General features: G+C 40.5%; 2 protein-coding genes and 3 long non-coding RNA genes across 9 annotated transcripts; 1 reads left to right on the top strand and 4 right to left on the bottom strand.

Annotated features, from left to right (window-relative positions):
* The first annotated feature begins 89,325 nt into the window (after positions 1 to 89,325).
* On the top strand, positions 89,326 to 525,771 carry PCSK5 (proprotein convertase subtilisin/kexin type 5). Of its 5 annotated transcripts, none has more exons than XM_014735411.3 (38): positions 89,326 to 90,064; positions 128,399 to 128,503; positions 172,094 to 172,207; positions 207,878 to 208,021; positions 212,074 to 212,150; positions 243,360 to 243,448; positions 247,009 to 247,181; positions 268,035 to 268,247; positions 279,154 to 279,254; positions 306,128 to 306,231; positions 328,272 to 328,389; positions 330,285 to 330,473; positions 340,712 to 340,848; positions 352,926 to 353,069; positions 357,499 to 357,601; positions 358,976 to 359,169; positions 362,513 to 362,597; positions 366,294 to 366,391; positions 366,835 to 366,964; positions 367,397 to 367,512; positions 411,678 to 411,780; positions 418,061 to 418,197; positions 422,855 to 423,061; positions 424,161 to 424,229; positions 458,937 to 458,979; positions 461,455 to 461,591; positions 462,444 to 462,644; positions 466,901 to 466,981; positions 470,990 to 471,073; positions 477,261 to 477,456; positions 494,265 to 494,482; positions 495,579 to 495,815; positions 498,762 to 498,992; positions 502,369 to 502,546; positions 507,156 to 507,373; positions 517,809 to 517,909; positions 519,360 to 519,546; positions 522,741 to 525,771. In XM_014735411.3, the coding sequence occupies exons 1-38, from the start codon at positions 89,873 to 89,875 to the stop codon at positions 523,145 to 523,147; spliced, it is 5,661 nt and encodes a 1,886-aa protein (XP_014590897.2). In that variant the 5' UTR covers positions 89,326 to 89,872; the 3' UTR covers positions 523,148 to 525,771. The 5 variants fall into 5 exon arrangements, 4 of the variants coding, with proteins under 4 accessions (XP_014590897.2, XP_005605005.1, XP_001916959.2 ...); XM_070248444.1 differs by having other exon boundaries at positions 89,989 to 90,064; positions 128,399 to 128,451; XM_005604948.4 differs by lacking the exon at positions 466,901 to 466,981.
* Positions 512,829 to 528,646, bottom strand: LOC138920351 (uncharacterized). The gene is made up of 3 exons (XR_011431391.1): positions 528,520 to 528,646; positions 522,152 to 522,202; positions 512,829 to 513,264 (listed from the first exon to the last, which is right to left on the bottom strand). It is a non-coding gene; the product is annotated as an uncharacterized lncRNA (long non-coding RNA).
* Positions 528,647 to 536,051: 7,405 nt separating this feature from the next.
* On the bottom strand, positions 536,052 to 538,933 carry LOC138920452 (uncharacterized). Its single transcript, XR_011431623.1, has 2 exons — positions 538,738 to 538,933; positions 536,052 to 536,482 (listed from the first exon to the last, which is right to left on the bottom strand). It is a non-coding gene; the product is annotated as an uncharacterized lncRNA (long non-coding RNA).
* An 8,595-nt stretch (positions 538,934 to 547,528) lies between these two features.
* On the bottom strand, positions 547,529 to 550,659 carry LOC138920465 (uncharacterized). Its single transcript, XR_011431644.1, has 3 exons — positions 550,378 to 550,659; positions 550,055 to 550,275; positions 547,529 to 549,431 (listed from the first exon to the last, which is right to left on the bottom strand). It is a non-coding gene; the product is annotated as an uncharacterized lncRNA (long non-coding RNA).
* A 7,491-nt stretch (positions 550,660 to 558,150) lies between these two features.
* Positions 558,151 to 565,725, bottom strand: RFK (riboflavin kinase). Its single transcript, XM_005604947.4, has 4 exons — positions 565,265 to 565,725; positions 564,249 to 564,400; positions 560,244 to 560,346; positions 558,151 to 559,463 (listed from the first exon to the last, which is right to left on the bottom strand). Exons 1-4 carry the CDS (start codon positions 565,677 to 565,679, stop codon positions 559,333 to 559,335), a joined length of 801 nt encoding a protein of 266 aa, XP_005605004.2. The 5' UTR covers positions 565,680 to 565,725; the 3' UTR covers positions 558,151 to 559,332.
* Between the last annotated feature and the right edge of the window lie 8,466 nt (positions 565,726 to 574,191).

Raw genomic sequence — 574,191 nt, 5'->3', positions numbered from 1 at the left:
AAACCCATGAGCGAGCTAGGCTATAGACCCTTCCCAGTTAGTCCTTAAGATGACTGAGCCTCGGGAAAGACCCAGAGCCTGAACACTAAGTAACACCTGAATGCACAGAAACTATGAGATAAAAACGTCGGGATAAACATTTTGGGATGATTTGTTACATAGCAATAAATAGCACATGGGTCAAAAAGAAAGAAAAGACTACTTGAAATGAGTAACAATGAGACTATCACACATCAAAACTTATGGAATATAACTATAACTGCCCAGGGAAATATTTGTAATCTTAATTTTTTTTCTAAAACATGAAAGAATGAATGAAAATAAATTAACAAAGCATTAGACTCAGAAAGCCACTAAAAGACTAAAAAGTAAACCTAAGTAGGCAAAGCTTTTACAAGACTACTTAAGAGAAAGTAAGATGTACATATACAACATTAAGAATGAGAAAGGCAATTTACAGTCATCAGGTGGTTTTAGCTGACACTGAAAGTCCCTCTACCCATCCCTCTCCAACACACAAAAATGGAGAAAAAGTATAGAAACCAGACACACATGTCAAATTAAGAAAGACAAATCCACTGATGTTATAAGTGGTGAGGAAACTTAAAGCCAAGCCTGTGAGTGGTAGCTAAAGCCACATGGATAACAGGGATCACAGAACCAAATACGTAGACCAAATCCCTGAGGTTTCAGTGCTTGCCTGAATGCAAAGAGTCTAGTCTTTGGGTTGCATGCATGCCAGGGAGAAAGTACCGTGCTTCCTGCATAAGATTAGGGATGCAAAAGATCATCCTTTCTATGAAAGTAAAGTATTCACCCCACTGGCTAGTGGGTGTGGCATGGAAACCTGTCATCCACCCAAACCAGAAAAAGAATCACATGCAAGGGATTGGAACCCTCAAGAATTCTCAAAAAATAGGTGTGGGAACAAGTTTGCACTGTACAAAAGTAGTGGGAATTCTAACCCAAGAAATTTATGTAAAACTCGTCCAGAGAGGGAAACTTACTAGACTCCACAAAAGGCAAACTCAAATGCCGCATCGTTACACCTGCATGAATTGGGATTCACTGGTCCTGCTAAGAAACAACCCTATTCCCTAGCCTGAAGAGGACCTCATAGTCATCGCTTTCTGAAGCACGTGAGTAAACAGTCTACTAGAGCAGAAAGTTTGTAGATGTTATAAATTGGGAAATCCAGACCTCGGAAACCACAGATAAAAGAACACTCTAAAAATAGTTTATATATATTTATATATTATATGCAGTTGCACCCTGATGTTTCTATTTCTTCCTTTATCTCTCAAATTTAAAGGTATATATACATTTATCATTAAGAATATTCCAAAGGAATATATAAAATTTCAAAGTTGCATTTGCCTTCATATGTAAAATAATCAGAGAGATAAAGGAAGGAATAGAAACTTCAGGGTAATTTTTTTTTTTACAAATAGAACTTCCATAAATGAAAGCTATAGACCTTGAAAATAAAAAACACTCAACACATGGGTTGAACAGAAGTTCAGACAGCTGAAGAGAACATTAATGAAAAGATTAATAATTAGAAGTCACCAAAAGGTCAAAAGAGATAAAGAGATGAAAATTATGAAAGAAAATAGAGCAAATAATAAGAAGCATTAAAACATATCTAAAAGAAATTCCAGGAAGAAAAAGAAATGGAGCTACACTAGGAAAAAGGTAATATATAACTAAAAGAAAACTAACTCAGTCTGGCCCAGTGGCATAGTGGTTAAGTTCAGCACACTCTGCTTCTGCAGCGGCCCAGAGTTCACTAGTCTGGATTCTGGGCGTGGACCTACACACGGCTCATGAAGCCATGCTGTGGCGGCATCCCACATGTGAAGTAGAGGAAGATTGGCACAGATGTTAGCTCAGGGACAGTATTCCTCAAGCAAAAAGAGGAAGATTGGCAACAGATGTTAGCTCAGGGCCAATCTTTCTAACCTCCCCCCAAAAAAAGCCAAAGGAAAGAAAAAGAAAATTAACTCAAAGGAGAAAATAATTTTTGAGATAGAAGTCCACAGCAGATTCATAAAGGAACATTCAAATCCAAATCTTAGCAAAACTATAGACTATCAAAGATAAAGAGAAGAATGATAATAGCTATCAAGTAAAAGACCCATTATCTGAACAAGTGAAATAATCAGATGGGAGCAGTCTTTCCATCAGTAAAAATAAAAGCAAGAAGGAAAAGTAACAACATCTTCAAAGGATTGAGTGGAAAATAACTCAATTATTTTACATTCCCACCAGCCATGTAGGGACAGTTCTAATTTCTCCATATCCTCACCAACATCTATTTTGCTTTTTTAAAATGTTGTTAATATAGCTATTCTAGTGGGTATGAAGTAGTATCTCATAGTAGTTTTGATTCACATTTCCCTGATCACGTAATGTTGAATATCTTTTCATGTGCTTATTTGACATTTGTGTATTTTCTTTGGAATTCAAATTCTTGCCCATTTTTAAATTGAATTATTTGTTCTTTTATTATTGACTTGTAAGAGTTCTTTATATATTGTATACGAGTCCCTTATCAGATATATGGTGTACATCTATTTTCTGCCACTCTGTGGGGTTTTTTTTAACTTTCTTCACGGTATCATTTGAAGCACAAGATATTTTAACGTGGACGAAATACAATATATCTGTTTTTTCTTTTGCAGGTTGGGCTTTTAGTACTGTATTTACAAAACTGTGCCTAACTCAAAGTCAGAAAGATTTACTCCTATATTTTGTCCTAAGAGTTTATAGTTTTAGCTTTTACATTTAGGTCTTGGTTATCCATTTGGAGTTAATTTTTGTATGTGGCCATAGAGGTCCAACTTCAATCTTTTGCATGTGGATGTCCACTTGTGCCATCACCATTTGTTGAAAAGACTATTCTTCCCCTATTGAATTGTCTCAGCACCCATGTCAAAAAATAGTTGACCATAAGAGTGAGGATTTATTTCTGAACTCTCAATCCTATTCCATTGATCTATATATCTATCCTTACGCCAGTACCACACTGTCTTGATTAAATGTTGCTTTGTAGTAAGTTTTTTATTTTTTTGCTGAGAAAGATTTGCCCTGAGCTAACATCCATTGCCAATCCTCCTCTTTTTTTGGATGTAGGATGCCTCCACAGCATGGTTGATGGGTGGAGTATGTCCACACCCAGGATCTGAAACTGTGAACCCAGCTACCAAAGCAGAGCCCTCGGAACTTAAACCACTCTGCCGTGGGGCCAGCCCCTATAGTAAGGTTTGAAATTGGGAAGTGTGAATTTTGTAACTTTGCTCTTTTTAAGATTGTTTTGGCTCTTCTCACTCCCTTACATTTCCAGACGAATTTTAGGATCAGTTTTTCAATTTCTGCAAAAAAAAAAAAAAAAAAAAGATGCCAGCTGGGAGTTTGAAAGGGATTGAGTTGAATCTGTAGTTCAATCTGGGGAATGTTGCTGTCTCAAGAATATTAAATCTTCTAACTCATGAGCATGGGATATCTTTCTACTTATGAAAACTTTCTTTAAGATTTCAGTGCACAAGTCTTGCACTATTTTCTTAAGTTTATTTCTAAGTATTTTATTATTTTAGATGGTTTTGTAAATAGAATTGTTTTCTTAATTTCATTTGCAGAATGTTCATTGCTTGTGTATAGAAATACAATCAATTTTTATATTAATTCTGTATCCTACAATCTTGCCTAACTTGTTTATTATTTCTAATAGTTTTTAGTGGATTGCTTAGGATTTCCTAAATGCAAAAAAAAAAAAGTCATGTCATCTGCAAACATAGATAATTTTACTTCTTCCTCTCCAATTGGGAAGCTTTTATTTCTTTTACTTGCTTCATTGTTCTGGCTAGAACTTCCAATACAATGTTGGATAAAAGCGGCAGGAGTGGACACCCTTGTCTTGTTCCTGATCTTCGGGGAAAGCATTCAATTTTTCACCATTAAATATGTTAGTTCTGAGTTTTTCATGTACGATCTTCCTGATCTCCATGAGGTTAAGAAAGTTCCTTTCTATTCCTAGTTTAGATTTTCTCAAATTTTTCTTCTTCTATTTTTTTTCCTTTATTATAGTAATACAATATATTACATTAATTGAGTTGTGTACATTGAGCCAACTTTACATTCCTGGGATAAATCTCGTTTGGTGAAGGTGTATGAACCTTTTTAAATGTTGATGGATTCTTACGGAGATTTAGTCGATTTTCTTGAATGAATATTTCCTCATTTGATGTATGTACTAAGACAATTTCGAGGGACTTTAAATTTTTGTGTTTTATAATTTTCACTAAATTGTTGTTTTACTTGGGAGAGGGTCCAGAAAGCTCCTTATTCTGTCATTCTGAAAGATTCCATTTCATTCTTTCTTATTGTTATACAGTATTCAACTATATGATGTACTAAAACATTATGTGTTCTATTTTATGGATATTTGATTTGTTTCCAGTTATTTCCATTATTATGAATTTTCTGTTCATGTCTACTGAAACAAATGTGCAAGAGTTTTTTAGAGTATAAATGCTCACTCTAGTTATAGGATGTGTGCAACTCTGATTTTATTGGGTAACGTTATATTGCCTAATTGTAAGTGATTGTAATGAGAGTTCTTGACATTACTCATCTTCCCAACACTGAGGATTGTCAGACTTCTTAAATTTTACCAATGTAGTGGCTGTGAGGTGGTATTGTGTTATAATTTTGTTTTACATATTTGAATACAAATGTGGTTAAGCATTTCTTCATACATTTATTCTAATTAATGCTTCTGTTTTTATATATATACACATACACAATTATTTTATTTTTCTATTGGATTATTTGGATTTACTGATTTGTAAATTTGTAAAATTTCCATTTTGCAGGTCTTATTTAAGAAATCCTTCCCTACACCAAAGTCATAAGTATATGCTTACAGACATATGCTTCTATAAGCTTTAAAATTTGACTTTCACATTAAAATCTATAAGCCATCTAGAATTAATTTTTGGACATGGCGTGAGTTATCAATTCAATTTCTTTTTTTGTTTGCTTGTTTGTTTTATGTTTCTCCTTATGGATAATGAATTTTTGGGGTACAATTTATTGAATAATCTTTTTTCTTTCTCCCTCTGATCTGCAATACCAGTTTTGTCATATAGCCAGGTTACATGTATACCCACATGCATTTCTAGACCCTTTGTCATACCAGTTGGTCTATTTATCTATCCTTGAGTCAATATGACACTATATAAATTATTATAACTTTGTAAGAAAGTCTGATAATCTTGCAGGACAAGTTCCTCTGTCTGGTTCTTCATCAAAATTTGTTTATTCAAATGAAATTTTTATAAATTATAAAATCACGTTGTCGATTCCAAGAAAAATCTTTTTAAATTATGATTGGAATTACATTGACTCTATATCAAGTTTGGGATAATTGAGTCTTCTTGTGCATTAACATAATATTTCTCTCAATGTACATATTTTATAAACATAATTTAGTAAACTTTTAAATTTTATTTTTCAGCTTTTGGAAATATTTTGATTAAGTTTCTTCCTAAGCATTTTGCATTTTTTTTTTGTTCTTTTTGTACATTGTACCTTTTCTGGTTCATTTTGTAACTCTTTGTTAAAAGTTAGGAATGTTATTGATTTTTACACTTTGATCTTTTATCTATTAACTTTGCTAAACTTCCTGTTGATTCTACTAATCAGTCTGTTTTGGTTTTCTAGATGAACAATTGCATCACCTGAAGTTAATTATAGATTCACTTTTTTTCTTTTCCAACCTTTTTGCATTTTATTTCTTTTTTTTTCTCTGTCTCTATTGTACTCATATTGACTAAAAGTGGTGATAGTGGGCATCTCTCCTTTGTTCCTGATTTTAAGCAGAATTCTTTCAACTTTTCATCATCAGGCATGATCTTTGCTGTGAAATATTTGTAGTTAACCTTTTTTTTTTAAAGCAGGATTGATTTTTTTTTTTAAGGTTTTATTTTTCCCTTTTCTCCCTAAAGCCCCCTGGTACATAGTTGTATATTTCTAGTTGTGGGTCCCTCTAGTTGTGGCATGTGGAATGCCACTTCAGCATGGCCCGATGAGTGGTGCCATGTCCGCGCCCAGGATTCGAACCAGTGAAACCCTGGGCCGCCAAAGCAGAGCGCACGAACTTAACCACTCATCCACAGGGCCAGCCCCTGTAGTTAATCTTTTTCACTTTACTTTTTTCAGCGTTAGTTTTGTTGTTCTTACTTTCTAAGTTGACTACTTGGTTCATTGATTTTCAGCCTTTCTTATTTCCTAGTATAAGCATTTAAGACTGTAAATTTCTTTTTTTTTTAAGATTTTATTTTTCCTTTTTCTCCCAAAGCTCCCTGGTACATAGTTGTGTATTTTTAGTTGTGGGTCCTTCTCTTTGTGGCATATGGGATGCCACCTCAGCATGGCCTGACAAGCAGTGCTATGTCCGCGCCCAGGATTCAAACCAGTGAAACCCTGAGCCCCCAGAGCGGAGTGTGTGAGCTTAACCACTCGGCCATGGGCCAGCCCCCTGTAAACTGCTTTCTTAAGTTCCTCTTTAGTAACATCCTTCAAATTGTTTATAAGCAGTATTTTCAGTATCATTTAGTTTTAAGAATTTTTTTATCTTCCATTGTGATTTATTTAAAATTTTTTATTTCTAATTATAAGAGATGTTTAAACTTATTTTGATTTGTACTGGAATTCTTTTGGATTCAGAGAAAGCTATCTTTCTAATCACTCATCAAAGATAACCTGGGAGAAACTCCATTTCCCTTGCACTTAAAGACCTCTGGTCTTCCCCCTCAGTGCTGCATCCCTTGGCTTTTTCTCTCTCTCATAGGCTAGATAAAAATCTCTCTCTATTTCTGGTTTCTCTCCTTTCTCTAATCCCCACCTCATTCCTGAGAGCATCTATAACCAAACGTCTTGAGGTCTTCACACATGTATGTCTTTTTCAAAGTCTCTTAGCTCTCCTCTACTGCCCAGTGTCTCCATCAGTCAAAGGCGATGCCAGAACCCCGCCTAAGAATTCCTGGGCTTAGTCATCATGATCTTCAAACTTAATGGGTTATACCTCCAACCTTTTCATACTGTGAAAAGTTTTTCATCCAGCTGTTCTTTTGTCTCTTCACCTATCACCACTGCCTGTCTTGGGTCCTGATTAGATCAACCTCTTTAACTTCCCTCATTCTAATTTCATATGTAGTTGGAATTGTGCCCCCCCGCCACACACACACACACAAACTTTGCAGTTTTACTTATTTTCCATGGCTACTCACTGGCCACATGCTTCCTGTATCTCCATCTTTAGCTTTGGTCCTAGGTTCCTTGCAATTCTCCACACCCTCAATCTTTCATTCTCTAATTCTTTCCCTTTATTTCTATTCCTGTCTTCTGCATGGAACCTAAATGCTACAATCTTATTTTTTTCTTAATTCTAGTTCTTGCTATTAGTATGTGCTAAGCACTACTTTAGCTCTTTAAAAATATTAACTCAGCTAATCCTTTGTTAACTCCAGGGGTAGGTACTGGTACTATCACCCCAATTTTATAACTTTAGTAACTGAGGCAAGGAAGGTTAAATAAATTGTCCAAGTAGAGACAGCTAGTTAAGTGGTGGCACTGGGACATGGACCCAAGCAGTCTGATGCTGATAACCGTGCTCTCAAATGCTGCTCCCTGGGGCCCTGGTGAAGCCCTCTCTTGCCACTATTCAGAATCGTTCTCTCCCTCCTCTGAGCTCCCACTCAACCTTGTTTGTCCTGCTACCATGACATTTAAAGGAGACCACCTTTCTTATAAGTTAATTTCGTGTATATCTCCTCCGCAAGGTCACATGCTCCCCCAGAGTAGAGAATGTTCTTGTTTTTTCCATTCCCCAAACCAACTGTCAGGTTGTGCACAGAGTAACCATTCAAATAGTGCTTATTAAATAAAGAAAGACCTTTAATCAAGAACCTTTCAGAAAGTAGCATCAGTAGGAGGACTCTGATTCAGGAAAATTGAGTTAAAATTCTGGCTCTGCTATTTGATAGCTATATGACCTTGGGAAAGTCACCTTACTTCCCTACCCTCAATCCTCTTAGTGAACAATAGGGATAAAGTCATCTAATTCATGTGACCTCAGTGTTTGACTCACATATATTTTACACGAATTATTATATCCTTCATCTCCTCTTCTTCCCTTTTCCTCAACTACAGATCCATGAGTCTCTCCAACAATCTTTCGCCCATAATCCTACACAGCTCTATCTTGTCACTTAGGTTCCCTTCTTCACCTCTTCCTTTTGTAGCTTCATTATATGTGCTGTACGTCCTTAAGCATCCCAGGGGCAGCAACTGTTTCTGTAATGACCATTGTTGTGCCGGACTGTGCCATAGTCACCTTGGTTAGGTGAGGAGCTAGGATCTCATTCCCTCTTGGGTGGAGTTGGCCAAAGGAGAAACTTGCATTAGATTGGGGAGACAAAATGAAGCAGTGGTCATTATTTTTGGAAAGTCTTCTTTACAATCAGACACTATTATGGAAGAATGCAGAGAAGCCCAGCAGGTCTCAGCTTGACCCAACTCTCCTCTGCTCCACATCCGGTTGTTTCCTGTCCATCGTCGCCATGCGGATCAACAGCAGACCAGACCAACCCCAGACGCTCAATGAAGAGGCACCAGTGCCCCTCCTTCTCAGTCTCTCTTCAGCAACAGAATGTGCTCAGCTTCTAGGATTTCCCTACAAGCTCCAACTTCTCCAGACTTGCCAGTCTCTAGTGAGCTGGTAAGTGACTTAATCTCTAATATCCCAAGTGGCCCTTTCCAGACCTTAGCTTTCCCAGCTCCTCCACATTTGAACAGAGTCTAGATACACATATAGTATCTCCAGCTTGTCATGTGTGTGTGTGTGTGTGTGTGTGTGTCTGGTACCTGGCATAGGGTGGGTTCCTAATAGCTATTTGTTAAATTAATGAATAAATGAGTGAATGTGAATGTACATACTGATTTAATTCCCCTGTAAGATTATTTGACCCCTATGATCAGAGACTACATCTAAAGGCTCTACTAAATGTCTCCTATGTACTAAATTAGTATTTGTTAATTTTCAAAATGGCACATGGAAGAACCAGAAATGGTGATGGGCCCTGATAAAGAGATAAAAGGGACACGCAAATGTAGTTTGCAGACTTTTATGTGACACAGTTGAGCCCCAAGAAAAGAGAGCTAAATTCTATAGATTCCAATAAAAACACTTGGAAAAATAATCACTCCGTAAAGCTAATGTAGGATGCGGTTAAGCCAAGCAACAACATTATAAACAGATTCTCCTCTATTTATGTTTTCTGAATAATCTAGAAATAAAATTTCTGTGGGTTTCTTATACAGATAGGTTTCATGTCCTAAGGGTCAAATGATGTCCCCTTTTTCTTATGTCATTCTTCTACCAGTGAATAACTTGGAAGAAAGAAATTTGTAGTAGGATAATTTGGTACATTGACTGAAAATTCTACGTGCCATAAATCTTTTGCAAATTCTATTCTAAGACTTCACTGTAGTCTTTCTTTTCTCTCTTTTTTTTCTTAACTGCGATGGTACCCACCCAGACGTTTGATCCCTGAACAAGTTTGATGTGTTCAAGAGGTACACTTAATTAAATGAGGATTTAACAGGAGCACTGGTGTGTGACTTTTCTTTTTGAACTACATAGAAAAGAGAAAGCCAAAACCTATGGTAATGTGACATTTAATGTGACATTTTTTCAAACTGAAAAAAAATTAGGAAATGCAAAAGTTATGGTTGTCATAGTAATTCTAGCTAAACCCCAGTATGCGTAGTGTATTTCCTTAGACTCATTTATACTACAGAGTCTTTTATATTACATATTATATCATGTCTTTTAATGTTACATGGTGCATGATTCCTACTAACATATGCATTTATGTGAACACAAAGCAAGCTCTTTTTTTGTTTACATATTTCACTACAGTTCACATACTAAAAGTTGAATCTGAAGACTGTTCCTAAATTCATGCTGAAATTTAAAATTCTGGGTTTGGTTTATTTGCTATGTCTTCTTTTCCCATCACTAGACCATGGTGTTTGCAGTAATGCATTCAACAATATATATGATCTCATTTGATTTCATCAGTATTCATATCAAAGCCCTTTGAGTTGAAAATGGAACATTAAAAAATGTAGAATGCTGGATTCTGTAATCCCAGTTGACTTTTTCATCATTTCTGCATACCACATTACGCATTGCATGCCAGGTACTTTAAAGCCTCTTCCAGCCTGGATATTCTGTGATTCTCCCAAGTTACAGACTCCTTTCTAGAAAAACACCCCATCACTTCTCCAATCGTTGTTCCACTATCCCCCGATGAATACTTTTGAAATCTCATTTATTTCTGTAAGACAAGACAAAATTGAAAGATCCCTCAGGCAAAAAATAATAGCATGCATACCACATCTTTTTTCCCCCACTAAAAGTTGTGTTTTTCTTAGGGCAAAACTTGATAGAAAAGCCAAGATTTTTTAATAACCTGATGGCAAATTATTACAGCTCACACTTTCAGAGCTTCACAGCATCTCAGCCAAGAAAGTATATAACCCTAAATATACAATTTTGGGTACATTGTACAAACGTACCTTGTACTTTCTAATTTTGGTACAATTTTTGGTTCAGACAAATCTAAGTGAGGGAAGGGATTTTTCAATTTCCCTGTTAACTTTTAAGCATCATTCCAATTAAACATTTCCCTCTTCTAAAGGGAGATGGTAGGGCCAGGTACAATCAGCTTAAGTGAAATCCAGCCAGCCTGCAGCTGACCTTGGCATCCTGTTCATTCATATCGCTTATCTCAGTGTATTGCAGTCCTGTGTTTACTCACCTCTCTCCCGTGTAGACCTCAGGGATCAGACCTTATCCTCTTCCTCTCTTTTGCACATCATTGCATCCTGGCCACTTCACAAAGTGAAGCACCACATAGTAAACACACAGATATGTCTTTGTGGAATGAGTTTATTAATGATTTACGACATGCTAAGCCTCTGTCTCCCCAGCAAAGATGCTATTATTGAGTTCATAGCAGGCACTCAGTACATTTTTGGTGAAGAAAAGGGGAAGGGAAGAGGGAAAGAAAGCCTCTAGCAGCACTTCAAGGTAGTTAAAAAGTTCTTTAAGACATCTAAGAGAGGCGTGCTGCTCCCAAGGAAATCATCGACATCAGCTGCCACCAGTGTTCACTATTTTAAGAATGGAATGCATTTGGCATTGGCTTCGGAGATGTTGGCGCCTTATACCAAAAGAATCACGGAAACGTCTAAATAAAATGTTTGCCTGTGGAGTGTTTTGCAAGTCTCAGCTCATATTCGGCATCCAAAACCTGCTTGGATTTTGAGAAATGCCACTTTGTGGCATCCAGGTGTTTGGCTACATCAAGGCCATTTTGTTTTCATCTGCCTGTGTTCTCTCCTGGTGACACATTCCACAGATTGAAAGAGCGTGCCAGGCAAAGACAATACCGAGTTATCATTATCCAGGAGAGCCTTGGGCCAAGAGTTGGCATTTCATAAAGTGAGGGATGCGTGAGCATTTGAAAATCAGGAGACAAGAACGTATTAAGAAAGCAGTTTCCGCTCAGTGGAGGGCTGGGGAGTCAAGGTAGGAGGTGGAGAGAAGGTGGGGAGTTTCTTCTTCTTCCTTTCAAAGGCTCCCATAAGCAGTCTCTGCTTCAGTTAAGTTGGTTATAAACACATTGGGTACTTCCCATGTTCTTCTGTGGTTCTTCATTCTTTACACATTTGATCCACACAATGTCATTACAAATGGCTGGTAGTACTGCTATTTGCTTAGCCAATTTCTTTCCTTTCTTCCACATAAATAATACCACGATTTTGTTTGGGGCTCTCAATGTGGCCAGCTAAATTATTAAAATTCCAAGCCTCCCTTGCATGGTCATGTGACACAGTTCTCTCCAAAGAGAGTGAGACAGAAGTCTTGAGGGGCTGGCCCCGTGGCCGAGTGGTTAAGTTCGTGCACTGCACTGCAGGTGGCCCAGTGTTTCGTTGGTTCCAATCCTGGGCACGGACATGGCACTGCTCATCAAACCACGCTGAGGCGGTGTCCCACATGCCACAACTAGAAGGACCCACAACGAAGAATATACAAGTATGTACCGGGGTGGGGGGGCTTTGGGGAGAAAAGGGAAAAAAAAAACTTACAAGAGACAGAAGTCTCAAGATGGACTTGCAGTACCAAATAATAAGGTAGAACCATCCAAAAGAAGACATTTATGTTTGACCTCGTTCTCTTTCTCTCTCATTCTGCCTGGCATATGAATATCTGTAGGTGCAGAAACTATCTTGAGACCATGAGAGTAAAAGTCACATATTTGTTCCACATATTAAAGATGGTGACACAAAACTAAAGAAAAAGTCTGGGACGTTGACAGTTTTCTTGGAGCCATTGCTCCAGCCCTGGACTGCCTACCCCTGACTTTTTATTACCCTAGGAAAACACATACTATTTGAATAAGCCCCTGAACTCACATTTGGTGTGCGCAACTGAACTCAAATCCCCTAGGTAGGTGCTATTTAAATCCCTGTTTCTAGTGAGGAAACGAAGCACAAAGAGATTTAGTAACTTGGTCAAGATCTCTCAATAAGGATAAAAGAGACAGTAGGATAAGAGCCTAGTCCAATGGCTCCTGGACCCTTGCTTCCAGCATCCTGACCTGAGCTCTCGCTCAGCTTGCTTCCTACAGATCCTCTGGGCCTTTGCACATTCCTCAAGCCCTGCACCAGTCATCCCACTTCCCTGATTCCAACATAGAGAAAGACAAAAAAGCCAGTGTCCACAAGAGGCTTCACAGCATTCAGTCTTAAGATAGAGAAAACTATTTCTGAAAGAAATTACTCATGATATTTCTCTCCGAGAAACACATGAAAGCTTTAAACAAAGTCCTAACTAATAGGCTGCAGATCTGTCTTGCAATGGGCCTGCGAGGAATAAACTGCAAATGAGTGAAAATGTCTTTCATTTCCAAGGGCTAAAGGACTGTCTGTCATTAAAACAGCGTAGTTCTAAGGCGGTGCTGGAGAGCTGAGGCTTCATTTTGAATCTTTGACCATCACGCTCTCCATCTTTTCTCTCCTAGCACAGTTTTGAGTGGAGATGCATAGGTTCTGCCTCTTGATATAAATTGTTTTAATTGCTTATTAAAACTCAAAATGTACAACTGTGAAAAGCAAGAAGAATGCAAATTATCTGTTAGCAGCCTTTCTTCCAGGAAAGCCCCCAGCAAGTTTAGCCCCCATAGAGGTAACTTTATCAACTGGAACACGGGAGGGGGAAATGGACAATATGTCTAAGATCTGGAAATAGGATTAATCCACCCACTGACCCTAAGAAATATTCCAGAGAGTGGTCATTTGGCTATATGAACGACAGCTTTTACAATGCAAATTACTCTTCTAGCCAAACAGGAACTTTCTGAGAACTAGGATTAAATTCCAGATGGTCTTGTCAGGAGCGCCTCAGAGCAGCACTTCCCAAAGGGTCCAATGGTCAAATTTAGGAAATCCTATATTTTCTAGAAATTCGTTATGCACATTAGCATATTAAAGGATTTGGAGGTTTCTACAATGGAGGGATAGGTTTGGCATTATTCAATACATTTAAATACATCTGGGGGAAATACTAACCTGCACAGAAACTGAGAACATCAGGTATTTACCTTATCAGGTTAAACCTTACATTAACATTTTTATAATCCTCCTTCATGCTTACCCCTAGTCATAAAGCTTTAGCTACGCAGGAATGTGGACTCAATGACAGTCAATTCTCAGTTTTTGCAGATTCTGTATTTCTCTAAAATTTATTTGTAACCAACAAATATGTACTCAGGGTGCTTTTTTTGTCATTTGCAGACATGCACAGAGAGGCAAAAACACTGTCCCCTGATGCATATGTTCCCAGCTCAAGTGGAAGAAGGCGACATTCCGCCTTCTCTTTTCAGTTCTCGTTCTGTAAACGTGTCCTTTCGAGATATATTTAGTGCCACGTTTTTTGCATTTTTGTGCTTTTTTGTTGATGATTTAGTTGCTTAAAATGGCCCACAAGTGTAGCGCTGAAGTGCTGTCTAGTGTTCCTAAGGGCAAAAAGGCTGTGATGTGCCTTAGGGAGAAAACGTGGTGTCAGATAGGCTGCATTCAGGCATGAGTTATATACAGCAATATTGGCCTTTATATAATATATAAGCATATATACTATATATACAATATATATAATGGCCATGAATCAATAATGTATCTTAAATAAGGCGTCCTTAAGTAGAAACACACATAAAACAAGGTTAGGTATTGATTGGTTGACAAAACTGCTGTGGCCAGAGGCACACGTGACCCAACCCTGTATTTCTCCTAGGAGCAACAGTTCAGTATTCACTAACTCGGTGTTCGCGACAGCTTTACAGAACATGCCCGCCACAAACGGAGAGACTCGACTGTATCCTGTTCATAATTAATCAATTTCAAAAACTTCTCCAACACATAAGAACGAGGAACTGATAGGAATACTTTCTATGTGATGTTCCTCACTTTCAGGACTTTTCGATTTAAGGTTGGCAGTGATGGAAACAAAATTATAACATTTACTGAGTACTCGCTATGTGCCAGGCCTTGTTTTCAGTTCTTTACATGTATCATACCTCACGGAATCCTTAGAACACTTCATTTTGAAGGAGGAACACTTTATTGTCTATATTTTACTTCAGGAAACTGAGACACACAGAAGCTAAGCAACCTGCCCACAGTCACACAGTTAGTAAGTAGCAGAACCAGGATCTAAACCCTGGCTGCCTCCAACGCCATGCTTGTAAACACGATGTTGTGTAGCCTGTGGAAAGAGAGGGAGGCAGCAAGAGGTACTTTGATCAAGAGCTCAGACAAAATAAATCCAAAACATTACGTTCAAAATGGTAAAGGCCCGCTTGAGGCTGGTAAATAATGCTGGAATTGTTTCAACGGAAGGGATTCCCATGGCAATCGTGGCCTCTGGGGTTGTCACAAACGCAGGAGGACACTATGGTTCAAGGTTGTGTTCATTCCTTTTGGGTTCTGACAGCTAAACGTACTTCAGTTTAGGGCAGATTGAGATGAGAGTAGCTGTGGAGCAATAGACGGCCCTGGGGATGAGGGGCCACCAGCTAACTCTTAATGGCGCTGCTGCTCCTCTTTCTCCGCTTCACCTGCACAGAAGCTCAGTGGGCGGCTGGCAACCAGAGCGGGGTGTAGAGAAAGAGGGGGGAAGGAACGTGTTTTGGACTGGGGGGTGGGGAGAGGTGGCTAAACAGGAAGACAAAAAAACTAAAACCATAAGGACGAAAAAGCAACCCATTTCAGTGAAACTTTTTACGGCCTACTTAGAACCCATTTCTCCCCCCACCTCACCTAATAAACATCTGTCCCTTCTTCAAAATTTACCTAAAACCTATGTGCTAATTAGTCTCCATGTGTCATTGTCTTCCCCCACCCCTCAGATCCATCGCTTTCCCTGCTCTCTGTGCCTCCGTGGGCTGCATACGTCACCTGGGCTGCCTCGCTGGCCTGCCGTTGGGTTCAGCTAATGAAGGGATCCACAGGAGATAGAGGGTTGGAGGAGAGAGAGCTCAGAGTATTTTTTCCTTACTCCCAGGGTGACCAAATAGTCCCGATTCACCTGGGACTGTTCTGGTTTTAGCAGGGTCCCACATACCGAGAAGCTCCTCAGTTCCAGGCACACAGGTCACCCCACCTACTCCTCCTTACTTGGGCACCACATCTCTGCAGTGACGGCACCCTTCCATGGCTACAGTTCCTGCCAGGGAACTCTCCTCCATGACCCCAGGACTCCAGTCTCACTGGGTTCTAGTTAACTTATTTCCTTACCTCATCCCTTTGACCTAGAGCTGGAATCTAGGTGTCACACTCTCCCTTGTTTGTTCCCTAAGGCCCTACCCACATCTCCATCAGCCATCCTTTCTTGAAAGTCTCCATCTGAGCCATCAAGATGAATTCTATTTCTGCCATCACACTGAATGAGGCCTGCTCTCACGACCTTATTCAGAAGTGACCCCGCATCTCCTTTCCTCCCCCTCCTGAGGCCCTGTCATACTGGATATGCCCTGATGTTCTGCCTTGACTTGGCTATACTTGTTTGCACATCATCTCTTTGTGGATAGAGACTGTGCCCAATACTCTTCTGTAGCCCTCACAGCACTTAGCACAGAGCTGGACACTCAGTGCCCAATCACCGGTTGATGACTGAAAGGCTGATAATGGCAGTGAATGACCCTACAACAGGGCTTGCCATCAAGGACCACATTAGCTGCTCCTTTGACTTCACCACTCTTTATTTTACAGTTTTGACTAGCTTGAGATGTCTTCCTTCAAACCTCTGATGTGGCACAATGAAGAGATATGAATTGAAGTTTCAAAGACTATCCTTATTGTAGTGGGCACAATAAAGGTCCTCCAAAGATGCCATGCCCTAATCCCCAGAACCTATGAAAATGTTAGACTTCACTGTCAATGAAAATTAAGGTTGTTAACTGGTTGACCTTGAGATGGGGAGATGATCCTGGATAATCCAGGTGGGCTCGCTATTCTCATAGGGTCCTTAAAAGTGAAAGAGGCAGGAAGCAGCAGAGGCAGTGTCAGAGGCTGAGAGATTGGAAGATGCTACGCTGCCGACTTTGAAGACAGAGGAAGGGGCCACAAGACAAGGAATGTGGGAGGCTTCTAGAAACTGAGAAAGGGAAGAAATGGATTCTCCCCTGGACCCTCCAGAAAAGAACACAGTGCTGCCAACACCTTGATTTCAGCCCACTGAGACTCATTCAGACTTCTGACCTCCAGAGCATAAGACAATTAATTTGTATTACCTTAAGCCATTAAATTTATAATAATTTGTTACAGTGGCAATGGAAAACTAATGGAGTCAGGAACCAAAAAATAACTGTATTCTGTCAATGTAAATATTCATTTGATTTCATAACCAAATCCTGTAGAATTAAAAAACAAAAAAAACTAGTTAACTTTTCCCATCATTTAATTCATGTCTTCAACTCTACAGCAGGCATAGCTGGTAATAATGATTTACATAAATCTAAATTCATAGTCTTTAAAAAAACTTTAGGAGCCAGCCTGGTGGCATAGGGGTTAAGCTCATGCACTCAGCTTTGGCGGCTCAGGGTTTGCCAGTTCAGATCCCAGGCATGGACCCAGCACCTCTTATCAAGCCATGCTATGGCAGGCATCTCACATATAAAACAGAAGATGGGCACAGATGTTAGCTCAGGGCCAGTCTTCCTCAACAAAAAGCAAAGGATTGGCAGCAGATGTTAGCTCAGGGCTAATCTTCCTCAAAATAAAATAAAATAAAAGTTTAGAAACTTCTGATGAGTGTTAGTTTTAGATCATTAGTTTTGTAGGAAATTGCAAACTGTTTGTTCCCTATTTTCAGATCCACAAATGTCTACTTCAGATCTCTCTTACAGTTCTTTCTACTTCGGCCTCCCTGACTTTCTCCCCAAATTAATTTTTAATTAGGTCATTAACTACTCAATTCTCCGGAGTACCCAGGCCTGCAGGATGAAGTCCAAGCTCTGGAAACTATATTCGATCTGATCACACTCAGGTAAACTCAAAACACACCACCCCCAATACTCACCTCTCTCCTCCAAAGAAATTTTATCTTAGGCTTTCTGGCCAGAGATGCTGCTAAACACCCTACAGCAAAGAATTATCTACTCCAAAATATCAATAGTCCCTAAGTTGAGAAACCCTGGTTTAGATGGTTTATTATTTATTCAATCATCATTTTAAAACCAAACATTCGCTGAATATCTACTGTGCTCTGACCCTACATAAAATTTGATTTTAGGGAACTTAAATTCTTGTTGGGGAGGAAGTCGCATCAACAGTTATAGTTAAGAACATTGGTATATTCACTAAATTATAAGCTGTACAAGGTCAGGGAGCCACTTTACTGATGTGTCCATAGTACCTTATAAATTCTCAAAAGACATTTGTTATTTGAATGAAGTGTTTAATAGAGAGAGACATGCACAGGAGTCTATGAGAACTCAGGAAAAGGATTTCTATCCTAAACTAAGAGCATCAGAATAAGCATCCTGGAGAAGACTGTCCAGGCAAAGGGGGGATGTACTGGGGGAGGGGTAGGAATGGTCATGAGGGATAAAGAGAGGTGACTTCAGAGAGATCAATTTGGGCATTGTGATAGGCCAACAAGCAGGCTCATTGTTACTTAGTTTTTCACGTATATACGCCACATCTCTCTCTCTCCCACTATAAGCATTTTGAGCTTTGGGACCATGTCTAATCCTTTATCATAGTATCTCCCTTTCCTTCATCTCCCTACCAGTGCCAAAGCAGTGTCTTGCACACAGCAGGGGCTTAATAAGTGGTTGTTTATTAACCAATATAATTGCTTATAGGAACAAATAGACAATGCTTCTGAAAACACCACGGTGCACATAAATTTACAAATATCTTATTCTATGAAATAGGTGAGTTTTGGGAGAAAAAAATGTCTGTGCATTGAATTTTTGTAAATTTTAAATTCCAGCAAATAGTTTAAAAAGTAAAGAAATCATAATTATTGGATAATATACAACATTTTGGTGATGGTAAAATTTGCCCCCATGTCCCGGATCTGTTTTCTATGTATAATTTAGCTTTTATGTGTATCTAGAACTGTAAGCTTTAAGATGGAAAAGAAACAGGAATAGAACCTCAGCGGCCTGTGGGACAATATTAAGCAGCCTAATTCATATGTATATCGTGAGTTCCAGAAGGAAAGAAGGAGACTGAAAAGGTTATTTGAGGAAATAATGGTTGGACATTTTCCAAATTTGAGGAAAACTAAACTCACCAATCCAAGAATCTCGATGAACTCTAAGCAGAATAAGAAAAAAGAAAAACATACTAAGTGGTATTAAAATCAACTGTGGAAAACCAGTGATAAAGAATCTTGAGTATCCCACTTTTAGCTGCTGGTATTCAGTTTTCTTTCATCTGTAAAATGGGTAAAATACCCATCTTGTATTGCTTTTAAACATAGAGGCAAGACATCTAAAGCAACAACATGTACTTACGAAGGTCCCCGTGACACGCTGATTCTTAACAAAGGCTCAGGAACAGCCTCAGTCCAAAGCTCAGCTCTGCCACTTAGGGATCTCTGGCAGGTTACTTAAGCTCTCTGTGCCTCAGTTTTCTCACTGGTAAAGTGGGATTATAACAATCTTACCTATACCGCCTAGGGATTGAGGGTTAAATGAGATGATGGTTGTAAGATGTAACAATGCCTGAAAATAGCCAGTGTCCAAGAAATGTCAGCTACTATTGTTCAGTGACACGCAAACAACCACATTCTAGCCCTAAAGCGATGTCCTCATCCCCAAGCTGTGCCCACTGGATCCTGGGGCATGGACCCAGCTCCAGGCTCCTTGGGCAGAGAAAGTGCTGTGCTTTGGAAAGCAAAGATCAAGCATCTTCTTGAGGAGTGAATTTGCAAGACCAGGCAAAATCTAGTTTCCCTCAGGATCTCCTGAAAGACTATTTCTGAAACCAGCAATTTTTTAAATAGAATAATCTTTTTTCATACAAGGTTCTCTTTTCTCCCCCAAAGAGTGGAGAAGGAATTTAAAAACTATAAAGTAATAATAATCCTGAAATAAAGAAGAAAACTCTGTCCCCTGGGACTTATAGTAATCACATGTTCCCTCCAGCTCTCGTGAGCTTCAGAATCATAAGCTTGGTTTGAGTTCTCAGTTGGTATTCATCCATTGGGATAAAATGTCCCATGTAAACAAATACACAGATGAAAGGGAATCAGCATCCGTCTTTGCACAAGAAAAAAAGACTACTGATTCACACAAGGCGGATCCGTCCATCACTTTGTCACCAAGATCCATCTTGCTTTGTGGATTTGACATCTTAATAAAGCCCTTTTGTCTTAAAAAGACTGCAGTCTAATTCAGTAAGACCTTGTTTGGGTGTCATTTTGAACTTACATCATTTCATATCATCATGGGGCAAAGGGGTTTGGCTCCACCTCTCGCTTCCCACTGATTTTACTGACAACACTGTGAATATCATCTCAGAGGAATGGAAGTAAGTGCATTTATTGACAACATCTAAATAAGAGAAGATTAGTGGTTTTGCTGGTGAAATAAAAATGACCTGACTTTCAAAAAGCCAGTTTGAAACTAACTGCTCATCACTGTATGCAATTGGCACTTGGAGTTATTCCATCTTCCTCTAAAGTATAGACAAACTGTCTTAGTCTAGGTTCTTTTGGTTGCAAGTAATTGACAACAACCCAAGTTTACCCGAAGGGAAAAGCAGACAAGGCTCATTTATTGGAAAGCTATTGAATTCCCTTGCAGAATCCAGGAGAGACTGGGCCTGTGAGGTAAGTGCACCCAGACCTGGAAACTGAACGGGAATCCAGCTGTCTCTTCCTCAGTTTCTTGTCTCTGCTTCTCTCAGTGTCTTTGTTGCTCTCTCTTTATCGAGCAGTTTTTCACCACCTCCCAGCACACGGCAGATGGTGTTCCACCTGCAGCTCCCTCAGTTCCAGTCACTCGGTCATGGCCACAGGCAGAAAGGAATGAGTTTTCTCTGAATCCAACTAGGAGTGAAACCTCCCCACTATGCTCAATCAGCCCTCTTCTGGTCTAATAAGCATGGTCTCTGTGGGACATAGCTTGCGGGACAGGTTCGTGTGACGCAAACACGGGTATCTGAGCTCCATTTCTGTGAGGAGTTAGGGAGCAGTTCTCAGAAAAGGGAGCTATATGGCAGACATCCTCAAAAACATTAAAAGAGTTATTATTAACTTTTTTACATAATAATAGCTATACAAAAAGACAATATCTACTCTGCAAAGAAGTCAACCCTTTTACTCCTCCACAATCACTGTATGTAAGGAGGAAGGCCCCACGGTCAACACTGGCCCAGCCTAAAAGAGGCCTTGGTCTAGACAGATGACTTGAAAGAGGCCAGATCTCTGATCATTAGGAAAATACGACTTGCTGTCTCTGGGTCCCCTGACTCTCCTTTTCAATGGCCAAAAAGCAGAGTTGCTTTTTTTTTTTAATAAAATTCTTTCTGTAGTTAGTGGGAATTTGAGCTCAAACCTAAATATTAGCAAAGATAAAATTTTATCTAGAACTCTATACTGTTTATTTTTAAAGCATTAAAATGTATAGCTGAGCTGAAGTTGGTTTAAAGTATAATAAAACAAGGGCTATTCCCTTGAGATAATACCTTGGGAATATACAAAGCAGTAGATAAAGCCTGAAGGCATTTTCCATTTTGGTTTGTTGACTTGATGGAGAATTTAAACCTTCACCACAGTATTTTTCAGAACGTTATTATATATTTCTTAGAATTATGTATCATTTACCTCCCCCTCAGATTTTTATCATAAACTCATTCAGAATGGGCGAGTTCTTCACTTTCTTTGTAGCTTCCCATTTTCCACAGCACCTATGATGGACTCTCAGCCTCTCAAATATAGTAGCTTTAAAAAATCATTTATGTTAAAAAAAAAAAACCCATACATTTTAGAGATGTAGATTGAAGTATATTGGGATAAAATTGCGCAATGTCTGAGATTTGCCTTAAATACTTCAGCAAAGAAAAACAAAAAAGGAAAAGGAAAAAGGCATGGGTGAAGCTAACGTAGTAAGGTCTAGATAACAGGACTATCTACTTTGTGGATATTTAAGATATTTAATAATAATAAAATAATCCAATATTTTAATAATAAAATACATCATGATCTAGTCCAGCCATTCTTCTGATGTTAGAATCCCTCCATAATACCCCTGGCCGTGTGTTGTTGAGCTTCTGTTTGAAAATCAGGGAATTCATTATCTTCTAAGGCAGTCCATTCCATCTGGAGACAACCATACTATTTCAGATTCTGTTAGCATTTGTTCACCTGAAACATCTATTAACCCACACTACTACCACCAACAGTGGCCAAAAACATTGTCAAAATCAACTTTTTTACAGCTGTAGAAATTAACCAAAGGCTTGCAACAGGCTAAAGATAGTTTATTCAAGAAAAAGAGCTGACTATCATCAGTAAAAAACAATAAGCTTTGTGGCATTTTAACTTGCTCTGTTTCCATCCCCCCTTCCTTGGTTTCATGGCAGCCTTGAAGACCAGCTGTTCCACAGTCACTTGAACACCAGCAGCCTGGCAGCCCCCATAGGTGGCAGAAAGGGGCTGAAGATCCTCCAAAGCCCTGTTTCCAGAGCGCTGTCATTATTTGCTCTGTCTGGCAGTTCCCTGGAAAACTCCATGTAGAACAGTATGGAGGGTCCTGAAAAAATTAAAAATAGAACCACCATATGATCCAGCAATCCCACTTCTGGGTATATAAGCAAAGGAAATGAAAACAGGATGTCAAAGAGATATCTGCACTTCCATGTTCATTGCAGCTTTATTCCCAATAGCCAAGACATGGAAAGACCTATGAGTCCATCAATGGATGAACAGAAAGAGAAGATGCCGTGTATGTTTATATACAAAGTGTGTTATTCAGCCATAAGAAACAAGGAAATTCTACCATTTGTGAGAACATGGAGGGAACCTAAAGGTATTTTGCTAAATGAAATAAACCAGAAAAAGAAAGACAAATACTGCATGGTATCACTTATATGCAGAATCTTAAAAAAAAAAGTCAAACTGGTAGAAACAGAATAGAAAAGTGCTTATCTTGGGGTGGGGGAACAAGAGAGAGGTTGGTAAAAGGGTACAAACTTTTAGCTACAAGATGGATAAAGTCTGAAGATTTAATGTAAAACATGGTGACTAAGCTGATAATACTGTATTATAGAATTGAAAATTGCTAAGAGTAGAACTTAAATGTTATCACCAAAAATAAAGTATTTGTGGTAATAGATGTGTTAATTAACTAGATGGTATGAATCCTTCTACAATGTGTGCGTATATCAAATCACCACTATGTACACTTTAAACATCTTACAATTTTATTTGCCAATTATACCTCAATAAAACTTGGAATAAAAAAAAAACAGAAACAGCCTTCCTACAAAGAAAAGCCCAGTTCCATATGGCGTCACTGGTGAATTTCATGAAATGTTCAGTTCCTCAAAAAGCTAAACAGAATTATCACATGACCGAGAAATTCCAATCCTATGTATATACGCAAAGAAATTGAAGGCAGGGATTCAAACAAACACTTGTACACCAATATGCATTGAAGCATTATATACAGTACCCAAAAGGTAGAAATAACCCATGTCTCCATCAACAGGTGAATGAATAAACAAAATGCTGTATATACATCCATTGGAGCATCATTCAGCCTTTAAAAGAAATAAAGTTTTTTCTTTTTTTGTGAGGAAGATTAGCCTTGAGCTAACTACTGCCAGTCCTCCTCTTTTTGCTGAGGAAGCCTGGCCCTGAGCCCATCTTCCTCTATTTTATATGTGGGACACCTACCACAGCATGGCGTGCCAAGAGGTGCCATGTCGACACCCAGGATCCGAACCAGGGAACCCCGTTAAGTGTTAAGTGTGAACTTAACCGCTGTGCCACTGGGCCGGCCCCTAAAAGAAATAAAGTTCTGATACATTCTGAAGCTTTGATGCACTATAAATGAATCTTGAAAAACATTATCCTATGTGAAATATGCCAGACAAATTAGGAAACTAATACAGGAGGGAATATTTCCCAACTCGTTCTATAAGGCCAGAGTTACTCTGACACCAAAACGAAAGAAATCACAAGAAAAGAAAACTACAGACCAATATCCCTTGTCAATATAGACAAAAATCTCCTTACAAAATACTATCAAACCAAATCTAGCAAGATACAAAAGGGATTATACTCCAGGCTCAAGTGGAATTTATTCCAGGAATGAAAATTTAGTTTAACATACAAAAATCAATTTAGTACATCATATCGACAGAACAAAGGAAAACACCACATGATCATCTCAACTGATGCAGATAAAACATTTGACAAAATCCAACATTGTTTCATGATAAAAACATTCAACAAATTAGAAATAGAAAGGAATTTCTCAAACTGAAAAGGACACATAAAAACCCACAGCTAACATCATACTTAATGGCAAAAGACGGAAATTTTCTCTAAGATCAGGACAAAGAAGTCCACTCTTGCCACTTCTATTCAACATTGTACTGAAGGTTTTAGCCAGTGTAATCAGGAGAGAAAAAGAAACAAAAGGTATCAAAACTGGAAAGGAAACTGTAACACTATCTCTATATGCAGGTGACATGATCCTTTGTGTAGAAAATACTAAAACAAATTATTAGAGCTAATAAACAAGTTTAGCAATGTGGCAGAGTACCAGATCAACATGCAAAAACCAATTGTATTTCTATACACTAATGATGAACAATCTGAAAATGAAGTTAAGAAAACTATTTCACTTATGACAGCATCAAAAAGAATAAAATACTTCAGAATAATTTTAACCAAAAACGTGCAAGACTTGTACACTGAAATCTACAAAACATCCTTGAAAGAAATTAAAGAAGTCCTCCGTAAGTGGAAAGACATCCTCTATTCATGAATTGGAAGGCTTAACTTTTTTTTTTTTTCCAAAACAGATTCATTTCTTTTTTTGGTGAGGAAGATTGGCCCAGAGCTAACATCTGTTGCCAATCTTCATCTTTTTGTGTTTTTTTTTCTCCCCTAAGGCCCCCAGTAGATAGTTGTATATGCTAGTTGTAGATCCTTTTAGTTCTTCCGTGTGGCACACCACCTCAGCATGGCTTAAGGATTAGCAGTGCTAGGTCCAGGCCCAGGATCCAAACCTGTGAACCCTGGGAAACCAAAATGGAGTGTGAAAACTTAACCTCTTGGCCACAGGGCCAGTTTGTAGGCTTAATATTCTTAACATAGCAATATTCCCCAAATTGATCTGCAGATTCAATGCAATCCCTATCAAAATTCCAATAATTTTTTTTACAGAAATTGGAAAACTCATCTTAAAATTCATATAGAATCTTAAAGGACCCCTAAAAATTAAAGCAATTGTGAAAAAGAACAAAACTAGAGGACTCACAATTCTTGATTTCAAAACTTACTACTACTAAGCTACAATAATCAAAACAAGGTGGTACCAGCATAAAGACAGATACATAAACCAATGGAACAGAATAAAGAGCCCAGAAATAAACCCTCACATATATGGTCAAATTATTTTTGACAAAGGTACCACAATTATTCAATGGAGAAAGCACAGTCTTTTCAACAAACGATGCAGGAAAACTGGATATTCACATATATAAGTTTGAAGTGGACCCCTACATCATAACAGACACAAAAATTAATTCAAAATGGATCATAGACCTAAATATAAATGCCAAAACTATAAAACTATTAGAAGAAATCACAGGTATAAATCTTCATGGCTTTGGGTTAGGTTTCTTAGATATGACACAAGAAGCACAAGCAACAAAAGGAAATAAATAAGCTGGACTTCATCAAAGTTAAAAAATTTTGTGCCTCGAAAGGTGCTATCAAGGATGTGAAAACACAGCCCACAGAATAGGGAAAAAATTTGCAAATTACATATTTGATAAGAGACTTGGATCCAGAATAAATAAGGAACACCTGCAACTTCACAATAAAAATACAATCCAATTTATAAATGGGCAAAAGATCTGAATAGACATTGCTTCAAAGAAGATATACAGGGGCCGGCCCTGTGGCCAGGTGGTTAAGTTCGCACGCTTCACTTCAGTGCCCAGGGGTTCACTGGTTCGGATCCTGGGCGTGGAGCTACGCACCTCTCATCAAGCCATGCTGTGTGGCATCCCACATAGAGGAACTAGAATGACTTACAACCAGTATATACAACTATGTACTGGGGCTTTGGGAAGGGAAAAAGAAAGAGGAAGATTGGCAACAGATATTAGCTCAGGGCCAATCTTCCTCACACACACACACACACACACACGCAAAAGGCAAAAAACTCTTAAAAAAAAAGAAAATATACAAATGGCCAACAAGCATATGCAAAAATGCACAATATCATTAGTCATTGGGGAAATGCAAATCAAAACCACAATGAGATACTACTTTACATATGAATTAACCCTTAATATCTAATGCTAAGTCAAAGAAGCCAGACACGAAAGTCACATATTGTATGGTTCCATTTATACAAAAAGTCCAAAGTAAGTAAGTCCATAGAGACAGAAAGTAGGCCTGAGGGGCTGGAGAGGGGCAGTTTGGGGAAAACGGGCGGGGATCTCCAAGCATTTTCTTTTTGGGTGATGAAAATGTGCCAGAATTAGATAGTGGTGATGGTTGTACAACTTTGTGAATATGCTAAAACTGTTGAATTGTGCTCTTTAAAGGGGCAAATTTTATCGTATGTCAATTATATCTCAAAAAACAACATTTTAAAAGAAAGCATTACTTTGGATCCTTTGAAATTTTCAGAAGAAAGAAGTATAATATTTAAGTATATGTAATTAATTTATTGGGTAATTAAATACATAGTTAAATATATATATTTCAATTACCTAAGTCTTGATTAGCTAAGCTTCTATATTATCTCAGATAAAAATCAATATTGCAAGAGGCAAGGATGCCCATAGCATTCTTACTCCAAGTGTAAGGTTGCCCTTCAGAGTTTATGTCCTGCTAATAGCCCCTTAAACAGGAACCCTCCATGCACTCTCCTTAGGATCATCTTCAAAATATTGGTGTGCATTTCTGGAGAAGCTGGAAGAGTAATGAAAGTACTACAATATAGAAGCTAAACAACTGGAATAAGACACATCTGGGTTTGAGCCCCAAATCTATCACTGCCTATGTGATCCTGGATAAATTCTTTAATCTCTCTGACTTTATAGTTTCTGCACCTAGAAAATGAACATAGTAATCATCTTGGGTTTGTTATGAGATTTTAAACTGTGATGATTTAGAAAAAGCATAACACAAGGTGTGTGTATTCATTTTCTATTGCTGCATAATAAACCACAAATGAAGTCACTTAAAACACACATATGTTATCTCACAGTTTCCATGGTTCAGGACTCTGGACATGGCTTAACTTCCAGGCAAGGCTCAGGGTGTCACAAGTCTGCAATCAGGGGTGAGCCAGGTTGAGGTCTCATCTGAGGCTTGACTGAGGAAAGAATGACTTCCAGTCTCCCTCTGGGTGTTGACGGAATTGATTTTCCTTCAGCTGTGGGTGGATCTGAGGTCCCCACTTTCCTGCCAGGGGCTGCTCTCACCTCCTTATGGCCTCCCTTTGGCTAAGGCCATGTGGTCCTCTCACAAGATGCCAGCTTACTCCTTGGAAGTCAGCAAGACAGTCTATCGCTTCAGGAAGTGCTCAATCCCTTTGTAAGGGCTTTCAACTAATTAAGTTAGGCTCACCCTGGATAATCTCCCTTTTGCTTAACTTAAAATCAACTGATTTGAGACCTTAACTGCATCCACAAAATCCCTTCATCTTTGCTATATAATGTAACCTAATCATGGGAAGGAAATCCCGTCATATTCACAGGTCCTACTCACAATTAAGGGGAGGGGATTATGCAGGGTGTATACACGAGGTGTCAGGAAACTTGGAGGTCTTAGAATTCTTCCTGCCCTGGTCTAGCGCAGGAGAGGTGCTGAGTATATGGTACTTGTTATTTAATATTAATGATATTATTGCTATTACATTGTTATGAGTGGTCCCTGGCAAAATTTCTGTTTCTCAACATAACTTGGTGGACTGGAAGGAATTGATAATATACTACAACAATGTGAGAAGCAATTCCAGCAGTTTAGTAACCTGTGTTGACAAAATGCAAGAAGGGGAAAGTTCCATAACTTACATAATTGAGCAGTTGTGTTCTAACAAAAACTGTTGAAAACTATTTATAAACTGAAATTTTCCAATTGATCTCTCCTTTGAGCTTACTCAAGCTGTTGAGGGGAAAAAATGTAGTCCTGGAGGTAGGAAAACCGGATAGGTAGCCATCCTATTTCCAAACCGACCTTTTAAATGTAATATATGTCTATTCTCTTTAGAGCGTAGTAAAACTGGGTCAAGAGAACATCATAGGGAGATTTAGCTGCTGACAGAGACGAGAAAAGATCACATTAGGAGATTCCTAAATTGTGTAAGTTTGAGGAGTGAATTGTTTAAGATCAGAATTCTGTATGTGAATTTATTCAAAGAGTAGATTTTTTAAAGTGTAGGTGACAGTGGCAGCAGCAACTCTTTTTAATCTCCCTGAACCTTCTCATAAAAACGGACATAAGATCTAGATTAAGATAACAAAATCAAAGACCCATGGGAAACATTTCCAAAGAAATTTGATAGTAGGATATCCCCACAAACTCCCAAATTTATCAAAACAAGCCTAGACAGCTACAAGACTCATTAGAAACAATTGATGAGAGAAAGTAGAGGGAAAACCACTTGCTTTTTATCAGTTTTAAGAAGAGAAGAACCACACAATTGCAACATGTACTAACTGGAAAACTGAATCAGCAAATACGACCTGAACAGAGTGTTTTCCAGGTCTCAATTTAAGGATGAATGTAAGGGGACTGCTATGAGACAAGGGCTGGAGCAGTCTGGAGATTATAAATCTTCAAAACTTACCAATCCAAGGTCCCTTCTAAGACAGAACCCCTGCCATTGACATGAAGATTGTCAGCCCCTTTCTCTATGTGTGGGAAGCAATGTTATCCTCAATTCAGGGATAACCACCAGGAAGAATGGGCTCTCCGCTGCTGAAAAGAAATTAAGAACAGAGTCAAACTAAGCAGGATAGAAAAAATAGAGTCAAAGGAAACCGAAGATCCAGATAAAAGTGGGAGAAGAGAAGAGAGGAAGCAGATTGTTAGGAAATTCACAGCCATAGATTTAAGAACTTGCTGAAAACAACAAAAGAACAAACTCTAGAGCTATGTAGCTGGAAGAGATTCCCTGGACCACCTCTTTCTCCTAAAATAATGGGAAAACTTATTTCACCTAAAAACGAGCAACAGAAAAAGATCACAAATTCCATAAAAACGTTATTGTAAGAAGAAAGTGACCAAAAAAAGAGGTAAATATGTCTTTAGACAAAAAAAAGCACACTAGAAAGTATGTCTACCAAACAAATAAAAACTGTAACCTAGTTGCTAAGAGATAAATTTTAAAAATTCTTTGCAAGAAAAAATAATTGTAACTATGTGTGGTGATGAATGCTACCTAAACTTATTGTGGTAATCATTTCATAGTACATACGTGTATCAAATAATTATATTCTACACCTAAAACTAATACAATGTTATATGTCAATTGTATCTCAATTCAAAAAATCACTTAAAAAAACCCAACAACGCTGTATCCTAATATTTCAAATCCAGAGAGAGAGAGAAGTAGAAACTGAGAAAACAATATAAGTCAGAATCAGAAAACACTCAGAAATGAGGTGATTAAGGGAAATGGAGATTTGAAAAGGAAGTTGGCAGAGTTAAAGAAATAATTGGAAATGAAAGGAAAAATCATTTCAACAATATATATTAAGAAGAATACACAAGAAAATAATACAACAAATAATCTCTTAAGAGAAATAGAAGTTAGGGAAAGGATAAAGTTTTTTAAATAGAAATTAAGAGATTAAAAATAAAGATTCACAAGAAAGCAACAGAGAAGATAGGCAAAGAAGATCCAACTTTAACAGAAAAGCCAACTCTAAAGAAGATAACTAAGGCAATGGAATAGAACAAGTGCTTAAAATTATAATTCAAGGAAACTTTTCTTAAAACAGAGTTTACTATACATTAGTGTTTTATCACCTCTTGGATAACACAAGGATTTTAGAAGACTTTAACTCTACTTAACTACCCTTCCCACACTTGAGTGCTATTGTTGTCATATGTTTTAGTTCTGTATACATTTATATTTACCCCAAGTTAGTTCTTTACAATGCTCCCCATTTCTTCCTGGACTTCAATGCCTCTCTCTTGGATCATTTTCCATCTTCCTGAAGAACTCACTTCAGAGTTTCTTTGAGTACAGGTCCATTGGTAAAAAATTCTTTCAGTGTTTCTCTGAACAGTCTTCATTTCACCTTCATTTTAAAGCATATTTTTCATTTATTGGATTATAGATTAGCAGTTATTGTCTTTCAATGCTTTAAAGATCTCATTCCATATTTTTCTTGGAAAGTCTGCTATGAGTCTCAATTTTGTTCCTTTGAAGTTCATATATGTTTTTCTCTGGCTATGTTAAGACTTTGTTTTTCTCTTTGCTTTTAGGAGATTTACTATGAAGTGCCTAAGTATTGTTTTCTTTGTATTAATCCTAGAAGTTCATAGAGCTTTTTGAAGCTATAATTCTTTTCTGACGCTTCATCCTTTTTTCTCTCCATGATTCTGTCCAGATCTATATTCCAGGACAATAATCCTCTCTTCTGCTGTGTCCAAGTTGATATTAAATACATTTACTGAGTTCTTTATATCAGTTATTATTTTATTCACTTCTAGAATTTCAAGGAAACTTTCTTGAAATAAACGATAACTTGAAACTGCATCTTAAAGGTACACTGCATGCCAGAGAAAAACCAGCCCAAATGATAAACACCAGTTCATATTCTAATAAAATTAGCAGATTTTAAAGAAAAAGAACAAACCTGTGGGCTTCCAGGCAAAGACAAAGTACCATTTATAGTGGAAAGGAAATCATATATATTGCCATCAGACTTTTTCAAGAACAATTCTTTTCTATCAGAAGACTAAAGAGTAATATCGTTAAGATACTCAAGGAAAGAACATTTAAGCCATAGCTTTTTATACCCAGATAAATTGACCTTCATGTATAAAGACGCAGATGAGCTACTATGAACATGCAGAAACTCAGGGAATATTGTTTCACGAGGTGCTCCTAAGGAACTTTCTATAGAATGAGCTTCAGACTGAAGGACCACTGACATAGAGACTAGTGACTCCCTGCTCTGTGTGTAGGAAGTAAGGTAATCCACAGTTCAGGAAGGGAAGACTCTCTGCTCCTTTAATTGTAGTTTTTCTCAGTTTTATGCCGAGAAAAAATTTCAGGGAACTCCCCTATTCTTCCTCACCATTCTCTATTCTTGCAATGAATTGGAAAGGAGCTGGGACTGGCTTATGCAGTCACATGCCTCTCTTATTATTTATTCCTTTTGATCAACTTATTCCAAAATTTTAAAAAAAGCAAAATGGGGCTTTCAAAGTAAATGTGCATAGGCACCTGTATGTTAAATTGTTGTCTGCAATAAGAAACAAAATAATTCTCAAACAAATTCAACTTAACATGAAATTTTCCCAGATTTAAAAAGACAAATGTGAATTATTTACCATTCAATAAATAAAAAGACCCTCTCTTTCTATTAGGCATATCACCCCTTTGCCCAATAAGTAATTTGCAGTTTACTTTTCATACTTCAGTATTTGGAAGCTTGAGAGCTGCTGATCTGAATATGCCCTTGAAGAGAAAAAGAATCCATAAGAGGTTAAAGAAAAAGAATATCATTTACTTGGAAAGAATATTTACACAAAGATTAAAAAACGTTCCCGTCTTGCAAAGTCTGTGGGAACTATTGCCGAACTAACTTCTGAAGAGACGCTTTAAGTTTGAGGGTGCGCTAAGAGCCGATACAAGTGGGCAGCATTTATATGACTTGAGAATTCTCATTTCCATATACAACAAGTCAGGGAAATAGACATGGCTTTGATTGATTTTTTTCAGGAAAAGAACATGCAATACGGTGTAAGCACATTTCTTGTTTTTCTTTTCCTGAGGAGAATTGTTCTGAGAAAGCCACAATGAGCCTAGAGAGAATTCTGGGAGTTGCTTTTTAGTTTCTCCCGGGGGAGCCTCAGAGCTCATTAGAATGAAGGCTGTCCTTGAAGCCTCCTACCTATGCTCTTTGAGACCTACGCCATTTCTTTCAGTCTCTCCAATAATCATTTTTTCCACTAAAAATGTAACAGATACGCCTTCTCTAGTGAATTCCCACATAGCTCACTGAGATCAAAATTGAAAATTATGAATACAGTATCACATCTAGAATTTAATATGCCCAAAATAGAATTACTGATTTCTAACCCTTCCAAACCTGTTCTTTCCCTAGTTTTCTCCATCTCAGTAAAGGACACCACAAACCATCGAATTGCTAGACGTCCTTATTCATCCCTTTCTCTCATCTCCAACATCCAACCCATCATCAAGTCTTATTGGCTCTAACTCCAAAACATTTCTTTAATTTATCTCCTTCTCTCTGTGTCCACCACTACTGAGTCCAAGCCATTATTTTCTATGACATGGACCACTCCAACAGCCTCCTAACTGATCCTCCTGATTCCACACCTGCCCCACCGTAGTCCACTCTCTCCCCAGCTACTCGATTGGTCTCAGTAGGCCGTATCATTTCCTAACACAAATACATCTCCACAAAAGCATCCCATTCTACATAGAATAAAATCCAAACCACTTACAAGGCCCCATTCTCTTAGACCCCTGCCTCCTCGTTTCAAGTCAGCTTAAAGAGCGCTGCCTCGGAATATCTTTAGTGATGACTAATCTCATACCTTCTTCATTACTTTGTTGTATTTTAGTCATAGTACTTATCTTTATTTAAAGTTATCTTGCTTTGTATTTTAATCATCTATGAAATGTAAACTCCACAGACGGTAGCTTTGTATTGTTCCTCACTTTATCCTCAGATCCGAGAAGACTGCCTGGCACCTAGTAGGAACTCAATAAATATTTGTTTAATGATTAAATATATTTCAGGACTACATTTACTGAGTAGTACATGAGCTCCTTAAAAGCTGGTCAGTTCTCTTCCACAGGCGTCCCTTCAGGGCCTTATTAAGTGCTAGGCACGGTGCCAGGAGCGAGAGGCATGAAGCCTAAAATCTTAGCTTTGCATACCTTGTGCTGGCCAACTGGGGGCCCTCAATATCTTGTGACTGCTTTGGAATGATAAATTTACTGTGCTCAGATGAGATTACTACAGAGAATATTGAACATTTTTGACAGTTTCCTACACTACTATGGGAACAGAGACTATTAATGTATTTAAAGCACAGATTTGCAATTAAGAAAGATGTTGGGTGACTAAGAATGATATACTAGTATAGTATTATGGCTGATATATTATAATTATTAAGAAAATAGACTAAAGTATAGGGCATTCCTAAACTGATGGTCATACAGTGAGCCCACTGGGACAGGAAAGCAGCTGATGCCCTAGAGAAAGTCCCACTGACTACAATGCCAGTCTATAGTAGCACTGAACCAAAGGCAGAGGTTGACTCCAGGATGAGCAACCAAATGTGTGAAACCCAGCATCTCAAAGTACCTACTGGAATGGGATATATCGGGCAAATGTCTGCACCAGGTTGCAGGCCATGACATGGAAACATCAAGGCAATTCATCAAGTATTTACTGAGTACCCACGGTGTGCCAGACACTCCACTGGGGGCAAGAGATACAGAGCTAGCTAAGACATGTCTGGTAAAGATGAATTACGATTAATTTACTGAAACCCAATGCTCAGTTCTTTTAATCATCCTTCATTCTTTGAAGACTAATTTCAAGTCACTTTAAAACAGTAAGAATTTTATAACGAGTGGTTCATTTGATTTTTATAAAGTCTCTGTCACATAGGTGTTATTATCATCATCCCCATTTTAAAATTCAGGAGTCTGCAATAGAAAGAGATGATGCAACTAGCCCAAGGTGACACATCTGATAAGTGGAGCAGTCTTGCTCAATACCACCAGCATCTCCATTGGACTCAATCCTCTGTCTCCGCTCTGAGAATCCCAATCCTGCCCTCACCCTGGACCTGGTCTCACTCCTCCTGAAGTTGACCTCTTTGACCTGGTATCTTTCTAACGTCTTCCTCTTCTTTTGCTTTAAGTAATGTCTTACCCTTCCTTGACAAGAGTCTGAACCAACTCTGATTTGTGTACAAAAATCCTCCCCCATTCCCAACTCTAAGTTTCACTAATGACACTGTCTCTGGGCTATGAAGACTATCCAAAGGGTCTGGTTGTTTTGGATTCATTTATTCAACAAAAAATTGGGACGCTGTGTTCCCCACACAGACATCTTGGAAAAGGCATTCACATGGGAAATAAAGACAGCTATACAACCACAGACAAGGATTTGGAATCTCTACAAATAAGTTGCAATATAAATGCAAGGCTATTATCCTTTCCAATAACTTAATTTGCCAAAGGGACACAAATAACAGGTGAGAACAGCACTGCTAATAGACAGCACACTTTAAAATGCAGACCACTTGAGAGGAAATTGTAACTGTCATTTTCAGTTTTTTAACAGTCTTCTTTCCTTTCTACCCTATTGCCCTCCAGCCTTTTTAACTAGGCATTTCTGTGTATGTGGGTATGTGCACGTGTTTTCATTTTACGTCTGAAGGAAATGGCTATATACAATTGTATTTGTTATAAATAGGAAAGTCAGTCGGCAAGTGATTAAGAGCTCCACAATGAGTCATAAATATTAAATTTCTCTTGAATCATTTGGCACTCTGCAATGTTGTTTCCCAGATAATGTGCATATAATCCTGAGTCGCGTCGATTTATGAACCATAGGTTAAGACCATGGTAACGGTTTATCCCTAGGTCCTCCTGGATTATAACCTCCTACCTTCCAAGAAGCAGGCACTCAGAGCACCTCCCTTCCTCTTTATTATGTTGAGCTGACAGTCCCCAAAGAGGAGGATGTGAGTTCATATGTCATTTTCCCTACTGCATGTACCTGTGCTGTCTTTACGTTCCAGCCAAGATCTTGCCATCCCTCTGCTCTGTTTGCTAATCACTTGGCTTGGAGTGCTTCCTGCACTCTCCTGGGGCTACTGACGAGGACTCACTGACCTCACCTTTATTCCAGTGCCCTTGCCACGTCTGCTCTCACTGCTATTGCCACCTGGAGCTCTGTAACTGCCTGGCTGTGCATCTCTACCACCAAATGTCACCTGCCATTGTTCTCTATGCTGCCAAAACTCTGTCACCCTGCCCCTGTGGTGTCCCTGATCTGCTTTCCACCTCTGCTACTCACATGTCCAGTTGATGAGGGAAACTATTTAGTGCCTCATGTCCTACTGTTTGGAAAGTAAAAAGAGGATATTTCAGTACAGCTGTTTGGGCACTCTGGTGTTGAAAATCTAGTTGTTTTATTTTACATCCTTCTCCTACCCTAGATACTCCAGAGGAACTGGATCAGGGTGTTTCAAATATAACATGATTTCATACCTTGAACCAGTGTCCTCCTCAGCTCATGCCCTATTGCTGAATCTGGTACAGCCTGTAATCTGCCACCCACTCACCTTCTCCAAGGCATCTGACACACCTGTCTATGTCTGAACTCCAGCGGCAAAGAGTATTCAAGTATTTTCCTATACCCCAAGGAAAAAATGCCCTAGACTTTAGCACTACATCACTCCCCTTTGCCAACTTGTGGCTGGGTGATTTGAGAATGCAGAGGACAAGAAATGGGTTTGATAGGCAGGAAGAGTAACAGTAGCCTTACTGAGAGCAAAGCTGAGACAAAACGGGAACTCAGTGCTTGATCTACCAGAGCAATGAGGATATTGGAAGAAACACCTAGACTGGAAATTAGAGCAAATGGAAAACTGAAGAGCCAGGCCACAGCAGGTCAAAATCTTGGAAAACCAAGAGAAAATATGGCCCAAAAGCAGAGACAAGTGGGGGTCCAAAGCCAACTCACATGGTTGGCATGGAGGACATATCATAAAAGTCAAGGAAATCCACACAGAAGGGCACAGGAGGATCAGAACAGCAACAGCAGCCGCAGGGAGGGATCTGGAGACAAGGCGGCCAGCTTGCTCAGACTGAGCTGTCTCTATTCTCCTGCTCAGTTGAAAGCTAATCTGAAGTAGACCTGGCCTGAAGACCTGAGAGGAATGACATCAGGAGACAGCAAAGGGCAGGACAGCCACAGTCATTTAACAAGTATTTCCTTTACAATAACCATGACATCAAGGAAGATAGAGAGCTCTGCGTGCACATATTTTACAGAAACTCCACAAGCTCGCAATCAGGTTAGGTTCTGGAAGTTCCTAAACCTGGGGACTTCCTATCTGTTCCTGAGTCCACTTGTCTGTCCATCCAAAGTGACAATGTACCTGTGACCACTGTCACCATCTGATGTGGACAGAATAGATATAATTTTTCTCTGACTTACTTCCATAAAAATTCCAAAGCTGAAAATTCTTAAATAGACAAGCTTCTTTATGAGTAAAAGCAGAGTGTGGATGGACAAAAGCGTTGCATGGTGAGTGAGTGATTTGGGCACCTGAAGCTTCCTCTCTTTCCAAAGGCCCTTATCTCCCCAAGCCACCACTGTTCAGTCCTTTACATGTCAATTAAATTCAACAAGCATTTACTGAGGGCTCACATTGAGCCAGGCACTGTGCTAAGCACAGGAGAGAGAAAGAAAAATAAAAGTCAATTTCTACATTCAAGGAGCTTCCAGTTCATTAGGGGAGTCAGTCAAATAATTATGTCATCCATGTTACTGGTACCCCAATAGGATACAAGAGTCTTGAAGGATGATTTGGTTTGCCAGTTTGAGAGAGGGTTGGAGGAAGCCCCCAAAGAATTTGAAATAATACACAACAAATGCACGGAAGAGAGGCTTTGAGATAAAGATATCTGACTGACTACATGCATTTAATTTCACTCCTCCTGAAATTGCACAAAAGAGATTTTTAAGGCATACACCTACAAGAGCAAAAGGGAATCTGAAAGGAGACAGCAGTTACAAAACGTTGGAATCTGCAGATAAGTAAAGCTGAGAACACTAAATCCTAAGCTGTCAGTAGGGGAGCCAAAAAGAAAACTGATTTATTCTACAGAACCTACCGAAGGCTCAGGAACGGACTGCCCCAAGGACCTCTGGTACTAGGCATGATGGTGGTGCTAAAGGCCGGAGGAGAGCCTGTTTAAGAAGGTAGAGCCCTGATCCCTTCCCCCACTCTGTACAGTCAAACGCTACCCCCTCCCACCCTCTCCTTGGTGAACGTAAAGCAGAGGGGTTCTAACTGGGAGGTACCAGGCATAGTCAAGGTGAAGCTATAGTAAAGGAACAGAGGAAGAAATGCATATTGACACACTGAATGTTGAAAAGCCCAACCCTCTTCTCCCAGCTAATTTCCAGAACACTCTCAGACACATTGGGCCCTGCTGGATACTAGCGAGATTCTAGAGAGCTTTTCTGTGAAATCTGTCATTTGAAAGGGAAGACCTGAACATAATGACATGACTCCTCTCTACCCATATCTCCCCACAGCGAGACTCATGCTCTACTAACCTCACATCATGCTCAGAGGGGCCAGCCAGCTTTGCAGCGCCTCATCCTGAACATACGAGCACCCGTAGGTCTATGCCCAAGAGCAATGAAAAATACGTCCTCACGAAAACTTGTATGCAATGGTCACAGCAACATTATTCATAAGAGCCAAAAAGTGGAAACAGTCCAAATATTCACCAACTGATGAATGGGTAAATAAAATGTGGTATATCTATACACTGGAATATTTTTCAGCCGTAAAAAAGAATGAAGTACTGATACTTGATACAACATGGATAACCTTGAAAACATTACGCAAAGTGAGAGAAGCCAGCCACAAAAGGCCACACATTGTACAATTCCATTTATACGAAATGTCCAGAATAGGTAAATCCATAGAAATAGAAAGTAGAAGAGCAGTTTCCAGGGACTGGACGAGGTGGGAAAGGGAGTGACTGCTAATGGGAGTGACTGGGTACAGGGTTTCTTTCTGGGGTGGTGTAAACGTTCTATTATTTGAGAGTCATGATGATTGCACAACTCTGTGAATATACTAAAAACTACTGAATTGCACCATTGAAAAGAGTGTACGTTATGACATGTAAATTATATATCAACAAACCTGTTATAAATACACGTGCACATTGCACACGCAAAGCCAAAATTCACCACACATCTGAAGAAAGGGTCTAACACAGGACTTCCCATTAGAAGTATAATGCAAGCCACATATATACTTCAAAATTTTCTAGTAGCCACATGAAAATAGGTAAAAAGAAATAGGTGAAATTAATTTTAATAATATATTTTATTTATCCCAATACATCCCTACCATTATCATTTCAACATGTAAGAAACATAACAATGTTAATGAGATATTTTACATTTCTTTCTTTCATTCTAAGTTCTCCAAATCCAGAGTATATTTCACACTTATGGTACATCTCATTTCAGACTAGTCACATTTCAATTACTCAACAGTCTGTATGTCTACTAGCTACTATATTAGAGAGCATGGGTCTAACGTGAATGACATAGACCAAAATAAACAAAGAAAAACAAAAAAAGAAAATTTTTAGAAATAAGCTGTTGTTAATAAGCTCAGGGAGGTAAGAGAAGATTTGAATTCATGAGACAAGAACAGAATACTATATAAAAAAAGAACAGAGGGCAAAAAAAAGGACTATTGGAAATTAAAAATATGATAGAGGAAATTAGAAATTAAATAGGGATGTTTAAAGATAAAATTAAGGAAGTCTCCCGTATAGTAGAGCAAAAGCACTGAGAGCTAGAAAAGTAGAAAGAAAAAATAAGAAAATTAGAAACCAGTCATGGAGAAGGGAGAAAGTAATCAAAGAGTGAATTCAAAAATATGTCCCAGAACAGAACTAAGGTTTCCTGATTGAAAGGGTCCAATGATTGCCCAGCACAACAGATCAAAATAAACTCAGAGTGAGGGACATGAGTTTGTAAAATTTCAGAACACTTGAAACAAAGAGGAGAAACCACAAGCTTTCAAAAAGATAAAATATAAGTCAGACACAAAAGATCAGGAATCGAAATGGCTTTGGGACTTCTCAACAGCAACGCTGGAAGCTGGGGGACAACGGAAGAATGCCTTAGAGATTCTGAGAAATAGTGATTTCCAACCTGGAAATCTAGGTGAGTGAGAGGGTGAAATGAGGACATTTTCAGACACGTGATGTGTCAAAAAATTTACCTTACCTGCATCTTTTTGTGGCAGGCACCTGAAAGATGAGCTCTACCAAAATGAATTGAAAAATCAAATACATACATACATACATACATGCATACAAAAGGGAAATTTGAGATGCAGAGAGCAGAAGTGAGGAGAAGAGAGTGAAGGAATAGCAGATGTGTACCAGAGAGAAACCTGCCCAGATTGGAGCGGGTGAGAAGCTCCCCGGAAAGCCTTCTTCAAGATGAAACTGATACAATAACCAGTATGTCTGAATGTCGTGAGAAGGGAATTTGAACTGTTGGTGGAGATTTGGGGAGGAATTGCTGACAAATAATGAAAAATTAGAAAACAAAGAGAGGACAGCTGTAAGTCTGGAATTTGCCCTCTCCTTCCAAAAAAAATTGGATGCAAAGTGGAACATAGATAGAATGGGCACGAGATCGTGATTATTATAGCTGGGCGCTTGGTGCCTGGGAGTTTATTATCCTATTGGATATATTTGAATTTTTTGTTTTTAATACTAGGTACACAGAAAATAAAAAATGTGTTCACGAATGGAATGGAATCACAGTATACTGCATGGCTCAGCTATAAAACAATTACTAAACATTTACTAATAATTTTAGCGTAGCCTATTGATATGACCATAATTGTAATGTAACTACATTGGGAGGAGCCAAAAACGGGAAGTATAGGGGGTGGCACATAAGAAAGTTAATTCTTAATCTTGCACAGTGGGAGGTTTGGCTTTGAGCAGATGTCTTCAAACTTTTAGCTTGTGTAATACCATTTGCTTGTTGGCTCTTGATCTATTCAATGTCTTTCCCCTGCAAACCGTATTTCCCAAGCTCCTTGCCAGCTAGCTTTGGGTTAGATTCAGCCAACAGAAGGCACTGGAAGAAAGACAGAAGCTAAGGCATCCCTTCTCCCATTTTTCTGTGCTTCTGGAAGGATTTCTGACAGTGGCTGCCTCTTTTCCATGGTTTCTGCTCTCCCCAAGCCGGACCAGCTCTCCCTTCCATGGCCCTGGCTCTCACCTTATGGATTCTAAATCAGTAATGATCCAGTACTATGATCATCTTTTAAAAAATACATGAACAAGCTTTACTTTAACAATTGGAAATTTTAATAATTTCTTTATTTCCTTTTTGGGTTTTTCAAATTTTCATTCTACTTCATTCACGTAACTTCATATAAATGTAATGTTAAAAGTCTTTTGTATCAAACAACTATGCAACAAAATGTATATATACTTTTTTAATTAGTTTAATTCCTTGTGACTTTAAGTCTTAATGCGATCAAATTTTTTCTGGAATGATTTGTCATTACAGTTATTATTTGTAAAGACTTGATCTAAATAACTTGATCGAAAACAACTCATATTTTACAAATTTTAATAAGTAATTAAAATATAAGGAGTAAAATTTTAGTGGAAGTGCTCTCCAATGAGATAAAGTAGTTTGTTTTTTCTCAATTAGTTCATGTATCCATGGATGAAAATGGCTTATTGCCAAAGTAAAATAAGGGTCACAACTGATTCTATTTCCATTTTTTACTTCTATAAATGTAAGCACCAAGAAACCATGTTCATATAAGTATATGGAATGGACGTTATTTTTTCTTTTAAAAAGCAATGTCATTGGATTCTTCTAGTTTCTTCCTGCTGATAAACTAAAATTCACACAATGCTGTATCATAAAAAGTTTGGGGTTTTTTTTAGTAATATATCAGCTGACAATTTAATTGGATTCCTCTTTGATTTTGTGGGATGTAGGAAATTGGAAACCTCCTGAATTGTAAAAACAAATTTTGCAAATGAGACATTTGAGTCATTCGCTTTCTATATTTCAGGAAATATAGTCTTTATGCAAACTTAGAAAATTATTATTAATTATACTTGTTACTCTTCGTTTTAAAGGCATTGTGTTTAACTTGAGAAAGAATTGAGAAAAGTCGAAATACCGTGCAACAGTACACTTTTGCAATTGCATTATTTAGTCATGAGCTTTGAACATACCTTTATCAAAGCCCTGGAGATACAGATTTTGCTCATGGGAATTCTCTACCCTATAACTTAGTTAGGAAGGCTGACTCTGCATCTCTACCCATCAGCCTTTTAAGATCTATTTTCCACCAGAAAAAGTCTGATTCTATTTTTCAATTGCAATAAGCATACTATTATGTACTTCAGGGACTATATTTTTTAAAACACACACACAAAAATAGACCACATCTTGCAAAATACATTATTAAATTTTTTCAGGATTAAATTATTGTAGATCTAATGCAATTAATACATCCATTCTACGATAAGTGTTAAGATAATAAATCAATATCTATAACTCAATTTCTATCTACTGAGAATGCAAAATGTTGCTAAAATTTTGTTATTTATGAAGCAAGAAGTATGATAAAAACACATGGAATTCAGTAAATATATTTTGATATTGGCTTTTAGGAGTAATTAAATAAGAATCAAATTTTTAAAGTTAAAAAGAACCCCATTTATTTACTAGACATTACAATCAAACTTTACTTATGTACTTAATTAAAGAGCATATACTGCTAAAGTTAGTCAGATGATTGGCTAGCCTATTTTTCTTGTTAATAGGAAATGGAATTATGAAATATTTTATGGGATAAAATAAACATCTACTATATTTGAACTAAACATTTCAAAACATATTTTTGATAAAATAATAATTACTATAAAATAACACCTCAGAATTGTAAAGAAATCACATAAAATTTTCATCCATGAGTTTTACTTACTGTGTCATGAAATTTTGAGTAGTACCAGGAAATACTCATTATATTTAAAAGAATCAATAACACCAATCTATACCGTTTTAGCTATGGAAGGCACTTTTTGTTCTCAGCTAATTATATGTTGTTAGGATAAGAACAGGGAATAGCTGAAATGAATTTGTATTTTAATATTTTGAAAGCTATTTTCAATGGGAACATTTTCTATCACTTTGTTTTGCTCTTATGGAAACTTCCCTCAGAACTACACAGTCTTAACTGTGAGGGACTTGAAAAAGCTGTCACTATTGTATAAGACAGGAAGTCCTACGAGGTAATGGTGACTTGACTGATGGTTAACAGAGCCTCCCCCCTTAGTTGGCACTCTTGAGGTTTCTACACACCAGGAAAGATTTTTGGATGGATGAGAAAAAATGCCTTTGTTTTGTTAACCGGAGGAAGAGCTATTGTGAACCCAGACTCAGTTTCAGCTACTGAAAGTTTAGGAAAGAGTACATGTGGAAGTCGAAGGCCTCAAATTGAATATCCGAATCTGTGCCTGCACAATTCAAAGACTGCTGGCCTAGTCCATTCTCCCTTCGCAGTGTTTAGGTTCAAGTAACGGTTCTCCGGGTAGCTATTGCTGTTTGTATGGGGTCCCCTCACTTATTAACTTGCCCAAGGTTTCCTCTAAAAAATTTCTATTCCAGAGGCCCTCTTGAAGGTTTGACTGCAGAAATGACAGTGAACGACTGTGGCTTTAGGACTTGGTCTAGACTGTCTTCAGAGACCTGCTCCAGTCACCTCTGCTGGGGTATAGGAAAGGGTGGGGCCTGTTAAACTCCTTTGGTCTCAGTCACTTCCTGAGTAGCGCAGGAGCTGAAAAATTGCCCATTGTGAAGTGCCAGGTTGACACTTCCTGTGTAACACAATTAGCAAGCCCTCCAAGGAGGTCATGGCAACGTCGTAACCCCATTCACTCACTATTCTGTGGACTTCATTTACACCCTCGGAAAACATTCTCTTAAAAATGTTAGTAGACGTGATTTTAATTATTTTGCGACCTTAATCGTAATTTTCAATCTGAATTTTTTTTTTTTTTAAAGATTTTATTTTTTCCTTTTTCTCCCCAAAGCCCCCCGGTACATAGTTGTGTATTCTTCGTTGTAGGTTCCTCTAGTTGTGGCATGTGGGACGCTGCCTCAGCGTGGTCTGACGAGCAGTGCCATGTCCGCGCCCAGGATTCGAACCGACGAAACACTGGGCCGCCTGCAGCGGAGCGCGCGAACTTAACCACTCGGCCACGGGGCCAGCCCCTCAATCTGAATTTTGTTAATGGATATGAAATATTCTATTTTTTATGTTTTCAACTTCAAAAAGGAACAGTTAATTTTGTTTCCATTTGTCCTTTCATTCAGCAAATATTTATTAAATTCTTCAGGCACTCATAGTAAGTGATGTGGATGCAAAGACAAAAAAAGATGGGATTGTCAACTACAGAAATGGAGAACACATTAGTGGTTGCCAGGGGACAGGGACAGGGGTGGGGGGTACATGCCACTATAAAGGGGTAGCACAAGGGAGTTCTTCTGTGGTAATAGGAGAGTTCTGCATCCAAAGGTAGATGTGAAACAGTTTGGCAATTTTTTTCTTAAAGGGCCAGATAGTAAATATTTTAAAGAAGTTTTGTTTAGAGAAACAATCAATAGTAGCGAGAGAAACTTTTAATTCACTCTGAAAAACCTGAAGGGCTTTTTTACAGCTATAGACAGAACCTCTGGATCCGAAACTACCTTTCTGATGGAGCTGAGGGTCCTGGTAACAGAGCAAGGGAGTGTAAAAAGTCTGTGAGGAATGTGGGGGAGGAGAAAAGGAGGGAGACCGGAAGGAGGGTGACTCCTCTATGCGCAGCAGAAGTGGACTCTGAATAGGCTGAGACAATATGAAAAGCAATGGTTTACATTACAGCTGGCAAACCATGGCCATGGGGAAAATCTGGTCCACTACTTGCTTTTGTAAATAAAGTTTTATTGGAACACAGCCACATCCATTCATCTATGTACTGTCAATGGCTGTGTTAGCACCACAAGAGCAGAGTTAAGCACTTGTAACTGAGATAATATGGTTCACAAAACCTAACATATTTACTATGATCTTTACAAAAACTTGCTGATCCCCGTTCTACATCGACCTGGGGCTCTGTGGCTTTCTTTCTGTCATTGTGCTTGTTTGCTCTCTCAGATGTCATAAGCATAACATGGGAGTTATGCTGAGTTCATTCATTTAACAGAGTTCTCTGCAGCTGTTAAGAAAATTTTATGTAAATTCTGTGTGAAATAGGGAATGTAAAATCAAATGACTATGATGCAATTGAAAAAGTTGCAGAATAAATGTAGTTTGAAGCCATATAAATACTTTTGTATGCTCATAAAACAAGATATACGTTTTTTATGCTTATGGAATAGTGGTCACTATTGATATGATGAGGCTATAAGGCATTAGCACTTCCTGATTTTTACATTTCTGTATTATTTTGATTTTGTGGAAAGTATGTTATTTGGTAATCAGAGAAAAAAAGCTCCTGAGCAAATAAACAAATAAGATCATGGGACATTGCTAGTTGGAACTCAAAAGAGAGATTACATTTGATTAGTTTACATGAGTGCAAGGAAGCAGGCAATCTAAGGTAATGCTAAATTCGGAAGGTAGTGTGTTGGGGTGGGGGACGTGTTCCAAGGCAGCTGTGTGTGTTGGAATGGGAGGGATGGAAAGAGTGACAGAAGATTCTATGTTATCAGAGCTGGAGGAGGGAGAGAATCATTTGGTGACTTTATAGACCCGAGGAAAGGTAAAGAAAAATAAATTTCAAGACATAAGATTTAAAAATATTTTGAAGTATCAGATAATTGCTATACAATATTGAACATGAGTAAAATTTGACAGCTTTATTTAGTCATCAATTTCTGCAATGAAAAGATGGCAACTTATTCATTTTTGTTTTCTTTTGTTTTAATGAACTGAGTTGACTTCCAGGACAATATGTACAACATTTGGTTTCAGTGTTAATTTACTGTTCTCTTGACTAAATTATTCTCCTCGATACCTTTTTGAGTGAAGTTTCTTGCACTGCCCTAACAGACTATGGCTAAATTCAGGAGAATTATTTCTTAAACCACTATTGACTTTTACGTGTATTCCATTCATTTTTACTGCCAATGTTAGCAAGCATTTTTTTTCCATAAGATAAACTTGTTCTACTTTTTTTTATTGACCTATGAGGTGGCTGTTGAGTTCAAAATTAGTTGAAAAATTAATGCCATAAGTCAAAATTTCAGTTGGTTACATTGATGCGGGTATCATCAATGGGGATCTCACCATGTAACGCGTGTCGTTTTGGTCATAACAGCTTGCAATTTTGCACAGGTTTCCATGGTAGTTTAATTAAGAGAATGAAAGTGTGAACTGATAAGTCATATTTGTAGAAAGAGACAATTCTTTAAGAAAAATAGTTACTTTAATCCAGGTAAATTTCTTGACAGACAATAATGATTTTTAAAATTTATTTTCAGCCACATCCCACTATAGCTTTAAGATCAGTAAGCTGTGAGCTTTAAAAATATATACAGTCAAATATATACATGTCAACCGTTTAGAATTTCTTATCATTTAAAGAGAAACTGGTTGAAATTTAACACTACACTATATATGAAGAAAACGTAGAAAAAGAGAAAGAAAGTTAACTGGCCAAGCAATTGGGACACAGTCAACCCCCTGTATGTGGAACCCAAGGATTCACCAACCTTGGATCGAAAGGCCTATGATGGTTGTTCCTGTACTGAACATGTACAGACTTTTTTCTTGTCATTGTTTCCTAAATGGTACAGTATAACAACTACTTACATTTACATTGTATTAGGTATTATAAGTAATGTAGAGATGATTTAAAGTATACAGAGGATGTGTGTAGGTTATATGCAAATACTACACCATTTTATATAAGGGACTTGAGCATTGCAGATTTTGGTATCTGTGGGGTCCTGGAACCAATCCCCCATGGATACCGAGAAACGACTGTATCTCTTATAGTTACATAACTTTAGGCAAAACACTTAATTTTCAGTTTCCTTATTTGAAACCAACTGAAAGATATATTCCTCATTCTTCCCCAAATGTGTGACGACCAAGATAATAATAAATGTGGAAGCACGACACAGAGGTGAAGCTTTACATCAGAGTGTTTCTTGGCTATTTATATTGATTGCGTTGAGGGCTTCAAAACAGAACCATAGAATAGAAAATTCCATACTATTATTTTCAAAAATAGGCAATCATAAAATTTCAGAGCTAGAAACCATCTTTGATATCATGTAGTTCATTCTCTTGACTGTTTGACAATACTCCCACACTCTTTGCTTGCAAGACACCACCCTGTCCTGATTTTCCTCCTCCTGTTCTGACCACTCCTTCTCAGGCTCCTTTGCCCACACATCCTTCAGGGTCAGGCTTTTTAATATTTGAGTTCCTCCAGACTCATCCCTGGCCCCTCTTTTTTTTCTCACATTACACCCTTTCCCTAAGCCCTTTCCATAGATTTCATCTTCTCAGATTATATCTCAAGTCCATACCTCTCCCCAGCCCCACCCCAACTAACTAATTGCCTACTGAACATCTCTATTGGACATTTCAAATACAGTTCCATAAAACCTTTCTAAAATTGACTTCATATTCTCCTTTCCTGTCTGTCCCCAAATTCAGCCTTCTTCCAACATAGTTATCTCAGTACATTTCAAACCAGTGTTACCAGTTGCACAAACCAGAACCTTGGGTGTTATCCTTGTCATTTCTCTGTCTACTATTTCCCACACCAAAAATGCACTTTAGCCCTATAAATTTTGCCTTTAAAAAATATCTTAGGAGCCGGCCCCATGGCCTAGTGGTTAAGTTCACGCGCTCAGCTTCGGCAGCCCAGGATTTCACCAGTTCGGATCCTGGGTGCGGACATGGCACCGTTCATCAGGCCATGTTGATGCAGTGTCCCACGTGCCACAACTAGAAGGACCCACAACTAAAATATATATATATACACACACAACTATATACTGGGGGAATTGGGGGAAAAAAGCAGAAAAAAAAGAAGGTTGGCAACAGTTGTTAGCTCAGGTGCAAATTTTTTTAAAAAATCTTGGATCTATCAACTTCTCTCCGTCTCTACCCAAATCCAGATTACTCTCATCTCTCACCTGAACTACTTCAAGGGTCACCCAACTCTTCTCTTGTTCCACTCTTACCCTGTCTTCCCACTGCATTCAAAGTGACACTTGTAATTTATAATGATTCTTATGTCAACCCTCTAATTAAAATCCTCCCATGCCCCTTAGGCCAAAGATGAAAATCCACCCCACTAGGTTCTACATATGAACTGCCCTGTCTACCTGCCTAGCCCCATATTATTTCCTTTTCTCTCTACCATTCTGCACTTCAGCCATCTGGCCTTCTTTCTGCTCTTCTAAAATGCCATGCTCTTTCCTGCCCGTGGGCCTATGGATAGACTTTCCCTTTGCCTGATAGTATTGTCTCCTACCAATTCACTCAGAAAACTCTTATTTAGCCAGCAGATTCATACCAAATGTAATTTCATCATGGAAGTCTTCCTGAAGCTGCTGATTAGGTCTCATTCTCTTTTATGTGCTCTGTTTTTCCTTAAGAGTATTTATCACAGATTGTATGTTTAATGTTTAGTGTATATGTGTATATGCATGACTTTTGTTGTTGTTAATATCTGTCTATATTTACTGAACTGGAAACATTAGCCAGAACATGTCTGTTTTGCTATGTCCAGTCTGAAAACAATGTTTGGTACTCAATATTTCCAGAATGAATGAAAGTGCACTTAATTAATAATGGAACTAAACTTCCCAGGCCAGCTTCCTGACTGACGACCATTTCATCTCTGGTTGAACAATGTTAGCATGGCGGGACATTTCACTTTTGAATGGGGCTAATAATTGGAGTGTTTTTAAAGTATTGAAACCTATTTCCCCAATTTCTACCAAACAGTTGTAGTTCTTCTCAGCAGGATAGGCATAAACAAGCTCACTCTCTCTTCCTTATCACTCTCCCCAAGATATTTGAAAGTTTTTACTGTGAATTATTTTTAGATTAGACATCTCTATTATTTTTCAGTCATTCCTTTTCAGACATGGTTTCTGGGCCCTCCATTACTCTAATTGGCCTCATCTCTGTAGTGGTTAAGAGAATAGACTCCCCAGTCAGAATCCATGGTTGAATCTTGGTGCTGTCATTCACTAACTTGAGAAAACTGAGCAAATTTCACAATCTCTTTGTGTTTCCATGTCCTCACTTTTATTTTTTTTATTTTTTATTTTATTTTATTTTTTCTGCTCTTATCTTCCCAAACCCCCTGGGTACACAGTTGTGTATCTTAGTTGCAGGTCCTTCTAGTTGTGGGATGTGGGACGCCGCCTCAACGTGGCCTGAGGAGAGGTGCCATGTCCGCGCCCAGGATCCGAACCCTGGGCCGCTGCAGCGGAGTGCGTGAACTCAACCACTCGGCCACAGAGCCAGCCCCCTGTCCTCACTTTTAAAATGAAAATAATAATAGTATTTACCTCATAGGACTGCTAGGAGGAATAAATGAGTTATATAGGTTTTTAGAATGGTGGCTGGCAAAGAGTAAGCACTCTTCAGATACATAACAATAACAATAGCTAAGCACTAGATAGTGTCAGTTATATATAACTGAATCAGTCAGGGTTCAACCAGGGAAGCAGATATGAGGTACAGAATAAGGAAATTAATATAAGAATTACATAATTCTGGGAAGAGCTAGGAAGGGAGGTCTGAAAGGAGAGTTGGGAAATTAGAGTCACCAAGTCAATCTCAGAGGCCAAGGTCACCTGACTGCCAAAAGGAGTGTCACAAAGAGGGAGCTGGTGGAAACACCTATGGGAACAGATGGTGGATCAGCATTCCAGCCTTTGGTGAAGGGCTGGAGCCACTGCTGGTCAGCAGGGTCAGCAGTCAGGAAGAAGAGCTGGACACAGAGTGGAGAACAAGGACAACCTCTCATCTCTAAGTCAACCATCACATCTAACACCACAGCCTTCAGAGAGCAATGGCTGCTGCTTGACTCGCACCAACTCAATCTCCAGCAAGAAGCTTTTTTGGTCGACTATAACTCAGAGCCATACAGTGAAGAGAATTCAGGAAAAGTAGTTCCATCATAACCTAGTTGACAATAAGTGATACAGCACAGTACATAGAATTGCTTTGGTTTTACAACCTCCCTCTTAACTGTGCCACCAACAGTAGAACCTAAGCAGGACAAACAGCATAGCACAATGGGGCTGCAAGTGGCGCTTCTTCGAGAGTCACCAAAGCTTACATGATTTTTTTGGTGAGCCATGACATAGTTGTTTCACCTTGAACTTTCTGATGTTGAAAATCCCATGGCCTTGTTCACATGAACTGCTATTGAAACAGCACTCTGACACTCACTATTTGTATTTTTTATTTTTTTTTCATAATTTACCCTCATTCAAATTTTAGTATATAAATTGGGCATTATGATTCTACCTGTCCCAGTTGAAGTCATTTTGTATCTTGATTCTGAGATGTAAATATTGACTAGTCCTCCATGTTTGTTTCATATGCAAACTAATACACATGTATTGCAGGACTGGAGGGCTGGGGCACATATAACTCTGAACAAGACAGATCTCTATAGCATTTCTCAAACTGGTGTTCCATGGAACATTAATTCAGAAGATGCTCAGGCCAAATGCTATATACAATATTTACCTCTTCACGCCTCACTAAATAACTTAGGAAAATGCTGGGTTCAACAAAATCTACAGATTGCTTTGCTTCTGAATATCCCAAAGACTCTGTTCTGTTAATACATATTATGAAGCTCCCCACTTGCCTTGTTTTCCCTATTCCAGAAAACTGAGACTTTGGACACCAAAGCAAGGGTATCATGACTCTGGCATTTCCATTAGCACATGCATAACTTTTGGTCTTTCTCTCTGATCAAACACATAGTCACCTATCTCCAGTCCGGTTCACCAACCAGAGGGTCTTAGTTTGGGACCCACCTAGTCCCCTGATTAACCTCCATAATTCTAAATCTGAGAGAGAAGATATGGGAAGGGGGACTAGTATTTGTCCCTTATTTCTCAGAAGAACCTTGAACTTCTTATGTAAATTGGGTCATCTCCTCCTAGGAGCATCTTTGCATACCAATGACCTAGAGGAGTGGCAATATTGGTCAAGTTAAAAGAAAAAGTTTCTTAATACTGTGACCACTTATGTGACTCTATTCTGAATAGGAAGGTCCATTCTTGTGGCCTCCTGTCTCCACCCTTAGACAAAGGAGAGGCTGGGATTCTTAGCCTCTCCTCCTTAAATCCTATTTAATCTCTGCTTTGACAATTGTCCAGTTATTTACTTTCTAGGATTTCAAGGTGCCTTAAATGAAATAATCTAAATAAGGTAGTTAACATAGTTTGTGGGATAAAATAAGTGCCCCATAAAGGGGAGCTATTATCATGACTGATTATTTTAATTTCCTTAATTAACTTTAAGCCTCCTAAGGACCAGGGGCCAAGTCTCTTGTTTCTTTGTATCCTCTTAGCAATTAGCATAGTGTGTGGCTCATAGTTGGCTTAATAAATATTTATTGAAAGAATGAAGTTTTTTATTTCAGAATTTTCTTTTGCTTGCCTATGCCCTTATGTTCCTTGGATCACATTCAGCTAAAGAAATAATTGCAATTTGAAGTAGCCATTTATCATCTTCAATTCAAATGCCTCCGAAAAACCAACCCAAAGTATGCAAAAAACAGCAGAGTTTGAAAATCCCTCTTAGTTATGGCTACTATCCTAGAAAACCAATTCCAAGACTCAATCAGACAGCTGCTTAGAGAATCTCTTTGTCCATATTGTCATATAAACTTGATGTTAGTGCCTTGATGGAGTGTCAATAAATCCTGTAAATCTCAGGTTCAACTTCAGCATCCTCCAAAGAGGGCTTCTGCTGCTCCAGCCTGCTTCTCCTCACAGCTGGGTGATGCCTTGACAATGAAGGGTTCATCTAACATGTCATCTGATCATGTGAAGATCACAAACCAACTTTGGAGCCTCGATCATGGCTACTGAAATCTAGTTCTGCTGTCAAGCAGGCAGCGTAGGAACAGGGATGGCAAAAGAGAAGTTTGATCCTTTGCAGGAAGTTAGGGGTAGGGAACTCTTTGCTTAACTCTTCAAGCAAGTACTATCCAATAGAATTTTTACAGTAGTAGAAATGCTCTATGTCTGTGCTGCCCAATAGGGTAGCCACTATCCACATGTGACTATGGAACATTTGAAATGGGACTATCACAACTGAAGAATTGACCTTTTAATTTTATTTAATATGAATTAACTTTAATTTAAATCTGGATAGCCACACAAGGCTAGTGGCTACCCATTTGGACAGAAAAGCCCTGAGCAATGGGATAGAGTCACTGAGTTATGACCAGAAGAGACACTTACCTATCTTGTGACTTAGGCATTGAATGTTGAGTTATTAACATAAGAGATGACAGAGTCCTTGAAGGAACAGCCAAGCAAGCGCTGCCCATTGCTCCTACGCAAGGACCTCAGTTTCTTTATCTGAAAAATTACAGTAATAAAACTAATCTATGTCACAAGATTTTTATGTGGATCAAATGAGATAACACAGGTAAAAGTACACAGTGATGATAAAAGTAAAATCTCCCACCAATGCACGGCATTATTATACAATAAGCTATATCATTCTTGGATAGATAGATAGATAGATAGATAGACACATATATACATAGGAAGAGAGGGCAAAAAGATGGTTGCTATTTTACAAATTCTGTCTTTCCTATAAGATGCCTTCTTGCTTCCTGCAAGTCTTCTTTTATATGGGGGGGTGAAAGGGAATGTAAGTGCAGGTTCTTCTGAAACGGTACCTCTCAGCGTGTTCTAAAAGAAGGGAGCTGGCCCCACAGCTGGAAGTTCTCTGAAATTAGAATGAGGGGGAGGTTGTGCCCTGTCATTAGATACAGGATCTGATTGTCAATTTCTGGGAATAAAGAAAGAACCCTTTCAAAACCTCACACCACCATGTTACATGAGGGAGAGGAAGGAAGAAAGGAGGGTGGAGTTGAGAGAGCCAGTGTTACAGCATGAATGCGGGAAATTTGGTGTGAAGCCAAATGGCAGAATGAGGGTGAGAGTGGGTGCATGGAAGGCAGGTGACAATGTGAGAAAACTGGAATGCGTGGGAACTAAAGCAGGAAATCTGACACCAGAAAAAGTGAGTGTGCACTTTCATTTCAATGAATACCTACTATGTACTTGGACTCCATTAGTCAACAAACCAGACAAAGATCCACATCCTACCCACACCCCAACAATCTGGTAAAGGAAATTCAGACAATCTATGGTATTTCATCTAGACCAGCTTCCCAATATGGTAGCTAGTAGCCACATGTAGATACTGAGCACTTGAAATGTGGCTAGTCTGAATTGAGGTGGGCCATAAGTATAAAATACATATCAGATTTCAAAGACTTAATACCAAAAATAATGTAAAATATATCAACAATATTTTTAAATATTGATTATATGTTGAAATAACATTTTTAATATATTGAATTAAATAAAATATCTTATCAAAATTAATTTCACCTGTTTCTTTTTACCTTTTTTAAATGTGGCTAGTGGGAAATTTACAATTATGTAGATAGCTGACGTTATACTCCTGTTGAGCAGTACTGATCTGGAGTCAACCCAGCTGAGGCTGGTCTGAGGCTAACCTGAACTCTTCCTGTGGATATATGCACTCTGTGCTGGGCACTAGTATACTTGAGAGAAAATAGACGAACCTGAAAAATGTCTGTAACGGGGATTGACAAGTGGAGCCTCTCTAAGAAAGAGGTTTAATAATTGCTCTCAAAAGATGCACAGTTCATGAAAGAGTATATTGTTGGCACAAGAAGTCACTAGATGTCCTTCCTCAGCAGGGGTAGACCTTTGTCTTTTCACCCTGAGTAGATTCCTTACAATCTCTGAAATGGAATCTTTCCTAATGCCCGTTCTGCTAAGGTTAGAAAGTTTCTTTGATCCATTGAAACATGAAATATTCATACCTGAAATACGTATATTCACACACACAGAACTCACACAAATTGTATAACCTATCTTGTAGACCATCTGGAAGAAAAGTATTTAAACGTTCAAGAACATTTGACACTTTGTCCTTTCTTGTTTGTCCTTGTAAGAATCTACACACGATTGTTTCTTCTATCAGGAGGTTCAAACTCCAGTGAAAGTCTTGTCACTGGAGATCACTAGATAAGAGAAAGGATTTCTGGGACACTTGGTTTCTGTAGACAGCGTCATGTGTTCAGTTTTGTCTAACAATAGTCTATATCCACGTATACCTATAAACTGAGTGGAGCTACTACTAACAAAGACAGTTCCGCAGGAAGCAATGAGCCAAGCATTCTTACCATCTGTACTCATGAGTGCCCATAGAGTAGATGATTCCTTTATCAGGAGCTACTATCATAACTTTTTCTTTAACCATGGGATTCTTGAGGTCTAACGAAGCAGTTCAACAACCAAGTTAATCATTTTGGAATGCAACGCTCTCTTTGTACATTTTCCCATGCTTGTGTGAAGAACATACGCATTTATAGACAGCATTCACCAAACTAACTTCATTTACAAAGAGGTTATGCATTCACACTTCTAACTTATGTTGACCTGAATGGGACACGGGCAGTGTGTCAAGTAGGGCTTTATCTCTAAATAAATCTTCTGAATTCAAACAAAGTACAAATAAATATTTTCAATTTTCCATCTTTGGAGGTAAGACTTCTCAAACCCAGATGCTATAAATATTCTAATTTCTAATAATTCATTAATGTTTACCACAGTTTAATATTTTCCAGGCCACAATATAAACATTTTTCCACGAGATCATGAGGGTGGGGCCCTCATGAAGGCATTAGTGCCCTTAGAAGAAGAGATAGGAGAGAACTTGTTCTCTATCTCTGCACACTCACAAAGAAGAGCTCATGGGAGCACAGAGCAAGATGGTGGCCCTACCACAGGCCAGCAAGAGAGTCCTCACCCGGAACTGAATCAGCTAGAACCCTAATCTGGGACTTTCCAGGCTTCAAAACTGGAAGAAAATTAATTTCTGTTGTTTAAGCTGCCCAGTCTGTGGTATTTTGTTATGGCAGCCTGAGCTGACTTATTCACTCCTACCTTCCCATCCCTCACTCTGCTTGTTTCTTTTTTTTTTTTTTATCTTTTTCCTTTTTCTCCCCAAAGCCTCCCAGTACATAGTTGCGTATTTTCCGTTGTGGGTCCTTCTAGTTGTGGCATGTGGGACACCACCTCAGCGTGGCTTGATGAGGGGTGCCACGTCTGTGCCCAGGATCTGAACCAGCGAAACCCTGGGCGGCCACAGCGGAGCACGCAAACTTAACCACTCTGCCACGGGGCCAGCCCCTCTTCTTGTTTCTAAGAGTGGTAACTATGATCAGTATCTCTTTCTGCACTGTATCAGAAATAGACTTCCGTAACAAAGCTTACCAACCAAAGGAATTCCAAAAACATTCAAACAAATGGCTACTATGGCCCTAAAGACTCTTGTCACCCTTTCTCCCTTAATAAAACTGTTCAATAAATGATAAAGTCTTAAAAAGAACATATTAGCTTACTCTTTCTACTGCAACAAATTACCAAAAATTTAGTAGCTACAAACAATGCAAAACAGAGAATAAATTAGTCTTAAAGGACTAAAATCAGGGCACCTGCGCAGTTGGTTCCTTCTGGAGGCTCCAGGAGAGAATCTATTCTTTGCTTCTTCTAGCTTCTAGAGGCTGCCAGGATTCCTTAGTATTACTTATCATTCCTGGGCTTGCATCCCCAACACTCTAATCTCTTACTTCTGTCATCATACCTCCTACTTCTGTAGTCAAATCTCCTCGGCCTGCCTTTTAAGGACTGGACCTTCCAGGATAATCTTTCCACCCCATGATCAGTAACTCAGTCACATCTGCAAAATTCCTTTTGCCATATAAGGTAACATTCACAGGTTCTGAGGATTAAGGCCTGGATACCTCTGGGGGCCATTGTTCAGCCTGCTACAAATAAATACCACCACAAGAATGTCACCTATTTAATTGGCATTACACATAATTTCCAACTTCCCATTTGGTGTTACAATTGTTGATCCATTTCTCTATGTGCTGTTGAGAAGGTGGCAATCTGACCGAATTTGGAACTAGTGGCATTACAGAGCAAATGATATTTTTCACGGGAGTAATCTCATTTCCTCATGTACCACAGGGTTTAATTTTTCAACAGCAGGGCAAGGTGGCAAAAGCTGTCTTTCTTTCTCTTCTGAAATGCATCCAATTATCCTCATTTGTGGGTGAGATGACTTTTTGTTAATAAAAAGCTGCAAATTATTTTAATAAATTGGATAATTTTGCACGATGAGAAATGTCATGCCATTTGAAATATTTCAGATATTCATACGAGAAGGACAGCATTGACTCAGGCAAACTTTAGCAGGTGGCTAGGAAAGAAGCCTGAGCTTGTCTGCGTATAGAGGATGCACACAGATATGAACATAACAGGTAAGTATTAAATACTTGTTTCATATAAAACTGAGGAGAAAGGGGTGATTCAGAGGTTTTCTAATGAGTCTGACCCGCCATCTTGTAGATGAAAAAACTAAGCCCCATAAAGTGATCTAAGATCACGGAGATGTAAAGAGTCCTTAGGTATTTTAGAACCTTTAGAGATGTGAAAGATGATCGAGTGCAGAACTACAGAAGTGAGCAGATGGTTTTGCTGTTTAGATTGGAGATGTTGCATGTAACATCCCTCCTTACCACGACTGCCTCATATATACACTCTCTCACACACATCCACCGTGCAATGACTCACTGTCCTCCTTCAGGTGCACCTGAGTCCTGACAGAGGCGGGGGGGCAGGCAGCAGGCAGACGAAGGGGAGGAGAGGAAAGATGGCCTGGCCAAGGCTACTGCAGGTCCCCACCAGCACGCTCAATCAATGGGGACTTTAGGAATCAGCCCCTCCTTTAAAGACAAGACCAGAGAAGCCTTTCTATGTGATGGACCCAAGTTACATAACCAGTTTGCAGCAGCCCCAACTAAAGCAGAGCCACAGACTGTTTCCCTCGCCAGTGCTTTGCAGAAGCCATAGCCGTTTCTTGAGGCGCACAGTTTATTAAGAAGTGAAGACCTCCCAAAGCAGAATCACATAGTCCTACAGGTTGACATTAAAGTAATGGTTTAACACTAAAAAAAGGTTATAAGATTCTTCTCTTCACAAGATAACTACAGGTCTTATTTTAGACATATATATATATATATAATCCTTAATGTATATTATAAAATATAATATAATATTATATATAAATATGACAGTACAATATAATAATATAATAAAATTTTGATATATATCAAATATTTATTGGCTTGAGGCAGTGTAGTTTGGGAAAGAGATACAAATTTAAAATTATGTGATGATTATCTTCTAGCAACACCATCACTGTTTCTCTGTGACGGAGAATAACCTTGGGTTTTATCAAAACTCCACTATGTGCCATGAGAGGCCATGGTTATAACCACAAGATTTTTGAAAAAACTGTTTACACAATACACACAAAAAAGGCTTAAAGTGAAACACTTCAAGCTGTTACCTCGGGTGTCCTCTGAGAAGGGAAATGGGATCAGGGTAGGAGCAGGGCATACCTGCTGGTTTTCCTCTTCATATTCCTTGAATTTCTTTTTTACTGTGAGTACAATCCTATGTCCCATGTATAAACTTTTTTAAAATTTAAGTTGTCTCACCAGAAACCATCGTATCCCATGTGTAGTCAAAAGCATGACAGAGCTGAAGTCTCCCCAGGAAGGAATCTTTCGGGAGACTGACATGTTGAGTACATCAAGGAAGGAAATAAAAGGTCATCATTGAACTGTAAAAAATAAAAGGCAATGCATAAAACATATCCCACTTTTGTAAAGATTCAACACATAAAAATAAAGGTGGAGAAGTCTATTTCTACCTTTTACTAAATCCAGCCTCTCAAATAAATAAATGAAAATATTTAAAAACACAACAGTTGGGGCTGGCCTGGCGACATAGTAGTTAGGTTCGTGCTCTCTGCTTCAGTGGCCCAGGATTCACAGGTTCGGATCCCAGGCACACCTAGCACCTCTCCTCAAGCCATGCTGTGGTGGCATCCCACATAAAATCGAGGAAGCTTGGCACAGATGTTAGCTCAGTGACAATCTTCCTCAAGTTAAAAGAGGAAGATTGGGACAGATGTTAGCTCAGGGCAAATCTTCCTCACAAAACGAATAAAAAACACAACAATTTACTAATGTCATGGTGTAGTAGAGGCTATGGGAGGATTTGGAAGTCATGAACTCTAGCATCAGCATCCTTGTTTACTAGCTACAAGACGTACTTTGGAAAGCTGCTTTGAAATGCAAAACCAATGCTGTGGGGCTAGAACAAGTTGCTCTACTGAGCTCATCGGTGAATGGAAATATCACAACACAGTTGTGAGCCATATTCATTTACCTTCTAAAATCACCTCGGTCAATTCAAGCTGGACAATTTCCAGATCACAAACATTCTAACTAATAGGAAAAGCATAAGGTCGGTGGGGGGTGGGCCAGAAAACCTGGGAGGGGTGAGATGGAGGTGGGGGTGAGAGATTTCCAGGCTTAGCTAAGCTTTGCAAATTTAGGCAAAACCATGTCACCTCCCTGCTTTCCTTACAAATCTGTCAAAAGGAAATGAATAGGATCAAGTAGAGACGTCACACTACAAGTTCTAAAGCGTCCTGTAAGTGCATTAAAATTAATGTTAATCTCATTTCCCACTTGCTCTAGTTGGATTTGCCATAAATTTTGTTATTCTCTACAGAGAACAACACACGCTTTTTCGGAACAAGATAAAATTAAAATTGTTTTGAAGATATTATGTTTATCCCCAAATCTTGCCACCAAGCTGTTATCTGGTGCAATAGGAAAAGAGTACAGTAGGGAAAAGAGTGCAATTTGGGAGCCAAAGGCCTTGGGTTCAAATTCTGGTTTTGTCAGGTTAGGTGGCTCTAGGCACCTTACCATGAGTCTCAGCACCCATGGAAAGAGAAACTGTAAAGATTAAATGAGGCAGTGTATAATGCAGTAGGTGCTTGGAAAATGTTTGTTTCCTTCCCTGCTTAAGAATTTGATCTCACCAAATCAAGCACAAATGACTTAGGAAGCTTCCTAAACAATCACAGAGAAACTAAGCATATGTCCCAACAGTGGCTGTACAACATGGGCTTTGCATTCCAGAACAGCATTCAACGTGTAGAACTCAACCCAAGAATGAAGAAGAATAGGAGCTATTATGCAGCACGGCATTTACAGCTTTCAAGAAGGCTTTCTTCCTTTTGGACAAAGCACTGTATCTTCTTGAGTTTAATTATGAGCAATTATGGCTGTCCTCTAAAATATAGTAAACAAATATTGGCCTCATTCTTTTAGAAGACCAAAGGTACACCTTACCAATGCAGGAATTAAGGAATATTTTAAAAGAAGCAGAAATAATTTTTTCTAAAGGAATCAGGAGCTTGTCCCTCTTCCTACCCCAAACCATATTAGACAAGGTTTGGTAAATGAAGACTGAATGAGCCCAGTAGGCATTGCCAGCCAGTACATTCCCCCTCAAATCACTCAGCATCTTGCAGAAGGAACAGACGGTTCAAGGTGGTCTGGAGAGTGTGAGAAAGTCCAGGAAATGGAGTCAGGAGACCCAGGCTCTGGACACTGACATATTATGCGACCCTAGGCCACAATTTTCTCAACTAGCCATGACAGTCAATGAGTCTCCAGTTTCTTAGATTCAAAGGTATGCAGGTCCTGTTCTCACCACTCCCTTTTAAAATTCTCTTTTTAGAGGTTCTTTCTCATATCCTTCCTTGGTTATACCCAAGGCAGTCCTATACTGTGGTTTAAGCTTTGGCTTGCGAAGGATTTACCATCTGGGAGACCTTGGAAAATTACATAATCCTTCTTAGCCTCAGTTGTATCACCTCTCATATAGCAAGAATAATACTATAGAGTTCACAGAGGTACTATAAGGCTTAATAAATTAATTAATATAAAGTCCTATGTGGTCCATGGCAAATAGTAAATAAATATTTGCTATTATTTACCATTAATATTATTTCTCCAAAATATTTCTCCTAATTTCTCTTTTCTTATGACTTTATTCACCCTCTCACTGCCCGACCCAAGTGTTTCAGAATACAAACTAACTTTTTTTTGCTTCTAAATTAAAAATGAAATATTTTTAGGCATGTATTTGTTAGGTTGGGTTTCAGGAAATGTGTCTGTTACACATGTCACATTTGCCACTTCGTTGGTTGAATTTTGACAAAGTAAAACAGCATATTATGAGCTATAGAGCATAGACAGGTAATCAGTTCTTTAGTATGTCAAGATTCTAGTTCTAACCTTAGTTTTTTCAATGCATTACAGGCATCTGAAGAAAGATTATTGTTTTTCTTTCACAAAGTAGAGTGGCCTGGCAGAATGTGTCAATGACAGCTGTAAGAAAGCTGGCCTTTCTGTTGCTATAACAGACTTGAGCTAGGCAAGTTCTTCAGACTCTAAGCCGTGTGAAGTGGTCTTTGTCCTCGGTCTCAAAATCTTTGGAATGAACTCCTCTCTCCCAAAAAAAACCCGAACAAGAAAATATCCCATTTTTTCCACAATTCCAGATTACTTTTTTTGGAAGGAACAGTAGCATTTAGTCTTTCTTTGTGAGAGTTGGAAGAAGATGAAAGAGGAGGTGCATGTTTTCTCTCTACTCATTGACCAAAGACTCTGATCCCAAATGGAGGACGTGCTCCAAGATTCATTCTGCCCCAAACTGCCAACCTTTCAGGGGAGGTATAATTGAACCTTTCCCAGACCCTCCTGCTTCCTTCATGAAGCCTCCCCAGTCCCATGCTCAACTGAGTCCTCATTCATTGGCTTTAATATTTGGTCTGCATTGCTTATCAATCCCAATAAATAGTAAGCTCCTGGGTAAGAGTGCCATGTCGCCCTCCGTTGTGACCAGCATAGTCCAAAATATATAGTGAGTACTCGAAACTGATTTATTGTGACATCACAGCTTATTGTCCAAAACTATGCCCCTTCTCAGCCCAACCCATATATCCCCATCAATGGTACCTCATCTCTCATCTAGACTACAGACACCGTGAGGAGGTTAGCTGGCTCATTCTACATTATATCCTCACAGTCCAGAACAGTGCTTGACACAGTAGACACGCAATAAATAGTTAATTTGAATAGAATTCCCAAGAATACCTTTGCTAAAAGCTTTCCTTCCTCCTTCCAAAACCCTACATTGAGAAATATCTCTATTTTTTCTCTCATTTGTTTCTGGACTCCCAAGTACTGCAGGAGCTTATCAGAAGGATAAGAACTCAAGCCAACATTCTAGGTCAGGATTGGGCAGACCATAGGGTCAAATTCCATCTGCCACTAGTTGTTGTAACTAAAGTTTTACAGAAACACAGCCATGCCCATCAGTTTATGTAGTGTCTATAGCTATTCTCCAGCTACAATGACAGAGTTGAGTAGTTGTAACCATACGGCTTATAAAGCCAAAAATGTTTACTATCTGGCACTTTATAGAAAAAGCTTGCCAGCCCCTGCTCCAGTTTAAACTACAAAGCCACAGCACCTCTTGATTGTTCCTTAGTTATAAAAAAGATAAAGAAAAGAAGCTCTGAAAGTTCCCAGGTACAGAAAATAATAATGCTTAATTATAATGTTATAATAATGAGAATTATCTTTTGGTATGTATTATATATATATATATATGTAAAAGCATATTTACAAAATTCTTCTACATATGTAATGTCACTTGATTCTATTTTACAAATGAGGAAATAAATTAAATTACATGCTCTGGGGGGTAAAATTTTTTTTAATTTGATATCCATTTGGGTCTTTCCATAATACCTAGTTATTGAACAACAACAAAATAACTGTTCTGCCTTACACCCTTATTTCTTCTTTACCGTGAAGCTGGTATTTGAAGACCTCTAATGCTGGGCCTTGAAGAATTCTGCTTCATCAGCTTCCTCATGCTGGACGCACCGCAGTCTATCATATAGATAGAGTTTACTTCATTGAAATCTTCACAGGCCCCTTGTCTGAGACACATTGCCTGTGCTCCAAAACGCATGTGCAGAATGAACAAAAGATTGTCCCTGTTTCCCTTAGCAACCTCTCAGTATCAATATTCTCCTATTGGGAGAGTAGATATTGCTGTGTTCTTTCACGTGCTTCTGTAAATGCACCCCGATTCGATACTTTATTACAGAAGGTTTATGATTTTTGGTCACTTCATAGACTCCTGAACGTTATACAGAGGGCCCATGCATCCATCTCTGGATGTGAAAATAGGACTGGGGCCAGAAGAAAATGATGACAAATCTCATCACAGTCCTCCCGTCTGTAAATTCTGAAAGTTTGAATGGCCCTGTTTCAGACACTGTTGTTCTCCCTAACTAGCTAATGGTTCCTAGTGGTAACTTAATCAGGATATTGGTTACTTAGTAGTGTATATGTGTGTGTGTGTGTGTGTGTGTGTATGAATAATTAAGCCAACAAATAGAAGCCAAGCCATCTGAGTAGGTCTGCTATAAACCACTCCAATGAGGTAGAAGGGAGGAAGGCAGGAGATGACATCTGTATAAAAAACAATTTAGAGCAAGTCCAGCAGATGCAGTTAGCAGAGATATAGGACTTCTGAGGGCAAAGGGGTCAGCTAAGCTCAGGGCAGTGCCTCTCAAACTTGATCATGCGTCAGGATCTCCCGGAGGGCCTGTAGAAACGAGATGGCTGGGAGATGGCTGGGCCCCACCAGGGGCTTCTGATTCAGTGGGTGATGCTGACGCCGCTGCTCGAGTGACCACACTTTGAGAACCATGCTGTTGTCGAGAATCTAGACTCTAGACCAGTGTTTCTCCAACTTTAACGTGCCTATGAATCTCTTTGGGGTCTTGTAAAATGCAGATCCTGATTCAGCAATTCTGGAGGAAAGAGGCCTGAAACCTACATTTCTGACAAGCTCCCTAACAGGGGTTGCTGACTCAGCGCAGCTGGCCCAAATAGATTTGCTGTTGTATATAGCAAGGGATTCCAAATATTCCCTAAAACCTTCCCCAAGTGGAATTAAGCTTTTAAAGCTTCTCTGAAGTTATAGCATACCTCAAGACTTTAAATTTGCATCAAGTATTTTTTTCCCCTAAATCTAATGCCTTTCTTTACTTTCTTTTCTTCCTCTTCTTCCTTCCTTCCTTTATTCCTCTCCTCTTTTAAACTCAAGTTTACTCTATCTTCATCTATCAGCTGTAAATTTGTTATCAAGCTGAGGAAAGCTTCGTATAGTGAAGACAGGTCTGAGTCAGGGAACTTGGATTCTAGTCTGGGCTGTGGTTCTCAAAAGCTGTGGGATGTTCAGCAGGTCGCAGAATCTGTCTTGGCCTCAGCTTCCTCAGCTTCAAAATGACGAGGCTGTGTTGGATGATCATTAAGGTCCCTTGAAGATCTCAAAGACTCCACTATGTTAAATGCAATCAAAAGTGCACCAAAAAGCAACAGTACATGTGCTGCCACCTTTGGGTGGAAAATGTAACTTTAGCTGGACTAGACATGACTTTCAAACAAAAGACATTTTATTGAAACTCTCAAGGCCTACAGCCCCAATACCAATTAATATTTCTTCCATATGATTATAATTGATACTGGCCTCCCTTCAATGTGTTATTTCAGTCACAAATCAATATAAATTTTTTTTTTTTTTTAAAGATTGGCACCTGAGCTAACAACTGTTTCCAATCTTCTTTTTTTTTTTTTCTGCTTTGTCTTCCCCAACCCCACCATACATAGTTGTATATGTTAGTTGCAGGTCCTTCTAGTTGTGGGATGTGGGACGCCCCATCAACGTGGCCTGATGAGCGGTGTCATGTCCGCGCCCGGGATCCGAACCCTGGGCCGCCACAGCGGTGTGTGCGAACTTAACCACTCGGCCACGGAGCCAGACCCCAAACCAATATAAATTTGATTTTGATGTCATTTGCCTTTGTACTTTACAACCTGATTAATGTTCTGTGGATTTTTTTCTTCATGTTATGAAATTTCCATGGTTTCAGAAAATTTGAAGTACACTGGTTTATAATGCCTTCTAATTAAGTTATTGATTAGTGAGTAATTGACCAACCTCAAAAATGTACTGTAGAAAAACAGAACAAAAAATAGTGACATTGGAGTAAAACTAACTTGGATTTAAGTCCTTGACCATTCTGCTTTCTCACCATGCTCTTTGGCAATTCATTTAACTTCTCTGTGCCTTCCCTTTGCTGTTGAGGGATTTAAAAATTAATGTTGTGAAGTCTTGTAAAGTTGCTGACACTTGGTAAGTACTCGATATATAGGAGATATTTGCAAATGGCTGCTGCAAAGGAGTGTGTGATGTTGAAATCAAAATGGATGTTGAAGCCAGAAAATTGGTTTCAATCTGAGCTGTTCCACTTATTAGTTCCATGACTTTGCACAGTTCCCTGAACCTTTTGAAGCCAATTTTCTCATCTGTATGATGGGAATCAAGACTTTGTGGAGTTAGTTGAGGATTAAGTGATATCGCTATGAACTGAAAAACCACCCAAAATTCATCAGTTGAAGCCTTAACCCCCAATGTGACTGTATCCAGAGATAGGGTCTTTAGGAGGTAACTAAGGTTAAATGAGGTCATACAGATGGGGCCTTGACCAATAAGATTAGTGTCCTTAAAAGGAAAGACACCAGAAAGTGCTTGCTCTCTCTCACTCTGTCCATATGCACCGAACAAAGGCCGTGTGAGCAGACTGTGGGAAGGCAGCTTTCTGTAAACCAAGGGGAGAGCTCCCACCAGACACCAATCCTGCTAGCACCTTGATTTTTGACTTCTGGTCTCCAGAACTGTGAGAAAATAAATTTCTGTTGCTTAAGACACCCAGTCTATAGTGTTTTGTTATGGTGGCCTGAGCTATCAGACTAAAACAGAAATCATAATTAAACATGCAAAGAACCCCACTGGGGCTTTGAAAATGTTTCCTTTGTCCTTTCTTCTTCCCCCCTACTCTAATAAAAAGAATGTTAAAATTATTATTCTTAGGAGTTTAATTCACTCCTAGGATAACTTTGAATTAACCCAAAGTAATTTCCTTGCCACTAGAAACATACTTGTGCCTGTATGCTTTCTTCTAAGTGTTGGAGTGACATATAATGAGATCATTGTTCTGGTCACCCCTATTTGAAAACAACTGTGAAGGAATAAAAGCTCTGTGCAAGGCAAATGAGGTTGGGCATCTTCACTGCTGCCACCTGCAGATGGCGCTCTGGAAACAGACAAGTGGCAGAACATGTGGCATCTATTCCCAGGTGAAGAAGCAAGTTGTTGCTGTGAAAAATAAACTGTTCTTTGTTTCTGACCCCAGAGTCTCATGTCTTCTACTAGCATCCATTAAACTGGAGCAGGCTAACTTATTAGCTTATTTTATCCCTAAACACCCAGATCTGGCTTATCTTTTAAGGTTTATTTCAAATGCTTCTCCTTCACAAAGATATCCTGTTAGTTTTTGCTCCTACCTGTAAAATGGAATAATAATAGTATCTACCTTTTGGGGTTGTTGTGCAGTTTAAAGGAATAAACTATAAGTGCTATAAGTTCCTTTCTATTTTGCATGCTATGAATTTATTTAGGAATATTATTTCTTCTATTAACCTGTAGCTTCACTGGGAATAAAAACTCTAGTGGATTAATTTCTATGGTCCTCAAATGCCTAACACAAAAAAGGCATCAACTTTTTAAGTCATTCATTCATCCATTCAAAAACATGCGTTGATCACCTACTGTGTGTCAGGCACTGTTCTCTACATGAGTGAGACATCAGGATTTGGGGATTAGAATTCGGGAAAAGCACTTGCTTATATAATTTGAGCCAAAATGGGAAATGGCTGATCAGATATATTTCATGGGTATTGTATTTAATGCTTACCTTCTTTAAAACAATCATATTTTCTCCATTGTTGGATATGGGTTTTTAAAAAAAGATTATATAACTTTTTAGTTATTTTTTTAATTGGTACACAACTGGGTTGATTTAGGTGGCCCCTTACTTTCTTGTTGATTTGAAAATTCGGTGCATCTGAAATTTTCCTTATCCAAGCCAGTCTCCCAACACACGGTGTTCAGCTCTCTGCACACAGAGCGTGGAAATCAACTTTCTCCAGAAGAGAAGTCTTCTGGTTTCATTTGGTTGGTGGACTCCACCCCTTGCCAGGTTTTGGCATCTGACACTGGTAGAAAAGGTCTCAGCATTGTAACTGTAGGAAGGGTGGGGGCATCCAAATGACCTCAGCCTTTCATCGAATGAATAGGTCTCTCCCAGATAACAACTACCCTGAAACATGCCAGCCGGAAGGGAAGGGCCAATCTCCGAAAATAAGCAGCCCCACTACCCACTCATTCAGTCACGGGCCTCAGTGCCCTGAGAAAATCATTTTGCTAAACATGGTTTCAGCCGCCCTAACACTATGCAAAGTACGTTGTCATTTCCCTGAGAAGTGTCTGGAAAGACAGAAACATAACCATAATTTAATCATATTTGCAGCAACAAAAATGAGCATAGATATGTGTCAAAGGAGATATTTTTTCTTCTTCCTTGACACTGCTCTGTATCAAAGAGACAACAGCAATCCTCACATATTGCCTTTGCTTCTCCTTGCTGGGATCCTATTGCCAATTTAATTTCCTCTCTGTGTTTATTTTTTACTAACCCAATCAGCACAAAACACAAGCAACAATAAACATAACATTTATAAGTGCAAAGCAGGATAACAGCTACCCAGGGAGCCACCCTCCTTCTAATATCACGTGATCCAAAGAAAAGTGGAGGTGGCCTAAGGGTTAGGATCCTCATTTGTTTTCCCATCCTATAAATCGTCCTCACAAAAATTTCCAAGATTACGTTTCCAAAAAAAGCCAACTTTTCCAACAAAACTGGCATGTAGAGGCATTCAAACAGTATTATCTGGATCAAATTGAAATGTGTTTATTAAATTTTAAGGAAATATAGTACACCAGTGTTACAGCGCTTTCTGTTCTGGACTTCAGGCAAACCTTGGGATCAGAAGTTGTCACCTTTAAATTCAATAGCTATTTGCTCTACCTGTAAACCAACTGAGTAAACTGGCCTGCAAGACTCCAATGCCAGCATTTTAGATCCTTTTTTTAAGGAAGATTAGCCCTGAGCTAACTGCTGCCAATCCTCCTCTTTTAGCTGAGGATGACTGGCCCTGAGCTAACATCCGTGCCCCTCTTCCTCTACTTTATATGTGGGATGCCTGCCACAGCATGGCTTGCTGAGCAGTGTCATGTCCACACCCGGGATCCAAACCGGCGAACCCCAGGCCGCTGAAGCAGAACGTGTGCACTTAATCGCTGCGCCATGGGGCCGGCCCCCAGTGGCAGCATTTGAAAGGCGTTGCATCATCTGCTTCAGTGAACGGTTGGGCACATACAATTAATCAGTCGCAAGAAGCTTCCAACAGTCACAAGCTCTGTTTGTTTTCCAAGAATAAAGGAATCCCTTTCTATTAACAAAGAGGATGTGCTCCAGTGAAACACCTGTTTATTGCAGATACAATATAGGTAGCATAAGGATGTATTCTAACGTAAAATGATTTTTATACTCTTAAAATCATCCATTTAGGGGGCCAGCCCAGTGGCCGAGTGGTTAAGCTCATGCGCTCCGCTTCAGTGGCCCAGCGTTTCGCTGGTTCAGATCCTGGATGTGGACATGGCACCGCTCTTCAGGCCACACTGAGGTAGCGTCCCACATAGCATGACCAGAGGCACTCACAACTAGAATATACAGCTATGTACTGGGGGGCCTTGGGGAGAAGAAGAAAAAGAAGATTGGCAACAGTGGTTAGCTCAGGTGCCAATCTTTAAAAAAATAAAAGAAGAAATAAAAGAGTAAATTAATGGTTCATATATGCTGCCAAGTTTTTTCCCTGTTTGCTTATTATTTAATAATAACAGAATGAGGAGGTTCTTTGCCAAAATCCTTACCAAAATTCAGTTGAAAAACTTTACGCTAATTCTTCTTTGAGTGTACTTTTTAAAAATTACTGTCATACTATGTTTTTCTTGGAGTAGAGACATTATATAATATCTCATAAACTTCATAAAGCTAGAAATGGGGAGCAAAGATAAGTATTGTATTCCCGTTCCATGGGTGAGAAAACAGAGTCCAGATATGTGACGTTTCTTGTCTCTGGTGTGGGAAGGTGGCATCCATAGGCTGACACTTGCCTGCTTTGCCTCTAGGTGACGCTACCTCCCTCTCCTCTCCGTGGACATGTTGGGTACCTGAGTACCTCCTGCCATTCTAACTTTTGCTGGATAAGGAAAGCTTTCTCTGTTGAGCAGTTTAAGTGAGTATTGTCACGTTAACCTCTGGCAGCTTCTGTCAAAGCTCCAACAATAGGGAAGAAGAGGAAATAAATGGGGGTTGGGGTCACAAAGATGGAAACTCAACTAGTGAGGAGAAAGAGATTAAGGTAGGAAGTACTTAAATAGCCTAGGAAACCATCAGAGCGGTCATGGATTCACCTAGGAAACATCGAGCACCTGCTATGTGCATGAGTCCAGGGGAACAATGGTGACTGCCACGAAGTTGGTGTTTTGGTGGAAAGATACTATTGTCAAAGGAATGAAATGAACTGAAAGATGGGAATTCACTTTAGCTTGATCGTCTCACCTCAAACCAGCGTGCAGCTCTAACCAGGTACTAAAGGTGTAAACTGTAATAAATCAGCAATTTTTATTTCTAATATCATCCTTATATATATAATTGCCAACTGGATAACTCCACCTCAGTTTAATGTGTCTAAAACTAAATTTGTTCGCCAATTTCTTCTTCTTCTTTTATTTTCTGTCTCCATTAATGCCACCCAGTGGTCAGATCTGGAGACCTAAAAGTCAGCCCAGATTTTTTTTTTGTTCTCATAGATCCTTCACCCCCAGTATCCACCCGGTCGCTGAATTCTCTCGATTCTGCCTCCTCTGACCTTGTCCTTCTCCCCCTTCCTTCTCAGCTGTAGTATTGAATGAGGACTCCTAACTCCCATCTCCCTGCCTTTGGATTTCTTTCTCAATGCATCCTCCACTAAGCTGTCAGAGCAATCATTCCAAACCACAAATACAGTGATATTACTTCTCTGCTCAGAGCCCATTGATGCCTCGCCCTGAATTTCTGGTTAATTTTCAAAGGGAGTAGTTTAGCAAGCAGGGTCTTTCACAGTCTGGCCCCTCACTGCCTATGGTAACTTATCTGCTGTCCCTTTCATCCCTTCCCCACCTCTACTTACCCAAAGTACATATGTGCTGTTTGCTTTTTGATCCATGCAAGCTAATGTAATTTTTGCTTCTCTGAAGGAATCTTGCTGTTTTATATCGCTGGGACTAAGCACATGCACTTCCTTTACCCCAAATATTCTCTGATCCCTTTGGGTAATTAAAGATCTTTTACTCCTTACAAGTCCAGTCAGGCTTGTCTTTGAGGAGTCTTCCTGGGCAAACCGCCTTCTGGAGCTGCCTCTGCTCTGGACCCTATAGTACCGCGCTTCTGGGTCCTAGGACTTACACACTACCCTGTCTGTCTCCCCACAGGATCGTGAGCTCCCAGAGGGAATGGGCCATGTTTTAGACAACTGTCAATCACTAGGCCTGGTACAATGCTTGGAACAGAGTAAGTCTTCATTAAGTATTTGTGAAATTAATAAATTTAAAAATGAACAAATGTACAGTAAATAAAATTTCTGTTTTAGAAAGTTAACGTATTAAAATCTCAGGAAAGCTGGTTTTGACGATGGGCTATGGTTGTGCACGTGTTATCACTGGAAGAAGCTGGGTGAAGACTACATGGGAACCCTTTGTACTATTTTTGCAACTTCTTGTGAGTCTTAAACTATTCAAAATACAAAGTTTTTCTTCTTTTTTTTTATTGTGGTAACATTGGTTTATAACATTGCATAAATTTCAGGTGTACATCATTATATTTCGATTTCTGTGTAGATTACATCATGTTCACCACTGAAAGACTAATTACCATCCATCACCACACACATGTGCCTAATCACCCTTTTCATCCTTCTCCCTCCCCGCTTCCCCTCTGGTAATGACCAAGCCAATCTCTGTATCTATGTGCTTGTTTGTTGTTGTTTTTATCTTCTATTTATGAGTGAAATGATATGGTATTTGACTTTCTCCCTCTCACTTATTTCACTCAGCATAATACCCTCAAGGTCCATCCATGTTGTCACAAATGGCCAGATTTCATCATTTCTTACGGCTGAGTAGTGTTCCACTGTGTATCTATACCACATCTTTATCAATTCGTCCCCTGATGGGCACCTAGGTGGCTTCCAAGTCTTGGCTATTGTGAATAAGGCTGCAATGAACATTAAGGAATTTTTTTTATAATCTAAGGAAAATAACTTCATGTAAGTCCTGTAAGTTATTAAAAAATCAACATACTTTAAAAAAAATTAAAATCAGTTGTCTTATTTTCTCCTAAAGAAGAATGGATAGGATCTTCTGAGAGTCTCTTAGGAAAACTTAGAAGACATTTTGGTCATTGTCATCTACTCTTCTCCTTTCCCTGCCAGCCAGAGGCATTTGTAATTTTTTGTCCAAAGACAGCCTATCATACAAAAAGACTTCTGTCTCTTGTCATCCGAGGACAAAAACCAGGTTTAAAAAATATGTGCACTCCAAAAGCCGAACACTGTGATGCACTGTGCAAGCCATTGACAGCAACACTAGCTTCGATGCTTCCTAGAGGAGACCAGCATTGGCAGTTTTCTATTTATCACCCAGTCACCTGGCCCGAGGGCTACATCGGGGTTCCTGGGCAGACTTTATTGTGGGTTCATAAAAGGTTTTACTGGGATAACAGAGGACACACAATGACTCTCTTAGACTGGAAGCAGCAGGTGAGATTACATTCTTATGGTTATACACAGTTATGGGCTGGAGTTCATCACCGCTGTCTTAGTCAGCTCAGGCTGCTATGACAAATACCATAGACTGGAGGGCTTAAACAGCAAACATTTCTTTCTCACAGTTCTGCAGGCTGGGAAGTCCAAGATCAAGGCGGCTACAGATTCGGTGTCTAGTGAGGGCCTGCTCCCTGGTTTGCAGATGGCTGCTTTCGTGCTGTATCCATCATGGTGGAAAGAGATCATCTCTCTCATGTCTTCTTATAAGGGCAGTAATTGCATTCATGAGGGCTCCGCATTCATGACCTGGTTACCTCCCAAAGGCCTTACCTCTAAATACCATTGCATCAAGGATCAGGACTTCAGCACATGGATTTGGGACGGACACAGATATTCAGTCCATAGCAACCACATTCCTTTCTTTTGTAATGACACATCAAGACTGTACAGAGAGAAAGAGAATGCAGACCAAAGTAGAAGGAAGCCCTGACAGTGGAAATACGATAAGACCTATTTAAGGGAAATATGCTCTTCCCACTTTACAGAACACCTTAGTCATCTTCACCTGGCTAAATACTACAAGATCTTTAGGTTATTAACCTTGTCCCAGAAGCTCTTCAGAGTCCCCCAACCCCCACAGTGCACAAAGAGACTGGGTACTTGTCCCTCCCACGTGTCCCACCATCACTGAGCACTGTCTCCTCTTATAGGATTTATGACACATATGAATTGCAGTTACTGGCTCATCCGTCTGTCTTCCCCATTTGACTGTGATTATACTCGTTGAAGGCAGGGGCTACACATTGTATTGCCAGTGCTCTTAGACACGTAAATATCTGTTGAGACAATGAAGTCTTGTGGCTACAGGTGAGCCTCAATGGACCAGTCTCTTCTAAACCGACAATTCTATCTGTGATCCTGAATTTTCCTGTTGATCTTATATTTTCCACTGAACCCAAGTGAACAATTCTTGTTGGCAATATGAAATCTAAAGTGTGCCTTAAACCAACTGAGCATTTAGCTAAAACAAAACAAAACAAAAAATGGCAACAATCTCAGGAGATTTTGAAAACTCTATGTTATTCACAAGATTTCAAAACTTACTTGTCAGCAATGTACAATGAGTTGCCAACCAATCTACTTTCCTGACGGCCTTGGACAATCACTAGGCATTTTTCCACCATGGATGGTTCCACTGTTCAGTACAGAGTAGATAACCTCTGGCACTCTTTGGAACCCATGATTTCCCAAGCTGAGCATAAGCTCCATTGCTCGTAAGTTCTTTATCTCCCTCTTGAAGATGAAAGCTGCTTTTGGGATGTGTACCTCCACAGAGCAGATGTTCCAGCTGGCTTTCCATAAACAAGCAATTCCCCCAAATCAAGACTTGTTCCCACCAGGGCAGTTAATTAATCTGCCAGTTAATCAACAAATGTTTATTGAAGAGCCGGCACTATTCCAAGCCTTGAGAAAACAACAACAAACAAAACAGAGAGCCCTGCCTTCAAGAAGCTCACACAATTCAAGGAGTATGATTGTACTGGTTGATGATAAACACACAAATAAAATTATAAGAAATATCCCAGGTAATAGAAAAAGGATTTCCTGCCTAAAGGAAATAACAGTTAGGTCTTTGCTTTATTGAGTGACTGGCTCAGGGCCAGAGAAAGCACTAGTTGTAAGGATTATTATTGGAAAGAATTTGTTGTAATTAGGTAAACCAAGTGCTATTAACTCTGAGCTACAGGGATATGGAAATAGAGAACCTTCTTTGAAATGGCATTGGCAGCTTTGGGATTTTGCCTGTGGGCTGCAATGGGATTTAACATAGAACTGTATTATTTGGCACAAAAGGAATTTTCCTCTTTTCCCTGTTTGTCTCTAAGGAGCAATATGAGTTATTTAGTATATATAATGAAGTAAAAATTTGACTAGTTGAAAGAAAATTAGGGCACATTTGTTTTTCTGTGTCAGCCTGACTAAAGTAACTCGTTAGTGGTCAGTCCCATCACAGAACGAGATACACAGCATGTATGAAACCTGATCACAGAGTCAGAAGATAGAGCTGGGTATGCTCTATAAAGTCTCTCTACCTCCTGGTACCAGCTGCACAATTTTTTGCTTATCTGTGCACCACCTATACTATTACTTACACAATGTTTGTCTTTAAGGCGGCTCACTTTTTTACTTAAAAAGCAAACTTGATGTCACCATGAGTGGACAACCAATATCATCGCCATAAATAGGACACTGCCATAAAAATCAATATAATAAATCAAAAAATACCCTAATGTTCTAGCTAGATAGTGCCTGATGAAGGCTCTGATTTTTGAGGTCTGTTCTTCCTTTGCTAAAAGAAATCGTTAACTGTTAGAGGGGCTTCAGAAACATTCCTGCAGAAGACTGAGCCCTCTTCCTTGAGGCCCTTAGAAGGAATGCCTGAGAACTCAAAAGGGAATAACCTTTCTCCCTCTGTGATTCAATGGTATTATCATGTCCATGCATAAGCTTAAATAATACCCTGTGCTATGAAGGGAAGACTGTCTATACTTTGGGAATCCTTGGACTAGATGGCCTTGAGAGTAACTTCTGGCTCTTCAATGGCACAATACTCTGAAGCACACCCTCCTGTTAGAGGCAGGGAGGAGAGATGTCACTTGAAGCCCACCCCAGTCAGTCAGTGCTCCCACTTCTCTCCGCTCTAGCCAAAATTTCACATCGCATTTTCTGTCCTCTACCTGTTGGAGGCAGGTCAACTGACTTTAGCCTGGAAAGCTCTCTTTAACAACACAGAAAGATAAAGGGAAGAAAAAAGATGAGCTCTGTTATAGAATTAGGGGTCTGGATGATCTGGGACAAATGGAGGAAAATCTTAGCTCCTCAGCTTAGTGTTGAGCTCACATGACACTGAACAGGGTATCTGAAAGCACCTCTTGCGGAGGCAAGACGTTGAATCTTGATGGAATGTTTCACTTTTCATGCAGATGTTTGGAATCCAATAAACAGTGCCTTCCATCACCTTGTGTACCAGTTTATTCCCTGCCAGAATTATTTATTGTCATTTAAGCACACCTTGAGTTCCATATTTATTTGCAGACACATCAATAGCATAGGGTCAGGACACCCCCAGGATTTGCTAGTTTGTGAAGAAGGAGAGAAGCACGGAACAGGCATCGAATTCTTAATGAAGCTGAGGAAGAAGGTTAGGACCATCCTTCTCTGTTATATTTATAGGTTATCAATCTATGTTTTTGTTGACTGCCCCATCAATCTAAGTAATCTCTTTTTTTTTTTTATTAATGCAAGGAATTAGTCATAATTTAATCTAAGTTAAAAAAAATTTAAAGAGTCTTTTAATTGTCTATGAAAGGTCATTTAGTTCTGGGTGCTCAAAAGTTATGGTTTGCCTAAATCTTTTCACTAGGACAACGCACAGAATTTCTATGATTTCAGAAAGAGAGCTCCCTCTTGTGGCAAGAGCAGTTTTTGCAGCCAAGTCTAGAACATCTGAGTTCCTAGAAGCTACAGAGCTGGGTAAAATCTTAGAAACCCCCTCATTTTACAGACGAGGTAACTGAAACCCAAAGACAACACATAAGTTATCAGTGTTGATATCTGGGTTGGTGACTGAGCCAAATCCAGTGTCCAGATCTCCTCACTTCCAGTCAAGGGCTTTTTCTCTGTGTTTTAGAAGCTGAAGGAATGCCTCATTAGTGTGATTTCTTCTCTCAAGGCTCCACTTTCTGCTGCCTCTGAACAGAGCTCATAATGATGCTATTCTCAGTCTGGACAGGCAGTGTTCTTCTCCATGTGAAAGCTGCTTCTTGGTGAGCTTTCTTTATGAGGCAATTAGCCATTTCTCAGAGCTGGGCTATAAGCTATATCCCTCACACCTGACAGCAGTGTGGCCCATAAGACAAGGATCTCTTCACCTCTTTGGGGACAGCCACCACTCATCGTCACTTGGATGCTGTTTTTTGTCTAAATGTCTTTCACAGGTTTTTGTTGTGGCAATGGATAGGGCCAAACACAGCACCGGGGGATCCAGAGGGACACACTCACAACTCTGCTTCCTGTAAGGGGTAAAATTTGTAAGTCCTAGAAATATGATGGAACTCTCTACAGCATTCCTACTCAAAATGTATTCTGGGAACCCATATTATCAATATCACCTGAGAGTCTCCCCAAAATAAGAATCATCTTGTTAAACAAGCACATTCTGATTTAGTAGATCTAGGGGCCAAAATTCTGCATTTCTCACAAGCTCTCAGATGATGTCAGTGCTGCTGGTTCCTAAACCACACATTGACAAGCAAGAGTCTAGAGGAAATTAAGTCACCTTCCCACACTGTAACACACAAGCCACAGTGCTGTTTTTTCTGTACCTGGATACAACCTGAAAGTCACTTAGCAAAGTAAAGAAAGTTACAAGCTCTTGGATCTCATAGACTGGTGAAGAGAGCCACCACCAACACAGCCTAATAAATTCTGCTCCACTCCATATAGATTTTAGTCACCACTGAGTAAAAAGAAAGACATTAATTCTTGGATCTCCAAATACATTTCTTACCCTGCCCATGCATCTTACCTCTATGTCTATCATATAACCTCAAATCTATAAACCAGAGAGCTTCTGCTTAGAATAAGCTCTAAATCTAGTAGATCTACACACTCAGCCTCTACTGTCTCCTATGAATAACTTGTAGATTTCCATGAACCAGGAGATCTATTCCCTACAGGCCTTCCCAGTAGAAACCTCCATCAGTCTTTGCCTGCATTGACCGTGAGGCAAAGACCAGGAAGTGAGGGTTTGGAAAAAGAACAAAGCAGCATCAAGGAGTCTTAAGGGACGTCCATTCGAGGAAGAGGAAGCTGAACAGTCCAAAAAATATCCAGATACCACACAATGATTCTGGTGACATCTGAGAAAAATAGCATTCATAGTTGTTCACAGTTACATTACCATGACCGATTTGTAGCATGTAGATAAACGTTTCTCACACTTATAATATTTTGAATACATTAATTATGGATCATAGCCTCGAGTTTTCCATCTATAATGACTTGTAGAAATGATGAGACTTTTGGAAAAGCAACTCTACTCTAGTTCTGAGCTGACTTTGTAAATAACAACCCTCAGCAAAGCAAATACCAAGACTTCTCGTCCCCACTTGATGCAGATGGCTAAGCACGGAGGCTGAGCAGCATTCCAGTGAAGCCTCCATTGCTGTCCCGGTCAGATGCCCTGGAAACAGCCTCTGAGATGGAGATTTCCAGGGAGATAGTTTTCTGGGGAGTTCTGTGCAAAACCATACCTGTAAGAGAGTTGGGAAGGATTGGGAAGCAGAAGGCCTTACAAGAAGGATTAGGTGGAAGGAGAATTGACCTGTGATGTAGTTACAACAGGAGCTCAGCCGATCCCATGAGGACCTCTGAAGCATGGATGGCCCTTCAGAGATGTCGCGGATGGAAGCTAGGAGACCATGCATTTTTACCCATGCAGTCATTGGATACAGACTGCCCCTGGGGAGGGCTGCAACTGTGGAGGAGGCAGCTTCCTTGGGTTGAGGCAATTTCCGGGAGGGAATCAGGTGTGAAGGGAGCCTACAGTAGCCAAGAGTCTAGGAAAGGATGCTCAGGGTATGAGAGCCTTGGTCCTGAAAGGGTGGAATATCTGAGCAGCACACCACAGCATCGACTTCAGTGACCAAGCGCTAAATTTCTTCTTCTCATTCCTCAGTACTGTTGATGTCTTGGGCTTGCTGTCTTTCAGCTTTTGGGGTATTTGTCTAACAAAGTAGAATCATCTGGGGCAACTTTTAAAAATGCCTATACCCAATTCCTACATTGATTTCAGTGTGCAGCCAGAGTTGAGACCTCTCGGCCTGATAGGTCAGGCAGTTATTGTTAATCTAAAGGGCATTAATGTCCCTCAACATGTACGTGCAGTGTCTCAGGATTGCACTTGGCTGGCATGGGCAAGCCTGTGAGCTGAGAATTCCAGCCACTGCTGCTCCACAGGGATTAATTAGAGATGTCTAAGGTGTTTAGGGGAATGAAACGGCCAACATAAACATGCACACCACCACCTCGCTTGCACTGCCATCTCCCAGGACTTTGCAGATGAGTTTTATTGGCTAGATTTTAAACGTTTGAAGCTTATAGTTTGTTTCTTTTTCTTTCTCTAGCTCATAGTTTGTTTCTCTTTCTTCTTATTTTTGGTTCAATGTCTGCCTTTAGGTCCTCGTATAAAGGAGACTTTTATCCCCGTAGGTCTTGTAATCCCACCAGTTTTGGCTGAAGTACAGTGGTAGTTAGCCTTTCATAGCAGAACAAACTATACATGGAGCCTCGTCCAAATCATCTCCCCCCAGACATAACAGTCATGTGCTGTAAAAATAAAAATTCCATCAATGTATACCCTTATCTAAGATGCCAGCTTTCTAAAGTCAGCATGCTAGGATGTGCTTCTATGTTTTGTGGTTGTGTCTGTATTTATTTATTTTGTATTATGAGAATTTTCAAATATACAAATAGAAATGTAGAGAGACTAGTATTTTTGGCTCCTCCTTATTCATCACCTAGCTTCAACAAGTATCAATAGGTGGCCAATTTTTTTTTGTCAATGCCTACAATTTCTGCCACCATCCTCCCCCCTCCCCACCAAAACCCTGGAGTCTTTTGAAGCAAATCCCAGGTATATCATTCCATTCATAAATACTTGAGAAGAGACATGCTTTTTAATCTCTATTAATATTACTAATTTATCAGGACATCTCCTGGAATTGATCTGAGTCATCAGTCTATACCAGAAAGGATGACTACGGAATTATTCATTCAACAGATGGATATTGGGCACCTAACACATGCTTGTTACTTAGGATAGAAAATAGAATTGGACATGGTATTTGTCTTCAGGGGTTTTAAGTTCTGTGTGTGTGTGTGTGTGTGTGTGTATGGTATATGGAAGTGTGTGTGCAGAGGGATGTGTTGTGTGTGTGTGTATGTAGGGGTATGTTACGTGTATATGTGTGTGTAGGGAGGTGTGTTGTGTGTGTATGTATGCAGGTGTGTGTGTGTGTGTGTGTGTGTGTGCGTGTAGGTAGCTGGAGCAGGAGGCAGGAAAAGAAAAGCATAGAGTCGGCAACAACGCAATTTGCGACTGCTGTGAGCAAGGGAGGCACAAGCTTTGCAAAAGGCTTTTGCCAAAACTGATTTCTTGAGTGAAGTTTGAAGATTTATCGTCAAATGATGACATGGAGGTTGAAGGAAGTTCCAGTTGGTGGGAAGAAACCTGTGAAACTCAAAACTTCTGTAGCATGTTAAATGCCCATATGCCCATCTGCTCCAATTCCTCTATCTGACCAGCTTTCCTAAGGGTGCCATTTACATCACTCAGACACTTGGCCACCATCAGCTACTCTCATTCCAGACAGAACCTCCACAGTGAATCTAGTCACAGAGAGAGAGTGGGTCTCCTCTTCTATGACCTCTTTGCCTGCACCAGCTTGGATCCCTAGCCCACATAGAAAAATTTTCAGTAGACACTCTATGGAAGGGGATAGACATGGATCTGAGCAGATCAGAAGGCAAGATCTCCAAAGGGTGGCTCAGTGCTGTCATCACTGCATCCTATTACTCAATGGGTCTACTGGATTTGCATATTTGTGGTATAACATGAAAAAGTAGAGATAAATGATAGCTGGCATGCTAACAAAATCAATTCAATAGATTCTTGGGAGGTAGACTTGTTCTTTTCTCACACGTGCGCCAGTGAAAAATTGTTAAAACATTAACAGGGAGATATTGGACTACCACTCGACGGTATGTATTCAGAGGCATCTTGTTGTACAGTATTTCATAGGCTGTGATATTAATGAAAGTAACATTTACTGCTAATTCCTATTAAGAAACTACTGTGGAAAGTAAAAAGCTAAACCATTTCTCATAAATTAATTTGTTTAATCTTCACAATAGACTTACGAAGTAGGTCCTAGAATTATACCCATTTTATAGTTAAAGATATAGACAAAAAAGTTTTTAGGAATTTACACAAGACCATACAAGTAGTAAGTCTAAGCAGTGTGATTGAACTAGGCGGTGTGATTTCAGAGTGCAATGTTAACACTTTGCAATATACCTGCATTATAGATTTTTTGACATTTTATGATTTCCCTGTAGAGTCAGGCTACGTTACAGGTCATTTTGAGACTGTGAAGCTCGCTCTGTGAAAATCATTTGACCCTGATAGCGTATGACCAAAACAGATGTGCCACTATAAATGTCAATACAGTATTATCTGTAATATACCCCCCAAAGTGGAAATGGCTTATATTGTCCACAACAGAATAATGATTAAGTACATGTGTATATACAGTGTGTGTGTGTATATAGCCCATCCTATAATAGATTCTTTTGCAGCCATGAAAAGAAATATTTACGAAATAAATGAGGAAATAGAATATATTTGAAATAGGTAAATGAAAATAACTAAAATATTAAAATAGGATGAAAAATTACCTGTATGTGTATATATGTATGTGTGTACATTGTACATATATAATTTGTCCCATATATATATATATATATATATATATATGTGTATATATATATAGAAAGAGAGAGAGGAGAGGGGATAGAAAAAATATACGCCAAAATAGTGATTAGAGGTTAGAGGTGTTTGGGGGTTATGGAATATTTTTATTAATTTTATTGTTTTCTATAATAAGCTTATACTGATCCCATCAGAAAGTGGCTTTTTATTTTTTAGGGACATCTATCTCTACCTTTGAAGTAATTAAAATTTTGGTTGAAGAATGTATCATAAATGTAAGAGAACCATGCATTTTTACAAATTGTACTGTGTTGCAATGCCACTGCTATTCCATTTTGTTTTTATGTTGGGAGGAAGATTCAAAGAAAACTCTATATTTAAAAGCTGTGATAAGCATTTCTAGTCTTGTCTTTGTCTTGACTCATTTCTAAATCCTTTTAACAGAACATAACGATATACTTTCACATATGTTGCCTTTCTTCAAGCTCTTGAAGGTCTTTTCTTCATTGATATTTGTCTGATGTAGTAAACAAAATGGTCATTTAGTCCATGTTTGCAGGAGGATACATTAAGATAAAAGATGATTACAGGCTGCAAAATATTCTGTACCAAACAATCTGCTATGATTCAGAGTTACACAGTTTTCTTCAATTTTGCATGGGGTCATTCTTCCTTCATGCATACTGCATCCTCCAAATGGTCTTTTCTTTAAATAATGCAGTGAAGAAATTAAATAATTAAAATTGCAGACAAGAAGTACTAAAGTCTTTAAGCAGAAAAGGAGGGAAGAGTGAAAGGAAAGAAATTAATATTTTTAGAGGAAGATACTTGAAACCTTTAATGCATCTGCTATTTAAAGAGAAAACCTGCATGAATGAGACCCAGAGGGATGGGGGATATGGCCATTCTTTGCTAGAACAGGAAATTGGTGATCTTGGTTGATTGTCTCATTTGAGCAAGGCCTCTGGTATTATTGATTAGTTTGCAGAGTTTCAAGTAAATTTTAAATTACTTTGTAGACCCATCAAGCATTGTTCAGGATGCTGGAACTTAATGGAAACACGCTTCTGTTCTCCGGTTTCTGTGGAAGCCGGAAGCTGCATTTTGGTGAACCTGGCTGCACACTGGGTCTCAGACCAAAATCTTCTGGGGAAGGTTTATGGTATTCCATTTTCCTACCCAAGCCTGGTTTTCTCCAGATGTTGAAGACTAGGAGATTATTTTGAATGGATTTTAAATGTTTCCGGGAACAGAGCATTTTGCCCTAATCCAATCAAGAGCCTCACACTGTGCTCAGAAATTGACTTTTAAGCTTAAGGGAAGACACAAAGTCATAAAGATTCTCACTGATTGAAGAGGGATTACTTGGTACTTTGCAACCTGAAGAGTTGGAGAACTTTGGTTAAAGGTATTAAAAAAAAAATCCGTAAAATCCTAAGATCCCTAACAAATGGCACTAAGTGTACCAAGTATTAGAACGACATATTTTTATTCTATTCAAAGCCACCCCCCAACCTATCTTTTAAAACTTATCTCAAGCTCTATTTTCTCTATGAAATTGCCTAGACCTGTCTAGCAGCATCTTCTTCATCCCCTCACCTTCTCTCTCTTAGTGTCAGCACTCAGCACTGACAATTAGATGAATTAAATAACAGTCTAACAATCCCAAAGTTTCACCAAGTGGCTTAAAGCTTTGTGAAATTGTGACTTCTATATTAGTCATTGATCATAGCACCTAGCCCAGTGTTAAAAAAACCAAAAGTCTACTGAGTAACATTTAAAGATCTTACTGGCTTTGTTCAACGATTCATGAATTGGACAGCATCCAGTCTAGCAGATAGAAAGGAGCTCCCAGAGCTGTACAAAATGAAAGACTTTTATAGGCAGAAGGGAGCAAGAACAAGGAAGATATACTAGACAAAATAGTGGATTGGTTATTGAAGGTTTCTTTCCCTTTAGGGGATGGCAGGGGTTATCAGGCAGATTACCTAACTAATGATGATCAGGTGATTCCTGATTGACTGATTTAAGATTCCATTTCTGAGAGAGCTGAAATTGTAATTAGGTTAAGTCTGGATTTGCTGATGTGGGGCTTAGCATGAGTTACTCTATTTTGGGCCTGTTGTCTTGTCTTTAACACTAGTATTGACTGACTGACTGATGGAAGGATGGACAGATGGATGGATGGATAGATGGATGGACAGATGGAGGCAGTAATTTTGGTAGTAAGGGCAGTAGTTTTGGGGAAGGCTGTCAGAGTTGAGATAAGAGCTGATTCATTCACCATTTTTATTGGCCCACTTTGCTTGATTAAATTACGTGCCTGGTTCCTCTAGAGTCTGAGGCTGCAAACCATTCTCTAACTTTTGGAGCATGAGAGACCCAAAAGATGTTAATTTTTCCTAAGGAAAAAAATCTAAAGCACACTCAGCCTTTATTCATGAAGATATTCTCTGCAGTATTATTTACAACAATGAAAAATTGGAAACAATTTAAATGTCTTACAATAGAGTTTAGTAAATTATGATACATCAACCCAATGGAGTATGGTCATTAAAATGATAATTACAAAGACTATGGAGACATATTTATAGTATTTATTATGTGAAAAATGCAGAATATAAAAGTGTGTATGTGTTATGTTTATAACTTAATAAAGATATGGTTGTTTTCAGACCAATACTAGGAGAGAGTCCATAAATATGAAAATAGCTATGTTTCAGGAATGGAAATATTACTGTATTTCTCCTTTTTCCAAACTGTTCTAAATATTTTTCTATTATTTATTACTATTTATGAAAATCAGGGTGATGAAAGACAGCCTGTGATGACTGGAGAAATTGATAGGAAAGTTGGAACAAGAGAGATATGAGAAGAAAAATGGGCATTATACAGGGTGAAGAAATTAAACTTGCTGTAAAGGGAAGAAGGCAACTCAGTTAATGCTGCCTTGCCTGGGATTTTTACTTATGGCACCTGCCACCTATCCATTTACTTTTTTTTTTGATGAGGAAGATTGTCCCTGAGCTAACATCTGTGCCAGTCTTCCTCTATTTTGTATGTGGAACGCCACCACAGCATGGCTTGATGAGTGGTGTGTAGGTCCATGCCTGGGATCAGAACCTGCAAACCCCAGGCTGACGGAAGTGGAGCATGTGAATTTAACTACTAGGCCACTGGGCTGGCCCCTATCCATTTACTTTTGCATGAATCTTCTTCTGTCTGTTCTCAAAGTTCCATTGATAATTATATGTGTTGGGTGTGTGTGTGTGTGTGCAGTGGGAGAATATAATTTTTAAAATAACTCTACTGAAGTGTAATTGATGGAAGGGGAGGATCTAATTTTAAAAACGCACCGTTGGCCATCATGTAAGAACAGCTCTGAGAATAGGACCACTCATAGAACAAGCATGTTACTGGGAACCGTAAGACCATCGTTTTCGAGGGTGTCCATTATAATGAATCCCAACAAGACTTCGCAGTTGCTTCTCCTAAAGCTTGTGTAATTTCAACATAAAGAGCACATTGCAGTTAATCACATCTGCAGTTTGTAGGACCCGGATAATTAGCAAGTGAAAAGAAAACCCCTGAATTCAGTCAGGAAAAGAGAAAAGCATTGTAGACACAAGGAATCACACATCTGCTTTCTCCTAGAAATTCTGGGGGGAGTGTGATTTGGATATACATCTGAGGACAGAGCTGAGAAATGATTGGACTTTGAGGTGAAGAGAGATGAGGGGAGGAGGTGAGAGGGAACTGCATCTTGATGACAGGCTCAGGAAGCCCTGAAGGAGGGCCCTTAGCTTTGAATTCTCCAGGCTCTCTTCTTCAACTAACAACACAAGGACTTTCCATAATGAGCAACTGGTCAAAGCACAGGGACGACGGGACGGAAGTATATATTTCAGGGGGCTTATCTTTGTAGAGACTTTTCTGGAACTCTAGGATGGTGAAATTAGCACAAACACAGGATTCAGAAAGCCTGAATTCCGGTCCAAGTCCCACCGCTCACTAGCTGTGTGCAGCTGGAGAAATCAGTTCAGCACCCACTTTCACATCTGTAAAGTGACTGTGATGGCTGTGACAGTGTTAAAATGATGATGATGATGTCTCCACTTATTTGGCATGTCACTGTGAGAAGTAAATATGATAATAACTCAGGAGTACTTTGTCAAGTCAATACAAATGCTGTATCGGGGCTCTATCAATAATAGTCATCAAGATATCTCCGGGTCATTATTTATCCAATCAATGTGACAGGGTTTACTTTCACCCTTACTGTATAGATTTGCCAATTTCCTCTTTCCTTTAATCCAGATGTTTTCAGGGAATTTTACTTTGAATTTGTAGAAAGGAAAAGGCCTGTTCCTGTCTAGACTCCATTTGGCAGAGAGTTTATCATTAAACATACAGAGGGCATGACTAACACAGGAGAAATTGCAGCATGCTAGGTCCAATGTAAGTAAAAGGCTGTTGGATAATAGACTATTGATTAGATAATTTTCTTCAGAATCATTAGTTTCTGCATATAACCAAACCACTTCTGGAACGTCACATCTCTCAAATCATGAGACTCCACCTGCTAAAACCAGAGCTCCCCACAACACACTTGGGGAGAAAAAGTGTTTTCCAAAGTGTCCAGGGTATTAAATGCAAATCAGTTCCAGGTGGATCCAATTCTTTCATCCAGCCAGTGGCATGGCCTTGAATATGTCACTGACCTGTAGGTGGTCAGCTTTGTACCTATAAGTTTCAACTTTTCTTGCCCATGGAGCATCTAGCATTCAGCTCCTTTAAGCCTAGAAGTCTTAATTTCCACCATCCCCTAAGATTTTTTTTTTTTCTAATAATGCTTAGCCCAGTTTTATAGAATGTCACTAAGTTTTGCATTGCTGATATTTTCTGCAAAATTCTTTTCATTTTTCATTTCGCTGCCAAAATGTCAACATGCAAATATCCTATGAATTTGCCAACTTGTGTCTGTATGGAGACAAAAAATATATATGACAAAGACTAGAATAAGAAATGATTAATGATACCGAATATATTGCCTGTTCCTTCTGCACAGGATTCAATCTATACTCACCTTTCTCAATTCAATATGCTACCAGATCTCAAACAATGCCCTAATTATTTTTTAAATAAATAAACAGCAGTACAGCAGTACTAGAGAGAGATGTTTTCTTCACCCAAACTCTAATTATGATTCATAGCATTTTCATAGAATTTGGTTTCATCTTCACTCACAGAAGGCAAAACTTAGCATTTATACAGACAATTTATATTATAGCCTTATTTAGTATGTCTACAAAACAGGCTTTCACCGTTCATATTTGGAGAAAATTGAAGAGAGAAGCCCACCTCGGGGGCTTCAGCGGTCTAGTGGACTCTTAGTTCTCGATATTCTGGGGAAGCAAGCTAAGTCATAGGACTTAAAAGGGAGGCACTTGCCAGAGTTCAAATCAGAGTCAATTTTTTCTTTGCGCAGTGTCTGGGTTTGAGCCATCTCGGGGAACTTATAAACACGGAGCCAGGGAAATCTTACACTATTTGAAACTGAGAAGCCCTGAACAGCTTCCTGTTGAATTGTATTCCACTGCCTTTAGAAATATACAATTTTATCGATGAATTATTTGTAAGTAGAGGATAACCTTTTTGATAAAAGAACTTTGCTGCCATTCTGTATAGAAAATAGGAAAGAAGAGTAGCTGCTCATTGGCATTAGTTTAAACTGAACGCCTTCTCTTCCAGGCAAACTATTGCAGTGCGCTTTGGGTCTGAAATACCTTACTGATAAATACCTTTACCAGGTATCTAAGGGTTAAGGGCAACAAAAGATGTCTTTTTGTTCATACATTACTAAAATCTGAAGTGTGGGTAGGGAAGGCTGGTAGGGAGGTGCTTGAACAATACCTACACAATGGTTGTGTAATAACTACATCCTGAACACGCTGTGGGAAGAATGAAGTTATGTCACACACATTAGTGGTGTGCGATCTAGATATACAGTTTCTGGAAATGGCAGAATGTAGTAAGCGTAAAGGATGTACTCATACAAAGTATTTGCGAAGGAATTTTGTCATAAATTTATCTTCCTTCAGATAAACAACTAAAAGCCATACTGAATACGCTTTGAATCACAATGTATCATTTGGCATCAATGAGTTAGAGCTACCGCCTGGACTCAAAAAGTGTTTTAATTCCTGGGTCCCTTTAACTTGGTCTTCCTCAGCAAGACCAAGTTGTGGAGTCAGTGCTTAATAAACCCCTGTTTCTCTGAGAGTTTTAAGAATAAAAGAGCTAATAAAATGGTTTGGAAAGAAAGATCCAGAGGCACTACAGAAAGAGCGAGTAGTCTTGACTCTAGGGGGAGGGTCACTATCATTGTCATAGGAAGCATTCCTTTTGGTGGGTGAAACTCCAAGATCCAGGCCTATTGCTCTGACTTGCCACACCCTTTCTCTACCTGCTCTTCCCTGAAATAGAGTCTGAGGTGCGGATGGGGGGACACCACATCCATCCGTCATGTCCATCCTGGAGGGGACACTGCTCTGGGACCACGGGTAGAAGCTAGAAGGTAGCAGAGTTGGTGCCACTTCCTTTGTATATATCTGAAGGGAGGCACCTACAACCTTTACCCTTTGTTTCCAACTGGAAAGCTTTCTGGGAACCAGTTTGTCGTTGTAGGATGTAAATGTCCACAGAAGACAGTCAACTCTACCAATCTAGGTCAACTTCAAACAGGTCAAAGACAGAGCTAAAGCTTCCTGAAATCTGCGGATGTTAGTCATGTGTTAGTGTCCCATTTTATAAATATTATGCAATAAAAGTAATATCAGGCCCTGGATTAACTCTTGTCCTGGGCCTACAAGTGTCATGAATCATATTTTTAAATGGCTGTAGTTAAACACCTAAGGAAACTGAAATAAGTCGAGTTTCCATTCTCCTGATTGAATTTATTTTATTAACCCAGGTATGCAAATTAGATTAATGTTTATCCCAGATTCATAGCACACTATCATCTTTGGTCCATGTAGCCCTTGCTTTGTTTTATTTATATTATTCATCCATTCATTAATTTATTTTTCCATGATAGAACTACTGTCTTCCAAGTTAGTTTTCTATTGGCCTCAGTTTTCTTCTCTATTAAATAAAGAAGTTAGATTCTATGATATCCAAGGTCTCTTTCAGCTCTGATGCTTGGTGAATGAGATTAAGGCCTGAAATGTGTTTGGCTTAGTGCCTGGCATATAACTAGTCTTTAATAAGTGGAGTGATAACTACCATTTATTATTATTATTGTTATTAAATTTGACAGATTTTCACTGCAGCTTCTGAATTTGAAATACTGGAAAACTGATTAGAATCCCCGTAAATTTGGTGACTCTTCTGGGCAGTGAAATTTCTGGGGGCATTTTTCCCCTTTGGTCAGCTCCGAACAGTCCATTACCAATTTATCCCTGATTCACAGGATCTCAGGTTAGAAGAGATCTTAAAGGTCAATTTCCAGCAAAGGATGTAGCAGAGGAAGAAATGAGGCATCTCATAAGGCAAACTCTTCCCAGAATAACTTGCATTTGCAGAGTTTCAAGATGAGTCCTATGGAACGCTTGTTCACTTCTCCTTCTAAATTGCCTGGATTTCTGTTCATTGCATTTCACTGAAATTTTCCCTTGGAGCTAGGAGAGGGACCTTGGCAGAGAGGCCAAACACTAGTGGGGCCTCATTATCAAGTAATAAGCTGCTAAGTATAAGGCAGAGTAAAACTTAAAACTGCCTAGTTTCCTACAATATGGCACAGAGGGAGAGTCGAGGGTCAAATCGTGCAGAGCTACTCTTCACATACAAAAAGGAAGCATTTGTGCAAAATTTGGATTTCGGCTTCTTTTCCAATCTTAGCAATGGTTTGCACTAACCATTACTATTCTATCAGTTCCTTGTGCCTTTGGCTACTGCGGCATTGACAATAGGGCTGACGATGATAACCAATAGAGCTTAAGGTCATGAAAGAAGATGTTTTTTGCTGCCACTATTGATCCTTATCTGGAAACTTCATTCTGGCCAACTGGCTCTAATCAAGGAAGCTAATGAGTTCATTAAGGTAAATCCCAAAGCAGGAATCAGACTGTGCCTGTGCATCAATGGGAGAGGGGCTTCTTCGGTATCACTTAGGTTTAAAAATCACACTCTTCCAGAATGTACACATAATTGCAGCGGGAGACAACTGCAAAAGGGATGGACAGGAAGATGAATGAATATGCATTCATGGGTTTGATTTGACAGACAAATGGGGGTTCCAAATCTGCTTCTTTTAAACAGAGCTAGGTTTTTCCCTTCTAAATACATATGCATCCAAATGGAAGAACCTACCCTTTGAGTAAGCTAAATATTGGCCCAGGGATTAGTTTACAAAGCAGAAAAGTGGTTTGCCCATTTCCTACCTCATTTTCCAATTTTCTCTCATGTTCAATGCAGCAAACGCTGTGTGTGTGTGTGCCAACCAGGGCACGCTCACAGAAGGCGAGAGTGTTAGTGGAAAGAAAAAGAGAAAGACATCATGGAGAAAAAATATCAATGAGTGATTTTACCACTCTTAGGAAACAACCTCAAGGCCTCAGGGGACCTGGGGCAGTGATTCCTCTTCATTTCTTTCAGAAGTTGAAGCCCAGAGGCAACAGGGCTTTCAAAGAGAAGCATTTTGCACTGCGTTTGCAATCCTGAATAATAATGGCCCCAGAGTCCCAGAGAAACCCACGGGCCAGGCTTCAAACTTGACTCAGGAAGTTCCCTGTGCAGTCCTCATAGAGGCCACCCTCCCTCGATCATTGTCAGAACAGGCTCTCCCTCCCGTCTGACAGCAAGTGCCCACAATTCTGAAGAAAGACTGACTGTCTCTTGTATGTGTATTGAGATTTGGCTCTTAATTGAGATCTTCCCATCCCATCTGAAACCCATCAGCTTCTAGAGGAATAATCCAATGTCCCCATGGGTAGATGCAGGTGGTCTGAGTGGCAATTAACAGTGATCTAATAGATTGTAAACTTTCTGGACTCCAGGTTCGGGAGGGAGGAAGAGGTGTGTACAAAGGGACTGGCTGGTAGCCAGGCTGTGCCAAAACTAAAGCGCAAGCATGTGCTTACGCTTTTCCACCGATCAACAACAACAACAAGAGTAACAAACGACATTTACTCTAGTTATTCGGAGTCTGAATTCCACTACCCCTCTGCCCCTCCCTTTCCTTCCCTCTTCCTCTTTCTCCTGCATCCATTACCATGCCTGCAACATTCAAGGTGCTCAAAAGAGATGTGTCGAATCAGTCAAACACATAAATTAATAAAACATGTGCCCTTCTGCAAATGATTTGGTTTTTCCAACCCTCCACTTCTTCATCAGTAACATGGAGATAATGTTATTTTATGGGTTTGTGTTCAAGGCTACATAATATGTAGCATGCTTTATATGATGTGTAAAATGTCATAAAATGATCATTTTGAGTTATGAATTTAATTTTATGAATTTTGTGAACTTTAAATTTATGAATTTTGAGTTTTCAGATATGGTTCAGCTGAGGGGAGAGGAGAGCCAAGTGAAGATATATGCAGATAAAAGAATCTTTACGCAAAGCTATAGGTGTGCTTGGTTAAATAATCTCAAATACATGTAACCAATGTTCAGGAAGAGAGATAATGGGGGATGGGAAAAGGAGAGAAAAAGAAAGGAGGGAGGGAGTTCGGGATATAGTGAATGCTTTTAAAGTCACTTGAATTATTTCATAAAGGGTAAATTTTCTTTTCACAAGAAATCATCCTGTGCCAAAAGAGGCGGGGAGGTTGTTCAGCAGAAGCGGGTTAATCCGAGCTCCCTCCTGCGTGTTGCAGGCCACAGTGCCTGATAGAGCCATGAAAGCGGCGCAGCCACATATTTCATCAGAACTTCCTCTGTGGTCCTTTTTATATTGAAGTCTCTCACTGTTACAGGGCCGTGTTTGGAAAAGTTGGAAAACTTTTCCCTTGGTGGAAAAAAGATGCCCTCATCAGACTCAGTGCAGCGAATGAATGAAGTTACTCCCTTGGCTCAACATCTCCATCTACTTTCAAACCAAATATTGATAGAAACATCTTCCCTCAATTCCGCGGCTGGAATTTTACTCTCCGGTAGCGTTGCCGAGTATCGGATGCACAGATTTCGAAAGTCCGCAGGAAACAGGCTTGGTTTCGGAGCCAGTGGTTGGTTTTTGCAAGAGCCGATGCTCCTTACAGTCCTGTGTGGTAGCTTCTCCCGGGAGCAGAACGTGTAAAATAAACAGTTGCTGAGAAGCACGAAGAATTAACGAAGTGAAAATCTCGGGTTATTTGTTCGGCAATTGACACGCAAGTGACCTCCTTAAATACTTGTTTAAGGAGGTTCAGAGCGAGGATGAATGAATCTTCGGGGCGCTTGACTCGCACCGGCTTGTAAATCTCTTTTAGTCTTTCGGGAAGTAGCGGTAAATTAATACAAATCCAGGAAGGCGGGGAGAGAAGCGGGTAAAACCATGACGCCGGAGCTCTCCTCCAAGTCCTTTGGAAAGACTTGCTTTTGCTGCCCGGGACCCTGGAGGTTACAGCCGGGAGAACCCGGCGGCGCTAGGACCTGGTTGGCGCCTGGCTGCGGCCGCTTTCGGGCGGGAGGAGGAGGGAAAGGAGGAGGGGGATGTGGGAAAGGAGGGGTGTTAAGGGGGGGAGTCATTTATGCAGAGCAGGCGCTGCTGCCATTGCCACTCACACTCCCCGCGCGCTGCTCGGAGCCCGAGGGAGCGCAGGGAGCAAGCTAGTGAGCGCTCGGAGCCCGGGCCAGCAGAGGGGGCGCCCGGCCGCTGCCTGCAACGCCGCCTCCGCCGCGCTCGGGGGCCCCGGGAGGAGCGAGGGCGAGTCGGAGAGTCCGGGAGCCGAGCCCGGCGAGACCCAACTGCGGGAGGGCGCCCGCCCCGCTCAGCCGCCTCCTGCTTCTGAGCCGGCCAGCGCCGGCCGACCGCCCCGCGGGCCGGAGAGCAGGGAGCACAGGTCCCCACAGCCCCAGGGATGGTCTAGGAGCCGGCGCTAAGCTCGCTGCTCTGCTCCCTGCCGGGGCTCGCCGCCTCCTGCCGATCGCCCAGGGCTGCGAGCCGGGGCGGCCCGGGGGCTGCGCGCCGGGGCGGCCCAGGCCGGAGAAGTTAGTTGTGCGCGCAGCTTAGTGCGTGGAGAGAGCGAGCGAGCGAGGGAGGCAGTGAAGCGCCGGGGCCATGGGCTGGGGGAGCCGCTGCTGCTGCCCGGGACGCCTGGACCTGCTGTGCGTGCTGGCGCTGCTCGGGGGCTGCCTGCTCCCCGTGTGCCGGACGCGCGTCTACACCAACCACTGGGCAGTCAAAATCGCCGGCGGCTTCCCGGAGGCCAACCGCATCGCCAGCAAGTACGGATTCATCAACATGGGACAGGTAACCACAGGCTGGCCCGGCCCTCGGCCCTGAAGCTGCCGGGGGCAGGGAGGGGGGGAGTCCCCCTCGACCTCACGCTTGTCCCCTCCTCGTTAATCCCCCCTCCCCCGCTTCCAGATGTGCTCTTGCAGCTGTTGCCCTAACTCTTGAGCGATGCTCTCTCTCTGTACGTCCCTCTTCTCTCTTTCTCTCTCTCACACACACACCCACACTCCCCAAAGTTGCTGGGGTTTATGTTTTGTTTACTTGTTTCTTACAAGCCACGAGGGACAGGTGGGGTTCTCTGGAAGAATCGTGAGTGTGTATACCCCCTTGGTGGTGTCAGACTCGATCAGACCTTTTGACATGGAAAGTCAGAGAGCACTAGTAGCCTGAGCTGTTTTGGGGGAGTAGGAGGTAAGCGCGCCCCTGGTGCCAGCTCCTTATGGTTTCTGAGAGCCGGGGTAAGAGGGAGGCGGGGAAGGGAAAGCCTTTCTTGCTCGGGCTTGAATTTAGCCCAGAAAGAAGTTTTCTCTTCTTGGGCGAGAGGACCGCTGGGCGCTGGAGGCTCAGGAGGCGCGGGGACTGGAGCTGGAAGGGAAGAGAGCGGCGGAGGGAGGGAGGAGGAAGCCGGACTCGGCGGGAGCGCAGATTTTGGGGGAGACTCCCGGCTTCTTCGCCTCTCGCGCGGGATTAGCGTGGGGGTTCCCCAAGGGGTGGTCGGAGGAGGAGGTGGGAAACTCGCTAGACCCGCTGACGCGGTTCTGCCCTGGGAAAACTGTGAGTGTTCCCCGGGAGGGACGTGCGGGGTCCGGAGGCGGCGCCGTCGGGGGAGAGGTGGGCGGGCAGCGGGGCGCCAGATTTTTGTGGGGTGCCGTTCGCGGGCTTTCGGCAAAAGTGCCTGGCTAGGGGACAATGAGTTGAGTGGTGTTATGGGGATGGTCGGAAGCGCAACAGATTTGGAGGTACCTCCAGGCTAACTGGTCTTGGCTTCCTCGCTTCCTTTCCTGCGAGAAATGGGGTGGAGAGGGCTATGTAAGCGGGTCCCAGAAAGTACCCCCCCCCCCCCCACACCCCTTCCACTCGCTTGGCTGGGCCGACCCTGGCCAGACTCTGGCGAGACTCTGCAGGGGCTGGGAGGCGAGGGTGACGGGGGCGCCCTCGCGGCAGACGCGTTGGTGGGACTGCTCCGGAGGCGCGCGTCCTCCGTGCCCTGCAGGGGTGAAGGCGGGGGAAGGTGCCAGCCGGTGCCACTGGAGCAGGAGAGCACAGACTGTTCTGATGCCCTTGCGCTCCACGTCCAGGAACGCCAGCCCTGGAGCGCGGTGACCCTAGGCTGCCTAGGGAGCTCGGCACTGAGAGAGGAGGCAGAACTGCTGGTCCCTCATCTAGAAGGAGCTAGGGAGCGCTGGGGGGTTCAGAGGAGCGGGAGCGCCAGGTCTTGTGCTTCCCGGGTCCCCAGGGACCCGTGTTTCAGAGAAGTCAGTCCTGTGGAGAACTGAGACTAGGGCAAGGGGCATGGTATGCATCACCCTCCTCCCCATACACCAGGAAGGAAGGGACACCAGCCGGATTTTGTTGCCTGAGTGCCTGTTATGTTCAGGAGCGTTCCATTCTAATGGCTTGTTAGGATTCTACTGGCTTCTTTTTTTTTTTTTTTTTTTTGCTTGAACAAAGTGTTGAATCTGGCTAAGTCTTTTTACATGAGCTTAACGTTGGTTGCTGCCTGTCACCCAGGAGTGTAACTGGGAAGGACAGTAGTGAAACTAGTCGTGTTAATCGTCTTTCCAGAGACCCATGTCTCAGATTCAGCTAACGCTGAGCATCTCCCACATAATAGTGTATTTGGAAGAATAAGTTCTTGCATGTACACTTCTTTCGTAGTCTGCAAAACGACCATTTTTGGTGGGATATTACTTCACGTAGAGCGAAGAGAAAACCAAGACTGGAGAATTTGACCTGCACAGGGTCACCCAGCTAGACAGTGACAAAGCCATGATTGGGACCTAGGACTGTCTGGTCCAGGCCTATTTCTGCGCGAATCCTGCTTTTTAGGATGGGAGGAAGGAGGAAGAAAGTAAAATCCCCATTTCCCTGAATTCTGATTCGGTGGCTCAGTAGACTGGCAGCAAACACCCAGTGTTAATTCATAGATACTTAGATTAAACAGACCTGGACTTCTTGAATCTAAGAAGCTTCGTGACTTGCAAGGGCAGGAAGACCTGTATCTAAATAAACTCATTAAATAGAATCTGCCAGAGTGAAGGAGGAGAAATTGTCACTGAACCCACCCTAGAACAAGCAAATATTGCAGTGTCCTGCAACATCATCTGACTTTTTACCAGGGGCCTTCTAAGGAAGATCCATGGCTTTTCATTTAAAAAGTAATAGTAAGAAAGTTTACTAACAAATAACACCAAATACTACTTATTGCGATTTTTACAATGCCAATGAGGAAATTTACTGCTTGCAGAGGTTACAGAGGATCCCTTGAACTGATGCCATGGCCAGTGTAAAAAGACCAGCTATTCTTACAGTGTAAAGCATTTCCTCTCTAGATCAAAGGAGAATAACCCTGTGCTGAGTCTTTGGGGTAGTAAATTGAGTATTCACACGTGCTACATCATTGCACTGTATGGGCTGAGTGTATTTCTTATTCATCCTTTACTGCTCTGACCTTTCAACACTTTAGACATCCTTTTGTTATTCTTTCTTTCCATCAATAAACCAGCTGTGGTTCAATTGAGGGCAGTAACTAATTTGCATATGTCTCTGGAATGTTCTCCTATTTTTACCTATTTGGGCTGGGGAGGTCCCACTTAATGTGTCACAAATTGGAACTGAGACGTGTTATTGTTTCTGAAGTCATTTAATATCCTGGTAGTATTTTTGATATCGTCAGTATAATTTAGGTGAATAAGGTTGTGACTTTTTCCCACCAGCAGAGGTACAGTTTTGACTGTCTACTGAGGATTTCAGTGTAACGTTTTGTATAGCATCTTAGCATTTAAAAGCCACCAGAGGTAAAATTTCCGGCCTGGAGATTTCTCCAGAAAAGGATAGGCGTGACTCTTGTGTTCATGAAAGATAGGATGTGCAGGGTAACGCCAGAGCAAGCCAGCAAACAAACAGGCAGAAAAGACAGGCTTGAATTCCTGGAAGGGCTCAATGATGTGGGTTTTCTTGCCTTTGGTCATAGAGATAGCATTATGTTTTGGTGGGTTTTCACGTAATGTTAATATTTTGTGAATAGTTATGCCTTGAAATTCTGAAATGATGCCATAATTATTATTAGTAGTTGTTGTCATATCAGCATATATCAGATTTTTCTTGGTATTAGAATGCCCTCCTTTTCTTCCCCTACAAGCCCTGACTCCAGGCGCCCTTAATATCTAGTACGACCAGCACCTGCTGGGCTGGCTGAGGCTGTGCTCTGGGCCTTTGAGCTAACAGTGTAGTGCTTAGAGGATGGAAATGACATAAATAAGACCTGATTATGTTAGTTGTGAACCTTTGTGTGGATGAAATCTACAAACCGGGAGGAATTAATGTCAGGTTATTTGAACCCAGGGAGAAGGTCCTCTGTGAAGGGTGTTTCCTGTGCACAACAGCTGGATTTACCCTTCTGTGGGTTGCTTATAATCTTTGATCCCAAGCTGAGATTACCAGTAGCAAAAACCCCTCCCTAAACCATGTAACTTATCTTGAGCAAGATTCCAGAAGGATAAAGCCAGATGCAAGCAATACTGGGGAAACATTTTACCTGGAGTTCCCATTGAAAGCATAGACTTGGGAACTCTGGAGATGCCACTTGCAAGGTCTGTGAAAGCAGGAGAGTCACCCAACTTAATGGAGCCCCTGTTCCTTCATGTGTAAAGTGATAACCTCTAGGTAATAGTGTGAGTTGACTATGCATTGCTCAGCACAGGCTTGCAGTCAAAGGTTTGTTGAATCTGAATCTGAAATAAGTGAGATTCAAACTTTAGTTAGATATGGAGAAAGGAAGACATTTTAAAAATGGGAGATGGAAAAATGTGAAGATCGGGAAAATGAATTTTTAATCGCTGAGGAAAAAGAGTTAAATCAGAGCTTTGTAGACAGGGAAAATGGTTTTCCATTTCAACTAACAATTGAAAATAGTTTTAAAATAGTTTTCTGTTGGATTCTAAACAATTCTGGCTGATTTCCCATGGTGATGCCCTCCTCCCTGGCTGATCCTTGTTGTAGCCTGTTAGATATTATAGGATAAGCTTTCTGGAGATGGAAGAAGGGGAAGAAAAATATCTGAAGACTGATTATTTTATAAAGCATCTTATCTTGGTACATTATGTTAGATCGTATTTGAATTTGTATTTTGCTTAATTCTGAGTGTAGTGTGTTTGAGGAAGGTCAGAAGAAGCATTTTCCAAATCAGGAAAAGATACTTGAGCCAGAACAACCTTGTTCAGCGATGTTCTGAAGGCCTCCCACTCTGCTGGTTAGTTTTGACCTGTGAGTAATGTGGGAAGTTTGGAATGTTGCTAAATAGTAGAGAGTGAATTCTGGGTGCTTATGGATGGCATTAGAAATGGGGGACGTGGCTAGTCTGTTGGGTTGTATGGGAGTGGACTGTGCTCCCCTTTTTAAACCCTTAGGCATTTTGTAAATAGAAAAGTCAATTGACGTAGGCGTCCCAGCTTGATCCCTGTGTGATCCATCTGACTTTGCACAGGGCAGCTCTTCACACCCGAGAACCTCAGCCCTGACCTCTGCTAAGGTCTCTCACATGCGTAGTTCTCATGAGTAGGAGAACCTATCATGAGAAAAAGTAGTTCAGAATGCTTGGCCTGATGACGGTGGGTCTGTTGCATTAACCTCATAGACTAGGAATGGCTTGTATGTGACCATTGGGATTTTTGGGGTCTATTTGAAATGAAAAACTGCATTCTTGTGAGCCCCAAGGCAGTTGAATTTGCCTTATCGTGCTGTCTCTCATGAGCTTATATCCAGAGGCCCTAACCTTAAAGGTCAGCCAGAGAAGCAGGGTAGTGTGCTGGGAAAATGTCCAGCAATGTCTGACTCTTTGGTTAAGGGAGGGAGTCCTAACCCAGAAACATCCCCTGGGCAGGGAGGGGTATTTGTGTTGTTGGTTCAAGTTATAGGAAGCCGGGTCTGGGTTTTCCCCAAGGCTGAAATATGTCCAGGCATCGCTCAGCCTTGGGACTTTATCACTTGACTAATTCAGGTTGGATTCGATGACAAAGAAGCTGAGTTTGGCTTCCTGGATGGTAAAAATGGATGCTGATAGATATTCATGCACGCTAGAAGATATATATGTATATGTGTATATATGTATATATCTGTTAATTTTTATTTTTATCAAAGTTAAATTTGCACATAGAGTAAAATTAGTCATGCAACATTCTCACTAATTTCAACACATTGGATCTCTACATTTAAGGGTACCAAGCAGGAACGATCAGTGCCAATGAAGTCTTCAGTTTGCATTAATCCTGGGAGGAAAATGAGACCAGAAAGAAAAGAAGACTAGGAGTCAGAAGGTTTGAGAGAAACTCTCGAGTTTTTCCTTTTGTTAACCAATCTGACCCTCAGTGCTGCATTTTTCAATAGGAGACCATAATACCTGCTCCATCCACCTCACAGCGTTGCTGTGAAATTGAGTACCCCATAAATGAACATGAAGGCATAAATAGAATAAGGCATGGGAAGCATGAGGTGATCCATAAGGGCCCCCGAGGAGATGCACAGGCTGCTCCAAGAAAAGTAAGAGAATGCTCTGGTTAATGGGAGTTTCTGTAGGGGAGAAGCTTGTGATTTTCCAGATTCTTGTGATTGCCCTTGGGGATCTAGTGGGGACAGAAGGAGGAGGAGTCAGTGTTGCCCCTCATTCTCCCATTGGAGGACAGTGATAGCTGTACTTTTCCCTTGAGAGCCGTAGAGAGAGGTGTTGGTTGGACAGCTTTGGTTTATAAGGCATATGTAATATGGAGGTTATAAGATTTTTAATTTAAAGACTCAAAACATGTTCTTTTTAATTTAACTCAAATGTGGGTATGTATAGAAAAGTGGTGGGAAATAACACTGAAGTACGTATAGAGCCATAAGGACTGTAGATGGGACTCCTTTAGGTGCAAGTGTCGAAAACCCAGCTCATACTGCTTAAATAAAACTAATAAAGAAGCAGAGAAGGAAACAGAGAATCTGTCAGTTTAAACAGATCCACGTGCCTTTATGTGCAGTTCTGAAAACAGAAGCCGAACCCTCTTTGCAACCAGACCTTGCCTGATCTATACTTTCTTCATGGTAAAACCTATCCTGACCTAGACTGACATTAATTAGGGTGTTAATTAGTTTTGTTGCAGAAATAGATTAATGAGTTTGGTTATGAGGGTGTTGTCCTGGATCCAGGTAGAGGTATGTATAACGTACTTCAGTATGTGCCCCATTGTACTTTTCTCTTCTGAGGAATTCTGAATTCTGAAGGTCATTTAGATCCAAGAGTTTCAGGAGAGAGGTTGTGGGCCTGTCCAGCTGAAAGGCCAGAGGGAGTGCTAGCGTCAGGTGTTTCTCCATTTCTCTGTGTTAGCTTCGTTCTCCGTCAGGCCCTTTCCACAAGGCAGTAAAGCTCATGCATTTCTCAGTACCTCTTTTACCCAGTATTGAAATTAACCCTGAAAAAGTCTCCAATTCCTCCTGATTGGGCCATATCCCCACTTGTGGGCCAATCACTTTGTCTATAGGGGGTGTAGGGGGTGGCAGTATGTTGGTGAGTCAGCTTGGGTCACATGTCCATCCTTGAAGTGAGAGAGATGTTGACCTTTGGTGGGAAACCCACGAACTGAGGAGGGACAGTTCTCCAAAGGAAAAGGAGGTGCTGTCAGTAGAATAAGGGAAAGCAGATGTTGGACAAGAAAAAAACCCTACTACAGATCAGATTATATAAGGCCTTAAGTACCTTGGCTGGGGAGTTTAATCATTATCATGTAGGATGAAGACATATTGAAGGTCGCTGAGAAGGAGGCAACAACCTATTAATTCAACAAATATGAGAGTCCACCATGTAACGTTCATAAGACATTCTCTCCTCTCAAGAGGGTAGGACATTTTTACCCATAACTATCGTTCAGCAAGACAAATACCAATGGACTTAGAAGCAGTGCAGTGTGGTTCAGTCATGCCTGGGGACTCCACTCCAGCAGTGTGCATAACAAACTGGAGGAAGCAGAGAGGCAACTGTGTTGGTAAAGGTTACTGGTAATGAACATAGAAGCTGTGACAATGGAAAGAGAATAGATTTGGAAGTTCTTATAGAGGTGGATTCAGTATGGCTTGTAAACTGAATGGAAGTGGAGGATGAGGAGATCGGAGGAGGTGAAGATGATTGCAGAGTTTATAACCAAGGGACCAGGAGAATGGTGGACTCATTTGTAGAATTAAGGAGAGTCTTCAGAAGCATTCTGGGGACAAAAAGATGGTTCAGCCTTGGTATTGTTGGTAGATAGAAGGGCATGCAGATAGAAATGTCCAGTAGGCAGAAGAGAATTTAGGATGGGAAAGAAGTAAAGACTAGCGCTCCTCCACCCCAATGTAAGTGTAAGTGAAGCTGTGGCAGTGCACGGGATTGCTAATAGATGAAGCACAAAGAGGGAGGAGGGCCGAGGATAGAACCTAAAGAATTGTCTCCACTTAGGGAGCAAGGGGTAAACGGGACAGGGAGGCCCTGAAGACAGACAGTCAGAAAGCCACAGGAGGAATGGGTGCCCCTTCAGAGGATATGCACTAGTGAGAAGTGCTGTGGAGAGAATCCAAGGAGATGAGAACTGAAACGTGCCTTAAAGATTTCATGACGAGGTTACCAATGCCTTTCGCACAAACGCTTGTTGAATAGTGAGGGAGAGTTGGGTTGTAGGGCAGGAGAGGAAGTGAGTACGGAAGTTTTTCATTGCACATCTGCCTACCCAGCCACATTCTCTCCCTTTGTCTCTTTCTCATCAATGTAGTGGGGTGGTTAGGATCATAAGTCTAGAACATCCTAATACTGCTACTTCCTAGGAGGTGGACCCTAGCTAGGGTCTTAAGTTCTCTGTGCCTCTGTTTCTTCTTGTGTAAAAAAGATCAATAGTATTTCCCTCATAGGATTGTTGTGAGGATTAGTTAAAAGCAGTTAGAATTGTGCCTGGCACATACTACATACTCAATAAATGTCAGTTATTATATCTTGTTTTATTCAACCAAATTATGATCAGTTTTTATATACTGTTTTCACTTAACATTACATTGTGAGCCTTTTTCCAACATTACTAAATAATTTTAGACAAATTGTAATGGCTGCGTAATTGAAGGCTCCATATTATGTTATAATTAGTGTGACCATACGTTGTATTTTGCCAGAGACAGTCTGGTTTATGCCTGTGGTAAATCGTTTCACCACTATTAAGTATTTTTTACATCCCCTTTCGCTTTCAAACGTGTCTGAGTTTGGAAGAGAAAGGATATGGTCACCCTAATTCTACGTGTATTTGTGTGTGTGTGTTGTGTGTGTGTAATTGGATATCTGTCCTTCCCCTAGCTGGTGAGCTCCTCTCGAGAGCAGGGCAGTGCTTGCTTCCTGTTTGTGTGCCCAGCACCTTGCACCATGCGCAGCATAGGAGAAGTATAATGAGCACCTGGCACAGACGCATAAAGGGCTTACGTAGAGAGGAGTAGGTTTGGAAAGGAAGAGGAACACTGGGGCCTTGAGACTAAGGAGGAATGAGGGTGAGTGGAGATTCAGGGGAGTTCAAGTTGAGGAGCAAAGGAAGGGAGCATGTGTGTAGAGTGGCCTGGATCTCATTAGTCACTTAGTCACTTCAGAGGTGAAGGCCACCTCCAGAGAGAGGGACAACTGGGTAAAATTAATGTCCTGGTGATTCAGTGTTTTGGAACATTTTTAGGAAATTCTAATAAGAATCAATGATCAATACCTATGAAAACACTCGTGAAATAGCAATGCGATTATTTGCTGCTTGTACTTAGTTATTGCTCAGTAACTAGTGGTTCAATGAGTGAGGGAGAAAATGAACCAATCTGTATTATTTTGTGCTTTTGTCACTAATGCTCAGGAACCTGAGATTACAAAAGGACAAAATAGGGAGTTAGAATTTACTAGGGTGAGAGAGAAGGGAAAAAGAGACTGGGGAGCCGGGAGTAGGGTGAGGGGACAAATGGTTCTTGCATACAAGGGGTACCACCTTTGAAATCGTAGACCACAGTGTACAGGCTTAGAGGAAGGTGACAGGGCCAAAACAGGGCTTGTGGACCAAAGGAACAGGGCAAGTTTAGGGGCTGTAGGGGCTATGAGGTCAAAATGAAAATGGAAGGCCGGTTTGATAAGAGTGGAAGAAGCAGAAGGATGTAGGCCATCCCAGAGGGTACATTTTTCTTTTTTGACAACTCCAAGTTAGAGCTGTTTTGCATGATTATAAGGTCCCAGGTGTGGCCGTGCTGGTTGGCTGACCAGACAGACACCAGGTAAAGTCCAGTGGGGTTGGACAGAGTCAAGAAACTGTGAGGCTGGGTTATTGGAAGGATTATCAGTTCGGATAAGATGAGGATTCCACGTAATTTGTGCTGGTATACCCACTAGGCAGATAAACATGAAGTTTGCCCCACACTTCAATTCTCCTTGGATAAATTTAGGTATTATCTCTACTTTACACGTCTGTGTGCTATTATTTGCTCTGCAGGTCCTGTATCAACGTGAGGGATAAAGACAGACACATGGGTGATTGCTTTCAACTCCCAAATGTGCCTTCCCATATTTGATTTAAAAACTGAGGATTGGATTGAGTACCGTGTAGAGGGAAGAGTGTAAACAGAGAGTGTGAAACCAGAAATAATATTTGAGGATGATTTTAAATGGTTTATACTGTGTCACTTTCTATGTTTGCCTCACCTTAAGTTGTCATGTAGCCTACTTTCCATTATAATAAATAATTATACCTAGAATTTATTCACGTCATGTATTCTGCCCTTCTCAGACATTATTTTCCATAGTATAATGAAGCTTTGTTCTGAACGTGTCTTTTATGTATTCTTAGTCTAATCTTTACTGCCTTATAGGAATATAGATATATTTTTAAATATGTTTTTAAATTATTCATAGATTGATATCTGTCTAATATATAATATTTTTAGATTGCTCTAAATTAGATTAATCTTATTTGCGTTTGTATGTTAATCTGGTGGTTAATTTAGGGTTAACGTCACAAAGGAAGCATTAAGTTTCTAGTTTAATCTGCGTATTATCTAGGAGGTTAAGTCTGTCCTGGGAAAATTATGTTGTGGATACCATGCTGGCATTGAAACTAGCCAAGATTTATTAAAAGCAAGTCCTTTCCTGATGCCTTTCCCAATATATGAATATATATGTATATATATTTATTTATTTATATATATACCATATATGTATTTGTAATAAGTACTTAAAGTCTGATATTTTTGTAGTAAGTACTTAAGGTCTGGTATTTTTCTGCTCTGAGAAGCTCTTACAGCTGTAAAAATATACCAGTTCTCTCCATATTGATGTTCCCAGGCTTGTACCTTGTTTTCACTAGTTGAAATTTCTCAACCAAAATAAAACTGAACAGTGCTCACTAGTTTGAATGCAGGGCGTTGTGGGGCGGACAGTCCCTGGGCCTTTAATCTTGTGAGCAAATACCCATAACTATAAGTTTAGAAGTTTACTGCTCACTCATCCTGGGCCTATTCTGGTTGCATTTAACTAATATTTTTTTTCCTCTGTGTGTGTGGGACCCCATTCATCAATTTCAAAGTTTTTCAAGGGAAAACTAAATTGTAGGCCATTTAGGATTTATTACAGCCTAGCTTCCAGCAAAACCTTTTTGCTTTATTTTTTTTAACTGTGGGGCATCTTTCTATTTGGTTAGTGCTCATGAACCAATTTACCAAATGCTACATTCTTTGACTCATTGTAGGGTGGTATCATTGCTTCTGGGCTGGTTGGACAATGCTGAGAACCAGTAAACAAAACTTAAGACTGAAAACAGGTGACTTGAATTCCACACTAGGTCCTGCCCTGCCCCTAATTTGCCATACATTTATGAGCTGGTCACAGGTTTTCTCTGTCTTAAAGGATTAGTTTTATTTAAGACATAGTTATTAAAGGACACCATTGATAAAGTGAAAAGACAACCCATACTATGGGAGAAAATATTTGCAAATCATATCTGATGAGAGACTTGTATCCACAATATATAAAGAATTCCTATATGCAATAATGAAAAAACATATGGCCCAATTAAAAATGGGCACAAAAGGGGGCTGGCCCCGTGGCTGAGTGGTTAAGTTTGTGCGTTCTGCTGCAGGCGGCCCAGTGTTTCATTGGTTCGAATCCTGGGCGCGGACATGGCACTGCTCATCAAACCACGCTGAGGCAGCGTCCCACATGCCACAACTAGAAGGACCCACAACGAAGAATATACAACTATGTACTGGAGGGCTTTGGGGAGAAAAAGGAAAAAATAAAATCTTAAAAATAAAATGGGCACAAAAGATCTGAACAGACATTTCTCCAAAGAAGATGTACAAACAGCTAATAAGCACATGAAAAGATGCTCCTCATTAGACATCAGGGAAATGCAATCAAAACCACAGTGAGATACTAGTTGACGCTCACTGGGATGGCTATAATCAAAAGGACAGATAATCCCAAGCATTGACAAGGATGTGGAGAAATTTGAAGCCCCACACACTGCTGGTGGAAATGCAAAGCGGTGCAACCACTTTGGAAAACAGTCTGGCGGTTCCTCAAAAGGTTAAACATAGAGTTACCATATAACCCAGCAATTCCACTCCTAAGTATGCATGCAAGAGAAATGAAAACGTTTATTCACACACAAACTTGCAGACAGAAGTTCATAGAAGCATTATTCCTAAGAGCTGAAAAGTGGAAACAACCCAAGTGTCTAGCAACTGATGAATGGATAAATAAGATATACTGTATCCATACAATAGGATATTATTCTGCAATAAAAATGGATGAAGTACTGATATGTGCTACAACTTGGATGAACCTTGGAAACACTGTGCTGGGTGAAAGGAGCCAGTCACAAAAGGCCACATATAGTATGGTTCTGTCTGTATGAACTGCCCAGAATAGGCACATTTATGGAGACAAAAAGTAGATTAGTGATCACTTAGGGCTGGAAGGGTGGGAGGAAATGGAGAGTGACTGCTAATGGGTATGGGGTTTCTTTTAGGGGTGATGAAAATGTTCTAAAATTGATTGGGGTGATGTTTTTCACAACTCTGTGACTATACTAACAACATTGAATAGGATACTTTAAATAGGTGAAATGTATGGGATGTGAATTATATCTCAATAAAGCGGTTAAAAAATAGTTGTTGAGTACCTGTTGTTTATTAGCAATTCTAATAACCATAATACTGCTACATTTATCTTTAATAAGGTATCTGCTCACATGGAGCTTATATTATATGGGAGGAGAAAAGCTATAAGCCAGTAGTGAAATGAATAAAATAATTTCAAATTATGATAAGTGCTGTCGGAAAGCAAAATACATTAGTAAGGTAAGAGGTGACAGAGGTGGGGAGAATTCTAGATAGGCTGGTGGGGGAGGCTCATTGAGGAGGAAACACTTGAGCAGAGACATTACTGTTGAGAAGGAGCCAACCACATGGAGGTCAAGGGTGGGGTGAGCTCTGTGCAGAGGAGACAGCCAGTGCAAAGGCCCCAGAGGAGCAGAAAACCGCTGGTGTACATGAAGTCTAGTTAACAAGGAAGACGTGGTTGACCTTGAGGTTGGTGAGGGTGATCTTAAAACTTAACTTTGGTGATGCCATTTCCCTGTTCAGAAGCTACCAGTAGCACCCATTTGCCTACTGCATGTAAACAGATTCCTTCTCTGGGCTTTTAAAGGCCTCCATCTCCTTGTCCTAAAATATTTTTTCCATCCTCTTTTCTGCTCTGTCCCTTATCACAGCCAAACTGGACTTCCCATTGTTCCCCAGATGTTATGCCCAATCCTGTCCTGTTTCTGTGCCAGTCTTTCCGCCTGGAATATTCACCTAACCACTAGCTCTTCTGGAAATTCTCCCTCTTCTTGAAGGCACATCTTGAATGTCACCTCTTTACTGTACTTCACTCTGGGGTAAAATATCGGTATAGGTAAAATCTCTGATTTTTCAGTTCTTTGACTCCCACAGTACTTTGCCCAAAATTCTCTTGGGGAATTTAGTATTGTTAAGTTTTTCTTGTTTTCCTCTTTCAGAGGACTTAATTATTATTCTGTAGCATGTAGCGTGGTGTTCTGCTCTATATAAGTAATCATTAAATATCGGTTGATTCCTGAAGTATTTTATAGACGTGCAGTGTATATACAGTGAAAAATAAATCTGAACACTAGAGGAAAATTTCAACAAATTCTACTCCCCAGTCAAAAAGGAAGGCCAACGTGCATAGTATATTCTGTAAAGGAGTATGGTAAAAAGCAGTGACCTAGGATTGATGAGTCACTTGTGTGTGGATTGCTAAAGTCCAGGGCTTACTGGGAAATGGCCTAACCCTTATCTTTAAGTGTTTCAGGCCTTGGCATCGTCAGCAGGGTCATTCTTTCTGGCTTTGACTTCCATGAGAATTCCTAGTGTGCGAGTCAGAGTACACAGAGTGACATTATCCACTCCAAGAGCCAAGTCCCAGATCATCCTAGGACTGGGGTTGCTTCTCCATGGATCCCAGGAAGCCCCGAGGACCCTGCTGGCTGTGGTCGTCTCTCTTGGGGTGGCATTGGAAGTCTTGTGTCTATTGGAGCAGTGGGAAGAACACCACAGAGAGTCCCCTCAATGAAAGAATGGGTCAGTAGGTAAGACAGGATTTCAAATCACAGGCAAATTTTACTATTTGTGTGGAGTCAGTGGGAGTATCAAAAATAAGCAGAATTGGTGCACATGAAAGGTCCTAAAGCTCTGTATAATGTAAGCAGTAGAATCTTGTGATGGTCAGAGGCTCATGGAAGCCCTACTTGGACTGGCCATTTTGAAGGGCCAAAACACTGAATTTAAATCTGCGTGAGAGGAGGGATTGCAGACTCTAGGACAAACAGACATAAATTAAGCCCTGCAGCTTAGCCTTTAAGGAGTGGCTTCAGAAATATCCTTGGAGATAGGAAATAAACTCAGGACAAATAGAGCAGATATCCATTGGGAGTTAACTCCCCTTAATTATAAAAGGAATGCTCTCTTGGGTGACGTGGCCAGAAGCCAGTCTCTCAATCGAGATGAGTCTCCCCATCTGACCTCATCACTTTGATCAGATCCAAGCCTCAAATGACCAGTCCTTCAGGCTCAGCCAGATAGAGGGAAAGGTGAGTTATGTTTTCTGGGTCAGATGAAAGGGAGATGGGAAAGCTGAGTGTTCTCATGCTGTATATAGTTCTGGAGTACATCTATTCCTTCCTCTCAGTGGTGATGGGTCTACTGTAGCTAAGCCGTCTGTTACTTCTTGTTTGGAGTATTGTACTAGTTCTGCCCTGTCCCCACTGTCTTCCCCTTCAAAGCTTGACACCTAGGCAGGTTAATTTTCTCAGAACCCACTCTGGTCAAAAAGACTACTTCTTCCTCTTCCTCCTTCTCCCCCACCACTCCCGCTCCTCCCCCCCCCCCCCCACTTCCTCCTTCTCCTCTATTCTAAACATCAATCAACCTAAACATTTTGCCATTCTTTGCCTGTGATCTGCCATTCCCTACTTTTCTGCCCATACTCTGTTCCCGCTGGCTGGTCATCCTCTTGTTCAGTTCTCACTCATTCAGCAAAACTCTTCTCAGATGTCATATCTTCAAATGGAACTGCCTGTGGCTAAAACTTCCTTTGTTTAAACTCTCACTGAACTTTGTATGCTTCTTTTTACTGCATTTGACATTTTTAGCTTGTATTCAATTTATATATATATATATATATATATATATATATATATATATGTTTTATGTCCTCTGCTTGATAGTAATCCCCTTAAAGACAGATATCTGTCTGGTTCATCTTTGTATTGCATATGGCACCTAGAAGAGTGCTCTGCAGTTACAATGCCCTCAGAAAAGTATTCTGAAATGGATAAATGGCTGTGAGTAAATAGAGGCAGGGAGTAAAGAGAGATGGCAGCGCTCATTAGTACTATCCATTGAAAATTTCTGGTTTTCCTCCTAGCCTCCTAGGATTGTATTTCCCTATGTTGGGTATTACGGGTGGCCACGTAATTTCTGTTGGCCAATAAAATGTGAGCAGAAGTGACATGTGTTCCTTCTACAACAGTCAGTGCATGACTTGCTGGGATCTGCATCTTCCCTGACGTAATCCACTAAGCTGCAGGTGCTAGATGCTTCCTTAGCCTGGGTCCTTGTGGGATATGATGAACAGCACTCCCGCCAACGCACACTGGACTATAACTAGAGCTAGAAACAAGGCTTTGTTGTTTTAAGTCACTGAGATTCATGGCTTCATTTGTTTCCGCTGTGGAACCTTGCCCATTCTGACTAATACAAGAGTACAGTGCCCTTTCTCCTTAGCCTTGCACACAGTATAGACTAAGAGACGTGATGGAAGGGAGAAAAAGGATTATGTGATCCTCTGGGTAAGAAACCTGTGACATAATAGGAAGACCTCAGTGATCTCCAGTATACATTTTGCTCATTATGCAAGTGATAATTATATGTGTCCCCAAAGTTCAGAAGCCAGATATTAGGTATTTGCAAATGTGTGTCTGTGATTCTGTTGCTTAGAGGAGATTTGCATTTCCTGAAAGAAACCCTGAAGATCCCAGAGCTTAACTGCACTGAGTTGCTTCTCTCTGACCTCGCCACCTTTCTGGATGAGCCTTGTTCCATGAGTTCACATATTCCTGTTCCTTACTGGTGAGCCTCTTTAGAAAATTGAGGGTTTTTTAATTTTCTAAGGAGACAGAAAATTAGTGTATTACAGTTTGTCTTTTATTTTTCCCCATCAAATGAAAATAACACATTAACTTTGTACCTTGAATAATTGTTTCATAGAGAACTTTCTGTCTGCTTGCCAATTGTACTTGCTTGTGCCCTCTCTGAGGGCCACACTGTGCTTTCAGAGTTGTGACATCCATGGCTGCAGAATCCACTTAAATTTGCCACCCCATCCCACTGCCCATCCTGCCTTCGTGGTTTGGGAACTGGCTTCACAAACATGTGGCTATCTGTGCACTCACTGATTTATGTGATGTGGACGCAGCAGGGAACATCTGAGATTTAAAATGTTATGGCCTGAATTTCTAACTGTTGAAACGAATCCAAAGCAGCAGATTTTTCTTCTTTGGCAAGACAAGATTGAAGCAACATGCAGTGATTTGGTTCGCCGATTTGCGAGCTGTTAAAAATCGGAATCACTTAAAACAGGGAGAGTAAGTGCTGCCTAGTGTGAAAAATATTCTAAAGGTCACATGGTTATGTAGTCTTAGACAAGTTAAGCACCATGAAACTAGAACTATTTTGAATAAATTTAAAGCACTGCACGTGAACATGTGGATTTTTTTTTTTTGCTAAAATATTCTGTTGCAAAAGTAGTCAAAATCTTACTTAGTTCACTCTGACTATGAAAAGATTCTAATGAACCCCGAAGGCCCTTCCCTCACTATCTAGTCTCTCAGCTATGGAGGCCATCTCTGGCATTTGTTTCTTTCACTTTTGGGTTTCCCCTTTGCCATCATTCTGTCCTTCAACCTTCATTGCAAATATTTTAGAATATCTACACTATGCTAAGTCTTGGAGATACAGTAGTGCACAAAAATCTCTACCTTCTGGAACTGACATACTCATAGGAGGAGTGTACCGGTTTGCTTCAAAACAAAGTACCCAAAACTCTGTGTCTTGAAACAATAATCATTATTGTTTTGGAGGCTGTCAGTTGACTGGTAGGTTCTTCAGTCCACTGGTGGGTCATCTAGGCCTGGTTGGTCTGGGAGGCCTCACTCGCATTCCTGGTGGTTTATGCTGGCTGCTGGCTTGGAGTATGGGGGTAACTGGCCATGTGTCTTTCATCATCCAGCAGCCTGGCTCGAGCTTCTTTCCATAGTAACAAGACGGTATCCCAACAGCCAGAGGGAGGGAATCTCTCTGTGGAAGCCCTTTTCAAATTTCTAACACCCTGTAGGACAAAACAAGTCACATGACCAAGTCCAGCATCAAAGGTGGAGACATAGCTTCATGCTTTCATAAGGGGAGATGTGAAGAATTTGTGGTGGTGTTTTGCAGTCTACCACAGGGAGACTGTTAATAAATGATTGAATAGAAGAAAAAAACAGTGTCACTTGGTGGTACATGCTATGGACAAAAAGCAGGGAAGGGGGATGTCTGAAAAATTGTTTTCAGTTGTACACAAGATGGCTGAGAAGGTTTTCATGTGAGGGTGACATGAGTAAAGATCTCAAGAAGGTGAGGTAAAGAAATGAGCCTTACAGATATCTGGAGGAAGCACATTCTAGTAGAGGAAACAGCTAGTGCAAAGGCTCTGGACAGAGAGAACCTGCTATAGTGAAGGAACAGCAAGAAGCCCAGTGATGTTGACTGAGCAAGTCGGGTAGCAGATGGGCGGGAGAGGTAATGGGGGTGGGTTGGAGAGGTGAGGTAGATTCTGTAGGTCAGTGCTTCTCCCATTTTAATGTGCAGTTAAGTCACTTGGGGATCTTGTTCAAATGTAGATGTGATTTAGTAGGTCTGGGATGGGGCTAATGGTTCTGTAGTTCTAAGGAGCTCTGGGTGATAGCGGTGTTACTGCTGGTCCTGGGGCCACACTTCGAGGAGCAAGCCTGTAGGTCTTTGCAGGCCGTGCACAGTAAGGACTGGATTTTCTCTGAATAGAAAGGCCATTTAATATTTTTGAGCAGAGTTGTGAGCCATTCTCCACTATATGATGAGAGAAGGTAATTGTTTAGAGTGTTTACATATATATAGTGCAAGGGGATAGAGACATCATGCAGTCTAATAAGCGGAATGTTCTCTGAGTTTGGCTTGTCATAGCTTCAATCATCTGAATGTCCTTTCCTCTACAGGGCTGTTTTCTTCTACTCTGTTGGTGAACAAGAAATAGGCTGATCTCTGGATACCCCCTATGCCACCCACTCCCATACGGCATCTGTTCTAGAACGGACTGGCTTTGTCTCCTTGCAGTCACCCCAAATCTGATTATCGGAGCTGTTCTTGCTCGGCATTTTCTCTCCCTGATCTTCAGCTCCCTTGACTCGAGTGGCTCTGAATCCTGGCTACACAATCCAGTCACCTGGGAAAGAGACCTTCAGCAATTCTGATTAAGTGGCCTTGGGTGGGGTCTGGGCACGCAGCCAGGGTTGAGAACAACTATCTAGCTCAAGTCTTCCTCAGCACCTGGTAGGCTGGCTGTTCCCCCAGAGCTCAGAGCTGCTCTTTCCCGGAAGAATCCACTCTCTGTCCGCTCTGGTCCCAGCCTTCTCTCTTTTTATTACTGTCAAAATACAAGAATCATAGCTCTTTTCCAACCACTGCATTTTGATAGTCAGATTTTGCTTAATTATGGTCTATTTGCATATGGGGTAGTGGGTGATTTTTGTGTGGCTACAGATATAGAAGTGTCCAGTATTTTTTGATGTTTGGTGTCACATATTTGTGCTTTTTTGTGTAATTGATATTGAAAGGCCTTGTCCGCATAACAAATCTTTAAGGATGTTACCAGGGGACAGGATACGAGGAACATGGGCTGGAAGAATATTTGGCTCCAGGTTTCATATTTACAAAATATCTCCCAATGAGCTTATAGGTACAGGTGCATGTCCTGGCTGGACTGAAATACAACGTCCATTTGAAAACTTTCATCTCATGTGTCGATACTGCATTTCACTCCTTATAGTGAGCATTGTGCATTCTGAAACTATCTGGTGACTGGCACAGCATTTTTCTATTACATGTAAACATTTAAATAAATATGCTACCTATTTTTAACATTTTTTAATTTTATGATCCACCAGGCACCTCAAAATAGAGAAATGGCCTGGGGTCTGTCTCCACCTTTGAGAAATCCTTCTGAAACCCTATGAGACTCTTTGGGAGAATACTTTTTTTTTTCCTTTTAATCCATCCTATATGTAAATAGATCTTGTTTGAAGGTCCTTTTTGTCCTTTAATGACTTTTTGTTTTCTAATCAGAAAAGGAAATAAAGAAAAATGAAAGGCAGTGCAAAATATTATCTACAAATTGTGTCTAAAAGTTGCTGTATCATCATGTATCTGGAATGACTTGTATGTACATCATTAACTTGTAACAGATTTAAACTAATTATTAACTCAACCAGATGGGTTTGCTTGAGTGTTATCATGAAGGGCTCTGTGATGTGAGAGTATGACGAAGTTCCATAAAATTTATTGCTTGAATCTTGCTAGATCGAGCATTCCATTAAGACACTGCCTTTTGCCCCCACATCACCACGTCCGATTTGGTTATTCCTTATCGTTGGGAAGAAAGGGTGTATGTATGTGTGTGGTGTGTTTTAATGAATGGTAATTTATTTTTCTTGAAAGAAATGTCACTGCCCATAGTCCATGGCTTTGGAAAAGTCCCAGTGATGTCTCCTAAAATATAAATGGCCTTCAGGTATTTTAGAGTTGGGAGCAATAATAATGTCACTTGGCCTTGCCTCATTATAAAAGTGAAACTGAGTCCCAGAAAGAAGAGGTATGGATAAAGCACTGAACTGCTGTTTAGCAGACCTGAGTTCCAGTGTATATAATTCTTCACTAATTTTTGCTAATCACTTTTGTGTTTATCAGGGCCTGTGTTTCTTTAGGAGATAATGCGTGTGGGGAAAATTGGTGAAGGGAGTTTGCATATATAAGTATGTGACGTTTGAACAAATGATTCAATTTTGCAGGCAGTCTTTTTTCCCTAGTTCTGTGAAAATCTGACTCTTCTTCCCTTTTCATTAAACTACCATGGTAAGAATGATAGATGTTTTTTAACTGATTTTGATTCAGCAAAAGGTCAGTTCTACCATGGTGGCTGTTTAGTCGTAAGGTAAAAATGACTGATCTGATGGTTAAAGCATAAGCGTCTTGTTGAATCCCTTGGAACCAGAGCACTCTCCTGGGGAAAAGTCTGAGGCTCCTTTTGGGGGAGGTGATCATAGTAATCACTTTTGCAAGTAGGAATATGACCATGTTATAATAGGGGTGCCTTCGCCCGTGACTGCAGGCTGAACTTGGCTTTCCTGGGCTGATCCTGAATGTACTATGTGGTTTGTTAAACTGCGTGATGAGGAGTAAGTTGCAGCCATCACACTGAGCGTGTAAGTTCCACTTATAGATCTGTGGAAGGTCTGTGAGGTAACTAAAATCACAGAATAGAGACGTACCAGCACATCTAGTGCCGTCACTGTAAGAATCCACGTTAACATGATACGTTTGAAGTGGGAGTAAACTTGTGGCAGCCCAAACCATTCTCCACCCTGGGGTTTTATCACTTTAGTTTATTGGGGCTTTAAACCTATTTCACAACTTAGCTACAGAATGTTGGCACGTTTGAAGTAAGAGGGAGGAAAGCTTGTGAAGCCCTGTTCTTCTACTAAAATGCCTACATCTGTTGGAGAGATACAGATGTAGCAATCAGGCCCTATCCAGTGTGTGGAATATTGAAATAATTCATGGATTAATTTTCTGTCCTATAGAAGCCTCAGATAGAAGTTTAATGTGTATTAAATACACTTTTTCTTCATTTATCCAGATATGAGGTATTTGTCCAGATAAGTATATGTCTTCAGTTACTGCAAAAATCTATAAACATTGCAGTGATTCTTTTGGTCAAACACTGTATTGGGTTTATCTTTTATGTCAACAGTAAGTACTTAGGAATGATAGAAGAGAGATCCTTAAAGCTTGATCTAGCACACCGGGTACATTTTCTTAAACTTCACTTCAAACTTCCTATTTTATGGATATAAACATTTACTTGATAGGAATAATGGTTATTTAAACTCTCTTTTTGGGCTTATTTGACCTATATTTAAGACGAAGCAAGCTGCTGAGATAAAGGTCAATGGACTTTTTATGTTAAGAAAAGAAATGAAGAGCATCGCGCTTTAGCCAGACGCAGGAATTGTGGAGATAAAGGTATTAATCCTAAAGTTAATCAGGTTGGAGTTGAAAGTTTAATAAAAATTGAAAATAGGTCTCTAAGCACAAATTATGATATTCTTTACCCTATTTAGGTTTCATAAAGAATAGTGAAAATAGCATTGAAATGGGTGTCAGAAAAATCTGTTGCTATCACTTGCTAATAGTATAAAGTTGGGGAAATCACTGAATTTAGCTGGCCCTCAGTTTTATTATTTGGAAAATAGGGATAATAATTCTTTACTTATTTCACAGTGTTCATTCTTTCACTCATTCATTCTATAAATAAATGCTTTTGGGAAACCACTAGGTGTCAGGGGCTGTGAGGGGTGCAGGCAATATAACAATACTTTAAAAGTTAATGAGGAAATAATTAGCTTGACCAGATAGAGAGTAACTGGGAAAGGCCATCTGGCGGGGAGGTCAGAGAAGACTTTTCCTGAAGAAGTGATGTTTGAACTAAGATCTAAAAACAAGAGGGAATTAGGCAATGGGAGATTGGAAAAAAGGAAATTACAGGCAGATGGGACAGCAAGTGCAAAGGCCCAGGGGCTGGAAAGGAGGCCAGTGGGGTTGGAACATAACAAGTGAAAGAGAGTTATTAGGAGATGACATTAGAAAGGTAAACAGGAGCCAGATCTGGTGGCCCTTGTGGGCCAAATAGAGGCATGTTTGGTTTTATTATTAAACAAACAAAAAAAGAAAAGTAACAGGAATTGGCCAGTTTTACAAAGGGGTATGACATTATCTTAATTATTCATATAAAACAATGCATGGGGAAGCACTTTAAAGATGGGAAGAGCATGTGAATATAAGCAATTAATATTGCTGTTACATAGGATTAAACAATAAGATAAAAAATGTCTTCTGATGAGTTATTTATCTTGTTTACAAGGTTGTAAAATTCTTAAAGTGGGCATTTGTGCTAAAACACGCTGTATTATTTTTACATGTCTTGGGGGCAAGTATGTGTGTGGAAGTGAGGGGCAACAGCTCTCCTTGGTATTATTTTGCTTAGACTGATGCTCAAGTTTTGCTGCCTGTGGGCCTGCATCTGCCGAAGAACTGGATGTCAGCTGAGAACTAGCATCAGATGGAATCCCTGTCCCCAGGTGACTGGAAGAGTAGATAGTCCATCTCTGCAGAACTACGAAATTATAGTCCTTGGATGTCATGGACAGACAGTGTCAAAAAGCAGGACTCCAAGAGGAGACATGGATAATTTAATGCAAATAAAGCCTTGTTTTACAAATTGTAGCATATCTGCTAATATAATTATGATGATATTTGGGACCAATTTGTTTCTCTTCCCTGGGCTTGATGAACTCTCATTCAGATGGATGAAAATAACATTTTTCTACTAAGACGTCTGTGGAGATATCAAAACATTTTACTTGAAAAGAGGAAGAAAAACATGCTGATCTTTACGATTTGAGATATTTATTGAAAATTTAGAAATCATTATTGATCCTTCTGTATGGGAAGCAGACGCTAAGAAGATATAGTCACATGAAGTAGAATATGGCAGGGCCTAATGGTTATTAGAAGGCAACTTTTAATTTTTAATAGTTATAATTATTAGTATGTATGTCACCTGTGAAATTTTAGCTCTGAAACTTTACTCATTTGATTATGAAATGAACTGATCTGTCATAGATAACTATACAACTCTTAGTACTGTGAACATTATTAACGTTTTTAATTATCTCCTGGAATTAAGTTTGGATAAATTCTACTTGAAATCCAATTGCCTTTTATACATTGGTTGGACTCATAGCATTATAAAAGGGTAAAACCTAGAATTAAAACCCTTTATTACTACATAGATTGTATGAGCATATGGAGGGCCAGGTTTGTACTTGATCTTGACTGCACAAGTCACGATAGACGACAATGTGTTATGTCCTTTTTCTGGACGTTGCTTCATCAGTCACTCATGGTGGCCACTTCCTTACCTCTTGAACGTAGCGTCGACTGAGCAGGGCAATGACTACATTCTGATTCAGGTTGGGGTGGGGTCATGAATGTGCATTTCTGCTGTAAGCTCATGTGTGATGCCAGTGCTGCTGGTCTGATGCTTCCAGTCCCACACTTGGAGAATCACCAATTTGTAGATTTTCACATTATATTAGGTGAATGATTGACAGCGCTTAGAAGACTCTGAGCCATTTGTGCTTTCTTTATTTCGAAATTACCAGCCATACTTTCAGAGTTGACAATAGTTTCTTTTCTTTTTTTTTTTTTGAGGAAGATTAGCCCTGAGCTAACTACAGTCTTCCTCTTTTTGCTGAGGAAGCCTGGCCCTGAGCTAACATCCGTGCCCCTCTTCCTCTACTTTATATGTGGGACGCCTACCACAGCATGGCGTGCCAAGCGGTGCCATGTCCACACCCAGGATCTGAACCGGCAAACCCCAGGCCTCTGAGATGCGGAATGTGCGAACTTAACTGCTGTGCCACCCAGCCAGCCCCTTGACAGTAGTTTCAAATGGCTCCATCATTTAGCGTAATCAGTTGTACTTTGTTGTGGCTAAGGTGGTCATGCTAGTGGAAAGCAGTACTTAGCTAAGAACTGTCAAAATACTTCATGCCTTTGATGAAAGGAAAGCTTTACATGTTGTGAATAATTCTCAGGGTTGCTGTTTGCACTGTGTAATTCCAAATGTTGAAGTGGTTGCTATGGCTTGAGGGAAGCGCCTCAATCGAATAGAGCCAATTTGATAGTATATTTTAATCCAAACAACTTCTTAACTTTTTGCTTTTCCATTTGCATCACCTTTTCAACTAACTCACTTTGATGACTGGGCTTTTGCTTATGGACTTTTTGTAGGAGATCAGGTTTATTGCCCAGTCATTTAAATACAGTAAAATTCACTCTGTAGTTCCATAAGGTTTGACAAATGCCATGTAGTCATGCAGCAACCACTATGATAAAGAGATAGAACAATTCTATCACCTCCCAGAAATTCCCCAGTGCTCCTTTGTAATCAGCCTCTTGCTGTACCCCCAACTCCTGGCAACTGCTAATGTATTTTCCAGTCTATATTGACTTTTACAGAATGTCATCTAAGTCGAATAATACAGTATGCAGGCTTTTGAACCTGGCTTCTTTCTCTTATTATAATGCATTTGAGATTCATCCCTGATTAATCAATCGGTAGTTTGTTCCTTTTTATTGGTGAGTAGTATTCCATTGTATGGACACACCAGTTTATCCATCCATTCACCAGTTGTAGGACATGACATGGATTCTTTCTATTTTTTGGTGATTATGACTAAAGCCGCTGTGAACAATCACGTACAGGTTTTTGTGTGAATAGAAGTTTTTATTTTTCTTGGGGAAAATATTTAGGAGTGAGATTTCTGGGTCATGTAGTAGGTGAATGTTAAATTTCATAAGAAACTGCCCAACTGTTTTCCAAGTATTCCCAACAACAGTGTATGAGACTTCAATTTACCCACATCCTCACTGTCCCTGGGTATGGACATTTAAAAAAAACTTTATTTTAATAGATGTGTATCTGTGACATCTTTAACTGGTACGAGTGGCCAATAGCTGTCTGCAGCGGCAGAGCCTCAGGATTTAGAAAAGAGGACCCAACCTCACATCTGCTGAGATGCAGAACTTCACAGCTGGCTGGAAACCTCACCGCTTGTCCTCTACCCCTGTGCCACAGATGCTGTTGCCTGTCCTCTGTTCAGAGCCCAGTTTTGGGGTTACTACCCTGCAAGTGCTAACTCTGCTAATCTCCAGGAAGGACCAAGATGGGGACAAATGAGCAAGGCATCTCTAAACAGCCATTAGCAAAGATATGGGGGAATTGTCTTCCTAAGTTTTTTTTTTTTAACTCAGGTGACATAGGCCATCATGTGTGCTATCCTGAGCATACATAGTCTCTATCACATGTTTTTAATGCTGACAGCTTTTACGCTCAAATCTTCCCTTCTAAGAATAAAACAGGCCATTTAAAATGCTGTAGAGCTCAAAATAGCCTCTGTTTACCAGTGTGACAAAATATTGGAAATTCTGAATCTGGTAATAGGAAATACAATTTTCTAAATTTTTGTTTGGGGGAAGGAGGCTTTTGACATAATTCAAGGAATGAACGAAGGAACAAAACATGCCAGTTACATTAATGCCAAAGTCAAATTAATTAGAGGTTTTGTCATTTAAACTTATTTTAATTAAGTAGATAGGGATGGATATCATAGAATTGAGGGTAAATTGTTCTATTTCTGCAGAAGGAGATGGATGTATTAAAACAGTGGTTCTTCACCTTAGTTGCACATTAGAATAAGCTGGAAAGCTTTTTAAAGAAAATACTCGTGCCCTGGCCTTCACTCAGACCCTATGTCAGGCTTTCTGGGGTAGGCATGGGGCGCCCCGACATTAATATTTTTTTAAAGTCCTCATATAATTATAATGTATAAAAAAGGTTGAGAATCCTTGGGTCTACAGAGAAAATTTACTGTTCCAGGGGTAATTCTAGAAGTCTTTCCACTTTTCTGTTTGTTTCCATATATGTAGACAGGCCTCAAGTTGCTAAGATGATCAGTAATGAAAAGGATACAGAATACATGTAGGCTGTGTGTACTTGTCTCTCTCAGCCTCTGTTGGACTCCTTTTCCTTTGTGAGTGTGTGTGTGTGTGCGCGTGCACATGATTCTTAGGAGCAGGTGGAATAGCTTAAATATTAAACAATAATTTCTTTTAGTTTCTCCAGAAATCAGTTGCAGATGGGTTTTTAAAAACTTTTAAAAAGAATAGCTCACTGTAAATAGCAGTAATAAATGTTCTTATCTGAGGAGTATAGTACCAGGATTATTTTACATTAAAGACGTAATTATTCATTTTGGACAAAAATGGATTGAAGACAATAAAAGCCTAATGCCACTTACAGTTCATTCTTAAGTAGCTGTTACAAACATACTGTAAGTTGAATGTTGAACCCAATCCTTATCTGTAGTATACTAATAGGAAAAATTACTTGAGCACTTTTGGGAGAAATATTCTGATTCAGTAGAGAAGATGTAAATTTCAAACTTGTAGGTGACACAGTGGGGTTGTCGGAATCGAGTCAGAACGTGGTCTCCATGTGAGCAGGGACTTGCTTTTGGTCTCCCCATCTGCAGTGTCTTTGGATTGGTGCTCGGCACATAGTACACACTCAGTAAATAACTGAATTCTAGGCGGGCTGTGAAAGTGTAGAGTGTGACATTCAACACTGAACAGAAATGTAAATTTCCATCACTGACATTTAAGAAATTAAAATACAGAGTGGAGGAGAACCAAATTAAAGAGTTTCTGAGGAATTTTCAGTTAGCCAAGTTCATTCTGCTAAAAATATTTCAATTTTAAGCTACTTCCATTAGAAGTACATTGCCAAGGGAGGTCATGGGAGCATGGACTCGACTCCATCCTGGCTCTGCCATACCTGGAGCTGAGACGTGTTATGTTCTGGGCTCCAAGTTTCCTGGGGAGGCATTACAGATGTTGGCTTGTCTAGGGGAAGCAGCCCTGTGAAGGCTTGAGAGAAAAAAGTGGGAAATCTCAAATGTTCAGCCAAGAACAGGGAAGACCCACATGGGACGTGTTGGCTGTCTGGCGCGTGGAAGAACGGCAACCCTATTGAGTTGGCTCCAAGGCTAAAACCAGGAGTAGGGTGGATTTAGGCTAATTATCTGGAAGAACTTTCTAACAAATGAGCTGCCCTGGAAAATGCAGTACTCTCTGCCAGGTTGAAGAATGGATTCCTGCATCTAGTGGGGGAAAATCAGATTAAAATCCTGTTTTTGTCTTTTCCTACTCTGAGATTCTAAAATTTGCTTTGAGACAAATCTCATGTCCTGTGTAGTGGGGCAGACTGTAGGTTTCTCACTTGAACCTGGGAAAATTTGGTGCTTACTCTAATTGCTGTGTCTCATGTTTCCTTGATAAAATTGTTTTCTCTGTTTCTTGCTTGCTTGGGATTTGTACTCATGATGTTTTTGATTACTTGCTATTAAGATGAATTACAGGGACCTAGATTCACCTATATTCTGCTGATCAGGTAGCTTTAGAATAAAATAATGAGGCCACAGTGGTGAGGACAAGGAGATGAGAAGGGGTGAGGATGATATTTGACCGTGACCATCGAGTTGCATAAATTTTAAATAAAGTCAAAGTGCTTTGACTAGAAAAACCTTAGATTTTTGGAGTCAGACTGACCTGGTTTCAAATCCTGACTTGGACACTTCCTCACTTCAACATGTTACTTGACCTGTCTCAGTTTTGGACTCAGTTCCTTGTACATAAGAACAGAATAATTCTTTCTCCTTTGCAGAGTTGTTGGAAAGATTAGAGATAATGTAGGAAAGCATCAGTAAGTGGTGGCTTTGGATATTAGTAGTATTAATTGCACAATGGATTTGAATAGATAAGCCTGTTTTGCTGGGCAAGTGGCTTCACCTTGAACTTCAGTTTGTCTTGAAAATTAAAGAAGATAATGCTAACAAAGTGCTTAGCAGAGCACCAGGCCAATATTAATCACTATTATTGTATTGGTCCAGCTGTTTGGAAATTGGCAATTGAATACCCAGAGAGTGCTAAAAATTATGAAGAATAAAAAGGCTCCAAATACAAATAGTCTAGTTTCACTGCCTTTGTTTCTCGTGGATGTCTATTGAGGTACTATTTCTACCTTGTATTAGTTTCCTATTGCTGCTGTAACAAGTAATCACAATCTTAGAGGCTTAAAACCACACAAATTTGTTATCTTGCAGTTCTGGAGGCCAGAAGTCCTAAGCTAAAATCGAGGTGTCAGCAAGGGGGTATTCGTGTGAAGATTTTAGAGGAGACTTAATTTCCTCGCTTTGTCCAGCTTCTAGAGGATATGTGCATTCCTTGGCTTTTGGCCCTTTTTTCCATCTTCAGTGCCAGCAGCACAGCATTTTCAAATCTCTTTCTCTCTCTCTGATCTCTGCTTCTTTCTCTCTCTCTCTGACCTTTGCTTCTGTCATCACATCTCCTTCTCTGACTTTGCTGCCTCCCTCTTATAAGGACTTGGGATTACACTGGGCCATCCAGATAAACCAAGATAATCTCTCCATCTCAAAATCTTGAATGTAATCACAGCTGCAAAGTCCCTTCTGCCATCCAAGTTAACATATTCACAGGTTCTGGGGAGTAGGCTGTGAACATATTTTGGGGGAGGCCATTATTCAGCCTATCACGTGCTTGCATATCTTAGAAAGTTTCTGTGAAATCATAGAGATTAGACATCTTTCCTTGAGCATCTTGGTTTTTAAAAAAATTATTGTTGTGCTTTTGCTCTGAATGCATGTAATCTAAGGCCATTCTGTGAAGAACTCAAATGCTGAGCCTGAACTTGAAGGAATTTAGGAAGAAATCATGAGTATTCTCTGAGCGATTTAAACTAAAGTCTAAGGAAGATATTTTTCATGTCATTTTGTGGCATTCCGTGGCCCAGTGCAGTGGCATCTAAGAGGCATGGTGTCGAGCATCACACTTGTTTAACTTAGGATGCCCCTTTAACTTCATGGTGAAGGTATGCCTTCAAGATACTTTCTTGCCAACATGAAGATGCTAATGTAAGTTCCCTGGGATCAGTGGTAAAGCGGGAAATAGAGACCAGGTTTCTTGCTGTCACAGAGGACAGAAATGAGCGCTTTCTTACTCTCAGAGATCCTTGCTAACACTTTCATTTCTGCATCTGCTCAAAGTAGATAGAAATATCCCTAGAAAACACCTTCCCCTCTGTACAGATCCTAGGAACAGTCTGATGGACAACTGAGAACTCTATGTCACTGCGGTTTTAAATTCATCCTTAGAAGCCTTTTATTTTAAACATCTTTTAGAGTAGTTAAGAACCTATGCTCTGGACCTAAGCTTTCTGGAACCAACCTGAGCTTCACCCTTTTCTAGCCACGTGGCCCTAGGCAAGTTCTTAAACTTCGTGAGCTTCTGCTTTCTTGTGTGTGAAATGGAAATCATGACACCTCCTTCATACTGTTGTGAGGGTGCAGTGCAGTAATGCCTGGCACTTAGTTTTTACTCCATAAATATTAGCAAGTCACAGATTTCTGCATTTACTTGCCTTCTAATATAGTGAATTCAACAGCCTTGTTAACAAATATCGCTTTTGTTTAGTGATTCCAAGAGGTCATTGACTATGATGGGACAAGACAAGGAACTGAGAAATATAGAGGCAGGCTTTGGTGATTATGTTGTTGTTGTTGGTAAATTCTTAATTTTCAGATGTGCTTACATGTGATCATTTTATTCATTCATTCAACATTTATTAAGCATATGCCATATGTTCCATTATATGTTAACATTATATCACAGAAAGGGTTATAAAGAGATGAGCAAGAAGCTTTTCCTAAGGTTTGGAGATGTCCTCACTGTTTTTTTGAGTTCCTCAAGGGCACGGGCCGTTCATTCATTCATTTATTCTACACATTTATTGGTTCCGCGTGGCACTGTTAACAGGAGCTAAGGCGAATCCAGCAGTGAATGACTCAAAAACCCTGCCCTTATGGAACTAACGTTGTAGTGGGGGAAGACCAATAATAAATGGGACAAATAAAGAGAATACGTAATATGTCAAGTGGTAATAAGTGTTAAGGAGAAACATTAATCAGGAAAGGAGGAATGGGTCTGCTGGAGGGAGTGACAGCCATTTTAAATTGAGTGGGCAGGGAAAGCCTCCCTAAGAAGGCAGGAGTTGAGCAAAGACCTGAAAGCCGTGAGGAAGCAAGAGTCCTGGAGCATTCCAGGCAGAGGAAAAGCAAGTGTGAAGGCCCTCAGGTTGGGAGTGTTCTTGGTGACTTTGAGGAAAGCAATCATGGCTGCCTTCTCTTTGGTTTTCTTTTCAATGTTATAAAGTCTGGAGTACAGAAGGCAAATAATTACAATTGTTTTAATGTTTCAGGGAGGAATCACATTCAACATTTTAATGAAGGGAAAACAGTATTTCCAGGTGCTGCCTCTGTAACTTTCTGTCTAAACTGGAATTTTACAAGTTTCAGGCTTTTTAACTTTGGGCATTGGAAAGAGGTGGGTCAGCAAAAATGATGGTCTTGGTCACTTGGTTCTTCCCACCTCCCCTGAGAGCGGGTAAAGAGGTGTGAGCTGGAGGATAAATTCCAGCCGCAGGTAACTGGGTTCTTAGGTTTCCCAGTCACCAAGTCATTCTACAGATGGGAACAAGGAAACAAGGAATCGGAAGAGGGCAATTTGCATCTTCTGAAATCACTGTTATTGAGGGGTAATTTGCATACCTCCAAATGCAGCCATTTTTGTATGTGTAAAGTTGGATGGGTGTTGGCTCATGTATATAGCCCTTGGTGTACGGAAATACTGTACAAGTGACTCGGCAGGGGAAAAAAGGAAGCCTTAATTTGTAGCCTTTGCCAGTTTTTCCTGATGTAAATACTTTCATCATTATTGATTTCAAGTCATCAACATGATGTCATTGAACATCTCACAAGTCAACGACAAGCTGGTTCCAGCACACCCGAGCACTTACTACTGACGTAATTACTACCACAATCAAGATACAGAACACTCCAAGTTTCTTCAGTCCATCCCCACTCCATACCCCAGTTATCACTGATCTATTTTCTATCACTATAGATTAATTGTCCTAGAATTACATATCAATGGAATCATACAGTACACATTCTTTTGCGTCAGTGCAATGTTTTGAAATTTATCCATGTATCAGTAGTTTGTTCCTTTTTATTGCTGGGCATTCCATTGTATGGATGTATCATAATTTATCTATTCACATGTTGATGGACATTTGCGTTGTTTCCAATTTGGGGCTATTATTAAGAAAGCTGCTGTAAACACTAGTATATGAGTTTTGTTTGAAAATAGGTTTTGATTTCTTATGAGTAAATTCCTAGAAATGAAACGTCTGGGTCATGAGGAAGACGTACATTTCATAAGAAAGTAGCAATCGAGTTTCTAAAGACATTGGACCATTTTACACCCCCACTGGCGATGTGTGAGAGCTCCAATGTTCCACGATCTCTTTAGAACTTGGTATTGTCGGTCTTTCAAATTTAGCCATTCTGGTGTGTAGTGATATTATGATTTTAATTTGCATTTGAGCATCTTTTCATGTGCTTATTGGACATTTGTATATCTTCTTTTGTGAAACGTGTCTTCAAATTTTTGCCCATTTAAAAAAGTTCTAGAATGGAGGTAGATAACTTTTCAAAAAAGAATACAGAATTTGGAGAAATCTATAAATTGGAGAGGGCAGGAGGGAAAACAAAGCAGACAGGCAGCCCTAAAGACCTGAGACGTTCATTAAGGTGGCCACAGTGTCCTTGACCTTGGCACTTTATAACTAGGGTGACCAACTGTCCCAGTTTGGCCAGAACTGCCCCAGTTTAAGCATTGAAGAAGTCCTGTGTCCCTGGACATACCTCAGTCCAGGGCAAACCAGCGCGATTGGTCACCCTACAGAACTATATATAAGGAAGTTACAAACTATATGCTTGGAGTCATCAGACTGGTGAGGGTTTTAGCTACAAGCACAGGGAAGACCGTTAGTGGTGAATGAATTCTGAAAGGCCATACAGTTCATCAGGGGCAAAGCCAGTGTAAAATATGGGTTTTGTGGCTCCCAGCCCTCTGCTCAGATGTCAGTAGCTTACTTTTGACATAAGAATTTAGGGACACAGGGAAGATTCCCTGCTGCTGCCAGGAAAAAAAAAAAAAACCCTCCAATCATTGTTTTTGAAATTACCAAGCACTATGGACTCATTTGTTTGGCTTAAGTTTTAATTTTCTGATCAAATGCCATTGTCTCTGGAAGAACTAAGACATTGAGTCTTACCAGTCATGTGCACTTTAGTATAAAATAGCTTATAAAAAAGCCTTTCCTAAGAACACAGTTTAGTTTGAGGAAGGGTAGTGATAGGAGAAGTGTGGGTGCAAGGGTGAGGGGCTACCTCTGAGGAAGAAAAAGCACAAAAACTTTACAGAATTGAGAAATGAAAGATGAAACTCATCGACTTACTATTGTGTATAGACTTGTGTTGCTAGGCAGGGAAGAGTGTGTGTGACTGTACAAAAGAGGAGCTTAAGAGGGCCAAGAGGGAAGGAATTGTTCTCCTTCCTTTATGTGATGCTAAGGAAAAGGTTGAGCTTTGATTTATTGGTTTTATACTTCATATACCCCTATAGTTCCTGATTTATTTATGAAATGTCCCTATGTTAGTAATGTATTGTTCCTTGTTTTAGCCTTTGTTGCTATTGCCTAACATATAAACACAGTCATCTTTTGTTTTGCATTACCCCAGAGGAGCTAGATGGAATGTCTGCTTATAGATAATATTACTGCTCTCTTTTCATACACTGTCTTTCTTTTGAATAACTCCCTACATGTTATGACATTTTTCTTCTTAATGTTTATTAAATGCCCTCAGCATGCTCGGTGCTGTTGCAAAAATATAAAAGACTCAGTTCTTGCCAATGAGGGACATGCATATTAATAGATGAGAGACATAAGCATACTATTAAATATAAAATCCTGGAGGTGACAGATTATTTTGTTTAGATGAAGTGGAATAGTTGAACTAATACACACTACTCCTTAGCTATTATCTTGCAAAGAATGGAAAAGTATAGAGATATCTCAGTCTATAACCTTCATCACGATAACCCTGGCAGAGCTGGTACTGCAGTTAAGGTTGAATTAAACCATTTTTGCTGAAATTGACCTTAATTTGATAGTGCCGTGATTCTCATACAAGAGATTTTGAATCACATATAGCTCTAATGGATGCAATTTTAGCAGTTCAAGGATTCTGCTTTTCATATCATTCATTCAGCAGTCTTTACTGAGAACCTGCTTTGTGTCAGGCCATGTACTTAGAGCTGGGAACATAATGGTGAGCAAAACAGATATGTCCCTGCCTCATTGGAACATATGGACATCCAGGTGGGGACGCAGACGTTATGCAAATAATGGTACTAATCAAAGTATAACTGCAGGCATATATTCTTATGATTCTGTGAGATGATATAATGAAGGAACCTGACCTGGTCTGGGGAGTTTTGAAGACTTCCTACTCGAGGTGATACACAAAGGATGAAGGAGAGGGTGGAGGTGGGGAGGATGCTGCAGGTAGAGGAAACAAGAAGTTTGGCTGGAGTCCAGAGAATTGAGAGCAGGTGTGATTTGAGGTGAGGCTAGAGAGGGAGGCTGGGTCGGATCGTGCAGGTCCTGCAGGTCAGGGTGGGATAATGGTCTTCAATCAATGAGTTAGGTAAAGCATATAGAAAAGTTCCTGGCGCAGCATAAATGTTGATATGATGTTATTATTCTGATTTACTTTTTAAACTATATTATTAAATCATATTAAATGTTAACTATTACTATTTATTTTAAGTGCAAAAGGGAGCCACTAAAGGATTTAGGCAGGGCTATGACATATGATGTAGCCAAATTTGCATTTTGTAGCCTTATTCTGGCTGTTGTGTAGAAAACAGATTTGAGAGAGGAGGGGGATGCAAATGGCTATGAGAAGACCAGAAGCAGGTATAGTTAGTGATCTAACGGATGTCAGAACAGACGCAGGGGGTCATCCAGTAGCCTGTGGCTTATTGGTGCCCACAGCCCATAACTCAAGAGTACATAACTCTCAGGATCTCTAAGTTGTGCAAGATTGTGTAAATCCGTGCATAGCTACTTTTTCAGAAGTTCTGACCTATCCAGTTTTGGATATTCAAGGGATCTACTGCTGAATCTACTAGTTGGTCTACTTTGGGAAGATTTCAGTATAGACTTTTAAATAGCTTGTAGAATCAGTCAGGACGGCCAAGCTTTCAGAAATGTCCCCGAACGCCCATGCTTCAGAAGGGGCCTCCACAAGAGCTGTTGCTTCTGCCTCAATCAGGAAGCTGAGGAATGAGGAAGCTACCCTCTGTTGCCCCTGTAGCTCCTCTACGATCCCTTACCAACTTACCAACCAAACAGGATGTGCAAATGGATGCCTAGAAAGCTAGCAACTAGGCACTAAGACCTCTGACACAACTGCCACTGAACATGTATATGCCTCCAAGATCATGCCTCCTGACACTATGGTCTGCCTTTGATTGGTAGAACCTTAATCATATTCAGAACCCTGGCTGCATAGCGTTTAGCTTTTTAGTTCTGAAGTACAGGAACAGTCACCAGAGGGATGTTGGAATGCTTCTTTTGAGCCCATTCACAGGATGCACCATGAAACTTAACTATGTTCATCCTGATGCTAGACAGTCACCAAGGATTTACGTTTACCACCCCGCAATACTAGCTGTGTATGTTTCGGCACTCAGAGAGCTTCAATAGCTTCATTGATTAAATTGGAGGTAATGATATTTATCTCCCAGGGTTCTTGGGGGAATGAAATTAAATATGATAACATGCAGAAGAGCAGCAAGATGCTGGGCACATGGCAGGCAGTCAGTAAAGGAGGCATCCGTCAGTCAATGAACACCATCCGGTAACTCTATAGAGGAAACAGAATCCTTGAAAGACGGAGATAAAGTCAAGATTACTGCTATAGAGATCTCATGGCCTGAGTTGATGTGGCCCTTGCACAGTCATATGGACTTCTGGGAGCATATTTGCCTCTGGAAAAGTAGGTGGGGCTTGTGTGTGTGCTATTTCATTTATTTGCTTGTGTTATTTCTTTAGTTTTTAATTAAAAAAATAATGCATGTGTATAAACAATGAAAAAGAAAGCCCCACTTTTCAGTTTCTTGACCATCCTTCCTGAAATATACTGTCCGAAGAAGCATATATGTAATATAGATTCTTCCTTTTTTCTCCTAAAAAAAAATTGGGTCATATTATATACATATTTTGCACCTTTATTTATTTTACTCATTCCCTTAGAGAGAAATCCATTTTAGCTCATATAGAACTAATCACCTATTGATGGCAGCTAGTTGTTTGCATTCATTTGCTTTTGCAAAATTTGCTCTAACACCCATTCTTGTACACAAGTGACTATGTCTGTAGAATAACTTTTAGAAGTCGAAAGGGTAGGTCAAAGGTTTATAAAGGTTAGCTTGTAGTTTGACTGATGTGGCTCTCAGAACAGTTGTCCTAGGTTATGCACCCTTTTTTTTTTGATGATGAAGATTGGCCCTGAGCCAATCTGTTGCCAATCTTCCTCTTTTTTTTCCTCCCCAAAACCCCCCAATACATAGTTGTGTATCCTAGTTGTGGGTTCTTCTAGTTCTGCTGTGTGGGGCACCACCTCAGCATGGCCTGATGAGCAGTGCTAGGTCCGTGCCCAGGATCCGAACTGGTGAACCCTGGGCCTCCAAAGTGGAATGAGCAAACTTAACCACTTGGCCACAGGCCGGCTCCCTAGGTTATGCTCTTTACCAATCTTGTATAAGCAGCATTTGTGTCTACATCCTCACTATAATGTATCATCAACCCTTTTGATTTTTGCCAATGAGATAAGGAAAGTAAAGAGGTGATACCAGGATAGAACAAGAGTGGTCCTGACCAAGGGATAGAGATTAATTGGAGGATAGGAGGTGAGAGAAGGTAGGACTTAAATTTAGAAGGGGAACTAACAGCCTTCTGACGCTGAACGATGTGCCAGGCAATGACTTGACCAGGCAGTGCACCTGTTACTACGTTCAATCCTTATAACCACACTAACTCACTGTTAAAAGACAAAATTCAACTGAGTAAATGTTAAAGATCTTACTGGCTTTATTCAATGATTCATGAATTGGGCAGCATCCAATCTAGCAGACAGAAAGGAGCTCCAAGGAGCTGTACAAAATGAAAGCCTTTTACAGGCAAGAGGGAGCAGGAAGAAGGAAGTTTTACTAGACAAAAAAGCAGATTGGTTATTGCAAGGTTACTCTCCTTTAGGGGATGGCAGGGGTCTGTCAGGCAGATGACCTAACTAGTGCTGATTAGGTGATTTCTAATTGGCTTATTTAAGATTCCATTTCTCGGAGAGCCAAAACTATAATTAAGTCTTGGTTCAGTGATGTGGGGCTTAGCATAAGCAACTCCATTTTGAGCCTGTTGTCTTGTTTTTAACACCATAAACATTATTATTCTCCATTTGACTCTGATGCCCAGTCTCTGTCCACTATACTTCCTATGTCCTTCTTATTTTACGGGTGAGGGAACCAAGGCCCAAAGAGGTTAAGTGATGTACCCAAGATCCCAGGGAAAGTTAAGTCAGGACAAAGGTTCCATTTTCCAGCTCCCTGTATGCTATGTTAGGCCAGAATTACAGTCTGTATGTACCAATGAGGCCACAAAGGGTCTGAAAATACCTTCAGGGGGGTCTTTCATCCGCAGTTTGAGTTTTAACAGTTGAGTTTAATTTAGTTATTTCCTATAATCAAAGAGGTTCCATTCTAGTTGAGTGGACATGATCTTCCACACATTGGTGTTTTCACACTGGTGATAGGTTCTCTGTAAAGTTCTTCCTCAGAGATTCTATGTTCTTTTCCACAAGAACTACTATATTTACCCAAGGAGCACTCTTGACCAAAGCTATATGAGATGAAAGCTCTAAGCTTCTCGGGAGTTTAAGATTTTCTTATGAAGGATTACTCAGCCCCTCTAGAATTCTACCCGATGTCCTTTGGAATCTTAAAATTGGCCTGTAAAACCCTCCTTCAAATGCTCTTGGAGACTGGGACTGGCACCTGTGACCTCTTCCTCATTGTTCGCTGCTGCTTCAGAGTCTGGGATCACTGAGATTAGAGGTTTCAGCCAGGATTCCCTCATCCTTATTCCCCATGTGTTCTCAGAGTCCCGGCTGTCTTCCTTGTATATCTGGGCAGTTTCTAGTTGAATCACAAATGTGAGGTGTCAGACTTTCCAATTTAATGATGATAAGAGACATTCAATTAACTAGGAGATGACTCTTAAATGGCACAGAAATTGGGTTGATCATCCTTATTGGAAGGGTGGGATGATGACTGAGAATGTCATATAAAGAAGAGAATAAGAAGAAAACCTTTTATCTGGAAAAATTACACTGGGCCAATGATTTTTTTTTTAAATGAAGAAAGCCCAACTTTTGAGGTGTCCCAACTGGAAAACATCTTGATGATGGTCATTCTTGTAGGGTAGAGCCGTGGTGTTCTGGAGAAATAGCTACTGAATCTCTTTGCCCAAAGCAAGGAAAGTGTCAGTGTCACAGAATGGAATTGGAAAGCTGTAGTCATCTTAGAAATTAACTAGCCCAAAGTCCAATTTTACAGAAAAGGAAACTGAGGTATAGCAAGTATATTTGATTTAGCCAAGAAAATACTTCTGGTGAGTGTAAGCTGGAGTTAGAACCAAGCTCTCCTGTCTTTGTTCATTGTATGGCTCAATTGCCATTACGTAATCCACATTTTATAATCTGCTGAGAGAATATGATTGTTTGGGATTTTGTTAGTTTCTTTTCCTAAAGTGGACAGAGACTTATTTTCAAAGCTATCCTAAACAGACCTGTTCTTAACTAAAGAAAGGAGTGCATCAACGAGAAAACGAGTTACTTAAAGAAATGGCTAAGAACGTGGATTGAACTATTTTTACATAGGAAGCTTAGCTGACAGGTAGGATGTGTGATCTTTTGTTTTAGAAATTGCTCTTCCACTTTGGTTTTGCAATAAATGAATAAGGACAATGTATTTATACTGTCTACTGAAGCCAGGAAACTAAGTCGTGTTTTCTTTGTGAATGATCAACTGCTTAGGACTTGTTTCAGATTAATGATATAAATAATCTAACAAGGTCCTTCATTGTACTTTTCTTGGAGCAAACAAAATGCAATGTGCTTTTATAACCAGATGGCTATTTGATTTTTTTTTCTCTTTCCCACATTTGGATATAGATTGATATAGAATTACTTAAAATGCTGCATATAAATTAAACATTAAAAGGGAGATACGGAGAAGGAAAGCTGCCCCATTGTAATCTTTCGTTCCGCAGTCACTGCCTCAAGGACACTCCATTTCATATCACATGTCCTTCTTTTGAAAAGTGATCACCAAGGTTCAAGTAACATTTAAGCATAGCAGGCAACTGCATAATTTATGGACCTTGTTTTGTTTTCTGTTCTTATTTTAAGGAAAAATGAGAAAACAGCAGACTTTTCATGCATTAACTCCCTTTGTGTTCTTCTTTGCCTCCTGTCTTTGCAGATCGGAGCCCTGAAGGACTACTACCACTTCTACCATAGCAGGACGATTAAAAGGTCAGTTCTCTCAAGCAGAGGAACCCACAGTTTCATTTCAATGGAACCAAAGGTAAGAAGAACCAGTTGGGTGGGGACCAAGAGGCAAAGCTTCTGCATTTTTAATTGGTAATGTCACACTGGGAACTGGTGACCGGCGTGAAGGCTCAAATTTCAAGAGCTGTCCTCCCATCCTTTGGTCCAGTGTCTTTGCTTCCTCTTCAGACAAAAATAGACAATGGCTTGATTTTTACTGGAGTGCCATTATCATCTCAGTTGTATAATAGCCCTGGGGTTATATCATAAGTAGGGGTTGTCATGGAGAAATGAGGAGTATGTGTGTGAGGAGACAGATTGATTCACAAGTATTGAAGTATTAAGAATAAGACTGTGCCATCTATCTATTTGTATACAGATCTGAGGTTCTATCTGAGCTCCAGAGAGGGGCCTATTCCAGAACCCTTAGGTCACTAGGAATCCTGGCAATTTTTGCTGCATTGATAGAGCCATGCCATTAGCAGCCCAAGGACTAGACCATATGTGGGACAGAAAGGATACTGAACACAGAAGGGATAGAAGCTGGCCTCTCCTCTTGGGGGCTCAGCAGGTATCTTTCTTGCACGTTGTCTTTACTCTGAGTCCTTTTGGGTTGTACAGACAACGAAGCCCCAGGAGTACCTAGAAGGAGATATGATATGTCCAGGTCCTCCTATAACATTTTAGAGAGGTGGGACAGCTTTAAACTGGGAGATAGGAAACTGAAGGGTGTTAGGGACAAACAGAGTAAGAACTGGCAATTAAAACTCTGAGGGTGAGTTAAATGTCTGTCCTTATTAAGTTAGAGGAAGGGACTGACTGACAGAACTACTTGGCCTCCCAGATGTGGCAAGTCAAAAGGAAGAAAGGGCAGCTGTACCCACCTGCCCAGTTCCTCTGTGTGCTCACTGTTTATTATTTATTGATTAGGAAGGGTTTTTTTTTTTTCCATTTTGATTTGGGTTTGCCATCTGAACTCATTTCCCTACCAGTGAGCAGTAATCTCACCTACAGATTCTTCAAAAATTGTATTCCTTATTAAAGCACAAAGGTCCCTATTTGAATTAACATGCAAATCAGATTTGCAATTTGGAGTTCTGCACTCTGTTATGTGCCGTGGTCCGCCACCTTTAACTTTTTTCTAGAATATTATCACACAGTACTCATGATTGTGAATTTGTTTCTTGGTGGTTAGAAAAAGCACATTTTTTGTAGGTCCCAATTTTCTGGGGGTTATAGGAACATCCCCTAATACATTATGGTGACCTGTGGACTGTATTTTTTTTTCTTATCATCTGTATTCATAATTGAATGTTTCTGGAAAAGCAGTCTGTCAGGACGTTTCTGAATTAGCTAAGTTTTCAAAGCGAAGTCACGTTTTTCATCTGTTAACTTTTCCAAGCTTTCTTGAACTTTGGTAATTAAAATGATTCCAATTTCAGACCTCATGTGCATAGTCAATGTGAATTTGAAAAACCAAGTACTAGTTGGTTTGGGAGGTAAGAACAGAATTTAATGAGGCATTGTTTTCATGATGAAGGATTTACCCAAATATGGAGCTATTTCAATCCTTAATGTTATCTTGGGGAATCTTGGTCTTCACTTCTTCTTATCTCAGTGCATCGAATAGTTTATGCAGGATCCAACAGAGACCTTGGATGCTGGAACACATAGTACCTGGAATGGATGTCCTTCCTCATCCGTCCAGAGGAGCAAGGCCACTTTAGGCCAGCCCTCGGGTGCATGCTCAATTCCCCTCCCTTGTTATAAAAAGAATACCCCCTATAGGACCGGATCTTCCTCTTCATTCTGATGCCTCCTGCCTGTGATTCCCACCCAGCTGTTTATCCAAGAGCCACAATTCTACCATCTTTGCAGATAGAGTACCACAGATTGGGGTTTGCCCATAGTTTTTCAAATATTTCTTAAAGTTCATTCATCCATTCAATGGCCATTTCTTGAGCCTCTAGTATATGCCAGGCCCTGTGTTAGGCTTTGGGGATTTGGAGATATAGTGGTACCCTGAGGGAACTCGCTACAGGGTCTCCCACAGTAGCTTTCAGGGAAGCCCAGGACATTACACTGCTTCTCAGTGTTGGGGATGGAGGAGCAAAGGAGATGGAGGTTGTCACATTCCGCCTCCTCCTCCAGCTCCTTCCTCAAAAAGCTCAGGCCCACTTAGGTCATTTTTCCTTTTTAATTTTAAAAAAATTTTACTTACAGAGAAGCTGCAAAAATGTTATGAAGAATTCCTATTATGCTTTCAGATTCCCCAAATGTTAATGTTTTAGTTCTTACCATACTTGATCATATTCTTTCTCTTCTATCTACGCACACACACACACACACACACACATACACGCACATGTATATGTATGTATAGATATATGTGTATATAAGTTTTTTTCTGAAAACTTGGGAACAAATTACAGACATGATGCCCCTTTAACTCTAAATATTTCATTGCATATTTACCAAAGCTAAGGACATTCTGCTACGTAACCAGAAGTACAATGGTTAACATTCATTCTCATAAATATCTGGATATTACCCGTGATTCAGTGATCTTAGCAGATCTTTTTCAAATTTCGCTCATTGTCTCTTTTCTGGGCCAGGATCACACTTAGTTGTCATGTTTCACAAGTCCCCTTGGTATACTCTGTCATACTTCCTTCCATTTTCTTTCCCTTTTTTTTTTATCTTTCATGAGCTAGAACTTTTTGAAGATTATAGCCCAATTATTTTGTAGAATATCTCATCTCATGATTAGATTCAGGCTTGGCAAGAACACCAGAGAAGGGCTGTGTTCTCCTCAGCACATCAGATCAGGAGGCACTTAATGTTGATTTGTGTCATTACTCATGGTTGTAACTTTGGTCACTTGGTTAAGGCAGTGTCTGCCGGTTCTCTTTACTTTAAAATGACTATTTTCCCTTCCTAATTAATAAGCGTTTTGTGGGGAGATACACTGAGACTATGGATGTAACTTTCTATGGGATGACTATTTTTCGCTCCCAGTAGACCTCATTAGGAGTGTAAAGCAAGTGTTGATGTGACTTGCTTTCTTAGGCAGGTCGCCTTTGGGTGTGAGTATGGTGGATAATTTGTGTGCCAGAGTGGAGGCACATTTGTGATTTTGGGTGATGGGACCATGTGAAATGGCTCGGTGGAAAACGGTGATGCCTTAAGTTATTTTTGATCACCGTTTTCTCAAGAAAGAGAAAATACATGGGTGAATTGCAGAGAATACACACACTTAAACAGATCCTGGCTTTTACTTACTGTAGTAAATTGCATGGGCTCTTTTTTCCCTCCTGCCTTTGTTTTTACTTAGAGGATTCTAAAGAAGGAAATGCAAAAGTGGCAACATTGTAAGAACAACCCTCCTGGTGCTAAAAAAAAATGCTGTGGTCAGTTGGGGCACACGAGCCCGGAGAACAAGAATAGCCTGGTTCCCGTATGTTAACATGATGTTCTGATCAGCTTTTTAAATGACAGACATTCACAGCCTCCTAAGATAGCATCACTAGGACAGTAATAGCGCAGTTGTGCAGAAAGTGTTGGTACAGTATTACAGTGGTCGGACCAGCTGGTCTTCCAGTATTCTCATCCGTATCTTTCTTTTTGACCCACCAACTTTTCTCCAAGAGACTTAAGCTAAATTTCAGAGAAAGTAGTCTTGAGCTAACATTCTCAGAAGCCTCTCTAGAATCTGTTTAGAAATCTTTGCCAGCCTGTGGCATTTTGTCAGGGAGGGTGTTATCTATAGGAGCAGGAGTTCTTTATAGCCTTTAGCTGCCCAGGCAGTCATGGGTGGGCAGAGGAGATCATTTTCTTTCATTCTCTTCCTTCTTACCCAGAACAGAAAAACCAGAATCCCAAATTTCCTATTAGAGTAGGCTTTTAAAAATAAAAAAACATGAACTGCCATTAAGGCAGGCACCTGTATCCTATCCATGTGTAGTTCACAAACACCACTTTCTCTGCCTGTTAGATTTTGTCTTGAAGATTCTGGCCTTTCAGCCTCTCATCTTTTTAGTCCTTTTTCTGTCTTCATATCTCCTTACAGGTCAGTTTTTATCCAAATCTAGAATTGAATCACCACCTGCTATGGGGCCAGGGATCGGCACCCCTCCTGTCTTGCTTTTTCCTAAAGTTCATCTTCAGTCAACCTGCCTCATCACATGGATGTGTATAGCCCTGTATCTCAATTATGGAAAAACTATTGATACAATATTACTTATTGCGGAATCATAGGTTCCTTAGAGTAGGCATATCTCTTTCCTATCCAGTGCTGGCATACCCTCCATTCAACTCCTAAGAGGAATTTTTTTCAGCTCTGTTAAGCATGACCAATAACAGAGAGTTCAGTACTGGAGAAGGCAAACATTTCTAGGATTGAAGGGATTTACCCTGTTGAGTTATAATCTGCTTACCTGTAACTTCTACCCATTGGATCCACTTTTGCCTTCCAGACTTAAACATAGCAGCTCTTTCCACATTTGAAGCACCTCACTTATTCTCCTGGAGCAGCCCTTTCTCTCTGTAAATGTGGCCCAGAATTAAGTGGGAGGCTTTGGTTCCCAGAGATATGCCCATTTGTTACGCTGAAGTATAAGGCATTTCCTCTGAAGGGAATGTTAATGCAGAGCATTCAAGCGTCGTACAATGACAACTCCAGGGGTGCAGGAGAAGGATGGAGGGCGAAATAAAGTGATGAGAGGTAGTTAGCAAGATCAGTGGAGAGCAGATCTGTAAAAGAAGAAAGGTAAGTTCAAGTTCCTGACTAATCCAGGGCGGAGCCCAGTCATGCCGAGGATTTGATTTTCAGATGACAGGAGTTTTTCTTTTTGCCTTAAGAGTCAAGTCCATGTAATGGAGTAAGGAAGAGTACAGGAACGCCTCCCTGTACCTTGTGGCCATGTTCCTGAAAAATTATACAGGTCCACTTCTTATCAGTCAAGTCCCATTTCCTCAGGGATTCACTTTATCATTTCAGAATTATTTTATCTTCACTGCTGATTAATCTGTGATTGATCCATGGAGACAACAACACACTAGTTATCTCTTTTTCTTAACTCTGAGACAAACCATTGAAGAGTTGTTTACACACCCCTGACCTACCAGGGGACCTTTGGAGGTAAAGAAACCTTATTCAGTTAGAAATATATGTTCGGAGGTGTCTGAGCTCGATCTTACCCGGCTCCCATGCATGAATTGTGGCCATGCCTTTTCACTAATAAGATTCCATTTGGGCGGATGCAGCTTCAAAATGCATTTCACCCCAAGTTCAAGTGCTTCCTCTTCGGTCCACTGCTCCATTTCCTCTCACCCCACCTGCCCTCATTCCAGCTGGTGCTCCTGTGGACTGTTTTCTTTGGCAGGTTAATTTTCTGCTCTTCGGTTTTAAAGGTGATAATAACTTCATGGTTTGACTTTTCTTTTGCACAGTGCAGTTTTATATCCTAACATCCCGGGGTTTGTGCTCATCCAGCCGTGTGGGATGATCCTGGGTGTGTTGAGGTGGGATGAGAGGGGCTGTGTCTTCTCGAGCAGGTACCTGAGGCTCTGTGTTGTTTCTTAGTGTATGTCATAACCACGATTTTTGCACATTTGCCTCTTGGCATCTCACCAGGGAATGAAAGTATTTACCAAGTACTTTGAGAATGCCCTGAATTCTTCTGGAAGCAGCCTGGGCCTGTATCTGATGATGAGCAGAGAGGATGCGGACCTGGTGGTCAAGAGGCATACTGGGAGACTCTCTTGTTCCAGGCTATGTTCTTCACCACCTTTTCACCAGCTATGAAAGGCAAGGATCATAGCAGATTCCTGTCTTGGCCTTTTGATAGCATTTCTGCATCTCTGAAAACCCCACTAGAATGCATATACTCCTGGGAGAAGCATTTCAGCCATAAGTTTGCAACCTTTGGTACATTTCTGGTGGCAGGCTGATGAGGAGTGTGGGAGGGACGAGAGGAGGTACGTGGGTAGAGATTCCACCATGTTCTCTACCTGCCCTTCCTTTCTGTCTCATTTCCAAGTCTCCCAGATGGCTGGATAGTCAGAAACCAGAGAGTCAGATTATCCACAGCTGGGATATTTGATGGGAAAGTTTAAGTCACAACCCAAATCCCTTATAGATAGGAGTGAATTAAAAAAAAAAAAAAAACCTCAGTGACTTTGGAAAGGTTGCCAAATCTTTATTAGAGAGCACTTGGCAGTACTTGGTTTGGAAAGGTTATAAACTCGCATGCCTACAGTGGGAGTGCAGATAACAAGAATGAGTGAGATGGGCCAGATAGCAAATAATTGGGCATACGGCACAGTGTCGAACTCCTGCCGGTTGGAAGGGAGCAGCTGCGACTCAGCTGCAGCCGATTGTCGTCATGTTGGCAAGCTGGCTCCATGTTGCCAATTCAAAAGAACCGGCAAGTCTGGATTTTTACATAACATTTCCTGATTTTAAATATTGGCAAATAATTTGAGAGTTTTAAAATATTTGTGTGGGCCCAAGAAGACGCATCTGAGGGGCAGCCCAGTGTGTAACCCCTTGAGTAGGCCATGAGGGAGGAAGGGAGGCAGGCATGAGAGACAGATTTCAGCACTTTGCTAACTTTGCTTTGGTCTCACCCTCACGCCGGTTTTATTTCTGTCAGTCATGCTCCACTGAGTAGCTCAAATGTGATGTTTCTCTGTGTCTTAGTTTCTAAATTGAAATACGAGTATCTATTTTAGGCAAAAATAATAGGCTCAGGTCACCCAGGTTCTGAAGCAAAGGTTGCAGCTGGTGAGGACAAGGTGGAGGGACTCATTCTGTCTTCTCTTGTGCTTTGTCCAGTATTCCACTGACACTTATTTCTGCAACTGAGAGAAAGAGTATTACCTGAAAATGGAGGTTGGAGGAAACAGCACAAGTCAGAGAACAAATGACACATGAAGTGATGGCCATGGGAAAATAGAAAGACGGATTTGATGGGAGGAGGGGTAGATTATAGATTTTGCATAAGACACTTTAGCCACTTGAAGGAAAGGTAGTAAATGTAAAATCTTTGTTATTTTCTTAATTTATGTAGTATTTCTAAGATAGATTCTAAAAAGAAAAAAAGTAGCTGATGGATCTAAAAAATGTAGGATAATGACAACATTCTAAATTTGTAGAGTGGTCTTGTCTTAGTTCAGTTTGCTTATAACAGAATACCATAGACTGGGGAGCTTATAAAGAATAGAAATTTATTTCTCATAGTCATGAAGGCTGTGAAGACCAAGTTCAAGGCACTGGCAGATTCGGTGTCTGGTGAGGGCTGCTTCCTGGTTCATCAACAGCTGTCTTCACGCTGCAGCTTGACATGGCAGAAGGGGCAAGGGAGCTCTCTAGAGTCTCTTTTCTAAGGTACTAATCCCATTCATGGAGGCTCCAATGTGTGACCTAATCACCTCCCAAAGGCCTCACCTCCTAATTCTATCACATTGAGGGTTAGGTTTCCACATATGAATTTTTGGGGGAACACAAGCATTCAGTTGATAGCAGATCTGAAGAAGGGAATTTTGGAGCTACAGATTCTATTGAACTTTTGGGCAAGTTAGAATAAAATAAGTAAGCAAACCTAGGGAATGAATGAAAACAGCAAAAAACAAAGGAAGACCCAGCAAAACAACAAAACCAAAAGCCATTTTAATTGTCTGGCTTTGAAGAGAAATCCTACTGATCCATGTATTTATTTTAATGAATGCAAGAGTAATTAAGAAATCCAATTAAACATCACCATTGAAAAGGCCTGATTTGTTAATAAGTGCTTTGAATTTTGTTTCTGTGCTCAGTTCTACCAAATGTCAATCAATTATCACAGCATAAAAGGAGGCAGTATGGTACAGGAGAAAGAACCTTTGGATTTTGGTTCCTGCTCTGATCTTTGCAGGGTGATCACTTAACTCCTCTGTCCATCAATTCTTCCCCCATTTGAAGACTCATCATTGTTCATGCATGTCCCTAGAGAAGTATACAGTATAATATAGTATAATGAATTGTATATGTAAGAAAAGATCAAAAGTGTAGGTTAAATCCTTATAACAAGATAGTAAGTAGCCATTAAAATGATGTTATAAAGCTATACATACTGATAAAGATCTCCAAAATAATATGTAAAGTAAAAAAAAAAACAATAAAAAAGAACATATAAGATGTGTTCCCATTTATGTTAAAAAGAAACCCTGTGTTTATGTGTTTATAGTTATATGCAGGATAGGTTTAGAAGGATACACAAATACATAAATAACTATTTAGTTACCTTTCTACCTTTATGATTTTTTGGTAACTATTTACAGTGAAACTCCTTTTGATGATATCAACAATGCTTTGATATTTCAAAGCCAGTGGATACCTTTCTGTTCTCATCTGACTCTACCTTTTACTTGACGTGGTGGTCAATCATTTGTTCCTTCTTGAAAAGCGACTCTCTTAGTTTCTGGAGACCACATTCTCCCAGTTTCTTTCCTCCCTTCCTGCACCTTCTGTCATCGTTCATGGCTCCTCCTCCACCTAACTTGTAAATTTCGGAGAGCCCAGGGCTTACCTTTATGTTGATGTCCTTGCTTTAAATTTATATCTCCTTCTCTCACCTACCTAACATCTCCAATTAGATGTCTAGTAAGCATCTAAAACATAATTTGACATATTCGATACTTTTAATTCTTGCCCATCGCTACAGCCCTCAAACTTTCTCCTTCCCGGTAAATGGCACCATGATTTATCCAGTTGCTCAAGCCAAAAATAGAGCAGTCTATTCTTAATTCTTTCCCTTTTCATTATTCCCCCTAATGGAATCATCACAAGATCCTTTTGGCTCCACCACAACATTTATCTTGAAGCTGTGAAACTGTGGACTTTTCTCTCCTCACTACCACCAGCCTGGTTAATCCCCCCATCATCTTTGACCTGGGCCACAGCAATTGCCTCCACTACCACTCTTGTTCTATAGTCGTTTTCCATAGTGAGTACGCTTCTTAAGATGTACAAAGATCAAGTCTTTCAATGACTTTCTATTGGCTTTGGAATAAAATCCAATTTTTTCTTAATGATCTTTAAGGGCCATCATGACCTGGCTTCTTCCTACCTTCCTGAGCTATTCTTTGAAATGCTTCCTTTTCCTTATCATACTCAGCCACATTGGCCTCTTTCTATCTCTGGAAACGCTAAACTCTTCCTTGTTCCCTTTGCCTGGATATACTTCCTTTGGTCATTGCAAGATGAATATCTTCTCACCCTTCACATATCAAAGCAAATGTCACTTCCTGTGAAGAACCTTCCACAATCATCCTTGCTAACATAGACCCTTAATCTCATTTATCCAGCTACTATCTAGCTTTAACATGTTAATTTCCTCTTTGTTACCTATCTGAATCCAAAACCACAGTGTTTCTTTATTTGATTGTTATTGGTTTTTCCCTTCCAGGAAATAAACTCAATGGAGTCAGGAACACCTGCATCTTGTTAACTGTGGTATTCTGTTGACCTGGAATAATGTCTGGCACACAGAAGACCTTCATTAGGAGAATGAGTGAATGAATGAATGAATGAATGAATGATATTTTAAAATTAATTTTTACACGAAAGTAAATGATAGAGGCAACAATACAGCTGGGAGCTATAATTTTCTCTTAATTTCCCTAGAACTTAAATCATTTTATGGTGACATACAGAGTACTGCCACATTTTAGTGCAGACATGGGAGCAGTCAGTTGGAGAGACACTGTGTTATCAAATGAAAGAGGCACTGAGGATTTGGGATATTTCGATTCTGGTCTCAGCTTTATTACTAGCTCAGAGTTGCTGTTAGCATGTCTCTCCTCGTTGGGCTTATTTCACTTGTAAAATCATGGAGCAGACGAGCTACTTTCTAATGTTCATTCCAATCCATTAATTACCATCTTGAACCAATGTCACCTGTGATTTTACCATTGGTCCACGTTGTGCATCATATGTACCCTTTTTGTATTCTCTATTTTAGTGTCTTTCCAAACTTCCTCCTTCTACCTTTCTTCTCAATACTTAGAATATTTCTCAGTTCTCCCGCTAGACACTGTTTTACCCAACAGGGCTGATTTTGCAATTAAACTTGGAATTAACCTGGTTAGTCTTGAGACAGATACAAACTTGACCTATTCAGCAATGCCAGTGATAAATGGGCAACAACTAATATTGCTTCTTTGTTCTCACAGTACATCTCTCACTGAGACAAGAGTATGATCATGAGAACAGTAATTATTATTACTGAACTTTATGAATTCCAGAAGGCAGTTCCAAATAGCAAAACATTGTACTTAATACAAGTTCTTCTAAGGAATTAAATACTTTATGTGGTTTTTGGAGAAATGGAACATGTTCTAAAATAACAACAACAATAGAACAAATTGTGAAATCCTGGCCATGGAAATTGGAAATATATGAGGAGGATGAGGGTGCTGGTGGAGATGGTGGGTTGGAAGTGGGAAATACATGAGGCCAAAAATAAATCAGATCAAATCAAGGATGGATACAATTAATGAAAATTTTTGGTGGACATGTAGATTCTTTTTTAATCCATAGGCAAAGCTAAACAAGCATTTTCATATATGAGTTTGTCAAGCCCAGGCTGCCATTCCAAAAAAAAAAAAGTATGAAAGACTAGCAGAGCGAGCAGGTGAGTAACCAACCAGGCTGTGTCCGTAGGGCACTCTTGCCTGGGACCCTGCACAAGGGCAGCTTTTGCTCTAGATGGAATGTACCAATAATATCCCTTAAGATGTGGACATGCTTTTCAGACTTACTCCTTGGACCAGTGAGAAGCCCTTTCTCAACCCTTCTAACCACAGAGAGAAAAGGATGAAGATGGAGACTTCTTGGAAGACTGGGAAAAAATGGGGTCATTCCTTAATACAGGGAAAACTAAAGTGTCCCGGGAATGAGGTAGCATGAGAGAGAGATGTGGAGTTCAACAATTCATTCATTTGCTTTCTCCAAGGATAATTTTGAGAGCTTATTGTGTACAAGATACTGGGCCAGACATCAGAGATAAAACTACAAAAGGATACCTAGTCATTGTCCTCATGGAGCTCCCATCTAGAAAAATCTAAAATCCAGGTCTGAAGCCAAAAAACCCGGTTGTTAGCATCAGTTTTTATACCTGTACGCAATGCGGGCAGCTGTAAAGCGGAGACTTTTGAAGGCATCAATTAATATCTTTTTAAAAAGCTTTTCACTACCACATCTCAAGGTTATGTTTATACCTAGGGTTGTCAGATAAAAGAACAAAGTTTAGTATGAGTATGTCCCAAATATTGCATGGGGCATACTTACACTGAAAAAATTAGCTGTTGTTTACCTGAAATGCAAATTTAAGTGAATGTCCTGTGTTATTATTTGGTAAGTCTGGCAACTCTAATTTATACCTAAATCAGTTTGAGATTAGAATTAGGATAAAACGTACCAATACTGAGACACTGGTACCAGAAATGAGGCACAGCTAAGGGTAAAGATGGACCCAAATCCTAGTATCCATGATAACAGTAAATTGAATTCCCATGTTCCCCATGTCATGAAGTGTTCCTTGAAAACGTCATCAGTATAAAGGAAACTACATGGCATAATCACCATTTATTTTACCATATACGTATATTGAGACATTTAGATTGGTGTCCCAGCATATCATGGTATCTGTAATCCAGGCATTATGGCCGCCCCCTGCCCACTGCCCATGATGATTGCTTCTTTGTTGTTTAGTAGAAAGAAAAACTCTTTTAGCCCCTTTTAAAGCATTACACAAACTGTCCTTTTTTTTATTGAAGTGTAATTGACTATCACATTAGTTGCAGGTCTACAACATAATGATTCGCTATTTGTATACCTTGCAAAATGATCACCACAATAAGTCTAGTTAACGTTCGTGACCATACATAGTTACAATTTTTTTTTCTTGTGATGAGAACAAAATTTTAAGGTCTACTCTGTTAGCAGCTCTCAGATATGCTGCTAAGCATTAAATAATAATAATACTATTATTAACTACATGATGATGATGATGATGATTATTAACTAGAGTCACCATCCTGTACACAAACTGTTCTTCTTGACTCCGAGAGAGAAAGTCAATTGTCTCTGATACTGAGCTCTGTCTCCCTGACCCTTAAACCTCTATAATAGAGGGTGTGTGTGTGTGTGTGTGTGTTTGTGTGTGTATGTTTTGGGGGTGGGGGGCCACCACAGCTAACCTGGGAGCTGCCACACAAGGGCAGTTTAAATGAAAGCATCTATTTAGCCTCCTTCTCATCAGCTGTCAAGCTTTTAGGTTGTCTCATTATAGGCAAAGCAACGTAATTTGAAGATTTATAGATTTTGGAAATTTTATAAGCAGTGTAGTTATAGCAGGGCTCCTTCACAAGAGGAAGTCCCAATTACATAGGCATAAGTTCTAACCAGTAGTTAGTATTAACTGATAGCAACGGGGTCAGAAGTCCAGCCTGGCACCAAATCGGAGACTGCTTAATTACCCCAGAGGGCAAAGGCTCCACATGTAGACCTCAGTGAAGATAACAAGATGAATCACAAGTACATACAGCTGGCCTTTTCCGATTTCATGACTATAGCTCAGACTTTGGGGAGCACTGAGATTACATCATTGGGAATAAAATTTAGAGACAGTTTTCCCCTGTGCACCAGTGCTGGCATCCTGCATTGCGAGTTAATACAGTGGCAGGGAGTTATGAAGCCTGTCTGTAAGGGTCAGTTTTCTCTTATCATCAATGGATAAGTAGAGCCCATGTTCAGCCTTGTATGTCTAATTCAAGTTTGTAGTTGAGCAAACCCTATGAAGTGACAGGCACAGCTCTGCATTTCTGGCATAATTTACAAGCTTGGAGGCTGAATAATATGTGATATGACTAGAAAAGGATAGGCATAGAAAAATGATACCACACATCTTTTTAAGAGTTAATAGTATATGTTTTTATTAAATCCTTGAAAATCCTCAGTGCAGATTATATCTATTTTAATTCTTTAGAATTGATTTCCCCCCCAAGCATTTCATTAAAACAGTTTTCAAACATACATCAAAATTAAGGAATTTAAAATGGACACCACTATACTTGCTTATAGATTATATACTTATATATTTACTTATAGATTCCACCAATAAGATTTACATACTTCCTTTCTCTCATATCTATTCGCCTATCCTTCTTTATTCATCCATTAATCCATCTAATTTTTGGATGCATTTCAAAGTAAATTGCAGACATCAATCCATTCCACCCCAAATACTTCAGCATGCATGTCATTAATATCTTTGTTTTCAGTTTTTTCTTTTGATGTAAAATTTACATACAATGAAACTCACAAGTGTTAAATATATAGTCTGAGTTTTGACAAATGCATACACACGTACACACGTGTGACTTGAACCCCTTTCGAGATATAGATTGTTCCCATCACCCCACAAGATTCTCTCAAGCCCCTTCCTGGTCAGTTGTCTCCCCGCAGAGGCAATCACCGTTTGATTTTTTTCTGCCATAAATTAGTTTTGAAGGACTTATTTTTAAAAATTAAGGTATAATTTACATAGAGTAAAATTTGTTCTTTATGGTATACAGTTCTGTTAGTTTTAATAAATGTATACAGATGCGTAACCACCAGCATGATCAAGATACAGAACAGTTCCATCACCACCGGAGAGTCTTCTGGGCTCCTTTATAATCACCTGCTTCCCCTACTCCCAGCCTGTGTCAGCCTCAGATCTATTTTCTGTCCTTATAGTTTTGCCTTTTCTAGAATGTCATATGAATGGGATAACATAATATGTAGCCTTTGAGTCAGGATTTTTTCACTTAGCATAATGCATTTGAGATTTTCTCCATGAGGTTGTGTGTGTCAGTATTTTGTTCCTCTTTTATTGCTGGGTAATATTCTATTGTGTGGATATACCACAGTTTGTCCATTCACCGGTTGAAGGACATTTAGATTATATCTGGGTTGGGTGATTATGAGTTAAGCTGCTATAAACTGGATGGAATCTATTTTAAGTCTGAGATGGATTGGCACTATCCAGCTTTTGGTGTTTATTTGTAAATTCCCAATCCACTGCCAGACACAAGATAAATGCACAGTCGGGTTGCTAGAAGTATAAACTGTATGATTTGGAAGAAAATTGTTTAGTTACTTTACTCCTATGAAATTTACGGCTTGTAAATCCAGGTTGTCAGTATGCATTACATTACATTTTGCATTTTGACTTTGAGAACCTGAAAAAAATATCATTAACTGTTTGAATTTCATAGTCTAAAGTGTCTTTCTCATGGGTGATTTTTTTTTCAAGTGGGTTTGGGGCATTTTTCTTTCCCAGGCAGGACACATGTTTTGGTTTTTCAGTATCATCTTCAGAAGCAAATGTGTATATTTCACCCTTATGCCCTGAGCACTGGGAGTAAAGATTTGATGGTGAGGAAGCAGGAAAAGTGAGACTGGGGAAAAAGGATATGGGAGAGGGGAGAGCTCCAAGAACCAGTAACAACCCAGCAATAAATGTTTCATTGGGTTGCTATGTGGCAGTGGTTATACCAGGTCAAGTTGCTTAACAGTAAGTCAGATTGATGAGGGGTTTAGTTAGCTGAGTAACTGACCAGGAGATGAATTTCACTTTAGGATTGTGCTTTTGTTTTGGCCAGAGATCCGGTGCCAAATTTGAGAAGCTGCTGCCAGGTGCCTACTGGGATGAAACCTGCTTGTCTCTTCTTGCTTCTTGCATTTTCTGTGAAAGTAGAAACAATTTGGTAGTTTTATTTACATGCATGTCTGCGTGTGTGTGTGTGTGTGCGTTTGTAATAGAATTGGAGATAGCAAAAAAAAGTACTTGCTTTATTCATTTACTCAGTTGTTCAATAGAAATGTATTAAGCATCTATCAAATTCCCACCCTTTTGAAACTGTCAATAATCAGAGCTTAGAAAAAGAAAAAAAAAGTGGTTTTGTCACTATTATAAGAATTAAAGGTAGAGATGAAATTTTACCTAGGAGCCTTAGTAAGGTTCTGTGGGATGATAAACTTCCCTCCCTTCTTTGAGCTAAGACTAGAGAAGGAAATGGTGTTATAGAAGATTTTGTATTTAGCGTGTATTTAGCGTCACACTAGGTGTTAAATTGATACACTTCAAATAGGAGTAAAAGGACACTACAGGCCATCTGAATAGGTTAATAATTGGTAATTGTGTGGCTGAACAGTACATGGAAACATAGAAAACCAGGTGATTTTGCAACATACCTAGGATTTTCTTTCTCAAAACAGGCCTGTTTTCCTCCCATGTAGAGTTTGTACATGGTTTCTGAGATTGTTGTCACGAAAGCATTTTTCTTTATAGGTACATTATTGTTCAGATTAGGTTCATCGGTCACTTTAACACTCAAGTAACATCAGTAATCTTTGTGTTTCTAAACCTTGATGCTGCTTATGAATTTACAAGCACACAAGTTGGCTAATGAACCTCCCCTGGGGTGGGGGGTGGGGAGGAGGGGAGGGATGTGCATCCTTGAATATTCCCCTTCCCTACTCCTAGTGTTAGAAGCAGCTGATGAAACGCCCAGGAAAACACTGAGGTACTTTATCCTTGTTATAACGATAGCTTTGTTACAAAGTTATTCAGTTACAGCGCCTTAGCTTCTTTCGAGATTAAATTTGCTCATAATTGCAGCGGTTACAATGGCAATTTGTTACACTTAAAATGCTTGGCTCTTCAGAACGTCACTATTAAGGAGAGTGAAGTGGGAGTTGGGCTGCGTGGATCAAGTGGATTTAGACATCCGGAAAACCGAAGGGAAATACATGCACACTCCTCGGAAGCCTCAGCAGCCAAATCAAGCCAGCACACAGGGAGCCTGAAAAGTGGCCTGAAAAGTCGCCCTACTCTTTCCCTCTGGGGCTTTCTCCATAGGACACCAGGTCTGTGCGGCGCTTGCCAGGGAGAAAGGAACATTATGGGAAAGTGCACTCAAACTTTATTTAGTAGTGGTTGCCTACGTGTCTCTGAAATTCCATTTACACGTTCTATCTGAACTATGAAATGTCTTCCCTCCTTCCTTCCTTCCCTCCTTTCTTCCTTCCTACCATCCTTACGTCCTTTACCTTCTCTTAAAAATGGTTTGGAAATATTTTAAGTTCTATGCTAAATATTGACTGCATCCTAATGAAAACTTTCATTTACGAGTCACAGTACTTCGAAATACATAATTTGAAGGAAAAAAACTAGCATTTGTCCAGCCCCTGCTATATGCTGAGCCCTGTGCTCTGCAATTTATGAACATTCTGTCATTTGATGCTCTTGACAAACTTCTGAAGAAGCTGCATCTCTTCCCAGGAAACAGGCTGAGAGAGAGGCGGGTAGCTTTGCCAAAGCGTTTGCTGTTTTCACTCCTTCATGCTTTCTCCTGCATTTGTTTTTCTTCTTTCTGGGAAAGATAAAAAGTAGGAGGGTAAAAAGTGGCAGTTAAGAAAGATTAACATTATTTAGGCTGGAGCTCTCAGGCATGGCTGAAACCTCAGCTTCCCTTCTCCCACTCTTTAAATCGCCTCCCACCAACACACATACTTGAAAGCCATTTTTAATGATTTAAGTAATTCAAAATAGCTTAAAATGCTTAAACTTTAGTTTTAAACTGTAGCTTCCAATTAACTCAATTATTACATACTTAATTGGAGCCAGGATACTACTGCTACTACTAAAAATAAGAATAAAAATCATCATCATAAATACTTCTTGCATGATTATGTGGCAGGCCCTGTTCTAAGTGCTTTCTGTGTACTATTGCTCAACCTTTTTTCTTTTTATTATTGTTCCTCTAAGGAGAAAAATTAAATTAAATTGAAATTAACTAAATTAATTTGAATTTGAATTAAATTTAATTTCTCCATAATGAGAAAAATTAAATCCTAAGGAATAAATTTTTGTCAGGCAGGATTGAACCACAAGTCTAAGATTTCTTTTCACCCTCCAAGATGAAATCAGCCTTGCTGAGAATGCAGGTACTAACTAATAGCATTTGATGCTCTTGACAACCCTAGGAGTTAGATGCTATTATTAGCCTACCCGTTTTATAGTGAGAAAACAAAGACCCTGAGAGGTTAAGTAACTTGCTCAAGGCTTGGATAGTATGTAGCTAAAGCTTCTGGGTGTATCCTCTTGACCACCACTGTATTGCCTCTACGTCTTGACTCATTCATACTGGTGGCTGCCTATGTGCACACACATTTTATATCCCATATAGTAATCTTTGATAGCAGTATGATTGAGTCTGTCCAAGTTGCCTTGTCTGTTACCTCCTGGGGAACATGCATCTGAATTCTGGCATTGGCATACTTTATAATTCTCAGTATGAGCTCTTTCCTCTTTACCTTGGTTCAACCCTTGACTAAGCTCTTCACTATATTATCTGCTTTAATCCTCTTGATAACCTGTGGAGTGAGTAGGTGCTATTACCCTCTCTTTACAGAGAGGTCAAGGAGGAGCCTCAAGATTAGGAAACCTGCCCAGGGCTGCAGGGCTGGTAAACTGCTGACCTAGGCGAGCAGTACAGACTAGTTATATTCCAAAGCCCATGCGTGGCCTCGGTCACTTCCCACAGAATCTCCCATGGCAGCCTAAACTCTGGGTGGGCTTTCGACATCTCATCACACATTTGAAAGTCTATTAATATCATTCAAGTATTTATTTGAAATAATTCTAGATTCATGGACAAGATAGAGTGACTCAGACTTACCTTCTACAAAAGCTAAGAAATTTATAGAAAGAGTGGTGCATAATTTAAGGTGCAACCTACAGAGAGATACTGGGATGCTGGCCAGCAGGTACTGCTGCTGAAGATCCGTTAGAAAGGAAGGTAAAATACCTTGGAGCTAGGGCAGGATTAGAAAATAGATGCGGCTTTTTCTTGGTGGCCTGCCTCACACTGAAGTCCTCTCTCTCCTGTATCCTTAGGGCTTCTGGTTCTCAGCATCCTCATATTTGCTTCCTCAGCAGTTCTCAGCCTGACTCTCAAAGCCTTAACTCACAACAAGTTATAAAAGACCAATAATAGCTTAAAGTATTCTTTCTCCCCAGAGGATTTGCAGTTTCACAGAAATTGAAGTTTAGAGGATAACATATTAAGGATGACAGTTTAGACTTGGGGTGGGGAAATTCATAGGAGGGTACTAACCCCTGACATCCCAGCAGATGGCTGCTGTCTCGCGACTCACCCATAGGCCTGTTTATCAGGTTAGAAGTCAAACTGAGTGTTGGTTTCACAGGATTTCCTATATCCCCCCCTTTTCTAAGATGTGAGCTCCTTGCTAAGTAAAGCCCACCTTCTTCTGGTTATTGTGTCTTGTTGTGAAACCGAGTCTTGACTCAGTCCTGGCAGAAGGATGTGGGCTGAGTGATAAGTGAGATGGCTTCTGCTCTTGGCTCCTCAGGGTGACTGTGTGGGTGGTCTCGCGTGCCTTAGTTTCTCCATCTGTTTTAGTGGAAAGGATCGTAACATTCTTGGAGATCACAGAACGGAATGTGCTGTATAAACACCAGGCAGTGTTGTTACAATAAATAGCAAATTAGTGACTCTAGCTTAAATTTCCTACACTTGATGACTTGTGGGTGTACCAAAGAGTCAGAAATTGTCGCTAGGAAAAAAAAAATACTTCCTCCTATTTTCTGACAAAAGCAGAATTTTAGGATTTGGGCTGCCATCTGCTGAGAAACAGTCCTGCCTGCCCCGTGGAAGGCTGAAACGGAGGCTGCAGTAGAGGCTCGCGTCCTCCTAATTAGCTGGCTTGTTGATGTTTGCCTCAGGGTGCTAACCTGTGCATCTAGCTTTTTGGGTTTCAAATTCTCATTTTTACAAATCTCATTTTTTTAATTTAAAATATCCTATTGAAATCCATTGCAGTATTAGTATTAACATTTCCTGTTAGGCAAAAAGAGTTGAGAATATCTCCATTTTAATAGTCTGGCTTTCTAATGGAAGCAATCATGTACATATAGAGAACAATTGCTTGCTGGTGGCTGTACAGCATGACTGTTTCTCTCCAGCAATTCTGTTTTGAGAGATTCTTTTCTCATTCAGCATTCCACTAAGGATCCAGGAGTGGGGCCAACAGATGCTCTCTCTCACCTGAGAGTAATAGTTTATGGAACAAAGGAAGAACGGTGGCTTTGTGCCCTGAATCCCAGATCTGCGGTTTGTCCTGTGCTGTGTGCTCTTGTTTATTAGGAACAATAATAGGCGCCCTGTCTCTCTAACTGGGTTGTTGTGAAGCTCAAATGAGATTTGAAACAGCTTTGTAAACTCAAAAAGATTAGGTAAAAGTAACACATTAGCAAGAGTAAGTGTAAAGTCTGAATTGGGCTAAACCTACTTAGCTTTCTATAATACTAATGGGTGAGAATGACTCCCTGAAACAGGCCGAGAAAAAACTCAGCTTTTGACTCCATCTGGGCTCAACAGTGGTCGGGACTTGACCTCTCCTAACTCCTGTCCCAGTTGGAAGAGAGCGGAGAATGAAGCAAGTTTATTAGGACATTTTACTCTGTATACTTAACAGTGGTTTGTCCAGCCTGACTGTAAACAACAGCTGGAGGAACTTCTGCTTTCAGAGTCCCCATGCGGATCCATGGAGAGAGCAGCTGGGAGTCAGTGTGGTTCACGGGAAAGACATAAGCTTTAGAGGCCAAAAACCTGTGTTCAGGAACCAGGCCACTAGGTGTTGTAAGGTTCATGAACTTGAGATGCTCTGTGCCTCTGTTTATTCTCTTACAAGGTTGTACTAGAAATTGAGATAATTAATGCACATGGAATTTTCTTTCCATGGAAGACTCTAGGCCTTTGACTTGGAATCAGAGCTCATTCTGTCTCTCTCTTTCATTGACAGTGAACATTTGGGCAAATGATTTTAGCTCTGTGAGCAAAAGTTTCCTTCCGTATAAAATGGAAAGGATAATAATAAGAATGCATAGCAGTGTGAAGGGTACAGCGACGAATTCATTCAAAAGACATGTAAACTTGAAGGCAGTATATTCATTCATTCTTTCATTCAGTCAACCCCACACATCTACTCTGGATTCTTGCCCACCAGGAGTTAGCAATCTAGAGGGCAGACAGACACGGAAGCTGACAATTACAGCTCGCTATGGTCAGACCTCAGATAGAGGCGTGCCCGCACCATGGAGGGAACATTGAGAAAAGAATGTAATTATTTGGGGAATCTGAAATATCTTCCCAGAGGAGGGGAGACCCTTGAGCTAAGCCTTAAAGAATAGTAGTTGGCCTGTGGACAAGAAAGTTGATGTGGCACAAGGACATTCTAAAGGAGAAGCCAGCGAAGCTTCAGGTGTGTGACAGGGAATGGCATTGTTAGGGCACATTTCATTTTGGCTGAAACTTCAGTGTGTTTGGGGGGGCAGGTAAGGTGGGGAGGTGCAGGGGAAGGAGCTGATAAGGTAGGTACCTTAGGAACCGGGTCTCACTGTACTGCTTATTCCATGCTAAAGCACTTCGGCTTCATCTTGCGTGCGTTGGGGTGTCTATTATATACATGAAACTATAGAATACCGTGTTCTTGTTGAAAGGTGATGCTACTGAGCCACCATGAGCTGTTCATGAAATTTGCTATTTCCCCCCCTAGATTGGAGAAGGATTTGCACTAACCCAGTTAACTTCTTGCCTGGTTCTTCATATCCAGTAACTGTGCACATTCCAGTGGTGGCTGAGCTTGGGGCTGACTGTGCCTATGGCACAAACTGAAATATTTGCTAGGTGAAACTTAAGAATCTTAAGAGTCAACTCTCATTGGCCTCGTTTGCCCCAGTAAACATTCGGCTTAAAAGACCATTAATTGGACATTTACTGTATGGGGGGCACAGAGCCATGCTAAGTGCAAGGGAGAAATAAGGAGAGTAAGATGTGGTTATGGAGTCACAGTAATGACACTAGCTGCCTTCTCTTGAGCACGCAGCGTAGGTCTGGCGTGGGTGTAAGTGCTTTACTTGTATTAACTCATTTAAACATTCCAAAGCCCTCTGAGATGTGTGTTGTAGTCCCTATTTTATATAGGTCAGAATAAGCAATTTTGCACACGACCTAGTTTGTAGAGGAGCTGGGATTCAGACTCATATGCCCAACAGCAAAGTCCGTGTTCGAACTCCTACTTCTGGTGTATGATGGGGACAGATGTGCACACGACTAACTGTATATAAGGTGAAAACTTGGAGAGTGAAGGAGATTGTAGGAAATAATGTAGCCTAGAGTTAGGGTCCTATTTCAGCTGTAAAATAAAAATAAAACTGACAAATCTTTCTTTTGCTTACATTTCTTAAATCATAGTTCAGAAGAATCAATCAGAGCAATTGTCACATTCTAACAAGCCGGCGAACTCAAGGGGAAATGAAAGAGCGGGAAGGAACAGAACTAGTTAGAAACACCCAGAGGTCAGGGCAGCTCTCAATGGACTTGACTTCTGAGGGGGTGAGAAATCTGAGCGATCTCCCAAAGCTCTGTGAGCAGCTAATCATTGAAAGGAAATGGGAAAAAAGCAAGGCAGTAGAGAGAAACTATCAGAGAAAAAACTAACTTTAATATTCAGGGAAATCAGAAGGAATGTAATCATGGAGAAAAGGCATGATTAAGGAAAAAGAATGGAAGAACAAATGGAAATTTAAAATGCCAGAGATTGCAAATCCAATCTTGTTGGTATAAAGGCCAGTTTATGCTTTTTATATGGCAGATTTGTTTATCATTCCCCCAAATCCTATTTACAGAAGAGAAGAGGGCCACAGGTGAGTGTCAGGCATCTCAGGCCTCTGGCTGTGCTCTGCTCATTGATATCCAACAGCTGCTGCCCAAGTGCCTGCTAGGAAGTCGGTTCTCTGATAGGTTCCACAATAAATTATAATCTCCCAGCATTTTGAGAGTGAAAAGAGGTGATGACACCAGGACAATAGACTTGAACTGCAGTTGTCCTGGTCCAATAGGGACATCTGGTCACCCTGTTCAGTGATGAATAAAGCTCTCTCCAGCCCCAAGGTGTTGACTGGCCTATAAGGGAAACTGAAGTATGTGCACAGTCAATGAGAATGAAAAGTGGAAAGTGGTAAAGTGCCAAGGACTGGATCAGGCAGCAACTGCCTGGAAGAAGGACGGCTTCTTGGTAATCAAACAAAAGAGCTGTGTGGCTTAGTCGTGTCCCTGAGTCCACCAGTTAATGTTGCAGCTGGGCTGAATTGAGTCTTTGTGATTGGGCTGAGCCTGAAGCCCAGGCCTCCCAATGGCCTTGAGTGCCTCTTCTGTAGCCTTCTCTTCCTCTTGTGGCGCAGATGGTGGGGCTAGTGTACCCCTACACGGAACTTACTCAAGATTGCACTGACTTGCTATCAAGTGATATAAGCTCCAGAGGAAGTCCAAGAAATTTAAGGCCTTTCAATCAATTAGCACCACCACATTTTCTTTACAGTTAATTGATCAATTAATATTTTAGAATTAGTTCTCCCATGTAATCATTCAAATCTGACTCACCAATGTGACAGCTACCAGCCACATGTGGCCACTGTGCACTTGGCACATGGCTAGTACCTCTGTGGAACTGGATTTTTAATTGTACTTATACATTTTATTAACTTTTAGATTTAAATTTTAAAACTTATACTTGACTCAGTTATTTAGAAAACATTTAAGTGTGTTTGATACAATTTGGGTATGTGAATCTACTATTTTCAACTGTCAATTTTATAGAATGTAAATACAGATCAAATATTTCCCATAAAATTTGGCATCTGAATTGAGATGTGTTCTAAGTGTAAAATGTGTACCTGATTTTGAAGACAACCAAAAAGAAGAAAATATCCCACTGACAATTTTTATATTGCTGACATGATGAAATGATAACGTTTTTGGATGTACTGGGTTAAAGAATATTATTAAAATTTATTTCATCTGTTTCTCTTTGCTTCTTTAATTTGGCCGCTAGCAAATTTAAAATGACACATGTGGCTTGTGTTCTCTTTTATTGGAGAGCACTGGTTTAGGTATCAATTACCTGCAGTGCCTCTGGCAGAGAGCAGGCGCGGAGGCTGTGAGGTTACTGCCCCGGTGGAGCATGGGGTTCCTGTGGGAGGATGGAAAATAAACAGCTACACGTAAATAATCGGCATGACTTCAGATTGTGGTAGGTTCTGGGAAGCAGTGATGCTTGAGTAATTGGAGGAGGGAGCCCACGTTTAGAGAGTGGTCAGGGAAGGTCTCCCTGAATACGGTGGCGAGTGAGCTGAGACCTGGAGGGATGAGGAGCTGGGAGGGATCAGTCGAGGTTTCTTGGAAGAGAAGGTCTTTGATCTGGGCCCTGAAGGGTGGGTATACTGTGCTTCCCTTAGCTCATTCAGAAAGACTTTTCTTGGGCTACTGGGTCAAAAGGAGGATGCGGAGAAAACTCCTGGCTTGAGGCCAGGCCTGGCAACTTGGAAGGCTCCGATCCAACTGAGCCAGGGGCCAGGCAATCAGCCAGCACATGGGGAGAGAGTCTGTTGGCAGATCATCCTTCTGGAACCAGCTGGATGCTCAGGGCTGGGAATGTGACAGGGGGCTCTTCCATAAGAATCAAAACACTTTCAGTTTTCACAGCTGGGTATTCACAGCAGAATGCACAGTAGCTTTAGATTGGGGAGCTGGTGTGTGTGCCTGGCTCCACCGTGCTGCCTAACCTTGGAAAGGGACAGAATCCACCAGCATAGATACTCACTGTCATCTGCTCCTGGAGGTCTCAGCGGAGATTTGGAAGTGGACCGAGAAGCAGCATTTGTGATGGGCACACATAATGTGGCCCATCTGTAGAGAGTGTCCCTATCAGTAGGTGTCAGGGAGCTGGTAAGACATCACTGCTGACTGGCTGCCTCAGATTGAATGGGACCACCAAAAGTGACGAGTGGCAACAAAGTCCTGAATGGGCCTCTCAACGTACTAAGCACTGGGCCTGTCTTCATAAGAAACAGGTGTGTGTAATGGTTAATGCATGAGTTCTGGAGGCAGATCTTGTCTGAATCCTGCTTTGCCAGTTACTAGCTGTGGGAACATGGGCAAAGAAGTAAACCTTTCTGAGTCCCAGTTTCCTCATCCGTAATGGTGGTGTTTGCGTGATGCCAACCAACCCCTCAGACTGTTATGGGGATTAAATGACAGGATAGACACGTAGAGTCTTGCTCATAGAAAGTGCCTCATAAATTGTGGCTATTATTATTTTTGGCATTATTCTCATTAGTCCTCTTTTTCTTTTTTTACATTATGATATAGAAGCAAAGTTAAAAGATCAGGTCGGGCCATGGCTCACAGGTTCGCATTTTGGGGATACGTTGACACAATCAAGAGAGAGATCACTTTACTAACTGTGCTGGGGAAAAATAACATCTTCTTGGCTTTTCTGGGCTGCAGATTTTGGCAAACCCATGGAAATCACAGCTTTCCTCTGAAATTGTTCTCACATTTCCGGTTTAACAATTTATGGTGAAAATCTAAGGAGCTTCTGTGTTTAAAATAAGCAACTTGGAAGAAGAAGAACTTTAGAGAGGCATCTTCACCTGAATCGTTTCGTTAACAATGTCTGCCACACAGAGCATCTTGACATTTGGTTTTCGTGTGGTTCTTAGCCAACTTAAAGAGGTGTAGACTTCGTACTAGGCAAGGGGGGCGTGGGTAGTGTAACAGCATTTGATTGAGTTCATTTTTACTTTTTTATTTTTGGTGAGGAAGCTTGGCCCTGAGCTAACATCTCTGCCAATCTTCCTCTTATTTTGTGTGTGGGACACCACCACAGCATGGCTTGATGAACGGTGTGTAGTCTGTGTCTGGGATCCAAACCTGCGAACTCCCGGCTGCCAAAGCAGAGCGAACTCAACCATCATGCCACCAGGCCAGCCCCCATTTTTACTTTTAGTTAAAGAATAATAAAATGATTGAGTATAATGCACTGGAAAAGCATGGTCTTAGGAGCAGGTTTGCATGCTAGCTCTCCATATTCTCCTGGGTAGCCCTGGACACTTTACTTAACCTTTGAATCTCAGTTTCTTCATCTGGAAAATGAGAATAACATCCAACTTTTCTTTTGTTGAGAGGATTAGAGACTGTATAGGTAGAGTACCTGGGACCAACATTTTGGTTCTTGGTGAGCAGATCTGATGACACTGGATTGTTCTGTCTCAAGAGAGCACTGTTGGCTTGTGTCTGGGTTGGGACGGCACAGGCCCAGGACACCAGGAAAATCTAAATTCTGTGCTGAGGTGGGTCAGATCACAACAGGGTGAAAGTCCTTTGGCCAGAACACAAACAAGTAGGGTTCTAAGAATTCCTTTTATTGCAGTGTTTTTCTTGATGGTTCTACCTCAAGACGGTGAATGTTTATGTGGCTTGACTAATGTGTTTGAGAACTTTGAGAGTGTTCTTGGAACACTCTTCCTGACATTCTCCGTGTTCTTGAAGATGTTACACACACCTTGAGATATAAAAGCAATGAAATAAAACTTGTGTTTAGAACACGGTTGAAAAAAAATGCAGACAGTAGAATGAGTAATGATGTGGTCAGCACAATCCCACCGAAGACTGGCTACCTTCCCTAAGCCCGGGATCTGTGCTGCTTCTGCGCCCGGGATGTTTGTCCTTGATATTTAATGGTTACTAGGTGTGTACGTGTTTACGTATAACTGAGGAATAACGCCCACAAATGCCAATGCGTGACTAATAGCAGTAGAATTTCAGTTTGACGAATGCCATTATTAATTCGTGATTCATTTCAAGTTCATGTCTTAAGTCTTTACTGCAGATCTCCCTTATGTGTGTGACAAGGGCTATTTCCCTGTAAGCCCATATTCCAAATTGGCAGTTTGTTGTCAAATTTTAGAAAGCCAAAAGTTTGTTTTAAATAGCACCTTCGTATTTTCTCGCCCATGTATGGGGTCATTACTTCTACTGGTTCAGTTGCACTGAGAGCCAGGCACGCAGTATTAGACCCTGTAATGGTGGAATCGCGGCCCCAGGGCAGGCCTGAGAGGAGGAAGATCTTTCTTATCACAAATAAATTGTAGCTTCACTTGGATTCATGTTTCTCGTTTGTAAAAGGAAGGGTTTGAGCTAGATGATCTCTAAGATCCCTGCCCAAAAGGCAGTCTGTGGCAGAACATGAGAGGCGGCTAACTAAAGCATACCATAGGCCTTGATCACGTGCTTATGGGGACTTTTTGGTAAGGCTGTTTCCCCCTTTCTTAGGCGTGTGAAGCAAAAACCGATGATGCAGAAAGCTAGCTGCTTGCTGTTTTAGTCACGGATTCCAGAGTAGGAGGGAATTCTTGGGAAGAACAACATCCTGAAGTCTGCAGCTGCCACCTGAGGGCTGCAGATTCCCAATGGTGATGTGGTTTGAAGTTAGGAAGCACAATCCAGCATGTGAGCTACTGAAGGCACGTTAAAGACAGCAGAGGGTGGGTGGCAAGTATAGAAACAAGAAGCTGTCCCTGCTCTCAAGGGGGTTTGCCCTGTGATGCCCTGTTGGCTGCTCTTGGCCCCAAGCCCCTATAGCTGCCAGTGCATCTAGAAGCTACTCCAGGGTTAATGCTTTGGGTGCATATCCGCCTGTGCCCAGACAGGGCTGCAAACGGCAATGGTTTTTGCACCCTAGAGGTATGTCAGGGGAAGGAGAAATCTCTCCAGAAGTCCAGCTCGGTGGGTGGTCTACCGGCTAGGAACAGGCCAACGTGCCTATCAGAGATCACTTACAGGGGTGATTGGGAAACCAAATCACTCACAATTAAATCACATTCTAAAGGGTATGGGGTAGCTCAGAAGTGAAAAATGGCATCATGATTTTCACCTGTAGTGCTTCTTTCAGTGATGGTTTTTTAATACCCACTTACAAATAGGAGATTTATTGGGGATGGCACCCAGAAAGAGAGCAACTCACCATCCCAACCTCGTAGGAGTGTGCTCTTGAAACGTCTCTCTTCTTGCTATAGAGGTAGTCATGTTTTTAGTGGTTTTACATATTTCAGTAAAATTTAATCAATTACAGGTGGATCGACCCCTGTTTGAACCCCCCAGTGTGTCATTTTATATAAACATATATGACATATATGACAATTTTGCCCCAAGAGTGATGAGGGGATCAGAAAGGACCTATTTCCTACCAAACACCAACTGTATGTCCTGCACTTTGGCTCTCAGTGAGCCAACTAAACCAGGACTTAGGTCGGTCCAGCTACTTGGGCAGGGGTATGCAATGAGTGTTGCTTCCTCGAATTAAATCTGGAGCCATCTGGTTTTGTCTATCCTATTTCTACCACAACATATATTGTGAAACCATTCATCTCTGCAAGCTGTATTTTTAACCCAAAGGAAAACTAGTTCTGCCTCTCCAGGGCTTTTGGTCCTCTCCGTCTGGGTCAAAGTCAGCTCAGTAGATGGACAAGCTCCAGGGGAAAGGAGGTAATCCCTTTTCTCCTGAGCCTTACTGCAAATACAAGGTGACAGTCTTTAGCCAGAGCCCGGAAGCACCTGTGATGTGCTTTAGATGTACAGCTCTCCCCAACACTCCTTTAGGATCAGGGTTCCCCTTTTCTGTATTGTTGACCCCCTTCACACAACACAGTGTAGCGGTAAGAATGTGCTGAAGTTTTCAAAACGTTGCAAGATAGAACATCTCAGAGCAAGAAGGGACCAAGGGAATCCTCTGTTGCTAAAACATATGCCCCTTGGTGTTAGAATAACTCTATCCACTGGGCCATGAGCACCTCAAAGGCAGAGACCAGCCTTTTAGTTAATTGCTGGCAATTAACTAAATGTCTTCCCCATCCCAGGAAGCCTGAGGCATGCTAGTGGATTCACTGATAAAACACAGCGCCAAACTCAGTCCCTGGCACCTAATACGTACTCAATAAACGTGTGGTGTATCAAATGGCTTTGAAAGCTCGGCAGGAAACAACTATATCGAATTAGTGTTGAGGTTCGTCTCAGAAACTAGGCCAGTTGTTGCAAGGCCTTGAATGCCAGTCTAAGTATGTCACAAAGTCCTATTCTATTCTTCATGCATTAAACGGCAAATTAATTCATTTAGCAAACACTTACTGCGTATCTGTTGTCAGCTGGGTAATCTGCCAAATGTCAGGGACACTGATATGGAAAATATGGTCTCTTCCTTCTAGGAATGTATGCTTTCGTGGAGAAGTCTGACAAATATTAAAATGCTTCTAATAATGGTTGTTGTGGAGATAGCCTAGGGTGCTCTGAGAGACACCCTCACCAAGAAGGTGCTAGGATAAAAGAATTACCTAGTAAGACACTCTGGTAAGAGCTTGAAAGATGAAAGAAATGAGGGCCAAACTTTATAGAAACGCAACCAATGGATTATTAGGGACTTCAGTGAGCAAGATAGGAGCAAATGAGGATCTGAGTTAGGGTTATGGGTGTGCAAATGCTGAAAAGTGGTCAGATCTGATCCATCTCACAGAGAAAGATTTATCAGTTCTCTTGTCAATGGTAGGGACCATGGTTTGTGGGATCTTTTGTGACCTTCTTTGTTGTGATCTTATTTAGTTATCATAGATGTCATTATGTACATTACCTACTTGTTTTTCTAAACGTGGCTTTGGTAAACTCCAAGACATTTGTGTTCATTGGAATTGTTCAGTGGAAGTTCTGGAAATCCACTTTAATGGGGAAACATCGTGGATGCCCTCAGTGGAGTTCTGGCATCAACATAACTTTCCTTGGTTCCAGTCTTCAACCTAAGGCTACCGCTGATTACTCGGTAAGGCAAAACGATTGTGAAGTTTATTATTTGCACAAAACAGGCAATGAAAAATCTTAAAACAGCTATAATTTTTTTAAATGATCTAGATGCCAGTTCTCAGAGATTAAGACAGGTGTTCCTAATGCTAGACAAAAAGTAGGTCTAAAAATGTCAGAGTCTCAGTAGAATTTTACCAACCACATGGAATCTCAGAACCTTTGAGATTGTCTTTTCTGGTTTGAAGCAGAACACTTTATTCAAGAGATGGCCTGCTTTGGCCAGTGCGGAGGAAGGTGCCAGAACATTGATTGGCCTTACTGCTTCACCTCCCTCCCTTGGCCTTGGAGGCAACTTTCTGAACTGCTGGGGTCGAATCCCTGATCTGGCCTAACCCCTTAAGCTTATAGTGAGAGAAATTGAAATCAAAGAGGTCACAGGACTGAATAGTACAGATCTCCTTGTTTCTAGTCTAGTGTGCCTTTATAAAACTTCTGCCTTCAGCGTCACACTCTGGTCAATTGGGACTAAACTCAAGCTTGCAACTCTTGGGCTAATGACAGAAGTAAACTCCTTGGTGGGCATAGTTTGGCATACCAACGCATCTCCGTGGTTGCATGGGGGGTATTCTTGTGCCAGGAGTTGTGCTAAGTGTTTGACATGAAATCAGCTCATTTAGTCTTCAGATTCAATTATCCTCCCCCATTTTATGTTGAGAGGTTAAATGGCTCATTTGAAATTAACCTGCTTTTCAGTGGACAAGGAAGAATTCTCCAACACAGGTTCCCTGGACTCCAGAAATCCAACTTTTAATTAGTAACCATCATGTCTTCTTTTGTCTCATCTTGTCAATTCAGTCTAATTCAGAGCAGCTGGATAACTAAGGGTTTTGGTTACAAAGAGTTAGTTTTTTTGTTTTTTTTAATTTGGGAAATTTTCAGGCCTTGAATTTTATGTGCTCTTAAATTACAAGTCAGAAGGTGCCCTTGAGGGAAAAAGGATTTCTGCCAAGGCTGTGCTAGGAAGTCTTTTCCTGATTCAGATTCCCATTTTTCACTCATCAGACAATTCTGCCATTTACAGACTAAATGGGTCTTGTAACCCATTTTAAAATTGTCCCAAAGCTGAGTAATTGAGGACCTGCACAAAACTCCTTGCATGGATAAAGGCTCCAGTGTTATGACATTTTTCTATCCTATTTTCTTCCCTCCTTCCCTCACCTTTGACCTGGTAAAGCTCCTAGTATAGTAAAGTGATCAGCCTTGACTCATCTTTAAGCATAAAAATGTTAGGTTGACCCAAGGGCAAAGAAAAAAGATGTGTTCCCCCAATCCACTCCATCAATTGAGAAGATATTTCAGAAGGGAGCCACTCTGCTTTATGGAAAGAAGCGTGGGCATGGATTTACTTGATTAGGATTCTTGTTTCAGGTCCTTTGCTATCATGTGACTTGATAAAGTCACTTAACCTTGCTGTGCCTCAGTTTGCCCACTGGTGAAATGATGATGCTTTCATGGGACCGTTTGGTGGTATTAAAGAAACAAGAAGTAGATTTTCTTTTGCACAGAACATGAAACAAATATCAAATAGTTACACCTTAAAAATTATTCCAACCAGTGATCTTTTTTACCCATTGGAAATCAAAGTACTGGAAAAAACAACCACCACCACCAATAAATATGTGATTTATTCCTTGGCTCAGCAACAATGATGTCATTGATTTATCCTGAGCTGAAATCCACAGGCTTCTATCTGAAAATCACCTAAGATTATTTCCCTCCTCTTTCCACACACTGAGAACTCCCATACTAGAGCCTGCTTTTCTGCTTTCCCGTACATGTTTGAGGCTGAAAAACAACTGGACTGCCAATTATTCCTTTACTGAAAGAGTGGTTAATAAAGTCAGTCATTCTGGAAATCCTTGCTGGGTGCCTGCTCTGAGCAAGGCATAGCGTGGCTGCTGTGGGGGCTAGAGAAACTGATGATGCCCTCACCCTCCTGGACCTTCATGAACTCTAGGCATAATCCTCAAACTCTCTCTTGCCATTTAGTTTTAGTTTTTATTCTCTCCCTTCCCTCATCTGCGTTCAGATCTGCTAGGAGTTATACTGAATGAAATCTCTAAGGAGTATACTCGGCAGGTGCTACGATGTTGATGGCTGTTTCTCAAGTAGCCAAGACTCAGTAGAGTTGGCTGAGAACCGTGGTCAAGGCCAACAGCTCTCACTCCAGTTCTGAGAGCCCCAGCGTGCCAGAGTGGAACTCATTTGGCGAGAGGGGTGGGGCGCACAGAGAAAATGCTGACAGCCCCTGGGTGCAGTAAATGCATCACGTTTCCATGAACGTTGACACAGCAGAGTCCGGGGTAAGCCATCCAAAACACACAGCGTGAAAGAAGGAAGCTTGATGGGAGAGATTGGCAACTTCTGGGTCTTCACACTGAAAATGTGTCAGATTTGATGACAGTGATGAAAATGTTTCTCTCTCCTTCCCCGAGCCTTCACCCCAGGGCTCCTGTAAGTGACTGTGGGGGGTATGAATTATGAGTTCAGGGAGAGGGAGGCCCAGTGGAGTGACTTGGCACTCCTCTGCTGTGACATGAAGACCGCCAGGAAGCTGGGAGCCGGGTGCTGCCTCGCCTTCGTGGAGGGCAGGCGGAAGCTCCAGCCAGTGCACTCATTCATCAGGCCCTGCTCCAGATTTTTATGTGCTCTGACCTGCAAGTTTTGTCAAGTACCACCTTGCTGGAAGCCTCGTCAGTGGTTTCTGAGGTGAGGGAATAGCACTGAAATTGAGAAAACATTTGGTTTGCTTCAGGCAACTGGATTTAAGCGAGAAAATGCCAGTCCCTTTCCCGTTGGCCCAGGGATTTTTGGACAGTGTTTTTCCCAGAGGCTGAAAGGCATGCTTCTCCCCCACCCTGACCAAAGTAGCTGTTTGCTAAATATTTCAGAGGGTGATGATGGTGTTTAAGAGCTGCCACAATTCCAGTATTTTGGTTGCAAAACACCCCTGCCCACCCTGCCAAGTATAAGGTTAGAGTTCAGGACAAAAGGGAATGTAATGGAAACCTGAGTCAGAGACCTTCTGGGAAGGCCAGCCTTTTTACTTTCTCTCTGCTGGTTGGGGGACCCAACATGGTGGTCTTCATCCAGACTTCTCCCCATTGGTGACTTCATACTGTGTATTTACTTATGGATTACTTATAGAGCTCATTTTAGGCTTAAAAATGTAGGTTAGCCTCAAGAGAGCTTAGAACTCTTGTGCAGACTTCATGCAATCGCTCCTGAAGTTGTACATTTATCTTATTGCAACAGGAGGGAGAAATGACATTGATTTTTGCCCAACCCTATTTGATTCATAGCACTAGAGCTTGCCAACGTAACAATTGGTAGTTTCTTAATTTCTAAGATTTGAAATCTTGACAATGAAGAGATTTAAAGATGCTGGGAAGATTAAAAAACTGAGGCTACCAGAGTACTGAAAATGCCTCACATTGGAAGAAGAATAAATGGATAAATAAATAAAATCACAACTTCAGGCACCCAATTCTGAATTTATGTCCTTGCCCTCCGCCCACCCACATTTTTCCACTGTGATCAAAATCATAGGAGTAGGGTCCATGGAAATTTAGAAACAAAAGCCATTGCCATTTATATTTAAATAGGAAAATAGGCCAATATGTGCAGTGGAGCTGAATTAGTCACTGGGGAAGAGCGTTGAATATAACTTTCATGATCATTGCTTGCGAGCCATGGAATTAAGTGGTATGTTATATTAAGAAGCAAGATGCTGACGTGCTTTTGATACTTAGCAGATCACCTCACCTCCTCTCCTTGGAGAAATGATAAGAATGACTGCCGTTTCTTTTGCCAGCACTTGCCTCTTTTTATATTAATGTCGGCTGAATTGAACAATTTCTCCACTCTGTACAAAATAGTGCTCGTCTTTGTATTCACTGGATATACAACTTGAGGGCATCCAATTTTTGCAGATACAGATCTGGGGAATATCTTGAATGATTTATACACAGAGTTAAAGGATTGGTCAAAGAGAACCAAAATCCATTAAGCAATTAACACTTTAAGGTAAAATTGTCATTCTTGCAGATTTCTAAAACTTCAACTATACTAAGGGCAGAATGAGGTAGAACTTATGTTTATGGAAGATAGATGTTGAATAGATTTTATTAATTACATTGCCTTGGCTTTCAAGTTGCTTAGAGGATGATGATTCAAATACAAATACAGAGAATGAAGTCATGCCACTGTGTTTTTAATGCAATGATAATCTTGATCCTGAAGTGAGGCTGGAGGGAATTATGTGCTGTCCTAATTTAATCCCAACATTAAGATTGCATTTAATCAAAAGTGTGAATTTCACCCCACGTGGCATTCAGATGGTAGAATTCGTTTTAGGTACTTTAGAATTCCATTTCCTTTTAATACTTGGCAGTCAAAATTGTCTTCAAATTTCCTCTTGCTTAAATTAATTGTCCTAAAGTTTAAAACAGTAGAACCAGAAATCCAAGTTATAAAATGTGAGGTTCTCTGGATATAATCTTGCCATTCAACAGGTATCTAATCAGTTCATATCACAGGCTTTTTCTTTTAATACCCCACTCCACGTGCTGGGTGCGTGTGTGTGCGCACACAACCACACCTCCACTCACACCCACTTTTTGTTTTGTTTTTTTACAAAAATTGAATTGTTTTACCCACCGGAAAGCGTTTTGGCATGGCTAGGAATAGGGACCTTTTTTTCCCCCAGAGGACAGATTAAACTTGACTCAAAAGACAAATATATTACATGAGGCAAATATAAGTGTCTTCCCTTCAAGGGATTTTAAGAAAGTTTAGGGAGTAAACATCAACGGGAAAATAAACTTGAAATCTTTGGAGATTATCATTCCTAGAAAGATAAAGGTAAAGCAAAAAAAATATATGTCATTGAAAGTCAGGGAAAAAACTATTGCTTATGCGTATTACTAGTGGCCAGGATGGGCAAAGTCTTAAATTTAAATGTTTAAAAATGTTTTCTTTAAAGAAATATGCCCTAACGTTTTTTATTCTTATCAGTTTTGCACCTTCTCCCACTTAACTTTGAGTTGGTTTCTAGTCATTTCCTTGCTCTTTATATTTCTCCCTTTAAAACTGCTTTTAAGTTGTACTTCTGCCATGTGCTTTGATTATGGACTAGCCATTGGCCAGTGAGATGTTGGAGGGCTCTTTATCAGTCTGGGAGGATGCACGCTTAGCACTGTGGGCTTCGCTGACTTGATTTAACCCCAGGCCTTTGCAGTTTATAAAATGTCTGCTGGGATCTGCAGTAACATTCCAGGTTCTTGACCTGTGTCAACAACGACTTCACTCTTCTGTGTTTATCCATTTTAATTGTAGACGCTGTCTTCTGTTGCTTCTGAAATGTAGACTGGTAGAGGAAATGGTTCCATCTCAAAAGATAAAAATTGGTACTGCAGTAGGTCTCAAGTGGAGGGTCAAATCAAGAAGGGTCCCATCATACAATAAAAATTCAGAATTATATATAGAAAGAATACATCCTTTATTAATACCTTTATGTGCTCTTCATTGCTAGTAATGTAGTCATCCTTGTGCCACCATCTTTCTGTTGTTGAAATGCAAAATATCCTATTATACTTCACAGGTTTAAGCATACAGCCTTTTTTGTGCCCTCTCCTGTTTAAAATTTCCTGCTGTTTTTTAATAACTGGAAAACTGAGACATGCCTACCAAAAAAATGTATTAATGCAATGTAAAAATATTGTCTATCCATCTACACCTATTTATTGACGGCCTATTGAGGGCCATTGCCGTTGGTACTAGGAATACTAAAACCTACTTTCTTTCTTCCACGGAAGTGGGAGGAAACTTGCAATTAGAATAAGAGTCCCTAAGTCCTGCAGGAACCTGCATTTGGATAGCACATTAGATTTTGAGCCTCACAAAAATAATGTCATTTATACAGATGAGAATATAGAATGCCAAAACTTATGTGATTTGCCCAAAGTGACCAGGCTAGTGATTGGTGGTATGCTACCAAGAACTCGGGTAGCGTACTGTCCCATTTTCGTTATTCTGCACTGCCATCTGTGGCATAGCCTGGCCCAGCTCTACCCCTCTGCATGTATAAAGAGCACACACACTAGATGTTTTTATGTATAGCTCCAGAAATAACTACCTTGCTTTTTTTTATATAACTTAATTTAGTGTTAAATTGTATTGCAAGATTTGTCCAACAACAGATATCATGTCGTTTTTTCATAGAGTTGCAGAGGTGGTAATTGATGTCTGAGATCACAGGATTAAATAACTATGTCTTCTGATTCCTAGTACAATGATCTACACCCGCTGCTGTGCTAAATAGCATTTTATGCCAGTACACTTACACTTTCCTTATGCTTGAATGCTTCATGCTTGGGACCCTTTCTATACTAGAAATCATTTTATAATTTCTCTGCTGTTTAGATGACATTAAACCTGTGATTATTTTTTTTTTTAAAGATTGGCACCTGCGCTGACATCTGTTGCCAATCTTTTTATTTTCTTCTTCTTTCCAAAGCCCCCCGCCCCGCCCCCATACATAGTTGCATATTCTAGTTGTGAGTGCCTCTGGTTATGCTATATGGGATGCCGCCTCAACATGGCCTGATGAGCGGTCCATGTCCACGCCCAGGATCCAAACCAGCAAAACCCTGGGTTGCCAATGCAGATTGCACAAACTTAACCACTCAGCCACAGGGCTGGCCCTGAAACCTGTGATTTTTACTATATAATTGAAAGGACTGAATTTGCATCAAAGCCCCTTACTGGACTAGTTTGTAGTGGCTAGCATCACAAGGGTACCATCCCTAGATCTGGGCGAGAGGGTCCCTTGCTCAGGCTCTCATGCTTTAGAGAGCCTTGTTGAGCCGTCTTTCAGCTGACTTTGTCCTCATCAGCTGAGGAGTTGGTGGGGCCTTGGGGACATGCACACTGTGAACCTGTGTCCCCTTCTAGATCATATTCCTGGTACTTAGGAGCCCAGAATTAGTTGACCAGATGGCCAGGAATCAGCTTCCATGACTTGTGTGAGTCTCTCTTCATCTATCCACTGGAGGGCGAAATGCACTACTGATATACCCACCCCTAGGCCTTGAAGGATTGCCATCGGTGTCTGTAGCCCATGCATGAGCTGTAGACAGAAATACAGACACACAGTCATTCTAGGGCTTTTGCATTAGCTACTCCTGTTGCCTGAAAGGTTTCCTCTGAGATATTCATGTGGCTGGTTCCTTATTATTCAGGATTCTATTAAAATATCACATCTTTCAAAGAGGACTTTCTTGACCACCTTACCTAAAATAGCCCCCTCCTCCATAATCACTCTTGACCACCTGACATTATTTACTTTTTGCACCATTTAACATTATGAAAGTCTATTATATAATTTTTTATTTATTTACATGCTTATGGTCCTACTCCCAGTAGAATGGAAATTGCCTGAAAGCAGGAAATTGGTTATTTTTGTTCACTGCCATTCTGTAGCATCCAGAACAGTGCCTGCCACATAGTAGGTACTCTAGATAATATTTTTGAAGTAAATAGACAAATGAAAGAAAGGGCCTTGAGGGTGGAGAATAAATTTTACTACTTTAATTGGATGCAACCATTTATTTTTTCCTTTCACACATCATCTTATCAGAAGTGGGGAGAGAAAAACCAGGCAACAAATTAGGAAATTAAATTTTTAGAAGCATGCAAGTAATGGTAGAATAGTTTATGGGAAGAAATATGACTTTAATTCTCTGAAAGTAAGTAAAACAGAACAATAATGCTATGAGTTTTCCATTCAACAAAATAGAACAAGATTAAATTGATGACATATTTCTAAAATTTTGGTTCCTTGGAGAAAGCTAACTAATTATAAAATTTTATGGCAGTTAAGGTTTTTCACTTTGGCCTATATTGTCTTCTGTTACACTATTCTGAATGTTCATGCAGTATTTATTTCACAACATCTTTCTCAATGACCTTGCAAAGATTGTAGGATTCCTTGTATTCTGACTAGATGATTCTCGAATATAAGCCTCCCATGTCTGTAGTCATTAAATAGGATTCACAGTGCCTATCTCAAGCAAATCAAGTAAAAATTCTCCACTGAATAAACAGTAATGCTTATTTCGTTCACACGTGGCTACCAAAAATAAGCAGAATTTAACAATTACGGGTTATTTTCTTTAAAAAGAGTGACTCAAATCAAATAACAATGTCAGTGTTTAGTAACTCACTAATTACCATAGTTACTAGACAGAGCAAGATTTAAAGACTAGAAGGAATACCCTCATCTAAACACACACTTTTACTAGATTCTTTCACTCTCACAGATTCACTCTGATTTCTTGATCACTTGTAGAAAATTTTGGGCTATGTTGGCTTCCGATTTTAGGGCTTAGGAGCAGCTTGTCAGTACTGAATTGTCTTCATCGATCCTTCTTTTCTGTAGCAGAAAAGTACATGGCCATTGTGCACTTAACTAATACTTTTTTGTTCTTTTAATCAAGACAGCTCTGACTATTTTGTTTTCGAAGTCAGAGAAGAAAACAGAGGAGAGAAATCTCTCCATGCTCTTTTCCCCCCATTTGTCAAAGCTAATCAAAAAGGGATACCAAAAAAAAAAAAATAGAATCCGACATATTTTATTTCCTGGCAACTGCTTCATCAAATCAGGAAAGGAGGAATATAATTTACTACTCTCCTTTCTAAATGTTAATCTTGCATCTTCCCACAGTGACTGAAGCTCATTTATCAACTAGAGTTGCAATCTCCCCTCTCTGTTGCATTTAACATAAACCTTTTATTCCCAGTCAAATCAGTGAATAGACAATTTGGATAAAATTTCAAAGCTAGAAGAAGGAGACTAGAGAGCATATTTAGTCTTTCTTCTCTCATTTTACAGATAAAAGAGGTCCACGAAGATTTTGCAAGGTTACCCAGGTGGCTGGTGGCAAATCTAAGATTATAAGCCAAGTTCCCCAAATTCCAACCTCTTCTCTTTGTTATTTACCCATCTTTTGTCAATATTTACCACGTTAGAACATAAGATAAAACCATCTAAGATACTTTTTATGTACAATTTCCCTCATTATTGCTTAAAAATAATGTTATAGTTTAGGCATTTGGCCACATTTGAAATCATTGGATTATGTGATAGTAATCAACCAATGGATCATAGTAAATTACAAGAAGTTTAGGGGCTGGCCCCGTGGCCGAGTGGTTAAGTTCGCGTGCTCCAAGCTGCAGGCGGCCCAGTGTTTCGGTGGTTCGAATCCTGGGCGCGGACATGGCACTGCTCATCAAACCATGCTGAGGCAGCGTCCCACATGCCACAACTAGAAGGACCCACAACGAAGAATATACAACTATGTACTGGGGGGCTTTGGGGAGAAAAAGGAAAAAATAAAATCTTAAAAAAAAAAAAAACGTTTAAAATTGTTTGTATGGGTAACATAATCACATAACTAAAAGTAACAAGGTATTAAAGGGCATGCGGTAAAAGATTTCCCTCCTAGCCCCATGTCTCAGTCACCTGGTTCTTCCCCCAGAAAGCAGCCAGTGTTATCAGGGTTTTTTGTGTGTTATCATTTCAGAGGGATACAAAAATTGCAGTGTCCTTTGTAGACTGTTTGTACCTGCCTTTTCTTTTTTTTTCATTTTAAACTATATATTGGAGACTGTTCTCTGTCAGTACCTAGAGTCTATCTCATTTGCTTTTATGGTTGCATTGTACTCTACTATATTGATATGTCATTGTTTAATTAATTCCTACCAATATATATTCAGGTTGTTTAAAACTTGTAGTAATTACTAGCAGTGCTTCAGTGAATAACTTTGCATATTTACATGTGTAAATAAATATGTAGGCTAAATCCCTAAAAGTAGAGTTACTTCTTTTAGAATTTCTGTAGATATCGTCCCATTACTTTCCACAGAGTTGTACAGATGGGCATTCCCATCACCACTATATGAGAATGACTGTTCTATCATGCCCTCACTAATAGTGTATTATCAATATTTAGATTGTTTATCTCTCAAAGGCGAGAAGTAGTGTCTCAGTATAGTTTTAATCTGTTTTTGTCTTTATATGCATGAGGTTAGGCATATTTTTATATGTTTAAGAAACTTGATTTACCTTTTCAGAGATTATGGTACTCCTATCCTTTGCCTGTTTTCCTATTGAATTTTTCTGTTATTGATTCTAGGAACTCTTTATATATTAGGAAAATAGACTTTTGTCCATGATAGGAGCTGAAAACTTTTCTCAGTCTATCTTTTACCTTGCTTTTGAAGTGTTTTTTGCCATGCCAAATTTATTTTTTATGTAGTTGAATTTATCAATTTTTCTAAATCACTTTTTTGATTTGTATTGTACTTAGACAAGCATCTTTCACACTAAGATTATTTTTTTAAATCTCCCATATTTCCTATGGTACTGGTGTGATTTTTACTTTTACATTTAAATATGATTCATTTGAAATTGATCCTAATGTAAGATATGAGAATGGTTTCAATTTTACTTGCTTTCGCCAGTTGGTTGTCATTCCAACATCATTTATGATGTAATCTGTTTTTCTCTACCAATTTAGCATAGCATCTTCTCGTATACTATATTCTTATATATTTTGGGTTAATTTCTTGACTTCCCATTTCTGTTTCATTGGTATATCTATAGACACTTGCTACCAGTATCTGTTTTAGTCATTAGCTTTAGATATTTTAATATCTAAAGGACTGATTCCTTTTTACCGTGGGATACATTTTTAAAATGACACCATAATTTTTTTAAGTTTCAGCTTTATTGCTGCATAGTTGACATATAAACTTGTAAGATATTTAAAGTGTACATTGTGATGATTTGAGATATATATACATTATGAAAGATTTCCTTTAACATATCCATCACCTCACATGTTTGTCCTTTGCCAGGAGGCAGTAAGAACATTTAAGTTCTACTCTCTTAGCAAATTTCGGTTATATAATACAGCGTTATCAACCATAGTCTCCAGGTTTTACATTAGGTCCTCAGACCTTATTCATCTTATAGCTGAAAGTTTGTACCTTTTTACCAACATCTCCCTATTTCCCTCACAGCCTAGCCCCTGGCAACCACTTTTCTAATGTTTCTAAGAGTTTGACATTTTTTTAGAGTCCACGTATAAATGCTACCATGCAGTATTTGTCTTTCTTGTGATGCCACAATTTGTTTCCCATTTATATTTATGTAATAACTTATATAATGTATACTCATATGATAATACCTTTTTTCTCCTTTTGCTGACAAATTGCCTTCCCTGTGTATATAGTATCAGAAAATTGGTAAATTCCAAAATAATGAGCTATGGGGGGTAGGCTTCCCATAATTATCAGGTAATGTGCTTTGCTTGACTGGTGAAATCTGATGAAAGAGAATATCTTTAGACAAAGCTTCTGAAGAGGCAAATGTCCAGTGTTGACGTGGACCATTTAGGGCGGGGATTTCTGTGAGTAGAGGGAAAGGAGTGTCCTTAAAACCATGTTGCATGCGTATGTTGAAATTAATGGAAGATAGACTGATGATTTGACAGGTCCTGTGCCTTTTATACTCTGGATTAACTGAAGTTCCGTAATATCTGGGAAATAGAACTTTATAGGTTAAGCCAGTGAAGGAAAGCACACAGTTTTCCTTTTCTCCTGGGTTGACCATCGTTTTCTGAAAATGAATTTCTAAGTGTTTTTTCTTTGCATTGAGCTTCTTGGCAAGAAGTGAAGTCTGTATAATGCATTACCTCTTTTTCTTAATGGGCTCAAGGACAGACATATGGATAATGGTTTAAAAATATAAATATGGTCTTTCCAGTCATAGAAATCTTCCGATCCAAGAGGTGCTTTCCCGCTTTCCAAAACATCTAGGGCTATATACTCATATTCATAAAGCACCAAAGCAAAATACATGGTATCTGACACTAAAAAAAACCCTGCGGTACTTTTCTTGAGTATTGCAGCCCTGTGATCAGACAGAGTGACTTGTAGTCCAATCCGGATGCCAAGTTGCTGTGTCACCTTCTAGCCACCAAGCCCTGTAACTAAGCATTTTTGTTTGGTAAAATTACAGAAGAACACTGTTTGGTAAGATATTTTGTTTTATTTTAGTACCTACGGATCATCTAGGAAAATGGCTGTCACTTGGTTTTCTCACATACTTATCCCATTTGTCTATTGTGCGTGTGTGTGCGCGTGCATAAGGAGAAGTGCACTTACACTGTCATTGTAGAAATGGTCATCCACCCCCACCTCAGTATAGACTCGTCCTGAGCTCTAGCACTCTCTTTATTGAGTCCCTACTGGGGGACATTTGACACTTTCTGGTTTGTGCACACATATATGTTGGCAGTTCGGAATTTATGGAAGCTCTGTTAGGAAAGGCCACTGTCAAGATAGGATTAGATTGAAAAGAATTCTGTCTAGACAGATCTGCAGCTTTCATTTTCCAAGCGTGCAGATATGAACTCGTTCAATCTTATTGGAATAAGACTTACAGATAGTAATAGAAGGACTGGAAAATCATGTGCAGAGTCGAAATTCCATAAATGGTCTAATTAATATAGAGAGAGGGCCTGCGTCGGATGCCATTCATGGAGATAATGACATTTTTATGAAGTGGAGAATTGTAGAATACTTGCTAAATATTTCGTGGTAAAATATAAGTCCTTCAAAGGCAAAGATTATTCTTAACTCATCTTTATATTCCCAGCACATTGTCTGGTATAGAATAGGCACTTAATGCTTATTGAATGAATAAATAAATGAATGAAATTCATTCCTTGGAAAGATTGTTTGAAATGAAGAGATTAAAATGTTTCCTGGAAATAGAAATAGTCCATGCATGCCCATGCTTGCTGTTCCACTTTGATTGAGAAAGAAATTGATTTTGTTCTGTATTTTTAGAAACATCGTTGCTTAAAAATTACTTTCTTCATTAAAAAAAAATTTGCACACATTTTCAATGCCACTTTAGTTTTGATGTGATTTCGAAAAATCAGTCTCTTGAACTAAGGAAAAACAAGATCCCTGTTAGCCTCCCTGACAACTATTGTCTGACAGTTTAGAGAAATAATGTCATACTTTTATCCAGTATGCCTGCGTGCGTGTGTGTGTCTGTGTGGTGTAGGATGATTCGGTGATAGAGAGTCACTTGGTCTAGATTAAAACAGGAGCAGAAAAACTTTCCATTTTCCAGAATATCGTTTTTCATGCATTGACTTTTTTTCGGTACTGATAATTTTCCTTAAATTATTTATCAGAGAAGGCTCACCTATGATGCTTAGCTGTGATCCTAATCATAAATAGATTTTATGTTTCTTTAGGAGGCTGTGTGATTTTGTTTGCCTTCTTAGTGATGTAACTAGGAATTCACTCTTTAAATTCATCTTGCATACCAATGTTCTTGTTGAATATATTTCCCAACATGAGAATCATAGACATTTATGAGTTTGGCTTTTGGCCTTAGCATCTTATTTATAGCTCTGTATTTTGAGCTTGTTAATCAGTACCTTAGTATCCCTCCTTTTCTAGTAATGTTTAATCAAGTAGGCAAGAGAGGTTTTGAAACCTTTCCTGAATGGGTGGCTGTGGAATCATAGTAGTGCACTACAAAGTCTCCCTCTCTCCCAAGTTTTGATTCCTTTGTGGAGAGTAGGGATAAATGATGGAACAGAACATTTTAGAGTATCGTGACTAAATTAGCTATGGCCAGGGGCATCAACCAAAGGAGAATTTAGGAACAAATTGTAGAGTGCTGCCAAGGCTGATAAAGTATGCATTTGAGATGTGCCGTTCAAAATGGAACATGCTTATTTTTCTGTTACCACAATGATTACCTGCTTTAAAAAAGACCCCCATACATATCCCTACCATTTAGGTTACAGTTCTGTATTCAACTCAAAGTTCCCAATTGCTTTGTTTAAGCAAAAGTTGCAGCAAAATATTAAGACTTTCTCAAATGGGATGGGTTTGAATTTTAGAGCTGCAAGGAGCCTATGGCTCAGGAAATTGAGCGACTTCTCCAAATTTGTGCCAGAAACAGGTCGAGGGCTTTGGTTTTCTGATTCCCCAAATAGTACTTTTTCCACTACACTATGTTGTAGAAAGCCATTTAAAAAATTTTTGTCATCCTAGAGCATTTGATCCCAGGACAAATTTAAAATTTGATGTGTAATCCTAGAACATTAAAAAATGTTGGCACATGGTATAAGGCAGGGGTCATAAACTGTGGCCTGTGGGCCCAATCCAATCTGCCACTTGTTTTTTACGCAAAGTTGTTGGAACGCAGCCACACTTATTCATTTATGTGTTGTTTATGGCACTACAACAGCAGAATGAGTAGTTGCAACAGAGACCCTATGACCTGCAAAGCCTAAAATATTTATTATCTAGACCTTTATACAGAAAGTTTACTAGCCCTTAGTAGTATAAGGTAAGGATGAAAAAATTAGCTTAAAAAAATTAACTATCAATTTGCAATAAATATGCTTTCTGAAAAAGCTAAAAGACTAGCATGTTATTGAGAGAGGGAAAGGATCTGTCATAAAAGATTAAAAAGCCTACGGCATTAAAAATAAAATCCAGCCAGGTTCTGAGCCTCTGGACTCGGAGATTCCAGTTGCCAGAATGCAGCCTGTGACTTGAACAGAATTGACTCAAGATGGGAAATGCTCAGACTGTCACTTATGTTGCGCTAACCCTGATGGAACTTGAACACTCACCAAATGTCCAATGTCCTTCTTCTTGGCAGGTGGAGTGGATCCAACAGCAAGTGGTAAAAAAACGGACCAAGAGGGATTATGACTTCAGTCGGGCCCAGTCTACTTACTTCAACGATCCCAAGTGGCCAAGCATGTGGTATATGGTAAGGAAGCCTGGCCTGGAGCCCTGTCGTCCAGTTTTTTGTTGTGCAGAGAACATCTGTTGGGACAGGGATGACACAGAAACAGTGACCAGGGACTTAGCCCTGTTACGAGACCCACCATTTGAGATGGATTGATGGCCTATAATGCTTTCCGGATCTTTTTTGAATTTAGCTCTTTGGTAGTTCGGAGAAAGTGAAGGGAGTTCCAATTCACAGAATTTCTATTTGAGAGCTTACTCTGTGCCTTGGCTTTTGAAGTTTGGACCAGAGGATAGAAAAATATACTAAGGTACAGACACCCTTAGACCCATGAATTAGCCTGTTCACCTCTGATACACATTTACTCCACCCTGAAACCAGTCTGGTTAATGGATACTGGCTCTTGGAAATCATTGAAATGACTCTGCTGGTAAGTAACAGATTCCTGACTTAAGTCATCAGATAGATGCCTTCTCACTTTAATAGTTTTTAAAACTAGGCTAGGAAAAAACTAGTTGGAAAGTGTTTGACTTGTAGGAAGTTCAGTGGTTCAAGCAAAAGCTTTCAGTGAGGGAAATGTGCTTAACATCTTGGGAAGGCTGATCCGCCAGTTCACTTGGCCTTGCCTCCTTTGAGAATATACTTGTCTGGTCTTAGGGTTTTATGTCCAGGATCCCTGAGAAATTGATTAGAATATGTTACTTATTCTTAATTATGAAATCCATATGTCCCCAATTTGCTGTATAATTTACAAAAAGACCTTTACTTTCTTCTTTTTTGAAAATCTCTGTTGCTAATTATTGCAGTGTATTTTTCCCTAGTCTACTTTATCTTCTGCAGCCCCCGTCACTGCTTCCCTACAAATCTGTAGCATTTCACGTGCCCGTCTCGTGCTTTTCCGCCTCCTTGCCTTTCATTCCTTCTGCCCGGAGTGCTCTTCTGGCCTTTCCCCGCCTCCTTGGGTCAGGATTCTCCCATCCTTCAGAGCGCACACTGAGGCTGACTGCTGCGGGTCTCCCCTGTCCTCATCTGTCAGCGTTTTTCCTTCCTCTGCTCTCCTGGGCTCTCTATTCCTGCCGCTCATGGCACTTTGTTTCATAGTTATTAATCTGTTTTTTCAATGTCCTTCGTTACTTGGTGGGGGGAGCGGGTGTCACGTATATGCTTCCCCAAGAACCTAACCTAGCATCCTGCAACACTAAGAATGTGCGTTTATTTGGAGATGGGTGAATGTGGCTGGCATTTCTCCCAATTTCCCTTTTCTTAGTTTTACCCAGAAGTAGAAAGTTGTGGAAATATTTTGGACCCCAAACAGATTTTTACACAGAAAACTCTTTCATGTGTAAGGGGAAAAAAGAGGGGAGCCTTAAAGCTAAGTTCAAAGGGAGGTGCAACTCTAAACAGCATTTGAGTAGAAAGCACCTGAGGGGACAGTAAGACACTTGACAGCTTATTAGCTCCAAGACCAAGAAAGAGGGAACCACAAGGGAAGGCATTAGAGTGAGTGTTGGCAGGAGCTAAGGAGCTTTGTCTGCGCTGACAAAGTGATAAGAATGTAATGGGATTAAGAGATAGGGTGGAAGCAGAAATATCTCTACACCCCTGTTTATAAGGCTGAGGGGCGGGAGACCCTCTTTGCCTTACATTTCTTCCTGCAAGAAAGAGCCAAATTGCTGTCTGCACGTGTCCGACTGGACGATGGAAGGATCCGGCAGCCTTCTCTGATTGTCTCATCACTCCAGCAGGGCAGGTTGGGCTCTAGGAGGAACCAGGGCCAAGATGATTCCAAAGGTTTCAGTGCTTGGAGAGCGAGATCTCTTCACTCTCAAGAACCACTGCTATTTCTTTGGAAAGTCTCTTTCACTATGAGCAAAGGTTGAGGGAAGAGCTTTGTTTGGCCATTCAAAATGTTGGATTTTTTTCAACATGTATTTGGTAATAATTCAGATAGGTAACATTTATGGAGCACTTACTTTGTGCCAGGCAATGTGCTAAATACTTCATAAGTGTTTTTGTAATGTAGTGCAAACAAAAGTGTCTGTATGAATATTGGCTCTGTTATAAGGTGAGGAATCTGATGCTCATAAAATTTAGGTAACCTGCCTAAAATCACTCAGCCTGAAAGTGGTAGAGCAGAGCAGCCAAACCAGGCAGGGGGATGTGAACCCACAGGATTAACCTGGCATCCTGTCCCCACCCTTCTGTTCTTTACAAGCACCATCATGAGGAAGACACGATTCCAGCCCTCCAGAAACTTCAGGAGAAATGGCCAAAATCCAAGGCACAATGGTGGGTCCCATCAAGGATGAACAGAGTAACTTGGGACAACCAAAGTGCTTCAAAGCTTCCTCTTAAATACTTTTCCCTTAACAAAAGGGATGGGAAATAAGTTGCACACCTTACATTTATCTGTCAGGAGTCGTATGACCAAATGACAGCCAGAACTTCAAATCTGCAAACCTGGACTCAGATCCCCATCGCTTTACTTACTATGCCCATGATTAAATCACTTCAACTCTCCTCAACTATAAAATAAGAGTATCTAGCTCTTATGGATGAGTTAGCTAGTGCTGCATAACATACCATAGCAGTTAGTTTTTACATACTTATCTCCTGGGTTCTGTGAGTCAGGTATTCAGACAGGGCCCAGTAGTGATGACTTCTCTGTTTTGTGATGTGTGGAGCTTTGGCTAGACTCAAAGGTTTGGCTTGAGCTGGAGGATCCATTTCTAAGGTGTCCTAGTCACATGGCTAGTTTCTCCCCATGTGGGCTTTGCCACAGGGCTGCTTGAGTGTCCACTTAAGATGGCACTGGCTTCCCCTGGATCAAGTGATCCAAGAGGTCATGTTAGAAGTGTGATGTCCTTTATCATCTAAACTCAGAAGTCAGAGACAGTTTTACTTCTGGAATTTTCTATTGGTCACATGTGCCACCTCTGATTCAGTGTGTGAGGGGGACTACACAAGAGTACGTACACTAGGAGGTGAGGGCTGTTGGGAAGCTCATTACCACAATTAGGTGAAATACTACATGAGAAGCGTTTAACACAGTGCCTGACACGAAAAAACCCTCAATAAATCTGAATTGTTATTATTCTCTGACTTTTTAATTACCATACATGCTGTTTCCTTTTTATCTGTTTAAATTGCTGCTAGTGGAGGAAGAATGGGATCACGTGGCCAGTGGGCATTCTTCAGAGCACTCCGGTGACACATCAGTGACACAGCTGAGTCAGGTGCTCATTTTCTCCTCCCTCCTTTTCCTGAGCCCTGGGCCCTGCTGCAGTGTTTTTGAGGGCTGGCTGGTGAGCCTCCACCGGTCCTGCCTTCAGCTCGTTAGCCTGGGCTCGGTCCTGTCATTCTATATTTATCACAGAAGAATGGAGATTAAAGAATGGCGTGAAGTGTGCCCGAGTGTCTCTTTTAATTAATTTAAAAGCTTTGCCCCTGTTGCTCCTCCCCTTGGAAACCGGTGTGTGAAACCATTATGTCTAGCCTTGAGGCTCAGGCAATATATTCAGGGGAATGTGCATTTACGAGAGTTTGTTATGGAGATGATGGCTATTTAATTACTCCTCTGTCCTGAAACACTGTGCTCAGGCTTCCAGGAGTTTGGAGGGCCCAAGTCTAGAAATAAAGCTCACTTGGTGTTGCATCGACAAACTTCTCCTGCATTTAGTCTTTGTCTGGCATGGTGGCAAGCCCTGAGGATTTAGGGAAACATGATCTGTGCTTCCTAAGAAGAGCAGTAATGCAGGAGAAGAATATATAAGTATTAATGAAAGCTCCCTGGGCAATGACTCGTCCCTAAAAGTTTCTCTGGGGTCATGGGCTCCCGTCCAGCCGCTGCTCCTTGGACTTTGGGCTGTAATTCTTGCTTGCAGGTTTGATTCTTTTTGTTTTGGTGACGGGGTGGGGCTCGGGCAGTGCGAGTTCATCAGCGCTCCATGGGTGATTCTAATGCTCATCCAGGACTGAGAGGCACTGCAGCTGGGAATCCTGTGTGAGTCAGTGCACAAGTCTGCTACGTGGTAAACGCTCAATCAATGGTCATCGAATAAATAGACAAGTGAACTGGAATGAAAGCAAATCTGTGATAATCTCCATAGTAGAGAAAATGATTGCTCACATTTATTGAGTACTTCGTATGTGTCAAGCATTTTGCCAAACTTTTACATGTTTTGTCTTACTGCTGGTGTTCCAGTGAGTTAGGAACCATTATCATCTTCATTTTGCAAAGGAGGAAATTAAGGCATAGACAAGTCACTTGTCCGAAGTCATACCATTTACCAGGGGCAGACTGTATTCAAACCCAGTCCTTCTGAGTCCAGAAGCTAGACTTCCAATGTCTACATCCGTGGTTCTCAAACTAGCACACATCAGAATCATCTGGAGGGATTGCTGCCCACCCCTCTCATGCCCCCCATCAGAGATCTGGGAATTTGCATTTCCAGCAAATTCCTGGTTGATGCTGATGCTAGCATCCAGGGACCCCTTTGAGATCTCACTGCCCTACCCTACTTTAAACTTGAGGTTTATGTGAACACAGCTGGCTTCCATCTTCCCATTATTAACTAGGGGGAAAGGGACTTTCAAACTTATGGGATATTTTAAAGCACACTTGGTCAATTTAACTTGTTTTTCTTGATCTCATACCTTTTTCTGACAAAATTTTCTATTTGGGAACCTGGCAGCTTTAATAAGAGAAGATGCTTTCACTGATTGAAAATAGCCTTGGTTATATATTCTTTCAAGGTGCTTCCACAGACAAAGGATATCTGATGAGAACAGTTCTGAAGATTTGACCAAGTCTTTGGGAAGTTGGTGTAATAGAAATGGTTTTCATGCACCATTTTGACTCTGCTAAAGAAAATTCAGTTTGACTGTAGAGACAACAAGGCTAAGTAAGATGCCTCCTCAAGGATCTGGGGATGCCGAGCAAAGTCACAGAGTTCAATATTTTTTTTTATATCAATTATTTTTTTTATTGAGTTCATAATAGTTTACATCAATGCGAGATTTCAGTTGTACATTGTTTCTTGACTGTCACCACATAGTGCTCAGTCAGTTCAATATTTTAAAAATTATTATAAAATATTTAAGACACACAAAAAGTGTAAAGAATATACCACAAATGCCTGTCCACCCACCACCAAGCTAAGGAATAGAACATTATCTACATAGTTGAAGCCCCGAGTGAGTCTATCCTAATGATGTCCCTTCGTCCTCTACAGAGTTGGTAAGAGGCTGAATTTAAAACAGCGGGGGCATTCCCCCTTGTGGGCAGGATGCTTCTCTTTGTAGGAGGGCTTCAATTCAATTTACAGGAGGTTTACTTTTGTGAAGTCATTGTAAAACGCGCATTCATACATGAAATTCATACTGTGACGATTAATGAACAGTTTCAAGAAAACAACCTGGAAATGAAACTGATGAAAATTTAAGTTTAGTAGAATAGCTTTTATTCCTTTAGTCGTGTAAATATTTTATTGCTTAAGGAAGTTGTTGTAGCATTGTATGGTATTTCTTGTCTAACTGAGAAGAACTAATAATGATTTTGGAGAAATCCACAGTAAATAGTTTAAATTTTTTTTCCTTGTGGAAAGCAAGCTCAATTCAAAAGTGAAAAAAGTAAAGAAGGATTCATAAAATCTTGCTCTTTGAGTCTCAGACACTATCAGTTAGTATGACTGGTATTCTTAACTCATCATTTTAGTTAGTTAGCAAAATAGAATTTTTGGTGACGAATATTGGGTGGCCTATTTAATATGCATTATTTAAAGCCAGGCTGTCACAAATGGGCTCACTCTTTGATGCACTACCTCAGATTTCATGAAAGCTCTCTGGGTGGTTTTTCTGAGGAAAAAAAATCATATTTGTTGGTCAGCAGAGTGAAAATTAGCTGAGTTCGGCTATGCATGTGAGACATGTCTGCCAAAAACTATGAATTAGCTAGGATAGTAATTGTGAAAAATGATTTTAAGCCACATGGTTCTTCCTCAGCCAACTGGATGATGTTCAGTACTCCAAGAGTTTGAGGTATTGCTGTTTCTGTGGTTGGCACACGTTTTCCTAATGATTTATATTGTCATTTGACTCTAATAAATCTGGTGGGGTTTGTGGCATTATTGTCCTGGCAGCTTGGAAATCATCCTTTTAAAACACCCCATTTAGCTGTTTTAATTGAAAAGGCAACATGGTGCAAATCTGTAACCATGTGGCACGTCTTGATGCAAGTGGGAGGCCTTCTGAGAAAGGACAAACTCCAGCCAAGCAGCAGATGATTTACTGGTAGGAACTCCTGGGGGCTAAGACGTGGTTTTGCTGTCCTAGTAATTGCTTCGAACTAGCTCTGTGTCCTGCAGAAAGGTATTTTAGTTGTCTCAACTTTAGCTCATCTGAAAAATGAGGAACCTGGACTCGATTCTTTCTTAAGCTCATTCCTGCTTGAAGTTCCATTAGTTCCACATGGCAGGTTGAACTGTTGTTGAGTCTAGGGTGGCATACATACCACCAGTGGGCCCGTTTCTTGATTTCTAACTCAGACCCACTCCATGAGCTCTCTACTGCTGTATGCCGTGCTTTTGTTTCATTACTACTTCTAACTCGTTATGTCTCCTGCGTTAGGAGTCCCCAAGACCCCCTCTTCCCCCCAGGTTTGCTGATTCACCAGGAGGACTCACATGATTTGGCTTATAGTCATACTCATGGCTATGATTTATTTCAGTGAAAGGATACAATACAAAATCAGCAAAAGAAAAGCCACGTGTGGTAAAGCCCAGAGGAAGCCAGGTGTAAGCTTCCAAGAGACTTCTCTTAGTGGAGTCGCACAGAAAGCACGCACTTCCTCCAGCAACAAATTATGACAACACGTGTGAAATGTTGTCTACCGGGGAAACTCATTAAGGACTCAGTGCTTAGGGTTTTTATTGGGAGATTGTCACATAGGTACCCAGTCCCTACCATGTATCAAAATCGACACTCTCAGGAGGTTTTCAGCCTAAACCATATTGTTTGCATCAACAATTTAGGCACAGTGAGACATTCTTATGAGGGAATGGTGTGAACCCTCCCCAAATCCAAGTTCCCAGTTGCCAGCCAAGGTCTGAAGACACGAGTGGCTGAGTTAGAATAATATCTTCTCCTTTATTAAAACTTTGTGTTCAGTGAGCGAATAAATTAACACCAAAGAAAAATACTCATAAGTGATAATTCCAAGAAAAAGCAAACTTGAACCCCAAGTATGGTGCATATTTGTTTTACAGCCTGGAAAATCCCAAATGAATCAGAGTTCCTATGAAGCAGATGTTTATTCATGCATACATTCGTTCATTCATATTTAGCAGGGATTTATTTTTTCCCCAGCACTTACAATGTTCCTGGCACCGAGGATAAAGTAGTAAATGGTGCCTTCTTTAGTGAAGAGTAAGGGGAGCATTTTATGGGCAGGAGTTTGGGTAATTTTAGTCAGTTTGCCTGATCAGTTGACGGTAGTCCACTGAGAGTGCGATAGCAGAACCCTAACTGGAACTTGCTGATTAACTCGTGATGATTTCACATGATTTCATTGTCCCGCATGAAGGTTGTGGTGGAAGTCAGTATATTAGGAATATTAAGTTAACCTATAATTAACTAGTCAGAATGCTTCTAGAAGAGGCCAAAAATTAATGATCCACTTGGAAAAATCATTTCAGATAATATTCATTCTTGCCTGGTGCAAATTATTACAACCTTTATAATTTTCCTTGAGCAAGACATAACTTATTCCATACTGGTCATTTATCGTCTCAGCTTTACTTTCAAAGAGTAAAAATATGTGGGTAGCCTGGCTCTTTGGCCTTGACTCTAATATGATGAAGAGTTTTAGTCAAGATTTTTCTTTAATTAGTAACTCATTTTCTGTTGGAGAGCAGATAGCATTGACCCTTGAGCTCACTTAATCTGTGACTGTCTTCCTAACATGTTGATTCAAGTTCTGTTATCAAACGGTTTCTGTGAATCCCTCATTTCTCATTTACTTTTCACCCAGTATTGGGGTTAGTTCTAGTGATCAAGGCACATTTTTGGTTTATTTTAACCCGTTTCTCTGCCAATAAGTAGGGTTATCTTGGTAAGCATTTGACAAATGTGTGTTGATAATGTAGCGAGGAGAGAGTCAGTCATTTAGACTTCATCATTTTCCAAATTCACAGAACTGAGTTTGGCTATTCCTAAAGACGCTGCTGCCTTCAGATGTCCTGTGTTGAGAATTCAAATTCTAAACTTATTTGAGATGGAGGCATCTGGAATGCTGTTTTTCCTTAATTTTGGTTGACAGTGAACTTGGCTAGGAAATTAGTGGAGCAAAAGAAATGATTCTTAGCAATCCAGTGATGAGAAGAATCAGAAAGAAGAAAACGCCTAGATTGCCTGGGGAGGAGAAAGTAATAACTGTCTTCAAATAGTATGCACATGCACATCAATGTGATTTTTCCAGTTTCTCAAATGTTAAAAAAAATATCTTTGGTAGACTGTCTCAGCCTGGGGATGGGATTCTAGGCTAGCGATGGATCATCCAGTATGCAAATGGTACAAGCTAAAGGAGCTGCTGCACCCAGATAAAGTCAAATTATAGCGAGAAAAGTAGAATAAAGCTATAAATTCCAGAAACAGGATTTGATTACTTAATTGCGTAGGTCAGAATCAAAATTGGGTTCATAATGCAAAAGTGCTATTCTTGATGGTAGATGATGTAGACAAAGTAAAAAATTCATTCACTGGGTATTCTTTCCTTGATTAAAAGGAAAAGACCTGATAAGAAAACTAATTTCTTCCTTTATGCTAAGGAAAAAAAAGCAAACCCAGTTTGGATGGTGTCTATTCAAATATTTGGTACAAGATCTACAGAATAACCTTAAAGACTACTGGGAAGAAACGGAGCTATTTTGTCATTCTTTTCTCGTTTAGTTCCCTGGTGAGTTAAATTTTGACCCTTGTAAAAAGCCTACTGGGATGGAAGTTCTGATCCAGACAGAGTAAATTAGCATGTCTGAAGCAAAGAAAAGACAATTATGCCCGGATAGCATAGGCCTGTGTTCTCTTAATGATCTCTTTGCATGGTTTCCTGAAACTTAGTTAAATTAGTGTCTTAAAAAGTTGGTGTTTGGGTTTGTTACTTAGTGATGGAGAAGCCATCTTTATCTTTCAGTGAACTGAAAGAAATTCAGCAAGACTCTCAGGAATAGTAAGTTAAACACAGCAGGTCTACCTAATATTTTTTTAGATCATTCCTGTTCTGCTGAAATGTTTTCTATGCCCATTCTCGTTCTTTCATGCCTGTGCTCTGTATCCCAGGCCCGTCCACTTCACTTCCATGCACACCACATAAGCACATGGAAACAAAAAACAACATATTTTTGCACTTAGTACTTTGAATCAGGTGGTCTTTAAGAAGAAGATATTGCAAAAAAGCTCATAGACCACCAAACTGGAATGGGAATGAAAAATAACTGAATTCAAGGCCTCAGCTCTTGCTCAGTACCCACCTTGTCTATTTTCAGCAACCAGAAATATAATCTATTTAGAAGCCCTTTCTTTCCATAATGAACAATTCAGGTCAAAAACACTTCCTTATACTTTATCAGAAACTTGTGTCCATGTCACTCCACACACTCCTCTTGGTCTAAATTCCAGGTTGAAGATCACATTGAATCCCTATTTGGTCAGCTTTCATGGCAAACATTACAGAGATGTTTTGGGAATTTAAAGCAAAATTAGGAAGAATAATATAATGAACATCCCTGTCCCCATCACCAACTTCAATAGTTATCAACTCAAGGCCAATGTTCTCTCATTTATTGTCCCCTGCACTCTGATTGTCTTAGAGCAATTCACATACAACATTTCATTTCATCCCTGAATATTATAGTATGTATCGCTATAAGATAAGGATCATTTCTTCACGATAAAACCATAAGATCATTATCACTTGTGAAAACATTAATGATAATTTCTTTATATTATCAAATATACAGTCTGTTTTCATATTTTCTCTGTTGTGCCATAATTTTTCATTTGTAACTTGTTTGAATCAAGATAAGGTTTATATGTTGTCATCAATTGGTATATCTCTTAAGTTTCTTTTATTCTAGAGATCACCTCAATTTTTCTTTCCTTTGAAAAATTTTGGTTGAAGAATCTAGGTTATTTAGAGTGTCATGTGGTCTAGGTTTTGCTGACTGCATTCTCATGGGGTCATTTAGCATGTTCTATCCCCAATATTATCAATATATTGGTAGGTAGTAAGAGCTAAGGGCTTGATCAGATTCAAGTTCAATTTTTATTTTTGAGAGGGTGAGGGTGAGACCACTTCCTACCTAGCTGGTGTGTGTACTTCCATCAGGAGGCACAGCTTGTCTGCTTGTTTCTTTTTGTGATATTAGGAGCTGCCATTGTCTAGATCCTTTAATTATTCATTAGAGTTTGCAAAATAATGATCTTCTCTTTCTGCAATTCTGTCTCCATTTGGCTGGAGCACCTTAACAAAGAGAAACTTCTCATCAATTATTTGGTATGATGAGATACAGTTCCTATAGGAAAGATAAGATTAATGCTCAATTCTTTCATTTCATTTATTAGGGGTTATTTCCCTAGAATTCACCAAAAACCACCAATGAAGTTTTTTTCTAGTTTCATTATGAATTCATGGTTTTAATTATATTTGATGTGTTTTATTTCACTGAAATTATAAGCCTTATTCTTGCTTTAGTTGCCATGTCTTTGGTCACTGAGAGCCCATTCAAATTAGCTCCTAGGTCCTTTTGATATGACTCCAGGATTCTTTATTCTTGGCATGACAAGCTATTCTTTTTTTTTTTTATAAAGATTTTTATTTTTTTTCCTTTTTCTCCCCAAAGCCCCCCAGTACATAGTTGTATATTCTTCGTTGTAGGTCCTTCTAGTTGTGGCATGTGGGATGCTGCCTCAGCTTGGTTTGATGAGCAGTGCCATGTCCGCGCCCAGGATTCGAACCAATGAAACACTGGGCCGCCTGCAGCAGAGCACGCGAACTTAACCACTCGGCCACGGGGCCACCCCCATGACAAGCTATTCTATACTCACCTTGTGCACTTCCTATTCCAGACATGGAATCAACCATTTCTTTAAAGACCCCTTGTTCCTTTGTTTTTTGAAATTGATGTTTAGAGACCACAATATGAATGCTGAGGTTCTCATTACTATTGAATTAGTCTTTAGGCCTTTTTAGTGAACAGAGTTAGAAATATGCATTTTTTTAATCTGTAAAATACACCATGAGTTTGTACAGCTATTTCCATTTAAAATCAATTCTACAGAGTTTATTGCCCTCATCAGTCTTACCTCTGTATCTTTTTCCTATGCTGAAAATCCTGTTCTCAGTGACGCCAACAGAATTCCTCACGGGTTTTATGTCCTACTATATGAAAGACTATTTCAGAATAACAGACTACCACCAGCATGATGATAACTGCAAGCATTTTAAGTTGTATGTAGTTCTTTTTGTCCCAATACATCCTACATACATCGCATGGTTAGATTACTTGTTTGAAATTACTTTGGAACATTTCTCTTCTGTAAACATTTTTAAATGGCTTTCATGCTGCCCCAGAATTTTCTCAAAGTTAACCATCCTCAGTTCCTTAAAAATAAAAATCTTCATATTACATATTACATGGTTTTAAGTCTATTCTACTAACCTAGTTGTTTTTTTAATCAATGTGTCTTAGTGTATTTCATGTTCTGCGCTGTCATTGGAAGGATAGAAAATGTTACAAAGATAGGCATTGCTCAAGCTTGTACAGGCAATAGGTGCAGAGGAGCAAAACCATCTGTTCCAGCAACCGATGCCCTGGAAATTAATATTCTATTTTGAAGGGTGAGATTAACTCCACTAGGTCTATGCACAATAGCATATAATTGTGTCCCCTAATGTGCCTACTTTAGAAAAGAGTGTGTTAGACTTGCCGTTCTTTATTAGTTTGAAAGACGAGGTAAAACAGGATTAGAAACATTTCTAATAGTAGACTTTCGTCTGAGAAAATGAAAGATTAAAGAGATGCGTAATGATCAAACCGGATTCATTCTGGACAAATAAGATGGAATGTGCAGTGAAAAAATCATTTAAACTAGTTGTACATACTAATGAGCATTGAATTCCTTATATCCTCCCAGGACTTAAGAACTAGGAGGTACCACAGATTGCTCAATAAAAGCCTTAATTCAATGTGTAACAGAAGGCAAAATGAAAGAAAGCAATAAGAAATGTAATTCCCATAGAAAAAAGTAAATTGGTAATGATTTTATTCATTCATTTATATTTATTGAGCTCCTCCTATGTATCAGGCATAATTCAACATGCTGGGGATACAAATATGAAAAGATTATGTGCTCTGCTCACCAGCCAGGTCATAGACAAACTGGGAAATAGCTGCATTTCTCTAATATCTAACAGGATAGTACATGCATGCACAAAAGTACGATACACCCCTTACAAGTATATTTAAGCATTTTTTTGTGTGTGAAGAAGATTGGCCCTGAGCTAACATCTGTTGCCAATCTTCCTCTTTTTGCTTGAGGAAGCTTATCACTGAGCTAACAACTGTGCCAATCTTCCTCTATTTTATGTGCGACACTGCCACAGCGTGGCTTGACGACTGGGGCTAGGTCCACGCCTGGGATCTGAACCTGTGAACTCCAGGCCACTGAAGCAGAGCGCATGAACCTAACCACTATGCAACCAGGCCAGCCCCATATGTAAGCTTTTTGATATTGAGTTATCATCTTTAGTTTGATTACTTGGACCTCAAATCCCGAATGTGGAAATTAAGTGATACTGAAATTAACTGATGATATGTGACAGGATTTCTTTGCAGACAGGTGAATGATTTCCATGCATTTATTACAAAAATTGTTTCCCATGAAACACTACGTCTAAGGATTATTAATAGGTACCTCCAAAATCAAGTGATTTGGGACATACTGGTTTGAATAATCTTTAAAAGGTTTGTTTACTGCAGGACTTCTCAGAGCCTTTGTTACCCTGATACACTTTGTGAATTGATGAGAGGGGGATGTAAATATAAACAATTAGTTCCTCCCTAATTTACTTGTCCAAGAGAATACATTTTTTATGAATTGTTGTTTCAATTCAGGTTGTTTGAGTTGCAAATGATCAGAAAATTCAACCTAAACCGGGGGAAGGAAAAAAAAATAATGGGAGAAGGGAGGGCATTTATTGGCTCATAGAACTGAAGACTGGCATGCCTCACTTGATCCAGGAAGTAAGGCAGGTCTCCAGGACCCCAGTTCTTTCTGCCACTCTGTGTAGCTCTGATCTCTCCAATTGTTGGTTTTGGTCTCAAACAAGCTTTCTGCTTGTGGTTGCAAGAAGCTGTTAATCGTTCCTAGTTCAAATCTAATGGACAAAAAAGAGCCTTTGCTTTGGTATTCTGAGAAAAATTCTTGGGGGTACTGACCTTCTTTTCCATCTCTCCTCACTTCCTTCTCTATTCTGTTCTTGTTTGCTGACTGCTGAGCCTCATCTGCCTTGTCAGATACCTTTGGGACAAAGTGATTTAGAGGGAGAGGAGCCAGTAAGAGGCAGCAAGAGTCTACAGAACCACAGAGAAATGTGAGGCTCAGTGAAGGAGGTCACCTACCCCAACAGAAATCTTGGGACATGGGTGGGCATCCTTGTCATATATGTTCCATGGGCAGAGTGAAGACAGCTGTTGATGAAAAGCCGCACCAGATAGCCATAAGAAGAGACAGCCGGTGTGCCGCCTCAGCAAGGGCAATGTACGGTGTCCGTGGAAAGGGCGGTGGGTGGTCTGCAGGCGTTGGCGTGGGGTTCACTTGGCTCCTGGTGTTGCTGGCTGCCAGCTGCCTCTGCCTGGATCATCTTGAAGTCTGTCGTTATGACATGAGCTCTCTGTTCTCTGTCTGGGACCTCACCTTTTGATAATTTTTTACAAATTGTGCCTGTGGTGTTCCCCACCCTGCCACCAATGTTTTGTTTTGATAAATTTCAAGGCTGCAGATGAGCCGAAAGAATGGTATCAACACACACGTTCCGTTCACCTGGATTTACCAAAAGTTAATATCCTCTCTCTCTTTACACACACACACACACGTGCTTACTTTTTCTTTTTCTGAATTTTGAAAGTAAGTTGCAGACATTGTGAAAATGCACCCCTAAATGGTTCAGGATATGCCTTTCCTAAGATGATATTTTCCTATGTAACCAAAATACTATTCTCACTTCTAAGAAAGTTAACAGTGATTTTATCTAATTTACTGTCTATATTCAAATTTCCCCATTATCACTGAAGTATTTTTAATAGATCTATCCCTTTTGATCTCGAACCCAGGATCATATGTTGCCGTTATTTGTTCTGTCCCATTATCCCCTTTAATCTAGAAGGGTTCCCCTACCTTTACGGGGAGTGGAGGTGGGGAGTGGTGAGGACTGGTCTTTCTTGTTGATTTTGCTGAGTTCAGGCTGGTGATATGTAGAATAACTCACACTTTGAATTTGATTGATGGTTTTTCAGGACTATAGATTTTTGGTACAAAAACTACCCAGGTGAGATTGTATCCTTTCCAGTGCTTCATGTCAGGAGGTAGAATGTTAGAAGTCCCATTTTGGTGATGTTAAATTTATTTACTTGATTGGTTTGAGGTATCTGCTAGATTTCTCCACTGTCAAGGTACATGTTGTCTTTCTAATTAATAAGAAATTTGAGGGGTAATATTTTGAGACTTGTGAATATCTTATTCCTTGTTAACCTTTTCCCAAGATTTTAGCATCTAATGATGATTCCTGGGTAAATTAATCATTAGGTCAATGGTTGCAAGATGATGATTTTCTACTTCTATAATTCCTTCTTCACTCCTCTCCCTTTGTAATGTCATTATGAGGTCACAGATTCCTTTAAATGTGGTGATTCATTACTGACATTATTCCTCTTTGGTCCCTAAACTATCACAAGGTTGATGAGTGGGCAGCCTTTGGAGCTGCCTCCTGTGTCCTTTTGAGAAGGCCCCAATCAGTTGTTTAGCACGTCTTCCTTTGTGGCACAGCAAAATGTTCACTTTGCATCTTCTCTGCCCCAGACCTAGAAATGGCCATTTCTCCAAGTAGGTGATTTATTTTACTGAGGAATGATATTTAAAAGTCCAGATTTTGGTGGTAAGTGCGTCCTTGGTTCTAAGCTCTTTTTTAGTGGACAGAGCCTAGGGATATATATCTGGAGTTCAGAGTGTCACTTCCACTTCCAATCCAATAGCACAGGTTCTTTCTCTTATTTTTTCCCCCAGTTTTAAGGTATAATGGACATACATCACTGTATAAGTTTAAGGTGTATAGCATAATGGATTGACCCTCATATATTGCGAAAAGGTTACTACAATAAGTTTAGCTCATCAGCTCATATAGATACAATGAAAAGAAAAAGAAAAGAAAAAAAATTTTCTCCTTTGTGATAAGAACTCTTAGGATTTACTCTCTTAACAACTTTCATATATACCATACAGCAGTGTTAGCTATAGTCGTCATGTTGTATGTTACATCCCTGGTACTTATCCTACAACTGGAAGTTTGTACCTTCCTCCAATTCCCCCTCTGGTACCCACATATCTAATCTTTTTTTCTATGACTTTTATTTTTCTTTAGATTCCACATGTAAATAAATCATGTACAGTATTTGTCTTTCTCTGTTTGACTTATTTCACTTAGCATAATGCCCTGAAAGCCATTCCATGTTATCATAAATGGCAGAATTTCCTCTTTTTTTAATGGCTGAGTAATATTCCATTGTATATGTATACCAAAACTTCTTTATCCATTGATTCATTGATGTATGCTTAGGTATTTCCATGTCTTGGCTACTGTAAATAATGCTGCTCTGAACATGGGGATGCCGATATTTTTTCGAATTAGTATTTTTGTTTCCTTCAGATAAATACCCAGAAGTGGAATCACTGGATGTTATGGTAATTCTATTTTTAATTTTTTGAGGAGCCTCCAGACTGTTTTCCTTAGTGGCTGCACCATATTTACATTTCCACCAACAGTGCATAAGGGTTCCCTTTTCTCCACATCCACGCCAGCATTTGTTATCTCTTATCTTTTTGATAATGGCCACTCTTAACAGGTATAAGGTGATAGCTCATTGTGGTTTGGATTTGTATTTCCCTAATAACTAGTGATGCTGAGCATCTTTTCATGTACTTCTTGGCCATTCGTATATTATCTTTGGAAAATTCGAGTCTTTTGCCCATTTCTTAATTGAATTATTTGTTTTTTTGCTATTGAGTTGTATGAGTTCTTTATATATTTTGGGTATTAAACCCTTATCAGATACATGGTTTGCAAATATTTTTTCTCATTCTGCAGGTTGTCTTTTCACTTTGTTAGTTGTTTCTTGTGCAGAAACTTTTTAGTTTGATGTAGTCTCATTTATTTTTTATTTTCCTGCTTGTGCTTTAGGTGTCATATCCAAAATATCATTGCCAAGACCCATGTCAAGGAACTCTTTTCCTATGTTTTCTTCTAGGGGTTTTGTGGTTTTAGGTCCTACATTTAGGTCTTTAATCCATTTCGAGTTAATTTTGTGAATGGTGTAAGATAGGGATCTAGTTTCTTTCTTTTACATGAGAATATCCAATTTTCCCAGACCATTTATTGAAGAGACTGTCTTTACTCCATTGAGTATTCTTGGCTCCCTTGCCAAATATAAATGCTGACTGTATATGCTTGAGTTTATTTCTGGGCTCTCAATTCTGTTCCATTGATCTGTTTGACTGTTTTTATGTCATACTGTTTTGATTAGCATAACTTGAAATCAGCAAGTGTGATGCCTCCCACTTAGTTTTTCCTTCTCAGGATTACTTTGCCAATTTGGGGTCTTTTGTGGTTCCATATATATTTTAGGATTGTCTTTTCTATTTCTGTAAAAAATGCCATTGGAATCTTGATAGGGATTGCACCGAATCTATAGATGGCTTTTGTTAGTATTGACATTTTAACAATATTAATTTTTCCAATCCATGGACACAGGACACCTTTCCATTTATTTGTGTCTTCGATTTCTTTCATCAGTGTCTTACAGATTTCAGAGTAGAGATTTTTTCACTTCCTTGGTTAAGTTTATTCCTAAGTATTTATTGGTTTTGATGCTATTGTAAATGGGATCAATTTCTTTATTTCTTTTTCAAATAGTTCATTTGTTAGTGTATAGAAATGCTCCTTATTTTTATATGTTAATTTTTCATCCTGCAACTTTAGTGAATTCGTTGATTAGATCTAACAGTTTTTTGGTGGAATCTTTACGATTTTCTATATATAAAATCATGTCATCTGCAAAGAGAGACAAGTTGCCCCTTTCCCCCAGAAGAAGGTCACCGTCTTCCTATGATGGTCACCTCTGCTCCTGTGCACTCTGAGGTCCATCCCAGTCTCAGATGTGTTCACGGTATCCCCCTCCTGAGGATAGGGCTTTCTCCTTATGTGGTGATTTTACCTGTGTTCCACCACCACCAGAATTCTGCTCCCTCTTTCCTTCTCTGCTCAGTCTCTGCCTGGCTTTTTGCTCTGGAGTGGTCTCGGGAGCTGGTTCTGCTGGATTCAAGTGTGTTTTTCCCACTTATGTGTAATTGAGGTTCGTTGTATTTTTTTCTCCCGGTTAGGAAGTAGACATGTGTTATCAACAATTTAATATTTTCTCTTTGATCTCTATGTGCTTTTTGAAGGATGCATGGAGAGGTTAAGATTTAGGTGGTTTTCAGTTATCCTATTGGAACCAGGATTAGATTCTCCGGAGCCTGTTCTGGATATGAAGAAAGTGGAACACTGCATATTTCCTTCTCTTTGCATTCCTACTATAGCAGTCTTAGTTCTTCTCTAAGAAACATAGATGCAATTGATTAAACCAGGAGACATCAGGCAATAATAGACAAATGGTTATCATTCCACAAGTTACCCTCTGTTAGACTGGTGGTAATAAGGGTTGCTAGATTTAACAAATCAAAGGGACCAGCCCTGTGGCCCGGTGGTTTAGTTTGCGCGCTCCGCTTCAGCGGCCTGGGGCTTCCTGGTTCAGATCCTGGGTGCAGACATGGCACCACTCATCAGGCCACGCTGAGGCGGCGTCCCACAGGCCACAACTAGAATGTACAACTGAAATATACAACTGTGTACTGGGGGGATCTGGGGAGAAAAAGCAGGAAAAAAAAAAAAAGACGCTTGGCAATAGTTGTTAGCTCAGGTGCCAATCTTTAAGAAAAAAAAACACAAAAATACGGGATTCCCAGTTAAATTTGAATATCAGATAAACAATGAATAACTTTTTGTTGTAAATATGTCAAGGAAACATCTACTAATGGGTCTGATACTGAGGGGCTTCTTTCTCTTGTGAGGAAAGCCTGTGACTTCTTTCTTCCTTCCCGCTTAGGATGCTGGGTAGGGTAGACTGTGGGGTGCTGTGGCAGTTATCTTGCAACCAAAAGTCACTTTCAGAAGACAAAGGTCCCCTAAGCATGGCGGCTGAGCAGGTACAGAGTCTGGTTCCTTAATGATGTCATTAGTCTGCTGCACCAAACTTGGAATCATCTGCTTCCTGGTTTCTCGCATGATAATTAAATGCATTTTCTGCCCATGATTCATTGGGTATTCTTTTCCTTGCCTCTGAAAACATTCCAAACTAATACAAACTCCTCACTAGAAAGTAACTTCGGGAATGTACGGATTAAATCCATCTTTTTAAAGTCAGTTTTCTTTTTTGTTTGTTTGTTTTAGTTACAGCCTTTTGGGTGCAGTGATCTGTCACTTTATTATTCACTGTGCCCTTTCTTCTCCTCTACTAAAAATAAGGTATTTCAGAATGAAATGGAAAGGGGTACAATTTTCTGCCATATAGGTTGGCAGCTGTTTGGATCTCTTCAACTCCATTCAACATCTTTCTCTACTTTTTCCACTTTGGAAATCCCTATCCTAAATCAAAGGTGAAAACATACCGCTGTTAGATGTGGAGATGCTTTGGACCCTGATTGTTTGTGAAGTATTCATATTAGTTACTCATGGAGAGCTTGCTAATTAGATAGGTAGAGATGATAACAGATGCTTGGAAAACTGTGTTCTAAAATATGTATGTAGTCCTGGTGAGTGTGGCTGTGGACAGCTGCAACACTGGTATTGAATTCAATTGTGTTAGCATTATTCCTTTCATTAGCGAATGGGAAAGAAATGTGACTTGGATTACAGGAGCAGTGTTCTCGTTTACTCTGACTATGCCATTATAAGAGCTGCTAGAGGGAAAGTTCAATGTCCACGCCCTATAAATGAAGATGTGCCACTATGTCTGTATAGTTACTTTTCCGAAATTATTATTTTTCTCTAACAGAAGAAATTCTGTAGGATGCTATTAAAGCAAGTTGCTTGGTTGGATTCTTGAAAGGATTTGACGTTTTTTAATAATAAGAAAAACATTTGCAATTACACTTGCTGGTGTAGGATAAAAATGACTTTGTCTTCTTGCTCGTTAGACCTCAGGGTCTGGAGAGAATCTCACCAGGTCGAAGAGGCGATCTTCTCTGTAGCTTCCTTTATTAAGTAGCTAATCAAATGTATTATGGGACCCTTCATCTTTTCTGAAGCATCTACTACTTGCCACAGTGGAAGAAGCGCTAGACATATTATTGGCGTTTCCAAGCAAAATGCTTCATTTTCTTTCAAGCAACTTTGTAGATTTTATCCTAATTTATGTCTTCAAGTGGACAATGAAAGCAAAGATGTCAGGTAGATTCAGGCAATTATTTTTATTCAGTCTAGAAGGAACACTATTAACACGGGCTTTTTAGTAGCTTTCTGAATTGATTTTGCTCATCATCAGAGGTGAGATTGTTTTTGCTTTGCGGTATAGATTTCTTTTTCTGTGGCTACATCATGGTAATAGTACATATCACATTCTTTATTGCTATAGGTTTTTTGTCTTAGGAAAGGTTTTGGTTTGAAATTTTTATTTGAAATGTGAAAATTTTTTCTGTTTTGCTTTGTTTTTTAATTTTAAATGGCAATAGGTCTGGAACCTCAATTTTGCTCCAACTTACTCTTCTAAGGCTGGAGTTTATTGCGTGATACTTATAAACATCTCTTTTCAAAATGAAATTTCTGTGTTCACTGAATAAAGGTCAGCTCACTAATAGCAAAATTGTAAAGAACTCAAGGTATAAATTTAATAACACGTTTCCCTTGATGTTATCTAAGGTATCTTTTTTATTTCCTTCGTAACTATTACCATACTCTCTAATTATATTGTTTGTCTCATTTGTCTATTTATTATCTACTCCAACTTGAATGAAAACTTTATGAAGGCCAGGCTGTATGCTTTCTCATTCCCCGAAGTAGACTCAGCATCTAGAAAGCATTTAATTAGTGTTGGTTGGAAAATTAGAAACAAACGAGTAAAACATAAGTGAATGAATGAAATGTTTTGACAGTTAACAGATGTAGAGAAACAGTAATGTAATTGCCATTCCTCTAGCTATTATGGGATAAAATCATTATACAATAGATATATGTCCTTTAGAAGGACTTGCAGATAAGTCAACTGGGACAAATAGACATTAATAACTAAATCTTACACGTAAGGTGAAAATTCTCCAGCTGTTCATGTGAACAAAGAAGCCGTCTTAAACTTCCATGTCAGTCAAGCCTTGATATGTCCAGTCCCAGTGGACCTCTGATGGCAGCTGCACCGGAGGCCCTGAGTGAGAACCACCCAGCTAAGCCTCGTCAACCAGAGAAATTTGAGCCGTAATAATTATTATTTTCAGCCATTAGGTTTTGGGGTAGTTGGTTTGTACTGGAAAGGAAAAAGAAAAAGTTGACAATATAAACTGCATTTATGGATACTAAGGAATTTTTCTCTTTTCCTAAGCACACCTTTTTTGTTCCATTATATAGCGGGCCTAGTTTTTGCTTATATAAAAACATATAGACTCAATTATACCTGAATGATTCATGTTACTAAGAAAAAGGAGAGATTTGTGGGTGTCAGAGTGGCAATTGTGTTGACAGAAAAGCAAAGGTGAATTCAGATTTTGTCTGCAACTAGTTATGACGGTGGCTTTTGACCACGCTGTCTCTTCTGATATGATCACTTAAGGTTAAGAAGAAGAATTTTGACACACTGAATAATATTATTCCCTCTTTTCACAGTTTTTATACCACAATTATTACAGGTTTCTTGTGGAGCTAGATGTATTTCGGGTAATGACTTCTTAGAGGGCCTGGCAAAAACCTTGAGAACCTCAGAATATTTAGAAAGTTGTCGGTAATCTCATATATCGAGAGAGAAACAAATTTAAAATCTGAAAAGACTATTTGAAATTCCACATCTCATTAATTTTTATATATAATTCCAACAAACTAACATCTTTCTTGTCCTTTAAAGGCATCTAGTTTAATGCCTTTTTTTGAGAAAAAAATTAAGGGAACCACTGTTAATGTTTAAGACCAAATTTCTGCTGCTCTGTGTTAACTTTAAACAAGTTAAATGTGTTCTATTTAGGAAAGTTCAAGTCGTTCTTATTCTGGAAAGGGATGAGCTACCTAACTGTTTTGGACATCACTTGAATATGCATGGCGTCACTGTTACGTAGATTTGATCCTCTCTTCCTCTTCCATCTCTCTGTATCCTCTTCTACCTATGTGTCATCTTTGTTCCTTGGTCTTGATTGAAAATATCCTTTGGGAGCATTTAATCTATGGGAGTTTGAGGGGTTGGCTTAGGGAAGTTGAAGTGGCTTTTACTAGAAAGGGGCATATCTTTCAATAAAAATTTGAGAAAAATCGAAATGTGATAGGACTTGTATTGTCTATTTGTTTGCTTTCTGTCCATCCTTTGTCCATCCATTTGTCTCCTTGTCCCTCTGTTTGTCCATCCACCTGTCCATCCATCCATCCATCCATCTATCCATCTATTTAAGAGAAAATGATTACGTGATAAAAACCTGGTTGCAAAATGAATGAGGGTTTGGGAGGATCTTGTATAAGTTTATTCCTGTTCTTCATTATTTTTTCAACTGAAAAATGGATTTTCCTCTCACCTGAAAAATAACAGCCTCTACCATTATGTTTCATGAGAATATTGCCATTCAGTTATCTTCAAATGATATTCAAATTCTTCCTCTCTGACCTTAAATGTCTCCCATATTAGAACAATTGTTTTCTAGCATTTTTTCGCAAACTTTCTTCTGTGATTTTGAAAAAATAAAAGTAGTGGGGCAGTTGATTGTGCTTGTCCAAACCATGCTGCGTCCTACTCATTTTAGAGAATGGGAAGAGTTCACTAATCTCTTAGCTCTCCTTCCTGAGATCCTGGTGAAAAAGAGGAGAGAGGAATTTCTGAGCCAGCTTTTTACAGAGTGGAGAGCAAGAGGGTGAAGATGTCTATGCAAGCAGAGTTTTGTAAGCAATGGAAACCAATAAATTACATTTTAGAAAAGAATGAGGTTTGCTTCTTGCTAATGTTCACATAATTATTAAATAATGCATCTCAGTTGTTTCTAAAATTCATTTTCATGAGCTGCAACGTAGGAATTGTTTCTTGGCTTTATAGGCACTTAGGGAAAACATTTTAATTGAGATCATTCCTAAGCAAACACAATTTACTAATTTACTAATTTGCACAATTTGGCAAAGAGTAGTGTATTAGGAATACTTGATTCTTGATTCATAGTCATCCAGGAAGAAAGTCATTTGGTAAAACTGAGTTTCTCCTCAACTCATGGAGAATTGACTACATGACCTAGAAGGAAAGACAATATTAAAGTCAAGCCATTGACCAAAAACCAGAGAAGAGTCAAGAAGTATTCACTTCTATCATGCCCTGTGTTGTTCCAAAGGAAACAGACCTGCACCCCTGAGCCCCTCTCCAGATGGGAGAAATTTCCCACCAGGCCTGTAAGGGGCTCATAGCTCACCTGTCACTAGGTTGCATCTTTTCTGACTTCTTCTGCCAAGGGTGTTGAACATCATTAGTGGCATATTAGCATAATCGGCACCCCCAAAGGAATGTCTTCTTCTCTTCTTGTATAATTCCTTGCGAAGTCTTCCATCCCTACACTTTTCCTATGTTATTTCTTGAATCTTTTCATTGGCAAAGTTGAATAGGCAGGTGCCGTATTATGAGCCGCTGTGTGGAAGACAAAGATTTCTAGATCTTATTTGAACCATTTCTATTATGTGTATTACATGTCTTAATTATGTAAATTATCTTCTTCTGCATTTTATCCCCAAATTTACTTTTGCCTTCTCTCTTAAATATCAATTCACAAATTATTGAGTATTTTTACTATGAACTCTAGAGGTTTTAAAGATACATAATGCAGACTCCATTACCACAAGTGGCTTGTAATTTTATTGGGAAGATAAAACCCGTATATAATCGGAGATTGCTCATTTGAGTCTGGATGGGGTAAGCGGAAGAACACTGGGCTTCCCGTGAAGGGAAGGCTTGAACGAATGTGCAGGGATCTTAGAATTTGCTTTAGAATCATATAATTGATACATTTAGGTGTCCTCGCTGCTCTTCCTCCCCAAGTACAGCCAAGCCTTCCTCTCTTCTAGATAAACTGCTTCAAATTGATGCACCGATTTTCTCCTACCTTTCTGATTGGACTGACTTCCCTTAGACTGATAACCTTGTATGTTAGTTGGCTTTTGCCGTATAAAAACCACCGCCAAAATTTTGTGGCTTAACACGACAGCAGTTTATTTATGATTCTGCATGTCTCCAGTTTGGGCCAAGCTCAGCTGGACAGTTCTCTGGTTTTATGTGGGCTCACTAATGTATCTGTGAGCCATTGTGGGTCGGCTAGGGGCTAGCTAGTCTAGTGTGGTTTTAGCTGGACAGCTTTTATCTGTTCCATGTGGTCTCTCATCTTCTAGCAGGCTGCCTTGGCTCGTTCACATGGCAGCCAGGAAGGATTACAAGAGAAAGGGTGTAACGGGGCACTGTCACTTCTACAATCTTTTGGCCAAAGCAAGTTGCCAGGCTAGCCCAGATTCGAAGGATGAAGAAAAAACCTCGTTGCTTAAGGGGAGAAATTGCCAGCACCATAGGTACAGGGAGTGGGGGAAAATTTTTGCCAATTTTTGCTATCAGTCATATCTGGTAGTGACCCCAAATTTTGCTAAGACCATCAAATGTACACACTCTATTTTGTCCCCAAGGATTTTTTAACTTTGAGTTAACAAATGGCACCAGACAGTGAATATTCACTGCCAGATTGTAGAGCAACTCAAAGACCAAGATGTTAGCACTTTATAGATGAAAAAAATTTGTGATGAGAAGTAGCATGATGCCAAAATTTTAGGAAGAATTCAGTTGTGGATCTGGGCAGAAAGAAACTTTAGATCCACATATCCAATTGCTACAGCCTACTCCTGTTTGGATGTTACTTCAATTTCCATATTTCTAACTCAGTGTTTTCATTCTCCAACTAAATTTTCTCCTCTTCTCTGTTTCTTTGCTTAGTAAGTGATCCTACAGTTTGCTGTATAGTCCAAGCCAGATATTTGATCATTCTTGATTCCTCTTTCACCATACTCATTCATTGTCATTAACAACACATATTTAGAATGCCTACTATGTATCATGTACTGTAGTTTCTGCTATTCCCACTAATCTACACCACTGTCGTCTCTCAACCACTACAACTGTCTCCCAATCAATTGGTCTCCATGCTTTCCTTCATGTTCTATGGAACCCACAGTGACTTTTTAAAACTCAATCCGGTCATTCAATTGGCATATAATTTTGCACTTCTACTATATGTTAGATACTGTAGATATAGAAATAAATAAGGCAAAATGGCAGCCTCCATGGAACTTACAGTCCAGTGTGGGAGACATACACTAGAGACAAACTGATTTGTAATACAATAGTTATGAGTGCTATGAAGAAATGGAAATCAGAGTCAAGGGTAGAGAATGACGGAGAATGCTGTTTCAGATAGATTGATTAGGGAAAGCCTCTCTTGGGAGGTGATATTTGAGCATAAGAGAGGGAGCCATGTGCTTCTCTGAGGAACATTCTAGTGTGAGAGAATAGCAAGTATCAAGACCTTGAGATGGGAGTGGGGTTGGGATGGAAGAGGACAGTAGTGGAATAGAGAGAGTAAGGATGAGAGGGGAGTCAAGAGGTCAGGGAGATGGCTTCCAATCAGGTCATGAAGCATTTTATAGACCACGGAACAGACTTGGGATATTAGAGTGAGGGAAAGTCATTGGAGCTTAGGAATTATTGGGAATATTTATTGAGAATACATCCAACATAGGTTACCATGATCACTTTTACTACCATATGGAGAACAGACTGTAGAGGAGTGAGAAGTGATAGTACCTTGAATCAGTGCGGAGCCATGAAGATGGTAGGAAGAAGTCAGGTTTAAGAAATATTTTGAAGGATTTGCTGATGGACGTTGGAGAAGGAGAGGAGCCATAGATGCCTTATACTGGTGTGGGGGAGATGGAGAGCCCTGGGCAGGAGCAGCTTTGTAGGAGCCAGAGGGGAAAGATTGTGTTTTTCTTTGAAATTAAGTTGGAGATGCATTTTAGACATCCAAATGCTATCAATCCCTGTCTTAAAACCCTTGAATGGGGACCGGCCCCGTGGCCGAGTGATTAAGTTCGCACACTCTGCTTTGGTGGCCTAGGGTTTCACAGGTTCGAATCCTGGGCGTGGACATGGCACCACTCATCAAGCCATGCTGAGGCAGCATCCCACATGCCACAACTAGAAGGACGCACAACTAAAAATGCACAACTACATACTGCGGGGCTTTGGGAGAAAAAGGAAAACTAAAATCTTTCAAAACAGAAACAAAAAACCCTTGAATGGTTTTACATCGAATTACAATAAAGCTCAAATTTAAAAAAAAATATGGCTTATAAGAATATTTACAGGCTTCTGGCCTGTGCTTACCTTTCCAGTCTCATCTCTTTCCATTTTTCTCATCTCTCGTCATCTCTTGCATCTGTATTCTCCAGCTATACTGAATTTCTTTCAGTTCCTTGAACACTCCAGTCTCTCTTTGATTATTCTATTCCCTTATCAAAAATAAATACATCCTTTTCATCCCCTGCTTGCCCTCTGGCTAGTCAACTCATATTTTGGGGGCTCAGTTTAAATGTCATTTTCTGGGGCTGGCCCCGTGGCCGAGTGGTTAAGTTCGCGCGCTCTGCTGCAGGCAGCCCAGTGTTTCGTTGGTTCGAATCCTGGGCACGGACATGGCACTGCTCATCAAACCACGGTAAGGCAGGGTCCCACATGCCACAACTAGAAGGACCCACAACGAAGAATATACAGCTATTTACCCGGGGGGCTTTGGAGAGAAAAAGGAAAAAAATAAAATCTTAAATAAATAAATGAATGAATGAATGAATGAATGTCATTTTCTCTAGGAAGTGTTCTCAGTCTTCCCACGCTTGTGCCTGACCAGGCTCCCTGTTCCACGGTACCCTGAGAACCCCCATTGTAATAGTTAACATGTGTTTTTGTAAAATTCCTTGTTTGTCACATAGACCAGACTTCAAGGACTTGAGCATAGGGACAGTGTCATGGTCAGTATAGTGACCAGAATGTAGTAAGTGCTTGTAAGTGTTAAGTAAGAAAAAATTGTTTTGAACGAAAGGGGGATAGATTGGAAGCATAAGATGGGTTAGAAAGGTTAAAAGCAGTGGGTCAGGGCCATGGTCTGAATTGCAAGGTGCTGTGAATAATGGAAGGATTTATGGAATAACTATAGGAACAAGAGAGAAGGAGACAGTGGTTTCCGACTCAGATTTCCAAAACCTGACTCAGTTTTTGGACCTGACGTATTTGAGACTCATGTAAACCCTGGCAGGTATAGTGGCCTATACATATCAAGGTAGGCTTAGTCTCAGTGTCTCAGAAATATCCAGAAAGTTTTAGAGGCCCTGGTTACCCTTTAGCAGCAAGGCCAGGTAAGATAGCTGCAACCAGTTCTCCAAACACTAAGATAAAACATGTAGAGATTCCTTACAGGAGACAATATTTGTTGGTTGGCTTATTGGTTTTTGCTTTGTTAAGTATTTTTAGGACTGAAAGTTTCTATTTCAAGATGTGTCAGGTTTGGAAAGATTCAAAGAAGATGACAAAATTTACAAATGAGAGAAATGTTGTTCACTTAACTAAATCCATGGATCATCCAGTTATCTTTTGGCTGCTCTGCTCAATTCCTTTTTTTCCTTCTGCTTTTAAAAGACTTTATTTTTTTTACAGCAGTTTTAACTTCAAAGCAAAATTGAGGGGAAGGTACAGAGATTTCCCATATACCTCCTGCCCCCACACGTGCATAGCCTCCCCATTATCAACCTCTCCTACCAGAGTGGTAGATGTCTTGCAGTTGATGAACCTGCATTGAAACATCATAATCATCCAACAAAATCCATCGTTTACATTAGGGTTCACTCTTGGTATTGTACATTCTCTGGGTTTGGACAAATGTGTAATGACATGTATCCATCATTATACTATCATATAGAGTATTTACACTGCCCTAAAATCCTCTGTGCTTTTCCTATTCATACCCTGATCCCCAAACCCTGGCAACCATTGATCTCTGTACCATCTCCATAGTTTTACCTCTTCCAGAATGTCATAGTTGGAATAATACAGTGTGTAACCTTTGCAGATTGGCTTCTTTCACTTAGTAATATGCATTTAAGGTTCCTCCATGTCTTTTTATGGCTTGAGAGCTTATTTCTTTCTGGTGCTCAATAATATTCCATTGTCTGGATGCACCACAGTTGATTTATCCATTTACCTACTGAAGCACATCTTGCTTGCTTTCAAGTTTTGGCGATTATGAATACAGCTGCTATGTCTATGTGCAGGTTTTTGTGTGGACATAAGTTTTCAACTCCTTTGATTAAATATCAAGGAGTGCAATTGCTGGATCGCATGGTAAGAGTATATTTAGTTTTGTAAGAAACCATCAAACTATCTTCCAAAGTGGCCACGCCATTTCACCTTCCCACCAGCAGTGAATGAGCTCCTGTTGCTCCATATCCCTGCCAGCTTTGGTGGTGTCAGTGTTCAGCATTTTGGCCATTCTAATAGGTGTGTAGCAGTATCTTGTTTTAATTTGCATTTCCCTAATGACGTATGATGTCTTGAACATCTTTTCATATGCCTATTTGTCATCTGTATATCTTTGGTGAGGTGTCTGTTCTCCCATTTTTAAATCAGGTTCTTTGTTTTCTTATTGTTGAGTTTAAGAGTACCTTGTATATTTTGGATAATAGTCCTTTATCAGATGTGTCTTTTGCAAATATTTTCTCCCAGTCTGTGGCTTGTCTTCTCATTCTCTTGACATTGTCTTTCACAGAGCAAGAGTTTTTAATTTTAATGAAGGCCAGCTTTTCAATTACTTCTTTCACAGATTGTGCCTTTGGTGTTGTATCTAAAAGGTCATCATCATTCCCAAAGTCATCTAGGATTTCTCCTATGTTATCTTCCAGGAGTTTTAGTTCTGCATTTGACATTTAGGTCTGTGATCCATTTGAGTTAATTTTTGTGAAGAGTGTAATGTCTGTGTCAATTCACTTTTTGCATGTGGATATCCAGTTGTTCCAGCACCATTTGTTGAAAAGACTATCTTTGGCCCATTGTGATACCAACCCTAGGTTCTTAAGCTCTCTGTGTAGCAGAAATTGACTAGAGGGCCAACCAAAATCTCAGACAAAGATTTATTGGGGCTTATGCTCAAGCACATGGGAGATGGCACAGGAGATGTGGCTCTCTAGCGGTTTTCTGAAGGGAGCTGTCCTGAGTCTTTTATGGGGTGAGGGGAGTGAACTAATGTCATGATTCTCCACCTCTAGAGGTGTCCTGCTTCCCTCTTCCTGGTGGTGGTGTCTTCACAGTGGCCCATCGGGGTTGTGGTCCCTGTGCCTGCCCAGTCGGTCCAACATGGCAGGTGTTGCTCAGGAAGGTCGTATAGTGGTCATCTCGAGGCTTTGTGCACATGCGGGAGTCAGGCTGACTGCTTGGAGGCAGTTTTGCGGTTGGAAGGTTGCTTATCTTGAATTCGGAAATAACTGGGCTTGGAGGCACCGGACCTGGTGGCTAAGGGTGAGGGGCAGAGTCCCTTCCCTATTCTGTATCAACTGTGTTACCTTTGCTCCTTGGTGAAAGATCAGTTAACTGTCCTGCCTCAATATCTTGAATCCTCAGTTATGAGTAGAATTTCAGGAATTGGATTTATTCTCATTTTTCTTTATATAGGCATATTTTGTACACCACAGTCTGTCTTCTAGCATCTACTATTTTCCGTTTTTTTTTTTTTTTTTCTGGTATTATATGGAACATCCCTAAAATTTTGTGAGAAATGATCCTTTGTCAAATTGATATTATAGTAGACGCAAACCATGGTTCTAGTGGAGTTGGAATACTGGTGAAAATGTGTAGAGTAAAACATGATGATTCGTTCATAGGAGGCCATTTGACCAATATGCCAGAAAATAACTGGAAGCTGTTCTATGCTCCTTCACTTCACCCCCAGTCTCCATCCACCAGCCGAGGCCCCCAGCCCCAAATGTAAAATATTCAGGTCATCTCAGCAATCCTTACAAATGATCAGTTGCCCCTTAAAGTTTGTCTAACCTATCTCTCCAGACAATAAAGAGAACCATCATCTCATTATTTTGTAGTAATCCATCTCTCTTTTTTTGTTTTAAACCAAGGTTGTCTTCTCTAAACTATTAGAAGCACTGATGCCTCCTATGAATGTGCTGCCATCAACAACAACTTGATCATAATAACAGCAGCCATTTGTTATATACTTTACCTTCTTTAATCTTGATAGCAATTCTCTGCATTCGAACTGCAGATTAGGTTTTAAGAATGTAGGTAACTAGACAAAGTCATATAGCTGGACAGTAGCAAGGTGGAATTTAACCTTTCCTCTTCCTGATTCCCCTAGCTAGAGTCTTTAGCTGCTATGCTGCATTTGATATTGTTGAAACATTCTGGGCTTCCTTGGGATTTCTGGAAAATTCACAAATTGAATAATCATCCTTGAATAATTGGACATTGAATCTGTTTTGGCCAAGGGCATTTTTTTTTTTTGGCGTGTGTGCCATAACAAAGGATTTGAAGTCCATCAAGTCAGCTCATAAATGTAGTAATTAATGTCTTAGAACTTCCCTAGCTTAATTTTGAAAAATCTGTGAAGGCATCTTCAGTTTTGGAGTCACAGAATCTCTACTTCATATATCCCAAGGAGAGTGCATCAGCTTATGGCCTCACAAAAGTCCAAAGTCCAATTTTTTTAGGTATCTTAGAGAAATAAAAGTTAAAGAAGGAAGATCTTGGGGCTGTCCTGGTGGCGCAGTGGTTAAGTTCGCACGTTCCGCTTCTCGGCAGCCCAGGGTTTGCCGGTTCGGATCCCAGGTGTGGACATGGCACCACTTGGTAAAAGCCATGCTGTGGCAGGCGTCCCACATATAAAATAGAGGAAGATGGGCATGAATGTTAGCTCAGGGCCAGTCTTCCTCAGCAAAAAGAGAAAGATTGGCAGTAGTTAGCTCAGGACTAATCTTCCTAAAAAAAAAAAAAAAAAAAAAGAAGGAAGATCTTGTCCAAATAGATGCAAGAGGAAGGAAAATTATTGTCTGAAACTGCAAAGGGGAGAACTAAGCCTAGGCACTTCCTAGTGGTCCCCACGTACTGAGAAGCAGATGTCAGACCCGTTGGAAGGGATGACTTCATCAGAAACGGGTCCCGACTACCAGTTGAGTGAGCCATTTCCAGTGGTATGCTGGAGCAGCCTTCTGACAGCTCATGAAATCTTCTTGTTACGCATTCAGGCATTTTGCAAGCGTGGTAGTTTAAAACTGGCCATGATGTGAGTATTTACACCATGGAAATTGGCAAACACTACAAAATCAATTCTTTCTTAAAAAAGAACTGATATACCAGCACATCATTGGCTGTTTAGTGAAGAAGTGAGCTCCCTGTCATTGAAACTATTCAAATAGAAACTTGGTGATTTCCTAAAAGGTGTGTTGCAATAAGTGGAATGAGGGAAAATTGGAATGTCTCTGAAGTCTTATCCAACTATGTTTCACCTTATCACGTGAACGCACTGATCACAGTGCTAAGGTCAGTGAAATGTCCAGTATTTGAATTTCTTTATTGGTGCTATCTTGTCCAGCATTCACTCCTTATCTGAATTTGCGTGTGTTTTGCTTTCCTCTAAGCCCTTTCTGTTTCAATTTTTAACAGTTGAAGAGTTTCTGTGGTCTGGTGTCAGATTGCTTGGTTTTGAATCCTAATTCTACTATTGACCAGCTGTTTGAACTCTAGAAGTGCACCTAGACTGATAAGTCTCATTTTCTTTATCTGTTAAAAGCAGATGATAAAAGTAAAAGTACGTCTCTCAAATAGTTCTGAGTCTTAAATGAAGCCGGTCCATATAAAAGTGATTAGTACAATGCTTGGCCTTCTAAGGATCTAGTAGATGTCAGTTATATTTCCATGTAAGAGAGTATCAATTCTATTTTTTTCAATTTCTTAGAGCTCTTGGACCCAAAATTTTATGAAGAATTTCAAGTGTATATACATTTTACTAAGTGGACTAGATATGTTTCTGAATTTATCTGTAGAACAGATTTCCTGTATATTTAATTCTGCTTTCTTATTACATCGTATAGTCAGAGATTTAGTCTTCTGAGCCACTGTATCAATAACAATGAACAACAGATGTTTTCAGTGTTAGGCTATTGGCAGCTTATAAACTGGCAGATCATTGGAGACCCTCAGAACTCGGAGAAGTTTAAAAAGAATGACATTGAGGGTTTTTTCCTCCTAGTCTGAAGAAAATGATGATGAGAACATAACAAAGGTGTTTATTTTGGGTATAAACTGTTCTTTCGTTAGGCAAACACTGTGATATGTTTATGAAGACACAAGAGAAGTGGACACACCCAGAGTGGTTTATAGCAGAATAGCTCATAACCCTGGTATGGAAAACTCTGTTTCTAGAACTCACAGAACAGTCTCTTTAAAATTTCATTTCTAAAAGGAATAAAAGCTTTTATGGATAAAGAAGTGGGAGTCCTAGGTGGTAACCATTGTTTCTGCAGATATTTTCCATTTTGTGTCATTTCTAAATACTTACTCATCTGTGCATCGACCATCATTGAAATACAGTACATTATTGAGAACTGAAGGTACCTACATTTACTATAAATATTTATCTTGCATACACTGTGCACATATGTGGTTTTCATCAGCTTCAAATATGCTGGAAGTTTCTGACTGCCCCCTTTTGTGAATACCAGTCTGTGGACTGCATATGTGGTAACACAATCCAGAAACTAGTCTTCAGTTCTAGCTCTGTCAGAGATCTCAACTTGCTTGACCGTGTGTGAGGGAACCACGCCTAGCATGTGTTCCTTTTGCCTTTGAGTGCTACTGTCACACAGATTCCTGTCAAGTAAATAGAGCTCAGTTTAAAGACCATTTTGATCAGGCACGTGAGGAAATGATTAACTCATTCTCTTTGGTCATTGTTGACTGGCATCAATATTTTCCACAGTCTTTGCTCTTCGGGTATCTTGGGTATCTAAACAACTATACTAGAAACAACTATATTAGAAACACATTTGGAAGCATGGACCACTTGAAATACACGTTAAAAATCTAAGGTTCACATTCAGGATTTAGGGTTCTGATTTAAGGGTCCTCTAGCCTTATTATTAACTTACAAGAAACACACCAGGCTCTGATCATCTTTTCCTTTGACATTTTGGTTACCTACTCTGTTAGATTATCCAAATGAAAGTATCAACTGGTTGTTTCTTCTTCCCATTCCAGCAATACCATGTTGGTGGATGAAAAGAAAAAAGGTGGTACAAAAACATTTAATGGTAAAGTCAGATTCAAGAGAAGCAGAAGAAAGAAACCTAATTGCTGCACTTTTAACACACATGTTTTCCATAGACGGCTGGTTTTCTTCAATTTTCATAATTACAATTTCAGGCAGCATCTCTCTACTCCAGTACGGTTATCCCATTTGTGGGTTACCCATTTCCTGTGCATTTCCTTCCTCCGGCCCACCTCTTGGCCACATGAACATTACTGCATGTCACAAACGATACCACAGGTGGCCAGAGCAGGTTTTGAAAAAGAAAAAATGAAATGGAAATCTGTCAAAGTTACTTTGTGTTAAATTAAAATATTTGGTCAGGAAAGGCCCAAACTCTTGGCCAGAATGAGACTTCTGAAAAACGTAGAAATTTCAGAAATCCACCCTATTTCTCTCATGATCGTCTCTGTTAACCAAGCATTAGCTGGCGTGATATTGCTGAAGTGGTTGGAACAGTAAACATAACGGCAGGTTTGAACTTGGAAATGTAGTGAAGATATACTCTCATTTCTGCTGTGTAATTAATTAACCAATGTTTACTGAAGTCCTAGGTTAGACTTAGTTCTAGGGGCTCGTAATCAAGGAGACAAAATTCACGCACAAGATTCAGCAGTCAACAACAGTTCAGCAGAATTCAGTGAGTAGGGGTTGGATTGTGTAGAACAGAGTGTGTGTGTGTGTGTGTGTGTGTGTGTGTTGCCTAAGTTCATGGAAGGGGAAGAGACAGACAGAAGGCTGGAGAACTCAAGAAGACTTTGTAGGAGGAAGTAGGACCTGAGCTGTGCCTGGAAAACTGAGGAGAGATGGGGAGAGTAGAATTTGGATCAGCGGAGGACAGAGTACAGTAGTAGAGTGTGTGTTGGCCTGAAGTGCCAGAAAGAAGTCAAGAAGGTGGGAGAAAGATGCAAATGTTCATAAAGCATTCTCTATTCTCTATGAAACTGGTATTATCTGTGATGAAAAATGGGTACACTCTTTGTTAGAATGAATCCCTGAAACTACTCCTGTGTTTATACCATTCAACAAAGGCAGTCTCATTTGGGGAATAAATTAATCAACAAATTCATGTTAGGGGGCGTTAGAGGCGTCTGTCACTAGTTAGCATCTGATTTTGAGGGGCAAAGTTTGGAAAGAGATGAGCTTCCATTTAGGTTGTACTTAGAATAAAAGCCAAGTCGGGGCTACAATGCCCTAGATGATCTGACCTCACTTCCCCTTCTAGTGGGCTTCTTGCCGTTCTCCCTCATTCACTAGGATTCAGCAATACCCCGCCTTCTTTCTCTTTCTTCAGTGTGCTAAGCCCTGTCCCTCCTTACAGTCTTTGCATTTGTTGTGTCCTCTGCCAAGACGCTTGTCTCCGGCTCTTGGGCAGACCAACTCTTTCTCATCAGTCATGTCTCAGCTGACATTTCACTGTCTCAGAGACTGGAGTCTTTCTGACCACAAAAGTGTCACTAAAGTGGTGTGCTCAGACCCCTGCATTCACCATGGTATCGCCATCTGTAATTCTGTAAAACATAGGAGTGCTCCAAGTGGTCTCATTTGTTTATTTATTTATTATCTGTACCTCCTCTTTAGAGGGGTCATCAGGACAGGGACCTTGTTCACTGCCATATCCCAGCACATAGTAGGTGCTTGATGAAATATGTGTTGGATGAATCAATGGCAGTGGGGTCTCCATCATGCTTAGCGCATACAAAGCTCACATTCTCTTCCGCTCCCGAAGTGCTAAACTGTTACAGAGCAGGAAGAAAGTAGTGAATGGTGAAAGACCTGGGGTGGCTCTGTTGCTATGGCATTATGTTACAGCACATTTCTCTCCCTTTGTTCGTCTGCTGAGTCTTAAGAACCTGGAAAACACACCACTTAGAGGGATATTTCAAAGAGATGGACTTTGAAGGAACAGTTGTGTAGGTTGGACAAAGGCTAGTAAATTATATCAGGAAAAGCTACTGGTTTAATTCATTTCTCAATATGTTTGTGTGTTGTCGCCATTGTGGAATGAAATGACTACTCATAATGAGCTAAGGTTCAATGTTTCTATATAAACCTTGAAGCCCTCACATGCATTTTCCTGCGGAGGTCACCTTTCTGTACTTGACACTATTCTTCTTTCCCTTCTCAAAGTAGCCCTGAATGAGTGTTGACCCCCTACAAACTATGGTCCAACAGCCATTGTTACTCTATTGAAGGAAGTTTGAAGAAGCTGTTATTATTTCTCGTTCATGGGTTTCTCACAGCAGCACACCACTGGCTGACACTGCCTGAGTTAGCTCTTTGTAGCTGAATCAGCTTCTAGGTACCTGGTGAAGAAATCATAAGGCTTTGTTCTTCAGTTACTTAGTTTGGATTTATAAATGAAATGCTACATAATGCCTTTTTATGTGTCAATAATATACACTAACAATAAAATGATGCATCCGTTATTCTGTTGTTGAGATATACTTCATTTTATTATGTTTTCCCAAAGGATCTATGATATTAGAACAGGGCAGAGCTAGCAGAAGAGACTTCTATTTCGCTTGCCTTCCCCACATCTATCCTTCCCACCTCCCCTTGTGATCCTGCTGGAGTCTCCTGTGTCCTTCTACTCAACCAGGCAGTCCACCAAATTTTTGTTAATTTAATGCATTATCTTAACAAGTAGGTAATTCTCTCATCTCTTCACTATTGAGTAACTGCAAAGTCCACTTCTCCCTCTTCCTCCTTTAGCATTGCAGTGACAACACGCATCCTTGCCAATCGGACATGAATATTGAAGGCGCCTGGAAGAGAGGCTACACGGGAAAGAACATTGTGGTCACCATCCTGGACGACGGCATTGAGAGAACCCATCCGGATCTGATGCAGAACTATGTGAGTGTTTGCTGTGGTCAGAACACCTTCCCTCCTTGGAAGCAAGGGAGCTCATGTTAGGATTATCAAAAAGGGGGAACTAACACGTACAATAGGTTCTGCGCGCTGCTCGCATCTTGTGAAAGATGTGCTCTCGGAGTACAGGAAGCGTGAGATAATGATTTCAACTCTCATGCTTCTGATGTTCTGATGACAGAAAGCAGGTGATACAGTAGCAGAAACCCCACCACCAACACCATCTGCTACTGATGACAACTGCTCTTCTCAACAGTTCATCCAGGCAGCCAGACAACATTCTTTGTTTCTTTCATGGAGAAAAGTGTACTCAGAACTTTTCTCAAGGTATTCTGCTGTTCTCTTTCTCTCTCTGCCTCTCCTTTTTAAAGTACAGTGCTGATCAGCCTCCCAGTAGTCCTTAGGAATCAGTCAATTCCCTTTCTTAAGAAAGAACCATGATTCCAGGACTTAGAAAGAACAGAAGATGAGCCCAAGATCACAGAGCAAGCGAAAGTGCTGAAGCTCCGTGCTTTCATTGAAAACCATGGTCTTGATACCCGGTGCTCAGTGTGTTGGTAGCCTGTTCCTGGACACAGGGGTCAGTTTCTGCCCCTAGAGCCTCTGGGTCCCCTCTTTCCCTGTGATATTCACTGCCCGGAAATGTGTCAATGACCCCTGTGTCCTCTGTTCTCCAAACTGATCCCTTCCATCGGCTTCTCCTCCTTAAGTTGGGTTAAAAGTGTCATAATTATCTCCCAATATGCTGTCTTCTATCTGTTGCTAATTTGTGTTTCCTGACACCTTGGTGTTCTCCCTAAAATATTTATCTTGTTTCTAAAGAGCCTGCAATGACTCCCTATTATCTGCAGATAAAACTCTGATCCCCATGAGAGCTCAGCGGAAACTCCTCATGGATCCCGCATACACCCATGTCTCCTGAATTCTCTAACTTCTTTTCTGTTGACAACTATTTCCACCCAGGAACAATGATATTGCTGCAAACCCACTTAAACTGCACTCACTTTTACCCATGTCCCTCTCTGTTCCTCCGTGGTTCCTTTTAATTCCCAAATTTTGGCTGCATGAGTTTTCCTAAATTGTATTTCACGTTGGTATTGAAAAAAATTGATCTTAAATTGGATGATGTTCTATCAGCTTACAAGTTTCTCTTATATTCTGGAAAATATAAGCAGCTCTAAATCACAGTGAAGCCCACTTCCCTTTACAGGACTCATATTGACCCTTTAGGAGGAAAGTCATAGATCAGGCGGGAAGCTTTGCCCTCTGTTTAAGGAGGGGCCCCACAGAAAACCCCGGGCTATAACTGGGAAGACACATCTCCTCAAATTTTTCTCTTCTATATTCCACTTCATGGTCATTAAGGGAGGGTCTTCAGCAAGCCCAGCCCATCCCACTGTGCCCTGAGCCAGCAGAGAATTGTGAGATGTGCCCTGCCCATTGGTTCCCTCTGCACATCCGCACAGAGGAGTTGCCATCCTAGCGTGCCCACTGCCTCTCTCTGCTGTTTGCTCCTCAGTAACTGCTGGATACCCCAGTGGCCCTGAGGGGTGTTGTCCTGGCCTTACTCAGAGTGGATGTGGCCTTTTCCTTAAGGACAAGAGTCACAGAAAGGGACACGATGTCCTGTTGAATTCTGATCTCTCTGTCTCTCTGTCCGTCTCTTTCACTGACAGTCTTCGGCATGGGAAGGCTTAATTTCTCTGCACAATGGGAATCACTGTGTGTGTCTGTCTCTGTGACCTTCTCGTCTCTGGCCTCGCACCTACTGCTTCAGCTTCTCATGAAACCATTTAGGTAGAAATTGCTGTAAAGTCTCTCGAATGTTTCTTTCTTATTTGCTCAATCTCACTTATTTCATGACACTTAATCTCTCTTAATTTTCCTTTTGTCACTAACCTGAAAAGACTCCATTTTATCTTTGCAAGTAAAATACTTCCAAGTCACTTCCTCGGCACATCAGAAGCTACCACTGGCGCACACAGTCACCCATATTTCTGACCCACAAAGACCTTCCTTCACCAGTCACACCCATTATCGTATTACATTTCCATCGACTTCAACTACTTTTCCTTGCAATAGTCTATTCTGTTGCCCATTTTGTTTCAAAAATTCAGCCAAGAAACTTCACAAAATTAATTTTTTACAATGAAATATTGAAACAGTTTTCCCTGAACTAGGTGATTTTCCCTAAGGTTAAAAAAAAAAGAGGGACCGCAAATTCATTTAGTTCTCGTTTGAACAAAACATTCAAGTGGCTGCTCTCAGCCTGCCTCCAAGCACACTCAGATAAACCTGGATCTCTTCACAGCACAGAATCTTAGAGCTGAAAAGGGAACTTCAGCTCAATCTCTTCATTTGATAAGGTAGAAACTGAGGCCTGAAAACTAAAGCGAGTTGGCCAAGGTTATATAAAGCACAGAACTGTGGCTACTCATCTCCTAGCAAAGAAGTCTTTCTTGTCATATGTGAAGAGATTTTTTTTAATGGGGTGTTCTGCTCCCCACTATATAGGAATGTATTTGATTAAATACAAATAGCTTTAACCTAATTGTGATTGCATTCTTCACCTTTTTTCTTTTTTTTCCCCTTTGAAAGAAAATTCTCCATAATTTATCTGTGTAATTAGCAGTACTGGTGCCCTCTCAGTTCTCCTAGAGAAAATCATGTTGGATGGAGTGTCAGATGGCCTGGGTTTCAGTCTTGGTCCCACAGGCAGTTCGGTGGTCTTCTGCTTCCTTTTTTTTTAAAAAAAAAACTTTAAAAACTATTTTTTTAATTAGTTTATTGCAGTAACATTGGTTTAACATTATATAAATTTCAGGTGTACATCATTATATTTTGACTTGTGTATAGACAACATCATGGTCACCCCCAGAAGTCTAGGTGCCATCTGTCACCATACATATGTGCCCCTTTATCCTTTTTTGCCCTCCCCCCTCCCCCTTCCCCCTGGTAACCACCAATCTGTAAAATTGGTAAGTTACACTAGAGACACGCCCTTTGTGCCATAATGCCCACTAAGGGCAGCTGCAGGGCCCCCTCTGTATGGGAAGAAGCGACTTACCACCTTTATATGAAATATGTATTTTGCTTAATTCCCCCAAACATTTCTGACTTTGTATATTACAAATTATTTTCAGAAACAAGAGGCTTCAATAAAGATGGAAAACAAAGACAGCATTTGTTTTCACTAAAACTGATGGGGAATTATCATAAAGCATCTGAAAATTCAAATCGTCCTAAATTCGTTCTATCTAGTGACATAAATTTGAATGATGGAACAATTCAGTAAGTTCTTCTTAGTAATTTGGAGATTTTCACAATCATTTTTAAAAGCAAACTATTAAACCCAACTTTGGTTTCAGAGACACTTTGGCCTCATTTTGAAACCCTGGCGTATAATAAAACTGTTCATTAATTTGGTTGGGGCAAAAGGCCATCAGCCTTAGTAAGAAGTCTGAACTGTAGACTCTTTTATAGTAGATTAAACATCTGAAACCAGACAAGTATTGTCTAATGCAGGTCCCAAGATACCTGATATAGTAAATTTCTAACACTGATTTTTAATTGGCTTGCCAATTATTCATGAATGATTTTTGTCTTCAGAAAAACGTTTGAATTATGATAAGGAATTTGCACACTCAGGAAATGAAGTAAGGAATAGATGGAGAGTCCATGGAGAATAACTCACTTTCCTGTGGGTACTACAGGAGTCCTTCACAGAAAAGGTGGTAATTGAGGACATCTTTGCAGGAATTGGGTAAGGGGCCTGTTCTAGGTATGAGGGAAAAAGTGCTGGCAAGAGTGGACTGGACACTTCTTTGGTCCGTGGAGAGTATTTTTTCCCCTTAAGGGGTAAAAACACAACATGGATTATTACTGAACGTGGCATCCTGACACCACCGAACCATGAGTGTATTATTTAACATAATTACTCTTGCAGAAATGTGTTTAAGAATGCATGAGCCTTCGGGTTACTGGCTAATTAATGAATGTCCGTCTCCTTTCCCTTGCTCTCTCCTCTGTGGCCATAGGATGCTCTGGCAAGTTGTGACGTGAATGGGAATGACTTGGATCCAATGCCTCGTTATGATGCAAGCAACGAGAACAAGTAAGGCTCAAGTGAGGAGTGGCTGGCGTGTGGCTGGCAAGGAGCTTTGTTTTCTGCTCTTGCTGAGGGAAGTAATTTTTTTTTTCTTAGAAATCCTTGGTAACAAACGATCCCTAATTTGCTCCAAGATAAACAAGTCTCTCTCCACTGAAGCTTCTTGGTAATAAAAAGGGGTGGTTGACGAAATAAGAATGGTTGCAGAGAGAACTCTGGGGAATGACTCAGCATTTCCAGATCTTAAGGGTGCAGCTGGGGAATATTGCCCCTCATGTGGTAATTGGCTCATGACCCATTTGTTGAGGATGAGGGTGCTAAAGGGAGAGGCTAAACAAAGTACCCCCAAAAAGAGTTACTTTATTTTGTTAAATTCAGTAAATATCATTGAATACTGTGCTTGAGGTCTCTGCCAATTCCTATTGTTGCTGCTGCTTTTCTCCCGTCTCCTCTGTAGTGAATGTGTCTCCTACTGATACACCTGAAATGCCTGTGAGGTTTGCCACGTGTGGAGCACGTTGCCTTTCTTATCTCCACAGTCAAGAGCCATAGAAACCCATTTAACCACATTTACACTTTCCAGTTAGTACAGTAGTTTTTGTGAAAGCAAGTGAAAATGCACCTCCATTTGATAACATAAAATATCCTAACATTCCTCAGAAAGTAAATGGGAATGCTTTTTTAGGTTTATGATGACCCAGATTCTCTAAAAGGTTAGTAGATATTTCTAATCTCTAGATCACATTAACTTTTTTCCTTTTACTGCAAAGCTTCTCTAGGATAATGCTGTGATTTAGATACTATAACTTGAAATTTTATTTACATGGTTTAGTTTGAGATCGCAGAAGTTTCAAAGAGAGGTGTTTTGCCCACTTATTATGTACTATTTCCAGTCTGTGTTCTTCTTTCGGGAAAAATTTCTCAGCTAGTATTATTTGATTAAAGAAGTCACTAAGTTTAGCTTAAAAAAACAACCTAGATAATTATGACTGTGCATCGATTTTTTTCTTTCTTTCTCTTTTTACCATCTACAAAGAAGCTTCAAAATGTTACTGTGGAAAATATGCTGTTTGTTAATATTAACAACTGAGTGTTGTGAGTGGTGAAAGTATTAATGTGCAAATTAATGTAGATAGAATTTTCCAGAACTTTCTAACAAAAAGAGAAAGAGATCTAAATTAAAATGGATACTTTTCTTTTAGAACTGTTCATTAGTGTCTAGATTACACGGTTTAAAGTTATAGTGAATTTCACACAAAGGCTTATAATTTGAGACAATCCGTGCTAATGCATTCAACCTAATTTGCAAACTAGCGTGAAACACTGAGGAAGAAACTTGAAGCTTCAGTACTTAAAAGTCACCACTGATAAATTTCAATATGTAATCCATTCTGCTATAATGCAATATATGCATTCCCACAAATACTCTTACTCTGCAAAATCTAAAGCCACGGAATAATAAGAAAATGAAGTAGGGGCTCAACACTAAAAATCTTCACCAGTGACACAAACACGAAGATCATAGGGACCTATTAAAAATAATAGCCCAGTTTTATCCATGTTAAATGGTTAAGAAATGTATAAAATTATAATAACTGTGGCACTTTATGTTGAAAAAGACATGAAGTTTGCTTGTGCAAGCGTGTGCCCATTATGTCTACTCCTACTCACAGGCCTGACGTTCTGTATGCAAGAGAAAAAGAGTAAGAGGAAATAAGAGATGAAGATTAAAATCTTAAAGAAGAGCACAGAATAGAGAGGAAAATTATGAAATAGCTTGAGAGGAAAGGGGAAAATTAAGCAGAATGGAGGACACCTCCCAGGATGGCTTTCGGAAGTGTGGCAGCTTGCAAGTTACTGTGAAGAAGGAGGAGGATTACCTAAAATCAAAGAGGAGATAGCCACACAGATGTGGACAAGTGTGGACCGTTGTGCTCCTGAGGACGATAGTAACTCTGTGGGTTTTGTGTCTTCCTACCAGGCTCAGTACAGCTAGGTGTTTTCTACATTCACCTAGAGTTTTGGGGACAAAATTGCGCATAAACAAATGCAAATTTTGCGTTATGCTCAAATTCTTCTCTAATATATCAATGGTATTGGAAAAAATTCATATTTTCAGGGCAAATGTTATAGGAGAACTGACTATACTACGTTCGCTGACTTTTCATAGGCTCCCTTTTAAAAACTGTGTTCTTTGTGAAGATTCCTTTTAAACTTGGCTGCTTCCCAAGACGTTTGTTCAAGAAGCATCACCGTGGTCCCACTCACTCTGGGCTATTCTAGTGTGTCCTGTTTCGCCCCGTTCTAAGCACTGTCCATGGTTCTTGGAGTACAGTGTGGGTTTGATTGATTATTGGAGGATGCAGGTATTGTTCCTGTCTTGACAGTGAAAGATGGCATTTTCAGAGGTGCAACACCAGCAGTCCATACCAGTCACCTGGGACATCAGGTGTCCCTTTATATCTTCTCAATAGTTGATGCCTGATTTTTTTTTTTTGGCCAACCACAAGCTTATATTCAGGCATTTAGGGTTAAAGTATCCTCTCTGCTCACTAGACCATAACTATAGGTATGATTGATGGATCTGTCTTTAAGCGTGCATCCAGAGACAGATAAAATCTGTTTGAATAGATGTCACCTGGCCTCAGGAAATAAGAGTGGGTTTGTAGTTTAGAAAAGTTGGCTTTTAGCCTTGGTTCTCCTTGATTAGTTTTATGGTCTTTGGGTCTAACTACTCTGAGCTTTAGTTACTTGTTTTTAATCTCTAAAATAGGCATAATAATACCTCTAAAGAGTAGCAATAAAGTTTGTAAAACACCAAGCATACTGCTGACTATGTAATAGGTGCTAGATAATTATAGCTATAATTATAATTGCGTTCTCTTCCCATATCCAGTTCTTGAGAAATAATCAGTTAAAAATTATAAGTATCTCAAAATATACATGCCAATGGCCATTTCAAATTTAAATTAAGACTTGGAGGTCTTTGTGTATTTCCAAGGTTAGAGGTTTGGATAGGTCTTTTTGCTTCTTTAGGATCTGAGAGCTATGAATCGTTCAATCTACAGTAAATCTGCTTTTCTTTAATTCCATTTCCCCATCTCCCGCAGTGGAGCAGGAGTCCTTGAATTTAATGTAAGATAGCGAAGAGGAGGAATTTCTAATCATCATCAGAATGGGGAAGTTGAGGCATATTCTAGGCAAGGGTCTCCTCATTGTACAATCTGACCACTAGGCTTCAGAGCATATCTGGAATTATTTGACACTTGGCTACATTTGTTCATTCATTCAGCAGCTATTCATTGAGACCCTGCTTTGTGAATGGCTCTGTGCTAAATGCTTGGGGGATACAATGATGAAATAATATAGGCTGCCAACTAATGGGCTGAATTGGGAGATGACTTAGTAAGAAGCTGTAACACCCGAAGGGTTGTTAGTACTAAGAGAGAATGTACCCTCACAACTTTATGCAAATCATATCTCTTAGACGTAACATGATTACATTTGTAGTGCTAACGCTTTGGGGTAAAGGTAATTGCCTCTAAAGTTCAAAAGTTATAAAAATTCCTTTCTTGTCACTTCTTCAAGTGCCCAAATAGTGGTGTGTCAGACCTAAATAACTGATGCTAAAGAAATACCGTTATTAGAGGAGACCATAAAACCTATTCTCCCGTTCAGCTGTGCCTCCATTCATATTAGCTTGCCGAATAAAGCTGCCTGTATTGTTCCAGGCTTAAAATAGAAAATACCTCCCCGTAAATGAAACAGTCTCCTGGCATTTCATACCACTACTCCTATTTCTGATAAATGAATTATTGATGTCTGAGTTAGATCGTCCCTTCCCTAGGTTGCTTCTTGTTAAATGTTCCCTCTGCTTAAAAGTCATAGCAGCATATCTAGTGAGAGATGAGACAATGGCGTTATATTATGAATGTGTGATATGTGGGCCTAGAATCTAATTCCTTTTCAAAATCAACCAACCCATAGGTTAAAGACTCATTTTCCAAAAGGAATGGATTTTTCGTTTTGTTTCTTATCTCTGTTTCCAAGAAGATTTAATCGGGGTGGATGGAAGCACATTTCTTTTTGTTATTTAGTCTCCTTTCACACATAATTTCTGGTTTTAAGAAAGTTGTCATGTTGCGGAAACAGAAGTGTGTGTGGCTTTCTCTTATTCTTGCAGATGATGACTGTTATCAGGAGCTAGTGTTCCAAAGCAAAGCCAATGGATGTAGTCGGTGTTTTCTGATTATACAGGAAATATTTTAACTCAATGTTAGAGAAAAGAAAGAGACACTTTAGATCTATGATCTTAATGCTTCTTAATGTAGAAGCATTATTTCTTCATACACAGGATGTAGTTAAATATGTTAAGATAAAATTATGCTATAGCTAAGTAGGTCGGACAAAACCTACCAAAGAAAAGTAGGGCCGTTATCAGAGACTGATTTATTTTTCCAAATATGTTCAAAAGCTTTCCTCTAATCCTTTTACAAAATAACATCTATAGTATACTACACAGTAGTTACTTGGCCAGTGATTATCAAAGGGATATGTGTAATGTTGACTACAAATGTACGTACTTGATGTTTAATGTATACAAAACAGTCAGTAGTGAAAAATACCTGACACTTTTTGTATACAGCCATAGATTTCATGTCCATGAAAGAATCTGCAATGAATATTTTAGAAAATTCTTTTCTATCGTATGGGTTCGTGATGCAGTACATTGAGATAAGTAACATTTTTGATCCTCTTTTAGATTCTGGGAAGTGGGCCGGGTCTGGGTTCTCACAGAAAGTTGTAGCGCAATAGGAGAAGGCTCTCTTGGACCAGAAGCCAGCCATCGCTCTCCCTTCCCCTCGACGTCCATTACTCACCAAGTCCTGACAGTTCTCACCGTTGAAGTCCTCCTCTTCAATAGCTCTCCAAAGACTTCAACACCCTCATCCATCCCTCCACACTAGCCTTCTGTTAGTCTCTCCCCCTTCTCTCACCTGCATTCTTGTAAAATCTCCTAAACGGTTTCCATGTCTCCAGTCTCACCCCATCCTGCTGCCCAAGTGATATTTCTGAACCAAAATAAGAACATTAAGATCCTTTAATGTCTTGACATTTTGTTAACAATATAAGACCCTCCATGAGCCCACTCCTCCGTCATCATTGTCTGCTCTGCTCTGTATCCACATTTCCTCCCACTTTATCTATCAGCCCTACAGGACTTGTGGAGTTCCCTGAGTGTGCCACAACTGTTGATGGTGGTGCCCTCCACCATCTGCACCTGCGTAATTCCCCCTCCTCTTTCAGCTCAGGTCACTTTCCTGCGATGCTTTCACTCACCTCTCTGATCTGAGCTGGATGCTTTCTAGTAAGTTTTCACAGCACCTGTGAACTGACTTCTTTTAGAAACCTTTCCTATTGTAGATGGGGGTCACACTTACCAAGGAAGGGAATAGAGAGGCAAGAACAGATACTGAGATGATTTCCAGTTTAGTTTGGGATATAAAATGTCTGTTTGGTCCTACTTAACAATAATTACAAGAGTATCGACCTTGATTGGCTCATCTAGATGAATTAACAAAATGTCTCACAAAGTAGTAACTATTAAATAGTGTTATATATAGTGCATCTTTGTGCCAGATATCTTTTTTCTGACCCTTCACCCTGCTCTGTACCCCAGAAAGCTGATCTCTAGGGATGGTGTTAACAGGCTCCCTTGCTCTCTGGCTTCCCATTGGCTTTGGCTAATGGAAGGCTCAGCCAGGAGATCAGTGGGGTGCAGGAGAGTGAAGAAGAGGTATTTATTCTCTGCCCTCTCCTTGCTGGGCCATTGGGGGTTAGCTGCATCCCTGAAGGTCATAATTCCTGTGAGGTGGCCCTAAAGCTGACCTCCTAAGAGCTGCCCTTTATGGGTATCAATAACCACTTCCTCCTTAAGGCTCCTTAGAGCTGGGGGTTCCCAGTGTTGCTAGTTCAGAACACTGCTGTACTCCCTATTGGTTCCCCAAACCCTGCTGGCATCTTTATATGAGTCCCTTGAAGAAATTTTTTTCATGCTACCCAGTGTATAAGAGCCCAGGGTTTCCTGATTGGCCCCTGATAGACACAGGTATGTTAGTCCTTTAGCCTGGTATCTTTGATAGAATAAAAGGGAAAATGTTCGGACACTTCTAAGAAAGAAAATAAATAGATTCATAGCATTTGGCTAAGTGGCTGTCTATTCTTTAATGAGAATAAATACAGAAAATGGTTCTCTAATTTTGAATTTCTATATTCCTGTCACCTGAAGTGTAAATATTCATTTTTAGAAAACAATGCATTAATTATTCCAGGGATTATAATCATGACAATGCAGTCTTTGGACCCCTTTGTTCTTCCCTTTGTCAATTTTGGGGACATAGTCTCCTGGGGCTCTCAGTAAGAGTTTTGATAAAGGGTCTGATTGATGCTATAGGTTGACATGAGATTTGGGCATAATTTATGCTAACCCCGTGTACTATTGACATGAATAATTGATAGTTCCTTCAATTTAAATTTCTTATTTAAAAAACAAACTCACAAACTCCTGAGGCCTCTGAAGCAGATGGAAATTGCAGTAAGGGAAAGAGATAAGTATCCTTTAATAATGGATTAAGCACTTGAGCAGGGTTTCCAGACAGATATATTTATTTATCTTTCTCTTTTAATCTTCTCCTCTGACCTCCACCTTGGGTCCTTATATTTTCTTCTGTGTCCTTGTATCCACACATATGGAAACTTCAGAGCATGGAGACCTTGAGAGGCCAGTGCTGGCACTGTATTATTTGTACTGCTACAGAGCATTAGAGAAGCATCTGCGAACTTTCAAATGGGATCAGCCAGTGGACGCTCGTGTTAGTTCTGAGCAAGAGGGTAAACTGAGGCGAGAAAGAGCCCTTATTTGCTTTCTCTCACTCCCTGTATGGTTACCAGAAGAAGCACGTGCTAAAAAAAGAATCAAATTGCAAACTGGCTGATTGTTCATTTCAATATTATCCAGATATTGTTGAGATATCGAATGCCTTTCTATTCAAATCAATTGCCTTCTTAGTGAAGGAACTAAAGTTAGAATGATGTTTTTACAAGGTAAAAAAGATGTCATAATTTTTATGTTTTAACAGTTCACTTAATTACAATAGAAGCCTGTTGTTCCACTGTACTTTGTGTGTGTTTAGTATCAGTGGTAGCTGTGCACTTCAATTACAATCCTTAATAAAGGGTGAAAAGGTAGAAAACATGTCCTTTAGATGAGGACCTATTTGATTAATTCTCATAAAATAGGTCACCAAGGAAGGCAAGGTGATAGAGTAAAAAATGTTCTGCTTTCAGATGCGGCCTGGGTACCATCCCAGCCATGTTGTTCACTCTATCTGTGGCCTTGGAGAAGCATTCGCATCAGAGCCTCCTTTGTCACATCAGTAGCTCACCATCTCTATTGAGCTTAAAGAAACGACCCCCAAATCTAAGTCTACTTGACTATATTTGAATGCAATGGAAGCACCTGCTAATAAAATTTCACATCTGCGTGTTGTCTGCGTGCTCACAGCAACCCAGTTCAGAGAGAGGGTCTAGAGAGGTGAGATAAAGTGCCTAATGTCACCGACTGGCAGAGTCAGAATTTGAGCTCATTTGTTCCCACACCATCTATTTACCTGCGTAGCTAAATTAATCTGTAGTCAAGTAGATGAGAAATTAATTCCTGTGTTGAGCACATACTTCAGTAAGTTTGCTACCTTTGGAGAGCTGTAATCACCAGAATGCTACACCACTGTGTTCAGTAAGCACTTAATAACCCGGCTCTACTAAGTGCTGGTATTCAGAGCCCTGTTTCTCCCGAGAGAGGGGATTGGTCCATAATAATTGCCACCACTTTATGTGCTTGTGACTTTGAACAAGTAACAAAGATCACTTACTACAGAAAGTGCTGACATAAATTGGACTTCACAATGGTATTTGTTCTCTGGAAATAAATGAAGGCCACCCAAATGAGATGAGAAGCTGTTTGTTGAGAGCCTGCTGTAGGAAAGGAGTCAGCTACCATCACTGGAAGAGACTCAATGGCAAACACAGGAGTGGGAAAGCTTTATAGTAAAAAAAACAAAAAGGAAGGCTTCAGGTATGGTCTGATCAGAAGTCAGCATGGGGAAGCCGGAGCTTGAGTCTCTGTTCTCAAACAATTCTACTAGTATATATTAATAGCTTTTTTTGTTAAATTAAATTTGAATGAGTAACACGTAGTCATAATGTAAGTAAATATTTTGGGAAACTACATAAAAGTACTCTTACTATTATTATAAAGGGTGGTAAGTAATAAGATAAAGTTTTAGTCTAATTCTCAGAGGGTACGTAGGTAGTTTTCATATTTCTCTAAATGGAAATATGGACTATTTTAAGTTGGAATCACGTAAACTAGGAGGTACTGTCCCAGTTTTTGCACTTAAATGACAACCCTTGAGAGTGCTCTGGAATTGTGGCTGTGCAAGAAAGATTCTCTGTAGGAGGAAAGACTGAACCCAAGGAGAGCCTGTGGGAATCGGAAACCTTCTCCTACCCTATGAAGGATATGGAGTCTTGTGGATGTCTCCTGCTTTGGAGGACTGTGGAGAATTCCCTTGCCTATAGAACACCTGAAATAGCTCGAAGGAACTGAGAAGAGCAGTAGCCTACTTGTGATTTTCCAGCAGATTCCCCTGAATCTTCACTTTCTCCACCACATGGTCTCATCACACACTGCTATCTCATGAATTTTAGAAAAGACTGACCTTTGTGAGTTGAGTTTACCTCTTCCTATTTTTAGATATCCCTACACTATTTGCATATAATTTACATATGCTAGTAAATGCATTTGAATTTGCATGAATTGCAGATAAAATACCTTGTTGGTGACATCCTGGGCTGAGATTAGCTGACTGATAAGGATTTTATATGCCCTTTTTGCTCTTGGTTGGTTTTCCCTCCTTCTGAGGTTCATCCTCACAGGATCACACCACCGCCCACACCTGTCCCAATTACCAAATATAGACTCTTATTTTCTCTCCAACCATCCAGTCTCACCTGTATCAGGTTGTCACTGATGCCTTTCTTTTTCTACCATCCTGATACCTTGATCTTCCCGTAAGCTCTAGCATAATGTTGTCATCATGCGGAGAAAGAAGCAGACATTTGTCTCTAGCACTTGCCCAGTCCTGGCAGTAGTTCACATAGTTTGTATGATGTCATCTGACCAGAACTTGAGTTGTTCAGCAGTTTTAATCGTGACCTATGTTGTTAATTTTAACAGACATCTGACTCTTTCATAAAACTTATTTATTTTCTTCCTAAAGCAACCACAGGTCCCTTTAATGCTTTTCAAAGGAGTGGGAAACATTTGAAACAAAAACACTTGATTTTTTTTTCTATCTCTTATCTATCCATCTTAGCATCACATAGGGAGTGTTAGGGGAAGTTAGGTGATGGAGAGCATCTGAGAAGGGACTAGGTTTAAACTCAAAAGATTAAAGAATTAGAGGACTTGACTTTGTTGAAATTTAATTCTAATAGAGGCAAAAGGGGTCCCCAAGTGAGGGACAATCTCAGAAGCAACTATTTCACAAGACCTATTTCACTGGTGTATTTGTAGGAGTGTTAATTTGTACTTGTTGACATCTTTGCAGTTCAAATGCAAATATGAGAAGGTATTCAGATAAGCCATTGCAGGTTTATTGAGTATTCTTTCTTTCATATTTATGACCATACATACTGTTTTTACATCTATTCATTCCATTTATCATCATCTAATTTTCTCATTGTGTTTCTATGAGCTTCGGTTAGAATCCCCATTGTAAAACTTATTTAAATTATAAGGGATGCTAACTCATGTTTAATTCATCTGGGTCGAAATAAAATACTCGTTACCTCTTCATATCCGTTATCTTTTTTCCTTGTCTTTGATTAGGGAGATGCTGTTTCTTTGTATGCTAAGAAACTAAACTTTGTTAAGGATGCTGCTCATATCTTAAATTCATGTTCTTCTTACAAGATTTATAGGTTTCTGAAATCTGTATGAATATAACACACACGGATTTCCAAGGCATATATTTGGAATGAAACAGGAAAATGTATGTGGCAGAGGGAAGCCCAAGTAACTCTTTGCTAGATAAATTGTTTGATAACATTGAATAATCCTTTTATACACTGAGAGAATATTTGGAGCAATACCTATAAAATCTTCCTGTGCCGATACATGGACAAACACTGCATGTTGTTCATGCTTGAAAAGTTAGTGCTGTGTTATTATAATAATATACAAAACTCAGTAGACATGAGCTACTTATTCGGTTTTCCTGTGAGCAATTCTATAGCTTTGAGAAGCTTGGTATGTGATTTGGGAAGGGGAGCAGAGAAACCTTTGTCCCCCAAAGAATCCTTGGCTGCTTTTGCCTTGGGCTATAAACTCAGCAAAGTATCAATAGAGGTCGGCAGGGCTACTATGTGTTCTCCATAAGAGAATGAGGAAAAAGAACAGATTTTCTGGCTCCCTTGACTGGCATTCGTCCTTCCAAGCCATCTCAGGTCTCACCTTCTCAAATACAGAGGAGCCATCTACTAAGAAGAATTTATCTAGAACTTTACAGATGGCAAAGCATTTTTACATGTATTCTCACTTGACTTGTACACATTCATGTCAGAGAGGTAGTAGGGAATTGTTTTGGTGCCCCAGTATCTGAATTATTTTTTTTTGTAGAAGGAATTTTCTGTTTTATGACTTTCAGTGGAGAGCCAAGACTCCTCTCCAGTATGGCAGCCGAAAATGCCAGATACTGTTAACCTGCTCAGCCTCCCTTGCTCAAGTCTGGACCGTACGAGGCCAAGTGATCTAGATTCTACAACTCAGTAGCACTTGTGCAGGTAGTGGCCCAGAGGCCAGGGAAGCTCTCACTCACTTACGTGTGTCCTTCTCCCACTCTCTCAGCAGGTCTTTCTTCATAGAGCACCTATGTGTTTTCTTTTCTTTTTGGGGGTGGGGAGCCAGGGAGGCAGATTGGCCCTGAGCTAACATCTTTGCCAATCTTCCTCTATTTTCTATGTGAGATGCCACCACAGCATGGCTTGATGAGCAGTGTGTAGGTCTGTGCCTGGGATCTGAACCCGTGAACCCCAGGCTGCCAAAGCAGAGCATGTGAACTTAACCACTGTGCCACCAGGCCAGCCCCACTGTGTATATTTCTTGATCCTTAGTCTCTCCCTTGGTTGTTTAGTGCTCCCAACAATTCTGAACTTACCGATATTGTTTTAATAAACTGCTTGTCTGCTTAACTCAATTACAGCAAAGAACCTGAAATTAAATGTCATTATTGGTACCCATTCTGTCCAGTGAAAGAAAGAAAAATTCAAGGCAGGTTCACAAAGCTTATGAAGGTGAATCTGATTTCCAAACTAATACTCTTTGTATCATGTAATTCACTCTTAGATGCTCTTCTTTTGAATATAGTGTTCATAAGCAATAGATACTTTTTAATTCATGGAAATAATTGTTAGTTTATGAGAGTTTAGTGCTTATTTTATGGCATATAGTTTCATTCAGAAAAGACTTTTTGAATACTTACTAGAATAGCATTTTGCTTTAATTATACCTTAAAAATCCAACTAGTGATATACTTACAGTATGTAGAAATTTAGCATTGATCCATCTCTTAACTAACACAGTATGACAGTTAAAACAAACCGTTAGGCAGGATGTGATTCGGAGACCATTGGTTTTCCAAAAGTGTTTCATGGAACCCTACCTAGAGTCTGTTGCTGGATCTGACGAGGCTGCCCACGTGTCACTCAGGAGGCTGTGTGGAATGGGTGTAGCCCTCTCTTTCTCAACTAAAGCACTCCCCTTTAAAAAGTCTATAGTAAAATCTATTTCAGATGGTGGGATTTCTCCTAAAATTATATTTAAAGCAAAAAGTTCTGTTTATACAAAACAAACCATTGTAAACCAGTGCTCCAGACAATAGGAATAGAGTTTAAACAAGTTGTCACTGGAGATAGGCAGAAATTGTAGGCAAGCCTTCTGGAGCTGGTAGCATTTGCCTGGCGTCTTGGAAAATGACTGATGGAAGGGAATAATCATTCCTACTGAGAGAATGTTTCTAATGGCTGACAGTGTCTTCAATATTAGTAAGCTCCTTTCAAGCTTTGGAATAAACGGCATTTTCTTGTTTAGCCATTTTGGTTTTTTCTTTTCTTTGTAAAGGAGAGAAGTCAGAAATTTCCTACTTTTCCCTAGGGCCTCTCCTTTATCTAAAACTCAAGTCTAAACGTGTTTTTCATCTATCTTCAAACCGTTTATGACCAAGTCCACACTCTTTAGATGTACTCAATGAGTTTATCCTATGTCCACTATCTTTGAGCTTCACCACTTAACTCATACTGCGTTATGCTCTAGTTTTAACTAATTTTTTTACAGATCTCTGAAAATAGCATGCTTCATTCATGCTGGAGACTAGTAAATAGTAGGCACTCAGTAAGTAGTTATCTTGTTATCATTCCACTGTGCTTTGAGATTGTTAAATATAAGATGCTATCTTGTGTGTTATGATGGTTACTAATTTAACCTGGTTGGAAGCTGAGTGCTGCTATATCCCTGCTCTGTGGTAGGATGACCGCACATTTTTACTTGATAAAACCAGGAAAAGAAACAAGGCCATGAAATGCAAAATATTCAAATGTCATGGATGAAGCACCTAAACCCAGTCAGAAATAAAAGTTTTAAATGAATTTTAATTTATTGTTTTTCTAATGTTCCAAATTATTTTGTAAAATTGTTCTGCCATTTTTGGTTTTGTTTCTATTTGTCTTAAATGAATAGAAATAACTAACAGTTTCAGTAACGGAAAAAACCCTTCCATTTATTATGAATACTTCTTACAAGTATTTTCCACAGCTAAAATTAAGAAGCTTCAATTTAGACTCTGAGAAAGAGAGTGTGATTTGCATGGAAAGAAAATATTGCTTGTTCCCTGGGGCTGTGTTCATTAACATCCACTGATTCTTATTCTTAGCCATCAGAAAGGAAATTATAAATTAACCTTTGATTTAGGGGTTTTTTTCTGGTTTCAGGTGTTATGTGCCGGCCTTTCTTGAAATAAGGAGGTAAATCAAGTAGTGTAAGCTTCAAAAAAATGTTTTCACTAGGTAATTTTAGCATGAAAAGGTGAAAATGGGCCATGCACATATAATTACTGATTAGCAAAACTTTTGAGATAATTCCTTGAGAGATTTGAAATCTAGTGAAAATCAATCGCCTTCTCTTTCTGTCTCATTGAGCATGCGTGCACGCGCGCACACACACACACACACACACACACACACACACACACCCCTTTCTTATTATAATGGTATTCTTATTTCCTAACTATAATTTTGATCTTAAAAATTAAAGTCAAACCTCTTAAGTATTTAGCATAAATTGGAAAGAAACAAATAAATAAGTGGACCAACTTAAGGAACAACTTCAGATTTAGAATTTAGCTGAAAAACTAGAAGTAATAATCCTAATGAGTTGTGTGTGCTCAAAAAATAGCAATGGTTGAGGTCAGACATTTCTGCATATATTTATCATTCACTAATATGGGGAGGTGAGTATTAATGAGATGGGAAATAGACGTGATATTTTTGAATTGCAGTTACTAGCTAGAAATAGGAAAGTGTGTCTGCGCAGGACAACAGTGAATGTGAAAGTCTGATATGGGAAAACAAGCTAAGTGATTGTATGAATAACTTGGAGCAAATCTTTTTGCCACTGAGAGACTTAATTGTCTCCTGCGTATAAAATGGAGACAAGAATAGCTACTTGCAGTTTGCTGTGAGGATTGCAGACAATGCATTCTGAATGTTCAGGATACTATGGACCCTCCTAGCCTATGTAATAACTTAGGGTTTTAGAGCTAAGCAAGAGGTTTTGTCATCAGGAAGACCTAGGGATTAAAGCTGCGATGAAATGAATCATTGACACTTTTCATCCTGGTATTTCTCTGGGGGAAGTTATTTCCACCCAATGTGGAATGTTGATATTCTAAATGTGCAAACAGTGGGAGTGGGATCGGATGTTTTTTGGCAGGGGAGGATGTGGATCTGAAATTCCCTTGGAAAAGCTAAGTGGATCTAAGGAGATCATCTACACTCTGCAGCAATTGGTTATTTCAATGGTCTTTTCAAAGTCGGATTTTCATAGAAGAGTTTCAAAAAATGGAATTGTCCTTCTAAATCTGTTCAAGAAAACTGATCATAGTTCACCCATCCTCTGGAAGTCACCTCATTTCTTTCCTCATGCACTTGCAAAGAAGACATAGAAGAAGAGAAACGTGATCATAAATTTTGAAAGGAGTTTTTAGGTTTGCTTGATTACGCCAAGGTTTTCTTGACAAAAAGCACTTAAAACCTCATTTAATTTTCACATTTTATTATATGATTTTTTATTGGATTTATAGCAATTTGTCCTTCACAGAATGACCAAAAATCTCATACGAATACGGTAATTATGGTGATTATGAAAAGAGCTGTAACAGTAAAGCAGTGGTGATTTGCTTATCCACACAGGCATCTCTGTGTGTCCCTGAGATTACACTGTGCTCTCCATCCTGATGCAAGAGAAAAGTTTTAAAACAGTGATTATTTCAACATTCTTGTTCAAAAATTTGATCTACCTTGTTTGCACCAGTTGGTGACTGGTTTCCATGGAAATAGAAATGGAATAAGCATTCCTCGATTTAGATTCTCAGCTGCCCCATGCCAACTGAGAGCTGTAAATGCCATTTGGTTAACAGCAAGGATCCAGAATTCTTTCATTTTAAAGTGGCAGAGGGAGAGGAAAAGAAAACGTTTGCCAAGTCATTTCGCTTTTCTTCCTTTGAAAAGAACACAATTTTATGATTGTCTGAGCTATTGACTGACGGTTATCAGACACGTACGACGTCCAGCAATGCCTCTTCTGACTAATCAGTTTAAATCTCTTTTCCATCCTTCTCAAAGTTCCATACCTCATTGCGATTCAGCTGGCCTGTAATTGCCTTCCGGGTTGTCCACCTGCTGTCCCAGTGATGGGCACTGAACTAGAAAGTGGTCAAATGTTGGATGGAGACCATTTGGTGATCTCAATGATCTGCGACCTGAAAGGAAAAAAGAATCTGTTGATAAAGGGAGTGTGTGGGGAATGAATTGGGAAATTCTCACTCATGAGAGAATGTTTGTTAATTTTGCCATAAGAATTTTCCTTTTCTGAGATTATCACCTATATAACTGCTACATTTTCTGGAACTATTCCATAGGGAAGATAATGAAGAATATTATAAATAAATGCTTTAACGTAAAATGTTTAAGTATCATTACAGTTGTTTTCTTTTGTTTTTTGGAATCTGAAAAGTTGACTCAAACTGAATGCTAAAATAAAACTTTAGTAGCATTCATACATAATGTTTTCTTTTATATTTTCAGATGTTTCAATACTAGATTGAGAAGAAGTGTGGCTCTGATTCTTAAGTATCACCCAGAACAGTTCTATGAGCACACTTTTCCTCTTGGGGCATACAAAGGAGTTTCGCTATGTCCCGATGTCTTACTTTAATAAAGAAAACCAGACATAATGGCTTCCAGCCATGGGCTGCCCTTGCGTCTCTAAGTGTGGTCTCACACCTAGCCAAAGCAAGTAATGTGTCAACTAAGGAAATAAGATCCTTATCCTAGCCTAGGAAACTGCATGAGGACTGTCAGGGAAATCTTACTGATGCTGAGCACGCAGTTCAGGGTTTGATATTTTCTGTTATCACATTGTATTCGTGAGGCAGTATCACTTTGGTGATCGTTTTGGTGTCAACAGCTTATGCATCCACGGATTTGAGAAAGAGGCATTTGGGATATGGAAAGGGACTTGCATAGAATATACATTGAAGGTCATGGTAGCAAGGCACTTCTAGACATGGCAGTGACTCAACCTCTGTGACTGCTTCTGCTCTCCCAAGAGAGGGGAGGAAGTTCCTTATTCTCTAACTTAATCCACCACCTTCCCGGTCTGAAGAAGCAGTGCAGGAGGAACTCATTATTGGAATAAATGGATGTTGGGGGGAGAAAAACATTAAAAGTGAATCCACTTAAATTGAGGCCAGAGTCTTGTAATGAACGATGCAAATGGTGTTTTATTTTAAACAATTAAACTAAAATGACGAAAATACATGTAGTTTATTACCTACCAGAACATGCAGCTATAGCCATTCTTACATCAAACAAAAATGAATCACGTTTCAAGTTGTAGTTCTTCTGTAATATTGTGAAATTTGAATTTTAGTAGAGTCATAAACAGGCTCAGTTTATAAAAATCTTTATTGGTTTTTCCAAGGGCCATTTGGAATCATTTTATTGACAAATCATTCTCATTTAAAGCCACTGTCACGTCGCCAGCCTTGTTCCATTTTCACTAAATCTCAGTCTTCTGGATCCTCTTTCAGTAACGGCTTTCAGTGTGATTGAAGCTGTTCTCAAATATTACTTTCATTGATTGTGTGAAATCCTGTATCTTCGGAAAGTTCATTAGGCAATTGATTGGTTTGATCTGCCTTGTACTGTTTGTTTGCATTTTATGTTTACACAGAGATAGAAAGTTCTGGCACTGAGAAGGACAGGGATGCTTGAGGTGGCAGTAATTTCATTGGTGGTAGGGTCGTTCGTGAATAGCTTTTTCATTTGCTTGGTTAGGAAACCTAATAATTATAGGATGCTGTTAGGAAGAACCTGTGGGCAGTGATGCAAATCGTTTCAAAGGTGCGACTTCTGAACAGTTGTCTCCAGAAAGGTCTCAAGTCAACACAACTTTGTTCTGGCCCTGCTAAGTAGGCGTGCCTGAGGGTGGAGGCATGTTCTTCCATAAATATATTGTGCCTTTCCCGGTGGGGCAACACTAGGACTTGGTGTCAGGCGATCTGGGTTCAAGTTCTTTGGCATAAACTGGCCATATTACCTTGGTGAGGTCACTTATCCCATAAGAATCTCAGCCTCCTTACCTATAAAATGGGGATAAAAGGACATAGAGTGCAAAATTATCGGAGAGGTCAAATTAAATTAAATATGAGAACATAGCTGAGACTACCTGGCAAATAATATATAAGTGATTCTTACCACTTTCATTGATTTGATGTCTAAATTGCAAATTGTATTAAGCATTCTTTCAAATGGAAATTATTATGTCAGTGGATATGAATGACACATTATATTTGTTGAGATGATTAATTTACATAAAATAGCATTCAGTGGCAATATCAAATCATAGCAAGTGGAGGTAGAAAAGGCAGAAACGTGTGGTTTGGGGTTCCCAAGAAAACATAAATGACTACGACTGCATTTACCCTTCATGCCTGAAAAATCGGAGGTTAGCGAACTACAGATTCCAGGTCCAGTCTGCAGTGACTCTCTAGCTAAGAATGGTTTTTACGTTTTTAAAGCATTAAAAATTGGGCGTGGGATATGTGACAGAGACTGTATGTGGCCTTGTAAAGCCCAAAATATTTACTGTTTGGCCTGTTACATAAAATGTTTGCCAATCCCTGCTCATAAACTCATTCAAATACTAATATAATAAAAACCCATCTCATATTATTTCTAAATGAAATATGATGTTTATGCTACAGTGTTGAATTGATGATTAGGGATATCATAAATTACATGTTTTGGAGGGAGGCATTCCTTAATTGTTGGTTTCGTACTTCCATAAGCTTGAGAACCTTCCAGTGTGTGAGGAAATGGCTCTGATCAACTCGAAGAGAACCAGGAACAGCTATCAATAAGTGCAAGGGCTGGCAATTGCTTGGCGTAGCTAAGCTGAAATGATGATAGCTCAGTGAATAGAAGGTATTTAAGCTACTTATCTGTACTTTAGGGCCTCTTTCTTGGTGTGCAAAGGGACCCTGGGACCAAGCGCCACCCAACTTCTCAGACCCTGAAGTATATTGCAGAAGGAATACCAAAGGAGCCCTTTGATCAGAATTCTGTGGCCAGGGTTTACCTGTATTCCAGACAAATAGGATTATGTAATAGTCACCTATTTTAGGTCCTTACTCCCTGCAAAGTAAGACTCAAGTCTTCAGAACTGTTTTGACAGTTGGTTCATTATCTGGAAGCGGTCTTAAGCAAAGTGAAGTCACACGTTTATAATATCACCTCTCTCCATCAGTCAATCATTAACAGCTTTTGAGCAAAACAACAAATATTTTTAGCTGATTTTATAGTGCATAGGTATTGAATGGTACCTTTAGCTGAATATTTTAGCAAAAGCAAATAGAAGCATAACCATTAAATAGATTAGTGCTAAATGAACATAGACTTGTGAATTATTGCCTATTATTCAGGATTTCCAGGCCAACAGAGTTCATTGAAACCATCATATCGTGTCTATTTTTCTCACTATTGAATCCTTAGTGATTAATACATTCCTCAGCATGTGGTAGGTACTCAATAAATATTTGCTAAATGAATAGTTCAGAAAAGTTAATTAATTATTAGCCAGGACATGAGAGTAGTCTCGTTATGTATAGCTAACTAGGTCATTATATTAATATTCATAAAATAGGAGTTTACCTATATACAGGAGTACAGATAACATTGAAAGATTGTCTATGTAGGGTACCTTCTAGCATCCTGGTCTCTTATTTTTGCTATCTTAAAATTAGTTATAGGATGTGGCTTTCAGTATTCACTTGGAGAAGAGAAATATGTATGGAAAGAAATAGACCACAAAAAACCAAAATGATAATTTGATACAGGTCATTATTTCTTTCATTATCTTTATAGATCTTTTTCCAGTCTCTCAGCATATAGACTCAGTATATACTTAATATTTCATGCTTTAGTGAGTTCTAATTATGAAATTTCTTCTAATTACGATGATGCAAAATTTCAGGAAAATCAGCTCAGGTGTAAGGAGGAGGAATTTGTTTAGATTACATACCAAGTATTGTCGCAAACACCAACCCCAAGCCAGAACTCTTGGAGCAGAAATTCCTATAACACTTCATACATAAACCTTGATTAGCATATACCTCAATACTTAGTAATTATTTGCATAAATCTTACAATACCCATTGGTGGTCTTAGGTTCAATCGGTGGGTCAGTTGAACTCATAGACCTCAGTAGGCCACAAGTGGGAATTAGAAGGTTGGAAAAATAATTTACCAGTAGGGCAATATCAGCTGCATTTCTTCAGCAAGAGTGCTCACGAGTCCCAGGACTGTTTTCTGCTTTTTCCTTGTCCCATGACTGCCACCCAAGTGACACCTCAGCTATGTAAGCAAGAGCCACATGGGTGAATGTGAGAGTCACTTTGCCTTAGATGCCTCATGCTTTTAGGAATAAAATTTCTCACAATAACCTATAATATAGCTTCCAGGGCCACACAAGAAAGGGCACACCCAATTCTCAGTGTCTAATCTCAGAAGCCCAAAGCCAATACTTTTCATCATGTACTTATAGTCCTGGCCACAGACCTCCCAGGTCATGTAACTCACCAACCAGAGTTCATTTTTAGTGTAAGCAGTGTTGCTTGGTACCTAACATCCTGCCTTTATCAGATATCAAGGAGAACAGAGCTAGAAAGTTAAACCAATGTAATTTTTCCATAGATAAGGAAACAAGGTTTTCTTACTCCTTTACTCAGAATCTTCCCCACCAAGATTGTGAGCACACGGCCTCGGATTATTCAACTTTAGAAGTTGCTTAGGACTTAGAAGATGCTTAGGACATAGGATGTGGATTATCTGGACTTGAGAAAGGAAAAAGGGAGGGATGGAAGGAGGAAGGGAAGAAAGGACTAATATTGTTAACTAAAATATATGTTGTGAGGTACTTATTATTTTCAAGAAAATAACAGCATTTCCGACAGAGCTCAGCTTACTTAAACAAAGTGTTATATTTCTATTTTCTGGAATTGTAGGTAGTACTTATCCCAGTAAAGCAGACAGATGTCCAATGGAAAAGTTGGGCATCATGGTATACCCTCCAATTCCAGGCAAGATTTGGATCCTCCAGATTCACTTTTAGGAACTTTTAAGAAAAAACACTTGACTCCCAGCTCACTAAGAACAGACCTAAAATGGATCAGCAAGAATGACTAATTTCTGTCTATTCATAGTCAAGGGGTAAGGGAGACAATTTCTCAGTCCTCTATTTGTGGTAGAAATGAGATTAGGCTGTTCCCAAAGCCCTAAGTACATGGAGTAAAAACTAATAGATCTAAGTTTCAAAGACAAAACAGAACCCTCTAATAGAGGTTAGGAAGCTTAAGGAGCAGAGTTGTGAGCTGTTACTAGACTCGATGGGGGATGAATAGTATCGTGGAATCACTAGGGGTATGTAGACAGGTGTGAGCAATCTGAATTCATAGAAACAAGCTCCAGTAACACATGGAAAACTAATCATTAAAAGCTAAAAGAGGAGTCAAAAAGCATGACGGGGTAAATTTAGAGTATTAACCAGGGAGCCAAAAAAAAGGGCCTCGTTCCGTCATCGTGATTAGTATATTTCATCAACAGGGATCTCTTGTACCATACTGCCCTGACGTTGTTGATCGCTAAGTTACAGGCAGGAAGAGAGTTAGGTTGATAAACAGGTGGTTACTATCTTGATCAGGACTATATGCATACACACGTAAGTGCCTGTTTTGGGTTTTACTGTGCTTCTCCATTCCATGCACCATTATATTTGAGAAAGCAACAGAAGGAAAGAGCTAGGTTTTCTTTGTGTTTTTTTAAAAGTGGAAATGTAATTGACATATAACATAGTGTAAGTTTAAGGTGTACACCCTGTTGGTTTGAGACATTTGTATATTGCAGTATGATTACCGCCACAGCATTAGCCAACACCTATATCATGTCACATAATTATCATTTCCTTTTTGTGGTGAGAACAATTAAGATCTAGCCTCTTAGCGACTTTGAAGTTTATAATACAGGATTGTTGACTATACTCACTATATTGTACATTAGGTCTCCAGAACTTATTTATCTACTAGCTGCAAGTTTGTCCTCTTAAGCAACATCTCCCAAGAACTGGGTTTTCTGATAAACCAAGCTATTTGTTCATTCTCTTAGACATGGGCTAGCATGGTTAACAATGAATTCAGTTAACAATGAATCAACTATTTTCCTAGGCTAGGGTGAATGGAAGAAGGAGGGAAAAAGAAGAGATGTCAAGGTCTAGGCTGGGAAGGATAGGAAGAGGGAAAATGGGGGAGGTAAGAAAACACTTTTTTTTTTGAGGAAGATTAGCCCTGACTAACATCTGCTTCCAATCTTCCTCTTTTTGCTGAGGAAAACTGGCCCTGAGCTAACACCTCTGCCCATCTTCCTCTACTCTATATGTGGGATGCCTGCCACAGCATGGCTTGCCAAGTGATGCATAAATCCACATTCGGGATCCTAACCAGTGGATCCAAACCAGTGAAACCGGGCTGCCAAAGCAGAACGTGTGAACTAACTGCTGTACCACCGGGCTGGCCCCAAGGAAACACTTTTAAAGCAGTGTAATGATCACTTGAGTTTTATTCTATTGTCACTATTTTGTGTTCTGACTGAAATATCCTTCTTGAATTATGACCAATATTATAAATAACAGTACAGAGTCTTCAGACCAATGATGATTTTTTTAAACTTTTTTAAAAAAAATAATTATAAACTCACAGAAAGTTGCAAAAATAGTAGAGGTCCCCCATACCCTTCCCCTAGATTCTCCCAATGGTAACAACTTATGTAATTACAATAAAATATCAAAACCAGGAAATTAACATTAATACAATCCATAAACCTTATTCAAATTTCACCAGTTTCTATGTGCATTCGTGTGTATTTGTGTGTATCAGACTAACAACACTTTTAACCCTCCAAAATGAATATTCTTCTGCTTTTTTTAATACTTACTAGTTATTTATATGTGTTATGTCTGATGCTAATTCTTAGTAGTGACCTGTTACTACTAAGCACTGTAAAATATATTTTTCATTTTCTTTCTTTACCTACAACAGTAGTTGTAGGAGCAGTTGACAAATGCTAACTTTTATTAATTTCTTTAAATATTGTATATCCTTTCCTGAAGGCCAAAAGGAGAATTGATAGTGTCTATGGCTAAGTATAAAAACTGTCATAGTTTAAAGTATATGCTTAAGATTCTTTCAATATTAGTCTATCAAAGGGTCTCTGAATATAATCTTATATGTATCTACTTATTTCTTATTGTCTTAGTCAGTTCATTCTGCTATAACAGAATACCATAGAGTGGGGGGGCTTAAACAATAGACATTTATTTTTCACAGTTCTGGAGGCTCGAAAGTCCAAGATCAAGGTACCGGCAGATTTGGTTTTTGGTGAGGGCTCTGTTCCTGGCTTGTAGATGGCTGCCTTCTTCCTCTTATCCTCACATAGCAGAGAGGGAAAGGTGGGCAGGAAGCAAGCTCTGTCATGTGTCTTCTCATAAGGGCACTAATCCCATCATGAGGGCTCCAGCCTCATGACCTAATTACCTCCCCAAGGCCCGTCTCCACATACCCTCACATTGGGATTAGTTTTCCAACATATGAATTAGAGGGGTGGAGGAGACACAAACAGTCAGTACATAGCAGTTATTTTGAATGAGTTTTCCTGAATTTCTTCCTAGTATAATAAAAAATTAATATTATCGAAGCCTTGGGGACTTCAGTCACTTCAGAAACTGTCTTAATTGTCTCACAAAAACTAATCACCAAAAAATCGACTGTGTGATTTCTTTTTTGCTTTTCAAAAATTTTAATTGACCTTTTTTTCCCTCATATGTTTCTTGAGCTTCAGTAAGCTTTTCACTGAAGACAGAGTAATAATCCATTTTCAGCTATTTTCCATTCTTCTTAAGTTTTCATTTTTAAGATTCCCAGCATTTCCTCCTTCTAACTCAAGTTGAATAATTTATCATGGAGATCCTATAAAATACACTGTCAAATATCCTGTCATCAATAGTAATGAAGGAATAAAATTGCCTCTACCTCACAAATTAGGTAGGGTAGCAGGCAAAGAAGTCATGAAATCTTGGCAGTCATGCAAAGACTTAGGTGGGCCCTGGGGGTTTTGCTAGGATAGTGAAAGGCATTCTGTAAGGACACGGGAGGCCCAGATCTGGACTTTGCCCTGCTGCATTTTATACCTTCCAGTCACCATCTGACTGAATTTTCTCATTTGTACAATAGAAGCAGTAATATCTGTTTTGCTTATTTCTCAGGTTGAAGTGAGATTCAGATGAGGTTAAAATATGTTGAGAGGCAGAGAATGTGATAAAAACATGAAGTGGTAATGTTACCAGGGAAAACATGAGCAGTCAGAAACCTCAGTTCTACGTGATATGTTGGAGAGCACACCCAGCACATCACGATGTCTTGCTCTCCTCTCCCTTTCTAAGGGGGCTTTTGAAATGGGCTTAAATGGATAGTTTTCACTCAGATTTAAGCAAACTCAAAATTTTCCAGGAAAATGGGCACCCTGGACGTCAAAAGGGAATGGAAACAGTGAGGGGGTAGATAAGAATCCATGAACAGCTTCGGATGTTTATTCCAAGAAAGAAATGAAATAGAAAGTAGTTTTTCTCCAACTTACCATTACTTGATTTCATACAGGTGTAATTTAGATTTAGCAATGCAGTGAGACTACGAAGGAAGGTTCTGCGTGGGTTCTGACGTCTTGAACTCATTGCTGAGCTTACATGCATCTTGTCTTCAGATCTGCAGTAAAGCTCAAATAAGTTAATATTTCCATCCCTGCTAACTCATATGAAAGAAAAAAGTTCACAAAGCAGTGTGACTAGAGGACTGGGAGAAAGCAAAAGAAGGAGTGAAGGCAGTATTTTACTAGCTGGCAAGATATAATGGACTCCGTGAATTTGTATTCTAGACTCACTTCGCCTAACTTGTGTGTGTTCACAATATTATAGAAATGAATTACAGGCACGCTGTATTCTGATTTTCCATCTTTCCAATCAGATAGCCCAGGTAAAACTTCTTAGGACCTTTAATTACAATGGTGTATTGTTGGGACTAGGTAATGTAGCAGATGAGGAAACTTCGTGTTTTTTTCCCCCAAGTAAGAAAAAGCAGTAGACAAAGACTGGCATGATTTTTAAATCAAGATGCTCTTTAAGAGCCAAAATAGTTTATTCAAGTAAAAATTATGTAGTAACATATTTTACACTTACTAGGGCCCTGGCAGCAAAGACAGTATCCTTAAGAGAATCAGAGAAGTGATGCATTTTTAATTCCTGGTTTGTCTACATTCTCTTGATTTTAGAGTCATTGGTCTATATGTATCCTTATAATTTACATAATTGGGATATCTTCTGGAAGTCTCAGAAAATGTATGTCTTAGTAATATTGTGAACATTGCAAGAAAGCTAAATAGGTGCTAATTTTCCAAGGGGTCTTATGTTGGAATTGGCTAGTAAAGTTCATATTTAGGTGCACATGTGTCAGAGCATAATATAGTGAGTATGTTGTTTTCTGGACTAAAGTCTACTAAAATTTCTTATGCTGAAAATACTCTGTTGTCTCTGGAGAAAAATACATCTGAAACAGATACATCTGTTTTGTGGCTTTTATATTTAGCTGACATCTTGAATATACTTACTGCTGACCACCCTTGTTCTTTGGGAGAAGGAAGAAACTGAATCTTGTTCACATGCTTGAACAGGTCATGATAATATCCATTGTTCAATGATCTATTTTAAATCCATGTCAAAACACTGAGGCCAACTAAGATATAAAAATAAAAAAGATGACTGGTACTTTACTTGGAATAATGATCATTGTCATCTGAAGGGAGTGGGCTGTTTAAATGTAGGTTGAGCTAGCAATTTGGACCCTCAATTACAGTACGCTGCAATATATTATTTAACTGATATTTAAAATATATGAGTCAGCGGTTGAGTATCACATCTCTGTCTCCCCAGAATGCTTCATACATCATGATGTAGAGCAGCGTACAGAAATCTTTACAGGAAATGTTTTTATAAGGAAATAGTCACTCTGTTCTTCACTTAGCAGCATTCAGTATGCATTAATGATGCATATAATATGTGCAGGACTTTATTGCTTTTTAGGAATACAGAACCAAGTTAGTTCTTCCATTTTTTAATAATATGGTAGGATAGATATTCAGTTAAATCTCTCCTGCCACAGTACATCTAAAACTCCTGGGAAAATACTACAGAACTTTTTACTGTGTGGTTGAGCTAATGGGACGCCAGAAGTATTTCTCTGAGAAAGTTCAGAGCTTTAAACTAGAGGGCAATAGGTGGACGTGAGGAATTTTCCAGGGTGAGCAGCCAATCCCAGCCAGCCTGGAGCTTGATTTTCAAAAGCCCGGGGGTGGCAGGAGCCAAGGCCTTGGTCCAGTGGGGTGAGAAAAGACTTCTGCATAAAACAGAGCCCCTGAGGGACCATTTTAAATATACTTACTATAGAAAAACAAAACCTACACAGAGAGACAGAAGACATATTAGACTTTCTCTATCTGGGTAATGGACAGGATAAGAGGATAAAGAAGTAACTACCTGTAAGACTTACTGCACTCATGGGATTTGCACCTGTAATTCATATTACTTGTATGGCCCAAATTTTAGGTTTGGTTGAACAGATCCTGATTGGTGTAGCCCCAGATTATGTGGTAGAAGCAAATTCGAGTCTTTAGAACAACAAGCTTTCCAGCCTCAAAGAATTCATAAAGATAAAAGCCTAAACAACATGACTTTCTAAATAGACAGTTCACCTACTACATAAGGAAAACATCACCATGAAAACAAGCCAGCAGCAAAATAAATAGCAGAATTTGATTCACATATTTTAGAATTAACTAGATATCATTTATATGTATCAAGAAATGAATACCCAAAAGGTTTTTCTTTGGTGAGGAAGATTGGCCCTGAGCTAACATCTGTTGCCAATCTTCTTCTTTTTGGTTGAGGAAGATTGTCCCTGAGCTAACATCTTTGCCAGTCTTCTCTATGTTGTATGTGGGACACTGCCTCAGCATGGCTGGATGAGTGGTATCTGTACCTGGGATCTGAACCCTGAGCCACTGAAGTGAAACGTGTGAACTTCACCATTACACTACTGCGCTTGCCCTGAAAAGTATTTTTAAGAAAAAAAGACTGTCCAAATTAACCAGGTGGATTTGAAAAAGAACTTCAAAAAATAAAACATGTAATAATTGGAATGAGTAATGCAGTGAATGGATTAAACAGGAGATTAGTCCTGGCTGAAGATAAGATAATTGAAATATAGAACTGAGCAAGTTACACTGACTGCAGCCCAGAGAGAAGATATGGGAAGTGTGATGGTGAGATTAAAGAACAAGATAGTGTGAAGAGGTCTGATGTATGCTTAATTGGGATTCTGAAAGGCAGTTTTCAAAGGTACTAGTGAGACTTGTGTAGATTTAAACATTCAACTACAGGTTTTGGAATTCCAAGAAAGAATTTTTAAAAATCCATGCATACAACATTTTAATGAACCTGCAGAATAGAAAATACAAAGAGATCTGAAAATCATCCAGAGAAAACTAAATTCCCAGATCGCTGATTTCTCACCAGAAGCAGTGGAAGCTGGAAGACAGCGGAATGGCATCATTGAAGGGCTGTGATCTAGAATTCTATATCCAATGAAATTATTTTTCAAGAACAGCAGTAAAACAAAGTCATTTTCTGAGGCTACCAAAAGACTCTCTAAAGGGTATGTTTACAGAATGTTCTTCAGAAAGAAATCAGCGGGGCTGGCCCGGTGGCCGAGTGGTTAAGTCCACGCGCTCCGCTGCAGGCGGCCCAGTGTTTTGTCAGTTCCAATCCTGGGCGCTGACATGGTACCGCTTATCAAGTCACGCTGAGGCGGTGTCCCACATGCCACAACAAGAAGGACCCACAACTAAGAATATACAACTACGTACCTGGGGGCTTTGGGGAGAAAAAGGAAAAAAATAAAATCTTAAAAAAAAAAAAAATCAGTAATCCCAGAAGGAAGCATGAACTACAAAAAGAAACAGAGCAAAGAATGTATTTGTAAATCTAAACAAACACTGAGTGTTTAAAGTAGTAACATTAATGGGTAATTTCTAGAGTTAAGAAAAATCCAATGTGTAACTATAATCATTGGGAGCTCCTATGTGTCAAGAAGTAGATAATCAGAGTTTTGTTTGAGAAACAAACAAGTCTGTTTCTCAAACAGACTTTCTGTTTTGTTTGAGAAAAGCTGAAAAATATTAATAACTTTAGACTTTGTGATGTTAGGTATCCATGATCAAATACTTAAGATAACCACTAAATAATATAATGTATAACATCCAAACTAGTACAGGGGAAAAAAAATACAGAAATGAACATGAATATATCAATAGATACAGTCTCTGTAAATGGACTCGAATTAAAGACAAAGATAGTTAGCCTAGCTTCAAAAAGACATTCCATTTACGAGATATACCTAATATGAACACAGAAGGTTTAAAAGTAAAAGGAGCAAAAAGGTATACAATTTAAATATTAACCAGATATCTTTAATTTTTTCTTTGACTGCAAGAATCATAGAGTGTTACTACGTATTCATAAATGGTTTGTTTCACTGGAAAGATTTAATAATTCCATTCTAAATAAAATAAAAATCAATAGAACTGCAAAGAACATTAAGTCCACAATATAATGAACAAGCGTAACGTAATGGACTTATGAAGAACAACTGGAGAATATACATCCTTTGAAGCACATGGAACATTTATAAAAATTGATCACATACTTGATCATTGTGTGGGTCTCACAAAATTCAAACAATTGGTTCATAAAAATTATCTTTTTTTATCACAAAGTAATCAAGTTATTGACTGATAGCAAAAACATAACTAAATACCTATATATATTTGAAAATTTTAAATCATATTCCTAAATAACCCATGGACCAAAGAACAGACCAAAGCAGAATTAAAAACAGAGATCTTATGATCCAGTAGCACTTGCATTAATTAATAATAGATACAACGAAATACAAGAACAACAGACTCATAAAGGGAGTTTGACATTTGAATAAAAATAACTTACACCCTGAATTCATATGCAATAGAGCCTAATGAAGGGTCATAGTAAATAATTGCTAGATTCAGGGGAAAATTAGTTTGGGGCTTACAAAAGAAATATTTTTTCTTTTAACACTCGATCATTTTTCTGATGATTAATGTGGCACAACCAAATATCAGAAAGGTCAGATAATTATGAGTACATCAAAATTAAATATTGTGTATAACAACCTAAAATTGCCATAAACAAGATCGTTATGTTCCAAATAACAACTTTGGAAATGTATACACAACAGATATGATGGAAAGGCAGTGAGAAATTTGAACAAAAGGCATGAAAAGGTTATTCGCAAAGCAAGAAATAGAAATAGCTAATAAATATTTGAGAAGATGCATAACATCAAATGTCATCAGAGGGGATAAAACAGAGAACCAACAAGAAGATAACATTTTTCTCATGTCAGATTGGCAAGGATGAAAAAGATGGAAAAACTCATACGTAGGAATTTATGTACACAGGGGTTTGTCCAAATATTTTCTCTGTTCTTCATATTGTCATTCAAGCTTATGGTCTTTCCTTTTTTGTCATGCACAAACATTTGATGTTTTATGGTAATGTTTATTAATCTTGCAGTTTTTAGGATTGGTTTTATTACTTTCGTCTGCTGTTAACAATTTGACCATATATTCTGTACTCTTTGATCCAGTAATTCTACTTCTAGGAATTGGCCCCAAGGTATACAATTATATACTCCAGATTCTTCTTCGTAGCCTTATTAATATTAGTGAAAAACTGTGTAAATTTACAGGAATAGAGGATTTGTTAAAGATGCTATGGTGTGTGTGTGTGTGTGTGCTTACAGAATATATATATTTGCCATTTCAAAGATTATGTAGAATAATACCATTTAAATGATACATAGATTAATGTTTATATAGAAAGATAGGCATGACTTTACTAAGTGGAAAAAGCAGGATGTATCTCTTTTGTGTAAATGCGTGCGTGTATCTATGAGTTGTAAGCAGCAACTTGTTTATAGTTGCACAAACTGTAGTCATGTCCCCTGACAAGTGTGGTCTGGGGCACCTGTGCTGTAAAATAAAAAGCACTTTAAAAAAATGGAATTTGAAGGGCCTGAGTTTTAGTCACTGTTTGGCCGCTTTCAGCTGTCCCTTTATGTCTCAGGGCCTCCTTAAGTGCCCTCATTTCTAAAAATGAGGGAATGGGGGTGAGCATTGGATTTGAGTAGCAATGACAAATGCCCCCTGATGGTGTCACATCCTTCTTCTGCATCCAGGGCAGACATTAGTCATTAGTCCTGGTTGTCTTCCTCTGGGCTCAGCCTTCTCAGCACACTGTCATGGGCCACCATTTCTAAACAGATTGTGCTTTGCGCGTGAAATTTCTTTGCCATCCTTGGATAAGATTATCTTAGAAGTCCGTTCAGCTAGAAGATTTTTCTGTACAAGGAACCAAGTTATTGTGGTGAGAAATAGGGGGGATATCTTTCAGAAAAAATTGTTTACTTTTCTAGTAGCCACATTTTTAAAAAGCTGTAGAAAAGGTGAAAACATACGGGTGAAATAAATTTTGATAATTTTTACTAAATAAAATATTTCAATATGTAATTGATATAAAACAATTATTAATGGGATATTCACCTTCTTGTTTTTATCATATCAAATCTTTGAAATCCAGTGTGTATTTACAGTACATCCCATTTTATTTTATTATTTTTTTTTGTTTTGGGTTTTTTGTTTAAGAAAGATTGTCCCTGAGCTAACGTCTGTGCCAGTCTTTCTCCATTTTGTATATGGGACGCTGCCACAGCATGGCTTGCTGAGTGATGTGTGGGTCTGTGCCTAGGATCCACACCTGTGAACCTCGGGCCACCAAAGCGGAGTGCACGAACTTAACCACTGTGCCACCAGGCTGGGGCCCCAAGCACATCCCATTTTAGATGGTAGATTTTCATTGGAGATACTTGACTTGTATTTATGTTTACAGTTGAAGAAGTAGGTTCTCCTATACCCACATTCTTACATTTTTTTAAAAATTATTTTATTGAGATCATATTGGTTTATAACATTGTGCAGATTTCAGGTATATATTATTATATTTCAGCTTCTGTATAGACTGTGTCCCATTCACCACCAACAGTCCAGTTTTTATCTATCATCATGCATATGTGCTCCTTTACCCCTTGTGTCCTCCTCTGCCCTCTTCCCCTGTGGTAACCACCAATCCATTCTCCTTATCTGTATGTTTGTTTATCTTTCACATATGAGTGAAATCATACAGTATTTGTCTTTCTCTGTCTGACTTACTTCACTTAGCATAATACCCTCAAGGTCCATCCATGTTGTCTCAAATGTCTTTTTTGTGGCTGAGTAGTATTCCACTGTATATACATATACTACACCTACTTTATCCGTTCATCCATTGATGGGCACTTCCAAGTCGTGGCTATTGTGAATAGTGCTACAATGAACATGAGAGTGCATATATCTTTTTGAATTAGTGTTTTCATGTTCTTTGAATAAATACCCAGAAGTGGAATAGCTGATTCGTATGGTATTTCCAATTTTAATCTTTTGAGGGATCTCCATACTGTTTTCCATAGTGACTCTACCAGTTTGCATTCCCACCAGCAGTGTATGAGGGTTCCCTTTTCTCCACATCATAAAAATTAACTTAAGTTTTTAAATAATTGAATTGAGTACTAGTTTTTTAATTTAATTAAAATTAAAATGGAGATAAGGTCATACTAGCCACATTTCAAGTACCCAAGAGCCACATATGGCTGGTGGTTACCATATTAGAGAGTGGAAGCTTGGAGAATACAAAGAAACATACAATTCCTTTTTAGCCTTCAAGGAGATTTTCTAGTTGGGAAAGCAAGATATCAAAAATAAACACACCAAGAACATTATCCAAAGCAGAATGTAATGAAGTGCTAAATGTTTGCTGTGGACAGACTTAGTGCTACTTGGGTAGGAAGCTCCAGAAACACCCACAGCTTGATACATTCTTCACTACTTTGAAGTCTGGGTGGTGGCAGTGCTGTGTTGAGTTTGTGAGAATGGAGTGTCTTACCTTAGAAAGTGTGTGTGTTCTCCCTGCAGACATGGGACCCGCTGTGCTGGAGAAGTGGCAGCCGCAGCAAACAACTCGCACTGCACAGTCGGAATTGCTTTCAACGCCAAGATCGGAGGTATGGGAAACACACTTAGGTGGATAGAGAAATAGCCAAGAGCTCTTGCGCTAACTGATTTTCAGGCCCCTTTTTGAACTAAAGACAGGCATATGTTTGCATGGTAGTGTTCAACTGTTGCTGACAGCAAAATGACCACGTTAACATGGGTTATTAAATATGGTTAATGGCTTCTGAGCCAGTATCTCTGAAGTGTCACAAGCACAGACATTTCTTTCTTTAAACCAGCATGAAAAAACATTGCCCAATAGTGAAAATGGGGTCGTTGACATCTGTACCGAACTATACAATTGGTGTTTGGGTCAGAAAGAACTAATAATATAAACAATAGGCCATAATATCTCTGTGGAAGGCAGCACTTTGAAATTCTGTTAGAGCAGAAAATCTTTTTTTTTCTTTTCCACAGCCTTTATAAAAATCTCCTTTTAACTGCAATTAAAATGGTAAATGGTAAAATCTATTTTTGAAGTCCCGTAATGTAGTGAGACTGTTAACATTAATAATTCCGGATTATATATAAACATACATACACATGCGCAAGCTCAAATTTTCATATGCTACTACAAGGCTCCAACCAAAGCAGTATAAATCCAGGCGTTAACAGAAGCAAACTCTTACTTTCCCATTTGTAATCAGCTTTGTTAGTACAGCCGGCTGCCACAGCCACACACAAAAGGAAGAAAACATCGGAAGAGACGGTACAGATCCTAATGGCTTTGAAGTGTCCTGTGGAGGTGTCCTAAAGGGTGTCATAAGATAAATGAAGTTCCTGGAACCAGGCTGACACCCTTGTTTCCAATGCATTATTTGTTTTCACGTGGTAAATGGAGTTGGATCTAAAAGATAAAAATGAGTCCTTTCTAGGGTAAATGTAGAGATCTTGTAACATGAATTATTTTGGGTATATAATAATGGTGCTAAGAAAAGATTTTCTGCGACTGCCTTGATTGTCAGTCCTCAGTAAACGTGACCTCTTTCCTTTATTTCACCCTGAATTCTTAGAGGACGGCAGCTTGTTAACCAGTAATTAGCTGCGCTCTGAGAGCATCTGCTGTGTGTCAAGGGGAGTGTTTATGGAGGAGCTGGGGAAGGCAGACAAAGACTTCCCCATGAAGAATGATGAGGGTGCTGGAGGCCCCTGCTCTTCTGAAGACAATCAGATGACTGGTGGCCATCTGATCAACCCTTCTTGCTGTCCGGGACACACAGTCTCACATACACAGCCACACATCCATGTCCCCATCATCACTCTCCAATGCTAACCCAGCGCTCACTGACCTTGAGGGGATGAAGGGGTGAACTTGTGAACCTCACAGATAAACTGCTGACCTAGCTGACTGAACAGGACCTCAGGAAAAAAAATGAATGTGTGGCAATGACTCACAAATGTTCTGTCGTCCTAAGAACGAGAACATTCTGAATTATAAATTTAACCCCTCAGACCCAGGAATGAAGGCTTGTAGTTAAATGAAGACAAAGCAGCCTTTCATCTTTAAACTTGAGGAAAGGAAATTTTTACTCATCAATTTTTGGTTAGAAAATTAATATTACCCTCTGGATATGATTTTATCGAGCCTTTTCTTCATGAACTTCACATAAATTGCATGACATAGAAACTGAATTCAGGTGTTGTGTGGATACTCCTGCATGTTGGCATTTAGAGCTGGTAGATACTCCAGGGTTTATTTCAGACCTCCCTGTACTGGGAAAATCGTTCCATTTTTTGCTTTTAAATAGGAAGTAAGGTTTCTTTGTTAAAAACTGTGCAGATGTATTTTGAATATTCATGTGAAATGAAAAACCAATGGCTGCTCAGGACCCAGTACACCCAGAGCATCTTGCTGGGTATCCTGCCCCCACAAAACAAACTGTTGACAAGTTTTCTAAGTACAATTTGCATTCCGTAATTTTTAAAGGGACTTGTTCATAAACTTTGTTCTCCCCCTCACCTGTTTATATATGTCCCCTTTAAAAATCCAGAAGTCTGGAGAAGACAGTCAAGAGATACAGTAACCAAATGCAATGTCTTGAGAAATGCTTTGGGGAAACTTAATGTTGACTGAGTGTTTGTTTCCATTTTTTTATTTTTGGAAAAAATATTAAAGGATAGAGTGTCACAACTGTCATGGAATTTAAAATGATTTAGCCTGATATTTATATTTTTAGATGAAGAAAATGTGACAAAATGTTAGCAGTTGTTGAGTACTGGCTATACCGATTCGTTGTCATTCTTTCTGTTTTTTCGGTGTTTTTTAGTTTTGTCATTAAAAGGTAAACATATTTTTGAAAGCATAAAGAAGATATAGTTGCTTCAAGAGTATTTTTATTTTCTATCAGAATTCCTACTTCAAACCACATAGTATCTAAAGTTGCCTGATTTGGGGTTTTATTATTTAACCCCATTTATTGGTGACCAATAAAAACTTGAAATCCTACTAGATAACTAGGTTTTCCTAAGGAGTAAATTTGGGCTCTAAAGATATAATTTTAAAATAATATAATATCTCAGTGATGGTATTTAGCTTAAGCTGAAGGAGAGAGATGTTTACTTAACAATTAAATGTTTTATTATTGTGAGTCTCCAAAGTAAAAGGAAAAAAGGAAAGCCTAACATTGGATGTATAATTTATTTTTTAGTATCTTACTGTCCATTTTTGCAAATTAAGGTTAATAATAAATTCCTATCTGTCTGGCGGAAATATACTTAAATGAAGATTAATGACTACACATTGCTAAAACCCTTTGAGAATTATTTGATGTGTTACATGCACAGAGAACGTTCTCCCTTATTCGACTTATAAATTACTTGGCAAAAAAATAATATGGTAAGTTCCCATCAGTCTTACAGATTAGGAGATAATGTTAAATATGGAGGAAATTAGACCAACCTAACTTGGCAGCTTTCCAGATTTTGTAAGACTGCTGAGGTCAGAAAGTTTTGCACCGATTATGAACACAAGTTATCTAATGAAGAGAAATTTAGGGAAGATGGATTGCTTGAGTCTCTCTTTGTCAAGTACTCACTTTAAGACAGGAATAAAGAGAAGGGAGAGATTGTGGAAACTTAGAAAAAGAGAATAGGGCCGGCCCAGTGGCACAGCGGTTAAGTGCGCACGTTCCGCTTTGGCGGCCTGGGGTTCGCTGGTTGGGATCCCGGGTGTGGACATGGCACTGCTTGGCAAGCCATGCTGTGGTAGGCGTCCCACATATAAAGTAGAGGAAGACGGGCATGGATGTTAGGTCAGGGCCAGTCTTCCTCAGCAAAAAGAGGAGGATTGGCAGCCGTTAGCTCAGGGCTAATCTTCCTCAAAAAAACAAAAAAGTAGTGGGTGAAAAAGAGTTTAAATAAGTTTTGCTCTTTTACATGCAGTGTAACTTCCTTTCTCCCCAGGAAAGCTTCGGAAAGGTCTGCATTATCCTTTTCTGAGGAAAATATACTCAAGTGTTGGTTAGAAGTTTATTCTTTCCCCAAAAAAATGCTATCACTGGAATATGTCTTGGGCTGTTTGGGGGTTATATAGCAAAGCCTCTAATCGAGCTACGTCCCTTCTGTCTTGAAGGAGTCCGAATGCTAGATGGAGATGTGACGGACATGGTTGAAGCGAAATCGGTTAGCTTCAATCCCCAGCACGTGCACATCTACAGTGCAAGCTGGGGCCCAGATGATGATGGCAAGACCGTGGATGGACCAGCTCCACTCACCCGGCAAGCCTTTGAAAATGGCGTTAGAATGGTAGGTTTCAAAAGCACCTGGGCTCATATTATGCCAGTCAGTGATGATTATCATATGAAGCCGTCTACAAAACTCTGGGTTCTGATCCTCCACTCTGGAGGAATGGATGGAGCTCATAGGCTGAGCCAGGAGACGAGTCAATGGCAAGAGGTGCTGAACCTTTGGGATTGTGTATTTTATCTGGTGTGCAAATGAACTAAGAGCTAGCGCTTCCCCTAACGAGAAAAGAGGTATATTTGGGTGCTTAGATCTGCTCAAAGGAAATATTTTCATTAATGTGTTAATCTTGCATTTGGAAAAGTAAATTCTTGGGAGTGTGCGATTGAGAAGTGGAGATGTTGAAACTCTCCGCTTGGTGTTGGTACGTCATTCTACAATGCCCTTCTGGGCATCTCCCTTCTGCAGTTCCTTCCCGAGTCCCCCCTCTGTCCCAGGACAATATTATTTTTATGCTGGCTTGCAAGTTCCCTAACCAGACAGCTTAACAGATCATCATTTTCTTGATTTCACTAAAAAATTCACTGACCACTCCTCTCCAAAAAACTGACCACAGAATCTAATGTAATAAAATGTCTGTTTTAGACTACAGATCTTAAAAAATTCTGTCTTATTTTAATTAAATAAAAAATAAAGATGCTATATCCTTGTAATCATAAAAGGAGGAAAACTCCACCAAAAGGGACTCCTCTCTCTTTCTTACTCGTGAATGAAACTTTGGGTGATTTAAAGCATACGTCTTAATCATGATCTGAGCTGATCCCTTTTCTTCCTCATTTCTTTTTTTTTCTTTACTTCTCTTTTTTTTTCCTGAGGAAGATTCACCTGGAGCCAACATCTCTTGCCAATCTACCTTTCTTTTGTGTATAAGCCACCATCATAGCATGCCACTGATAGACGAGTGCTGTAGGTCCGAACCCAGGTTGCTGAAGCAGCGTATACCAAATTTAACCACTAGGCCACTGGCTGGCCCCGCTTCCTCATTTCTTTTTACTTGTTTGCAATGTAAGCATATGCCACTCTTCCTATCCGTCAGCACATCCTGCTTTCCCTGCAAGTCCCTGTCCCACTCCCATGTCCTACTGTACAGCCAAATCCTATTGACCATTAAGCCTCAGCTAAAATGTCCCTTCTTCCCAGGAGCCTTCTCACTGCCCAAACTAGAATTAAGTATATGCAGTCCCCACTCTGTACCTCCTCGACTTTATATTCTTACTGGTGTTCCCTATAATCTTTATCATATTGTACTTTTGTTCAGTGTTAGCTTTGCTGGTATCCTCCTCACTAAATCGTAAGTTCCTAGAGAGCAGAGCCTGTGCTCTACCCATCTTTATGGGCTTTGCAAAACCCATAGCGTACATTGAACTCTAGTGAGTACTCGGTAAACGTTTGTTGAATTTAATTTAATTTACTACAGATTACGCTAACCACAGGGTGCTTCTATATTCAGCCCAGCTTTGGAGCAGTGGGATGCATGCAGTTGATTCATGTAACGTTGCAGCTGGAGTACAAATAATCATGATTCTTCTGCCTTTGTGGGATTGGTGTAGAGTTTTAATCAGAAGACTGAGCTAAGCAGTCTCCTGGCCCTTCTGAAATAGACTGGAGGGGAACACTTAGGCACCTGTTTCGTATGCACTTCCTGAGTAAAACATAGCTCAGGTTTGGTTAAGACATACTTTCTAGCTCTGCCAATTTTCAGCTGCATTAGAGGCCTTTTAAACTATAGGATGATGTTTTAAATCATTGCCTAGAATTTTCCTTTCAAGATACCTGAATGCCAAATGAATGCACTCCAAGTAATCAGGTGGTTTCATTACCAAAGCCCTGCGGATTACTATTCTCTCTCTCTGTGCCATCAGTAGAATGGTCATTCAAGTTAAATACATCAAGCTTCGTTCATATTTAATGTTTGACTTGTTCTTGTAGGGCTCTTAATACAATAAAGAGCAATCTGGAATTTCTCATTAATGTGAGAATATATGTATATTAGTAATGCACATAGCCTTGTGGGTGTACATATATAGAGAGAATGCCCCATATGTAATAGCTGTCATTGAATCTGATAGAAACCAGTAGTTTTCAGATTTATTTTTGCTAGGGAATCTTTTATTCAATGGAAATCTTAAATGGAAACTCAACGTGGAAAACAAAAATGTTATGCTTTGAAGGAAAAAATGGTTAAGATTAGAAACATGATCATCTGAGATAGCTATTCAAACATATAAGAAGATTATATTTAGAAAGAAATACTTTTGAAAAAGTTTACTCTAAAACTCATCATTAATGACAAAAGTAACCGATACTTATTATAACAAATCCTACTATAAAGATGAAGTTAAAAATAGATTTCCCACCAACTAGATAACCACTGTTAAGAGTCTGGACTCCATCTTTCGGTACTCCTGTGCCCATTCATATACCAAACAGGTATCGATGGCCTCTGCACATGGCTGTTTTTACCTAATAGGTTGTCAAGGACATCATTCTGGGGCAGTCCATAAGGATAGAACTCATTTATTTTAATATTTCGAAAATTTTTGGAGTATGGATATACCATAATTTATTCCATTGAAGAGCTCTCAAGATTTTAATCTGGAAAAAAGGGAGTTTTGTTTTAAAACAAATCATTTACTTTTAGAGGTAAGGTGGTAACAAAAGAAATAACTCTTAAGGAAAACAAATTATTCTCTGGCTCCTAGCATTGCACACCTAATTATGGAAAAGCATTGGTGATCCATTTAAATGTAATAAAATCATCAAGATAGAGTTTTTATGTGTTTGATACACACAGGCTTCAGATTTAGGGTAGGGTTGAGTCCAGGATCTGTCATTTACTACTCTCTGAACTGAAGTCGATCAGATTACCTCTCTGCTTCCATTCCCTCATCTAAAATAGGGTGATGATAGTACTTACTTACAGAGCTGTTACGTGTGTTAAATGAGATGATGATGCATATACAGCAATTGACAGAATACCTAGAATATAATAGGTGCTCAATAAGTAAGTTTTGTATACATACGGATAGATAGATAGATAGATCGATCGATCGATAATTTTTTCAGAGAAGAGATCATGTCCTTCCAAAAAACTTTACATTTTTCCTCAGTTCTCCATCCTTCTCTTCTCTACCATTTCCACACTGCAGAGTTCTAGGTAATTCCATTGGGTTACCTGTAGTGGTAGATTAAAAATAATATGGTAAAATATGGTTCTGTGATGTTACTTACTTTGTTCTTCCCATGTCTCTACTTGCCTTCAATTTCACTTGCCCTTAAAAGCACATCTTCGGTTTCAAGATAACCTCTCAATATACAAATTCATTTCTTTTATCCATGTTTGCAGTCTTGAATTAAATCTATATTTTCCCAAGGGATGTTTCTCTAAATATCTATGAATATATAATTTAATATTTTTAAAGCATATTAGATAGTCTTTTGCAGGAAAAAGAAACCTTTCACTCTTCTGTTATAAGGCATCAAATGAGACAGTACATTTTATATTCTTTGAGATGATTCTGATTGTTCTTTATATAATATACACTGTCAAATATATAGAAAATAAGTTAGATTACAGAGCACAGCAAAGAAAGAAATAACTGATTTTTTGGCTGAGTGATTTAAAGAATGAAGGAATAAGTGACTAATAAAATAATTCCTTCAGGTAGCTGGGGGTGAAAGTCCAGGTGGCAGCCTAAAGTCTTTCTGGTTTATTCATATTTTAACTACATCATCTACAAAAATACAGGAATTGGACTTTATTTATTCTTTCTGTTAAACTTAGTGAATTCCCACTTTCTATATACTGTAAAGGAGTGAAGAAGACATCTAAGTCTTATATGTAATACGTAAAAGTCCCTACATTCTAGCAACAAGACAGGAAACAAACACGCATAGAAACAAGACAATCTGAGCTAAGGATAAGCGTTATGAATGAAATAGAACAATGACTGGGGGCGGACAGAATGGCTTTAGTTAGAGAGGACAACGAGTCCTCTTTGAGGAGTTGATACGTGAGGAGGGATATAAATGATAAGAAGCCAGTAGGGGGAGAAATGTGGGAGGAATGTTCTGTGCAAAAGGAACAGCAAGAGTAAAGCATCCCAAGAGGAGAATGATTTGGGTGTATTCCTAGAACAGAATGCTAGGGCGTTGGGAGCAACGTGAACAGAATGCAGGCAGTAGGAGATGTGCTGGAGAGGTAGGCAGGGGCCAGCCAGCTCAGCAGTGTCTCTAAACTGTGAGGCTGTTTGCGTTTTGATCTGTTACAGAAATCCACTGGAGGTTTTCAGCAGAGTAGTGGCCTGATGAGATACACAATTTTGAAAGGTCACTGCTGTGAGAATGGACTGTATGTGGGTGAGAGATGAAGAGGCAAGAGTGGAAGATTGAAATGGTCCAAGAAAGAGTTGATGATGAATGGGACTAGGAGGGCAACAATGTTACGACAGCTAGAGAGACTGGTAACAAGAAAGAGAAGCCTAAGAATCAAGAAAGATTTTCACAAAGGAAAGAAATAAATTTTGCTCAGGGAGTCCAAGTATTGATTGTATACATTCCTTCCGTTTACTAATCAAAAAACATAGCAAATATTGGATTTCAGAATGCTCCCTATTTGTTTAAAATAAGGATTTGGCTCAATAGCATGTAACACTGTTTTAACAAAATCAAAATTGATTCAATTTATAGCCCGTTAAGAATTAATGTGCAAAAATTGCATTAAACTATGTTGAACAAATCATGTCACAATTGACAGCTTGCTCTTTCTACCAAAGATTGCATTTTATTTGATGCAAAGGAGCTATAACATTAAATGCAAGAATTGGGGGTATATAATTTGGACTGCATACAAGTAATGATGATGATGATGACGATGCAACATTTAACATTTGCTAGTCTGTTATACTGTCATCACTCTTCTAAGCCCTAAAATAGGTAACTTTTAATCTTCACAATAATCTCATAAGACTGATACTGTTCTCCCCACTTTTACAGAAAACAGATATTCAGCATAGCTAAAGAAGTCAGAATGTGGGCCTCAAAGAAATCTAATTCATTCTTTTACATGTTCTGTTTTGTTTGGCCCATCAGACGTCTTGCCTTCATCTCTGAACACATACTTTGGCTTTTCTCCTGTTACTGTGGTGAATTAATCGCTCATCTTCTACCTAAGTGAACCTCCTCCATTTCTTCACTGGACCCCACCCCTTCTCACCTCATGAAAGACATGGCTCCATCAATTCTCTTTTCTTTCATCATCAGAATTTCCCTCTCAATTGTATTATTGCCTTCTACATATCTTCGTACTGTTAATCCCCCTATCTCAACAGTTAGAAGAATCCCTGTCTTGTCTCCTTCCATTTACCACCTCCTTTCTCATTTTCTCTTTAGAACAAAAGTCCTTGAAACCATTGTCCATACTTGCCCTCTACAAGCTGATTTTTCCCATTATCTCTTGAAACCACTAAATCAGAACTCTGCCCCATCACTCCACTGAAGTTGTTCCTGTCAAGGTCACAGTGACCTCCGTGTGTGAAACCCAGTGCGCTTCTCTGAGCTCTCCTCTAACTTTGTGCTAACAAGGCGGCCTGCTTGCTTCTTCCCATAGACAATATAACACACATATACTCCAAACTTTCAGAACCCATTTGGCAATTATCATCCCTCCTTCTATTTATTATATTTACAGTCATGCACTGCATAATGATGTTTCAGTCAACAACAGGCCACATATACAACAGTGGTCCCGTAAGATTAGTAGCATAGAGCCTGGGTGTGTAGTAGGCTATACCATCTAGGTTTGTGTAAGTACACTGATTTTTGCACAATGGTGAAATCACCTAAAGACACATTTCTCAGAATGTATCCCTGTCATTTAGCGACACATGACTGACCTTGTTGATTAACTGTCTCCTCCATAAAGGCCCAGAGTTTGACAGTTTTGTTCTCTCCTGTATCCCAAGTACCCCAAACAGTGTCTGTGTAGTGGGTGAGTGAATACATGTATGAGTCAATGTGTGAATGACTTCCATGCTGTTTTGCTGCATATACTGAGTGAATTTACTGAAGGATCGCACATTGTTTTTGTTTAATAGTTTGGAAATGAGTTATTAACATACATGGTATAGTCTGGTGATTAATGTACTCAAACACCGGATTCAGACTCTCCAGTGGGTTCCAATACTTTCTTTCTTTGTTCAAGTTAATTAGCCTCTCTGAGGATCAGTTTGTTCCTCTATAAAATGGAGCTAAATACTAGTAATTAGTTTATAGGACTATTGTGAGGATCGTATGATTAATGCCTGAGAAATACTCAGCAGAGTTCCTGGAACATAGTAAAGTTTCTAATTATGTTATGAATCTGAATCATTATCACCACTGAAAAAGCAAGAGTAATAAAAGTGAAATATTGATTAATCATGCAAAATACTGTAAAAAGTCTTGATTGTTTGAAATCTCTGAGTTTAATCAATTTCATATTGTTAAATGATCCTTAGGGAAGGTAAGTGTATAATCTTAAGGTTATTATTAAGGAATGGCCAAAATAAATGGGACAAAATATCCAAGAGAATATTTTTTAAAGTTTATTTCGTAAAATACTAATTAATAAAATGCTAAAAAAGGGAGGAGGGGTAGAGGGGTTTTGCTGTCAAATACACTTAGAAACATCGTTTATTATATGCTCCCTTTGGACATTTAAAAGCATATTAAAGGTTCTGAGAAGTCCTGTAGTAAAGAGATGTGTTTAACTTTATTTAATGTTTTAAACTTTTAATCACACAGAAGCTTTTATTTTCACTTTTTTGATTGCTGTTCAATTTAATTTCATTTTAAATTCTTTGGAACTACTTCATGAAAATGCAGCTAAATTCCTTAGACCTTTAGAGTCAGAATGTTAGAACCAGAAATAATTTTAGTGGTTGAGTCATTTTTGCCAACATTTATGTATTTCTTTACCTGTTGATGTCACTACTGTTCACCCAGTCTCCCTTCCTCTAACCTGTAATTTCTTCTTTCCTCACCCTAGTCATCCAGTAAGTCTTTCTTTCCTGTACTGCTTCCTAAAAGTCTATGGAATCTGCTATCTTTTCCTCTCAGTCAGAACCAACATCCCTTATATAGACTTCAGCAATAGCTTACTTCCAAAATTTCATCCTCCCAGCTTGAGCTTCAACTTTCAATTCAGCATGAACACTGAAGCCAAAGAAGTATTTTTTATGTGTAAATCTTGTCATTTGTCTTCTCTTTAAAGCTCATCACTGCTCCCTATGAGCAAGGGAACATTCTAAGCTTCCGAGGAGGACATCTAAGATCTCTCACAATTTTGCCAGGGGTCTCAGAATCGAAATCTTACATATCATCTTAGGAAAGGACAATTTAAAAATTTCTGTCATTCAAACTGACATGATCCCACTTTCCGTGATGATCCTTTGACCTGGCTCCGTGGTATGACTGGCGAAGCCTTCCCTCAGGGGGAGCTCTTGGCTTTATCCACCCAGGCAGTTCTAAATCGGAGAATGATTTTGTAAAATGAGTGAGTCAGTTGATAGTGTTTCAGATATAGGTGACCCGAGGTTTGATGTCAGAATAAGAAGCTAATTGCCTCAGGTTTTTTTTGATAGACTGTTTATTCATTCATTCATTCCTGATTGCATTCAGGAGACATTCTCTGCATGGTGGTAATATTCCAAGCACTTTTCTAGGGGGTAGTGAAAGATGAATAACACTCAGTACTTGTCTTTAAGGAGCTCACCACATAATGATGAATAAACGTTCTAAATAAAGTGCAAACAAACAAGTCCCTTCAGTGAATAGAATCTGGTAGGCAGTAAGGACAGACTACCCAGCACACAATAACAAGACTCATGTGTTCAGTCTAGTTGCCTTGGAATCATCTTTTTTGCCCCATTTGGATTATTAAACTTTAACAATACTTGGTGCATTTGATATTCATCAGCAGGCGTCTAATGCATTTCACAATTTCCTGACAAGTGTGTTTAAAAATATCCTTTAGAAAATGATTAAAAAAACTTGGAGTCAAATCTTTTCCTTTTTCCGCAATCAGAAAACCCTACATGAAGGTTACCAGTACTTCCTTAATTATTTTACTCAAGAAATATTTCTGAAGTCCCCAGTATAGCCCAAGCACTGGTCTGGCATTTATTTTCATCTTTATCTGAAGAAATCATGTAGCTCATTGTAGATACCGTAGGAGCACAGCTTATAGAGTTTGCTTTGCCATTTTATCTACAAGTAAACTTTCAATTCCAGATTGTTTTTCTTTTAGCTTTTAAAGCTTTGGGATTATCAATTAAGGCATTCCGATGAGTTTATGACAGAACCAGCGTCAAGGATGAGGAACAAAGTCAGCAAAATCAGAATCGTTGGGCCCTAATCTCCCTGTGGGAACAGTGGCCTTCATCCCATCCTCCTATACTCTTCCGTTCAGGGGTCCAGATGGAAAGCAGAACATTTGATGAACGTCTATGGGCACAGCCTGGCTGTTGAGTCTCTGATTGCAATATCCCCTTCACATCATCAATTTCTTTTTGATTTGCCAGATTTTACAACTGATTGGATGTTTGGAATATTTGCTGAAAGCACAATGTTGCTTTACAATCACACATTGTCTCTTCTATACATGCATGTGCGCACACACATTTCTCTACCCTTAAATTAAAGGCATATGCTCACCAAGAGGGGAGAGAAGAGGTATAACAAGCTTGTATAGTAAAAGCAGTAGTAATAATCATAATAAAGTTAACCAGTTCCATTTGGGAGGGATATGTTTTTATCAGATATATATACCCAGCTGTAGCAGGATTGGTACCAGTTTGCATTTTAATAAATGACACATTTCTGTTAAATTAATTGGCAAATGTTGTAAAACTTTTGAAAGATACATGGGTAGGCAAAGATAGACAAGGCAGCTTATTTAGTATTGGTTCCGCTTAATGAAAATTGACTTTAACTGGGGTTTATTTTAAAAACCCTCCCGTCGGATCTAACTATATCCTGGTAGAACTCTGTCTTAGAGTTTTAACAAAGCTCAAAAATGACTTGCCCAGTAGACCCGATGTAAGATTATCCATTTTGGAAACAAAGCAATGTGTCTTTCACAAATACATATGCAGCCTCACATTCTATAATCGTCACAAAGTTGTCTGATATCCAAGGATCAGATTTAGATTTGTGTGTTATTGTGAATTGTGATGCATTTTTATGGAGAGGAGCACAGATCTGTTCTTGCCTAGTATAGGTGTAAATGTCAAACAAATACTTATTGTCACTTTGTTTTCGGTTTTAGTTTAGAGATTCATTATTAACCCCGTGGGTAGTTTATATTAACTTGCAAATTCCCTTCTCATTCCCTCTGTTCTACTCATGGATTAACCAGATATCAATAACAGTCCTCTTTTTCTTTTGATTTGTTTTGTTCTATTTATGAGGACTACTGGACCACTGGCGGGTGAGTGAAGTCCTTATCACAGGAGTCATTCTAGTATAGTCTGGAGTTCCTGTTCTAGGGAGGATACAAAATCATACTGATATTGGATGAGGTCAAGTTAAGGTCCACACCAATCCTGAGTTTCTGTGATTCTAAGCATAGATTTGAGAATGCTGACAGGGAGGACAGACACATCAATTTCCTTCAATGAAACACAGCAGTAACCGGAAAAGAAAGGCCCCTGTGTGATAAACAAGGATAAATTGAACTGAGTTGACAACATCAAATGATTTATAAGTCTATCTGGCATTAATAGCAGATTTTTTTCACTTAACCTGAGCCTATAGTCCTCATCTTTAAGATGAAACAATCAAACTTAATGTTCAGGATTGCAAACATCATGATGATTATTAATTAATTAATTAGCCACTTGAGTTAGACATAGAGATGATCCTCATAGGACCTCACTCAGTTTATAGATTTGGAAACTAAATCTTGGCAAAGTAGGTAACCTAGCCATTAAGAAGTGTGACTGTGATTCAGACTTGGTTCTGTCTTCTTGCAAAGCCTATGCTCTTTGCCAGCATGCTCTGTGGTATTCGCTCCTGTCGAATGTTTCACATGGGCCCGTCTCTGCACACAGCTCTGAGTCACCGGCAGCTGTAATGATGGTCATGAAAGTGAACAGTGCAACCAGGACCTCTCTTCTCTGGACTCCTGGAGAATTTAGCATCCAGGCGGCTGATTTGGCTTGTTCTGAACTTCTTTATATTGTCTCTTTCTCTTTATCCCTGGATGCCGTCTGTGAGGATGTAGAGAGAACTGGCCTTAAAGTCACAGAGACCTGGGTTGAAATCTCAGTTTGATTTCTCTAGCTTTTTGACCTGGGACAGGTTGCTAAGTTCTTAGGACTTCCATTTCCCTGCAAAAAGGCTATGATAATACTTACTTTATAGAGCCATCACGAAGACTGACTAAGATCTTACACAGAAGGTGCTCAGTCCAACTGCAGATCTCCTCCTCTGAGGAAGGGCCACATTCGGTGCATCTTTAAGGACCTCAGAGTCTCTACCACCAAGTATTGTAAATAATATAAGCCTAATATCAACTGTAATTTTTCCAAAAGTGTGATTTGCTTTAATTGAAGTCAGGATTGTGTTTATGGGGGGAAAATTGTAGAGGGTCGATTTACTCTATTTCAGAAATGTTATGAGCTACTTCACAGAAGGTCAAGTTTCTTGCTCCATGAGTGAGCGGCCTGTGACATTCAAGCCCCATGGTGGGCTTCAGAGAGGGGCCACTTCCTTCCCCTTTCAGAGTTGAGCCAGCACTTGGAACCAGTCCACAGTGAGGCATTCTGTAACCCAGAGCTAACGTAGAGTATCAACTCTTCGTTCTTGCTGGAGTACCCCTCCATCCTCCTTTCAACGCCTTTCCAAACATTTACAGTAAATTCCTTTCCGACCCCTGTTGATAGTAAATGTTTTTATTCTCTACGAAACGAATTTTCCAAATTCTACTCCTTCAATGTAAATTTAAAGGTGTGATAGCTTCTTTCTGGGCAGTTTCAAAATAGGTAATTAATGTTAATATTGGAAATGTCCTTCTCCATGTCATGAACCTGGCTCTGCTGCAAGTCTTGAGTATGGTTTTGCCTGTGCTCTGGGATGGTCCAAGATGTAGCAACTTTTGGCAGGTATGAGAAAGGCTCTTCTCCTCCCCTAGATGGGAATGCTGGGGTGGTGGATGTACCCAAAACAGCTGCGTTGGTGCCGCTAAGTATTGACTGTGATTATTGTAGAGAGCATGTGAGAGCCACACGTACCTTTTTAGCTGCTTGGAATGAGGAAATGAGAAACCTAATCTCCATGCGCCTCCTCCTGACCAGTGTCAGCAGTCCCCAGGCCCTGGGAAAACACCTCAGACAGGGCTCAAAGCTTGGAGGACTGTGGGAGGGCTCAGAAGTAAATAATAACCTGAGTCTTGCTGAGGCTTCAATGAGTCAGATTAGGAAAACAAGATCTGAGAAAAAATGGGGGAGATGATTTCATCATAGGTAGACCGTTAAAAGTGGACAGTTATTTTGGAATTGTTGACTTGGTAAATGAGATAAGGTGGGGGGCAGGGAGGGCTTGGGTGTTTTATTTGCTCTAATCCACTATTGTTAAGCAGTATTCCCCTGCACCATGTTGTTAAGCATTTTGGGGAACACCCAAAGTCAGGACTGGTCAGTGGGGATCAGCTTTGCTTGAGGTGAGACTGAATCCGTCTGGTCCTAGCCTTCCACTGATTGGCTCTACTAACTTTATTTTCTTAGTTTCCTCTTGTAGAAATTTAAAATTTCACTGCGTGAACCTCTTATGTATCCAGCTTTAAATAATATCCACAGCATGTTATTTGGCCCTAAGTTTTTATTATGTAAAGTTCCTAAATGTACAGAATATCTAAAGGTTAATAGGAATAAAATTCTTTGCTTAAAAGCATATTTATTTCCGTTAGTAAACACACCTGGTTTTTATTTCCTCCTAGATATTCTGTACTCTTTCTCCATGAAAGACTGATTTTCTTCTTCCAGTTATACTTTAAAAATAAACAAAGTAGAAGAAATCTACACTGTTGGAATACTGCTGTCGGGATTCACGGGTCACACCGTTTGCGCTTTGGCGATAAAGTATAAGAAGGTGTATTATGTGTACAAGCCCACATGTCAACCCTTCCAAAGAGAAGGCAGCTCTGATGACAGGATTGATTCTACCAAGCTTTTGCTGAGTTGATGCTCTACCGAATTGATATTCTGGCTGATACGGTGAATAATCAACTCCATTTGGGCTTTTTTTTCTTTCTATTCACACAATAAACATAAAAGTAGCTTTTTACTTGGAACCCAAGTCTGGGAGAGTTCTCTGTTTGCAGCATTGATTTACTGTGTAAAGTTGATTCTTAAATACTATTTACTAATCTTTGGCCATATTACTCCAAATGTCCTTTTAGGACACTGAGCTAAAGTCACCTTTAGGTTCCCTGAATTCAGTATATCATGCTGCCCATTCATGTACTAGAATATGAATAATATCTTGAAAAGCCCCTAAATGTGGTTATTAGAGGCATTTAAAAGTTGGTCATTTTACCAGAAATGCTTGCAACTTCATCGCCAGCAGCTGATCCCATAATCAGTATTGGGCTCTCTGGCCCTTTAAAATTGAAGTCGACTGCATTTGGTGTACTTGGGAAGCATATAAAATGGATTTTCATTTGTGTGTGGTGGAATTAATATCGCTAATAACTGCATCTAATATTTTCAGTGTATTATTAAAAAGTCCACAGAATATAAAAAATTGCTTAATATGCACGGCTTAGCTTCCCGTTGTGTACACAGCAAACTAGAATACAGAAAACCTGATGTGGGCTGGAAAAGATGGAGGATGTTGAGATAGGGAAGAAGAGGAGGGAGTGAAGTCATGTCACATGAGAAAAGGCAGGAAGACAAAAATGGGGAGAAATAGGTTACCATTCACAAAAGCCTTCTTTGTCTCACTTTTAGTACTTTAAAAAAAAAAAACTGCATTTGTATTTTCAATCTTTTTCTGTCATCAACCACTCTTTGATAGGCTAAGTAGCATAGAATGAGAACGGTAAATACACTCCAGGAAAGTATATTTTTGTAAGTCAGTCTGTGGATGTTTAGACAGTCCTTCCTCTAAATCTGATTTCATGCTACATGGGCAGTTCACGGGGCAGACACCCTAATACAGGGATGGAAGGATTGAGAACACTGGGAGGGGCAGGCACTGGGGCGCCATGGGAAGGCCAAACATTGGTAGGTGTTGGTGGAGACACTCTTGTGTTTGTTGGCTACCTGTTGAAATCGTGTTTGGGAAGCTGTTGCTTTCCATTGTTAAGCATTTTCAATCCTAGAATTTTTGCTTGGAAAGGGGTGGAATTACTGAGCTGTTGGCTGCACTCAAATCACCAAACAAACCATAATCAAAGACAGTTTGGTTTAAAAATACTTGAAGTAGTCCCTCTGTTTACCTTAGTAATTCTGAGAGGACGAAATTAAATATTCTGAAAGCAGGATTTGAATCCAGTGAAACCTGTACACAGTTGTCCCTCGGTATCCAGAGGGGGTTGGTTCCAGGAACCCCTGGGGACACCAAATCCTCAGGTGCTCAAGTCCCCTACATATAAGATGACATAGTACAATGAATGCAGTTGGCCCTCAGTGTCCGCCGGTTTCGCATCTACAGATACAGAGGGCCGGCTGTACTTTTTTCTTTTTTGGTGAGGAAGGTTCACCCTGAGCTAACATCCATTGGCGATCTTCCTCTTTTTTTGCTTGAGGAAAATTAGCCCTGAGCTAACATCTATGCCAATATTCCTCTATTTTGTATGTGGGATCCCTCAGTAGCATGGCTGATGAGTGGAGTAGGTCCGTGCCCAGGATCTGAACCTGCGAACCCAGGCCACTAAAACGTGGCTTGCAGAACTTTAACCACTTGGCCCCGGGGCCAGCGCCCAGTTCTCTTTATTTTGGACTTTCCAACTTTTGGAGTAGGTTGTAAAAATAAGAGTTATGCATGCTTACTTTCTGGATGAGGGTACTGTGGCCCAACAAAGTTGACATTTTGTCGTAAGATTGTTCTTGACAAAAGTAACACTAATCCTCCAGAATCCTAACCTTCAGAGATCACATCTCCTTCTTTGACTTGTTTAAAAGCATCTCATGTCTGTCCCATTCGATTCCCTTGGGTTTTGGTGAGGAGTGGCCCACTTTACTCTCTGGGTCTGATTCTGTCTCATGTAATTAATTTCCCTACCCCCATGCCCATCTTGCCCAAATGAACTGATGGAAGAAATAAGAATAGGGGCCAGCCTGGTGGTGTAGTTGGTTAAGTCCGTGTGCTCAGCTTTAGTGGCCTGGGGTTTTGGGTTCAGATCCTGGGCACACACCTACACACCACTCATCAAGCCATGCTGGGGCAGCATCCCACATGCAAAATAGAGGAAGACTGGCATAGATGTTAGCTCAGGGCTAATTTTCCTCAAGCAAAAAAAGAGGAAGATCGCCAATGGATGTTAGCTCACCAAAAAACGAAAAAAGGAAAGAAGTTTAGGCTTTAGCCTTTCCCAAAGATGGTTTATGACATCTGTAGCATGACTACATTCTCTTGGTGCCTTCCCAGAGAAGACTTTCTCCCACCAAGTTACAGCAGTGTCATCTCCAAGGCATTGGGCACAGCATGACCAACTGCTCCTGATGTGTTTTCTGCCATGGATGATATTTCTTTTCAGATTACTTCTCAGATTATGTTCCAGAAGCCTTCGTTTTCATGTGAATCATCTGTCCTATTGGTGATAATGATTCAAAGAGTTAAGTATTGCTTTAAAAAGCAATATATATTTTAGAATTCTGGAACAAACATTTTGTGCGAGCGCTACAGAGACCTTTCCAAAGTTTGTTGTTTTGCCTTACATTTCTAGACAGACCTGTTCCTTTCAATGAACCCTGCTCCGTTAAAGAACAAGATTTATTTTGGAAATGCCAGTCAGAATGTCCTTGAGCTCTAAAAAGATGAACAGTTCTTTCTTCATATCTTGGCTACCGAATAGTTCGAGGTGTCCTGGTCTTTCTCCAACCTCTTCCAGCCTGAAGCCACTTTGTCTGTGAACTGTGTATGGAAGAGCTTCCATAGAAGGCTGTGCTCTCTTCTCGCTGAGAGGAGGAATATTAAAAAAAGATGGGGAGAGGCGCAGTGAGGGGCTTTGGTAAACTGGGTATTCAGGCTGTGCTTACAAGACATCACAGATAAATGACAGCGCTGTGTCCTAAAGTTGTTTTATTGTGTCTCTTCATGTCAACATGTAGAGATATGTAGATTCTGATGAGACCTGTTGGGGTCCGCATGTCCTGTCGCCACCACATTCTTGTTATATGATAGCGTGCATGTTACTTACTGTCACTCAGTTTCCTAATCTGTAAAAATGCATATCTAACTTGCTGGTATTGCTCTAATTAACTAATATATGTGAAAGCACCTAGCACAGTGTCCAGCCACGTTTTTTGTATTGTAAGAAGTCTCTGGTCACTTATTCATGCCCCCTTAAGAATACTTTCTAAGCAATATGGGAGAAGAACGTAATATTAAAATACCAAATAAAATCCAACTGCATTGGCTGAAAAATTATCACACTATTTTAAAGAAAGATACTTAGTTCCATCAAACTCTATAGCTCTCAAAACCTGTCTTGGGGTGTACGATTTAATTGGCAATCCAGCATAAAGTAGCTTTTTCTGACCTCCTGAACCACAAGAAAATCTAATTCCTTTCCAGCCTTTAAAAATAATGCTTATGGGGTATTATAAATTGATTTTTATAGGGCATACGTGAGAAGAAACACATGCACAATTAGATACACAACGAATGAGAATATTTAGAGTTTGCTCGAATGGGTCCTGTGTGGATTTCACAATATACTTCGCCTTAAGTTTACTAACTTTTAGCTTAGTACTCAATTAAATTGGAGGATTTTTTCTTCTTTTCTCATCCAAAGCCATATTTAAATAACCATTTGCAATCACAATACTTTACCGAACTAGAAAATGGCGTCGCTTCCTACACTTTAGGAAAATGTGTCTCAAGATTCTTTTGTCTTTATAACGTTTGCTCACCTTCCCTTCTCCCTGCATCCCACATTAAGATTTAATTCTTAAATAACTCTGAATTTTGGAGAAATGTCCAGATTTTTTTTTTTTTTACCACATGTTGTGTTTTTCTGAATGTTTGCACACTAATGAAAATCTTTGTGCCTCTGTAGTAAATAAACCTTTGAATTGCTAATTGTTTCAGATTACCCCCATAGAGCTTCAGCAGCTGTCTTAATGGCATTTTCAGTCTCTGTTTTCCTGGGACTTTAATCATAAACCATACACACGAGCATAAAGGTGGGATTGCCTCGTGGACAGAGTGTTGGCAGCATCTGTGTATTCTATAGCCACTGTGGGAGCGGGTCATCCTTGATCGCCCCCTCTCACCTCGTATCAGCTCGGGCTGCCATCACAGAATACCACAGATGTGGGTGGCCTAAACTACTCAAGTGTCTCTTCTCACAGTCTGGAGGCTAGAAGTCTGGAAGTCCACGATCCAGGTGCCTGCAGAGTCGGGTTCCGGTGAGGCCTCTCTCCCCAGGTTGCACACAGCAGCCTTCTCGTGTTTTCACATGGCCTTTCCTTTGTGCACACACTCCTAGTGTCTCTTCCTCTTCTTATAAAGGCACCAGTGCTCTCAGATTAGGGCCCCACCCACACTTATAACCTCATTTAACCTTAATTATCTCCTCAAAGGCCCTACCTTCAAATACAGTCACATTGGATGTTACAGCATCAACATCTGAATTTGGGTTCATATCAACATCTGAATTCAGTCCATAACACACCTTAAGGGAGATGCCAGTGTCTCCCATTCAACCCTCCAGATCCCCTCTCCCCTTCTCTCCACAAGCTTGGTGCTCAGGGATACTGATCTCTATGGGCTCCCAGGTCCTCTGGCTCCTGGCAGAGTTCAGCCAGTGGGATACACTGGCAAGAAAGGGAAGACAGGGAGGAGGAGACTGGGGTCTCACTCAGTACGTATTCCCCTACCCCCGTCCCTGCAGAGCCAGCATGGGTTGGTGTGTCCCCTGACCAATTCTCAACTCCTTTTAGCCCTTGTGTCTTCAGTTCCAGTGATTCTCCTCTCCTCAGCTCCCTTCAGGCCTGGGGGGATGAGAGTGGTTATTGACCCCATACTGTCCTTTGGAGTTTCCCTTCACCATGCCCGGTTATAAAACAATTCCCTCAAATTATCTATTTGATAGACGATGTCATCTCTATCTAGAAGGGAGATTTTCAGGGCAGCGGCAACCCACTGTCCTGTCAACCGACCATTCTTTCAACCCAGTGAATCTCCAAAGGACCTCCTAGCAATGTCATCATTCCTCTGCAGTGGTGTCATCTGTGGATGCTGCCAGAATAGACAGATTTGTAGTCCTACTTCTGAGGCAGCCCTTGTCAGGTTGGGATTTCCAAGAGGAATTTTGCATCAGAACCTATGTCCTTCCCCATGAGGATGCTCAAGACCATGCATGCATCCTTTCTTTATCGTTCTAATCTTGCCACCGACTCTGGGGAGAACTTGGAGGCTGGTCTGCTCTTAGATCCTAATGCCAAGCTTCAATGCAGACTCTAGAGATTTGGCTAAAATAGCACAACAACCTCTAGCCCTCTTTTTGCCCAAAAGAAGACTTTCAAGGAAGGGTTAACGGCTCAGGCTTCAGCTCCTTTTGGATTTCTAGTTCTGGCTCTGGCATTAGTGCGCATTTCTGAGCCCTAGTTTGCTCTTCCGTAAAATGATGATAATAGACTGGAATTGTGTAGAATAATGTTTGGACAGTGTGTAGGAACTTTCTATAAATGTTAGCCTCTGTTGTTTTTAGTGCACAATGGACCTTATCTGGGTAAAACTCCTCTTGATCATAAAGCAAAAGCTCTTTCTTAGGAATTGGCTTTGTGTTTTCCCTCTTAATAGAGGAATAAATGTGTTTGTTTCTGTTTATAAAAATCATACATGGTGAAGAAGGATGGTATGAAAAAGAAAATAAAAGTCTTTCCAAGTCTTACCAAAGAGGATAAGTTCTGTTACATTGTCACTTTATGGTAGCTCCATGCGTATAACTTTACGCACATTAGTTTCTTCACACGCACACAATTACGTTTTTTTCTAGACTGAGACCACGCTGTGTCATTTTGTGTCCTATATTAATAACTACATCATGAACATAAAAGTACCTTCTGAATATTTTCTTATTACATATTCTTTAGGGGCCGGCCCCGTGGCCTAGTGGTTAAGTTTGCGCGCTCCGCTGCGGCAGCCCAGGGTTTCGCCAGTTCGGATCCTGGGCGCAGACATGGCACAGCTCGTCAAGCCATGCTGAGGTGGCATCCCACATACCACAACTAGAAGGACCTGCAGCTAAGATATACAACTATGTACCTGGGGGATTTTGGGAGATAAATCAGAAAAAAAAAAATTCTTTAAAAACTGAATTCATTTTTAAAGATCTTTTCATTGAATTTTATACATAGCCAAAAAGTCATAATTTTACATAGATACGCAAATATAATTGTGCCATATGTGCTTTTTCATTGTTTTGTGGTTCTTAATCTACTGTCTGTTACACTGCTGTTTAAACAAGGTGGGTTTTTGCATTGTCTCATTTGTTCTGTTCACCTGTTAGGTAAGGCTCTGATGTGACCAGGCTTTTTGCCCATAATACAGCCCCTCAGTGTGTAATAGAGAGGGCATATATTGATGGTGAATTAGAACCTTCTTCCTTCTTCTCTGGCTATGATGTACTGTTTCTGAGGTCTAGATATGAGTCAGTCACTAGAGTTTTTCAATCTGGCCATCCATACCATAGTGAGGAGTAACTCCTTCCAGACATTGACAGAGTATTGGACAAAATCTCTAGTTTATAATGGCTTGGTGATTTTTGCATCCTTCTCTATGTTTCATGAATATTTTGATGGGAAACTGAGGGATGATAAACCAGGTCCAGCTTGTCTAATGGCAGTAGCTTCCATAAGTTTCTCCCTCTCTCTCTTCATGAGTTTTTCCCATTCCTGTGTGATTATATTTCATTTTTCCACATTGAAGGAAAAAAGGAAATCCATGCTCAGGTCAGTCAAATCATGTCATAAATATTCTGTTCCTTGAGGATTCGGGGTCAGGGAGAGTTTATCACGGATACTCCAGATTATTTGTTGTCTCTCTTTCCTAGGCTCTTTTTCCAGAAATTCCAAGACAACATTTCAAATACTTTTCCCTCCACCTGAGACCAGAAAGTTAGGCCATGAAAGGGAGGAAGAGGTTCAGCCACCACCAGCCTTGTGACTTTGGTACTTACTTCCTAATTATAAAATGATAGATTTGGCCTAAGTGTCCTCCAGTGTGCCTTCTAGTTTTAAAATGGTAAAATCTCAGGGACTCAGCTATAACTATTCCCAGAAATACTCTTCGCTTTGGCTTATTTCTCTAGTTTTCTCCCAAAGACCTCATCTTTAGAACCAAATAGTCACTATACTTCAATATAGCTATGTTCTGCTTAGCTGCTGCTTGATTATTTTGTGACCTTAGGAAAATCTTTTAGGTTATGCCAAGTTTTGGCACAAAGAATGTGCCTCCATCTCCTAGCCGTATAAGGAAAACTTTATAGACCTGGCTGAAAAAGGTATCCATAGTCAAATATGTTTGGAAATTACTTCAGATTGTGCCCCCTCTTAGAGTTTTGCAATGAGCAGCCACTTATTAAAGACTCTTAGAAGTTCTGCAATAAGCAAACCTGTTTAATTTTAACTTAGAGTTTCCCAAACATATTTGATCTTGAAATCTTTTTATTTCTGGTAGCCCCCATTCACATCCCTCAGTGATAAGTGTCCACCCCATGCTTAGGGGAGGCACAGCTCTAAAAGGAAGGGTATGGTACCTGATTCTGCCCCCCGCTGATGATGTGATCTCAGGATGAATACTAACCTCTCTACACCTCGTGTTCCTCATCTGTCAGATGCAGGAGCCCAATAGCTCCCACTTCATGGGGATGTAAAGATTTAAAGCAGTATTTTGACTACAGTGATTACAACTAACAATGTTACAGCTCTCGGGTCTGTCTGGGTTCAGACTTTGTTCTTCCACTGACTACGCTTACTAGCTGTATGACCTTAGGAACGTTACTTAACTTCTGTGCCTCAATTCTTCATCTGTACGATGGGGACAAGACAGTGTATGATTCTCACAGTATTGTTGGAAGAATTCAGTCCAATTCCTATAACACATTTAGAATTGTGCTTGGTCCATGGTAGGTACCTAATAAATGCAGCCCTTATTATCGTCATCATTGGTGCTCTTGTTACTTCTATGACTACATCGCGTGAAGGGAGTTATTTTAGTTTCTTTTTTTAATTAGGATATAATTGACATATAACATTATATTTCAAGTGTACAACTTTAATGATCGGATATTTGTATATGTTGTGAAATGATCACCACAGTGAGTCTGCTTAACAGCCATCACCCCACATAGTTACAAATTTTTTTTTCTTGTGATGAGAACTTTTAAGACCTACTTTCTTAGCACCTTTCAAATATACAATACAGTATTATTAACGATAGTCTGTGTGGTGTACATCGCATCGGATTATTTCAGTTTCTAAAAGTAACTCCTTTTACCTCAAAAATCAGCTTAAACCCAGCATGTTAGTAAAATAGCCTCACACTCCTCCTGCAAATATTGGGTTCTGCCCTGTTGATTTTGATCTTCACCTAGAGTCCGTGATGCTTGTCTTCCCTCATTTAACTTCTTCTGTTTGTGAACAGGGGCGGAGAGGCCTCGGCTCTGTTTTCGTCTGGGCGTCAGGAAATGGAGGAAGGAGCAAGGACCACTGCTCCTGTGACGGCTACACCAACAGCATCTACACCATCTCCATCAGCAGCACAGCCGAAAGCGGAAAGAAGCCTTGGTACCTGGAAGAGTGTTCGTCCACACTGGCCACAACCTACAGCAGTGGAGAGTCCTATGACAAGAAAATAGTACGTGACATTTGCATGTCTGTCATGGTTTCTTTATCTTTCACTTTGAAATACAAAGGGAGAACCACAAATTTACGTGCACAAGTAATATATGGAAACAGAAAGATTAGCTGATTACTCAACACAAGTGTTTGTAAATGTTACCATTCTGTTACCAATTCATGGGAAAAGCCTGTCTGGGTCATTGCATTCTAGCATCTAATGTGGTCTTAGACATGATTAAGCTTCAGTTTTGTCGAGGACAAATGAATGGTCCACGTTCACCTGGTGAGTTAGTGGCAGAGAAGAGACTAGAATCTGGGTCCAACTCTCAGTCCAGTTCTCTTGTCACTCTGTCCCCATCTGCCTTTGAACCTTAGCTTTAATACTTTGGTCTCGAAGTTGCTCTGACTAGTGCAGTGTGAGCTGACCCTGTACAGAAGGTGCTCCTCTAATCCTGCAGAACAGAGTTTGCCTGAACGAGGAGCAGAGTCCTCCGTGGTCTCCTGCTCAGCAGCACGCCCTGCTGTCCATGCAGACGTCGCAATGGTCAAGAGTTCGTGCTGCAGGACCAGCCTGCGTGGGTTCATTTGCTGTTGACTGTTTACTAGCTGTGTAACTTTGGACACGTTACTGAATTTCTCTGTCTCAACATCCTTACCTATAAAATGGGGACATTCAATATTACGTAGCTCGTGGGGTTATTACAGAGGTTACGAGGAAGTAAACAAAAAGTGCCCTGTGCACTGCCTGACCCCCTGGTGCTCGGGAGAGTCTGCCTTTGGGCTGCCCGGCCCTGGGCTGCTCATCCCACACTTCACTTACCTTTGCATCTTCCTCTTTTCCTGATCATGGTTTTGTCAACTGTCTCGGGATTTGTCTTTCTGCGGGGGAGCTAAGCTGCTGTGCCTGACACTTTTTAGCATTTAGCCAAGAGCCTGCTTTCAGATCTTGTAGATTCATGCAGGTTTGTGTCACTGCTGATGCTCAGCTGACTTCTCCACAGCAGTGGAAACACAGGCGAAAGGACACTACCACCTTTGCGTAGTTCTTTATCCACATCTGTTTGATTCCTGATTATTATATGATTTTAATGTTTGATTTCTCAGCTATTTTTACTTCCTTCTTTTAATTACATTCTGCAGATTGATTCAAATAAAAACTGCCTCCCATATGCATATCCCATCCGCCCCCATCTTTCCCTAATTCCTCCACAATAACTGGGTTAAAGAACATGCACATGAGTCTGCCTTTAAGTACCTCCATCATCCATCAGTAAACCTAACTCCACCGCAGGAAGTGAAGTGGAAAAGGAGAAAATGCGGAGACGACAAGTTTTCAAGTTTCATGGCTTTCTTAATGGGAAGGTGATGCTCCATGATATTTTACCTTCATTATGGAAATATTATAATCTAGGAATGTCCTTTCTGCTTTCAAACATGAAGACCTTGTCTCTCTGAACTCATAGTCATGTCCAGTAGGAGTGAGTGGCTTCGGTCAGTTCTGCGTCATGAAAATCCTGATGAAAACTGTCTGGAATAAGAGTTCTCTTCTTGTGCCTCTCAAGTCTGAAGGTCGTCTTAAGGCAAACCCGCCGTTGCTTCAAATTAAATGTCCATGTGGTCGTCTTGATTCCTGTGGGGTGATTGCTGGTAGAGCGTTTCCCATAAATGCCCTTCCTAAGAGAAGCTTCTAATCCAGTGAGCAAAATATCAGAGAAGAAGGAGCTGTTGCCTGGATCCCAGATGGGAGAGCAGAGTGGACAGAGGGACCTCACAGTCGCCACGGTGAGATTTACTCCCTAGACGTGACCTCCTGGGCCCTTCATGATTTGCTGTAATTGTGTGGTCGCTGCTCTGGCCCCCATGACAGGGTGGTCATCGAGGATTCTCCCAGGGACAGACGGATTGATCCATCCAGTCGTCGGAGATAGGGCTTGAGAGGGAAAGTGGACCCATGGCTTCGCATTAACACCCTTTATTCAGGTCATATATTTTACTTTGCCCCAGTTGCTCTTCTGATTTCAAAATATTTACTGACTCACTTTACAGATTTAACTTTTACTTGTTTCTACCTTTTGTTTAATCTTTTCTCTCATTTTCATGGGAGCAATTTATTAATAATTTTTCTCTATCCAGTTCTTAGATTCTCTTATTTTCCCAGAATCTCCAGATTATCATCAATTGGAGAGGAAATTCGGTAACTGTTTCAAGTTATAGTCTCTAGCTTCATGCAGCCCGCCCAGTGGCTGAGCCACCCTCACGGAGTCTTGGTTTCCTCATCTGTAAAATGGAGGTAAAACCACACCAACCTCACAGGTTTTCCTGAAGATAAGACGACACTGAGTGTGGGTCTTGGTCCACCAAGCCGGTCAGGAGGTGGCCAGTACCATTGCTCCCTAAGTCAATGTAGCTTCTGCATCCTGGGGGCTTAGGCTGGTCGTGTTTCCAGCAGCTGTTAACAGAGGTGGTTGCTGCATCTCCATTTTTTCCAGTCTATAAAATACTGCAATCTGTTCCACCCCTCCCTGTAAAGAAAGGCGCTTTGATGGTGAACATGTTAACAGTTTGTACGTGAGTGGAGCTGGCAACAACATCAGCCTTTTGTGGTCCAGCTGACCCCTTTTCCTTCTAGATGTCAGAATGACAAATAATCCTGCCTTGCGCCTGGGACCTTTACTTCACCAGGCTTTGAACCAGATGCCTGTGGTCCCCCGGAGATGCCCGCATCCTGTTAGTGGCATTCGTGATTGAGTGTTATAGGAATGGCAGTGTCTCCCTTGTACTGGGGGCTCTCTTCCCCAGGCCATTCATTTCCTTTTGTCATTTGCAGCTTCTGCAGAAGAGCACCGTTGCTAATCCTCATTCATAGAGCACCTTTGTGATTTGAACCAAGGCAGATGCTGAGGCTCCAGGAGAGAGGAGAGATCTCCTGTCTGCTTCTGGGAAAGCACTCTTGTGAAATAAACTTACTTGTCCTCCACAGAATGCCTTTTCATGGTATGCAAGCAGGAGAACCTTGCCCTGGGTTTCAAAACATAGCCAGGTCTCCATCTCTTGGTTTCCTGCACCCGCGATGAGTACAGTTGTGGACCTTGGTATTCCATTCATGCTTTGATAGATTCGGATTGGGGGTGGCCTTACATCTTATTACAGCAAATGAAGCGTCCACAATATCAGATCACTACGACAAGAGGCTCCTCTGTAAGCTAAGTAGAAATCAGTTGAGATGCCTCGTTATTATAAAGCCATAGTATACATCTTATTCCATGTCCGATATGTAATACATTTATAGTTCCATTAACATGTCATAAATATAGCATTTTCTGTCTTGCTAATAAGTGCCCAGCACTGTGCTCAGCACCTCTAATGAGTTGTCCCGCAGTCTCCTCAGAACGCTGTGCAGGGGGATCAGTGTTCTTCCCACTTTACAGATTAGAAAACAAAAGCTTGGAGGGTTAAGAGAAGCACAGCGAGTGGGTGGTGGAGCCTGGATTCCAACCCAAGTCAGGCTGGTCCCTGAGCCCCTCTTGTAACCAGTGTGCTGTCGGGCCGGATACTGTCCAGGCACACCTGGTACTGGGCTGTCAGGGAGAATGGTGCTTCTCTTGCCTGTTGTGGGTTATTTTCACAGTGATAGAAAAAAAGTGTTTAGAATATGTAGTTGTCCATTGTTTTTCACTACTCGGCCCACTTATTTTGAATTTCATGCCACAGGACCTTCTCATAACTCCCTCTCAGTCAGTCCTCTTGCAGAAATCTAAAGCTCTTTGCCAATGTGAGTGGCTGGTTCCCGCGGCCCAGCATTGGCACAGAGCTCCCAGGGTCGTGCCTTTTGTGCGACCTTAGACCAGGGCTCCCTCCTGTGAGCTGGGACTCTGCTAGAACACTCTTCCCCCAGAAACCACCTCATTTATGTCTCTTCTCAAATTTCAACTCAGAGAGGGTGTTCTTCCTCCCCTCCCCTAGAACAGCAGCATTCCATCCGCCGAGCTCTGCTCTTTATCCTGTTCAATGTTTTTTCTCTTTATTTTATTTTTTTACTCAGCTAACATTGGTTTATAAGAGTATATAAATTTCACGTGTACCTCATTATATTTTGACAACTGTATACACTACATCGTATTCATCACCAAAAGTCTAGTCACCATCTATCACAAATGCACCCCTCTACCCATTTCACCCTCCCCCCACCACCTTCCCCTCTGGTAAACACCAATCTATTCTCTGTATCTATGTGTTTGTTTTTGTTGTTGTTGTTGTTTTATCTTCCACATGTTAGTGAAATCATACAGTATTTGGCTTTCTCCATCTGACTTCTTTTGCTTAGCATAATGCCCTCAGGGTCTGTTCACGTTGTCACAAATGGCAAGATTTCATCTTTTTTTATGGCTCAGTAGTATTTCATTGTATATATATACCACATCTTTTTTATCCATTCATTCATCGATAGGCACTTTAAAAAAAAGTTTCTGCATGGCAAAAGAAACTATCAATAAAATGAAAAGACAGCCTACCAATTGGGAGAAGATATTTGCAAATCATATATCTGATAAGGACTTAATATCCAAAATATATAAAGGACTCATACAACTTGCAACAAAAAATCAAACAACCCAATTAAAAAATGAGCAGAGGATCTGGGGCCAGCCCAGTGGTGCAGTGGTTAAGTTCGCACATTCCACTTCAGTGACCCAGCGTTCAGATCCCGGGTATAGACATAGCATCGCTTGGCAAGCCATGCTGTGGTAGGTGTCCCACATATAAAGTAGAGGAAGATGGGCAGGGATGTTAGCTCAGGGCCACTCTTCCTCAGCAAAAGGAGGAGGATTGGCTGCATATGTTAGCTCAGGGCTAATCTTCCTCAAAAAAAAATTTTTTTTTTAAATGGGCAGAGGATCTGAACAGACGTTTTCCCAAAGAAGATATACAGATGGCCAACAGGCACATGAAAAGATGTTCAACACCACTACTTATTAGTGAAATGAAAATCAATTTTTCTAGCGTGCTTAGAGCTACTTACCATGGTGTTATACATTTTCTCATTGACTGTCCATTTTTCATCCTAGAATGAAAACTACTTGAGGTTGAAGACTGTTTTGTTCCTTCCCAGAGCCTGAGCTTATTAACCATTTGGGCGTAAATGACTATCAGACACTGGGAAGGATGGAAGCTTCTCAGAGTTGTCTATATGGCCAAGGAAGACAGGGAGGTGCTGTTTCGTTAAGAGGACCTCCTTCTGCTGGGAGGTCGGTGAAAGATAAAGGGTATTTGACAATATATGAGCATAGAAAATTGCCCTCAGGAATCCTGCTGCCTGATAAAGCTGTACATATAACCTTTCTTAGTGTCGAGGAGCATTAAAGAGCCCATCTATAACCCTTGACTCCCTTCTGAAATTTCTCCCCTGTTCTGTTGTGGAGATAAAGCTCCCTCTCTCCTCAGCCACTCCCATCGTCCAGTTCTCTCTCTCTGCTGGGACTGGTTCAGCCTTTGCCCTTTTTTCCTCTAGTAATTTGTCTTAGTGATGGGAATGTGGGGGACATCGTGTTCCCCTGGGAGGGGTTTTGTTACCGAAGGCTTAGAGAATGTGCGGCCTGCTCAGCCCTCTCCTGATGTCGTTTTATTTATTTGTGTTCAAAACAGACCTGCTGCCTGGGGTGTCTCAGGGTTGGCCTGAACCACCAAGTCCGTCGGGGGAGGGGGGCGGTTATTGCAGTGCTTTGGCTGTTCCTTTTTGCAGAAACATCCTCCTCCCTCCCGGCTCTCCCCCACTGCCCAGTTCCTTCTTCAAATGCAGTTGCCATTTGCACCGAGGTGACTCTCTTAGCATCTCTGTTTCTCCTTTGGATTGGGGAAATGTCATAATTTTTCATGAGTAGAAGACTAGCAAATCCAGATGTGTTTAGTTTGTTTGGAAGTTTACACATAGTCTCTTGAGAATATTAAAAGGAGGGGAGGAAAGTTTGTTCCTGCAGAGTTCTGATGTTGATGTGGCCTGAAGGAGAAGCCCGATGCCCACTTGCTGACTTGGGCTGGATCTCAAGGCAGTTCTGCCGTCGGTGCTGGTGGTGGTGTTTGTCCTCACAGGTGACCACACGCTGTAACTCAGCTTTTTCTTTTGCTGCCATTTCAGGATTTAATGCTTGACCACTTACCAGCTCTTAGTGGCTGCTTGTCCTTGGGCAAGTTAGTCTCTGAGCCTCCATTTCCTTAATAAATAGTGTATCTTCCTTGTACACGGATTTAAATGTAATTTGTACACACACGTGAGCATGCACACATACACACCTGTTGCACGTTGCTCACTCGCAGCAAGTTGCTCGTGGTGGTGGTTCTAGAAGCAGAGCAGCTGGTGGCAGCAATAGTAGCTGAGAGAGGAGCAGCTGTCCTTTAGCCCCTGGAGTGTAGATCTACACGTACACACAGAATTTCTGTAGGTCACCTAGAAGTTTACTTGAGTTTTGTTTGGAGAGTCAGTCAAGAAGTGACCTGGAAGTCCTTCCTAATAAGTGAGAGAGTTTAAAGGAGAGAACAAAGTGAGTATGAAGGAACCTGATGTTAGCAGTTCAACTGAGCAAATAAACACTGTGCCTCTGCTCTGTACCCAGCTCTGAGCTGAACTTCTGGAGATGCAGAAATGATAGAAGATGGGGCCCTTCTTTGGTGAGAGCAGCCTCACGTTTGTAAGCAAAACCTCACGTTTGCTCTCCACACTCACAGATCCTCGGAGCAGCGTGGGAGGGGAATTTTGCGTGGTCTCGTCAGTCATGATTGGATTTTACACCAGTCTTTGTGACTTCCTGAACACAGAAAACATTGATTGGTCCCCGGTTCCTTTTTATTTTGCGATGCTTAATAAATCCACTTCTTCTGTTTTATTCATTGACACAGTTAAGATGTAGTTTCTGCCCTTATCCCCCATAGCTGTGTCTGAAACAGCTTTTTTGGCACATTTCTAATTCAAATCAAAACCAACACGAAAAACAAATTCAATCTAACAGACAGTGGAATCATTTCATGTTTTAAAAATATCTGCTCAGTTGCTCTTTTAACAGATATGAGAGAATATGGCATCTTCAAAATAAAACAGCTTACAAGATCCCAGAGAGACAGAAACTCTTAACCGTGGGCTTGCTGTGAAGCCTTGTCCTTATGGCCAAAGTCGATCTGAGCCGAGATCCCTGGAGAATTCCATCAACAGCTAGAATAAAGGATCCAGTCCGCTCAAGTCATGGAATGTGAAACATGAGGAAATAAGAGCTTAGGACGGGAAAAAATGATGGGTCTTCTCCAGGGAAGCCTGACTGGACCTGAACAGTACCCACCCCTTCTCCTCAAAGGAAGATGGCATCCCTAACTTGATGGAGTCCAAAAACCCCATCTGCTCCTCATCCTGAGACAGGCTGAAAATCTAATTTGCTGATCAGGACAGCTTTGATCTGGCTCAGGGCCTGGTGTCATCTCCTGTTTTCTTCACTGATGGATAGAAATGATATTTTTTTGAGCAGTCTAAGAAGTCCTGTGAAGAAAAACTCTGTTTCTGATTTGCGTAGTGAATTGAGGGGATTTGGAGCATGAAAGATGTGCCATCGGGATTGAAACCAAATTCTGAGACGTTCTTTAAAATAGATTCTAAACTTAAAGTGCTTTATTCTGGAATCTCTGGACTCCCTGCCCCATAATGTGGGCCGATTGTTGAATCCACCTTTTCCTTTAAATTGCAGTGTCAGATCTCATATGCATGTGTTGTGATTAATGGGGTTACTCCACGTGGTTCCAGTTTTCGGAACATCATTTTTCTTCAAGATTGCATGCTCCTTGGTGGTCTTTGCCTTTTCTTCCTAAAGATAGACGTAAGATTCTGTGATACTGTGGCTTCTCTTAATAATGAAAACCCTACCTCAGATCTTTCTGGTAATTTACACCTAAATATTTCCACACCTACAGTAACTTGCCCTTGAAATGTCCCAGCTGGAGTTTCCACTTCAAGCAGGATGAGAAGGGGTGAGGATGTTTTTGCCTCTTTCTCTCCATCACCTTCCTGCTCACTCCCTTTCCTCCCCTACTCACTAGGACTCAAGTTCCATTTAGTTAAAGGGATTGAAAAAACAAACAAAGGCACAATGCTGATTTGAAGTTGCACAAGCTTACCTATATGCATAGCAGTAACACTTCACTGTTGTTTATATATAAAAGTACTGAGTAGCTTCTTACTTAAGCATATAATATATATGTATGTACCTGGGGACTGTGTATGGGTGGGGCATGTTCCTGTTACAAACCTGACATCATAAAATTTTTATTGTTCATGTTTGAGGTTGGCCGGAGGTGGTTGTTTATGAGACTCAAAAATGCTACCCACACTTGGAGTGTTTATTCTGGATTTGTTTCTGTGCATTGAAAGTGTCTGGTGCAGCTGAAGAATAAACACAGTGAGCCAAGTGGGAAACATCATGAAAAATCTTGAATCCGGCACAAGTCATTGAAAAAAGTAAAACTTGGCAAAGGCCCGTGAGCATGAGGGTGAGGTAGAATGAGAAGAATGCAGGCAAGGCCATCGCTCAGCAACAGCGCATCCGGAGACCCGGAAACAGGCCGCTTCTGGGGTGTTTCTGCATTGACTTAGGGATCAGGCCTTTGGAAAATAAGGCTGCAGATTCACTCGTAATTTCAAATGAGGTAGAAACACCTTTTTAATGACGCAGCAGTCTCACTTCTGGGTGTGTATCCAAAGGAATTGAGAACAGGATTTGGAAAAGCTATTTGCACATCCATGCTCATTACAGTATTATTCACTATAGCCAAGAGGTGGAAGCAACCCAAATATCCACTGATGGGTGGATGAATAAAGAAAATGTGGTAGATAGACACAATGGAATATTATGCAGCCTAAAAAGAAGGAAATCCTGCCCTATGCCAGAACATAAATGAGCCTTGAGGATGTTATTCTAAGTGAAATAAGCCAGTCACAAAAAAAAGACAGGTACCATATATTTCCATTTACATGAGGTACGTAGAGTAGTCAGGCTCATAGAGGCAGGAAGTAGAATAGTGGTTACCAGGGGCTGCGGGCGGGGGTGAGGAGTTGTTTGATGGGTAGAGTTTCAGTCATGAAAGATAAAAACGTTCTAGAGATTTATTGTACAGCAATGTGCATACAGTTAACAATACTGTACACTTAAAAGTTGTTAAAAGAGTAAATTTGTGTTACGTGTTTTTTTACCACAATAAAAAAAAGAAGTACCTTTTAAAGTAGACAGTTGACAATCCAGAAAGTTTCCTAACGTAGAAGTGGTTCAGGCTGTGTTTACGCAGACACCTTGCGAGCACCCAGTGTGGAGGTGCGGAAGATGGCTAGGGCATCAAGTCTGTGAATCGAGACATAACCGCCCCTGCTTGCCAAACGCGCTCTCAGGGCTCCTGCACACCGTTCATATTCAGGAAAGGAGTGTGAGACTTGTCTCCTCTCTGCCACCACCGGATCTGTGTGGTTCTGTATATTTTTGTTCCTTCTCCCACTGGCGTATCAGTACCTCTCCAGTGTGGATAATCTGGTCACATTAGAGGTGTCAAAAAGAACAAAGAAAAGACGATGAGACCTGTTGGGCTTGTGTGGAACCGACTCAGCAGGACGTCAGTCTAGATCCCGACCAGATTAAGAGCCCCTCAGCCAACCTCCTGAGACGCTGGGGAGACCTGACGGGGGGATGCTTTCTGAGGAGCTGGGCAGCACTTTCTCCTGGGAAGAGCACGTTTCTTTCCAAATCCACTAATCTTCAAGCTCCCCTTGAAGGCTGCGTCTTAGAACAAGGGGCCTTTCTTTTCAGCCGCCGCCGTTATCCCTCCACACCTTTCTAATGACCTTTCGCCTCAGTTTTCTTATCTGTGAATGTGGGTAATGCATTTGTCTTGGTGACAAAGACAGCTTTCCAGCGTCTTCCAGTAACTGCAGCGAGAGCAGCAGCTCATCTTACGAGCCCTGTGCATTCCCAACGGGGTGATGAGCCCAAGGAGGCAAAAGTGGACGCTTGTCGGGGAGAGAGGATTGAAAAAATCTTAGGTTTTACGAGGTTTGCAAAATCTTACCCCATAGTGTTTGATTCCTCTTGTTAAGGAGAATCGGAATTTACTTGTTTTTCCTTAGTGAAACGATCATGAAACAGGGGCTGAGAACCGCTGCCCTCGCTGACGGGAACTGGATTCAGACCCAGAGGAAAAGTGATCTAGTTCTCACCTTTTGATTTAAAAAAGGAGACGTGGCTAATCTCCGCCGATAACGTACAGGCGCGCACTTGGAGCTGAAATCTCCTTTCAAGCGCGCGGGTTCCACTCGTTTTTCGTATCAGTTTTAGATCTTTGAGGAGGTCTCCGTTCGTCCATGCAGCGTTCCTGTGAGTTCTAAAAACAAGTCTGTAAGCAAATGTCCCTTCCACGGCAGGTCATCCCTTTTGCTTAAAACTTGCAGCTCCCCCAAGGTGACAGTTGTGGGAGGGCGGGGGCCGGACCGTGTGCTTTTATTCCTCACGCTTCCGACGCCGGGCTCCGTGTCTGATTATTAACAATGGGCGGCTGATGAAAGAACTTTAGTTTTCACTAGAGCTGGGACTGGGGAGGCAAGTGAAGTGCCTCGGGTGTAAAATCTGAGCAGGCACGTCCACGACCCTTATGTTTTGAGCCAAAGACTCCCCCTAGTCCTGACCCTGGTTTAACAGAAGTGGAGACCCGTTTCCAAACCCTTCCCTTTTCACAGTTGGTTTACACAGGCGATTCACTGGAAATGATATGGTCACAGGAGGGCAGGAACAAGGAATTTAAAACAACTATTTCAACACCCCTCCATTCCACTTATATGAGTAAATTTCTTTCTACTTGCATGGGACCCACATTGGCCCCAGAGCCCTAAATTTTTCCCTTCTGTCTTCTAGATCACTACGGACCTGAGGCAGCGCTGCACGGACAACCACACTGGGACATCGGCCTCAGCCCCCATGGCTGCGGGCATCATTGCACTGGCCCTGGAAGCCAAGTAAGCCTCTCTCTCCGTATGTCTCTCCACTGGCGACCACCCCTCATGCCGAGGACAGTGTACCCTCTCCCTGGTATATAACCCCTAGCACAACAACCCAGATGATAATCTTCCCAGTCCCACCTTTAAAACTTCAAAGATTAGGGCTTTAAAGAGAATTTTTCCTTATGTTAAGGAGAAAAGCAATTTTTTTGGTTTTTATATCCTTAAAAAAACCCAACTGTGTAATTACTTTATTATGGAGTCATAGTGCATGCCTGCCAATTGGCTCCAACACTCTTGCCTTGTTGAGGTTTTATTCTAGTCTAGGAATGTTCCTGTGAGTCTCAGAGCGGTTAGGTCTGCCCATTTCAGGGCCCTTTCCCTGCAGAACAGCGAGGCAACTCAGATTCCATGACAACAGCACCCGTCACAGACTCGCCCTGGGGGACAGAATGTGGCAAGATCATATGACAGAAGCCCAGGAACAAGGACAACCCACTTACCTTAAATCCTATTTAACATAGTAAATTCTGTGTCTGAAAGATCCCTTTGAAATCCCCCTTAGGTTATTTGTAATAGATCCTGTCTCTTCTTTCTCTCAGCACCAATAGACTTTGTTTTCTTAACAAGCATAAATTTGCCCTAAATACAGGTCTATACTCTCTTACCCTGAATTTCAAAATCCCAAATGCCCAGAAAACTGAAAGTTCTTTTGCAAATTTGACCCCAAAACTCATTTGATGGCAAAGCTTACCCTGAACTGATTTGAGGCTATTTGCAGTCTGTCTTTATTGTGAAAATTCATACATTTCACTGCAGAAATATTAATATATCTGACTATAAGGTGCTGGCTCAAATCGCACTAGAAGTTTGTGTAATATATGCTCTGGACACCATATCTGAAACAATTTTGAATTCCAAACACATCTGGTCCAAGGTTCTAGAAAAGGGCCTGCAGTCCTGTGCTCTGAGGCCCTCCTACAAGAGGATTGTAACAGAAAGGAACTGGAGTGGTGATGTAAGTGTCTTTCCAAAAATAGCCTTGCTGCCCTGCCCTGGGGAGGAGCGGAAGGAGTCTTTCATCTAGTTGTGCCCTGATGTAGAGCGATAGCAGGTGACAGGAGAAGAATGCAAGCATCATATTGAGACCCAGGTATCTCTGTAGGACGATAGCGCCTCATCCTCAGGACACAAGTGTGTCCCACCGTCTACAGCTGCCCCTCTTTAAGGCAGAGAGTCTGATAAGTCAGGTGGGCCTTAATGTAACGTGGATCCAGTCAACTGGTCAGCCACATAAAGCCCTGGACTGAGGCAGGCAGGACACAGGCTCTGGATATGGGCTCTCTCTGTGTGTTCGGGCCACTATAACAAAATACCATAAACTGAGTAGCTGATAAACAACAAACGTCTATTTCTCACTGTTCTGGAAAATGGGAAGTCCAAGGTCAAGGTGCTGGCAGATTTGGGGTCTGGTGAAGGCCCATTTCCTAGAGGGCGCACACAGTAGACAAAGCAAGGCAGCTCTCTGGGGTCTCTTATAAGGGCACTGATCCCATTGATGGGGCTCCACCCTCGTGACCTAAGCACCTCCCACAGGCCCCACCTCCTAATACCATCACATCGGGCATTTGGTTTCAACATAGGAGTTTTGTGGGGACGGAAACGATCAGACCGTAGCAGGTGCCATATCTTTTGTGGCCTCCTGCCTAAGCGTGGACGTTGAGCGATATCCAAGTTCCCATGAATGTTTGTGTTCCTTTCTTTTTGACGAGGTTAACTATTAAATCATGTCAAAATATTCTGTCTTTTAAGGTGTTAAAAGTTTGGCTTTAGCAAGGAACTGGCACTTATCCTGTTAAATTCTCACTTTACTGGACAGTTCTGACAGCAGAAATCTTAAGTGTCTGTGTTTTTAATTTGGTGACTGTAAATTGGTTGTTTGAAAAATATGTTGTCTTCATTCTGAGACTCTGGGTTGTTTCTCTGGAATATTTTCTCATCCACAAAATACTGAAGGAAAAAAAAAACCAGGAATTCTTCCTGCACCTCCACATTCCCCCCAAAAATGATGGAGTCTCAAACCTGGCAACAGAGTACCACAGCTGGGGCTATAGACCCACGTGATGCTCGGGTCCTTGAGGTATTACTAGAATACTAATATTTTCAACAATTCTTTTAACCACTATTTAAGCTCAAGTGAAAAATCCTTACCTTTATGCCTCAAACAACCCACTCAGTTGGATGAGGTTGCTTTGGGGCTGGGGAACACATTGAAAGGCTGCTTCTGTTTTCTTTGCATTTTGAGCATTTTTTAAGATTAATTTTTGCCAAAACTGTGATGGGTGGAAGGAAGGTCACAAGAAACACCTTACTTGGAAAATCCACTGTATGTTAAGATGTTAAGCGGTAGAGTTTGATCATGAGGCCAAAGTGGATGGTGAACAACGTGATAAAATGAGAAAGAGGAAACCTTTCCTCATAACTCCATTGGTTTGTCCCACAGGCCACTCTTTGCCTGGAGGTGAAGCTGGAAGTTAGGGGAAAGAGGTCTGAGTGTAAGAGTGGATCAGAGTAGGATCCATAAGCAGTGGGCCTCCTGCACGAGTAAAAGGCATCTAGAACTAAGAAATTGTGGCAAGGAGCTCAGATAACAGTGCCCCAAGGATGCAGTTGTTCACAAGCTAAGCCTGACCCTTGCACACGTTCCTCACCTGTGCCCCCAGCCCCAGGCATCTCCTCTCACACACAACTTCTCAGCAGCACTTGAACCCTGGTACTGCGAGATTCAGCCTTTGCTCTCACAAAGCTAAGAGCCTGATCTACAAGGTGCTCCCTTGTAAGGAGAGGACAGGAAGCCACAGCTCAGGAGAATTATGGCCCAGGACACTGCGGGCACTTCCGATGTGCGCCCCCTGCTCAGTCAGACGAGGAGCTGATTGAGGCTGCAAGCAGGGGCTGCGTGTCCCTGTTTAACTGCATGTCCCGGCTATCCCTGTCCTTAGGAGGAAATGCAGCATTCCTCCTGATGTCACTGGATCACGGTATTTACTCAGGGAAACCCCCCAGGCCAGGCTCCCCGCAGCCTGCTGCCGTCCCTACGTCCACAGATTTTCTGGATCAGTGGGCCTGCGGGTCCTACCCTGGAGCTACTTCAGGCCTGGGCCTCTGCCGCTCTGATTCTGGTTGCTCCCCTAAGCTCAGAGCTTTTCCCAACACCCTTCTTAGGAAACTGAGAGACAAGAAGACAAATACAAAACATGGAAACGGATAAGCTTCAAGTGTCCAGATCTCTCATCCGAGCTCAACAAGTCCGGGCGTGAGTGAGCTCTGCTGTGACAGCCAGAGGACTCCCGGGCGTCCTTTGCCTGCCGGGCGCGTGGGAACACGTGTTGCCGCCGATTCCCCTCTAACCCCACATCCTGGGGGAAGGTGTCCGCTCCTGAGACCAGAAGGAGTCTCCGCTGCTCTAGGAACCTGCCCCCTCTCCTTTTTCTCCTGGGGCTGAGCCTCTCGAATCTCTGCGGCCGCCTCTGACAGTCTAGTCACGAACTTTACCTCTAGTCAAGGAGGCGAGTTCCTCCTGCTCCCACAGTCGTTCTGGGCGCAGAAAGCTCTCGGTCCTTGACCTTGTTGACATCAGGAGCAGGTTCAGAATAGGAGAAAATGCTGTCATCCTCAAAGAGGGGAGAAAACTGTTCTGTGTCGGGGTGACCTCATCACGTACGTATTGGTTCAGAGGTTTATAATGTTTCACTTGTTTGGATTTTGTGGATTTGTGGGTAATTTTCTGGTTTTCCAGCTGAGTGAATAGGGAATATGTAATCAGTGATTACAAGTGGACTAACTACCGTTTGGGCCATTGCTACTTAAAATGATGTCCTTTTATATTGTTAGATATCTAGATAACTCAAAAAGTTCAAATAAAATGAGTGGGGGCAGGTTTCTTAGATGAAGAGAGCAGTGAAATGTGACCGCTAACTGTCTGAGGGGAGCCCAGGAGACGCCAGGGCACTTTTTGTGAGGAGCTTTGCGTCTCATGCTCGTGTGTGTTACCAGCAATCTAGACCTGTGGACAGAAAAAAATGTTTCATATAGAATGGTTTATAAGATAAAATTGAAATGACTGACATTCATAAAAATACAGTGTTCAGAATCATAAACTGTGGTACTGAAAGTTTTCCTGACCTGAGTTTGTCACTATCAGCCAAGAGAAGCTATTTTAGTAGAGTATTTTATATGTTAAATTATCACCATTAGCTCAGGGAATTCAAAAGTTCATCAAAGAAACCTTTTTGCCTTGAATTTCAAATGGTCTCTCATTGGAAAATTGAACAATCTACGTTCAACAATCAAGAAATGTTGCACAGTGAATGGTAAATAAAAGGGACGGAGTTGGGTCGAAACTCTGGAATTATTTAGGAGTTAGAAGGAGGATATTGACATGAAGAATCTTCCACAAGTCCTGTTTTAAGTGGCCTGAAGGCCTTTTCCCTAAATTTCGTATCTCAGGGGCCACAGGGACGCCTTCCTTTGAGAACACCTAATACATCTAGATCTGAGTTTAGGAAATAAGCCAAGTGGGGTGGCAGCTGTTCCTCTGTACTAGAAGTACACCTGGTGCACGGGACCCCTGGCCGCCTCTGCTGTGCTGTGTATAGGCAAACGTGCACACGTGCTTCTAGGTGGGATCCTCCGCTTTCTTCCTATAACCTCTCTGTTCTCTCCTGTTTCAGTTGTCCTGTTACCACTGGTTTCTAGAATATACCGTACAGGCATGTGTAGAACATAGATTATAGAATATATATGAGAAAATATAGTTCTAGATTTCTTAGACAATTTATTATTATACTACAGATTTTTTTTATGTATTATCTTCCAAACAAGTCTTAAACTTCTTGAGACTAAGGACTATACCTTGCAGTCTTTGTTTATGTGGATATAACAAATATCTATTACACACTAAAAAAAAGTTTCTAACACATTATGCTAGGAGCTCGGTGAATAAGGCAGGGCATAATTCAAGTATTTGTAAATGATGTCACTTGTCTTCAAAGGATCTTATGCTCTCCTTAAGGAGCCAGATGTGCACTAACTATCCACACAGATTATTTAAGAAAGTCAGTGAAATAGTTTTGGGGGAAATGTTGTGTTGGGTGCAGGACTTGGGCGACAATAGAAATGCTCAGCCTCGATAATCCAAATTGGAACGTTGGTGCCATGGCGCTTTTATATCTTCCATGACACCTAAGCACAATGTTTTGAACAAGGTCAATTCTACCCAAACATTAAATCAATCCATCTAGTCCCACCTTCTTATTTTTTGTACAAGGGAAATGAGGTTAATAGAATTGCTCAATTTTCTATATTAATTATTTGTATCTTTCAGTTCCTCCAGTTGATATTGATTAGTGACTTCTCCCCCACGCCGCCTCAACTCATCTCTTACCTAGTTTCCTTCTCATTCCTCAGGACTGGGCTAACCTGGGTAAAATAAGGACATGGTGTTATTCCCTCCCTTAGCTTCCGAGAGAAGTCCCTCTACCTTTGGTCTTTGGTGGAAGGGATCACGTGAGACCCGGGAAGTTCAGTGTGTGCAGAATTAAAGATGTGTTGAGCCGCAGGATGACTCACACCATGTGCTGTTGATTTCAAAAAACCGTCCTGAAAGTTCTTTATTCAGGAAATTCTTATAAATCTAAAAAGTCCTTCTATAGGAATTTTATGCATTTCTCATTGATCAACCACTTGATGTCTTTGCTTCACCTTTTGTTATGATCTCTGTTTTACCTTTCTATATTTCCAATGCAGGGAAAACAGCCAGAATATTTAGGATACGATTATTGTGGGAAGTGAATACCATGCAGAGGCACAGTTGAGGGGGAGTCTTGAGTTTTCTGCAAGCTGAGATAAAGTAACTAACTGAGGGGCTTCAGAGTTCTAGAACTGACCATCTTGAAGGGAGGGCCACATAAGAAGGATTTGATAGACATAAATAATTCTAAATATTGGGGTTAGCATCTTAGTCCTGATATCCTGTAAACTATTCTTATCTTCTTTGTTTTAATTAAGAACACATTTCATTATAAAATGTTCCATTATAACTTCTCCCAAGGGCCACGTTCAGCTGTAGGAAATGTTGCAGTGGGCGGGGAGCACAAATGCGTCTGGTTATGGAGGTAAAATGGCAGAGGACGTCCCAGCTCTTTCCTTTTAGGAGAGTTTTGTTTATTTCGGTTTGAACCTGGAAAGCACGTGAACAAATAGTGAGAATACAGGCATATCTGCCCAGGTTGTGTATAATTACAAGGGAAAGAAGGAGCTATCACACACCCTGCCCTCCACACACTCATTGAGTTTCTTGTGTATTGTGGTGTAGTTTGGGCTTAGAATGTAGCTGAGCTTCCTGGGGTGAATGGTTGGAATGCTTAGGGTGAGGAGAATGAAAACGTGAGCAGGGAGGAGAGCCGAAAGGAGGTTTGTGGGGTAAAACAGCACACATTTCCACTGGAGGCCGAGTGGACTGAGAAGGGATGTACTGTCCTGGATTATTCCCTATCGTGAAATAATTGTAACCAGACCCACGAAGCAGTTACTACGGGCCTTCTGCCAGGACTGCGCATGGAAATAGCTTTGTTATGTCTGCATACACACAGACAATACACTGTGTCCTCTAGCACTTTTCAAGTTCAAATTATGTAGAAGCCAATTTTCACTGGACTCAGTTTTGTGCCTTAACTAATGGTTAATGGTTTAAAACCGTGCAGCTTCCAAAGGTGTCCTTTCTTCCTGGAAAAGCCCCTGTCAACAGCTTCACTCACCTTGGATTGTCGTGAGGTTTCACCAGTGTTTTCCATCCCTTTTCTGAGATGAGGAAACTGAGAAGCTTGGTAGATGGTTGAGTCGCCCAGAGACTGAACTGAGGACAGAGAAGTTATTAGGTGATTGTTAACCCTCCTCTTTTGCTTAGCTGTGTTTTTAAAAATAGATTATTCACTGAGCATATTTTGCTCTTATTACTGTAATAATAGATTGTTTCGTAAGAAGAATAGTTCTCAGTCCTATTGCAATCCCGAGTTTTTCCTTGTTTAGCTGGTCAAGTATCATTTTCAAGTGTCATATGTTATATGCTAGAAATGTCTCATGTTATAAATATCCAATTTCTGATCTAACCTAAGTAGTAACTCTTAAAGATTGGGGGTGGGGAACCCCTTTACAGTGTTCTCTGGTATTTGACTAATTTCATAGCAATTATATCATCTGTGATATGTCATCCTCTGTCACCTTGACAAGAATCCCATCTCAAAGGACACTGCCTGAAAATTCTATAAACAGTGATACCACTCAGAAAATACAAGGTAGGAAGCTTCTCCTAGTTTAAGCCCAGCAAAAAGAAAAAGATAGATGTTCTTCTCAAGGGATTTTGAAAGGAACCTTGGAATCTCAACTCATTTTTCTCACCTCTGAAAGGCATATAAAGAGAATATGGGTGTTGCTAAAATAGACCTTAGATGGAATCATTTGTTCATCCAACAGACATGTATTAATGGTCTATGAGGTGAGGGTCCCTATGCTGTGACAGACATGGAACTTCCATCCTATTTGGCAAGGCAAGCTATAGAAAAACAAATGGTGAGTACTAAGAACCATATAAACAGAATAGAATAATGGAGAATAATTTCATGAAGGAAGTATTTTATATAGAACAGTAAAGAAAATACATCTTAGATGAGGTGACGTTTTAGCTGAGGCCTGAAATATGAGAAGGAGCCTGCCTTGTAGAGAGCTGGACTGAGCGTCCCAGGGAGAGGGAGGAGCAAATTGGGAAGACCATGGAGTTGGAACCAGGTTACTGGGTTTGTGAAATAAGGTATGTGTGGCTAATGTGAGTTGAGGAGTTGGAAAAGTCCAGATCACAGAAGGCATCATAGTAAGCAAGCGTGATAGAGATCTGTGGCGTCTTTTAAGGAGGAGGCATGATTTGATTAATCTTTTAAAGACCATTTCAGCATCTCCCTGGAGAAAGGGTGGTGTGGGAGCCAGGCAGGTGAACCGTTTGGAAGCTGTTGCCGTGGTTCAGGAGAGATGAGGGGAGCCTGCTCAAGGTGATGGTGTTGGGGATAGAGAGAGGGGGTTAGCTCTGCTGTGCTTTTTGCAGGTACAGCAAACAGGGAATGAACTAGAGAATGTGCTTTGGGAGAAAGGAGAAACTCAAGGCTGAGTTCTGGTTTCTTGGCTGAGCTCTTAGGTGGATTGCATACCATTATTGAAATGGACACCCTCTCTTCTTCCCATGGGATCCTGAGAATTAGAAGGAGCTCAAATACCCAGTGGAGCAAGATTCCTGGGCCTGCAGGCCTTGCAATAAGACCTGTAGCGAATTTCTCCTGCAGTGACTGGCTGTGCTTTAGTGTATCTGCTCACCTAGCAGCTTATTAATCAATCCTTAGAAAATGCTTTCCACCGAGATCAGGACTGCTGTAAATGACTGAGACATTTACATTTTTAGAGAGAATAAAGAATATGGAATTATTTATGTTATAAATTGCTCATCTACTGCCATGTCCTTTAATTTAAATAGGGTGTTCATAACAAATTAACTTTTATGAAGTTACCCCATAAGATTGCTTAGAAAATCTACTAATGTATTAGTGGGTTACAAGAAGTAGGTAAAATTTAGTATTTAAATTTAATCTCTTGAGGGTTTGTGGATTTTATTCATTGCCAGGAAATTTTTGTTCTTGATAGTATCTATGGTAGCACCCAAAATACTGTCAAATCTGATTTTCCTTCTGGGAATCAAAGAAGCTGACTTTTTTTTCAGGGTCCTTTATAGTTTCACATCATAGTCTGCTACTTAATGACTTTAATCAAAACATATTTCAGTCTGTTATGCAAAATCACTTATTATATGGCTTCATCCAATATCACTATCTTTGTATTGGAAGATTCTCAGATATATTCCTAAACTCTCTGTTGAAACCCAGTTAAAATTCAAACCTATTTTTATACCAAGTGTTCTTGGGCTGAGTTGTTTTTGTTTTCTTTGTGTGGAAGATAGGCTCTGAGCTAACATCTGGTACCAATCTTCCTCCTTTTGCTTGAGGATGATTGTCACTGAACTAAAATCTGTGCCACTCCTGCTCTATTTTATATGGGATGCCTCCACAATGTGGCTTGATGAGCGGTGCTAGGTCTGTGCCCGGGATCCAAACCCACGAACCCCAAGCCACCAAAGCTGAGCATGCAAACTTAACCACTATACTGCCAGGTCAGCCTCTGGGGCTGTTTTGAAACAGTCCTGCCTGTGTCCACATTGTCTTGATCTATAATCTTTTACTTCTAGGACATTCTTGTGTCATTTGCTCAGAAGAGCATAATTGTTCCTAGTAACACTAGAATCTAGTATTTGTACTTAGTTGATTCCAGCATTCTTTTTCTCTCTCTTTTTTAAGTAATTTTGATTGTAATACATTTGGCCATCAGTCTGCATGAAAAGTAAATAAGAGAAATAAAAATGACAGATTGAAAAGCATGTCCTTTCACTAGCAGGTAAGATTTCTTCATCCTGACATCAACAAGTCGATTATGGCATTTGATGTGTCAAAAACTCAAAGCAACAAATTCATAGTGAAATAAACTGTGACACATGGAAGAGAACATGCAGCCCAAAAGGAAAGATATTTTGTGTTTAGAAGATTGGCTTATGTCTCACCATCTTGGATTAAGTTTTTATTTCTCTATTTGTGATGATTCTGAGTCTTATTGAGCAACCATATGTGTAACTCAGATGAGTAAAGGTTTATGTTCTTTGCATATCCAGAAAAACAATGCGCCTGCAAGGCCTGCTAGTGTCATTTTCCCCAGTAAGGATCATAGCACATCTGACCGCGACATACTGTGTATGAGACAAAAGAGTCTTCTTGCCATTGGCCCCAGTTGAGGGCGGACATAGTGCATAAGAGGGCAAAAAGGTAAAATAAAAAACAAAATGATGAAAAGTAGAAGCAGCAGTCAGCATTCATTGAATGCTTGCTCTGTGCCAGAACCGAGGTGAGTGCTTTCCTCGGTGATCTCATTTTCTCCTCAAAGCAGCACTGTGAGGCGGGCACCATCACCGTGTTTCAGGTGCGGAAGGTGAGGCTGAGAAACGTGCACAGGGAGTGAGTGACAGATCTGAAGTTGATCTCAAGGCCATGTAACGTGGGAGCCCACCATCACTCTGCCTCGTCTTTCTGTTTTCAGAGCTACAACAAGACGTGGTTAACTACAAATGGCTGCTACGAAGTGTAAGGGCCATGAGTATGAAGAAGGCGAGAAGACTGAACAGGCTGACTCAGGAAGACTTGACAGAGAAGAAGGAGTTTAGCTATCCTTTGAAGATTTTTTTTCAGCTTTAGTGCACATAGGAGTCATAGAGAATCTTTATTAAAAATGCAGATTTCGAAGCCCTCAAAAGAATCTGGGTGATTCAACTGCAAGTGGCCCATAGATCTCAATTAAAAAAATGCGTAGATTGTAAGCTGTCTTGAAAGTGGCTGTGCACCAGTAGAACCAGCACCAGGAACAGCGTTTGGCACATAGTAGGCAATCAGATATTTGTATAATGAATGAATGCTTCCTTTGGTTATGCAAAAGTATGGAGAGGCATCTGTTCAGGTATCTGTGGTTAGTGGGGCGTAGTGCCAACAAGTTCGGTCTTAACTCTAAATGTTGATTGATTCATTGAAGAAATAATTATTGAGTCATGCTTGTTACCATCATTTCTTTATTTTAAATAGACTTTTTTCACATCTCTGAAATTGTAATGCATCTGACAGTCGCAGTTGCAATCCTTAGCATAGTTTTGATGTAATTCATCATAGTTTTGATGTAATTCAAATTGTTTCCAAACATCCTGAATGCATGTTCCGTGCCAGAGCTGCCAGGCCTGGTAGAGCAGGTTGAGCACAACTGCGTGCGATGCTCTGAACCTGGGTCCAGCGGAGCACACATGCCAGTGAGGGGGCACATGGACTAGAGCTCGTTACACCCAATGCCACGCGCTCTGAAAGAGAAGAGGAAACAAAGGGCGATGTTGTGGTAGAAAGGGATGGTGAGGAAAAGATAGGAAAGGGTGAGTAACAGCAGATCTAAGGATAAGGTCAGCCCATTGGTGAGAGGATAGCCTTTTTGCTGAGACGGGAGTCATAAAAGTGGTCCCACTTCTACTTGGTTCTTGAGTTTTTACTGAGTTATTGTTTGATCACTACATTAACCAAATTTCACCTTTTGCATCAGTGCCTGAATTGATGACCTAGGCTTAGGCAATAGAAGGCCAAATGAGAAGGAGGAAAAGCCTGGATGATCCATAGTATTTTTTTTATTCCTACAACAAATTTAGAAACATGTCCGTATGTGATTGAAATCTGGTTGGGCATCACTTGAAAGATGAAAATTGTTCATCTAGTCAGAAAGAATACAATAAAAACTTTATTTTTCTGTCTTCAGTGGATATGCTAGTTTATCTGAAAAATTCGGTAAGCAACCAGGGAGAGAAGGAAAGAATTGGAGTGAAATTTAAGGTAGGCTCTCAGAGGAGTCTGCTTGTTATTTACCATCGGAAACCTTCACAGCTGACCTGAGAGACGGTTGTGGAGAGCTTCCCGGAGAGAGCATGCTGTGGGAGTGGTCCAGTTAGTCAGGCTGACTTCTGGTTCGTTGCTCTGAATTTAGGTGCCATTGGAGTTGACATCTGATGGTCTCGTTTTCCATAGCAGATGTATTCAATTTTATAATTTTCAGTGTGCTAAAACTCTCAATTACATGCGATACCTTACCTGGAATATAAAATAATTATCAATTTGTCTGAGAAATCATAACATTGGAAGGTTGCCCAGAGACCATCTGGTCTATAGAGATGCTATTTAGTGAGACTGTTCAAGGATCACCAGGCAAAGAAAAATAATAATGGTAATGTGGTGTAGGGTATTTTAAAAATAAAGATATATTTTGTAGTTTAAAAAATTTTTTTTAAGCAACTTATTTGGAAATTGCATATTATTTTGGTATAAAGTTTTCTTCATTGTATGAAATGATGATATTCTTATTTGGCAAAATTAAAAGTTATCCATCTTCGACTGATTTCCAAATTGAAAAACAATGTGCTGGTCTTTTAAATCTAGTTTAAGAGCCTTTTCGTCCTAGTGGTCCTTGCACACAACCCACTGATTCCATTTGCCACTAACTTCTGGGAACAGATATTTAACACGGAAAGATCCTAGGAAGAGCAATCCCATAACCACCAATATTGTTAGCAATAGAAGCGTTTTTAAAGTTAGATTCTCATCACTAGGATAATACATAGTCTTTGCAAAAAGTATATATAAATCTTGCAGAAATCTATAAACAAAAATCTAAAGTCTCCCTACGCTATCAACTTTCTGCTTCAACAGTGCAATAACTCCTCATGCTGTGATGCGGTTCCAAATATTCTTAGCGTACACAATGTATTTATTGTGAGAACATTTCCTGTTTTATCATCTTCAGTCTGCATGTTGCTTTCCCTTCAGATCCTGTTGTTCATTTTGTCATCCCTCTTCCATTAGATTTTTTTTTTTTTTTTTTTTTGCTGAGGAAGATTCGCCCTGAGCTAACATCTGTACCAGTCTGCCTCTATTTTGTGTGTGGGACACCATCACAGCAAGGCTGCTGCCAAGTGGAATAGGTCTGTGCCTGAGAGCTCAACCCGGGCTGTCAAAGCAGAGCGCACCGAACTTAACCACTAGGCCATGGGGCCAGCCTCTCCCATTAGCTTTTTATCATACTTTTTAACCAAATAATGCTTTATCCAACCTGCGACCAAGCAAGTTTAGATTAAAGAAGGTTTCAGGTCTTTGTGTCTACTGTCTCTGTTCACTTGTTGGAAATTAGGTGTTGAGAAATTCCTGAATTGCAAGAAGTAATATTCAAATTGAGTTTCAGAAATGTGTCGCCAAGTTACTCAAAAGGGTAGTAATGCTATGAATGCTCTGCAGATCACCTACTAATCTTTTATGTTGGTAACATTTTTCATGTATATGATATTTTCTTTTATATTGAATACTCAATATGTCACTTCTTGGCCATAGTTACTACAAATATTTTATCAACTTGTCATTTGCTTTCAAGTTTTCTTCACACTGCTTTGACATAGAGAGATTTTTTTCTTTATCTTTAAATTATTATTTGTCAAATTTATGTGTCCTTTATAAATTCTTCAATTAGTCATACCTCGTGTTTTGGTACCTCTCAGAGAATTTTATGAATGAATGCTGTTGAAAACTATGTACGCTTTCCCCCTAAAACGAGCCGAATCCTCACATGGCAGGGATTTGCTGTACCATGGGGTCATCCATGGACCCCAGGTCAGAAAGTCCTTTCGTCTCTCAAAATCTATTAATTACCAGCTTACATTTTCATCCAGCATTTTCCCATTTCATTTTTTAGCGTTAATGTCTAACCAACTAGTATTTATTTTGGCATTCAGTGCAAGGATCTAAATTCAATTTTTATAGGGATCCCACTTGCCCAGTCTCATTTAATTATTCCATCTCCTGCAAAAACAATTTGTTTTGCATTCTTTAAGTTGTTGCATTTATGAAAGTCTCTTTTAGAGACTTTCAGTTTAGAGACTCTATTATTCTGTCAACTGTTATTCTGTTTTAACATTACAGTATCACTCTACTTTTTAAGCATTTTCTTAAACATTCTTACCTATTCATTTTTCCAGATAAAATTTAGAACCATTTTGCCATGTTCCAAAAACAATCCCACTGACAACTTAGGACACTTGTATGAATCTTGGCTTCCTTTATATAACAGTTGGTTTTTCTCGTTCAAGAAAATGTGTCTCTGAATTATTCAGATCTCCCTTTTACAGTCATAATAAAGTTTTAGGTATGTCTTGATTTCTATACTTTTTGGTTTCAATTTATTTTTTGGAATAGTAAATATTTGTTTATTTTTCTAATAACATTGTACCTTTAACTGACTGTTGCGTATTTATAACAGAGCTATTGTTGTTGCATGTTTTTCTTTTGTATGTTTTATCTCTAGCCTCTTCGAGTCACATTATTTATAACTCATTACGTTGTTTGGTTTTTGGAATATATACATGGCACCTGACGGTAGTAATGCTCGTCTCTGTTCATTTGACAATTTAATTCACATTATGTTATAACTCATTACGTTGTTTGGTTTTTGGAATGTATACATGGCGCCTGACGGTAGCAACAGTCATCTGTGTTCATTTGAGTATTTTTCTTGTTTGTTCTTATTGGAGGCTGGTACAAACTGGTCATTGTAAGTTCAGGTTTTGGAGTCAGGCTGGCTTCAGTTCCAGTCCTGCCTCTACGCCATTTTTACCTGGGTGGCCTTGAGCAGGTGAAATTATGTTTCTTAATCTTGGTGAGGTCAGTTTCCTCATCTGAACTTAGGGGTAACAACCCAGAATCACCAGCTTGTTGCTAGGATTAAGTGAATTTAGACATACGGAATGTATTAAAAATATGGAAACGGGGGGCTGGCCCCGTGGCCGAGTGGTTAAGTTCGCGCGCTCCGCTGCAGGCGGCCCAGTGTTTCGTTGATTCGAATCCTGGGCGCGGACATGGCACTGCTCGTCAGACCACGCTGAGGCAGCGTCCCACATGCCACAACTAGAAGAACCCACAACGAAGAATACACAACTATGTACCGGGGGGCTTTGGGGAGAAAAAGGAAAAAAATAAAATCTTTTAAAAAAAAAAAATATGGAAACGGATATCACAATTAATATTATTTCTATTATATTAGCTAACCATTCAAAACTATTAAATATCAAGAATGACACTAAACTTTCTGCCTAGGTCCTGATTTTCTCTGGATTCGTTTTTTTTCCCCTTTTGTTTCACTTTTTGTTAATTTTGCTTTTCCTCATTGAGGATATGCAGTGAGTTTGGTTTTATAAATGTTTTGTTGAGAATGGGATTTGGGTATTTTCTCAGTATGTGTTGAGATTAATATATAGTTTCGCATACTATGTTGATATGATTTATTAGAGTAATAGGTCGCAATAGTATTCTCTGCTTATATTCGTGAATTAAATTTATTTCTTTAATATGCTATTGGTTTAGTTTTAGCATATTTTATTTATGTCTTTGTGTTTATTTTCTTGAGTGAGATTTATACTTTCTTTTACTGAATGTGAATGTGCATGTGTTTGTTCTATGTTATTGATGCAGCAGCTAGCTAGCATTAATTGTGTCCTTATAGCAGATAAACAGAATCTTTTAAATTCTTCTTTATGGTTTATTTCATTTATTCCTCATGTATGAGACAGAAGAGGGAGTACATGAAGAGTCAGACTTCCTAACCCAGATTCATTTTTCCTTGAAATTGGCCTCCATCTCTGCCAGTTTTTGTATCAAATGGTGTTAAATTCGCAAAATAAATTGTAAAAATTTGCATCTTTTCTTTTCTCTGGAGGCACTTGGGATCGCTCTCCTTGTAAGTTTGCGGGAAACCATCTGACTCTTAAAGCCTTTTTGAGAGGTAGTTCTTTGATAGGTTTTTCTATTTTAATTTTTTTCATTTATATTCCCCAGAACCATGTCTATTTCATAAGATTTTCAAATTTATTGGCCAGTTGTTATATATAGTTATATATTTAACTCTAATATATAGATACAGAGTAGACATAGGTTTCCTAATACTCTAAAAATACCTTGTATTGCCTTAATATTTATAATTAATTTTGTTCGTGTTTTCTTTTTATTTTCTTTATTTGATGTTTTGTTATTTTTTCTTTCCAAAAGGCCAGTTCTTGGATTTGTTGAGCAGTAATGCTGTTTTTCATTTGTCCTTTTTTATTTCATTAATATGTTTCCTGCTTTCCTTATGATCAATCTTTGTTTTTCTATGAATCTTATTGGTTGAAGCATGATTCATTTATTTTTCGTTTTACGTTAATGCAATTTTTTGAAGATGCACATTGAACATACTTTTGGCTGACTGTCATGATTTTCTAATGATGTTTTGGCTTCTTCTTTGATAGAATGACGATTGAGAATAGTACTTTTAAATGTTTAACAAACTTTGTCTCTATTGAGATTTATTATTGACTTTTTTTTTTCACTGCATTGTGGTCAGATAATCAACCACACTAGTGGTTTGTGAGGTATTGGTTTTCCTTAGGGCAATTGTTGAGATTTCCTTTTGGCCCAATATATCTTCACCTTTTTTTTCAAAACTCTTTAGTTGATCCATGAATTCTTAAGAAAAAAATTACTCTTTGTAGGGCCTATATTTTAATTTAATTAAATTATTGTCTATTATATAAACAAATCCTCTGTATTCTTTCTCCTGAAATAAATGGATTAAAAATATCCGGACACTAGCGTGATTTCATCAGTTACTTCTTTTTTCTTAAAGTCCTCAATCCATTCATTTTGATGTACAAATTTCATGCTGTGAGATATTGGTAGTGGACATCTTATCTTTCACCTAAATTGTACATCTTTGTCCTTTTCAGTATTTTTTGTCTGAAATGTTACATTGTTTGCAACTAATTTTACCAGAGAAAAATCTCTGCACATTTTTTAATTTTTATATTTCATGTTTTTAGGTAAAAAGTTCATTTTTAAATAACTTTAATAATTTCTAAATGTTCATTTTTTTCTAAGTAAACAAAGCTGATATTTAAAAATAAATATATCTTGGGGCTGGCCCCATGGCCGAGTGGTTAAGTTCGCGTGCTCCGCTGCAGGCGGCCCAGTGTTTGGTTGGTTCGAGTCCTGGGCTCGGACTTGGCACTGCTCATCAAACCACGCTGAGGCAGCGTCCCACATGCCACAAGTAGAAGGACCCACAACAAAGAATATACAACTATGTACTGGGGGCCTTTGGGGAGAAAAAGGAAAAAAATTAAATCTTTAAAAAAAAATAATAAAATAAAAATAAATATATCTTATAATGGGGGTGTTATCCCCTCTGACTCCTTGCTATAGAAACTTGGCTTACATTTACTTTACATGCTTTCATTTATACTCATTTCTCCATCTTTAATACCATAACCAGGATTTATGCAACAGACTATTTTAGTTAATTTGTTTCTTACCATTATTTTTCTTTTCAGAAGAATTGTGTTAAAACAATTATTTAGTCCTAACTCTGTGTTTATTTTAGAGCCATCTGTAGGTCTTTTGTAAGAACTGCACATTTGAGGGGTTTTAATTTTGACTTATTTACTCATCCTCTGAAATAGATGTTTAAATTATTTGTTTGTTTTATTCGGTTTCAAAGTGTGTTTGTGGAGAGGTGGGTTGGTGCCCATTCTCAGTCCTGCCAATGTGTGTCTCCTGCATTTATTCATGAAGGCCAGGAGCCTAGTATAAAATTCCTGGATTCGTTTTCTTTCAATAGCTTTAATTTTTTTTCATTGTCTGCTGAAATTAGCTTTGCAGAGAAAGTCGTAAGACAGAAATCCTGTTTTGTCTTGTATTTTTAAATCCTGAATCCCCCCTTTCAGGATATGTTTTCTTTGTATTTGCAATGAAATATATATATTTAAGGGTGAGTGTAGGGGATGCAATTCTTATATTTCCTGAAACATGTTGAGTCCTTCCAGCCTACCTTGGACATTGGTAATGAAACATGATTTTGATTACTGGCAAAATCTGCACTGAGCCTTCCGAGCTGGGGCCTGGAGTCTGAGAGGTGTGGCTTCAAGGCCCTGTTCTGGTTCTCACTGTTCTGTGACTTGGAAAAGATACTTAACCTTTCTCAACTTCAGTGTCCACGTCTGTGAAGGGAGTAATAATGCCGTCCACCCCGGGGGGTTGGTCTGTGGGCACGAAGTGCAGTACTGTGTGTGAAGCGCAGTAGGGCAGCTGCTGAGGACACGGTGAAGACCCACTAGATGTTCGTCCTCAGAGGAAGGCGGGGCTGGCATCCTGAAGTGCGCTCTGGTTCCTGTCCTCCAGATCGAGCATCTTGTCTTTCCTCATCGTCTCCTCATTATCTTCCTGCAAAACAGGCAGGAAGTTCTCACATTTGCGTTCAGCATCATTAGCTCAGTTCTCCACAAGATCAATTCCACAATATCCATATCCACTGACTCCCTCCAGCGCAGACTTTCTTTTGCTAATCCCACTGATTGTTCCTTGTAGTCTGTCTTTCTCTCGGCTTCTCTGTTGACATCTCAGCTTTACTGATTGATTCCTTTTTTCTGCACTGTCTTTTCCATAGCTCCATATTATTGTTGTCTTTCTTCTCTGCTGTCTTCTCTTTTTCTTTCTCTTCCCTTTTTCCCTTGTACTTTCCTCTTATGTTTCTTCTACCATTTTTTCTTTTTTCTTCCTTTGTTTCCATGCTTGGCTTTTTTTTAAATTATTCATCCTCAGTGAGAAACTCTGGCTTCAGAAAGGGGGTGATGCTCTCCCCACTCACATCCCAGCACAGACCTGCTCTAGTCTGCCATTGCAGGGCGGGGTGATGGAGAGCCCCCCGTCAACTCTGAGAGCCAGGCAGAGATCCTGCTAAAGTGAGTCTGCTGGGGGAGGACAGGATCATTTCTAACCCTTCTGTTGAAACTGGAGGCTGCCGGCCAGTCCCTGCAAGACTGCTGACCTGACTTCCCCTCAGGGCCCCTCCTCCAGGCCAAGACATGGTGCTGGGGTGGATCCGAGCCAGGGCTCGGGCTCAAACTCCCTGTGGCCAGTTTCAGCTCTTGCTAAGCATGTGACCCCGAGCAGGACCATTCAGCTTTCTGTGCTTTGATGTCCGTGTTTTGGTAATGAAAGTAATAATAGTACCTGTCTCCCAGGATCGTCATGAGAAATAAGTGAAACAATGAATATAGAGTACTTTTCACAGTGTCCCTGGCACACAGTGGGTGATCAGTAAATGGTATCTAACACTCCATACTTTTGGAGATATATCTTTCGGGAATTGTGTTCAGTAGCAGGAAAGTGTGGCTGGTACCACAGGAAATCCACACGTCAAGATGTTGGTTCAGAAGCTCAGGGCTGCCAAGGCCAAAGTCTGTGTTATTCTCTTGTTCTTTTCTTAATGGCTGCTGCAGCTCCAGCCATCACATCCACATTCAAGTAAAAGGAGGAAGGAAGGAAGGAAAGAGGGTTAGGGAATGCCTGTAGCAGGAAAGCAAAGGCTTTCTCAAAATGCTCAGTAGACTCTCTACTTATTAGTCAGACTCCATCTCATGTGCACCCCTCACTATTGGGGAGTCTGGGAAGACACGATTTTGGCACCCCAACATGGAGAGTAGGGGGGGCAATGAAGAAGAACGTTGGATTTAGCCCCTATTTCCTGCCATAGTTTCTGGGAGTGGCGAGTCTGAAAATAGGGACAAGAGAGAGATCAGAGTTAATACTTGGGCTGCCTTGAAAATATAAAAGGAGACTCGTCTAGTAGAGGATTGTGTGCCTACTTTAGCCCATGAGTATCTTGGGTCTTTAATTCAGCAGACAGATGAGGAAACAAGGCTTAGGGTTTGGGGAGTTTTTGTTCCCTTCTTCCTCCTCTACTTTCCTTTAGGTGGCAAGCCAGCTTTACTTTCTTACTATCAAGTATGGGAAAGTTAAAAGTTATTTTTCTCTTTCCAGTTACATCAGCCATAGGGTGATTTGAAATACCTCCAAAATTTTTGTAATAGATTTCTGTTAATCTTAGTTGATCTTTTCCTGTGTCTGTGTGTAAGGTTTTTGAAAAATAATTTTTGTTACAACTCATGTCTAGTAATTAGAAAGACTGCTAGGAGTTGACATCATAAACCAGGAGTTTCTAAAGTAGACAGAATCACATTTACTTAAGATTCTAGGGGCCGGCCTGGTGGTGTAGTGGTTAAGTTCAAGCACTCCACTTTGGCAGCCTGGGGTTTGCCGGCTCAGATCCTGGGCGCAGATGTATATCCCACTCATCAAGCCATGCTGTGGCAGCATCCCACATAAAAGAACTAGAAGGACTTACAACTAGGATATACAACTATGTACTGGGAATTTGGGGAGGAAAAAATAAAAAGAGGAAGATTGGCAACAGATGTTAGCTCAGGGCCAATCTCTCTGACCAAAAGAAAACATACCTAAAATAAAAAAGTTCTAGAATCCAAAATGCTGACTGATTTTCGTTAAATTTTAAAATTAAAGCTGAACATTGAAAATCCTTTTTTAAAATATATTTCTTTAATAAGCATATAGAGAAGCATTATTATAATTCTTTGTATGTATTTAACAGGAAAAAGAATAATGAGAGAAAAGTGCTGTAATTTAGAATAATAGTAATAACAGAGATGCAACCACGTGTTTTTGTTGCCTGTCTGAGGGTTCAGCTGCTGGCTTTTGGGGTGAGAACTGCAGATCCCTGAACAGCGTAGACGCGTTTCAGAACCACTCCAGTCTGGGAGTTTGGTTCAGTGAGTAAGTGGGCTCGCAGCCTCCATTCTAAAAGTTGGTGCTATAAATCACTCCGATATCAAACCTAAGAACATTTCACCATCCTCTGCAACATCCCGTCAGTGACTGGCCATCGGGGGGAGGATATTCCCACAGATAGAGGATTTGTCACCAGCACAGAGGCACAGACAGTTCCTTCCTCGGCCAGTCGGCTTGTCCCTTACACCATCGGCTCGTTGAAACCAGATCTTTTTGACAGATCTTAGAGCATTATTATTTCACTCAGCAGAACTGTATATGCTAGTATAAATTCAGGGCGGTCTTTCTAAATTCTTCTGGGAAAAAAAACCAGGCATGGTTCGCCTCTGCTGTACACAGGGTCGGAATTGACGAGACGGTGCTAACAACAACAGAGGTTATGTAGCAGAGTATCTCAAGGAAATGATTATTGAGCTTGCAAACAAAATGTCATTTATTTGTAAGGCTACAGAAAAGTTAATTGATGTCTTTTAGGTGTAAAGATGAATCCTGCAAATAAGCCAGGGTTTATAAAGGAAAGAAAGCACTTCAGTTTAAATGACAGAATTTTTCTGTATAAAGTAGGGGCTATCTTCTTAAGTGTGTTTAGACACTAATTTCTGTACCTTTGGTTTATACTAAATTCAAGGACTCCACGAGTGGTTTCACAAGAGAGTGTAATAAAAATTTGACTTGGAGGTCCCTAGACAATTTTCTCGTTTTTGCTTTGGTTCAGGTGTGGATGGATCATAAGTAGGTGTCTGGGCGATATCAATACAAGTCACATTTCTAAATCTAGAGGTATTATTAACTGTGTTTTCTGTTATTACAACCCAACTTTAGGCCTGGAACTTTTGAATTAATGTAGAACATGAAACAAAACAAATATACTGCTGTTAGCGATGGCGAGTTGCTTCAGTATCTGCCGGGGAGATGGTTCCAGGACCCACTGCGGATACCAAAGTCCAGTGGATGCTCAGGTCCCTCAGTCAGCCCTCTATATCCACAGGTTCTGCATCCGTGGATCCAGAGGGCCGACTGTACTGCTCACAGTGGGACTGACAATCTGATGATCTTTTCAGGGTCTTCGTTACCTGACAAAAGAAGGTTGGTTTCCTTTGTTGGATGGTCAGTATTTTATTCCTGAGTCATCACTGACATGCACTGGCTGCAATCAGGGGAATGTTTTTACCCATCTCTGCAGGCTTTAAACACTTTCTGCCTCTTCTTTGTTGTTCCAGCTAGTGGTGAATCCTTTCCCATAATTGCTGACTTATTTAGCATCTGCACAGTGACATTAATTTTGGGGCTACTTATTTCCATTTCTGTTTTATGCAATCTTAAGAAACAGAAAAGGAGACTGGTCTTGGATTTTTTGTTGACTATTTAGAAGGTTGGATATTTGGACGATGGCTGATTGCTCATGCAATTTCCCCATAGTTCTGGTCCACATCATCGTTCATCATTGCATTACACAAATTCACTCTTGTATTTAAGGAAGATTGCCCTGTTTTGGGAACAGTTTTCATTCTCTGGCTTTGCTGTTGCTCTCTTGTTGATAAATTCTCTTTCTGTAATAAGATGTGTATCTGTTGTCCCTTTTATCAGTTGCCCCCACCGTGCCTATGATGATAGGTCCATCTAGGGGTTTGGAGGCTGTTTCTTTGTTGTTCCCCCCCAAAGTCCCAGTGCATGGTTGTATACGCTAGTTCTAAGTCCTTCTAGTTCTTCTATGTGAGCCACTGCCACAAGCATGGCAACTGACAGACGGGTAGTGTGATTCCACGACCGGGAACCGAATCCAGGCCACCAAAGCAGTGAGAGCGCCACACTTTAACCACTAGACTTTCAGGGATGGCTCTCTTTTGTCTTTTTAATAAAGGCAGGTGAGTCAGTCACTTGATTCAAAATTGGTTCTTGTTTTTAAGGACTACCAAGTACAGATTTATTTCAAACATTCACATGTACAGAATTATCTGGGAAAACTCCTGGGGAGAAATTTGCTTTTTTTTTAAGTGCTAGCTTTGGCACTTAGAAATCCAACAAAAAGCACTAGACAAGATGTCTCTCTTGGGATATGTCCTACTTCTTCTAAACCTACCATTGGGCCCGTGAAATACTTTGAACTGCTCAGAACAAAAATGTAATACAAACACCAGGTAGTCATAGTGTCATTAATTTTCCTGTTTTTGCAGCTGGAAACTAGAAGTTTGGGATGAGGTTCAGCTGAGGTTCCCTGATTGGAAATGAGTTACCAAACTAGGCTGTTCTAAAACACATCAAAGTGTGTTAGGCAAGGTGACAAACTCATAACAATGATCTTATGGAATAATATAATAATTAACAGTGTAAGTATAAAATATTAAAAAATAATATGATTTTCCTAGTTTGCTATCTTTCTGCTTACCTGTGATGGAGTGTGCAAAAGTTAGGCCTTTGGAATCTAAAAACCCAATTAAGATTCAAGAATCTCCTGCCTTCTGTGGTAAACAGAAATCAGCCTACTGAGTTGAGAGACAGTGCATGTACAAAAGTTGTGTAACCATGAGGACATGACATGCCACACTTGGCTTCCTGATCCAATTGTCAAAGAACCTGACAAACCGCTGTGTTTATGTCCGTTTCACCTTTGCGGGTCCATCTGGAGCTGGTGTAAATAAGTGATTGATAGCATACATCCTGCAGCCAAGTGTGGCCAGATTGAATATAGCTCGGCCACTAACTATTTGTATGTACTTCAGTTCCTATGTGTAACTCAAGGCCTCAGTTTTTTCATCTATGAAATGGGAATAAAGATATTACTTATATCAGATGATTTTTAAGATTACACAATGTTCAGTGCTCACTGAACATTGGTTGTTATTACAAGGTCATTAAAGAATGTAAAACTTCCTAACAGGAAAAGATGATGTACACAGAACTTTCCAGAAAAGCATATGTATTGTATTGCCTTGAAAGGTCATAGATAGCAACCCATCATCTTGCAGGCATTTATAAATGTTACGCGTTTAATGTATATTGTTGTTTAAGGATAATGATCAGTAATTCAGGAGGAAACCTGAGGCATGTGTGGCATACCTCTATGTGGCTTATTATGCGATCAGTGGTCACTGGGCTCAGGGTTGAGAGAAACTCCTCTTCTCCTGGTCGGTTAGACTTTTGGCCTCTTGTTTATCATTTGCCCCAAAGCTCTTGGTGCTCAGTGTTCCTGTGCTTGGAGGTGAGATGGGTCTTAGTTTTCAGAGGCCAGTGAGGTGTTGGTCCAGGGTATTTGGCAGAAGGGGTACATTTTAGGGGGTCCCTACATGACTGCCGTGCACTGTGGAGTTCCAGCCCCAGACACTAACTCAGCTTTCCCTTCTCTGCTTACGCTCTGTATATGGTTTGCCAGATGTTTGATAGTTTGACTTCTTCACTTGTACATCATCCCAGTGAGCAAAAATACAAACAGGTCATAAAATGTGACTCAGACGTCCCCATAAATAAAAGTCCTCCAGGATGCTACAAATTAACCTACGGCTGTTTCCTGAGCTAGTTAGTAACGCTCCCACAGGTAGAAACATCACCGATTCAATACCCACCTCATTTTATTTTGGTGAAACTCGGGAAATTTTGAAATTAAATCATTTCTGAAGTTGTGCGTTATCAAAGGTCAGAGTAAAATTATCTGAATGCCTCCTCCTTTCCACATGTAGTTCCAATTTCCTGAAGCCAGTTTCTTCCTCCTAATTGCTCCTAAGTACTCCAAGAAGAACTAGTTTTTGCAACTAACTCAGCATGAGAGCAAGTAACTCTCATTTCCTCAGGCTGAGTTGGATGCAGGCTTCCTGAGTCTGCCTGTGTACAACTTAAGGTACCAGGTAAATGTTCTCTATTCTGTTATTATTATTATATTTTTAGTGCTAAGGTTCACTAGAGAAACGGTCTCCCAGTGGTCAGAAGTTTGTGCTAGATATTTCTGAAGGAATCTTGCCCTGGTGATAGATAATATGGGAAACTCGTTTCATTTCTTGTCTATTTTTCCCCTAAAGGGTAACATTTCAAAAGCGAAAGTTTTAACTGTGTGTTAAATGTTATTTTAAAAAGCACTAGGTTGATTTAGACATATTTATCAAATCTTAGTGTACTTTTAGATATCTCACTGTTTGCTCATGAAAAAATAAAAACATGTATGTTCGTTCGAGAGGATTCCGCTTTACCCTAAAGAAGTGGCTGGAGTGTCTTTCCCCACTGAGTTTTTCTGTGGTTGCTTTTGCCCCTCACTCAAAAAACTACACTGGGAAAGAGAAAAGAGATTCGATTCACATCTTAGGCAGGGCTAGAACGTCTGTGTTGAAACTAGCATTCAGAATTATCCCTTGACTCGTCTCCTAATTTTCCTGACCGTACTGCATAGAGTTTACTGAATTATTATGTGGATTCAGTATTAGTCAGCAAAGGGCCAAATCATGCTATTTGTCTTAGAAGCGAAACTTCCCTGCTTCCTGGGATCCATCACACAACCTCTCTCCCTTGCTTTAGAGTTTCGTGCCTTCTCAGAAATTGGTTCCTAACGAGTGTTGTGTCAAAACAAAAATAATTCTGTTTTCATGTTTTTCAAATTTTGCTTGGGTTTTAATTCCCTTAGTATAAGTTCTTTTGTGAATGCAATCTTACGAAATAGTTTACATCCTATCTTGCCCCCTCTGAGAACTTTGAAAATGGCACTAATCTCTCTCCTCTTATTTTTAATCTGAGGGCATAACAACAAGGAATCAGAACTCGATAGTACTTTTCTCCCCATCTCCTTCAATTTCAAGCTGCCGAATACTTGGTGGGGCTCGTAATTTCGTAAAAGGTTGTACTGCCTACCACTTCTTAATGGTTTATTGTGCACCGGGAACTAGGTTAAGTACCTGGCGTTACTTTGATTCATTTGGTACATGGAAGTAAAGTAGATGTTAGCCTCCACATTCTAAGTGGGGAAACTGAGACTTTGAGAAGTCACTTTCACATGGGGAGAAAATGAAGAAGCCAGATGCTGACCACTGGGCCCCTCTCGTTAGCAGGCTACCCTCAAAAACATGTATGTGGCGGGTTTGATGGGAACATGTAGTGTAACGTAAAGCACTGGGCAGCTCCATCACTGAAAATTAGCTACAATTCAGATACCAGGTTCTCCCTCTACCTGGGAGATGCCAGTGTCCATACGTGTGCATACGAGGGGACACAGGGACTAACACATGCCCCTGTCACACCTCAAGGAAGGTAGCAAGTCCTTTTCTCTCCTCCCTGAAATGTTCTGACCCATCTTTTGTAATTATCCTTCTAAAATGAATGTGGCAGCAGAGAAACAAAGAAAATAACTACACAAGCTATATGATAATTGCCATATTTCCTAGTTAAGTAAAAGATTGTCACACCTCACATTCAAGACTGAGTTGAATAAGTATCCTGGTTAGAATTTTCTGCCCTGAGTCAAAGGCCTTCCAGTATAGGGCCAGCCCCAGTGGCCTAGTGGTTAAGTTCGACGCACTCTGCCTCAGTGGCCTGGGTTCGGTTCCCAGGCACAGACCTACACCACTCATCTCTCAGTGGCCATGGTGTGGTGGCGGCTCACATGCAAAGTAGAGGAAGATTGGCAATAGATATTAGCTCAGGGTGAATCTTCCTCAGCACACACACACACAAAAGAAACCCTTCTAGTATATACCTATTCTTTGAAAGAGAACAAAAGTCTGTATATATACTTGGATTTGTTTTCTGTTTGCTTATGATTAGTATTGCAGTTTCCAATGGAAGTATCTTGTGTTCAGTAGTTTCTTTGTGCTCTTCAGTGCTAACACCCACAAGGAATAGGTATCCAGTAATTTAATATGATAACTACTTACTGCAAGTTAAGAAAACTCCCATAGCTGCCTATACCTTGGAGCCCATCTTTAGGCTCTCCGCCATGTTCTCTTCCTAAAATGGGGAAGATGGGGATCCAGCTTCAGTTGAGACTTTTTCCATATCCTAAACCTACATGCAGAATGCTAAACATTGCTAAGTGCTCTGTTAAATTACAAATCTCTTGCCTGGCTCTACAACTGAACAAGGAATGTTCCAGAGGCCTTCAGTGTTGACTTTAGCTTATTGTAATTTTCCAACAGTGATGCAAGCTTTTACGCAAAGGTCAATAGGGCCAGAATTGGGAGCCATTTTGTTGAGGAAACTGGAAATCCTCACCCTTTTAAAAACTAAGTTACGCTGACTAATATCACGTGATTTCTCAAATTTAAGGTCACATTTTCTGCCTCCCTCAGACTAATGTCACTTCTCCATGCTGAGAACGAGAGCGGCATTTGGCATTTGTTTATCCCAAACCCAAATAGCTGACCCTATGTTTTTAGTACTTTGCCATTTTGCTTTCGCTTTTTTAATTTGCTTGTGACTCTGCTTGCCCCATCTTTTTTTTTTTGGTACAATGATTCTTACCTTGTCTTTCCCCAGTCCGTTTCTGACCTGGAGAGACGTGCAGCATGTTATTGTCAGGACTTCCCGTGCAGGACATTTGAACGCTAATGACTGGAAAACCAATGCTGCTGGTTTTAAGGGTGAGAACTTCTTTCATATTCTGTCACAGGCAAAATATTTTTATTTTTCCCCCATTTTAAATGGAGAGCAGGAAATAGAACCCCTCAAGAGAAACTTGAGATTTTGTGCTGACACACGAAGAGCTTGATCTTTTAGTAAATAAAAGGCAGAATCTTTTTTTTTTTTTAATTAAAACAATACATATAAGGCAGCTTTCCTTGGCTTCCCACATCATAGGTCAATTTCTTAAAGGGTAACCAAGCTCCAAGAATAGCCGACCTGTGGGCCTCCTCGTTAGTTTACTGTATGCTGTCGTTGATTATCTGAGTGGTATTTGTAACAATGCATTTAAAAATTCCTCACTTTCTATAGTGACTCCTTCCACTTAAATAATTGGGATATCTTTTTCACTTGAGTGTAGCACTGTTGGTTGCTAGGCCACGCTTTCTATACATTTTAGTTTTGTGGTTGTTTTTTTCTTAACTTCCACAAACAGAAAAACAGGCATGATTCTACATTACTTTATACAAACTAAATGTTCTTATGAAGCTTTATAATGTGCAGTCTTTATGCCATTGTGCACAGTATATAGTCATTGCTGAGTCTGTTTCTCTTGGCTGAGAGAGATTCTGGTTCCCTCAGACTGTCTTACGGTAGCCATTTTGTTTGTTGCCATCCATAATGTATGTTATAATAAAAAGAAAAGAATTATATCAAGCAGATGTCCTAAAGTTTAGTATATTTACTCAGGTTTCAGATGTCTATTAATTTAAGTTACAACTAAGATTACTTTTTTGTCATATCTGCAGACTTAAATTTACTCCCAAATAATCTTGGTATCGTTATATATCCCTATGGATGAAAACCAGTATCCCATAGCCTAGGGAATATCAACTTAAAAATTGAGGTTCTGGTCCTCAGATCATTGGTAACATGCTGAATGATCCTAGGCAAGTCATTCAATTTTTCTGGGCCCTAACTTCCCCAACTTAAACATTTTAGAAGATGAATAATATTATCCACATAGAATATCTTACATATGATTTTAATATATCCTTAGTAAATTATATCCAATGTATGTAAATATTCAGATGGGAAATGTAAAATATAATATAAAAAATTATTTGCAAATAGCTTATTATAGTCTCATGCTTAGCCAAAAGCTGTAAATATACTCTGTAACCAGCGCTGTATAAAATAGTTCTTTGATTAACATCTTCACTAAAGACTTGATTCCATTTTTAGCAAAAGAATAATATCCCTCTGCTTTTGAGTATTATCACACGCCTTTCTATGCAGGTAAACTATGTAATGCGGCAGCGTTCAGTAAGCTTTTAATCTAAAGGGTTGTAAATACCTGTTGGGATCACATTTTCTGAAGCCCAGATCCAGACATTTGGTCCCAAAATAGCAACTGTTATGTGTGACATCAAAAATACTTGAAATTTCAGTTGTTCTAGAAAATCCAGGAGATAATTTGCCATATGTATGTTTCATTTTGATTAGTTTCCACATGCTCCCAGCTCCTCCTATACAAACCCATGAGGCTTTGGGGTTTGGGGTGGAGGGAAGAAGGGAACAAAACATAACCTTGGCCGCTTCGATGCTGCAGTGAACTTCTTAGTAGAATGTTCACAGACTAAGTACATTGACCTCCATGAAGCTGAGGAATCCACTTTAACCCAAATAAAAGTCTTAGTTTTACTTATTCCTTTTTGGCAGCTTAAAAAGAGCAAATGGTTCTAATAAAAAATGCAACTCTTTTGAAAACCTCTGTTGGTTTTGGAGAGGGAGAAACAGAAGATTTAGACTAAATCACCAGATCCAAACCTGAGTCCAAAGGGGACTGTGCACTGCTTCTGGCAAGCAGGAAAGAGCGTTTTACTATTGCACGTGGCAATATTTAGTATAATATTTCACTCTTCTCTTAGATTGCTGCCAAGAGTAACAATTAAAGTTCACTTTTTCATAGATGAATTACCCTGAACGGTCTGGACTCCCCGTGGAATTGTTTTGTAATTTTGTTGATGGCAAGCCCCATATTTCATCTAAACATGATCATAATAAGAAGAATTTTTTAAGAAAGAGTTTTCTTCCCTACTCTAAGCATTACCATCCCCTCCCCAGCGTCCCACAAATAAAAGTGATTAAGGCAGAGGCGAGCAGGAGGAGCGACGTGCTCGGGGGAAGGAGAGAAAGCAGGTCACTGGGACTGGAGAAAGATGGGCTGACTTTTTATTAAATAAGAACTGAACGAACGAAAAATAGCTAATGTTTGGAAGAGGTTCATGCAATGAGAGCTCAGCGAGAGCTCGTATTTTAAATTAGGTCAGCCAGCTTTTGCAGGCCTTGCTTAGCGGGAACACATGGCCAAACGTTTCTCCTTAGACAGGAGAAAACGGAAGTTGCCTGCAAACAGAAGCATGTAGCTCTGGGTGCTCTCTCTTCCCAGGCACCTTGGTCCTAATGCTGAGTGAGATGGATGCATGAAACGAATCTGAAAACACCTGTACTTTCCTGGGCTTGCTTTTGTGCCCTGATGTTGAGCAATGTGACTTGTTTGAAGAGTGGTTTTTAAAAAAACAAAAAATGAGACTAATTTCACAGATTGCTTAGTACGTACTCTTCTGCGGTGGGGATGTCAGTATCAGTGTCAGAATTTCCTTCCCATCAGGGAAAGCAGAAGCAGCTCGGAGTAGCAACCCATTTGATTTTGAGATCTCCCCATCAATAGACTCAAGAATCTTAGTTATCACTGATAACTTCAGAGAAGACAGCACCTTAAAGAACAGTCTGTCACCAAACCCTGCCAAGTCCATTTCACACAACATTCTTACGTTTCTCCAGACATACCTATATATAGTACATCCTAGGCATAGCAGAGAGCCAGATAAGGTATAAACTAGACTGGGGTGCGCCTGTCTCCAAGGCAGACTTGACCACTCTTACCCACGTGTGTTGTGGACTGGAAAATGGAAGAGATTCTCTCCAGAAGCAGTTGCTGGCTTCTTGTTGACTGGCATGGACAGGCTCTCATTCAGGCAAGGAGGCTGGCCTGGAAAAACTAAAGAATGTGGCTCTCTACTGACTCATCTCTATGTTTCTCTGAGAGTAGGATTACCCAGGAGTTGCATGCTAATGAGCTGGGTGCAGAGAACTTTCTTCTTTCCCTGCTCTCCTTATAGTGGAACTCTATAAACCATCTTGTAGTGTGATCAGCTCACAGTGAAGGGGGCCCCAAAGCTAATAGTTCCTTAATTTTTATGCTAATAGTACCTTAATTTTTAACAACTCTGAACTAAGATTATTCTGTCCGGCTGCTTCTTAAATAATAATAATAATAGTCTCTTATAGTATACTAAAAATGTCTTTTGCAGAAGGTTCATTTTTCAAAATAAACGTAGTCCAATGAATACATACCTATGCAAACTAACTAGACGTTATTTTGGTTGTCCTTTGTGTAAATAATCCTAGCTAAATTTTAGATGACACGTTTTGACTTTAAACTGCAAGAGATGGTTTCTTTAAAAATAAATAGAATAAATATCACGCATCTATCAAAGAATCTACTTAAGTTTATGCATGAGAATCGGAAAGTATTTGTATGAGACCAGACAAACAGATGTAGTATTTGCCTCTAGAGAACTGAAATCCAAATTCCAATATTTTGCTGCTGACCAACATTTGCAATGCTTGGAGATGACTTTGGCGTTAAATTATTTGGGTTGTTAGTGTTATTTCCTTCTCCTTTGATCCCTGCCCTTACCTCTTATGAAGTCTTTTCTATTTTTTCCTTTTCTCATCTTTTTAATACTCCCTCATGCTCCTAGAAATGTACAAGTCAGCTGTAGAACTGAGGGTTTTTGCCATCTGGGTGGTTTTATTCACAGAATTTAATTTATGCGGTCTCTTCATTTGTTTATTCACAAATATTTCCTGAGCACCTTCAGCATGCCAGCCCAATAGATGTTGAAGGGCACCCAAAAAGTGGAAGTGGAAGGAAATGTCAGGGACCCCATGGTCTTGCCTCGTTGGATCTGGCTGTGGTATGATTTACGTACAAAACAGAAATTTACACTGCCCTTTTTTTCCCTTCAGTCAAGCGTAAACCATCTGCTAGGTCACGTTTATAAAAGTGTTGATGATATTGCTCTCATCATCTAAAATGCAGCCTACCCTCAGCAGCAGAAGGCATCTAGGGAGAGACTATCTGTTGTGGTGTGCGATGTGTATTTTGAGCAGCTCTGTGTGTGCATATAGGATATGTGGACCACAGAGCCATGCTCAGGACTGTAATTCTGCATTCTTCTAGAATTGATGGCTCAGATCATTTCAGGAAGAAATTAGCTCTTTATCATCCCCTCCCATCTCCTGCTTTAATCTGAGGAACGTGCAGATCCACCCCCTCTCTCCCCAGTCACCTGGGCTGTGCCTGCTGCTTCTTTCCCTCCAGCCCTTCTCTCTGGTTTGTGGATGCAGCTACAAGTATAATTGAATGCATGCAACATCAGTGCTTCAGTTTTTTTCAAAGTGTCTGTATTTGGATGATATGACTGTCTACAGTTAAACTCTCTTAAATCTAGGAACAGGAATAGACATCAGATAATAAATTAGGACCTTCTGTCATCTTTACTAGGCGAAAGAATGAAAAAAATGTCATTGAAAATCAAAAATGACAACTAAGTGAGCGAGGTTACCACGCCTTCCATTTCACTGCCCTCCCAGACTATGTAAGTCTCTTTTTTTCTATCAGCATGTTGCTGAAACCTCCCCATCCCCACTGACTCTTTCTTTGACCACAACTAAACTACTAGATTTTTTTTTTTTTTAATTTCTAACTGATTTCCCACCATGGGGAAAACAATTGACAGTCTAACATGACTTCTTAGTCTCCAAGGCCTTAACTTTTAATAACCTTTATTACTTTTAATTGCCATCATTTTATTTCCACTGGTAGGGCTGGTAATTTTAAGATGTTCCAATATATTTTTAATACCTACCTGTCTTGCTTTCAGTTTGTAACACTTATTAAAAGAATTAGAAGTGCTGAAACCATGAAGCATGCCATGTGTTGAATTGAAACTAAAGGTTTTGAAATGTGCTTTTATTTGAGTGTGTAAAGTGATATCTGATGTGTTACCATTTCAAAGGGTAAAACTATATTTTATTATTTCACTGTACAAATAATATTTCATCTCTGCCACCTAGCATGCTGATGTGATGTTGGTAGCTATGTAAAAGCTACATAATGCGCCTTAATTGGTAACCTGCACATCATGTGTTTGAAGAGAGGTCAAAGTGAAATGTTATTCATTGGCCAGTGTCAGAGATGATGTTAGAATCAGATGCTTGACTCCAGTCCCGATCCTATTCGCAGAAATAAGGCATTTAGTTCTTCTCTTAAAATGCAAAGACAGTGGGAGGTAAATAGATTTGATTCTACCTAATAAAATTTGCTCACTGGAAATGCTACCTGATTTTTCTTTCAAGACTCTATGTTTTATGCCATTGTACTCTATGAACTCATTTTCATTTAATATGTATTAAAACCTTTCATTGTTGTATTTATTGGCCATTGGACATATGAGCTTATCTTCTTGCTCATTCACAAAAAAAGATGTGAATCATACATAATTTAGGGATTTTTACCTTTATTCTTTTGTCTGGTGGATAATTTACCTAAATATCTACACGGGAATGATAATATAGAAGCCCTGACAGCAAACTGCTTGATCATTTCTTAATCTCGAGTCTTGTATCCAAAATGTGCACTTGTCCCATCAGAGTGTTCCACTCATGTCTACTAAGTATGTGAGGTTAAAAAATATTTTCTATAAATGAAAAAGTTTTCTCCACGCTGGTCTTTCACTGAATGGTAGCGTTAAGTTTGTTCAACTTAGACGGCGTTTTGTTTTTTCACCCCTAAGTACGTAAGTTTTAAATGCCTGTGGTTTCACACTTAAAATTAATCTTCAAAATAGAATTAAAGTGATAGTTGCACTATATGACTATTATCTCTATACCAGATATGATTAGTTAACGAAGGGAATTACATTTGGTAGTTTTGTGGTTTTGCCACAACCTTAAGGATTTTTAAATCCTAGCAGAGAGTCTGTTGTTGATACTTTCATTGGCCTTTGAGGAAGCCAATTAAAGTTTTCCTATCTTGGTTTTCTGGAATATGGGCAACTAATACCAAACATAATGAGAAGGCTGAGCTGAATGAAAAGTGCTTTGAAAATGGAAAATAACAGACATAAAAAGAGTCAAAAAAAAAAGAGTCTTAAAAGTATTTTTCCATACATCATAGCTTCCTACTCCCTGAAATGAGCATCAAGGTATGGAACTATGTTGTGAATTAGAATGCTGTTTTGGGGTTGAAATTAATTGAATTAATTACCTTGAGTGGGTGGGAGAAGGTGTATTAAGGACTTTGTAATGAAATTATCACCAATATGTCTTCATACTTTTTATCCCATAATTGCGTATCAATGACTACCCTATAATCGTTTATCAAACACAACTATACTTAAATTCTGTTTTGCAAATTAATTTTAATACTTAAATGCCACCTTGACTTCAACCTACTAAATCTTAAAAGTTGTAATTAATTGCTTCAACATAGGAACTAATGGTAGAAATGTGAACTAATAGAGCTATCAGTGTCCTATTGACTCTTTAGTCATTAATAGACAGTATAAAAGCTGTAAGCATAAAATATGATTTTTTAATGATGTACAAAAGCTTGTACACTCGAGAGAGTTGATATCTCTTTTTGTGTAATCAACTGATGAAACTCAATTTCACTAGTCCTAATTAGGGTGGTCTTCCTCAGGTATTTTTAAAACTCTTCGTTCAGCACATGAGTTTGGCTATCCTTAATGGTAACAAGTCTTCATATTTTGTGTTTACACTTGATATTTTAGGCAAAGATGAAAATCATCAAGCCCTAAACCTGGTAATTACCAAGGGTGATCAACCAAGACCAGTGCAGTTTTCAGGCCAAAAGTACGTTATAAAACGACATGGACTTCTTTGCATCACTAATAATTGAATTCTGAATCCAGTTCCAAAATAAGATACCCCAAAGGGATTTAAGCCAAGACAGTCTTATCAGAATACACATACCCACACATACAGACACATTCTCTCACAGAGGCTTTCAAAATTCACCAATAATTTTCTTATTTGAGGTTTCGTGTTTATTTAAAAGGAAAAACTCACTCAGCGTGGTAGTTCAGAGCATGGGCTCCAAAGTCAAACAACCTGGGATTGCATCCCAGCTTTGTAAACAAATAAATGATGTATCTGGTAATCTACATCCCTTCTTAATCAACTTTATTGGAGTAAGGTTACAGATAATAAAAAGCACCATTTTAAGCGTACAGATGTATACATCCATGTAACCATCGCCACAATCAAGTTATAGAATATTTCTATCACCCCAAAAAGTTCTTTTGTGCTCCTTTCTCATCCCTTACCTGACCCCCCACCCTATGCAACCAGATGTGCTTTCTGTCACTGTAGATTCAATTGTCTTTTGTAGACTTTTATATAAATAGAATTCTTTGAAACTGACTTCTTTCTCTCCATATAATATTTTTGAGGTTCATCCATGTCGTTAATATATGAGGAATTCATTCCTTTTTATTGCTAAGTAGTATTCCACTGTGGGAATAGACCACAATTAGTATACTCATTCACTTTTTCATGGATGGTTTTATTGTTTCCAGTTGTGAGTAAAGCTGGTATGAATATTCATGTACAAGTCTGTGTGTGGACAAATTATAATGTTCTAAACGTTAGACAGTCAGAAAAGGCCTCTCTAATTTAAACAGGAATCCTGAGGAATAAGGAAATGACCCAGATGGCTAACCAGATGTAGAACATTTCAGGCAAGGCATACAGCATATAGAGAGACTTTGTCAAGGACAAACTAGGAGGCCATCGTATCTAGAGTGTGTGGCAAAGGGAAGAATGAGGAAAACAGTATCATATGCAGAATTGAGCATAGTCCTTCATTCATAGTGTGTACTCAGGTAAAATTGTCATCTACATGTCATGTGTCATTCTCATACAACATTTAATGTCAAATGAATAAGTTAATATTCTGTTGAGATTTTTGTGTGATAAAAATTAAGCATATATATGTATAGATGCCTAGAGCTGTGGCATTAAAATGCTGTGTGTAGCTTAGAAATGAAACTAGTTCCACTATCACTTTCAAATCCTAGACTCACTACTTGATATTCGCATATTTCTTGTAATCTTTGTAGTCTGTTTAATCTGGGTTATTGTTTTCATTTATCAATGATTTTAGTTGATGATTCTGGATAAAGCATTAACTTCTTTGTGTTCTATTTTTCTATAAGATTAATTGGATTTCAATAAACAACTAATGGGCTCAAAAGTATTGAAAAGAACATAATCTGCTGATCATCAATAAATTATATTAATATCACATACATTACCTAGATCAGAAGGATAAATAAATATAATGAGAGAGTGGATGATGTTTGAGAACTTTAGAATTACTATTGGGAACGGAAGCTTGTCTGAAATAGTTTCTAGAGTAGTTAGTTGGTTTAAACAGATGCATTATTTTGTTGATTTGCATTTCCTGGAGGATTGGGGATTAAAACTGGATGAGACAGCTGTGATGAAACCAAGGGTCAGGCTAAGAGAGAAGAGAGAGGGCCAAGTGGGCAAAAAGGGCAGGTATGATGCGATGAGGAAAGTCACTTAAAAGAAACTGACAGTAAAGCTACTTGAGTCCTAGAGTTAGGAGTTCTCATTTGATTTAAAAAACATTTTGAAGCCACTGCAGTGATTTGAGAAAATGAGTTGGATAATAGTAATGACTTTCATGCAGGTTGATTGTAGTTGCTGGTCTGATGTCAGAAAGAGTTTTATTTCTTAGGCTGATGGTGTAAATCCATTGGTCCTATGATATGTCCTACAAAATGACATGGATATAAGAAACTGACTTGCTAAAATGGATGAAAATTCTCTTGCGGTGATCATTTCATTTCATCTTCATATGCAATTGTATATTCCTGACCTTAAGGACTGTGACATTCAGCAAAAATTTTTATCATCTCTCGGCCTCCTTCTAAATGAGGAGAGTGATAGAGTTGCAATATAGAATCATCTTTGCTAAATTCTTTTTTTAAAAAAGAAATGCTTTTTGAAATGGCTCTTTAATAAACTCAGGGCACAGGGCCTGGTGACAAGATTGCTTCTTGAGAAATGTCAGGCCAGAAATGATACTTGGAGAAGGCTTCCTAAATTTCCTTTGAAAAGTCTTTTTGCCGCTTATTATTATTCACCGTGACCTTCAGAAAGCCACTTCACTTTGAATATTTGAATTTTTTTCACACACAGTTGTAATCTTTTTATTTGCCATGTGACTTTCTAGAGATTTGTAGAAAGCAAGTAACATAATTCTGGTCCACCTCTTGAATTGCTGTTAACACTGTTACAGGTAGACAGACAGAAGCATTTATAGCTTATAAATGACTTTTTCTCTTTCATAAGTTTTACACTAATATTCTTTTTCTTGGCCATGAAGCAAACTTAAGAATCATCTATGGTCCTAAGAAGCTGCACTGCTTTTTCTGAACCCACCAGAGGCTACAGGGTCTATGCTTTCTTAGTATAGTATACTATGTGGGATGGTTTTGTCTGGAAATCGTTTGCTTCTTTTACCCTCAGAAGTATCTACGTAGCCACGGCAGAAGATATGTGTCCAGCTTTGTTCCAGAGTTCAATATTGTACATCTTAGAAGCCTAAGACTCCTGCTGAATGCCAGCCGCATATGACTAAAGAATCAGAGGAGATAGCTAGAAATGCAAGAAATGTCCATAATTGTGTGATAGGGCTGCCATAGTTGGTTGCACAGGTTATTAACTGCACAAGGGAGCCAAACAGAGGGGTTGAGTAGAGACTGAAATCCAGCCTTTGATCCATTCACCAAGCCATGTGCCCCAGGGTGGGATGATGTCCACCTTAAAGAAAGAGGTACCTTTCTCTAATCCACGCGGGTCCCCAATGGGCAGCCCAGTTGCATGGAATTCTGTTGTAATTTCTCCCACAATTGTCAAAGCCACAGGTATCTTAAAAGATACCTATACAGAGATGGTTTTATTCATTTTAAACTTCACCTATTGCTTCAACCTTAACGTTCACAGAACCTTCCTTAGCAAAGTAGCTCTGTGTTACTAGAGTCAAGTAGAGCTTTTCAATATCTGTGACTATTTCCTTGTTATCTTTATCACCAGCTCTCTGGACAAATTTCAAAGTAAAATCTTAGAATTTTAAGTGAGTGTGAGTGCTAAGCACAAATCTATTTTTCTTTTCATATTCTTTCTACATTCTCCCCTTTTGTGTGACCAAAAATGATTGAAGCTTCACAAATTCAAATGTATAACTATTTCATTTGGGGCCAATAGGAGAAGATTCATATTTGGGGTGAAGTATTGGCATGTGCAGGATATAGGAGCACAGAAATAAGGCAGTGGGGAAAGGCCTTATTTGAAGCTTCCCTGATGATCCTCAGGCTATCTTGTGAAGGTACACCCAACAGGCCATCTTTTCTAGCAAAGAATAGAGCTTTAAATGTGAAAGGGAAAAGTGGGATTGAGGTACATAGGAGAAACTCTGTCACTGAGATTAGTACACATGTATCAGTTTGGACTCTGACATCCATATTCCTAGCACAGACGGCAGCACCAGTTCTCTGTCCCCGCTCAGGAACAGAGGGCTCTAAGTTGCTATGACCACACTGAGACCATGGTAAACAGGCACTGCTCCAGCTGTGAAAACTGGTTCAAGATCTATAGGATGACCCCAAGGAACAGGAGGCAAAGGGGCCTTATGATTACATCTTTTTTACACTATAATTTTAGTAAAAATGGGTTACCCCATCCTTTTTTCCTATCCAGAGAGATCTTTATATTGGTGTTAGTGTCTACAATGTAAACCAGACCTAAAGATTCAAAAAGAAGCCCTGAAAATTAATCCTGCCCTAGTTCTATGCATAACTTCCTAAGGCCAGGGCACCCAGCAAAGTACAGTTACGCGCCAGGCGATCACTTTGCAGAATCCATCTGGATGCATCTTCTGTGAAATAAATAGATCCAGACTTTTTTTTTCCCTTAGAATCTCAATTCAAACTCTTTGCACATGTTCACATCTTGCTGGCCTTAGGCATTTCAGAGCAATTAAACTTCTATCACACATCCTAATAATGATTTCAACAGGCTTCATTTCATGGTGTTATACCAGAAGACGCAGTACACCCTGAAGTTTCCAGAGTCATCTTTGAAAGGGCCAAAAAGAAGGGTATTGTGATCACTGCTGGATATTACAAATGGGAAGTTGCTCTTTGCCACTCAATGCCATTCTTCCATCTGTGCGTGCCTGGTTAGCTCTAATAAAAAAATGGCCAGGCATGAATATAAAATAAAGTACCTTTGCCATATTAATTATATCTCCACACTCAGGGAAAATCCCTGATAGATGACTGAAGAAGGTCATTTCTCAGCAACAATAGGAGAAAAGGTTATGGACAAGAAGTTAACTTTGCTTCAAAGCCCCACGTCTTTCTTTTTCTGCACGTGCTATTTTAATGAGTTTTGAAGAAGAGCAGTTTTTATGCAGCTGATTTGCAAAAGGCAAAGAGGATAAAAATGTTCCAATGTTCATTTGTGATATATAGATAAATTCCTGAAATGTTTCTCCCACTGTACTAACTCGTTATTCTGAGGATTATGATTGATTTGAGCACCTTAATTGAAAGAAACACTGTGTGGCTTATAGAGACCAGTAGTCAATGGGCACATAGAGGATACATGGAGATTCTGAACACTTGGGATGGAGCTCCTGTGACTTTGGGCGAGTTCTTTTAAAGTTCACGAGTCTTAATTTTTTCACCTGTAAAATGTGAATAATACTATCTTGCTATAGAATTGTTGTAGAAATTTCATTAGCTAATATGTAAAAAGCATATGTAAGATATTATTTTTACCTCCCATATAAAAGTTCTTTTAGGCATCTTATTTTGGAAAGCATGCTTGATATATTAAATGCACTTCAACTGTGGAAGCAGTAAGATTAACAAATAGATATCTTGGTGCATTTAGTATTTCCAACATTGCAATTGAGCATGATTTTGTGTCTCAACTCGGTCAAACCCTGATCCTGTCCTAACAATGCATGAAACTTAACTCCTTGAGTGATGTGTATTCAAAGAAGGAAATATCTTGATCAACCTGTGCTTGAAGAGGGAGGGATACGCATCCCTAGATTAATCGGGAGAACTTTATCTTCTTAAAATATTGTTATAAGGAAGCAAAAATGTGTGTGGTAGCCCATATGAAAAGATACTGGCGTGATGTACTGTTTAGTCAACTTTCATTTCTTGTGCTACTGGCATGAGGGAAGGGTATTGGTGAGTCATGCCTATGGAGACCCAGCCCTGTGTTGGAGATGTCAGCTTGATTAACCAGGCTTTATCAGCTGGGGCTCCAGGAGAGCTGCTAGCCCTAATACTCTCAGGAAGAGGTTCTCAAAGTGGGGTCCCTGAACCAACAATATCAGCATCGCCTGGGAACTTGTTAGAAATTCGAATTCTGGGTCTTAACTCAAACTACTCATCTGTGGGACTGAGCAATCAATCTGTACTTTAACAAGTCCTCTGGGAGATTCTGATGTGCATGCAGGTTTGGGAACCACTGACCCAAGTCATCCACTGTATATAATGAATTTACATCTCTCCTGTGCATTTGAATGGTGTTAGTGAGGTACCATCCTGAGAAGAAATGAAAAAATAGTCTCTCAGATCAGTTGTTTTTCATTTTCCTGTAGTTTGGATAAGGGGTCCCATTTGTGAAAGGTGCTCTCAAAAAATCTCAGCCCTTGTTGGTCCCTTAGCCGTTCATTCTCCCAGCCGCATTCATTCTCCTTTCTGTCAGCTGGACCATAACCCTCTGTTTTCAAACTTTGTATCTCACTTCTTAGAGTGAAAAAAAGTTTCCATTATCCTACTGCCTTAGTTCTGTCCTTCTGTACTCCACCAAAAATTCCCAACAAGTAGTCTGAATTAGCTGCTTCCGTTTCCTTACTCTTCAGCTCCTCTGTAATTCCCTGCCATCTTGTTTCTACTTGCACCTTTGAAGTGAAATTACTCTTAGACTTTCAGCCATCTCCTGCTTGGCAAATCAGAGGCCTCTTGTTTTTCTGTAGGATTTCTTTCTTTGGGTCTGGATAGTCCAGATCTTTCCTTGTCTTTTCTGATGCAAAGATATAGCCCTTGTTCTTCTTTGACACTTTACTGCTTCCTTTCTCTCCCTTCCTTTCACCTTGGCCATTCCCTAAAGTCTGTTGCTTAGAGAGCTCTGGAGGGAAGGCACTCTCTCTTTCTTTCCTTCTTCCTTTCCCTCTCTCTCTCTCTTCCTCCCTCCCTCTCACATCCTCTTAATTCCACTGCTTTTCTTTCACATCCCTGCCTGCCTTTCAATTACAAGTTTCACTTCCTTATTAATAATTTTCATTTCTACATCTTCAACATTGACTTCATCCATTACCAATTTAGAATCTCTGCACAAGGCTCTCCCTATGTCATTTAAAACTCAAAACTTCCAAAACAGAATCTATCAATCATCTTTTACAAAAGAACTTCTCCCTGAAACATGCCTCCGTCGTCACGGGTACCCTTCTCTAGATCACCTTGTTCTCTTTGACTCTTCTCCCTGCTCAGTCTCCCACATCATGTGAGTTGTGAAACTTCATGGCTCCTTTCTTATCTAATCTCTTATATCATAACCTCCCATGCCTGCACCATTGAAATAACTAGTTCCCTGCTTCAATCTTTCTACCCTTTTGTATCCCATTTACCAATGCCAGATCAATCTTTCTAGAATATCAGTTAAATTATGTCATTTCCTTGATCGTTGGCTACTCATTGCTCTGAATTAAATCCATCCACATGATTCCAGGCTCACACAGCTTTCTTGAGGAAGCTACCATCCCAAATATCCTGGTCTCATTACTTTCCCCCAGTTGTACCCCCGTGAATCCAAATCTTAGTCAAGGATGTAAGATCCATCTCAAATCTTATTTCTTCTAAGAGAATATACAGTCCTCACTAATGACCTATTTTACTGAGACTTTACAGAAATTTCTCTATTACTGACCCTTAAGCTTAAAAATTATTTGTTTTATGTAAATGAAAGGGAATGTTCATGAGAAGCTTTACATAGTACTTGAAACTTGGAAGGATAAGTGTGTCACCTTTCTTCCCAATGAAGTGATGGCATTCCCAGTTGCAAGGAATAATTTCTTCTATGTTACCACTCTTCTTTGTGCTTTGCAGTTCTCATATCAACAGTGGATGTTGGCTCCATATCAGGTGAGCCATGGATGTATGAATGGATGGAATAACCATATCTTTGCAGCCACTGCTAACCACTGAGTGTGAAAATACACTCACTTAAAATGAGTATCAACTGGATTTTCTATTCCTTTTTCTCATGAGAATTTAAGGGAAAAGCTAAAGTAAAGGAAAATTAAGTGAAGAGTTATCTAAAAATAATATGTGAATAATTCACAAGTAAGAATTTTGTCTGCAGTCTCGTCAAGGTCCCAGTCTGGTAATTGTTTGTTCAAGTTATACACCAAGAAGGTCTAGGCTGGGGAGCAGGCATATGGTCAATCTAATCTTCAATTAGCGTTTACCCAAAGGCCCTCATAGTACCTTTTTTTATCTTGTTCTCATCTCTGTCCAGACAATCTTAGTTTCCTAAAAACAAGCACAGTTGTGATCTGCATATGCCCCGGGATACATGGCTGTGTCTCGCCAGCTGGTCAAGTAAATTTCCTACCTCCATTCAAGGAATCCTAGTCAATTATCTTAAGCAAATTTCTTGCTTATTATAACCATGTTAGAAGAAAATAAAAGGAATGGCCAGAGAAAAGAAGAAGATAATTTGACATTTTTTTCTTTCCTTAAAATTGAAAGAGGCCCTTGAGAGAAGGCAGGCATATTTTCTTATCTTAACTCTGCAAATTTTAAAAAATTTAGTATAAGTATGTACTTATACATGTGTATCTATAATGTAATAAATTGCGTATGTACACACCCATGGCTAATGGAATACATTGTACGTGGAGAAGAAGAACTCAGCAGTGTTTTCCTAAACTCTTACTTGGTCTCCGTGTTAATGAGCCTATCTGACTACCTACAGCTGCTGACCAATCCCATCCCAAGGGCAGCTTTGAAGTGCAGACCCTGCAAACAGCCACATATCAGTGTCTGGAAACTTTCCACATGCAAGTCCTCAGTAGAGCTGGTGATGGCTGGCATGTTTGGATCTGGCTGGAGTTGTTACTGGAACCTGAGATTTTAGGAAAAGCAAGGGGAAAATAAAAACAAACCATGCAGAACAAGGCAGGTGCTGGCTGCTCTGTTTTCCTGCCCCAGGGGAGTCTGCGTTTTGCATTGTGAAGCAGAAGAAAGCACTGCAACTACAGTTCTGATTCTCTCTAGGAAACCTATGTGCCTTTCACCCTGGAATCTAAAATGGTACATAATGGAGAGATAGATGTCAGAGAAAGGGAAGAAATGGGTAATTCTGGAAGCATCCTGGCTTTCAAATGTCCCCGGTATTCAGGTGTAGCGCTTCTGACAGGAGACTGAAGAGTGTTACTTTCCACTTTTTCATCCTTATGAATCTTACATTTCCTGTTTTCATATTCAGCTGTTTATTTTTACTTTAAAATGGCAGTACTTCAAGAGATTACACTGAGCCTGTGGGATGAGGTGACCTAGGGAAAGTGTCGTGGGCCCTCTTGGGTTCCGCCGCCTCCTCCTGTTGCGCACATTTGGCCTGGTTTGATTAATAGGCGCAGGAGGTGCAGGGTGCCTGGTGGGAGCAGTTATTTCAGAGCAGGTGGTTCAGCACATTGAGGATCAAAGGACCCAAAGGTGCGAGGACTCCAGCAGCTGCAAGAGCTCTTTGATCTGGGGATCAGAGTTTCTAGTCACCCCGCAGAGCAAGTAGCCCCCCTCAAAATAGAAATTTGCATAGCTACCTTTTATTCTGGTGGTTTACTCATGGGTAGATGAGAATAGCAACAGCCTGTTTGATGGCAGAGGACACCCAACAATCGTGGTTGACTTTCAGTTCTCCCACTGTCTGCTCTCAACGCCTTATTCTCTGCCATGTTTACCACTAATGCCCATCCCCTGCTGACCACTCAACCCCAGTGCCGCCCACTCCAGGGCTAGTGGTTTCCTCGCTGCCCCAGTGAACCACATGCAGACCTGGTGAGTATTTAACCAAGAGGCTCCATCCTGGCCCCTGGAATGTCCTCCCCACATCTCCACCTCACTGAATCCTACTCGGGCACCAAAGCACAATTCAAGTCTCTCTTTCCCCTCTTGGGTCATCTTACCTGACTCTAAATTTCTGCTAACATTTATGGAGTACTTTCTATACACTGGGCTCTGTTAGGGTCCTTCATACCCGTTGTCTTTTTTAATGATTTCTTACTCTTTTGGAGTCTTTTTATAAACACTTACAGTGATGACATGGTTAGTGCTTTTAATTGTTTCTCAGTGAAATCATAAAGTTATTCTTGTCTCACTCTCTGCCTGACTGAGAACACGGATCATTTTCTGTTTCTTTTGGACCCTCACTGTGTTGAATACATAGTAGGTGCCCCACATGCCACCAGTGATATAGTAATTAATAGGATAATTTATTAGGTTATATTGATGAAGTGTATTGAAATTGACACTTTCTAATAATAAAATAATTGAACCTAACTTATCAATCTTGTTTCACATTTTGATGATTATGTGCATCTTAACAAATACAAATATAAGTTCAGGATGCCTGTATACCCTCCAGTTACTAGATCATTAATATCAAAAGATGTGAGAGCTCTGTGCCACTCCATAATAGCATCACATGACTATCTCAGTTCCTCATAGGGTAGCCACTCTCTGGGTTGGCCCATGAATGAGGGGTTTTCTGGGACACAGGACTTTCAGTGCTAAAACCAGGACAGCTCTGGACAAACCTGGACATTTAGTCACACTAGTTATAAGAAGTGATTTCCTCAATGGAAGAAATTGTCTGTACTTTCATATTAAATACTCAGTAATGGAAAGCTGTCATTTAGTTGCATTTTTTTCAGTGACAGGCAAATTTTAAATTTCTCATAGGCTACTTCTAGAGAGAGTTTTTGTTGTTTATTCATCCTGTTTTATGCTGGATGCTGCATAAGTGTCTGTACATCTGACAGCTGGTGGCAGAAAAGCCTTCCTTCAGGAAGCTCAAAGACTTAAAACAAACAAACAAACCCCCTTTTTAACCAACCAAGTCCTTTATTATATATACAGTGCTTTACTAATAGTCATTTTAGAGTCATCATAAAATATCCATTCAGTCTAATATAAAAAAATAATAAAATTTAAAATAGCTGACTCCAGTAAGGATAGTCCACTAAAGGAGATAAAAGTAGACCAAATGTCCCTGGTTATAGCTTTCTGTGCTCAGAGACTTCTAAATTTTTTCTTCCTGCTGAGCTTTCCTTTAGAATTGAGTGTTTTAGGCCTCCTCACCAGAACAGTTGTTTAAATTAACTGTATCTGCTCTCAAACTATGCACTCATTCCCTTGTGTGCTTAATGACTAGCTTCTTTTAGTACTTCTTGTCTCATCAGAAAATCAAAATATACCTGCTGGAGAACATTATCTATTTTCTTGCCTTCTCTTGTCCATCTTACTGGCCCAAGCAGGGAGGCCTTTGGATAACTTGGAATAAAGGCTAGCTATATTCTGACATAAGATGAGTCCGCTTTTTTGAGTTTATCTGTGTAAACAGTCATGCAGGCTAATGGAACAAATATAATGTTATGCAGGTTTTTCAAATTCCCTCTATTAAGCTTGTCCAACATCATTCTACCCAGAAATAGATTTACTTTCTGAAATACACCTCATACTTTACTTCAAGATCTTTAATTACTCTGTATACATGCCCTGTTCCAGTGTCTTTCTAAATATTGATTTTTGAGTCTTAACTAATGTTAAAACTATGAATTGAATGTCTGCTGCCCACGCTCCTAGGAATAAAAAATTCTGTTTGAACTGGTTAGATTCCTGTTCACACCAACATCCTAGTACTCTAACTTCATAGTGTTTTGCGTTTTATACAGCGCTTACACAGAGAGGGTTCCACTTGGTCGTCATAAAGTTATTTTCAGGCTCCCTTTTTGCTCTGAGCTTGACATGAGCAAAGTGCATAAATAAAACTGCTTTCATTTTGGAATGACCATATCAGAACTCGTTGTTTGCATGGCATATTTGTTATAATCATAAATTTTTAAAATGTGAATATTGGCTCTATACTTGAATAAATTTTGAGTGTTAACGATACCTTTATAGGAGTCAGTAATAAAAAGAACAGCCCTCCTAACTCCCCTTACAATTCTCTTGTGGACACTTTATGCCACTTGGTGAATTAAATAAAATTTCTCCTACCCATTGCATTCATTCACTTCACAAGTATTTCTGGAAGCTCTCCTCTAAGCCAGGTGCTCTGCAGCCACTGGAGAGAAATCCTGCTCCCTGCAGCCCATCATGGTTACAGTGTGAGAGGCAAGACAGACTTGACTCACACGGTCCCCAAAAGAAAGATCAGTGTTTCTGAATTTAAAGGTAATTTTAGAGTGTGGAAACTATATAAAAAATTAATATATGTCAATTATAAATTGTCACAAAAGAAATTATTAATGCTTCCAAACTGTTTAATGGCTGTTTCCCCTGCTGACACCATGTTTTCAAGGAATTTATCTGCCCCAAACATTCATTCTGTAATTATTTTCTCATAGGTATTTACCAAAAGCCAAACAAATAACTTCCAATCAGAACACATGGAGTTGATATATTGCCAGCACCCTCCACCCAAAAAAGAAAGAAATTCATTTCATCATTTTCTTAGGCTGTGTATCATGATTGTGGATAGATACACAATTTCCAGTATTTTAAAATACTGAAAATCTCCGTTACTGACACAGTGCCCTTCAGTGATGTAATCTAATTCCTCCATATGCCATTAATGTAAATGGTTTTTGTTGACCTGCCAGTCTAGCTTAACTGGAGCTGGTCAGCCTCTTTTCTGAACATCTACTGTGAGTGTTGCATGAATGGACATTGTCTCTGGAGGGTAGGAATTGAATCGGAAAAGGAAACAAATTTATGACCTTCATAAAGACGCAAGGTGCTTTTCTACTTAGCTCAAGTGGTTGTTTAACAGGCATGAAGTGTTTGTTGTATTTGATGACTCTGCATGTTAATTTATGTCCGAATGGCTGTTCAGTTGACAGTTATGGGGGTGGGGTGGGGAGAGCAGCAGCTAATGCAGCTGAACCAGAGGCCAGGCAGCCCCCATCTTGCAGACTATTGAAAGCCCTTGCCCTCCGCAGGCCCCTCCCCACCCTCTTACCCACCCCCACATACCAATCAAATCTTTCATCTTATTTCCCTAACTGAGATAAAATGATCAGTTGTGCTGGTTTAAAACCACTTGATACCAGCATGGAGATATTCGGGTTTTGGGCAGAGTTAGAGAGCCTGGCATACCATCTTCGGCAATAATTTCACTTCCTCCAGGGAAAGAAAATACCTTAGAATGTTCACAGTGAAATGATATAGGCTATGGTTAAGTGGTAAGTGAGAACATAGAATTTACAAGAACTTTAATAAAAGATCTCCACAATTTGGTTTCCTTAAGGCCAAACTTGATATTTCTCCTGTTTCATGTGGACAACTCTGTGTCTTTTAATAAAAGAGGCAAAATTACCTCACATATTATTATGTAACTGAAACCAAACATACAGAATTGTTAATAGCAGTTACCAATTTGTGATGAAGTTATTGATGGCTTTTATTTTCTTTATTCTTTTCTGGATATATTTACAAGTTTTGACAATGAACATGCATTACTTTGGAATAAAAAGAAAAAAATCATTTATAATAAAAGTTACAAACATACACATATAAAAATCCTACATACATCCTTGGCATGCTTGAGTAGGTTTATTCAGTTTTATTCAGTGTGTCCTGTCTGGCTGAGCAGCTGATGTTATAATGATGAACCCTTACATATGTATAGTTTTTTACACAGACTTTCTCACATGGAACATATAATAATACTTAATCAACTTAGTAATGGTGATGGGATAAACAATAATATCCCCAAATAAGGCAATTGTGGGTTAGATATTTTACCTTGTTTGCCAAGAATTACGTGATTAGTTAATAGCAGAAATAGAGCAGTATTTCTGAATCCTAACACGATTTTCCTTTTTTATGTGCTGTAATTTCTTTTTCCTCCCATATGTATAAAGTTCTGCTAAATCCTATGGAACAGGTAAAGAAATATAAGTCCTAGTTCCTACCATCAAGAAGTTTATAATACAGTTAGGGTAAAAAGACATGCTGACAGAGTTAATTAGCAATTCAATTGATGGCACAGTTAAGAAGTGCAGTGAGTAACACAGTGCTTGTCACATGGAAGGCACTCAAGAAATGCTGAATGGATGGATGGGTGGCTGGGTGGATAGATGGATGGGTAGATGGATGAATGGATGAGCAGAAGGGCAGATAGATTGACAAATTAATTAAAGTTATAGAACTAGAAAAGAGAAAAGTTCACCGGTCACAGACAGTTGAATTTCAGTAGATGTCTGTTGACTTTTATTGGTCAGAGAATATTTCAAGAAAGAGATGATCGACTAACTAGGTCTTCAGGAACTTTTAAGAGTAGAATTTGATTCTCCAGAGAGGAAGAGTTGAGGGAATTCCAGGCCAAGGGCTCAGTCTGAGCAAAGGCACTGAGACAGAAAGAGCAAGATGTGACTGGGAGCTGTAAAGGAGAGACCTTACTAAAGCAAACGGTTTGGTGAGGAGGGTGTTATGAAAGTAGAATAGGATTGTATCCTAGAACATCTTGAATTTCATGCTGAAGTATTTAAATAATCCATAAGTATGGGCAGCTATAGCCATTTTTGCAAAAAGCGATTAATGTTAGAAGGAAGAATGTTTTAAGCAACAAATCTGGTAGAAGTATGACTGTTTATAAATATATGAGACAGTTTAATACAAACTGGAGCTTGTAAGTATTCAACGGGGATTTTAAAGTATTCTTAGAAAGAACTGCACGTGTAGATCTTGCTGCATCATTAAAATATTCCCATATGTAATTGAAGTTTCTGAGACAGTTATGTCAAATTCAGCTTTAGATCAATAGGTATTCTCATTGAGAACTAAAAAGATTACAACATTCGAGGATAAGAAGCTGGCATAAAAGTCTGGAGGCCTCCAAATATTTCATGTATAAAGTTTAATAAATTTTTCATATGCTAGAGGAAAGATAATAATTTGTCTTCTGAGATATTCAATCTAAATACTAGATATGTCAGAAAATTGATATTTCTTGCATTAAGTTCTTATTTCACTAGGAGAAGTTGTATACATTGTCGCTTCTCTTTAAACATATTAATTATTTTCTCTTACAAAATCGATGATGTCATCACTTGAATGCAAGTAGTTAACAGTAAGGCCTTGGAGCAAAGTATGTGGGTTACAGTCCAGCTCAACCACTGAATTGCTAGTCAGTCTTAGCCAAGTTTCTCTCTGTACCTCTGTTTTTTCATCCATGAATGATGATGATAATAGCACTAACATCTTAAGACTGTTGGGAGGATTAAATGTAAAAATATGGACTAGTGCCTACCATGTAGTAATAATTCATAAGTGGTAGTCATAAGTGGTAGTAATAATACATAATCAATGAATAATATATATCCATCTTATTTTCTTGTTATGATTGTGTACTTGTTTGATTTGTTTTTTAAATCATTGCTAGAAAGAAAGCTAGTATCCCATTGGGATGTGTCAGCGTTCTCTACGGAGTGAAATTATAACTCAACGTATATAGCATAAGGTACTGCTAGCCACAGTGAAGCTGACCGGCCTCTTGCTTTCCGTAGTGAGCCATCTCTATGGATTTGGACTGATGGATGCAGAAGCCATGGTGATGGAGGCGGAGAAGTGGACCACTGTTCCCCAGCAGCACGTGTGTGTGGAGAGCACAGACCGACAAATCAAGTAATGTTTGCTCCAAGCAGACAGTGTGACAATGCCCTGAAAGAGAGCAGGCCAGCGCAAGTGCTCGAGACAGCCCTTTGTTACACATGGAAGCTAAAAACTGGTGTAGTGTTTTCCTACTATAATTATAAAATTCTGATAGCATGTCTAGGATTTTAAGCTATTAAATCCACACTAGTATAAGCCAAAGATTTTTAAAAGAAAAACATCTCTTAAAGGGGGATTTGAGGGGACCCTTACAGATGGGCATTCTTAAGGTTTCTACTCTCTCAGTATTTCTAGAGCATGGTACATATTCTCCATAAGTCAGTGTACTCCAAAGAAACCAAACCTTCTGTTGTGGAAACTTACCTATATACCGTGGAGTTCTCCAAAGAGTGGTACAAAATGCACAGCAAATGAGGTTGCAGTTGGCTCAGAGATTCCGAGGCCTATTCCTCTGTTTCAGTGCACAAACTTGGAGGCTGTGCTGACAGGGTTTACCAAGCAATAATGTGAAGTCTCTCCTAGGTGCTGAATCCAAAGAATAGGCTCCATCTTCATGACTTTATTAGTGTTTTGTTTTTGGCTTTCTTTTTATAGTGTTAGCTCACAGAAAAATACTTATGAACTTTGGTTTGTGAAGAAACTCGAGCCGTTATAATTCTTGAGGAAATTTGTTAGGAAGCAGAAATAAATGGACTAAAGTTTTAGGGTTCTTTCCATTCTACCCTTTTGTGGCAAAGAAGGAGAGAAACAAAATAAAAAGTGAAAAATTAACTAGTATTTGTTGAGCCCTTATTACGTGGCAAGCTAAGTGTGAGAAACTTCATGTTTGTTTTCTTAGTAAAACCTTGTAACAACTTCGGTGTTATTCCCATTTGACAAATAAGGAGATAGGTCAGAGGGAATATTTGATTATTCATTCACAAATTTCTTACCAATTCAGTAACTGAATTTCTTGCACTCACTGGATATCCAGCACTGAGCCTTATATTAAACATAGAAAGGGGCATGAGAAATGCTTCCTGCCTATATGAACTTACGGTGTAGTGAGAGTTAAGCCAAAAAATAATGATAATTAGATAATTACAAATTATAATAAGTGAATGTTGGAAGTAAAAAAGGTAGAAAATAGGAGGTGAGGGGCATCTTGTTCCTCAATGATGGTCTCAGAGAGTGAAAGTTAAGCTTTGACCATGAAGGGAGAGAGAGTCAGCCATATGAACAGCAGCAAAAAAGTCCTTCAGGCAGAGTAGTGTATGCAGAGTCTCTGAGGTGGGAAACTTGAGTTATTCCATAACTTGAACTGATGCCAGAGTGGCTGGAGTCTGGTGTTCAAGGGGGACAGTGGCACAGGAGGAAGCTAGCGAAGAAGACAGGAATCTGTAGGCAAGAGGGAGGTGTGTGCCCATGGCTTATAGAGCAAGGAAATGGTAGACCAGGGATTTGAACGAAGGTTGTGCTAATCCCAGGCCTCTAGGGGACCACAGTACCCTATATCAGTGGTTCCCAAAGTGTATTCCATAGATCAACAACCTGACTGTCACCTGGGAACTTGTTAGCAATGCACATTCCTGGGATCCACCCCCAGCCTCACTGAATCAGACACTCTGGGCCTGGCCAGGGCCCAGCAATCTGCATTTTAACAAGGTGCTACCCTCAAGTTTGATATCCACTACCTGCATGAAGATAAAAAAAACCTTAATTCCCCCTTTCCTCTCACTTGCATCTTTCCTACTGTATAGCCAGTGTTAATTCTTTAGGTGACCCAGTCATTTGGGTGATAGTGCTGTGTTGTTTAGTATCCAGCGACCAGCTGCTTGCTTTAGATCATATAATCATTTCAGGCCTGCAGGGTCACTCAGGGACCTTTGCCACGTACTTTGCTCAAACTTGTCCTCTCTCTGTTGCAGGACAATTCGCCCCAACAGTGCGGTGCGCTCCATCTACAAAGCTTCGGGCTGCTCCGATAATCCCAACCACCATGTCAACTACCTAGAACATGTAGTCGTGCGCATAACCATCACCCACCCCAGGAGGGGAGACCTGGCCATCTACCTGACCTCTCCCTCAGGAACCAGGTCCCAGCTTTTGGCCAACAGGTACAGTGATGGCCTCTGCCTACCAGAGTGCAGGGGTCACACCCACACTCAGCTATTCTATAGGGAAGAAAGGGTCAGCTGCTCCTTACTTACTAACCTCAGAACTAACCAAGGGGACACTTAGATGTCATGATGGGACAGGCATAGCTCTTACTGTTCATACGTAAGTAGAAAGTATGGAGCTGCCTAGAATCTGTAGGCATGGAACAGTATAACATTTAATAGTTGGCTAATATTGAAAAGATGCTGCAGAAAAATTGAAGGCCACCTGTTGTTGTTTATCCTCAAGAGGAAATGCAGAGCACTAACTCCTAAGGCCTCTGAAATTCTCTCCCCTCCCCTTAAGTGTCTGCTGGCATTTGTCACAGGTTAACTGAATTCTCTTGCCAAGCCCTTCCAAAGTTAAAGGAAATTTTTTGTTTTAAAACAGGTTTTGGCAGGTTTTTTTCTGCAAAGAAAAAGTTAGTAAATGTTTTGAGGTTTGCAGGCCATGTCTCTGTTACAGCTTTTCAACTCTGCCATTAGAGGGCAGGAGCCATGGCGGACAGTATAAATGAATGGGCATGGCTGTGTTTCAATAAAACTTATAGAGAAACAGGCAGTGGGCCAGATTTGGCTTGAGGACTGTAGTATCCTGACTTCTGTTTTCAAGATTGGCTCTCTAGTCTCTATTGCCCAAGAGGGCACTCAGTTTCTCTTCTTAACCTCTCCCCTTCTCCCTGCTCCCTCCAAACACTTCTCCAGCAGGCAGTTGTATTGCCAAAATCCTGTTGAAAGGCCAGAATCTTCTAGCACAAGTTTTCTTTTGCTCCATTGGGTCCATTTGCCATTTGCTTTTAAAATCCCCAAACTTCATCTGCTGTAGAACAATGAAAAAATAGCAATAGCGTTTCTAGGTGACAGTGACTAGGAGTACAGAATCCAAAATCTTCAAGTGCCTTTTATTTCTGTGCCTTGAAAACTTGTATTCCTCTTTAAAACCTAACATCTTCCATTAGGGAATGGGGAAGCCTGGGCTTAGCACTTTATGAAGCACAGCTTTGCCAGAATAAGTGTATGCAGGTGCAAAGAACGGAAGGATGCTTTGGCATCAGATCGCTGGACATGCCCTCCTCGTGCCCTCCTCCCTCTGCAGACAGAGGTCTCAGCTGCCGCCTGCCAGGTAATTGCCATTACCTGCCCAATGCTTCTTTCCAGCAAGCAAGGCCTTCAGATGCGCAATTACCAATTACAAGATTAGTGGAGGTCACACCAGCTGTTGTTACCGAAGCCAGGGAAGGCCTTTTTCTCTGCTGTTCTTTTTTTCTTTTCTTTACCATGTGATATTGTGATTTATAATAAGAAATATATATTTGGTCTAAGTCTCTGTTTGCAGCACATAGCTCCTAAAACCCTTGGAGTTTCCTAAGTGATGAGAGCAACAAAGGTATCTTTTGTTACGTTAAAGAGGTGACTTTTGGAAAGCACCTAAAGACTGGGGCTGCTTGTCAATGAAGCCAGCTGTGTGATTAGAGGGTTGGAACTTTCAGTTCCACTCTCCTGCCGCTTACCCTCAACTTCCAACCTCAGAGGAAGGGAGAGGGGCTGGAGATTGATTTCAGTCCCCAATGGCCTGTGATGTAATCAATCGTGCCTATATAATGAAACCTCTATAAAAAACCAAAAGGACAGGGTTTGGAGAGGATCTGAGTTGGTGAACACATGGAGATCTGGGGAGAGTGGTGGCCTGGAGAGGGCGCGGAAGCTCTGCCTTCTTTCCCCACACCTTGCCTTAGGCATCGCTTCCATCTGGCTGTTCCTAAGTTATATCCCTTTATAATAAGTGGGTAATTTAGTAAGCAAAATGTTTCTCTGAGTTCTGTGAGTCCCTCTAGCAAATTAATGAAACCCAAGGAGAGGGGGTTGTCGGCTGGTCAGAAGCAGACTGGACTTGAGACCGGCCTCTGAACTGGGGGGAGGTGGCATTCTTGTGGGACTGAGCCCTTAACCTGTGGGGTCTGATGCTCTCTCCAGGTAGATAGTGTCGGAATTGAATTAAATTGTAGGACACACAGCTGGTGTCAGAGAATTGCTTGTTGGTGTGGGGAAACATGCACAACACTTCGTAATTTGTGACCAGAACTTTTAACCATTATCCACCGGCGTTGAACTTGAAAGAAGAACCTGGTGAAACACCGTGCACTGCAAAAGTTTGCTTCACATGCCTGCAGCTCTTATCCCTCAAGCCCCCTCCGTTGTTGAAAAACAGCCCCTTCCGCAGTTGCAATTTGCTTGGAAAACTCAATCTCTTCAGCCTGTCTGGGCTCTTCCTGCCTATTTCGGTATTTCTTGTTGGCTTCCCCCGAAATGACTTCAGTGAGGAAACTTGTGAGCAGAGGAGCCGTGGATTCCATCACAGACATTTGGTGGATTACAGTGTCACTGGCTCCAGTCTCGCATGCATTCTTCAACAGTGGACATCTGCTTTGCAAAGTGCTGAACCCAAGAGCGATGCATGACTTGTGCCAGAGAAAAGAACAAGCATTCCAGATGCTCGGTAACTGGCAGTCGCGAGGTTTATCTCGATCTCTTCATCAAGACTCCCTGGGAATAAGGTTTGCACCTGATCTGCATCTTCTTGGTCTGGAGCACCTTCCTAAAGTACTGCTCTTTTGTATATTTTCCATCTCAGTGCTGAAAATAAGAAGCCACCAAGAAGAGGTAGACAGATTGAAGTAGGGGAAGTGGACTGGAGGCACCGAGAGATGTGAAGGATGTTAGGAATTCATGAGCTCCCCGAAAACATTGCTCTGAGTGGCTGACCCTTTAAATGTAAAACAGCTGCACTGAGTCCTAAAGCCACATATGGCCACCTTCCAGGGCCTGGCTCCCCTGTCCTTGTTGTGCTTGATACTAGTAGCATCCCTCCTACTGAGGCAGCTGAGGAAAGACAGTTTCTTTTGGCATTTTTTCCTTCTGGCGTATTCTGATGCTTTAATTTTACGAGAGGAAATCTCTACTCAAAACCTCTCAGTCTCTGACCTGGTGGCAAGGAATCCTCATGCCCTCTCACCTTGGCCTTATGTCAGAGAACATTCCCAGGGTTGGGAGCTGAGGGCAAGAAGCCCAGAGAAGAGGTGAGGGGGGGGTGACAGGACGGCCCTCTCTGCTCCCGGTGTCCTTCATGTTGGCCTGCAAGGCGATGATACTTTAACTCAAGGAAAAGGTGACTAGATTGGGTTTTAGAAGGAATTCGTATGTCAGAGATTATTAATGAGAGCAATAAATAGTTCCCCTGTTGGACACTTATCTTTCTTTCAAAGAAGTCAGGATTTCTAAGGAGGACCACGAAAAGCAAAGAACACTGTGCAGTTAAAACAGGAATTCTGAAATGTTTAAAACCCAGTTTCCCTAGTGGGGGCCATTTAAGATGAAGAGGCAGAGCTGCAGTGACAGAACCCTCCCCATGTGATCTCTCTTATTCCTCCTTGAGGTGTGACTCCTTTCACTGTGGCCTGTGCACTGGCTCTGTGAGAAGGAAGGATGCCGAGATCCAGCTCCGACTCGAATCCAGATCCGAGGCTCACTCCCTCACTCAGTGTCATCTCCCCTTTATGATGCAAAAACTAGAGACAGGGTCAATGAGGATAAACCCGGGCAGGAGACATGAGATAACAGCAAGCGCCTGCCCCTTAGTATCTGTGCTTCTTCTCCTTTTCAATATTGACAAAATGTGTGTCCTAGTCTTGGCACCTGAAAGTACTATCCATAAGAGTAAATTCCCAAAGGAAATAAAGGGGCCATGGTCAGCTTTCCAGAAGTCTTCATTTTTCTAGACATGTCAGTAAGGAATTTCTTCAGTGTTGTTGATCCCCTCACCACAGCAATTCCTTGAGAATTGATTTTCAGAAAGTCGCTGAACGCTCTGTCTGTGTGGGCCGTCTGGAGCCCCTCAGTGCCTCCCTGTCCTGGCTGACAGGCACTTGCTGGAACTCCTGTGGAGCACAGCTGTTCGAGGAAGAACAGTTTACCCAAGCATCTGCAGGTGCTGAGCCCTGGAAGGCAGGCAGGAGCATTCAGAACTAGTCCAACTTGAGCTTCGTGCCCCATTAGCCCAGCATGCAAGCACCCCTGGCAAGCCAGGTTGCTAATTTAGTGGGTGGGAGCCCTGAGTAAACAGAGCAGGCCTGGAATGGACAAATGCTTAGTTCTTCTCTTCCCTTTGTTTTCTCCTGCCCTCCCACCCTTTCGGTCTTCCTCTTGGCCTGAACAGCCTGCCTAACAAGATGCCAAACTGAATCATCAGCCCAAATGGTTTACTTCTGGGGAGGGTATGGTGGTGTGGCAGGTCGGGGGAAGCTTGGTGGGCTTGCGTCCCTTTAAAATGTTTTTCGACAAGGGCAGCTTTGAATGTAAGCCTTTATTCTGTGACAAATTCCAATTCTTCCTATGTGAAATTTTTCAAACCAAAGCCTGTCCCATCAGATCCTTCCTTCAACTGTCTTTGTTAGAATTATGAAAAGCTGTCTTCCTTTTTGACCCCCTAAGACTCCCCCTCCCCCAACTCATTGAGTTTTCTGTTTAGTTTAGCTGTACTGGCTCTCTGTTCCAAATTTTGGCCTCTGACTGAAAGCTGAAACTTTGCCTCCCTTTCTAAATTTGATTACAGATGAATATCTCTGCTTCTAATTATGGTCTTAAGTGGAAAGAAGGTACACTTTCTAGTCTGCAAAACCTATAGGGTTCTATAATTAACTATGCTTAAAATGTAGTGTTTCTATTTGAATCATATTCGTTGCTGCCCTACTGACATGTTCAACGACAGACTATCGGCATTTGTAAAGTGTCATGCTACATAAATGCATCTGTGGCTTGCAGTAAAAATTACACTTTTGCAGTCAAAGTTTTGCTTACCGGTAACACCTCACCATGAGAACCCTCTTCCTTCATTCAAAAGAAGGCACCGCCTTTGGATTTAGAGCTGGGTTTGTCTTGATTTCACCAATTTTTATGTTTGATTTTGGAAAAGTGATTCTGTCATCTAGAAAATAGACATAATAGTATCTGCCACACAGGATTGTTACAAGTATTAAGTAAGATAAGCAGCTAGTCCTTAGCACAGCTCCTAGCATAGTAAGCACTTAATACGAGCTAGCCTTTATTTACACAGTGCTTCCCAGAGCACCTGGTGAGTGACTCTATCAAACACAGATGTCTGGGCCCCTCTCTCAGAGAGTCTGACTCTGTAAGTCTGGATAAGGTCCATAAATTTGCATTTCTAATAAGCTCCCAGGTGATGCTGAAGCTGCGTATCCGCAGACCACACGTTAAATAGCACTGTTTTAAAAGATCATCTAGCTTTTTCGTACACATTCTTTTTTTGTGTCATCGAAAGACTTGTGAGCGGTATGCTGCTGGATGCTATGGAAGTGATTTACAAAGGAGTTTATAATATAAAACAGATACTTAGATAAACCATCTACTATGAAATGGAGTAAATCTTCAAGAAGATTAAGAACTTACATCATATACCCACAAGAAGGAATGCATTTTTGGGTTGGTGAGTAAGTTAGTAATAGTATGCATATTGAAAGTTTAAAAGGAACTCATCTTTTTAGGTATTCCAAACCTCTAGAACCAGTACCTTTCTCTCAACCTTTCTTAAAGAAGTGATTTAAGTTAGAGGAGAGAGGAAAACCAACTAGTATGTTTTAAATACCCTATTTCAGAAGCAAATTATCTAAAACTTACTGAAGCCAAACATCCAAAGGAAATCAAAAACTTAATTATAATTGAGCCAAATGAGTGCTTCAAGCACTCTATAAGTTCTACCTTAAATTGTGATGAAGCACTAAAAATATAAATTAAAAAATTAAAATTAGAGAGAAGAAAAAAACAAAACTTCCAAAAATATTGGCCTAATGTCTAAATCTGTAGTGAACATAAATATTGTTTGGGGAGTAGTGGATGATTCTGAAATTAAGATCTATTTGCAATTTTAGAAATAATTATATGATAACACATAGCTGTCAGTATTTATAAAATGTCTTGTTATTTAGTTACCATAACATCACAGAAGAATGTTGTAGCCTTGACACATTGGCTAGACTCTTTAAGTGAAAGGAGGCAAAAAAAAAAAAAGCTTCCAGTAATTATAAGTTATTTCCTGAGTTAATTCCTCAAAAGGATGTACTACTCTTAATGGCAATCTTTTCTACCAGGCTTCATCCAAAGTAATTTATTTGAAAACCGCTCACAGGGATAGGGCAGTGGGGCACCATTTTAATAACTGGATGCATAATTTGTGCCACCGCATGCATATATCATTTCATCGAGCACATGATTATGAAGTTGACTTTGACAGAACAGGGTTTCACTGCAACGGGAGATGAGGATACGGGCATGGAGTTAATCTACTCCAGCTTTCAGCACGCTGGCCCCGCTTTATTGACATTTTATCCACACTAATCATGTTGGCATGTGTCTGGTTTCTTCACTGTTGGCACAGCACAGACGTTTAAACTGGGCATTGGACTTTTCAGTTGATAAACAAGAGACCACGCAATTAGCCTCTCCCTAGCAGGTGTCCAGCGGTTTGACACTTCATTGTCTTTAGCAAGTATGTTCCTTGTAACACAAATCTAGTCTACTAGCAACACTACCTTTTGTCATATGTGGATGATGCAGTATTTTTCAATGTTGCAGTGCTAAAAATAGGGAATATTTTAAGTATTGAATCAGAATTAAAACAAAGAACAGGGTGAGATTAGGAAAGTGAATGCCCAGCTGGTTAAAACAACAACCCCACTCAGTGTCTGTTTCTTTCCCCATCAACTCTTGTAGCAAAATGTAATGATTGTGTTTGGCTGCATTTTAATTCCTCTCTTCAACTTTTATGTCCACATGAAATTAATGATCATTCCAGTTCTACATAGAGTGAGGAGGCCAGGGTGGGAAACTGCTTAGCCAGATAGACAAAGCCCATTTATATTCAGGCTTTGAAATCATAAATGCTGATTTATGAATATTTCTTCTTGGCATCCAGTTTACGTTTAATTTTTGTTCCAAATGTGATTTAAAAGTGATTGGTAGCAATGGAATGATTTTCAAAGGTGGACAGGAAAGGGTGGAAGGGAAGAAACGTAGGGTCTGCTAATCCAGCAGTCAAATAATTGACCCATGAGTAATTAAAAGTTGGCTGAGGTTGTGGAAACAAGACTGCCCCTCATGTGATGGCAGCCTCAAGTCTCCTTTGTAGTTTTTGGACATGAGGCAATGAGCCAAATGTTCTGTCTAAACAGTTTGGGAGTTGCTTTTAAGTTCGGCACTCTTGGAAAGGTATTATGTGACAAGCTATTGCTTCAGTGCCCTCAAATGGCACAATGGCCTCAGTGAATTAGAGCCTAAATTAGAAGTGTGGGCTAAGAAGTGGTTCTAGACTGGTTTCCCACCTCCATCCATTTCTGTGTCAGTGTACTCTCTTTAGTAACGTATCTCTGACAGGAAGGGCAATTTGAAAAAGCGCCTCTTCTTGCACCTCTGTGTCTCCTTTTTACCCAACATACATACTTTCTGGGTTTTATGTGAAGGACTGTGTATGTAAGTCAACTATATAATGACCCAGCAATTTCTTCCTGGCCAAGTCCAGTTTTAAGCCATGAACATGAAATGAGTCCTATTGTGGTAGTGCATGGATTGTAGGACTGCCGTAAAATGTATCATCCTTACTCTGTTGAAGATCAGTTACAGTAGGGAAACACTCATATGAGGAGCCACTATTTCCATCCCTGTTATCATCAGGGAAGGCCACCAGATCCAGTATGGTCCTCATTGAAATGCCACACCCTTCTGTCCAGGGGTAACCTTTATAGATACTATACAGATATTCTTTAAAAAGGAAAAGGACTTCCTGTCCATATAAGGTTTGAAAATCATTGCCTACCCTAAACCACGTTATGGAGATTACCAAAACATATTTGAATATTCCAGAGATCTGAGATGTTCTCCAGTAAAGAGGTCTATTCAGCTTTAACTCAGCCTTTCCCATATTTTCTGACCATGGGATACTTTGAGAATGCTAATAAATAATTTTCATTTTTCTTCTTTCTGGGGCTCAGGGACATGTAGCAGGTGATTTTCCTGTTTCTCGTTTTTCTCTTGGGAACACTGCTAAGTGTCAGTCATTTACCTAACACATCCACAATTGTGCCACCTAACTCTTCAGCTTTAGGATCCAGCTGGCATTGTAGAGGGAGCCGCAAATACACTGATAGAACACTTTTTTAAAAAAATCAGAATTCTGATATATTAAGTCACAAGGAGATTAAACTGGTTATTTTTTTTTTATTTTAGAAGGACACATTTTCTCACAATGGGAAGATCTACATGGGTGGTCAAATAATAATCACAGATTTGCTTGGTGAACATGAAATTAAAAGATAGGAGAGTTGATTCTGTGTACCGAATTGCCGTCAACATGCATTTGCCCTGACCTTTGCATTTTTCTCCACTGAAGGACAAATATGTCCCAGTAATTGGACGTAGTTGATCTTAAGACAATGCTGGAGATATTTTTCCCTCTCTGTTTGCCTCTCTGCTTCTCGAATTCTTTTTCTTACTTTATTATTTTTTCAATAAAAATAATAGATGCACATAATTTAAAAAAGAAAACTACTGAAAAAATATATATCTCTTCCCTGTTACTTTCCACTCTCTAGGTCCCATCTCTATAGAAATTTTTTGGTTATTTCTTCAGGTAGTCAAATCTACATTATATGCCTATATTGACAATATGCCTATATTTTAGTGGGCTGGTTTTATACATCATCTACTGACATCTCTTTATTCTTTTTTTTTTATAATTTTTTTTTTTTTTTGAGGAAGATTAGCCCTGAGCTAACTACTGCCAATCCTCCTCTTTTTGCTAAGGAAGACTGGCCCTGTGGTAACATCCATGCCCGTCTTCCTCTACTTTATACGTGGGACGTCTACCACAGCATGGCTTTTGCCAAGTGGTGCCATGTCTGCACCCGGGATCTGAACCAGCGAACCCTGGGCCACCGAGAAGCAGAAGATGCAAACTTAACCACTGCGCCACCGGGCGGGCCCCAACAGCTCTTTATTCTTGATGAGGATTCTGTTTCCTTATTTTATTTCCTGCATATTTTGTAGGCCTCAGGATTATATCACAGGAAACACATAATTCCAGCTATTTTAAGCAGAAAGAGATTTCCTATAGAGAATTAGGGACTTAGAAAATCATTGGAAGGGCTGGAAAAGCAGAATCTAGGCTGGAGTTCCAGGCATGATTCCCTGACCTGGGTAAGATTGGTGGGCAGAGACTTTTTACTAAGGTATAATTTACATACAATACAATTTCACTCTTTACTGTGAATAATTGAATGAGTTTTGGCAACTCTATATAGTTCTATAACCATACACCATTACTTTCAAGAATCAAACTTTTCCATCACCCCAAAATTTCTACCATGCCCTTCCCTCTTCCCTCCCAGTCCCTGACAATCACTGGTCTATTTCTGTTTATGTTGTCTTTTCTAGAACATCATATAAATTGAATCATATAGTACAAAGTCTTTTGTGACTGACTTCTTTTACTCTACTTAATGCTTTTGAAATTCATTCATGTTATTGTGTTTATTAGTACTTCATTGATTTTTATTACTGGGTAGTATTTCGTTGTATGAATATACCATGATGTGTTTAACCATTCACCCATTGAAGGACATTTGAGTCATTAACTGTTTTTGATGATTATGAATAAAGCTGCTGTGAACATTCATGTGGAGTTCTTTTTGTGGACATATGCCTTTACTTCTCTTGGGAAAATATTTAGGAAGGAGATTTTTGAATTATGTGGTAAGATCTGTCAAACTGTTTTCCAGAGCAGCTGTCCTATCTTGTGTTCCTATCAGCAGTGTAGATAGTTCCAATTGCACCACATCTTCAACACTTGGTACTATTAGTCTTGTGGGTAGAGTCTTAACCTAGTTTCCCTGATACCTAAATAGTTATCCCCTCTAGATTTGCTACTGCCTGGCCAGCCCCAGGCCTGGTTCCCTATGGTAGAACAATGATACATGTTTGGATCTACTAAATGGTGATGTCCAGGATGAATACAACCTCCAGTGTTGAGCTGAACATGCTGATGGATATGAAAAGATCATTGATCATGGTCTTTGGCTTGACCTTCACTGGATTTTAAATGCCATACAAAACAATGTTTTATGGTTCTCTGTCAGGCTTTTTGATCATTCCATGGAAGGATTTAAAAACTGGGAGTTCATGACTATTCATTGCTGGGGAGAACGAGCTGCGGGTGACTGGATCCTTGAAGTTTACGACACTCCCTCTCAACTGAGGAACTTCAAGACTCCAGGTGAGAACTCTCTTTCTGTAATTTGAGTTGCTGTGTAGACAATGTGATGGTGTATATTTTGGCCAAAGAGGATTTCACACTCATATATCCACGTCATTCTTTCTCATGTGATTCTATGCTTTGAGTTGTCTGCATGTATTTCAATTCTTGAGATTACCATTTGAGAGGTAATAATTTAAGGATAAGAAATAAAGAATAAATATTTAGACAGAAGTACAAGGTGAAACATGACAGCTATTGATTGACGTTTCAGAATATAGGATCCTCATCTCCAACCAGCTTCCCTTGCTTTCTTTGTCCATAAATGAGCCAGCCTTTTCCACCTGCAGTGGGTTAAATTGCATGGTCTTAAGAGGAGATAGGTTTCCTTAGGTATCTTTATTCTGAGTTTACTCTAAATTTAGCTTTCAGCACAGGCAAGACATTAAGCTTTGCCTCTGCCAGCTAAACTGGTTACCACTAAAGAAAATGAATGATGGTATTCTGACCCCGGTGAGGCCAAGAGCTAAGGAAAAAGAAACCTTTTCTGATATGTAAAACATAGAAATTACTATGTTAACAGAGGTCTTTTCAGGTGGTCTCAGATCCTGTTGCCAATATGGCTTGTTTCCCTCTTCATGCTAACATAGGAAGCTTGTTCGTAACATAAAATAAGGAGGATACAAATGCAGCATGAGGTGGGAGATTGAACAGCTTTACAGCAGCCCGTGTAGCCCATGATGGAGCCCTACAGAGTACTTGACTCAGTAACAAAAGATCTGTTTGATAACCACCCCAGCGTCCTGCCTGGCGGCGGGCACGTCTTCCATCTTCTGATAAAGTTATCTTTCTCAGTTCTCTGTCCGTCTAGAGAAGAGCCAGGCCTGAGGGAAATTCTGTGACTGACATGCAGTTCTAGCCATCTTCTGATCATAGAATAAATTACCCCAGACATTCTGTAATTAATTGTAAGGGTATGTACTATTAAGGTACTGTGGGCAGCCAGGGCCAAGGAGGCCCACCACAGAATGCAGGGACGAAGCATACTTTGGCCAGACTTTTGCCCACCAGTCAGAGAAAGTTAGACATTCTGCGAGGTCCATTTTGGACCACACAGTTTGGCTACCTCTTTCCCCTAATTCCATGGTGGAGTTCATCTGTGTTGCCACAGTGGCCCCATAATGAGAAAGGTTAAAACCAGCCTGGTGGCAAGGTCACAATGGATGAGCATAACAATTTTGTTAAAGACCATCTGGGTTCCAGCTCACCTCCAGCATGCACCATGAATATAATAGTTGCTAGGGTTTTATCCAGAAGTGAAATGTTGGTCAACAAGGCAGAGCTGATAGAAAACATTCAGAGAAAGTAGACCCTAGTTTCTGGATACTTCTACTTGTTCATAATCTACTTAGTTCCCAGGACCTTCCTCTCTCTTTCCCTCTTTTCAGTTCCTGCTCATTGCCCCTGTCGTGGAGACACACAGGATCATGGACTTGGGCAATGGCAAAGTGGTTGTGGCAAAATGGCAAAGGGCTGTGCTGCCCTGACCAAAGTTGATTCATCAGCAGATGTCACTACCTGGCTCTTATGTGTCAAGAGATCCCAGAGGAATAAACACTGTTAAATATACTATTTGTGTACCAAGAGGGGTCCAGGCATAGGGGGTGCATCATCTGTTGAGAATTTAAGACAGCTATAAAAGTGACTCTGCTTTTTATTGTCACCATGCACCAGCAATTCTAGAGAGTAACAGTGGTAAAATACTCCTCCCCACGAGAGCAGACTGCCCCTTGGGGCACATACTGGTTGACCTGGCATTTGTGTGCAAGAGTCGGAGCCTAGGAATATAAATCTCCCTGCCTTCCAGGATTTCACTCTGTCTGGAGTTTACTATGATTATCTGTGTTAAAAGCCCCCTGCATTAGCTCGGATAATCTAGAGTTATCTATTTCATAGCATCAGCTTTTCCTTAGACTATTTAAATCTTCACGTTTAACCCCAGTCACCTCTTCTTTTATGCCAGAAAAGAGATACCCTAATGCTATGACTGGCCTGGGGTCTGGAGGTTTTAATAGAAATGCACAGTCTTTGGGTGTCCTTCCTGCAACCAATCTTTTGGTTCAGGATTAGAAATGGACATTCACTTTTCCGTGTGTGTGTGTGTTTCTATCATTGTTTCTGTGGTGTACGGTCCTATAAAAAGTTTCTCTCTAATTAATGATTTTTTAGGCAAGCTATTAGAAATTCACTTGGAGATGTAAAATTTTCTAGGCCAATTAAATGTTAGAATCATTCCCAAATATATAAAGAGGTTCCTGGATCCAAATTGAGTTTTTGTTTATTGGTTTTTTTCCCATTTGTTTATTATTAAAATACACATTAAGGATTTTTGGAGGGGTTTTTGTTTTGTATTTTTGCACATTGAACCTATCTCCAGTTTTCTGTCTTGGGCAGATTGCTTTTATGTGTTAGCAAGTAGAATGGATTTTTTTCATTCTGTATTTATACAACTATTTCTTAACAGAATTTTGCAGTATCAGTTGTAAAATCTCCTATAGAATTTAGCAAATGGAAAAAGTGGTAGGGGAGAAAAAAGAATGATGGCCCCAGTGTGGCAGTATTTGATACGAATGGTGGCAGGGATTCTAAGGAAATAAAATTACATGATAAGTGAAATATAAAGACACGCATTGCCCAGCAAGGATATCCCTAGTGGGCTTACGTGGTACTTCAGGAATGGCACAAAGGGAAGTAATCAATTATGAACCAACGCTCTTCAGAGCACTTACAAGAGTAAATTTTTAGATCCAAAATGATCTTAAGGTAAATGAACCAGGGTTTAGGGTAACTGATGGATTGGGTTTCCTAGATGGCCCTGTATTATATGCCCCATTTGTACACTTGAGAGATGCCATGAGGAAAAGGGGTTCTCTTCTGTATTACTACCTAAAGGCAATCAGATAGCACATCAGTTTCGGGTGGTCTTTCATCTCTTGCCACTACTTAATGTATACCACTTGAAATTCTGAGACTGAACAGTGCCCTAATTATGAAAAGCGTAGTCATTAACAGGCGTGTCCAAAGAAAAGCTGGCAGAGGGCAAACCGCATATAAACCAAAATGCTGGCCCAGAGCAAATGTCAGCAAACAATGCTGCACAGAATATGTTCATTTATAAACGTTGGGTTCCTAAACTCCTGGAAATGAACAGGAAGGCAGTATTTATACAATGGTTTAAGAACACCGATTTAGATTTAGAATAGTTTTTTTTTAAATTGAGTGTAATTGACATGTATAACATTATATTAGTTTCAGATGTACAGCATAATGATTCGATATTTCTATATATTGAAAAGTGATCACCATAATAAGTCTAATTAACATCCATCACCTCCCATAGTTATAAAATTATTTTTCTTGTGGTGAGTAATTTTAAGATCTACTCTTTTAGCAACTTTCAAATATGCAATACAGTATTATTAATTATAATCACCATGTTATGCATTACATCCCCAGGACTTAGTTCTCTTGTAACTGGAAGTTTGTACATTTTCACTCCCTTTACCCATTTCACCCACTCCCCACCCCCCGCCTCTGACAAGCTCCAATCTGTTCTCTGTGTCTATGAGCTTGGTTTTTTGGGTTTTTTGTTATTAGATTTCACATATAAGTGGAGTCATATAGTATTTGTCTTTCTGTGTCTGACTTATTTCACTTAGCATAATGCCATCAAGGTCCATCCACGTTATTGCAAATGGCAAGATTTCCTTCTTTTTTATGACCAAATAATATTCTGTTGTGTATATATACCACATTTCTTTATCCATTCATCCATTGATGGATGCTAAGGTTGCTTCCATATCTTGGATATTGTAAGTAATGCTGCAGTGAACATGGGAGAGCATATATCTTTTCAAGATAGTGTTTTCATTTTCATCAGATAAATACCCAGAAGTGGAATTACTGGATCATATGGTAGTTCTATTTGTAATTTTTGAGGAACCTCCATATGTTTTCCATCATGACCGCACCAACTTACATTCCCAGCAACAGTGCACAAGGGTTTCCTTTTCTCCACAACCTCACCAACACTTGTTATTTCTTGTCTTTTTCATAATACCCATTCTAACAGGTATGAAGTGATATCTCATTGTGGTTTTGATTTGCATTTCCCTGATGACTAGTGATGTTGAGCGCCATTTCAGGTTCCTGTTGGCCACTTATATGTCTTTTCTTGGGAAAATATCTATTCAGATCCTCTGCCCATTTTCTACTTGGATTGTTTGGTTTTTTGCCTTTGAGTTATATCAGTTCTTTATATATTTTGGATATTAACTCTTTACCAGATATATGATTTGCAAATATTTGCTCCCATTTGCCTTTTCGTCTTGTTGATGGTTTCCTTTGCTGTACAGAAGCTTTTTACAGAAGTACAGAAGCTCACTTGTTTGCTTTTGCTTTTGTTGCATTTGCTTTTGGTGTCAAATCCAAAAAATTATTGCCAAGACCAATGTCAAGGAACTTACCACCTATGTTTTTCTTCTAGAAGTTTTATGGTTTCAGGTCTTTAACCTATTTTGATTTAGTTTTTGTGTATGGTTTTACATAGTGGTCCAGTTTCATTCTTTTGCATGTAGCTGTCCAGTTTTCCCAGCACCATTTATTGAAGAGTTTGTCCTTTCTCCATTGTATATTCTTGGTTCTTTTGTCGTAAATTAATTGACCATACATGCGTTGGTTTATTTCTGGGCTCACTATTCTGTTCCATTGATCTATGTGTCTGTTTTTATGCCACTACCATACTGTTTTGATTACTTTAGCTTTGTAATATAGTTTGAAAGCAGGGAACATGATGCCTCCAGCTTTGTTTTGCTTTCTCAAGATTGATTTGGCCTTTCTAGGTCTTTTGTGATTCCATACAAATTTTAGGATTTTTTGTTCTTTTTCTGTGAAAAATGCCTTTGCAATTTTGCTAGGGATTGCATTGAATCTGTAGATTGCTTTTGGTATTATGGACATTTGAACAATATTAATTCTTCCAATCCATGAGCAGGGAATATCTTTCCAATTATTTATGTCTTCAATTTCTTTCACTAATATCTGATGGTTTTTTTTTTTTTTTTTTGAGGAAGATTAGCCCTGAGCTAACATTGGCTGCCAATTCTTCTCTTTTTGTTAAGGAAGACTGTCCCTGAGCTAACATCTGTGCCCCTCGTCCTCTACTTTATATGTGGGACACCTACCACAGCATGGTTTGCCAAGCGGTGCCATGTCCGCACCTGGGATCCAAATCAGTGAACCCCCCGGGCTGACGAAGCAGAACGTGTGCACTTAACCCCCGCACCACCAGGCCAGCCCCTGTCTGATAGTTTTAAGTGTACAGGTCTCTCACCTTGTTGGTTAAGTTTATTCCTAGGTATTTTATTCTTTTGGATGCAATTGTGAATGGGATTGTTTTCTTAATCTCTCTTTCTGATAGTTTGTTACTAGTGTAAGAGAGACAACAGATTTTTGTATATTGATTTTGTGTCATGTAACTTTACTGAATTGGTTTATTAGTTATAACAGTTTTTTGGTGGAGTCTTTAGGGATTTCTATATATAATATCTGCAAATAGTGAAAGTTTTACTTCTTCCTTTCCAATTTAGATGGCTTCTATTTCTTTTTCTTGCCTAACTGCTCTGGCTAGGTGTTCCAATACTTTGTTGAATAAAAGTGGTGAGAGTAGGCATCCTCATCTTGTTCCTGATCTTAGAGGAAATGCTTTCAGTTCTCCAACATTTAGTATCTTGCTAGCTGTGGGCTTGTCATATATGGTCTTTACCACATTAAGGTACATTCCCTCTGTACTGACTTTGTTAAGAATTTTTACCGTAAATGAATGTTCTATTTTGTCAAATGTTTCTTCTGCATCTGTTGAGATGATCATATGATTTTTATCCTTCATTCATTAATGTGGTGAATCACAACGATTGATTTGTGCATGTCGAACCATACTTGTGTCCCTGGAATAAATCCCACTTGATTATGGTGTTTGATCCTTTAATGTATTGTTGAATTTGGTTTGCTAATATTTCATTAAGGTTCTTCAGGGATATTGGCCTCTAATTTTCTTTTCTTGTGGCATCCTTGTCTGGTTTTTGTATCAGGGTAATGCTGGCCTTATAAAATGAGTTTGGAAGTATTCCCTCCTTTTCTGTTTTTTGGAAGAGTTTGAGAAGGATGAGTATTAATTCTTCTTTAAATGTTTGGAAGAATTCACCAGTGAAGCCATCTGGTCCTGGTCCTTTGTTTGCTAGGAGGTTTTTGATTACTGATTCAATATTTTTACATAGTAATTGGTCTGTTCAGATTTTCTATTTTTTTATGATTCAGTCTTGGTAGATTGTATGTTTCTAGCAATTTATCCATTTCTTATAGGTTGTCCTTTCTTGATAGATAATTATTTATTTTAATATCTTATGAGCCTTTGTATGTTTCTGTGATATCAGTTAAAATGTCGCCTCTTTCATTTCTGATTTTATATATTTGAATTTTTTCTCTTTTCTTCTTGGTGAGTAACTAAAGGCTTGTCAATTTTATTTATCATTTTTAAGAACCAGCTCTTGGTTTCATTGATCTTTTCTATTGTGTTTTTAGTCTCTATTTCATTTATTTTCTCTCTGATCTTTGTTATTTTCTTCCTTGTACTAACTTTGGGGTTCATTTGTCCTTCTTTTTCTAGTTCCTTGAGCTGCAAAGTTAGGTTGTTTATTTGAGACTTTTCTTGACATAGACATTTATCATTATGAACTTTCCTCTTAGAATTGCTTTTACTGCTTCCCATAAGCTTCAGTAGGTTGTGTTTCCATTTTCATTTGTCTCAAGGTGTTTTTTTATTTCTTCTTTGATCCATTCAGTAGCATGTTGTTTAGTCTCCACATATTTGTGAATTTTCCAGTTTTCATATAATTGATTTCTAATCCTATCATTGTGGTCAGGAAAGATGTTTGGTATGATTTCAATCTTAAATTTATTAAGACTTGTTTTGTGGCCTAACATATGATCTATCCTAGAGAATGTGCCATGTGTGCTTGAGAAGAATGTGTATTCTGTTGCTTTTGGATGGAATGTTCTGTATATGGCTGTTAACGTCATTTGGTCTAATGTGTCATTTAGAGCCAATGTTTCGTTATTGTTTTTCTGTCTGGATGATCTATCCATTGAGGTAAGTGGGGTAGTAAAGTCCCCTACTATTGTTGTATTTATGTCTATTTCTCCCTTTAGGTCTGTTAATATTTTCTTTATGTATTTAGGTGTTCCTATGTTGGGTTCATCAGTACTTACAAATGTTATATCCTCTTGTTAGATTGACCCTTTCATCATTATGTAGTGACTTTCTTTGTCTTTGATTATAGTCTTTGTGTTAAAGTCTATTTTGTTTGATATAAGTATAGCTACACCAGCTTTCTTTTTGGTTCCCATTTGCATGGAATACTTTTTTCCATCCCTTCACTTTTAGTCTATGTGTGCCCTTACATCTGAAGTGAGTCTCTTGTATGCAGAATATAGATGACTAGTTGGGTCTTGTTTTTTCATCTGTTCAGCCACTCTATGTCTTTTGATTGGAGAATTTAGTCCATACACATTTAAGGTGATTATTGATAGGTATGTACTTTTTGCCATTTTGTTCATTGTTTTCCAGCTCTTTTGTAGTTCCTCTGTTTCTTTCTTCTTCTCTTGCTCTCTTCCTTTGTGATTTAATGATTTACTGTAGTGGTATGCTTAGATTCCTTTCTCTTTATCTTTTGTGTATCTACCATAGGTTTTTGCTTTGTGGTTACCATGAGGCTTACATATAACAAGTTTTATTTATAACAGCCTATTTTAAGTTGAAAATAAGTTAAGTTTGAATGCATTCTAAAGCTCAACATTTTTACTCCCCCTCTCATTTATGTTTTTGAATGCACAATTTACATCTTTTTTCTTTCTGCTCTTTCTCCCCAAATCCCCCAAGTACGTAGTTGTATATTTTAGTTATGGGTCCTTCTAGTTGTGGGATGTGGGATGCCGCCTCAACATGGCCTAATGAGCGGTGCCATGTCTGCACCCAGGATCCAAACTGGCAAAACCCTGGGCTGCCGAAGTGGAGCGTGTGAACTTAACCACTTGGCCACAGGGCCAGCCCCCTACATCTTTTTATCATTATATATCCCTTGACAAATTATTGTAGTTATATTTACTACTTTTGTCTTTTAACTTTCATGCTAGCTTTATAAGTGGTTAACTTACCACCTTTACAACATTAGATTATTTTAAATTTTACTGTATATTTACCTTTACCAGTGGTCTTATACTGTCCTATGTTTTCCTGTTATTTATTCATGCCCATTCATTTCAGCTTAAAGAAGTCCCTTTTACATTTCTTGTAAGGTCTGTGTAGTGGTGATGAACATCTTTAGCTTTTGTGCATGTGGAAAACTCTTTATCTCTCCTTCAGTTCTGAATGACAACTTTGCGAGGTAGAGTATTCTTGATTGGCAGTTTTTTGCTTTCAGCATTTTGAATATTTCATTCCACTCCCTTCTGGCCTGAAAAGTTTTTGCTGAAAAATCTGCTACAGTCTTATGAAGGTTCTCTGGTACACAATAAGTTATTTTTCTCCTTCAGCTTTTAAGATTCTCTCCTTGTCTTTAACTTTTGACACTTTAATTATAATGAGTTTGGTATGAGTCTCTAGGTTCTTGTTACTTGGAACTTTCTGGGCTTTCTTGATCTGGATTTCTGTCTCCTTTCCCAGGTTAGGGAAGTTTTCAGCTATTATTTCTTCCAATAAGTTTTCAGCCCCTTTCTCTCACCCTTCTCTTTCTGGCACCCCTGTAATGTTAATGTTGGCCCACTGATGTTGTCACATGAGTCTCTTAAGCTATCTTCACTTTTTAAAATTCTTTTTTCTTTTTGTTGCTCTGATTGGGTGAATTCCACTGCCCTGTCTTTGAGTTTACTGTTCCTTTCTTCTGCTTCTCTAGTCTGATGTTGAACCCCTCTAGAGAATTTTTTTAGTTCAGGTATTGTATTCTTTGCTCTATAACTTCTGTTTGGTACTTTCTCATATTATCTATCTCTTTGTTGAAGTTCTCATTTTGTTCATCCATTCTTCTCCCAAGCTTGTCGGGTGTCTTTTTGAGTGTTATTTTGAACTCTTCACCACTTCTCTTCACTTCATTAAGATCTTTTTCCGAGATTTTATCTTGTTTTTTCCTTTGGAACATATTCCTTTGTCTCTTCATTTTTCTTGACTCCCTGTGTTGATTTCTATGCATTAAACAGCTACATCTCCCAGTCTTGAAGGAGTGGCCTCATGTAGGAGATGAACCTTCTTATTAACCTTGCTCTAGCTCTTGGCTGTCTGTCAAACCTCTGTGATTGTCCAAGCAGCCTATTTTGAGTGTATCCTGGTAGTTGAGGGCATGTCAAGACCTATCAGTGTCCCAAAAGGGAGGATCTCACTTAGCACCTAGATTCAGACTGATTGGAAACCAGACCCTCAGGCAGCATCTTTTAAAGCATGTCAATATATACATTCCTGTGGGAATGCAGGCATTAGTCCCACTGGCCACCAGAGCCAGGTGATGCAGATGTGTTCCCTGGGTGACAATGGCAAGAATCGAGGCACCAGATGAGTGTACAAGCTCCTTTCCAGGAGATACCAGTGAGTTGTAGTGAGGCAGAGGAAGAGCACCAGGCTCCATCTTTGGAGAGTATTTCAGTAGGTCCCTAGATGTGTGTTAAATTAGATACCTGCCCCTCAGACCAGTGCTATGAGATAAACGAAAAGCCTCTTCCACAAAATATTTAAAAACTCTTTCTCAGGGAGCCGGCCCCATGGCCGAGTGGTTAAGTTCGTGCGCTCCGCTGCAGGCAGTCCAGTGTTTCATCAGTTCGGGTCCTGGGCATGGACATGGCACCGCTCATCAAGCGATGCTGAGGCAGCATCCCACATGCCACAACTAGAAGGACCCACAACTAAAAATATACAACTATGTACCTGGGGGCTTTGGGAGAAAAAACGGAAAAATAAAATCTTTAAAAACTCTTTCTCAGGTCATGATAGCCTTATGGGTCTCATAGACACAAGTCCTGTTGGCTTTCAAAACTAAGTATTTGGGGGATTTGTCTCTTAGGTGCAAGTCTTAAAAGTTGGAATGATCAATATTGGTTTCAAACCCGTTGCTCCTCAGGAAGAAACTCCAGGTTCTTAGTTCCCTCCTGATTGTGGGTCACCACACCAAGGGGGTTGTGGTGAGATTATGTGTCAGCTACTCCTACCCACTTGGATTGGGCTTTTTCTCTTTCACCCAATGTGTAGGAGTTGCTCAGCTAGTTTTGGAGGTTTTTTCAGAGGAAATTGTTCCATATGTAGCTGTAGGTTTGTTGCATCCATTGGAGGAGGTGAATTCAGGATCTTCCTACATTTCCATCTTAAACTGAAAGCCCCAGAATGGTTTTGGGGAAGATTGGCCCTGAGCTAACATTTGCTGCCACACCTCCAGTTTTTTGCTTGAGGCAGATTCTCCCTGAGCTAACATCTATGCCAATCCTCCAGTTTTTTGCTTGAGGCACATTCTCCCTGAGCTAGCATCTGTGCCAATCTTCCTTCTTTTTGTATCTGGGATGCCTCCACAGCATGGTTTGATGAGCATTGTGTAGGTCTGTGCCTGGGATCTGAACCTGCGAACCCCAGACCACCAAAGCAGAGCACATGGACTTAACTGCTACACCACTGGGCCAGCCCCTAGAATAGGTTTTAATATTAGTCTGTCTTCTTACTGTTGTTGGGAAGGTTATCAACCTCTGTGCCTCAGTTTCCTCATCTGTGTATTGGGAATGCAAGTACCTACCTCCCAGTTGTTGTGAACATTGAATTGGGATAAAACTTACTCAGAGTGTAGTAAGCACCTGGAAAAATAAGCATCAATTTGATGGTGATTATAGATACTAATAGATGAATTAGCTGACAGATGAAGTTCACTACTCTCTGGGCTGTGGCAGAACCCTAATCTTGACCATGTTTGGATTCTAAGTATTAGGCCTAGAGGAGGAGGGGTTCTAAGGTCGGCTGGGGGGGGGGGGGGGGGGCGCGCTTGCCTTCCTACCAGTATATTTCCATGTTGGTTCTTTTTGATATGAATCTTACTAAGCTTAATGAGCTAGAGGTAGTTTTTGGTTTACTTTTTGCATTAAAGACGTTAGTTTTGTAAAGCTGAGAAATAAATGAATAAATGAGGGCTAAACTAAAGTAAAATGTTCCTTGTGAGCATGCCACCCAAGGGAGGTAAAACACTTGCCTCATGTCTAAGGAACCCTTGACCAGAAAATGCTATACTGAAGCACTGTCCAGTAGAACATTCTGCAATGGTGGAAGTGTTCTGTATCTGTGCTTTCATTATGGTGGCCACTAGCCACATATGGCTGTTGAGCACTTGAAATGTGGTTAGTGTGTCTGAGGAAGTGAATTTTTAAATTTTAGTTAACTTAAATTTACATAGCCAAATATGTCTAATGGCTACCATTGGACAGCACAGGTCTATCAGGTAATATAAAATAGTGATGTATTCTTAAGACTAAATGACTGATTCAGGAATCAGGTGGAACAAAGTAGTTGTTTTGGTCTATTTATTGATAAGCAAATCAGATAATGCCAAAATTTTAAAAATGAAAATGAAAAAACCTCAAATAAGACTCTGATACCTAGAAAAACAAAATCCTCTGTAAAACTCTGGGATCCCCTTAAATATCCATAATTTGAAATTCAACCCTTGATCCAGCCATCTGACATGAGTTTGTTTCTCAGTCTTGCTATAAATGCTTGTTAAATCAAAGCCTATCCTGTAGTCAGTGCTCAGTAAATATCTGATGTGTGAATTATTAAATGGTTAATTATGCAGACAGTGGAAAATGTGCATTTCTAGCCCTGAATCTGATGCGATGATTCATATGAATCTGCTTCCCACAATTCTTCTCCTGTTGCTTTTTCTTAGGTGAGAAGTTATTAAAGAAATTACATAGTGGAAGAGTGAATGTTTGGTCATGCTGTGGTTTTACTATTGTTTTCTAAGGTAAATTGAAAGAATGGTCTTTGGTCCTCTATGGCACTTCCGTGCAGCCGTACTCGCCAACCAACGAGTTTCCTAAAGTGGAACGTGTCCGCTATAGCCGAGTTGAAGACCCCACAGATGACTATGGTACAGAGGATTATCCAGGTGAGCTGGCTCCCAGCAGGGACATAGGCTAAGGAAAGAAAGCTCATGCATCATCCCACCATGCAGAGATCAACTTCTGCTTAGACTTGATATATTTTCTTCCGTCTTCTATACCCACCAAATATTTATATGTGTGGTATTCATATATTCCAACATCCATGTTTTTTCTACAAAGCTAAAACCATGCTATATTTAGAGTTTTCATATCTTTTTTTATTAAAGATATTATTGTGAGCATATTTTCCTATTGTCAAATATCTTTAGAACACATATATAAAAAGCAACGTAATAGTCCATCCTATGATTATACCGTTAATATATATAATCCGTAATCTGGGATGTGCAGTTTGCTTAGTTTTACATCGTTTTAAACAAGGTTTGGATGAACATATTGTATTTCAGTCTTTGTCTATATCTTTATTTATTTCTTTAGAATAGAGTTCTATTCTGAGAATTACTGCATCAAGGGGAATCATCAGTTTCAGGGCTTGGATGCATTTTGTCACATTGTTTCCAGACAAGATGTACCAGTCTACACTATGACCAGCTGTGTGAGTGTTTACTGCACTCACTCCTGCCAGCACTGAGTGGAAAGAAAAAAGTAAAAAAAAAAAGAAAGAAAAGAACGCTTTAAATTTTTATAGCTTTGATTGCTAGTAAATCTAAACATTTTTTCTCTGAAGCTCTGCTGTGAATTAAATATAACTGTCTTTGACCCATTTGCTATTCAAAGTAGCAGCAATTTTCTTATCTATTTATAAGAATTCCTAGTATGTTATTGTCTCTCACATTGTCTCATATTTGTTGAAAACATTTTCTCAGTTATCACTTGTTGCTGGAATGTAGTTTTTGCTTTGTGTTGTGTTGTTTTGACAGAAAATTGGAGGGTAAGGTTTATAGTTTCAGATACTAACATTTGCGATTTTTTTTTTTTACAAAAGTTTTATCCTTTAAAATCAGCTAACTGTTCACATGCATTTTTTTGTAATCTCTGATTTTTACATTTGGCCATTAATTTATCTGGAACTTATTTTGGTTTATGATATGTAGTGTAAAAAGAAGTTCTCTTTTTAATTATTTTCCAAATAGACTAATATCATTGGCTGAGTTACTATCCTTCTTTTATTAGTTTAAGATCTTTCCTTTATAACAGTATAGTAAGTTCTTATTGCCAGGGTCTCTGCTAGTACCACCTTTCTGATTTATCAATGTAATAATTCTTAAACAAGTAGCACCCACACTGTTTTATTTGCTTTCATTTCATGATATATTTTAATATCTGCTAAACATCTGCTTCTTGTTTTCATAGAAATTCTTAGGTCTCCCTTTAAAAATCCCATTGTAATTTAATTTGAATTTACATGCAATCTCATGAGAATTGTTTTTACAATATATGATCTTTCCATCCAAAACATAGACCATGTCTCATTTACTGAAATCTTTTAATTTTATGTAGTTTTATTCTTATTAGTGTTATTCCTAAGTATTTTGAGTCTTGTTGCTATTGTAAAGGAAAATATTCCATATTTTCTAACCACTATATGCTGGTATTGAGGAAATTTATTGACTGTTGCATACTTATATCTGTCCACTTTGCTTAACTCTCTTATTAATTTATATGTTTTAGAGCTGTTCTGGGGGCCAGGGGGGAGTTTAGGTACTGTAACCATATCATCTGTAAAAATTTTTTTCTCCTTCTTAGTGTATTTCTGGTTCCTGTCGTATTGCACTGGCTACCACTTCGAGCATTCCATGCTTCTGGGATATAATATGTAACACTTATGAACAAAGTTTCTCCTAATGGAGAACTATCTGTAAAGAGCAGCTTAATGTGTCTTTAGAGAGAATTTTTTTTTTTTTCCTGCAGCTCTCTGAGATTCTTTTTCTCAATACTGAAGATAAAACTACTTCATTAATCATCATCACAGACTATCTTAAATATGCATGTGGTTCCTTTTATTCTAGACGGGCAGTATCCCAGAGTCAATAAAAAGCTTGGATAATTCAGACTAATTGAGCTAACCAGAGCTAGATTGTGTTAGATTTTGTCTTATTTTGCTTTGAGCTTGTAACATTACTATTCATGTTGTAACTAGCAAATCATTTGCCTTCTCTGATAGGAGAAAATATATCCAAAACCATAAATGGACCATAATAGTAACGTATTGTTATGTACCTTGTGGTATGTTTCCAATTCAAATTTTGGTGTTGTTAAAATTCTGAGCGAACAGTTGTTCATCCTCGTGGTTTTTCTCATTACATCTCCAAAATGTCCACATTGGCACTTGGGAGAGAAGAAAGACAATTATTTCATTATTACCCTGCAGCCCAAAATGCTAAACTGCATCTGGGACAGTTTAAGATTATAAAAAAAAAACAGCACAGCATGTGAACTTGCCATACAGAGCCCTTTGGCACATATCAAGAATACATGTTTTTTGGGCTATTTTAATTGTAGAAATCATCTGGTGAAAATTTAGGGCCACCCATGACTCCTTTTCTTCGGAACTGTGATTTTCACCTTCATTAAGAAGTCAGCCTGTCTAGAAGCACAGATGGCATTATCATAACCAGATCCCTGTACTGTTTCATCGAATTCCAGGGACTGAGGGACCCACAGCTGGCTGAACTTCAACCCATAAACAGCAGAGACACTCTCTCCTTGTGTACCACAGTAGACAGCTAAAATGTCCCAAGTTGTACTAACTGGAATTTAACTTAGAGATCAATTTTAAAGCTTTAGGGGAAATAGAGATAAACAGTTCTGTCAAATGACTCTTGCAATTAATCAGAAATATATTTCAAGTCTGTAGCATTTTGAAATGACTCATTTCCATTCTGATCAAAAGGGCATCTCTAGTACGTGATTAGCTACATCTAAGCAGGAGACCTGGACTAAGAATCAGGGCATATATTGATCCCAACTCGCCTAGCTGTATGATGCCTGGCAAGCCATTGTAACTGTTGGAACATCTGTTTTCTTATAGGTAAAATGAGGATGTTTGACTACTAGATTTTTCTCTAAGTCATTCTACCCCAGTTCTACCATTTTGTGATTGAGTAATTGTACAACATAGTCCTGTAATGACTACATGAGACCAAGGTTCAACACTAAATCCTTTCTATTAAAATAAATATGGTTCAAGCCATTTCTGGCACCTTTGGCTTACTGTTTGTATATTTCATGCAGTGTGTTTATTGCTAGTTAAAATCATATGAATTTGTCAGTGGGAAAGAGCTTGAAGATTATGAGACCAAATGCCCCCAGACATGAAGAAAAAGGAAAAAGGACATTAGTTCATGCAAGCAAAACTTCTGTAACTAGCCCATGTCATTGAAAGAATTTCATCAATCATAAAATAGCTCCATCTTTCTGGCGTGTTTTTTTTTGCCCCCTGACTGCATTTTCTCTACCTCTATACCAGAGAGTATGTAACAAGAGAGATTAGGAACCTTCATCCAAGGTCTGGAATTCCTTAAGCCTGTTCGCGTTTTTTAAATTTATGTGTAGTTTTCGTTTGTTGAGTTGCCCATTGGCCTATTGGTAGGATGCAATTTTAAATCTATTATCTGTGCCTGAAGCACCTGCATTGTAATCCAAGACTAGATGCTGATAAGCTTGTGCCAGCTGCCATAATGATGTTTCTTGCTGCCTATGGTATCTCAGAGGTATTCAGTGGCTTTAATGACCTTGAATGAAACAGGCAATCCGGTTCAGGCATTGAATAATCACCTTTTCTTCTTTTCTTTCAACAGTTTAGCTTCTCATTTTTCTATAAATCTGACATTTTTATCATTATGTATATTTAATTGCAGTTTTTTTTTCCAAATTGCTACAGTGGCATTGCACGTTTGAATTCCGAAATATTATCTCCCACAAGGCAGCCACATGTACTTTGAAGACCAGACCATGAATAGAATTTACATTCTTGATACTTAGGTAATTGAGGTTTTCCCCAAAAAAGTCAAGAGTTCATCTGTGGGCTTACGGCCACATTGAACATTATTTCTCCATCTTTTTTATTTATTTTTTTTCCTTTTTTAAAGATTGGCACCTGAGCTAACAACTGGTGCCAGTCTTCTTTTTTTTTTTGTCTGCTTTTCCTCCCCAAATCGCCCCAATACATAGTTGTATATTTTAGTTGTGGGTCCTTCTAGTTGTGGGATGTGGGACGCCGCCTCAACGTGGCCTGACAAGCAGTATTGCCATGTCCGCGCCCAGGATCTGAACCAGGGAAACCCCAGGCCACCGAAGCAGAGCGCGCGAACTTAACCACTTGACCACAGGGCCGGCCCCTATTTCTCCATCTTAAAGAAACTCTCACTGCATTAGGGAAAAAAAAAGTCTTATTTTATACCAAATTTAAGGTAAAACCAATCTGCTTTAAAATCATCTTTTCCAAGTGTTGTTCTGATTTCTTTTGGGAAGGTCCCTGCGACCCTGAGTGCAGTGAGGTGGGCTGTGATGGACCAGGACCGGACCACTGCAATGACTGTCTGCACTACTACTACAAGCTAAAAAATAACACCAGGTAAGAGAGAAGCCAAGTCAGGTCCCCCTGGGATGTCCCACGAAGTGCCCCTGTGCAGCATCTTCCTGTGTTCTCCCAGCAGGACCTAAGCACAGAAAAGATGCTGCTGCACAAGCCTGCCGCCTCCTCATGTAATTCAAAATGGTGAAACCAATACTGAATTGCAAAGCAGAAAATGTACCTGTATGCTATGAAACTGCAAATGTCTTTTCTTGCATTTGGAAGGGTGGTGGGAAGGGACTGGCTATGCACGTGCCTGGTCTTCTCCTCCAGATGTTTCCCTCCCATTGACATTTGTTGCCATAGCTGCCTTTGCCCTTCTTGAAAATGCCTGTGTACCAGCAAAAGAGATGCTTGCCCACATTCCCCAGTGTGCAAGCCCTTGATGTAGCAGAGGTGCTGGCTCCTGCTCCTCCTCACTCTTGCACTCTGGGCACTGAGGCGGACCTGCCTGGACTCCATGCCTCTGAGGCCCTGGCTTCTGCCTCAAGCTGTGCAGATAGGTGTCCACAGGGAAGGCTGTGAAACAGTGACTGCCCCAGCAGAGGCCATGCCCTCCAGGCATGGCTCTCATGGCTCTGCCACCTTCTCTCTCCTCCTTTAGGCAAAAACTCACTGTGGGGAGCTGACTTGTGGTGTGTCCACACTCCAGTCACCCAAACAGACCCAGACATGTTCCAGTTCCTGTTTATGTCCATGCTGGAATTTAAATTCCTTAAAGGAAAGGCCCTTGGCTACCTCAGCACCTCTCATTATCTCCTAGTCTAGCAAAATGGCTGACACTTAATTGGTACTCAGTAAATATTTGTTGAATGAATAAATAAAGCCCTGGCCTTCAATTATGGTCAAACAAGGAAGTTATTTCTTTTTTAAGTTTAGCGTAAGCAACATAAATTTAAATATATTTATATTAATTTAGACAATAGCATACAACCACCACCACGACAGCACACACACACAAGATCCATATGACAAAAAACACACAAAAATAGAAGTAACCCCTTATTAGTGACCTTTTTGCATAAAATCAGGGTTCCCATATATTTTCCCTTCAACCCAACACCACAATTTTCCTCTTGAGATTCAGTTCCTAACCGTTATCTCCTGTAAGGAGCAAGACTGGAACTGGAAGCTGGTTTGTACCAAGACGTGTCCTACTTAGTAGACTTGGTATTATGTCACTGCATTGCTACTTCAGCACCCTGCAAGGACAAAGTTCTAACCAACAGCATTTGTCCCTTTGGATGTGGTATCAACCATCATGGTTTAAAAAGGATTTTGAGACTGAGAACAGCTATTTGCTCAGCTCCTCCAAGAGAATGCTGAGGACTGAGTCTCTGATGATGCTGCCTTTCTTATCATTCCACAACACAGAATCTGTGTGTCCAGCTGCCCCCCTGGCCACTACCATGCTGACAAGAAGCGATGCAGAAAGTGTGCCCCCAACTGTGAGGCCTGCTTTGGGAGCCACGGTGACCAATGCCTGTCCTGTAAATATGGATACTTCCTCAATGAAGAAACCAACAGCTGTGTTACCCACTGCCCTGACGGATCATATCAGGACAGCAGTGAGTTGATTTCAAACATTTGAGTTTTAAAGAGGAAACGTAAGGTTTTCATTTGAGTGACCTTGGGAGGGATATTCCTCCTCCATGAAATCGAGAACTTGCTTAATGTCAAATAGAATCTAGCCAATTTTTTTAAGAGAACAATTTAGAATCGTTTTGTAAAAATGCCTGTAACTAACTGTGTCCGGGGATCCTCAAGCTCATCCCCAAATTCAGTGATTGCTAGGAGGGCCCACAAGACTCAGTCTGTAGTACTCTGTGTTCACAGTTATGACTTATTCCAGCAAAAGGATACAGAGTGAAAGCAGCAGAGGGAAAAGGTGCACGGAACAAAGTCGGGAGGAAACCAGACGTGAGATTCCAAGAGTTTTCTCCAAGGGGAGTCACAGAGGATGCATTAATTCCCCCAGCAACACTTTGTGACAACACGTGTGAAATGGAATCTTCCAGGGAACGTCCTGTGAGTCTCAGCACGCAGGGTTGTTATTGGGGTCTGGTCACGAAGACAGCCTCTTCCTGGCACAAACCACAATTCCAGAGTCCTAGAAGGAAAGCAGATGCTCAGCGTAAACCACATTGTTTGTACAGACAGTTTAAGCATCATGAGCCACTCTTATCAGTTAGAGGGGTGGGAGCCCTCTTGAAATCCTAGTTCCCAGATACTAGCCATGGGCCAACCTTACACGCAGGCTTTCAGAGGACAACAGCCAGGCCTGCTCTTTTCTGCACACCAGTCAAAGGAACCAGGCCTGTATGATAGCAAAGCGTACTTTTCGAAAAGTTTAAAAAAGAAGACTTTCGTGTAAATGTAGGGTGAATCTATGTCAAAGACTTCTTTAACCCATTAATGAGGGAGCCTACAAGGTGATAAATAGGTTCAGAGATTGTCAGATATTATAGTCCACCAGGAAAGGCAAAATGAAATCCATTTGCCGAGTTAGAGACAAAATGGATTAACTTCTACGTGGCCATATAACTGGGATTTGGGGGGTTATTTTTTCAAATGGACAGAAATCATTTGCAACTTTACCAAATAAAAATCTGTAAATTAACATGTAACTTCACAGTTCTGGCCCTAATCAACCATCATTAAACAGACAAAGATACACTCCCCAGAGACTTAAATCATCCTTGGGCACACCTAAATGTTAGACAGTGCTCTGGTATCGTTTGCTTGATTTCTGAGGTTTTTATTTGTTTTTTTGAGGAAGATTAGCCTTGAGCTAACATCTACTGCCAATCCTCCTCTTTTTGCTGAGGAAGACTGGCCCTGAACTAACATCCGTGCCCATCTTCCTCTACTTGATATGTGGGACGCCTGCCACAGCATGGCTTGCCAAGCAGTGCCATGTCCACACCCGGGATCCGAGCCACCGAAACCTGGGCTGCCGATGCGGAACGTGTGAACTTAACCTCTGCGCCACCGGGCCGACCCCTGATTTCTGAGTTCTTGATAATTTGTCTTAGGAAGTGTGTCACACCATGGTATATGATGACACTGAGATATCGTGTTTCTGTACAACCTAAAAAAGAAGAAAACCCAAGTTTAAAGGAATAAGAGTCGTTTTAAAAAATCAAGCAAGAATTTTGAAGTGGAAACTCTTGCTCCTTAAGAAGTCCAATGCTCCCTTGATTCACAGGCAGGCATTTCTCTAGGAGGCGGGTGGAGTCTCACCCTCCTCTCTAGAGCAGTGGGTAGGGATTCCCCTGTAGTTCTTATTTTCCCCAAAATTGGGAACATGAGCTACAACTTGATGGAGAAAGGAGAAAATGGCAGCAGCGAGGGGGCATATGGGATCTGCAGAAATAAGCAGTATTCCTTGAAAAAAAAAATTCCAAGTTCTATCAAGAAGGCTAAGCCTTGGAAAAGAAATTTGGTTCTAGATGCTGTATGATAGGACCAAGATCATTGAGGGAGTCAGTTCTTTTTCTGGAACCCGAGAGGTGGATAATTAAGGAAGGCTGTTCAAGCAATTTCTTTGCTGATACGAGGGGTCTGTGCCTCTCTCCCCTTCTGTGTCTTTGCCTTTTATGAGAGTTTTCTCTTTCAGTACATGGGTTTACATACAATGTAGTGATCATAAGTATTAATAATTACTGCCAGCACATTTACAGTGCTTTATAGTTCATGCAGTCTCCTTGAATAATTTCATTAACTCCTCGAGACAAGCTGAAAATAGGCACCATTTGTAATCTCTAACAAGTGGGAGAGCAGAAACCCTGAACTTGCCCACTGGAACTGCTAAAAGCGGAACACAAATCTGGGTGATCTGACCTCAGATCCTGTGCCATGTCCAGTATTCTCAGTGACACAGTGAGGGGGAAACCATGTGATAACTACCAGAAGGTTGTAAAGGATTTCATATTTCGTGCCGTGGGGATCTGACTTGAGAAAGGAGACGGAACTCCAGGAGGTCCTTAAAGGGATCCATAATTGCAGTGTTCGTCTGTGGAACCCTAAAGAATACCAACATTTAAAGAGTAGATGAAGGAAGAGAAACCTATGAACAAAGCTTCATTCAGTTCTACACAGATACGTGGTTATTATCCACTTTGATCTCAGAGAAAGTATCAAGTCTCTAGAAAAATTTCACCTAAGGAAAAATGCCTTACCTAATGTAACAAATCACCATTTTTCGCTATAGAACAATCATGCATTTGCCGTTTTTTCCCACTGGGGACCTGTGTTTGGTATTAAACAGGAAAGGTTGTATTCAGTATATTTGTTCAATCAACACATTTTTATTCACCAGAATACAGATATTATCTGAAATACAGTAACATTTATATCAATTCCACAGCAGCTATAAAGTATAAGGCACTATTCTAGACAATGCAAGAAATAAATAAGCAACCCTTACCTTGCCATCTTAAACGTAGTTTCCCTTTCTAGTGCATTTCATCAGAGTAGTCCTAAAAGCTGTGAGCACAGGGGTCATTCACAGCTGCAAGCATGGCCTCCCGACCCTGACATAGGGCGCTGCCCAGCCTCATTCGTGAGTTTTTCAGTGTCAGAAGTTGGGAAAGCCTGTTTGGGAGAGAGAATGGGAAGAAGGGGGAAAAAGCCAATAAACTATCCAACTAAGAATTAAGTGGGCTGTAATTCTCTTGTCTGCAAAATGGTTGGAATCTCTAAGGTATTTCCCAGTGCTACAATTCCTCCTGTGTGTAGCTTTGTTAAGAAGTGATAACAAATGTTGAATCTGGGGCTTTTCCGGCAGTTTTCTACTCAAGGCTATGTGTTCTATAGCTTACATTAGCAAACATTAGAAATTTCCACATGCTTTTATGGAATCCAGTTGACTGATTGATTTATAACTTTGTTAATTTTTTTTTTAAACAGAGAAAAATCTTTGCCGGAAATGCAGTGAAAATTGCAAGACGTGTACTGAATCCCACAACTGTACAGAATGTAGGGATGGGTTAAGGTAAGAGGGTGAAGGATTTCATCAAATAACACAGCCCAAGGAGCTCCTCAGTACAGTCATGCGCTGCATAACAACGTTTTGGTCAATGACAGACTGCATGTACGATGGTGGTCCCATAAGATTATTACCACATAGCCTAGGTGTGTAGTAAGCTATACCATCTAGGTTTGGTTAAATGGACTTTATGCTAATCGCACAGCAACCAAGGGGTCTAACGATGCACTTCTCAGAGCATATTCCCATCATTAATCAATGTATGAATGTATAAATAAAATGAAGAATAAAACCCACATATAAATAAATAACCCTCTTACCATCTACCCTTGGTTTGACTCCCATTTAAACAGTTGATTGCTATTTGCATTATCTCTACCAATATATGTGAAATATTAGATGCCATCTTGGCTAAGGAAGGTTTATAAACCAAATAAAATTCTCTTTAGAAAAGATGGCTCAGATACAGGTAAATGAAAATGGCCATTTGAGAGGCTTTCTTCATGCTTTTTGACCGGCAGTGTGCCAGTCAAGGATTACTGTGTACGTAATACCAATGAATTATGTTTAATCCCCCTGATTCATTCCTTTGATGGTTGAAAACTATTCCCTTATCTTTATTATTTCTCTCCATATAGCCAGTCATTCTCTTATCTTAAGTGCCTCAGGCTTGGTTCCATTATGCTATGGTATGCACAGAGATTTAACACCTGGAGATGTCTTCCTTGAATGGATGACTTGCTCATTGCTAAAGCCGGAGAGTTGATTCACTGTGAGAGAACATCATGCAGCTCAAATGAACTTGCTAGTCTCTTGCTACCCATAGAGAGGGTCAAACATCCTGCACTGAGTGAGGGGTTGGACTCTGGGTTTACATGGAGCTAGAATCCTGCTGCGCTCGATCCCTTTTAAGGACTGATATACCTTTATTTCCACCTTTGATCAGAGGTGAAATAGGCAGGGCCCAGGAAATTTCCACTCAAGTAATTCTTCACATTAGTTAAAATTGGAACACCATTTTTATTTAGATTTATCGATTATCGATTCTTTTTTTTCAATAAATGGATTTGGTGTTAGTTTGCTTAGCACCTTTCATCTCAAGACTTCAGTCTTGATAAATATTAGTCAAGTCAGCCTCCTAATGCTTGCTGGAGAAGGAACAGATTGGTATAATAAAAAGAAGGGGGGGTAAAAAAAAAAAAAAAGAAGGAAGATAGATGTGGCCTCAGGACCTCCCCTGCTATTTTTCTGTGTGATTTTGACCAAGTCACTTAACCACTCTGAGCTTTAGTTTTCTTGTCTATAAAATAGTGATAATAACTCTTCTGTTGCTGGATTATAAGGATTAACTGGGATAACATTTACAAGGCATTTATTCCAATAACTGACACATAATTGGTATGTGAGAAATAAAAGAACAAGATTATTTCCTATAGTTCTTAGGGAACATTTTATAGAGTAAGTTAACCAGCACTCTCCAATAGAAATATGAGAGCCATATATATTAGTTTTAAATATACCAATAGCCACATTTAAAAGAAGTAAAAAGATACAGGTGAATTTTAATAAAATATTTTATTTAACCTAATACATCTGAAATATTATCATTTCAACATGTCATCACTATGAAAGACTCTTAGTGAGGTATTTTACTTTCTCTTTTGGTTTTGTACCAACTGTTCGAAATCTGGTGTGTGTTTTACCCCAAAGTACATCTCAATTCGTTCAATAATTTTTTTATGAGAAATACTTGTTTAGATTTTATAAAATTTAGTTGAAGTAGATTTTATATAGCCAAGTTGTTCCAGACTTACTCAAAATCTTGCCAATAACTGAACCAAGTGACAATTTGTAAAATTATGACTGAAATTAATTAAAATTAAGTAAAGTTTAAAATTCCATCCCTTGGCCACACTAGCCCCATTTCAAGCGCTCAGGAGCCCTGAGTGCTCGAACATGTGGGCCAGCACAGGTCTAAGCTATCGGGTCGATCACAGAAAGAACCAGGTGTTCAGAGCAGCAGTTTCGTTAGCCCTGCCATCCCTGTGTTCCTGAAGCAGCAGAGAGCTTCCGGGTTCCTGGTGACAGCTCTCTGTTGCACATCCTACTTCGTTCATTCCTTCCTCACACAGTGCAGCCTCTGTCTCCTGCTGAATAAATGCCAGTCTCAGGAGTCGAGTCCTTTATTAGAAAAACTAGGCAGCTTTTTTAAAACTTCTGTAAGTTTTTTGGTGGTCCTGTTTCCACCCACAAAAGGATCCATTTGATGCAGTGTCGTTTTTTCCAGCTCTACAGAAAGGGAAGGGATTTCCTTTCATTGGCTTTTTCAGTGACAGCTGTCCCTGGCCAGTGAGCTCTGAATGGAGAGCACTTCCAGTTCTGCTGCCTCCATCTCCTTGAGGCTCCGAGCATCTTCCTCAGGGGCTTCTAGAGTGGACCATTTTGCCTCGAGAGACCTGTAAATTTTTAAATAGTGGCTAAGAATAAACACAGAAAAATACACATAAAATACTGGAAGAAAATGGATTAAAACGTTAACAGGACTGCGTTGGGTTCTTTTTTATCCACTTTGCTTTTATTCTTTCCAAAGTGGTTTAATGAGCATAGGGAAAAATCACTTTAACTTTTTAAAGTTAGTGTGATCCATATATAAAGCACAGTCAAGTAAGATGTGAATTCGAGCAATATGAAGAGTGTTAGAAAATAGAAACCACTTGACCCTGTTGCTTAGATACCCATCGTCTAGTATCATCTACTTGGTGACATAGGATTACATGGCCTTCTGTGTGGTTCCATTTGCACTATTTAGTTATTCAGTGAGTCCTATTTGTATATTAAATGTTGTAAATTCTATGTATCCGTTTTTAATTTTAAGAGTCAATCTGTAGACTATGAAAAATATCATTTGACATTCTAGCAACTCATGAGATAAGATCTAAGAGTGTTAGAGAAAATATGGTACAAATAATGCCTAGAAATGCTAAACAATAAGACAACTAGGAAAAGTTAAGATGTTTGGAGAAGGTAAGTGATTTTGTTGAATTCTTCATTAGAGTTTAAAATTAACACATCAAGAAGTAGAGGCAAAAATATATTCGAATTCTGTTGTTTTGATGGGGACCAATAAAACTAAAATCAGAAACGTTTAAAAACAAAAAAGGCTGCTCCAGGGAGTTTGGGCTGGGGGTGGGCAGGGTTAGTTCTGCACACTTATTCATTGTAATTCATTTTACCACGTGGTCCTACTGTGTTTATAATCATGACACTGCTTTTAAATTTATGTCAGTACACTTTATAAGAAGTGTCTTTATAAAGTACACTTTATGAATACTGGATATCAGGGAATTGTTAGGCATATTGTTAGGTAAAGTGACTGTCTTTTTTCAAAGAAATACTTTTAAAAACCTCCAAGCTGTAAGATATTGAGCAAAGAAGGAATGTGTCAGCCAGTCTAACAATTAAGAGGCATGTCCCCAAAGCTTGCAGCACATGTGTATGCTCCAGACATCATTATAGGCACAAAGCCCCATTAGAGGCATCAGGAGGAAAAAAAAAAAAGCGTACAAGGACTGTTTCCCCTGCTCTGAAGCTTTGCCACATCCGCTGGTCTCTGGGGGGTGGGGGGACTATATTTGTTACCTGTGGAGCTGGGGATTCATTACCTCTTGACCTGATCACAGCAATCTGTGTCTGTGTCTTCAGCCTACAGGGGTCCCGCTGTTTCGTCGCCTGTGAGGATGGACGGTACTTCAATGGCCAGGACTGTCAGCCCTGTCACCGCTTCTGTGCCACTTGTGCTGGTATCTTCTACCCCCGTCCTTTCGTTTATTCCTCTGGCTCTGGTTTGGCTTTTATCTGTTTTTAGCCATCACTCATGCAAATTCACTTGATATGTTTCTCCAGCATTTACTTGAAAAATATTTCTCTACATATTCTCTCAAAATCATTCATGTATTCACGTCGAAAGTCAGTCATCAGCATCCTGTTCTCATGGAGAAACTTAAATATCTCAGGGACATCTCCTCCTCTTTCCAAAGAGATTTGACATTTTTGGCAAATGGGTTCAATTTAAAGTGAGAAAGTTTTTTTCCTGAAGAATGTAAGAAAAACCACAGATAATAAATGGTAACTCTTAAAATTGCAACATATTAATGCCATTTTGACAAACTTTGCAAGAAGCAGCTCCTGGTGCAACCTCTCCTGAGGTTTTGTTTCTGTTTCCTGCGTTTGTCTTGCTTTCCAGGGGCAGGCGCTGATGGGTGTATTAACTGCACAGATGGCTACTTCATGGAGGATGGGAGATGCGTGCAGAGCTGTAGTATCAGCTATTACTTCGACCAGTCTTCAGAGAATGGATACAAATCCTGCAAAAAGTAGGTGGAGCCTCCTGTTAAGCCCTAGCATTTGGATACTTGGTTCCTTATTTGACTGCCTTCATAAATAATACGAAGCTTAGAATTATTAGTGATAAAGTAAGGTTCAAACGTTTACCTAGGCCACTGCCCTGCAGCTTTAACCCAACTTATCTTTGACACTTTTATTTTTTTTTTTTGTCTCAGGAGCACTTTAAAACCTTTAAAGTAATATTTCTCTTTCAAGGACACGCTCTCTCTCCTTTAAAGTCCCACTGTCTACCTGCTAGATTTTCTTTAATGTTGTCAAACTTAGCAATTACTGTAAGAAAAGATTTTTGTGTTATCTTCAAAGGGAGAGTTAAGTTTAAGACATTAAGAGGTTGATAGTGAACATATCTTTTCCTGTGCCCAGTGTGTGACAGGATGATAAATTGTACATTTTCCCCATAGATGTGACGCCAGCTGTTTGACGTGCAATGGTCCAGGGTTCAAGAACTGTACGAGCTGCCCCAGTGGGTATCTTCTAGACTTAGGAATGTGTCAGATGGGAGCCATCTGCAAGGACGGTGAGTACGACTGCTCATTTTCATCTTCTGAGCAGAGTGTGATCTTTCTACTTTCAGGTATAATATATTTCCAATTAAAAAAGAAACTATCAAGCATGCATAAGATAGAACATGCCTGATATCTTGCCGGCATTTGCTCACCTTGAACTTATGCCCTCAATGGGTTTTGGTTTTTGTTTTTTTGGGTATTTTTCATTGCAAGAAGAAATAAATCACATAGTCCTACTGGCCAAGACGGCGCCAGTTAACTTTTTTTGATTAAGAAACTTTGTTTTTTAAAACATTAGAGTTTTAGATTCACAGCAAAATTGAGCAGAAATTGCAGAGAGTTCCCGTATATCCCCCGACCCCACACACTGGCACAGCCTCCCCCACTATCAGCATCCTGCACCAGAGTGGTACATCTGTTACAGTCAATGAACCTACACTGACACAGCATTATCATGCATGGTCCACAGTGTACTTTAGGGTTCCCTCTTGGTGTTGTACATTTGTCCAAACCCATAGAACATACAGAGACGTGTATCCACCATTACACTGTAGTGTATACAGAACAGTTTCACTGCCCTAAAATTCCTCTTTGCTTTGCCTGTCCATCCTTTCCCCCCTGTATTCCCTGGAAGCCACTGATTTTTTTACTTTTCCATAGATTTACCTTTTCCAGAATGTCCTATACAGTCATGTGTCGCTTAACAATGGGGATACATTCTGAGAAATGCATCATTAGGCTATTTCATTGTTATGTGAATATCATAGAGTGTACTTCACAAACCTAGATGGTACAGCCTGCTACACACCTAGGCTACATGGTACTAATCTTATGGGACCATGGTTGTATATGCAGTCCATCATTGACCAAAACATGTTTTGTGGTGCATGACTGTATTAGAATCATACAGCATGTAGCCTTTTGCAATTAGTTTTTGATGTATTTATTTTCTAGTCTCTTGCCATTTGTACTTTCTACCAAATTTTTTAAAAATCATGAACATGGAATTCTGTATCCTGCTTTTGGCACTAAGCACTAGATATAAACAGAATCCCATGTTTTTACAAAGTCTTCAGAGACTTCACTTTTAATAACAGCATAAAATTCATGTGGAGATGCCACAGTTCATTGCCACTCTATTATTTGGATTGTTTATAATTTTCATATGTGAATAATAATGAAATGGCATCTGAATCTTTCGTTAAATCCATGAGGCTAGGAAATAACAGTAGAACCAAGTATAGAACTTCAGGCTTCCGAAGGGTGGTCCATTTTTCTTTCCTTTGCACCAGTGACTCTCAGCCAAAATGCCAGGACCTCACACCTTCTCCAATTCAGAGTGAATCGGTCTTGGGGTGCAGCCTGAGCAGGGACAGTTTTAGAAGCTTCCTAAGTGTTTCTAATCTGCAGCCAGCTTTGGGAACCTCTACTACTCCATTCTCCCTGATAATTTGGCAAATGCCAAGTTCCCTCACTTCTCTAAGCCTCAGCTTCCCCATCTGAAAAATGAATGAACTTAGATTATTCCAACTCCAACATTTTGTGAACTTTGACTCTTATTATAATTCATGCTGAGGGGGCCCTAAAATTTGTGCCTAGACTTTATGTAGGCAATACGTCTCAATGATGTAGAAAGAAATTGTTTTAAACCATTGTTGTTCTAAGCATCTTTGGGTTGGTATAAAAATACAGAAGTAAAAAAGAAAGTATGCATTTGGAACAGTCTTCCTTGATAAGATCATTCCCCTGGGTTTATTCTTTGTCTTCTTTTGAATGGCTTCTCTTCTAGAAATTTCACAAGAGGCAGAATAGTGCTGTGGTTGGGAGAATGTAGATTCAGGAGTCAGAATGCTGTCATTCATATCCGGGCTCCAGACCTTGAACAGGCTGTGAATTTCTCTGGGCCTCACTCCCCTCATCTGTAAAAAATGAGGAGAATACTATTATTGACTTCATATGGTTATTCTACAACTCACTATTAGGAATCTCAGAAAGATATCAAAAAGAACTGAGCACGCAATGGCACTGACAGAACATGATTTATGGTCTCGTTACCATGGAGCGTCATAGGTGACTTTGCATCTTCATAGCTTTTCTGATGTATGACGGGTCTGGCAGGGATGGCAGACCCACTCAGGCTCTGTGTTCAAGGTTTTCTTGGCCAGGGCCGATTCTCACCACACAACACTGGGGTGAGAGGATGGGGTGATGGCACCCCCAGGACCGTGTAAGTATCCCTTTTTAGTTACCAGAAAGTGCTCCTTACCCTTCCTTAAAAACAGGGTTCCCCTGTATCTGAATATGACCAGAATTTTCCTAAGTTCATAACCTGAAAATGGAGGAAGATTTTTAAGTGACTGACCCAGGAGATAACACTGTGACCTGAAGTTTTCACCCATAGCACTTGGTACCAGGCTTTTCAAGGTTTGTGATGCTTTAACTGCTTTCCATGAAGCCTTGTAAGCATGGGATAAATTGTGCCCAGTGGCACTTTGGTAAAAGTGGAGTGTCAGGATTGTGGGCAAAAGTGGAAAAGGAGCCATAATTTGTGAGATGAGTCCATTTTCAGGTCAGTTAAATAAAGAGATCGTTGATGGCTCACCAGCCTTTTCAGATCACGTGGCAGTTGCATTTAGGGATGTGCTATTTATTCTCTTCCAACTGCCATATTTCAGTGATTCTAAGACATATGTTTTTTACATTTTAACATCTCTGAAATCAGATGCATCTTATAGTTCATGGCAGCTTGCAGCTGCTTCTGACCAGCAGGTTGATGTGATGTAGTTGTCATTGCCTGTGACTTAGTCACAGAGCTGTCTAGTCAACTGAGTTAGGCACATGGTTACTACTTGTGTTGAATTTAAGTGCAGTTCAAAATAGCTTCAAAAAATTAAACTGTTCAATTTTCAAAGGAAGAGTTATTGCATATGCAGAGAAATAAAACAGTTTGTTATATAAGTTTAACAAATACTTTCAATAAGCATTAAAATTCTAACTGATAAGTGAATATTGTGTCACCCTTTAATACGCATTTTTTTCCTTGATAGTACTTAAGTATCAGTATCAGTGATAGTACTTAAGTAGTCCAAGTGTCTTGGATTCAATGAAATATAGTATAAATGACTGTATGCTCTCTGCTCTAGATAATTCTAAAAATAAAAATTCTTTGCTTATATTATTATTGATTGCTAATTTATTCTTTTTCTAACCTTTTTTCCTTTCATAAATGGATACCAATCACATTTCCCGTTGGACTACAATGTCTCTCCTTGAAAAACAATGCTGTTGACTGAAATCACTTTGGGTGGACCCAATTTCCTCCTTGTTGACTACTCCTGAATGATCTCTTCCAATCCCTCAATCTACCTCTCTGGCCAATCAAAACCTTCTCCCGTGTGTGTCCATCATGCTGCTCACGTCCTCAACTCCCCCCCTCTCATGCTGACTTCCTGGAAAAGCAACGGAAGAGTCCTGGGCCGAAGGAGGCTTCTGTATGCTAGTGAAAAAGAACAATCTGTGCCAACGGAAGGTTCTTCAACAACTTTGCTGCAAAACATGTACATTCCAAGGCTGAGCTGCCATCCTAGATTTCTTTGTTCCTGTAGACTTATAGATTACTCCATATTATTATTAAAAAGAAAAAAAAAACAAGCAAAAAAAAAAAGCAAGCCACCTCTCTCTTTCTTGCTCTCTTTCTCTCTCTCTCTCAAATTTGTGCAGGGAGATGGTGAACTGTTTTGTCAGAACTTAAATGGAAAAAAAAATAAACCTACAACAAGCCTACCTTTTATAACTGGGTGTTTAGTGCTAAACAGCCAGAACCACAGAGACAGTATTGTATGACCAAAGCATTTGATGCCAAAATTTGACGTTAAAGTAAAGATTTGATTTCCTGCCCTCGTTTTGAAGGTCCATTTTTTTCCTTTTGCATTTACTTGCTTGTTTCCCCTTTGAGACGCCTAAAAATACCTTTCAGAAACATCCCAAGAGCAGGCGTAGATCAAAACGAAACAGAAAGCTCTTGCGTCAGTCATTTTTCATGCTTGAGTCCACCGTTGGGGGAAATGGCAGAAAACTGGACCAAAGGGCATTGAGAACATCCCGCAGAGTTGTGTTCAGTGTTGTTTGTCTTAGTTTTTTCACAGTTGAACATTGATACTTTCCACACATAATTTTCTTCATGCATTATGCGCTGGTTTTGGCATTATACCCACTCAATAAGTCTGCTCCACTGGTTTCATCAGATAGACTTGCTGCTAGTGGCTTTTCCATTGTAGATTGGGTTTTCTTTACACACAGCTAGTCAAATGGGATTGCTCTGCATAGTCAAATTGGTGATGGACAGAGTGCAAAGTTACACAAAATAGCTGCGACTGATCCAGCTCCCCCGAGATCCAGAGTGTTCACTTTGTAAACCCTGCACAATCTCTTGGTGCTATCTAGCCATTATCCCCATAGCGTTTTTTTTAAAGGCCATCAGAAATTCCATTTGTGCTGATGGGAAGCATTTTGGATATATTGCAGGAAATGTCTTCCTGGAGTCAAAAGTTTCTAAAAGGTCCTGTATTTTTTAAAAAATGGAATTTATTTAAATAATATTTAAGCTCGTGCCCAAGTTGGCCGGGCAACGTTTTTCAATGGTGCTTATTAGAAATTTTTTCATCTTGTCATTTTAAGAAAATAAAACTGGAAATTGAATATGAGCGGCATGATCGTACCCTCCTGGTTCTGTTATTTCCCCACTCCTCTGTCCCTCTGTAACCGTGCTATGACACACCTGTCCACTGAATGTCATTGAGATGATCTGTTTTCTTGGAAATATCTTCACTGGTTTTCTATGACTCCCCAAACACATCTTGGAATCTAGCAGACTGAATTATGTGAAAACTGTTTTGGATCAGTGGTGAGAAATAAGGAAGCCTGATAGATCATTTTACCAATTCTGGATTTCTCTGTTTAGGGGAGGATAGACTGAGACCAAGTTTCTTCATTTTTCATATCAAAGCTCCATTGGTGACCTCATTTGCTTTGGGAGTGACCAGCCATCTTGCAAGCTTTAGGCTTCTGAAAGCCTCACTGCCAAGATGTCACTGGCCTCACGGCTGAGAAGAGGAATGATATTAACATAGATTATCCTGGGAAAGAGCTGGGAAGTGGATGCTAAGGTCCCCATCCAAGCAGTAAGCTGGTAAAAAGCCTACCTTGAAAATATTCCTAGACATCCAAGTTAACATCCAACCCAAGGTGAATAATAAGTAAATAGTCTAATGACCCTCTTAATAGCATTGTAGTGATACTGAGTCACATAATGATTCATAAATAACTAGGGAATCAACTGATTTTGCTGAGCAATTTTCCTCTTCATGACACTACAGGCCCTTCTGACCCAAAGAAAGCAGGTTAATCCTGGGTATAGCATGTAAAGTCTTAAACTGAAGGGCACAGTCTCTAAATGGACAAATGTAAGCACGAGCCTAAAGCAAGGTCAAGCAGATGGAGAAACCAGATTTGCCTGCCAAGGAATCCATTTAACTGAACCGGCCCATAATATTTGAGGCACAAAGTTACTATGGTAGGAAAGTTAAAAATGATGTCTGTGTTCGTAGACAATAACCATCAATATGATAGCCAAATTCATTGGGGTCCACCAATGTGTGTTCCATTTCCCACTGACCATGCAGGCGCACATCGTGGAAATACTGGTTTAACTACTAGTGTGTTACTGCCTCGTTTATCTACAGAATATTATTAACTAGAACATAATGCTTTCAAAGTTTAAGTTAATGTTATATATTATGTATAAATATATATATTCATAATGAGATATATGTAATAGATAGTACAAAGTTTGGAGACTTAACAAATGCTCTAACCTTCTAGAGACGAAAGTCCTATCTTCTGTTCTCTTTTGTCTTTTATTTTTAATTAGTGATCCATTGTTAAATCCAAATCCACTTTTACTGAAAAATACTGTACATGTGTAAAATGTTCAGTTGTTTTTTTGTAAAATATAGTAGAATGGTTGTAATTGATACTGGCCAAAATCAATGTTATTCCATATTTTATTTTTTCTATTAAATTAACCTAAGTTCCTGTTTATTTGATCTGTTCATACCGATGTGTAAACATCTCTGAAAGGGTGAGGTGATGAGAAACTTCTCTGTTTCCACATAGAAGCTGAATGTGAAGGAAAAGGCGGAGATGAGTGAAACATCTAAATAAAGATGGAGAAGAAAGGGTGAGCAGAGGTGGGAATTGAAAAGGAGGGAGAAAGTAGCAGAACAATCTAAGAAAAGGACAGGTTAGATATGGTCATGGATATATGTCAAATCTCATTTTTAGAAAGCAGGTTGTGAAAAAAGATCTATGAAAGCTTGGTACAGTTTCTATCAGATTGTGCAGATGCCACCTCCAGTGTGTTGGCCATCTGGGCTCTTTCCCTGGGCTTCCCCCAGGTCATGGACTCCCACACTTCCACCAGTGGGTGTGTGGAGGGGTGGGGACCAAGGGGCTGGGCACAGGTTGGTGGCGAGCGTGAAAGCTGTTTAAAGAGCAGACGGCCTTGTTGGCTTTGCTGATAGCCTGTATAAAATTGACAGCAGCTGTATCCCTGGATGCACAGAAGATGACTTTGTCTAAAATAAACCTCTCGTACGTGACATGGCGTGGGACTGAATAGGTAGCAAAAAGAAGACAGCGATAGATTATAGATCTTTTTGAACCCTGCTTGAGTTGCAGTCTGCAGCCTTGAAGGCTCAGTGCCCTGCCTTCTGGGAAAAGAAATGGGAAATCAGCAAAAGCAATAAACAAATTGAGCTTGAGTCAGGATTAAAGATCTGGGGATACAAAAAGTGCAAGAGAGAGTCTCTGCTGTCAAGAAGTCCCATTACAGGGACGGGGAGAAACTAATTTTATTAACCACTTACTATGTGCTGCAAATATGAGAATATAGAGTATATACTACTGATATAAATACAACCTCTCAATGCTCACGAGAACTCTGGAGCAGAGGTACATGTATTATCCTGCGTTTACAAATGAGAGAGCTGAGGCATATAAACTTGAAATCAATTGATTGAGGTTACATAATCCAACTCAGAAAAATAAAAACAAAATTTAACAGTAAGACAGTTAACACCGAGTAGTGAATTCTAAATCTCGAACAGGACACTAAGTTGTTAATTTCACAAGAAGAAATTCCTTTGAATTGGACTGGTCAGAGCGAGATTCCTAGAGCAGGTGGAACTGGAATTGGCTCCGGGAGGATGGCTAAGGCTTCACTAAAGCAGTTGGGACAAGAACAGGAGGAACATTACCAGCGAACTTGCTGCGTAAGGGATGTTCAGGGGAGCAGTGAACTGTTTTAATGGATTTAATCTAATTAGTCCGTTGCTACAAAGGACAATGAGTCAACATTTATTTGATGGATTAGCCAAGAAGAATCTACATTTTAACATTTTCCAGAAGACGGATACTGTGCCTGTCCTCCTCAACTCCCACACCCAAGGAAGACCTTGCTAATCATCAGTATCCATCTGTGGATTGATGAAAATTTTCTCACTTTCCAGTATGAGGGGCTTATCATCACACTGCTGATATCTTCCATCAGATTCATCATATTCCGCTCAACAATCTACCCTTCATTTTAAGGAACTTGCAAACTGAGTACTTGCTAGAGAAGGGATAGAATTGCTGTAGTAACCACTAAATTAAAGTTTCTCAGTCAAGTGATCAATACTTTAGGCACATCTGAGCCTGGAAATAGTTAACACATTATCCCCCTCATGTAAAAAGGATATCATGGAACTAAAATATAAGTAGGCATGCATTCTTACCTGCTTTCATATTGTCATTCAGCATCACACAAAGGGCAATGACAGCAGCATGATGAATATGGAGAAAATTGGAGGCAATTTTAAACCCTGGTCTGAGCAGTTCAACACTCCCCCCTTCCATCCTCTAATACAAAATGGCAGAGGGAGCACAAAGGCCAGCTGCAGTTTGACCTCACCTGGCCCAAGCTGGGCCCTGGGCCCCAACTCAGTACGTGTTGATGACAGAAAGGATAAGCCTGCTTCTCTTCCCTGGTTGACATACATTTCCAAATATTATTTTTGCTGCAAACCCATAAAATCTGAAGTTCTTGGGAATACTTTGGAGCCATTGACAAATTTAGCAGGGCATAGCCAAGATGGACTTAATTTCACTGTGGCTCGTTAGAGCTACTTGGCACCTAGAAATGGGGCTGTAACCCATATAATCATGTCTCCTCTTCGTCACAAGAGGAAAAGATCTGGCCCACAGTCAATTCTTGGGCAAGGAGGATACAGTTAAGCAGCATCACTAGGTATCAGAGGGCCAGTCTGCGAGCTGGGGCTGCCAGCAGTTCCTTCCACTCGCTACCTGAAGTGATTTAAAAGGATGTTTGACTGCCTTATTACTGAAGAATTTTCTTACAGGATCTCTCTAAAGGGCCATTGTTTGGGGCCAGTTGTTACTTTTTCAGGGCGAGGTGTCAGGCAACAAGAGATATTTTGCGTTCCCACTTCTAGAAATTTCCAGAAACATTCCTTGAGGCCTGAATTATAACATCGTTTTTCATTTTAGAAAAGAATACATTATTTTAAGAACACAGCATTTTAAGGCTGACAGAGTTTTACTAAAATGGCTTTATTTAATTTGGCCCACACAAAAATCAGAGGCCTATAGAGATTAACTTCCTGATGCAAGATTCAGAGCTAGTAAGGGGTGTGGCTGGGATTCAAGCCCATAGCATCGACCTTCTGCACAACACTGCCTCCTTTTTAAGAGTGCCAAAGAAGAAACAAGTCCATATTACATATGTTGCGAGGCAAGGAGGAAGAGCCCTTTTCCCAAGTGCAGATAGAAAGTGCACTGTATCCCTGGACCTGGCTCTTTCTCCTTATGAGCTCAAATTAATTGCTTCCATAAATAGACATTGAGTCCTTGTCACATACCAAGCTCTGAGGTCCTTCTTGCTCTCTTCAAGCTTGTAGTCTAATGAGGGAAACAGACACAAAAACACATGGTTATAATATGAAGCCGTTTAAGTTAAAAAATATTGTTGGAAGTCCACAGGGGTAAGCTCATTTTACCAGTTAAGGTCCCATGCCCTTACACTACAAGTGTTCCAAGAGCATCCAGAAATATATAATGTGAAACATTAAAAATAGAGTTACCTCTGGTGCCAGGCCAGTGGCCTAGTTGTTAAGTTCACATTCTCTACTTTGGTGGCCCAGGGTTCACAGGTTCAGATCCCTGGCATGGACCTAACCACTGCTCATCAAGCCATGCTGTGGTGGCATCCCACATACCAAATGGAGGAAGATTCCCACAGATGTTAGCTCAGTGCCAATCTTCCTCAAGCAAAAAGTAGAATATTAGCAACAGATGTCAGCTCAGGGCCAATCTTCCTAACCAAAAAAAAAAGAGTTACCTCTAAAATGTGCAAAATCAAATGATATTTTAATTAAATATCTACCAAATGCAATATGCCAAACTAGTCAATTGTAACTCAACTCTTAAGAAATCATGTATAGTTAAGTTTAATGTAGGATAAAGGTAAATTTTGATATGTTTGATATGATGTGGAACCTACAGAAGTAGGAGAACCTAGGATCTCTTGGGATCTTAATATAACCCTGCAAAGGAGGGAGAAATTCACTATTCATGCTGGGGGTGGGGGAGATTGTGTTTATATCTATATTCCTGATCTCTTCCCTCAAGAATCACATCTGTAGATCCAAATAGCTACTTGATATTTCCCTTCAGATGTCTAATAGGCATCTCAAAATTAACACGTCCAAAATAGACTTCAGACTCCCCATTCCCTAAACATCAGTACCACTAAATCTCTCCCATCATTACAGTACCATCCATCCACCCAGTTGCTCAAACCCGAAACCTAGGATTCCTCCTTTTTCACCCCTAAATTCAATCCCTCAGCAAGACCCCATTAACCACACCTCCACAATACATCTCTAAATGCTCTGCTACCCAGTCCATAGTTGTAATCCGGGGTCAAACCACCATCATCCCCATCCTGGACTGCAGGAACCTCCTAACTAGGCTCCCTGCTTCTCTCCCCTCCATCCCTCTTTTCTCTTTTTTTCTCTTCTCGCCCATCCATTCTCCACACAGATAGCAGAGTGCTATTACAAATACAAAATCAGACTTCCTCCCCCATCTCTATTCACTCAGAATAAAATCTGAACTCCTTACCTGAGATCTTTCTGATCTCTTCTTCTGCTGCCTTCCCCCTTGCTCGTCATGTTCTAGTTATGCTAACTTCCTTTTTGTTATTCAAACAAAACCAGCTTGTTTGTGCATCAAGACCCCCGCTCTTCACATTGCTTGTTTCTTCTCATCCTACAGATCTCAGTTCAAAAATAGCTCCTTGGAAAGCAGCTCCCTCCACCACTCCCCCCACACCTGCCCTCCTATTCTGGTCTTTCATAGCACTTATCACAGCATGACACTCTATGGTTCTTTTAATTGTTTATTATCAGTCTGTCCCACTGGAATGTCAGCATCGCGAGAGCTGCAGTTTTGTCCATCTTGTTCACAGCTCTATCTTATATGTCTAACACGGTGTCTTGCTTAATAAATATTTCTGGAATGAACCAATAAAAAGACTTCAGAGAAAATGGCATTTGACCTGAGTCTTGAGGGATAAGTGGGAATTTGTAAGTCAAAGATGGCAAGGATGTTTAAGAAGATTACGTGAGAGAGAACTGGTGCAAAGACAACACCCTCACAGGGCTTGTGGACTGAGATGGCAGCAAGTGGGCGGGGGGGCAGCTGGAGAGAGTGGATGCAAAGACCACCAAGGCCAACTTGTAAAAGCTTTGGATGGGCTGTTGCCCTTCCTTCACCTTCTTGTCATCAGAGTCATCAATGCTCTTTTCAGAGAGGCTAGTTGGCTTACTTAAGGACCCTGTCTAGTCAACATGTGGCCTCCAGCCAACATATTCATTTAGATAGAAAGCTGAGGAGCCCATATTTGCTTCAGTCCCCAGGACATTGATGGCCACATTGAGCCAGCTAAATGAAAGAACAGGGTACTAAGCCGAGCTCAGGTCTCAGGTGAGCTCACACGGGAGGAGGGAGCCCAGAACTTCTCTTCACTGTGATGCCCATGGCCAGAGCAACAAAGAGGCAAGACCTATTTGCAAGACTAGACTTGGGGACAAGGGTCTGCTTTGAATCTTCTTTTCTTCTAAGAGAAAACCGTTTGCCCTCTAAACTGTCATTATCAGGGAGAGCAAAAAAGGAAAGAAAGTAAGTGCTAGCACCAAACAATAATAATAATAAAACTCTCATATAAGGAGTACTTCCGATGTGCTAAGCACTAAATTCTTTCCATATGTTGTTTCATTCAATACTCCCAACTGCCTGATTCTGTCCTCTTTTTACAAATGAAGAAGTAGATAAGGTAAATACCTAAGGCACCCCAATGGTAAAAGAAAGACCTAGAATTAATTTAAACCCAGACAATCTGATATCAGAGTCTTCAGAAGGAGAAATACAAGTGCCAAGGAAGATGTCTGTTAAAACAACTTTCAGGCCTTGACCACGGAGCTTGCATCAGGATTATACATTTTAGCTGGCGATGTCTGGTCCAGGGTCCATGTTGTGTCTTGCAAACAGAGCAACTCCCACCCAGGACTACACGCCATAGCCACATAGTGCTTTGTGTGAGCAAGCCAGGAGTAGATATCAATATAATCATGAGAATTAGTAGTGACCAATGGGCCATGTGGGCAAAAGAAATTAGAATGGATCTAAGGGAAATGAGGCAGTGGCTGTTAAGAAATGAAGATGTGATGCCTCCTGTCATGCAAATGTTTTTTTGTTTGGAAAGCCATAATTTGCATTCTCTACCCCCCAATGAAATGAGGAAGAAGTAGAATGGAGATGCAGGGAACACAGAGAAACATTACGATGCTGAAGTCATCACATAATATAAATACTGTGAGCTCCTTTGACAAATCTGGTAAAACAAATTCTTCCCAGGTGGTGTTAAACAGGATTTTCTTGCCACCTGAATCGTAACCATTACAATATAATAAAAGCTAAACTATCGAGAAAATATAAGGCTTTTTATTATGTATAAGAATGTGATTTTCAGTTGTATCATGAGAAGACCCACAAATACAACAGAAACCAGGAGTCATCTTGACTATATTCTCTCCCACTCCCACATCTGATCCATCAGCAAGTCAAGACAATTCTACCTCCAAAATACATCTAAGATCCAATTTCCTTTCTTCGACTCTCCTGACCCTGTCCTAGTCCACACCACCCTGAGAGAAGCTACGTCTCACCTGGGCTGGGAGGAGGCTCACCCTCAACACCTCCTGACTATCCTAACCGTATATACCTCTTGTGTCCGCACTCCACATGTCCTCACCTTCTTCCTCTGACTTAGTCTACACAGCAGCCAGAAGGCTCTTTTTAAAACTTCAAAGCTCATATGAGACTCCACCACTTAAAGCCTTCCTGTGGCTCCCCATTTCTCCCATGATCAAGTTAAAATTCCTTTCCATGGCCATCACAGCCATGGTCAATCTGACCCACCTCAACCTCTCTGAACTCACCTCATGCCATTCTCTCCCTCTCTTCGTATTTTCCAGCTACAGTGACTTTCCCTGATTCCTCTATTCTGTTTTGTGCCTTAGAACTTTCCATGTATCATCTCCCTACTTCAAAGCTGGCCCATCCCTAATCATCTACACCTAGCTAACACTTATTTATTATCTGGGCCTCAGTTTAAATTTCACTTTTTCATTTTCTGGTCCTTCTAGGCAAGGTTAGATCTTTTTATGATAAGCTCTCATGGAAGCCTCCATTTTTCTTTCATGCCAATTATATTATAAATATCTAGTTAATTGTGGGAGTATTTGTTTGATGTATGTAATTCTCACTACAAAGTTTGTTCCTTGGGGGCAAAGTCTGTAAGTGCCTTATATCTCATGAATTTAGCAAAATGTCTCTCTGGAGTAGGTACCTAATAACTCTTTTATCAACAATGAATAAGTCAATGAATGAATAATTAAGTGAATAATTGAATAAATGACAGGAAGGAAATAGCCCTAGCCCATACATTGGGAAAACTAAGGCCTGAGGGGCAGGCTTCTAATTAAACACATATGTGGGCCCACTGTAATCTTCTCCAGATACTTAAGCGGGTGGGTGTTATATTTGCACTCTCCCTCTGCCATGCTCCAGAGCACCAGTATCTCCCAGAAAGGAGCGTTCACATGCATCTGATGCCCTGATTTTTGTGGCTGCAGCCCAAGGGATGCTTCTTGATCAGCTAGCTCTGGTGGCCAGCAGGGCTTGCATTCCTGGATCTCAAGGGGCTGTAACAAATAGACATTTCTTAGCTGGCTACCATCCCCACCCAGGGCACCTGTGCAGAGGGCAGACTGAAACACATCCCCAGTCTTTCTGTGGAAAAAAGCCTATTTACTTGCTTGGAGCTTCAAACTGAGGGGCAGGCTTCTGATTTGGCACACATCTAGGGGCCTACTTAGATGCACTCCTCGAACAGAGGCTGGTGGATGTCACCTTTGTGCTCTCCCTCGGCATCATTCCAAGTGACCAGTATTTCCCAGAAAGGAACTTGTATACTTGTCTGTCATCCTGATTTTTTGGGACTACCACCCAGGAGATATGTCTAGATCACCTGGCTCTGGTAGCCAGTGGGACTTATGCCTGCAGTCCCACAGGACTGTGTTTATTTACATACTTCAAAAGCTGCTGCCTGAGGGTCTACCTTCCAATCAACCTGAATCTAGCTGCTATCTGGGATCCTCCCCTTTGGGTCACTGATAGGTCTTGGCAAACCTCAACTACTAGGAGCCACGTAAAAATAAGATAGGCTGCTTGGACAATCACAAAGGTTTAAGAGACAACCAAGAGTGAGGGCAGGGTTGAATGTTAAGGTTCATCTCCTACACAAAGTCACTCCTTCAAGACTAGGAGAGGTGGCTATTTTATCTTACTCATAGAAACAACACAGAGAGTCAAGGAAAATGAAAAAAATGGAGCAATATGTTCCAAATGAAAGAAGAAGATAAAATCTCAGAAATAGTCCTTAATGAAATGAGGATTAAGTGATTTACCCAATAAAGACATCAAAACAGTCATCATAAATATGCTCACCAAACTCAGGAGAAGAATGGGTGAACACAATGAGAAGTTCAACACAGAGACAAAAAATATGAGAGAGTACGAAATACAAGTCACAGAGTGAAGAATACAATAACTAAGCTAAAAAATACACCAAAAGTGTTCAACCACAGACTAGGTGAAGCAGAAGAAAGGATCAGTGAACTCAAAGACAAGGCAGGGGAACTCACTAATTAGAGCAGAAAAAAGAAGAAAGAATGCAAAAATAGCTTAAGGATAAGCTTGAAGATAGCTTAAGGAACTTAAGAGGCAGGATCAAGCAGACCAAAATTCACATTATCTGGGTCCCAAAAGAAGATGAGAGAGAGAGAAAGGGGCAGAAAACTTATTGGAAGAAATAAAGGCTGAAAAATTCCCTAATTTGGGGGAGGAAATAGACATCCAGATTCAGGAAGCCCAGAGCGCTGCAAATAATATGAACCCAAAGAGATGCACACCAAGACACATTACAATTAAAGTGTCAAAAGTTAAAGACAAGGAGAGAATCTTAGAAGCAGCAAGAGAAAAATAACTTATTCTGTACAAGGGAACCACCATAAGATTATCAGCAGATCTTTTAGCAAAAACTTTGCAGGCCAAAAGGGAGTGGCATGAAATATTTAAAATGCTGAAATAAAAAAAATTGTCAACCAAGAATATTCTACCTGGTAAAGTTGTCATTCAGAATTGAAGGAGAGATAAAGAGTTTTCCAGACAAGCAAAAGCTAAAGATGTTCATCACCGCTAGACCAGCCTTACAAGAAATGTTAAAAAGACTTCTTTAAGCTGAAAAGAAATAGTGCTAATTAGTAACAGGGAAACATGTGAAAGTATAACTCTCACTGGTAAAGAGAAATGTATAGTAAAATTTAGAATAATCTAATATTGTAAAGATAGTGGATTAATCACTTATAAAGCTAGTGTGAAAGTTAAAATACAAAAGTAGTAAAAATGGGTTTAACTACAATAATTTGTTAAGGGATACACAAGATAAAAGATACAAATTGTAATATCAAAAATGTAAATTGTAGGGGGAGTAAAAATATAGAGCTTTAGAATTCATTCAAACTCAAGTTGTTATCAACTTAAAATAGGCTATTAGAAATATAAGTTTTTATATGTAAGCCTCATGGTAACCACAAAGTAAAAACCTATAGTAGATACACAAAAGATAAAAAGAAAGGAATCTAAGCATATCACTACAGAAAAATCATCAAATCACAAAAGAAGAGAGCAAGAAAAGAAGAAAGAAACAGAACTACAAAAGAGCCAGAAAACAATTAACAAAATGTCAATGAGTACATACCTATCAATAATCACTTTAAATGTATATGGACTAAATTCTCCAATCAAAAGACATAGAGTGACTGAATGGATAAAGAAACATGACCCCTCTATGTGCTGCCTACCAGAAGCTCACTTCAGATGTAAGGGCACACACAGACTGAAAGTGAAGGGAAGGAAAAAGATATTCCATGTAAATGGAAACCAAAAGAAAGCTGTGGTAGTTTTACTTATACCTGACAAAATAGACTTTAAAACAAAAACTGTAATAAGAGACAAAGAAGGCCATAACATAATGATAAATGGGTGAATCCAACAAAAAGGATATAATATTTGGAAATATTTATGCACCCAACAAAGCCAATATTAACAGACCTAAAGGGTGAAATAGACAGTAATACAATAATAGTAGGGGACTTTAATACCCCACTTACATCAATGGATAGATCATCCAGACCGAAAATCAATAATGAAACATTGACCTTAAATGACATGCTAGACCAGATGGACTTCACAGACATATACAGAACATTCTATCCTAAAGCAACAGAATACACAGTCTTCTCAAGTGCACATGAAACACTTTCCAGGATGGATCATATGTTATGCCACAAAGCAAGTCTTAATAAATTTAAGAAGATTAAAATCACATCAACCATCTTTTCCAATCACAATGGTATGAACTAGAAATCAATTAAAAGAAGAAAACTGGAAAATTCACAAATATGTAGAGATTAAACAACATGCAACTGAACAGCCAATGGATCAAAGGAGAAATCAAAGGAGAAATCAAAGGAGAAATCAAAAATCCTTTGAGAGAAATGAAAACGGAAACACAACATGCCAAACTTACAGGATGCAGCAAAAGAAGTTCCAAGAGGGAAGTTCATAGCAATAATTGCCTACATCAGGAAAGAAAAAAAATCTCAAACAAATAACCTAACTTTACACCTAAAGGAAGTACAAAAAGAACAAATGAAGCCCAAAGTTAGTAGAAGGAAGAAAATAACAAAGATCAGAGCAGAAATAAATGAAATAGACACTAAAAATACAATAGAAAAGATTAATAAAACTGACAGATGGTTCTTTAAAAAGATAAACAAAACTGACAAACCTTTAGCTAGACTCACCAAGACAAAAAAAGGACTCGAATACATAAAATCAGAAATGAAAAGGAGACATTACAACCAATACCACAGAAATACAAAGGATCAAAAGAGACTACTATGACCAATTATATGACATCAAATTTGATCACCTAGAAAAAACGAATAAATTCCTAGGAATGTGCAACCTACCAAGACTGAATTATGAAGACATAGAAAATCTGAACAAACTGGTTGCTAGCAAAGAGATTGAATCAGTAATAAGAACCTCCCTACAAAGAAAACTCCAGGACCAGACGGCTTCACTGGTGAATTCTTCCAAACATTTAAAGAAGAATTAATACTAATCCTTCTCAAATTTTTCCCAAAAATAGAAGAGGAGGGAATACTTCCAAATTCATTTTATGAGGCCAGCATTACCCTGATCCCAAAACCAGACAAGGACACCATAAGAAAAGAAAATTACATACCAATATCCCTGATGAACATTAATGCAATACTGGCAAACCAAATTCAACAATACATTAAAAGGATCATACACCATGATCAAGTGGGATTTATTCCAGGGATACAAGGATGGCTCAACATCCACAAATCAATCAATGTGATTCACCACATTAACAAAATGAAGGATAAAAACTATATCATCATCTCAGATGCAGAAAAACATTTGAGAAAATTCAACATCCATTTATGCTAAAAACTCTCAACAAAGTGGGCATAGAGGGAATCACCTCAACATAATAAAATCCATATATGACAATCCCACAGCTAACATCATACCCAATGGTGAAAAGCTAAAAGCTTTTCCTCTAAGATCAAGAAGAAGACAAGAATTCTCACTCCCGTTAGTTTTAGTCAACATAGTATTGGAGTCCTAACCAGAGCAATTAGGCAAGAAAAAGAAATAAAAGTCATCCAAATTGGAAAGGAAGAAGTAAAACTGTCACTATTTGCAGATTACATGATTATATATATAGAAAACTCCAAAGACTCCACCAAAAAGCTGTTAGAACTAATAACTGAATTCAGTAAAGGTGCATGATACAAAATCAATATACAAAAATCGGTCGTGTTTCCATACACCAATAATTACCTATCAGAAAGAGAAATTAAGAAGACAATCCCATTTGAAATTGCATCAAAAAGAATAAAATACCCAGAAATAAATTTAACCAAGGAGGTGAAAGACCTGTATACTGAAATGTATAAGACATTGATTAAAGAAATTGAAGAAGAAACAAATAAATGGAAATATATTCCATGCTCATAGATTAGAAGAATTAATACTGTTAAAATGTTCATACTACCCAAAGCAACCTACAGATTCAGTGCAATCCCTAGGAAAATTCCAATGGCATTTTTCACAGAACTAGAACAAACAATCCTAAAATTTGTATGAAACCACAAAAAACTCTGAATAGCCAAAGCAATCTTGAGAAAGAACAAAGCTGGGGGCATCACACTTCCCAATTCCAAGCTATGTTACAAAGCCATAGTAATCAGAACAACAAGGTATTGGTGTAAAAACAGACACATAGATCAATGGAACAGAATAATGATCCCAGAAATAAACCCATGCATACATGGTCAATTATATTCTGACAAAGGAGCCAAGAATATACAATGCGGAAATGACAATTTCTTCAGTAAATGGTGTTGGGAAAACTGGACAGCCACCAAAAAAGAATGAAACTGGACCACTATCTTACACCATACACAAAAACTAACTGAAAATCGATTAAAGACTTGAACGAAGATCTGAAGCCATAAAACTCCTAGAAGAAGACATAGGCAGTAAGCTCCTTGACACAGGTCTTGGTGGTGATTTTTTAATCTGACACAAAATGCAAAGGCAATGAAAGAAAAAATAAATAAGTAGGACTATACCATACTAAACAGCTTCTGTACAGCAAAGGAAACCATCAACAACATGAAAAGGTAACCCATCAAATGGGAGAAAATATTTGCAAATCATATATCTGATAAGGGATTAATACCCAAAATATATAAAGAACTCATACAACTCAATGGCAAAAAAAAAAAAACAAAAAAAAAAACAAGACAAAACAAAAGCAAAAATCCAATTAAAAAATGAGAGATCTGAACAGACATTTTTCCAAAGAAGACATACAGATAGCCAACAGGTACAAGCAAAGGTGCTCAACGTCAGTAATCATCAGAGATAGGCAAATTAAAACCACAATGAGATATCACCCCACACCTGTTAGAATGGCTGTTATCAAAAAGACAAGAAATAACAAGTGTCAGCAGGGATGTGGAAAAAAGGGAACCCTTGTGCACTGTCAGTGGGAACATAAATTGGTGCAGTCACTATGGTAAACAGTATGGAGGTTCCTCAAAAAATTATAAACAGAACTACCATATGATCCAGGAATTCCACTTCTGGGTATATAACTGAAGGAAATGAAATCACTATCTCAAAGAAGTATATGCACCCCCATGTTCATTACAGCATTATTTACTATAGCGAAGTTATGCAAACAACCTTAGTGTCCATCAATGGATGAATGGATAAAAGAAATGTGGTATATATACACAAGGGACTATTATTCGGCCATAGAAAAAGGAAATCTTGCCATTTGTAACAACATGGTGGCACCTTGAGGGCATTGTGCTAAGTGAAGTAAGTCAGACAGAGAAAGACAAATACAGTATGCTCTCACTTATATGTGGAAAATCAAGAAAAAAAAAGAGCTCATAGATTGGTGGGTGCCAAAGGCAGGGGGTAGGCAAAATGAGTGAAGGGGGTCATGAGGTACAAACTTCCAATTACAAAATAAATAAGTTATGGGAATGTAATGGACAGCATGGAGACTATAGCTAATAATACCGTATTGCATAGTTGAAAGTTGCTAAGAGAGTAGATCTTAAAAGTTCTCATCACAAGAAAAAAACATTTTATAAATATGTATGGTGGTGCATGTTAACTAGACTTACTGTGTGATCGTTTTGCAAGGTATAAAAATATCAAATCACTATGTTATAGGCCTGAAACTAATATATGTCAATTATACCTCAAAAAGATAAAACAGAAAATTTTTAAAAATTAAAAAAAAGGAAAGCTAGTGCAATTAGACCAGACCTACTCAATCATAATGCACTTTTGCAAGATCCCAAGATGATCTGTGAGCACAGTAAAGTTTAGGAAGTACTGCCATGGATGGGCACTGCTTTCCTGAGTTTGAGAAGCCTACCTTTGATTTATTCAGAGCCACTACTGCGCCCTTCATGTTCTTAGAGGATACGCACTAAGGAATGACCCAGCGGAGGACCAGTCCTTGACTGGCCATTAAGGAGCAGAACTGAGGCAAGTTAGCACTTTAGATGAAAGAGGCAACTAATGAGCAGCTAGAGTGTTCTGATCCCCAGCCTGAGTCTGATAGATCCAGGCTATTTGGCAGAAGATGTTAATTAGGGATTTGTTTACAGGCTCCCAACACTGGCTCTCAGCAGTTGATTCGGCAACAAAGTCAGTCTGCAGCTGCTTAACAACCCAGCCAGCTCACCAGTAAGCTCTGCCTGGGTACCATTTGTACTCACTGAGATGGAGGACTCGCTTCTGTCCTTGTGACCACTTTCCATGCCTGTTCTCCTAAACAGGCTGCATGATCAGCCATAGTTTAGCAGATGGACAAGGGTGAGCCTTATCCTTCTCTACTTCCCTTACTTTGGATTCAAATTCATCATTTGCTCCCTGATCCTTTGCTTTAGGTCAGGCACTGCGCCAGCACCTTCTGTGTTCATTACTTAGCAATGCAGCGGGCTTATCCCCATTCCAAGGACTCAGAGGATGGGAGTGGTCAGTTGCTCTCTCAAGGTCATACGATTAGCCAGGTCTTCCTTCTGAAGCCAGCACCCTTCTTCCTCCGACAGCACAGCTGCCCCTGACTGTTCTCCTTTCCACAACCCAGTCTTCCAAGTCCTTCTAGCCAGGAGGCATACCCACTACTTCCCCCACCCATTTATGAAGTTATGAGTGGAATCTAGGATACTTTACCAAATAAATCTCTATCCATCGCCATCTAAATGAGTCTCTAGCCATCCTTTCCAAAAGACAGTTCAATATCATAGTTACAATCACAGAATCTGGAAGGAGACTGCTGGATTCAAATCCTGGCTCTGTCACTTTCTAGCTGTGTGATCTTAGGAAATATGCTTAGCCTCTCTGTGCCTCTGTTTCCCCATTTGTAAAATAAGGATGATGATAATCGTATCTCTCTTTCATGGATGTTGTGAAGATTAAATGACTTAAAATGATTAAAGCACTTAGAACAGTACCTGTATGTGTTAGACACACTATGTGTTGGTTATTATTATTACCTAAGCCAGAAACTTTGGATTCATCCTTGATCCTTCCCTCTTGCTCTATATCTGATCTACCACCAAATCTAGCTAATTCACCTCTTGAAAATCTCTTGAGTCTGTCCTCTTCCCTCCCTCCAGCCCCACCACTATCACACAGAGTTGGCTACATTCACCACTTGCCAAAAGCGATCTGCAAACAACTCTCCTACGCCCTCCCCAGTCCCAGCTTTATGAAAACGCCAACATGATGTTTTCAAAATGCAAATCTGATCACAACGCTGTCTGGCTGAAATCTGTCATTTTGGGGATAAATACAGGACCCTTGAAGGTCTGGAAGACCCTGCAAGCTCTCCTCTCACCCCTCCATTTCTTTCCTCTTTCTCTCTCTTCCTGTCTCCTTTCTGTCCACTCTGGCTTTCTCTCAGTCCCCACATTGGCCAAGCCTCCTCTCGTGTGGAACCTTTGCAGACATCGTGTCCCCTACTCCCACCCCCAGCCCAGTTACCTCCTCCCACAGCACTGCTGGAGTCACAAGTTCACATTTGCTGTTGTGATTATTTGCTTGACGTCTGTCTCCCGCTTCAGACTGTACGCTCCATGAGGGCAGGAAGTGCATTTGCTTTTTCTTACCATTGTCTCCTCCATACTTAGCACAGTTACTGGCACATAACATGTGCTCAATAAATAGTTTTTAAATGAGTAAAAGAATGAAAGAATGAAAATACTGTGGCACAATTGTAGAGGCAGGACAAGTAAAGTGTTGGTGCTTCTGCTGGTTTTGAGAACTAAATTATGTAAAATCAAAAACTTCAAGTCACTGGCTGGATGACTACTGAGTTGATGCACACTTTGCCTGCATCTTGCAAACTATGTTGGAAGCAGATGAATGAGCACAAGAGGAGAAACTGGAAGTTGGTTCGACAAAGATGTCATCTCGAAATATACAAGCCTAAAGGGTTATATAAAAACCAGAAGCTGAAAAATGGTCTTTCCCCATTCTCACTATTCAATATCTATTATTTCTTTAGGGCTACTGCCCAGAAAGATTTTATCTTCGGACTTTTTCCCCCCACCAAAATATACATAGCTTAGTTTGCTATTATCCAGCTATTAGATTAGACCTACCTGTCCTTTGCCCATAATCAACCTGCCACCTCCCCACTCCAACTCTGGTAGTAAAATGCGATGACCCAGAACTGGAGACTGAAGACCCACTTATGCTGTTCCCACATAACAGTGTGAGGAGGTGGCGAGATTTTCACAGACCACGGAGGGATTCTGGGGGGTGGACTGGGGCCCCTTGCCCTCCGATACCTGTGCCAGAAAGGAAGCTGAATCATAGAAAAATCATCCAGGAACATCCAAGCTCACTAAATCCTCACGAGGCCAGGAGAACATGGAGGCCTGAGACTCTCCTCCAGAACCTGGTTCAGGCCCTGCCCCATTCTGTGGTATGCGTTCTCCGGGCTTCTGATCATTACGGTTCATTCTGTCTGTCTTATAAGCTCCAAGAACAGAGGGACCACATCTAACACCAAGAATTCCAGATACAGGCAGGGGCTTTAAAAATGTAGCTAGTGATGTCAACAGAAACAACGTCAGTCTCCTTTTGTTGTCCAGGCTAATTATCAGAAAACTCTAAAATACAAGAGAGATGCTGTTTATCTGTATCTTACTAAGTATTTCATATCAAACTCACTCTGCAGGCAGTCAGCAGAATTTCTGACTCTCTGCTGGATCCCCCTCTTCCTCTCTCCTATACCTCCATCAAAAGGCCTGATGCCACAGCCACCAGGATGTCCGGGATGGTAAATCTGGAATGTTCTCGCGCCATGCACATTGGCCACTTCCTACTGCTTGCGCCGAGTGGTAACTCACAGTAACACACATCCAGGGCCTGGGCCGAGATGGTGATTGTCCTTCCAAAGGACTCTAAGAAGAACAGCTTAGGGCAGTGGTTCTCAATCTTGATGGGCCTCACAGTCACCTGGAGAGCTTGTTCCAACATAGATTCCTGTCCCCACTCTCCCCCCACCCAGAGTTTCTGATTCAGTAGGTTCTAGGTGGAAGCTGAGAATTTGCATTCTAATAAATTCCCAAGTGATGCTGCTGCTGCTGCTGGCCCCACCTTGAGACCGCCAGCACTGATGTTAGGCACAAACCTAGTAATGAGATCAGAGAGATCTGGGTTCAAGAACCTGCTCTTCCCCCTACCACATAACTTTGAATAAACTACTTAATCTCTCTAATCCTCACTTTCCTCATTTATAAAAAAGAAGTAATAACAGCGTCATGACTGAGGCTTAAACGAGACGATGCACAGTGATACATGTGGGCGCATACAAAGCACCCTCCTCCCTCCCTTTCCCTGCCCCATACCCTACCCCTACTCTCCCACAGCTGCAGGATGCTCCCTGTGTCTCTCCCTGGCAGGGCTGCTATGGGACCTTTGGATGGTGAGCAGGGCACAGGCTGCCTCTTCTCACAAGTGTCCTGCCTACAAGGGGAGCGATAAGGTAAGCATTAGGATGCTCCAGGGCCCACCTCAGAGAGAGTGAACAAGGCTGTTGCCTGACACCTCTCCTGCAAGAATGGTATCCCACATGGCTTTCTGCCCTGAGACTGTGAGGTTAAATGACTCATCCCAAACCACCCAGCTCTTAACGGTGGAGCTCCAGAGTCAGGACGAACACATCCACTAACTCTTCTATTTCTAACTTACATTTGGAATCTTGGTGTATTAGTATCTTATGACCACTGTAACAAATAACCACAACTTGGTGGCTTAAAACAATACATATTTATTCTCTTATAGTTCTAGAGGTCAGAAGTCAGCAATGGGTCTCACTAGGTAGAACTCAAGGTGTCATTAGGACCAGCCTCCCAGAGGGCCTGGGGGAGAAACTGTTTCCTTTTGGTCCAGTGTCTAGAGCTGTATGTCTTGCGTTCCTTGGCTTGTGGTGCCTTCCTCCATCTTCAAGGCCAGCAGTAGAACCTTCAAATCTCTCTCTCTGCTGAAGTCACTGCATCACCTTCTTCTGTAGCAAAATCTCCCTCTGTCTCCTGCTTATAAGGATATTTGGGCCCACCCTGATAAGCCAGGATAATCTCCCCATCTCAAGATCTTTAATTTAACCACATCTGCAAAAATCCCTTTTGCCATATAAGGTAACATTTGCAGGTTCCAGGGATGAGGACCCAGATGTCTGGCAGCCATTATTCAGTCTACCACACTTGGAGAGGTCATCTAACCCTCTTAGCCACCACTTTCTCATCAGTAAAATAGAAATAATAATATACCCTCATGAGGACATTGCTGTGTGGTACACTTTATTTTCTTTCTTTCTTTCTTTCTTTTTTTTTGAGGAAGATTAGCCCTGAGCTAACATCAGCTGCCAATCTTCTTTTTTGCTGAGGAAGATTGGCCCTGAGCTAACATCCATGCCCATCTTCCTCCAGTTTATGTGGGACACCTGCCACAGGTTGGCTTGATAAGTAGTGCATAGGTCTGTGCCGGGGATCTGAACCCGTGAACCCCAGGCCTCCAAAGAAGAATGTGCGAACTTAACTGCTATACCACTGAGCCAGCCCTGCTGTGTGGTACACTTTAAATCACTGAAGGAGTGTTCATTGGATTGTTAAATGCTTCCTGCTTCTCTTTTGTGTTTATCTGACATTAACTCATTAACTCTATCCATTTACTCACCTTTTATTAAGCACTTACTATGTGCCAAGTATTGTGCTAGACACACGGGATGTAATATAATGAGGAACCCTGTCCAGATGGGTTTTATTCTGTAACAGAGACAGAAAAATGTTAGGGAGACAATGCCCTGATGTGTCAACATGGGCTATGAAAAGAACTTGGAGAGGAAATGCTTTACAAACGCTCTACAGGGGTTGTCAGCCCTCTGGGCAGGAGGTGGAAGTGGAAAGATGGAGCTGGAGAGAGGGACCGGAAAGAGACAGAAAGGTGTGAAACAGGTGGAGCATCTGGAAAGTGCCAGAAGTTTCTCCCTTTTGGAGCCTTGGGTGCAGGGAGCTGGGGGGCAGTGTGAGAGAGATGAACTAACAGTGCTGACCGGGTCCGATCGTGAATTGCCCTGTGTGCCATGTAAAGGATCTGGATTGTACCATGTGCTCCAGGAAGCCACTGAAAAGTCTCAGCAGCCCTCCTCAATATCCCATCTCCCGCAGTGATGGGGCGCTCCCAGCAGGAAATCCTGAAAGCTCTGGCTGCCTTACAGATATTTAAATACCAAACTGAGAGCTCTCTGTGAAGCGGTACTGATTTCCTTAAGTGCCTCTTGCCTTTTCTTCCTCATCAAGTTCTTTTGTAATTGATATTTTCAGAATTTTATTTTTAGAGCCTTCCATTAGAGTAAGCCATCATCTCCCTTGCATCTCTGTCAATCTTATTTTTAAATCATTCACTCCTAAAAATATTCTTATACCCCCTGGATCCCATTTAATCCCCTACTCTTTGCAGTTCTTTTAACAAGAATGTTCAAAAGGTAAATTTGCTCTATGAACGAGTGGTGTATTAGGTAGAGCACAATAATTCTGGTTGCTCATGCAGTATTTTATTTCAACCTGGACAGTTTTTTGGAAAAGTGGGTTGATGGTAACTGTGATGCGATTTTAGTTGAGAATGTCTGCTTTCCTGGATGCATAGTCCCTGGGCTGCTTCATCTCTCCACTATGCCTCCTGAAACTTAGTACCCCTCTCTATTACACTTTTGTCAACCAATATCATTCTCTCCATGAACTTCAATAAATTGGCAGTGAACTTCTGTGCTGGAAAGACATTTTGCATTAAAAATTGGATTCACAGCAGGCAATTTGCCTGGGGACCACATGTCTAGGAAAACAGTCATTTTGAACTAAGGATATTACAAGCCTAGACAGAATAGGGCTGTGTACTCTGACCCACAAATGTCTAGTCTACTGGAAGCAAAATTATTGTACTGCATGTTGGTAATTAACCTTGTCAACTAACTTTTAGAACAACTCCAGCCTAATGTGCACATCTTCTTCTTGGAGTCTGTTGCTATGGTGTCCGGAGCCCATTACATTCTACTCACACCGGCATTCCCATCCCTGCCCCTCACCAGTGCTCCCTGATTTGCTTGACGTCTTCACCTTTTTTTTCCCATAGCATTTATTAGGTACCAACAATAGAACATGTACTAGCTGATTGATAGTATTTGTGGCTTACTATCTATCTCCTGTGCTGTAATGTAAGCTCCACCAGGGAAGACACTTGCATTTTGCCCACTTTTATATCCCAAATACCTGGAACAGAGCCTGACATGTAGTAGATGCTTAATAATTATATGTTGAATGAATTAATGAATATATTTCCATGGAGCTTTCAGCTATCAGGTGACTCTTTTTTGCATCCCTAATTCCAAACATGTCAATCTATTTATTTATCAAAATGTTTGAGCACTTTATCCTGTGGCAAGTAGTGGTCAAGATCATGGGAAATACCAGTTGATATGTAGGATATATTAAAAATATGCCCAAAACACTTCAGAGCACAGAAGAAAATCAATTCAGCTGCGTAATGGTGTGGTAGGAAAGATTCAGAGAAAGCTTCACAGCAAAGCTTTGAGTTGTAAAGATTGAGTAGAAGTTTTCTGAGGGAAGAGAGAAGGGAATCGGCACAGACCAAATGGATCTTTTAAGTGGGAGAGTATGTGATGGGCTTGGGGACAGGAAGTCTCTTGGGAATGCCAGAGCATAGGGATGTGTCTTAGCTGGTCCCCTCAGAAACCAACCTTGACAAAAGATTCAAGTGGAAGAGATTTATTTGGAAAATGAAAGGAAATGTCAGTGGTGAAGTGGGAAAGCAAGAGAGGGGAGAGAAGGCAGCCAATAAAGGTTGTGTTATCAAGCCAGCTACCGCAAAGTGTGGCTGGAGCTCAGTCCTAAGGCAAAACCGTGGAAAATGGTATAGAACACAGGCCACAGGGTCATCTCCTCAGAAGGGCAATGGAGCTATGGTCTTCATATGTCAAATCCCCGTCATTGGTTGGGGACAACTCCAGGGGTATCAGTTCCCTGGTTCTTGTGGCCTGCTGTGTGTGCCTGACAAAGAAGCCTTCTGAGGCACCAGAGCAAGCCTCATGCTAATACAAGCAGATACTCACCCCTAGAAGTTGGCTTCTTCACACTGATGTGATAAGGCCAAGGGATGTGTGCAAGGCACCCAAAAGAGTCTGCTATAGTTCATAGGGAGAGCAGCAAGGGATGATGCTAGAAATTGAGGCAAGGGCCAAATTTTGAAGGCTCTTCCATGTCATTCCTTGGAACTTTATTCTGTCCTGAAGGATCAGCATTGAAAGATTTTAAGTAGAAGAGCTGTACAAAATTTGAATTTGAGAAAGACCATTCTGGTTACAGCATGGACAGAATGGGGGTGAGGTGAGCAGAGAAAATAATGAGTCCGGGAGAGCAATTAGGAAGATAAATCTACCCCATGAGATAGAGAGATTGCGTGAGAAGTCATATGGTGGTCCTGGAGATGGGGATGAGGAGACAGGACTGAGAGATGTTTGGGAGGTAAAGCTGACAGAAATTGTGAGGAATTAGATGTAGGGAGAGATGGGGCTGAGGATGACACCCCTGTGCTGGCTTTTCTGATTGGAAGGTGGTGGCACTCGCCTCAACTGGCAGTAGAGGAGGGTCATAGGAACTGGAGAAGATGGTAAGTCTTGTTGAACATGTTGATTTGAGACACCTACAAAGTGTCCAGGTGTAGAGTCTGGTGGGCAATGGATATAGGATTCGTGATCCCAGGAGACAGATCTGGACTGGGAGGAGATATTTAGGAATCATCACTTTATAGAAGACATTTCAAGGCGAAGAAGCAGAAGTAATTCCAGGATAAATAACTAGAAATTTATTATGTGGGATGAGTTAGTTGAATGCTTCTATCAACATCCTTCTGGTATCAAGTCCTTTGCCAACCCAGAGATGACATGGTTTCTATCAACTGAGCATTGCTTTGCCTTTATTTGTCCTATCTTCTCCGAATTATTATTTTCACCCTTCTTAGCATAGTCGGATGTGGAGAGGAAACAAGACAAATTGTGTGACTGGGGGCAAGCTGTGTAAACTCTCACGTCAGCTTCTTGATCTGTAAAAAGGGGATCTCCTAGGTGGAGATCAGCTTGTCTAACAGGCAATTGAAGAAACTTTCTTGAGAGATACAGAGTTTCCAAAGCTCGCTGTCTCCTGGACACAAAAGATATCAAACTCATGCTCTTAACTTGCCTGGCTGGTACAAGGACACTCCTCTCTGCAGCTCCCACAAGCATCACCGTCACCAGCACGTGCCTTTAACCTGCTAATTCTAGTTCATCTTTTACCTAAGACTTGGTTACTGACTGAAAAGCATCTTTTAGAAGGGTCGCGAAATTCAAGTAAGCAGCTAAAACCACTGTGATAAGAGCCCTTTTAACAATGTACCTTCCTTCTGCATGGGTTTTACGTCTGAGCGTCTACAGATGCGTGACTTTGCTGCCAAACAGTCATCCTGGCCAAGAACGGGATGGCCCCTCCACAGGAATGCATGGGTGATGACATTTCTTTCAGCATCTTGGCATCTAAACATGACACTCTATCTGGTAACAAAGCATTGAGCTTCTGATTGTTTATGGCATGGCTCTAGGCAGAATGGGCTGTGAACGCCTGCATTATATTTCACTCCATCAACTCTTGTTATACGTGTGTCAGAGAGAGAACACAGCCGCTCGATATTGAGCAGGCCCAAAAAACAGCCACTGTCCAAATACTGCCTGTGGCATGTGTATAAACATACAGAGCTGTGCCAGGAGTTGCACAGTTTCAAAACATCTGCCAGATCATCCCAACCAGCTTCCCTCACATTCTTAATCCTGTCGATATGACCATCATTTCTTTACTCGCTCAAGTTCAAGTCCATGGATTTGACTCCTCTCTCTCCACTCATCTGTATGCAGGCAGACATGATTTATCAATAATAGTAATAGTATTTATTCATTATCTATTATATATCAGGCAGACCCTGTGCTAAGCGCTTGTAAGTTCTTTATCAAATCTAGTTGTTACAACAACTTCCTGAGATAGGACTGTTTTTATTCCATTTTGCAGCTACGGAAACGAAGGTTACAGAAGTAGCCCCAAATCACACAGCTAGCAAGTGTCAGAGCTGGAATTTGGATTCAGCTTTCTCTGTCACGAAACAATACTATATTCCCTCCTGTGGAGCATTAACAATCATATCCTCCTCTCCTTTGTGAGGCATTTTGAAGTTTCCAGAACATTGTCACAAGGTTTATCATTTGGTCTTCCAATAGACCAGAGAACTAGGCAGGACATGTCTTCTCCCCATTTTCACAGAAGTGACTAAGACACAAAGTTTACCTGACTTGCTCCAAGCCACCTACGAGCCTTGGACTCAGAGCTTCTGACTCTTTTCATTGTTCTCTTAAATATCATGTTCCTTCCTCAGAACAGCTGTTTCTTCTTTTGAAATGACCAATGTATGAAATTTACGAGGCCTACCAACTACAAAGATGTTTCTGATAGAGTTTTTTAAAAAGAGGAAAGGAGGTAATGAGTTCTCCATCCCTTTCAGTTTTCTTTCCAACACTGGACAGTCAGTGGACTAGAAAATCATTAAGATAATTAAGCCTGATGCCTGGGGGTGCAGGAGAAGGAGGCAGCTAGAGGAGATGATCTCTATGATCCATTCCTCCCTGAGATTCTGTAACTGTTTTCTGGGGACTGCCATGTCGTCACCATTTTGGTTGCAGTAGCTCCATTCTCTCACTCCTGTCTGACTGAAGCCATCTCCCAGATGACTTCCTGGACTGTCCCTTCCAACTCATCCAGTCTCCTTTGACCACAGCGATCTTCCTCCAGAGTTGTTCCTGTCATTGACTTTCTCCCTAAATCTTCAATGGCTCCCTTTGGCCAAACACACCCATTTGATACACCTCTATGTGATGTTCCATGATCTATCTACATCCTCTATCCACACTCATTTTTCATTTACCCAAACTCAGTTTCTGCTCCAGTCAAACCAATCATATGCCTGCATCAGAGACATCATGCTTAATTCTAGCCTCCACTCCTTTGCTTTCTCTGTTCCCTCCTCCTGAAATATTCTCCACTTTCCCCTTTGTCCATCTAGCTACATCCATTTTTTTCAGACCCAAGGCAATCTTATTTCAGTACAACAAACAAAATTTAATGAATTTATACCAAAAAACACAAAACGAGTCTAGAACCCGTCTTCCACTCATAGAGGAAGGCCATAGAGACTCCAAAATGAACAGGAAATGTCTGTGTCCTCAGGGAGGAGTATAATCAGAGCCAGCTGCCCTGTGCCACCATTAGATCTTGAGCACTTGTTTCTACATTGGCTGACATTCTTGGTATTTTCTGCGAGCTGATTCTCTGTCTCATGAAGGATAGATACTGAGCCTTTTTCCAACACAGCCACCAGAACATAGTTAAGAAGCAATTGTTACAGGCTGCCTAACTGAGGTGTCTAGAATTGCATAATTTGAACTTATCCCCATATCACACACACATACACACTCATGCACACATGCATATGCAATTAACCAATTATTTGAATTTAAGTATAGTGGAAGGGGGCGTGGTATTTGAAATCAGCTGGGCCTGGGATAAAAATCCAATTCCCATTACTTTCTGGGAAAAAGAATGCAGAAAAACCTGGGTTAAAGGAGTAGAGCTTGGAGTCTGACCTGGGCCTACATCCCAGCTCTGCCATCAGTTGGGTGATTTTAATAGGTCACTTAAGGGCCAGCCCAGTGGCGTGGCAGTTAAGTGCACACGTTCCGCTTGAGTGGCCCGGGGTTCGCTGGTTCAGATCTCGGGTGCAGACATGGCACTACTTGGCAAGCCATGCTGTGGTAGGCGTCCCACATATCAAGTGGAGGAAGATAGGCACAGATGTTAGCTCAGGGCCAGTCTTCCTCAGCAAAAAGAGGAGGATTGGCAGTAGATGTTAGCTCAGGGCTAATCTTCCTCAAAAAAAAAAAAAATAGGTCGCTTAATATCTCATTGCCTCAACTTTCTCTACAGAAAAGTGAGGATGATAAAAAACAGCAGTACACAGTGTCGTCTCTCCTCCATAGGGTGATTGTTGTAAGGATTATGTAAGTTAATATGGGTAAAGCTCTCAGGAGAATTCCTGGCATGCATGGTCACCACTGTGCTAGCTCTTCTAATTATCACTAATTCAGTGAACTTGGACAGCTTAAATTTTCTGAGCCTCAGTTTCCTCATCTTTAAAATGAGAGCAACGCTCATCTCCATAAACTGGATCTGAGAATTAAGCGTGAAAGCATTGAGAAAGCGCCCAGCTTCCCAGAAAACGTTCCCTTATCTCTGACCTGAGGCCTGGACTTCTAATGCCCAAACACCACAAGGCCATCTTTCTCCTGTCTCTGCTCCTTTAACAGTTTGGTTTTTGTTGTTGTTGTTGTTGTTTTAAAGATTTTATTTTTTTCCTTTTTCTCCCCAAACCTCCCCCCCCCCCCCAGTACATAGTTGTATATTCTTCGTTGTGGGTCCTTCTAGTTGTGGCATGTGGGACGCTGCCTCAGCATGGTTCGATGAGCAGTGCCATGTCCGCGCCCAGGATTCGAACCAACGAAACACTGGGCCACCTGCAGCGGAGCGTGTGCACTTAAACCACTCAGCCACGGGGCCAGCCCCTCCTTTAGCAGTTTTGCATGCCCATCATTCACGCTACTGTAGTAAGCACTTGTTATTACCCCATAGAAAATGTTGGCTTCTTACAAATTCATCTTTAGAAAATACAACCTAAATTACACTAGATGATTGCATAGGCAAAAGACTGTTGAAGTTCCCCGAGCCCACAGGCGGCTTTTCCACAGCCCGTCCCTGCCCATTTTGGCAAACTGTGAACAGCAGAGAGGAATCAGCCCTCTTGTAAACTGTAAAATCTGGTTAAGATGACTATCAAGAGCGGCCTTGAAAGCAAAAAGGAGTCAAAGCAGGTCAGTCAGCCGCCTGAGGGAGTTTGGGAAGGGGAGGAGAGCCTGACTCACCAGCGGTGTCTGTGGGGATCACAGAACCGAGTTTCCAGGGAGCGTCAGGCTTCCGGAGTCCTGGACCCTGAGCCCCGCCTCCCTGGCTGCTGGTTGCAGACCTAAGCCGTGGTCTGTGCTCTGAAGTCCCAGGACCCCCTAAAACAGGGCCCAGACTGTTGCTTGGTTGACTGTTCCCTAGAAATAATGCTGAAGAGCCCTTAGACTGCGATGTAACTAGTGTGGGAAGGTGTAGTGCCCCGCCCCAACCCCAGGGAGATGCCAAGGGCCTTCTTGGGGTGGGCCTGGAGATGGAAAGTGTAGGTCAGGCCCAAGGGAGACTTTGAACTCATCTCAAATACTGACTTGCATGTCTTCCAGCCAAGTTGGCTCTTCTCCCAGAGAAACTGAATTGTTCTCAAGGCTCCTGTAGATTTCTAGAGCTATAATGTTTGTCTCCGGTGAATGCAGAGGTTTTTGCCAAATCCTCCTCTGTCCTTTACTTGACTTCTCTGTATGACTAGGTTGGGAGGCAAGTTCTCAGGTCTAGATGGTGGAGGGACACAGAGGCTGCAATTTCACCACAGACTCAGCCTCTCTATGGCACAGTCAGGGTTGAAGGATGCATGTAGGGCCCCTAAAGAAGATATTGAGGTATTAGGTACAAGGTAAGACAAAAGCACATTGAGTCATACCATTCAGGAATGTTGTGATGGGGCCAGAATCCTCTCACGATATTACTAACGTCTAAGAGACGTTCCTAGAATTTATATTGAGGTTGTGGAAATTAACTCATAACCATTCCTCTGTTAAGAGCTGAGGGAAGACCAGCTCAAGTCACAAGTAATTTTATATTATCCCTCATAAGGCAACAAGAGGGGTGATATTGGTCAGTAGAGGAATAGCTGACCTGCCTTTCTGTCAAATATTGGTTTGGTGTGCCCACAGTTGTTCAGCGAGTTAATAGTTCTAGAATCGTGGATTTAGGGTGGAGGGTGAAAGGGCAGAGGGATGCCATTTTCCTGAACAGAACTGACTACACTTTGGTGCCAATCAAACAGGACCATGCCTGTTGAGTTGTTAAAAGTTAATAAAATAGTTAATAAAATTGGTGTCCGTTCTTCTAAGGGGCCCCTGAACAGTTGTGGAGAAGGGAAATCTTTTCTAGATATTTTGTTTATATTAACCACACATTTCTAAATTAACCTCAGTATACAAAAGACATTGCCTGATAATAGGTAGGAAAAGAACAGAGAACTACAAAGTTTAGGGCAATTTAACTTATTTTATAAAGCTGAAGAAAGGTTAAATAAATTTTTCAAAGCCGCCCCAACTCTGAGGAATTGAGGTCCGAGTGTCTCGAAAGTTTTCTCACTCTCCTGTGCTTCTTGTACAAGGGACCTGCTTCTGCTCACTGGAGTAGCAACAGCTAACGTTCATTCAGCATTTACTGTGTGCTAGTATCTTTTAAAGCACATTTTATGTGTTAACTAATTTAATCCTTCTGACAATTTTATGACATAGCTGTGATTATTTCTGTTTTAAGATGAGTTGACCGAGCCTTAGAGAAGTTACATAAGTCGGGCAAGTTTACACAGCTCCACAAGGTAGCCCTGGGATTCACATCTAGGACATCCTGTTCCAGATCCATGCGCCTCACCTGTAGCTGCCTCTCCCCTCTCTGAGTGGGGAGAGGACTGCTCATGATCGTCTAAGCACTCAGTGGAATGAGCGGAATCTTAACGTGGGGAGTGGCATTCTCTCTGTGGTGGAGCCAGATGAGATTCTAGTCCCGGATTCCATACTCTGGACAGAGTCTAAAGCCCTGATAGGATGCGAACCGTGCAGAAGGAGGCTGCTGCTCTTTCTCTCTCTGACACCCAGGGATGCTGAGGCCTCTTGCCTCACAATGCTAACTCCCCCACTCTCTCCCCTCCCTACACACAGAACACATGCACTCACAACACACAACACTGCCCCCATGTTCATTTTCATCTGTTTATGTGTCCCACCCTGACTGAGACAGAGAGGAAATGGCAACTGGTCCTGACACCTGCCAAGTAAGGAAGCAAAGTCCATCCCAGGACCTAAAGGAGAAGCCAGTGGTCAAAGCGTAGGGCCCACTCCACAGTGGGGCCAAGAGTCTCACATTCTGGAGCCAGCCCTGAGGGCCTAGTGGGTAAAGTTCGGTGCTCTCACTGCTTTGGTGACCCAGGTTCATTTCCCAGTTCGTTTCCTACCTAGCTGTCAGTAGCCATACTGTGGTGGTGGCTCACACAAAAGAACCTGGAGGACTTACAACTGGGATATACAACCAGGTACTGGGGCTCTGGGGAGGAAAAAAAAAAGGAAGATTGGCAACAGATGTTAGCTCAGGGCAAATCTTTCCCTGCAAAAAAAAATTAGAAAGAATCACATTCTGAACCTGACTGGGTGAAACTTTGCTGGAAAGAAGGCTTATGTGCCCTGTCTCACATTCACCTATTTCTGACAAACTTTGACCTCAGCAGCCTGAGAAGGGAACGGCCATGGCTATGGCATTTCTATGGCAAAGTGTGTGGAAAAGCTCCTTGGCTCTAGTCCAGGGAGGCTGGCTCCAAAGGGTTGCTAATTATACAGATGACCTTGGTAGGTTGCATCTTGCAGCTGACGTGCTTTGAGAGGTCATTGTTCTCTGTCCATGGGGTCATTAATTTCAGTTGCCTCATTGCCACCGACATACGCAGCCAATACATTCTTTAAGTCCCCTCAAGGTGGTAGAAAAATCACAATTTGGGATCCAATCAGACCAGGGTTTGAATGATGTTCAGTGAGTTAACATTTTGATGCTTAAGTTCTTTTATCTGGTCAAACGAAGTTGATAGCCCCTACCCTACATTATTAATTGGAGGTTTGAGGAAATAACATATTCAATATATAATTACCTGATAATTATAACTAACATTCTGTCATCCACTATGGTAGGAGCTTTAGGTCTGTTCTCTCACTTGATCCCCACCACATTCTACGGGAAAGCGAATATTATGCACAATACACAGAAGAAGAATGTCAAAGAAGTATGTGATTTGATTAATATCAGACAGCTGGAGAAGGAAGCTCAAATGAAACCCAGGTGGAGATGACTCCAAAATGTATGCGTTTACCCTACCCAGTGCTCCCTACTACGCTGGTGTGCAGTAGGCACACGGCAAACTTTGATTCCCTTCTTTATTTCCACACTCAGACTCTTTAAAAAGCACAATTTAGTCACTACCAATAAAACATATGGCAACTTGACTAATCAGATACTTCCCCAGTCACTAAGGGACTGCAGTATTCTGGGTGCCATCTCCATTCAGACCTGTCACTAGACAAACCAGCAGATCTCTTAGAAGACAGTGTTTACCGCCTGTGGACGAGCAGTGTTAGTGATGACCCCATGAAAGACTAAATTGTCAATTACCGGCTACAGTGCAGATGGAGCCCTAGGCTTTGGAATGCAACTTCCTTCTCTTTCCAGGAGCTTCTCTTTTCTCTTAATTGGCAACTAGGCTGCAGTGTTTTAGCACCAGCAGGCAGGGCTTGAGGAAAGACTGAGGGAGTGTGGGAGAGGAAAGGTGAGGTCAGCACTTTCGGTGTGTTGATGCAGAGGAAGAGAGGGAGGGGCATTTGAGGATGTTCCCTCCCATGGGGCACTGGAGTGGGGGAAGTGACAGTAGGGATACTTGGAAGGGCTTAAGAATAAGCTACAAAAAGTGGTGAGGGAGGTTCTTTTGGTCACCACAGAAATGAAAGAGGATGATAACAAGCCTCATCCTGGTGCCTGTGTTCCAGGTCTTACACCATCACAGGGAACAGTTAGATTGTTTCAGGCAACTTGGGAAGGACTTTGGGCTTTAACCCATCCACGTACAAGGACCCTTGTTTAGTTCAAAAGTGTCAGGAAGTCTCGGTGAGCCAGACTCCCGGTAGTTCCACCAGCCATCTGCATCACCTCCAAAGTGAAAGGAAGTGATACAGCTTTTAGGGCCTGATAGCACCACACTCACTCAGGGGTGCACATGTCTCGATGCAAAATAACCAATACCCTCCCACAGATAAGAGAAATACAATGAGTTTTACTTGAGCCAGAGTGAGGATTATAACCTGGGAAGGCCTTAGAAAACGTTTCAGAGAAGCATGGTTTTCAATACAGTCTTATATCTTTTTAGAACAAAGAACATACATTAAACACACCCAGGATACATATTCATCAAGGTTTCAAAGAGATATTTAGTTGCAAATTAGCAGGTCAATATGACCGTGATGTTAGGAAAGGGACTAATCCAGCATTACCAATACGACTTTACCAATAGGGCGTAGGAAGGCAAGTATGCATTCTTAAGAGTGCAGGCTTTACTCTAATGGTGAAGCAGATGGACAATGTATGTTTGATAGGCCATAAGTCTGGCTTTTTAGTTCAAGTCAAATCAGTTTTGAACCCAAAAAGTTACCCCATATTCCTCAACATGTGAAAATCTCTTCTCGCATGCAAGCTCTGTCTTTTCAAGTCATTCCCTTTGTCAGTGTCTCCCAAGTGTGACCTGCCTCAGGTAATCAGTGATGTTTTCTAAAAGGTAAGTGAGTTATTCTCTCAAATTATGGTCACTTACTTCTGTCATCATGTATTGAGCCCCACATGCTACAGCCCAAGGAAGGTCGTCTGCCTGCCGCGAGACAAGGCAATAGTCAAGAGGCAAGGTAGTAGGAGAGAAAGGGTTTTATTATAGCTTTTTAGCAAGGGAGAAGATGGCTGGCCAACGTCTGAAAGAACCATCTTACAGAACAAAGACTACAGGCCCGTTATATAGGAGGCTGGTCTGCGGGTGGGGAAGGCATCTGATCTCTGGGTGAAGGCAGACATCTGGTCCTAGTTCCTAATAATCTTTTGTTTTACTGGAAATACATCAGCGACCAGAGCAACACCCTATACCCAGATCTTTCCGTTGTCATTGATGATGTCTCTCAGCATAGACTCTCTGCCCCAGGGGTCATCGCATGCCTAAAGAACTCAAAAGAACAAAGTTATCAACTTATCACAGCTAGGAGGGGCTGTATAATCTACAGAGCATGCATATCTCCTGGAGGGTGCCTATCCAGCTGGGTTAGTTAACCAGGTCATTCAAAGTAACAATATGATTTCTTTTCCACATTATGGCTTCCCTTATGCCAACCTTGTGATGAGCTGGTATCACACATCTCCCCTCCCTGTGAGCGCACCAGGTACTGTACAATTTCCCCCATGACAGCAGTCCCTCTGTAGCCACAAATGGTGCGAACTTTGGGGGGTAAAATCTTATGTCTGAGGAGTAGGGGGATTGAGTGCACTAGAGAACCTGTAGAAATTCTAGGCTCATTTACAAGAATAGTAAAGACCGCCCACCAAATTAAGAGAATGTCGAGAAATTTTACACACCTCAAATGGGCAATAAATGGATTTCCATCTACCACCCTGCTTACTGGAAAGTGTTCATGATTCTCCTCATCCACAGAGTCAACAATAGGTTTTGTCAATCTATTTTGTTTAATTACAGATAAGAATAACATTCACGCCTCTTGTCTTGCCTTGTGTCTGGTCTTGCAACCAGTGTTCAGTGCCTTTTTATTTTTAGCATCCTTTAGCTAGGATTTTTTCGCTAACATAGAAGCAATGCAAGATTCTCTTAATTGAGGAAAAGATATACAGGAATCAATCCATCTGTATTAGATTTTCATGTAAATTGAGGGACCGTAGAGAAGTTACTATCATTCTGGTTACAAGCTATCTCTGACGAGTCAGTTTATTTTATTTTCAGACAGCAGTTAAGCAAGATAGAAAATCCCTGTCCAGAATTCCAACCAATTATTTTATTCATTCAAAAAAACATTTTTGAGTTCCTCTTAGGAACTTCTAATCTAGTGGACAAAACAAACTACTTATAAAATCTCAATTCGATAATAGAAGTGCCTTTTAATAAATGGTGGCCATTTTATCAGGGAAGATAAATTTGGAGGGTATATTCAGTCACTGAGTAAATCTGCTTTGTGCAATACAACTGCTCAAAGTTCGTTTGTTTTCACAGTGAATTCCTTTTTGATATCCTTACCTCACCAAATGCCTTAGACGAGGCATGTGCTCAGTTCTTTCTTTTTATAAATAGCAAAGCTACTTGGAACACCAAAAGGGGAAATGAATCCATACCAGGGAAATATTGCAGAAAGAGCATGGGTGTAGGCTCAGACACACCTGGGTCATAGCCCAACGCTGTCACTTACCTAGTTGAATGAATTTATGCAAGTTTTTTGATCTCTCTGACCCTCAGTTTCTCATTATAAAAGGGGCTGTTGTCTGAATTACACATTACATTGAACAGCACTTGTAATATGGTAGGTGTCAATGAATGGGAGCTTGTGCGGTTGCTACATGACCACTATATTCACTTTGGATACATTGTTTTAGCAGCCTGACTGTGGAGGGGACTAAACAACAGTGGAAGCTAAAAGGATCAACTCTTGATTCCTTGCTCGTTGAACAACATTCAGGCCAAAGGAAGCTAAACATTTGCAAGTGTGTTGGATCCACAATTTACGATCCATCCTTTTGGCAGGGATGCCAACCCATGGGGGTGCCAGAGTAGCGTTTCAGAATATCTGCATAAACTACACAGATGAATGCCAGAGCCTGAGAATGAAAAAGCAATGGGACCAGGAAGGATAAGTCTTGTCAATCAGAAAATCCTGTGGGGGAGGAAAGGAAGTCTTTGAGAGGACCAGATAGAGAAGGTGGCCCCCAGAAACCTCTAGGCTGTAGAAGCGGAACTCTCCTTCTAGGTGCTTGATATTCATTCTGCCTTTGTAGATCCTGATGAAAAGAAAAAACACAGCGTTCCATCTTCCAGACATCTCCATTATCACAAGCTTTATCCATTTATCTCCATCGTCACAGGAGGTTTCCCAAGCCTCAGGTCAACAAACTGGCTCCCTAAGATGGTTTGTACTCTTTGGACCCATCTCCAAAAACAGACAATCCTGAGTTTTTTGGTTAAAATTATGTATTGGCCTGCTGGGGCAAAAGCTCATCATGTAGGCTGTTTTTTTTTGTGACAAAATATACATAACACAAAATTTACCATTTTAACCATTATTAGTGTACAGTTCTATGGCATTAATTACATTCACGTTGTGGTGCAACCATCACCACCACCCATCTCCAGAACTTTTTCACCTCCCCCAAAGGAAACTTTATTCATTAAGCAGTGACTCCCCATTTTCCCTCTCCCCAGCCCCTGGCAACCTTCATTTTACTTTCTGTCCTACTGAATTTGACTATTCCAGGTAACTCATATAAATGGAATCATACAATATTTGTTCTTTTGTGACTGATTTATTTCTAAGAGCATAACATTTTCAGGGTTCATCCACATTGTAGCGTGTGTCAGAATTTCCTTCCTTTTTAAGAATGAATAATTGTGTGGACTTTTAAGTGAAGATGTTGCGATCTCAGTTGATGGCCTCACACTTTGAGCCTTGCTATAAAACTTCACACTTAATGAGGCCTTAAAAACAGAATTATTTCATTAGTATATAACTAGTTGAAAGTGTTACTGAACACTTTTTGTGGTTGGTGGAAAGTAATAAATATCTGGATTTCTTTTCCTGAAAACTGTCTTCACACAGTGGTATCTTAAGCTGGAAACTAGGTATTGGCATCCTTACAAAGAGATAGTATTGTTTGATCGGCACCTATAGTTGTAGAGACATTCAGGAAAGTCAGAGTCTATGATTCCTGGCATCTGAGTGATATGGCACATAAACAAAGATCTACAGATAATTCAGTACCCCAAGGGTGTTCACGGAAATAACCAGATATGGCTAACGTCTCACCAAATGTTCCTCCCATCTTTTCTTACTCACCCTTGCTTCTCTTAATCACCCTTGCTAAAAATTGTTTGGAACTCACATCATAATCTATCTATTTATGTGCATATTAATTCACTTAGTTTATAGATTTTTTTAAATATTACAACAAATTTGGCTCTAATCAATAAAGAAATACTACAAGGTACAAAAGAAAGCATAGCATTTCTGCAGAAGAAATGAAGCTCTTCTGATCATGTAAGTGTAAAAAATAGTATTATGTGGGTCTCAACCATGTTTAGTAGCTGTGGATGATGTAATAAAGGTTTACCTGTTCTGGATGACGTCATAAAGTTTGTTTATAACAGACTTGTCGACACAAACACGTTCTGCAATGTTATCAAGAGGTGGAACAAGCAGAGTAAGCCACTTACTTGTAAATTTTTAAATCTACAAGTATTCATTTTTAAGCTATGTCCTCAACTGCTGAGACATTATTCCTCCCCTATTTCCTCAGTGTCCTTTGAACTATTATAGGAGGAGATGAGAAAGAAACTAAAAGGAGAATGAAACATTTTTGATCACAGGAGAAAGATAATTTGAACGTGATAATAATGACTGAAGACAGCAGAAAGAAGAGCTTGTAGAATGAGGTGGAGAACAAAATATTGACCCCTGAAGTCTGTGCTAAAAGTGATTTTTTCTAAGAATTTTGTATATCACGCCTGTCATAAACATTCAGCTTCATTGTGCAATGAAGACAGATGACAAGAATTTGCTGCTCCAACAACCGAAAAAAAAGCAACTTCACTATGTCCTTGGAATCTGGTTTCTTTGGTTTCAGATGTGTAGTGGAAAACTTGTGCCTGCAAGGGCTGGGGGCAGTTGTTTATGTAACTAATTGGACATCTACATAAATATGAACATCGGGGAGGATCCTTCTATTCTCATCTGTTCTAAAGCCAGAGCTTGCTCTACAGTTAAGAGGCGTGCAGACTTGAAAGAGATACACAGTTAAGCTGTCCTATGCCGACTCTCTTACATAAGCTCCAAGGTTATGAGGTTTTCTCCATTTTGTTTCCAAATGTTAGGAGGGAGAAACATGTTTTAAGAATCACTTATCAGGGAAGAAAAATGCTCGGGAAGGTTTTCGGTTGGGGAGAAATTTGTAGATCAGAGGATGATGGGAGATGTCAAGAAAAGATTGAAGCCAGAGAGACTGGTGGAGAAATATCCTAAGGAAAGATTAAGAGCATTAGTTGGAGAGTTGACAACGGCCAGGAAGAGAGGTTCCTTTCTCAGAGACAGAAGACGAGCGAAAAGTCAAGAAGACAGAGAGGAATTTTGACACTGAGAAAAAGGATGCTGGGGAAACTCAGTATCTGATCAGAAAATTAGGTAGAAGGGGTGGAACTTAGGTCTTGGGAAGGTTGGGCCTAGCCTAAGTGAAGAATGCAAGAGGAAGCTAGACAGATGCATGAAAGGGTGACCAAGCAGCCTAGGGCGCCACCTGGCGTGAGGTAGACTCGTAGGAGGGCATAAGGAGATTGTATTTGGAGGGCGTATTTGAAATCTTGGCGATGAGGCAATTCCTAGTGATGACTATATCCAAGATGGCATTTTGTGGGTGGGAATAGAGGCCATTATAGTTGAGCAGATGAAGGCCAAGGTATCAGTGCCACCTACTGGCCTATGGTAGCCAATGAGGAGGCACACAAGAGATACAGAGAATTTAAAATGTACATAGTAGTATCTGAATAACCCTTGCTTGCTCTAGCCATGTATCATCTGTACTCACAAAGCAGATCTGAGTGTGGACATGGTATAACTCTCGGAACCATCTAAGTAGCTGAGCAAGGTGTATTTAGTTTAAAATCCTACCCTTGCATTGATTCTAATACATCACGGAGACTAAGGTGGATGGATATCAGGAGATGGGAGAACCAAACCACTGCGTCAGTTCCTATAGGCACAGATGCCAAGGCAAGGTAATAGTCTTTGCTTCTAGGTCTACCAGAGTCCTGTGTATGTCCTCACATTTCTGTTTTAAACTTTAATCTAGACTGTCTGAGGAAGTCAAAGGCACCCCGCAGCATTTCAATTACAACTATCACTTTATAAATCACCTTCTCAAAAATCTTTGAGAACCCAAGAGTAGGACGTTTTTAATTTGTATATCTCTACATCTTACCTTGTACCTGGTACGTAGATGTTCAAAAAATACCCATGGAATGAGTGAATGAATAAGTTGTGCTCTCTAGCATCCTACATTTCTCTGGAATACCCTTTCTTTGGGTTTAGAAGTTTCTGTGAGCCTCTCCCATTCCTGTTCCACTCAGCGCACATCTTTTTGAAAGATACATAGCTATCATCTTCCTACCAGGTCTTCCCTGGATCTTCTGCTCTTTATCTTGCCGGTGCCTGGCCTGATAATCATACTGCTCAACTGGCTGTGCCTCCTATGGCAAAAGTGGAAGACATTACAGCAAGGGCAATAATTAAGAGGCAGAATGGGAGAGCTCGAATAAATAAAAAGAAGTCTGCATAAATATGATGCCTATATTGAGCGAGACAATCCCAACCTAAAATCAGCACTCCTACTAGACAGAAGTCTCAGCCTTTCTCTGCCTTGGCACTGCTGATGGCCAAGAATGCAACTACTGTCTAACATCTTTCTGTGAATTAGTAAACGGCGCCCCCTACAGAGTCAGAGGCAGCTAACACCAGAGTGCATGGCTTAGTGAGATGAACACGGGCTGATTTCTGCCTCCACTTGACCATCTGGGCTGCATCTTGTGCAGGAACAACTTGCACATTTGCATTCTTTGCCCCTGCTGGTTACTCACTCTTTTGAGTCTAGGGCTCCTGGGAGTCGCTCCTGAGCTAAGAACCACAATCTTATTCTAAAAGTTACGTATCAGATTCCTGGTCCACACTCTACCTTGGCAACAATTGGAAGACGCGGAAGAGCAGAGTCTAGGATGTGTGGGGTGTGCCACTGTTAGATATGCGCATTGCTCTAACATGTACTTTCCCCCTTTAGTTAACAAAACTAATAGAATAACTCTACATACATGAAAGGCTTTTTCTGCTATGTAAGGACAAACTCTAGCTGCCTCTTCATTTTCATTTTTGTGGTTTACTGCTAGCAAGTGGAAGATTTACAAATATAAGGTTGACCTTATTCAACTGCACTTGTTCAGTAAACTATGGGAAAAGCCAGAGGGGTGGACTTCCTCCATTTCTCACCAATCAAGTCTATGCTTCCAGGGCTTTTTTCAGTACAACTACAATAAATCAGGCAGTGAATCTTAGACCTCAGTAAGACCGCTTGATTAAACCATGGGCAAGTAACTGCTACCTTACCACTGTGGCTGGATCTCAGATTGACAATGTTGAGACATGCTTTCAGGGCTGCGAAAGTTAGGTGTGGGGTAGCGGGCAGGTGAAGGCTGTGACTCTGCTGAAATCTGAAACTATATTTTCTGAGCAGTTTCCAAACCAAACAAAATAGCTGTTTGTATGAAACTGAAGAAACTTGTCAGTTTCTTCTAAGACAAAGGGAGGAGAGGATGAGTGTAATGTGAGTAGTGGGTTGAATTCCATGAGTAGGGACCCATCATTGGATTATCACCTTCAATGAGGTTGGCCTCTCTCCATCACCTTTGCTGTTGGAGTAACTTCTTAAATGTTCACAAGAAGTTTGCGGAGCTGGACTAACTTCTGTGGAAAAGTCTCATATGTGTTTTTCCTTGGGAAAGATAAACTTTCCAATTAAATGAAGAATTCTCTGGCTATCTCTTCATTGTTACTCTTTCATGGGGAGATGCAGCTCACGTTTGTCAAATGTCAGCCAAGCTTCAACCACTCTTGACTAGTAACCACCATCCCCCAGAGTGGTGGGACAAGATCTGGGTGGGTCCTGCTTTTTGTTTGACTTGAACCAAGGCTATACCTGGGGTCTCTGAGGGCCAAGAGCCCGCAGCCTTTAACAGGAAAGTCAGTAGGAGCTTAGGAAAGGGGCCCTGTGGGAAGCTCTCCTTGGCGTCTTTCTACTTATAAAATCTGTAGCACATGTTGACTAAATCCATAATTATGTCATTGCCTCACAACTTTTTGAGGTTCCAACTTCTGGGACCCCTGGGAGAGGAGTAGTTGTTATTATAAGGTCAGGATTCAAGACTGGCAACGGAAGCCATTCAAGGTCTCTTCTCTCTGTGTTGTCTCCATTCCTTTTAAGCAGCCACAGAGAGATCTGGCTGCTCTCAGACTGACAGCGCAGGCAGCATTGCCATGTAGAAATGAGATAAACAGCTATATTTTGTTCCCTAGGAGAATACATTGACGAGCATGGCCACTGCCAGATCTGTGACGCCTCCTGTGCCAAGTGCTGGGGGCCAACCCAGGAAGACTGCACTGGCTGCCCTGTCACAAGGTGAGTGGCCTCTCAGTATCTCCTGGGGTTGGGAGCTCATGGGTTGCAGGATGGAGAGAGGAGGTGCTTACCGCCTTAGAGGCACCCCTTGGGTCTGCAGGAAAAAGAATCAAACTTCTTCCTGAGACACAGAAACCCTCCATGGTGTGGCCACAGCCCAGCTCTGTAGCATTTTCTCTCCATGATGTCCAGTACCCGCTGCAAGAATCAGTTCCCAAGACACTAGAAAGGCTTTCTCATCTATGAAGATGGTAGCGACTTTGATGGCTGGAATCTCATCCCTTTCTGCACACGCATCCCTCAACCGTCATCTCCATCTGCTGACAAAATAGTTACTCATATTTCCAGAGTTAGTTCAAGGGTGAACTGTTCTATGAAGGCATCTTTGACCTCTTCCCAGTGGAATTACCCTTCCCTCTTCGTGTTCCCCTGTGCTCTATATAAACTTCCATAGGAGCACCTGTGACATTGTAAGATGTTCATTTACAAATCTCTCTTTGTTATGCTGTAAGCCCGTTGAAGTACTCATCTTTGTATCTCCATTACCTATCCCAGTACTAGGAAAATAGTAGGCACTCAATAAATGTTTGATAGCTGAATGAATGAGGGAATAGCAAGTATCCGAATGGGGTGAGCATCTCTGCTAATATACCAGGAATTTCTAATGACGAGAGTTGGGAACGTGATGTATTTTCAGTCAACATTCCTCTGATTCTAGCACTTAGTGTTTGTTGACTGACAGTGTTTGAATGAATGGCCTCGTCACTGCTCTGCTAAATACATGGGAAGCAGGGTCTCCCCCCAGACCAGTATGACATGGCTGCTCCAGTGGCAGGTCAATCTCTAGGATGGTTGTTCCCTTTGCCTTGCACAACAGTCATTTCATCTAATTCTTCCTCAGGACTGTAATATCCTGAGAAGGAATTTGTCTCTTTATTCCTCCACGGTGATCAACACATAGTAATAATTCAATAAATGTGTGTTTTATTGAACTTGATAAGGTCTGTGATCAATATCTGGGGCTTGGCTTTCCAAATGGCTCCCTCAGAAAGAGAAAGAAAGAAGGAAGGAAGAAAAGACGCAAATGAACAGTCTTAAAAATTGTCAATGCTAACCGTGATAACATTTTCCAAGCGTCTCTTTAAGATATCTATGCCTTTATTTATTTATTTATTTGGTGAGGAAGAATGGCCTTGAGCTAACATCTGTTGCCAATCTTCTTCTATTTTGTCTGTGGGACACTGCCACAGCACGTCTTAATGAGTAGGCATCAGGTCGTCTTGATGAGATGGCATAATGTGTAGGGCTGTGCCCAGGATCCGAACCCACAAACCCCAGGCTGCTGAAGCAGATTGCATGTAAATTTAACCTCTATGCCACTGAGCTGGGTCCAATATCTGTGCCTTTAAATATTGAATTTGTTTTAAAGCAGCTTCAGAGCATACTATTAGAAACAGAGAGCATTCCAAAAGTGGATTCTGTTTCTCCTCTAACACCTCATCATAACAACAATCAAATCCCTTTGTGTGTTTGGATATCTTTGAATTAAGGGAATATCTTAGCATTTGTTTAATAAGGCAGCTACCATCATTCAAAGGACATTGCAGAAGTGAGAAAAATATTTTACTCAGCAGGCTCAGCAGAAGTGAGAAAAATATTTTACTACCATAAATGGCCATTTAAAAGAATTTAAGCCCATTGGTACAGGATCAGAGGTACACTTTCTGGGCTATTTAGGTAGTTTAACTTGTTTAAGTAGTCCTTTAGATTTTGAAGAAAGAAAAGCATATATGTGGATCTCGAACCAGAGTGTCCTCCTAAGGAAATCTTGTTCCCCAAGAATAATTTTCTTCTCATCTTCCTGAGCACTCCACTTCTTTCCCCATCTCTCTTCCCTGATTATCTGCATTTTCCTGGAACAGGGCCGAGAAAATGAGGAGAAAGAAACTATTTTGAAAGATGGTCATGTTGACTTATTAGTTCTTGAAAGGGCAGCAAAGTCTTTTCCTTAGTACTTTCTTCAGTGGAATTGGATCCATTCAAGACAGTGTTGAGCACCTGCTTGATGTCAGGTCTGAGTTAGGTGCAAGGTCCAGAAATTCTTACAGGTGACTCAGGAGGGCAAAGACAAGGGATGGTGAAGCACTCAGGGACAAGCATAGTGGGGTGGCTTTAACGCCCTAGACCTGAAGCAAAAGCTTCAACCGTAGAAGCAGGGATGCCTGACAGAAACTGGAGCGGTAGGAGACAGCCCCTCCCGAACCGTGGAAGGAGGAAGCAGAGTTGTGGCTCTGGGAGGAATAAATACCCCAGCATCTCTCTCCTCCCTCCCTCAGATCTCCTGCTGGTGTTTCCCCTTGTCTGAAACTAACTAGAGGCCAACGGGAAACACAACTTACAAGTGAGCAAAGTGAGCTTGGAGCTACAGTCCCAAGTGGGCACACCTCCAGGACCCAGCACGAAAGAGAATGGTGGAAATGGACCTGGGGCAGAGTAAGGGGTGAGGGGAGATGGATAATAACCAGGAGAGTGGGTCTCTCTGAGTTTCTTCCTATTCTCAAACCTTCGGATATCTCTAGTCTTGGTAGAGTAAAGATCATCCCTAAAGGAGTTTCTACCTGGGAGAGGAATGTTAACATTTAACTTATAGGTTTGTCTCAAAACAATATTGTAGAGCAGTAAATTAATGGAGATACAGCTGAAATAAGAGTAGCCATGTGTCGATAACTGTTGAAATTGAGTGATGAATACATGGGGATGGTCTTGTATATATGTTTAAATTTTTCCATCATAAAATAAAAAAAAAATTTACCCTGAAATTGTTGTAAAAGAAGTCAAAATTTTAAAAGCCCTCTCTTCATCTTCCATTTTTCCTTGTACATTTGCATACACCCTTGGGTTTAGCTCCTTAAAGATGATTGAAAACTTGGAAGAATTATGTGCCCCCTTTGCCACAGCTAACCCGTATACTCTGCAATGCTGCGGTCCTCATAACTTCCCGATTCAGTCCTAAAGGAGTTACAGACTCAACGACCTAATTAAAAACTTTTAAAATGTCCCTCTGTTCTGACCCACCCTCAAATGTTTTATTTGATCTGTTTTGATGAATTCAGGAAAAAAGACTTTTCGCCAGATTTCATTCTGTTACAACATTTTAATGTACCAAGAAATTACATTAAGTGGCCTTGTGATGACTTTAGGTGGGCCAAACCAACTACCAGCACAAAGTACCAGCTAACCCTGACGTGCCATCTCTTCCAGTCCAGTTCACATCACACACAGCCTGGGGTTCCTGGAATATTCAGCGCCAATGTCAAGAAAAGCACCTCTGCCCAGCTCTTTAGCACTTGGTTCTGCCACTTTCTTCCTTTTCATGAGCCCCGTTGGAGGCGGAATGGTTCGCTGCTTATGAAAATGCCAAGAGCACGGGTGCCTTGAGGAGAGAAGTGCTTCTCCTGTAGAGATTAGCTTGCCCGAGTGTCTCAGAAATCCACAAATTGGAAGACAGGTGGGCCCAGAGATGGCTTGAGTCGTCTTTAAAGAAAATTTTCATCAGTCCCCTGAAGCCCAGAGCAAGGGATCTATCCTCTTCCAGTAGGGAAGGTTTGTTAGTGTTCGTGGAAATCCATGCCACTCGAAGTGGTACTTTTCTTCAAGTTCCTTGGCAATTTTTCTTGAGGCGGATGGAAGGGGGTGAAGGGAATAATATAATTCAGTGCCTTCACTTAAGCTTGACTGGTTTCCCTATCTTTTGATCTTTAGAAAGAATCATGTTCTTACGAAAACTGGGTATGTCACCCAGGTTTTCCTTAGTGTAGAAGTGAAGGGAGGTGTTTAAATAAAGCACACTTATGTGCTTGTACTTCTTTAAAATCAGGCACTCAAGTAAGAAAGGCGGCCCCTTTGCTACATAAGCATGGCGGTATTACAAAATCTGTTTCACCCTGACACACCCCCAATTTCTGGATGGTTTTAAATGGTTCCCATCCTTGAGGGTATTAGATCGCCTTTCTCAAGAGAAATAATTTCCCTCTAAACCAATCTGTCATCTATTTCTATAAATAACAAAATGATGTTGTACTTTCCATTCCTTTCCGACTGAATTTAGTAAGAAAACGAACCCTCACAAGTAAACATGCCCCATTCTCCTTTTCAGCAGAGCTACGAGGAGCTTCCTTGTTTAAAAACCTCAGAAAGCTCTTACGCAGTTTTTCTTAAAGAGGCTTTTGTTTTGTTTTTGTTTTTTAACTAGCCACATCCCAATTATTCCTTGAAAAGTCTTCTAGCTCAGAAACCAGAGCCAGGGTGCGGCCGGGATATTCCCTGTTGGCATTAGCGCCATCAGCGAAAAGTCTGGGCTGGACGCAAAGTCATCTCATTATCCGCCGTGGCGCAGGGATCTGTTTTGACGTGGACAACCAGATGGGCGTGTGTCTCTTTAGGGCTGGGACTCCATGCTCTGCAGTGGGCCAAAGGGATTGTTTGCTCCAGGAGTGCTGGGTGTGGTGACCAGAACCTGAGGGGCTGAGATGCCAAGAAGAGGTGGCCTTTTGTCTTGTGTTGTTGGCTTTAACCCCATTCTGTTTCCAGCAGATGCAAACGACACAGACTTTCAGGGTGGGAAGGAGATGGAAGACCTAAGCAACACACCCTTCAAGATGCCTTGCCCCCACCCCAATTTCGTCCAAACCTGGAATTAAGATGCCTTTCCCCAGTTTAGGGCTGGCCCCAGCTCTGGAAACAGTGGGATTTAGACAAGCCAGTGCCACGCCAGGAGCAAGCTGTGCAAAGCCCACACCTGCCTTCCATGTGATGTCGGGCCTGAGTGGAGAGAGGTGGGAGAGAGAGAAGGAAGCCCTGCCTTTGTCTGCAGGCCTCAGCTCTCCCAGGCCAGGATGCCGGCAGTATGCCCTCGGGGGCACGTGTGTACTACATGCTCAATTAACTTCAGAACTGATACAATAACTACTATTCTAAAGAAGACACCAATTTGGCACCACCTGCATTACTTAGGAATAATTTCGCGAATTCCACAGTAATCTAGACTGTCAGCGAACAGAAGGTGGAACAGCGGTTCTCAAAGTGTGTTCTCTAGATCGACAGCATGAGCATCACCCAGGAATTTGTCAAAAATCCAAATTCTCAGCTCTCTGCCCCCAAGACCCACTGAATTAGGAATTGTGGGGGTGCAGACCCCAGCTCACTTCATCTATTCACATTACCTATCTGACTCTTGCACTTGGCAAAGAGTTTGCATTTTTCTGAGCAAAGTTCTTGGATACAATTTACTTAGTCTCATTTGCTCTTGGGGTTAGTTTGCAAGGGAAAAAAAGAAGCAAAACTATGAAAATATTAACAATGGCATTATGATAGATATTGTATGTGTATAAAATCAAAAGTTTTAGAAGCCCAAATGCTAATTTATCTGCAGTGTCCTTGTAGTTGATTGCAAACACGGTCAGAAAAGAGAGACTGTGGTACATCAGGAAACACTTGCAAAAATGACGCTCAAAATCAGAGTTCACTGATTACTTGCCACACGCACAGGCCAAGTTTATAAGTAGCACCTAAACTACTTCAAGAGCCCTTGGAGTCGACATTTCCCTTGTGAAGTATGGGTATGCTGACAACTAAAAGAAGGGTATTTTCTCCAAGGCCCCTGGATTCAAAAGCCCATTCGGGGGCTGGCATAGTGATTAAGTTCATGCACTCAGCTTCGGCAGCCCAGGGTTCATAGGTTCAGATCCTGGGTGCACACCTACACACCACTCATCAAGCCATGCAGTGGTGGCATCCCACGTACAAAATAGAGGAAGATCGGCACAGATGTTAGCTCATGACAATCTTCCTCAAGCAAAAAGAGGAAGATTGGCAACAGATGTTAGCTCAGGGCCATTCTTCCTCACCAAAAAAAAAAAAAAAAGCCCATTCAGTGTCTTAAAAGGTCAAGACCTCCATCTGACCATTGGCTGGGTTTGGCTGGGGCCTACAATATGGATTTAATCCCTGCAGGCACCAGTTAGCTTGTTTGGAAGCAGAATCAAGACTACATCCCCAGCCAGTTACTGGCAGGCCTGCTGTTGGGTCCAAACCTCAGGGCAAGGATGGGTATGTGACTAATATTCCACACGTTCTACGATGATCAGTCCCAGACATTCCCCTTGTTTCTGGAACAATGAAACCAAGTCTGTGCAGCAAAACACGAACACCACATGTTCTATACTTAAGATTATTCCAGAAAGTCACCCTTACAAACTCTAAAAGTCTGCTTTTCCTCTAGGATTTTTGATGATGGCCGCTGCATTTTGAACTGTCCCCCAGGCAAATTTGAATTTAAGAGCCAATGCCATCCATGCCACTACACCTGCCGAGAATGCCGAGGAAACGAGCCTTCCAACTGCACCTCCTGTGGAGTCGGTGAGGGAGTCTGCTGCTCGCTCGTCCTTCCTTGTTCAAACCTGTTTTCCCGCTGAAGCGTATTTTGTTTGACTCAGAAGCTTCATCTCTGGGGACGAGGGCTTGAGATTAGACAGCTGTCCATTAGAGAGTGTGTACAACCTTGACGTTTCTGCCTGTTGTCAGGATACAAGTTCACGTTATTGTGGACACAGACTCGCTGCCCCCGAGGAGATGCAGAGAAGCTAAGAGATGTCTTTCTAGAGAAAGAGAAAGAAAGGGTGGGCAAACATGATGCAGACACAAAGTAGACAGTAAAGCTAAGACTGGTTGAGGTAAAAGTGAAAAGCCAGGAAATTAAGGCAGACTCGTTCAGTCTTTAAGAGAAATATCTTAATAGAGTCTGTGACAGTGTCTCCTCAGCCCTGAGCTATGCCATTTAGAAGTTGTCAGAGCCCTGTGGGAACAAAGTAATAGTTTCAAAACACAAATATGACCTTTTCTGTCCTAGTGTTAACAACTCTAAAAGTTTCTGCTGTCATTGCATTATATTCCGTGATCTCAAAGGTCCTCTGTGGTCTGACCCTTGACTCCTCTCCAGCATCCCTTCACATGCCTGTCCTCCACTTTGACTTCATGTGGGACAGAGTCACATTTTATTTGAACTACGTGATATTTTTAAAATTTGAACCAAACTTACAAATTGGAAAATTTCAAATAAAACCTGAGTTTTCTGTTTCTCTTGAAAACTTGGAAGATCTGACAACACTGGGCCTACATTCTCCAAATGGTTGAATGGAGATCAGAGGAGGCTGCTTTCCATTTCTCCATAGTACCCACCACTCCCAGTTGTCTCACAGATCCTGAGGCTGTTAGTTACCATGGCCGTGATGCTTACATGGTTTTTCTGGTGGGAGAGAATTATTTATCTTTATTCTTTCTTATAATAAAACCAAAAAAGTGAAGAACAAATTGAGAGTGTCATGCATTTGCAGAAAAATGGGAGATAACACATTTCTTTGCATAAATTAAAAGTTTCTTATGTAAACAAAGTATATCTATGTCAAATATCTCTAGCCTGTTCATTCTGTTCCTTTCCTCATCTGTAAGATGATGATGATGATTGCCTCCTCTTAGGATTATTATGAAAGTTAAATGAGATAAAATAGTAAAGCACTTAGAACAGGACCGGGCACATAGGAAGCACTCTTATCTATTCTTCTTATTATCGCTGTTACTACTGTTATTGCTTGTACCTGCTTGCTCCTGTGGGCATTTGAATAATAAACCAGTCACTTCACCTCTTTCTGTCTCTCCCTGTTTGTAAAAAAAGGGAGCATAGACAACGCGGCATCCAAAATCTCTTTCACATTTAGAACACACTACATCTTCATCCGTAGTACAAAATTAAGGAATAGCTTGGATGCTAAACAAATGTCTGAAATGTTCTAGGCATCCCACAACCAGTTGGACCAATCCACACATAAAATGTTTTGATAATTCTTCTGTATTTTCTGTTGGAAAGTATGTGTTTAATCCATTATCTTCACAAAAATTTATTGTGCCCCTTCCATGTACAAGTTACTATACGTAGTTGCCATGGAAAATGCAATAAATGATAGCATGATACTTGCTTCAAGGAGTTTACAGTCTGAAGGAGGGGTGTGTCCTCATGTTATAAAACAAGAAGACATTAAAGACCAAATGGATAGCAGGAATCCAGCTGCAGGTCAGAGAAGAAACATCACTTTCAGCTGTAGTGAGCAGAGGAGGCTTCCTGGAGAGGGTGTCATTGAGAAGCTCTGATTAGCAGGGTCTCTCCTATTAAGAGAACGATGTCCTAGTTTATGTATTAGCACAGCTATAATACATGCGACAGGGCTAAAGAAACTGGAGGATTGAATGGATGTAGTTCCACATCAACAGGCTTTAATAAAAGGCTGGGAATCCTCTGGAAAAGACTAGGGAGTCCCTTCTACACCCGTAAGCCTCTTCCATCAGTTTGTAGAAATGTTGCCCCTTGCTTAATTGTCATTTTGTTAAGATTTAGGTCTGAATTCTTTTGGAAATGCAGCTCTCCAATAATGTTGGTGAAGATTCGCTCTAAATTCTCTTCCAGATTTATCCTCTACCAAAGCTAAATTTTACCAATCACATAACACTACAGTAAGCAAAAGGGTGAAGTAAGCTTCAAATTTACTTTCAGAGTCCCTCAGCCTTTCTTTCCTTCATCCCTTCCAGCAATCCTTTTCCGCTCATGCCTTCCACCCTCATCCTTCCTTTCCTCCTGCAGACATCTGAGGTCTTCACATTGGTCTGCCTTCTCTTCTAACAAAAGCAGCTGCCAAGAAATTCTCTGAAAATGGTTAATTACTCTTCACTATAAATGAAATCCAACCTGAACCTCTTTTGGAGTTCTTTACATTTTAACTCTTGTCTCATATTATCACATGGAAGAGTTGGCACCTAATAAAAATATCAACCCTTCTTCTACTAGAACCAGCGTCTCCTTCAGATCATTACAATAATTTAAATTCCAAAATCTGGGCAAGTAGTCAAAAACTTATGCATGGTATTTAAATCAATGGGGTGTCCAAATTATCAGCCAAAACTGAGTGAGCTGCCATACTCCTCAGGCTATTAGGATATGACCAAATCTTGGTGTAATCCTGGATTAAATCTGTAGGAAAAGTGGGCCATAGTCAAGGCATATAAACGACCTCCTTTTGCAGGGTTGGTGTATTTTAAAGACCAAGACCCTTCAAATTTCTGTCCTTCAAATCCAAATTATAATACCTAAAGGGGTCCAACTAATAAAGCCATAGCTGAAAGATAAAAATGGATTGGAGAACACTTCGTCTGATATCTGAACCCATCATTATTAATTTTTAAGATTGTTGATCCAGTTGGACATGTTGGAAAAGTAAGAACATTGCCAAATATTAATTCACTCGCTCGCAGAAAGTCATTCATTCACTCACCAAATATGCACTTAGAACTCACTATAGGCCAAGCTGCCCCCAGCCTCTGCAGCCTGAGTTGATGTCATGTAAAGGTGTGACTGCTGGATGGAGGAGGGGGGAAGCTTCTCCCTGCTCTCCCTCAGATCTTCCTACCTACGGCTAAGAAGTTTGCCCTCTGAAAGACAGGATCCTTTCTGAATGAGTCTTGGTGCAAATGAGTTTTTCTAGGGTTCCATAAAGTGCCTGAGAAGAACACAACTTGGAAGGTTGATCCTCTGTGGGTTTCTGAGACTCCAGGTTCCACCAAATCAGGGTTTTGTGCTCCACAACATTGACCTACAGCTGTAAAACCCCCAAATGCACATTACATCCTTCCAACACTCTCCTTCCCTTAGAGGATAATGCTCTTTTAAGTCAAGCTTGGAGACAGCAGACACTGTTCCTCCCACCTCTATGGAAGCCCTCTTTATTTTCTCTGTCCCATGGAACCAGCAGACTTCCAGCATGAAATCACAAACAGAAAAGAGGTAGCTTCAGAGCCATAATCCAAGGGTGTGCTCTTTAAGTTATATTTGAACTAGGGCTTTAATTAAATAAGAAACATTAGGTTAGACCATTTGAGAGCACCAAGTTTATGGGCAAAAAAAATAGTCAAATGTTGGCAATTTCATGGGGTTGGATCTAATATTATACTGACTTTCAGTTTCTACACTTGAAACATGGGGTTAGTACTATCTTTATCCACAAATTCAGCAGCCTTATATCTTGAAGTTCAGTGGTTCTGGATCTTCATGTGGTAGGTCACGTGCTGAGTGAACACTGGACCCCAGTCATTTCGGGTAACACAGATGGGCTGCTCTTCAGAGGCAGGGGCACCTGAGAGACCTGAAGAAGATGTATACCCTAAACACAGCTGGCACGAACAAAATCTCCAGCAGGGTGGGGGTCAGAGACCTCTAGGTGCATCTATTTTAATCCTGTTTATATACATGTGTATATATATATATATATTTGTAACTGATCATAATCCTTTTTCATTATTTGTGATAGTTTGTAATTGATTAGCATTTTCCATTCCTTCCAGGAACAAATTCCCATAGTCTCCCACGGCGGGGTACCGCTGATTCTTTCCTCGTAGAGTCCAATGTTGACAGAGGCTCAGGAACTTTCAGGAGTCAGAGAGGTGTGCTTGGTCTCACGCTTCAGTAGGCTGTCGTTATAGGAATTGGCAGCTGTGCCAATTAGATGGTTACACAAGCGAGCGATTTTGATAACAGAATTCAAAATCATTCTAAAAGATAGCGCTGTCATAAAAACGTGTCTGTTAGCAATCATTTGTTTATTCTCATGGGATCTCTGTAGCCCCTAAGTCTGCTAGCTTCCACAGACATGGAAAGGAGCCCTTGGGAAAGTTCCCCACATTCTGACTTGAGTTGTCCACAAAGCATGGTAGGTGCTTTTGCAGTGACATCCCAGATAGTAGTTGCTATTCACTTATATACAAAATATTGGAAAATGATTTCCTACAAGCAAAACTTTTCAACTACAAGTATAAAGATATTGTACTTTTCATTAAATCCATTCTTATGCTCCTGGTCCCCTTGGAGACAAAGCACTCGGTTATATCTTTTTAAAATAAAACATCTGAGGTTATATTAGCTTCATGGTTAATGTGGTACATTTTCCCTCTTTTGCTTGCCCCTCTGTGTGTTCAGATAAGCATGGCCAGGAGCGCTTCCTGTACCAGGGGGAGTGTTGGGAGAGCTGCCCAGCGGGCCACTACCCTGCCAAGGGGCATGCCTGCCTGCCTTGCCCAGACAACTGTGAGCTTTGCCACAGCGCACACATCTGCACACAATGCGTGAGCGGCTACTTCATGGTGCCCACCAACCACACCTGCCAGAAGGTAGAGTGTGGACCAGGTAAGGCTGCTCTGGGGCCACTGCCCTGTACCAGGAGGCGGCATGAGGAGCTGTACCCCTGGATGTCCCGGAGACTGGAATTGCCTTTCTGGCTTTAATGTCGGCATCTGGGGATGACTTTGTGTGACTCTATATGTCAAGTGGGGACAGTGAAAGCTGCCCCTCTTTCTTCCCCCACACAGCTTTTCTTGGGGTTCCCCCAGACACAATCCAAGGACACAGGGATGCAGCTAATCACATAGAAAGTGATCTTGAGTGCAGGGTTTGTGGGCAGGGTATAGTGGAGAGAAAATTACATTAGAATCCAAAAGTCCTGGTCAACAATTTTCTCTTTCCGAATTACTAGTATGAGACCCTGAGCAAAATTAATCTAATTTCTTCATGCCTTCGTTTCTTCATTTGTGAAAGGGAGAGTATAGCACCAAGATGGTTTCTGTGAGAAGCCACTTAAAATCAGCCTTCCTAAAGCTACTTGGAAATATTAAAATGTTCTGTGAATCACATGTGTTATTGTTATTGCCCAGTTCCTTATCTTATATGGGAAGAGGAAGATTAAAAAACAGCACTTACAGCTTTTGTTATCTCCCATATAAGAATCTTGCAGACTTTTTCTACTCTGTATCAGAATTATGCCTGATCTGGTGCTGAAGAGAGCTCCCAGATGTTTCTAGAGTAATTAATACATTCATTCCTTTTTCTTCTTAATGTCTAATAATGTATTGTAGGATTTAAAACTTTTTAAAAAAGTGTTTAAGAGGACTGATAAAAAGAGACAGAGCTTCATCATTTATATACCCAAGTCCGTATTCCCAGAAGCAGAATTTATTTAATAAATAAAATCTACCAGCTTGACTTCAAAAGTAGTTGCATGGCAGAGTCCAACTTTGTTCTATTTGTACCCAAACTGATTCAATCTATTAAATTAATAGAAGGAGATAAAAACATGCGTGATATGTATATTCTCAAGGATAGTTTTGGGTTTCATAATTCCTCTATGATTTGCCTGAAAATAAGCTATGCACCCACATATATTCATAGCAATTCATGTGTCTCCACTCAGTTAAAATTAATTGTGTTTTCCACTCCTCTCACTATATAGGTGAAGTCCAAGACCCAGACTATGAAGAATGCGTGCCTTGTGAAGAAGGATGCCTGGGGTGCAGCTTGGGTATGTCATCTTCCTTTATTACTCAAAAACTTGAAATAGCTGTATCCTTTTCCGCACATCCTCATGCTGTCACTGCTTCAGTAGGAACTTTTGTCATTGTTGTCACCATCAGTGTCATCATCAACATCCATTAAGTAGGCTCACTCCTATTCAAACAAGGTCACAGTGAGAGACTGTCCCTTTTGAGACAATGGATAGGTCACTTGACCCAGTGAAACTCAAGTTTAGGAAAGGACATCTTTTCCTCTGGCTGTTAGCTAGTTGGCAGGGGATACCTATAGCAACATGTTTCAGGGTGCCTGGGACTCAGCCTCTCCTTAGCTTCTCAAGGTGACAAATTTGAAGATGATCAATGGTGGGAGAGAAATAAACTCAAGCAAAGAAATGTCTAATTACTCTAACTCAGTATGTGAAACACAAAAGCTTGTCAGGAGATTGGGAACTTTTCTTTGCAAAAATGATCTATTGCTTGGAAACTAAAACAGTCATTTGAGAAGGAAGCAATATGGTGATAGTACAGTTTGAAATCCCTATCAAACAATGAAAAGCACGTGTCAGTCTTCCATGTAATTCTCTAAATCAAACCATTGGCTCTTCCTTTCTTCCCTTCTCACATTTATGGTTCTCCTGTGGAGGGGGTGAGAGGGACAGTCTGTAGCACACAGCACCATTGGATTGGACATTAAATGAAAACTAGGGAGGCCACCAAGTTCCCAGAATGTAGGTTAATGTAAATTTCGGCTAGATATTGAAAATAATTAGCACTTGGGTCTGTGGATCTTTGGAAGGAAACTAACCTAAATTAAAGATGGATGGAATAATTTCTCTTCATGGAGTTTTCCTGAAGCCCTGTGGTTGGTTAATCCATGCTTCTAAAACTTTATTGTGCACACAAATCGTATTGGGGATTTATTAAAATGCAGATTCTGATTCATGGGTCTAGGGTGGGGACTGAGAATTTGCATTTCTAACAAGCTGCCAACAAAGCCAATGTTTCAGGAAACACTCATGAAATTGCAAGGGGTTAGACTGTGCCAGGGCTAATTGAACATTTTATTGACTTTACTTAATGGATTTCCTTAATTCTTAAATATTGTACATGAATTATAATTTATCTGAGGGTTGTCACCATCTCTCTCTGTCTTAAATGGAAAAGATATATTTTCTACAATGTCTGTAACTACAAAATAGAGTTTTTAGGAGCTTGAATACCATTCCCCCATTGTCCTCCACTATGAATTGAGGCATATATTACTGGAAAATAAAACATAATAATGAAGTTGCACTTAAGAAACAGGTAACATTTGGAATCAGAGATTTGAGGATAAAATTGCTAATTTTCTGGGAAGCAAAAATAGACCTAAACAGAAGTAATAAAAGCACTAAAATTTAAAAGATAGGCAAATTCCAGTGTCTCTCGTGAAGCAATAGGAGGTGTTCTTTCTAGCAGGGAACAAGGATCAATGTTTTCACTCTCTTGATTTCCCTTTTTGCCCATTTCAGACCACACTTGCCCATTAGGTTTCACATCTCAGCTAATTTTTGTGCTCTCCTTTTGCACCTTTGTTATTGTGGGTTGTATGTCCATGCTAGCATCTTTGTGCATCACGGAGATGTGTGTGTGTGTGTGTGTGTGTCTGTCTGTCTGTCTGTAAAACCTTAAACCTGAGATTTTGACCTTCAGGTTTAAAGAGATGTAGGAATGTGTGTGGACTCATTGAGGATCAGTGAGGATCTTGGCATGGAGGTGGGAACGCTGACAACCATGATCACTAGGGATCTGCACTGTGCCCACCTTTCCCTTAGCTGACCCGGCTGAAGATGAGACAGAGGTGTAACCACTGGAAAGTGAATTCCATAGCAGACCCTGGTCATCTGGGGACTCAAAATCCAAAAGAAGCAACTTGCAAAATGAGAGAAATTAGAAAGTTTGCTTCACTTTACAAAGTGCCATTGAAATATTTAGTTCATTCACTCCTTTAAGAAACTTCATCTTCAGTGCGTTGAGCACTCACCATGGCACTGAGAATTCATAGTTGATGTGGCTGTGGAGCCTGTTGCAAGGCCCTCTCTGGCTGTCACAAGTGATGCACCTAGAATCAAATCTTTTACAAGGCGACCTGCCAGAGTAGAGAGAGGTACAAAGTTCAGTGGGATCACAGAAGAGGGTGACTAGAACATCCTAAATGGTGCTAATTTTTAACTTTAAATTCTAAACTTCCTGTTAATTTATAAAATCTCTGTATGTTGGACTTGTGTATTTTTGGATTGCGTTGGCTGAACTCAATTATGCTCTTATTTCTGAAGCCTTTCTTGTTCTTTCCAGTAGAATTAATTCTCTCTTTTCTTGTTTCCCCTTGTTTTTTCTCGTTTCTCCTCATTTGTAGGCCAACAATAATACTTTATACAACTGGTTTGTGTAATATTTGGTGCATACACATCTTTCTGCCTAGACACTAAACTGCTTGAGAAAAGCTCTATGACTTGTACACGCTGCTCCCACAAGAACTGGCAGCATGCCTAGGATATAATAAACCTACAATAAAGGTAGTAATGTTTGTTGAATTGAATTTGAGAATTGCCCAAATTCAGAGCAGAGATGCATGGCTCAGGATACACAGGGATTTATATATGATGTTGTGTCAAATCAAACTTTGTTTACGGGCCAAGAAGAAGGGAAAGAAATTGTATGGTACAGAAACAAATGATCTTTTTGTGGAATATTAGAACTGTAAGTGAGATTTGAAGAGGAAGTCGTTTATTAAATTTCATAATTTTAATAAGATACGAATACAAATTTTTAAAAATATAAATAATTTACCATAGATTTTCATGAGAGTCTTCTTGTGACAAGGGACATCATCCTTTGGAGAGCACTCCACTTCATTCCATTTAAATAACATAGATTCATCTGTGAACCAGAGCTGGATGATCTCTTGAGGAGTCAGGAAAAGTGCGATCAGTCACTCTGAGACATTTTCTCTACACTATGTAATAATTAGTTGTTGGAAATAGTGGGATTTCTTTCTGTTTTTTATTCCTTTCCAGATATTTAGTGTAACTATAGATTAAGATCTTTTACACCCAATAAAGAAGAACTCAAATTCCCAATTGACTCTGATTTCATCTAGCTCCTGGGTCCAGCTATTTGTTATTCTAAGGAAAGATGACCAGAAAGAGGACAAAAAAGAAACACATGACCAAAAAGTGGCTGTTTTATCATGAGGAAAATATTGAATTTGACATTCTAGGAGGAAACAGTGGTGTTTTTATTATAGGGTGTTAGATTTCTCTTCTTTTTTTTGTTGAGGTATAATTGGCATATAACATTATGTTAGTTTCAAGTGTACAACATAATGATTCAATATTTGTATATATTGCAAAATGATCACCACAATAAGTCTAGTTAATATCCACCACCTCACCTAGTTACAAAATTATTTTCTTGTGATGAGAATCTTATGATCTACTCTCTTAGCAATTTTCAAATATGCAGCACAGTATTATTAATTATAGCCATCATTATATTATATCCTGTAAATTATATCCCCAGGACTTATTTATTTTATAACTGGAAGTTTGTGATTTTTAACTCCCTTCACCTATTTTACCCACGCCCCATCTCCCACTTCTGGCAACCGCCAATCTGTTCTCTCTTATATTTCTCTTCTTTATTAGTCTGAAAAAAAACCAGATAGCATTTTATATAATACTGTTTTGTTCCAAGAGCATTTGATGCCAAATTCTTTGTCTTTCTAACCAGTATCTTGAATGGAAATTTAACTAAGATAAATCGAAGTGTTCTAAGGTATATTTCTTCGTTAATTAAGGGGATAAATAAATGAAGTCATTTTTACCTAATGTTTTGAGGCACTTTTTTTCTTCTGTTTTAATTTATGGAATGCAGTAATAAGCGTGACTCTTGACTACAGCAAAGATTTGGAGCGCATACTTACCTCACCATTGACTTAATGATTGATTTTGATAAAATTGCAGAAGATCTCTTTACTTCCTTACCTTATCAGTAAAATAGAGGTTAATGTGCCTTTATCTTGGCTCAGAAGTGGGTGATGAAAATCCATTAATATTTGCTCATTAAAATGGTGATCATCCCTACTCTTGGGGAAAAATATACACAAATTTAAAATTTTTAAATACTTGCAATAAAAGAAAAAGCCCATAAAGATTAAGTGCCAAATAAGAGGACAAACATTTGTACCAAAAGAATTCAGTAAAGGAGGGAACCCCTGGACACTGAAGTGGAGAAGGAAGGCTTCCAAAAAGATGGGACTTGAGATGAATCTTGGAGTTTGCATGGAATTTAGACGGACAAGAGGGCGGGGCTGCACTCTGGAGGGACTTTCACCTTGGACATTAGCAAGAAGAAAGGTCAGAAAGACTTTCTGCCATGGGTTTTAGGGCACTGAATATACCAATTTTGCAGAAGGAATAAGTAAATCTAAGAGAAGGGGCGGACAGAAGTTTAGAGAGATGGTTGAAAACCATATCTTGAATTTTGGACTAATGAGTTTAAAAGTATCCTATGGCTAAGGTGGAATAATTGAAGGTTCTTTAAAATAAAGAGAGAATGTCTTGAAGAAGTGTTTTAAGAAGACTAATATGGTAACTGTGTTAACTGTGTTCAGGGCAGTTGAAAGGAAGAGAGGCAGTAGGCAGAGAAACCAGCTAGAAGACTATTTCAGAAAACTAGGTATGAAGTAACAGGAGCCTGATCTAAGGTAACAGCCAGGAAATTATAAAGAAAGAGCTAGGTTTTAAAAATCCCATGAAACAAACGTCCTGAAGTACAAGAAAAGATGTTTAACTTTGCTCACTGTATGGGAAATGCAAATTAAAACTACCATGACATATCATTTCTCACCTATCAGATTGGCAAAAATTCAAAAGCTTACAACACACTGTACAGGCAAGGCTGTAGGAAAACAAACACTCTTATTTATTACTGGTGGGAAGACAAAATGGTACAACCACTGCTGAAGGAAATTTGGCAGTACATAACACAATTGCATATGCATTTATCCTTTGACTCTACAACATCTCTTCTAGAAATTAATCCTGATGATAAACATCCACAAATTCAAAACAGCATTCACAGTGTTATTCACTATAGCCTTATCTGTGGTATTAAACTATTTGAAACATCCTACATGTTCATTCATGGAAGACTAGTTGAATAAAGCAACATACACATACACAATGGAGTACTATGCAGTCATTAAAAAGAGCAAAGAGGATCTATGTGAACTGATAATAATTTCATGATATACTGTTAAGTAGAGGGCAAGGTGCTAAAACATGTACATAGTATGCTACTTTTTGGGTAAGAAAAGATGTTGAAATAAAATATACATGTGTGCGTATGTACATGTTTTACTTATTTTTGAATAAGAAACACAGAAAGGATAAACCAGAAACTAATGAAAATGGTTACCTATAATGAAAGAGGTAAAGGAGATGGGAGTGAGACCTCTCCAGGTCTATCTTTTTACAAAGTTTTGATCTGAACCATATAAGAGGTTACAAACTCATAACAAATGACACAGTAATTAGTGTGAATGGGCCAATTCCAGTGGGAACTGTCCAATTTGGAACAATTTGAGCATCGAAAAATATTGATCATAAAGAATTATAATTCAATTAATAAAAATAATCCATACATCAATAGTGATATTTAAAGAAGGGAGAAACAAAGAGAGAGGGGAAATAGAATAAATGGAAAAGCTCTTCTTTACAGAAAATTTTCAGCTGGTATATATACAAGGAAAGAATTAGAAAATCATCATTTTACGTCCCCTAGTGCATTAACTCAAGGGCGAATCATAAGTGGAAGCTAAAATCATTAGGTGGAAAACTGTTTGGGAACAGGATAATCACACAGACTCAAAGTACTTCCATAATTAATAGTTAATTATAATGGAGAGATTTGCTGGTTATCAACTTAACCAAGTTAATACACTTAGCGTTACCACCATTAGTTCCATATAATCTATATCATGTGTTTGCCGATGTGATACGTTAACAAGTACACAACCTCACCTGGTATCCTTGACAAAAGTATCTAGACTAATGATTCTCAGCTGGAGGTGATTATAACATAGGGGACATTTGTCAATATTTTGAGACATTTTTGATTGCCATGACTGGGGGGTTGTTACTTGCATCTAGTGGGAAGAGGTCAAGGATGCTTCTAAACGTTCTATAATGCACAAGACAGCCCCCCCACAACAAAGAATTATCTGGTCCCAAGTGTTAATGCTGAGGTTGAGAAACCCTTATTTAGCCTAAAAGTAATGATAAGATAAATCCAGAATATGGGATATTTATAAGTCAACTGACCTGTACTCTTTAAAAAAATTTAATATAATGAAAAAAAAAAGTAAGCAGGTGAAGTAAAAGGGAATGAAGAGAGAAAAAAACCAGGAAAATGTATAAATATTTACTAGAGCCTGGATTGTAAAAGTCTTAAAAGATATTTTGGGAAGAGTTAGAAATATTTGGATGAAATTGGATAATATTGCTGAATTAATGTTTCCTCAGATATGGTAACTGTGTTGTACTGAGTAGGAGCAGAGCCTTTGCTTGGGAGTGGATAAAAAAGATCACTTAGGGATGCATCCCCAAAAAGTGCATTTAGGGATGAAATGTCATGAAATGTAGAACTTATTTTCAAATGGTTCAGAACAAAACAGGATCTAGGCGAAGCATACAAAGTTGTTCTTTGCACAACTATTTCAGCCTTTCTGTAGATTTGAAAACTTTTTTTAAAGTTGGAGGGAAAAAAATACTTCATACTCTGCCAGCTGAGAGGGCCTAGAAGCAACAACACCCCGGTAGCAATAAGCACACCTAGTGCCCAGATCTTGGTTGCTAATACCATTCTCCAATAAGAGATACCAGGGCTCCTTGGAGAACTGGCTGATTCTGGGACTAGGGTGGGAAATATACAAGGTGAGTCTGTATATCGTAGTGACAGGCAGTAAGGAAGTGCTCGAAGGAAAAAGAACCCACAGTGATCTGGGTATATCAGAGGGACACAGGGGACAAATGAAAGAGTTCCCAATAGCCAAAGCTGGAACAATTTGAGCAATAATATAAATAAAAGAGCATTTGCTATAACCCAAAGTATAAAATAAAACTCCATGAGTTCATACAGACATAAATAAATAAGTGGTCATACAAATAAGTAAATCAGGGACAAGAGACAAATCTTCAGTGCAAAAGAATTCCAAATAATTAGCATTCCTCCCTCCAGGGACTGGAGCATAACTCCCAACTTCTTAGCTGTACATAGTGACTTCCTTCCAAGAGAGCAGTATGGAAAGGAGGAGAGGAGAGGAGCTGCCCTGTGGGGAAACCTGACAAGTACTACCTCATGTAGGGGGTCAAGGTCAACAGCAACAGTGATAAATCATATAATAGCATGTGCCCTTGATATGATATGATGAGAAAGGCACTTGACCTCTGAGATCTTCCACCCAAAAACCCATAACCCCAGGCTAATCGTGAGAAAAACATCGGACAAATCCCACTAGAGGGAAATTTTGTAAAATATCTGTTAGTACTCCTCAAAACTGTCAAGGTCATCAAACAAGTAAAGTCTGAGAAACTGTCACAGCCAAGAGGAGGCTAAGGAGACACGAAAGTTAAACGTAATGTGGTATCCTGGGACAGAAAAAAGACGCTAAGTAAAAACTAAGGAAGTCTGACTACATTATGGACTTAAAAATGATTAATAATTATTATTAATAATTAATTAATAATTATTATTATTATAGTTAACAACAATTGCATCATCATAACAATAAAGAACATGGGGGAACTATTCGGAGTGTTGCAAATGTCCTACATCTTGATTGTCAGGGGTGATTATGTGACTGTTTTCATTTGTCAAAATTCATAGAACTATATACCTAAAAAGGGCAAATGTCACACTATGAAAATTATATTTCGATAAATCTGACTTAAAAAGACAAATACAGTGTTAAAATGGACCTATTAATGCCACTCTTTCCCATCTCTACACAGTATAATGTAACAGTAACCTAATCCTGGCATTTATTGAACACTTGCTAATGTTCCAGCTGCTGTGCTAAGCTCTTTAAGTGTATTACCTCATTTAAGGAATAGATGTAATGACTGTTCTCATTTTGCAGATGAAGAAATTAAGCTCAGAACAGTTAAGTAACTTGCATAACATCACAGGGCTGGTAACTACTAGAATCAGTAAGTGATTCTGGATAGCCCAACACCAAACCCCATGTGTTTTACCACCTAACGTTCTTCTTTTCTAATTCTAGAGCAAAAGTATTATGTGTTAGGCACTAATAAAAAGATAAAATAAAAGTTTATTTTCTGCCCCTTTCCTCAGTCCTACACGCAATAACTATCATACTTCATTTGGCTACAACTTTATGCCTGATGACATAACTGAATTTACCAAACAGTGAAACTGTTCATAACAGGCATGCAAATTGATTTGGATGACTGAATCAGCCACACCAATTTGCATGACTGTTCACCTGAAGTTGTCGACCTTCAGGACCTACATCTGGAATGTGCTGACATAGGACAGAGCAAATAGGGGAATGCTCACCACAGCAAGACTGAGAGAGGAGGCGGGCACGTCTTCAATTAGCTCTGGACTCCTCGCTGCCGTTCCACCTCCCTTCAGGTTCATTCACCTCCACAAGGAGCTCTTGCTCCCTGGGAAAGTGGGTCCCCTTATAAAGGTATGATTGGCAGGACATGCCCCTCTCTCCTCCATGTGAAGATGAGGTGGGCTTTCTCCACCCTGACCCATGTTAAATTCAAGCTTCAGATACAGGAGTTAGAGGACCAACCTCTTGCTATTCTATCCTTCTATTAAGGAGTGAGAACTCGTTCACGGAAGAAAAAAAATATTGAGACATCTAAGACGCGAAGTTCACATTTTAGTTTTCAATGGGGCAGACATAGAGGGTTTTTCAAATCAAATATTGTAGTTACAGATCACTATTTACCCAGATCTCCCGTTGGGGCTTCTCCGTGAACTTTCAGGGGAATAAGAACAGTAACAGTTTCGGTGCCTTCGAAACCAAAGGTGTTGCAGAATAAAATTTACACAAGCTTGTTCTCTCCTTGAAATTGGAAAGAAGTTGCTGCTGATTGAAAAGTGAAACTCAGCGTTCATTAAGGACCTTCTTTCCAGTGACCCAGGGCATTGCTCATTGTCCAGCCATGCTTACCACATGACCCTGGTGGTTAGCTACAATCGTCTCCATCGACAGATGGGGTAGGGCAGCTGACGATGCCTCTTTTCTTTAAAAGTCCAAACCCAAGCCAGCTTCACGGGAAAGATTAGATTCTAAATGTACTGTCATGTTTGCTAAAGAAAAGAGAAACAAGCAAGCTCCATTAGACAGTGCTGTCTTAAAAAACCACAAACTGGGCCAGACTGGTGTTGCAGCGGTTAAGTTCACACATTCTGCTTCTCGGTGGCCCGGGGTTCGCCAGTTCAGATCCCGGGTGCGGACATGGCGCCCCTTGGTAAGCCATGCTAAAGTAGAGGAAGATGGGCACGGATGTTAGCTCAGGGCCAGTCTTCCTCGGCAGAAAGAGGAGGATTGGCAGCAGATGTTAGCTCAGGGCTAATCTTCCTCAAAAAGAAATAAATAAATAAACTGTTTTTATTTTTCATTCATTAGAGCCTCTCTCTCCCTATTTTCTAAATGATACCTCATTTCAAAGAAGGGGGTTTAGAAGAAATGAAACCTTAAAGAAAAGAGAACCCAATGTTGGAAAAATTTGCAGAAGTTTTGCAGTCTCATAGTCCCTTATTCATCCTGGCTTTCTTCATTAATTCATCCAGCAAATATTTATTGCATGTTTTTGTGCTTACTGCTTTCCCATCATTTGTTCAATTTATTCCACAAATAATAGGACTGTATAACCTAATATTTATCAAGCATCACCATCATTATTATTTATCAGGCAGGCACTCTGCTAAACACTCAGTGCAGATGATTTGTTTTCACATCTATAATCCAACGACTTTGACAGCTGGGGAAACTGAGGATTAGAGAAGTGGTGAGACTTGACCCGTTTTATGCATTTGGGAAGTGACAGATAGTTAACAGTCAGTTTCAAGCAGCCTTGTGCATAACTTAGTTTCCTGTTTTCACAGAGGAAGGAGTTGGCTTAGCAGCTCTTTGTCATATGTGTGCACTCTGATCAGCCGGGTTGAGCTGTGATAACAGACCACCCCCAAGTCTCAGGAACTTAAAACAACAAAGGTTTCTTTCTCATTCGTGCTACATCTCCAACATGAGTCAGCTCAGAACACTGCTCTGCATAGTCCTCCATCCAGGACCCAGGGTGACCAAGCAGCCATTACCTTGTCATGGCAGAAGAAGGTACACTGGCTCTTAAAGTTTTCTCCAGGATATGCCACCTGGAACTCCTGCTCACGTATTTTTGGCCAAAGCAAGTCACATGGTCATGCCTAAGATCACAAAGTGGGAAGATGCAATCCTGCCATGTACCTGCAAAAGAGAAACTAATATTGTGAACCCTAATGACGTTCTCACCGTGGTAATGACTGGGACTGTTGCTGGTATATTCCGAGGTCCCGTGTCGAATATACTTTTACGAGTGCCCACTCTTCTTCCCTGAATTGTCTCTTCAGCCCCTCTGACCTTGCCCATTATCCTACCTTGGCAGGTCTGACTTTCTCCTTCTTTCAAAGGAACGCATCCTAAGAAGTTGGTATTTTTTTAATTGATAGAGTCTCCCAAAGTATTCTGCTATCTCACTTCTCTGATCCCTTGGTAAATGAAGAGTCAAAAAGAGGACAAGTGATAAAAGACACATGGTCAATGGGTGAACTGTCAGGTGAAAGAACTTTGACTTTTCTTTACCCAGCTCTCTCAAATCTCTAAATATGCTGGTATCTCTTGCCTTTATCTGCTACCCAAGAAATGTGCCCATATGAGACCACTCTTGGGAATTTGGACAATTTTCTTTCATTTTTTGAATTTGAGTCAAGAAATACTTACTGAGCATCTCCATCAGGCTAAGCATGAGGATACGAAGGTGAATCAAACACGTTCCCTGCTCCCAGAAGGCTCGCATGTCAAAGGGAAAGACGGGTGAGTCTCATCAGAATCACCTGGGGAGATGTAAAGTACAGCGCCAAGACTCACTCCCAGGGTTTCCAATTTAATTGGTCTGGAGTGAGGCTCAGGCATCAGTGTTTATTAAAAACTCCCCAGCTGATTCTAATGTGCAATCAGAGTTGAATAAGATGAGTATATAAACTGCTGATTTAATATAGGTATATAAACAGATAATTTCAATATCATAGTAAAAATACTTTGTCAAGGATGGAAGCTGGAGCAGAGGCAGATACATTGCATTATAATAATTACAACTTATTGTCCATTCCATGCTAGGGGCTCAGCCAGGTATACGCTTTACAAACGTGATCTCTAATCATCAATACAAACCACTGGGTTCAAAATCCTTATTCCCATTTTATAGATGAGAAAACCAAAGCCCAGAGAACTTATGTAATTTACCCAAAGTCACGTAGCAGCAAGTTTTAGAGCCATATTCAAACTGAGGACTATCTGGCTATAAACCCACAGAACATCCAAATATGCACTCTTTTCCAGAGTAGCTTGCACTCATACAGTGTTTTCCTAGAGAATGTAAACGAAAGTCATGGAGAAGTCAACCTGCCATATTTGTTTCATTCTAGGTTATATTCTTATGCTCCTTAGTTGTGTCCCCTAAAGTGGCCCTTTGCTCCCCCTACATTCAAATTCACATTCTTACCATTATGGGGGAGAAGAAAATAGTGGCGAGGTGTCCTAAGTTCAATTCTACAGCAGTTAGCTCATCATCTTGGCTTTTTGTGTTATTACGCTATTTTCCCCCAGAGCTGGGTATAATCAAAGTTCCTCCTTCTTGTTGTGTAACTGACCTGCGAAGTCGAGTTGCAAGCCAGTTGAAGTCTGGATCATGTATGCTTGCAGAAAGAGAACTGAGCCAATTACTTCCAAAACCAACCTAGCTAAACTAAAGTGTGGTATGTGGTCAAGTACAACATCCAGGGTGGACGGGTTCAGAAAACCAGCTGCCATTCCTGAAAGCAATGTGTGATCTGCAACATTAAAATTCCAGTGACTGGGGGCAAGGGGCAGTTCGACTGGTGGGATGAATTTCACCTTTCCAGAAGTATCTAGAAACCAATGAGAATGTCTTTTTTGCACACGTATGAATAACAAGTTGGAGAAATGTTCCCAAATTACTTTCTTTTAGTGAAATATCTTTGATTTTTCTGAAGTCCTTCAGCAACCAAGACCTCAGCTATGTCTGCCCATCAAGTTTAAAACAAAAATAAAATAAAACAAATCTAGTCTAGCAGTAGTGACTAGAACTTTGGATGGTTACGTCTTATTTGATTTTGTGGGATCGCGGAAAAGGGAATCTGAAATCTTACTCTCTCCATCCTTCCCTACTACAATGAAATCTTTGGGCAGGTCCCACACATTTTCATTTCTTAATTCCATCCTGTTTTATAAGGGAGACCATCCATAAGTTGCCTTTCTTTTACCTCCTAATATGGCCCTAGATATTATAATGAAAACTAGAAAGATGATATCTTGGGCTCTCTAAGAGAGAAGAACCAAGAGTTTCTATTATTAATATCAAAATAAAATGTAAGTTGCTTTCTCTCCATTTCTGCCCCTTTCTCTTTCCTATCATATCTGCCATCATCAAGAGGCCTGTTGGTATATCTGAGGCCACACATCTAACTTGTGTGCCGTTGTGTCATAAGCATTTAGCATAGTGCCTGTCACCAGGAAGGCACTCAGTAAATATCTGTGGCTTTTGTGCCTATCGTTAGCTGTCCTAATCTCACCTCCAGTGCTCCATCTCCCTATGCCACTGCAGCATAGCCATTTCACAGTCCTTTACCAGATGATAGGAAGAGTTTCAAGCTCCACTGGTTGAAGAGAAAAGAATTTATTTAAGTCACAGAGCAGACATCAGAATAGAGAGAAGCCGAGTGCGGGTGAGGTGGGAGCATGTTCATGTTGATGCCCAGCTGCTCAAAAGGCAGGTCTCCAGCTAAGAGTTGGGCCAACAATGAGTATCAGTAAATTGCTTCTGCACCTCGAGAGTCTGAAATTCGAACCTTCCAAAAGTCAACAGGAGGGCAATTTGGTAGGAGTCCAGACCCATCCTTTCCATAAAGTCTCCCTACAGCTCCCACCAGAGAAAGCTTGGCTGCAGCCCCACCAGTGGCCTTCAGCTCAGCTTCCAGCACAGTGGGCCAGCCGAGGGCATGAGAAACAGATTGGGGACAGAAAAGCACAACAAGCTAGAGAAGGCAGTGGGCTCAGGGACAGGTCTGGGCAGGGCCATGTTTCATTTGCCACCCCTTGGCCAAGTACCCAAAGTTGAAGTACTGGAAGGCAGGAGATATCCATGCTGACATCTCCAAACATTTCTCATGTTCTCAGTGGTGATGTTAGCAGGTCAATCGAACCATTTTCCCTCCCAGCTGTGCCTATGGCCCTCTGTAGCAGTCAAATTTTTTGTTTTCTTCCAAATCTTTTCCATAAAAATAGTGCGTTATGACTATCTATAAACTATCCAACACGAGGTGAGACAAGCAAATAGTGTTTTGTATGAACCAGGCTGGCAACCCAGGGATGTCTACCTTTCAGCCCCTTGTTCCATGGCACCAGGGACTGGGAGGCCCATGAGAGCACTGGGTGAGGAGCTTTTCTGCCTGAGTAGTCCCCATTCAATCAGATCACCAAGACAAGAACAAATCCTAGGACAAACACGGCATTATGTCCAGAGGCATAACACACAATCTGGAGATGCAAAGGGTGAAATCTTAAGGTAGAAAAGCTTCTCAATCTCTCCAACCTCTAATTTGGACCAGAAAGAGCTGACAGCTTGATTTATCATCATAGTGGAACTTTATGCCCTAAAATAAGTGCGAGAATACTGGATGTTCCACTAGAAAAAGAAATCAACCTGAAAATGCATTCTCCATGTTACCACATCCCCAACATTTCAGAGATGACATCAAGGCTTTGGGTGAAGTTTGGAGGTGAGTCTTGAAGAGAAAGGAGGGTTTTTTTGAAGAGGTGCTTATTGGAAAGCCTAGTACAATCACGCTGGCTGCCCAAGCCAATCGTAAAATCAAAGATTTATTGTGTTTAGCAGAAATGCAGCCTGTACATTTGAAATATTATCCAAATGACCTGACTTCAACTTAGAAATCTTCTATGAATTGAAACAAGTGAATTAGGGAGCCCTCTTGCCTTTAGCACCGAAGGGTCTGTGGGAGGCGAGTCAAGAACCATTTATAGGAGTGATAAAATACTATATTTAAGGCTGTAAAAATTTGGCTTACAAGGTCTCAGTTCAGAAGTAAATTCGTTTTATGTGCTCAGCAAAGGAGCAACTGAAAAGTTTTACAAATGGGAAGTTTGACCTACTGAGATTTCAGACATAAAAATCTGTCAATTATTCCTTGGGACTGAGTAGAGTAATTACCCCTTTGAATGTTAGAATGCAAATCAGAACCATGAAGCCATTAACAGCTTAACTTTACCATGGTATGCACAGCTAATGACAGTTACCTAAAGCCATTGTCCAACTGTCACATTGTGTGCTCAAATGTGCATTAATGGGATGGGCCACTTGGGAACTTAGCAAGTAACTGGGAGAAGGCATAGGAACCCTGTGCAATGAACAAATACCTCATGTGACGGGGCACGATGCTTTTGCTCTGCCAAGAAGCCACTGATCCCTTACACAGGAGTTCTATGTCAGCTCAAGCTAGAACTGGTAGATAATGCTTGACAACTGACAGATATGTGTTTTATTCAAAAACGCCTTCCTCGTTTTAGTCTCCTCCACATCCCTGACATCATCACCTACCTCTCTCCCTTCATCCTCACTCTCCAGCTACACTGAAGTGTCCTGGTCTTGATTGTTTCTAGCCCATTCTTGCTTCCAAGTCCTGCATTAGCTGCTGTTTCCCCTACCTAGAATGCTTTTCCCAAAACATTAATGTGACTGGCTCCTTCCTGTCACCCCATCTCAGTGTAAATATCACCTTAAGAAGCTTCCAATCTAAAGAAGCCAGCCTTTCTCTCTCTCTTACTCCTCCCACCCCTCACACACGTACATGCATCAATCTCCTTATTTTAATTCTGGCAACTCACATGCAATTATTTGATTTTTTTTTTTAAAGATTGGCACCTGAGATAACATCCATTGCCAATCTTCTTTTTTTCTTCTTCTTCTCCCCAAAACCCCCCAGTACATGGTTGTATATTCTAGTTGTAGGTCCTTCTGGTTGTGTTATATGGGACACCACCTCAGCATGGCTTGATGAGCAGTGCTAGGTCCGTGCCCAGGATCTGAACTGACAAAGCCCTGAGCTGCCAAAGCAGAGCACATAAACTTAACCACTCGGCCACAGGGCCAGCCCCTATTTTTAGTTTTTATTTTTAAAAATTGTTTGCTGTATTTCTTCCTTCACTTAACTGTAACTTCCAGGCAGGCAGGGACTTTGTTATATTTGCTCTTGAATCATTAGCATCTAGAATCCTGCCTACCATATGTAGATGCTCAAAACACAATTTTTGAACAAATAAGCGAGTAGACTCCTAACAGGTAAATCTGTGGCACGCCATTTGAAAGAGCCCTTATGGAGAGTGGAAGAGTAAGACTCTAGTCCCCAAGCTCACTTCAGGCCAATCATTTCACACTTGTCTCTGGACCTCACAACCTCATCTGGAAGCAGAGGCCCTGGGCGGGATCCCTGGTCTGATGCCTCTAGTCTGCAGAGCCCTTCCCTCCCCAACCAGCCGCTACTCCCAATTTAGCCAGGGAAGCTTTGCTTCCATCTTTATTTATCCACTTGATTTTTTATGTTTCCATTTGGTAAAGAATTTTGCTGCTAAAATAAAATTTTAAATCTTCCAGATTAGATAAACTCCTCTGCTTGAAGTTAATCCTGGCCCACCCTCTTATCTGTTATGTGATTCTGGCAAACTCATTTGACTTCCCTAAACTTCAGTATCATCATGGAAACTGGGGATAATTTCAGTACCTACCTCACAGCATCATTGTATTAAATGAGATATCCATCTGTGGGAGATAGAATAACGGCTCCCCCCAAAATGCCCATGCCCTAATCCCTGGAACCCATGAATGTGTTGTCCTATAGAGCAAAAGGGACTTTGAAGATATGATGAAAGTTCAAGATGTTGAGATGAGGCTATTATCCTAGGTTATCCAGTTGGGCCGATTCTAAGCACGAGTCCTTAAAAGTGGAGAACCTCTCCAGATGCAGTCAGAGAGACAGAGTAGAGAGGAGAGACTCATCATTGTTAGTTTTAGGGTCCCCCTGCCCAAACTGAAGAATGCAGGAGGTCTCTAAAAGCTAGATACAACCATTAGCTGATAACCAGCAAGGAAATGGATGTCAGTCCTACAACTGCAAGGCACTGAATTCTGCCAACAACTTGAACGAGCAAGGAAACGGATCCTCTCCTAGAGGCCTGAGAAAGGAACCCAGCCTTGTACAACGCTGACTCTAGCCCAGGGAGACTCTGACTGGACTTCTGACCCTCAGAACTGTAAAATAACAAATCTGAAACGTTTTAAGCTGCTAAATTTGAGGTAGTTTGTTACAACAACAATAGAAAACTAATACACAATTTGAAGTAGGTGAAGAAGTGCTTGGGACATGTAAGGGTATTAATGGCATCATTATTAATATTGTTTTATTATTTCAAAAAATCTCCTCCTGCCTTGATGCTGAGCTCTGAATTCTGAAACTCCTCTTCCTGCCTCTGCTGGAATAACTTCCTTCTAGCTGTCTTATAGGAATTGTTCACCAGCTTCAGGGGCTGAGTGTTGCGCTGGCTTGAAGTGAGAGGAAATTTCTTGGGATGCAAAACGAAGAGTGCTAATTAACATCACTAAAGAGGGACAGATGGATATTGGTACTTCCGGCTGTGAAGTCTTGAGAAGGTCACCACATGACCTATGCAGTAGTTTGGCTGGGAATGCTTAACCTGAATCTAAACAAGAGGAAATGTCAGGCAAATGCCAAGTAAGAAACATGCTATCAAAAAAGGAATCGTTGCCTTTAAAAAAAGTTAGTGTCACAAAAGACAAAGAAGAGGCAAGGAGTTGTTCCAGATTAGAGGAGACTAAAGAGCCAAGACAACAAATGCAACATGGGATCCTAGAATGGATCCCTATTGGACATGATTGGGTCAATTGAAAAAGATTGGAATATAGATGGGAGATTAATGTACTTATTAATGTTAAATTTCCTGAAGTTGATGACTGTACTGTGGTTATATAAATGTACTTATTCTTAGGAAATACACACTTACACATTCTTAGGAAATACACACTTAGGAAATATCTAGGGGTAAGGGACCATAATGTATGCATCTTACTTTCAATGGTTCAGGAAAAAAAGAAAAACACACACACACACATAGAGCAAGTGAGCAAATGATACAGCAAATAGGGTGGAATGTTAACAATAGGTGAATCTGAGTAAAGGGTAAATCGTCTTATTCTTTCAAATTTTCTGTAAGTTTGAAGTTATTTTCAAATAAAATGTTAAGAGAACAACCGCCCAAGTTTGCAATCCTGTAAAAGAGAAGCAATTGTTAGCACTTGGTGCCCATTCAAACCTCATGCTTTCTTCTGATTTGTAATTTTCTTATGCCTGATATCTATCTTATACCCGCCCATTTTTCAGACTTTTAGAATTTAAAGCTTCTAAAATTAGCATAAAGACAGAAAATTTCCTCAAACTTCCCTTAGGTGCATTAAACGTAAGCTCTGGTCAAAGAAAGTACAATTTTCAAATAATCCACTGGTTTTAGATGTGATAGTTTCTAGACACTGGTTTTAGACACTGAAATGCTAGCCAAGTGCTTAGACATATCCATATAGTAAGCTAAATAAATATATTTTCTCAAAAAAGTGCAAAGCTGTCAGCCAAACTGTTAGATGAACAAAGCAAAGAGTGCATTATGAAAATAATTGCAAGTCCTTACTACACATAGACATAATTGACAATAATGGGCCTAAAGAAGGAATTCTATTGGCTTGAGTAAATCACAGGTGTCGCCAAACATTTCTAAATGTGTGCCTATTTAATTCTCATTGCAGAATGAGCCCTTTCATCTTTTATAGCCTTGGTAAAGAACATTGGTGTTTGTGGAGGTGTTTTTATGGAAACTGAATCCTGTTTCCTTCTATTGACATACCAAAGTATGTGAGTCTTTGAGCCTTCTGTGGTCAAGCTCGGCCCCCTTCCACCAGTGCCAAAATTTTTAGGAAATACTGGAGATTCCTAAAATGCATCAGTGTTCTGGAAAATTGCCTCATCACCAACACTTAGGCACCCACGTGTGCCTTATCATTTGATAATGTCTCATTCAAAAGTGTCTCAAGAACCAGGAATGAAAATAACAATGGCTTTCCTACAAGGTCCGTGGCTTCTCTCAAAGTGAAGAAAGGAATGCTGACCATTCTTATCCGTGTAATTTGTGACCATTAGAAAGATTGGTCGACGCTCTTTCATTTAATCCCTTTGGACTAACAACATAGCCCATCTGGAGCATAAAAGCTTTAAACCTAGAGAAAAGAGACAGCACAGATGAGCAGCGTCCGTGCACTTTCCTCATTGAGAGGCGCTAATAAGGAAAAATGCTGAATTACTATGATTACCCATGGCTTGAAAATAGCTTATCACCTGCCAATATGAATGAAGGCCCCTGGAGGGCTGTAAAATGGCAGGAGGAACAATGGCCCTGGAGACACAATCTTTGCAGTGTCTGAGAGAGGAATCTCAGCTGACTGCAAAACAGCCAGCCTTATAAAATGGAACTCTTAGTGAACCCTGCAAACTCCCAGAGGAGTCCTGGGGTGTTCCCATGCCATGGAGAAGGAAAATAGAAGAGTTTTCACAGAACAAACAGCCCCATAAAACAAGAAATGAAGGGAAGACATAGCCAGCAATTATCGGAAAGAATCATACTAGATAGACAGCCAATCTAAGGTATTTCATGGTGGGGCAGAGAGCTCCCCAAATTCGGCAGATAATCGGCAGCCTGCTTTCTGCTTTTTGTGTTATTGTGTCCACTTAATCATACTGTGAAATGCCTCTTGTTTTCAGACCTAAGCGCCACTGGAATGCTGTTAGAGTGCTCACAGGAGCTTCGTTAGGAAGAAGAGCTTGGCTTTGTGCAGACCGGGTGTTCGGCTGTTCCATGGAATCTTTTCTCTGTCATCACAAAGCTCCTGTGTTAAGGCCATTGTAGGGACTGCCACAGTGCATCTCCAGCCCTGCAAGGCCCTGCAAGACATGATGTCTCTGTGGAGGGCTGCCTCATTGGCAGGTGCTGAGCTTTTATTTTTATTATGATAATGGGTTCATTTCCCCATGAATTGTTTAGATTAAGTATTACCACAGCCTGAGTTCTCTTTTATGGTCAACTTTTCCCTGCATTTACTGTGGCATCAAAAGAACCAGGATTTGTTCACTAATTTTTGTTCTCTTTGGGAATGGATACAGGGAGAAAGGACTCTCAAAAATAGAAGAGTGTTACTTTTTGCTCAGTAATTCATTTCCCACCTTCACAAAACCTACATACATGCTTGTGGGTGCACACACACACACACACACACGTGCTTGGGGCCCACCCTTACAGCATAGGCATAGCAATGTTCTAACACGGATTGGAGGAGTAGATAGACTCATTGTATGCTGGAGACCAGGACACGCACCATTCATTAATTGGTGGGTGAGCAAATAACATAAAAATATACACAATCTTTCATTACCTTCTCTAGATAAATCAGCATTGTGCTCATGGTGCTGCTTCTAACATTCTTGCATCTTGTTCATAATTCCTAGCTCTCAGATCAATTTATTACATTACATTTGAAAAATCTTGAAAAGCTACCACTTTTGGAGAATGTACTTAGGGTTCTCTCCCTTCTTCTTGCCCATCCTCTTCGACTCATCTACAGATAGACAGGCTTAGTACCTGGCAAGGTGTTTCTCTATACCTGAAAAATAATTCCCTTCTTATTCTAAAAACTATGCAGAGTGTTTTTCAAAAAGCCCACAGTGACAAGAGTTGTTTCAACATTTCCTGGTGATCGTCTGCATGGATTTGTGTAGCTCTCAGTCGTAGTTTAAAGTGTATTTCCACTCAGCAGGAGAAACACTGTAAGATGTAGTTTTGATCTTCAAAGAACTTGAGGCACTGGGCTAGTGGTCAGTAAATCTGATTTTGGTTCTCAAGCTACCATGAATTAGCTTTCGGTTTTGGCCAAGTCCTAAAAAGTCTAAGTCTCAGTTTCTTTATCCATAAAAATTGGGGAGAGGGGTAGAAGGTAAACAAGATCAAGGGTCCTAAATTCAAATACCTACAGGTGCCAGGGAGGTGCCACAATCAGGTGGGCCAGCTGGAGAGTCAGGCCCACAGGGGTATGCCCATCCAGAGGAGTTATTCGCTGCTCAGCCCTTGTTGATTGTTCCAGGCAGAACTTGAGGTAATCCAGACTTTTATGAGAAATCTTTTGTTTTTTTTAAACATAGTATGGGTCAACACTGTGCTGGCCAACAACACGTTTCTGCCAACTAGATTCCAGTTAGCAGCTTCTGGACCACAGGCACTCCAAGGTCCTCCTTCACTATGTTGTGTGATGTTTAGAGTTATCCAGCAATTGGTATGCAAACCAAGTATGCAGAAGAGTGTATGGACCTCGGGAAGGATGGTCACTGAATCCTTCAGCCATCAAATGATCACAAATTGCGCTCATCACTCATCACTGTTTCAGCAGGTCCAAGCATTACTAACGAAAATCGAGATGGGGATTGCTGACTTTTGAGAAGGAGGAGGAAATTAGAAAGAGCATTAAAGGAAACAAAACTCCATTTTTTTTCTTTTAGTGAGGATGATTGGCCCTGAGCTAACGTCTGTTTCCAATCTTCCTCTTTTTGCTTGAGGAAGATTGTCACTGAGCTAATATCTGTGGCAATCTTTCTCTTTTTTGTATGTGGGATGCTGCCACAGCGTGGCTTGATGAGCAGTGCATAGGTCTGTGCCCGGGATCTGAACCTGCAAACCCCGGGCTGCCAAAGCGGAGCACAGAACTTAACCACTATGCCACCGGGCCAGCCCCCAAAACTCCATTTCTAACTGTACACAGCACTTCCGGCTGACGGTATGAGTAAGGAAGAGGAAATGGAAGGGTTTCTGTTTAATCTACTACACAACCCTGTAGACTCGGACTTGGCCGTAAGAAATAAAAGCACAGAAGTAAAGAGAAAGGAGCAATGAAAATGTACCTAGTAGTCCATAGAAACCATCAAATCACACAGAAGAGAAAATGTGCAGCAATGAATAAGACGCTAAACACAGCAAAACTCTCAGATCAAGGGAGACATTTTTGAAGGAAACGATTTCCAAAATCTGTGAAGTTTTAAAAAGGTAGAGTAACAGGCAAAGACTCCAAACCTAGAGGGAAGGATGAATTCTCTGGCTGGTGCCTCCTGATTAATGAGTAGAAAGTGATCCAGTTGCTATAGCGACGTGAAGATACACAAAAGAAAACATCACTTCTTTAAAATATTCTTGATGATGAATAGGCAGAGTCTTTCAAAATACTTTTTTTTAAACGTAAGAGGCTCTTTTTGTTTTAAGAGCATATCACACAAGATGACTCAGATTTTTTTTCCCCCAGATAACAGGACTTGTTTACATAAGCCTTAGTTTGTTTACACAAACCAGCTATTCGGGCAAAAAGTAACGACCAGAAAATATGTCTGTTGGAGAATAAATTTTGTTTTTCAGCAGTTTTGTTTCTGTTTAGGCAGCAAGGGAGATAAATGCACGTTGTCTTGGTTTTCCTTTTTTCTAACAATATATTTAGTTGGAGAGTTTCCTTGGATGCTGAGAATGTGAAATGCACCTAGCAGAGTCAGGAAATGAAAGGTTATGCTTTCCGTAACCTTCTCTTGTTGTCTGAATGGAGAGGTAATAAAAAATATGATTTCGATGGGACTGCACGCCCAGTTCCTTTGCCTTCTCCAGCTTGGCTCCAGCAGCACCGGACACTTATTTCAGTATCCAAAAGATTGTTCTGTTTTGCTCCAGGCAGTTCAACTTTGGCAGAGTATCCTGAATAGATTGGAGATTCCAAGCAAGGTCTTGAAATGAAAACTGCAATGATGAAATATCCTGGGGACCCCTCATAGGGGGCGGAGGGCTCTTAATTGAATGATTTGGGTAAACTGTTGGTACAAGGCCCAGCCAAAGAGTCCCAAGGCCTACGGCCTGGACAGACATTCTTTAGCTGACAATGTGATGTTGGCTTTGCTAATCTGTACAGGAGTCAATGGTCTTGAACAGGATAGCAAGGCTGCATAATATGGTCTTTCAGAGTGGATGTGTGAATATTTTTACGCTGGGGTATGTAATCTTAAATAGAGGATGTGTGGAGAAGGAGATCGAGAAATCACTTGGCATTCATAGGAAAAGAAGTTTCTAAATCTGCATTTGTTCTGCATGACCTTGGACAAGTGACTGAGGTTCCTCAGGGATCAGTTCACTCATGCTTAAAATGAGGAGTTTGGACCACCTGGAATTCAGCAAACATATCCAGCTCCTCTTACGTGCTGTCATCTCCCACCAGTGTTCCCAACAATCTCTTCTCCTGAGATGTATGGCTCCAAATACAGCATCACTCAGCTGCTCAAGTCAAAATTCTAGGAAACCCTTTCTCTCTCCCTCTCTCTGTCTGGACTTCATTAGAGATACTTCTCTCCACAATTTAGAACCAAGTGAGCGTTAAGATTGAGGAGCAGGAGGGGAGTCATACAGAAAAAGATCAAAGTATCAACTTGATTCCTTAAAAGACTAAAATGGAGAATGTGAATTAGATCTATGAAAAGTGAGCTTTCTAACACTCCCCCACTCTGATTAAACTCCCATCTCACTCAGTTAGGCACGCTGAGTTCCTTCTCTCAAACTCATGACTCATATATGATAAAGCATTCCCCTTTCCATTACAAAGAAGTAGGGGAATTAGAAAGGAGAACTAGTAGCTGTCTTTCCAATATTGTGAAGATCAAGGCAGAAACACAGAGAGAAATGGTGTCCCTCACACATTCACTATATCACTGTATTAGTTTCCCAGGGCTGCTGTAACAAAGTACCACAAACTGAGCAGCTTAAAACAAGAGAAATGAGCTTTCTCACAGTCCTTGAGGCCGGTTGTCCAAAATCAAGGAGTCAGCAGGGTAGATTCCTTCTAGAAGCTCTAAGGGAGGACACTTCCTCGCCTCTTCCTATCTTCTGGTGGTTGCCAGCAATCCTTGGCTTACAGCTGCGTCACCCTAATTTCTGCCTCCATGGTCTCATGACCATCTTCCTTCTGTGTCTGTCTTCACGTGGCCTTCCTGTATGGACATCAGTCACTGGATTTAGGGCCCACCCTAATCCAGTAGCTCAGTCTAACTTGATTATATCTGCAAAGATCCTGTTCAGTAAGGTCAGATTCACAGATCCCAGCGGTTAGGACTTGAACATATTGTTTTGGGGGACATAATTCAACCTACAACAGCCACCAAGTCATTTCTACTTCCTAAATATTTTTCCCTCTGTCCACTTCAGCCCGTCTCACTACAACACTGGAGTTCAGGCCACCAACATAGTTCACATGGATACTGTAATTGTCTTCTGACTGGTCTCCCTAATTCTAGTCTTTTTGTGCTCCTTTACTCTCAAAATCCACTCTCTATACTGCAATAATGGTGTGCTTTCTAAAATTTAAACCTGATCATAACAACTGCCTACAAATCTAAAATGATTTCTCATGGCTCTGTATAAAGTCTGTACTCCCAAGCATGACATACAGCTTCTCCTGACCCAGCCACTACTCTCTTCAGTCTTCTCTCTCCTGTCTCTTCTTGCTTCCTTGAGCCCCAACATCTACTTACACTCGCTACCCCAAATTCTTTGCAGCCCGCTTTTGTACTTTTCCCATTCTTTTACTAAAAAACCTGTATGTTTTGAAGGTAAGAGGAACTGTACTGTATTCTGACAAGATCTTGTCACTCCCTCTATAGTTCCTTCAAGGGGAACCTCATGAGCCCTTTTACTAAAGGAATTATCTTCATTTATTTAGCTCTCTCTGCCTTCAGGCCTTTCCGCATGGAAAGGATTCTACCCTCTCTCCCTCAGATTCATTTTTCAGTTCTCACGTGAGCCTTCACTTCTTCAAGAAACCCTTCTATTACTGCGCTCCCCACCATCCCCACCACACCCCTACCCCCGGTTTAGGTATCACCCTATTTTCTTCCTAGTAAATCGCTCATAATCCCGTTGGTAACACTGATCACACAGCATTCATTGCAAGATCTTTTTACTTGCTGCATTCTCCCCTGAGCTCCATATTGTACAAGGAATTAGTCATCACTGTAGTCCTGGTAGGATTCAAAATATATTTGTGGAAGGAATGAATTAATGCTGTGCCTAACACTAGGCGCTAGGTTTGCAGAGATGAGTAAGCTCTATTCCCTGACTATGGCAGATCATTAGCAATTCACTACACCCTACGTGGATGACAGCTGCAGCCTCAATACAAAGTTTATCAGAAGCTCAGAAAAAAGATTCATTCTGTCAGATGAACTAAAGGACTCAAAAGAAACAAACAAAAATGCCTCATACTCTTATGACATTTGAGCTGGGCCTTGAGGCTAAGTTCACTTGTGGCTCTTATATTTTATGATTCCAAATCTTTCATCAAAATTTCAAAGATCTTTCTGCCACTGTGTTTCTAAAATGACTGATGCTCTTTCATCCACCAAATTTTCAAGTCCTCTTCTCAAGGTATTTTCTTTCTTCTTACACACCGTCTCTTTGTCATTCTCCACAGACTAAGCTGTTTGTTTTCTTGATTATTCTGCAATTTTAGTATGGTGGGTCTTCTTGCAGATACTTTTTCTTGGTTTGGTATCTTTTAACAATTCTGGAAAATTCTCAGACATTCTATTCTCTTTGAATATTGCCTTTTTCCCATTCTCTCTATTATCTCTTTTTGGAACTTTGACACATATTAGACCTTCTCATCCTAAACTCAATATCTCTTATTTCTCTTTCCTGTTTTCTATCTGTTTGTCTTTCTGGACTGAATTTCCAAGCTTTTCTTTGTATCTATCTTTGAATTTGCTAATTTTCTTTCTGCTATGCCTAATCTGCTGTTTAATCAACCCACTGAGTTTTAAATTCCAATTTTTATGTTTCACTTGTAAAGGTTATATTTGGTTCTTTTCAAAACTGTTTGATTACTTTTCTGGTTTCAAGTTGCTCTTTCATTTTGTAAAAAACATTAAATATTTGTTATTTTTATATACTGTGTCAGATAATTTCAAGATCTGTAGTCTCTGTGGGTCTGATTCTGCTATGTGTTATTTCTGCTGACTTTCACAGTACCTGATTTCCTTGTGTGGGTTATGTTTTTAAACTGTGACCATTTTCTTGAAAATTTACCCATGAGAATACTTTCAGATCTGGGTTAAGACTACATTCCTCTAGAGAGGATTTGCATTTGCTTCTACCAACTGCCTCAGGTACCTACCTGGGACTACTTTAAGTTGAATTTTCCTTTTGAGATGTTCCAGAACACAGAGATAACATGAATTCTGATTATAAACCAATGTGAAATCCAGTTTATGGTTACAATTCTCAGAGGAGGTTTTTTGTTGTTGCTGGCTTTTTGTTGGGGGTTTTTGTTGTTTTGTAATCTACCCAATGCCAAGATCAAGACCAAGATGATGTTTTTTTGCTGTCCCCTTCTCTTGGCAAGTTTGTTTTTCGTTCATCCTTACCACTGAAACTGTAGTCCTTGGGTTCACCTTTCAATTTTGTATTTTATCTGGCAACTCTAACTATAATAAGAATGCTTTGAGTTTTTCCATCCAAAAAGAGAGATAAAAACTAGGTAAGCAGGAAGAAAGAAGGAGAATTATAATTTGGTTTCTTGCAGGTCCTAAACAAATATTTCTGTGGTGTGCTAGATTAGATGTTTGTTTATCTACCCTACATTTTGCCACATTGCGGTTTCTTCTCTAATTAGCTTTGTTTATTACTGTACCCTCATCAGATTGCAAACTCCTTGAAGGTAGAGATTGCCTTTCTTATCTGTATATACTCTTTATAATATCAAAGCAGTATATGGACTATCGTACATGATCAGTTAAGTATTATTTCTCCTAAGTCCACTTCACTGCTAAGTGGTCCTCATTTTCCATCCATCCAGGTGCTCAAGCAGGAGTCAGGAAGTCATCCTGCTTCCTCACCTCCCACATTTTATCATGTAATCTTGATTTTACCCTTTTAGTTTCTCTCCACTCTGATTCTTCTTCATTACTGCACTCACGGTCTTAGTTTATCCCTAATCATTTCTCCTCTAGTATATTCCTTAAAAGAGTGTTTCTCAGGCCAGCCCCAGTGGCCTAGTGGTTAAGTTCAGTGTGCTCCACTTCGGTGGCCAGGGTTCAGTTCCTGGGCACAGAGCTACACCACTCTATTAGTGGCCAAGCTGTGTGGGTGGCCCACATACTAAAAAGTAGAGGGAAATTAGCACGGATGTTAGCTCAGGGTGAATCTTCCTCAGGAAAAAAAGTGTTTCTCAAATGTGTTACATGTAATCCTAGTTTTGCAAGATTTAATAGATGTAACCATTTCTACAGTTAAATAAGTCATTTTCTACTTATTACAACACCCACAGTGATCTTTTTAAGTAAATCAGATCACATCAGATCTTTTCTATAAAGCTTCTCCTGTCTCCCCATTACTCTTAGATTAGAATGCAAACCTCTTTCCCTGACCTATAAGAGCATATTTGGTCTGATCCTGCCCATGACCTTGGCCTCATCTCCTGACTCTCTTCCTTTCTCTTCATCCCCTCCAGCCTCACTGGCCTTCTTGATGTTTCTTGAACAGATCAGGCTTTTCTTGGTCTCTGTCTAGAACACTGTGCCCTCAGAACTTCACATGGCTAGCTCCTTGTCATCATTCAAATCTCTACTCAAATGTCAATTCTTAAAAGGCTCTCTCCCTAACTAGCCTATCTAAACCAAGACATCTCTTCTCCACTCCAGTCTCATCACTCTCTAACTCTCTATCTGAATTGATGTACTTATTTTTGTGTGTCTCTTCTTCATTCAATGCATATTACTGGAGCATCTACTTTGTGCCAGGCAATCCTCTTGGTACTAAGGCACAAGAAAACAAAACAAAACAAACTGTCTGCAGAGAGCTTGCATTTTAGTGGCTGTTTCATGCATTTATTGCAGATTTACATTTTATTTACATTTTAATAATTACCTGATTTTTCTTTTATTGTCTTTCTTCTCCCTAAAATGTAAGCTCCAGAATGAATAAGTGAATGAACATACAGCTGTAGTGAGCAGTCCTTATAGGCCCTCAGCTGTGTATATTTGTACATCACTTCCACGTGCTAGTCAGCCTAGAGAAGGGTGAAAATCCACAAACAGCCTGCCAATTATGACATTCCATTGTTGGAATCAGAGGATGTGGTAAAGATGAGAGTCCAATAGAGAACTGAGCTCTCTTTTAGCCAACATTTGTAGACAATGATTTAGATTATTTATTCAGGTCTCTTCTACTACTATGTCCCTCCAGGGGGTTGTGCCCCATTGTCAGCTGCACCATTTGCATTACTGCCAATTCAAATATTTTTTCATTGTCCTTGGACACCAATAAGGACAAAATGATTGAAAATCATCAACAGTCTCCCCAACCAAATACTGTGTATCCCAGCACCACTGAACCCTCCAGAAAAATCTTCTGCTTTGGCAAAGCTGTCATAGGGTCCATTTTGTATTTGAGTGTTAATTATTTAAAGCAATTCTAAGGACAAGACCTATTTGAATTATGTACTTTTTAGTGCAATTTGAGGCTTATAATTAGCTGCACTCTTTGGGAATATATAAATCTCTTACCCAGTTCATTATCCTTGGATGGATTGAAGAATGTCAGTGACTCTCCTACAAATTTGTACAGCATCGTCTAATAACTAAGTACATATTTACTCCGGGAAAATATGCATTATTGACAATGTGGTTAATTATCTCCCAAAGTAAATTATGTGCTGGCTGCTTGTAATGCTCTCTCTCTGCTCAGACGGAGCAGTAGTACATCTCAGTAGGGGGTGGACATTCTGCTGATGCTCCAACAAGGCTGCAAGAGCTCCAAACGGGAATTGTCTAAGAATACTTGTGACAGATCCTAGTCTGCTGAGTGAGTCTGAGGCAGGGCCTAGTCATCTGCCTCCTTTACAGAATCCTATCAGAAAAGCAATATATATTAAAAGTGAATATTTTAAAAGGAGTTTGTATAAACATCTGCCACCATTTTAACCACATCGTGGAAGAACGTCAGTCTTGTCCTGGTGATGTAGAATTAAGAAGTTCTGAGAGACAAAATGGAAAGATGAGAAGATAGAAGTCGGCAGGAAAGGGACAGAAAATGAAGACCATAACGAAAAACCCAGCTCCCTTGGGGAGACCCGTGGGAGGAGACTGTGTCCAAACATGTGGCCCAAATGACCCTGGGTCTCATAACCTGAGCACTTTCTGTCTTTCCTTAATAGCATTTTTGGTTCTAATTAATTCTATAACACACATTTATTAAGAAAATATAGAAACATATACATATACATAAATGAAATCAGACAGAGATGACTACTGTTAACACTTTAGCTTTTTTCCTTGATTGTTGATAAAGCCATATCTATTCAGGTAGATAGCTAGACATACACTATATACATATCTACATATAGATTATCATCCTTTCTCATAATCTCTCATGAAAATGTTTCCATGTCATTGAACACTCTTGAGGAACAGAATTTTAATGGCTGTCTACCAGCCCATTTTGTATAAATGTACCATACTTTTTTAACCTACGTCCAACAGATGAACTTTTAGGCTGTCTTTCATAGGGACATGATCATTGATTCTTTTCAACTAGAAAGTTTGTTCTGGGGAACAACTTTAGGTAGTAAAGCTATAGAGGGTGGTGGAGATGTGGGAAAAGTGGAATCTAGTCTTATTATTCAGACATGTTCATTCATATCTATATTTTCAACTTATCTCTCAACCCAAAAATGCTAGTTGAGCAAGTTAATTAGAATCATATGGTCTGTCTACAAATAAGGAAGGGCTGGAAGCCAAATGCAGGGGCTCCTTCTATACATGCAGATGAAGGAACCCATCAGAGAGCCATTCCTTCCAGTTATAACTTTAAGGGATGAAATGTTAAACATACTTTTGGAAGGTTAATGTATGAATTCATTAGCTCAGATGTGGCATTTGGTTAGGTGTGGCCTGAGTCACTGGTCTCCAAGGAGAGGTGTAGAAGACAACCCATTGGGCTACAGAAAAAAATAGAACTTGTAATCACAATTATTTTTATGTTATCCTCTTAAATTTTCTACTTTAGCAAACCTTTTTAATATATGTAAAGTATCCTTGCACCAGTACATATAAATAATTTATCCACACACATATATGCATTACAGGCACAGGCTAATTTTTTTTTTAAAACAATGGGGTGATCAATCAAAAATGTATGGAGATTACTACTTTAGATTTCTGTTCTTGATGGAGCTTGGAGAGTTATTGGAGCTAGAAACCTATGAAGTATGGATGGAGCAGCAGTTTGGTGTAATACGTTGCCTAAGTGTGGGAGGCACAGAGAAGGTGAATAGAGCCCCAGGTTTGGTAGAGCCTAGGATATAGGTAATTGGACTTGGGAAGGTGAGTGAGCTAAAAGGTTGAGATCATCTGGGAAAAGCAAGCATTCGGGGTATGTTGAATTATAATAAGGTGGGTGCCATTTTATGGCACATTTATAGTTCCAGCCAAAGAGGTCAAGATAGAAGGAGCTGAACGAATTTAGGACACCTGAGAAGAGACTGAGGTGAGTGAGAGCCTAGGAGCCTCCCAAGAGTCCAGGTTTAATATGTCCATTAGTCTATCATCCCAAAGCAGTAACCTAGTAGGTCTTTGCTATAATGGGACACAGGACAGACGGGTTTCAATAGGCAGCGGCAGAGGGAGAGCTGGCTAGCATGGGGTATGGATGAAAGTCCTAGACGCCCAAAAATATGTCTTGAAAGAACTAGCCAAAGGTAAGTTAGCAGCACCTTGAAATGAACTTCCTCCCCTTTTTGCAGAGAGTTTATTCTTCCTAACATTATAGATATTATATGATAAAGGGCTATTCTTAAGATACAAAGTTTCTTCTGTCTCCCCCAAATGAAAAATAAACATAAAATAAGAACAATAAAATTAGAAAAAGCAAATTAGAGTTATTTTAGCTTGTATGTATCTTTAATTATGTGACTCAAAGTTTATATAAACCATAAAAATAAATTATTTTTCTCTGGACACTGTTAAATATTCAATTCCATCTCAAGTTTAAAATATCCCCTTTCCAACACATTTTGTAGATATGATGTACAGTCATTCACCACATAACAATATTTCGGTCAATGACAGACCACATTAACAACCTTGGTCTCATAAGATTAGTACCATATAACATAGGTGTGTAGCAGGCTATACCATCTAGGTTTGTATAAGTACTTAGGAGAGGAAGAAATTTTCTTCTATCCTTCTAGGTTCTTCTGGCTGGTCTAAAAATTAAATTGACGTGAGACAGATTAACATGAGAAAAACAAATAAAAGTTTAATAACATGTTACACATGGGAGAAACCAGGAAAACCGAGTAACTCGCCAAAATGGCTGAAGCTCTCACCTTAAATATCACCCTCAGCTAAAGACAAAAGAAGATGTTGGGGTGGGGAGGGTCAGGGACTTCATGAGGAAGGAAGGCAATTCACAGCTAGGTGAAAAGGAGCAAAGGTTGAAAAACAAGTGTTTGGCCACACAGAAACAGAAGAACACAGAGGGGAGCCCAACAAACAGGCTTTTCTAGGTTCCTCCCTGTCTGCTACCTCACATATGTTATGCTAAGGTGATAGCTCGCTTCCTGAGACAGGATTTTTATCTGAATTCTTTTAGGCAGTTAAGGGGGAGGTAACAAAAAAAACTTTCTGAGTCTTTTGTTTCTTAAAAATAATCAGTCTAAAATTGTCCTCATGTTAGAGAGTCACATTTTGGAGTGGCAAATTTTGTTCCCCTTTGGTATACTCTATAATGTTTGCACAAGGACACATTTCTCAGAACATATCCCTATTGTTAAGCAACACACGAATGTACAGAACACGGCCATGATCCGTCCATGCTCGATGGTGAAGGCTATAGGTATTACTGAGAACAAAATAAAATGGCTGAGAACGTAAGTTAACCACTGAAGGTGACAATGACAGCAAAAGTCAATGTCTCCTTGAGGACAGTGAATTTGTGATGAATCCCAGCCCTGTGATTGCCAAGGAAACAGTGGAAGGGTGACACAGAGGGTCATGATGACCTCTCCAGACAGAGTGGACACTGTGGTCTTGCCAACCCCCCCGCCCCCCCGTAAAAATGAGACAATAAAAATGAGCTTTCTCAAGAAAGACAGGCTGTGTCCCTGTCTTGACAAGGCATCTGCTCACACATTCTCCTTAGCCGGGATGTGAGGAGCCAGAAGCCAGTGACCACTACTGAAGGCTTTTTGCCAAATGTGTGAGGTTCTCTCTCTGAATTCTGACTGAAATTGCCCCATCCCTCCTCCAAATATGCTCTCTCAGCTCAAAAGTTTGACAAGATCAAACAACCAGAGCTATTTAAACATCGTACTTTGGATAACACCTTCTAAGACAGTTAGCAATTCTAGCTTGTTTAGACTCTCTCCTGCCCCCCCCCCCCCCCCCCCCCCCCCCCCGCCACACACACACACACATTAGAAGCCAGGAAAGTTCATCTTTCTCCTTAAGCCACCCCTCCTCACCATCCAAATGCCAAGATGACTTAGAGTCAACCTCTAGGTTTGGGATTGTTACCTTTCCTTAATCCCATAACAGCTGCCTCTCAGTGGTCAAGCTAAATCCATTTAGCTTATGTCTGACTGGTGGATCTTCTGGAGTGGAAAAACTTTAAAAATAGTTCTTAGTTTTTAGAACAACTGGTAATAATGAGAAAGACTAATGGGCATTCATAAGTTGTTACAAGACAGAATTTCTGCTCTATGCATTATTCATTTATGCAAACTGTTGTAAAGGTACCACTTCCAGCAACTGGGCTGGAAAAGTCCCTGAACTCAGGATTACATTGGTATGCACATTTCTGAGGCTTGGTTCTGTTTAATATTTTCATCAGTGACCTGCTTAAAGGAGCGAAGAGCAAACTCATTAAGTTCCTGGATGGGAGGGATGACCAGAACATTAGAGAAAAGGATTAGAATTTCCCCAGCCCTTGCCAAATTAGCAAAACTGTCAGAGTCAAATTTGTTCACTGGGGACAGGCAGGGAAAAGTAATCTGCCCAAATGCGGGCTGAATAGTAGCAACTTATTTAGGGGCAGAATAGAAAACAATATGGCTGCAAACACAGACGTGTAGCAGGAAGTAAACTGACCCAGTGGACACACTCGTGATCACTGGGGCCTTTGCACCCCCCTAAAATGGATTCTGATCCCCAATCCATGGAAGCCTAAAACCCTCCCCCAAGAATTCTAAGAATTCCAGTGAGCTTTTCTTTTTCATGGCACCTCTAGCTTCAGACTCCTGATTGCACTTAATTAGCCTGGCTTTTGGTTCATTTCGCTGTCATGCTCTAGTCGTCCTATAACAAACCATGTGGACCCAGACATAAAAACCATTCCCCTCCGTGAGCAAATCATGGCCTCCTGCAGAAGGGCATTTCTATCTCCTTGGTTCTCTTGGCTCTTGTTCAGTCCTTCCGATTAAACTTCTACCCCAAGTAGTTTAAGAGGGTATTTTTCTAAATATATACAGTTTTCTCCCTAAGAGGCACACTGGGGCCAGCTGTTAAGATAATAACATTTATACCTGTGTTACCTAACAAAGGTGAGCATGACAAAGTCAGGAGCCAATAGTACTATAGCCAGGGGCCAGCAAACATTTTTGGTAAAGTGGCAGATGGTAAATATTTTCTATCTCTATTGCAACTACCCAGCTCTGACACTGTAGCACAAAAGCATTCATGCACAGTATGTAAATGAAAGGGCATGGCTGGCTGGGTGGGCCATAGTTTGCCATCTCCTGCTAGATGGAGCTGCAGAATCTTTGGCTTTTGGGGAAGCTTAGCAACTATCTTGTCCAACCAGTTCATTTTACACCAGTAGAAACCAGGACCTGGAAAGTACAGTGACGTTTATACAATGCAAGACAGTCAGGCCAGGGTTAAAACTTCAAACTAGAAACAGGTAGACCAGTCTCCAGGCCAGTGCCCTCTCCACTGCATCATCACTAGATGATTTCCAGAAGGTTCTGGGGATCCCTGCTTGAATGGCAGAGCCTCTTCTAGAAATTTGTCCACTATAATTTTTGGTGCAATGCCTTAGTTGTATTATGTGTAATACACAGTAGTGTCTTGCAACATGCCTACTCCGACCCAAGATGAATGTTTGACTGAAGATTCAGGCGATGTTGACTCTACCACAAGGGGCAGACTTTGTGAAAACCAGAATACAGCCTGGACTAGATTAGAAGAGGAAGCTAGGCACAAAGCTCAAAGGACATAGTTTTATTTGGTTAAAGTTAAAGGTGACAGAAAATCTTCGTGTACCAAGAGGAATGTTTTAAAGAGGAGCAATTGTTTTCTATCTCCTATTAGAATGAAAGTGTAGGTCTGGAGTGTAGGTCGGATGACAGAAAGAACTTGCTGGAGGTGTAACTCTGTTACTCCCAAGAACTCTGGTCCAGAGGAAGTCGCAGAATTCCCTGAATAATTGGATCTGGGGATTAGCATCTTTCAGGGAGGGTTAGGAGAGAGGGAAATAAGTGAGCTGGTGATTCTTAAAGTTCTTTCTCTCTCATTAAGTCCCCCAAAAGCTGTAGTAAAGAGTCCTTCTCTGAGCCAACAGGGACACATTGAATCATTAGACTTAATGAGAACAGGACGGTTTCTTTAAGAGGGTTGTGAAGTGCGGAACACAAAGTAAATACTATATTGGGAAAAAGTAATTGTCCAGATTTCAAAGGAGCCTCCCAAAAGACACTCCCTCACATTGGCAGGCGATGGAGTAACTCACGGAAAACCCACCATTCAGGGTGGGAAGCTTGCAGCCCCTTCCAATGTGTATGTGTGTGGACATGCTTGGTGCCAGGAGTTTCTTAATGTGGATGGTTGATCTGCAATTTGAGGACCCAGTAGCTTGGACCTATTCCTTCTTGAAAGTCAGGGCCAAGTAATTATGAGAACTCTTATTTGACTAGCTTTGAAAAAGATAAATCATGGCACATATCTTATTACTAACAAAAAAATGGTGCAATCTGTTCGAATGTCATTTCTACAGAGTACATTTCGTGAAACTATCCCAGAAGATTATTTGTCTCAAGCCACGACTTTTCCAAATGATGAACTCTTGATGATTATTATTTTTCCTTCTTATAATTTTTTTCCAGATGATCCAGGAACCTGCACGTCATGCGCTATGGGGTATTACATGTAAGTCTGGTCTTCTTTTTCATGGCACTAACTTTTCTGCAGTTTAAGCATTACTAATTTAATCCTAAAGTCCAGTGATTAAAGCAAAGAGGCCCTGCAGCCTGAAGCAACTCAACCCTGTCAGGCTATTAAGGAACAATTCTTGGATTTAGCATTAAGAGCCCAGCTGTTCTCTTGCCTCGAAAGGAGGCCTTCTCTTTCTTGGTCTTGGAAGTCACCCAACTGACACTGGTGTCTAGGAATCTTGCCATGGGTTACCAAGATTCAGACCTTGCTGTTTATGGACAGACCTTAATAATATACCCGACCCCACACAAGCTGTTTCCAAACGTCTGCATGGAGACCTTGTCCTTAATGGGAGTCAGACGGTCCAGGATGAAGCCACGTGCTACATTAGTTCTTAATCATCCCCAGGGTAATGAGAGACACAGACCACTGGATAACTATCCTCCTCAAATTTCCTAAGACAGATCTACAAAGCAAAGATGGTGTGTCTCCACATCACCTCCCGTTTCTAGTCTAGTTTCCCTTTCAGGGTACATTGGTGCCGATCTTGGAAGAAAAACGAAGAAAGGGAGGTGAAAAGAAAAGGGAGGCCCAGATTTTGCAGAGGCTTCACAGTCCTGCCTGTCATCATAGGAAGTGGGGAGTTTTGTGATGACAGATTCTCACATCTACTTCCTTTCTTCGCCTTTCCATGAAGATTGTCAGGGACATGGGATCAATGTTATTCTCCAGAAGAGAAAACTGAAGCTCAGAGAGGCTATGGGTTCCCTCACATTGCACCACAAAGCTAGTGGGGGGGTCTAGATTTGGGTCACCTCAACTTTGATGGGCCGACTCCTCCTGTCATCACACTGCCTTTCACCTCTGTCAGATTCCAGGAGCTTGAGGTGGGGTAATGGGTGGGAAGATGTTCAAAGGGGTGAGAAGGATGGGAGGGAAAGGAAAATCCAAAAAGCTGAAATATTAAAAACGATCAGTTAACCTTATCATTACTTAACCTTATGGTTTTAACTGAGGTTTTCTAGAGTAGCCTATTATTGTCTACTTTGACTGTCTCTATATTATGGCACTCCTGACCTGCTGATTTAAATTATTGTTCCATTCAAACAGGGGAGGCAGGGTGGAGAAGAGGCCCCCAGGCTGGCTTATTGTAAGGTAGACTAGATGACAGAAATGAGCAGAAAGTCATTTGTCAGCCTGTTCATAGTTGGCATTTAGCCAGCATATGGCCTGCCACAGAGGCCCCCAGCAGAGATGAACAGCAGAAATGCAAGCAATCCTTGGTGAGGTCACACAGCTAGGGGCATAAAATGTTCCTCCAAGAATGGAGGAAGGAGAACTTCAGGACTCAAAGAAAGAAATAGTGACCATGCAGAAATGGGTGAAGAATTCTCCTCCTCGTCCCTCTTACCACTCTGCATCCCTCCAGCCTAACTCTACCCTTCTTCATTTTGACACCAGAACACGCCTCTTAACCTGCACCTACTTCCTGTCACCTGAGAGCATCCTCTGGCAAATTTTGGAACCACTCTTGTCAGCTTCTCCAGCTTACCACCGCCCACTAATGAGCATGTTTCATAAAACTCTTCGAGAAACAAATACACTGAAGGAACACGCCCAATATCACTAAGGGTAAAACATGAGATAGTTGTTTCAGAAACACACATTTATAACCCTGTAGAATATTTAGTAACTGTGAATTCAGCTAACTAAACACTGTAAATAGAAGTTAATAGAGAAATGCAAAGCTCTCCTCTGATATCTTGTTGATGCTATGAAATTCACCAAAGGGCAAAGTTCAACTTCATTCCACTCCCCCTTCAAGTGAGCCTGTAATTCAGTGGAGTTTGAATTAAACATTTTACTGTAGAATGAGAATAATGGACAATTTGTGTAAAAACATATATACATAAAAGCTAAGGCACTTCACTGTTAATATTAACAATTGGCTTACAGACATTTTGGTAAGCTATTTGAACTCATCACTGATCTGTTTCAGCCCTCGCAGGTGCCATGTGGCAAAAGCACACAAGCAGTCTGTTTAAACAGATCTTGATTAAAATCTTAGTCCCACCTTTAACTACCTATGAGACTTTGAGCACTGAATCTTGAGACTCAGTTCCTTTATCTAGAAATTAAAGATAACAGCTACCATATGGGGCTTGTGTGGAGGTTTAAATGAGTTAATACTTGACACATAATCAGTGCTCCGTAAATGAATATCAGGACCCCTTTCCTTCTCTCCAACCTCCTCACAGCTGCCCTGATAATCGGTCCTCCGAGTCCAGAGGCAAGTGGTTAATGACTTGTTTGGAGGGCATACAGACTGAGAGGAGCTTTTCTCCCCTGAAACCCAAATATCAACCCCTGTTAAAAATGATGGTAGACATGTAGAAGGAGATTAAATGATGGTGGTTAAGAGAAGTAGGTCAACATAGCTCATGGGAGAAACTCTGCCTTCTCCCCCAGGTTTGAACACCACTGCTATAAAGCCTGTCCTGAGAAGACCTACAGTGAAGAATTAGAATGCAAAGCATGTGATACCAACTGTGGCAGCTGTGACCAGAATGAGTGTTACTGGTGTGAAGAGGGCTTCTTTCTCTTGGGTAAGCCCAAAAATGGCATCGTACAAAATGAGAACAAGGCTCCAGAGCTCTACCCAGAAATGGGAGCACTCATTTGATTGGTTTCAGAGTCTTCATGTGCCTCTTGTCCAAGGAGGAATTTTAATTTGGTTTGAAAATAAACATTAGCCGGGAGTACTTCCTTCTCCTTTTATTACTGAAACGTAATTCTCATTTCACTAATTAATTTCAAATATCTCCCAGCTGATGGAAACGAGACTGAATGCAGCATGGCAATGGGGGGATGCTGAAGATCCAAATGCTTTGGAATTGAAGTCACCTGCAATATTCAGGGCCATGACTCTTTCCTTGAGACTTAATCCATGCTACATATTCCTGAGCACTGTAAAAGTTAAACGAGGTCCTCGTCTTAGGTTTTGCTCAATTCATTGACTTTGATAGAAGTAGATAGTTATGAAAGTAATACACTGTGAGTCTTCCAGTTGAAGAATAATAGCCCAGCGCTCTTGAAGGTTTGTGGGAGAGAGAGTGGAGCAGACAGCCCATAACGATCCCCAGTGGTTCTCTATACAGAGATTCATTTTATTTGCAGTTTTTCAAGCCCTTGAGAATGTAAAATTCTTTATTCTATGCTCTTAACCCTTCGAGCCAATTTAAATTTTCAGTTAAAAGAGGGCTCAAAGGGTTGGATTTCTTAAGACACATTTCTTGGATGAAATAAGCTAATGCCATCTTGGTTTCTTTAAAAATAAACTCAAACAAAAATGTTCCTGAGATTCCCTTTGGCCTGTTTAGAACTTGGCCTTGCACGGAGCACTGAGCTAAGCCAGCCAGGGTTCCGCCTTCATGCTTCCTCTCTGTGTTCTTATGTAGGCGGCAGTTGTGTGAGGAACTGTGGCCCTGGCCTCCACGGCGACCCAGAGATAGGAGAATGTGAGCCCTGCCACCGAGCCTGCAAAACCTGCACGGGCCTTGGCTACGATGAGTGCAGCAGCTGCCGAGAAGGACTGTGGCTGCTGAATGGGACGTGTGTGAGTCCCACCCAGACCCAGGTGGAAGGGAAATTCTGGAATGGTATGTGCCTCCCAAGAGAGATCACAGGTGTCTAGCTTCCTCCTCTGCATCCCAACCCTCCTCTTCTTTAAGCCTTGCCTTTGGGATCTCCAAGAGATGAAGGATGGGCAGTGAAACAAAAGTTCAGAGTGAGAATCTAGTTTGAGCTACTCCTGGGACCTCTTTGATGTTCACGGGGGGAGAGGGTTGCAGGCTGTGGTTGGTTGGCATTTGGCAGGAGGGAAAACCCAAAGGGCAACTTAAGATTGGTCTGGCCACTTGACTTTCTACCTGGGTAGAGTAGCCCTTGGAACACACAAAGAGAGTCATATAGGGAAATGGCCAGACTACTATTTTCTCAAAGATTTCAGAATAGCTTCTATCACATTAATGTACCTCTTTATCATGGTTACCAGTAGGATTGGCTTTTCCAGTTAGATAAGGAAGAACTCTAAAGTATTGGAACTGAAGCTAAAACAGCTGCTCTTTCTGGCTGGATTATTAGAGCTTGCCATCATGCAAGCTTGCCTTTTAAAACTTGCCCTCGCCTGTTGCAGATGGGAAAAGAGGAGGGCTTGAGAGGGGACAGGAGGGAGGAAAGTGCGGGATCCTGGAATCTAGCAGAAAAGCCTGTGCGTATTCATTCCTACCTGAGTCTGCACGATTGGCCTCCTCACATTGGAGCCTCAGTCACAGGCTTCCTTGCAAGGTAATCACAAACTTTCAGTGACCTCTCCGCATCTGAGGTGGTTAAAAACAAAATCCTCTTCCTGCTGGAAAAATCTGACTCATATTCGATGCAGAGGCGCTCACGAAAACAAGAGATGCTCTCTGATTTCAAGGCAAGGATTTGGCAAAAAGGTCATTTCAGTGCAGAAGCTACGGCAGCTGAAGGGAGGTCTGCTCTGGAGGAGTCTTCTAAGGGCTGGAGAGAGTGATAGATCTGGGGAAGGAGAAAAGGCTCTTGCTGGGTTTCAGAGGAAGGATGTCCATGGCTGTCTACTATGACAGTGCTGCTCATGTGACTTAAAGGAAAAGCAGCTCAGAGACAGTCCCAAACCCAGCAGCCAAAGCCCACGGAGAGCACAGGGCTAATTTCAGAGACATAGCCGGGAAGAAAATCATTCAATCCAGATTGGGATATCTTCCGTGAATTATAGCTGAACCAAAATGCTGAAAATGAGTTTGTCTGGCATTCAGGCATTTGAGAAGCAGTGCAAGCCAAGAGGAAAATAGTCTGGTGCTGTGTTTCTAGCTCAGAACATCTGTATTTTATCTGGCGTCCAGATGATGGAAAGGTCCAGGGAGCCCGGAGTCAGAGCAGACTTGATTCCCCAAATGATTACACATCCCTTTCAACTAGACTATGCTCTTAGCAAGCAGAAATCAGGCTTTGACTGTTCCCCTTTGTCGAAGAACCACACCCATCCCTCTACATCTTCTATTATCAAAATGTGATGTTTTTGAAGAGAGGAAGGAATTAGTCCAATTGGGAATTTATCACTAATGAGGGATTCAGGAAGCAGATGACAATGTTTCTCATGGCTGGAGAAAAGCAATCAAGTTAGTGACATGGCTGCCCTTTTCCACTTCTATGATCTAGGAAATAAGACAGGCAGGCTGTTAACAAAGAGAAAAAACTGTTTTGTCACTGAGCAAGGTAAGGCCATAGCTCACCTCCCCCAGCATAGTTTCACTGAAATGGACCGTGAATAGGACACGCACTTCATAAGGCCCTGGGAGGATCTGAGCCATCCCTACAGCTTTCTCCTGACTTCTTTTCCTTAAAAACAAGGTTGAGAGTGTGGTAGGAGAGCAGAGGGTTCCAGAGAGCAAGGATGAAAGGGCTACACCTCGAAGATGCTGGAAAGCAGATTGCAGTCATCCTGGGTCTAGTTAGAGGGAGCCCAGACAACTTACAGAGTGTTCGTGAGAGAATGTAGCTGCCTACGTGGTACCAGCCAGGTTTTGTTATTGTTTTAAATACAGATTCAGATGCAGGTAGGAAAGGTAAGGTAGGAAGTCCATTCCTTGTCCCAGTGAAGTACAGCTCAAAAAAGATGGCGCTCGCAGCCGCAGACTGTGACCCACCCCGTGAGTCTAGTCAGCATGTGCCGGGGAAACACTCTTGAAATAAAATCCAACTAGAGTTCATTGAACTCCTCTTTCAATAAGGTGGCCAATCACGAGGAGGGTGGCAACGAGGAGAGAGCCATCATTCTCTGTCAGTTACCAAGAGAATGGGAATTCCTCCTACCCTGTCGAGGGACGGAGATTTCCCTACACCTCAGATATGTCTGGAAATCCTCTAGCCAAGGTTAAATAATCGCCAAAGATGGCTGTTCGACTCTGTTCTTCCCACCACCAGAAAGTCACTGCACAAAAGTACAGACCATGCCCAGACCCCTGCCCCAGTCACTAAGATAGTGTGACGAATACTTAATCCAGTGTTGCCACATGGCAGTGACAGAACCAGTGTTAAACAGGCTGCGATGGCTTCAGCAGGAACTCAGGCATCACACGGAGCCACCATGGGTGGAAATGTCCAGTGGGGCAGGCCACGGGCCTTGAACGAAGATAATGGCTCCAGCTGGTTTCCTGAACCCACTGTTGGGAATGGAAACTGTTTACTCGATTACTGTTAAATCATTAGGATTTTCTCAAGTGGTTTTTTCCCCCTGGTAGTGCTGGAAAGTCCTAGGAATAATTCCTGCGCATTTCCCCTACCCACCTATTTCCATCACTGATTAAAACCACGTTTGTAGCGGGCTCTAATTACATATTCTGACGATAGTCTAATCTATGAAGTGCAGACATGGTGAATTAACTTTTTATCTTTGACCACATCCTAACAATTTATCACCAGCCTGTCTTTTGATCTTAATTCCTATGCTCTGAGAAAGATTGGAATCCCAGAGTCAGTCACAAACACTGAGAGCCACTCACGTGTGGGAAAAAATTTCTCAATAGTGGGGAGATATGTGGCCTAGATAGTAAGTGAACTTTAGAGAACTTTAAAGATGCCATGAAAATCTGGTTTTTGAAAGGTTTCGTAGATGTATATAGCTGACTCAGTTAACTCAGAAAGGAAGACATCATTTTTACTTAATTAACCAATCGGAACGCAGAGTGCAGAAAACACATGTCTCTGGGGAAGTAATTAAACCTTTGCCCCGTGGTATGCAGGAGCCGTGTGTGTCCACGTGCCCTGATTGTTACACATCCAGGAATTTTATAAGTGGATCGTCAAACCATTGGCAGCTTGAAGTCAGCTATGGTGGGAGTATTTAGACCAGGGGAATTGGCAAACACTACAAATCAAGTTTTTGTTTTGTTCTCGTTTCCAAAGAGCCATTTTACCAGCATCCCACTGCTTTGGCCTCTACCAAACTATTTTGAAATCCAGTTTAATTACTGAACCATCTGTCTAGTGAATGCAAGCTGGAGAGTCAGGCATACCCGAATTCAAATCCTGGCTCTGTTCTTTGCTAGCTGTGTGACCTTGAACCAGTTCCTCATCCTCTCTGAGCCTCAGTTTCCTCATCTATAAAATGAGAACATGAAACTACCTCACACAAGGTCATTTTGAGAATTAAATGAGAGAACACATACAAAAGCTCCCAGCACGTAATATGTCACAATAAAAGTTAATCTATTCCCTAACCCTTTAACCTGGTCCAGTTGCACCACATGAAACGCTTGGTCACTTTCAAAACAGCCTCCCTAGCTCATGGGACAAAGCAACATGGGGGCCTAGAGAGTAATACACGTCTGGGAGAAATAATCACCGGAAGAAGGTAGCAAATAATGGCCAGTTGGGATTCCCAATAGCAAGGCAGAGTCCTGACTCAAGCAAGAACGTGCACTTGCAAGGATATTGACAGCTTTATTTATAATAAAAAAAAAAAAGGAGAGGAGCAATCTAAAAGTGTAACAAAAGAAAAATTAAGTGAATTATGGCTCATGCAAGTAAATACGCAAACCATTAAAAATAATGTTTACAAGAGTTTTAATGGCAAGAGAAAATCCCTATAAGATTTATAACATTAAATGCAAAATATAGGGTCAGTATTACATATATAGAAGATGTAAATAATTACACATATATACACACACGTAAGTATTCTCACATGTTGATTATAAAGATGGGAAACCTATGTAACAGAATACACACAGGAGATATTTCTGGGTGGTAAGATTATCTATCGAAGTTTATCTTCCTCTTTATCCTTTTTGTATTAAAAAAATAAAACACTTTATTTTTCTTAATAAAAAAGAACCTGTGCCCACTGCAAGCCCACCTTTGGTGAACAGCCCGCTGCAGGAGCGACGAAGGCGGAGGTTTCAAATCACAAGAGGTAACAGGGCAATAGGGAGGAGAAGGCAATCACAGGCAATCAGAAGTCTCTGTGATCAAAACCAACCCAAGAAGCTGGGCAGTGAGGAGAAAGTGGGGATGCAGAAGTCGTGAGAGAGAAATGGAGAGAGGAGGGGACCACGCGTAAAACATCAGTGGGCACCTGAGGGGAAAGACTGGGAGGACGTTCAGCCGTGGAGACTTCTCCAACATTTAAGGATGCTCCTGAGGTGCTAAGAGGTTCTGCCTGGGAGAGGCTACCAGGAAAAGCCTATGACCTTGCACATCTTTAAGAACAGGCTGGAAAAGCACCTTTCTCTTCCTAATCACGGCAGCGTTATCTGAAATAGCAAAGATTGGAAAAAACTAAATGGCTACCAACAGGAGAGGAGAAAAATGAATCATGATACATCCATACAGTGGGATACTGTGGAGGCATCTGAAAGAATGAGGAGGTTCTTTATGGATTGTGAAGAATGGTCTCCAAAATATATTGAGTTACCAAAAAAAGGGGCAACGCGATAAACAGTGTGAATAGACACAGTCTGTATAAAAAGGGTGGGAGGGAGACTTCACGGTATTTACCTTTTCTACATTTTGAACCATGTGAGTATTGCTTATTTAATCAAAAAAAATTGAAATAAGAACCCTTGTTTTATGTGGTTGAGCCATAGTTATTTTTGAAGGATGGACGCTACATTTCCTTGGTCAAAGTGATTTTTTTTTGAGGTTCTGTCCAGTCTGGAATTTCTAGAGTAGAAAACAGGAGAAACTATAAGCAAGGTCAAAATTTACTTGTTGAGATTATGCCACCCATCTTTCATCATGAGCTCTGACTGAGGATGACCTTATCCATTGCCCAGGCCTAATTGCTCTTAATTGCGGGTACAGAGCACCCTCTAGTGGAAGCACGGAGGCATTACAGAATTTTAAGTATATGGATACACGTTACAACAGATCGCAGTAAAATATCCAGTTGCCGGAAGATGAGATATATGTAATTATAAATACGTGTGTATGTGTAGAGACACACATTATATTTTAAGCAAATATGTGAAAAATCATATCTTTGTAAGTACAACATTTTAGTATAAAAATGATAAAATCAAAAGAAAATCAACCCACGGCCTGGACATATAATATTAAATATAATATTAAAGATTTTAAAGGTGCTCAATGTCTGTTATTATTCTTATTCTTTTAATAACTTCTCTCAGCCATTAAGTAAGCATCTTTTTTTTCAGCTTCATTCAGATATAATTGACATATAACATTGTGTAGGTTTAACGTGTATAACATGATTTGATATATGTATATACTGCAAAATAGTTACCACAATAAGGTTAGTTAACACATCCATAATTATCTTTTTTTGTTTGTGGTGAGAACTTTTAAGGTCTACTTTCTTAGCAACTTTCAAGTATACAATACGGTATTATTAACTACAGTCACCATGTCATACATGACATCTCCAGATTTATTCATCTTATCACTGAAAATTTATACCCTTTTGCCACCTTCACCCAGTTCCCACCCCACCCCCCACCCCCATCCTGGCAACCACCAATCTACTCTATGAGGTTTTTTTTTTTTTAAGATTCCACATATAAGTGAGATCGTGCAGTATTTGTCTTTCTCTGTCTGACTTATTTCACTTAGCATAATGTCCTTAAGGTCCATCCATGTTGCCACAAATGGCAGAATTTCCTTCTTTTCTATGGCTGAATAATATCCCATAGTATATATATACTACATTTTCTTTATCCATCATCCATTGATGGACACTTAGGCTGTTTCCATGTCTTGGCTCCTGTGAATAATGCTGCAATGAACATGGGGTGCAGATATCTCTTCAAGATAGTGATTTCATTTCCTTCAGATAAATACCCAGAAGTGGGATTGCTGGATCATATGGTAGTTCTATTTTTAACCTTTTGAGGAACCTCCATACTGTTTTCCATAGTGGTTTTATCTATTTACATCCCCACCAACAGTGCACAAGTGTTCCCTTTTCTCCACATCCTCGCCAACACTTGTTATCTCTTGTCTTTTGGGGAATAGATACCTGCCATTCTGACAGGTGTGAGCAGACATCTCGGATATCTTGTTGTGGTTTTGACTTGCATTTCCCTGATGATTAGTGAGGAGTGATGTTAGAAACAGAATTGCTGCTTATCTCTCTGCTGCCTTCTCTTTTGGGTTAAGTGATATTGTCAGGTTAAAAAGGCTTTCAGGGAAAGAGGCATGCAGACCACGTTTGTGAAAATCCCTTGACTAGCATTGCTCTGCACAAGGCTAATTCTGCTCTTAACAGATCCCCGCAGGGAGAGTACATCAGTCAGTCAGTCTACTGGAAAACCAGGGCAGATTTTCTCTCCAAACCAGGAAAAAACCAGCCTCTCAGCATGGCAGCATGGACAGTCATTTATATCTATATATCTATAGACTTATATCCACATATCTATATCTGTCTACCATCTACTGATCTATCTATCTCTCTAGCTACCAACCCACCTTTGAATCTAATTTTCTCTGCAGCAAGGCTTAGCAGCTTATTAACCGTGAGCACCGCCAGAGAAACCAAGCAGTGTTTCCTGGTGCTACTTCAGATATGGAACAGAAGAAAGAGAGGGAAATAAAAGCCTCAGAAATGGGGTGCAACGGTAACAAATGAGGAAATCAGGAGAGAGTAGAAAGGAAGCAGAAGGAACTACCGTTTACTGAGCCACTGTGTGCACACTTTACACAAATTATCTCAGTCTTCACAACAGTCCTATGAAGGATGAATCATTTTCTCTCATTTTAGAGATGAGGAAAGTAGAACTCTACGAGTTTAATTACTGTAGCCATGGTTACCCTACCCTAAGCGGCACAGCTGGGATCTGAAGGCGGGTGTGACTAGAGAGCCAACTCTGCCAGACTAACTCTCTGTGAGAGAAGGAAGGAAATGAAAGGCAAGAGAGGAAGGAAAAAGGGAGGGAGGGAGGAAGGAAGGAAGGAAGAAAGGAAGGAAAGGAGGAAGGAAGGAAGTAATAGAAGGGAATGGTAAGATGCCAGTAATAACAACTGACTGAGTGTCAGGGTCATTCATATCACACATTCTGAGCTAGAACTTCTTTTCTAATTTCCCTCTGTATGAGTCATGCTGATTCCTGAGCAATTACTAAAATTTAGTCAAGATCTCAATGTGTGTTGATTAAGCGATGTCATTGAGGCTGTTTTGTATGTCTTTGAAATCTTCCTGTGGAGTTGCTGACTTCCTGGAGAAGCCTGCCCATTGAATGCTCTTGGAGGGAAAGCGAGAGGGGAAACAGCTCTAATGTTTCCCAGTCTAATGGTGTATTAACCTGGGATGGCCTGCTTATCACCTGACCAGCCAGAAAGTTCATGGGTGGCTCCATTATGTTGATGTTTAATGATGATTTGGGATAAATTTAAGATGAGACAAATTTAGGTTGTATTCCACAGTGGCTACTCTGAAGAACACAGAGACCCAAACATTGACCAATTATGAAATCTAGTTCCAAAGAACAAAAAAAAAAGAAAGTATGTTTCTCCACAAACAGCACAATCAATTCTCAATCTTCATCTTGAAGTGAAGAGAAGTGATCATGTAAGGATCTTGGGGAAATAAGTGATTACCTTTGACTCAAAAACTCTTCCATGAATCATACATATGAGCACACACTCACTCCCACACACATTTTTAAAATATGAAAGAAGTAACATTTGTTAGTTCAAATATCCCCTAGTATTTAAGGCTATCCTGTCACTGAAATTTTGCAAAGAAAGTCTTGATAATCAATTGTCAATGAAGTAAGAGAAAAAATAAATGAATGAAGTCCACATGGTAGGCAATGGGTGGGTGCCAACATTTAGCTAATGTAAAACTGAAGGGATACAATTTTGGGTGGGAAGGGAGACAAGATTACCCACAAAATCTTCTGCAACACTGTAATACTATGAGCCTGTTCAAAGGAGACTGACTTCTTGTTTCTTTCTCTCTCAGACATTTGGAGAAAAGACCAGCCTTGTCATCCTTCTTGTAAAACCTGCAATGGATCTGAAACCCTGTGCACTTCATGTCACAAAGGTTAGTGTGGAGCATGACAGGAGGTGACAGTAGCCAAGCCAATGCATTGTATGTCGTGTATATGAGCATGTATGGAAGGGGTTTGTAGGACTGGATCTAGTGCCATCATATGTTCCTATCACAGTGGCTATACTCTGAAGAAACACGGGGACCCAAACACTGAGCTATAATAAAAACTGGCTTTCAAGGCACCCAAACGAAAAAGAAAAGAAATATTTCTTATCTAAAATCATGATGAAGTTAGTGATTGACTTGGCCATAGAATTTGTTAAGGTCTCTGAGCATCTGACATTCGTAGAGCTTCCATTGCTCTTTTAAAGCTGAAACAAGGGAATGTAAGGTAGAGTATCTAGATGGGGATAAATAGTCTACCTGTTATTTCCTTCATTTCTGGTACTGAATTTAGGAAAGAAAAACAAAACAGGCAACAACTTAATAGCTCAACAAATGAATTGCTTCATTGTCTATAAAAACAAAACTTTAGAAATATCAACTCTGAATTGGAGGATATTTTATTAACATAGTGCATTAACATTAAGAGTTAAGAATGTTATATTCCTTCTACAATAAGAAGTTAAAGGATACACAAAATGAAAGTGGGTAAAATATGATATCAAAAACATAAAATGTGGGAGGGGAGAGTCAAAATATAGGGTTTTTAGAATGCATTTGATCTTAAGAGACCATCAACTTAAAATAGACTGCTATAAACACAGGTTGTTATATATGAACCTCATGCTAACCACAAAGCAAAAACCTGTAACAGGTGCACAAAAAATAAAGAAAAAGGAATTCAAACATAACACTAAAGAAAGTCATCAAATCACAAGGGAAGAGAGCAAGAGATGTAGAAAGGAACAGAGAAGAACTACAAAAAATTACAGAAAACAATTAACAAAATGGCAACAAGTACACACCTATCAATACTTATTTTAAATATAAATCTACTAAATGCTCCAAATCAAAAGACAGAGAGTGACTGAATGGATAAAAAAAACAAGGCCCACATATATGCTGCCTACAAGAGACACAGTCACAGACTGAAAGTGAAGAGATGGAAAAGGATACTCCATGCAAAAGGAAACCAAAAGAAAGCTGAGGTAGCAATACTTATATCAGACAAAATAGACTTTAAAACAAAAACTGCAACAAGAGACAAAGAAGGATATTATGTAAGGATAAAGGGAACAATCCAACAAGAGGATATAACTTCTAAATATCTACACGCCCAATATAGGAGCACCTCAATACATAAAGCAAATATTAACAGACATAAGGGAGAAATTGGCAGTAACACAATAATGGTAAGGGACATTAACACTGCACTTACATCAGTAGATGGGTCATCCAGACAGAAAATCAATAAGGAAACATTGGCCTTAAACAACACATTAGACCAGATAGATTTAATGATTATATACAGAATATTCCATCCAAAAATAGCAGAACACATTCTTTTTGAATGCACGTGAACGTTCTTCAGGATAAATCACATGTTAGGGTTCAAAACAAGTCTCAATAAATTTAAGATTGAAATCATATCAAGCATATTGTCTGACCACAATGGTATGAAACTAGAAATCAATTACAAGAAGAAAACTGGAAAAAACAGAAAATATGTGGAGGCTAAGCAACACACTACTAAACAATCAATGGGACAGTGAAGAGATCAAAGAGGAGATAAAAAAATACCTTGAGACAGAGGAAAACAGAAATGCAACAGTGCAAAATCTATGGGATGCAGCAAAAACAGTTTTAAGAGGGGAGTTTATAGCAATAAAGACCTATATTGAAAAACAAGAAAAATCTCAAATAAACAATCTAACTTAGCACCTAAAGGAACTAAAAGAAGGACAAATAAAGCCCAAAGTTAATTGAAGGAAGGAAATAATAAAGACCAGAATGGAAATAAATGAAATAGAGAATTAAAATAGAAAAGACTTAAAAACTGAGTTAGTTCTTTGAAAAGATAAACAAAATTGATAAACCAATAGCCAGACTCATCAAGAAAAAAAGAGAGGTGAAAGAAACGAAAGAAGAAAAGTTACAACTGACACCACAGAAATACAAAGGACCACAAGGGATTACTACAAACAGTTATACACCAACAAATTGGATAACCTAGAAGAAATGGATAAATTCCTAGGAACAGACAATCTTCCAAGACTGAATCACAAAGAAATAGAAAATCTGAACAGATTGATTACTAGTAATGAAATTGCATCAGTAGTCAAAAACTCCCAACAAACAAAAGTCCATGATCACACAGCTTCACAGGTGAATTCTACCAAATATTTAAAGAAGACTTAATACCTACCCTTCTCAATCTATTCTAAAAAATTGAAGAGGGAGGATTCCTCCCAAACTTGTTCTATGAGGCCAGGATTACCCTGATATCAAAACCAGACAAAGACTACAAAAAAAACCAAAATTACAGGCCAATATCCCTGATGAACATGGATGCAAAAATCCTCAACAAAATATTAGCAAACCAAATTTAACAACACATTAAAAGGATCATACACCATTATCAGGTGGGATTTATTCCAGGGATACAAAGATGGTTCAATATCCACAAATCAATCAATGTGATACAGCACATTAAAAAAATGAAGGATAAAAATCATATGATTATCTCAATAACTGCAGAAATAGCATTTGACAAAATTCAACATCCATTTATGATAAAAACCCTCAACAAAGTGGGTTTAGAGGGAACATACCTCAACATAATAAAAGCCATATGTGACAAACCCACAGCTAACATCATGCTCAATAGCGAAAAGCTGAAATCTTTTCTTCTAAGATCAAGAACAAGACAGGGGCTGGCCCCATCGCTGAGTGGTTAAGTTCACGCACCCCGCTTCAGTGGCCCAGGGTTTCACCAGTTTGGATCCTGGGCATGGACATGGCACCACTCATCAAACCATGTTGAGGCAGCATCCCACATGCCACAACTAGAAGGACCCACAACTAAAATATACAACTATGTACTGGGGGATTGGGGGAGAAAAAGCAATTAAAAAAAAAAAAGAAGATTGGCAACAGTTGTTAGCTCTGGTGCTAATCTTTAAAAAAAAAAAAAGAACAAGACAAAGATGCCCACTCTTGCCACTTTAATTCAACATAGTTTTGGAAGTCCTAGCTACAGTAATCAGACAAGAAAAAGAAATAAGAGGCATCCATATTAGAAAGGAAGAAGTAAAACTGTCACTATTTGCAGGTGACATGATACTATATATAGAAAACCCTAAGGACTCTACCAAAAAACTATTAGAACTAATAAATGAATTCAGTAAATTGCAGGATACAAAATAAATATACAAAAATCAGTTGTGTTTCTATACACTAACAACAAACTATCAGAAAGAGAAATTAAGAAAACAATCCTCTTTACAATTACATCAAAAAGAATGAAATACCTAGGAATAAATTGAACCAAGGAAGTGCAAGACATGTACACTGAAAACTGTAAGACATTGATGAAAGCAATTGAAGACGACACAAATAAAAGGAAAGATTTACCGTGCTCATGGATCAGAAGAATTTATATTGTTAAAATGTCCGTACTATCCAAAGCAATCTGCAGATTCAATGCAATCCCTATTAAAATACCAATGCCATTTTTCGCAGAACTAAAATAAATAATCCTAAAATTTGTATGGAACTACAAAAGACTTCGAATAGCCAAAGCAATCTTGAGAAAGAAGAAAAAAGCTGGAGGTATCATGCTCCCTGATTTCAAACAATACTACAGAACTATAGTAGTCAAAACAATATGGTTTTGATTACAAAACTGGCACGAAAAACAGACACATAAATCAATGGAAAGAATAGAGACCCCAGAAATAAACCCATGCCTATATGACCAATTAATCTACAACAAAGGAGGCAAGAATATACAATGGGGAAAACAGTCTCTTCAATAAACAGTGTTGGAAAAACTGAACAGCTATATGCAAAAGAATGAAACTGGATCACTTTCTTATACCATATACAAAAATAAACTCAAAATGGATTAAAGACTTGAATATAGGGACTGGCCCAGTGGCGCAGCAAAGTTCGCATGTTCCTCTTCGGCAGCCTGGGGTTCGCCAGTTCTTGACTGCTTGTCAAGCCATGCTGTGGTAGGCGTCCCACAAATAAAGTAGAGGAACATGGGCATGGATGTTAGATCAGGGCCAGCCTTCCTTAGCAAAAAGAGGAGGATTGGTGGCAGATGTTAGCTCATAGCTAATCTTCCTCAAAAAAAGAAAAAGAAAAAGACTTGAAGGTAGGACCTGAAACCATAAAACTCCTAGAAGAAAACATAATTAGTAAACTCTTTGACATCAGTCTTAGCAATATTCTTTTGGATATTTCTCCTCAAGCAAGGGCAACAAAAGCAAAAATAAATAAATGAGATTACATCAAACTAAAAAGCTTTTGAACAGCTAAGGAAACCATCAACAAAATGAAAAGGCAACCATTGAATGGGAGAATATATTTGCAAGTGATGTATCTCATAAGGGGTTAATATCCAAAATATATAAAGAACACATACAACTCAATATAAAAAAAATATGATGTAAAAATGGGCACAGGACATGAATAGACATTTTTCCAAAGAAGACATACAGATGGTCCACAGGTACATAAAAAGGTGCTCAACATCATTAATCCCCAGGGAAATGCAAATCAAAACCACAATGAGATATTACCTCACACCTGTTAGAATGGCTGCTAGCAAAAAGACAAGACATAACAAGTGATGGTGAGGCTGTGGAGAAAAGGGAACCCTCGTACACTGTCATTGGTACAGCCATGATGGAAAACAGTATGAAGGATCCTCAAAAAATTAAAAATAGAACTACCATACAATCCAGCAATTCCATTTCTGGGTATTTATCTGTAGAAAACAAAAACACTAATTCGAAAAGATATATGCACCCCTATGTTCATTGCAGCATTATTTACAATAGCCAAGATATGGAAGCAACCTAAGTGACCATGGATAGATGAATGAATAAAGAAGATGTGGCATGTGTATACAATGGAATTTTACTCAGACATAAAAAAAGAATGAAATCCTGCCATCTGTGACAGCATGGATGAATCTAGAGGTATTATGCTAAGTGAAATAAGTCAGACAGAGAAGGAAGAATACTTCATGATTTCATTTATATATGGAAGCTAAAAAAAGAAAGCAAATGAATGAAGAAGACAGAAATAGCCTCATACATACAGGGACAAATTGGCAGCTGCCGGAGGGGAGAGGGGTAGGGGGAATGGTAAAACACCTGAAGGGGATTAAGCAGCACAAACTTCCAGTCACAAAATAAATGTCACAGAGATGTAATGTACAGCATAGGGAATATAGTCAACAGTTTTGTAATAACCGTGTATGATGGTTACTAGTCTTATCATGGTGATTATTTCATAATGCACATAAATGTCGAATCACTATGTCGTACACCTGAAACTAATACAATATTATATGTCAACTAGACTTCAATTTAAAAAAAAGAATGTTACACTCCTATTAAAGTGATCATTATGTTGAAACGTGCAATGTGAATATGTAGTGAGATGGGATACAGAAACAACAGAATTTAAAATGATAGGTGCAACTTCATTCTACACCTACAAAATATAAGAGTTTACTCACAAAAATTGAAGGAATTTTCTTGGAATTTTGGAGTTCACGGTGTTTTTAAAATTGTTTTCTTTAATAGTGATATTATCTGATTTTTTCAATTAAAAATAACTAGGTGGACCATCCATTAAAGGTGGAGTTGGGTGGAAGAGTTGCTGCTATGTTAGTGTCTTAACAAGACAGGCTTTGGGAAGCAGAAGAATAGACTCCATCAAGCTCTGTGTGTATAACTGCCTTACACCAGGAAGACAGACAAAGGGTTAATAGCTGGGTGAAGAGAAGCCCCGAAGTGATCCACATCAATATCAGAAAGTAAAAGAAACAGGGTAAAAGCCTCCTGTGGTCAATTTCCTTCCTAGACATTTAACTCATCTTGGAAAACTTAGAGTCACTAATACCTACTTTGGTGAGCCTGAAATAAGTGTTCCAGGTACCTGGGTCTTTGGAGCAGTTAAAGAATCTGGTGTGAGCATCAGTTCTCTGCATGGATGCTGTGCTCTTACATCAAACACGCGATGACCGTCCGATGTGCTTTCTTCCCTGGGTTTCTAGGTGCATATCTGTTGGCTCAGGCCTGTGTCTCCTCCTGCCCCCAGGGCACATGGCCCTCAGTGAGGAGTGGCAGCTGTGAGATCTGTACAGAGGACTGTGTCTCCTGCTCTGGAGCCAATCTTTGCAAAGAGTGCCGGACTCAGCCAGACCAGCCTCTCTTCCTCCACGAAGGCAGGTGCTACACCAAGTGCCCTAAGTAAGTTTCCCTCTTCCTTTCACTTCTTGTTCACTTGCATTCTCCTGCAGTACTCTGGGGGCCATTCCTTCCTATTCACCAAAGAACTCTTCTCCTCCCTGGTTACAGTGCCGACATAACTGTCCCTTCTTGACAGTCTGATGTCTCTGCTGGCCACAGCAGCCAAAACTTACAGAAGGTCAGATGCACACTTCTCCCTTGTGACTGTTATATTCATATATTTTTATTTTTGTGAAAATATGTTCTTTTTCCACCTTGTATTTATGATCAAGTAGTTGTCAGCTTTTTTTTTTTCCCCATCACAAAAGTGAGGCTGTGATAGGCTTGGGAACACACGAACTTCTAAATGTTGAAAGTAGGTGATATATAAATCATAGATAATAAAGAATATTACCTGGTTCTTTATGGATTCCTCATGGCTTCCTCAGCCTGTGGTTTATAATTCCTTTACTTTTCCTATCAACAGCCCCACCTCCAGGATTTACCTAAAGGGAAGTGGGAGAAGAAAATGGAAAAGTACGTTGGGAAACTTCTAGTGATTAACAACGTAAACGCCAAGTAGAATGACTGAGAAAAGATGGGCTTTATTATCTAACATAACAAGAAGTTGGGAAATCCACTGTTGGTTACGTCAGTGGCCAACATTTCATTAAAAACGCACAGTCATTTCATTTAGCTCTTGTCCCTTCCTTAGCCTGGCCTCCCCTGAACCACATTGTCTGCCCCATCCCCAAACACCACCCCAAGCTGCAACAACCAGAGACAGAAAAGGGCCTGTTTCCCCTTTTCATTTCTTTGTAAGAGGAAAGAAAACTCCCTCAGACTGCCCTTCACATCTCATTAACCACAATGCATCACTTACACCTTCCTAAACTCAGCGCTGGCGAGGAGAATGGAAATATAAGGATTGGGATAGATTGAACAAGATTCACCCCTGAACACCCAAACAAAGTCAGGACACTTACAGCCAGGAAGAATGGAGAGAGGGAGGCAAGAAATGAGTTTGGAGAAGCAACCAACAAATCTCCTTTAAGGAATTAGAAATTTCATTTGCCCAATGATTAAAAGAGCTTGATGATAGAAACAACACCTATTTCCTATGGCCTATTTGTATCCATTATTGAGATGGATCCTGGAGGGAACAAACACAAGTCAAGGTACTTACCTTCAGGAAGCTTCCAATCTAGTGTAGAAGCCAAGTGTATTCAACTCAATTCTACAAATACATACTTAGCACCTGCTGGGTGTAAGAATTGATGTTAGAAACTAAGTTAAAATCAACTGAAGGAAGTCTGTGCTTGCAAAAGGCTAACAATCCAGCAGGAAGGTTTACATCAATCAGTGTCATACCTCTAGGGGCCTTAATAAACAAAAGGTCAAGAGATTCCAAGGGAAAAGAAACCATTTAAAAACACCTATTTCAGTACTTGTGATACCTGGGCACTGTGCTAAGGGCTTCAAATGTACGATCCCATTAATCCTTACAAGAATTATTCTTATCCAGATACTATTATTTCCCCCATGTGAAGGATGGGGAAAGGAGTGACGTGCTCATATCACAGAGCTAGTCCATGGTATGGTCAGGATTTCAACCCAAATCTCACTAGCACTCAAGTCCATGTGCTTAACGACTGCACAAGATGACCTTCTCAACCAACTGGGTTTTTAAATAACAGCTTTATTGAGATACAATTCACATACCACACAATTCACCCATATAAAGTGTACAATTCAATGGTTTTTAGTATATTCACAGAGTTGTGCAACCATCACCACAATAGATTTTAAAATATTTCCATCACCCCAAAAATAAAACTCTGTACCCTTTTAGCAGTTACTCCCAATTCCGCCAGCCCTAAGCAACAACTAATTTATTCTCTGTCTCTACAGATTTGCCTATTCTTAAACATTTCATATAAAAAGAATGGTATAAAATATGATATTTTGTGACTGGCTTCTTATATTCAGCATAATATTTTCAAGGTTCCTGCCTAGCTGGGTTTGAGAAGAGGTGAAAGAGTCAGGGTCAGAGAACCTAGGGGGAAGGGAATATGAGGTAAGACAGAGTCAGGACAGTCCCAGCCCTCCTCCCCCATGCTCCAGCCTCAGCAAAGGTAGTGAAGTCATTATTATACAACAAAGGTGAAAGTCAGAAATCTACTTACCAAAGTCAATCATTGCTTCCTCATTGACCTTAGCCATAGTGGAAATGAACTGGTTGTCGTTACTATCACCTTACTGATTTAATAATTACCACCCTTTCTCAACTGTCTCTTGGATTTTTTTAATGTTCAGGCATTGACAATGCATTTAAGTGAGGAAAAGAGAGATGCATTTGGCCTTCCTCCAGTTAGTAGACCACTGAACACATCTTTCTTCCAAATCTGGGTTGAACCACTCTTGTGCAGCCATGGGACACTATGCAGATACATGGCAGAGTTGACACAAATAATCAATAACCAATCTATAGATAAGAAAGACAGTGATATTTATTGAGCCAAGGCTGAGGACTAGCCTGGAAGTTTTATCTTCACCAGAGAATAACGCACTCTGGAGAAGGGTAGTTTAGTGTGGTTATATAACATTTCAGACCAAAGAACATACATCAAGCATGACAGGAACACAATTTTCCCCCCCAAAGTCACAAGGCTATATTTTGCCACAGTTTAGCACACACACAGCAGGTCAGTTTGACTTTTGTTCTCTGGGAAGAAAAGCTTATCTTCAAAGAACTACTGATATCAGCGTCAGAGAAAGGGAGACATTCATCCCCATCTTTAAAGAGCGCATTCTTTGCTTTGGGAAGATGTTTGAAGCAGATGTACAGTGCATGTTTGGTGGGCCATCAGTCAGGATGCTCTGGGCAAAATAAATTTTATACCAAGTCAGGGTTAAATCAGCATGGCTTCCCTATATACCTCAATATGTGAAAACTTATTATTATTTTCATCATTTTACCCCGTTTTATCAATAATCTTTTGATAGAAAGCATTGATGATCAAGTTATTGTCCCTCAATGCCAGGGTGGTTGCTGCCTGCCCTGGGTCCATCATGTCCCTTGGAGCTGGGCTTTTATTTTATTAATTTATCCAGTTATCCATGTTAAAGGGGAAACAGCCAAGCCTAGTGAGCGGACATAGAGGTATATGCTGATAGGGGAAGCATTTCATAAGTCAATAATTTGGGGTTGTTGCACAAACATTGTACACACACTTCAAGATTTTGTAATCATTGCTTATGACAGTTAACAGCTATAGAGCAGATACAGTAGTAATGATAATAAAGTGTTTGCTTCAGAAGAATAAGTCTTAAGCTCTGATCTCTGTTAGTCTAGAGGGATAGAAAGAAAGTATTAGAGTTATGGGAACAATAAATAAAAGGTACCCAAAAGACAATTTAAAACAGAAGGAAGGTGACTAGTGTCACATAAAAGTATTAAAATTGCTAATTTACTCAAGAATATGATTCTTATAGCAATTATAAAGGAGTATACAGCTTAAGGATTACAAAGGTTTAAATGAGGGGATGTAAGGTTGGGAATACAGGCCTAGTCTGGAATCTTGGGACAGCTGTCTACAACAGATGTCAGCTTCTTCTCATCCTGATTTGATAATACTTGTCTTATGCAGTCAAAGCCAGGTGTCAGTAATAGGAGGTGAAATCCACTCAGGAGGAGGGGACTCTTTTAAATGATAAATGTGAATCTGTAATTTTATGCTTTGAATTCTGCAGTGCATGGATTGGTTAAGAGTAGCTGATATGGTCCTTTCCAAGGGGGCTGCGAAAAGACTTTAAGTTGGTGTCTCTTCCAATAAATAAAATCTCCGGGCTGTAGTCCATGATCCTTAAGATCTTCATCTCCCAGGAGCTTGCTGTGAAAAGAATTGGCTACCAGTTTTTCATTCCTTTGTAGTGTCTCAGTAAGACCTTGATATTAAGGCAAGGTATCTCCTTTGAACAAAGTTGGTTCATATGTTCCTTCATCTAATTGCATAGGCCATCCTGTTATTATTTCAAAAGGAGACAGCTGATGTTTACCAAAGGGTGTAGATCTAAGATCAAGGAGCACTAGTGGACGAGCTTTTGGCCATGAGAGATTAAATGCTTCTGAAAGTTTTGCCAACTGAGGGTTTTTGGGTTTTGTTGGAAGATGGGCCCTGAGCTAACATCTGTTGCCAATCTTCCTCTTTTTTTTTCCTCCCAAAACTCCCCAATACATAGTTGTATATCCTAGCTGTAGGTCATTCTAGTTCTTCTATGTGGGATGCTGCCTCAGCATGACATGATGGGTGGTACTAGGTCCATGCTCAGGATCCAAATCAGTGAACCCTGGGCCACCAAAGTCGAGCGTGTGAACTTAACCATTCAGCCATGGGGGCAGCCCCTGCCAATTGAGTTTTGATTGTACTGTTAGTTCTTTTTACCAATCATGAGGACTGGGGACAATAAGCACAGTGCAAGTACTGTATTATTGGCTAAACGTCACACATAGATTTAATTATTTGTCCAGTGAAATGAGTTCCTTCCCCAATCACTGTGTAACTTGATAGGAATTACCCAAACAGGAATTATTCTTTCTAGTAACAATTTACCTACCGTTAAAGCTATCACTCTTCTGCAAGGGAAAGTCTCAACCCAACGTGAAAACATATAAATCACTACTAAGATATATTTATATCCTTGAGATGGTGACATTTGAACAAAATCCAATTGCTATACCTCAAAGGCCTCTTAGGAAGGGGAAAGTGGCCTTGTGACCCATGAAGTAGTTTCCTGGAATTATATTTAGGACATATAGTACAACAAGCATAGGATTTATGAGCCACTGTGGGAGAAAGTTTCCAAAAATATTGTTTTCCCCACAAAATCATCTCCTCAGGTGCCCGATGGGTTAATTGATATATCTGCTGGAGCAGTGGCAATTGTGCTCCAATAGGCAATATGGGTTTTTTATTGGGCCCAAACCACATTTGTATGGTGGGGTCAAACATTCTCTCTTTTTGTTGTATTTGTTTCTCTTTTTCCATGGTGATTTCTTGAGCCTGTAGAAGGAAATCTTTCATCAGGTTAGCAGGGTTAACAGAGAGCAGTGGGAATTTTTGAGGCTGGACAGGATAAGTTTTTAAAGCTGCCTGATGAATAGGCACATCAGCAAGTTGATTTCCTTTAGCTTCCAAAGTGTCAGATTTGGAATGCCCTGGTATTTTAATAATTGCCAATTGTTTTGGTAGTGGTACAGCATTTAATAATTCTGCAACCTGTTTTCCATTTTTCTATAGGTTGTACTGAAGAGGTTAAAAACCCCTGATGTTTCCATAGTGTTCCAAAGTTGTGTGCTACTCCAAAAGCATAACGGTTGTCAGTATAAATATTTGCCACCTAGTCTTTAGCCAATTGACAAGCTTGAGTTAAAGCAATTAATTCAGCTTGCTGTGCTGACTTTATTTCTGGCAAATAAGAACTCTCAGTTATCTCCAGTGAGGATATTATTGCATATACAAACTGGAAATGTCCTTGCTAATCTTTTAAGTAAGAATCATCTATGAACCAAATTAGGCCAGCATTATCAATAAGAGCCTCTCATAGGTCATTCCCAGAAGTAAGAAGGTAATCTATTAATAAAATGGAACTGTGGTCATTTTCCTCCTGTGATGCTGGAAGCAAGGTAGCAGGGTTAGGGTTATTATATTGAGGTAAGGTCTTATTAAGTGCAGAAAGCAACAGTACTTCATAAGAGTCTAATTGGCTTACAACATAGTGTTGAGGGTGATGAGAATTTGAAGGGACTCAACTGAGTGTGGGACATAAATAGTTAAAGCATACCCCATTAACATTTCTTCAGTGACCTTACACAAAAGAGTTATTGCTTAAATAGCCCTTATACACAGTGGAAGTCCTTTTGCTAGCAAGTCTAGTTGCTGACTATAATATCCTATAGATCAATGTTGACCACCATGTTCTTGAATTAATACACCTAAAGCATTTCCTTTATCTTCGTGTACAAAGCAAAAAATGGCTAGTTGAAATTAGGGTGTCCTAAAGCTTGGGACTGAGCCAAGAAGGACTTTAAGGTGTCTATGGCTTTTTCTCCTTCTGCTGTCCATTCAATCAAATTAGACTGGTCAGACTTAAATAATATATATGATGGTTGAGCAATGAGTAAAAAGTTAGGCACCAATTCCTACAATATCCAGTCAGTCCTAGAAATCTCCTCAATTGTTCTTTGTTACCAGTTTTATGAAGCCATCAGTTTCCCCATTAGAGTTCTGTAATTTCTTACCTGGCTCAGTTTTAGGATCTGAAAGTTCATCAGAAACCTGTATTATAGAGTAAATGTCTGAGTCCTCGCCATGAATCTCTCTGAAGATGAAACACACTTGTAAAAGCATCAGAGTAAAACAGTAATTACGTGTAAATGACAAAAGACATTATAATGCAATTGACAAGGAAATTTTTTAAGATATTGACTAGGACGTATCACATTTCTAGGAATTTTATATAATTCTTTAAGAACACTTATATTAAACATTTACCCATGCAATATAACCTAAGAAGGTTTATCATCATTTATTTGATAATGTGTCGTATGTAATTTAATATACAAAATAAACTTAATTAGTTTAATATCTCCCTCTTTATAGGAAGAGGGAACAAATTCTTTGAGAAGTCCCAGGACCCACTGGAAATTCTCAAAGTTACTTTCAGGTCAAAAGAAAGACTTTATTTGGGGTTTGAATTTTTGGGAGGTTTGTAAAAAGTATCAAAAGGTTTTAAAAGACTTAGTCAAACAGGACCATAGGTCACTGTGAAACAATGCTTAGTTATCCACTTAACAAAAGTGACAACAGAAGAGGTTAAAGGCAGTCATATAGAGTTAAAAAGTTTTAGAAACCTTAGTTCTTTTAATAGAGACACCTCAGCTTTTGAACATAGGAAATTATTTTGGCTAAATATAGAATCTTTGCCAGTTAGGTAGGCTTATTCAAAAGTGAAGAAAAACCTTTCATAATCTCTTTATCAAGAGCAGACTAAAAGGCCAAAAAATTACCCTTTTAAGAGAAAAAGAAACCAAATTCTAATTTTTGTACCAGCTTACTTTTGATATTAAAACTTATTCACTTAATAATCTTCAACTTAATCTTAGCCAACTTGACCATGCACAAAATTTCTTTTGAAAGATTCCTTTGTCACAAACCTTCTATAACTTTCTATGTCTATTTAAGTTTTACCCTATCTTTTCTTTCTTATTTTGGTACAATCATTTTATTTTAGGACAAAATCACGTTTTTGTTTTCCTTTAACAAAAATGCATTTTCATTCTTCATACCTTCTCTTCTCAAAGAAATATCTTCCACTTTCCTTGTCTACTTTTCATATATAGTCACTTTCTTAATTTTAAAAACTTACAAAGTTCATCTAAAAAGAAATAATGCAAGGCAGTTGTTACAGAATAATTACAGATTTTACTCTTAGAGGATAGCATAATTGCCTATGCATTATATTAAATGAATATAAACTCTTTATATGTAATACAATTAAAATAAGCCATACTTTCTTTTTGGAAATTACAGTATGAGATTCGCTTGTGTCTATAGTTTCATCCTGATATTGCTCTACTAAACAGGGAATAATAGAATAGGCAGAGGCAATAAGATCCTCACATTATTGCTGAAGAGAGTTGCTCTAAGTGGAGCAGGCAGAATAAAGATTTGAAAGACAGAAGAACAACTTTTAAACTGATAGCAGAGCTATAAATATCTGGAAAGCCACCACCAGAATTCTTAGCCTTGCAAGCGGTTATAAGAGATGGGGAAAGCTCTTAAATAAAGAATACTGCCTGGCCATAAATCTGAAAAGCCAAGACAACAAAGTATGAGCCTGTCAGAGAGTGATTACTACCTGGCTTCGAGAAGTTGTCATTGTGTGTGTATGAAACGGAAAGAGTGTTCTCTGTTGGCATCTCCATTTGGCCACGTAGATGATTCTGTTGTTTAACTTACTGTGGTGTAAGAGCTGTAGCTTTCAAATATGTCTATTGATAACCCAAATATTGTTTGTCTCTCTGAAAAAAAAAATTTTAAAGCCCAATCTAGACAAACTTATGTTCAGCAATCAATGTCTCAGTATACCATCCTATCTGGAAATGACTTAGATATTCAATGAATATCTAATGAGGCTGGGAAGCAGAAAGAGAAGGACAAAAGGCTTGAGTGGCAGGCAGAGCAGCAGATTTGGTTTTGATTTCACTAGCGTCATTGCTGGGGCAGTTGCCATTCTCTAATTTGGCATGCCTCTCATTTAATTTGGAAATATTTTCTTTTAAAGGGGAAATATGGGATTCCTGATTTCATTTAGAATCCTCAAAGTTTCAATTAAAATAGGCTTCCCATTGGTTGTTTAATTTTATAACCAGCTTTTTCCAATTGTGCGTGCAAGTAAACTAATTCCCTATTTTGTCCACTTAAGACTCAAGTTATCTTTTGTCAAACTTTCCCATTTTGCTAAGGACTTGCAAGTAACAGCTCCTTATGTATTGTACATGAAGTTAGCTGGAGTTTCTGTGGGTGGTTGCCTGTCCAAGAGCTGGTTGGCTTTAGAAGGACAATTTCCCATTTTCTGTTAGTTTGGTTTTATTATAAAGTCTGAATAATTTCTAAGGACAGTAGTGGGTCAGAAGTGTGCTGCTTGTGAGTGCTAGTTCCTAAAAGGCCATGAACATTCTCTTATATGTCTTGATTTTTCCTACCAGTAGTCTAAAATTACTCTGGGGGCTTAGAGCACTGGATGATTAATCCTTATGTGCATGTCCCCAGATGAATCATCAATTATTTAAAGTGAATGATCATGATAGAATTCCCTATGGGACCACTGCACATTGCAAGGTTCAACCTCAAACACTTACATTAGGTTCCCAGTCATCTGAGAATGCCTTATGGCTGGGAGGAGCTGATGTCACTTCTCTTTGGAGCTAAATGAGTTCAGTCTCTCATTTTACCATCAGACAATTTGTTCAGACGTTATAAGCACAATTCCTTTCTAATTAAAGCCAAATTAAAAGGACAGTCAATCCAGTTCACTTCAAAGTTCCTTCTAGGACCCCTAGCCTAGGAAATTTCCCCTACATTCCTCCTAACCAGGATATGTTCCCACATTCCCTTAAAACACCTAGTCTTAAAAGCTGAAACAGCTCAAAGAAATATCAGGACCATCAGCTTAAGCAAGGATGTCTGGATTTCAGGAGAACTCACCACAGCACCTGAAGAGGGCAGTGTAGCTGGAGGGACTCAATAGGCTGGTGCTGGTACCAAGCACTGGTTCAAAGTAGATTCCCAGTAATCTCAGGTGAGTTTCTCTGAAATCTCATTGACTATGCCAAGAAACGTTGATGCAAATAATCAATAACAAATCTATAGATAAGAAAGATAGAGTGATATTTATTGAGACAATGCTGAGGACTAGCCCAGAAGTGTCATCTCTACCAGGGAAGAAAGGGAGAAGCATGGTTCATGGCAGGGTTATATACCATTTCAGAACAAAGAACATACGTCACGCATGACAGGAACACAATTTTTTCCCCGAAAGTCTCAAGGAGATGTTTTGCTGCAGTTTAGCACACACAGCAGGTCAACTCAACCTTGGTTCTCTGGAAAGAAAATCTTGTCTTCAAAGTACTGGTATTGGCATCAGAGAAAGGGAGACGTTCATCCCTATCTTTAAACAACGCATTCTTTGCTTTGGGAAGATGTTTGAAGCAGATGTACAGTGCATGTTTGGTGGGCCATCAGTCAGGCTGCTCTGGGAAAAATAAGTTTTAGGCGCAATCAGGGTTAAACCAGAATGGCTTCCCTATATACCTCAATATGTGAAAATTTATTATTATTCTTAATATTTTCATCAGCAGCCAAGATATTTTATATTTTTTGAACAGTAAGGAAGCTACTAACATGGTCTGAAAATCCTGCAGACTATGGAATCATGAGGAGTGCCCTTCTGTTGGAGTAGGGTGGTCTGATCACTGTGGGGTCCCTCATTTTTGTATTTACAAAAAACCAGGGGAGAGAAGGCCTGAGGAAAATATAATATTCATCTTGGTTTGGCAGCTTTGTTGCTATTTCTGAGAAACTGCCCTTTTGGGTGTGATCCATCCTAAAACAGCAATTAGATTTATAACAGGGACACAACATGCAATGAAACAGCATCCAAGTATTCAGAATTATTTATAAGTCAGCATCAGGGGTGACTGTTTTTTCAAATATGGTATATGTTCATGAATGAAAAAAGTTTGAGCAGTAACATACATCATTATAGTGATTGTTTAAAAGGCAATGCAAGACTTAAAGTGTGCTCAAATTCACCAAATATGAACAGATTTGAAGCTCTGGTAGAAGAAAACGTGGTCTTCCTTTAAGCACAGGCTGTCACTTCTTGGGTGTAAGATATCGGTGAAGCTCCAGAACCATACAGCTTTTGCATTGCATTTATTTATCTGAGCAGAAAGACTTTGACATACAGTTCTTTAAATTTAACAATTTAATACAGGTGGCCATTTCTTCTCAAGAGAAATATTTGTCTTCTTAAATAAAAATAACAGTGACATAAAGCATTAACAGAAAAGTTTTATAAACGGAGGGAGAAGACAGGAGGACAAATTACTGGGCAGATCTGTGTGAAAAAGGCTGCTTTTAGCAAAGCGGCTCTTTGAAAAATACCTTCTTGTGTTGCCTACTGGTTGCCTCCTGACAAGTTTCTGAGATTCACGTATTTTTGAGTTAGCAGTAGTCTTCAATAGCTTTTTTTTTTCTTTTTTGCTTGAATCCATTCCTCTCATTTCAGTATCTCATCTAACATCCAATGACTTCCTATGACAAGAATCTGAAAAAAGGTTCTTCGTGCTGCATCTTTTCAAATTCTGTGTGAAAATCGCTCACCTTCAGTGTCCAGAAATTACTCTGCAGAGACCTTGGCCAGGCCCAGCACAGAAAATTCCCCAATAGTGGGCTGATATCATGTATCCCAAAACCCCCAACCTCTAAACACAGGGTTGGTCCTTCTGGTGTCACAGTCCCCATCCTAAAACTGCCCATTGTGGCTGGCCCCACCCTGAGTCACTTCATTAGCATAAACTATTGAGTGTAGTTGGAGGGCCCATGATGAATAACAAAGACATTCCTACCATTTGGGAAATTCCAAGAGTTTAGAAGTTATTTAGGGAGAAGACCAGACCTCTCTTTGTGTGAAGCCAAATTCCTCAGTACACACATAAAAACAGTGAGTCTACTAAATTCTTATTCACCCTGAAGATGTGATATGTTTGAGAAAGCACTAAATTTCCTTAATTTCAATTTTCTCAAATTCAGTGAAACTCTTGGTGAGCATGTGATACATTTCTATCCACTGTCTTGTCAAGTTCATTTTTGAGAGATTGACTTGGTTGGACAAAGTAGCAATATCTTTGTTCAAGTGTTCTCCATCATGGTCCAAAAAGCTAAGGATGCTAATGTGCGAGGAAGCCTGGTATTAGCTTTCATCTGGATATGATATAGTTTCTCTCTTCTACCTAAACTGCTTCTTCTCCAATTTTGCCTTCTTAAAACCACATTAGAAATGTGACTTTTTATTTTTATTCACCCTTGTCATATTTCTTCCTGAAATATTCAACACATTTTTGTTTACTGAATAAATACAAGAAATTAATAACTGAAAAAATAATAAAATGGATATGAATGAGTTAATTAATTAAAATATCAAGTAAAGATGCTGTACAGGAGGAGTCCCTTATTGACTTTAGGATTCAAAGAGGACTCTAGTAGATTGAGTTATTTGCTGCAATTCTTTACCCCTCCCTGCACCCATGCTGTCTGCCTGTAACGTTGCAGCAACTCCCAGGAGAGGCAGAATGGACTTCCCTGACCCTTGATTTTGGGCTAGGTTATTTGATTTGCTTTAACAAATGGGATGTTAGCAGAAGAGAAGCAGAGGCTTAAAATGTGTTTGCCTGATTGAATTTGCCCTTTTGTGCTTCTATCATGGCTAAGAGAAGAACATGCCCCAGTAGGCCCCTGTGCCAGGGAGGATATAGGGACCTGAAGAAAACCAAACCCAGTGTTAAGCTTGGAGTCAGGCCTCCTTCCCCTGGAGTGCATGCCTGAGTTCTTCCTCTAAAATGACATGTGCCTCTTTGAGTGCGAGCTCAGCATAGATCTGCCTACCCCCAGACACAGGAATGATGAGTTTGGGAGTGTTTTGTTACACAGCACTATTATGGCAAGAGCTGACTAATAGAAGGATAATTATTGAAAACAATTGGAATAGGTACCTATGACATTGGAAGACTATCTTCTCTAAACTGGTTTATGATTTTCCTGCTTCTGCAAATTCCAGCTCTTCCTTTCAGCTTTTCCCTTCAAGGAAACATCATCTACACTTCCCTCATCTCCAGGTATTTGAGAGGGTTGGGGTTTTTCATATTTACTGTGTTCACACACCAGTGAGTGATTTCTATGATGTGATAGTTTAATCATTCAGAGTTACAATATACATACAGTCATGAGTTTCCACCTGGAAGAAAGTCAATCACACAAACACATATTCCAATAACAGGCACTCCAAATATGTTTAATGTTGTGTGCAAATGTTATATGTGTGTGTTTGAAAGACGCCATCAGAGGTTGGCTGAAAGCATCCAAAGGCAAAATTGGTTCTAATTTTTTAAAAGTTACCTTTTTGAGGTCATATTGGCTTATAACATTGTGTAAATTTCAGGTGTACATTTTTATATTTCAGCTTCTCTATAGACTGCATCGTGTTCACCACTGATAATGTAGTTTTTATCCGTCACCATATATATGTGCCCCTTTATCCCTTCTGCCATTCTGTCACCCCCTCCCCCGCCCCTCTGGTAAGCACCAATCTGTTCTCCTTATCTATGTGTTTGTTTGCTTGTTTACTTTCCACATATGAGTGAAATCATACAGTATTTGTCTTTCTCTGTCTGACTTATTTCACTTAGCATAACAACCTCAAAGTCCATCCATGTTGTTGCAAATGGCACAATTTTTTCTTTTTTTTTATGGCTGAGCAGTATTCCATTGTATATATATATACCACATCTTCTTTGCTCATTCATCCATTGAGGGGCACTTGGGTTGCTTCCAAGTCTTGGCTATTGTGAATAATGCTACAATTAACATAGGGGTGCATAAATCTTTTTGAATTAGTGATTTCATGTTCTTTGGATAAATACAGAGAAGTGGAAAAGCTGGATCACATGGTATTTCTATTTTTGATTTTTTGAGGAAACTCTATACTGTTTTCCATAGTGGCTGCACCAGTTTGCATTCCCACCAGCAGTGTATGGGGGTTCCCTTTTCTCCACATCCTCTCCAACAATTCTTATTTCTTGTCTTGTTAATTATAGTCATTCTGACAGGTGTAAGTGACATCTCATTGCAGTTTTGACTTGCATTTCCCTAATAATTAGAGATGTTGAACATCTTTTCATGTGCCTGTTGGCCATCTGTATATCTTCTTTGGAAAAAATGTTTGTTCATATCCTGTGTCCACTTTTTTATTGAGTTTTCATCACTTTGTTGTTGAGTTATATGAGTTCTTTATATTGGAAATTAACCCTTTGGACATATGATTTACAAATATATTCTTCCAGTTGGTGGGTTGTCTTTTCATTTTGTTGATGGTTTCCTTTGCCATGCAGAAACTTTTTAGTCTGATGTAGTGCCATTTATTTTTTCTTTTGTTTCCCTTGCCTGGTGAGACATGGTATTCAAAAAGATGCTGCTGAGACTGATATCAAAGAGTGTACTACCTATGTTTTCTTTGAAGAGTTTTATGGCTTCAGGTCTTACATTCAAATCTTTAAAACGTTTTGAGTTAATATTTGTGTATGGTGTAAGATAATGGTCTACTTTCATTCTTTTGCATGTGGCTGTCCAGTTTTTCCAACACTCTTTATTGAAGAGACTTTGTATGTTCTTGTCTCCTTTCTCAAAGATTAGCTGTCCATAGATCTGTTTTAATTCTAGTCTCTCAATTCTGTTCCATTGATCTATGTGTCTGTTTTTCTGCCAGTACCATGCTGTTTTGATTACTATAGCTTTGTAGTGTATTTTGAATTCAGGGCGTGTAATACCTCCAACTTTGTTCTTGTTTTTCTCAGGATTGCTTTGGCTATTTGGGGTCTTCTGTTGTTCCATACAAATTTTAGGATTCTTCGTTCTAGTTCCATGAAGACTGTCATTGGGATTCTGATTGGGATTCCATTGAATATGTAGATTGCTTTAGGTAATATGGGCATTTTAACTATGTTTATTCTTCCAATCCATAAGCATGGAATATCTTTCCATTGCTTTATGTCTTCTTTGATTTCTTTCAATAAAATCTTATAGTTTTCAGTGTATAGGTCTTTTACCTCCTTGGTTAAATTTATTCCTAGGTATTTTATTCTTTTTGTTGCAATTGAAAATGGTATTGTATTCTTGATTTCTCTTTCTGCTAGTTCATTATTAGTGTATAAAAAAGCAACTGATTTTCATCTTTTGATGTTGTACCCTGCAAATTTTCTCTATTTGTTGATTATTTCTTATAGTTTCTTGTTGTATTCTTTAGAGTTTTCTGTGTATAGAATCCTGTTATCCACAAATAGTGACAGTTTTACTTGTTTCTTTCCAATTTTGATACCTTTTATTTCTTTTTCTTACCTAATTGCTCTGGCTAAAACCTCCAGTACCATGTTGCATAAGAGTGGTGAGATTGGACATCCTTGTCTTGTTCCTGTTCTTAGAGAGATAGCTTTCAGTTTTTCACCATTGAGTATGATGTTGGCTGTGAGTTTGTCATATATGGCCTTTATTATGTTGAGGTTCTTTCCTTCTATACCCATTTTATTGACATTTTTTATCATAAACGGATGTTGGCTCTTGTCAGATGCTTTCTCTGCATCTTTTGAGATGATCACATGATGTTTATTCATGTTGTTGATGGAGTATATCACATTGATTTGCAGATGTTGAACTATCACTGTATCCCTAGAATGAATCCCACTTGATAGTGGTATATGATCCCCTAATGTATTGCTGTACTCAATTTGCTAATATTTTGTTGAGGATTTTTGCATCTATGTTCATCAGCAATATTGGCCTGTAATTTTCCTTTTTTGTGTTGTCCTTGTCTGGTTTTGGTATCAAGGTAATGTTAGTCTCATAAAATGAGTTCAAAAGCGTCCCATCTTCTTCAGTTTTTTGGAAGAGTTTGAGAAGGACAGGGATTAAATTTTCTTTGAGTGTTTGGTATAATTCGCTAAAGAAGCCATCTGGTCCTGGACTTGTTTTTTGGGAGGTTTTTGATTACTGTTTTAATCTTTTTACTTGTGATTGGTTTGTTCACATTCTCTATTTCTTTTTTATTTGGTTTTGGGAAGTTGTAGTAGTCTAAGAATTTATTCATTTCTTCTAGATTGTCCAATTTGTTGGTGTATAGCTTTGCACAGTATTCTCTTATAATTCTTAGTATTTCTGTGGTGTCCATTGTAATCTCTCCTCTTTCATTTCTGATTTTATTTATTTGAGTCTTCTCTCTTTTTTTCTTAGCAAGTCTGGCTAACAGTTTGTCAATTTTGATCTTTTCAAAGAACCACCTCTTCGTTTCATTGATCCTTTCTATTGTTTTTTTAGTCTCTATTTTGTTTTCTGTTCTGATTTTTATTATTTCCTTCCTTCTACTGACTTTGGCCTTTTTTCTTTTTCTAGTTCTTTGAGGTATAGTGTTAGGTTGTTTATTTGGGATTTTTCTTGTTTCTTGAGGTAGGCCTGTATTGCTATAAACTTCTTTCTTAGTACTGCTTTTGCTGCATCCCGTAAGTTTTGGTATGTTATGTTTTTATTTTCCTTTGTCTCCAGGTATTTTTTATTTCTCCATTGATCCAGTAGTTGTTCAGTAGCATGTTGTTTAGTCTTCAAATATTTGTGATTTTTCCAGCTTTTTTCTTGTAGTTGCTTTCTAGTTTCATAACATTGTAGTTGGAAAAGATGCTTGATATGATTTCAATCTTCTTAAATTTATTGTGGCTTGCTTTGTTTCCCAACATATGATCTATGTTTGAGAATGTCCCATGTGCACTTGACAAGAATGTGTGTTCTGCTGTTTTTTGGACAGAGTGTTCTATATATGTTTATTAAGTCCATCTGGTCTAGTGTTTCATTTAAGGCCACTGTTTCCTTGTTGACTTTCTGTCTGGATGATCTATCCATTGATATAAGTGGGGTGTTAAATTCCCCTGCTATTATTGTGTAGCTGTTAATTTTTCCCTTTAGGTCTGTTAATAGTTGGTTTATATACTGTGGCAATCCTGCATTAGGTACATATAAAATGGTTCTAATTCTATAGAACATTAAACCTTTTGAGCCTTTTGAAAATAATATTTTTACTTATTAAATTTTTTAAAAAATAAAATTGAGTAAAAAGCATTTTCTACTCTAATGTAAGGCTCTAACAAAATGAAATAAAAAAGAATGAAAATTAGAAGATAAAATGGGGAAATCAGAAGATAACTAAACTACATACCAATTAACAAAAGTCATTTTAAAACAAAACAAATTTATAAGGATGGTACCCATCCTTTTCATTTTATTTTTCCAGACTTGCTCTCTTACCATACTTCCTCAGGAAATCCAATGGCTTCATTTTGGTTGACATGGCAGCAAGCCTTCTGCTTTAAGACCTAACTCTTTGCCACAAGGTGGGAATAATTTCCCTGGTTGGAAAGCTCCTCCAGTTGCTCTCTCTTCTCCCCACAGGGGCTTCTATGCAGCAGATAGCACATGTGAACGCTGTAGCTCTCCTTGCAGAACATGTGAAGGAAATGCCACCAACTGCCACTCTTGTGAAGGAGGCCTTGTCCTACACCATGGAGAGTGCAGGGAAACCTGCTCTGAGAGGCACGTGGCTGTGGAGGGGGTGTGCAAGCATTGCCCAGAGATGTGTCAGGACTGCATCCATGAGAAAACATGCAAAGGTACCTGAGGGCATCTCAGGGGAGAGTGTGGGGCTGCTAAGCCTCCTCAGCTGGGTTTGACTATCTGAGGGTGAGATGTCCAACGAGAACTGGAGGAACCAGTCTCCTTGCCTTTACTGAAACGTATCTATCTCTGTGCACATCACTGAGGAAATTGAGGGTGAGATAAAGCCTTTCCACTATGGATTTTGTGAGTTAAAACAGACAAGAGCCCCTTTTTGCATGATTTCTTCCACACACGTGTTCTGAGTGCTTAGGGTCTGCCAAACACTATCCCAAGTTCTAGAGATGCAAATAAGAACCCAAAGTTCCTGCCTTTTTGAGCACAAAATCTTATAGCAGAAACTGATAGTAATGAAAAACAGAGGTAGCTAGAGAATTGCAACTGTTATTAAAGATGCAAAAGAAAAGTTCAGGCAACTATAAGACTCTGAGAATAGCACTCTGGGTAGGACTTTTTTTCTCTGGAATTATCTCCCAAGAAAGACTGTCTAATTCCCTCTCCAGAATAAGATAGACTCATTTAACTGGTGTTGTCTTATCCAAAAGAGTCTCTTGGTAGTACATAATCCATTTTTGAGAATTCTCCCCAAATAAGAGAATGAACACAAACAAAATGAACCACAAAGCATTCTTCATCCTGATTAGCCATGTATGTTTCATTGGTCAACCCTACCAGTAAATGAAGAATTAACTAATGCAAGAACTCCTAAATTGCTTTCTGTATTGAATAGAGCATGGGGTGCTCACCACAACTTTAAAAATCTGCTAATACCTTCTGAGTTTTTCAAACAATACCTCCAGCATGTCAGCCACCACTCATCTGCCACAGAACTGCAATTTTTCCGCCTCCAAGGGGCAGGTCATTTCAGTATGTAAACCCTGCACCATCCAATTGGGCCACCATACATGGTCTCTTCTCCCAAGGCAGGGCTTATGAGACATGGAGGATGTGCCCTGGTAGGGTGGGGATGGGGCAAATGTACCCTAAAGTCAAATGAGCCAAAGTGGTGAGGACTTGCCAGCCCACTGCAGAAGGAATGAATTCCTTTCTCCTGTCTCCCTGAGAGTAACTTTCTACTTCCCTCATCCCCAGAGTGCATGCCTGGGTCCTTCCTGTACAAAGATATGTGCCATCAATCCTGTCCCAACCACTTCTATGAAGATGCACGCCAGTGTGTCCCCTGCCATGAAGACTGTCTGGAGTGCAGTGGCCCTTCAGCAGATGACTGCGACCTCTGTGCTGAGGAGTCCTTGGTTCTCTACAATGGGCGGTGTTTGGACGAGTGTCCAGAAGGAACTTACTATGAAAAAATGACTAAGGTTTGCAAAGGTAAAGACTTCCAGGTGCATGGCCAAGCACCGCATCCCAGGGAGCCTAATGGGATTATGGGTCTCTGCTGAGACAAAGTAGGTTCCAGGGTTTGCATGGTTCCAGCCCCAGAACTGTCATCCCATTCCTTTCCCTCCTGCTTAAGGAAGCATATTGTGACTCTGTTCTAATTTATTATTTATTTTTAAAGTGAGCCATTTGTTAGCTTTGACTATGTACCATTTACTAGCAATGGATACTGCTGACCCTCCTCACAACAGATGCTGATCAAAAAGGATTCTCACATCAAGATTTACAACACAGATGATGAGCCTTCAAAAGTCACCCAAAAATGGAAGATTTTTTTAAAAAATTTTAAGCCATTGTAGGTTTACAGCAGCCTAAAGAAAGCTGTGCCACAGAGGATTTTCTCAGTGTCTCTTGTCTCCCTTCACCATTTGCCTCCCTAAAGCTCCCTCCATCCCTCCTCATCACCTTCAGCTCCTCCCACCCTGGGTCCCTATTCCATCTCCCACTTGGCAGTTCAATCCCTACACATTCAGGAAAGGATCCTCTTATTTATGCCTCCTTATGTTTTAACTGAGCATGAATTGTCTCTTATTAGTTATCAGGGAACAGAAAAGTTAAATAAATTGTCCATTACTAGAGGAATTCTCAAGCAAGTGAGGGAAGCTTCCTGGGGGAAGTGACTTTTATCCCCTCCACTCAGACAGTTTTATTGATATATAATTGATATATAACATTGAATAAGTTTAAGGTATGCAGCGTGATGATTTGATATACATATATATTGTGAAATGATGACCACAGTAAGGCCAGTGAACATATCCATCATCCCACAGTTACCTTTTTATTTTGTATGAACGTTTAAGATCTACCCTCTTAGCAACATTCACGTGTACAATACTGTACTGTTAACTATGGTCACAGGATTCACTCCAGCTAGGCAGCCAGTGGTAATTTCATCCCCTATGTGGCCTCCAAGCAAACACAAAATAGATACCCAGAGGCAGGCCCCCTAACCACAGCGAGAGCTCAGGGTTGAACTCTCATGACAGGAGAGACCTTGGGCCAGCCATGTCCTACAAGGTCTCAGGGAAATGTTTTGGTAAGACATGAGGACGTAGTTTCCCCCGAAGTCTTTCTGCTCTAGCCTTACAGCCAGGATATACCTTTTTGTGTGTTTTATGTAAAGCTCTCTTTAGTGTCAGTGTCCCATCTGAACAGTTGTGGAAGAACATGGATTTGAAGACGGGTGGCTGTGCCATGAAGCAGAAGGGTACAGTGAGCCCAGGAGGCAGGCTGTGGAGCTGGGCTCAGTTTCCACGAGAAGTTCAGAGACTCAGCCAAGGCCTCCAGGGCCGTCTTGCCTGTACCAGGCCAGGAACTGAGGACCAACTTCGGGCTTTTCTCTGGTGCTCAGTAATATAAGTAATTTGCCATAGAAAGAAATTTACAGGTCTCAGAAGACGTTTCCTTAATTTACTTGATTTGATTTTGTCACTGAGGAGGGCCCTGGATCTCATCCCTGGTTGCCCATTAGAATCAGCTGGGGAGCGTTAAAAACCACAGCTGGCTGGGCTCCCCTCAGATCAGACCCACCCAACACTGGAAAGTGACTTGAGTCTGTCCCTGCAATGCTATTACCCCTTCCACCAGTCCAAGGGGAGGCCGAGGGAAGAAATGGGGTGACCACCTGACTTTCCAGAGAGAAGAAACAAAGGACTTGACCGGAAAATTGAGATTTGAGTGGGTGTAGAGAAATACCCAGAACCTAGCAATCTCTAAGCAGGACCTCTTCTAAGAAACACAAGGACTTGGGATCCATTCTGATCACCCCCAAAATTATCCCCTACGAGACAGCATAGAGACTTCTAAGGACCCCACATCTTTCCTGAGGCACCGGGGCAGACATAGCAAGAACCCTTGTTAAAGTCGTGGGTTCAACTCCTGAGCCTGCCCTTTTCCAGCCAAGTGACGGAGCTCCTCCAGCCTTGATTTCCTGATCTAGATAAAATGAGAGGATGATAATCACAATAATAATACCAGGCGTCTATTCATCCACGGAGTGCTTATCAGGGGCCTCCTATGTGCCATGTGGAGGACCAGGCCTGGGGAACAGCAGGGGGCAATACACACAGAATCCTGCCTTCATGGAGCTTGCATTCTACTGGGGAAAACAGACTCTACAGAAGATAAATCAGAAGGAAAAATAAGGCAGGGAAGGGGGACAGGAAGTTGGGCCAGAGGGACCTGAAATTAGAGAGAAGGAGGCCTGGAAGACGTCATTGAGAATGGGGGGGAACAAACCACGCTGTACCTGGGAGAAGAGAATTCTAGGCAGAGGAAGCAACAACTGCTAAAACCTCAAAAGGGGAGTGAATAGTTCTTATTCATTTGTCTAAGAAATATTCATTGAGTGCCTATTACATGCCAGGCCCTCCCAGAGGTACCGTGCATTCATAAATGAATACAAAAGAGGGCTTTTTGGTCAACAGGTAATTATAATATATCTCAACAATTGTTACATTAGTGATAAGCTCAAGGTTATTCTGGGAGGTCAGTGGAGGACCGCCGAATAGGAGTAATGGTAGTGAAAAGGCCACCCACTAGCGTGTGACCATGCTGCCACAGAATTGCTTAGTGTTCTTTTGTTGCAGTTTGGGTAGTTACAGTGAGTCTTACTAATATTTCTGAGGGGCCTAGTGCAGGAAGCGGCCCTTTAAATATTACAAAGAATGTGAAACAGCCATTTTTTTCTCATTTTGTAACAAGAATGCTCCACCCAGAGCCCAAGGGCTGTCCTCAGCTCATGGCTCCACACCCTTGGCACAGAACCCCGGAAATCTCTGGAAGAAATGAGGAAGGAATGTGAACACACTTTTCAGGGAACTGGCGTGCCCTGGGCTCTCTCACTCTCTGTTGGCTGCCCCATCCCACCCACAGATTGCCACAAGTCCTGCCAGACCTGCTCGCCATCTGGGACCTGCATGACCTGTCAGGACGGCTGGAGGATGAATCACCACGGGGACTGCGTGCCTCACCAGGAATGTGCCCCCTCCGAGTACTGGGATGAGGGGGCTCTGGGATGCAAGCCTTGTCATGCCAAGTGCTTCCGCTGCACAGGGCCCTCGGAGGACCAGTGTCACACCTGCCTGAGGGACAGCCTTCTTCTCAGTGAGTTGCTCTTCTTGGAGGAGGGCTTTGTCCTTCCCTCCATCTGAGAAATGACGTTGCCTGATGCTTGGTGCCCAGTAGACCTTGGTGTCTTTCTTTTTAACTATTTACTCGTGTTTGGGAAACTTTCAAACCCACAGAAAAGAGGCAAGAGTGAGAACAGTACAAAGAACAGGCACACATGCCCCCCCATCCCCACTGTTCATCTCTGAGCCCTTGGCTTTATCATGTGCTTGCTCTCGGTCTCCCGCTCCCAATGTACACGCAGACGTAATCCACAATATATTGTTTTCTGAACCATTTATGGATACGTTACATACATCACAGCCGGTTTCTCCCACATACGTTAGGATGCATTTCTTAAGAACAGGGCTGCTGTCTTACATAACCACAGCACAGTTGTCAACTCCAGTGAATTTACCATTGCTACAATGCTTCAGTATCCCATCCATCTTATAATTTTGTCAATTCATCTTTAGGACAGGGTCCAGTCTAGAGGCAGGTATTGCATTTAGCTGCCATGTCTCCTTAGTCTCCTTTAATCTGAAACATTTCCACAGACTTTGTCTTTTATAACATTGACATTTTAGAAGAATACAGTCCCTAGCCCTCCACTGGGGTTTGTGTGAAGTTCCCCTGTGATTAGATGGAGATTCTTCATTCCCAGCCAGAATTCTTCACAGGTGATGTTGTGTCTTTCTGGAAACACACACGATGTTCACCTGCCACTTGTCGGTGATGCTCATTTTGGTCATCTGTTCAGGGTGCTGTCCAGTTTCTCCACTGCGGAGTTATATTTTCCCATGTGGTCAATAAGCAGTCCACGAAGAGACACTTTATGAACATGTAGGTATTCAGCTCCTCATCAAAATTTCCCCTTGATTTAACATCCATTGATTAATAAATCTTCTTGAACAAAGTATGGCACAGTCTGAGATTGGCCACCTCCAGAAGATCCCAAGTGAAGGTCACTGCCAATGTGAGGCAATGCCTTCAGGTTTCCAGGGATACCATGATTAGTCTGAGCACAGGTATGGGAGAAAGAAAATGAAACCAAACTCAACTCAACTGACAGAAGGGGCAGGGGATAGGAGAGAGAAAAAAGGATATGCTGAAGACCTGGAAAGTGTCAGCCTTCATCTCCCCAACCCAGGAGAGTAGACTTGAGAAGCAAGACCCTCACAGTAGAAATGTGTGACAATTTTTCCTCTTCTTGTTGAGGTATCATCAGCAAGGGCACCATTTCCCCGCTAAGACACAGAGATAGCTATCCTCCACACCATTCCTGGTCCCCTCCCAGTAGAAAATACTCAAAGATACCAATCTTCTCTATCCATCCATCTTAGCTCCTCTTACACAAATCTCGGTGAACTTCCTTCCCAGCAGTTGCTGCTTCATGAGAATGTTCCAGTTCTCCTATATCATCTCAACCCCTAGAACTTCTTTTCTAATTATTCCCAACCTAAAGTGCTACCAGTGATCACCTCAGGTGCCTTCAGACAGGCAGGAAGACGTCTTACCACTACAAGGTGGTCTTCCCTTAAACTAGGGATATGAATTAGACTAGAACTGAGACTTTAGTGCTGGTGCATAACACAGAGCCATAGTCCCCCAAGGGCTGGGCACAGGATGTCTCAGGCCTGATCTTCTCACTTTCTCACACCCTGCCCCTCAGCATACCCCACCGTGGTCAGGCTAGTTATATACTAGGTGTTTCCTCTGGAGGTTGTGGTTGACTGAACAATGCTGCCCCTAAAAATGTCCACATCCTAATCCCCAGACCCTTGCATGGCAAAAAGGATTTTGCAAATGTGATTCAATTAATGGTCTTGATTTGGGAGGATTATCCCGGATTATCAGAGGGGTCCTTACAAGAGGGAGGCAGAATGATCAGAGTCAGTAGTTGAAGGCTCTGTGATGACAAAGCAGAGGAAGACAGAGAGAGAAGATGCTGTGCTCTGGCTCTGAAGATGGAGGAGGAGCCCACAAACCAAGGAATGCAGGTGATTTCTAGAAGCTGGAAAGGACAAAGAAACAGATTCTCTCCCAGAGCCCCCAAAAGGAACATGGCCTGGTAGACCTGTTTTAGACTCTGACCTCTAGAACTATAAGATAATAAATTTGTATTGTTTTAAGCCACTAAGTTTGTGGAAATTTGTTACAAGAGCAATAGGAAACTGATCCAGAGGAGTTTCATCTTGAGGGGATTAGGGCTTCACCTGAGTTAACCAGATACATCACTGGACAATGAACCATTGCCAACATCCATCTTTAACACAAGAGCCACTGAACAAGCATTTGCTAGAGACCTGGCACTGTGCTGGGTGCTGGAAATAGAGTGAATGACATGGCCCCTGCCCTCATGGAGCTCAGGGTCTCCCAGAACAGAGTTTGAGTCTACAGCACTTTTTACAGCAGCTCTAATATTATTTAGCTTTTCCACCAGTGCCTGTGTGCTTAATGCTGACTAGAGTTACGGCTTCTGGTCTAGAGTTGACCAGTGGCTCACACTAAAAACGCAGGAGAGCCTGGCTTCCATTCCACAGGGTCAAGCGGAAGCTGGGGAGGAAGTTGCCTCTAAGGACCACGAGCTAACCTGCATAGCCGCCCTCACCTTCCACCCCTAGCTGTTGTTGAGGAAGAAGGCAAGAATCAGCGGTGCCACTGGGGTTGGTGGAGGAAGGACTGGGGTGGTGTGGGGCTGAACAACTCAACTCCAACTTATCTCACTGTGTAAAGCAGAGAATTTAGGGGTTTAATCTAATTTTTAAATACCTGGGCAAAACAGAGACTCACTGTCCATAGAACCTTCTGTCACGACAGAAATCTTCTACATCTGTGCTCATGCAAGTGAGGAACAGAAGTTTTAATCTTATTTCATTTTCATTTCAAGAGCTACACTGAGTGGGCAGCACAACAGAACCAAGGTTAAATCTTATATCGAAGGGAACACATTCAAGGGTAGAAATAGAAAGTTGAAGCTGTGGGAACATGTCATCATGTTGGCCCGGCACTTTCTGTTTTCACTGCAGCGTTGACACTTGCTCCCCCAGCGCCTGCCTTAAATGAACCCCCCTCCCTGGGACACCCTGCACATCCTCTGGCTCTCATTGACAGCCTGTGGTTTCTGTCCTGCCCACCAAGGCCAGTCCACTCTGACCTCTGTTTTCTCTCAACTCCTAATGGCTTTATGGTCAATTCTATTTCTTGGACATTCACCTTAGCTCCCAAAGATATGTATCAGCCAACAAGTACATTGTCTTATTCCTCTTGCATCCCTCCTCCCCCCATGGTGCACAGTGGGGAGCATGTACAGGAGGTTTGGGAGACATGCGTCATACTTGATACCAAGATGGACTTTTTCCTCCCTTGGCAGACACAACCTGCGTGCAGGACTGCCCTGAGGGCTACTACGCCGATGAGGACAGCCACCGCTGTGTGCCCTGCCACAGCTCTTGTAGGACGTGTGAAGGGAGATACAGCATGCAGTGCCTCTCCTGCCAACCAGGCTGGTTCCAGCTGGGAAAGGAGTGCCTGCCCCAGTGCAGGGAAGGGTAAGGTGCTCGACACACTTTTCCCTCATTTAATCCCATAACCACTCCAGATACCACTCTTAGCAAACCCATTTTGCAGATGAGCAAGCTAAGTCTCAGAAAACTTATATAACCAGATTGAGGTCTCATCACTAGTAAGGAATAAAGAGGAGAGTCCAGACCAGGTCTAATGGTCTCTAAAGGATTTCAGCCAGTTCACAGCAATGGAATAAACAGGAGAGACAGCTGACCCAGTGAGATAACACAAAGGGCAGATTGTCAATGACACTCACGTGCCAAACATCACTCATCATTCAAGGGATACAAGCAATCACAAGGCAGAGGTGAGGCATTCTTCCCTTAGAGAAGTCCAAGACCACGAATATAGTTTCTTCCTCTTCTGCATTAGGATTTGTTCTGATCAGATTCAGTACATGAGGTCTAAGCAACATACGTGGAGCATTGATTTTACAAAGGGAACCATTTCAGTTAAATATCTCCATTTATGCCCCACTAGGTCTCCAACCTGCCATGACCCTATAAATCCACAAACTACAGGTTTGGTTACCATGAGCAACCTAAACACACAGATGTATCCTTCTAAGAGTATTTCACAGATAAGAACTCTCGCGGCTGGCTCTGTGGCCAAGTGGTTAAGTTTGCGCGCTCCACTGCAGCGGCCCAGGGCTCGGATCCTGGGCGCGGACATGGCACCGCTCATCAGGCCACATTGAGGCGGCATCCCACATCCCACAACTGGAAGGACCTGCAACTAAGTTATACAACTATGTACCCGGGGGCGGGGGGGTGGGGGTGGGGGTTGGGGAGATAAAGCAGAAAAAAAAAAAGATTGGCAACAGTTGTTAGCTCAGGTGCCAATCTTTAAAAAAAAAAAACAAAAGAAATTATTTTTCTGCTAGGAAAAACTGTTAGTGTGTTTATCAGGAGGTCTGGTTACCAACATATTTGGAAGAGTATTTGACTGACTCATCCCTTTTTTCCCCTGGCATCCCCAGTAAAGAGGAAGATTGATTACAAGCCTGTTACTAACTCCTCCTTCCCAGCCAGTAACCTAAGGCACTGAGAGTTCCCAGACACAGATTGAAGGGCTGTAACCTTGTACTTTCCCCCAGTGCTTTTGCCAGATCTGCACATCTCTTCTCTTCTCTTCAGTCCTACAGCAATTACTGCTTTTATCACTCATTGTAGTGCTACACATTGCCTTGTATTTTGATTTACCTCATTTATTCACTCATTCATTCATTCAATACATATTTAACGAAGAGCACCTTGTATGAGTAATACAAAGACCTTGACCTTCAAGAGCTTCTTCTTATATACCTCTTCCCAAGAAAATTAGAAGCTCCTAGAAAAAAAAACACCTCTTATTTTTCACACATGCTACTACAACACTCGGCACAGAGACACACACATTAGCCGCCTTTAAAAAAACACCAACCATACAGATCAATGAAGAAAGGGCCCTGCCAGACAGGAGAGGAGATGGGGCTACCTGGCTTAGCCCTTCATCCTCATCCCAATAAGTGCCTGAAAAGATATGGATCCCATATAAAGAATCTCCATCTTCCTCAAATCAAGTCATTAAATACTCTTATACACACACAAGAGTATAATCCTGTGATCTAAATAGATTGCAGACCATGGAACTAAGAAGACAATTATTCCATGGTGTGTCAAGTTACCCATTGGGAGGAGATGAAAGGTATGGGTTGCCATAAATCTCTGATGGAGAATAAGTGAGGTATAAATGAGGTATAAGTGGAGATATTTAAGTGAACTAGTTCCTTTTGTAGGATCAATGTTGCACACGCGTTGCATAAACTTCGTATGTTACGTCTCTTTGCCTCGGAAAGGCAGGGATACGATCCTCCGCACCCTGTCCCAGTGCACGTAATTATTTTGGTGTTTAACCTCAGAGCAAGTTCTTTAAGGCCCCAGTTATTGTTTGTACTTATGCACAAGATCCCCTTCAAGCATGAGGCTCAGAGATTTCACAGTCATCTCATGCAAAAGAGTCATCAAAGTAAGCGGTGCCATTGGACTCTTCTCTTCTTTTAATCTGATCCATTAAACTCTTCATTGTCTTTCCCTTAGGATTACTCTTTGAGAATTTTTTAATTTTTAATTTTTGTTTTTTTGCTGAGGACAATTTGCCCTGAGCTAACATCTGTGCCAATCCTCTTCTATTTTGTATGAGAACCCCAGACCACTGAAGCAGAGTGTGAGAACTTAACCACTATGTCACTGGGCTGGCCCCTCCATTAGGTTTTTTAAAGTTTATTTCAGTTCCACTAACTTGTTGAAAACTAAAACCAAGACTAGGTAATGCTGAGTCCACCTCTACCTAGCCACCTGTCAGTGGTCTGAGTGAGGACCCTTGTCCCCCTGTGGCTCAGCTTGTGGCAAGTCAAGCCTCATCTCTCCTTCTGCAGTCAGGTGAGGAACAGTGACCGCTCTAGTCACTCAGGAAGACTCGGAGGTATTTGAGAGACAGGCTGATGAAAAGAGAACACAAGAAAGCATCAATCGTGAACTGATTGTTGATAAAGACCACATAAGACTCAAGAGGGAAAGCAACAGGGAGAAGTGAAAACCATACTGATCCACAGAGGGAATACACAGGACAGAAGTCAGAAGATCTGCTTTTTAGTCTTGGCTCCTCTGTGTATTAATAGCCACACATGGTAGCTTTGGGAAGGTCACTTAACCTCTCTGAGCCTCAGATTCCTCATCTGTAAAATGGAGAGAATAATATCAATCTCACAGGATTGTTGTAGAATCAAATCATAATGTAATGATACACTGTGAGGGGAAATACTTTATAAACTCTAAAGCAGCATAAACGCTCTTTACTAATGTTGTTATTATAGACTGTTATTAAGATGAAAGGCATCAATAGGAACTGTGGAGAAGAAAGCTTATCAATACCAAATAGGCTTTAAAAATTATCAAAGAGTAGGGCAGCCCCATGGCCTACTGGTTAAGTTCAGTGCACTCTGTTTTGGTGGCCAGGGTTCGGTTCCCAGGTGTGAACCTATACCACTCATCAGCAGTCATGCTGTGGCAGCATCCCACATACAAAAAAATAGAGGAAGATTGGGACAGATGTTAGCTCAGGGCCAATCTTCCTCATCAAAAAAACAAAACAAAACAAACCTGATGGGCCAATAGTTTTGCATTAGAGAAACCAACAGTGAGCCTTCGGGTTTCTAGGATGGCTTCAGCGTGCAACGTCCAGAGATGCTGAGGTGGGTCAGAGGACTTCTAGAAGTTCATCTTTGACAATGATTCCTTTGCTCTCTTCTATTTTACTTGAAAATTTTTTGTTTACCTTCAAATAATGCACTGCTTTATTACAGTGGTATTTAAGAGAGAAGTTCAAATCATATTGCCCCACTTCACTAGCTGTTTGACCTTAAGCAAGTTGTCTAAATTCTCTAAGCCTCAGGGGTTTTTTTAAATTTCTTTCTTCCTTTTTTTTATTTATTCATTCATTTATTTATTTTGTGAGGAATATTTGCCCTGAGCTAACATCTGTTCCAATCTTCCTCTACTTTGTATGTGGGTTGCTGCCACAGCATGGCTGATGAATGGAGTAGGTCCTCACCAGGGATCTGAACCTGCGAAGCCCAGCCACCAAAGCAGAGCACGTGGAACTTTAACCACTTGGGGGTGGGGCTGGCCCCTGAGCCTCCGTTTTTACATATGTAAAATAGTGATAATAGTATCTAAACCATAAGGTTTCTTATAAAGATTAATCATACAATTCATAATTATCACTAATATACATTAGTTATAATGTGCCAGACACTGGTCTAGCAACTCTCTCAGTAATAACTTGTTTAATTTTAGCCACTAACATTAGCCCCACATTACAGACCTGAGTCACAGAGACGTTGTGTGACTTGCCTAAGGTCATACAGCTCATCCGTGGTATGGCTAGGCTTTGACCCCATGCAGTCTTGTTCCAGGGAGCCAGCTCCTAGCTGCCATGCTCTAGTGTCTCATTTTCAGGTTCAGTAAGGTGAAACAATGTTTACGAAGTCCCTAGTGTACTACCAGGTATATTGTAGAAACTTAATGAATGATGATTATTGTTATATTTAGACTCTAAAAAGCTTTTCGAAAGAGGTTACATCTATTATGTAAACGTCAACATCACTCACGTCACTTCCTATTTCAAGATGCTTTTTAAATTGAGAAATTAGAAGAACCACTCAGAGGTACACTTAAAATGTCTTCTATTCGCTGACCCCGCTCCACACTACTTAAAGCTCATGTGAAATGGGAGGAGCACATGGGTAGGCAGAAGGCGAAGGTAGTGAGCCATTATCGTGGTGCTACTACATGAGGTAAGAACTAGATCCTTTCATGTGTGTCATCTAACTTAATCCTCACAAACAGCAGGGGAGGGATTGTCATGCCCAATTTACAAATAATAAAACTGAGAATCATTAGATTTATTAGTGTAATTAGCAATGAATCTAATGACTGAAGAGTCTAAAGTCACCTGTCCTGTAAATAAACCTTGTCTGTCTGTGTTTTTTCTACCACATTCAACTCAGGAGCAAAGCTTAGCATTTAATCTTCACTTCCCCCTTGGTTTCAGATATTATGCAGAAAACGCCACCGGACGGTGTGAGAGGTGCAACAGGAGCTGCAAGGCCTGCCGGGGCCCGCGGCCCACAGACTGCCTGTCTTGCGATCCATTTTTCTTTCTGCTCCGCTCCAAGGGAGAGTGTCGTCGCACCTGCCCAGAGCATTACTATGCAGAGCAAAGCGCGCAGACCTGTGAGAGATGCCATCCAACTTGCGATAAATGCAAAGGTGAGGGCGCCTCTCTCGTTTTGCATGTGAGTGAAAAATGAAAAGTTTCCCTTCCTGCTTAGCCACTCTCTCCTTTTCACCACCTTTGGAGGTTCCTCTCGCTTGCCAACCTCATAACCAATTCTCTCCAGCACGCTCAGTTCTCTCTCAGCTTCTGCATCTGCCCTCTAGCCTCGGCTTCTCCTGCACACACTGCTGCTGCTTCAGATGCTCCCATCCTTCAAGGCCCAGATAGAGCGTCATCGCCTCCAGGCAGTGTTTTCCTCCTATTCTGTCTTCCTTCTCTACCTGTTGAACTTGGAATCTGCCTAACGAAATTTATTTTCATTACTTCGGCAACTACTTAAGATGTCTGCCTCAAACTCTGCCAAGCCCCATTCTTATCTTCCAGATGCCCACTTGTCTGTCCCAGAGATCCTTAAATCAACATACCCCAGACTCCACACAGTAGGGGTTTCCTCTGATAGTCGCTCTTTCTGTTCATGGCGCACCGTCCGATCAATTACGAGCTTAGGGGCCTTGAAGTTCTCCTCATCTCTTCTCTTTCCCTTGCCTCCTGCCCAACCCACCTACCTCCAACACAGGAAAACTCCAGGTCTGTGGATTCTCTCTCCTAACCATTTCTCTACTCAGATCTCTTTCTCTATCCTCACTGTCCTCATTTTCCATCTCAGCATCTCTTAGCAGACTTTCTGAAGCAGCCAGCATATCACTTCAACTCTGGTCTTGCCACCCTCCAAACCCAGGTCATCCTGTACTATAATGCCAGAGCGATCGTTCTAATACTCAACCCTGCTCATTTTCCTCCACAGCTTGCCATAGAAAGGTGGTCACAGTGACTCCTTCTCAATATTTAAGAAAGAAATACCTCCTACAATGTTTTAATTGTTAAAACTTATTAGATTAACATTGATAGCAGACAGGGTACATTCCTGTTATGCTTTTCAAAATGATTTTGGTTATTCCTTACCCTCCTTCCATATAAACTTCATAATCAGTCACATTTCATTTAAAAACTCATTTGGATATTGATTGGCGTTGCATTTAATTTATTTGGGGGGGAATCCATCTTTATGACCCTAAGTTACCGTATTTATGAACATGGGATATCTCTCCATGGTATTTATTTACTTATTGTCCTTCAATAAACTTTCAATAAATGTTTTCCATTTTTAAAAGGTGATTCAATTCTTTCCCCAGTGAGTCCTTTTAGCTTATGTCTCAACTCTCCTCCCACATAGTCTAGAACCTAGAACCACATAGAACCACTCAGCAGCCACAAATAAGTCATGCTCTTTCATGCCGCCATGACTTTTGTCCATTCCTTTCCTCTTCCCAGAGAACACTGCTCTAGGGAACTCTCAACTTAAAGGCCCAGCTCAAATGTAATCTCTATGAAGCTTTTCTCAGTCCTCTCAGAAACGTTTTTCCTTCGTCTTGATTCTGTAGTACACAGTTTTACCATAGCTCTTTTTACATTATATTTTAATTAAACATATCCATCTCTCCTACTAAGTGTGAGACCCTCAGGTGAAGGATTGCACCACATTCATGTTGTCTCCCCTGTTCTAGTCTAGAGTGTAACATATAGTAAGTGTACATTAAATGTTTGCTGAATGAATAGAAAACAAAGAAATCCTAATGTCTTTTTGCAAATTGGAAATTTTTCAGCTATTAGATCTTCAAGTGTTGTTTCTCCACCCTTCCTTCCAATCTCCTTTTCGGGAATTCCTTATTAAAGATAATTCAGAGTTTCTTGCTCTATGATCTTGATCCTGATCTTTATGTCTCGTACCTGCTCATTTATATTTTTATCTCTTTGACTCTCCATGGTTTATACTAAGTTAATTCTTCAGCACCCTATTCCATTTCCCTAGTTTGTTATCTGATTGTGTTTAGTCTAAAGTTAAGCCCATCTATTATTTTAGTTGTTTTATTTAAATGGCTTGTTTTTAAGATTTCTAATTGTTTCTTTTTCATATCCATCTATCTTTGTTTCATATCTTCCTGCTTGGGTTTCATAATTTATTATTTTTATGTATATTATGTCTTATTTTTTGAACACTTTAACATGCTAATTTTAAAAACTTTGTCAAACTTTTCTATAAAATATTATCTGAATTAAATTCATGTTCTAATTCTTGATTGTGTTTGTCATCTTTCTTGGCATTTATTTTCTGTATATATTTTGGAATTTTGGTCTTAAGCTCATTTTGAACAGGAGACTTTGTTTTTGGTTCTTCACTCCCTCTCTCCCTTTATCCTTACTCCTTATAGTCTAGTAGTTTTTCGGTTAGCTCTATCCCTGCCTCTCACTGTGAACTCAGTCTAGCAACAGGATGTTCCAGCATTCCTGGAGGTGATATTGATGACAGAGATCCCATCAGCAATCCGATCCACAGCTCAGAGTAGTTCCTGGTCAGAGGTGATATCAATGAGGGCAGAGAGTCCACCTTGACTCCTGTTTTAAACTCTAAGCCTGGATTTTGGCCCAGGTCTCATATGAAACACTTTCAGTTCCTATTACAGTAGAAAAGTTGAACTACAGCCACCACTGCCTACATCTAGGCCCAGAGAAAAGCAGGCGAGTGGCTTGAGTCTGACTACTATTTTGCATTTATATTCCCTTTCTGGTCCAAAGAGATTTCATCTTATTTTTGAGCCCACCTATCTCTTTCTCTCTCTCTCTCTTTTTTTTTTTTTTTTTGGTTCTCTCTGTTTATATTTATTCTACCATTTCAGTAAGTTTGTAGTGAAGGGGCCATGTCAGAACCTCAAGTTACATGTGATTTTTTAGGTATATGTGTTCCTAATGGATAATCAGAGTCTTAGAAGAGCATCCTGCCCTAAATTATTGCCCAGCCTCATTCTAATCCAAGTGCCTGGGGTCAGGGGAGGGAGTGTATTTTAGAGCAGGGTTTTTTTGTTTTTGTTTACTTTTTGGTACTTAAGACTTTTGGATGAAACAAGCAAAGGCCAACCAGTTAGAGCCTGCTTCTAATCTTGCTTCCTTTCCCTTCCAAAATCATTCATCTTGGAGCAGTAGGTTCATTACATAAAAACGTCAAGGAGTGGGGATGACAAGATGAAAACTCAGCTCCCCCATTCTGGGAGAAGACTATCAACCACCCTTGCTGTCTAGCCACTGAGCTGACCTTCCTGAGCACTATCTTGAGGAAATTTTAAAATAACTTCTTCCTAAGTGCTTTCCAAGTACATATGAACATAGCCATCTCCAGATCGAAGGTGGCATCCAGTATCAGCGGTATCTTGATGCCCCCAAATCTACTTCTCTTTCCCAAATGGTTTCCTGAGCTCAAGTTCTGTACATCCAACTGCCTGTTAATATCTCTAACTGGATGCCCAACAGACACCCCGGACTTGAAATGTAAGTGCATTATTCTCAGTCCACCTCACTCCATCCCTAGACCATTTTTTCCTATGCTCCCTAACTTGATGAATGGCTCCACCACCTACCCAGTTGCCTGAGACAGTAACCTGGCCATTACCCTCTGCTTCTTCTCTCTCAATCCCCACAGTCAATTTCTCCTCAAGTCCTGTCAAATCTATCCCTTAGATATCTCCTAATTCCATTGCCCCTCTTGGCTTTCTTGTGTCACTGCCTTAGTTCAGACTCTTATCTTCCCTTGCCTGAATTATTCACCACTTCTCTAATTGGTCTTCTTGGCTCCAGTATCAGCCACTCTATATCCAACCAGTCCTCCATATGCTCTCAGATTCACCTTTCTACATCACAAATATCACGATGATGCTTCTCTGCTTAAAAATGACTCTCCAGGGGCCGGCCAAGGGCCGAGTAGGTAAGTTCACATGCTCTGCTTCAGCGGCCTGGGGTTCACTGGTTCAGATCTTGGGCACGGACCTACACATCACTCATCAAGCCATGCTGTGGTGGCATCCCACATAGAAGAACTAGAATGACCTACAACTAGGATATACAACTATGTACTGGGGCTTTGGGGAGAATAGAAAAAGAGGAAGATTGGCAACAGATGTTAGCTCAGGGCTAATCTTCCTCACCAAAAAGCACACTTAAAAAAAAAAATGACTCTCCATTGATTTCAGGATAGAATCCTAACTTAGTAGCTTCTCATATGAGGCTCTTCATCATGGGACTCTTCACATTCAGGCTCATCTCTCATCACCTCTTGTGCCAGCCTCTAATCCAGGCATAATTAGTTACTGCAAACCTGAGCCAACCTTGCCCTTTCTCCTTCCGGACTACTGTCTCCAGCCTGCCTTGCCTAGCTACCTCTTACTGATCTGTTAAAGTCAGCATTTCCTCTGGAAAGCCTTCCCTCCCTCCTCCATTCTGTGTTCCCTTAGTACTCTGCATTCATTCACCTATTTATTTATTCATCAAATATTTATCCTGCAGGATGGCCAGACAATGACAATCTAACTGTGAACAAGACAGTCAAGGTCCCTGCAGCCCAGAGGGCATATCTCTAACAATTTACTTATCCTTTGCCTGTCTCCGTAGACTGAGGTCCTCAAAGGCACAACTTAACGTGTCTTACTCACCTTTGTATCTCCAGCACTTAGCACTGTCATAGGGCAGGCAGCACAGGGGCGGGTCACCTCAGGGAAATCTTCGGCTGACAGAGGCAATGCTGGGTGGGGAGGCAGCCCCTGCTGGGGTCGGGGCGGGGGGGTGGGGGGGGGCACAACTTCGGCCAGAGTGGTGGCCACTTAGGACACAAGGGGAGCCCCATGCTGGCCTAATGCTACGGCTGTGGCATCAGCTACCATAGACCATAACGTCTGAGGTGGTGGAGCTCTGCCTCTGTACAGCCTCTACCTCAAGCCCATCACAAAGATCACCAGCTGAAGTAGACCAGAAAGTCCATCCCCAGCTGGGAGGTGATGGAAAGACTGAAGGGCATGGGGCACAATCACCAATTCTCCACCCTCCAGATTTCCAAGAGCTTCGTCCACTTTGAGGGCAAGGTAGAGAACAAAAGTCTGGTCAAGTCTTTCCTGGCCTGCCTCCATGGCAAGACCATCCAACTCAGTGGCTTCTCCAACATCTTTAAGATGAACGCCGCCAAGTTCAAAATCCATTTCCCAACCTGCCACCAAGGGGACTCTTTCTTCCGCAGGGGAAGAATATGAAGTAAACGCTGCCAGGAGAGAGGCCAGACGCAGTTCACCTGGAGGGGCTGCCCCTGGAGGAGTTGGGCTCAGAAAAGCCCAGTGAGGAGGTTCTGGTCAAAGTATTTGAGAAGTTTAGGGAGATACAGAACATACACATCCCCATGCTGGACCCCTAACAGGAAGAGATGATGGCCCAGAACTTCCACACCTTCAGTTTCGGGGGACGCTTGAACTTTAAGGCGTATATCCAGTACCGCAGGTACATGGGCTTCATCCAAGTCACTAACATCTTGTGCAGGATGAAACTCATGTACAAAGGCGAGGACTGTAAGGCCATGGCCCCCAACATCAAGGTTTATTTTGATTTGACCAAACAGCTGAGTGATGCCTCAATTAAGAGGAAGAGGAGAGGCAGAGAGCAGAGGAAAGGAAACAAAAGAGCTAGAATTGGAGAGAGAAAAAGCTTTGCAAGAGGAAACAGAAACAGAAGGACTGTGAATTCCGTAGGAATCAGAAAAAGCTGGAGAAGCTACAAACAGAGGAGCAGAAAAAGCTATAAGAAAAAAAAAAAGGAAGAGCGGAAGCTGCTGCTGGCTCAGAGGAACCTGCAGTCCGTCATGTTAATTACGGAGCTGCTGGGCGGGGCCAGGTACGCGCCGGCGGGGCGGGGCTGGTCTTGATCTTCAGCAAGAGCCGTGGCTTCCTGCTCTGGGCTGCCGTCTGTGCGTTTCTCTGCAACGTTCGGTCAGTGTCACGGCACCCTCTTTCCTCACCTGGTTGCAACCAAAGCCCAAGTCTTAATACCAAGAAAAAAACATATCCCGGAAAACAAAAACTTGGAGAGAGTGCGCAATAACAATTTTTTATTATTTGAGTGACTCTCAGTAACAAACATAAATGACTCTTACCCAGGAAGTGCTTAGACTAGTGGAAAATCTAAACTCACCTATGAGTGCTATTCATACTAGTCCTAGAATTTGTTTTATATATCTCACAGCATGGTGTATCAGCACTATCCAATAGAAATATAATTCAAGCCATACATATAATTTTAAATTTTTAGTAGCCACATTTAAAAAGATAAAAATACTTTGGAAATATATATATATATTATAAAGAATATATTTATTGAACTAATATATCCAAAATATTATCATTTGAACATAGAATCAATATAAAAGTTATTGAGATAGATTCTTTTTTTGTACTGTCTTTGAAATCTGATGTTTATTTTACATTCACAGCACAAGTCTAGTTGGACAGCCATATTTCAAGAGCGCAATAGGCACATGTGGCTAGTGGCTACTGTATTGGACAGCACATTTCTAGTGTAGAACCGTGGTTTCAGATGGCATTTCAGCAGTTGGCCGTTTTCTTCAGATGCAATCTTAGGCTGAATCCTATTATGTACCTTGATCAAGGCAGAGCTGCTCCGATTGGAGCAGGCAGGGCTCTTGGAGCTCCATCTGATACTCCGCCCCTTTGCCCCTCCCCACCTCTTCCCGGCAGTCCTTGCAAACGCTAGCACAGCGATTCCCACTCTTCTCTCTGCCGCTGTCTCATCTTTGAAAGAATTAGCCTTCCAAACTGTTATTAAGTAATCATTAATTTGTGTTCTCTTTTTTTCATTCCAGAGGCACATATACTTGCCGCTCAAAACTTCTAGTCAGAATAAGATAACAAATGAGAGAATACATTGAATTGGGGGTGGGGAGGGAGAGTAGTGGAAAGTTCCCGTTGTCATTGACCATATCATGGTAAATATTGACTTTCTATTAGGTTTTTAGACAATTGAAGGTATCTCTGATACCACCATTATTAGATGTGTGGAGCCTTTGTTCTAACTAAGATTGCGAGATAAAATACTGTATTTTAATTTGCTAAATATGAAAACCCTAGCTCCAGCCCCTTACTGCAGCGCAGTGGGCTAGTGGGGGGAGAAGGGGCGCTTGGTTTCTAATCAAGACCAGGTGACCATCATTAGGTAAGTTAGTGTCTCTTAACATCAGTCAATGAAAACAGGACAACAGCAGCTTTTTAAGACTTTTGTGAAGATTGAAGAAATTATTAGTGATGTTGTAAGCACAGTTTGAAAAACTATAAATTTCTTTAATTGGGTTTGAGATTTCCTGGGTGAATTAAGGATCATGGTTTTGAGCATTCCCAGTCTCAAAAGTTCATCAGCACATCCAGACAGTGGAATAGTATTCAGCGCTAAAGAGCTGTGAGCTATCGAGCCATGAAAAGACATGGAGGAAACGTAAATGCATATTACTAAGTGAAAGGAGCCAATCTGAAAAGGCTACATACTGTGTGATTCCAACTATATGACATTCTAGAAAAGGCAAAACTATGGAGACAATAAAAAGATCAGTGTTGCCAGGGGTGGGGCCTGGAAAGACACGAATAGGCGGAGCACAGAGGGTTTTTAAGGCAGTGAAAATACTCTGTATGATACTATAAAGATGGATATATGTCATTATACATTTGTCCCAAACCAAAGAATGTACAACATGGAGTGAACCCTAAGGTAAAGTGTGGACTTTGGGTGATGTTCATCGCCAGTAAAAAAAAAAAATGTGCCATTCTGGTGAGCGATGTTGATAACGGGGAGGCTATGCATATGCGGGGACAGAGAGTAAATGGAAAATCTCTGCACCTACCTCTCAATTTTGTGGTAAACCTAAAACTGCTCTAAAAAAATAAAGGCTTAAAAAAAAATCAACACAGTCTCCCTGAGATTGTATTCCAGGGATAACTGGGCATATTTGGGTGAGGCTGTAAGCCATCCTGAGCGTGTGTGCCTCCCCCTCCTGTGTTTGACTTGAACCCCCAACAGGCCTGGTTGAAGCTTTCTGTCCTTGACACTCATGTCTTCTGCCATCCTTTCTTCACCTACCACACCCATCCTTTGCTGGGTAGTGAATCTTTGTGCTGTATTCTGGCTTTGCAATATATAGATGACAAACTTTGGGGACAAGTTTTCTCTTGGGTTATAAACTGGGTGAAAAAAAGGGTGAATTCCTTCTTTCTTAAATATTAGCTGTCATACTAAGAAATGAGGATATATGAAAGATTCAGGGAAAATTTAGCAACCTCAATAAGAAATTTACCAAATAGATTGTATTTCATTCACATTTGACTGCCCAATATTATTAGAGTGTTAAAAAAATACACTGAAAAGCTCTGAGGGGGTTGGGGGGAGTATAACATACTAAGGCTTAATATGCATCTTTGTTGCAACTGGTTCCTCCAAGATTAGCTCATTTCTTGCCTCCACACATTTAACTTTTTGTTTATCCTCCTCACAAAATTGTTTTAAATAACAATCCAGGCCTGGTACCCGAAGCCTCCTGTGAGCAGCCTCTCTCTGTCCACATGGAATGACACCGTGGACAGATCCCAGGGGTCGTTCTGCTTGGTTGAATTCATCCCGTGGGGGTCAGTCCAAGAGAGAGCAGATGGCAAGCTCTTCTGAATTTTGAGGAAATGCCAAAGCTGTCTTTACAAGTCTCAAGGCTCTTGCAGATCCTTAGAAACAATGATAAATGTAGGGCGTTCAGCTTGAAAACACTAGAAAACATTCTGGAAATTAACAAACTGCCTTTTGTTAAGGTTTGACTCTGGGTACCCTAAGTATGCAGATTTTGCAATTAATCAATGTAGGATATGTAAAATGAGTCCTGATTTGTCACCCAGAGGTGATAAGTAGTGCCTTTGGGGATGGCTCAGCATCAAGGCCTCAGCCAAATTGTTGCTGGTCTTCTGGAAAATGTAACCAATCTTAAGGCACAACTTTTGTGACCTAACCTTTTTACTGCCTCTTTCCCTCTTAATTTTTCCTACGCTGAATTTCTCTTCATAAAGAAAAAAATAAACAAAAACACAAGTCCACACTTTTATATTTTAAAATTGGAGTAAGGCACCTAAGTTATATTTTAGAAAAATGTAGGATGGGAAGGAAGGAAGTAGAGGAAGACTGAGTCTTTCATCAGAGACCACAATTATGTTCCAGAACTTGTAGGAAATTCTGCATGAAGCTAGAGGTAAAACAAAAATAAAATGGCTTTGAATTTGTATCACTACGGGCAGCCCCCCATCTAAGAAGCAATTGGGTAATAAAGGTTTATTCTCTAAGCTGTTGTTCAGAGCTCAGAATTAATTTTTCCATAAAAACACTATAAATGATTGAGCTCACTGATCCGACATGAAAAGTCAATTTAACTCCATAGTGATTGTGAAGGACGGGACTCCTGGTTCTAGTTCAAGCTCAACTAACCACTCTTTACAACATTCCTCTGATGGGAAGACGTATATCAAGTTCCAACTCACAATACCAGGCACATTCCAGGCCCTGCCTATGTCCCTTCTTCTGTTTTGAAATTCTCAGCAAAAACACCAGGGCCTTCCTAACAGAATGAACTAGAGCTCAGGTTTCCTTTCCTCAAACTCTTTCCAGAAGTTATCCCTTGATAGCTGCATAGAAGGAAATGATTGCATCAGTCATTCTTGAGGTCTCTGAATTAGGAGAGAGGGGCATCACCTCCACAGCAAACAGAGTCCATAGATTCAGGCCTCCCCTACTTGGTGGTTCATGTATTAAGGCAGAGAGAATGATAGAAAGGATGCTGACTGTGAGTCACCAAAGGCGAATTTGAATCTTGACTTGACCGTTACCTATGTAACCCTGATTGAGTGACTTCACATGTCTGGGCCTTAGTTTTCAGTTACTTAAGAAAATAAACAAACAAATAGGATGTCAAATTTCTGAGAAAAGAGTTCATAGTTTTCAAGAGAGCGTCAAAGGAATCTATCACCACCACCCCCAAAATTAAGAACCACTGGACAAAATGACTGCGTAATCCTTTTAGCCCTAGTATTTGAAGTTCCAAGCCTGGTGCTGTTTCTCAATGAGGAACTGCCTACTCATGATTTAAGCACCAAGTTCTGGGACCCTCCAAATCAGCTTGTAGCAACCTTGTCCTCTAAACTAGTTAAACAATAAGCAGAATGACAAATAAAGCTCTTATAAACTTTCTACATGATTTCTCATTCTCTGAAAATCTCTCCTATTATGTTAATCAAAGATTTGTCATTTCAAATCTTCAGTTTCCAAACTCAGAGTTTACATGGATTGGACTAATTAGATAATTTCTAGGTCTCCACTTCTAGACTTTTTTTTTCATATCTTCAATCAATTCACCCTTCTCCTTCAATTTACTTGACATATTCCTCGCTCCTAAGAGTTTTTGGAATCAAGACAGAGGTTGAAATTCAAGGTCAATCTCATAACTTAGAATCATTTTTTTTCTTTCAGGAAGAGAAGCGTTGGATTGCTTATCCTGTGTGTGGAGTTACCACCTGGTGGGAGGAATCTGTGCCTCGGACTGTCTGGTGGGGGAATACAGAGTGGGAGAGGTACTGAGAGCTGGCCATGGTGTGCCTTCTGCCGTTTCTACAGAGGGACGCGAGCTAGTTTCTGCATGTCATTCTGGGCAAAATCAAAAAGTCCTAAAATTCCTACACTCACTGCAGTTCAGGTTTAATATTTTAAAATCTTCTACCATTGCATCATAGAATAATTATGCTACCCTACTGTAGCCTTAATTTTGATCAAAGGAACTGAGACAATTGGAAAGAAATAATGGGGAAATTAAGAAACGAAGGCCTCAGAATTAACTTTACATTCATTGCTTATGACCTTAGAAGATTCAAGTTTAGGTGGTTAAGTTCACACACTCTGCTTCAGAGGCCTGGGGTTTGCTGGTTTGTATCCCGGGCATGGACCTATGCACCATTTATCAAGCCATGCTGTGGCAGGCATCCCACATATAAAGCAGAGGAAGATGGGCATGGATGTTAGCTCAGGGCCAGTCTTCCTCAGCAAAAAGAGGAGGATTAGCAGCAGATGTTAGCTCAGGGCTAATCTTCCTCCCCCCCCCCCCCAAAAAAAGAAGATGATTCAGGTCTATAAAGGAATATTATGTCAGAAATAAGAAATATCTTCTCTCTTACCCTTCTACTGTCCAACCTGAAACATCTAAATAATGTCAGAACTACACAGTTCATGTTGGTCTTTCATTTCCTCCACCCCTTCACTGTATTAAGAGAGATATATTTTCATTATTTGCCCAGAAACCATAGATTTTCTCGTCCACTAACTTCTTGATTGCATTTCCAAACTTTAGAAATTAAGTAAATTTCTCCATGGTGAAATTAACACAACCCAGCATATTCACATATGAGTTCTCTTTAAATTCTGAAACAGCCCTCATTCCACTTTGGTGAAATTGAGATTCAGAGAGATTAAATAATTTGCTAAAGATCACATGGGTAGTAAGTAACAGGCTGCGACTGAACCCAGGGGTTCTGACTCCTAATCCGGAATCGGATGAAATAATAAAGGCTGTAACAGCTGAGAAAGCACCTTCTCAGCCCCTGAAACATGCCAAGGTGCTCAACAAAGGCAATTTCTGTTCCTTCTTTTTCTATCATACCATTCTCCCAAAGTTCAAAAGTAAAGAAAATTTTTTAAACTATGAAAGTCAATTTAGCATGAGCCAGACAGAACTTGTCCTTGACCAGGTACAGCGCATGAGCCTCAGGTTGTAACCTGAGCTATTCTAGAAACCTGTTCTCCCACTATTATTACCAGTAGAACTCAGAGGGTAAAGCCCAGCAATGGTTCCATCCAGGTGCAGACAGTCGGTTCTGTCTTTCCCTCTGCACAGTTCAAATAAACCATCTTCCTGTTATCCCCCGCGAGCCTTCTTCCCTTATGGAGACAAGATGGAACCCCCATCTGGGAACTCCAGTGCCTTCTTAATTCCTCAACACTCAAAAAGAATCTCCTGGTTGTTCTTGACAGGGGGAGAAACTTAACTGTGAAAAATGCCATGAGAGCTGCATAGAATGCAAGGGACCTGGCGCCAAGAACTGCACGGTGTGCCCTGCCAACCTGGTGCTGCACATGGGTGACGGCCGCTGCCTGCGCTGCTGCAACGCCTCCGATCCTACCGATGCCCAGGAGTGCTGTGACTGCCAGGGCACCATGGGTAAGGGGAGTGGGAGAGCAGCCTGCAGAGGAAGGGTGTGTCCTCAGGAAGCTGATGGGAGCATGGAGGGAGGAAGATGGAAAGTTCTGGAGAATCAATAGAGTTACCTCTTTATTGAGTGCCTGCTGTGTGCCTACTGTACTTGAAACTTTCTGTCCATCATCTCATAAAGTAGGTATTATTAATCCAGTTTTACAGATGAAGAGACTGAGACTCAAAGCCTTTGATTAGTCTGCCCGAGTCCCTACCATTGTTGAGAGGCTCATCTGTAATTAGATTGGGGGTCCTTTGCACTGCAAACCCCCCATTCTTTCTACTGCTATGCTTCCTCCAAAATTAGAGCTCAAGAAGGTCTAGAATTTTGTCTTTATAAAGTTACTTTATTTCTTTTTTAATTCTTCCCTCCCGTGAAAAAAGGAAAAACAATCAACTATCAAAGAAGTTGATGCCAATATCGTCTTGATTCTGTTGAAGAATCATTCTGTGTCAGTCAGCCCAAAGCTGTGCTTCCCGTTAGAGACTTAAGGCATTTTAGAAGTAAACTTTCCTTGAAGGCTAAGAAGAAACAAAACTTCTTCTACCAATTTTTTGTCCCCCAACTATTTCCACCCCCAGCCCCATCCATATGGGTACTTGGTCCTCATTGGCCACAACCTTAAAAAGATCCCAAATGGAGTGATTCCTTACAGAAAGAAAAAATAAATTTTTAAAATGCACTTTCTAGTCCAGAGGCAGATCATTTCCTTGGGGTTCAGACATGGCCTGACAAACAAAGACCCCATACTCATGGGAGCCTGTCCATTGATAAGTGAAGTAAATCTCAGACACCTAACTGTTTCTGTTTTATTTTTTTATCAGCCTTTTCAACTAAATTCTAGATATCATCTTCCCCAAAACTAATTATTTCTTTCTTTCAGCATTCTCACCCCTGCAAGCAGCTGATTTTCCCAGCTCATCCTATACATCCACCTTCAGGGTCTAAAATATCCATGCTGTGTCAGCTAAGAATCATAACCCTCATTACATGGATGGCTTTAAATGAAACCAGAAGTGTGTACATGTTGGGTATAGAGTTTTGCAAGCCTGTTACCACTAAGAACTATTTAGTCAGCTTTTCTTGGCCTTCTGTGGCTCATGAAGATCCACCTGGACAACTCTGCCAAAGTCTAAATACTCTTGATTACCTCCTCATTCTCTCGTGAGACACTTGTCTCTTCAAAGAAGCCAGATCGCAGAGGCTAACTCTGACTCTGCAGACCTAAGACTGGGAATAGTAAGGCATGATTGCATATGGCACCCTAGTAATTGGAACAACCTCCAAAGTTCTTTTCTTGACTCTCCTGCCTTGGGCAGTATTCATCTCCAAGTACCACATACAGATGGCTTATCCATCCCTCTGGTGCTTTAATATTTCCTCCAGGGAAAAATTCTGTGCTGATATTATTAATGATAAAAGCAATAATGATAATGCTGTTATTTTAGAGGAGGAAATTCTGCTTGATGGGCAAAATCCCATAAGAATGAAAGTTATGATAAAACAGAAAACTTGTTTATCACAGCAAAAAGAGACAGAGCTACATATCGGTGATGAATGAGATGTAATTGGCCAATATCTTTTTTTTAATTTATTTTTTATTGTGGTAACATTGGTTTACAATACTATATAAACTTTAGGTGTACATCATCACATCTTGATTTCATCCAATATCTAGTAAGCAAAAATAATTGGCCCTAAAATAACTGGCAGCAATATTCTATCCATTACGCTAGTATGTATAATGTACCCAGAATCTCTCATAAAAGAATCCTGGGGACCAGACTCAGGTGGTTCTAAAAATATTTACGGAAAACTTAATATGTATTTCAACATGTACATCCAACATAAGCTGCTAGTTTTTTTCTCTAGTTCTTTTATACTCTCTTTCACATTCCCGTTTGGTAAGTTAAAGAAAAGAAAAAAAAAATTAAGTAACTTACCCAAATCATACCAACTGAATAAATGAGGGAGAAGTAAGAAAAATGAGCTCATCACTGAAGTTATGGTTTAATCCTTTCTTCTGTGATACTGTTTTGGTTACTCCATGTTCTCAACTAAGGCATCAAAACAGAGGCTGATGGGGGCCGGCCCAGCCCCATGGCCGAGTGGTTAAGTTCGCGCACTCCGCTGCAGATGGCCCAGTGTTTCGTTGGTTCAAATCTTGGGCGCGGACATGGCACTGCTCACTGAGCCATGCTGAGGCGGCGTCCCACATGCCACAACTAGAAGGACCCACAACTAAGAATATACAACTATGTACCGGGGGGCCTTGGGGAGAAAAAGGAAAAAAAAATAAAATCTTAAAAAAAAACCCAAGAGGCTGATGAATGACAGGGGACAGAGCCCTCAACCTCAGAAATCTTAAGTTTGATAGAAGAAATCCCTTGTCACTCAACTTGGTTGTCAGAATTTAAAGGTGGTGCTTCTCCTCCTACCAGATTAGAGCCACAGAATGCCAAGAAGTCAAAAAACAGCTGTCACAGTGTTTTGCCTTAATGTCTCCAGACTGCAGTGTGGAGTAAGGATTCCTGGGTTCACATTCTGATTGCTCCACAAACAAGCTCTTACCTTTGACAATGTGACAATTCACTTCCTCTCTGTGGTCCTCGGTTTCCTCAACTGTCAAGAAACAGATTGACTTCAGTTATTTCTACAGCAATGAGTCAATGGTCTTATAAATAATCTGCTCCTGCACATGAACAGTGGGATAATCATGTCAGACCAGGTTTAAAGGTAGCTGGGGAGAGGACTCAATCTTAAAAAAAATCAGAATTGAAACAGAAAGTAGAGCATTTAGTAACAACTGAAACATGGCCCTAGATGGAGTATCTTTCTGAGGCAGGAAATAGAAGAATCTATTGGTAAGGTTGGACACTTGGTGACTGACCCATGAGGCATGGGGATGAGGGGGTTCGCGTTGGATCTCAAACTGGCCTTCCTCCTAGAAGGGTTTGTTGGTATCATCTGACACAGACTGGGACTCTCACGGGGTGCACTTCTGTAGAGTGGTGTGCTCTCTAAGGAAATCAGAGACAGTGATTCCACCATTTTAGGTTTAAAAGATAAAGTTCTTTATCTCAGAAACTAATTGTCTGCATTCCATTTCTTCTCCCCACCCTTCTCCTCTGCCTTCTTCCTTTGGGTCATCTTCCAACAGACGAGTGTATCCTTCGAGCAGGTGAGATAGGGCCTGCAGCTGAACGTTCCAAGACAGCCCTGTTCATCACCTCCTCCATTATGCTGGTGCTTCTGCTCGGGGCAGCTGTGATGGTGTGGAGGAAATCACGGGGCCGAGTCCAGCAAGCAGAAAAGGTCCGCTATGAAAAACTGGCTGACCCTAGCAAGTCTTACTCCTCCTATAAGAGCAGCCCTCGCGAGAGCACCAGCTTCGAAGAGGATCAAGTGATTGAGTACAGGGACCGGGACTATGATGAGGATGACGATGATGACATTGTCTACATGGGCCAAGATGGCACTGTCTACCGGAAGTTTAAGTATGGGCTGCTGAATGATGATGATGACGATGAGCTGGAATACGATGATGAGAGCTACTCCTACCAGTAAACAGAGGCCACCCTCCTCCTCCCCAGCCTCATTCCACGCACAGGCACATGTGTGAGCATTACAGTTTTGGGTTTTATCCCCACACACCAGGGTGACGTCTGGGTGTTTGTATTCGTCTTCTTAACCATGAGTCCAACTAGAGTATATAAGAATGCTAAAATATTTTGTTCTTCTTTTGGGTGGCTAAACTCAATTAACCATAATTGTTCAACTGTTATTGAGGAACAAGGATAAAATTCAGAGGGATTTTCCTCAAAACAATATGTCAAGACAGAAAACACAGGAAGTGAAAAAAGTGAGATTTGTACAAACTTTTACATGATCAAAAAAACAAAGGAAATGGACCTAGAGAAATTCTGTTTCTCAGCTGCATTGTGGAGATTTTTGCTACCTTCTGGAATTCTGATATTTCTGTAAATGATTTTGAGGGGTTGAGGAGATGAAGGAGTTGTTTGTCCGAGGGGATTTTTCTCCCCTTTTGGCTCTCTTTAGGCAGAGATTGGTTCTATAAGGAGCAACCAAAGAAGGTTCTCCTCCTCATGCTGTTTATCAATTGACTCCAGACCGCCCCTAGTGAGCAGAAGAGACCACCCCTGCTGAGGCTGGTCACGACCCACTTAGAGATGAGGAAAGAAAAGGAGCCATGTGTTCGCTGGGCTTTGGCTCTCCTGCAGTAATCCAGAGTCATCATGATTCTAGGGAAAGAACAAGCTCAGGCAGGAGGTAGGCAGCAGCAAGCCCAGTAGGAACAAAAAAAATCACTGTTTCCAAGAATTGCAGCATTACACCCTCATGATTTTCTAAGAGCATTTCTGGTTGGAAACATCATCAAAGACACCAAGAAAGAAAAGAAAAACGACAGTGTTAACCTAACATAAAATGGGATAAAATGACGAAAACTTCATCCATTCTAAAAAAAGACTTTAGCTACTAAATCAAAGAGCTTTCATCAACAGCCCATCACAGAACTGTGGGCTCTCCATAGAAAGAGTTGGAATGGAGTCTAACATGGAAAATCCCAAGGTCCTGCTCACAGCTCAATCCAGCTGCCGACCAGCACTCTTTATCTGTGTGATCCTTGTTTCTAGACATCCAGGCCTTCCCTTTTTCCACACTCTGTCAAATACACTCTTGGATTTGTGCACCTGGGACAGTTTTTCTGCAGATACTACAGAGAGAGGGGCTCTTGCTGTGTGAAATTACCTAAGGAGGGTTTTGCCGATTTCCTTGTCAAAGCAGAAGTGATAGGCAGCAATGGAGTGGACCAGCAGAAAGTGACATTTTCACATGATGAGGATGATCATAAAAAAATTTATTGCACACCTACTATGTTCCAGGTACTGAGCTAAATAATTCATTTTAAAAAATCACTCTTACTACCACCATAACTTCATGAGGTTGGCACAATTATTACCCTATTTTTATCAGAAACCCGAGGCTTATGAGAGGTTAAGTACCTAGCTCAGGATCACAGAAAACTAATCAAGATTCAAGGAAAAAGAATGACCTTAAAGCACATCTTCTTAATAACTATGCTCACTACCTAAAGTGGAAAAAGAAGCATCCTAAATCTAACAAAGTCATGTCTATAATTTTATTTTATGATATGGCAACTGTCTTATCTTTACCGAGTTTGTGCATTTTCTTTCTTTTATTTAAAAAAACAGAATCTATCACTGACACAGGAAATCTCTGTAAAGAAGTGTTCAGTTTATTGAAGGCCTCACTGTTTCTTTAGGGGAAAGCTCGTAAAACAAAGGTTGGCAAACTTTCTCTGGAAAAGGCCAGATAGTAAATACTTCAGGCTTTGCACAACTACTCAACTCTGCCGTTGTGGCATGAACGCAGCCAAACCATAACAAACGGGTGGGCTGTGCGCCAATAAAACTATTTATGGACACCCAAATTTGGATTTAAGGTAATATTCACATATTATAAAATATTATTCTTCTTTTGATTTTTTTCTCCAATCGCTTAAAAATGTAAAAACCATTCTTAGCTCAGGGCAGTACAAAAATAGTGATGGGCCAGATTTGGTCAACAGACTGTGGTTTGCCAACCTTATCTTAAAAAAAATTCCTAAGAGACAATGTGTACCACACACACATATGATATGCTCCCCAAGTTTTTTACCATTTAAAGTCATCTCTTCAAAATCTATTTGAAGTCCTGATAGTTCCCTTTCAATTCTTAGAAATAAATAAAAATACATGTAAGATAGTCATTATATCAATGGCTGCCTTCTGGATTTTTCGTCTTTTGCTGTGTAATTACTGAGTGTAGCCTATGGAAAGAAGTAATTTTGTTTATACTGTGTTATTCATCTTCCTTGATCATTCTAAAGCTCTGATAGACGTTTGATTTTCTTTGTGTAGCCTGGAAATCACTTTTCAAGAAAAATCTGTGTTTATGATACACAAAGATTAAATGAGGTCGAAATGACCTTGAATACTAAGAAAAATTGTGTTGCTATTACTCTATGTGGGCCTGAAAGGAAGGCTCCTACTGTGTATGGGTACAATTGGACATCTTTCCATCTTTGTTCTTAGATGTTATTCTCAGACTTCTTTTGAATGCTATGGTAACAACTGTCTAAATAGATAAATATGTGATTGGAAAACAAAGTCATTTTTTTGGTTTTTTGTTTGTAAATAACTTGGAAATATTAAGAGAATCCCTGTATATTGGAAATACAACAAGAGGCTGGGCAATAGGTTGGAAGGTTCTAGATCATAAAAAACAATTTTAAAATTCGAAATAAGATTAAATGAAAATTGGATAATTTTATGAGGGCTTGCATGTTAATAGACTGTTTCTGAGCACTTATGTGCTTAGTGCGAAGCTACCGTACGACAAGGGACAGATGGGCAGTGAGGTTCCCTGACCCGGAATCAAATCCTGGCCAGGGTGGTGAGAGCTGCAAACCTTAACCACTAGGCAACCAGGGTTAGGTCCTTGGTGGATCTGAATAGTTACAGCTTCCCAATGAATTGTTGTATATTTGAATCCTTCAAACTAGACCAGAGAGAAAATCTAGGCTGTTCTAAGGTTTAAAGTTTGTTTTACCAAATTTCTCAAAAGAAGTGAAGGAAGAACCTGCCTGCCAGGAAAGGACGTCATGGGTGCAGCATCTAGTCAGGTCAAGCTCCCGTCCCTCCTCAGGAACATTCGCTGCCTGGCTAGTGATACTGGAGAAGGTATGCCTGGCTCCAGGCCTTGCAGAGAAGCTGGGGCGAGGGGTCCCCGGGGGAGGCAGGCCACGTGCTGGCAGGATCTGGGTGGCTCCTTGCTTGGCTTTGAGCAGGCTCTGATCTCGGGACCCCAGGGGAAAGGGCTGGGGACACACATCCAGGCTCAGAGGGGCCTGCAGAGCCAGTGCCCAGGTTGGGTGAGCTCTGGGGATGGGGCTTCCCAGTCCTGAACTATTCCGGCATGGTGGCCCCATCTGATGCCAAATAGCTGCAACCACAGCAGCAAGTCACAGAAGCTAGAAAGTTCCACTGGGCTGGCCTTTGGGGCCTCTGCTTTGCCCTTTGATGCCGTCTCTTCATGCACTGGGCTTGCATGTGCCCCTGGTGCCCTTTCTCTGTGACATGTTCCAAAAAGATGTCACAAGCTCCAGGCTGAACAGGGCAGTACCTGTTTGACCTCCAGAAGAGCTGGAAGCTATGGAGACGCTCTCCAGTTTCAGCCTCCATTCTGGGGATTGTTTGGCGCACAATAGGCTCTATATGGGCAATTTCCTTTCTAAATTTTGTCCCCTTCCCACTGCTGTCCCCCAACCTGGCCCTCGCCTTCTGGTTTCCCCTGCCCACGATGCTGCCCCACCTGGCCAGGCACACCGCCCTACTCCTGTGCCTGCCCTCCGCCCTGGTCACAGGCTGTTCCACTGGGATCCTGTGCCTTTACCAGCTGGCTTTTACATCACACCCGTGAGGCAGTATCCAATCCCAGATGCCATGTGCTCCTCTCTGGGGATCCTCCCCTTGGTGAACTGGAGGGACTCCCCAAAGAAGCCCGTGCTGTCCGCTGTCATTCCATGATGTTCAGACACACAAGAACCATACAGATCCCTCCTCCAGGGTGCAAATTTACTCTCCTCCCTTCCACCTGAGCAGGTAGTCAAGGCTATGAAGCCGGTACCATCCAGTCACCTCAACCTTCCTTGCCCAAAGGAGACTGAGGTGAAGGTACCAGAAAAAGGATGGCAAAGGAGGAGAATCAAGTAGAGACCAAAGGACAGGGCGATGGGCACAGAGTCCCCACAGCAGTGGGGATGTACCATTGACATCTAGTCCTCTGGAGACCAATGGAATCCTCACTTCCCTTGAGTGCAGTCCTGGGCCTCTGGACCTCTATCCCAAGCACCCAGAAGTCAGTTTGAGTGAGAAAGCCCAGATGTCTCTGATAATCATCTCCCGAGAAAGCCACATCGTTGCCACCTCACACAGCCCTGCTGGAGATGCCCTGCCTCTGTGGAAGTCTGATCCAGATGCAGTGGTGCTCTCTGCCCCCACCCCGTGCTGCTCCCTGCTGCCCGAGAGGTCACCAAAGGAAGTGCTGGGTGCAGACCGTGGGCCCAGCTCTCCAGGCTCACTGACGTCCGGGAAGGAGATGCAGGACGAAAGCCTGCAGACATCCCATCATGCAGCTCTTGTCCACCGGGATCTCCCAGCAGTAGGCCCTGCAAACAGAGAATCACCATGCCACTTGTGCTGCCCCTGACACTGCCCCTGACACTGCTGCTGCTGTGGGGCCAAGGTGAGCTGCCCCCACCTCCTCAGCTTCCCTGCACAGCTGTTGCCAAAAACCCGGGCAGCTTGGAGAGGAACACTGAGTGTCAGCGGAACAAGATCTTGGAGGATCAAACGGGGTCATGGCAGACCACAGGGCCACTCAGCCTACCCCTCATTTCTCCCCTCCTGCCTTGGAGACTGCAGCCTCCCTGCCCCTGGTCACCCACACTTTACAGGTCTCTCCTCCTCCCACTGACTTGGCTGACCTATCTGCCAGACCCCCAAGCCTGTCTGTCCGTCTACCTTCTCTAACTCCACCACAAATACTGATCAGGAAACAAGATACACAGTCCCAAACTCTCCTCCTGTTCCTGCTGATTCTCTTCCTCTCTTTAGATCCAGTCCTAGGGAATTCCACTTCATGAGAATGGAGGTCCTTTTCATTCATCAGAGCTACAGCGGCTTCTATTTCTAGCCTCCCCACATCTTCTAGCACCTCATCCTTCTCCTTCCAGCCACCTTCCTGCCAAAAAGAATCCCTGACACCTATGTGTGTAGCTTTCCCTCCTTTTTTCATACCCACTCATCTTCCAGTCCCTTCTACCAAGAGCCCTGTGTTCACCGGCCAGCCCATACCTCCTGTGGCAGTCGCTTCCACCATCACAGCCATGGCATCTGCAGGTCTGACCTCTCAGCCTACTTTAGATCCTGGTGTCACTGACTTGAACACCACTCCCCATTCCCAGGCTGGCATTTTCAGGTCTCCGGACTCCAGTGTGAGATCTCTCCCATTTTCCCAAGTTCATTGCCGTGTGGAGCAGAGGCACCTGCAAAGGGACCGGTCTCCATCAGCCCACCTTCATTGATGGTCCCCTTCCCCACCCCAATTTTTAACTATCCCTTTGGCCCCCAAACTGCCCCTCAGCCCACATGTGGGACCCCTGATGGGCAGCAGCAGAAAGCCCCTCTCCCCCGCATTCCTGTTTTCACCACCCACCCCTCGTGGCTCCTGCAGGCCCCCACTCTCCAGAAGGCAGCACCTCTGCAAACCTCAAGGCTGCCCCTGACACCGATGCTCTGGATCCCACTTCTCCTTCCCAGGCTGTCACCTTCCAGTCTCCCCCTATCTCCAGGGAGAAGCACTGCCCATTTTACGTGGCAATTCCTGGTTCTGAGAACTTACCACTCAGGGGCAGCACTGCCTCGGCCCACGTCTCCACCCGTTTACCCGCTCAGTCAGTCAGCAGACAGACTGCAACTTCTCACCTTCTCTTTGACCCAGGAATCACCGCTCAGCCCACATTTGAGGACTGTGATGGGCAACAGACTAACAACCCTTTCCTGCTGGGAAAACTGGTAGACCTGGCACAAGCTGTAGGTCTAACCTGTCCTGCAGCCTGGCCACCCAGAGGCAGCATAAGGACATCAGGTTTTGCAGTTTGACATTGCCAGGCTCTGCATTTGACACCACTGTCAACAGCTTAAATCCAAGCACCTGGGGCCACCTGTCCAGAATTCAGCTGGTATTACGGGTGGGGACAACATCATTCCCATGACTGGAAGACCTGGTATTCCCACCTTCCATCAGTACAGTTGAGGCCCACAGGGCAAACCACAGGTGTTGCAGTCAGAGAGAATAACATCTCACTTGCGATAGAAGGCTCCTGTGTCACCACCTGCCATCAGAACACTTGGAGCCCATGTACCGAGAGCACAGGTAGGGTGATGGGGGACACCACTGTTCATGCTGTAACTGGATACTCTTACGGTCCCTTGTCCATACAGAAAAGCCACAGCACCACATGAGCAAAGCGCAGGTGGGGTGTTGGGGGACAGCACCAAACGTTTTTAGAGAGAAACCTTTACTCTCAGTTAAAACACCTGCTTCCCCGCCAACGCCCCATCAGGGTCCCCCCTGACTTTGGAGGAGCCAGCACTGTGTTTGGAGGCTCCTGGTCAGAGCAACTCAGGGCACAGCAAGTGGTAGCCTCGCCTCTGGCGCACCATCATCAACCTGCCAGGGCCTCATAGGAGCCACCGACCAATTCCTTTCTTCTGTCACGGAGCTCAACAAACAAAGAGCACATCTTCCTCTGCAAACTGTGTGTGACCAGGAAGGGACTTTGCTCCATTGGAAAGAGGCTCAGCCCCTTTCAGCGAAACTGAACCTGCTCTCTTCCCTCAGCAGCCAGAGGACCACACCTCACGGGTGTATGCGTGGTGTGTGTGTGTACATGTAGTGTGGGGTGTGTGTGGAGAGGTTATGCATGTGTATGTGTAGGGGGTGTGTGTTGTGTGGGTATGTGTGGAGTATGTGTGTTGCAGGATGAGGGGCTAGGAGCCCAGTTCAGAACTACCCCAGACTTGAGAAGCTCCAGCGTGGAGAACAGAAGAGAGCTGCATGTAGCATCAACTGTGTCATCCTCGGCTTGACCGTTGACGTGGCCGACCCAGGCTCTGGGCCAGTTTTCTCCAGTGTGGGTGCTGACAGGTTGCCCACCGCTGCTCACAGGAGCTTTCTCTCCCCCTACCCATTTGCCTCAATGAGCTCTTACCTTCCCCAGATTATGTACATATATATGTGTGTGTGTATATATATATATATAAACCCTGTTCTTGTTAATCTGCCTCTGCTCATGTGTCTTTCCTCTTTGGCTCAGCTGTAGAGAAAGAATTGACATATTTGAGGGGTGATGTGTTGAGCCAAACTTAACTATGCAAAATATTCTGTGTCCCAGTGACTGGGTTGCAGAAGCAGCCACACTCCATGACTGCACGTGCTGACCCCTGGAATCTGGGTTTGAGTGTGAGGTGACCCTCCAGGAGGAAGGAAGGTCCAGATGAGGGAAAGACGGGGACTCAGCCTGGCCTCTTCCCTCCACGCTGCTCTTCTCTCTCCCAACTCTGACTCACTGGAGGCCAGATAACCCCTGGTGTGAGACAGGAAACCACGCTTTATAGTTTTAGTTTCTAAAATGTTTAAATGCCTTTTGTGTGTGTGTCTTATTTAATTTAGACTTAGACCTGTCGTCCTCACACATTCCCACTTCACCCAGAGAGGATGGATTTGGCATCCAAGTTCTTGCATCTGGAGGAACAAGGGAAGAACGAGCTCATGCCTGCTCTGTCATTATTAAAAATTTAAGTTTACTTAGAATTTATCATGCTGCTTAAAAATACCAGAAAAAATCCTCTTTAATAACCAGGCTGGCTCTAATCTAAACTGCTAACATATCAAATCACCCGAGTTGTGGGTGCGCCCAGTTCTGGCTGACCCTACAGTTCCGCTGGGTCTCGACTAGACCTAATAAAGGCAAACTCCTCACTGTGTGGAGCCCACGTTCCAGTTGGAGGGGAGAAAAGAAACAACAGACCTATGTCCATGATCTGGTGGGTGAGCCAGTGACAGATGCTCTGGAGAATAAAGGGCACATGGAGGACTGAGACTGTGGGCAGAGAGGCAGGGCTTTCGAGTTAAACAGCGGACAGGACGAGCCTCACTGGAAAGGCGGGACTTGAACAGTCTCGAGGGAGGCGACTGAGTCAGATGACTGAGGGAAAAGCACTCCAGATCATGGGAACAATCTGGGCAAAGGCCCAGAGGAAGGATGCCCACTGTCCTCAGGGAGCAGTCAGTGAACTCATGTGGCTGGAAGAGTCACAAATGGGAGGGAGGGAGGGAGGACAGAGAAGATGTGCGTTGAATTCTCTGCACCACCATTTATCAGCGTGCGATCGCACAGTTGACTCAGCCTTCAAGTGTGTCAGTGAACTTGGTGCTTAATCTAAGGCCTGTTTACCTCATAAGAGTTTTGGAAGGATCAAATAAAATAATGCAGGGAAGTGACTTATAAACCATGTTCTTATTGTTCTATACATAAGGATATATGTATATATAGACAGACAGACAGACAGACAGAGTGAGTGAGTGAGTTATGGACTGAATTCATGTGTTGACGCCCTAACCCCCTAGGGGCTGATGGGGTTGGAGGTGGGGCCTTTGGGAGGTGATCAGGTTTAGAAGAGGCCGTGAGGCGGAGCTGCCACAATGGGATTAGTGCTGTTCCAGGAAGAGAAAGAGACATCAGAGCTTTCTCTCCACATGTGAGGACAGAGCAAGGAGGTGGCCATCTGCAGGCCAGAAAAAGGGCTCTCAGCAGGAGCTGAATCTGCCTTTATGTTAGACTTCCAGCCTCCAGAACTGTGAGACATAAATGCCTGCTGTTTAGGCCCCCCTGTCTATGATATTTTGTTACAGTAGCCTGAGCAGACTAATACAGCCTGGTAGGTAGGCAAGGAGATAGATAAACAGATACAGAGATACAGAGATGATGGATGGAGATAGAGCGCATACATATATATATATATATACTTAATAAGCTCCTGAAGCAATAGTGCTTTGATTGCCTTCACTAGGCAATTCAAATAGAAGATCCCCACTTTAAAGGAAGCATAAAAGTGCTGAGTTTTATGAAATAAACACAAGGAAAAATGTGATAACTGAGCCTAAGAATGCACAGCACTGAGCCTAGAGCCACGCTGATGCGAGCAGCCCTGTAAAGCTAACAGCGCCCGCCCCCCAGAGAGGCCGCCGGACCCCTCCAGGCCCCTGCCGCCCGTCACTCACTCTAAGTTGTGGATCGCCATCCAGAGAGCCACGCCCCTGCTCCCCGGCTCAGAGCATCGCCCGCCCTTTGCGGTGGAGCCGCCTCTCAGAGGCAGGGCCGAAACCCCGTTTGCTTCTACAGTCCTGCCTCCTCCCTCTGCCATGCCTGCAACGTCATCGGGGAGAAATTTTAAAAATTCGTACTTCATGACCTAGGAAAAAAAGGCCTTCAAGCTGAAAACAATGATTCTGATAACGCAAACGTTTAACAAATGTGTGAGAGATGTAAAAGATGATTTTGAATTTCATGTTTTGATTCATTTACACAGTTGAAGCTACTTCTAAATAAATGGAAATATTCTTTTATTTTTATGAAAATAATACATGAACACCATAGCAACTCGAATAAGACTGAAATTCAATACTTCTCACCCCAGTTCGCCTCTCCAGAGACAGTTTCTCGCTACTTTGATGTTACCCCCATCGGCCTAAGCGCTGTGCTGATCCTGCTGCATCATGACAGATCCATGTAGACAACAGTTTTACCACCTAACAAGATGGGGAAGGATAAATCTCCACATCCACTGCTTTTCCCCCCTCTTCCTTTCTAGTACATCATATTCATTTCATCAATTTGCTGCTTCTTTCTTGTGGCGTCATATAAATTTGCTCCCTTTAGTGACACGGGAAGTGGCAGCACAGGGGCTAAAAGCACTGGTTCTAGAGATGGACCTCCCTGGCTTCGAATCCTTGTTCTTTGGTTTCTTAGCTCTGCACCCCTGAGTAATTTACACAACCTTCCTGTGCCTCTGTTTCCTCACCTGTAAACTGGGGGAAAAGCCAGCCCTGGTGGTCTAGTGGTTAAGGTTCAGGGCTCTCACTGTGGGTTCGTTTCCAGTTGGGGAACCACACCACACATCTGTTGGTTGTCATACTGCATGACACTGCGTGTTGCTGTGATGCTGAAAGCCATGCCACCGGTATTTCAAATACCAGCAGGGTCACCCATGGTGACAGGTTTCATCCGAGCTTCCAGACTAGACAGAGTAGGAAGAAGGACCTGGCCACCGACTTCCAAAAAAATTGGCCATGAAAACCCTATGAACAGCAGTCAACCATTGTCCAATACAGTGCCAGAAGGTGAAAGGATGGTGCAAAAAGACTGGGCAGGGTTCCACTCTCCCATACACAGGGCTGCTAGGAGTTGGAATTGACTCCGTGGCACTAAAAACAACAAATTAGGCTTTACCAAGTAAGAGATACAAAGCAAAAAAGAGTACTGTTTTTCCTCCTTTTTAGCTTTCTGCCTTCAATGACTAAGCTAGTCATATTAATTATGAATTTTCTCTCCTAAAAATTATTCCCATTGTCTTTCAGCCCCATCATCACTGACTTGGTTAGGCCCTCAGTCTCTCTTATCTGCACCTTTTCTACTTCCTCCTGAATTCTTGCTGAACTTCAGTCTCTGTTTCTCCCAATTTATCCTCTACCCTGCTAGCAAAGGTCATTTCTAAGGTCAGTCAGATCATCATATTCCAGGCTCCCCATCACCAACACTGATTATGACATTGGGAACTTTGCACATATGGGCAGTGGCTCTGTCCCCAATCTCATCACTCATGAGTTCCTGGCCCTTCTTATTTCCCAGCTTCCCATTTATATTCCAGTAGGACTGAATTGCTTCTAAGTTCTCCAGGATAACGTCCTCTTATTTCATCTTCTTGGGCGCACATTGTTCACTCTCCTTGGAGTATTCTTCCCCCACGTGGACCAGTTGGAACATTTCTGACCATCCTTTAAAATCCTGTTCCCCCATACCCTCTCCTGGGAAGGCTTCCCTGACTTTCTTGGAAAAGGTTAATCGCCTTCTCACCTGTCTGCTACCTAGAACCTCTGTGCATATAGTTTTTCACATCACATTGTGATAGAACTGATTGATTATATATCTATATCCACTAAAACACTAAGTACTCCTTGAGGCAGCTATCATTTCCTTTCCAGAACCTAACACAGTGCCCAGCACTTGGTAAACAATCAAGAAATATTGGTGGAATTGAATTTTAAGAAGACAGGACTCGCATATAGGAAACAATTAGACGATGATAGAGACCATATGTTGTATCATGTGGTCCATTCCTGTTTGGTCCTGAGTGTAAATGGTAAGTGGGAAGGGGGAGGAGAGGTGATGTCAGTTAAGTATGAGAAGTATGAGATAACTAAACATTAGAGCATGTAGGGGTAGTTTCATGGGAAAAGGATTTGTGCTTGGACCTGATTTGAAAAAGAAAAAAGACATAGGAGGTATTCCTTGAGGAAGTCACTGGAGTTAATATGTTGCTGACCTGAATTTATGATAATAATAGTAATAATATTAATTCACCGAGTATATGTGAAGAATTTACCATGTGCCAGGCACTGTTTTAGATTCTGAGAGAACAACAGAGAGTGGAACCAATCAGATCTTGGGCCTTCTGGAACTTGCAATCTAGTTGGGGACAAAAAAAGATATAACAACACAACTACCACATTTGATGCCTTCTGTGTGCCAGGCACAGTCTGAGGCACTTCTCATATGATCTCATTTAACAACGCAAATGCTATGGAGTAGGTAATACGATCTTTCTTTACAAATGAGGAAATGGAGGCTCAGTGAGGATGCTCAAAGTGCTGTTGGTCAGGGTGTCTGTGAGTGGTCCAACTGGTATCGGAATCTAGCACTCTCTAGTTCGTAGTCTTTCTGCCCCACCACTCTGCACCTCACCAAAGAATGGACCTAGTCTCCATCAGTAATTCCTGGACTTCCTTTTGGGGTTGGTTTTAGCCGTGTGGAATTTGCCATCAAGATGAAGCACCAGGTGACACCAGTGAAACCCCTATGGCTCCTGCAGTTCAGGTGCTTAATCTCACCTGGAGCCTGAGTGCAGAGAGTCAACGATGAAGAAATAATTTCAGGTAATTGTGAATAATGACTATATGTAACTATAAGTCATCCCATTAAAAAGGATTCATGAGAGATTCTACCATACAGAAGAAAAAAATCTCCAGAATTAAGAATTTCCAAAAATGAATTCAAAAGTGGCATCAAATGAGGATAAAAGACTGCTATTTAGAAAAACTGAAGATGAAGACTTTAGGTGTTTAATACCTACATTTGACATTGGAGTTGACCTTTCAAGATCTGTTCAGAGTCAAGGAGCTTTACTTTAGAGTTCATGAAAAAAGAAACTGCTCAGTGAAGTTGAAGAACCAAGTTTAGATGCCATCAATTGAAATAAATAGTAGTCTGCATTTCACACTGATATGTAAGAATTGTAAATAGATTGTGTTTCAAAAAAGAAATATATGAACTCTATCAGTGCATGAACTCTACCGGCACAGACTTTGGATCTAACTGATCACCACACGTCAACAACATCTGATAATGAATAAGTGAGAGCAAAATCAAAATTTGAGGATGTAGAGTTTCACTTTTAAAGCCACCTATGTCTACCTTGCATTGTTCTCAAACACAGGCAAAAAAAAACTCATGAAGGTGTCAACTTAAAAAGTAATTGGCCCAGTGTTTTACCCTCAAAACGAGTTTATTTGGAAACGACCAAAAGAATTTCAATTCCAGATAGGCAGGGTCTGGGGGACCATAGGCAAATCCAGAGAAACAACAAAAAGGGGCCTACTTTTACAGAGGAAAAGGGGGAGTTGAGAAGGGTTGTAATAAATTTAAAAATCCATCAGAGGAAACTGGGAGTCCAAAGTGTAGAGGCTTCCCATTGGCTGGGTTGCTACAGTCTCTCGTTGGCTGAGCTGTTGCCGGGCAAGGAGAGAAATCATCCTTCCTCCTGCTGGGTAGTGAAGTAGAAAATACCCTCCTGTTGGAGATGCAAGCATAGTCTCTTCCTGGTTGGAGTAATTGATGATGTACGATAAGGCGTGAGAGCTCCCCGTACAGGCCTTCCCAAACTGATTTAGTTGAGGTTTCCCCTCTTAACTTCACTTCTGCGAAGAAAGAGAAGATGATGAAGTCTCTTTTGTTCACTTCTGCAGCCCTAGTGACCAACACACTACATGATACAAAGGCAAATGTCTGTTGAGTGATGACAGGAATGAAAATCATTGCATATGTGTGCCTTCTGAGCTAAGAGAGGAAGCCAGAACCAGCTTCCATGGCCACACGGTATTGTAAGGAAGGCTTGAAAGCAAATATCTGGTAAAGGATAGTGAGGTTACTGTGAGGGGTTAGAACAACCGTGACTCATCTTCTGGGGCTTTGCCACCCAGAATAAAAGTTTTCCATTATCAAGGAAGAGGAGGGTAGGGCAGGATAGCTGTTAGATAGTCTGAGAAGAATGCCCCTCACTCTGACAACAGTGTTTATTGATAAGAACTGGTCCCAGCCTGCGAGGGAAATGATATAAGGCTTATTCAACAGTTAAATGGAACAAATATGTTTGTAAAAGACAGAACTGTAACTAATACAAAAGCAGAACAAGATTGATGCCAGGAGGATCACCACCTTTCTGAGGAAGTGATGGTTATCAGTGAAGCCTCTTTAGTGGCTAGGAGTGAGATTCTGGACCTGATACAAATCTGCTATATCCTTTAGGCTGCTTTTAGTTATAAATGACACAGAAGTCAACCCAAACTGGTTTAAATACTGACAAGAGATTTTCACATATTGAGGTATATGGAGTATCTATTTGGGTTCAAAACTGACTTGGCTTCAAAACTGATTCAGTTTGAATTAAGGAAGTCTGACTTATGGCCTATCAGACATGCAGTGTCCATCTGCTTTAACCTTAAAGTAGAGGATGCACTCTCAAGATAAGAATGCATAGCTCCCCTCCCAGGCCCTATCAGTAGTGCCCTGTATTAGTGCCTTTCCGGACATCAGGGTCGTGTTGACCTGCTAATTTGCAGCTGAATACTTCTCTGAAACTTTGATGACTATGTATCCTGTGTATGTTTCATGTATGTTCTTTGTTCTAAAAGGGTATAAAACTGTACTGAAAACCATTCTTCTCTGGAACACATTCTTCCTTTGTAGAAACGGCCATCCTATATTATAATTCTCACCCTGACTCAAGTAAAACTCACCTTACCTCTTATCTATAGAATGGTTATTGGTTATTTTGCATCAACAATACAAAGGAATTTATTGGCTTCCTTAATCAAAAGTCTGGAGCTAGGGGTGGGATCAGGTACTGCTGGAAAGGGGGCTCACATCATGGCGTCTGGTACTGGTTTATCCCTACCTCTTGCCTCTGTCTTTTACTAAATTGCCTCCATCCTCACTGGAGGTCCCCCTCACACTGGCAGGATGCCTGCCGGCGGTGGTAGACTTCACATTCTCTTGGGTCCACGTCCAATAGAAAAAAGGCCCTACCTCTGATCTGAGTCTCAGAAAAACTTTCACGGTATCTCATTGGCTCAGAAAAGACATTTGCCAATTTCTATGGTGTAAATATTCCCATCTTGGCCAATTTCAAGCTTCAAAAGTGATATCACTTAAAGTGGAATTGGGAAGAAATGTAACGAAGTGAACCATTCTACCATACAGATGCATTAGATGCAAATAATCTCAAGAGCATAGCTAATAGTAAAGTGTAAAATAATTAGGAAGTGATGAGTTTTGGTACTTGTTACCTATGCTTTTAATATAACTTCTTTATTGAAAGCTTTATAACTTAATTTTTAATAATAGCTATGTCTAACAACAGACTCACAAGATTCCTGAAAAATGAAGAATTAACTTTCATAAGCTGGGACAAGCCAGCGTCAACACACCACACTTTTTTAGGTAGAATCTTTTCCTCTGTGATTGTTTTCTTTCTGTCAATATAAAGTCCCTTATCCAGAATTTCCTGTTTGGTTTTTTAATTAGTTCCCCCACTCCAGTGCTATCAAAAGGCAACATTTTTTTTCTCATTTCCATCAGCAATCAAAGAAAAACAAATTTAATCAATAATAATGTCTTAGCAAAGACTTTTTTAATTATAGCATACAATTCTGGAGTTCTGTCCACTGCTACCTGTAGCAACATGGACAATTTCTTGTATTACTTGGCATAGAGTAAGCCACTGTATTCATTTTCTACTACTGCATAACAAACTACCACCAGTTTAGCAGCTTACAATAACCTCCATTTACGACCTGACAGTTTTATAGGTCAGAAGTCCAGGTGGACTCTACTGGGTTCTCTGCTTAGGGTCTCACAAAGCCAAAATCAAAGTGTGAGCCAGGCTGGCTCTTACCTGAAGGCTCTGGAGAAGTTTCCCAATGTGTTCAGTTGCTGGCAGAATTCAGTTTCCTGTGGCTCTAGGATTGAGGTCCCTGCTTTCTTTTCTAGCTATCGGCCAGGGGTCACTCTCAGCTCCTAGAGGCCACTGTCTGGTCTTGTGGATGCTCCTCCATCCCGCCTTCAAAGTCAACATCCGGGCCGGCCCAGTGGCACAGTGGTTAAGTTTGCAAGTTCCGCTTCAGCCCAGAGTTCACTGGTTCAGATCCTGGGTGTGGACCTACGCACTGCTTGTCAAGCCATGCTGTGGCAGTTGTCCCACATATAAAGTAGAGCAAGATGGGCATGGATGTTAGCTCAGGGCCAGTATTCCTTGGCAAAAAAGAGGAGGATTGGTGACAGATGTTAGCTCAGGGCTAATCTTCCAAAAAAAAAAAAGTCAACGTCCATGCATTGCATCCTTCTCATGCTCTGACACTTTCTGACTTTCCCTCTTGCTACCAGCTGGAGAAAACTCTTTGCTTTTAAAAGGCTCCTGCAATTAGATTAAGCCCACATGGAGAATCTCCCTTTGTCCATAATGTGACATAATCATAGGCATGAAATCTCATCACATTCACAGTCCTGGGGATTAGAGTGGAAGATCTGGAGGGGCTATTTTAGGATTTTCCATGCCATAGCCAGTGAAACTCTTTTGGGAATCAAGTCACAAAAATGTGTCAAGTCTTTTCAATGTTTGTTCTATATGCATTCACCAGTTCCTTGCTGGGAAATATAATAAACAGAATCAAAGTGTCCACAAAAAAGTTCATTTTTGTTTGTAGTTTAAAACTACTTTACTACATGTTAAAAGTAAGTTCATAAAAACTATACAAAATATGCTATAACAGCTACATAGAATAAATAACCAAGATATAAAAGTTTATGTAGACTACCATTTCAAGTGTGTTTCTGAAATTAAAAACACATGGATTCTGCAAGCTAAACTGTAGAAAGCAAAGATAAACATTATCTGCCCCAAAGAGCTTAATACTGAGGTGGAAAATCAGATATGTGTACAAATAACCACAAAATGAGGAAGAATGTGAACAGTATAATATTTCAGGGAAAAAAGGCAATGAAACTGTTGGAACACAGAGACTGCTGGAAAAAGCAAATCCATGCATCTACACACGCTTTTGGGAGGAAAGTTGAGGGCAGAGTTTAGGAGGACAAAAGGCTCTGCAGAGCTCAGGAAGAGTGGAAGGCCAGACTCTATCCCAACTCTCCCGTGGTCTGTAAAATGATGAGCACTTTTCACACGAACTTGAAGTCACAGGTCAATTTCAACTAAATCTGATAAAAGATATTAGTCCTCAGGCCAGCCTGGGCCCTCGAAGCTCATAGAAGCAAGACAAGCATAGCAGGCAGACTGTCTTTGGTGGGCCCTAGCTTCTCTGCCCACATCACTTCCCCTCCTCGTGCTCCTGTTTCTCAAGGCACCAGAGAGCCTGAGAAATGGCAAAGTTCCACACGCGTCAAAAGACATTGGCTCAGTGCCAGCTTGAGAACTGCGTCCTCACTTCAGTTCCAGTAGTTAACTCTCATTCCATCCATTCACAGACTATTCCTTAGTATGAAGCTCTGTTTCGTTTTGTTTTGTTTTGTTTTGTTTTTAAATCTGGGTGGAAGATGCCCTGATTAGATTCACTATTCCTGTATTCATTTTTATAAAGATGGTTTGACGTAACAGAAATGTCATGAGTTTGGGGTTAAGATTCCTGGGATGGAATTCCAGTTCCAACTCTTCCTTGTGTGGAATCTTGGGTAAGTTACTGAACTTCTCTGGTTCTCTGCTACGTACGGGAAACGAACTCCAGACCACCCACGGTGTTCGGGAGGAATGAATGAGATTATTATACGCAATGGACCTTGTACACAGAAGGGGTTCTATAAGTGCTAACATGCCCCTGCCCCACTCCCATATCATTTTAGTAGCATGGAAGCTCATTGATAGTCTCTCTCTCATGAACCCACTGTTTTGAAAGGATTTGTGACATAAGATCACATGAGGGAGAGAAAAGCAGATTAAATTTCTCTCTACACTTAATCTGGAAGCAAAGACACACCCACTGAGCCCTTATTAACAAAACCTTCTTCTCAGCCAAGCAAATGCACTCCAATGAGCAGGTTTACATAACCAGGTCATTAACTGGATTTTCTTGCTCGATTTCTCAGCAGATAGAGAAACAGGAGATTGTTCTTGCAGAAACCCGAACAGCGATTTGTTCCAAAACCAAGAGAAAATAAAATTCATTCTTCATCGAAGTGATAAAAGTTTTGGTTAAAGGGCCATAAACTCAATAAACACACTGGCTAAGTGCTCGAGCTCTAATCAAATCTGCTTATCTCCCCAAGGCTTTTCACTCTCTAAAAAGAAACCATAGTTCCACCCAGCAGACTAGTTTTTTAATAGAAATCCTATGTATACCTTGATTGTCCAAGAGAATCCATGCTCTACAATAAGCCCCTCCTTTCTCTCCAAGCCTTGAAAAACTCAAATGTTAGAGTTTGGCTACAAAGCCACAGGTAATCGTAGGAGTATACTGAGAACATTGGAGAAGGAAGGAGGACAGCAATCCAGTCTTTCTCTAGGTCACTTTTACTTTGAATTCATATAGAAAAACCCTTAGGATGCTGGATTTGAAAATGCCCTGAGGGGGCCGGCCCCCAGAGCCGAGTGGGTAAGTTCACACCCTATGCTTTGGCAGCCCAGGGTTTCTCTGGTTCAGATCCTGGGTGTGGACATGGCACTGCTCATCAGGCCATGCTGAGGTGGCATCCCACATAGCACAGAGGCCCTCACAACTAGAATGTACAACTATGTACCCGGGGGCTTTGGGGAGAAGAAGAAGAAGAAGAAAACAAAAAGGAAGATTGGCAACAGATGTTAGCGCAGGTGCCAATCTTCAAAAAAAAAAAGAAAATGCCCTGAGAACAGAGTCAGGGAAATGGGCTCGTCTAAAGTGTGGAGGTGAAAACTTAGGAAGGCATCCTCCTCTGCCTCCTTTGGCCTCCAAATGGCTGTGCGTTGAGGACCACATTGTGCTCATCATGCTCCTCCACTCAAATCCAGCCAGTCAACACCAAGCAGTAAGCAGCAGTGGCCTGAACTTCAGACGTCAGGGTCGAACTAGAGCACAGCTAATGGGGCCAGCAGAGGCAGGAGGTCTGAAAGTCAGACAGCTAGGTGGAAGCAAGTAAAAACCCACAGTCTGGGGGCTGCAGGACTTCAAAAGGTTGTGTTTGGTCTGGCTTCCAGATTCCAGGTCTCAGGCCAGCAAGCTTATAAAGGTAGTTGTCTTGAGCAGTGTTTTCAGTATTGATCTGTTTCTGGAACACAGGGACACAGAAACCAAATCAAATTGCTAATCAAGAAGCGACTAGGACTGGCCCAGTGGCGCAGCGGTTAAGTTCACACGTTCCACTTCGGCAGCCCGGGTTTCAACGGTTAGGATCCCAGGTTCGGACATGGCATCACTTGGCAAGCCATGCTGTGGCAGGTGTCCCACATATAAAGTAAAGGAAGATGGGCACAGATGTGAGCTCAGGGCCAGTCTTCCTCAGCAAAAAGAGGAGGATTGGCAGCAGATCTTAGCTCAGGGCTAATCTTCCTCAAAAAAAAAAAAAGCAACTGGACAAGGATAGAATCTTTGACAAAGGGATTTTCAGCAGATTTTGTGAAATATACTGACAAATAAAAATGGCAAGCAATAGGATATATTGGAGAATATGAGGAAGCCATTTTGTGCAAACCTAATTCGGCCTGACCTTGTCTTTCCAAAAGGGAGTGACCGAGGCCGTTGAGCATGCATTGTATATCTGCTTTAGATATTCCCTATGGCAAGAACAAAGGCCCTTGAGATAAAGGTGCAACTTCCCTCCCCCTCCCAACGTTGGCATTCCCTTAAGGATTAAGCATCTTTCCTTAGACTAGAAACTGATTGCTGTGCTCACCTGTGACCACCCAGCTCAAGACAATAGACTTGCCTCCAGCTACGCCCTCCGAGATAGCAGACCCACTACCTGCTGTGTCCATCAAGCGCTGTGCTGACAGGGCAATCTTGTGACTATTGTGGGAGGGACATTTCAATCATATGTGAAACGTCCTGTATGGGGGTATATAACCACTCTGTATACCTCACTTCCTTGGTGCCCTTTCTTCCTTTGGGAAGAAAGGCCCTGGGCCATGGTCCTCAGGTTTCAGCTCAGAATAAACTCTCCCAAATTTTCATTTATAGATTGGTTATGGATTATTTTCGTCGACAATACCCCTGGGCTGTGAGGGATTGAGATGAACCTCTTAATCTCAAATTCGTGTGCCCAATGCACAATAAGCCAATCCCTGAGACACCCACTTGGAGCTAGAGAAAGGTTTATTTGAATCAGTCAAAACAAGAAAACAGTGGATAGGTTTTCTCAAATCTGCCTTAATGAAAGAAGAAAGCAGGGAGTGCTAAGGGACTTGGGAGGAGGAGTTTCAGAGAAACAAAAGGGAAATCTGTGTTTCTTTCACTCCAGATAAGACCTTAGACAATCGACTTCTGGGTGTCAATGGCAGCTGGGGGCTGGTTATCTGGTGATAGTAACTCCCTTAAAGGTATTCTTTTTCTTCAGCAAAACCAGCTCATAAATCCTTGTGACCCTTGAGTCACCCCTAAGTTTAAACAATAAAACAGCAAATTATCAAGATTAACTTCTCCCCATCTGTGTCCGTGCTGGGAACAGAGTGAAGGTAATCATGTTCTTTTTGAATATCTACAGTAACCCTCAGAATCATGAATGATCTTTGTGACTGATGCTCCAGGATGCTCCAAGAACAATGTCTCCTTCTCTGGGATTGGAATTTTTATTGCCCATGATCCCTTTGGCCAAACTCCATGCTGAGTCCTTTATTGCCTTGTAACTTCCTTTGCAGCACCGCTGTATAGCATCCGGATAATTTCTCTGTCTTGCTTTTCTGTTGATTTTCACTTTTAAAGAGCTGTTTGCTGTTTGCCTATGGAATCAGTTTTGTGCCCTGTAGGTGGATTTCCGATGGCCTTAAACTGGCTTGCCTCCTGACATTCACTTGTGAGGATTAAAGGAGATCAGGCATGTGAAAGTCTGTTGTGAGCTGTAAGGTGCTACCCCAAGTTTATTATTTCCCTGTTCCCCCATTGTGCATCCTGGGCAGGCAACCACTATAATGTGGAAACTGAGAGAAATCAAAAAATATTCTCAGGCCAACCATCTGGATGTGGTTTCTCAGAAAATGAATTGGGTCAATCAGAGGCAGCTACACAATTCATGGGGCCCAGTGTAAAAATTACTAACACTCTCAAGATGGTGGCAGCAGAGCTTTGAAAATGAGCCTAGAGCCCTTCTAAGCATCAGGCCATGTGTGCCTGCCCGGGTGGCACACCCCTGAAGCTGACCAAGACGTCACATATTTAGAGCAACGTGAGGCTTGCCAAATGCATCAGCTTCTGCATCTACCTCCATCCCCAAGTGCGTCAAGGAATTTACATATCAAACGTGGTAGCTTTGGGGAAAAGGGATGAAGAGCTCTTTAAGATCTACAAAACACGTAGCTATAAGGAAAACACTGAGGAAGATGGTTTGATGTGGAAGAGGAAGAACTTCTTTTCAGAATAAACAGCTTAATTGAAAGAGATCTAGTCTTCAAGTCCAGGATATCTTCATGTCCATCTTAGCTCCGTGTGAGACCGGCCAAGTCATTTGAGCTAACGTACGTGGCTGTGCCTTGTGTATTGTAAACTTGCAAACTCTACACCAATTCAAGTGTCAACTTTTACTGCTGCCATTTTTAAAAGTAGTTCTTGGCCCTTGTAGAAAAGACACACGTGTACAGATTCTCACACTGGGCCTCACCTATGTGCAGGTCTACACTCCTTCCAAGGCAATAGCTGTGCAGGGCTTTACATTGTTTGAAATCAGTCCTTTTTTTTTTTCTGTTTTCTACTCCCCCTGGGCTAAAAGCAAAAACAAAAGACAAAACAACCTATCAGTTTGTTAATGTCATGTATAATGTACTTGGAAGTCTCGGCCAAGCTCTGAAGGAGAGAGGGTGGGAGGAAGACCACTCTCACCCAGCCTGACCTCCCTCGGGTTGTGACATCAGAGCTCTGTTTATGTAGCTATAGGACTGGGAGTGCTGGAACGGAGGTGGGGGACCACGTCGATGATCCAGGAGGCTGCACCACATCCCCTGCTCTGTTTTTGCTGCTGGCTTGTCAGCTGCTCTAAGCAGCAGAGAGAAGAAATCTGTAAGGATCTTCTCTGTCACTTGGTGCCGTCTGTTTCCTTTTTCATTTCTTTCCTGAAAACTTTTTTCAATAAACACTATGAATTAGACACCAGAGGATGTCTACAAGAGCAAATTCATCGTCCCTCAAAGTGGCCTTTTGGAGACCTTTGGCATTTGCAGAGAGGTGCCCTGTGCTGCTGTTCTCTCCTCCACATCTGGAAGGTACTGGAAAAAATGAGGGCACATTATGCTCCCTTAGCTACTGCATCTGGGTGAGATAAAGAGAGTTCATGACCCCTGCCTTAGAAATTCACTCAACACATATCTCCTGGAGAACTAACACATACCAGGCACTGCCTGGGGGTGATGTAACCGTGGGCCCTCCAGGACCAGTTCAGCTGAACCCATCTCTTATCAGCAAAGTGATTAACAATTGCCTTTCAGAAAATCTGCAAAGTCACATAGCCAGGACATGCACAAAAGAAGAAATCATGACCCAAAATGACCTCGAAATGAACCAAAGATCCTCCTCCCCACGAAACTCAAAGACCTGGACTCGACCAGAACTTGAAAGTCATACTCTTATCAGAAACAAGGTGTCCCTCATTCAGGAAGACCCAGTGTTAAAACCCTTTCCCCACCTCACCAAAAATGTTTAGAACCCCATCGTAGATGTTTAGAACCCTGTCATAAATGTTTAAAACGTTACCATAAATGTTTGAAGCCCACCGGTCAAAACCTGTCCTACCAGCGTTTCTGTGTGCCTAACCTCTAACAGCGTTTCTGTTTTCCCTCACCTCTTAAATTTCCCCAAATCCTGAATCATGGAAAGAGATCTGAGAGCACACACACACACCGTCTCCCTGCAGATCAATCTCACAGAATAACAGCTGATTTCTCTCCCCAAGGCTGATGCCATAATGAATTGGCTTGTTTACGCACATTGGGCAAAGAACTCCAATTTTGCACAGTAACGGTGATGGAGATAAAGTCAAATAAATTAGAGTTTTTCTGGGAGACTATGTGATCCTCGAAGCAGAGACATTATCTTATTCCAGTTTGTACCCCTGGCACACAGCAGTGCTAACACACAACAGTGTAACCACAGGAACAGGAACAAATTTGCTGCCCCAAAATATGCCTCTTTGGCATAAGAATTATTTTAGGGTTTTTTTCTTTTTTTGGAGGAACTTTAGCCCTGAGCTAAGATCTGCTGCCAATCCTCCTCTTTTTACTGAGGAAGACTGGCCCTGACCTAACATCTGTGCCCATCTTCCTTTACTTTATATGTGGGATGCCTACCACAGCATGGCGTGCCGAGAGGTGCTATTTCTACACCCAGGATCCGAACCGGTGAACCCCGGGCTGCCGAAGTGGAACGTGTGAACGTAACCACTGCGCCACTGGGCCGGCCCCTAGGCTAGTTATTTTAAAGAAACAGCAGATACAGGGAAAGCTCTGAAAACCTAGTAGAAGTTACTCATTTATAAGGGAAACACATTTATTTATAAGAGAAATTTTCACTTGTAAGGGTGCCTTCCTTTCTGTGCCAGGAAGGAGAAGACGGCTAAATCTCTAGAAACTCTTCCCAGTAGAGAAGGCGATGACTTAGACCTACACAACAACTCGACCCTTGTTTACTGTGCTGACCTCATCTTATTGACAGATGGTAAAGCTATTTTTCAGGGGCTGTGAGCCAGCCAGGAGTATGTGCAGAAGAGAAAATTTTGATCTGCTGATGGAAACCCATCCTGCCAGCACTTCTGCATACCAGCCTGCCCTCCCTGATCCCTTAAACCTTACCCCATACCCTGGATTCGGGAGACGGAGTTGAAAGCCTGTCCTTCTGCCTCTTTACCAATGAATTGAGTGACAAACTGTTTCTCTCAAAGACCGGCGTACTGCGGCAGCAGCTTCTTTGCACATTGGATGGCAAGCCCTTGCTCAGTAACAGGAGCTGCTCCATAAATATTTGTGGGGCCTATTTGCTCACAGAAATCATTGTCTACAGCTGAACAAAGCTGGGCTGTATGCATACAATCTAGGGAAGAATTAGCTGTGCCCTATAGTTACAATGTTGCCTCTGGCCAGGGGAAGAAATAACCCCCATTACAACAATGATTAGCATTTACCAAATACATACTGTTCTTCAAGTCCTGTTAGAAGCACTTGGTGTGGATCAGCTTTAATGCCCTTAGGTGCAGCTTTAATCCCCTTAAGTGCCGTAACAACCCTGTGAGTTGAGCACTATCGTTATCCGTGTTTTACGGAGAAGACACCAAGCCACGGAGAGGTAAGATAACTGGCCCTAGTTTACGTAGAAACTGTCTCCAGAGGTCTGTTCGTAACCTCCCAGATTTCAGCAGCCTGATCCCTCCAGAACAAGGCACAAGGAGAGCAAATTAAAACAGGGGCTTTCAAACGTTTTTGGACTGCGATCCACAGTAAAGAAAAAAAATAAAATTTACACCAACACCTCTTTATAAACCTGAAGCAAAGTTTCAGGAAACAATACTTATCCAAATTACATGATATTTCCAGCATATTCTAATTGTTACTGCACCAGGTTCGTTTTTCCTGCCGCCCGGAAAGCCAAACACGGAGACGACGAGATTGCTGCAGAAAGAGGGTTTTAACACAAGGCAGCCATGCGAGGAAGAGAGAGCATGGGTCTCAAATCCGCCTCCCTGAAAACAGGGAGTCAAGGATATTTATGCAGTAGGGGGCAAGGTGGTCTGAAATGTCGAGATAGGTGATAGGAGGTGAGGAGAGGTGAGGTAACTGATCTGTGCAAGCGTAGTCAGACTTCATGGCTCTTCATAGGATGCATGCTCCCAAAATGGTGGCATTAGCATGATCTGAGGGTGGAATTTTTAGCCTCTTGATGTCAAAAGGTTGCCTTCCTCTGCCCCTCTTTTGGGTCCCTTCGCTACGCCAGGCTGCCATCTGGGGTGGAGTCTCTTTATGATATGGCTCCAGTTCTCTCTGCATATCTGGTCCCTGGGAAGCATGCACCCTTGCCCCCTTCCGCTCCCCCTCCATTGAGAGTGAAAGTACCACCTTCTCTCTCTCTCTGCTCTGTTGTCTCAGGCCAATCTAGCCATTTTCTCACACATTCTTATGTCCACCTCCCAATGGAGGGGACATAGCTCTCTGATTGATACACTTGAAGAGACAGAGCACACTGATGTTTACCTCCAAAGGAATTCTCCCTCCTCCTCACTTCAACTCCACTTCTCTGTAGATAGGAGGAGGGTGATGGGCAGAACAGATTTCACATTCTCGTAGCAGGACCTGGGTTTTGTAGGACCTAGTAATGGAATTTGGGGGCTTCAGCATCACCTATCACAAAGATTTCACCCTTGGCAGACTATTCCAAAAGCAGAAGGGAAAGAGCAGTTCCATATTCACATCATTTCATAGATGGTTGGGCTCTGGATAAGTGAAGGGAATGGGAAGAGAATGAGCAGGGCTTGGAGTCTGGAATAAGCCATCCGAGTTTGGGGATTACTGGGGAACATGAGCTTCCCGTGGAGAGTCGTGTATGATGGAACTCTACAGGGAACAAGGATGGAGGTCAGTGGAATAACAACAGGCAACCCAGCCCGCCAGGGGCTCTCCCTGACTTTAGTTGACCGTCCTGCTCCAGTCTGTGACCTGGACCCTTGGCACACCCTTCAGACTGAGAGACCTGGTTCCTGCCCACAATGCGTCAATTTGATTAAGGCTTCTGTGTTTGCAAACTTTCTGCCTTTTTGCTGCCTCATCTAAAAGTTTGATCTCAGTCTTACTATCCTTGTGCTTGAAACACTCTAGCAGTAGAGGCAAGAGCCAGGCAAAGGGTGAGCCCCCATGTCCTGCAAAAGCTGCCAGCTGGTGGGCCTAGGGATGGTCCTCGCCCACCCCTCCACCACCCATAGCTCCCAGGGTCCCATGTACACAATTCCTCCAGGGCCAGGCAGCTGCGCCTGAGTCTACTCAGAGTGTTTCCCTCCTGAAACAGGTTGAAGACCAGGGTTCCACGCTCAGCTCTGACATTTTCTACCTACACAGTTTGAGTTGGTCTGAGTTTATCTTTGACTTTCAGCGTCTTCACCTGAAGTGAAGTAACGATCACATCTATCTAGACGTCTCAGACTTGTTGTGAGGAACAATGAGGTGACGTCAATAGAAGCACCTTGAAGCTCCTGTTGCTGCAACCGCTGACCTTTACCCCTGGTCAGTGGATGAAATGGAGAGAATGTCCTCACTCACGCCCTGAGTCGCTGCAGTGAAACACGGGACCGACTCTGCTTCTGAATGGTCAGTGTGCACCTCGTCATCTGTATTTGACTTTCAAAACTGTGTTCTTACAGAGAACATGGTATCTTCAACGAGGCAGTAATAGACATTTCATGTTATCCCTCTCTTTCCAAGATTGTCTACAAAGGAATGAAGAAAACAAACTTTCAAAAAGGGCGGAGAATCCAAGGTAAAACCTCCTTCCATCTTCTAAAACCTCAAAAAAGTAGTCAAACCAAATCTACAGGAAACAGTAGAGAACTGGTCTAGCTGGTCAGGCGAAGGGCCAGGGGAAAATCCTGGTTGTGAAATATGGTGGACATCTCAGAATATTAGGATTTGGTTTTGTTGAGTTCAGGAGACAGTTTCGAAAACAAAGCAAAAAACGTCATTTGACAGAAATACTGTGCTGGTTGGGGAGCATTTAGTAAACGAGAAATACCAGCAGATCTGTAAGCGGAACAACTCCTGGGCAACCGTAGGAAATCGTGAAGGCGCAGAGAGGCCAGAACTCTGGGGTGGACGCGGACCCGCAGGGAGGGACTCAATCAGCGCGGGTGTTTGTTTACACGGCTCCCAGCAGAACCCGCCCAGGCAGTCCTCTCAGTCCCCAGAGGGAGCGACTCCTCCAGGATTTAGACCCACCCACTTCCAGAAAAGTGCTTGTGATACCGTCTGTCACGTGTACAAAGTGAAATTGTTGACATGAAAACAGAGAATGTGGACCTTGAGGGAGGAGGAGGCCGGTGGGCTCATTTCTTACCCATGGGGGCTTTTAGTCAGATGTGGTCCTCGGTGGACCCCACAGATGTAAACAGTCAGGATTCCTGCCTCCTAGTCAGCAGGGCGAGAAGGAGCAGAGGCCCCTGGCTTGCCCATCGCCCGGACGCTTCCATGAGGCCCTCCGGCTCTCTGGGGAACATTTTGAGACTCAGGGCTCCAGGTGATTATAGCGCCTGTGATTGAACGTCAGCGCTGAACTTCCTGCAAATCAGGGTAACCAGGGAAACACTATGGATTAATTTTTTTTCTTCTTTCGATAAAAGAAAACAAAAGGTTTTAACAGGCTCTCTGGAACATTCTAACCTAATCCATATAAGAAGTGCTTTTTGGAATGGCTGAAGAACTGGATGGATGGCATGTGCTCAGATCACCATTTCCTTCAGGTTAAATAACAGCAATGGCTATTTATCCCTTTTTTCCCCTCTTTTACTGCCCAGTATTTACCGCGTCCCCCTCCCCCCTCCCCACCCCCTTAAGTTAAGGGAATTTATTTCCCACTGCATAAGCCTTGATGGAAAATGTGTCTCTCTACAGAAGGTGAAATAGCCAGGAACTCCATCTCCCAGCCCCCCTTGCAGCTAATCCAGGGGCACGTGATCAACGCTCAGCCAATCAGATGCTAGCCATAGAAAGATTAGTTTCCAGGGAAACAGGGCCAGCCAGCTGCGTGGAGGACGTGGTTCTCGTGGCATTCTGGCTCAGCAGCGGTGGGCGTGTCCTTGAGGAACTGGCTGTGGGGTGACTTTGGCTCTGGCTCTGACCCTAGTTTGGGGGTCACCTTTTCCCACCCAATTTCCAGATTTCCCATCCATTCCCTGAGCTACCCATCATTTTCCCAATAAATTCCTTTCCTGTGTAAATCAGCCAGAATCCATTTCTGTTGCTCTCAACCAGTTAGATTCCCAACCAAAATGGTAGCATATGAGGCTTAGGTCTGCTGTGGGAAATACAAGATAATCCAGTGCAGTTGCATAATCCTTGTATTTGACTGAAGAGAATTCAACTATGTGGCTTCATTGGAGAAGAGCATGAGAGAGGAAAGTAAGATTCTTTTATTTGCTCAGTTATCCTCTCCTGTTCGAACTCAACCAAGGCCTCTACTGTCCCAGAATAAGGAGGCCTTAGCTAAAAAGCAGAGACACAAAGAATTAAATCTTAGGTGAGCTTCAGAAGACCCAGGTTTTGCAATTTAAAGACAAGAAGTTTGCGTGGGTAGTTTTGACGTCTATATCCGCTTTTGGCTGTGCTTGCTGACTTTACAACCTAACCACCTCCTAAGATGAGGCTCTGTATAGACAGCAATAGTGAGCCCTCAAGACTCTTAACTGTGCAGGGCTGGCACCCGCACTTCCCCACACACCCCTCCGCAGCTCTGCCCTCCCCATTGTCCTGGGTAACCCAGGGAACTAGAACTGGTTTAGAGGATTGATCCTAAGAAACTCCATTAAGACCAACATCCTGGAGTCAGGCAATCTGACATCTCAAATCCAGTTCCAAAGAGAAAAAATTACAAATATTTTATAGATGACTACTTTGTTCATATCTTCTTCACTCCCAATTCAACCGCTCACACCTGTTTAGAGAGAAAAGAGGAGAAGAGAGAGGGGAAGACAGAGGGGGAGGGGAGGAGAGAGTGAAGGGAGGGAAAAGGAGAGGTGGGGAGGAAGGAAGAGGTCATCTATTTGAAGCCCCACAGCAGGGCTGCTGTCTTAGTCTGTTCAGGCTACTAACAAAATACCAGAGGCCGGGTGACTTTTAGATGACAGAACTTTATTTCTTACAGTTCTGGAGGCTGGAAGTCCGAAATCAGGTTCCAGCGTGGTCGGGTTCTGGTGAGAGCTCTCTTCTGGGCTGCAGACTGCCGACTTCTCACTGTATCCTCACATGGTGAAAGACAGCGGGGGAGCTCTCTGGGGTCCTTTTACAAGGGCACTAATCCCACTCATGGGGCCCCACCCTCATGACTTAATCACCCAAAGGTCCACCTCCTAACACCAGCACCCTAGGGGTTAGAACTTCAACATGTGAACCTGGGGAGGACACACACTTTCAGTCCCCTTCCAGCGCTGGCATCCTGTGCTCACCTACAGCTCCGGCAAAAACCGGAAACATTTTCAATGCACCTGGACACTTGGATTTGAAGATGCCAGTAGCACTTTAAATCTATCCTATCCTCCCCGATTTTAACACCTCTACTTCAAAATTAAATGTTCACATGAATCACATAAAACCTGCATAGTAATGAGGAAAAAGAAGGTTACTAGCTCACTATGCCCCAAAAAAGGTTGAAAAAAACTCCTGACTCAGGAGGTGGCAAACGTAGGCCTGTGAGCCCAAGCCTTCTGCTGCCTCAGTAAAGGAAAGTTTGGCGCATAGTCACGCCCATTCATTTACATATCGTCTATGGTCGCTTTTTCACTTTGGCAAAATTTAAAGAATTCACTGCCCAGCCCTTTACAAAATGATTTGTCAATCCTGGGGCCGGCCAGGTGGTGCAGTGGTTAAGTTCGCATGTTCTGCTTCCGGGGCCTGGGACACAACGGTTCAGATCCCGGGTGCGGACATGGCACCGCTTGGCACGCCATGCTGTGGTAGGCGTCCCACATAGAAAGTAGAGGAAGATGGGCACGGATGTGAGCTCAGGGTCAGTCTTCCTCAGCAAAAAGAGGAGGATTGGCAGCAGATGTTAGCTCAGGGCTACTCTTCCTCAAAAATAAATAAATAAATAAATAAATACATAAATGATTTGTCAATCCTGCCTCAGCTAAAAGGAAAAGCCGAAGGCCCCTAGAACAGGGCCACCCCAAGTGTGATCTGCGACTGCTCCTGGCCTGTGAACTGACACTGAAACTCAGTGTTTAGAATCTTCTACAGCATGTTGACATTGCCAAGACATGCAAGTGTATGACTACTTTTCTTGTAATTTTTCTTATACGTGAGCTGCCACCACATCATGGCCACTGATAGACAAGCAGTGTAGGTCCGCACCAAGGAAGTGAACCCATGCCACCAAAGCAGAGCACAGTGAATTTAAGGCCACCAGGGCTGGCCCTCTTGTAATTAATTTTTATTGTATCCTTAAAAGTATTAGTTCATGAAGGATTAGAAATAACAACAAATTCTACAAGTCACAAATTTTCTACTAAAAAAACATGAGATAATTTAGTACCCATCATAGTGACTTTGACTCAGGCTCAGTAGATACCAAAATTTAGCCCTAGAGGTTTCAACCATAGCAGATTTTGCCTTCGAGAACAAAATGGAGCCGAAAGTGAAGTCAGTCAGACAGAAAAAGTCAAAGACCCTATGATCTCACTCATAAATAGAAGATGAAAACAACAACAAAACACTTACATATAGAGATTAGGTTGGCAGTTACCAAAGGGGAAGCACGGAGGGAGGAGGGCGGGCAAAAGGGGTGACAGGGCACAGGTGTGTGGTGATGGATTATAACTAGTCTTTGGGTGGTGAACATCATGTAATCTACACAGAAATCAAAATATAATGATGTATACCTGAAATTTATTTAATGTCATAAAGCAATGTTACCTCAATAAAAAATTAATTTAAAAAAAAACGGAGATGAGGGAGGCAGAGCCAGGTTTAAAAATTATTCGTCTCACAAGCTGGGTTCCCAGTGAAGCTTTCTCTACTTCTGTCACTGTATTAAGACCTCAATATCAGAGATACATTTATTTCTAATTAATGTACAATTGCATACAGAGCACTTTCTTTACATAGATGCTGGGGGAACGAAAACACAGTCCAGGGCCTCTCGAAGCGTTCACTCTGGGTCAAAGAGCTAAGGCGATTATAAAAATGCGAGACACCGGAGTTTGTGGGAGGCTGCTGTGAAGAGACTGCTGTGGGGCTGGTACGGGAACTCATGTATTCATGAGTGCCACTCAAATATATCCATCTCCCTTCTGTTAAAGGCCTTTCAACCTAACAGACTAATGCAATTCGCTGAGACCTTTAAGGGAAGGTGACTGTGTGCAGGAATGCCATCAGGAAAGCCAGGCTGAGATGCAACTGCCGGGCAGCTCACTCCCTTTACAAGGGGCTGAGTCCACACGCCAGCGGGTCAACCTGTAGTCGGTGAGGGGAGATTCTTAGACCTAAATGCTCATGTGGGAAATAATGGCTGAAAATCAATGAGCAATTATTAAAAGAATAGCAAACTAAGTAGGAGGAAAGAGTATCATATATAGTTATCCAGAAAGTTGGGAAACAACCAACTTAAACAGTATGTTAGTTCTATTTCAAGAAATATGCTCAATGCATTTTCACATAAAGTACCTCAAAATTAAGACAATGGATCCAATTGTTAATCTGAAAAAAGTAAATATACTATTTCCCTTGTGTGTTTCCAGACTTTTTAAATCCTCTATAGTTGAATTGTCTAATACTCGTCACTAGGCACATGTGGCTATTTAAAGTAATTATTGGAGAGTGAAGAAATGGAATACTATCCTCATAGCAGAAAGTTCTATTGGACAGCACTGCTTTATAATGCGGTTTGTCTTTTTTTTTTTTCAGATTACTAGTTGGACTCAATAAATTTAGACGTAGTTTACCTGAAAAGGTATTTGGCAATTGAACAAAAACATACTGATCATGTAATTTGAAAATATAATACACTCTTTAAAAATAAGTTTGTCTAGGTTTCCCAACGTTTTGAACACCATCTAAATATATAATTAACTTTTTAAAGGCTGATTTTTTTAATCAAGAAATACCTGCACATAATTTAAGGAATCAAATTACTCAACAAGACATAGTAAGAAAAATAGACATTAATTTGCCCCCATCACACCCCATCTCCCACGTCTTAGAAGCACTCTCCCCCTTTCCATGGTTTAACGTGTGTCTCCCTGTCTCTAAGGGAGATGCTCACACTGCTGCTGCTCATGTTTTCAGGCTGGGCATCTACCTACTCACTTCCCACTAACAGAAGATGAGCATTTCTTCTCCAAACGCTTCCTACCGCTGCCCTGCACACTTCCCATCTCCTCATCTTTCCAACAAATCCATTTTGTTTTATAAAAATTCAGTGCTGTAATTATGACCATGTAAATGATAGTCACAGCTGAGCTATACAGAACATTGTCTTATTTGTCTGTGCACAAGTACAAAAGCTTGATGAATTTTCACAAAGCGAGCACACGATGCAACCAGCCCCCAACTCTAGAAACAGGACAGTAAGACAGAAGCACCCAACCGCCTTCATGATCCTCCCAAGTCATCTCTGTCCTCAGGAACCATTCAGACCTTTTTTTGCTATAGTTTTGCCTGTTCTTAAAATTTATACAGAATCACACAGTATGTACTCTTTCTTGTCTGGTTTCTTTTGCTGTTCTTTTTCTAGCTTGAGATCAAAGTTTACATTATTGATCTTACCTAATAAATGTATTTAAAGCTATAAATCTTTTGAGGGAAGCATTAGCTGCATCCCTTTAATTTTTACATGTTGCATGTTGTTCACTTCAACATAGCTTTCCATTGTGATATTTTTGCATTTTTAAAAATATTAATTTTTCTCCATGATGTTGTGATCAACATGTTCTTCATACCAATCCTTGGAAATCTGTTGAGACATCTTCTGTGTCCTGGACAATAGCTGCAGTGGAGGTCACCACCTGATTAGTTTATGATGATGCAGTCACTCTACAAGATCCATCAAATTTCTGTCTGGTCTGAGCAGATATGCTGGGTGGCTTGACCCTGAATCTTTCAGGATTTCTGACGACGGCTCTCTGCAATTTCCCGAGATGTCGCATTGATTTGGTTTACTGTTCTGGCTTCTACTTAGCCCTCGTTACGATCAGGGAACCAAAGTGGGGATTCTGTCAGTTCTCAAGTATGTCTGTTCTAAATACACTCAGGACCAGGGGAAATTAGCACAGGGGAGGTCCACGGACGAACTGAGCCGCCTGGACACAAGCTGGGGCTCAGACTCCATGTATGACCTGACCCAGAAGGAAGTCAACTGTCAAAGAAACATCGAGTCACAGCCACATCACAAAGAGTACAGAAGGTGACTTTGCAATGACAGGCAATAGGCACATGGCAGCACATTCATAGCCTTCGTCAGATCTGAGTTCACCAATTCTGTGTCTGAACCGTACTTAACCCGTCCATTGAGATTTTAATTTCAATCATTTTTTCACCATAAATTTTGACAATTCTTAAATCTGCCAATTTTTACAGAACTTTATTTTACCACTTTCGATACTCTTTTATTTCTTTGCACATATTAAACCGTCATTTCAGATTCTGTACCTGATAATCCCTACATCTGTCATCTTCCTAGGGCTTATTCTATAATTTTTCTTTTACTCTTGCTTACAATCGCATCTCTTTTTACAGCGTGGACTTATCTCCCAGCTCCGTCTCTGAAGGTCAGATTGGATCTCCTCTATCAGCCTCACATCCATTTTCCAGGTAAGAGGGAACAGGAACAGACTGGCACTTTCACGAGGAAAGCGAAACCATCCTCATAAATCCCAAGTGGACTTTGCTTTCATCTCCCTGGTCAGAACCGTGTCACATGCCAGCCCTGACTGCAGGCTTTTAGGCCTCCGTGGCTGAGAGCACTGGAGATGAGGGTTGAAAGAGCAACTATGCGTTCCTGCTTACAGCAGAGCCAGGCCAGAGTGCCAGGTCACTGCCATGGGGTTGGTGGCGCAAGTCATGAAGGTTACAGAGCCCTGTTAGGAGCAGGAGTCATGGAAGGGAACTCAGACCCACTTACACTCCTCTGGCTCTTGTAACTCCAAAATGGCATGAGGACCCTCACTCTCAGAGAGTGGACTTTTCAGAGTACTGTCGCCTGTGAATGCTCTCCAAATAAACCTGTCGCTGCGCCACAAGCATAAAAAACAGGGCCCCTTACAGGAAAGGCCTTTGGCTGCACAACCACCACCACACGCCAGGTTGTCCCTACAGCTGCCGCCTATGACCTGCTAATAAGGCCTCTAACACACCTGAAGGAAGCATCGGCCAACAAATTAGGGACTTATGCAAACAAGGCAAAGATTCCACCTGACCCAGGGAGACAGGAAACACCGCTTAGTCAAGACTGACTTCAAGGCCTGAAAGCAGTCAGACTAATCAAAAATGGTACTATTGCAATTTCTTATAATGCATAAATACTAAATATAAACTTCAAAAAATGTAGACATTATTCATTCCTAAAACACATACCATATCATTCACAAGGGATGGCTATTTCGCAAAGTGTAAGGTGGCAACATCACAGAACTTTCACACACTTAATGAGGACACAATTAGCAGCAGGCTATTGGAACACACGCACATCTGTTTCTACACTTTCCATGCTTGTTTTTAACTGTTTCATAAGGTCACTGATAATTGAGGATTCTTTCAAGTCAAGTGGAAGATTTTTAACATTAAACTACATGTTCTAAGTTTGTTTGTTTTGCTGAGGAAGATTCGCCCTGAGCTATCATCTGTGCCAATCTTCCTCCACTTGATATGTTGGTCACTGCCACAGCATGGCTGACGAGTGGTGAAGGTCCACGCCTGGGATACAAGCTGATGAACCCAGGCTGCCAGAGCAGAGAGCACGGAACTTAAGCACTACGCCATGGGGTCAGCCCCCATTTTCTAAGAGTTTTTATAAAGAAGAAATGAAAAGGACATATACTACATTTTTGCCATAAATTCATACACCAAAAAGTAAAACACAGTCCAACTGAATTTATCCATGCTTTCTCCTTCTCCAACATGAGCTTTAGATGTTTTTCTAGATAATTCATAAATATTTTTGTTAAAATCTATTCTCTAATTCATTTATGCAGATTAGGGAAAATTATTTATAATGAGTTTATCTTTAAAATTACCTCCTATATATTTCTGCCCCCATATCCCGTCACAAAATCTGGTGCTAAAGTAAACAATAATGCAATGTACTGTTTCAGGGCGCCCAAACAATCTGTAATTTTAATTTCCTAAATATCCAAAGATTCCAACTTTCTTCCAATATAAACAAAAGTCTCAAGCGGCAAAAAATCAATTCTTAGTAGTTAGTAATGGAGGAAAAAATGCATAGTATGAAGGTTATCTAACTAAAACTTTATTGTTTATGCCTTTCCCCCAAGATGCAAGCACTCTTTAGCATTAAATTATATTGTGCGCATACAAATTTACATCTGCTCAGGAACATATGATCACATTAAAAATAAATAACTTTCTGTTTCATAGTTTAAGTGGCTCTTAAATAGTTTTCCTGGGAGAAAACAAGTATTTTGTTCTTTAAGAAACTGGTATATATAAATTAACTGTTACACATTCTTTTAAACTTTGAAAAAACCTAAATATGAAGTTTTTTCCTAAAATGTAATACAGTTATGCACTTAATCATTGTCCATATAGTGAAGGGATGGAATGGTAGACACAGATGCAGTCTTCTCTAAGTGAACAGTTGTGGGATAAGCTAAATGGAAAAAAACTGAGACTGACAATTGTTTAAAGGAAAAAAAGAACCAAAGTCAAGAAAAATGTTGAAGACGAACATCTATCTTAAAAATAGAGAAGTGTTATACAACACAGGACCTAGAGATTCAGAAAACACTCATTTTACTGTTTTAAAAGACAAACAAGAAAAAAAAGATAGGCAGAGGGAGTCTAGACCAATTAGTCCGAAGCAGCTGTAACAAAAATGGAACACAGTACAATGATCTGACCCCATCAAGGAAATGACTGATTACAGTGAAATTTCACAAGTCTTCATGTCTAATAATACATTAATGTACAAAATATCACAAATACAAAGTCTTGATTTTCCCCCTGAGGTTTGTCATAAACTATCAAACCTCTGTTTAATCCACTGACTTTTATCACCTTCTCTGTTGAGCGGCACATGCTATACAAGTACAGACATGCGACTATTTTACCATGAGAGCTGTCCTTCTCATCTCCAACTAGTGACTTCCCTTTTTACCCACACTTATATACATTTCATCTCCATTATAAGACACTCAAGACCTTTCCAGTGGTAGATTTTAATCTATATATCACATTAAAAAGAATCTTGATTTTTACAACGAATCTTTTTAGTACTGTAGCATGATGGGTTTAACTGAACAGCTGAAGCGTAACTACACTGTACTGTTTAAACTAATTCACAGCTGTAGGAAAAGGTTTGATTTTTAAAATAGAACCAAGATTAGATTGCACAGTTATGAGCAGTAAAATACAAGAAAACAGTGAATGAATAAATAAGATAATTTTTCATCAGTGGCCATTCATTATTTTGCTTTTAGCAACCTGGAAGAAACTGTCTTCTTTGAGTTTCAAATGTTCTGGTAAATCAAGTCGTTTCTTAGCTTCCTCAATATCACCGTGAATGGCTGAAATAAGTGACTCTGCAGAGAGAACACACCAGGACAAGATGATCAGAAACTGCCGCTGGACTTTCCACCACTCCCGTGCGCAGCCTCCTGCAGACTCTGAGGCTGGCAGCATCTCTAGCACGGCGTAGATGCCCTGTAAATGCCTGTCCCATCCCTTCTTCCAGACTCAAGTAGAAGTTAATGGTATACAAAAGATGGCCTTATTCCTCTTGCAATTTCTTGGAGAAAGGCATCAGCAAAAAGGTACATCGCAAATACCAGATGGAAGAAACAAATATTCACTATCAATTCTCTTCAGTATTTACACCTGTGAAAGAAACTCTACAACAGAATTAACACTATCACACTACACTAAGATACTCGACACCATTCACTTCAAATGTTCTGATTTACTATTTCTTACACGTCAAGCATTGCAAAGCACCCATTAGTCATCACAGTATTCTTACTTGTTCCTTAAAATATGAAAAGGAAATAAAGATGTCATTAACTGCATATTGTTAGGGAGAGGCAGCCAGCCTGTTGGGTTTGAATCCAGGCTCCATCACTTAGTATGTGACCCTGGGCAAACTACTTAACCTCTCTGTGCCAAATTCCTCTACTGTGAAATGGGCAGAATAATTCCTCATATGGTGGTTGCGAGGATGAAATGAGTTAATTCACATAAGGCACTTAAAACTGTGCCTGGCACATATCAAGTGTGCAAATATTATCTGTCCTGCCATGGTTACTACTAGGAGAAGCAGTAGAAGGAGCTGCGCTAATATTTAGAAGATCTAAATAAGACCTTACCTAAAGAATCGAAGTTCCTTTCTGGTCTGAGGTAGCCAACGATGGCCACGTTGAGGATTTCCCCATAGAAGTCCTCTTTGAAGGTGTGCATGATATGAGTTTCCTACAGTCAAGAAATGTTAAAAAGATTACCATCAGACTACAGAGTACTGAAATTTGAAATGTATCTTCATGTTTATGGTGGGGTAATCTAAATGAAACAATCAATGCTCATTAAATTTTTACAGACAGTTTAAAATCTAAGGGCAGTTTTTCCTGCATTTTTCTACGGCTCCTGTTCCTGCCCCTGAATTTACACGTAAACATTATAACTGAGTAAGGCAGATGTTATACCACAAATCTGATACGATTTGACGTTTATAGAAAAAGCTGACATGCACCGAAGTAATTAAGAGTCTTATCAAGGTGAAAAAACTGAGCAAAGACATCAAGGAGGGAATGAGCAAAGTATTAAGAGAAGTTACTACTGAAAGAACTAGTTCTGAGGTGAATCAGGATCCACGTCTCTGACACACACCACGTTACAGAACCCTGAGGATCAGGCAGAGCTGGAGGCTGACGTAGGGGCAGAAGAGTCAACGCAGGTTCCTGACACGGGGATGACGTGACAAACGGGCACAGGACGCGCTGAAGCAAAACGGTGCAGGAGGGAGGAGTGCTCTGGGCTCTGAATTTTCATAGACTCCTATAAAGGACAAACCTGAGTCCAAAAGGCAGAAAATCAATGAAGAGAGCAAACAAATACAGAAGATGTTGAGGCTGGACTAGGATGTGGCCCTGGAAATGGAGACGTTTAGACAATTTAGAAACATGTACCCTGAGACCAGAAGTATATTCTCATGTGTGACTTAGAAAGTCGAATCTAGGAAGTGATCCTTAAACCTGAAGCGTCTATTACAAATCAGCTAAGAGTGCAGCTAGATCGTTCAGAGTAATAAAACCAATACAGAGATAATAGGAGCAACTTACACCTAATGAGAAATCAAATATGAAAATCTGCACTCAGTAATTGTTTATTCCTTCTTACCTAACATAGCAAGTTCCCCATGTATACTTAAAATGATTCAGACCAAAAAAAGGAAGGAAATATTAAGCAAGACTTTTAAATTAAGATGAGTTTTATTTTCTCCTTTAAAAAAAGAAAATAATCTAGTCTCTCATAACCTTTTTGGTTTGTTGTGGGGAGGATCACGGTCCTCTGAGGTCATTAAAATGGGCTCTCTCAAGTGTCCCTATGTAGAACTTTGCACACAACTTAATGGGATTTATGGATTTAATGAAGCCCATTGGAAAAAAAGAACCCTGATTTAAACAATTTTAAAAAAGAAAATATGGATATTAGAAACAGGACTTTTCTTTATAATATGGCTCTTATTAGAGCTTCAGCTTGGTTAGATTACTAAATCTAAAATTGCGTATAGAAGAGTGGAAGTTATATACGAGGCTAAACTGAAAGCATCTAAGAGAAGCAGGGCAGCACTGCAGTAAGAGCTGAGCTAAGAATCAAGTCTGGGTCCACACTTGGCTAACGGCACACCCACCCTCGCTGGGGCTCAGTTTTCTCAGCTGTAACTGATGGGTTTCAGTCAGAAGACACAAGGTGCCCCATGGTTTTGTAGCGCAAACCAATATATTTGACTTGCATTCTTTCTTTTCAGTAAAATTTTGACTAATAAAAAGGAAACCAAGATATGTAAGACCTCAACACTGATCATTACAAACATTATTGAGAGAAAAAGTATGATGTCCACCCTCCCCAAACTGATCCACAGATTCAATGCTATCCCAATCAAATCCTAGCAGGTTTTTTTTTTTAAATGATGGAAACTGACACGATTCTAAAATTTATGTGAAAAGGTGAAAGGCCAAAATCATCCAAGAAAATCTTGAAAACAAAATTGGAAGACTTACACAATCAGATGTCAAGACTATTAAAGCTATGGAAAGTATGACAGTGTGGTACTGGCCCGAGGATACACGAGGAGACTGAGTATGTATGAGTGTATTTTGGACTCACACATACAGTCCCTTGATTTATGACCAAGGTGACATGGCAGTGCTGTCAGGAAAGGACCATATTTTCAGGAAATGAGTTGGGTCAATATCCATATGGAAAAAAATTAATTTTGACCTCTATCTCACACCATGCTCAAAAAGCAATTTGATGAGAAAACTAAGACAAACTTTTAGAAGAAAACACAGATGACTATCTCCATGACTTTGGAGTAGGCGAAGGTTTCCTAAATGGAATATAAAAAGCACTAACTAAGCATAAAAGAAAAACGATGAATTGGATTAAAATATTCTTCAAATGACATCATTCCATTAAGTGGAGGGTGGGGGAGGAAGCAACACAGTGGGAGAAGATATTTGCAATACACAGTTTCCACAAGGAAAGTGGATCTAGACTATATTAAGAACTTCCTTAAGGTAGTAAGACAGCCAACGGAATTTTTAAAAAGGGAAAAAGACCTGAACAGGCACATCATCGATTCTGTTATTGATAAAGAAAAGGAAAAGGAAAAAGAACAACTCTGAAAAGTACAGACCTCCTACCAATGGAAAACTGAGTTTCTCCTAACCATGGAAGGACTTCCAAGGGATTCCACGACTAGATCTATAGTAACAGTTCTGTTATCTGAGTAGCTAATATGGAAAAATTAGTCATGGGCCAGTGGTCTCCCCTCCCCTTCATTTCCTCCCTCATTCTACGGAAAAACATTTTGTGTTTCTTCACCAATTCTTTCCCTTATCTACTCCAACAAATAATTTTCACATGCTTAATACTCAAAAATAAGAGAAATAGAGCACAATGTTAAGTCATCTGGGCCATTTCTATTGCTTATACAGCACTCAGCCGTGTGGTTTTCCAATTGTGACACACTTCTCTTTTATAAACTCTTCAAAGGGGATGAAATTTAGATCACTATAACTGTTTTTGCCAAACACTTGAACTGCTCAGCCATATCCAGCAGATTAAGCCCTTAAGCTGTGTGGGTCCTGTAAAAAGAGCAGAAGAACATACCCTCAAAGTGGTTTAAAAGAGGAAAAAAGCATCACCTTGCAATTTTATCAGAAAACATCATTCACACAGTAAGCAGTTCTATCTTAACAGGGTGACCAAGTAATCAAAGGGTGAATCAACTACATGAACCGTGGTAGGCACAATTTTATAAAACGTGATCTTAAATACGTCACTTTTATCTCCAGTAAAAGTAAATACATGGGCAGTTATAAAAAAAAATTAATATTATTGTAATTTATTAATAGTGCTGTCATTTGGTTTATAACTCCATTTTTATTTTCTATGTGATTTCAAAGATAAATGCACAAAAATTATTAATCTGTTATTGGGCAAACAATATATAAAGGTGAAATTTGTGAGTTTTTGTAGACTATTAAAGTTAAGTTGGTGTAAATTCAAATTAGATTTTTATAAGGTTAGGATGTTAAAGACAATCCTCACCATAACCACAAAGAAAATATCTAAAGAAAGTAACACAAAGGAAATGAGAAGGGAATCAAAATATGTCACTACAAAAAAAAAAATCAACTAAACACAAAAGGCAGTTATGGTCGAAATGATTAACAAAAAGGTTATAAGGCATATAGAAAACAAACAGCAAAATAGAGAAGTCTCTCCCTATCCCCAAATGTAAATTAAATTTACATTTAATTTAAATGTAAATGGATTAAAACTCTCCAACCAAAAAGCAGAGATTAGCAGAATGGATTAAAACCAACCATCCCCCAACTATACCCCTTTATAAGACACTCACTTTAGATCCAAAGACACAAATAGATGGAAAATGGAAGGATGGAAAAAGTTATTCCATTCAAATAGTAACTAAATACTTCACTTTTAAATCCTTCAAGTACACTGCCAGAAATTCTAGTATTCAGGTATGTTGTGATTACCACTGGAGAGTTCTACTGCATCTAATACTGCAGATTACCCTAAATCATCATCCTATTTTCAGTTACAGAGCTCAATGCAAGTCTTACCATGGACTTCTTCGTGTTCTTGTAGTATGGGTTCCATCCTATGCTCACCACCATCTTGTGGACATCTCCACTTCCCACACTGGCCCAACCATAATAAATGCCAGTGGAGAGATCAGCTGGAAGATTATCTACTACTTGTTCAGGAAAGTTAGCTAAACAACAAAAGTAAATATTTTGAGTGTTAAGTTTTATATTAAATATTTCTAAAAATTGCAAGCAAGGCTAGTCTAAATCATTACACTCACAAAATTCCTAGGATCTTTCCTATGATTATCAACCCCATCACTCCATATTCTGGCTCCGACTTTTCTCCTTTGCATGTGGATAGGCTAAGAACAAGGTATCAGATCACAGTAAATGCGGAAAGCTCTCCAAAAAAAGCATACACTCTCGAGTAGGAGAAGAAAACAGGTACCCAAGCTGGGTTTTTTAGACCTAGTCTTTCTTAAGGAGATTCAGAATCTCTAGAAAAGATTCTTATTTTCGAAATACACAATATGTAGGCCCCAAGCTACAAAGCCTAGGGGCAGCCCTGGGGTGTATTTTTAACGATGAATTATGCATACCGTCAGGTCCTGACTATTAAAACTAATGTAGACAAAACAAAAAAGATGTGGTTCTCATTCAACTGCCAGTAACAGACTTAAAAGAAAACCTTACAGCGGGCTTGAGAATTTGGCCAATGTGCTCCACATTACATTTTCTAATGGACAAAGCGCGTGCCAGGCTTGGCAGGTCCATCATGGCTAGATAGGGAGACCGGGAAGGCGGACCCCGAAGCTCAGCTTGGGCTTCCGCCCTCATCACCCCTCAAGCTCGGTCCCTGATGGGCTCGGAGCCACCGGCACGCACGAGCTCCCTCAGCCCGATCGAAGGTCCTCCGCCTCAACATCGGGGACGGAGCGGAGGGGTCACCCTGCCCGCAGCCCCACAACCCGGGCCCGAGCCCCCGCTGACGTCCCCGCTCCCACGTGACCCGGCCCGGGGTGGGGGACCTCCGCGCCCCCTGCGCTCACCTGTGGGGATGCCCAACTGCTTGGAGCCGCGCCCGAAGCCCCGCACCACTTCGCCGCGGCAGAAGTACGGCAGGTGCCTCATGACCCCGTCCGCCCTGGGCGCGGGGAGTCCGATCCGCGCGTCCTGAGGGGCCGCCGTGGAGGTGATGCCCGCACCGCCTGGACCAGCCGGGGGACACGGGCGGGAGCTCGGGCGATCGGGCGGGCGGGTGCACAACGGGCCGGGCGGCGCCGACGACAAGCCCGAGCGAGTCTGTGCCGCCGCTGAACCGATACAAGCTGCCGGACGGTTCGGAGACTGCGTCTGTGCCCTGAGCGCCGCGGCGCCGGCAGAAGGCCGCGCCCTGCAGGCGGAGCGCAGCGGGTCAGCGGGGCGGGAGGAGCCCAGCTCGCAGAGCGCCGCGAGTCTGCGCATGCTTCTGCGGCCTAACGACCTGCGCCCGTTCGGCTTCCGTAGCCCCGCCCCGCTGTAGCCCCGCCCCCCGCCGCTGCCCCGGAGCCGCTGGCCCGCCGCTCCTGGAGTACCTCTTGGCCCCAGGCGTGGGCACTGGGGCGGCAGCCCGTTTTTCAGCTGAGGGAGTGTGACAGCACCGTTCTCGGATAGTCCTAAGTGTTTCTGTTCCCTTCCTCCACTTCATTAGGCTCCTGACGCCAAAGAGAGCCGTACTTTAACCTCGGCAACCGCTGGGTTGATCGTCATTCGTCACTCGTTCTCTCCTTAACCATTTCCTAAAGCTCCAGAATTCCAGCTCAGAGATCTCCTCTTCAACGAGGCCTTTCCTGACTACCTACGGAAGTGCCCTCCCCTCCCCCAGAGCCCTTGAGCAGGTATGGAGTTATAGCAGACTGTAAACCCCAGGGGAGCGGGTCCTGGTCTGTAACTCTGCAGCCCCGGGGACGAGTGGAAGTTACAGGGATGCAGTTTTCTTGGAGGAGGGATGCGGCTGCCCTCCTGTCCTCCCTCTGGAGGGTGCCTCCTTGAGAACTTAATAAACCTGATGAAAAGCTTCATCTCTATGGCGGTGGAAATTCGTGGGTCTTCTGACCGTTGGAACTGTAAACGTTACCTAGGGAAGTAGCTCAAGGGTCCCTCACAAGCTGTACATTGCTCAGTCGCGAGGTGCATCCTCTAGTCGTGTTCTGGAGAAAGGTTTCATTGTTTCCTTACCTTTCTCTATAAATGTATGTGAAATTCTATCCAGACTTTGCAGTCACTTTCCTTCTACCTTGGATGTACGTAACTCTGCTAAGTCTCGCCCAGTGTTAAAATTATTTGCTCTGTATATTGGTTCTGGAGGGATCTTCGTTGGCCAGACTTTTATTTCCCTAACACTAGCATAACGCGTGGTTCACAGCAAGTGTGTGCCAAGCACCACGGAAGGTGCTGGCGGAACAAAGGTGACTCAGACAAGGTCTTGGTCCTCGAAGACTCAGGCTACTGGGGAGACAACTGGTCAGCCTGATCCCAGTGCTACGCTGTAAATACGCCCACAGGAGTCCTGACAAAGTGTTTGGAAGGCTGCAGAGGGAGCTGTCTTCCCAAGAAGGCGTTTTGTATAGTTAATGGTCGAGAGCACGGGCGCTAGAACTAGATAAGCTAGAGTTTGAATATAGGCCTTGCCTCATTTAATTGCTGGGTGACCTTGGGCAAAGACCCCTGTCAGAATCTCAGTGTCCTTATCAACTAAATGGGAATATTAATAATGTTGTGGGGCTTAAATGAGATAATATATGTAAAGCACTTAATGAATTGCCTGCCCTGTCATCTTCAATGATACACCAAGTAAGAAAAGCCTGGAGGCAAGAGGCCGGTAAAGGAGCCCTGGGTTCTAGTCCTCCATGCCCCAGGTTCCCAGGAGGTATGAGAATTAAATGAGATAAAATAATTAACTGAGTCATGGGAGATAAGTGAGGGGGTGGCTTTAAGAATTAAATGAGCTAATACTAAGTGCTGTACCCACTATCTCATGTAATCCTCATATCAGCTTTGGAGAAAAGCATTAACCCCAATTTATGAAGAAGGAAAGGGAGATTTGGAGACTTTGTAGGATGGAGAAGCCAGGCTCCAATTTTTTGTAACTGCATTGCCATGTCAAGTACGGGGCATAATTACTGTGTAATGGCTGTAGGCTATGGAAGGCAGAAGCTTGACCATCTTCACTGCTGCTCAGTAGCCTTTGATGGCTGCCCTGTCACTGGAGAATAAAATAGCCCTCCAAGGGTCCCCTTCAATCTTCCATTTCAGATTTCATCTTTAAGGACTCCCTTCAAGTGCTTTATCCATTAGTCAAATCAGAGCCTGCACCTCACTTCAGCAGCCACAGAATGTGCCTGAAACAACTCAGGTGATTGTTCTGGAGCCTATAGGATGTATTATTTTTCCTACTCATTTGACTACAAAAATATGCTACCCAGCATCCTCAGTTACCATTTTATATGTAAATCAGAGCTTAGAGTGGGTGTGTGGGTGTCTTTATCAAGCTTAGTACTTTTAACCAAGGAAGTATTCAAAATATGCTTTTTATTTCTGTCTCCGAACTGCACTGGCGACATCCCTTCCTCTGCAGGTGGCCAAAGAGCCAACTTCTTTGGTGTCAGGTTGTCTCTGCAGGAAGAAAGCTCACCTACGAGAATCTCCAGGAGGGAGCAGGACTGGGGAGACTTGTGAAGGAAAGAGAAAGGGCCCACCCTAAATACACAATAAAAAAAAAGAATCTAAATAACTCTTAAAACTCAACAATAAGAAAACAATAAACCCAATTAAAATATGGGCAAAAGATCTGAATAGACTCCTCACCGAAGAATATAGAAGATGGCAAATATACGTATGAAAAAATGGTCAACATCCTGTGTCATCAGGAAATGACAAATTAAAACAACAAGGAGATACCACCACACACCTGTTACAATGGCTGAAATCCAAAATACTGCCCATACTAAATGCCAATGAGGATGCGGAGTTAAAGGAACTCTCATTCTTTGCTGGTGGCAATGCAAAATGGTACAGCAGCTTTGGAAGACAGTTTGGCAGTTACTTACAAAGCTGAACATACTCTTACCATGTGATCCAGCAATTTTGGTGTTTACCCAAATGAGCTGAAAACTTATGTCCACGCAAAAACCTGCACACTTATGCTTATGGCAGCTTTGTTTATAATTGCCAAAACTTGGAAACAACCAAGATGTGCTTCAGTAGCTGAATGGGTAAACTGCAGTTCAGCCATATAACGCAATGTTATTCAGCAATAAAAAATGAGCTATCGAGCCATGAAAAGACATGGAGGAACCTTAAATGCGTGTTGCTAAGTGAAAGAAGCCCATCTGAAAAGGCTGCATACTACATGATTCCAATTATATGTCATTCTGGAAAAGGCAAGACTACGGAGAAAGTAAAAAGATCAGTGGCTGCAGGGGTTGGGGAGGTGAGGGGGTGCTGGGGGAGGAATAGGTGAAGCACAGGGGTTTTTAGGGCAGTGAAACTATTCTGTATAATACTGGGGAGCAGGGGCCAGCCCCCTGGTGCAGTGGTTAAGTTTGCGTGCTCTGCTTCCGCAGCCCAGGGTTTCGCTGGTTCAAATCCTGAGCATGGACATGGCACCGCTCATCAAGCCATGCTGAGGCGGCGGCCCACATGCCACAACTAGAAGGATCCACAACTAAAAATACACAGCTATGTACCCAGGGGGCTTTGGGAGAAAAAGGAAAAATAAAATCTTTTAAAAATAAATAAATAAAATAAATAAATAAAAAATACTGAATAGGGGAGGAAGAAATATCCCTCTACCATTCTAGGTCCTTCTGGCTGGTCTAAGAATTAAATTGTCTTGAGACACAATAACAGGAGAAAATCAACTAAGTTTAATGACATGTATACATGGGAGAAACCCAGGGAAATCTGAGTAACTTGCTAAATGGCCAAAACCAGCACCTGCACTATCATCTTTAGCTGAAGACAAAGGAGGATGGTGGGGGTAGTAGTTTGGGTCTTCCATGGGGAGGAAGGGAATTCTCATGGAGATGGAAAAGCAAGTGTTTGGTAAATGTTTGCCCTGCCTTGTGAAGACAATGAGACATGGAGAGGACTTTGATCAAATGGGCCTTGGCTAGGTTCCTCCCTGTCTACCACACCTAGTTCATATCATACTATAATTATCTATGTTATTAGCTCCTTCCTGAAACAGGCCTTCTAGCTTAAATTCTTTTAGGCAGTTAGGGGGCAGGTCAAAGTTCCTTCCTGAGTCTTTGTTCTTAAAAATAAGCCAAAGAGACACATTCTGGGGTAGCAAATTCTGCTCCCCCATGACTGTAATGATGGATATAAGATGTTATGCATGTGTCCAAACCCATGGAACTGTACGGCACAAGAAGCAAACTCTAATGTAATTGATGAGATTTAGTTAATCATGGATCAGGGGCTGGCCTGGTGGTATAATGGTTAAGTTGACATGCTCTGCTTTGGTGGCTCAGGGTTTGTGGATTAGATCCCAGGCATGGACCTACACACCACTCATCAAGCCACGCTGTGGCAGCATCCCACATGTAAAGTGGAGGAAAATTGACACAGATGCTAGCCCAGTGACAATCTTCCTCAAGCAAAAAGAGGTAGATTGGCAATAGTTGTTAGCTCAGGGCCAATCTTCCTCACACACACAAAAAAATTATAATAATAATGGATCAATATTGGCTTATAGTGATAACAAATGTACCATACTGATGCAAGACATTAATAAAAAGGGAAACTGGGGAAGAGGGTAGAGAGGGGGATATATGAGCACTCTCTGTATTTTCCACTCAGGTTTTTGGAAACCTAAAACTGCTCTAAACTCTAAAAAAAGTGAATCTAAAAATTGCTAACTTTTAAGTCTGACATCAGGGTTCACACCCTCCATATCTAAACAGTCACCAAGTCTCTCCCAATCCATCTCTCTCCCCAGCCCCAATTGAATCCAAGGCATCACTCTTATCTGCCCAGTGTAACAGCTTCCCTTTGATTCTCCCAAGCCTTGGATTTGACCCCAGTCAATCCCAATCAATTTTTCATGTTGCAGTGACCTTTCTCAAATGCCAGTCTGATCAAGTCACATCAAAAGCCCTTCTGTGCTTGCCATTGTCCTAGGGTAAGTCTGAACTAAATCATTATTCACGGGGCCCTCCTATCCCACCCACAGCACCCAGGAGCTCTCATGAACTTTTGTAGTTCCTCTACCTCACTCCTGGGTCTTTGCACAAACAGGCGTCCTGGCATGAGCCAATGCTACAGTGGACCAGAGAGACGGGAGCCCTGTGAGTCAGGCACACTGGGCAGTGCTTTCTGGAAGAGGGGGGACTTGAACTGGAACCTCCGGATGGGTGTGAATCAAGTACAGAGAGGAGGGAGGGAAAGTTGTCAAGCTGGGGCCAGTTCCCTCATTTCTGAGGCAGGAATGTGCAATATGCAAACAAGAGCAGGAAGATTCTATGGCCAGCTGGTAGAGCTTAGGCGGAGGTAGGAGGGGGACCCTGCCTTTCCCACTTCTTTAGGACATTAATTTGCCTCTTTGTGCCCAGTTTCCTGACTGTCAGATGGGAGTAATAACAATGGCCACCTCATAAAGCATTGGAAAGATTGAAGAGTCAATGCACGGAAAGCAGCTAAGTCAGTGTCTTATGCACAGTGAACCCTCAGTATTACCTGTTCTTACTACGACCACCTGCTGATCTGTTGTAGAGAATGTACTATAGTGAAACCACAATACAAATGAGCTGACTGAGGTGTCAATGTCCTCAGAATTTCACCCTTGAAAACAGACATGTAAAATCTCATGTGAAACCCCAGAAAAGAAACCAAGAAAAGTGATATTACCACCAATGTATTTTGTAGTGTAGACTTAGGAAATTTACTTTGTTTAGTGTAAATTTGCTCGATGAGAACACGTTAACATGTTGACAGCCTCCAATACATCTAAATTTGGTTCATATCACTGTATGTACTTTTTATAACATACTAAATTCAGGAAATATACATTTTAGTATAATATTATAGAAACTAAGTTCATAAAATAAATATTTACAATGAAATTTGGATCAAATATTTTTGGAGCCTCTTCAAGCACACAGTTTGAAAATTACCGATCTGGTCTAACACCATCATTTTGCAAAAAAAGAAAATGAGACCTAAAACCTTGGGCTTACTAAACCCAAAGAACAGGAAGTGGAACTTAATTATGCCAACCACTAAAAAGAGGATAATTACAGAATGTGATATGTAGCTAAATATTGCTACAAGGGCAATCATATTAAAATATATAAATGTAGCAAATTAACATGTCGCACACCTTAAATTTACTGTACACCTTAAATTTACACAATGTTACGTGTCAAATATATTTTAAACAATAATAACATGAAGAATCTATGAAATAGTGGGGAGCCATCCAGCCCTGAATTCTGTCTTCGACTGTGGACCTAAGATCACCCTTTCTGGGAGAGAGAACTGATCTTGAAGTCTTCGATATCCAACAATCCCATAATAACTCATAGTGAAATGTCTATTTAGTTAATTGTTTAATAAATACACACCACACATGGAAATGGAGAGTTGTCAGTAGTACTAATAAACAATTTTTATACCTGTATGGAATGTAAGCAAAATGTTATCATCTTCTCTTCAAATGGGACGTTAATAATATTTCTGGAAGATTAGATCCTAATGTCAGGCCAGTCCTGGAGCCAATAGCTGACCTGAAAAATCAGTTTTTTTAAGAAAAATTCCTTCGTTCATTCATTGTCTGCTTGAATAGGACACACTCCAAATCAAGATTGGAACGATTGCAAATGTTTTTTCATATACTCCACTGATTTTTGGGTATCCACTGTTCTTTATCTTTTTCCTGTGTTTTTTGTACTGAACAATTATTGCTTGTATAATTGGAAAAGCCATAAAAATACAACGTTAAGTTCTCACCACCAAAAACAAAAAAACAAAAAACCCCTACAATAATTCTATTCCTTGTGCTTCCACAAGGTGGCACATTACCACTTTGTTTTTTTCTTCACTGATAATTGAACTTAGAAATGCGAAAGGAAAACGACAGTTAAGGAATTGCCTTCACTTCAGGCATTGTGCTGGGCACAGAATTCTGCCCTCAGTAGAAGTCTGGCTTACTCCCTGCTTCATGTGCTTGGATTTGGTTCTTTGTGAGGCATGACCACTGCATTCCATCTCTTTCTTCAGTCACAAAGTATTTGATAATAGATTGTTCTAATTTGAAAAGATATGATTTTTAGAGCTTCCTTTGAATATATGTTTCCTTAAGAAAGATACAATGGAGAAGAAAAGCCAGAATTATTCAATGGAAGAATTCAGACCTCTTTCCTATTAAAAAAAAGTTTTTAATTATGTTTTTGGTACAATGATGGTACAGGAGAAAAAGATATGCTAAAAATTTCTTAGAAGAGAGGTAAGACAAACTTTCTAGGGCACTGGAATATTTTCACAATAATTAGTAAACGCTTCCCAGATTCTGGAGACAAATTTTCAGTTCTTTTCAGAAAACTTCCCCTTTTAAGGCATCATAAAATTGGCCATTCTCTAGCTTCGGTAGGAGCCTCCTGTCCTGTGTTCTATCAACCTCATGATGCCTTTGCCATTGACAACCAAGGCGAAAATATCAATGTTACCAAAACTAATTACATATTTAATGATTTCAGTTTGTCTCCAAAATCACTAATGTTTCCTTTCTCCTCTTTCACAATTAAGATATGAAATTTTGGGGTCTGACATTTTTTCAGCGCCATACGTAAAATAATACAGCTGCACAGAACATGTCTCTAATCTGCTGATTGTTTTCAGCATGGACTATAGCTCTATTTTGAAGAGAAAAAAAGTGAATGTAGAGTCATCTAGATTGAAAAGTCATCACTGGTTGAATAAAAAAGTGTGGAAGATCTAACATGCCCACAAATTCTTTGCCACTCCTTCTGTTGAGAGGTGGAACCCATTTCCCCTTCCTATTAAGCTGGCCTGGACCTGTAATTTTGACCAATAGAATTAGGCAGAAGTGATGCTGTGTGATCACAGAGGGGGCCCACAGAGATCTGCAGCACCTGCTTCATATGCTTTGAATGCTTGCTCTTAGAAGCTAGTCACTGTATACCAAGACTAGCTACCCTGCTGGAGAGACAGCCTTGTGAAGAGAGGCCCTAATTATCTTGGACATTTCAGCCCCAGCTGAGCCCCAGCCAACCTACAGAATTGTGAGAAGTAATAAGTCATTTTGTCATTAAGTTTTGGGTCATTTGTTCTGCAGGAACCAGCTAGTGAACTCTGTTTTGCCAATATTGTTTTTCCCTTTAAATAGACTTTAGCTTTTAGAGCAGTCTTAGGTTCACAGCAAAAGTGAGCAGAAAACACAGAGTTCCCATATGCCCCTACCCCCTACCCCAGCCTCCCCGGCTATTAACACCTCTCATTCGAGTGGTACATATGTTACAATGGATGAACCTCAAAGTCCGTAGTTTACCTCAGCGTACCTTGGTGTTGTACATTCTATGCATTTTGACAAATGTATAATGGCATGTTATCCCCCTTTGTAGTAGCATACAGAATAGTTTCATTGCCCTAAAAATCCTCTATGCTCTGCCTATTCATCCCCCACTACTCCCTACTCCTTAGTAACCACTGATCTTTTTACTGTCTCCATAGTTTTGCCTTTTCCAGATGTCATATGGTTGGATTCATACAGTAGGCAGTCTTTTTAAGTTAGTTCTTTCATTTAGCAATATGCATTTAAGTTTTCTCCATGTCTTTTCATGGCTTGATAGCTTATTTTTTTTTAAAGCAGTGAACAATATCCCCTCGTCTGGATGCCACCACAGTTGATTTATCCATTCGCCTACTGAAGGATATCTTTGATGCTTCCAGTTTTGGCAATTGTGAATAAAGCTTC

The sequence above is a fragment of the Equus caballus genome, chromosome 23 (genome assembly GCF_041296265.1).
Source record: "Equus caballus isolate H_3958 breed thoroughbred chromosome 23, TB-T2T, whole genome shotgun sequence".
NCBI lineage: Eukaryota > Metazoa > Chordata > Mammalia > Perissodactyla > Equidae > Equus > Equus caballus.
Note: the sequence above shows the minus strand (reverse complement) of the source record. Positions and strands in the feature narration are given on the sequence as shown.

What these genes read in the sequence shown, in the direction of transcription:
- PCSK5 (XM_014735411.3), top strand. Translation starts at nt 89,873, where the DNA reads ATGGGCTGGGGGAGCCGCTGCTGCTGCCCGGGACGCCTGGACCTGCTG. An exon ending in CGGATCATATCAGGACAGCA is followed by an intron (nt 359,170 to 362,512) that starts GTGAGTTGATTT and finishes TTTTTTAAACAG; the next exon opens with AGAAAAATCTTTGCCGGAAA. An exon ending in CTGCCCCAGTGCAGGGAAGG is followed by an intron (nt 502,547 to 507,155) that starts GTAAGGTGCTCG and finishes CCTTGGTTTCAG; the next exon opens with ATATTATGCAGAAAACGCCA.
- RFK (XM_005604947.4), bottom strand. Translation starts at nt 565,679, where the DNA reads ATGCGCAGACTCGCGGCGCTCTGCGAGCTGGGCTCCTCCCGCCCCGCT. An exon ending in GCAGTTGGGCATCCCCACAG is followed by an intron (nt 564,401 to 565,264) that starts GTGAGCGCAGGG and finishes TTTGTTGTTTAG; the next exon opens with CTAACTTTCCTGAACAAGTA. An exon ending in AGAACACGAAGAAGTCCATG is followed by an intron (nt 560,347 to 564,248) that starts GTAAGACTTGCA and finishes TCTTGACTGTAG; the next exon opens with GAAACTCATATCATGCACAC.